The following is a 576716-nucleotide window of genomic DNA, read 5'->3' on the forward strand; positions in this document are numbered from 1 at the left end:
GCTTTACAGCAATCAATTAGCTTTCTCTGGCAGATCATTTCATCAAGTTTCTTTAATGTGTATTGTTTTATGCTTATCAGGCACAACAACTCAATTGGGTCAGCTCACTTTGTTGTTCCTTCCATGTAATCACTCAGTTTATGTTAACTAATATTTCACTTGTACTGGGAACATCAGCTATAATTTCTTCTTCAGCTTCATCATCCTCATCCTCGACTGTGTCACTTTTCTTTTCTCAAACAGCATCAATAGTCTCCTTGTCACATATGATCTCTGAAATCAGTTCTTCATTGTCAACAATCTTCAAAATCAATATATCACAGTAGAACATCACATGCAGACATCATGTCAGTGCTCTTGTGATCTATGTATCTGTTGCACTTTCTTCATTGGAACACTTCTTCCAGCAACTCCTAATAGTGGTCACACCAATGCTTTGCCACATCAGGCCTACCGAATATGTAACACTGTTAAGATTTACAGATTTCAAGAACATTTCCATTTCCTCGTCTGAATTTACTATTGTATAGAGCAGTTCACAGCAATAAGTGTGACGAAGCAAGCTGGGATATTTTTACTTGCCCTCTTGCTTTGCCATCTGCTTCCTCAAAATTCATTTTTTCACTTTTAATTAATTACCATTAACATACATGAGTATAATCTGCATTTTCATAAAAGAGAAATATTGGCCATCAGTTTTAAAGAATATAACACCAGGTCTAATTTTGTGCTTAGTTTTATGTATGCAATTGATTTTCTAATTTATTTTGACTATGCCTAGTTAGTATCTTTTGTTATAGGGTGGAATCAGTAATTGTTTCATAAATTAAATTCGATAATTACTTATAAACAAATATAAATTATATAATAATTATAAACATTTGGAGGAATAATTAATAGTACTCTTAAAGGATCTATTTGGTTCTATTCGAAAACATGCTAGCAAAGCCAGATCTTAATTAATGACAAAGTAATTACTAGTTTTGTCAAAAGTATTGTTTGCATAACTACATCTGTTAATTTCATCATTTAAACAAAAAATTTGGCCTAAATCTCGTAGTAGAAGAAACTGTAAAAGAAAGGCAATTTTTTGATGTATTCAGTTAATTTAATGAGTTAAGTTTTAACTGTAATTTCTGTAAATGAAACATGGAATAATGTGTATTTTCGGTGCCTATTATTGTGATGATATATAAGGGCCCAATTTTTGGTCCTGAGACAGTCAGTCCAAGGCTGAGTTTCAGACAAGAAACCTGTGTTGGTTAGAATGAAACAATGCGTCAACTTAACCATGAAATAAGTGTTACACCAATAGGCTATGTGTTAAAGCAATGGCAGGGTCTGTTCAATTTATTAGAAAGAGTGTGAAATGTGTGGTTAGGGTGTTACTGCTCATAGATGTTCAGCAGTAAACTATTGTAGCAGTATGTTGCAACAATAATGCACTGGCCATATAACTGTGTATTATTGGGGAGAGATTGTGAACAGCGAAAGTAAAGAACTGTGAAATGCAAATGTGCACCTGTCAGCTGCATCATTTTAAGTAGTCAGTGTTGAGCTTCCACCCCCGTTTTTCAGCCAGTATTGCAATGCAGTACATTGACACTGAGGACAATCAACAAAGAAATAAAGCATCACATATGGTGCCCTGGGTGAGAAATATTGTAATTGGGCACAGTAAACTCGTGAACTTTGAACAGTGAACTCAAGAGTGGTTTACAGTGCAATGATTTAACAAAGGAGATGCAACGACCAATTAGTGCTTGAGCTTCAACGCCACAGTAGGACAGCAACCAATCAGTGAGCAGGTTCTGTGGAAGCAGCCATTGAGTGCAGGAATAGCTAATCAGCACAGCTGACTGGGATAAACAAGATGCCTCACCAAGAAAATTACAACTTGCAGCAGCCATGCAGATGATGAGTCAAGATAACAACCACAACAGCAGCAGGAGATGAGTGATTAAAAATAAGGTAACGAGTGGCCTTAACGAACAATGCAGAGTGGTGGAGGACAATGGACAACAGGGGAGTGATATACTTGAAAACAAAGCTGTGGAGATTAAGTTTTTTAATGAACAGAAAGACTTAATGGAGACTGGTTCTGTAGGCGATAGTGGTTATAAATCAGACATGAATGTAACTTTGAATGATGGGAATAAAAGTCCTACTGTAAAGGGCAAAATGGACAAAAGCAGTACTGAAGTGGATGAGATTGTTTTAAGGGGGAGGAATCTAGCAGCAAAAGTCAGCAAGGGCAGCAGGTTATGACAGATGGAAAATTGGAAGTGATGTAAAGGCAAATTATGAGTAGTATGTGTAGACAAGAAGACATTAGATGGTAGAAAAGGAAACTGATAGCATTAGAACTGACATGGTTAGCTTAAAGGATGAACTGAAGAAAGAAATTAAAAAGGAGATTCAGGTAGTCAACTTTAATCTTTCAGAATTAAATAAGAGGGTTGAGGCAGCAGCTAAAGATTGCAATGAAAAGATAAAGAAAGTAGTACATAACATTAATGTGAAATTAACATTAATGACTAGTAATTGTGTAGAAGAGAGAAAGAAACTTTGTGATGACTATAGTAGGAGGGCGGAGGATCCTGAAAAACAGTGTAAAGATGAAGTCAAAGCTGCCAGGAAATTTTGTGCTGAAAACAGGGTTAAACTTTAGAACCATATCGATCAGGTTAAAAATGATTTAGAAACGGAGGTAGAAACCAACTGTGAAGTACTGGTAGAGGAGAAACTGGTAAAAGTAAATAAAAATGTAGATTCAAAATTGGCTGACATGGAGAAAAAGATGGAAGAGGTACAAAATCTAAAGCATAGAGTACGTAGTGTCCCAAACAGTCCTTCATTTGTTAGTTGTAAGAAATTTAATAATCTTGAACCATGTGGGGAAGTACATCCACTGGTTTTCATTAGGGAATTTAATGATTTGCATGAAACATGGAATGACAAAGAGAAAATGTCATTTCTGAGAGGTTTGTGTGAAAGGGGATGCTTACGGATGGGCAGCTCAGGTAACTGATAGTTGTACTTTGTGGAAAAGCTTTGAGAAAACATTTTTAGGTGAATATTGGTCCAAAGAGAAGCAGCAGAGAATTTTGAGTGAATTTTGGGGAGGAGAGAGATTTGACTCTAGGAAGGGTACTGTGAAAGGTTTCTGTCAGCTCTGGATAAACAAACTGAAATATTTGGACAAAGAGCTAAGTAATGAATCAATAACACAGGCCAACAATGGAAGAACTTTTTTGCTGAAAATACCTTATTCTTATGTTTTTTAGGGTGGGAAATCCAAATATGATACTTAAAAAACTGTATCACCCACCATTTCTTCACATTATACAGTTAAATTTATTGAATTAAGAGATTTTTAAAGAATTGAACAGCTTTTATATACTTAAAATCATTTAAAAAGGAGGTGTAATGAATGTAGATGACGTTGGTAGTATTGCCGAAAAAATTTGCTGGCAAAAGAAGGTTGATTCTATTTTTGTGTTGATAGATGGTGTTTTTGTTTACTGTCAACCTAACCGCATTTTTCTGTTTCCTGTACATGTGCTCCGCATAAGGTATGTTATGTGTGTGTTTAAGATCAGAGAAAATGGTCCAAAAATGAGAAAAAAGCCTTTACATTTGCTGTTCCTATGATATGGAGGGAGCTGAGAAATAATTCTGATGATTGCTACTTTTGCAGTGTTGATATTACTAGTCATAATTTGCAAAACAAGAAGGTAATAAGCTACCCTAGCTTTCCATCTGCCATCCGACCAGTAGGGCATTGTGTAGATTTGCCAGTTCCTAACCACCAGATGCTTTAAAGTCTATTCGAACAGAAGTATTTTCTGATGTACAGTGTGATTTAGATGAACCAGATGATGATGAATTCCATTGTAATACAAGAAGTCTAGAGCCAAAATTGTTTACTTAGATCAAGCTTAACGATTTGGTTAGGAATCTGGGCTTAACGAAAGAAAAAGCTGAATCGCTTGGCTCTAGATTAAGAGAAAAGAACTTATTGGCAGTTGGAACCAGCATATACATGTATAGAAAGAGAGAGCAGCAGTTTTCCAAGTTTTTTCAACAAGAAGGTGATTTAGTGTACTGCCCAGACATTCCTGGTCTGATGAATGCATTTGGTATTGAATACAAATAGGAAGGTTGGAGGCTGTTCATTGATTCATCCAAAACTAGTTTAAAGGCTGTTTTATTACACAGTGGTAACATGTATGCATCTATACCTGTTGGACATTCTGTACATATGAAAACCTAGAAATAGCGCTAAATAAAATAGACTATTCTGCTCATGGCTGGATGATATGTGGCAATCTAAAAGTAACATGAATGCTCCTTGGTCAGCAAGGTGGCTTTACCAAATTTCCATGTTTCTTGTGTGAATGGGACAGTAGGACTAGGGATTAACACTGGTGCAGAAAGAACGGGCCTGTGAGGGAGTCTTTAAAACCTGGTGAGAAGAACTTTCTATGCAAAAACCTTGTAGATCCAAAAAACGTAACCTTGTAGATCCAAAAAACGTACTACTACCACCTCTACATATAAAGTTAGGCCTAATGAAACAGTTTGTAAAGGCTTTGCCTAAAGATGGATCATGTTTTAAGTATCTCTGCCAAAAGTTTCCACACCTTCCAGAAACTAAATTAAAAGAAGGCATCTTTGTTTGACCTAACATTAGAAAATTGATGTTTGATGTTAACTTTGAATCCAAAATGACCTTAAATGAGAAAGAAGTATGGGTATCATCAAGCAAGTCATTACAAAGTTCTTAGGATGTGAAAAAGACCCAGGATATGTTTCTATTATAGCTACAATGTTAAAGAAGTTTAAAACTTTAGGATGTTTAATGAGCTTGAATGTTCAATTTTTGAACAGTCACCCTGATTACTTCTCAGACAATATGGGAGATGTTAATGAGGAGCAGAGAGTGTTTCCACCAGGATATTAAAATGATGGAAAAACACTACCAAGGCCACTGGAACACCAACATGACGGGGGACTACTGTTGGTCACTTCACTGAGAAGTTCAGCTAGTGACTCATCATAGATAAAGCTACACAAGAAGCTTCAAAGAAAAAAGAAGAAAATACTAACCAACTACAGATGACAAGTGAAACCTCTATTAAGTAGCTTACTGTAAATACAAACCATGCCTATGTTGTAACAAAGTGTTTCATTAATTTCCCCATTTACCGTATAGCATAGGATTTTTATTCTATATAACAAAAAGCACATATTGATTGAAAACTATGGGTGATACAGAAAAACTAAAGCTAGATCTATATACAGCTTATAAAAATCTATAAAGATCAGCTATCAAAGTAAAAAACGTTAAAAAAAAAAAAAATCGTTCACCTGTGTAATTATGGATTTAGAAACTAAGTTTCCTCAGAAGGTTAGAGAATTGCTTGTACCTGACCCTAGGGGTAATATTTGTGATATATTGAATTATGTTGATAAAGTGGAGAGAGGAAACCATCAGGGGAAGATTGTAGGAGGAATTTTGATGACAATAATCAATCAGGGAGAGAATTTCAGGTAAATAAGATTAACAGGTCTAATTACAGTAGAACCTCAAGAAATGGTTGGGTGGAGGATAGCCAGAATGGGCATGGAAACGGTAGGAAAATTCAAGTAAAATAAATAGAGGAGATGATTTTTATTCTGGATCAAACCATTTAAACTAGATAATGCTTCAGTTTTGGCTCACACTCAAGTAGGTAGTGATGAAGAGCCACTTGTATATAAATGTGCTGTAATCACAGGTAAGGGTAATGTAAATGATAGTAGTAAGACAAGTGTAATTTCTAACACTAGTGAGATGTTGAATGATGGTGTGGGTAGCAATGTTTATCCCATAAAAGGAGAAGAGGAACTTACTATAATGTAATTGAACCAGAAGTAAGATCTACAAGCAAGTAGGGGATTCAACATTCTGAATTGGATTCACTACATGGTGATAATGACTACCCCAGCTGTCTGTCTCATTTTTCATATTTCCTGAGACAGTCAGACTCTTCTCCTATAATCGTAGGAGGGTGGAAGAAAGTAAATTGGCACTATGGTTAAAGAATTTCTGTCAAGGAGGTAAGGTAAACAAAAAAAGAAAGGTGTCAGCATATGTGAAGGAGAAGGTGCAGATTATCTGAAAACTAAAATTTACATCTGAAGTAATCAGCTTGTGGGTGTAGCAGTAAAAACCATCTTAAATACTAGATCTTGATATTAATTGTGGTATAGTACAAGTGTCTGTGACCAGTGCAATCTGTAGATTGAGATAACTATCTACCCGTAGGAGCATTATGGTACAGCCTTTTCTAAAATTAAGGAATTACAACTTTAAACATAGTTGCCTGGAGTAATATGTGAGGAAAGAACAAGCAAGATTGGTATGTATATCACCCTTCAGGCTAGAATCTTAAGCAATTTGACAGAATACAGTGACATAATAGTATGTCCAAGTGATGATTTTGTCTGATCAGTAACGAGAGTTAAGATTGCCTTATCATATTGATCTGTTACTGTGGAGTGTTTTTCAGCAGAATCAATTTTGCATTGGATAAGCAGAGCAGGTGGTTATTTATTAGTTAATGAAGCAATTTGGAAATAATAAAATAATGAATAATGTTAGGGTCTTAATGGTTAGGGAGCCTGTCCCTGCAGTAGGGATATTTTTTGATTATGCACTACACTAGCTAATGTCGTAAGAAATGTAAGTAAAATAATGGATGACAAGCAGACACATTTAAATATGTCTGCTTATGTCTGTATATGTGTGGATGGATATGTGTGTGTGTGTGTGTGTGTGTGAGTATACCCGTCCTTTTTTCCCCCTAAGGTCTGTCTTTCCGCTCCCGGGATAGGAATGACTCCTTACCCTCTCCCTTAAAACCCACATCCTTTCGTCTTTCCCTCTCCTTCCTTCTTTCCTGATGAGGCAACAGTTTGTTGCGAAAGCTTGAATTTTGTGCGTATGTTTGTGTGTCTGTCGACCTGCCAGCACTTTCATTTGGTAAGTCACATCATTTCTGTTTTATATATATATATATATATATATATATATATATATATATATATATATATATATATAAAAAGAAAGATGATGAAACTTACCAAACAAAAGCGCTGGCAGGTCGATAGACACACAAACAAACACAAACATACACACAAAATTCTAGCTTTCGCAACCAATGGTTGCCTCGTCAGGAAAGAGGGAAGGAGAAGGAAAGACAAAAGGACAAAAGGATATGGGTTTTAAGGGAGAGGGTAAGGAGTCATTCCAATCCCGGGAGCGGAAAGACTTACCTTAGGGGGAAAAAAGGACAGGTATACACTCGCACACACACACATATCCATCCACACATACACAGACACAAGCCTTTACAAATGTCTGCTTGTGTCTGTGTATGTGTGGATGGATATGTGTGTGTGTGCAAGTGTATACCTGTCCTTTTTTCCCCCTAAGGTAAGTCTTTCCGCTCCCGGGATTGGAATGACTCCTTACCCTCTCCCTTAAAACCCATATCCTTTTGTCTTTCCTTCTCCTTCCCTCTTTCCTGACGAGGCAACCATTGGTTGCGAAAGCTAGAATTTTGTGTGTATGTTTGTGTTTGTTTGTGTGTCTATCGACCTGCCAGCGCTTTTGTTTGGTAAGTTTCATCATCTTTCTTTTTAGATATATTTTTCCCACGTGGAATATTTCCCTCTATTATATTCATATATATGTATATATATATATATATATATATATATAATCTGCCACCAGAAAACCACTTCTTTTAACACATTTACACGCAGTTTTTTCGAAATTTTCCCGAATTTCTCCATCCTTTAACATGTTTTGGCGGCAACACAACCACCTAACCTTTGTGCACATCGTTGTCTACCAACACAAGTTCACCACAGGATCAACATAGTCCAGCTTTAACCAACACTTTTTCGCCTTTGTTCACAACAGATCTCCAGTTACTTTCTCCAGTTATTTTCATTTTCATTTCAACCTCATGTTACACTTTCCACCTTCTAATACCATGTCACACTCACAACATCCCATTAAGTTTAATTTACATTCCCTCCGCAAACATGCCTTCACCCTAGCCAGATTACACTCCCATATTTTATTTTCTCAGGCTTGTCTGACATTTGGCATTACCCCCAAAGGCCTCACACTTAAAGTTCCCATCTCTGGCTGCAACCCTTCTTTCCATCAGTCCCTATATCAGTTCCAAACTGAACAATCCATTGCCCTCACCCACCTAATCCTCCACCTACACATCAACTCAGCCAATGAACACACCCGTCAACTCCTATCCTTAATAAAAGTCCTCAATCTTTCCTCTTCCACATTCACACCGGCTATTCAGAGCATCCTCCTACAGGCCAACCGCAAATTAGAACAGCATGCCACCCTTCACCTCAAAAAACTATCCAATATCCTGGTTTCACACCTCCGGAAGGGCAACTGACTCACCCTTCACAACCTTTCCAGCAATCCTCAACCCCCTCTCATTGCACACAAACCCAGTCTCTCCCATCTACTCAATCTCCCACTTCCCGCTCCACTCCCTCCAAAACCTCAAAATTCCAATCAACACAATCTGGAACAACAACACCCTAATTCAGTAGTTAACCTTTCCTCCAAATCTCTCGCCCAATCCGAAACCTCAGTCCTATCCAAAGGCCTCACCTTCAGCCCCACTCCCAGATTCAACCAAACAGCCCTTGTCAAAGATTTGCTGTCCTACACTCGTACTCTCTGCTGGAAATATCACTTTGCCATGAAGAAAAAAGATCCTAATCCTACTCCTAATGATACAACTTCCCAAGACACTATCCAAATTGAACCCTGCCTGGAACAGTTCCATCCTCCGTCACAGCGGGACCCACCTCCTCTTCCTCAAAATCACCCTCTCCAAACGTTCCAGGAATTTCTGACTTCCAGCCTTGCCTCTTAATCCTTCTTAAACAAAACCTTTAACCTACTCCCAACATCACCAGTCTGGAATCCCTGAACCATTACACCAACAACCTGACAACAGCTTTCGCATCCCTCAACTACCCTCCCGACCTGGTACAGAAACAAATAACCAGATCCACTTCCTCATCCTCTCAAACCCAGAACCTCCCACAGAAGAACCACAAAAGTGCCTCACTTGTGACAGGATACTTTCTGGGACTGGATCCGACTCTGAATGTGGCTCTCCAGCAGGGATACGACTTCCTCAAATTCTGCCCTGAAATGAGATCCATCCTTCATGAAATCCTCCCCGCTCCACCAAGAGTGTCTTTCCACTGTCCACCTAACTTTCGAAACCTCTTAGTTCATCCCTATGAAATCCCCAAACCACCTTCCCTACCCTCTGGCTCCTACCCTTGTAACCGCCCCCGGTGTAAAACCTGTCCAATGCACCTTCCCATCACCACCTACTCCAGTCCTGTAACCCGGAAGGTGTACATGATCAAAGGCAGGGCCACGTGTGAAAGCACTCACGTGATCTACCAACTGACCTGCCTACACTGTGACGCGTTCTATGTGGGAATGACCAGCACAAACTGTCCATTCGCATGGATGGACACAGGCAGACAGTGTTTGTTGGTAATGAGGATCACCCTGTGGCTAAACATGCCTTGGTGCACGGCTAGCACATCTTGGCACAGTGTTACACCGTCCGGGTTATCTGGATACTTCCCACTAACACCAACCTATCCGAACTCCGGAGATGGGAACTTGCTCTTCAATATATCCTCTCTTCCCGTTATCCACCAGGCCTCAATCTCCGCTAACTTCAAGTTGCCGCCACTCTTACCTCACCTGTCATTCAGCAACATCTTTGCCTCTGCACTTCTGCCTCGACTGACATCTCTGCCCAAACCCTTTGCCTTTACAAATGTCTGCTTGTGTCTCTATATGTGTGGATGGATATGTGTGTGTGTGTGTGTGAGTGTATACCCGTCCTTTTTTAACCCTAAGGTAAAGTGGAAGTACAGAGGCAAAGATGTTGTTGAAAAACAGGTGAGGTACGAGCGGCGGCAACTTGAAATTAGCAGAGGTTGAGGCCTGGTGGGTAACGGGAAGAGAGGATATATTGAAGGGCAAGTTCCCATCTCCAGAGTTCTGAAAGGTTGGTGTTAGTGGGAAGCATCCAGATAACCTGGACGGTGTAACACTGTGCCAAGATGTGCTGGCTGTGCACCAAGGCATGTTTAGCCACAGGGTGATCCTCATTACCAACAAACACTGTCTGCCTGTGTCCATTCATGCGAATGGACAGTTTGTTGCTGGTTATTCCCACATAGAAAGCTGCACATTGTAGGCAGGCTAGTTGGTAAATCACGTGGGTGCTTTCACACGTGGCTCTGCCTTTGATCATGTACACCTTCCGGGTTACAGGACTGGAGTAGGTTGTGGTGGGAGGGTGCATTGGACAGGTTTTACACCGGGGGCGGTTACAAGGGTAGGAGCCAGAGGGTAAGGAAGGTGGTTTGGGGATTTCATAGGGATGAACTAAGACGTGCGGGATATTTGTGTATAAGGAAGTGGCATCAATGGTTACAAGGATGGTTTCCGGGGTAACGGATTGGGTAAGGATTCCAGGTGTTTGAGAAAGTGGTTGGTGTCTTTGATGAAGGATGGGAGACTGCATGTAATGGGTTGAAGGTGTTGATCTACATAGGCAGAGATACGTTCTGTGGGGGCTTGGTAACCAGCTACAATGTGGCGGCCGGGATGATTGGGTTTGTGAATTTTAGGAAGAAGGTACAAGGGAGGGGTGCGGGGTGTTGGTGGGGTTAGGAGGTTGATGGAGTCAGGTGAAAGGATTTGTAGGGGGCCCCCACAGAACGTGTCTGCCTACATAGATCAACACCTTCAACCCATTACATGCAGTCTCCCATCCTTCATCAAAGACACCAACCACTTTCTCGAACGCCTGGAATCCTTACCCAGCCTGTTACCCCCGGAAACCAGCCTTGTAACTATTGATGCCACTTCCTTATACACAAATATCCTGCACATCCAGGGCCTCGCTGCGATGGAGCGCTTCCTTTCACGCCGATCACCTGCCACCCTACCTAAAACCTCTTTCCTCATTGTCTTAGCCAGCTTCATCCTGACCCACAACTTCTTCACTTTTGAAGGCCAGACCTACCAACAATTAAAGGGAACAGCCATGGGTACCAGGATGGCCCCCTCGTACGCCAACCTATTCATGGGTCACTTAGAGGAAGCCTTCTTGGTTACCCAGGCTTGCCAACCCAAAGTTTGGTACAGATTTATGATGACATCTTCAGGATCTGGACTCACTGTGAAGAAGAACTCCAGAATATCCTCTCCAACCTCAACTCTTTTGGTTCCACCAGATTCACCTGGTCCTACTCCAAATCCCATGCCACTTTCCTTGACATTGATTTCCATCTGTCCAATGGCCAGCTTCACGCACCTGTCCACATCAAACCCACCAACAAGCAAAAGTACCTCCATTATGACAGCTGCCACCGATTGCATATCACACGGTCCCTTCCCTACAGCCTAGGTCTTCGTGGCAAATGAATCTGCTCCAGTCCTGAATCCCTGAACCATTACACCAACAACCTGAAAACAGCTTGCGCATCCCACAACTACCTTCCCAACCTGGTATAGAAGCAAATAACCAGAGCCACTTCCTCATCCCCTCAAACCCAGAATTTTGTGTGTATGTATGTGTTTCTTTGTGTTTCTATCAACCTGCCAGCACTTTCGTATGGTAAGTCACATCATCTTCGTATATATATATATATATATATATATATATATATATATATATATATATATATGTATAGTAGAGGGAAACATTCCATGTGGGAAAAATATATCTAAAAACAAAGATTTTGAGACTTACCCAACAAAAGTGCTGGCAGGTCGATAGATACACAAACAAACACAAACATACACGCAAAATTCAAGCTCTCACAACTATCAGTTGCTTCATCAGGAAAGAGGTAAGGAGAGGGAAAGACGAAAGGATGTTGGTTTTAAGGGAGAGGGTAAGGGGTCATTCCAATCTCGGGAGCGGAAAGACTTACCTCAGGGGGAAAGAAGGACAGGTATACACTCGCAGACACACACATATCCATCCGCACATACGCAGACACAAGCAGACATTTGTAAAGGCAAAGAGTTTGGGCAGGGATGTCAGTCGAGGCGGAAGTGCAGAGGCAAAGATGTTGTTGAAAGACAGGTGAGGTATGAGTGGTGGCAACTGAAATTAGCGGAGGTTGAGGCCTGATGGATAATGAGAAGAGAGGATATACTGAAGGGCAAGTACCCATCTCCGGAGTTCTGACAGATTGGTGTTAGTGGGAAGTATCCAGATAACCCGGACGGTGCAACACTGTGCCAAGATGTGCTGGCCATGCACCAAGGCATGTTTAGCCTCAGGGTGATCCTCATTACCAACAGACACTGTCTGCCTGTGTCCATTCACGCGAATGGACAGTTTGTAGCTGGTCATTCCCACATAGAAAGCTTCACAGTGTAGGCAGGTCAGTTTTTAAATCATGTGGGTGCTTTCACACGTGGCTCTGCCTTTGACCGTGTACACCTTCCGGGTTACAGGACTGGAGTAGGTGGTGGTGGGAGGGTGCATGGGACTGGCTGTACACCGGGGGTGGTTGCAAGGGTAGGAGCCAGAGGGTAGGGAAGGTGGTTTGGGGATTTAATAGGGATGAACTAAGAGGTTACGAAGGTTAGGTGGACGGTGGAAATACACTCTTGGTGGAGTGGGGAGGATTTCATGAAGGATGGATCTCATGTCAGGGCAGGATTTGAGGAAGTCGTATCAATGCTGGAGAGCCACATTCAGAGTCTGATCCAGTCCCGGAAAGTATCCTGTCACGAGTGGGGCACTTTTGTGGTTCTTCTGTGGGAGGTTCTGGGTTTGAGAGGATGAGGAAGTTGCTCTGGTTATTGGCTTCTGTACCAGGTCGGGAGGGTAGTTGCGTGATGCGAAAGCTGTTATCAGGTTGTTGGTGTAATGGTTCAGGGATTCAGGACTGGAGCAGATTCGTTTGCCACGAAGACCTAGGCTGTACGGAAGGGACCATTTGATGTGGAATGTGTGGCAGCTGTCATAATGGACGTACTGTTGCTTGTTGGTGCATTTGATGTGGACGGACATGTGAAGCTGGCCATTGGACAGATGGAGGTCAACGTCAAGGAAATTGGCATGGGATTTGGAGTAGGACCAGGTGAATCTGATGGAACCAAAGTAGTTGAAGTTGGAGAGGAAATTCTGGAGTTTTTCTTCACTGTGAGTCCAGATCCTGAAGATGTCATCAATAAATCTGTACCAAACTTTGGGTTTGCAGGCCTGGGTATCCAAGAAGGCTTCCTCTAAGCGACCCATGAATAGGTTGGCGTACGAGGGGGCCATCCTGGTACCCATTGCTGTTCCCTTTAATTGTTGGTATGTCTGGCCTTCAAAAGTGAAGAAGTTGTGGGTCAGGATGAAGCTGGCAACGGTAATGAGGAAAGAGGTTTTAGGTAGGGTGGCAGGTGATTGTCGTGAAAGGAAGTGCTCCATCGCAGCGAGGCCCTGGGCGTGCGGAATATTTGTGTATAAGGAAGTGGCATCAATGGTTACAAGATGGTTTCCGGGAGTAACAGACTGGGTAAGGATTCCAGGTGTTCGACAAAGTGGTTGGTGTACTTGATGATGGATGGGAGAGTGCATGTAATGGGTTGAAGGTGTTGATCTACGTAGGCAGTGATACGTTCTGTGGGGGCTTGGTAACCAGCTACAATGGGGCAGCCGGGATGATTGGGTTTGTGGATTTTAGGAAGAAGGTAGAAAGTAGGGGTGCAGGGTGTTGGTGGGGTCAGGTGGTTGATGGGGTCAGGTGAAAGGTTTTGTAGGGGGCCTAAGGTTCTGAGGATTCCTTGAAACTCCGCCTGGACTTCTGGAATGAGATTACCTTGGCAAACTTTGTATGTGGTGTTGTCTGAAAGCTGACGTAGTCCCTCAGCCACATACACCTAACGATCAAGTACCACTGTCGTGGAACCCTTGTCCGCCGGAAGAATGACGATGGAACAGTCAGCCTTCAGATCACGGATAGCTTGGGCTTCAGCAGTGATGATGTTGGGAGTAGGATTAAGGTTTTTTATGAAGGATTGAGAGGCAAGGCTGGAAGTCAGAAATTCCTGGAACGTTTGGAGAGGGTGATTTTGAGGAAGAGGAGGTGGGTCCCGCTGTGACGGAGGATGGAACTGTTCCAGGCAGTGTTCAATTTGAATAGTGTCTTGGGAAGTTGTATCATTAGGAGAAGGATTAGGTCTTTTTACTTCATGGCAAAGTGATATTTCCAGCAGAGAATATGAATGTAGGACAGTAAATCTTTGACAAGGGCTGTTTGGTTGAATCTGGGAGTGGGGCTGAAGGTGAGGCCTTTGGATAGGACTGAGGTTTCGGATTGGGAGAGAGGTTTGGAGGAAAGGTTAACTACTGAATTAGGGTGTTGTTGTTCCAGATTGTGTTGATTGGAATTTTGAGGTTTTGGAGTTAGTGGAGCTGGAAGTGGGAGATTGAGTAGATGGGAGAGACTGGGTTTGTGTGCAATGAGAGGAGGTTGAGGATTGCTGGAAAGGTTGTGAAGGGTGAGTGAGTTGCCCTTCCAGAGGAGGGAAACCAAGATATTGGACAGTTTTTTGAGGTGAAGGGTGGCATGCTGTTCTAATTTGCGGTTGGCCTGTAGGAGGATGCTCTGAATAGCCGGTGTGAATGTGGAAGAGGAAAGATTGAGGACTTTTATTAAGGATAGGAGTTGACGGGTGTGTTCATTGGCTGAGTTGATGTGTAGGTGGAGGATTAGGTGGGTGAGGGCAATGGATTGTTCAGTTTGGAACTGATATAGGTACTGATGGAAAGAAGGGCTGCAGCCAGAGATGGGAACTTTAAGTGTGAGGCCTTTAGGGGTAATGCCAAATGTCAGACAAGCCTGAGAAAATAAAATATGGGAGTGTAATCTGGCTAGGGCGAAGGCATGTTTGCGGAGGGAATGTAAATAAAACTTAATGGGCACTGTTCTCGTCTTGCTACAATTATGAAATCCATTTTCAACCTGCATCTAAACATGCCAATGCAGACACCTCACCCCAATTTCCTGTGGGTCCTGATCCCAACTATGGTCATGAAGAACTTCTTTGCTCCCATCTTGATATTGCAATGCAGGCAATTATGAGTTCGTGCATAGCAGCTGCCCTTGCCACCAACCCGGTCCCCACCAGGTGGTTTAATTTGTTCAACACGGCTTACCAGTCAAACTGCCATGTAAGGCAGCAGAACCCCAGTGCACATTTTTTTCCTTATGGTATCACCTTGTAATATACCTAATATACAAAGACTTAATGAAAACTTCAATTCCATGATATCGTGTAGTACAATACCTCACTTTAAAATGATTGGTACTGTGGTGATTCGTGAATTTCATAAAAATGGCACTAAATTGGAGACTAATTAGCAGACACTATTACAAAGGAAAACAAATGGTGATGTACTTTAACAAACTGTGGCATTCATTGCAGTAATGGGAAAGACTTGAATTAGTGAAAATGGCAGGAATAAAATATATGGTATCAATCACCAACTGTAATTATTCAAATAATTGGACTTTTACGAATGTAGTTTACTCAGTCAAGAAGTTATTCTGTTGGGGTGTTGTGAGGGTGACATGGTGTTAGAAGGTGGAAAGTGTAACATGAGGCTGAAATGAAAATGAAAATAAAATATATGGGGAGAGATAAAGGTGAACAAGAAAACAACTGGAGATCTGGTGTGAAAAAAGGCGAGAAAGTGTTGGGTAGAGCTGGGCTATGTTGTTCCTGTGGTGAATTTGTGTAGGTAGACAACGATGTGCATAAAGGTTAGGTGGTTGTGTTGCCGCCAAAACACGTTAAAAGGTGGAGAAATTCGGGAAAATTTCGAAAAAACTACGTGTAAATTTATTAAAAGGAGTGGTTTTGTGGTGGCAGATTATGAAAATGAGGCTAATAATTGTCTGACGAAGAAATAATGACGTTAAAATCTGTGGGAAGCGGCTAAAAATGATCAGTGATGTGAGAAAACCGGAAATGGAAATAAAGCAAAAGATATTAGAACTAGCCAAAATAGTTGTTGAATCGGTGAAAGGAACTGTTTGTGAACTAGAAACGGTGGATTTTATAGTAGCAGTAGTGTTGAAAGCGGAAAAAATTTTTTTTTTGGATATGGTTTGGAAGTGGGTTACATATTATTACGTATTACGTATTATTGAATGTTGTATTGTCTTTCAACAACATCTTTCCCTCTTTACTTCCCCCTCGACTGACATCTCTGCCCAAACTCTTTGCCTTTACAGATGTCTGCTTGTGTCTGTGTATGTGCGGATGGATATGTGTGTGTGTGCGAGTGTATACCTGTCCTTTTTTCCCCCTGAGGTAAGTCTTTCCGCTCCCGGTATTGGAATGACTCCTTACCCTCTCCCTTAAAACCGACATCCTTTCGTCTTTCCCTCTCCTTCCCTCTTTCCTGATGAAGAAACTGTTTGTTGCGAAAGCTTGAATTTTGTGTGTGTGTTTGTGTTTGTTTGTGGGCCTATCGACCTGCCAGCGCTTTTGTTTGGTAAGTCTTGAAATTGAACACACCCATCAACTCCTATCCTTAATAAAAGTCCTCAATCTTCCCTCTCCCACATCCACACCGGCTGTTCAGAGCATCCTCCTACAGACCAACCACAAATTAGAACAGCATGCCACCCTCCACCTCAAAAAACTATCCAACCTCCTGGTTTCCCACCTCCAGAAAGACTACTCACTCACCCTTCACAACCTTTCCAGCAAACCTCAACCTCCTCTCATTGCACACAAACCCAGTCTCTCCCATTTACTCAATCTTCCACACCCTCCAAAACCTCAAAATTCCAATCAACACAATCTGGAACAACAACACCATAATTCAGTAGTTAACCTTTCCTCCAAACCTCTCTCCCAATCCGAAACCTCTGTCCTATCCAAAGGCCTCACCTTCACCCCCACTCCCAGATTCAACCAAACAGCCCTCATCAAAGATGTACTGGCCTACACTCGTACTCTCTGCTGGAAATATCACTTTGCCACGAAGAAAAAAAATCCTAATCCTACTCTTAATGATACAACTTCCCAAGACACTATCCAAATTGAACCCTGCCTGGAACAGTTCCGTCCTCCGTCACAGTGGGACCCACCTCCTCTTCCTCAAAATCACCCTCTCCAAACCTTCCAGGAATTTCTGACTTCCAGCCTTGCCTCTCAATCCTTCTTAAAAAACCTTAATCCTGCTCCCAACATAACCACTGCTGAAGCCCAGGCTATCCGTGATCTGAAGACTGACCATTCCATCCTCATTCTTCCGGCGGACGAGGGTTCCACAACCGTGGTACTTGATTGTTGGGAGTATGTGGCTGAGGGACTGCGTCAGCTTTCAGACAACACCACATACAAAGTTTGCCAAGGTAATCTCATTCCTGAAGTCCAGGTGGAGCTTCAAGGAATCCTCAGAACCTTAGGCCCCCTACAAAACCTTTCACCTGACTCCATCAACCTCCTGACCCTACCAACACCCCGCACCCCTACCTTCTACCTCCTTCCTAAAATTCACAAACCCAATTATCCCAGCTGCCCCATTGTAGCTGGTTACCAAGCCCCCACAGAACGTATCTCTGCCTATGTAGGTCAACACCTTCAACCCATTACATGCAGTCTCCCATCCTTCGTCAAAGACACCAACCACTTTCTCGAACGCCTGGAATCCTTACCCAATCCGTTACCCTCGGAAACCATCCTCGTAACCATTGATGCCACTTCCTTATACACAAATATTCCGCATGTCAAGGGCCTCGCTGCGATGGAGCACTTCCTTTCACGACGATAACCTGCCATGCTACCTAAAACCTCTTTCCACATTACCTTAGCCAGCTTCATCCTGACCCACAACTTCTTCACTTTTGAAGGCCAGACATACCAACAATTAAAGGGAACAACCATGGGTACCAGGATGGCTCCCTCGTACACCAACCTATTTATGGGCCACTTAGGGGAAGTCTTCTTGGTTACCCAGGCCTGCCAACCCAAAGTTTGGTACAGATTTATTGATGACAACTTCATGATCTGGACTCACAGTGAAAAAGAACTCCAGAATTTCCTCTCCAACTTCAACTCCTTTGGTTCCATCAGATTCACCTGGTCCTACTCCAAATCCCATGCCACTTTCCTTGACGTTGACCTCCATCTGTCCAAGGGCCAGCTTCACACGTCCGTCTACATCAAACCCACCAACAAGCAACAGTACCTCCATTATGACAGCTGCCACCCATTCCACACCAAACGGTCCCTTCCGTACAGCCTAGGTCTTCGTGGCAAACGAATCTGCTCCAGTCCTGAATCCCTGAACCATTACACCAACAACCTGATAACAGCTTTTGCATCCCGCAACTACCCTCCCGACCTGGTACAGAAGCCAATAACCAGAGCCAGTTCCTCACCCCCTCAAACCCAGAACCTCCCACAGAAGAACCACAAAAGTGCCCCACTTGTGACAGGATACTTTCCGGCACTGGGTCCGACTCTGAATGTGGCTCTCCAGCAGGAATACGACTTCCTCAAATCCTGCCCTGAAATGAGATCCATCCTTCATGAAATCCTCTCCACTCCACCAAGAGTGTCATTCCACTGTCCACCTAACCTTCGTAACCTCTTAGTTCATCCCTATGAAATCCCCAAACCACCTTCCCTACCCTCTGGCTGCTACCCTTGTAACCGCGCCCGGTGTAAAACCTGTCCCATGCACCCTCCCACCACCACTTACTCCAGTCCTGTAACCCGGAAGGTGTACACGATCAAAGGCAGAGCCACGTGTGAAAGCACTCACGTGATTAACCAACTGACCTGCCTACACTGTGACGCATTCTGTGTAGAAATGACCAGCAACAAACTGTCCATTCGCATGAATGGACACAGGCAGACAGTGTTTGTTGGTAATGAGGATCACCCTGTGGCTAAACGTGCCTTGGTGCATGGCCAGCACATCTTGGCACAGTGTTATGCCGTCTGGGTTATCTGGATACTTCCCACTAACACCAACCTATCCGAACTCCGGAGATGGGAACTTGCACTTCAATATTTCCTCTCTTCCCGTTATCCACCAGGCCTCAATCTCCGCTAATTTCAAGTTGCCAGCACTCATACCTCACCTGTCATTCAACAACATCTTTGCCTCTTCATTTCTGCCTCAGCTGACATCTCTGCCGAAACTCTTTGCCTATGTCTGCTTGTGTCTGCATATGTGTGGGTGGATATTGTTGTGTGTGCGAGTGTATACCCGTCCTTTTTTCCCCCTAAGGTAAGTCTTTCTGCTCCCGGGATTGAAATGACTATTTACCCTCTCCATTAAAACACACATCCTTTCGTCTTTCCCTCTCCATCCCTCTCTCCTGACGAAGCAGCCGTTGGTTGCGAAAGCTAGAATTCTGTGTGTATGTTTGTGTTTGTTTGTGTGTCTATCGACCTGCCAGCGCTTTCTTTTGGTAAGTCACATCTTCTTTGTTTTTAGATATATTTTTCCCACGTGGAATGTTTCCCTCTATTATTTTTATATATATATATATATATATATATATATACACTGTGGCATAGAGTATATGCACACAGCCGTGGAAATAACCCACCCACCTCCCCAGGGTTCGTAACCCCTGCAACCCACAGAAGAGAAAGATGCTTCAGTAGCTGTATTATTTTAAAAATGATAGGATCTTTATTAACAATGATAATACAGAGTAACATCTCCTTGAACGACAACTGATTTAGCAAAAGGACCATAAATCTTAACCCAAACATGTACTCTCTCATTAGCATTATCCTTTCTCCTGTTCTTTGTATACAGAGAAAAAGGCTTGTCATTAGTAATTACACATGTCCCATAATCACGGTTAGGAACAACACCAATTGCTATGGTGCGATAGGCAATTATATCTCGATCATAATAGGATTCAAGTCCTTGCAAAGCAGTGTCACCACCTCTCACAACAGAAATAAGTAAATAAATAAATAAATATATATATATATTGGAATGACTCCTTACCCTCTCCCTTAAACTTAAACCCCCCTTCCTTTCTTCTTTCCCTCTCCATCCCTCTTTCCTGATGAGGCAACAGTTTGTTGCGAAAGCTTGAATTTTGTGTGAATGTATGTGTCTGTTTGTGCTTCTATCGACCTGCCAGCGCTTTCGTATGGTAAGCCACATCATCTTTGTTTCTAAATATATTTTTCCCGCGTGGAATGTTTCCCTCTATTTTTTTATATATATATGGTTATAATAGAGGGAAACTTTCCACGTAGGAAAAATATATCTAAAAACAAAGATGATGTGACTTACCAAATGAAAGTGCTGGCAGGTCGACAGACACACAAACAAACACAAACATACACACAAAATTCAAGCTTTCGCAGCAAACTGTTGCCTCATCAGGAAAGAAGGAAGGAGAGGGAAAGACGAAAGGATGTGGGTTTTAAGGGAGAGAGTAAGGAGTCATTCCAATCCCGGGAGCGGAAAGACTTACCTTAGGGGGTAAAAAGGACGGGTATACACCTGCACACACACACTCATATCCATCCACACATATACAGACACAAGCAGACATATTTAAAGACCAAATTTGTCTGCTTGTGTCTGTATATGTGTGGATGGATATGTGTGTGTGTGTGCGAGTGTATACCCGTCCTTTTTTCCCCCTAAGGTAAGTCTTTCCGCTCCCGGGATTGGAATGACTCCTTACTCTCTCCCTTAAAACCCACATCCTTTCGTCTTTCCCTCTCCTTCCTTCTCTCCTGATGAGGCAACAGTTTGTTGCGAAAGCTTGAATTTTGTGTGTATGTTTGTGTTTGTTTGTGTGTCTGTCGACCTGCCAGCACTTTCGTTTGGTAAGTCACATAATCTTTGTATATATATATATATATATATATATATATATATATATATATATATATATATATATATATATATATATAAGAGTTCTGGAGGGAAACAATCAATAACAAAGTGCTTCAGAATTATATACTTGATGATAATTTAAATTTTCGTCCACCATTACTTTGTGTACAACTTCAGGAACCTGCTAAGCAGATTCACTGTTGCAAGACTGTGCTACTCCTCCAATGGTCATTTGGTGAATTCCATAGCAACATTCAATTTTGAAGACCTTACACCAGAATATATAAAATTTTTGTTTGTTTAACAATTGGCCCTGAAAGTGACACACCTACATTTCTCTTTATTAAAATCCACCTACAAAGGCATTTGTGAAGTTCCCTGTCTTTTCCTAGTTTAGCCCTTTTTCTGTCCATCTCCACATTATTTTCAATTGTGTTTACTAAACTTATAAGCTAATTCTCTACTTTCATGCATCCTCTGATTGTTCTGCAGGGTATGCCGCATTCACATAATAAACTTACTTTAGCATCACTATTGTTCACATGGTCTATAATTGTTAGCTCATCACTTACAAAATGTGCTTTCTGTTTCTGTGATATCACCACAGGCACACAGAAATCTAGACAGTGAATGAATAATTTATGACCCATATGACTGTAGTGCTCAGGTCAATTACTCCAAAGCACACTTGCTTTGTCACTTTGTTGGCTGCAGCACTATGTTAACTGTGAAATGTGTATTCAAAGCTTCTGCCCAGCAACAATTTTTTTTTTTGTTGATGAGATAAATCAAAGGTTGAGTTTAATTATGTTAAACTATTTTGGTTATTGTTTAAAGCACTTGGAGGTTGCAACACTAAATTATGCTACATGAAACAGAAATAAACTTTTTTTAAGTTTGTAAAATGTACTGATAGTTCAAAAATCACCCGTAAATAATATTTTATTTTGAGTGACATACTTTACACACCTGACACCTCACAATATGATGGTCTTGGCACAGTCATAGCAAACTGATGCCAGCAGTTCTGAATGACCTCTTCATTTCACCTCTAGATGTCTCACTCTGGCATGGCAATTTTACTCTCAGGTGGAAAGAGAAGCTGTTGCCATAGTCGGTGCTCTCAAGAAATTTCATGCTTTTTGTACGGCTCCAAGTGTCTCCTTATTACTAGTCACAAACCCTTGGTTTCCTTGTTTAACCCTCACACTGCCTTGCCTGACAAGGCAGTTCACTGCCACAATGCAGGGCACTGTTCTCGTCTTGCTACAATTATGAAATCCATTTTCAACCTGCATCTAAACATGCCAATGCAGACACCTCACCCCAATTTCCTGTGGGTCCTGATCCCAACTATGGTCATGAAGAACTTCTTTGCTCCCATCTTGATATTACAATGCAGGCAATTATGAGTTCGTGCATAGCAGCTGCCCTTGCCACCAACCCGGTCCCCACCAGGTGGTTTAATCTGTTCAACACGGCTCACCAGTCAAACTGCCATGTAAGGCAGCAGAACCCCAGTGCACATTTTTTTCCTTATGGTATCACCTTGTAATATACCTAATATACAAAGACTTAATGAAAACTTCAATTCCATGATACCGTGTAGTACAATACCTCACTTTAAAATGATTGGTACTGTGGTGATTCGTGAATTTCATAAAAATGGCACTAAATTGGAGACTAATTAGCAGACACTATTACAAAGGAAAACAAATGGTGATGTACTTTAACAAACTGTGGCATTCATTGCAGTAATGGGAAAGACTTGAATTAGTGAAAATGGTAGGAATAAAATATATGGTATCAATCACCAACTGTAATTATTCAAATAATTGGACTTTTACGAATGTAGTTTACTCAGTCAAGAAGTTATTCTGTTGCTTGCAAATGAAGTCACGTATTGTAAAATGTAAATTTAAGATGAAAACTGTAAAGAACATTCCGTCTTAATGACTTGATTAATTAAACTCGTATTGTTGTAACCAGATATATGCGTAATTATAAAATTCTAGGCATCTGTTACAAATTCTGTCAATCAAAACCTGTTTCGTTTTACCCTCTTAGTTTCAATTATTGTTAGTAATGTGAGTTGTTGTGTAATTAGCGTGTATTAATTAATTTTGTGAAGTTCATCATTGTACTCATATTTAGATGGAGTTTTCACATTTAAAAACAATTTTACATTATAAATTTCACATATTATTCAATTCTGTAATTTTAGACATATTATTCTGTGTAATCAGAACATCTTAGCTTTGGAACTTTTAATTGCAAATATGATTAAAAATATGTTGTCATTATTAAGTAATAATGGTCCAAGTGACCATCCATTATTTAGAATATATAAATAAGGCAGCAGCGAGGATGCTGGGTCGGGCAGTTCGTGCTGATATCTCGAAGTGTAACCTGTGTTAGTTACTTGAATATTATTTCACTAAGATTTAAAGTTGTTAAAAAAGTGTGTTTCTTGATTTGTGAACAAGTGAGTTGTTTTACAAAGACATACTGTACAACTCGGCCTCTTTGCAATGTGTCATGGATTTGATCAGCTGTTACTAATGGAAGAATAAATGTTTAAAAACTGGAACCGATCACTTTCACTGTAAACCATACACTTCATGAAGATCCAGGCAATATACGAATATTTCAGTTATGTGGAGAAAACTTTCGTTTTAACCTTCTACTTATGATTCTAGATAACATCAGATGACAAGCACTTTTGATAAGTCAGTTCATCTGTCTTCGAAGTTTTGAGGATTACCTTACCGACGAGTAGATAATAATTAAGTAGAAGTGTTAAAACCTCTCTGTTTTTGATGGTGTTTTGCTGTTGTCCATGGAAGACCTTTCTCCCAGTATAGTCACTCCCACCACATTATGGTGTGAGATTCTACATCTTCTCCACAAGGGTTATTTGAGAATTTAATTCACTAAACTGTCAGGTGGGAGGCAGGTTTTTAGCCACAGATTGATGGAGAAACTGTCAATTTTGTCACAGTTTGTGAGTACTGTGCCTACAACAGGCAGCTTCAGGGTATCTCTGTTCCCCTGGCTCTCTCCATGCCAGAAATGGGAACACTTTCATGTAGCCTTTCCAGGTCCCTCCTTGAATTACTATTGGCTCTTGGTTGTGGATGTATTTTACCAGTTTCCTTACATTCAAGGGTGTTCATCAATGTTACCTGAGATCACAGTTCATATGCTGATAATGGGTCCTAGTTCCCTTCTCACACCTATTATTTGCTTTGTTCCCAACACAGCATTTGTCATGTTATGGCTCCACCATTCCACCCTCAATCAGATGCTGAGGCAGAATGATTAGTGCATAATTTCAAGCCCCAAATGAGAAAGGTGTTGTGAATTCTTCTCCAGACGACACTCTTCTCCATCTTCTGAGCACCATTCACTATACACCTATGGTGGAGCAGAGCCCAGCTGTGTTGCTTCACGGCCAGCAGCCACGCACATTCCTCCACTTTCTGTGGCCTGTGACACACCTGCTGCAGTTGGGTTTGCCCTGCCGCTTCATGCAGGGATCATTGATGTAGGTACAAGGGTTTGGCCACTAGTCCAAGTTTATACTGGCCACTGTTGCCCACTGCTGGGGATGCCATCTTGTGATGTCCATACAGCCAATGGACTTGTGGTGTGCCACTTCAGTCAGTTTGACTCCTGCTTACTGCCAGAAGCTACTGGTTCATGGGTGCAGCCCACTTTGCCCAGCCTGCCACACCACCCTTCCACCTTGAGGCTGTAATCACCTGTTGTGGAGACACTCCCACCCCATTGGCAGCCTCCTCCATGTGCGATGCATTTGAGTTCCACCTTCCTGCTACTGGATGCCTGCCTGTCTCCAGCCTTGGATCTGTTGCCTCAGCCTTCTGTTGTGATTGCACTGCCTTCACTGTGGCCCTCTCCATCATTGCTTCAGCCATCATCACAGGTGGATCCAGCCTCTTCTCTCCCCACTGGGACCTACTTACTGATGATGACTCAGAGACGGCAATGCCACCATGCTCATGAGTCTGCACTTTCCAGCTCTATGCTCCATTTCTCACCTGGCACATTGTCCTGCCCTCACTGTCGGCACCAGCTGCCGCCACTCTGGATCCAATGAATGTGTCTCTTGTTGGGCTGCCAGCATCTCCTCCATCACCTGGGTGTCCTCCTTGCACAAGAGGGAGTTGTGCTGTATCCTGCTGCTAGTGCATGTGAGTGTTGCCGAGCATGTGTATTTAAGTCAACGGCCACCTGTATCAGCATAGGTCGACCCTAGAAGCTACCCGTAGGAAGTGTGCACATGACATAGTGTCTGCCATGCCGTCTACTGGTGACACACACCTATATGCATGGAGCATTGCTGACTCACGGTCACTATTTTCTTTTAGTTTATACCACTCACATCAGTTGTTTTGCATATCACTTGCATTGGACCCTTTTTCATCTTGTTATGTGTGGAGTTATGAGATACGTATTTCCATTATTATTGAAAGGTTTATGAATAAAGCCAAATTTGTGTTGCTTGAATTGGTTTTGTGTATTACTTGCTTATTACATGTCTGAAACATAATGGCTAATGTGATAACATGGGAAAGTTGGTAAAATGCTGACTCCTCGCATTTCATCAATATGATGCCTTCCATATTGACAAATGGATATCTCATTTGAATTTTTGTTACACCACAAAATGAATGTTGCATGTGTTGGTGACATAAATAATGATATTTTACTCTTTTATTCATTGCTTGTGACTGTTTGTCACAGTAAATCATCAGTATATAATCTCTTGTGGTGATATATCTATAACTTCACTTTAATCACTTAATTTTATGTTTCCCATCATCTGTGCAATATGTTACATTAATTTTATGTTGAACGAATGATTGACATTGGGGTTAGTTTCCTTCATTTCTTCTGCTGTCGATGATACACAGTATTAACTAGTCTCTTTGCTTTAATGCTATTATGTTTGTTTGTTACCTTGATATTCTTCTTTTTGCAGTACCAAGTAAAAATCTGAAAGATGATTTGCAAGCATTGTAATGCAGAAAATGCATTTTTAGTGTATAATGATAATTATCTTCAGCTGAAAAAATATTTTATTTTCACATTTGATCTTTTCAGAACAGTAATTCACCAGCAAAAAAGCAAAAACAGGTTTTCTTTAATATAAAACAAGAAATTTGACAAATATTTACAAAAACTATAACAATTCTGCAAATAATTAAAATTGTGCTCTGAGCAAATATCTTTTAAATAAACATTTATCTTTTTCTAACTTTGCACACAGAGACATGAGTCCACAAACATCTGACAGATCTAACAGTTATTAATTGTTTTCTGAAAGTTCTTGTAAGAAATGATTCTTTGTCTCTTTCATAAATTGTATTAAATATGTGAGAAGCATGAAGATGGGATTAGACATGAGAAGTAAAGCATGATCATTCACAAGACATCCTTAAAAATGTAGTGTATACAAATTGTGTGAAACTGATGTTACTGGTGATATATGTAGAACAATATTAGGCATAATTTATTTTGAGCATTGAACAAATGTGATAAACAGTCATGTGAATATTTAAATGGTGTTGTAAGAGTAACAAACATTTACAATGTGCTGGAAATAATGTGCCACAAAATTTTTTTTCGAGAAAACATTCAAGGTGTTTGTAAACACAATACATAAAACTGACGTGTGCCATATACATAAAAAATTAGCACCCATTTATTCTATGGCACTATGAATAATAACAACATATTCTTTCATACTTTAGGTGAAATTATGTACTCTACAAAACATAACTGCTTTTCTCAAGTTGCATGAAATGGTAGTTAAGAATTTCAGTTCTACTGTGTATACGATGACTACAGCACACCTTTCTTCCAAAATAACATGTAGCAGTATCAGACACAGAATGGCATAATCAACAAAGAGTAACAGTCTACATTCTACAGAGTATGATAACGTTCTCAGAGTAACAGGTCAAGAGCAATATAACAGTCAAGGTCAGAGAATACTCAACTTTTTTATTTCAAATCTTTTATCTCTTTTGACCCACTATAATATGAATTTTCTTTCTCTGTGTACTTTTACCTATCTTCTTGCTGTGCCATCTTCTCTTTGGGAAACAAATCAAGTTTCCAGAAGCTTGTATAAATACCATCTGATATTTATTGTCTGCTCTGCCACTGCATGTTATTTTAGTAATTAGAATAATGCCATTGATCTTCATTATAATTCAATCATCTGAAATTACAGAACTGAAAACACTGTATAATTGGATCACAAATACATTTAAAAATTTCGCTTTCATGGTATGTAATACTGGATTAGGGTGAAAACAATCAGAAAATCAAATGTTTTATAGGCTGACTAAATGCAAAATTTTCTCTTTGAGCTAAGGAAAGGGCACCAGATTATTAATATCTACAGTAAATTCTACAGTTTCAAAATGGATATTGAAGGCTGTATTATTTATTGCTAAGAAATACGTAAAAAATAGTATAACAAAAATTGGATCAATGTTGCTATTTTCATCCTGGAATTGCCATAACCATAGCAATAAATTGCTGTTATAATAACTGTAAACACGGATCATGATGGCACAATAAAAAATTATTGTTTGACAATGTCACTTCACACTTTTAATTATTTTTTTCATTTTCTTTCAGTGTATTGCTTATCTTCATGCCCTCAAGACAGTGATTTCATTTCTTCTCATGACTTTAATGGCTTAGTTTCTGTGTGTGATTGTAACAAAACGTTAGCAGAAAGTGGATTTTTGCAGCTAAGGACATAGATTTCTTAGAAGTAAGCTTGTATTATAATTGCAGTCATTTTCTCAATATCATTATATTAGAAATTATAAAGTTATAAAGTCTGTGAACATTAGCTTTTTACATGGTTTTTGGATAAAGTACATAGAAACATTAATCACTACAGTGAAGACCACAAAATGATAATAAATATTAAAACATTGTTTTTTATGTGTTTGGTTCTGTAGTTTTTACTCTATTTCAGAGATTTTGGACACAATACCATTTGTGAAATAGTTTGAATTGCCATTACACATTGTTAAATATTTAATTCTTTAGCTTTAGAACAATATTTGGTCCCATAACTTTTTCATGCCTATCCAGTGCTTTTTCAGTAAATGAAATACAGTATTTGTGTGTATTTCAGTTAATAATGGTTGAATAATTTATGACAATCATACCATATGACTGAAACGACAACAGAAGAAAAACTATGGTAAAATGGGATAAAATGGACACTGTAAAAGATTGTCTTTAATGCTCAACTGAAAAAAAAAAACTGTTTTTCTATTTTTGATGAGTTATGTTACTTTTGAGGTGACAATAATATTATATGTTAAAGAAAAAAATCAGTAACTTCTTTGTTTAAACATCACAATAAGATTGAATCAAAGAAACTTTGGATATGCAAGAAACAAAGTGACTAAAATATTTCAACTGACCATATTTATTATAGTTGGTAGCCAAAATAAGACTACCACCAAACTAAAAGTCCATTTCTGATACGTTCATGTTAACAAAGAAAAATATTTGTAAATATATGACAATGAGAAAGAAAAATGTGTTCAAAGGACACAAACAATATTACCTTTTAACCTAATGTCACTGAAGCAGGTAAACAGAAGGTGAAAGTAAAATTGTGCTTCAGAAATAAACTGAAATATCAGGTAAATCTGACAGAAATGAGAATATGAATATAAATGAAACATAGATGCAAAGAAAGGAAATTGAGGTTTTTGTAGCACATTCATAATGAGATCATTTGAGACTGAACAGAAAGTCTGGCAGGAAAAGGATGGGGAAGGAAATTGGCCATGTCACTTCCAGAGGAACCATATAGGCAATTACTTCAAATCAGTTTATGGAAACTAAAGAAAGCCTAACTCAGGATAATGGGTGTGTACTTTGAACCTCATTTGTCCTGAATGCAAGTCCATTGCATTACCATACCCATTTTGGTACTTCGCTCTCTGTCAGGAGAAAGATGAGATATTCAGAATAGTGCCTAGAAATCAGCAAAAGTAGACAAAAAGAAAAAAATGAAAAAGCAGAAAAATAAATACACTTCTTTCCTCAAAACTAGAAACTAAAGATTAGTGTAAATGTAAAATTTCATTGTTTGATGTGATGCTCTTAGGATGCAAATCAGCTGAAATAATTTGAAAGTTTAAATGAACACTGGAGTTTCCAGATAACCATGCAGACTGGTGTAGACTACCATCTTCACATTATGGAGCAGGTGGCAACAGAAAAAGTTTATAGATAGTTATGTTTTTCACGTGCTGCATAGAGCAGAGAGGGCAGGAATATGACTTCTTATTTTTGTGAGTGCACATGAAATTATTGCAAATAGAAATAAAACATTTCTCCAAAGGGAATGAAGGAAGACCTATGATTGAGTTATGAGCTAACTTATAATAAATCTCTATAATTTTACTCATGGGAGTGCATAAATGGATTGTACATGTGTACTTGATCACATGCAGAAGAGTAAAAATGTGTAAGAAATCAATACTTTTTAATTGTAGATACTGGTAAGTGTACCTAACTAGATAAAAAAAGTATCATTGTAAAAAATGTCATGGGTGTGATTTCAGAGTCTCAACAGATCATTGTTCATTTCTTGCCTGGTGTATAGAGCATGGCAATGCGAGTTCCACAACAGTAGTATTGGTTTGCAAAAAATATTATAGCACCGAATCCACTCTTATTTTTAATTTGAACACAGTGACCAGTTTTGTTGCCCAAGATCATTATCCAGTGGTGACATGTCAGACATCCTGAGAGTACACTGAACAACTTGGGGTCCAAAACCAGTTGTGGTACCTAAATTAAAAACAAAAGTGCAACTGGTGCTGTCACTTTTTCTGAACAGATAATGAGTTTGGTTATACTAAAAGTGAAGAAATTAATGGAGAACATTTTTTTGGATATGAAGTCATATGGAATTTTAGTAGCACATCACGTTTGTGATCAATAGATGCATGTTGTGTATTGCCCTTGTAAATTAGACTGGAATGTGAATCTTCATCATTAGAAATTATTCACCAGTTTAAACGGTTGTAAATTACATGCTGCAAACAAAAAATATGTTAAAAGTAGATAATTCACTTTTTTCCTCTAAAGCTTTATAAATACATACAGTAAAACATGTTAATTATAATGTACAAAGAAATATGAACTGTGTGGTGAAGGATAAATAAAAAATGCTAGTTCATGAAGCTAGTCCTTTGTGTCAGTTTAAATCAAAATACATAATTTCCACTATTTCAATAAATCTCTCAAATGAATTCATATTCAGCCACAGCACTGTATTTATATTTGACAGTTCTACACCAGACTTGCATAATACATACTATATCATAGGGATGATTTTATTTACTTTTAATATTTGCAAAAAATCTGTGGAAGTCGTAATGGGTGATATAGTAAAAATTTAATTTTTTTTGTATGAAGCATAACAAAAACAAAGCAATATATTCTAAATACTCGTGGGTAGTAGCTAGATGAACAGTGATTAAGAAGTACTTTAAATAAACTTGTCAAAAAATATACCCTGTGCATTATGGATATTGTCCATTGGACCAGCAAAATATGGAGAATGTCAGCTAACATACTGTTGATGTGTTTTGTGCTGTGTATTTTTGTTGTTGTTCAGCTCAAAATCATCTCATTTTATGGAAATACAAACATCAAAAACTGTTACTGTTTCCCTACTTGCCTTAAACCATGAGCAGGCACACCTGTGTGTAAAGTGTGCCAGCCACAAATTACATTGTTGTTCCATTCTATTGTTGCTTTACAACTGTGAGTCCTTACTATTCCTTCATTACTGCTTCAGCTAACACATGCTAAGTTGTGCTGTCATACATCCAAGTGAGCAGTAATAATATAAAATAAACAGCCCACAATGAAGCAGTTGTGTATGACATAATTAGTGGTCAGATAACTGCTTGGCTTTGATCTGATGCAAATGCACTGTTTAATGCTTTCTTACTGTGGGGTAAAACTTGTACAGCATCAGAGGGATGTAATGAAAGTTCATTTTAACATTAATTAACCAGTGATTTAGCTCATGTAATGTAAGTTTATTTTGTTATTGGTTAATTAAATGAAGTTAAAAACTATGATTTTGCTCATACATATTTACCTGGGTGACACAGACACAGCTATTCTTTACACATTCACAAAGTGCACCACACACCTGCTCGTGTTACAAAAAATGGTGTGCCCACTTCAGAGTTAAGAAAATGTTAATAGAAACTGGAATAGGTATATGTGGCAGATCAGTTAAGATATCAAAAAGTGAGAAAATTTAAGATGTAGAATAATGTAGTGCATGAAGGAAGATATGCAGCAACCTTGGAAGTGAGATAAGTTGGATGAAGTGAGGAGGATGTAAGAAGCAGACTGCCAAAGATAGAGAGAGCATCCTCACTGAAAGAAGTCTATTGATGTCAGCCCATAATGTTAGAAAGAAATTTCTAAGAATGAAGCTCTGGAGTACACTATTTTATGGACATGAATCATGAATTGTGAGAGAAATGGAAAGAAAATAACAGAAATATTTGTGATGCGCTGTTAAAGGAGGAAGCTGAAAATTAAGTGGACTGATAAGAGCTGAGGAAGAGTCCTGGAGAATTGACAAGGAGAATAATACATGAAAAAAAACAGGAAGTACAAATAGGATGACTGTGAATGCTTTAAGACATTAGAGAACAACTTACATGCAACTAAAAGGAGCTACATAAGACAAAAATGGCAGGGTAAGACAGAGGTTAAAATATATAGAACAAAGAGGTGTGGAGAGTTTGTATATATGCAACTCTGAGATAAAAAGACTGACTCAGAAGACAAAATCATGGTGGGCCACCTCAAACAAGTTAGAAAAAACATAAAAATATGTCATGAGAGTACTGAGTCTCTATCTTGCATGCTAATTCTGATTTTTACGAGGTCATTTAATTCCAGATTTCCTACCCATTGCTTAAATTTTAGTGCACGGTGATTATTTTGATTCTGTAATGGCACATCACTGGTTGTATTCTCATTTTTATGTTCTGTTTTATTTTGACTCATTTGCTACCATGCATTAGCTTTTTTAATAATAAATTAACTGAGATATCTCCAGTTTCATCCTAATTTCTGTGTGAAACAATGTCATCATGTGTGATTTATTGTTATTTGTGAATTCTGAACCTATGATATGGTAGAGTCATTATCAAATGCAGTTCAGTGGAACATAAACATCATACTGAAGATAATACAATCAGTCATCTTCATGTGTTATTTTCATATTTATGTAGTGTTTTGCATAATATTCTAAAAATCATTACTCTGTAATATACTTGTGTGCATGTGTGCACATGTGTGTGTGTGTGTGTGTGTGTGTGTGTGTGTGTGCGTGTGTGTGAAGAGGAATTAATCAAAACTTCTACGAATTAGTCACTAATGATACAAGAGATTTATTTGCATTTTCTTACTGACAAACATCCTGGAATGATTTGTGAACTGAATACCAACATCTATGAGGACGACAATCTTTGAAGAGGTGTAAAATTTACTTAAACTATATATCAACTAAAAGTGAATCTAAATTAAAATAACTTCAACAATAAATTTTATCTCTAAAAAGACAAGTACTGGATGTTATTATCAGCTTTCACTCAAAAACTTTTCCAGTCCAGGTCAATAGGCTCTTTTTACCAACAGTACAGCTGAATGTAAGCATGGATTTGCTTAAAAATTGTTTTAGATACATGAATAAGAAGAACCCATTTACAAAAGTAATCCTTGTGATTTTGTGTCTGGCAGAAATGATGAGCATGCAGATTTTGTGGAAAACACACAGAGGATGGATAAATCTTCACAAGTAGTTTCCATGGAGTCATGGTAAATTGAGGGCTACTCCTGTCGATCTATAAATATTTCTGATTATTTTCTGACACATTGTGTTCATTTTAGACATGTATGAATTGGCAGAAACATGTTTAACTCTTCTTTTTTTTGTTCTTTTTACACAAAAGCATTAATATCTAGTCAATTTACATTTCTGCTGTTTGGTACACATTCCAACAATTTTTCAGAAATATTAACTGTCTTATGAAAATGCTAACATATATTTGGACACTGGAACTTTGTTGATTTTTATAGTGTATGTACATATGTTTATTATGTACTCTTTTAACACAGCAAATGCTAATATAAAGAAGCTTTTACATTTTATATCAAATCCACAGTTCCTGACAAGCATTATGGTACAAATATACAGGAGCACACTCTGGTTTTACAAAAAAAGAACATTAAAAATATTCAGTTGTGACTATAACTTCTCATATTCTCTTGCTTACTTTCCTTGTATTAATTATCAACTTATTTCACTTCTAATGCATTGTGTTAATTTGACTTTTAAAGGAAGCTGTCAGATCACTTTTATTGATACTGTCCTGGCTTAACGATCTGTGAACTGGCAGTAGGAGTGGATTCAGAATTCGTTGAAAGTATCTTGTTGACAGTGACTCTGCCTACCCCATTCGGATTGAAACTCATGGTGAGTGCAACACCTGCAGCAGCCGTTGCTGAAATTCAATAATAAACATATATTATTTTTTAAACCTGAAAAATTGTTTAGTTTTTACAGATCAAAATAAAAGAAAGATAGAAATTTCTGTAATGTCGAGGAAAAAAACCATCAAAGTAGTGGTAGCTGATTGAAGGTAACCTGAATATAACTTGTATGTTGAAATGCAGTTGTATTCAGAAGATTCATTAAAGCATTATTCATAATTGTAAACTATTCTTAATCATAAGCTATTGACAATAAATTTAAATGGTACACACACACACACAAATTATTCCACTTCATGGCACTGCTATGCTGTTCTTACAAATTACATTTGAATTATTAGTTATGTGACACACGTTCATACACATTATCAGGCACTTTTTAGTATCATAAGGGGACAGAACCTTTTGCCAGTACTACATTATGCAAAAACCATCTTTTTCATGTACAGAATTTTTCTTAATCAAAGCACAAGTACTGTTTGTACAGATCATTGTAATGTATGTTGTAGTTCTGTTAATGACAGTAGAACTTTATGAATGATTGTACTTTACATACCATGCTGAATATTTTTGTGTGGGTACTTATGTTTACAAGACATTGAATTAGAAAGCAATATTATTGATCTGCTTGCATTGTTGAGAAATCTGTAGAATACTCACACGAGGTATTTGCTGCACAGAAATATTCAAAAAGAATTATTTGTTGTCCACAGCATTTTGAAAATTGCTGTTTATACAGCTAGGGATATAGCAAAAAGTTTGGCAACAAATGGTCATTGATATGATGTGGGCCATAGTGCAGAATTTTAAAACAACACTAGTGTTCAGAAATACAACAGTAGAAATAAAATACTCTCCAAAATCCATGATTTGGCTGACTGTGCCACGCAAAGAGGCACAATATGCACCCAAACATCTTCCTAGAGAATTAAAGTTGTTGATAAACAATGAGAACCACTTTAAAAACAAAATAAAAATAAAAAAAACATTTTGTACAACAGTTACTCCACAGAAATTATTTGAATAGGTAATATCAAGATCTACTCCTTAGATTTTTTAAAATAATATGTGTGTGTGTGTGTGTGTGTGTGTGTGTGTGTGTGTGTGTGTGTGCGCGCGCGCGCGCGTGCGCACATGTGTTGTATTCAATAAGTAATGCAACATTCTTTTTCTCGGTCAGTTTCAGTTGAAAAAATGCATAATTTGCTATGGGACATCGTGGAATGTTCCTGCCTTAGCCCGATAGTTTCATGAAGTTCTGCTAGGTGGCAGCACTACATGTAGCCTTCCAAATGGCATCTGTCCATTTGTACGGAATTCAAATTGGAAACAAAATGGCAATCTATGGAGTGGTGCCACACAACCTCTCCTTCAGAAAAAAAGTTCAAAGCCACACCCTCAGTTGGTAAAATTGTGGCAATGGTCTTTTGGGACTCTGAAGGGGTTATTCTGTTTGATGCACTCTCTTGTAGTGCAATAATGAACTCTGAAGTGTATTTTATTACCTTCAGGATATTGAAGAAATGGCTTCACTGTGTTTATCACCACAAAATTGCAAATCCAAGACAACATAAGGCCTCATACTATTCTGTGCCTTGAGAAGAGTTCACAAAACTTAATTGGACTGTTTTTTCTCATCTATCTTACAGCCCAGATCAACCACTTACCAACTTCCATCCGTTTGCCTCAATGAAGGATGTACTCTACAGGAAGCAGTACATGAATGATGAGGGCAGGTTATTGTTGCAGCATGTCGCTGGCTCTGTCAACCAGTAAAGTGGTACTATGCAGGCATAAAGACCCTCACAGTAATGTGACATAAGGCCATTGCATTGAATGGAGATTATGATGAAGAATAGGTTTTTGTAGCCAAAAGAGTGGGGAATAATATGGTGCATTAGAATATTTAATAAAGCACACTTGCTTTCAGAAAAAAATGTGTTGCATTCATGTTGCAGTAGAAGGGAGTTTGTTAATAATTATTTGCAAAATAATTGAAAATAATGAAGCTATGAGTTATTTGATGGAGGAGAAACTCTTTGTAGATGTTGATAATCTACATCTGCATGACTTCTCTGCAATTCACACTTAACCATCTGGAAGAGGATTTATTGAACCACCTCCCGACTAATGTCTAGCTTCCACTCCTGAACAAAGCATACGAAATATGAACATTTAAATCTTTGTGCACTAGCTCTGATTTCTTTTATTTTATTATGATGATCATTTCTCACTATGTAGATGGATGTGAACAAAGGATTTTCACATTCAGAGGACAAAATTGGTGATTGAAAAAATTTCATGAAAACATCTTGCCACAACAAACAACATCTTTGTTTTACTGATTTCCATGCCAACTCGCACATCATATCCTTGAAAATCTATCCCATATTTCATGTAACACAAAATGAATTGTCCTACTGTAAATGTTTTTGATGTCCTCTGTCAGTTCTCTCTAGTGAGGATCCCATACTTAACAGAAGTACTCCAGAAGATGTCCGACAAGTGTAGCGAAGGCAGTCTCTTCAGTATATCTGTTGCATCTTCTATGTTTCTGTCAATAAAACACAGTCTTTGACTTGCCTTCCCTACAAAAATTTCTTTGTGATTGTTCCAATTTAACTTGTTCATGACTGTAATTCCTGAGTATTTAGTTCAGTTGACAGGCTTTAGGTTTGTAGATTTATCATGTAACAGAAATTTAAGGGATTCCTTTTAGTACTTGTGTGGATGACCTTACATTTCATATTATTTAGTGTTAATTGCCACATTTAACAACTTATAGACTTCTTGTCCATTGGTTTTAATCTTTGATGTCTTCGCCGGATGGTAAGTGACAGTACAGTCAGCAAACAGTCTACGCGGGCTGCTCAGATTGTCACCTAAAACCTCTATATACAGGGCATTCATTTTAACTTGAGACAATTAAATCTCTTGAAAATGATGCATCACATGAAAAAAAATGTTCTAGGTGAAAAGTTAATATTAGTAAAGGGGCTTGCTGTCTGTGCTACAACTGGCCACCTGCTAGTCACCCTTCCTTTGTGGGTGGGGTCAACTTTGAATTTTAAAATGGGAACCCACCCCCAATGTTTACTGCACATTCAGATTCTACACAAAAAATATATGTGCTTTACTCAAACCATTGTTTCCTATTTGTGGGAGATGGTGCTGTAATTGACAGATATCAAGTGTACCTGTTTTTGTACTCAAGGACCAAAGCATTTGATTCTTGTTTTGTAAACATTGATGTTCTAATGGTTGATATGGATGTTCAAACATACCTGATTGTTGCAATTGTGACTGTAGAGTACAAACAACATGCCTAGACCTTCGTACTTTGTCAAATAAGCTATTTGTCTGATAACATAGTTTTCTGTTGCCTAAGAAGTGGATTGTGGTGAGTCCGCAAAGCATCGGAATGCTTGATTTGGTGGCCAACCCTGAACCCCATCATCAGGGAGACTGATATCAGTGTGTTTCCATCCAACCATTGTAACTATCATGCTGGCTGCTACATGTCTACTGGCAGAATACAAACCACAACCATTGTAATAAAGTACAATGTCCGTGAAGTGACAGTCACAGGCACACCTGCCATGGATACTCACTAAAATCAAGCACCCCGACACACCAATGGTGAGAGGCAAAGGGGATCTCCCATCAAGTATCCTGATGGGAATAGATAACTGTTACATCCACGTCATTGTTCCTGGATCATGTTAAATGTAATTTCTAGCCAGACATTGATACTTTACCCAGCTAGCACTCAAGCTAATTTCAAGGTGGATATTGAGTTTAGGTTCAGTTGAAAATTCAAGATTGAAAAATCAACCTGTTACACAGCTTATTTCAAGGTGGATATCGAGTTTAGGTCCAGTTGAAAATGCAAGATTGAAAAATCAACCTGTTACACAGTTTACATCAAGCTGTAAAAATTTAGCTTGAATTAAAATAATTTTCCCAAGCTTGAAATAAACTGTAATTTCTCTGGGAGGCTGTACAGCAGATGCGCGCAGCATAGCTTCCATAGACGTCCACGGGAAGCGCCACAAGCGTTTATAAGCCTTGCAGTTGCACTGACTGCTAGGTTTATGGCCATTTTATTTTTGTGACGTGCATTAATGATTGTTGACTGTTGTGAAGTTTGTTTTATACTCGAAAATAGTTCGGAAAGTGTGTGGCGTCCCCTGCCTTACTGCTACACCAGGTCTGAAGAAGATTATTAGAAGAAGTGTATTACAGGTACGATGGTGCATTTTTTCTCATATTACAAATATTAAATATTATTACGTAACGTAAAGAAATATCATATTCTTTTATGTAGAAAAATTGAACCTGGATGAAAGTGAAATGGATTACCAGCTAAGAAAACATATTACAATTTGAATGTAGTTTGGAAGGTAGGAGACGAGGTACTGGCAGAAGTAAAGCTGTGAGTACCGGACGTGAGTCGTGCTTCGGTAGCTCAGTTGGTAGAGCACTTGCCCGCAAAAGGCAAAGGTCCCGAGTTCGAGTCTCGGTCGGGCACACAGTTTTAATCTGCCAGGAAGTTTCATATCAGCGCACACTCCGCTGCAGAGTGAAAATCTCATTCTGGAAACATCCCCCAGGCTGTGGCTAAGCCATGTCTCCGCAATATCCTTTCTTTCAGGAGTGCTAGTTCTGCATGTTTCGCAGGAGAGCTTCTGTAAAGTTTGGAAGGTAGGAGACGAGGTACTGGCAGAAGTAAAGCTGTGAGTACCGGACGTGAGTCGTGCTTCGGTAGCTCAGTTGGTAGAGCACTTGCCCGCGAAAGGCAAAGGTCCCGAGTTCGAGTCTCGGTCGGGCACACAGTTTTAATCTGCCAGGAAGTTTCATATTACAATTTGTTCAGCAAAAAGAGGTCATTTTAAACTAGCTCTCTAGTACGTGGCACTAATAAATTAAGACTTAATGCTATTTTACCTTTTTAAAATCTCGCCTTTTTATATATATCACCCTATTACATTTGTTTACTTGTAAATACTCATCTGTGTCACACCATGAATGAATAATCATGAAGCGTGAAAAGTTTCTTTGCTAATACAAATAGTAATGACATGGTGAATGGGAAAAGTGCATCAAGAACCAGTCACTACATAAGTGTCAGTATTTTTTATTTACATAGCTTTGACTGGTCTTCAATTGCTCTTAATTTTGTTGTTCCCTAGGTGAAATAATACTGCAAGGCCTACTGGTACTTCTTACTTTTATTGTTATTTGTAATGTGGCTGAAATCTAATAAAAGGCAATATTAAAATATGACAAGGAGAACATTTTTTGTTCTTTTACATTTCAGTTCCACTGAACTGGTAATTTCTTAAATTCATTTCGATTTCATCTTTTATTTCATTTTGATTCAGTTTTACTCACCAAAATATAATTGTGGATAGAATAAACCATCTACATTTTTCTAAATGGTAGTTTCCTTATAAGCTTACAGTATGAGGTGTACATGATTTCAAGTAATTGTTTCTTTATAATTCAGATTAAATGGCGCTGAAACTGTTAGAAATAGTGATGTGTGGCTTCTTCATGAAGTCATCGCAAAATTACCCAAATGTCATCTTTACTTTCAAAATTTCAAACAAAAAGTTATTTCAAATTACTTTAAAAACCCTTTGGAATGAAGTCACCAGAAGCAGCTGCTTACTCAGTGACGTTTATACTAGTTAATGATTCTTACTACATCAGTGAGTTTGAAGTTATTTTGCTAATCTTGGGCATAAATTATATTTAGGTTGATCAGTTTCAACTTTTTACATTTTTTATGTTTAGGTATGGCTAACATTTTCTTTTACCTGTTACAGGATCATTATACCAGCAGAAGTCAGCGATATTTGATCCTGCTCTGGTCTGTGTGCTGGGGCCGGAGGGGCTTCAGAATAATTAAATTTTAAAATAAAACAATTTTAAACACTTTGAAAATAAAATTTTTTAAACATACATGTATTGATAATTTTTTTCTCACCATTTCCATTCTGATATTTATTATTTAATTAGGTTCAATAAATCCAGATTAATAATTATGTAGCTTAAAACAATCTGTAAATACCAGGCCGTATTCCATGTGTGTAAATACAGCTGGAGCCAAACTTGATAAGTCAAGCTTGAAATATAGCTTGAACTCTGCCAACTTTGATATTTGTTTCAAGCTTGAATCCAAGTAACAGGCTTGAGTATTCCACCTTTGATCAAGCTTATTTACTTGAACTTTACATCTGGAAACAAGTTTGAAACCGTCTTACTGTGCTATCTGGGCAAGCAATAACGTTACTGGGAATGATGTTAGGCTTCATCACTAAAAGATGTTGGATGTACAATAATTAGTTACAGATAAAGTGTCTTCAATGAGACTTTAAAGAAAGTAACTTTAGTGAGTCAGTTAAGCCTGACTGGACATGCATCTAAGGATTATAAACATTTAATCTAACTTTAATTCTCATAAGTGTTGACTAACATAATTTGAAATCAGCTCTACATCATAATTATTTAGGAATATTTACAAGTGTTTCTGATGAACAGTTTACAAGAACTGGATATACAGTGCACAAAAACCTCTTTGGCATAGCTGAGCTGTAAACATAAGATAGTTGTACAAGGCATTCTGTGATGGTGTGAGGTCACCAACATTAGTAAAACAAACTTTATTTTACTTCAAAACTCCTGGGCAGAAGAAGAAGTGTCACAGCCTTAACTAGGTTGACAAAGACATCTACAGATGTTGATGATTTTCCATTCATCATGTTGGTTAGTACTCACACTTGCTCCAGCCAAGTTAGATGTTAACTCCATTTCTTTTGTCTGCTCTGCAACCATCAGTAAATATAATTCAATTTATGCAGTGCTGCCTGGGCAACTTGTTTCTCATTATAAGATCAATTCCTTTCCAACTTGGGAAGAGAGCATTCCATGGGAAAACATCAACAAATGAACTGCCATTTTGATTAGAATGCACTAGAGGTGTTTACTGATGTCTTGCTTTGAATTAATGTAATTTGTTTCTTAGTGTTCTCTGCTGTATTTTTGGATACTAAATTAATTCATTCACACATTTTGTTTTGTAAATTACATCACGAGGAAGAGCCTTTACAAATGTAGAATGATTCAGTTCATACAAAAGCAGACAGAAAGGATGATTGCAGGAAACTTTTGTAAATAATACTAACAAAAAATTACAACTAGTGCTCAACTTAATAAATATATAAAATTTTCTGTATGTAAGGATAAAATTAGATGCCAAAAAAAAAAAAAAAAAGATAATTTCCTAGTTGCTAAGGATTTGTGTGTAATATCATCTGTCTTGTTGTTACTATTCTCATGGAGTTAAGTATCAGTTGTCTCACCCAGTTTATTCATTTCATACTAAAAAGTGTTCCAAATCATTATGAGTTTATTCATGGAATTTTGAACTGTTTGTGCATTGTGCATGGGTTCAGCTTTTTTTATGATCTGGTAAAGATATCTGCAATATTTCTTGCAATGGACATTAAAGTCTTGATTGAAGCTATTCCTATGGTTTAAATAGAGCTTTCTTTTCCTCCAAGCACTTGGCTCCATGTTTTGTCAGTGAACGTAACACCCAGTTAATATATCACTTAATGACAAGTAATTTCTGTTACTAATGGTTTCTGAAAGTGGTGATCTAGAATTTGTGTGTTTTTGTCTCTCATCTACATCAATTTTTGTCTTAACATCAATGTGTGGTTTCATCACTGCTGTTACAATCCATTTTCCACCTTCAAGCACAAGAAACCAATTCCTCACTGTTGTCCAAGTACAGTTGCTCCCTCCAGAAAAAGTGTCAAAGTATTGCAATTTTCTTTGAACTGAAGCATTTTAGTAGCCTTTTAATCCAGTTGTCAAACATCAAGCCTTATTATGCAGAATGCATGTTTCCAGTTTTATCAGAAAAAAATATAAAAGCTAGAAAAAGAGAAGAAAGAGCTTAGGAAAAATCTTTGTACCAATAAGAAAAGAGAAGGGAAATTTACACCAAGATTTCTACACGAACAAAAAATTGGAAACATGCCAAGTACTAGAGGAAGACAATAAAATAAGTTATTTGACAGATGTAATGAAAATGTACAAGAATATATATCACATCTCACTCAACCAGCAGAATGGATCTCTGAAATGTGTAAAGAGCAAAAGGCCGACAGTGTACTTTTCATTTAAATGAAATACAATGAACTGACTAAATAATATGAAATATTATTGTTTCAATGCTAATATTAATTATATCAAAAGGAAAATGAGAAAACTATAAAACTTGAGACTAAAATGCTGTCAATTACTTACCTTTAAGGGAAATTGCAGGACTGACAATGGATACATAAAAATATATACACATCTAACTTTTGGAACAAGTACTGCTAGTTTCTTACTTGGGAAACAGCTGGAAATAGGTTGGGGGAGATTAAAAAGGATGGGCAGGTCACTTGGACCCCAGGATTAGAGGTTCACTTATAGTGAAGAAAAGGTTAGAAAAAAATCAAGGAGCAGATATTAATTATTATATAAAGTAGCCTAAGAGATGCATATCAAAGATATGATACTCCTCAATGGAGAAGTAGGAGTTGTCAAACAGAATATTCTTTAATTCACTCTTAAAGTCCCAGTCATTAGAAATATGGCATTTAAATTCTGCTTTTCACTACCTTTTTGGAGAAAATAGAAATATTGGTAATTAAAAAGGACAGTAATGAGTGAGAAACAGTTGTCAAAACATCAAGTATTTTAAAGATGTTTCAGTAAGATGTTCTAGAACTATAAACAGATGTAACTTTTATGACATGCCTCTCAGTTCTGAAAACTTCCTTCCTTTAAGTTGAGTTTCCCCAATGTCATAATCAAAAAGTTATGTTGTTGAGAGCATAGTGTACACCTAACTTTTTTACCAAATTATTAACATTTGCTAATATTATAACTATATAAGTTATAAAGAGTGAGGCTCTGGGGAAGACATATTGTGGATGCAGGCTGCACGTACCCCAGGGATCTGTGTAGCTGCTTACCACAGATATTTTGCTCTGTGTACAGTATTACATTAGAAGTGCTACTAGTAATAATTTGATCTTAAGGACTTATGAATGCCAGTATGCCAACCTGTAACCACAGTGCTTTTCAAAGTAATGTTCATGCATTCCATCACCTTTTAATAACCAAGTGATTTTCATGTTAATGAACATAGTGCACTAACTACTCAACATTCATAAGAAAGGAAGTATTGGGTTTAATGTCCCATCAATGGTGACGTCATCAGAGATGGAGAACCCACCCTTGTGGGATGAGAGAAGCTATGACCTTTTCAAATAAACCACCTTGATGTTCCTGCGAAAGATGCATGGAGAATCTTTATCTGAAGATCTAGACAGATTTGAACCCTGTTCCTCCTGCATCACAGTCAAATGTCTGAATCATGAGATCGCTGTGAAGGGAAGGGGAAAAGACTGTTCAATGGTATCATAAAGATCCTCACAACTCAATAACTGTGTTTGGGACAGGAAATTACTTACTGTAGCTGAGCAAACACAGTATTTTCCAATTCTCTGTAAAATAAACCTGGAACACATAGGGGAAATTCAGGTAAGAGTACGCAACTACGGAAAAAATCTGGCTACTGACTTAATCTGTTATTGTAAATTATTTATAAACAAATCTATGATTTAAATACCTATATAACAATCATAGTAAAAGTAAATGAATTTTGATAGTAGGACATATTCAGTAAGAATGAGAATACAAAAGTGTAAACTGCTCACTTCAGCTGCACACGTGGGTAAGAGTATGCCCTAGTTAGGAAAGAGTTTGCACATGAGATTCTTCAATAATGGTCTCAGGGATAATGTACTACATCTTCATAATCTGTAATCCTCATGCCACCACTCTCTGCATTGTATCCATTCATCATCAAAATAGCACCCACACCCTGGGTAAATGTAATATTTTTATTTTCTTTGCGGGATGTTATTCAGGGAGCTAAGAGCATATATAGGCTGATTCTGTGATGATGTCACAAACCTTCAGGGATAATGGAGAAGGTCAAATGTATCCCTTGATGTAAGGGACACTGGTCTGGAAACAATTGCGTTGAAAGTTGTAGCCCTAACAGTGGAATACATGCTGTTGCTAAGATTGTAGGTTAGGTAGCTTTCAGAGTTGGTAGTATGGACCAGCACATGAAAAATATCTGGTAAACATGAGTTCTAAAATGCATTCCTCAAGGGCTATGGATACTTTTTTAGTAGAAGAGATGTTTTTCACAGTAGCAAAGATGAACAAGTGTTCATAGCTCTTAAGGTACACACTTTAGAGCCCATGTTTAAAAGTCATTTCTTTCTTGATTTGGTCCACACTACCTTCTCCAAAAATATGGAAACTAAAGAGCTTGCAGTGGACGAGATGTGTTTCACGGAAGACGAGCAAGTGCTCGTAGTTCTTAAGGAAATCGTTTTAGAGTCCATGTTTACTAGACTCTTTTTTCTTGTTTGGTTCGTACTACCATCTCTGAACGTTCCCAACCCTATGGTCTTAGCAGCGAAAGTACCAGTACAATTGTGTTCCACTGTCAGAGGTATCATAAAGATTTTCACTTATAACTTTCGACTCGGTCGTTTCCAGACAAGGGTCCCTCGAATTGATATATGACTCTTCACTATCATCCTGTCCGCCCCGATAGTTGAATTGTCAGTGTGACGGACTGCTGTCTTAAGGCGTCTGGGTTCGATTTCCGGTTGGGTTGGGGATTTTCTCCGCTCAGGGCCTGGGTGTTGTGTTGTCTTCATCATCACTTCATCCGCATCTGGCGCGCAGGTCGCCCAATGTGGCGTCGAATGTAATAAGACCTGCACTAAGGCACCCGGACCTGCCCTGTAAGGGGCCTCCCGGCCGATGACGCCAAACGCTCATTTCCATTCACTATCATCTTTAACAGTTTGTAACATCAAATCGGAACCGTGCAACACGAGAATGTATTTTCATTTTCTGTTGTCCCTTCGATTTTCCTTCTCATCCTCACCATTCTGTTTCTGTTGGAGAACATTCTTCACTGGTGAGAAGTAGAGGAGTTTCGAGTTTTGGATCCTCCTCCTCATGTTGTCAACTAACAATAATTTTTTGTGTGTGCACTTGCACACTTGCGTCACTGAAGTTTAGCACTCTTCTACTCCTTTTAGGGTTTTTGGTTAGGTTCCTTTCGTTGGATCAACGTCTCTAGTCGAGTTATAGGCCTAGTATTCAATTATCTGAAATGCAGTTTCGTCTCTTGCCGTTAAGCAAAAAGGTGCAAAATCTTCTGACGAGTAAACATTAGGGCTATATTGGCATAATCCTATTATTTTGTTTTATTTTTCATAAACGTTAGTAAATTTCTAATGCTTTTGCTGCCTTCTCTGTTGGTGCTGTACGACGGTAGGCAGTAAAGCACTGCAGAGGAGAGTACTCTTACCCAAATGCACACTAATAAACAAATGTACTGGATAGAAAGCTGCTAGGCGTGGACAAGGAAATTTCAGTGAATGTGTGATTAAAATCGCTTAAATTACGAGGGACATATGTTGCTTTCTATCGCAACTAAAACGCTTTCTTTCCTGATTATCAAAAGAGAGTAAAGGAGCAACAGAAACCGTGAGGGTATCCGAGAGCGCCAACGCGCTGCTTCCTGGACTCGGGTAGGCGCGCCGGCCCCGGATCGAATCCTCCCGGCGGATTAACAGCACACCCAGCCTGGATGTGGTTTTTAGGCGGTTTTCCACATCCCAATAGGTGAATACCGGGCTGGTCCCAACGTTCCGCCTCAGTTACACGACTCACATACTTTTGAAACACATTCACACTCTGCCATGATTTACACTAGACGCAGACAGATGGGATACACTGATTCTGTCCCAGGGGGCTACGAGGTGGCGGCGGGAAGGACATCCGGCCATCCCTTCAAATTAACATGCCAAATCGGATTTAACCACGCCGACCCTGCACAAACTGCGGGACAAAGGCGCAAGCGAAAGAAAGAAAGAAAAGGAGCAACAGAAATTTTACAGAATCGGTCGAGCCCGCGCATTATCAGCGAATGCGCGAGCCGTCAAATAGGCAACATGTTTACTTTCTTGCCGTCAGTACGTCAGAGCACGCGGCCGCGTCTCCGTATGCACGGAGAAGCGAAGTTCGCCTGAAGGTGTTGCTTTTAGTGCCACAAAACAGGTAGTAATCCAATAATAAAGGACGAACTACAGCTGAAGCAGTCATTAATACCTAAGATGTCCGCATTTTATGACACTACACTCCGCTGCAATGGGTAGCTAATGCCAGTCTTCTGCAAATTGGAGCCAACACAGCAAAGCTTTGTATTATTAAGCGACGCGTACTCTTGGCCGAACTTCCCTTATATGTTTAGCTATGACTACGGAGGAGAGAAGCGGAGGGAGGGGTTTGTGAATAAAAAGTAGTGTACTACCGGCGCTTCGCTATGTGCTCAGTTGGGGGCGGAGCCATTGAGGTCCGCGCCAACGGGTGCTACGGCGGCTCCGCTGCTGCTCTTGCTGGTGCCGTTGGTGCGAAGCGTCGAGTTTCGACGCTCGTTTTCAGCTGTTTCACATGGACGAGGCACACACATACGCAACAAAGCAACAGTTAGACAAACACACAAACACTGACGGCACAAAAGCGAAAGCTTCTACAGCTAACGCAGGAGAACATTTAGAGATTTGCTTTGGTAAAATATGCACAATATGACTAACATTAAGTGATTGAATTATATTGCTGATTTAGATTATCTACAACAAATATTTACAAAGCTTTTCTCTAGCGGAACTGTTATTAACAAAGTGGAGAGCATAACTGTTATTCACTTAGTGAAGTGCGTAACTGAAGCTGTTTTGGCATTAGTGCTCTACTTTACAAACGCTTTAGAATGAGTGACCAAAAGATCATTTAGTATAATGTTGTCACTATTTCTGACTGTGTTTATGCTTGAGCTAATTTATTTTCGTACTTTCTTTGCTGAACGAAGTGGCAATGATTAAAGCAAGCTTACCGGACAAAATATTAATCACCCCGTTATAAGTGCATACTGGTCGCTTCGTAGCGCTGTACATGGTACACACGCGGTAGCAGACGCTTAGATGACTTTCCACATCCAACGTAAGTTATTGCATTGAAGCGGTATATATGTGTGTGTGTGTGTGTGTGTGTGTGTGTGTGTGTGTGTGTGTGTGTGTATGTGCGCCACTTCGTAGTATGCACTGGGTGTTTATTTTATAAATTAGTTACACAAACGTAACCTTCAGTTGTGAACAAGGTAAATAATTGAAAGAAACGTTTGATAAAGCACTGAATGCACTATAAGTATATCGTCAAGGTTTATTTACAAATGTTCCATTAGGCTACCTTTTGTAACAGGACAAATGCTCCATATACAATCAGTTTCCTTCCAAATCCTATGAAACAAGTCCTGCTGTGTGGCTGCAACTGCTTGTGTTATCCGTTGTCGCCGCTCAGCGACGTTTCCCCGAAGCGGAGAAACAAACACTGTCTCTTTAATGTAACTCCGTACACAGAACTCCACTGACGTTAAGTTAGGTAATCATGGTGGCCAAGATGTTGATCCACCATGTTCAATACAAGTCACCACATTACCACAAAGATACGGGACAACTTCACAATGGTGGCGCGTCGTCTTGCTGGAAAATAAATTCTATGCCCATATCCAGTCGCAGTGGAAGTACTAGATAATGCTCAAGCACGTCCACGTACGATATGCGACTTGGCAATAAAGAGAAGACCGTAAATATTGCTACAACTTACAGATTGGAAAAAAATTTACTGTAGGCGAGTCCCATATATGTTCGATTACGTCATGTGATTTCTGCTCATTGTATTTCCGAACATTACTCCGATTCACTTTACCGCAAGTACGGAAGGTGGCTTGGTCACTGGATACAATTTTTTTTAAAGAAAATCGTCTGCATTTTGTTAAGCAGTTCTACACAAAACTCAACTCGTTTTTCTTTGTCTTTTTCCCTCCAAGCTTGCAGCAATTCCAGTTTGCAGGGTTTGAATGACGAGCATTTCTGTAATACCTTAGACACTGTAACACTAGGCATATTCAATCCTAAGCTGACACGTGTCGTTGATTTACCCGGTCTATGATTGTAAGGCTACCAGACTTGTTCAACTGCAGCGTCAGAGACTGCTGGCTGACCCTGAAGACAGTTTCGGTGGAACGATAGTACCAGTTAATAACCGTGTGTCTTTGGAGTGGTTGGCTTCCGATGTTTAGTGCCGAATGTCGCTTCACTGTAGTAGCAGATTTGGATTTATGAAACCATAAACAACAATGTGCACGCTCTGTACTACTACAAGACTCCGACTCTTGGAATAACTCATCTGAGCACGTCACCTACCAGGAACGTCGGGAACTAGCAGCGTCGGCGGGAGTTGAACTTCAAGATACGCTATTCAGTACTGTATCAAACATTTCTGTAACTGATTTCTGTTTCTCCCAGTTAAAGGTTACTTTTGTGTAACTAATTTATAAACATCCTGTAATTAGCACACTAAGATGTTATGGCGTGGAGATGTGACAGTACTGCAGAAAGGAGCTATAGTTTCCAGAGTAAATTGTCACTGTGCAATGGAATGCGCGGTAATCTGAAATTTCCTGGAAGGTGAAAACTGTGTGCCGGACTGGGACTCGAACCTGAAAACTTGGTCTCTCGCAGGCAACAGCTCTACTGACTAAATTATCCAAGCACGACTTATGACCCGCCCTCACAGCTTCGCTACCAGTATCCCATCTCCTGCCTTCCAAACTTCACAGAAATTCTCGAGCGTATCTTGCGAGACTAGCAATCCCGGAAGAAAGGATACTATGGAGACATGGCTTGCTACAGTCAGGGGGAATTGTTTCCAGAATGAATTTTCGCCTAGCAGTGGAACGTGCGCGTGTAAGTAGAGATGTAGGGCGGGTGTCGTGAGAATCACTTTTGGGTAGCTCAGTAGGTTCAAATGGCTCTGAGCACTATGGGACTTAACATCTGAGGTCATCAGTCCCCTAGAACTTAGAACTACTTAAACCTAACTAACCTAAGGACATCACACATACCAATGTCCGAGGCAGGATTCTAACCTGCGACCGTAGCGGTCGCGCGGTTCCAGACTGAAGCGCCTAGAACCGCTCGGCCAAACTGCCTGGCAGCTCAGTAGGCAGAGCTTTTCCCCACAGGTCTCAGGTTTGAATCCCAGTGCTTCACACAGGTTTATCCTGCCAGGAAGTTTCAGGAGCTATCTTGTTTGGAAGCGTCCACCGTGAATATACGAACTTGCCAGATTTGTTGGTGTGCCACTGTGAACTGTCCAGCGTGTCTACAAGGAACAGTTTAATACTCGGAGCCATGTAACATGGCGTAAGATCAGTGGTCATAAAAAGTATTCTAACTGACGGAACTAATGACGAGTTTATCGCCTTATCAGTGACAATCGTCTTCAAACTCAGGAAGAACTGCTGCTGTCGTAAATGCAGGTCCATTTGACTATTGGGAAGGAACGTGTATACAATGGACATGTGAGGTCGGGTCGGCTACCTCGGAAAAGGTCATTTCTCACAGCGGCACGTGAGGCTGCACATCTTCAATGGGGGAAACAACATACATAGAAACTGGTCAGCAGCTAACTAAATGTAGTGTTGTCCGCAGTGTAAGGGATTTGTCTCTTTCGAAATGATGGAAGGCGTCTAGTGCACCGAAAGAAGTACCGGTGGGGTGCGTAAACCAAGGTTTATTCCGAGTCGGAAATGGGTCTGCGAACTTCCGAGACTGTTCTTTGTACCAAGACTTAGGGCCACTCTTTAAGGTTACGGTCAACATGTATCAGAACGTTTTTAGTTCAACAGTCTGGGCGACCAAATGTTGCCGTTTTCTCTACATCTTCATGATGACTGTGCTGTGGACAAGCCCTTCTTCCAAGATGCAAACAGCCATGTTCAATGGCCTGTATGCAGAAGATCTTGACTGGACGACCCACAGACACACTATCGCACCTTTACTGCCGATAAATCACTCTATCTCGTTCTCATAACAAAAATGTCTAGAATTATTTGGAACAGCAGGAGAAATGTAGCTATCAACGTTCCCACTCTGTGTGACCAAAACAGAAACGAGTGGCTTCACCTGCATCTGGCATACTCGAAGGAGCTTTTGGACTTCCTTCCTCGCCAAATTGAGGCCATTACCTAGTCTAAAGGTAGTGTTAGACGGTGTTAGCATGATATGTACTGAGAGTGACTAATTCTTTGTCCTGTAAGCTTGTACTAGTACTAGTGGTAATGAATGCGTTATCCTTAGGTTCACAGTAAAGTAGTCCAAGTGACGGACATAGATATTCAAAATCAGAATGTCAAGTCTTGATATATGCTATCTGTGGGTCGGGAATGATGAAATTTAACAAAAGAATGACATTGATGTTCAGATGTTGAGCTTGTGAGTGTTTCAAGTGAGACAGATTTGGAAGGTGTATCTATCATTCAGATGAATAATAGAACGAAATAAGGAACAAAATTTTTAAATTCTAGGGAGTTTGCGTTTCCTATTCTTTGTTATCACAAAATTAATGAGATGAATGAACTGGCAGTTTACACAAGAAACACAGAAAAGTGCTGCTAAGACTGTTCTATACAGCTGTACGACAAACACACTCCTTTAACTACTCTAGTAGCAACAATACAGATAGATTACATATAGATACAGTGAAAGTATCAGTAAAAGATTATCTACAAAATACATAGTGACATTAAAGACACAGTTGCAATTTAACATTTAGTGGTCTTTAAAAAATTGCATCACTAAGAATATAAGTTTCCATGCATATTATGTTCGACGATTTTTAAGCAACCAGTCTTACTTTTTATTTATTTTTGAAAGAATATACAACATAAAGTGCAGTGTAGTTTATAGCTGACACGAAAGATCTTTCAGAACAACGTGTCTTTTTATGCGTGATGTTCTAAGCAGTTTGAAGCTGTTTTGGAAACAAAAGAAGTAGGGATCGACGTTCGTCACACAAACGAGCAGTATCTTCAATGGCTATACATCTGCCAGGTGTCCATTACTAAATTTCTTACCTTTATTGTACTTTTAAAAGTGCTTTAATGTGAGTCACGGTGGTTTCTTTTTACTCTCTAGAAAATGTCTGGTATCTCGAAACCATTAGAAATTTTATGCTTCTGAATTTAACGAAACGATGATTTGAGATATCCTGTGAAAAATGTATCTGGTTTTTGAAATGTGAAATGTAAAACTATTTGCAGAGATACTAACGTAGAAGATCTTACGGAGAATGGACCCGTGCATAAGCAGGCCTACTTCCGTGGCGCATGAGGCTCGAATCTGTGAAACTGAGGACATTGTCGGTAATTTGCCTCAGTTTCTCCGGCTCCCTGTACACTTCATCTCACTAAATTCCAATAACGTAAATCCGGTCGGGCTCCCAATTTAGATCAGCTAGGAAAGTTGATATCAACGCTAAGTCCTCTTCAGATTGAAAAATTCAAGATGGAGCAGTAGAACTGCTTAGACAATGGGTGTTTGGTTAATGTTTTCTATTGTCCTCCTTCCCGTATTTCAGAGGATGACTGACCGCATTAGTGCAAGTTAAAGCATTTATGTCAGCACTTCTGCATCAAGGAAACCTAAATCAATGTACAAAATAATTTTGAATATTACTTGCTATATCCCAGACATCAAGAAGTGATACTTCTGCTGTTATGGTTAGGAAGCATGGCTCAGGGCGAAGCCAGAAATTTTCAGTTAGGGGAAGGGGAAGCTCGATTAGAAAAAACCGTGTAATAAGGTTGGATGCGATAATCTACTGTCGACTAGGGAATAAGTTGAACTTTATTCCGCATGTCATCAAGAACCTGCAGCAAATGAAAAATAAACATTTTGAGCCACCAGATATCAGATTACGATGTTCTTCATAAATAGCAGTCTACTTCTATACATAAACAAATTCGAGAGATGTGCCGACCTGTTTTAAGGTGTTAGAGAGACTGGTTGATTCCAGCTGGATTACATCTTAGTCAGACAGATTCGGAAATCAGACACTGGATTGTAAGGCCTATCCAGGAATGAAGAGACTCCGTTCACATTTTAGTAATGACGAAGAATAGCTGATGTTTAAGAGAATCGTCCAAAAGAATCAATGTAGGAAGAAGTGGGATGCTGAAGTACGATGTGATGCCTTTGAAATTCTTGGAGGCTGTAGATACTGCGTCAGTGAATACAGAAGCAGGCAGTTCAACTGAAGAGGAATAGACACATAAAAAATAAAATCAAATAAACTCACAGAAGGGTGAATAGACAAATTTTATGACAATGAAGGTAATGACGTACAAACCTCAGGTAATAGAAGAGATACTTCAAATGATGGCTGGAAGAAAAATGTACAAAAAAGTCAAGGAAAAGACGGGAAAGCATCAGTATAAATCACTTAGAAATGAAATAAATGGGATGTGCAAGGAAGCCATTGCGAAATGTTTGCATGAAAAAAGTGAAAAAATCGAAAGATAAATGGTTACCGTAGGACTTCCCCCTGTATATAGAGAAGTCAAAGCACCCTTCGAGCCGGCCGAAGTGGCCTTGCGGTCCTAGGTGCTGCAGTCTGGAACCGCGAGACCGCTACGGTCGCAGGTTCGAATCCTGCCTCGGGCATGGATGTATGTGATGTCCTTAAGTTAGTTAGGTTTAACTAGTTCTAAGTTCTAGGGGACTAATGACCTCAGAAGTTGAGTCCCATAGTGCTCAGAGCCATTTGAACCATTTGAACACCCTTCGATGAATTTAAGAGCAAAGGCGTCAGTATTAAGAGTGTAAGGGGAATTCCACTGTTAAAAACAGATGAAAGAACGAATAGACGGAAAGAGTAAATTGAAGATCCGCATTTGGAGAATGGAAAGTAAAAAAATGGTTCAAATGGCTCTGAGCACTATGGGACTTAACATCTGAGGTCATCAGTCCCCTATAACTTAGAACTACTTAAACCTGACTAACCTAAGGACATCACATACATCCATGCCCGAGGCAGGATTCGAACCTGCGACGGTAGCGGTCGCGCGGTTCCAGACTGAAGCGCCTAGAACCGCTCGCCCACAACAGCCGGCTGGAAAATAAAATTGAAGATATGTTAAATAACGATCAGTTTGGCTTTAGGAATTGTAAAGGCGCCAGAGAGGCAGTCCTGACGTTGCGCTCTGAAATGGAAGCAAACCTGAAGAAAAATCAAGATACGTTCATAGGACTTGTCGACCTGGAAAAGGTGTTCGACAGTGTAAAGTGGTGCAAGATGTTCGAAATTCTTAGCAAGAAAGAGGTTCAATAGTTTAATCTATATGGCGAAGAAGCAGTGACAGAAATAAAGGAAAGGTGCAGGGGTAGGATTAAAATTCAACCCCCTCAGGGGCTCGGCATTCATAAACTGGGTACGGGCTTTGCGACCCTGGGGTTCCTGGTAAGCACCGCTAGTCTCCCTTCACAGTAAGCTCTGGGTATACTTCAGCGACTACTGTGCAGCGCGGCGGTGGAACGTTGTATGTCTCAGGGAATGGGGATCTTGGCTTGACCGCGCGGATCGCGAGGGTGGCCTAAATCTCTATAACAAATCCTCAATCTCAGGGTGTGCTGCGTGCTGATGAGCTGCATGGCTGTTGAGGTTGAACAGTCGTTAGTGGGCGACCTCTGTGGTACCTGCCGCACCTCAGTTGTGTAAGGCTTACTCAGACACGCGGGGTTCTGTCTGAGTGGACTCTTACTTCCCTAGCGCTCGTGGGACCGAAATGGATCCTCAGAAATCTCCTTTTCCTCCTCCCAGTGGAAAGGGTGGGCCGCTGGAAGGTACTAAGACCCAATCTAACAAGAGGGCTCTTGTAGTCAGTCCCCCTGATTCCGGCGCGTATTCGAATAGTACAGTCTCTAGTAACAGAATGCATGCTGGTCCTCAGAGTGTGTTTCTCATGGTGGAACGGAAGGAGTGTAGTTTTGAGAAGGTTTTGCCCATCTATATATAAAAGGGTTCGGAGGGAATCTGTGGCTCCTTAGAATCGGTGAAGCGCTTGCGCAATGGGACCCTGCTTGTGGAAACTTCCAATTCCCAGCAAGCAGCTAAATGCCATGGACACTGAACTGCACAGCACCTTGAATTACAGCAAAGGTGTTGTAACATGCAGGGATCTAGTCGACATTCCCAAGGAGGAATTGCAGCGTGAATGGGCTCCGAAAGGTATAGGTGACGTGCAACGTATCATGAAGAGGATTGATGGCAATCTTATCAAATTCGACTCCTTTATCCTGACCTTCAGTAGCATGAAACTTCCTTAGCAGTTAAGGCTGGCTTCCTTCGCCTTAGTGTGAGGCCTTATTTCCCAACCCCAATGCGCTGTTTTGGGCATACTACCTTAGGATGTAAAGGCGAGACGACTTGTGGCAACTGCGGTAAGGCCGCTCATGGAACTGGTTGCTCGTCTCGAGCCAAATGTATCAATTGCTCTGAGAACCACCCTGTTTGGAGTAGGGACTGCTGGATCTTTTCAGAGGAAAGCAAAATACAGGAAATAAAAACAACCAAGCGTATCCCCTATGGTGAGGCCAAAAAGATATGCAAGTCCATGCAGCTTCCAACATTTGCTACGTCTTTTGCGTCAATGGTTCAGAAGCCTACTCCAAAAGCGAATGCCTCTATGCAGACGGAGGTGGCGCGTGTAGTCACTAACACCTGCATGTGTCAGTGCACTTGCAAGGGAGCAAGTGTTTCAGAGTCTGTAGCCTCTGCTCGAACAACAGACAAAGGTACAGTGTCCCCTGGCACCTCCAACAGCTGAGGCTGTTCCGAAGTCCGGCACGGCCCTTACCACTCCCACGTCGGCTCCACCAAAGCCCACAAAACCATGAAAGATTCCTACAAAGCAGCAACAGCAGGTAAAATCAAGTGGTAAACCGTCTGACCATGTCGATGTGATTTTACCTGATGCTTCATTTGACTCGTCCCCAGAGCTGATAGAGTATGAGGTGTGCGTGGGGCAATCATCTCGTCCCACGACTGCACCTCCACCTGCTGCGGTCTCCCCATCCCGTCGGAAAGACAGGATGAAGGTACTACCCCTATCATAGATGGCTCCCATACTTGCAGGGGTTCAGGACGCATGTGGAGGAACCTCGTCTCCTAGCTCAGGATTGACCACTGTGTCTCTGTCTCCAGGAGACTCATTTCCGTCGATCAAACACCCATGGACTAAGAAGCTACGCACTCCACGAAAAGGACAACATGCGTGGAGAGAGCTAAAGGAGGCGTAGGTATTTTCGTCAGGATCGACTACCACTCCTCGCCTCTGTCACTTACAACGACTTTACAAGCCGTTGTTATATCCGTGCACGTGCGTCATCCATTGACAATATGTTCCCTTTACTTCCCCCACATGATTCACTTGATGAAGAGGCCCTCACCGACCTCACTCATCCTCTCCACAATGTGCTTTGGGGCTCCGCAACTATCTGCCTAAGGGGTAGAGCAGTTGAGAGGCTTCTCCTGTCATCCTGTACATACTAGCTAAATGCAGGACAGAGCATTCACTTCAGCACAGTGACTGGGTCTTTCTATGCCACTAATCTCTCGCTTTGCTCTCCAGCTCTTGCCCACAGTGCTCAATGGGAAGTGGTCGATGACTTGGGCGCAAGTGATCACTCCCCGATCTGGATTCACCTGCCGGATGACATGGACCTCGAAAGGAAACCGCCGCAATGGGTGCGGACACGGTGTTAATTTTTTGACCGCTCCTTATTTGTCCGCAGCTCGTGGTATTGCGGTAGCGTTTTCACTTCCCGCGGAAGGGGTTCCGGGTTCGATTCCCGGCGGGGTCAGGGATTTTTCCTGCCTCGAGATGACTGGGTGTTGTGTCGTCTTCATCATCATCATTCATCCCCATTACGGTCGTAGGAAGGCAATGGCAGACCACCTCCACTAGGACCTTGCCTAGTACGTCGGTCCGGGTCTCCTGCATCGTCTCCTACGCTCCTCGGAGTACGGGACCTCAACATCATCAGCCTTATATTTGTGGAGTAACTTGACCAAAAGATGGGACTGGTTGATAAGACACATTCTGAGACATGAAGGACTCATCAGATTAGTATTGGAGGGAAGTGTGTGGGGGAAGGGGAGGGGCTGGCAGTTGTAGAGGAAGACCAACATAGTAAGCAGGTTCAGAACAAAGTAGGTTGCAGTATTTATTCTGAGACAGGATAGAGTAAAGTGGAGTGCTGCATCCAACCAGTCTTCGGACTGAAGACCACAACAACAGCCATCACCTGTACAGAGATATCTGCAATATCTCGATGGTTCTTCAGAATCAGATGAGTATCAGTAGTGGGTTCGTATACACTTTACTGTCATACTCAGCGTTAGTAAAAAAAAAAAAAAAAAAAAAAAGAAAAAAAAAAAAAAAAAAAAAATTCAGCATCACTCGGAATGCAGTATGGACTGAGTGAACATAGTGAAAGGTGTCTAGGAACGAATCCAAAGTAAAACGATATCTGCCCAGAGTGAATACCGAAAGAGGGAGAACTATACAAAAAGCAATGGTCGACCACTATCCAATGGCGCAATCCGAAGCTCTCGAGAGCTACAGTCAAGTGGCAGTATGTGACCGCGATCTCAGACTCTATGTCCACTCTAAGGTTTGGTGTGGAATCCGAATCACTGTCGGATACAAGAATGAATATCACATTCAAACGTTACGGTATCGAACACTGCCTCTTTACTTCAAAAGTGAGAACTTTCATGTACATCGGGTGTCCCTCTTAAGAGTCGTCTGATGCATTTTCTCTAATGTTTCGTCAGATATCAACGTGTAGCTGGAGTCAGTCCAAATGAGTACTGTTCGTCATGTCTTTCATGCGAAGCCCACTGTCCACGAAAAGCCTCAATTTGTTTCCCATAACAAACAAAGTTAATTTTTAAAGAGGAATTTTAAGTTCCTATCTTCTAGAGCGGTCCAAATTAATCTATTGCGATACACATTTTAGTGATATCTGTTAACAGGGACACTAAAGCACGAAGAATAACCAGTACCCCAGCAGCAACTGAGCAGCGCAGCTACATGGCGCGTCCGCAGCTCGTGGTCGTGCGGTAGCGTTCTCGCTTCCCGCGCCCGGGTTCCCGGGTTCGATTCCCGGCGGGGTCAGGGATTTTCTCTGTCTCGTGATGACTGGGTGTTGTGTGTTGTCCTTAGGTTAGTTAGGTTTAAGTAGTTCTAAGTTCTAGGGGACTGATGACCATAGATGTTAAGTCCCATAGTGCTCAGAGCCATTTGAACCATTTAGCTACATGGCGGTAGCAGTTAGCGCGGGCGAGGGCTGGGATGTCGTTGCTGGTTTACTGGATCTTCTTCGTGTGTTAGTGTCCCTGTTGACACATATAAGTAAAACAAGTACCGTTCTAGACTACTTTGGGACCACGGTATCGAATGAGTGCGTAAAACTTCGCTTTAAAATCATTTTTGTTCTTGTGGCAAACAAACTAAAGTTGAAACTTCCTGGCAGATTAAAACTGTGTGCCGGACCGAGACTCGAACTCGGGACCTTTGCCTTTCGTGGGCAAGTGCTCTACCAACTGAACTACCCAAGCACGACTCACGCCCCGTCCTCGCAGCTTTATTTGTGCCAGTACCTCGTCTCCTACCTTCCAAACTTTGCAGAAGCTCTCCTGCGAACCTTGCAGAACTGGCACTCCTGAAAGAAAGGATATTGCGGAGACATGGCTTAGCCACAGCCTGGGGGATGTTTCCAGAACGATATTTTCACTTTGAAGCGGAGTGTGCGCTGATAAGAAACTTCCTGGCAGATTAAAACTGAGTGTCGGACCGAGACTCGAACTCGGGACCTTTGCCTTTCGTGGGCAAGTGCTCTACCAACTGAGCTACCCAAGCACGACTCACGCCCGGTACTCACAGCTTTACTTCTGCCAGTACCTCGTCTCCTACCTTCCAAACTTTACAGAAGCTCTCCTGCAAGGTGGGTAGCTCAGTGGGTCACCGGCACGGTAGCTCAGCGTGTTCGGTCAGAGAGCCGGTTGGCCTCTGTAATGAAAAACTGAGTGGAAGGATCAACCACCGAACTTGAACAGGATGTCTAACGACGTCCGCAACGACCAAACAACGATCAATAATGAACAAAATGAAAAAAAAAGTTGGTAGAGCACTTGCCCGCGAAAGGCAAAGGTCCCCAGTTCGAGCCTCGGTCCGGCACACAGTTTTAATCTGCCAGAAAGTTTCATATCAGCGCACACTCCGCTGCAGAGTGAAAATCTCATTCTGGAAACTTAAGTTTCCCGTCGACACTGGGGCGTCGCTTGAAAGACTGTTTTAGATTGACTCCAGCTACACGTTGCAAAATCGACATTGCAAGTGTCTAGCGGAACACCAGAGAAAATGCGTGTGACGTTTCCTAGGAACAACACCTTGTTTGTGTCTAAATGCTAAATTTTCTCTTTGGACTCGTATGTATGAACACACAAACAGACCATAAGAAGCACTGCAAGAAAGAAAAAAGTCTTTTCGCACAGTGAATAGAAGAAACGGGTAACGAGGCGGACAGCAGGCGCACTTACCGATTTTGGACGGCACCAGCGCGTCCTTGGGGTGGTTGGCCTTGATGGCATTCATGCGCCTGTTCTGCGGACAGGCCATCCCGACCCCTGGACCGACGCCGGTCGCGTAACGCGGGCCTCTGGGCTGCTCGACGGGCAGCACGCGCCGCCGCTTCTTGGGCAGCTTGGCCCTCGCCTGCGTGTGCGAGTAGTACATGGTGAAGTTGCTGACGATGACGGGCACCGGCAGGGCGATGGTGAGCACGCCGGCCAGGGCGCACAGCGCTCCCACGAACATGCCCACGTACGTCTTGGGCACCATGTCGCCGTAGCCGACGGTCGTCATCGTCTCGAGCGCCCACCACAAGCCCAGCGGGATGCTCCTGAAGTCGTTCTCCGGGTTGGTCTGTATCCTCTCCGCGTAGTAGACGAGGCTCGCGAAGATGACGATGCCCAGCACCAGGAAGAAGACGAGCAGCGTCAGCTCCTTGGCCGACGCCCGGAACGTCTGGATGAGGATCTTGAGGCCGGACGAGTGTCGCGTCAGCTTGAACAGCCGCATGATGCGGATGATGCTAAAGAACTCGAGGATGTCCGCGTTGCGCAGGTCCGAGGCGACGTGGTTCAGCGTTAGGTCGATGTAGAAGCTGAGCGTCGCTACGTAGTCGATGATGTTGACGGACGCCTTTATGAAGTCCAGACGGTTGGGCGACGCGATAAAACGGATAAAAAATTCTAAAGTAAACCACGCGTTGCACACGCACTCTATGTAGTCGAAGGCGTCGTGCGCCTTCGTCTTAGTTTTGTACAGCACCCACGTGGTGGCATTGTCTGGGGTAGACACTGTGCGGTTTACCAGGAACGGCACTCGCATGTCCGGGTGAGTCTTGAGGCAGAACGACACGATCGAAACACAAATGAAGAACACCGATATCACACCGATCAACTGGAAAAGAAAAACAGAATCAGTACATCAGGTTACAAACATCTTATCTACACTCATGCTCATAAATTAAGGATAATGCTGATACATGGTGAAACAACACTCTGGTGGGCGGTTTGCGGGTTTAAATCACCTCGGGGTGTGACCATACGGTGCATCTGACCTGCGGTCGTCGCACGGTGGCGCTGGGAGCAGTCCACATATGCAGAGATGTGTTGGTGCATGTCAGAGTACGGTGCAGCGAGTAAGTGAGCAGACGTTTGCAGACGTGCTAATGGTGACTGTGTGTTGAAATGGCTCAAAGAACACATATTGATGACTAGGGCGACGGGAGGCTGGTCAGACACAGAATATCGTAGTACGGGCCCTCCGTGTGCTACAAAGTGTGATCTCAAGATTATGACAACGATTGCAGCAGATAGAAAACGTGTCCAGGCGCTACAGTACGCGACGTCCACAGTGTACAACACCACAAGAAGACCGATATCTCATCATCAGTACCTTCAGACGCCCACAGAGTACTGCAGGTAGCCTTGCTCGGGACCTTACCGCAGCTACTGGAACAGTAGTCTCCAGACAAACAGTCAACAGACGACTGAACGGACACGGTTTATTCGCCCGGAGACCTGCAAGGTGCATTACAATGACTCCTGGTCACAGGAGAGCTCGTAAAGCCTGGTGTCAAGAACACAGTACATGGTCATAGGAACAGTGGTTCAAAATGGTTCAAATGGCTCTAAGCACTGTGGGACTTAACATCTGAGGTCATCAGGACCCTAGACTTAGTACTAAGTAAACATAACTAACCTAAGGACATCACACACATCCAAGCCCGAGGCAGGATTCGGACCTGCGACCGTAGCAATCGCGTGGTTTCGGACTGAAGCGCCTAGAACCGCTCGGCCACTCCGGCCGGCGGTGGAGGAGTACCTTGAAACAGAAGATGGAGTGGCCTGCCTGCTCTCCAGACCTAAACCCCACCGAGCACGTCTGGGATGCTCTCGGTCGACGTATCGCTGCACGTCTTCAAACCCCTACGACACTTCAGGAGCTCCGACAGGCACTGGTGCAAGAATGGGAGGCTGTACCTCAGCAGCTGTACGACCACCTGATCCAGAGTATGCCAACCCGTTGTGTGCCCTGTGTACATGTGCACGGTGATCATATCCCATATTGACGTCGGGGTAAATGCGCAGGAAACAGTGGCGTTTTGTAGCACATGTGTTTTGGGACGGTTTTTTCAACTTATCGCCAATACCGTGGACTTACAGATCTTTGTCTTGTGTGTTCCCTATGTGCCTATACTATTAGCGCCAGTTTTGTGTGGTGCCACGTTGTGTGGCGCCACATTCTGCAATTATCCTTAATTTAGGAGCATGAGTGTATATATTTACGTGAACATACAGGGTGTTTTAGCACAGAAGTTACAAACTTTCAGGAGAGATGGAGTACACCTAGACGATGGAAAGTCACGTAGCAATGCATGATCGAAAACGCTTTCCTGGCGTGATAGTGACGACAGAGAAGACAAGACAGGAAGGACACGTACACCGTGAGGAAAAATGTTTATTATGCTTCGTGCAGCAGAAACCAAGAAATAAGAATGAAAACAGACGACGACGATCGTCATCAAAGAAGGTGTTCGAAATTACAATCCCGGATGTATGCCTCACGTCTTCGGCGCACAGTCTTCCAATTTCTAACACCTTCTTTGATGACGACCGTTGTCTGTTTTTGTCCTTATTTCTTGGTTTCTGCTGTAACAAGCATAATAAACAAGTTTTCTCACCCTGTTCGTGTCTTCCTTTCTAGTGTTCTGTGTCGTGACTACCGCGCCAGGAAAACGTTTCCGACCATGCATCGCTATGTGATTTTCCATCACCTAGATGTACTCTGTTTCTCCCGAACCGCTGTGCTGAAACACCTTAGGCATATTCCATAAGTCAGCTTATGGTGTGTGACGGAGGGTACTTCTGGTACCACTACGGTTAGGTAACACTGGATTACATAAACAGGGTGAGCACAAAGGAACTTTACACTTCCAAAAACTCATACAAACAAAAAGGTACAGCTTTCTCGCTCTGAACCTTAACCTGCTAACAGCATATCTCTGGAAGTTTGTTTTGCGAATGGGTGCATTATTTTGTTGGTGGCTGCCGCCGCCAGAGAATGCTGGTGTCAAAAACGCCAACTACGTCACAACAGAAGACCTCATGTGTCCTTCACTTAGCGAAGAGGGTAAAGTATTCAACGAGCGTTTCGCACGCACTTTCATCAAGAGAAATCCTTCAGAGTATCCATTTATGTTTATTGCAGACAGTTGCAACAGAAGCAAAAGTCCTGGTCGGCCTCCTGTTTCGGAACAAAATTTTTATCGCGTTTAAGCAGTATTCTAGCGAAGCCCACAGAAATCAACATGTCGAGCAAGTGGTGAACTTCAGTTCTCACAAATAACCGTTTACAAACTTCTGAGTAAGCGCTTCGACTAGGGAAGATACAGAGTGGATTTCGTTGAAGCAACCATTCCAGGAGATTATGCAGGTTGATCAGATTTCTGCCCTTGGATGTTGGCAAGGATGGACAATGGCAGTAACACGTCAACGAAGTTAGCTTTTAATGACGAAACGACGTTTCACGCCAATGGAAACATTAATCGGTACACTATTCATTTCTGGGGAAGAGAAAACCTCCATTTCTCCATCGAATATGAACGAGATTTGCCTAAGGTTAATGTGCTATGCGCAGTGTCGAGGGATAAGATAAACGGCTCTTTCTTTTTCATGGAAAAAAACTGTCACAGATATGTTTCTTTGTGGCTTCTGTCCCAGTTGCAGGAAGACTCCGAAAACCTCATCTTGCAATAAGATGGTTCTCCTTTTCACTCCCACCGGAACAGCTAAACGCACATCTGACAGAACGATGGTTCTACTGTGCAGCAGCTGATGATGACGTGTGGTGTAAATGGCCGCCACGAACTTAAACCATTTGTGATTTTTTATAGGGTTGTGTGAAAAACATAGTGTTTATCTCACATCTTCCACAACCATTAACACAGTTTCGGTAGCGAAAGCAGCTGCGTAACAGTCCATCACTACATCGACATGTTGCACAAGGTTTGGGAGGAGTATGAATACTGATTCGACGTTTGTCATCTGACTCGAGGAACACATAGCCAACCCCTTAACTTGTAAAAAAAAAAAAAAAAAAAAAAAAAAAAAAAAAAGATATCAGCGATTATTACCGACACAAGGTGTGAAGCGAATAAAATGTACAATTTCTTTTGTGTGAATTTCTGAAAATGTAAAGGTGTTATCTTCTGAACGTGTACGTTTTTATCCATAGTGAAAAAACCCTTAAAAGCTATCTATGGCTTAGTACCCGTGGTCTAGGGGTAACGTCTTTGATTTATAACGAAAACGTCTTCGGTCCCGGGTTCGATCCCCGCCACTGCCTAAATTTTGATAAATAATCAGCATTGGCGGCCGAAGACTTCCGGCATAAGAAGTCAGCCTCATTCTGCCAACGGCCTTGTCAAAGAGGGCGGAGGAGCGGATAGAGGTTCAGGGCACTCTCTTGTCCTAGGGGTGGGAAATTGCCCCTAAAGGCGGAAGAATCAGCAATGATCAACGACATGAGGATGCAGAAGGCAATGGAAACCACTGCATTAAAGACACGTAACGTGTATCCACAGGACATGTGGCCTGTATTTGAAGAAGTGTCATGATGATCTCTCCATTGGCAAAAGATTTCGGAATAGTCCCCCATTCGGATCTCCGGGAGGGGACTGCCAAGGGGGAGGTTACCATGAGAAAAATGGTCATGGGCGACTGGAATGCAGTTGTAGGAGAAGGAGTAGAAGAAAAGGTTACAGAAGAATATGGGCTTGGGACTAGGAATGAAAGAGGAGAAAGACTAATTGAGTTCTGTAACAAGTTTCAGCTAGTAATAGCGAATACCCTGTTCAAGAATCACAAGAGGAGGAGGTATACTTGGAAAACGCCGGGAGATACGGGAAGATTTCAATTAGATTACATCACGGTCAGACAGAGATTCCGAAATCAGATACTGGATTGTAAGGCGTACCCAGGAGCAGATATAGACTCAGATCACAATATAGCAGTGGTGAAGAGTAGGCTGAAGTTCAAGACATTAGTCAGGAAGAATCAATAAGCAAAGAAGTGAAATACGGAAGTACTAAGGAATGACGAGATACGTTTGAAGTTCTCTAACGCTATAGATACAGCAATAAGGAATAGCGCAGTAGGCAGTACAGTTGAAGCGGAATGGACATCTCTAAAAAGGGCCATCACAGAAGTTGGGAAGGAAAACATAGGTACAAAGAAGGTAGCTGCGAAGAATCCATGGGTAACAGAAGAAATACTTCAGTTGATTGATGAAAGGAGGAAGTACAAACATGTTCCGGGAAAATCAGGAATACAGAAATACAAGTCGCTGAGGAATGAAATAAATAGGAAGTGCAGGGAAGCTAAGACGAAATGGCTGCAGGAAAAATGTGAAGACATCGAAAAAGATATGACTGTCGGAAGGACAGACTCAGCATACAGGAAAGTCAAAACAACCTTTGGTGACATTAAAAGCAACGGTTGTAACATTTAGAGTGCAACGGGAATTCCACTGTTAAATGCAGAGGAGAGAGCAGATAGGTGGAAAGAATACATTGAAAGCCTCTATAAGTGTGAAGATTTGTCTGGTGTGATAGAAGAAGAAACAGGAGTCGATTTAGAAGAGATAGGGGATCCAGTATTAGAATCGGAATTTAAAAGAGCTTTGGAGGACTTACGGTCAAATAAGGCAGAAGGGATAGATAACATTCCATCAGAATTTCTAAAATCATTGGGGGAAGTGGCAACAAAACGACTATTCACGTTGGTGTGTAGAATATATGAGTCTGGCGATATACCATTTGACTTTCGGAAAGGCATCATCCACACAATTTCGAAGACGGCAAGAGCTGACAAGTGCGAGAATTATCGCACAATCAGCTTAACAGCTCATGCATCGAAGCTGCTTACAAGAATAATATGCAGAAGAATGGAAAAGAAAATTGAGAATACGCTAGGTGACGATCAGTTTGGCTTTAGGAAAAGTAAAGGGACGAGAGAGGCAATTCTGACGTTACGGCTAATAATGGAAGCAAGGCTACAGAAAAATCGAGACAGTTTCATAGGATATGTCGTCCTGGAAAAAGCGTTCGACAATATAAAATGGTGCAAGCTGTTCGAGATTCTGAAAAAAGTAGGGGTAAGCTATAGGGAGAGACGGGTCATATACAATATGTACAACAACGAAGAGGGAATAATAAGAGTGGACGATCAAGAACGAAGTGCTCGTATTAAGAAGGGTGTAAGACAAGGCTGTAGCCTTTCCCCCCTACTCTTCAATCTGTACATCGAGGAAGCAATGATGGAAATAAAAGAAAGGTTCAGGAGTGGAATTAAAATACAAGGTGAAAGGATATCAATGATACGATTCACTGATGACATCGCTATCCTGAGTGAAAGTGTAGAAGAATTAAATGATCTGCTGAACGGAATGAACAGTCTAATGAGTACACAGTATGGTTTGAGAGTAAATCGGAGAAAGACGAAGGTAATGAGAAGTAGTAGAAATGAGAACAGCGAGAAACTTAACATCAGGATTGATGGTCACGAAGTGAATGAAGTTAAGGAATTCTGCTACCTAGGCAGTAAAATAACCAATGATGGACGAAGCAAGGAGGACATCAAAAGTAGACTCGCTATGGCAAAAAAGGCATTTCTGGCCAAGAGAAGTCTACTAATATCAAATACCGGCCTTAATTTGAGGAAGAAATTTCTGAGGATGTACGTCTGGAGTACAGCATTGTATGGTAGTGAAATGTGGGCTGTGGGAAAACCGGAACAGAAGAGAATCGAAGCATTTGAGATGTGGTGCTATAGACGAATGTTGAAAATTAGGTGGACTGATAAGGTAAGGAATGAGGAGGTTCTAGGCAGAATCGGAGAGGAAAGGAATATGTGGAAAACACTGATAAGGAGAAGGGACAGGATGATAGGACATCTGCTAAGACATGAGGGAATGACTTCCATGGTACTAGAGGGAGCTGTAGAGGGCAAAAACTGTAGAGGAAGTCAGAGATTGGAATACGTCAAGCAAATAATTGAGGACGTAGGTTGCAAGTGCTACTCTGAGATGAAGAGGTTAGCACAGGAAAGGAATTCATGGCGGGCCGCATCAAACCAGTCAGTAGACTGATGACCAAAAAAAAAATAGTGAGGAAACCCTTCAAGAATATGGACGCCTTATTAGTAAAAGTCGCAAACATTATTTCATAGTTTCATCTAAAATATGAATTATTCCGTACGATATTTTTTGTTACTCTGTTTATTGATGTGTTTAGCTTTTGATATTAAGTTTTTAAACTTAATTTAAGATTTAATTCACAGGACCAAATAAGGTAGTAAAAGCTGGCCCGGATAGTGAAGCTGGAAGTTCTCGTAGCAGAGGGGGTGGAATAGTGTTGACTGTGTAGCATGTTCCTCCCAGCATCCAACATTACTATTAAACCCGTAGCGTCGTGACTGAAACCTGGTTGACAGATTAATGAAATAAGTAGTCAATGTAATTTGATTTCAGCCTCACCAGAGATCTTTTTATTTACCTCTTTGCTCTTGGCTATTCCTTTTCCATCCAATTAACATGTGTATGATATTCTGTTTTTGTACTACTGGCTGGATAGTGAATTGGAGTTTTTGAATTGGGAATGTTTCCTGATCTGTAACTGTGAAGTCATAAACTGAATTTAACGAAATGCTTTTATGGCCTGTTGCCGAACAGACGCTAGCAAACATATATGAAATAAACTTTCTAGGAAACTTAAAAGTAAATGTTTTCAGTTGTATTTTCTTTTCAGTGGGAAAGTTCACCTCTTCTTTCTGTTGCGATGGTCGTCTTGAATACAGCCGCCATAGAAGTTACTAATTGTTGTCTGCGTCGCCTAATGAAAGGAACTCATACTTCTATGCGGAGAGATGAACTGCTTGTCAAATAAATAGACAGGCACTGCAATTTTCTTCACATTACGTATAATAACCCAAAATCCAACATTATTAACAAAACAGTCGCAACAGGAAGGGCAATAAAAATGTTCGTGTTCTCTCTTCATCAAGACACTTTTAAAAAAAGTGACAATCACATATTTCTCATGTAACAGCATCTCTGCTGCAATGCATCGCTTCCTTTTGTATCTTACGTATATCTTAGGAAACATCTAGCAAGTGCCATTTCACATGTATTCATCTGACATTTTATATCCCGTTGACACAGATGCAAAGCCAAAAACTCTTGATTACGTACATGGATATCGCACAGTACTCTCTATCAAAAAATAATCAGTGCACACAGGGCATGTTACATTTACGATATCATGCACGTGTAATCGTTGGTCAACCAGTGGCGTACTGCGTATTTAACTAACACTGTTACGCGTTTGACACAGACACTGAACTGTCAGACTAGACAAGAAAAGTGCAGTTTGATGAGCCTTTATGTAAGTACCACCAAAATATATGAGATGATCATAAACATTGTACAGTAGCATTGTACTGGCTAGTATTCACATATGAAGTGTGCTTATCATAAACTAGCGTGCAAATTTACCTCTGTCACGCAACGCTAGTGAACAACAGAAAGAACACTCAATGATGTTACATGTTTGAGCTAACAGGAAAACAACGGCCCACCAGGTGGCATTACAGTTACAATACATAAATTGAAGCAGAAGAATAATTATACGAAATATTATCTCATGGATAGAGAATTTAGTAGTAATAATTGTAATTAGACAGATATCCCAGATAACATTTACCTAGTGAAAGGGGCATATACTTTGTACTTTCACTTATGATAAGTGACAGGGGTAAATTTATCCCCTACTTTGTGATTAGCGTGACAGTTGTAAATTTGTCCTACAGTTTGTGAGAAATATTCTTCATATGTGGAACTAGGCAATACAACGCTATTGTGGAATGTTTACGACGATCTCATGTAGTTGGGTAGTACTTATGTAAATGTTCATCGAACTGTTCATGTACGAAAAGGTTGGGCTAGTAATGCTATTTTGCTCGAATATGTATTATGTTGATAACAATGTGTCTCCCACCGATCTGGTTATTAGACACAGAAATGTTTGTGTTATTGATCTGAAGATGACTAACTATTTTAGTGAGGATTGGTGATCAATAAATATTTTTTGCACTTGTGACTAATAAAGAATTTTTTATAAGAATCGACAATTTTTAAGGTATACTGATATTCCTTTCCCAAATTCTAAGTGAAATCGTTTTCATGGATGTTGGAATATGTCGAAAATTCTTGAACGTAATTGCATTTAAGAAGCAACAACAAACTTGTCAAAAAAAGTAAGTATACCACACACTAACCTGCATATGATAATTCTAAGACTATTGTAGTCATTCATTATCAGACTGAAAATCCGTTTATAGCACTTACTGATACTGATCGTATTACTGCACCGAAGATGTGCAGAGGTCAGACAGAGCCCCCCCCCCCACCCATGCCCACCTTTAACTGTTTCACTCGCGAGTCTTGAGTGGCAAGAGCGACTGTCGATATGTCACAGTATGACCTCTGATTTCTCGTCGCGGTCATTTAGCGTTATATGTGTGGGAGGAAGTAATATGTTGGCCAACTCATAACATACGCTCTCGGAAGTTGAGCAGTAATCCTGTCCCTGAAACACGACGCCCCTCTCGCCACCCATGCCACTATAGTTTGTTGAGCATTTAAACTTTTGCCATAGCGTTACCGAAAGATTGTCCATAAATGATTTTGATGAAGTGCAGTCTCTACATCATGTGAGTAATACCGTTAGAATAATGCAGCATATCGTTCTTCACAACAACTGTTTTAATATTTACGGTGTGAGGTTATTTATTTATATGTATGGCTGCTGACAGCCTGTTAAAAGCCTTCTTAGGTGGTACGACGAGCAGAACAGAACTCTATCTCGTCTGGGTGAGTGAGATGAATGCGTGTATAGTGTTGTATAGCACTGTTATAAATACTGTATTATTGTAACTGATGACGGTGTTAAGGACGAGAGAAGAGGGACCTTGAATTCCCGTACACAGCCTACACAACAGTAACAGTGACATTAACAGTGTCACATGCCCTCACTCTATGAGACATGGAAGAGAGGTTTGCAATTAACCCAGAACATTGTGCTAATGTATGACGTCAGTAATTCTGCTCTCGTCACTGACCAATCATTGGCGATGAATACTTTTCCCACCACCAGATTTCGAACCGACTGCCTCCGAATTGTGCAACATACCTTAATATGTGCGTTAGCGACCTTGGCTACGGAATGGGGTTGACAGGGAAATTTTGACTCTGAGAGGTGTGTATGTAAACTTTCGTGGGAATTTTCTTGTTCTGGGTATCTGGAACTTTTCATGTTTTGGATAGCTGGAATCGTGCTCGTAAGGTTTGGAATGTTCCGACATGCGCGCGCAGCCTCGGCCGAGAAGTTGCGCTACACAGGGATGATTTATAGGTGGTTTCTGCTCAGCGAAAAGATTCGCCAGATTTATCTGTTGATACCGAAGAGAGGAGAGGGGACAGACAGTTGAGCTTTGGTGTTAGATCTGAACAGTCGAGTTTTGGTTGTGTCGTATTAAGCAGCAAACATGGAGATTTTTGAGAATTATGGATTAATGGAAGATTTAATGTGGAGGGAAATTGGTACGAATATACTATTTGTGAAGAATGGATTATAGTTAAGTTTGCTTTATTTGCTACAGCAGTTGGTAATGCAGCATTCTTGGTTCGTCAGACAGCTAGATCGGAAATATTTTTGTTTTTCACTTTTTTAAGGATTTATCGATAATTGTGAGAGAAATGGATTTAAGAATTAGATTTCGGAGTTTTGTTTAAGAAAAGATTATATATGTAAAGTTTAACTTTTATAAGTACTGGATTATAGTCACGCGATCTCAGAAAAAGCTAAAATACTCTTGAAGTTTCGGTAATAGTTATTAAGTGAAATGATGTGATATTGCTATTGAGTTCATTTAACCCCAGAGTCATCTTCCGCATCCCAAGAGTCAATTAATTTTCAAATTTATGTAAAACCGTTATCAGAAATTATGAGTCAAGAATGGTAGCAATGTTTTTAGAGAACGCATTCCACCTTTGTGTATCTCAGTACCTAGATATAGCTACGACAGCAGTTTGCACAGAGCTATCCAGTGCGATCCAGTTAAGCAAAATAGTGTAGAAAAGACTTTCTTTCTTTAATGGATTTTCACAGGGACCAATTTTAGTTTCAAAATCATTAGTTCTTCATCAAAGTTCATACTCAGACGTTGTGATAACAATAAGTTTCAGACAGGGATCGATATTCTAAGAATTCTCTCAGTTATTTTTCTATGCATACTCACAACTGAATTTTGTCACAAATAATCATGCCCACTATCAGCTGTAAGGTCTGGTATGTGCACCATTCAAAACAGGAAGCCTATAGTTCAGCATCTACAGACAATTGGACATTACAAACACAATCAGCATTACAGATCCACTTTCACTAAAATAAGGTTAAGCAGACAACTTTTAACTCTAGACACGCATCCTCGAGGAGTGGCGTATAAATCCCTTACCATTTATTCTACTTCAGATTTTCCATATTTTCTATCTTTCACTTCAGGCAAATGCAGGGATGATTCCTTTAACAGGCCGTTACTTTCTCCAACTGGACTTGTGCCCCATCCCTAATACTCTTGACCCTGACGAGAAGTTAAACTGTAATAATCCTTTCTCCTTTTTCGATAACATTATTATCGTCAAAAGCGGCCCACATTTCAGGAGTGGATGCTAAATGCATCCCAAAATCGTATTTATCATAAGAAAATATTGATTCTCCCTCTCTCTTTCTGTCCAGTGGAGCTACCTTTTTTTAGATTCATGATACGAACCATAATCGTTGAATTTATATTATTTATTTTTACTCATCTGGCCTCTATAAAATTATTTATGTTGTATATCCTCTTCATGTGATTATTCACGCCCTGACGAACGGATGTAATTTCAGCTGGAAGGTGAGAGGTAGCAAAGAGAACTATTTAAAGCATTAGAATCATCGCTGTCGTAAAATTAACACAAAATATTGGAACCGAAAAAAAAGAACAAAGACTATAGGTATGATTAACAATCCACCCTTTTCTCACTGTACCCTACTGTTTAGCCGAACTATGAGAGGATTTATTTGAGTCATCAGTCTTCTGACTGGTTTAATGCCGCCCGCCACGAATTCCTCTCCTGCTCCAACCTCTTCATCTCAGAGTAGCACAGGAACCTACGTTCTCAATTGTTTGCTGGATGTATTCCAGCCTATGTCTTCCTACACAGTTAGAACCGTCTACAGCTCCCTCCAGAATCATGAAAGTTATTCCCTGATGTCTTAACAGATGTACTATCATCCTGTCCCTTATTTTTGTCAGTGTTTTCCATATATTCGATTATGCCCAGAACCTCTTCATTCCTTACCTAGTCAGTTCACTTAATTTTCAACATCTTAAGTGCTTCTGTTCTTTTCTCATCCAGTTTTCCCACAGGCCATGTTTCACTACCATACAATCGTGTGATCAAAACGCATATTTTCAGAAATTTCTTCTTCAAATTAAGGACTACCATGTTTGAAACTGGTAGACTTCTTTTGACCAGGAATGCTAGACTGCTTTTTGTGCTCTCCTTGCACCGTCCATAGCAGAATTGCTTAAGTTTGTCTACTCCATGATCCCCAATTGGCCGGCCGGAGTGGCCGAGCGGTTCTAGGTGCTACAGTCCGGAACCGCGCGACCGCTACGGTCGCAGGTTCGAATCCTGCCTCGTGCATGGATGTGTGTGATGTCCTTAGCTTAGTTAGGTTTAAGTAGTTCTAAGTTCTAGGGGACTGATGACCACAGCAGTTAAGTCCCATAGTGCCCAGAGCCATTTTTTTGATCCCCAATTCTGATGTTAAGTTTCTCGTTATTGTCATTTCTGCTAATTCTCATTACTTTCCCCTTTTTTCGGTTTACTCTCAACCCATGGCAGTGAATCTTATCGTTAGTGTCCTTTCACCCTGAATGTTAACTACAATCTTGATCCTTTCTTTTATATCCGTCATTGCTTCTTCGGTGTATAATTTGAACTGTAGCAGCGAAAGACTAAAGCCCTTGTCTTACACCCTTTTCAATGCGAGAGCTTCGTTCTTGGTCGTCCGGTGTTATTATTCCTCCTTGGTTCTTATACATGTTGTACATTACCCGTCTTTCCCTCAAGCTTATCCCTGTTTTTCACAGAATTTCGCACTTCTTGCACCATTCGACATTGCGGAACGCTTTTTCCAGGTCGTCAAATCCAATGAAGGTTTCTCGATTTTTCTTTAGTCTCGCTTTCATTACCAACCGCAGCGTCAGAATTGCCTCTCTCATGCCTTTACCTTTCACGAGGCCAAGCCGATCGTCATCTAACAGATCCTCAATTTTCTTTTCCGTTCTTTTTCCACTTCCCCCAATGATTTTAGAAATTCTGATGGAATGTTAGCCATCCCTTCCGCCTTACATGATCTGAAATCTTCCAATGCGCTTTTAAAATCTGATTCTAATACTGGATGCCCTATCTCTTCCTAATCGATTCTTGTTTCTTCTTGTATCACATCAGACAAGCATTCCCCTCATAGATGCCTTCACTGTACTAGTTCCACCTAACCTCTCTCTCCTCTGCATTTAAAGGTGGAATTTGCCATTGCACTCTTAATGTTACCACCCTTGATACTAATTTCTCAGGAGTTTGTTTTGACTTTTGCGTACACTGAGTCAGTCCTTCTGACAGACATTTCCTTTTCCATTTCTTCACACTTTTCATGTACCCAGGTCGCCTTAGCTTTCCTGCGTGTCCTATTTATTTACTAATTCCTAAGCGACTTGTATTTCTGCATTCCTGAATTCTCGTCTTTCATTGATCAACTGAAGTATTTCTGTTACCCATGGTTTCTTCGCAGCTACCTTCCTTGTACCTACAGTTTCCTCTCCTACTTCTTGATTGACCTTTTTAGAGATGTCCATCCCTTTTGAGCTGAACTGCCTATTGAGATATTCCTTATCGCAGTATGTATAGCCTTAGAGAACTTCAAGTGTAACTCTTCATTCCTTAGTACTTTCCGTATCCCACTTTTTTGCTTATTGATTCTTCCTCATTAGTCTCTTAAACTTGAGCCTACTCTTCATAACTACTAAATTGTGATCTAAGTATATATCTGCTGCTGGGTACGCCTTACAATCCAGTATCTGATTTCGCAATATCTGCCTCATCATGGTGTAATCAAACTGAATTCTTGGTGTATCTCTAGGCCTTTTCCAAGTATACCTCCTCCCTGTGTGATAGTTGAACAAAGTGTATGCCACAGGCGCTAAAACGCATTTCTGATAGCAACATAACTGTTTTCGGGACGAGGAATAAAGCAAATAAAAATATCATTAGAAAAATTTTTATTATTTTGGTCATGGAATCTGAATGATTCACGCCGTACGTTTAAACTGCTTTGTAATATGTGAAACAGATATTGACATACAGTGTGGAATTTCTTGTACAGTGATAACAAACAAAAAACTGATATTTGGCAGATGTGCTTGACGATTCACGTGAGTCACATTTCATTTGTATAGGGAAGAACTTCTTTGGATAGTAGCTTCCAGGCATCTAATATTTTATTTCAGAAAAAATATCGCTACTGCTCTTTCTACGATGGCAAAGAAAGCTCTCGAACGAAAGCTGAAAAATGTCTTATTTTGTGATTACGTTTCGTAGCACATAAAATACATGTTACTTTAAGGAACTATGTTGAACAACGAATGACTTACCAGAAAATGACATTTGGGAAGAATGTGGTAGTTTTCACTTGGTGTGATGTATGGTAATGGTTTATGAACACTGAATATTTTCAATTGCTAAGTTCGCTAAAATCGTTTATTTAAGTAGATTACCGATTTCGGCAATTATAGTTGCCATCTTCGGATCCATGTCAACATCATTCCATTGTCTTCTCCTTCGTTGCAGTAAGTGGTGCTATACAATGTATATCTATGTTGGTATCGTCAGCCAAGGCTTTTGTTTTGCCTAACTCGATTACCTTTTCCGTACCTTAACACATGTAAATGATGATATGGTTTCGAGGCACAATAAATTACATTTGGCAACTTATTGTCGTGGATGAAATCTCGTTCTCTCATAGACGTACGGTCTCAGTCGTGAGAGTCTTCGTATGCAACGGTCTAGTTGAATATGGACCTATCTGGATTCTACGTACGGTGCTTCTCTGCACAGTTTGTAATGAATCGTCCGCAGCTCGTGGTCGTGCGGTAGCGTTCTCGCTTCCCGCGCCCGGGTTCCCGAGTTCGATTCCCGGCGGGGTCAGGGATTTTCTCTGCCTCGTGATGACTGGGTGTTGTGTGTTGTCCTTAGGTTAGTTAGGTTTAAGTAGTTCTAAGTTCTAGGGGACTGATGCTCATAGATGTTAAGTCCCATAGTGCTCAGAGCCATTTTCACCATTTCTTGTAATGAATCATCCTCAGAGAAGCAACTTCGTTATGGTAGATGATCTGGATTCCTTACACGATTGTTACCAAGTTCAATTATGTCTGTAGCGATCGAACAGAAGGAATGGTGTCCTTGGGGGATTTGGTGAAAGACCACAAAAAGCAGCTATTCGGATGACCCATTCTCCTCCTTTTCATGGAATCAAGGCTTGGGGAGCTATTGGTTATGACAACAAAGCTGATTTGTTAATTTTTGAATGTAGACTAATGCTCGCTAGCCTGTGGCGAAAATGCTAAACCCTATTGTCACACCCTTCATGACAAGGATATCAAACGGCAAACTCCAGATAGATAATGCAAGACGCTTTACTGCGATTCACACTAGAACCGCCTTGACTGCCGTGCCCAGTCTTTTATTTTTCACTCATGAAACATGTCTGGGATGCGATAACAAGAGATACATGATGACTTTTAAGGTCCATTCGGTGGCGAAATGGGAACATTCCTTTCCGATTGTTCTGAACTGTCCTTTGTGGAAGATTTTCTGGAATCGCCTGATCCATTCGCTTGCCACTCACTTCCTTCCCTGACCGCCTGCATCATGAACCTATGTAAGTCCTGCTCCAAAGCTTCTGCATCAATAGCGCACTTTGATATCACACATTACAGATTGATTATATAGGCTGAATGAAATCAGATGGCACACCTCAACATGAAGAAATCGAATAACAGCATGCATTTCACATTTGGCGGGAGACTGTACTATTCTGGAATATGTACGTCCTCACCATACACTCAGAACTGAAAAGTGCGACATGACGCAATGGACTGGCGTACTAGACCCCTGCACGGAGTTTCATCAGATATTCATTGCGGGTTTAGTTTTGCAGCCGATCGGTCCCGTACTTTCAAACGGGCCTCCATCCAACAATATTCATGAAATGGCATATGACATGTTCCGCGTATGGCAAAAAGTTCCTCAAGGTGACAGTCGGAAGCTGTTTGCTTCTGCACCACAGCGGATGCGGGAGTACATTCGTACCTCAAACTGACGTTGATGATGGGCTCGCAGCATTGAGAAGGAAAACTGAGAGGTGGCCCAGTGTTTAGCATTCTGGACTCCCATTTGGGAGGTTCAAACCAGCGTTCGGCCATCCAGGTTTAGGTTTTCAGTGATTTTCCGAAATCGATCCAGGCAAATGCCCAAATGGTTCCATTGAAAGGGCACAACAGATTTCCTTCCCCGTTCTTGACACAATCCATCTCTAATGACCTCAATGTCGATGGGACGCTAGACACAATATTCCTTCCTTTCCTTTTTTGAGAATTAAAGATTAATCAGTCAGTGCCCGTTACGTGATGAACATCACCACAAAGTACAGGGCTATTCAGAAAGAAGGAGCAGATTTAAAACATTTATTGCTTCCAAAATACAAAAGATAGAAACACAATTCCAACGTTCCTTGAAAGAGAAAAGTTCAAATTTCCATGCGTTCATTGTGAGCACCATGTGTTACACGACTAACATCAAAACGAAGTAGCTGGTGTCTCGTTATCAAATTTACAGCTTCAACAATGTGATGTCGCAGGCTTTCAAGAGTGTCAGGTATAGGAGGGTGTAACACCCCAAGAAACCCGAAAACCCAAATAAGAATGCCATGATAATTTTAAGTAAGGAACCGTGTTAACCTGAGAGGTACGACAACTTTTGACAGTAATATAACACCTTAAAGTTTTGATGAACACCAATTTCAATAATTACTGAGTATGTCATGATATAAAGATAGAAAGAAAGAAAGGTTATTTTTAATTAGCTATCAAAAATCTCAGTAATAACTGCAAATTAGTACAACGAAAGTTAAGTCCAAAGTAATATGTCGGTCAGAGATAACATTTATTGTGAAAGAGAGTTGTAAACGCGGTGAAAAGGAAATTCAATGCGTCTACAGTGCTCGATCATGGAAAAGTTAGTCGCCTTCTAGCTTGCTTGCTATCAAGTCGTGAGAGAGCACCGTTTGTTATAGTACTACAAACGGAACGCTACGACATTGTTTTTATTCATAAAAAGTACTATTGTGTGCTAGAGATGCGCGGACTTCGTTCTCAATTATTCGGTCTTGAGAACTTGGACTGGAGTGATATTTTGATAGTGTACGACGAGTTAATGAACTTTAATTACTGGAGATATTATTATTGGACTCAACCTTCATCAAAGTGAACAGTTGCAACGATTAATGGATATAGTATCGAAGACTGCAATACCTGATTAGCCTGGAGTAGAAAACATTAATACGACTACACGAAGATAATACAAGTACTGTAAAAGTTGTCGTGATTTTCACGATCACCGAACTGAAAAGAATCGTAATTGATCTGATCTATCGGTGTGCGTGTGGACTGATGATTATAAACTAACTGCTGAGAAGGAACAATAAAATTGTTCGTCAGTAATGGAAATCTCACGTGTTGGCTCCATCATTAATTGACTGTGTGGTAGTTGATGATCAAAATTAATTAACTGTGAACATTTTAATTGAAAAAATGACTTGATGAACATCGAGCATCGAAAGGAGTGTTTTACCGAAATAATATCACGACGCACGAAAGCGAGATAGCATTATAGATTATCTCTGGATTTGCGTCGTGCCGTAGTGAACAATTCTGCCTAGCAACGTAACAAAAACTACTGATACTGAACCGAAAATGAATTTATCCTCGCTTCGTTGGTATGAAACGACGCCGGTGATGAATGATTCACTCAATACTGCAATAACTAACTAACCGGGCATAGCAAATCATCATAACAGACAATTAAAATCAGCAGTTCCCATCGCTGAGAAGACTGTGCGGACTCGCAAACGGACATCCATACATTACACGAGGGACAATTTTCTTTAGAGATTTTCAGGTGCTGTTACACGTTATCCGAGGGGACAACCATCACTGCGCGTCGTGTCTCCATTCTACCGACCGAGCTGTAGCAGTAGATGCTCAACATGAGCAGCGATAACAAAAGGGGAGAGGGGACGTCACATGAAAACGCAGTCTTTTACGAAACCCAACAGATAAAAGTTACAAGGTGCGAGGTCTGGAGACCTGGAAGGCCATAGGCGGTGAAGATCATCTTCTGCTCCTCCTCTCCCAATCCAACGTCCTGGAGTGGTCTTATTGAGGTAACGTGGGACGTGCTTAGAGAATGTCATCTTTTCAGGACGTCGTATTGGACGAGGAGGAGCATAAGATGAACTTCATCGTCAGTGGCCTCCCAGGGCTCCAGACCTTGTACCTTGAGTGATTTTCATCTTAGGAGTTAGGTAAAAGGCCACAAACGTGTTGGGAGATAACCCACAGTTATTACGAGACTGGGTCAGGATTGGAAGAATTACAAGTCATCAAATAAGTACGAAAAGTAATGGCTCTAGAAACAAATGTATTTGCGTTTTAGTGCGACAGCCAGGCAATTTGAAGCGCGTTAGCCGCCCTTCTGCGCCGACGGCACATTTCAGGAGCGCCCGCCATCGGTCTCGGCTGGGCTGTTACGCGGTCGCTGTTAGCGACGTGGATGCGTAAAACATTTTTACGCGAGCGGAATAACAGCGCCGACACGCGCTGGCAGCTTTACGCCCCGTAAATCATCGCCGGCGCCGCCGGGGGGGTTCTCGCGGCGGGCCCCGCCACGCTGCCACGTCTCAACCTGCGTCTTCGGATCAACACCCCGTCACCCGTCACTGACGACAATAGGACGTGCTGTCGGCAACCAGGCAGCAGTGAGTGCGAATTTTCTGACGCTTCTGGTCACACCACACATTAAATATAGGCGGAGAACCTTTTTTTGTATCGTCTACGTACAGTAATGAATAAAAGTTACAATGAAATGACAACCCTTAGCTGGTTACAGGCGTTGACATACGTTAACGAGGACAGATGTGTGCCCCCACCGCGACTTCAACCCGGGATATCCTGCTTACATGGCAGACGCTCTATCCACCTTTTTTTTTCATTTTGTTCCTTGTTGATCGTTGTGTTTGGTCGTTGCGGACGTCACATGACATCTGTTTAAGTTCGTATGTTGATCTTTCCACTCAGTTTTCTTTTTTTATTACAGAGGCCAACCAGCTCTCTGACCGACCACGCTGAGCTACCGTGCCGGCATCCATCTGAGCCACCGAGGACACAGAGGATAGTGCGACTCCAGGGACTTATCTCTGGCACGCGTCCCGCGACACCCTCATTCTCAACGTATTGTCCCGCACTACATTCGTAGTGCTCCCGCCCATTATACTCATTATTCGCGGGGCGTTGCCGATTCCCGTAAGAGTTAGGGCACTTTTTTGTGTATCTGCACAGAAGAAGAAGATGGTGAAGTGGCCGGTGAGGCTTAACTATATATATACTAAGATGGTGTCTGTTCTTTCGGACATGTCCGAAAGAACAGACACCATCTTATAGTTAAGGCTCACCGGCCACTTGACCATCTTCTTCTTCTGTGCGGTCGCACAAAAAAGTGTCCGAACTCTTACAGGAATCGGCAACGCGACGCGAGTAATGAATACAATGGGCGGGGGCACTACGAATGTAGTGCGGGACAAAACGTTGAGAATGTGGATGTCGCGGGACGCGTGCCAGAGATAAGTCCCCGCAGTCGCACTATCCTCTGTTTCGTCAGTGGCTCAGATGGATAGAGCATCTGCCATGTAAGCAGGAGATCCCGGGTTCAAGTCGCGGTCGGGGCACACATTTTCATCTGTCCCCGTTGACGTAGGTCAACGCCTGTAAGCAGCTAAGGATTGTCATTTCATTGTAATTTCGTTCTAACGAGCTGCTTGGTCCGAAAGAACAGACACCATCTTAGTATATATATCAATAAAAGTATTCATACACTCTTGTTCACTTACAGAATAACTTTCCACAATAAGATTTTCACTCTGCAGCGGAGTGTGCGCTGATATGAAACTTTCTCACTCTGGAAACATTCCCCAGGCTGTGGCTAAGCCATGTCTCCGCAATTCCTTTCTTCCAGGAGTGCTAGTTCAAATGGTTCAAATGGCTCTGAGCACTATGGGACTTAACATCTATGGTCATCAGTCCCCTAGAACTTAGAACTACTTAAACCTAAATAACCTAAGGAATCACACAACACCCAGCCATCACGAGGCAGAGAGAAAATCCCTGACCCCGCCGGGAATCGAACCCGGGCGTGGGAAGCGAGAACGCTACCGCACGACCACGAGCTGCGGACGGAGTGCTAGTTCTGCAAGGTTCGCAGAAGAGCTTCTGCGAAGCTTCGAAGGTACGAGACGAGGTACTGGCAGAATTGAAGCTGTGAGGACGGTCCGTGATTCATGTTTGGGGAGATCAGTTGGTACAGCAGTCGCCCACAAAAGGCAAAGGTCCCGAGTTCGAGTCTGGATCCGGCACACATTTTTAATCTCCCGGGACGTTTCACAGAATACCTTTTTTTAATTAGAGCTAAAAATCACAACCAGAGAAGTTATTTAGTAAACTATCAGTACGTGGTTTCCTTCATAATCTGTACATATAAAAGGATTAACTAAGTTAGCCTTCTGGAAAAAAATAGATGAAAATTCTGTACCAGCTGGATTCAGAGTATTTATATACACAAAGAAAATACGAGAGTAATCCCAAAAGTAAGGTCCCCTACTTTTTTGTAAGTGCGTAGATCTGTTTCTTTCTACAATGGTTTACATCAGTTTACAGCTTGAAAATTTAGCTATTTTTCGACATAATCACCATTACTGTCGATGCATTTTTGTAGACGCTGTGCCAGTTTCTGTATGCCCATGTCATACCAGCTCGCCGCCATGCTGTTAAGAAAGTTATGAACCTCTTCTTTCACCTCGTCGTCGGAGCTGAATCGCTTTCCGGCCAAATGTTCTTTTAACGTAGGGAACAGGTGATAGTCACTGGGCGCCAAGTCAGGTGGGTGATTATGTTCCACTGAAACTGTTGCAGGAGAGCAACGGTTTGCCGAGCGATGTGTGGGCGAGCGTTGTCATGGAAAATGTGTACGCCATTGCTCAACATTCCACTTCTCCGGTTCTGAATTGCCCGTTTGAGATTTTTCAGAGTATCACAGTACCTGTCAGCGTTAACTGTGGTCCCAGCGATTCAGCTCCTACGATGAGGTGAAAGAAGAGGTTCATAACTTTCTGAACACCATGGCGGTGAGCTGGCATGACATGGACATACAAAAACTGCCACAGCGTCTACAAAAATGCATCGACAGAAATGGTGATAATGTCGAAAAATAGTTAAATGTTCAAGCTGTAAACTGATGTAAAACATTGTAGAAATAAACAGTTCTATGTACTTACAAAAAAGTAGGAGACCTTACTATTGGGATTACACTCGTAACAATGCACGAAATACAATGAAGAGCCAAAGAAACTCGTACACCTACCAAATATAGTGTAGAGCCCCTGCGGGGACTCGGACGAGCCGCAACACGACGTGACGTGGACTCGAATAATGTCTGAAGTAGTGCTGGAGAGGACTAACACAGTGAATACTGCAGTGCTGTCCATAAATCAATAAGAATATGAGGGGGTGCGGAGATCTCTTCTGAACAACACGTTGCAAGGCATCCCAGATATGCTCAATAATCTCCATGTCTGGAGAGTTTGGTGACCAGAGGAAGTGTTTAAACTCAGAAGAGTGTTCCTGAAGCCACTCTGTAGCAAATCTCGACGTGTGCGGTGTCGCATTGTCCTGCTGGAATTGTCCAAGTCCGCCGGTATGCACAATGGACGTGAATAGATGGAGTTGATCAGACAGTATTCTTACGTACCTTTTACCTGTCAGAGTCGTATGTGGACTTACGCGATTTGTCACTCCAACTACACAGGCCCCACAGCATTACAGAGCCTCCACCAGTTTGAACAGTTCCCTGCTGACGTGTAGGCTCCATGGATTCATGAGGTTGTCTCTATACTCGTACACGTCCGTCCGCTCGATACAATTTGAAACGAGACTCGTCCGACCAGGCAACATGTTTCCAGTCATCAACAGTCCAATATCGGTGTTGACGGGTCGAGGCGAAGCGAAAGCTTTGTATTGTGCAATCATCAAGGGTACACGAGTGGGCCTTCAGCTCCGAAAGCCTATATCGATGATGTTTCGTTGACTGGTTCGTACGTTGGCACTTGGTGAGGGCCCAGCATTGAAATCTACAGCAAACTGCAGAAGGGTTGCACTTCCGTCACATTGAACGATTCTCTTCAGTCGTCGTTGGTCCCGTTCTTGCAGGATATTTTTCCAGCAGCAGCGATGTCGGAAATTTGATGTTTTACCGGATTCCTGATATTCGCGGTACACTCGTGAAATGGTCGTACGGGTAAGTCCCCACTTCATCGCTACCTCGCAGGTGCTGTTTCCCGTCGCTCTTGCGCCGACTATACCACCACGTTCAAACTCACTTAAATCTTGATAATCTGCCACTGTAGCAGCAGTAACCGATCTAACAACTGCGCCAGACACTTGTTGTCTTATACAGGCGTTGACCGACCTCAGCACCGTATTCTGCCTGTTTACATATCTCCGCATTCGAATATGCATGCCTGTACTAGTTTCTTTGGCACTTCAGTGTATATTGACTGTTTTAATAATTTGTAGACATACTTCTTCTAAGTATCACTTCTGTTAACCTCGTTGGCATGGAATGAATCAAATATTTGGTATTCTCTGAATTATTATTTTGCCATTCTTGTTGTAGACGTTGCACCAGAACGGTCTTACTTCGTATTCCATGTTTTCAGACCATTATTAGGCGCGTCGTCTAAAGATGTTCCAATTGGATTAAGGGCTCCACTCTGTGCTGGAGAGTAGAGGACGGAGAGTATGGTACAACTATCACAGTAGAACAGTTTCCGCAGTATGCTTAGGGTCGTTGTCTTGTTGAAAGTAGCAATCTGTGCCTAAAAACCAAGCTATCAACACTTTTTTGCAGTTTTTCCTTTTGGTTATTTAAATACTGTAATCTATCCATGGTATCTTCAAGAAAAACAAGTTGCCCAACACCAGATGCTTTACTTTGGGTTGAATGCGTTTGCGATCCAGTCAGTATTGTTTGACTCCACACCAAACTTCTGCCATCAGTAATAAATACGTTAAATTTACGTTCATCTCTGAACAATGCCTTGTCCCAGAAACTTTTGTTCTTGCTTATATGCTTTCGAGCAGAGTCAAGCTTCTCGTTCTTGTTGCTGATATATGGTTTTCTTCTGGGTACCCTTGCTCCGTAATCTGCACTACTTAAAATATAGCGAACAGCCCTTGGTGTGATATCCTTTCCCAACTGATCATTAGCATGCGCAAACAATGCAGAAGCTGTCAATTTAGGATCTTTTTTGACTATCGTTATTAACATATTTCGTTCTCTTTGCGTTGGCTTCTGCGGTCGACCTCTTCTTTCGCTAATAATGAGAGTGCATATTTATTTCTCTACATCATTATGTACTGCACTTTTCCCCGGCTTCTTCCAATAGAATCAGCTATTCCTGAAAAAGAATTTCCCTTTTCGTACTGGACGATAACTTTTTGCCTTTCCTCTACAGCTGTTTCCTTCGCTTTGCGGTCCATTTTACTGTTGCTCGGCATTCGCATATCAGAACCAACATGCACGAGGTGCTGCTTGCCACTGAAGGCGAACCTTGCTGCAAGCGATTCGTTAGTCTTCCTATGTTTACATCTATAGTACTTTATGAGTCAGTATGAAGTCAGCTGGTACAGTATTAAACAGATTAGGAAGGAAACCCTATCCTGTCAGTTTACCAACTAACATCCCTGGTTGCGATCTTCAGCTCTAATAAATAAAGTTATTCTATATGAAGAACAGTGAATGAATACTTTTTCCATGACTGTAGCTAGTCAGCTATTGGTGTAGTAGCAGGGAGCAGGAATCAAATAACCGAAAGGAATGACGCAGTTGGAAGGCGAAAAGTGTGTACGGAAAACCTACAAGAACAATGCGGATGTGAAAGACAATCAAGATAAATTATTCCGCATTATTCGCTGTATGCGAATTTCATCACATCAATTGCAATAGGTATGGATGTATTGCCCAAATGTGACATATGAAAATTTGTGCCGGACGTGGACTCGAAACCGGATTTCCCACTTGTCCCGAGCGGTTGCCTTAACCATCTGGCTATCTGTGCACGCTTCTTGGCCCGATCCAGATCGTCGTATGTCACTGTCCACTACCTTATATCGCAGCGAGCCTAAAGGGAGATGTACGTTAGACTGCGATATAAGGAAGTGGACCTCGACTCGAACCCAGATTTCCCACTTGTCGCGAGCTGTCGCCGTAACCATTCGGCTATCCGTGCACACCTCCTGACAGAATCAAACCGCCAAATGTCACAGTCCACTTCCTTATATCGCAGCGAGCCTAAAGGGAGATGTACGTTAGACTGCGATATAAGGAAGTGGACTTTGACATTTGGCGGTATGATTCTGTCAGGAGGTGTGCACGGACAGCCGAATGGTTACGGCGACAGCTCGCGACAAGTGGGAAATCTGGGTTCGAATCGAGGTCCGGTACAGAATTTCACATGTCTCAGTTGGGGAATACACCTATACCCATTGCAGCTGATGTAATGAAATTCGCATTCAGTGAATAATTAGGAATAGTATTTCATACAGCTGCTGATTGTCAAATCATATGTAAGAATAAATAGAAAATACGTTACGATGTAGAGCTCCCAACTGCAGAAAAGGATATTAGATGGGCGCTAAAACAAGTTGCTGGAAAAAGAGAACAAGCGTTTGATGGCCTTCAAATAAAGATTTAAAAAAAACAGGGAAAGAAAAGATTGAATTAATAACAGTATTGTGACATAGATTTGGTCTACGTGTACCTGACTTACAGAGTGAAAGAAAACCATTTACATATCAATCCTGGAGAAAGGGAAACGAAAAAAGCGTGCAAAATTACAAAACAGTGCCTTTCTTACCTTTGTAGTGCTCCATCTCTTAAATGTACTAGATAAATCAGCTTACTTACTATTGGTAGCCTTTAATACTCACCCTGCCAACACCGATAACTTTACGTATTTTGGGTCGACAGCCTCACAGGTTTCAGAAAGTGGCATGGGGAATTATTCTAAAACGGAAGACATTGACTCATCTGACAGTCGATAAGACCCAATGTCCGGTCATAAGGATCGTCAGAACATAGGGAAACCAATTCAGCAGTACAGACACTATATATAAACATAGTCTAATATCATACAAAGATTACGGCGGTGACTGGAAAAGAGATAACGACAATTAGGACATGTAGCAGATGGACTTGCCAATATCAATGGAAACCTTAATAGCCCTTTCTATCCTTTTACATTCGACAAGTAAGCTTTCGAGCTTTCGTCTAGTCCCTCTAGTTATATAGTCTAATAAAGAATGACAGTGAGGCTTAATATGGCGTCTGTTATACTTCTAGTCCTTCCACACAACCAGTAAAATCCACAAAGTCCTTCAGAATCCACCGATCAGAATTACTTGCTCCCGTCCGTAAATGAAGCTAAGGTAAGTTTATAATGGCAGTTTACCTTTAACAGTGAGCGCCGCACCTCTCCGTTCTCCATCAGCCCTCGCCGAACAGCCACCCTAGTCCTCCAAGCTTCCTCCAATGCCTCACTGCACTGTCACTTAACAATTACACTAGAGACCCCGACTCCGGACCAACATCACTGCGTTCCCTATTCTTTTTACTCCACGTTTTTTACTGGTTGTCTCATAAACTACCACAGCGTCGAGACATCATTGGTCACTCACTTCCGTGCTATCAAAAATGGTTCAAATGGCTCTCAGCACCATGGAGCTTAACATCTGAGATCATCGGTCCCCTAGACTTAGAACTACTTAAACCTAACTAACCTAAGGACATCACACACATCCAAGTCCAAGGCAGGATTCGAACCTACGACCATATTAGCTGCGTGGTTCCGGACTGAAGCGCCTAGAACCGCTCGGTCACAGTGGCCGGCTCCATGCTATCCCACCGCCTCTCTTGCTCCTCGATGAATCGACCGTTATAACGGTGGTCTAGGAACCACAGTTATTACTGTCTACGGGAAATTAACACTTGACAGCTTCCTACACATCTCAATTATGGATTTGCAAAATAGTGTCAGTTCCCAGAGCTGCTATGGTTCCACAGAGACTCCAGAGGTCGGAAGGAGTCGTGATAAACGCTTCCGGAAACGGTTTAACTTGGCTGTGTCTTTCGTATGTCAGCTCCCGGGAGACCTCCGTTCTATGTCTGCAAAATAGCCTCGGAGTTCGCACAGCCGCTGTAATTCCGCAGCGACTGGGGACCGCAAGGCGTCATGACGATCGTTTCCGTGAAAGGGATGAATCTGTGTCTAGCGTTCCCAGGGCTCTCGTGACTGAGTGAGGGACCAGTCACGATGTCCATCGCCGGAAACAGTTATCCAGCCAGCTGTTCTCCGCGCGGTCGGAGAAGCAGGTTTCCCACCTGCTCCCTATAACTAAATCATGAGCAGTATCGAGCTTGTAGTCCCACTAATTGAGCCGTCACACCATATGTTTGGAAAATTCTCTAAAAGTAATCGAGGACCGACTAAAACCACACATGGGCAGAGAGTTGTCAAGGGAACAAGCAGAGTTGAGAAAGGCTAAAGACACCAGGGACCAAGTAGTAAACGTAAGGTAAATGAAAAGACCAAATAATATTAACATGACTTGTTTATGTGCTTCATAGAGTACAGCAAAGTATTTGACTGCGTCAGTCGGTCAACTTGTGGGAAGTACAAGGATTTGTGAGAATACCAGAGCGCATACAACAAGAATGTACGGGAACTTTCGGAGTTAGTATCTCTGTTTCTGTGTGATGAACGCATAATGGCGACTGTAGGTGTAGTAAATATGGAAAGTCTGAATAAAATTGGGGGAGGTGGCATTTGATAAACAACTTGAGATATGCGTATGATAAATCATAGCTGGGAATGAAGACATTAAAAGTATGTTATTCATCATATTCGATGTTTCAGGGAAGTCTGTAACTGTGTCATTCACGATTTAAATAACGCAAACTGCGCCAGTTACTTATTTCTTCGTGCTCAGCACAACGTGTTTCGAGAATTTAGTCTAATTTTGAAGTATATTTATGCTTTTATTTACACGAATATATGTTTGCATTTCTGATTTTCCGATTGCAGTAAGGCCTCACGATTTCCTGCCTCTCTTGCGTCTTTTTGAGGTCTCACCCGCAATAGGAAAAATCAGACAGAATTAGTCTTTGAGTGTTTTTAAATGTTAATATTAGAAACGGTATTCTTGTTTGTTTACTTACAGATATCGTGGCTCCTCCATATACAGAATATCACACACATGCAAATCATCGCTTATATTGTTTGTTTTCAGAACGTGCTGCTTATTTTATTTTATTTTTGTCTAATGAGACAATGTACATATTTATGAAAATTGCTACAGTTATCACATGCAGAAGAAACATTTCAAAAAATTAACTGGTTCGCTATCAGTGACAAACTAGATACTAAATCAGTTAATTTTTTTTCAAATGATTCTCCTGCATATGACAATTGCAGCAATTTTCATAAATTGGTACATTTCCTCATTAAAATAAAAATAAAACGAAACAAAATAAATGCAATCGATAATTCAGTAGTCAATAGTGGTAACAATACATTTTATAATTGACAACCTTTTATACATATACCAGAAACACGGTAACAGCTCTAACAGTGTACGAACTGTCCGTGAAACCATCGTGTCACAATATCTAAATAGCATGTTTTGAAAACAAACAGTGTAAGTGATGATTTCATTTTTCCCGATTGCTGTATAATCTCACAAAGACGCAAGAGAGGCAGAAAATCGCACACACAAACATAAAAAAAGTTCTTGTAAATAAATGCACACAATCACTTGAAAATGAGAATAAATTCTCGAAACCCGTTGCACTAAACATTTAAAAAATAAGTAACTGATGCAGTTTTCAGTAGTTAAATCATTAAAAGTATGCTGGAAGAATACGAGAAGAAAGTGAATAGCTTAACTAAGGCTACAATGTAAGAAAACAAACTTTGGCAAAAGCCCGAAGAATTACACCTGAAGAATTACAACGGGAGTGAAGACTGATGTGGTGATAGACAGAGAAATCCTTGATGAAGTCGATAAACAAATATTTTTGGTTGCTACGATACCAAAAATCAGTCCTTACAATCAGGAGATAAGAAGGGCATAAGTCGGCAAAGTCGCTACAATTAAATTAAGTTGCGAGAGGAAATCGTCACGACTGACCTGAATAAAAATGACGAACTTCGATCTTCCAATTGAAAATATTATTTTGAAATGTGAGTTTGAAGAAGAGTCCTGAGAATTTCATGGATTAATAAAGTAAAACAAAAAAAAAAAAAAAGATTCTACGAAACAATAAAACCAGAAATATCTTTGGAATCTGAAGTCTTGCAGACGACTTGAGATACTTTGGGACTATCACTAGAGCAGAAGACTCACTAGAAAGAGCAGAAGGTCTACGACGTAAAGAAAAAGATGGAGAAAGTGGGCAGAAGACATCAAAGAAAGCACCGAAATGACCTTGTAAGATATGAGGACCAAAACGACGTCCAGGAACACAAGGAGGAACATCGTCCACCATGGGGGAAGTGGCAACAAAACGTCTATTTACGTAGGAGTGTAGGATGTATAAGACTGGCGATTTACCATCAGACTTTAGGAAAAAAAGCATAATATCACAATCCTAGAGATAGCAAGAGTCGACAAGTGCGAGGATTGTCGCTCAATCAGCTTAATAACTCATGCCTCGAAATTGCAGCCAAGAGTAATACACAGAAGAATGGGAAGGAAAATTGAAGAACTGTTAGATGTCGGTTTGGCTTTAGGAAAAGTAAAGGCACCAGAAGTAATTCTGGCACATTGCGGTTGATTATGGAAGCGAGACTGAAGGAAAATCAAGACATGTTCATGGGATTTGTCGATCTGGAAGAAGCCTTCGACAGTGCGAAATGCTGCAAGATATTCGAAATTCTGACAAAAATGGGGGTGAACTATACGAAAAGACGGCTAATATAAAATACATACAAGAACCAAGAGGGAACATTTAGAGTGAAAGACCAAGAACGATGTGCCGAATTAAAAAGTGTGTAAGAGAGGGATATAGTCTGTCGACCCTACAGTTCAGAAGGATGCAATGACAGAAATAAAAGAAAGGTTCAAGATGGGATTAAAATTCAAGGTGAAAGGAGATGAGTAACAAGATTCAGTGATGACATTGCTATTCTCATTGAAACTGGAGAATTACAGGATGTGTTGAATAGGATCAACAGTCTAATGACTACGGAATATGGATTGAGAGTAAATCTAAAAAAGACGAAATTAATGAGAGAAGTAGCTGAAATGAGAATACCGAGAAAGTTAACATCAGAGTTAGTGATCAGGAAGTAGATGAAGTTAAGGAATTCTGCTATCTAGGCAGCAGCTTCTCACAGAATTGGCGAGGAAAGCAATATATGAAAAACACTGACAAGCGACAGGATGGTAGGACGTCTGTTAAGAGTTATGTGATACTGTAGGGGAAGACAGACATTGGAATATACCAGCGAATAATTGAGTAATTAAGGAAGTAGGTTGCAAGAGCTACTCTGAGATGAGAAGGTTGGGACAAGAACCAAACCAGACGAAAGACTGAGAAGTATATATGGACTCGATGTGCGCTCACACAAAACACTTGTCCCATATGAGCCGCTCTCATCTGATGTAGTATCTGCAACTGTAAGTTGAAAATAGTAATTGCTGCAAAATCTTAAATTCACGATATTCATTTTTAAACGGTTGATATAAATAACAGGAACCTTGAAACTGCTGCTGGTCTGAGCAACAGGAGGAGCAGTGCTACACTATTCACGAAAATCATGCCTCACAGTTGGAATCGAGTTGCGCTGGGAACGCAAAACGCTTTTTTTTCTGTGTTATCTCCAGCTCGACTCTACGCTCAGTGGGTAATGAATGAGCGAGCGTGGAACCTACATGCACGTGGGTGACCCCTAATGGCAGTCACATTAATCACTATCTTTCAACTTGTAACGCCGAGACTATTTGAAAGCACAGAACGCCCAGGATGCGGCCACAACGGCTGTATGACCAGTTCCCATCACAAAGAAAGAGAGGCAAATAATATTATTTTGATAATTTCAACCACAGATTTGAGTTGCCTGCAAAATTTCGAACTCATGTGTCAAAATATGAGACCGGATTAATCTTTAATCAATAAGTCATAAAACTAAATCGATCATTTTATGCAATTATAGTAATCTTCAACAGCCAACGAATATCACCGAAAGATTGCTTACAAGGAGGACCATCAAGTGCTTCGTTGTTTAATGAAGCAAACTCTAAAAGTTTCGAATTTCCTTCACAGTTTCTGCTAGTTACATTAAAACGTAAGATGAAGCTAATCGCTGGCATGGGTATACCAGTTTCCTCGTCGGAGAATTCGTGCCCAGTTAAGTGTCCCAACTTGAGAGGCAAAGAGACCAAGCCACCCTCCGAGGCGGAACGGCACCACGGTTCGTTCCCTCCCGCTGTCATGTTGGCTTCGGGGCCTATTTGTGAACTGTGGACGCACACTGGGGTATGATGTCAGAATTTACAAACACCAATGAGAGCCACTCTCCACCGTCATTCGATTGCTTCACGGACAATAATATTGCGGAAGTTACTGTTGCCTCTCATCACCGCGAGAGTGGTAATGTGTTAGGGTCGTCCGTGTAGAGCAGCATGATTCGCGTTCGGAAGGTTGTAGCAGTCACTTTGGCTATTATCGAACAATTAGACCGCTTGCACAACGAGTACTCGGGATCACGACCTCACGAATCGTAAAGAGGACAGCGTTTTCCGTTCGGCTCCCCCCTCTAGTTTCGATATATGGATCTCATGGCTAGCATTTTATCATCCTCTCGTTCAACCATTGCTCTCTGTCTAGGGACTGGATGTAATCTCGTTTAGCATCAGTGTGTTTCGATCCATTTCCTTGTGTTACTTCCTTGTCCTACAGCAAGGTGGCTTCGCGCCAAGTCACTCAGATCTGTGAGCTCATGCTAGAAAACTTTTGACATGAATACTCCACATTCATGTGTTTTGCTGCAATATATTTGCCAGTTTTTATCATAATTACTGCCTATCGTGTTCTGTAACTTCCACACTGTCCCTTTGTAGGTAAATTAAGCTACAAATTAGGAGACGAAACACCTGCCGAGAGCAGAAGTCCGACACCTTTACGGTCCAGGGACCGTAGATCGGCAGGTGTGTGTAACTTCCCGTTTGAGAGGGAAAGACGATAGGCAATATACTGTGTTAGTCACCCACTTCAGGTAACAGACAAGCATCTACAAACTGGCGCCAACGTATACTTCTTTTTGATGCATAAGTTCAGTGTACTCCAAGTTTCTATCCTGCTTCATGTGGAAGATACAGGGGAAGGTCCGGCAGTATTGGACAGCGGATAGTATCGAACAAGAGCTCTGGCGCTAGGGACAGCAACTGTCCCGCCACTGCAGTGCGAACTACGGGGGAACAAAACCATTCACGCGATTTTGAATCAAAACAACAGTGCTTGGGGCACTAGCTACAAATTATCTGTTCCTAAGTTTTCGGTGGACCAGCTTCACTTCGGAGCTTTACAGTCAATAAAATTCTTGTGGGTATATGATCGCATTCCCAGTTAGTAATATTCCCCGACTTTTGGGTCACTGTTGCAAACGGTCTTCTTCAGAGTATTTTTGCTAACTATCTTGTAGGCTGTGAAAATCTCTAACCCAAGTAATAAAAGTGGAAATTACTCCACCAGTATGTGCAGGTTGTATCTGACAAAGTATTTTTAGTCTGTACCTTACAAAGCTCATAGCATAAACACTTAAATCTTTACGGTTTGTTCTTTAGCAGCGAAAGAAAAAGTGTTCTTGAAAGGTCAAGCAAGGAAGTGAGTGAGAAATAATTTCTTCTAAGAAGTACATTACATGACCAAGCTTTACGGGAAAATAATGAGTGGTATTGTAACCTGTTTTAGGAAATAATAAGTTTGTCCAAGGAGGTTTAGTGACGAATAGTAAACAATATTGTACGATTATGTTGAAAATTTTAGATAGCTAGAGTATGCCTTTAATTATGGATACGTTCTTAAATCTAGTGTAAACATGCAGAGCAACTGATAATAAATCGTCAGTTCAGACAGAAATGAAAGAGGGTGAATACTTTTACAATGGTTCTGTGAAAAGACAGGAAGGCATAAGACTGAGGATTGCTGAATCTAAGGCTTTGCAGCGAGCAGCAGGTTGCAGGGAGTTGCCAGAATCTTTGTCAAACTAGGTGAGTTGACCGACAAATTCAATTTATTAATTGTTTATTATCCAATCAAAATATTTGGCAACAGGATTGACTTTTTTTACTCATTGAAATTTCATACATATCTATTTGAAAAAAGCAGATAAAAATTCAGTTTACAACTTCCTAAGAAATAATCTGCATCTCTTCCGAGCTAACTACGTAAGCGTAGATCAATTGTGGCTTATATTCAAAGAAATAGTATTCACATCGATGGTACACACACAACGGATTTAAAAGAACACAAAATATTCAAAATCAGCCTTGTTTTAGAGACTCTCGAAATTTAGCGCTGCTTTCAATGCGAGATGTTTTAATAGTTTCTGCAACGAAACTATGTCTCGACATCTGACAGAAAATCCAAAGATATTCTGGTCGTATGTGGAGTACGCCAGCGACACGACATAATATCTTTACTGTGCGATAACAATATAATGTTAGTGTCACTAAGCAGAGGTACTAAACACAGCTTTCTGAAATGCTTTCGCCAAAGAAGAAAAAAATAAATATTCCAGAATTCAAATTAAGAACAGCCGCAAAGATGAGAAACTTTGACGTCGATATTCTCGCTTTAGAGAAGCAACTTAAATTACTTAATAAAGGAAATCTTCCGGTTCAGGCTGTATACCAGTTAGGTTGGTTTCAGAGGGTGCTGATATAATAGTTTCGTACTTATGAACCATATACAATCTCACCCTCGACGAAAGATCCGTACCTAAAGACTGTAAAGTAACACAGATCGCACTAATACTCGAGAATAAATTAATCGTCTGAATTACAAATCCGTGTCGCTAACGTAGAGTTGTGGTAGAGTTTTGAAACATGTACTGTGTTCGAACATAATGAATTACCTCCAAGAAAACGATGCAGTGACACACTGTCAGCACAGATTCAGAAAATAACTTTCTTTAAAAACACGACTAGCTCTTAAGTCACACGAAGTAATGAGTATTAGCAACAGCGTATCTCAGCTGATTCCATATTTCTTGTTTTTTAGAAAACTTTTGAGACCGCTCCTCACAAGCTGCTTCTAATCAATCTGTGTTCATGCGGAGTGTCGTGCCAGCTGTGCTACGACATTCCCGATTTCTAGTGTTAAAGGTCACAGTTCGGGTAACGGAAAGTTATCGAGTAGAGAAGAAGTGATACCTGGTTTTCCCCAAGGAAGTGTTATAGGCCCTCTGCTGTTCTTAATCTATATAAACGATCCAGGAGATAAACTGACCAGCCTCCTTATATTGTTTGCATTTGTTAGGAGTGAAAAGTGGCAACTGACTCTAAATAATGGAAAGTGTGAGGTCATCCACACGAGAACGAAGACGAATCTTTTAAATTTCGGTAACGTGATAAATCACACAAATCTGAAGGCTGTCAACTCAATATAATACTTAGGAGTTACAATTATGAACTATTTAAATTGGAAAGATCACATAGTGCTGAAGGCGAACCAAAGACTACGTGTTATCGACAAAACAGAAGTTGTAACAAGTCTATTAAAAAAGACTGCCTACATAACGCTTGCGCTTTGTCTTCAGGACTATTACTGCATGGCACGTGATCCATGCCAGATATGACTTCATAAAAGGGCAGTTCGTTTTGTATTATCCCGAAATAGGTCAGAGAGTTCCATGGATGTGATACTCGAGTTGGCTTGGCAATCGTTAAAACAAATGCTTTTCTGTTGCAGCCTTTCACGAAATATAAATCACCAGCTTTGTCTTCCGAATGGGAAAATATTTTGTTGATGCCCGCCTACATAGGAAGGAAAAACAATCTGTAAAACAGATAGAAATCAGAGCTCTTACGGAAAGATTTAAGTGTTCGTTATTCCAGCGTGCTGTTCGAGAGCGGAGCAGGAGAGAAATAGTCTGAAGATGGTTTGATGAACCCTCTGCCACGCACCTAAGTGGGAACTACAGAGTAGCCATGTAGGTATAAATGTCTGATACAACCTACCAAAAATATGGACGACAAAGTGCAAAGGATGGAAAAAATAATAAAAAAGTCGATGAACGTATATTCTTACCACATCTAGTTTTACGATTACTTTAAATAACTTATCATACTATTGTTAAGTGTAAGTAATATTGCAAATACAACCTACAAAAGTACTATAATTTCGAGAAAGCTTACATGTCCCATAGTATCAGATCTCTCCCTAGCCTTGTGAAATCTGAAGAATCTTTTAGAATTTACCGGTTTTTTGTAGTCAATTAGGATAATTTTGAAAGAAAACAATGGTGTGCACTTTGTCTATTTTTTCCTCTGTCTTGCGATATCGTCCACCGAATTCAAATGATATTAAGTGCAAAGATCATAATTTTACAGGAAGCTAAAAAAGCGTTTCGCTTCCTAGTCAAATGAAATATGTCAAAATTCTCGACTGCAAGTTATATTCCAGAATTAGTCATGATTGAAATTATTACGCAATGCTCAAAAACGCCATTTTAATTTGTAAATTTGTAATTTGTAATATGATTTGAAAACGTTCACTTCAATTTTTTATTTTTATATTTTATTCGGTATGCTGTAAACTTTATTTTTTGATATCGCCAGGTAGAGTAATGCTATGTTTCCACGCTTAAATCTGACTTCTTTGTAATTATAAAGCGGCTCAGAATTTCTTAAGTGTGGGTTTTGGTTGAAGTACCTAAAACTAAATGTGTCTCTCACGTCATAAAAACAGATAGCAAAGCCCAATCAAAGGGTAAAAAAATGCTTATTTGAAATCTTCCCTACACAAATAAGTCATCAAGGCACCGATATTACTAATTTTACTGAAAATTTTCATTCATAAAATACGCCAGTTGTTTATTTGCTTACTGAGCTACCATTTCACGCTGTCTTTCGGTTTTCGAAGCTCTAACTCTCTTTCCACTTCCTTTCTATCGCTGTCATACGGTTAAATAGCCTCCGTGGTAATCGAAAGTGCACTGATATGCTAACAACACTACACTGTTGGCTCTAAGATGAAAACAGAAGAAACAATAAAGGCGCGGGCTAAGAAACACATCTTGAACGTTTTGATCTATCGGTTGTCCTGTATATAACACGATTTGATCCGATTTATGTTTTTCAGCACTAAACTACTATGGGAAAAAATACGAAATATCCCGGTCTGACTCAACACTGTTAAACAGCATACCACAGTTAGGGTGACAACGCATCGAACCGTATTTTGAACTCGGCTGCATGGAATACCCTTTCGAAACGATGGTCCTCGTTCCTCTTTTTTCACCTGGTTGAACAGTTCCGTGATAATTATCAACACAAAACAAGAAGTGGAATGCTGCGCAACAGATATTTGTGTTTTCCGTTCATTAGTGTTTCGTCTCCTTTCAAGCGTTTTCAGCAACAGCTGTTGAGGCCAGTGCGGTTTTAGAACGAAAGGTAGTGCAGCCGCTGCCCACGGGCTAGGTGGCGGCTTCGCCTGACGGCCGAGTTTCAGTGCCGGCGCCTCTGCAGCCACCGCCGCCTTTCTGCTGTGGGCGGGCATACAGATGTGGACGGCGGCGAGGCAACTCGGCGCGAGTTGGTCCTCAGTTCTGCAGGCCCTAAAGTTCGGTGATTCCCATCTGTACCCGCCAGCGGCGCGGCCGCGTCTCAGACTGACCACTGCCCCTGCCAAGAAGGATCCCCGCTACCCGCCTTACAAACCTTCTTTGCGTCAGCGCCGCACCTCGACCGCCGTCTGTGGCAAAGTTAGAACTTGGAAGTTTTGCTGCGTCACTAGATTAGATAGCAGTTTCTGTACGCCTCGTTTATTACGCAGGTTTAATATTTCACGTCTTAATTACGGTTTGTATACAGGCCGATGCATCTTTTCAAATTACTATTCGACTTGTTAAAAACAACGATAGATTGTTTTAACCTTTACTAATGACCGTAAGGGGCTCATACAGTGATGACCGGCGTCTTTCAGCTAACTTATTAACTTCCGAGATGAAAAGATCAACTTTTTTTGAATAACAGAACTAACCATTTCAAATTTGTCATGATCTAAATCGTGACGTGTTTGCTGAAAAGTTACGGTGTTTTTGCCATAATATCGGAAAATAATTTTTGCGGTAACAATGGCGATTGTAGTCACAACCTTCAATGAGAGATTGCTTAGAGAATAATGTAATTAGAGACTGTTTAAAAACCTCTACAAGTAGTGCAGCGTAAAACAGAAAGAGAGTTACCGCAAAAGAAAGGCTTCCTTATTTTAGTCCTCAGTCCTGGGACTGGTTTTTGTGGGCCTCCACGACTTACATTCTTGCTCCAACACCTTCTTCTCTGAGTAGCGCTTGCACATCACGTCATTAGTTATTTTTTTTTGGATATATTCCAATCTCTATCTTACCCTACAGCGTTTATCATCTGCAGTTCTTCTAGTACCATCAGCTCCCTCTAGTGCCGCTAAAGAACTTTTCCGTTGTCTTAACAAATGCCCTATCATCCTGTACCTTCTTTTCGTGTTTTTTTTTTTGCATGTTCCTTCTTCACCGATTCTGTGGAAAACCTCAATCCTTATTTTATCCATCCACCTAATTTTCAACATCCCAATTGTTTCATTTTTTGGTCTTACCACAGTCCATGATTCACTATCACACGATGGTGTGCTCAAAACGTCCGTTCTCAGAAATTGCTTCCTCAGATTAAGCAATATGATAGTAGCAGGTATCTTGAGGTCATGAATGCCCCTTATGCTTGTGCTACTCTGCTTTTTCTGACCTCATTGCTCCGTCCGTCACGTGTGGCAGAATCCCTTAATATTCATCATTTGGATTTTCTGCACTTACATTGGCGTTGTTTGTACATCCAACAGGAATTCCTTAATTTCGTCTACTTTGTGCTCCTCAATTTTGATGTTATTTTTATCACTGACTTCATTTCTATTAATCTTCATTACTTTCGTCCTTCTTCGGTTTACTCTCAGCTCATATTCTACACTCATTAGGCTGGTCATTGCTGCCGTCCTTCTTCACTTTCACTGAGGATAGCAAAGACGTCTGTGAATTTTATCATTGATATCTTGTCACCGGGCGTACCCATGGTCTAGGGGTAGCGTCTTTGATTCATAATCAAAACGTCTTCGGTCCCGAGTTCGATCCCCGCCACTGCCTAAATTTTCATAAATACACTCCTGGACATGGAAAAAAGAACACATTGACACCGGTGTGTCAGACCCACCATACTTGCTCCGGACACTGCGAGAGGGCTGTACAAGCAATGATCACACGCACGGCACAGCGGACACACCAGGAACCGCGGTGTTGGCCGTCGAATGGCGCTAGCTGCGCAGCATTTGTGCACCGCCGCCGTCAGTGTCAGCCAGTTTGCCGTGGCATACGGAGCTCCATCGCAGTCTTTAACACTGGTAGCATGCCGCGACAGCGTGGACGTGAACCGTATGTGCAGTTGACGGACTTTGAGCGGGGGCGTATAGTGGGCATGCGGGAGGCCGGGTGGACGTACCGCCGAATTGCTCAACACGTGGGGCGTGAGGTCTCCACAGTACATCGATGTTGTCGCCAGTGGTCGGCGGAAGGTGCACGTGCCCGTCGACCTGGGACCGGACCGCAGCGACGCACGGATGCACGCCAAGACTGTAGGATCCTACGCAGTGCCGTAGGGGACCGCACCGCCACTTCCCAGCAAATTAGGGACACTGTTGCTCCTGGGGTATCGGCGAGGACCATTCGCAACCGTCTCCATGAAGCTGGGCTACGGTCCCGCACACCGTTAGGCCGTCTTCCGCTCACGCCCCAACATCGTGCAGCCCGCCTCCAGTGGTGTCGCGACAGGCGTGAATGGAGGGACGAATGGAGACGTGTCGTCTTCAGCGATGAGAGTCGCTTCTGCCTTGGTGCCGATGATGGTCGTATGCGTGTTTGGCGCCGTGCAGGTGAGCGCCACAATCAGGACTGCATACGACCGAGGCACACAGGGCCAACACCCGGCATCATGGTGTGGGGAGCGATCTCCTACACTGGCCGTACACCACTGGTGATCGTCGAGGGGACACTGAATAGTGCACGGTACATCCAAACCGTCATCGAACCCATCGTTCTACCATTCCTAGACCGGCAAGGGAACTTGTTGTTCCAACAGGACAATGCACGTCCGCATGTATCCCGTGCCACCCAACGTGCTCTAGAAGGTGTAAGTCAACTACCTTGGCCAGCAAGATCTCCGGATCTGTCCCCCATTGAGCATGTTTGGGACTGGATGAAGCGTCGTGTCACGCGGTCTGCACGTCCAGCACGAACGCTGGTCCAACTGAGGCGCCAGGTGGAAATGGCATGGCAAGCCGTTCCACAGGACTACATCCAGCATCTCTACGACCGTCTCCATGGGAGAATAGCAGCCTGCATTGCTGCGAAAGGTGGATATACACTGTACTAGTGCCGACATTGTGCATGCTCTGTTGCCTGTGTCTATGTGCCTGGGGTTCTGTCAGTGTGATCATGTGATGTATCTGACCCCAGGAATGTGTCAATAAATTTTCCCCTTCCTGGGACAATGAATTCACGGTGTTCTTATTTCAATTTCCAGGAGTGTAGTAGTGATGAAGAGTAGGCTGAAGTTCAAGACATTAGTCTGGAAGAATCCATACTGAAAGAAGTGGGATACGGATGTACTAAGGAATGACGAGATATGTTTGAAGTTCTCCAACGCTATAGATACAGCAATAAGGAATAGCGCAGTAGGCAGTACAGTTGGAGAGGAATGGATATCTCTAAAAAGGACCATCACAGACGTTGGGAAGGAAAACATAGGTACAAAGAAGGTAGCTGCGAAGAAACCATGGGTAACAGAAGAAATACTTCAGTTGACAGATGAAAGGAGGAAGTACAAACATGTTCCGGGAAAATCAGGAATACAGAAATACAAGTCGCTGAGGAATGAAATCAATAGGAAGTGCAGGGAAGCTAAGACGAAATGGCTGCAGGAAATATGTGAAGACATCGAAAAAGATATGGATGTCGGAAGGACAGACTGAGCATACAGGAAAGTCCAAACAACCTTTGGTGACATTAAAAGCAACGGTGGTAACATTAAGAGTGCAACGGGAATTCCACTGTTAAATGCAGAGGAGAGAGCAGATATGTGGAAAGAATACATTGAAAGCCTCTATGAGGGTAAAGATTTGTCTGATGTGATAGAAGAAGAAACAGGAGTCGATTTAGGAGAGATAGGGGATCTAGTATTAGAATCGAAATTTAAAAGAGCTTTGGAGGACTTACGGTCAAATAAGGCAGAAGGGGTAGATAACATTCCATCAGAATTTCTAAAATCATTGGGGGAAGTGGCAACAAAACGACTATTCACGTTAGTGTGTAGAATATATGAGTCTGGCGATATGCCATATGAGTTTCGGAAAGGCATCATCCACACAATTCCGAAGACGGCAAGAGCTGACAAGTGCGAGAATTATCGCACAATCAGCTTAACAGCTCATGCATCGAAGCTGCTTACAAGAATAATATGCAGAAGAATGGATAAGAAAATTGAGAATACGCTAGGTGACGATCAGTTTGGCTTTAGGAAAAGTAAAGGGACGAGAGAGGCAATTCTGACGTTACGGCTAATAATGGAAGCAAGGCTACAGAAAAATCCAGACAGTTTCATAGGATATGTCGTCCTGGAAAAAGCGTTCGACAATATAAAATGGTGCAAGCTGTTCGAGATTCTGAAAAAAAGTAGGGGTAAGCTATAGGGAGAGACGGGTCATATACAATATGTACAACAACGAAGAGGGAATAATAAGAGTGGACGATCAAGAACGAAGTGCTCGTATTAAGAAGGGTGTAAGACAAGGCTGTAGCCTTTCGCCCCTACTCTTCAATCTGTACATCGAGGAAGCAATGATGGAAATGAAAGAAAGGTTCAGGAGTGGAATTAAAATACAAGGTGAAAGGATATCAATGATACGATTCGCTAATGACATCGCTATCCTGAGTGAAAGTGAAGAAGAATTAAATGATCTGCTGAACGGAATGAACAGTCTAATGAATACACAGTATGGTTTGAGAGTAAATCGGAGAAAGACGAAGGTAATGAGAAGTAGTAGAAATGAGAATAGCGAGAAACTTAACATCAGGATTGATGGTCACGAAGTCAATGAAGTTAAGGAATTCTGCTACCTAGCCAGTAAAATAACCAATGACGGACGGAGAAAGGAGGACATCAAAAGCAGACTCGCTATGGCAAAAAAGGCGTTTCTGGCCAAGAGAAGTCTACTAATATCAAATACCGGCCTTAATTTGAGGAAGAAATTTCTGAGCATGTACGTCTGGAGTACAGCATTGTATGGTAGTGAAACATAGACTGTGGGGAAACCGGAACAGAAGAGAATCGAAGCATTTGAGATGTGGTGCTATAGACGAATGTTGAAAATTAGGTGGACTGATAAGGTAAGGAATGAGGAGGTTCTACGCAGAATCGGAGAGGAAAGGAACATGTGGAAAACACTGATAAGGAGAAGGGAGAGGATGATAGGACATCTGCTAAGACATGAGTGAATGACTTCCATGGTACTAGAGGGAGCTGTAGAGGGCAAAAACTGTAGAGGAAGACAGAGATTGGAATACGTCAAGCAAATAATTGAGGACGTAGGTTGCAAGTGCTACTCTGAGATGAAGAGGTTAGCACAGGAAAGGAATTCGTGGCGCGCCGCATCAAACCAGTCAGTAGACTGATGACCAAAAAAGAAAAAAAAAAAAATCTTGTCACCCTAAATTATAATTTCACTCCTGAAAATTTGTTTTAGTTTCTACATTGCTTCTTCGATGCATAGATTGAACAGCAAGGCGAAATGATTTGCTTCCATTATCAACAGCAAAATTAGAACTGCCTCTCTGGTGCATTGTCTTTCCGAAATCAAACTGATCCTTATGTAACGCACCCTTAATTTTCTTTTCCATTCATCTGTGTATTATTCTTGTCAGGAACTTGGATGATGAGCTTATCTGCCCTTGCTAGTTTCAAGATTGTGTGTGTGATATTTCTCCAAAAGTCTGATGGTGTGTCTACAGACTCAGATTCTACACAACAAATTGAATAATCGCTTGGCTACCACTTCCCCCCCAACGATTTTAGAAATTGTTAAGGAATGTTAGTAGTCCTTTCTTCCTTATTTGATCGCTAGTCGTCGGAAGCTGTGTTAAATTCTGTAATACTGGATCCCTTATATCTTTCATACCGATTTATGGTATCATGTCGTGGAGCAGGTCCTTCCGCCTTGTAGAGGCATCCATTGTTCTGTTTCCACCCGTCCGCTGCCCTCTGTAACAGTGGAATTCCCACTATACTTTAACTGTTGCCCCCCTTGCTTTTGATATCACCGAAAACTGTGTCGACTTTTCTGTATGCCCAATCAGTCCTTATGACCTAATTTTTTTGAGTCTTCAGTCTTCTGACTGGTTTGATGTGGCCCGCCACGAATTCCTCTCCTGTGACAATCTTCTCATTTCGGAGTAGTAGTTGCAACGTACGTCCTCAGTTATCTATGTCTTTCTTTACAGTTTTTAGCCTCTATACCTCCCTCTAGTATCGTGAAAGTTATTCCCTGATGTCTTAGGACATGTCCTGTCATCCTGCCCTTTTTTTCTTGTCAGCGTTTTCCAAATGGCTCAAATGGCTCAAATGGCTCTGAGCACTATGGGACTTAACAGCTGTGGTCATCAGTCCCCTAGAACTTAGAACTACTTAAACCTAACTAACCTAAGGACATCACACACATCCATGCCCGAGGCAGGATTCGAACCTGCGACCGTAGCAGTCGCGCGGTTCCGGACTGCGCGCCTAGAACCGCGAGACCACCGCGGCCGGCGGCGTTTTCCACAATTTCTTTTTTTTTTTTCTCCGATTCTGCGCAGAATCTCCTCATTCCTTACCTTACCAGTCAACCTAATTTTCAATATTTGTCTGTAGTACCACATCTCAAAAGCTTCGATTACCTTCTGATCCGATTTTCCCACAGTCCATGTCTCACCACCATAGGTGCTATGCTCCGAAGTTCATTCTCAGAGATTTCTTCCTCAAATTAAGACCTATGCTTGATGCATTCCTTAGTGTCTTAAACTGCTGTTTTTTTGTCTTGCCCTGAATGTTTTTTCAAAACGCTCAAATAGTTTAAATAGCTCTAAGCACTGTGGGACTTAACATCTGAGGTCATCAGTCCCCTAGACTTAGAACTACTTAAACCTAACTAACCGAAGGACATCACACACTTCCATACCCGAGGCAGGATTCGAACCTGCGACCGTAGCAGCAGCAGCGCGGTTCCGGACTGAAGCGCATAGAACCGCTCGGCCACAGTGGCCGGCTGTGATGGGACCGATCTGTCGATTTAATGGAGAGGAATTTCTTCTGAAGTCTATCTAAATCCGGATCCCGCTCCAGCTACCGCCGGGTCTGGGTGCTGACGAGTCCTCTCCATTTGGCTCGGGCCTCCCACCACTTTTCTTCCTCCACTTGCTGCCGGGTCACACCTCTCCTTTCCACAGATATTCTCACTCCCATTTCCCACCATGTCCTTGGGCGCCCTCTAGGTCTTTTCCCATCCATCTTTAGTTCTTCCATAATTTTGGGGAGTCTCTGCCCATGCTTCCTCTTAACAAGCCCATACCATCTTCGTCTGTTTTTTTTTTCAATTTCTTCTCTCATACTAATCTCTACATTCCTTACTCTGTCCATTCTTGTTTTTCCATAACTGCTCTGAGAAATTTCATTTCCCCTGTTTGCACTCTGCTCCAGTCCCTTTCTGTTATTGTCCATGTTTCTCCACCACAGGTGACAATAGGGAAGTAATAATTCTTATACATAAGGAGTTTTGCTTTTTCTGACACTTCCTTATTCCAAATCAGGTGTTTTATTGTTTGGTAGAAATTGCCTCCCTTCTATAACCTCCTATTAATTTCGTTAGTTATTCTTCCATTCCTAGATATTCCACTCCCTAAATAAGTGAAACTTTCAATCACTTTGAGGGGTTCTCCAATCAAGGTAATATTTCCGTTGATCCCTTTCTCTCTTCCAAATACCATTACGTCACTCTTACCTTTATTTATTTTTAATCCATACCTTTTCATTATTTCCATCCACGCATCAAGTTATAACTGTATATCTACCTCTTTGTCACCCTATATTACCATATCATCTGCAAAAATCATCTTTTTGTCTTTTTCTTCTGAAGTCAACGTTGATGAATGTTATTTATATCATTTTGACCGGTTTCTACAGAAGCTTGGTGTCATCTGATCTTCGGAATGTTAAAGTGCGTGCGTGTCACCACAATGGAACGTGTTCCTAGTTTGTGACTGATGCGTACGCAGTTTAAAATTTCGAAGATCAGACGTTGACAGCAGACTTCTGTCGGAGACTGTCATCGTGAAACAAATAATATTTCCGATCTTGTCTTCAGAAGAAATTTCTTTCAGTTACGGTAATATGTAATTTTATCGGCGGCACTACAAAGGTGACCTTTTTCGTATTTTGAAAATTGTGAGAAAGTAATTTTCTACTGATTACGGCACACTTATACTGAAATTTGATTGTGGTAGAAACCAAAAAATATTTACTGTTTGCAAAAACATCGAAAACCGGGATCTGTAATACGCGTATAGTCATGGTGTCAGATAAGAAGCAACACTACTTTTTATTTTGGTAAAGGGTCAAGATATCGAAATGAGGTTTCCAACAAATGACAGAACTCAGAGGAACGCTTAGTTTTGTTGTATGGTTTACCTCTAGCACCTACCAAGATAGTAAATTTAGTGTCTTTTATTTTTTATGGAACGACTTGATAACCCTCCTGGACATCGATTTCAGCTAAGCTTGGATGATAGATACGGGTACGTCATTTCTTGTTGCTCCACTCGGTGCCAGATTTCATCAACCGGCTTTATGGCGTGCCAGTGCTTCTAAAACCCGTGGGCAGACGATCTCAGTGGCTGAGAGATGAGCAGAACGTGCTGGCCACGGGAACAGTCGAACCCTCTGCGTAGAGGTAGGTGAGAAAAGCAAGGGAAATATACGGTACTGCGTTATCTTGATGAAAGAGAACATCATGTTGATGCTCCATACATGGTTAAGACCGTTGTGATGCCGTACCTGAATAGCGACTCGTTTGAAAAGGTGACGTGGTGCCTCTCCTGCGTATGTTATTGTCTTTGGCCACACAACTGTCTCTATAAAAATGCTAGTTGGTTGGAGGACCCTGCCCATAACGCACCAAACGTTCTCCAATGGGGAGAGATCCAGTGACCTTGCTGGCCAATGTAGGGTTTTACAAGCACGACACCAAGCGCTAGAAACTCTTGCACTGCGCGGGCGGGCATTAACTTGCGGAAATGTAGACCCAGGATGACTTGTGATGAAGGGCAACAAAACGAAGTATAGACTATTGTCCATGCTGTAAGACTGACGCGGATGACGACCAAGCGGTTCCTGCTGTGAAAAGAAATGCAGTCCCAGACCATCACTCATGGCCGTCTAACCACGTGGAGGGCGACAGGCCGGTTAGTGTCCCATTGTTGTGCGGGCTTCTCCAGACACATTTTTGGCCTGGAATCTCATTGACTGGCATAGGATTGTCTCAAGTGACCAGTCCCGCTTCGATCTGAACCCCGATGGCCAGTGAAGACGGCCCGGACAGCGGTGGGATGCTGATATAACTTTCGTCCACCTTACGGCCCGACAACCAGGAGACCCATTAGGTTGTCATCCGTGGCACTCTTACAGCACAGCGGTACGTCGGCGATACTCTACACCCCGTTTTGTTACCCTTCATGCCAAGCTGTCGTTCAGTACGATAATGCTCGCCTGCACACTTGGAGGGTTTCTGCAGCTTATATTCATGCTTTCCAAACCCTACCTTGGTCGGCAAGGTCATAGAACCTCTCCGTGGTTGAAAACGTGTGGCATTATGGACGGGGCCCTCCAACCAGTTCAGAAGTTTTACTATCCAAGGTGCCAATTGGACAGAATTTGCCACGATGCTCCTTAGGAGGCCATCCAACAACTCAATCAAGCAGTACTAAACCGAATAACTACTTGCAGAAAGGACAGAGGTGGACCAACGCGTTATACACTTGTTCAATTCGTGAGGCCATTTCTCTCGAATAAACCATCCAGTTTTTCTGAAACTATTATCGTTTATTTGTCTACACATATACACCACATCGACCGAATTCTGTCACATTCGAATAATTATTTCTTGGTGTGTCTTTTTTTTTTTGTCTTAGAGTGTGTTATTGTAAGTTTGGTCTTCTGCCTGAGTCATGATAAAGGTCTTTTAACTGTCGTCGTCTCGTCGGAATTAGTTGACAGGCTTGACGAAATCACTTAGTTAGATCTTGAAACACTTCTTCAGATTCGACAACGGGTGGATCATCATCTACCGTGTGCTACCCAGACGTTCCCGAAATCTAACACTAAACAAAACCACATCATACAAGGTTTGCATTCGCCACCGTCACCTTTAGAGTAGTCCCCTTAGGAGATCGACACCCATCCCAACTCTTCTGCCAGGAATGGAATTCACCCTGAAAGTCTTTTTAATCAGTGTGTTCAGCATTCCGCTTGATTATCCTCTACCATGTCAAATATTCGTTCCTTCAACAATAACTTGGAAAGAAACTGCACGGAGGCAAGTCGGGTGAACACGGTGGATGAGGACGAACCGATGTGTTGGTTATCGCCGAAGACTGCTGCGCGATGAGAGCTGTATACGGCCTCGCAATGTCGTGGTGGAGGATCCGTCATTCGTGCGCCAATTCTCTGGACGTTTCCTTCTCACACTCTCTCTTAGCCGCTTTAGGACATCACGGCAGAATTCTTTATGAATCGTCTGACCACGGGTTACGAACTCCTTGTGGATAATGCCATCAGCATAGAAGAAAAAGGTTAGTATGGATTTGATGTTGGTCTGAACTTGACGCGCTTACTTTGGCCCGAGATGAGGATGGCCTTTTCCGCTGGGATGACTGCTGCTTAGTTTCAGGGTCATATCCATAAACCTAGGTTTCGTCACCTGCAATGACCTTAGAAACAAAATCTTGATCAGGTCGTAGCAGTTCTTCTAATTCCTTGCATACATTCATACGATGCTCTTTCTGATCTTCACTCAGCAGTCGTAGTACGAACTTTGCAGCAACCCTTGTCATGTTCAATTTTTTTCTGATAAAATCCGCTGAAATGTGTCGTATGACAATCCCACGGTGTTGAAGATGTCGTGGATGGTCTGCCTACAATATTTCACAATCGCATTCAGAACAGCATCGATTTCTGCTGATATAAGGCCGGTGGATGGTCATCCCGTTAGTTCATCATAATCAACAGAAGTCTGGCCATTTTCAAAACGTTTATTCCAGTCATATATCTGTTTCTGCCCAGAACGTCATTACCGAATGCTTGAACTATCATTTTGTGCGTTTCTACGGCTGCTTTACCAAACTGAAAACAGAACTTGATACAGCAACACTGTTCTCTCATGTCGGTCATTGCAAAATCACAAACACGAAGAAACGTCACAATTGAAAACTGCCAGCTAACAGTAACCTTCCCTACTTAGACCGAAGCCGCTAGGCATACTGATGCACGAAATATGTATTATGCTGCTTCTAGCAGCGTTTAGTTGTACTAACATTTGTGAGCGCGGGTGATACGAACTTCGGGAATTCGTACACATAGTAGAACTCATAAAAGTAAATCTGTACTTATCACCATCGACTTGAAAACTTCCGTATTGAAGTCTTCCGTTTCTCGTTGTATACATATGTATTTAGATGTCAGGCTCTTTATAAATTTCCAAAAGTGATCTAGAGGAAAATGTCCCAGGGAAAATCGGCACTAGCACCTAATCCTTTCTGACTCCATGATTTATACTTCCTCAGAAGCGTCTCCATCAAGTGTAACAGAGACTTGCATGTTGTCAAGAAAGAGCTTTGTAAGAGACAGTATGTGGTCACGTAATTTTATGGCGAACCCTAAAAAGGTTTTGTGTGAATGCAGTTGTAGAGGCTTTGTTCAAGTCGACAAAGGCCATAAAAAAGCGCACGGTCTTCGTCGCTTATTTCGCGGAGCTGCCTAAGAGTGAATATCATATCCTTCGTGAAACGACCTTGTATCTCAGAGCAGATTTATACAGACAGAATGCTGCTTTCTCAGGATTATCTTGGAAAAAGCTTTCTCGGCGGTTCTTTGTCTACAGCCGTTGCAGTTGAGTCTTCTCCTTTCCCCGTGTGCGATGTTTCTATGCAAGTGGTGGGCGTCTTCAGTGAGTGTTTTGCAGATGTTTACAAAACACGTCTTTCAATCAGAGTTACGATCTGAATTTGTAACCATGGCTAGAGACTATTATTAGGAAATAAACAGTATTTTGTTTGTTTTCAATGAATTCACTTTTCTCAACGCTTGTCAAGCGGTATTTGTATATCTAGTGTCAGACTGTTAAGTGTAAAGGATTTACCAGAGAGTAACATATTACTTTTAACGTTTCAAATGGCCCAAAGAGTTTTTTTTTTCTAGAAAAAGTTGAATAGCAAATACGTTGAGAAAGTGTGTTCTGCAAGGAAAACCAACAAGACTATTTATTTGCGTAACATACTCAAATTATCATAAAACGCAATGAAGTGCCCTCTTTAAAATATACTTGACTGCTCTGGATGTAAATGCGCATCTCGTATGGAAGCAAACAAGAAACAGATAATACGCAACAGACGGTAAGCAGAAGAAATGTAGTTTATAGCTCTGTTACTGGTCGACGAGTGCGCTGCTACTTATGTACGACTTTTTTTTTTCTTCCCAGCTGTGCCGCTTGTTGCTCATGCATCTGCCTTTTCATTTATTTCTCTCAGATTGTGGTGTAAGGAGTGTGCAAACTCGAAAGATCTCTTTATAGAATACGAGATGCCCCATCCGCTTTTGTAGCCTGTCAGGTAAATGAATGTTCTTCTTATGTTATCGTTACTGCTGTAATTTTATGCTCACTTACAGGTAAATGGTATATATATCCTTTGCTGACTGGTGCTTTTTTTCCCGAGAATACAGTACAACGACACGATTTCTAATAAGGTGCCACTGTGGTTGTGTTTCTTGTCGATATCTGCATACAAACGTCCCACTGTTCGTCGGATTGGTATTGGACAAGGATGGGAAAATAATTCAGCAGTGCCCTTGACGAAGAAACCATCTCGGCATTCGCTGACAGTGATTTAGGACAAAAATTCTGACAACCTAAAAGTCTGCATGAGGGTTTTGAGTACGCTCACACCGAATCACAAGTCATCCCATTCAGTACGCTTCGGAGGGGGTATCTGAAAGAGTAACATGTCACAAGTGCTTGTCTGCTCTGATTTTAGAAATTATATTTGAAATCGCCAGGAATGGGGACGGCAGCAGTTCATAGCTAAATACTAGAGTGTTATCTGCTTTGCATTTCTCTTTCAACAATGCCATTACGAAAGTCAATGAGTTTTTCAGGTCAGGTAAACATATTGATAATCGGCGAGGTCGCGCTTTCTTCTACAACGTGAGACGTCACGTTCTGCCTTCGCGTGTTTGTCACCACATCCTACTGCCAACATGATATGGGATATAAGCACAGTGATAAACGAAAGAGTAGTATGGCATGATTTCTATAGGAATTATTACATGAAGTGCTACTCATTTTGTGTAGATGACGAGAAAGCTCGGTGCTGATAAAGAAAGTGAAGAACACAGAAGACATCGTCGGATGTCGATGTAACTTCGTACACGTATGCAGCAACAGCGGGCATGTAAATGATTAGAGTTTAGATTTTCTGTAACAGGTCGGACGACCACCAGGGTGCATTTGTGTCGTTCGTGTTTAGTGTTGTCACCAGGCCTAATAGGGTGTATAAGGGGCATGAACAGCGTCAGAAGCTGAGTGATCACTGTGTAGGACACGGATGTGCCGCGTACCTTATTTGAGACAGCGTTATCAGCACCTGTCGGGGTTTGAAAGAAGCTCCGTTGTGGGTTTCCATTTGGCCGATTGGTCGAACCGGTCAATATCCAGATTTATGGGGCATCCGGAAGTCACAATGACCGATGCTGGACAGCAAGGGAACGTGAGGGCAGACGTATTCGTCATCAATGTCCCGGTCGATCACCTCTGACCACCACAAAGGAGGATCTGTATTCTGCACGTATCGTATCATAAACCTTTCACATCTGTGCCTCCCTCTGAGAAAAAGTAATGGACTCCCTGCAACATTCTGGGTCATCTTGGTAAGAAACTAGGAATAGACGCACTAGGGAATTACCGTCCCATGCGGAGTCTGTAATTAACGGCTGTGTGACTGGGACGTAGGGATTGGTGATGAATGGCGTCTCATTGTGTTCAGTGATGAATTTTGATTCTGCACTACCCTCGGTAACCATCGTGGGCATGGCGGCGACTGGGAGTGGGGTCGCATTCTTTCAATGTCTTGGAGAGACATAGCGGTGTTATTCCTGGCGTTATCGTGTGGGAACCCATCGGGTGTGGCTTCAGTTCACGGCTGGTAATAACTGAGAAAACTCTGACAGCACAACGGTTCTTCACGGGCATCCAGCGTCCTCGTGAATTACCTCTCGTCCGAAAGTGAAGTAGTAGCAGTGTTCAACTGGACAATTTTCTACACATGGTCCGCGCCTGTATGAACTGCCTACGTAATGGTGTAATGGTGAGATACACCCATGACTAGCAAGATCCTCGACACCTATCCCCGATAGAACATGTGTTCGACCAGCTTGTACGACAACTCCGTCGTATTGACAGTATCTAGGATATCAGGTACCAGCCGCGCGGGGTTAGTCGCGTGGTCTTGGGTGCATTGTCACGGTTCTTGCGGCTCTCCCCTTAGGAGGTTCGAGTCCTCCCTCAGGTACGGGTGTGTATGTGTTATCTTTAGCGTTAGTTTAAGTTAGATTAAGTAGTGATTAAGCCTAGGGACCGATGACCTAAAAAAAAAAAGATATCAAGTACCAGTCACAAACAACAGCACTGGCCAGCTTGCGTCAGAAGACGATACAACATCTTTATGACACACTTTTCTACTGAATCAGGTCCTCTCAGGCCAGAGCGGTGCAACTTAATGCTGGTCAGTGGGCTCATACTGCCAAGTATACTGTAATTACTCGTATATACCCTATCATCGAGTGAAGTTTCATTTCGTTTCCTCCTCCTCTGCTGGGTGCTTCACTTTTTGTCAGGTACTGTACATATGAATGTACATATGAACGGTGTACCTATGAAATATGTACGACGGGCATTTTAAAAGTCCGTGCAAAAATAAAAACTACTTACATATTTGGGGTAAACCTTTTTTTATTTTCCGACATAGTCTCCTTGTAGACTTATACACTTCGTCCAACGCTGTTCTAATTTGTTGATCCCTTCCGAATAATACGAATTGCCCAAGCCGGCACAATAGCTATTAGTTGCTGCAATCACCTCCTCGTTTGAATAAAATCTTTGTCCCACCAGCCATTTCTTCAAATTAGACATTTCTTCAAATTAGAGAACAAATAGTAGTTCGAGGGAACCAAGTCTGAAGAATAGGGGGGATGTGAAACGAGTTGGAGCCCTATTTCCATTAACTTTGCGACCAAAACTGCTGAGGTGTGTACTGGTGCACTGTAGTGATGGAAAAGGACGTTTTTGTGGTCCAATCGCCGGCGTCTTTCTTGCAGCTCGGTTTTCAAACGGTCCAAAAACGATGAATAATATGAACCTGTAATAGTTTTACCCTTTTCCAGATAGTCGATGAGGATTATCCTTTGCGAATCCCAAAAAACAGTCGCCATAACCTTTCCGGCCGAAGGACTGGTCTTCTCCTTTTTTGGTGCAGATTCTCCCTTGGTAACCCATTGATTAGATTGTTGTTTGGACTCAGGAGTATAGTAAAGCATCCATGTTTCATCCACAGTGACGAAACGATGCTTAAAGTCCTGCGGATTCTTCCTCAACAGCTGCAAACCATCCTTGCAACACTTCACACGATTCCGTTTTTGGTCAAGTGTTAGCAATCGCGAACCCATCTTGTGGATAGCTTCCTTGTGTCCAAATGTTTACACAAAATATTATGTACCCGTTCATTCGAGTTGCCCCCAAGCACTAGCAATTTCACATACCTTAACTCTTCTGTCTTCCTTCACCATATCATGGATTTTATCAATTAATTATGGAGTTGTAACCCGCGCAGGACGTCCAGAATAAGATACCGTGCCCATATATTCACTCCGAAAATTTTGAAATCACTTATAAACTGTTCTAATCGAAGGTGCAGAGTCACCGTAATCTTTATCAAGCTTCTCCTTAGTCTCCTGAGGAGTTTTGCCTTTCATAAAGTAATGTTTAATCACCACACCAAATACTTCTTCGTCTATTTTTTGACAATTATTCGACTTCCTTGATTCACACGAATGCCAAACACAAAGAAATAGACCAATTTTGATGACACTTCGTGTGCGTTCTTTCCAGAGATGCTACTAACTGAACATAACCTCGATACACACCGGTGGTGCCATCTCTCGGACTTCCTCGGACTTTTCAAACGCCACTCGTAAAAATAGTTAACACAAGGAACAATGTGAATTGTTGCACTTCGTAGTGAGTATTTTCTTGAATACGGCAGAATATCGAAATAAGCGAGCGTAATTAAATAAATAAATAGTTTCTAGAGGGACGTAACATTTAGGTGGTTCTTGTGTCAGTCAGGTAAGACACTGTTTCTGATGACGGATCTATCGACCTTGGAATTTAGGTCACAGCCGGAGGCATACCTAAAATTCGGACCGAGCACTGCGACGCAGTGGTTGAGGCAATTCAAGTCCCCACGGGCCACCCAAATTTAAGTTTTCCGCGTTTTCCATAAGTCGAATTATGGAAATGCCGAAATACTGCTGATTTCGTTACCCTTTCCGAGTTCGTTCGCCTTCTCTAATAATCTCACTCTTGACGACCTATTAAACCGCCAACTTCCTTCCTTCTTCAAACACGAGAAGGATTTTGAAAACATGTCATCTCAAGAGAGTGTATTTCATTCTCCTGTCGGTATAAGCCCTCACTGGCGCTGCAAATATGATCTATGGTTAAGGTAGTCTGGAGTACTTACAATTACGGGTCGATGATAAAAGTGATTTTACCTTCTTCCAAAACTAGCATTTGAAACGTTTTATTGTCGGGTTAGCCGCTGGATAAACAAACAGCACGTCAAAATATTTCAGCAGTCTGGTGGACAATGGACGTGTTGCCTCTCTATTTTACGCTGAGAGAGCATCCTCAAAAAGCGGGAGTATCTAAAAAATATTTCATATCAAGAGTCTGTTTCGTCCACCTGCTTTCCTGAAGATGATCTGGAACAATAGTCACCAAACTGCGGCCAGCTGGAGACATGCTGCCCAAATCGGCTATCCGTGCGACCAGCGGTTCTCAGTAGTATTTCATAGTAATAAGTATCTAGTAACTAACAGCGGAATCCAAAAACTTCAGCCATCTTAAGAGTGTAGTTTTCCTGCTCGGTAACAAACAAAAATACACAAACCTTAATATTTTAACGTGTGCTGAATTTTATTTGACGTTGGTTAATTCAGCCATGACCTAAATAAACTTGGCCGCTTGCCGCAGGATCGGATGGCTAAATTGCACAGCCCCTGCTAGGTTACCGGATGTCAGAGAGGGGAACGTTTCCTTGTTTGTCTTCCAGTACTAACAATTCACGTATCGATAACCTGCTATGCTATAAATTCCAAACGGCACAAGATGTATTTATGGATGCCCATTAGAAAGACGGTCATATTCAAATTCGGTACATATTTGTAGTAAGGGAATATTACTGTAAATCAAGTGTGTTGTAATACAACACATTGAGTAGAAGAAGAAAAACCGGACAAATGCGAGTAAGATTCACGCTCTATGGTCTCCTACAAACTTAATTATATACACTCCTGGAAATTGAAATAAGAACACTGTGAATTCATTGTCCCAGGAAGGGGAAACTTTATTGACACATTCCTGGGGTCAGATACATCACATGATCTCACTGACAGAACCACAGTCACATAGACACAGGCAACAGAGCATGCACAATGTCGGCACTAGTACAGTGTATATCCACCTTTCGCAGCAATGCAGGCTGCTATTCTCCCATGGAGACGATCGTAGAGATGCTGGATGTAGTCCTGTGGAACGGCTTGCAATGCCATTTCCACCTGGCGCCTCAGTTGGACCAGCGTTCGTGCTGGACGTGCAGACCGCGTGAGACGACGCTTCATCCAGTCCCAAACATGCTCAATGGGGGACAGATCCGGAGATCTTGCTAGCCAGGGTAGTTGACTTACACCTTCTAGAACACGTTGGGTGGCACGGGATACATGCGGACGTGCATTGTCCTGTTGGAACAGCAAGTTCCCTTGCCGGTCTAGGAATGGTAGAACGATGGGTTCGATGACGGTTTGGATGTACCGTGCACTATTCAGTGTCCCCTCGACGATCACCAGTGGTGTACGGCCAGTGTAGGAGATCGCTCCCCACACCATGATGCCGGGTGTTGGCCCTGTGTGCCTCGGTCGTATGCAGTCCTGATTGTGGCGCTCACCTGCACGGCGCCAAACACGCATACGACCATCATTGGCACCAAGGCAGAAGCGACTCTCATCGCTGAAGACGACACGTCTCCATTCGTCCCTCCATTCACGCCTGTCGCGACACCACTGGAGGCGGGCTGCACGATGTTGGGGCGTGAGCGGAAGACGGCCTAACGGTGTGCGGGACCGTAGCCCAGCTTCATGGAGACGGTTGCGAATGGTCCTCGCCGATACCCCAGGAGCAACAGTGTCCCTAATTTGCTGGGAAGTGGCGGTGCGGTCCCCTACGGCACTGCGTAGGATCCTACGGTCTTGGGGTGCATCCGTGCGTCGCTGCGGTCCGGTCCCAGGTCGACGGGGACGTGCACCTTCCGCCGACCACTGGCGACAACATCGATGTACTGTGGAGACCTCACGCCCCACGTGTCGAGCAATTCGGTGGTACGTCCACCCGGCCTCCCGCATGCCCACTATACGCCCTCGCCCAAAGTCCGTCAACTGCACATACGGTTCACGTCCACGCTGTCGCGGCATGCTACCAGTGTTAAAGACTGCGATGGAGCTCCGTATGCCACGGCAAACTGGCTGACACTGACGGCGGCGGTGCACAAATGCTGCGCAGCTAGCGCCATTCGACGGCCAACACCGCGGTTCCTGGTGTGTCCGCTGCGCCGTGGGTGTGATCATTGCTTGTACAGCCCTCTCGCAGTGTCCGAAGCAAGTATGGTGGGTCTGACACACCGGTGTCAATGTGTTCTTTTTTCCATTTCCAGGAGTGTATATAGATAGTTCATCTATTGTTTTTGATGCGTGATTTTGCGAGTATCAAAATGTGTAACATGAAGAGCCCGTCAAGTGACCGTAGACGTTAGTATCTGACAAAAAGTTATACTTCATATCTCTACCCATTCTAAGAAAAAGTGGTCTACAGAGCCGGATGAACAACCATACGGACAATAAAGCGTTGGTATAGCGCGTCCGTTTCTGCCGATTGAGTCCGCCTCTGTAGTTGAGTGGTCAGCGGAGCAGGCTGATATGAGAAGGACCTCGCTTCGATTCCCGGCACTGTCAGGAATTTATCCTTAGTATGAGGACTGGTATGGGGTCCACTTAGACTCGTTATGCCAGATGAGGAGCTACACTGGTTAGTAGCGGTTCTAAGGTCAAGAAAACCGACAGTGATTGGGAGAGGGATGTGCTGACCCCTTGCCCGTCCATACTGCATCCAATGGCGCCATAGGCAGAGGATGACATGGCAGTCGATCGGGTCCGTCTAGGGTCACAAAGCGGAACCTTTTACAGACTGAGGTACAGAACCCTGATAATTACATTCTAAACATAAAGCGAACGTGTGTTATCGGATTTCATATTGCATAAAATATTTAAATATCAGTTCGGTTGTTGTTATTCATGAATTAATCAACCGCTCATACAAACAGCTCGACAAAAATTTGTCAAGCAATTACAATGTTACAGCTTTGGGGTCGCTAAGGATGGCACCAATTTGAAACAGAGAATAATCGACCTGCAACGGACATTTAAGGGAAGCAGTGTTGAAAAGAGAGTGAGACAAAGCTGTAGCCTATTCCTAATGTTATTCAACACGTACACTGAACAAGCAGTAAAGGAAACCAAAGAAAAGTTTGGAATAGGAATTAAATTTCAGGGAGAAGAAATAAAAACTCTGAGGTTTGCCCATGACATTGTACTTCTGTCAGAGATAGCATGTGAACGGAATGGACAGTGTCTTGAAAGAATGATATAAGGTGAATATCAACAAAAGGAAAACAAGGATAATGAAATGCAGTCAAATAAAATCAGGTGACACTGAGAGAATTAGATTAGGAAACGAGACGCTTAAAGTAGTAGGTGAGTTTTGCTGCTTGGGCATCAAAATAACTGATGATGAACGAAGTAGAGAGCATGTGAAGTGTCGACTGGAAATGGCAAGAAAAAATACTTCTGAAGAAGAGAAATTTGTTAACATCGAATATAGATTTAAGTGTTAGGAAGTCTTTTCCTGCGGTATTTATCTGGAGTGTAGCCATGTATGGAAGTGAAACATGGAGAATAAACAGTTTAGATAAAAAGAGGATAGAAGCTTTCGAAATGTGGCGCTACAGAAGAATGCTGAAGATTAGGTGGGACGATCACATAACTAATGAGGAGGTTCTGAATAAAATACCGAGCGAGGTGGCGCAGTGGTTAGCATACTGGACTCGTATTCGGGAGGACGACCTTTCAAACCCGCGTCCTGCCATCCTGATTTAGGTTTTCCGTAATTTCCCTAACTCGCCTCAAGTAAATTCCGGGATGGTTCCTGTGAAAGGGCGTGGTCGAATTCTTCCCCCATCCTTCCCTAACCCGATGGGGCCGATGACTTCGCTGTTTGGCCTCCTTCCCCTAATCGACCAACCAACCAACCTGACTACAATTGGAGGAACAATGAGTCTGAGGCAAAACTTCACCAAAATAAGGGGTCGATTGATAGGACATATTCTGAGACACCAAGGAATCACCAATTTAGTACTGAAGGGCAATGTGTGTGGTAAAAATCGTAGAGAGATGAATACAGTAAGCAGATTCAGAAAGATTTGGGTTGCATTAGTTATTCGGAGATGAAGAAGATAGAGTAGCAAGGAGGGCTACATCAAACTAGTCTTCGGACTGAAGACCTCAACAACAACAACAACAGACTTCTTGGGTGGTGGCCAACTTATCGCGCCTTTACTGTAATTAGTGCATTTGGGGCTCAAACATACTAATTTGTGTTAATTAATAATAAGATCGGTATACACAATGTCAGTGTTGGTTTTTGTACAAGAAAGTTTGACGAGCACCGATCTAGAACTAGGAAGATCGGGTATGTAAAATAAACTCGAGTCACTGTGAGAAGGACGAGAGTCTGTATCTGCAAGACGTCTCGCGCTGCCCAAGGCAGCTCAGGTCTGTATGCTTCACCCGTAAAAGACCAAATTCTGTTCCGTCGATGTACATTACAGTTTTCATGGTTTCCCAGATATGTTTTACGGAGACAGACGTGTGACGTTCTCCGTGCAGTCTACTGCACGTTCATTTCCTGCACGATTTCCCTGTCTTCACCGACCTCGATGGTGATACAAGGTGTATATCGAGTGTCATAGAATCCATCAGACAAGTTATAATCGTACTTAACGGAAAACCCTAAGAAGCCTGGTTCATCTGTTAATTGGAATCGCACCGTTCCGTCGACAATTACGTTCGTTACAGACAGAGGGCTTTTTATAATATCATCCTCGGCGGCCGACGTTGTTAAACCGCACATAATCTAAGGAGCTGCTCCTCTAATGAATGATATGGTTCCAGTCCTAATGGGTAAAATAATTACAGCTATAATTTGTAATGGGATAGCGCACTAGCGCACCAACAGTAGTGTGCGTAAATACCAACCTCCCCAATAGCACAGCCAGCATACGCAGTATCAGCAAGTGTGTGTGTGTGGTTTGAGGTTTTCGGGCGCTAAAAGTATCAGCAAACTTAAATACGTATCATGATATTTTAACAGAGGTAACTGCGTGTTTATACCCACAGAGAGGAATTGCCCAATTCCGTAGACTGTCAAGCGATGATGCCGTATGTAGATAAATATCTTTATCTTATGGAAGCCATCGTACAAGCGGAAACTTAAGTTACGATTTAATAGCGGGATAAATTAGTTTATTTGTACTATTCTTGGTCCTTGTCCCAATAATCTGCTAATGATATTTTATCTGAATCCATGTGCTCTGTATGTGCAAACACAAATTTTTAGTCATCACATGACCTACCTGTGTAATAAGCTGCTCGCTGCATGGTAATAACACAAAACACTATAAATAAGAATTAAAGAAAAGCACCACCCTTTTTCCAGGAGTCTACCAGTCTTTTGTACAAGCATGACACAGAGTTACTGTGAATCAAGTGTCGTAAGTCTTACGGAGAAGCCAATCTCGGTGGCTGCGACCGAGCACCGTTTCCACTTTTTAAACTTTCATTTCGGATCATAGGAGTGCGTACTTGTAAGTGAGATATATCAAGGTTCGTTGAAAAGTGTGGTATATTTCTATCTAAAAGAGAGAAAATCTGTCGAACGGTGAAAGTATAGGTAAGCGTGATTCGTTTGACGAATTTGTTCAAATTTCCAACAAACCACAACGCCCAGGTGTTTGTTGGGAACTGTCTTAAGCCATCATGTCACAGCTTTCGCAGAAATGGATAAAGGCAAGTGTCGCGCAGTGATGAGATGTTTATCTTAAAAAGTGCCTTTTATCTAAAAAACAAACGAAATGAGTTCGTCTTTGGCATCATCACCATCAACAACAACAACAACGAGACAATCATTATTATTATCCTCACCTGTTTGTTAGGTGAAGGACTCCTCTACACATTTATATGAAACATGGTCATCAGCTGTAAGCATTCAGGTCGCTTCTGCTTGTTCTATATTATCTATCCACTCTCCATGACTTAGTTTCTTACGCCTTCAGCAAACGAACGTTCTTGACCTATCTACATTAAGACTTTAGAAAGTAACGTATGTCGTTGCGTTTCCTGCACGAAAGGGTCTGCTGCGGCACAGACAACAGATTGATCACAGTGTGCGAGTGAAATAGCGCAGCTACTGGAAACTTACTCCAGTGTTGATGTGGGTGGAACAGCATGATTCTTGTTGGCAAAACGTCCAAATGTCACACAGATTCACCGTAGAATTCTGGCGGTATGTGGACCAAACACAATGTCGTATCTATCCGTAGAGAAATAGTGCCAACAATTTGACCGGGACCGCTCAGAAAAGTGTGATTCTGTTTGGGAAGGAAGTCCATCGACATCGACCGCGTCCAGTAATCAAGGAACTGATTCGCAACAATCGCAGAATGAATATCTCTGCATAATGCTCAACAGATAAGCATTTCTGTACACAGTGATCACTCCACTGTCTGAGATCGTCTGCGGTATCTGAATTTGTGCTCACGCTCGGTTCCGCTATTGGTGTTATTTGCATACATAAACGGAAGATTTATTGCGTCTCTGAACTTCCTTGAGCGTCACTGCGTGGGAAACGATGATTTCGTAAGCCGTATCATTACAGGCTAGGAGACAAGGATCCATCATTTCACACTTACAACAAAGAGGGTGTCTATGGAATGGAGACTCACTTCCTAGCCTCTGCGGAAGAAATCCAAAGGGAAGGTCGTGGCCAACGTTTTCTCCGACTACAGAGGTTACAGAGTACTAGTGTGGAGCAGGTATCTCATTCCATAGAATCAGTAACAGTCACTGCTTCTGACGTTATCTAGAATAAAGTAAAGTGACAAATGTGTTCACAGTGTCCACATATATAAAATGTTTGATTCTGTTAGTGTGCATTGCATATGACGACCTAGTAGCCTGTGATAGTTTACAAATTGTCCATTGGATTGTACACACATCAAAAACAGTTTTGCATCACCTCGGTTCCGAGGGTTCCGGAAGCTGTACAGAAAATTGGAATAGAGATCAACATAAACATCATTTCCGCCCTTTTTGTTGCTCATGAAAACTGCACATTGCATGTTGTACCACCATACATCGAGACATTCAGAGGTGGTGGTCCAGATTGCTGTACACACCGGCACCTCTAATATCCAGCAGCACGTTCTCTTGCATTGATGTATGCCGGTATACTTCGTGGTCCATATTGTCCCACTCCTCAACGGCGATTCGGCGTAGATCCCTAAGAGTGGTTGGTGCGTCATGTCGTCTATAAACAGCCCTTTTCAATCTATCCCAATCATGTCGATTGGGTTCATGTCCGGAGAACATGCTGGCCACTCTAGTCGAGCGATGCCGCTATCCTGAAGGAAGTCATCCACAAGATGTGCACGATGGGGGCGCGAATTGTCGTCCATGAAGCCGAATGCCTCGCCAATATGCTGCCGATATGTTTGCACTATCGGTCGGAGGATGGCATCCACGTATCGTACGGCCGTTACTGCGCCTTCCATGACCACCAGCTGCGTACGTCGGCCCCACAATGCCACTCCAGAACAGCAGGGAACCTCCACCTTACTGCACTCGCTGGACAGCGTGACAAAGGCGTTCAGCCTGGCCAGGTTGCCTCAAACAGACGATTGTCTGGTTGGAGGCATATGCGACACTCATCGGTGAAGAGCACGTGATGCCAATCCCGAGCGGTCTATTTGGCATGTTGTTGGGCCCATCTGTACCGCGCTGCATGATGTTATGGTTGCAAAGATGGGCCGTCGGGAATGAAGTTTCGCATCATGCAGCCTATTGCGCACAGTTTAGGTCGTAACATGCCGTCCTGTGGCTGCACAAAAAGCATTATTCAACATGGTGGCGTTGCTGTCAGGGTTCCTCCGAGCCATAACCCGTAGGTAGCGATCATCCACTGAAGTAGTAGCCCTTGAGCGGCCTGAGCGAGTCTTGTCATCGACAGTTCCTGTCTCTCTGTATCTCCTCCATGTCCGAACAACATCACTTTGGTTCACTCCGAGACGCCTGGACACTTCCCTTGTTGGGAGCCTTTCCTCACAAAGTACCAATGCGGACGTGATCGAACCGCGGTGTTGACCGCCTAGACATTGTTGAACTACAGACACCAACAGCCGTGTATCTCCTTCCTGGTGGAATGCCTGAAAGCGATCAGCTGTCGGACCTCCCCCGTCTAACAGGCGCTGCTCATGCATGGTTGTTTACCTCTTTGGGCCGGTTTAGTGACATCTCTGAACGGTCGAAGGGACTGTGTCTGTGATACAATATCCACAGTCAACGTCTATCTTCAGGAGTTCAGGGAACCGAGGTGATGCAAAACTTTTTTGGTGTGTGTATTTTGTGTGACCTTAAGATGAATTGTAGATGAGCCGAAATTAGTAATCAAATAATAATATAATTGCGACCTTGACTATTAAGAGGTTTTCTGCATCCAAAGCTTAGTCTGTGAAGGAGTTGGTATGCACAGAGTTCATGGCAAAGCGTTCAAACATTAACGCCGATTCATATTTTTCAACATGACATTGCTAAGCCACGCGATAAAGAACAAGAGCCGTGGAAAATTAGCCAAAGGTATTGTTCTTTTGCACGACAATGCAACACTCCACGCGCCAGCTACAACACACGTTGTGCTTCAACGTTTTCGATAGAGGGATGCGAGGCATCTGCCATACAGTCCAGATTTGCATCACGTCATTTCCTTCTTTTCGCTAAGATGAAAGAACATCTGGGGGGAAAAGAAATTTTTCCGACGGTAAGGGTGCTCACACAGCAGCTCTCGAATGGCTACGTGATGAGGGAGTGGACTTCAATCTGGTAGAACGTTCGGACGTAGTTCACAAAGATTTGGTGACTACGTTGAAAATAGTATTGATTTCGTTCATCGTAATCGATGATTTTGGAATGCGTACATCTACGTCATTCATGATTTAAGTAGTGGAACACCGCACCGGTTACGTATTTTTTTCCTGCGTAGCACAACGCATTTCTAGAACATTTACGTGGCTGTTACGGGAGAGGTTTGCATGTATGTTTTTCCGCCTCTCTTTTGCTGTAGTCGTCTTGGGGCGTTTTCCTGACATTAGCATGCAGAAAACACTCTAAGACGATTACAGTCCAAGAGAGGCAGGAAAATAGACATGGGAACATCACACACATTATAATCACGTTTATATCTGCACTTGACAACGAAAACAAATTCTCGAAACACGTTGTACTAAGCATGAAAAAGTACGTAACTTTTACAGTATTTCATGGTATTTTATTTTTCGAAATTCTGTCGAACAATCCAATCATGTGTCTACGTATCTCGAACGCCTCCAATTTATTTCCTGAACATCACGAGTTCTCCCCCTGCTTTACCCTGATCCTCTTCTTTAAATTATTGTGTCACCTAGTAAATCCCAACATGCATCTCTCCGATCATAACCCTCAGTTTTTGAATGTTTTCGCTTTGGCAGTCCACATTTCACTGCCACAAGCCTAGTAACACAATCAGAGTGTCAACTTAAATTTTCAAACACACCGGAAGCATAATTTTGAGAACATATCACTTTAACGAAAACAATTTTTACTGTTCTGTTCGTTTTCTCTCACGCTTATTCAGTCAATGTCTTCAACTGCTCTAATTACACAGACTTATCAATTAGTTAGTTGGATAAGTCGCACGCGTTTATCCGAGTATTGTACATAAGGCACATCCTGGACGCTCGTCTTTCTTTTCTTACCAAGAAATGCTAAAATTCAAAGTATTTTGATGGTAGAACATTGAAATTAATTTCATGGGACTACTGAGGTGTTAAATATCTCACACGATCTGGTGAACAACATTCCAAACGGAGCTGTGTGAAGGAATAAAGTGCTCGGTGCCTGCCGCGTTTGTAGGCTCCAAAGGAAGAACGCTTGGGTAAATACATTTCGGAATCATATTTAGAGAAGCTGAATATTCCGAACGATTTCTCCCTCTTTTACGCCTGTGGGATGCACACGAAACACTAATTAGATAGCAGTGGCAAGACACTGGTTCAACTAAGGTGCAAATTCGAAAATTGGGCGACGATGGTTTCATGACTGACATTTAGTTTTTTACTTCAGTATCTGGGAAAAAATGAAAAAAGATTGACAGTCCATTACCATGTAACGGTACTGAAATGAAATGATCGTATGGCATTTATTGGCCGGGATATCCCCGTCGGAGTTCGACTGGTTCAAATGACTCTGAGCACTATGGGACTTAACTTCTGAAGTCATCAGTCCCCTAGAACTTAGAACTACTTAAACCTAACTAACCTAAGGAACATCCATGCCCGAGGCAGGATTCGAACCTGCGACCGTAGCGGTCGCGCGGTTCCAAACTGAAGCGCCTAGAAACCGCTCCTCCACACCTGCCGGCCGTCGGGGTTCGGCTGCCGTATTGCAAGTCTTTTTAGTTGACACCACTTCGGCGACTTGGGTGTTATAATGATGATGAGAATGATGATGAAGGACACAAAACACACAGTCCCCTGCCGGGAATCGAACCCGGGCCCACTTGCTTGGTGGGCTGAAACCCTGAACGGTACTGAATAGTATGAATAATTAACCTAAGTAGAAAAAAGAGAAAAACTGATAAAAATACACTGAGGTGACATAAGTCATGAGATAGCTATACGAACATACACAGATGGGGGTAGTATAGCGTACACAAGGTATAAAATGTTAGTGGATTTGCAGAACTATCATTTGCACTCATGTGATTCATGTGGAAAGGTTTCCGACGTGATTATGCTCGTATGACGGGGATTAACAGAGTTTGAACGCGGAATGTTAGTTGGAGCTAGACACCTGGGACATTTAATTCGGAAATCGTTGGTGAATTCTATATTCCGAGACCCACAGTGTCAAGAGTGTGCCGAGAATACAAAATTTCAGGCATTATCTCTCGCCCCGCTCAATGCAACGGCCGTCATCTTCACTTAACGACCGAGAACAGCGGCGTTTGTGTTAACTCGTCACTGCTAACAGAATAGCTAGACTGTGTAATAACCGCAGAAATTAATGTGAGACGTACGACGAAAACGGTGACATTTAACATCCTGGGCTCGTGGTCATATCCCCTAAACTACTGGAAAAACGTGGCCTAATCATATGAGCCCCTATTTCAGTTGGTAAGAGCTAGTGGTAGGTTTCGAGTATGGCACAGACCCCATGAAGTCATGGACTCAAGTTATTCAACAATTACTGTTCGAGCTGGTGATGGCTTGATAATTGTGTGGGCTGCGTTTACATGGAATAGACTGGGTTCTCTGGTTCAACTGAACCAATCGTTGACAAGAAATGTTTATTTTCTGCCACTTGGAGACAATTTGCAGCAAACATCGATGGAAGTTTTTGGGGAATGACACCGGGTGCATGTTACCGGACTGTTCGCGATTGTTGTGGATGACTTGGCCATCCAGATTGCAGGACGTGTATCCCGTCGAACCTTTATGGGATATAGTCCTGCACACGGACGGCTACAGAGGCAGCATGGATCACTATTTCTGCTGGAGACTTCCAACGTCTTGTTTAGTCCATGCCACATCGAGCTCCTACACTACGCCGGGCAAAATGAGGTCCGACGCGAGGTATCGCATGCCTTTTGTCACCTCAGTGTATGTTACCGCAGGATTCTAATATGCTTAGTTGAGAATCAGCTGGTGCAATTAAAGAATTGCGCCCACTGGAAGCTGAAATATTTCTGTTGTCATCCCGTACTCCACATTTTCCTCTTAGTGATTTTTGAACGTGCTTTTTAACATATACTGATGGGAGAAATTTTCTTTGAGAGAAGACACTAGCTATGCTGTTTACGGTATGCAATGTTGTTACAAATTGATTGTTTGAGAAAATTAAAATATGTATGTTGTATGTTAACCGGGGACCTAGAGATGACGGAGAGGCTCCATCCCTGCCGCAGCCGCAGTAGTCCACAACCCCACGACGACTGCTGCAGTCCACTTCACTTCTCCGCCGCCCCACACCGAACCCAGTGTTATTGTGCGGTTCGGCCCCCGGTAGACCCCCTCCTCCCTCCCCCCCCCCCCTCCCCAGGGAACGTCAGACACCAGACGAATGTAACCCCTATGTTTGGGTGGTAGAGTAATGGTGGTGTGCGCGTACTTGGAGAACTTCTTTGCGCAGCAATTGCCGACATAGTGTAGCTGAGGCGGAATAAGGGGAACCAGCCCACATTCGTCGAGGCAGATGGTAAACCGCCTAAGCACCATCCACAGACTGACCGGCTCACCGGACCTTGACACAAGTCCGCCGGGCGGATTCGTGCCGGGGACCAGGCGCTCCTTCCTGCGCGGGGAAGCCGTGCGTTACACCGCTCGGCTAACCGGGAGGCCAAATTAAAATATTATAATCTTATTAACCAAACGACACACCTGCCATCATGGGCCAGAATAGTAGCCCACGGCCACTAGCCATTTAGAAGGATTATGATAAGACTGAGTCGTCATGTCCAGGTGGAACAAAACCTCGTTTCTCTGGATGCCAGAAACCAGCACTGACATTCACGATAGTCAAGAGCTGCCAGAAGTGGTGCTTTACAACTTTATCACGGAAGACGTCCAGGTACGATAAATAATTTGTGTAGCTCTGTGGTCTGGTTTAGATGTCATTGAAGAAATACTTTTAGTTGAAAGGCACGGTGACGTTTGATTAAAATGATTCTGATTTCTTATTTGTTTCTGGGTGCTTCGACTGGACATCATTTACAGAAAACACTTGCATGACATGCTAGTAAGCAGGCACCTTGGCGGCGTTGGAGGAGTAGGGTTCGTCGAAGAGGGACCATATCTTGGGCTTGATGTGTTGCCACCTGGAGAGCGTTCCGTTGAAGTAGTCCTCCTCGAAGCCGAACTTGCGGGCGATCTCCTCGTCGCTGGGCTTCTCCGTGTCCAGGTCCAGCCTGTCCAGCACGGCCAGTGTCTCCTGCGTGTCCCGGTGCTGCCAACACAACAACACAAAAGTCACTCGCCATAGCTACCAATATCCTACAACAATACGCACTATCACAAATGCTACAAGGTTGTTCAAAATGAATAGGACAAAAAGTATTCCTGTGACTACAGCAACGAATTTATTTCAGAAATACACAAATAGACTTTAATGTTAATTCTCATATTTTGGGTTGGTAACAATGAAACGATGAAAAATCGCTGTTATTTTTCATCGCTATCGTTAGCGGTTAAACTAGTGGCATCAGCGATGGGAAAGGCGTATTGTCTTGTAGAATATCACTAATAATCGTTGTTCAAAGACATTTTCCAACGAAGTTTGGAAAAGTGCATATTCGTACAATCCACGAAGGAAGCACCAGAGAAAGAAATGTGACGCAGTCAACCATTTGGCTTGTACTGCGCAAGTGTCTGCTTACAGAAATCAGATGCTGTGGGCGTTGAAACCAGCCGATAAACGAAAGGGGAGAAAATTAAGCATTGATGTTCAAGCACGTATGAAAGCAGATGGTTTCGCAGAGACTAGTGTTCTATGACGAAGCCACACCCACTTAAGGACATAATTTGAGAATATGGGGTACATAGAACCCATACTCTTTCTGTAACATGACCGCGATTTTCTGAAACTTGAAAATTTTTGCATGATCACAAATAGCATAGTCTTGGTCCTTTCTTTTTTGCAGAATCAACTGTTACAGGCATAACCTATTTCGATATGCTTTCTCTCTGGTTATTGCCTTAGTTGACAGAAGAGGTACCCCATTTCATTTTGCAGCAGGACGGAGCCTTGCTACATTGATGTAACCTCGTACGTAGTCACTTCAAGGAACATCTTCCTCAGTGGTGGATTGGTCGTGGTGGGTCGAATGATGTGCCGTTCATGTTGTTGTGCGCAACCTCTGCCCCCCCCTCCCCCCTCCCCACAAGTCGTCTGACCTTACAACCTTACAACAATGGACTGTAAAGGACACAGATTACGTGCTCCCATTTCCGCAGGACTTACAGCAGCTAAGGCACCAGATAGTCAGGTAAGTTCGATCGGGTCTGGCAAGAAATGCAGTACCGGATAGACAACTGCAGTGTCACACATGGAGCCATATCAAAATTGTGTGAACATCCATAGGAACTGTCAGGATAAACGTTCCAGACTATAAATGCACTTCTGAAATAAAGTCATTACTGTAGTCACAAGTATACTTTCTTTTAGTTCCATTCATTTTGAATCACCCTGCTGCCATAAGGGTGCAGTCATATGGCTGCTTGTTGCTCTTGTAGAGCAGTGCTCACTCAGAAAATGCGAATGCAATTGTTGCAAGTAGAAGTTAGTATAAAAGAGTGGTGAGTTTTGTGACGAAATAGTAGTCGAACGTCTTAATGGCTTGCACTTCGCGGACTCACGTTTCAAGATATTCTGTTATGCTCCGTCTGGAATAAGTGGATGAAAAGTTACACAAGTAGTATTTTCATTATACTACGAGTGTGGCGTCGTGGAGCTTAACAGTCATCCGAGACTGGACTGCTATCGGCAGAGGTGGAGACCTGCAGACTTGACGCTTTCGTTTGAAATATCAACAGAAGAGAAAGTGTACGGCGAATGATAAATATTTTATGAGTGGCTGAAAATTTTATTCACTGGAGAATCGTCGGGACTACATACGTGGGTGCCCTCGTGAGTAGAAACTGTGTGTCAAGCAAGAATTTTCATCTGTGTCTATAAGGACGAAATATTTGTATATAATGAAAAATATATCAGTCAGCAAGATGCCAGTGGATATCAGGTGCGGTTAGGATATGGTTAATAATTACAGTTCACAGAAGAAATGTATTACTACAGAAGGTTGTTGAGGATTAGGTGGGTAGATCGAATAGCTAATGAGGAGATACTGAATCGATTTGGGGGAAATAAAGGAATTTATGTGACATAGATCCTGAAAGGTATAAAGCAATCGTCAGTTTGGTAAAGGAAGTGTGAGTGATAAAATAATTATAGAGGGAGATCAAGACTCGAATAGTGCAAGTGGATGCAGATTGCGTTAATTAACCAGAATAAGGGCACTTGCACAGAATAAACTAGCGCGAAAAGTTTCGTGAAACGAGTCTTCAAACTGAGGGCTACAACAGCGATAGCAAAAAAGAAACAATTATATACCAATGATTATAAAATGTGAACAGTGCAGCTCACATTTACGTTTTTTTCCCCCTTGGTTCGTTGGTTGTTTGGGGAAGGAGACCAGACAGCGTGGTCATCGGTCTCATCGGATTAGGGAAGGAAGTCGGCCGTGCCCTTTCAGAGGAACCATCCCGGCATTTGCCTGGAGTGATTTAGGGAAATCACGGAAAACCTAAATCAGGATGGCCGGACGCGGGATTGAACCGTCGTCCTCCCGAATGCGAGTCCAGTGTCTAACCACTGCGCCACCTCGCTCGGTTTTTTTTCCCCTTGTCTCAATAATGATCAATTTACTACTGGCTTATGTCAGTTATTCAAAGCGAGCAAACTCTGGAAATTGGTTAGTTACAGACATGGGTGTCGTTAGCGGAACACCAGTTCGGGGTTGAACGTGACGCGCATAACAAGTAGTTGGACAATGCAAGTGCCGTTCAACAGAGTTCATTATAGTATGTAAGTGTGTGTGAGTACGAGTATACACACATTTTCTGCTGGTCTGGTCACATACTCTATATCGTAATTAAATTGTACACTGTATCACAAACGGAATCCAGCTCTAGTTAAATCCTGGTGAAGCTCACTTCATTATTCAGATCCTGTTGCGTCGTTTAGGAACCACACTTCGTTGTCATTTCAACAGTATAGCTCCATGTTTGTTTATGAGTATTGCATTCTGCATTTTGGAAGGAAATAAAGACACAGAAGGGCCTTGAAACTGTGATACACAGTGAGCCGTTATGGGATGTGTCAGTGAACTATGCGCTGGTGACTGAACCTAGAAGGCCAGTTGATTGTGTCGACAATATTTCTAATTTCGTTGCAGAGTTCATTTCGCCATACGTTGGTTCACTAAGGCTTCGCGGACCATAGAGAGAGAGAGGTAGCATACGTTTAAAAATACAATGTTTCTGTACTAAAAGCCACCAACCGCATTTACTTTTCTTTTTTTGTGACTTATGGCGCAGTCACTTCAAAAAAGGCTGTTCCTGAGGAACGTTCTATGGTTCCCAGTGTAAACGGAAAACGTCGTTCCGTTTCTTATTACAAACGTAATGTTGTAAGAAGTTTAATTCTACGAGACCAATCGGTAGAGAAGATTCCGAAGAGACAGGTGCAATGTTCAGTACATCGATATTTATTGTCTGGTACGATAGAACAGTGAGGCGAGGCAAATGATGCAGAAGGTAGTGAATATTCTTCGTATTTTGCTTCATAGAGGACATCCCAATTGACCACAAAAAATAACTTTCTGTTCATGAAGAAATAGCAACTTTCTTTCAAATGTGTGGTGCACCACAGTAGTGGGATATCGCTTAGCCAATTCTCCATAGTAAAAGAGTTAGCGAATTTGAAATGCATCGCTGTGAATAATACCTACAGTCCAGCAATCTGTGATAAGCTGTATAAAGAATAAACATCAGTAGCTGAGTGCAGATGTCCCCTCGTCTTGCTGTTTTCGAGATCCTAATTCGTGAAGATTCCATTTATGGAGAATCTCTGTTATGATTTGTCTAAGCTTTTTAAATACCAGGATTTGCTTGTCGTTGTCACTACTGGTCATAAGTTTCACCATAATTACATTAGCAATGAACGCCCCCATAGGGAAAAGTATGTGGGTCGGGCGTATACACTGATGATACCAAACATTATCACCACCTGTTTAATGGCGTGTTTCGTAGTCTCTGAACGAAATATATCACTGATTCTGTGTATCAGGCATCCGACAGTTTGTTGGCAGGTTTATGGAAGTATTGAGTATTAGATATCGACACACAGAACACTTAATTCCCGTAAATAACGGGTTACTAATCTTCGCAGATGACGAAGAAGTTGATGAAATGTATGATGAGATAAAAGAAATTATTCCGGTAGTGAAGGGAGACGAAAATTTAATAGTCATGGGTGACTGCAATTCAAGAGTAGGAAAAGGGTGAGAAGGAAACATAGTAGATGAATATGGATTGGGGCTAAGAAATGAAAGAGGAAGCCGCCTGGTAGAATTTTGCGCAGAGCGTAACTTAATCATAGCTACTGACGGCCTTGGGAGAGCCAGTCCTGACAAAACTCTACCATCTGGTGAGCAAGATGTACGAGACAGGCGAAATACCCTCAGACTTCAAGAAGAATATAATAATTCCAATCCCAAAGAAAGCAGGTGTTGGCAGATGTGAAAATTACCGAACTATCAGTTTAATAAGTCACAGCTGCAAAATACTAACGCGAATTCTTTACTGACGAATGGAAAAACTGATAGAAGCCGACCTCGGGGAAGATCAGTTTGGATTCCGTAGAAATGTTGGAACACGTGAGGCAATACTGACCCTACGACTTATCTTAGAAGAAAGATTAAGGAAAGGCAAACCTACGTTTCTAGCATTTGTAGACTTAGAGAAAGCTTTTTACAATGTTGATTGGAATACTTTCTTTCAAATACTGAAGGTGGCAGGGGTAAAATACAGGGAACGAAAGGCTATTTACAATTTGTACAGAAACCAGATGGCAGTTATAAGAGTCGATGGGCATGAAAGGGAAGCAGTGGTTGGGAAGGGAGTGAGACAGGTTTGTAGCCTCTCCCCGATGTTATTCAATCTGTATATTGAGCAAGCAGTGACGGAAACAAAAGAAAAATTCAGAGTAAGTATTAAAATACATGGAGAAGAAATAAATACTTTGAGGTTCGCCGATGACATTGTAATTCTGTCAGAGACAGCATAGGACTTGGAAGAGCAGTTGAACGGAATGGACAGTGTCTTGAAAGGAGGGTATAAGATGAACATCAACAAAACCAAAACGAGGATAATGGTAGTTGAATGAAGTCGGGGAATTAGATTAGGAAATGAGATACTTAAAGTAGTAAAGGAGTTTTGCTATTTGGGGAGCAAAATAACTGATGATGGTCGAAGTAGAGAGGATATAAAATGTAGACTGGCAATGGCAAGGAAAGCGTTTCTGAAGAAGAAAAATTTGTTAACATCGAGTATAGATTTAAATGTCAGGAAGTCGTTTCTGAAAGTATTTGTATGGAGTGTAGCCATGTATGGAAGTGAAACGTGGACGATAAATAGTTTGGACAAGAAGAGAATAGAAGCTTTCGAAATGTGGTGCTACAGAAGAATGCTGAAGATTAGATGGGTAGATCACGTAACTAATGAGGAGGTATTGAATGGAATTGGGAAGAAGAGAAGCTTGTGGCACAACTTGACTAGAAGAAGGGATCGGTTGGTAGGACATGGTCTGAGACATCGAGGGATCACCAATTTAGTATTGGAGGGCAGCGTGGATGGTAAAATTGTAGAGGGAGACCAAGAGATGAATACACTAAGCAGATTCAGAAGGATGTAGGCGGCAGTAAGTACTGGGAGATGAAGAAGCTTGCACAGGATAGAGTAGCATGGAGAGCTGCATCAAACCAGTCTCAGGACTGAAGATCACAACAACAACAATTTTCGCACGCAGTGATGGCGGCCGACGGCGACCCAGATGGGTTCCCTAGATTTTAAATCAGGCGAATTTCGTCGCTGAAACATCAACGTGCTATGCTCCTCACTGTAGCAAGCTGATAGATGACATAGCCGTCGCGGAAGGCATCAAGCATGAAGGGATGCAAGTGGTTCGCAACTGTCACCGTGTCTTCGATTACTACCACAGGTCCCATGCTAGCGCAGGAGGATGTCACCCATAGCATAATACAGCTCCCACCAACTTGCCTCCGTGGTGCGCTGCACGTTTCGAGCCGTCGTTCACCTCGATGACGGCGTTTGTATAATAAAAAAGTAATTCACCCGAAGAGGCTACACGTTTCCATTGATCGACGGTCGAATCCCTACGGTCCCGTGCCCACTGCAATCGTATTTGACGATGTCATTGGGTCAACATGTGAACACGTAAGGATGGTCTGCTGCGGAGCTCCACGTTCAACAATGTACGATGAACGGTGTGCTCCGAAACACTTACGCGTGCACCAGCATTGTGCTCTTTCGGCAGAGATGTCGCAGATCACCATCTATCCTATTTTACAGAGCTGACAAGCCCCCGAACCCCACATTCTGCAAAGAGCCGTGGATGTTCAACCATTTAGCTCCTAGTGGTGGTTTGACTGTCCATCTACCTCTTTCCGTAGATGCTCGCGACAGTCGCACGTTAATATTCGACCAGCTTCGCCGTTTTAGAGACACTCGTTCACAGCTCTTCGTAATAATAATCTAGCCTTTGTCAAAGTTGCTTATCTGAATGTATTTCCCCGTCTGCAGTCCATATCTTCGATAGGGTGATCCCCCGTCCGTGTCTGATCTACTTGCATGCTTTTGTTACTCGCGCTCGCATATGTACTTCGCTAGCCACAAAGCGGTGTGTGGCGGAGGGCACAATTCACGCCAAAGTCATATTCCCCCCCCCCCCCCCCCCCCCCCCCCCCCCCCCCCCCCCTCGTGCCACTCGCGAATCGCGCGAGGGAAAAACGACTGTCTGAAAGGCTCTAATTTCCCTTATCTTTGAATGGTGATCACTGCACGATTTGAAAGTTGGTGGTCATAATATATCCTCTACATCCTCGGTGAAGATAGGATTTCGGGATTTAGTGAGAAGCCCCTTCCGTTTAGCGCGCCATCTATCTGCAAGTGTGTCCCACTTCAACTTTCCACGAGATTTGTAACGCCCTCGCGATGGTCAAATGTGCCAGTCACGAATCTTGCCGCTGTTTTTTGGACCTACTCAAACTTTTGAATCAGACCCAACTGGTAAGGGTCCCATACAGGCGAACAATACTCGAAGACTGGACGAACTCACGTATTGTAAGCTATTTCCTTTGTTGAAGGACTGCATCGCTTCAGGATTCTACCGACAAACCGCAATCTAGAGTTAGCCTTACCCGTTACTTGTGTAATCTGATCATTCCATTTAAGATCATTTCGAATAGTCACCCCCAAATACTTGACGGATGTTACCGCTTCCAAAGACTGGGCATTTATTTTGTACTCTTACATTAATGGGGATTTTCGCCTTGTTATGCGCATTAGGTTGCACGTACTAATATTGAGACAGAACTACCAATCACTACACCACGCATTTATTTTCTGCAAATCCTTATCAATTTGTTCACAACTTCCGTGTGATACTACCTTCCTGTAGACTACAGCGTCATCGGCAAACAGGCGGTGGACAGTGATCACAATGTTTTGTTTTGTCGGTGTACAAATCAGAGAGTAATGACGTGAAATGTCATATACAGGGTGAAGAAAAATTCGCACATTCGGTCTTCGCAACGCAATTCCTCACATACTAGCAACACAAAAATATCGATCCTGGCCATATATCGGTCAGTAAATAGAAGTTAAAGATTGGCAATCTGGCAACACTGTAATAACATGTACTTTAACTACCTGTGTTAGCATTCGACAGTAGTTCTGTGGAGTCGGTGCAGTGGATAGTATTTCGTGTTAGCATGCAGAAGGTTGAGTGTTCGTTCCTGGGTTGGGGCTAAATGTACTCTGCATGGTATCTGGCGTCTTAATCATGATACAGCGATTACAGTCGATCTTCTACAAAAAATTTGCACTTACGTACCACGAACACAGAAATTGAAGAACAATCGTTTTCGCTGGTCAGCTTTTAAAGAAGCCTTTTGCACGTCGTTGACACGAACTGTTTCGCACCAAACCTGTTTTCTGTTTATCGTCACCCAATGGCCCCTCGTTTAGTGCCAACTATTCCTACCACATCCTGGTCCGCTACATTTCGTTAGAGCCTTACGTCACCAGTAGGGCTAGTAAAATTCTTTGCAAATAACTTCCAAACTCGATTACCATTTGTATGTATTATCACCGTGGAATTACTAATTATGCCTTTCAACACTGATCTGATCGGTTTATGCTGTTTAGTTAGTATCTCTATGCGTTATTACTACACTCCTGGAAATTGAAATAAGAACACCGTGAATTCATTGTCCCAGGAAGGGGAAACTTTATTGACACATTCCTGGGGTCAGACACATCACATGATCACACTGACAGAACCACAGGCACATAGACACAGGCAACAGAGCATGCACAATGTCGGCACTAGTACAGTGTATATCCACCTTTCGCAGCAATGCAGGCTGCTATTCTCCCATGGAGACGATCGTAGAGATGCTGGATGTAGTCCTGTGGAACGGCTTGCCATGCCATTTCCACCTGGCGCCTCAGTTGGACCAGCGTTCGTGCTGGACGTGCAGACCGCGTGAGACGACGCTTCATCCAGTCCCAAACATGCTCAATGGGGGACAGATCCGGAGATCTTGCTGGCCAGGGTAGTTGACTTACACCTTCTAGAGCACGTTGGGTGGTACGGGATACATGCGGACGTGCATTGTCCTGTTGGAACAGCAAGTTCCCTTGCCGGTCTAGGAATGGTAGAACGATGGGTTCGATGACGGTTTGGATGTACCGTGCACTATTCAGTGTCCCCTCGACGATCACCAGTGGTGTACGGCCAGTGTAGGAGATCGCTCCCCACACCATGATGCCGGGTGTTGGCCCTGTGTGCCTCGGTCGTATGCAGTCCTGATTGTGGCGCTCACCTGCACTGCGCCAAACACGCATACGACCATCATTGGCACCAAGGCAGAAGCGACTCTCATCGCTGAAGACGACACGTCTCCATTCGTCCCTCCATTCACGCCTGTCGCGACACCACTGGAGGCGGGCTGCACGATGTTGGGGCGTGAGCGGAAGACGGCCTAACGGTGTGCGGGACCGTAGCCCAGCTTCATGGAGACGGTTGCGAATGGTCCTCGGCGATACCCCAGGAGCAACAGTGTCCCTAATTTGCAGGGAAGTGGCGGTGCGGTCCCCTACGGCACTGCGTAGGATCCTACGGTCTTGGCGTGCATCCGTGCGTCGCTGCGGTCCGGTCCCAGGTCGACGGGCACGTGCACCTTCCGCCGACCACTGGCGACAACATCGATGTACTGTGGAGACCTCACGCCCCACGTGTTGAGCAATTCGGCGGTACGTCCACCCGGCCTCCCGCATGCCCACTATACGCCCTCGCTCAAAGTCCGTCAACTGCACATACGGTTCATGTCCACGCTGTCGCGGCATGCTACCAGTGTTAAAGACTGCGATGGAGCTCCGTATGCCACGGCAAACTGGCTGACACTGACGGCGGCGGTGCACAAATGCTGCGCAGCTAGCCCCATTCGACGGCCAACACCGCGGTTCCTGGTGTGTCCGCTGTGCCGTGCGTGTGATCATTGCTTGTACAGCCCTCTCGCAGTGTCCGGAGCAAGTATGGTGGGTCTGACACACCGGTGTCAATGTGTTCTTTTTCCATTTCCAGGAGTGTATTATTATTATCGACTGAAATTTGGAAACATAATTTCCATTACCGTTAGAGAAACAGTGTAAATGTCGGAAACGTGTGGCTCGTGAAACGGTATATATTACAGTATTCTATGGCAGAATATAGTTGGTAAATAAAATCAAATACGCGTCGACACAGAATCGAACCACCGACATCCTGCATGCTAACCCAAAACGCTATCCACTGCACCAAAAACACAGAGCTAATGATCTAACAGAGATAATTATTATACTTGTGATTACAGTGTTGCCAGATTGCTAAACTTTAACGCCAATTTACTGCCCGAAATATGTGCAGGACGAAATATTTTTTGAGAGTGATTTCTGTGCTGTTCGTGTGTGAGGAATCGCGTTGCGAAGTCCGAGTACGCGAATTTTTCTTAAGCCTGTACATACCAGACTTACAGAATGTTTAAGATAAGGTTCAGTGAGCACATGCTAACTAAGAAAGTCCAGGTTAAACAAGACAGCGCGTTTGCTGAGCGTATTAAATTAAGTGTCACCAATCTCAATCATAAGAACACTTGAGATTACTGTATCTTTTTCAAAAAGGGGAAAAGCTGTATCTACTCGAGGAGCTATATCTATATGTTGATAAGGACAAGTTGCTAAACAATCAACTGATTAGCAGAAATCAGGTATATTATGATACAATGCTACCAGTGTTTAGACAGTTGTTACAACGATATCTTTTATTTTACGCCAAAATAATTATTTTTAACTTGTTCGTTTAGCTGTGAGTGATGTTGAGAGAGTTATATTTCAAGAAAGGGGCTTATTAATGGCCTTATTTTATCGAAGGTGGCTTTACCTTCTATATCCTGTAAATTATGTTTTTGTGATTACTAAAAATAGATCTTTGTTAGCAGTTCGCGGTGCTTATGACTGTCCCTGATCCTGATGCCTTGATGTTTGGATTGTTGATCCTTTACGCACACAATACGCATGCACTTGAAAATTTAGCTATTTTACTCTGTATGACAGTTTTAATGACATAGTTTGACGTGCCTTTTTTTCATGTCGTCAGTTTATCTTTTTTCTGCTTTATGTGGGGTTCCTTAATGGGATTGCAATGGCCTGCATGTATGCACCTTAATTTTTTTAAGTTTTACGAAGCTTTTGTCTTTCGTAGACGTAACTTACGACGCACCACCTGTACACCTCTTGCCACACTATCCGCAGTATTTGCGTCTTGATCCGTCACGGTATATTTGTGTGCGTGCCAAACGGACACTGTGCTTTGTGTAGCTCAGACCGCACGTGTTTTGTAAATATGGTCTTATTTTGTACTGCTGTGGTTGTGTCCGCTGGTGTGCTCAAGGTAATATGAGATAGCTGAAGTACTTATTGTATTATATTTTTTCTTTGACATTTGCATTACATAAATTCTTTTCTCCTCAATCACGCAAAAAAATTTATATAGAAGCACTTTCACAATTGGAAGCATTCAATAACCTGAGAGAAATTTTTATATACTATGTTCTTTATATTATTTAAAAAAGCATTAACAACCGAACACCAATAAGTTTATAACAACCGGTCGGGACACAAATTTTCACCTGTCTCCGTTGATATATATCAACGCCCTTCAGCAGCTGAATGTATTAAAATATAATTCTAATTTCGTTCTAGACGGCTGCAGGTCGACATGTCCGAAAGAACAGACTCCATACCCATATAAGTATATCTAGGCTGTGGTTTGTCTATCCGCAATATTGCTGCTCGCATCGGTTGGTGGTCTCACGACAGTCATGCTGATATGGAACTCACGGATTCAGAGCTCCATACTCAAAACAGTGCAAAATGTCACTTGCCCCATGCGATTAGTGCCCGATAGGATAGAAATTTTTCACTCGGCCTTGCAGCATCGTACAGCCACGTCACAAGTCTTGAGTGAGGAAATGGGCTTCTTTGCAGCACGACAAGAATCCACACGGAAAGTACGACAAATTGTTGACAGATTGCCAGCATGGCAATCATTGCTGCTGTTTCCCTTGGGGCAGAAGGAGAGAGGCACGCTGTTCCAGCGTAATGCCAAGTGCTGGCACGATGATGGAGAACGGGAAAGCAAAGCGGGCTGTGAGACGACGTCAGCCAGTAGTACGCTGACCAGGACGACACCAAGACAGGAGCGGCATCTACACGAAGAGGGTATAAGCGCCGCGCCGCATAGCTGCGTACCGTTCACGTGTGCCGTCGCCATCATCCATGTTATGTGCGCCGTGTCAACTAGTGTTAGTGATGTTTCTCGTCCAGCGTGAACGGCTCCATGTTTTTTTGTTTTTTAGTGTCTACATTTTTTTGCCCGCCGTTTTGACTGTATTCTCTGTGCCACCTCTATGTAATACTTATTGTCAAACTCAAGGCTGAAGAGCGGCGTACTCTGCTGCTGACAGCCCGCCTTTGTATAAAGTGTTTAAAATCACAATAAAGAAAAAAAAATAGCTGCAGCCGGAGTGGACGATGGGCCGTCACACAAACGCTACAGCAGTGACTTATGAACTGCATTGTTTTGCTTGCACTGAAATTGTATATACCGAAGGACATTGATTATTTGCATGTCGCCATTTGCTTGCGACACACCTTTGCGAATATGCAAAGTTAACTATTATCAATTTAACGTAGGGTGATAAACTCCATTATTAGGATTTGCTTGAATTGTTGTCTCTGAGAATTAGACAATTAGTCGAGTGGCCAGAACACAGTATTGACGACGAGGATACAAAAAAAAAAAAAAAAAAAAAAAACTGCATCTCGTGGCCACGGAATTTTCGCAGGGGTGTTTACTTGCTATAACAGTCTCTTATCATGTTTTTGCTAATCAGTATTTTCAGGTGGGCATTGCAGAAATTTGCTTTTTCTTGCCTGCCTTGTCTGTTTGTTGCATTTGTCTCTTCCGATATGCCCACCTCACCTATTCCATTCCCTGCTCCAGCGCCACAGCTGCCAGCGTTAAATGCAATGCAGCTAATGCAGATGTTTAAATTTCAGAGCCAGCAAATATCCTCGCTGCTAACCACGGTACAGCAGCTCCTGGTGAACGAAACTGCTAATGCAGCGCAAGCAACACCTCCCGCAGCTCCAAGTGCAATACTGTTTTTTCGCCAGTTTCATGTACAAGAAGAGGAATGGCTCGAGTGGTTGCAGCAGTCTGAAGCCCATGTAATTGCTCCAAACGTACCAGGTACTGTGAACCTTCCCTATGTATTGTCCACAGTAGGCAGTGCCGTGTTTAGACTCATCCAAAAACTGTTCCCTGAAGCCGCTACGAATGACCTTTCCTATGATCAGGTTGTAGATTCGCTAATTGCTATGATCAACAACTGAATGTGGTAGCAGCTAAGTAGCAATTCTTTAATTGTAAAAAAACGGCCAGAACAAACTTTTCGTTAGCGGGTCACAGATTTGCAGGGTATGACGAGGAAATGCAAATTCAAACGTGCTTGTGGTGTTTTATAGTCAGATGTTACATTGAGTGATGCGATCATGTACAATGTAACTGATGACTAACTCAGAGAACAGATTTTGAAACAGTCCGATCCATCATTTCAGCAAGTAGTGCAAATATTAGATCAGTAAGACTCAGGTGCCCTTTTGGCCAATAAGTTTGAGCAGCCAACTATTTGCCAGGTTCAGTCCCTTGTTTGCGACGGACCCACTCAGCTGTGGCAGCTTGCGCTCTCCACGCCTCGTAAGCAACTCTTCACGCCGCTCAGCTCGCTAAGCAGGCGGCTACACAGGTGAACGGAATAAAATAATGGCCTCGGCACTCTTCATGGCACACACGCCAAGACTGCCCCTCCCTACAACCACCGTGTTACGCTTGTGGCAAGAAAGGGACATATACAATCCGTATGTTTGCAACGGAACCAAAATAACAATTTGGTCCACTCGCAAAAATTTAGTCACAAGGCCGTGTCATTACTGCAGTATATTCAAAGTCTGCAAACAGGCATTGTCAAAACTAGCAAGTGACCAGTTTCTTCAATGCTACGCCAGTCCAACAAACTTTTTGTTCATTTGCTTCTTTGTGGGAAACATGTGAAATTTCAGTTGGACACAGGTACCTCTGTTGCATTGCTGAATCATCACACACATGAAGTGTTAAGCTCCCCATGCCTGTCTAAAGCTAGCACCCACCTGACGGCTTATAATGGACAAGACTTTCTCTTTCTCAGAAAAGGTACTTTGCTTGCCATGTATCGTTCACATACGCGAACAGTGACTCTTACGGTGTTACAATCATGCGATTGTGATAACATATTTGGTCTTGATTCATTTGATTTGTTTGGCTTTAACATTCAGGACGTTGTGTTGTCAGTTCCTGCATCCAATGCAAAAGAATTCTTGGAATTCTTTTCTGAAGTTTAAGCAAGGCTACCAATTTTTTTGCACGTATTACTCTCAAACACAGCACTCTGCCGAAATTTTGCTGGGCCAGAAATGTTCCCATTGTATTATGCGTCAAAGCCGCTGCTGAACTTAAAGAATTTCAAAATGATGGAGCTATTGCGCACGTACAAGCTAGTCAATGGGCAAGTCCACTGGTTTTACTCCCCAAGCCTTCTGATCACATTCGTCTCTGTGTTGGCTTTAAGTCTAAAGTCAACCCACAAACTGTGATTGATACTTACCCATTGCCACGCCCAGAGGATCTCATGGTCAGATTAGATGCTGGTTGCTACTTTTCAAAAATTGATTTGCGCGATGCGTATCTTCAAATTCTGGTCGATGAAGAATGTCGGAAAGTGTGTATAGTGAATACGCATTAGATTAGATGCTGGTTGCTACTTTTCAAAAATTGATTTGCGCGATGCGTATCTTCAAATTCAGGTAGATGAAGATTCTTAGAAAGTGTGTGTTGTGAATACTCATTTGGGATCGTTTAAATATTTGCATTTGCCTTTTGGGAGTGCTTCTGCACCCGCCATTTTCCAACGGTACTTGAAACAGCTTACTGCACAAGTGCCAAAGTGTTCAAATCATTTGGATGACATTGTCGTAGCAGGTTGTATTCCTAAAGAACATATTGCTAATTTGCGTGCTTTGTTTCATGTTTTATCTGATGCGAGACTAAAGTGTAGATTGTGCAATTGAGATTTTTTTAAAACCTGAGTTGCATTATGTTGGTCACGTCTTCAGTTGCATTTGTTAACCATAAGAGATTTGCCAGTTCCTCGCAGTGTCACAGAACTGCAGTCTTAGGGAAAATGAACTTCTACGTTCGGTTGATAGCAAAGTTACCTTAAGGAAAGGCAAACCCACGTTTCTAGCATTTGTAGACTTAGGGAAAGCTTTTGACAGTGTTGACTGGAAAACACTCTCTCAAATTCTGAAGGTGACAGGGTTCAAATACAGGGACCGAAAGGCTATTTACAATTTGTACAGAAACCAGATGGCAGTTATAAGAGTCGAGGGGCATTAAAGAGAAGCAGTGGTTGGGAAGGGAGTGAGACAGGGTTGTAGCCTATCTCCAATGTTATTCAATCTATGTATCGAGCAAGCAGTAAAGGAAACAACAGAAAAATGTGGAGTACGAATTAAAATCCATGGAGAAGAAATAAAAGCTTTGAGTTTTGCCGATGGCATTGTAATTCTATCAGAGACCAAAAAGGACCTGGAAGAGCAGTTGAACGGAATGGACAGTGTCTTGAAAGGAGGATATAAGATGAACATCAACAAAAGCAAGACGATATAATGGAATGTAGTCGAATTAAATCAGCTGATGCTGAGCGAATTAGGTTAGGAAATGAGACACTTAAAGCAGTAGATAAGTTTTGCTGTTTGGGGAGCAAAAGAACTGGTGATGGTAGAAGTAGAGAGGATATAAACTGTAGACTGGAAATGGCAAGAAAAGCGCGTCTGAAAATATCGAGTATAGATTTAAGTGTCAGGAAGTCTTTTTCTAAAAGTATTTGTATGGATGTGAAAATGGACGATAAATAGTTTAGACAAATAGAGAATAGAAGCGTTCGAAATGTGGTGCTACAGAAGAATGCTGAAGATTAGATAGGTAGGACACATAACTAATGAGATAACGAATATAATTGTGGAGAAGAGGAATTTGTGGCACAACTTGACTAGGAGAAGGGATCGGTTGGTACGACATGTTCTAAGGCATCAAGAGATCACCAATTTAGTATTTGATGGTGGCGTGGAGGGTAAAAATTGTTGAGGGAGACCTAGAGATGAGTACACTAAGCAGATTCAGACGAATGTAGGTTGCAGTAGGTACTTGGAGATGAAGAAACTTGCACAGGATAGAGTAGCATGGAGAGCTGCATTAAACCAGTCTGCGGACTGAAGATCACACAACAACAACGAATGCTGCGCAAATCGCAGCTCCATTGCATCGCTTGAGACGCAAGAATGTCACCTTTGTTTGGACAGATGAGTGCCAAGTAGCTTCTCAAAAACTTAAAGACGCGTTGCTCAGTGATCGAGGCTTGGTTCACTTTGATCCTGACAAACCAGTTTTATTGCAAGTTGACGCTTCCTCTTACGGAGTCAGTGCTGTGCTTTCGCACTGAATTGGTCACAAAGACAGGCCTATCGCTTTTGCATAAAAAAGTGTTATCCAAAGCTAACTGTAATTATTCACAAATTGAGAAAGAGGCACTGGGTATTTTGTATGGTGTCACCAAATTCCACCACTATTTGCATGACAGGAAATTCCCCTTAGTAATGGATCACAAGCATTTTCAGTCCTTGTTTCATCCGAAGAAACCGGATCCCGTACGGACTGCCCAAAAATTACAAAGATGGGCTTTCTTGTTGTCTCAATACCAGTACGAGATTGTGTATCGTCCGATAGCTCAACATGGTAATGCAACGCTCTTACACGTCTTACAGTTGGCCCTGATGTAGACTTTGTCGCTTCTGCTTCATCTTGTTGTCACGTCGGTGCTCAGGATTCTGAATTGCTTCAATCTTTTCTGTTGAACTATAGGAAAATTGCACAGGCCACGGAATCTACTAAGATTCATTCTCACATCTTGGCCTCGTACCTTGCATGGCACGAAGAACTCTGTAGTGCGCCGATACTTTTCACGTTGGCATAACCTCGCTATACAGAAAGATGGGATTCTTGTTCAAAATGACAGTGGACAGTCACGTTTATTGATCCCTAAAGCCTTGCAAAAAGAAGTGTTGCAGTTACTTCGCCGGCCCAAGTGGCCGTGCGGTTAAAGGCGCTGCAGTCTGGAACCGCAAGACCGCTACGGTCGCAGGTTTGAATCCTGCCTCGGGCATGGATGTTTGTGATGTCCTTAGGTTAGTTAGGTTTAACTAGTTCTAAGTTCTAGGGGACTAATGACCTCAGCAGTTGAGTCCCATAGTGCTCAGAGCCATTTGAACCATTTTTGCAGTTACTTCACCAAGGACACTGGGGGAGTGTTCGTACGAAACAGTTAGTGCGTCGACATTGTACTTGGCAGGGTATGGACAACCAATTAGAACAGATGACGCCACAGTGTCACGTATGTGTGGAAAATAAGTCCGCTCCACCACAAAAATTCTCTGCTTGGCCTAAGTCGCAATCACCATGACAACGTGTACACATAGACTTTGTGGGATCTTTTTGGAGCACTCGTTGGTTGATTGCGGAATGAGGTTTATTCGTATAGAAAGTTTCCTTTTTCTGTGCCAATGAACTCGACTACGTCACGTAGCACAATTCAGGTGCTGTCATCAATTTTTGGCCTTAAAGATTTATCTGAAGTCATAGCGTCGGACAACGGCGCTCCTTTCACTTCAAATGAATTTGAAACATTCTGTGAACGCAGTGGCATACAACATATAACTAGTGCACCGTTCCACCCACAGCCAAGTGGTGAAGTGGAACGTTTGTCAGAACCTTCAAGCAGCAGATGGCCAGACTTGGCTCCGTACGCACCAGGAATCAAGCATTGCAACTGTTTCTCGTCTCCTATCGTTCGCACCCGTGAGATGGACCATCGCCGGCGAAATTGCTTCACGGGCACCGCCATCGGACACTCCTCCACCCTCCTCAGTATCCGGAGCCATATCATGTCTGTGGCACTATCTGCCGTATTTCGCGATAGTATAAAATGAGCCGCCCTTCTTTGTACTTTTTCGATGTCATCCGTGAGTCCTACCTGATGCGGATCCCACACCGCACAGCAATACTCCAGAATAGGGTGGAGAAGCATGGTGTAAGCAGTCTCTTTAGTAAAAATGGTTCAAAAGGCTCTGAGCACTATGGGACTTAACATCTATGGTCATCAGTCCCCTAGAACTTAGAACTACTTAAACCTAACTAACCGAAGGACATCACACAACACCCAGTCATCACGAGGCAGAGAAAATTCCGGACCCCGCCGGGAATCGAACCCGGGAACCCGGGCGTGGGAAGCGAGAACGCTACCGCACGACCACGAGCTGCGGACAGTCTCTTTAGTAGACTTGTTGCACCCCCTATGTGTTCTGCCAATGAATCGTAGTCTTTGGTTTGCTCTACACACAACATTATCTATGTGATCATTTCAATATAGGTTATTTGTAATTGTAATCCCTAAGTATTTAGTTGAATTTACAGCCTTCCGAGTTGTGTGACTTATCGCGTAATTGAAATTTAGTGGATTTCTTATAGTATTCATGTGAATAACTTCACAGTTTTCTTTATTCAGGGTCAATTGCCACTTTTCGCACCAAACGGATATCTTATCTAAACCATTTTGAATTCGATTTGGTCATCTGATGACTTTACAAGACAGTAAAAGACAGCACCTTCTGCAAACAATCTAAGACGGCTAATAAGATTGTCTCCTTTATCGTTAATATAGATCAGGAACAATAGAGGGCCTATAACACTTCCTTGGGGAACGCCAGATATTACTCCTGTTTTACTCAATGAGTTTCCGTCTATTACTACGTTCAAAATGTTCAAATGTGTGTGAAATCTTATGGGACTTAACTGCTAAAGTCATCAGTTCCTAAGCTTACACACTACTTAATCTAAATCATCCTAAGGAAAACATACACATCCATGCCCGAGGGAGGACTCGAACCTCCGCCGGGACCAGCCGTACAGTCCATGACTGCAGCGCCCTAGACCGCTCGGCTAATCCCGCGCGGCTATTACTACGAACTGTGACCTTTCTGACAGGAAATCACGACGTTAGTGATATGGGTCTGTAATTCAACGGATTATCCTACTTCCCTTTTTTGGTATTGGTTGGTTGGTTGGTTGGGTGGGGGCAGGAGACCAGACAGCGAGGTCATCGGTCTATTCGAATTAGGGAAGGACGGGGAAGGAAGTCGGCCGTGCCCTTTGAAAGGAACCATCCCGACATTTGCCTGGAGCGATTTAGGGAAATCACGGAAAACCTAAATCAGGACGGCCGGACGCGGGATTGAACCGTCGTCCTCCCGAATGCGAGTCCAGTGTCTTACCACTGCGCCACCTCGCTCGGTTTTTGGTATTGGTGTGACCTGAGCAATTTTCGAATCTTTAGGTACGGATCTTTCTGTGAGTGAGCGATTGTATGTAATCGCTAAATATGGAGCTATTGTATCAGCATACTCTGAGAGGAACCTGACTGGTGTACAATCGGGACCAGAGGCCTTGCCTTTATTAAGTGATTTAAGCTGCTTTGCGAACCGAGGATATATAGCAAAACTCCTATGCGGGTATATAACCACTGACATGTAGGGAAGGGAATGTATGTAGGTATAAATGCATTAAACCGGGAACCTAGAAACGACGGAGAGGTTTCGAGACGCCGTAGCCCTCAGTGGTTCACAACCCCACAACAGGCCATAGCAGTCCACCCACCTCACCGCCGCCCACTATGAACCCAGGGTTGTTGTGCGGTTCGGCCCGCAGTCGGCCCTCCGGGGACATCTCACACCAGACGAGTGCACCCCCAAATGTTTGCGTGGTAGAGTAATTATGATGTATGCATACAGTGTAACTGAGGTGGAATATGGGGAACCAGCCCGTATTCTCCGAGGTAGATGGAAAACCGCCTTAAAAACCATCCACAGGCTGGCTGGCACACCGGACCTCGACAGTAATCCGCCGGGCGGATCCTTGCCTGGGACCGGCACGCCTTCTCGCTCGGGAAGCAGCGCATCAGACCGCGCGGCTAGCCGGGCGGGCACAGGCAAGGGGATAGAGTGGGATCTGTTTCATTTCGACTTGAATACGATGAATGCGGAGACGTGAACTACGGCAATGCTATGACCAAATACGTTCAAATGGGAGCAACGTGTTATTGTTCTCTTGGCTGCCGAAGAACAAACACGCACAAATCTCTCAGAGAATGGAGAATGTATGTGGGGCAGCAAGCCCCTCGGAAAAGTACCATGCGTGACAAGGGATGCTGCTGCTTCATGATAATGCACGTCCCCATATCGAAAATTTCATAACACAGAAGTTAGGCCAACTCACGCGGAAGACACTCGAGTACCCGCCCTAGCGTCTGATCTCTCCCAGTGTAATTATCACGCTTTCGGTCCCTTAAGAAAGCGGTTGAAGGGTGGAACATTCCTGTTGGATAAGGATGTGCAGCAGGCAGTTACGGACTTCTTCACGCAGCAGGACACTGCTGTTTTACGAAACAGGTATCTTGAACCTAGGGCGTCGGTAGGATGATTTCCTCAATGTTCACAGCAATTTTGCCTCATTATCATACTTTTTGATCGCTCCTTATACAACCTAATTGTTCACTGGCGACAAACTGGCCCCAATCCTTGCAGACCATTTTACTGCTTGACTACATACCAGGCCTATCTACAGTGTATCAAACCACTTCAGTTGCTCCTATGGGCTCGTGATTTCTTGTTTTCAACGAAAGGTTATTGTATTTTCTTCATTATATCTGAGAATCAGTAGGTTCAGAGGCAATTGTTCCACAGAGGTTTTAGAATTAAATTTTCTGCGATTTTTAAGTGTAATCTGAGTTTCCTAGATTCGTGAATTAGATTTCATAATTTGCATCTGTATACATAAATTAGCTTTAATATACATTGGTTTCCATAACATCTGCATAGATTTGCATTAATTTACATAAATGAATATAAATCTGTTTGTACATGAGTAACAGAATCTTTCCCTGCCTTGTTTTTTTTGTGACGGAACGGGTATGCGAGCCTTGGAAAGTAGCTAAACCTCGTTTGGCTTAGTACCTTATTTATATTTCATGATGACCCGTAGAAATTTATTTTCTGAATGAAATTCGGTATGTAAGATATATTCAATGTCAAAGTGTAATATTTATTACTTTCTCGTAATTTATGTACGCATTTATGTGAGGTATAAAGAAAGAAAATGTCGTCACATAATAATAGAAGTCCTATCTAGCGTATATATAGTCATATACTTTGCAGTATTTGTCGATATAATTGCCTCCTGTGTTAAAGCAGTTTTTTGCATATATCGCAGACATTTGTCACCTGTGCGATAACTAGTCACCTGTATTTTCCTTTCCTTCGTCTGGTCGTGTACGATATTTGTTTATTTGCAATTACTACTGACTTATACTTACAGCGAACTGTAACAATAGGTTCTCATACAACCAGTTACCCGTTAATTTCGTTAATTTGCAGTATTGGACTGGAAGTGTGCCGTCACACAGTAGCATATAAACGTCGTAACAGCAAGACAATGCCGCTGCCGGACGAAAGGCGCTCTCTTCCGAAAGTTTAGAGAAGCAGCGATGTGTAAGCATTGCAATTTATTACGTCACACTACTATTGACAGTAGCCCTCATAAGCTCCACGCCCACAAACCACCGGTCCGTAATGTACCTGAATTGCCTGACCTGTGCGTAGACGTCTGGTGCGACATACCTGCGGAAGCCTACCAAGGACTTGACGAATCCATGCCACGCAGAATCACTACCACTTTTTTTTTCTTCGTCTTCTGTGCCACTCTTTTCAGCTCAGGGTAGCATTTGCAACCTACGTCCTCAATTATTTGCTGGATGTATTCCAGTCTCTTTTTTCCTCTACAGTTTTTACCCTCTACAGCTCTGTCTAGAAGCACATAAGTGATTCTCTGGTGTCTTTACACTTCTACCATCCGGTCCCTTCTTCTTGTCAGTGTTTGCCACATATTCCTATCCTCTTCGATTCTGCGCAGAACCTCTACAGTCCTTACCTTACCAGGCCCCTAATTTTCAACATTCTTCTGTAACACCACATCTCAGAAGCTTCGATTTTTTTCTGTTCCGATTTTCCCACAGTCCATGTCTCACTACCATACAATACTGTGCTCTAAACGTACATTCTCAGTAATTTTTCTTCAACTTAAAATGTATGCTTGATACTGGCCAACTTCTCTTGGCCCGGAATGCTCTTTTTGTCAGTGCTAGCCTCCTTTTTATGTCCTCCTTGCTCCGTACATCATGGGTTATTTTGCTGCTTATGTAGGAGCATTCCTTAACTTCGTCCACGTCGTTATCCCCAATGCTGACGTTAATTTTCTCGCTGTTCTCATTTCTGCTACTTCTCATTACAATCGTTTTTCTGCGATTTACTCTCAGTCCATATTCTGTACTCTTTACACTGATCATTTCATTCAGCATACCCGTTAATTCTTCTTCGCTTTCACTGAAGACAACAAGTCATCATCGAATCTACTCATTGACATCCTTTCACCCTTGATTTCAGTCACATTCTTGAAACTTTCTTTTACTTTCCTCATTGGTTCTTCGATGTATAGATTGAACAGCAGGGGTGAAAGACTTCACCCTTGTCTTCCACGCTTTTTAATGCGAGCACTTCGTTCTTGATCTTCCAGGCTTATTATTTCCTTTTGGTTCGTGTTGTATACTACCCGTCTTCCTGCATAGCTTATCGCTATTCTTGTCAAATTTCGAACATCTTGCACCATGTTACATGGTCGAGCGCTTTCTCCAGGTCGGCAAATCCAGTGAATATATCTTGATTTTTGTTCAGTCTTTTTTCCATTATCACCACAACGTTGGTACTGCCTCTCTGGTGCCGCTCCCTTTCCTAAAGCCCAACTGATTGTCATCTAATACTTCGTCAATTTTCCATCCTACTGTCTGCTGTTCTTGTCCGCAACTACGTAAGCTGTTAAGCTGATTGTGCGATAATCCTATTATTCGTCGGCACTTGATATCTTCGGAACTTTGTTGATGATGTTTCTCCGAAAGTCTGATGGTATGTCAGCAGAATCATATATTCTACATACCGTCGTGAATAGCCATTTTGCTTCCACTTGCCCCAGTGATTTTAGAAATTCGAATGGGATGTTATCTATCCTTCTACCTTACTTGATCTTAAATAGTTTAAGGATCTGCCAATTTCTGTTTCTACTAGTGGATCCTCCATCTCTTTCCTATCGTCTCTTGTTTCTTCTTGTATCACGTCATCAGACAAGGCCTCGTAGAGGCCTTCAATGGTTCAAATGGTTCAAATGGCTCTGAGCACAATGGGACTTAGCAGCTATGTTCATCAGTCCCCTAGAACTTAGAACTACTTAAACCTAATTAACCTAAGGACAGCACACAACACCCAGTCATCACGAGGCAGAGAAAATCCCTGACCCCGCCGGGAATCGAACCCGGGAACCCGGGCGTGGGAAGCGAGAACGCTGCCGCACGACCACGAGCTGCGGACGCCTTCAATGTGCTCTTTCCATCTCTCCGCTCCCTGGTCTACATTTAACAGTGGAATTTCCATTGCACTCTTAATGTTACCGATCTTGCTTTTAGTTTCACCGAAGCTTGTTTTGATGTTTGTATATGCTTCGTACCGGACAGTAATTTCTTTTTCGATTTCTTCACATTTTTCCTGCAGCCATTTCTCCTTTCGTTCCCTGCACTTCCTGTTTACTTTATTCATAAGTGGCTCGTATTACTGTATTTCAGAATTTCCCTGAATATTTTTGTACTTTCTTCTTTCTCTATTGTCTAGGATTTCTCCGCTGTTACCTCCCTTGTAGCTAAGGTTTTCTTTCCAGCCTCTGTGATTGATCTTTTTAGAGATGCGCATGCCTCGTCAATTGAACTTCCTACAGCGCTATTCCATATCGTAGTATCTACAGCCTCAGCGAACTTCAAGCGTGTTTCTTTATTTCTTGCGCCTCCTTATCCCACTTCTTTGCTTACTGATTCTTCCTGACTAATCTCTTAAACTTTAGCCTACTCTTCATCACTGTTAAATTGTGATCTGAGTCTATACTTGCTCTTGGGTAAGCCTTATAATTCAATACCTGGTTTCGGAATCTCTACCTGACCGTGATGTAATCTAACTGAAATTTTGACGTATCTTCCGGCCTTTTCTAAGTATACCTCCTCCTCTTGCTGCTGTATTGCGTTGGAAAGGAGAACGAACACGCTATTAAATATCATAAAGTTTTAGTCGATCAGTGTCTGTTTATTCAATCGACAAAATCACAATTAGTGCGCTGTATCAGAGATTTTGGTTGCCACAGCAACAGTCTTCAGATAATTTTACTGTCGTAGCAGCATGTTAATAAATTATTATACATCGAGAGAAAGAGCAACCGTTAGAAGTTTAATAACTGGTTATTTATTCTTGAAAAACCGATCACAAACGGCTGTTGTATGACACTTTAATAGTACTACTGGCTTCACAGCGTAAGACGTGCATCTTCAGGTACAGGTTTGCTGATTACTTATTACCGTCAGAGTTGAGATTGTCGGTGAGCCACCATATTCAGATCTTTTCTCATCGCTGTGTTGCACTAAAACCAAGATGGAAATATGGAAAGAGGGCACTAATGGGCGTCACAACCGTGACTACAATAAACAAACAATTATAAATTACTACATTTTTCAAATACTTTAAGTGTCAGAAATGAACTCACAAACCACTACCCTTTGTTAGAGCATGTACTGCATCTATCTTCGCCGACAGCGTCCCGCACTCATTATGTTCTTTCAACAATACATCTCTCCACCAGTCCTGAACTGTATCAGAATGGTTTGAGGTACACTCACAGATCAAAAGAGTTTGTGTACTGCCTTCCCGGTTACCTTAAACTGACTGCGCGTCCTCTGCAGGCCAAGGAGCGTAATGTAAATGCTATGAACCCAGCAGCGACCAGTTGCCTGAATTGTAGACGACTGTCTGTGGCAAACGAACATATGTAATTAGTATCTAGTTCAACAGTTACTATTTTAATCAAAATTTAATATACCCAAATTCCAAACAGGTTAATTAGAGCATGAGGTCTTTTATGATTTTAAATTGGCTTCCTCTTGAAAAGAACCATTTACGTGTGCGAAGTCTAGCGTTTCAGGTATTTATTTAGTGACCATTTCTATTTTCTCTACCAGGACATCCCCTGCGAAGGAGAACGCCAAACTGTCTCCACAAATAGTGCCAGCTATTTCTCGCAATTACGGTGCGATCATCAGGCAAACAGAAATATTGCTTGGGTTGCAAGAGTTTGCCTCCAAGAGTAGAAGACTTTGAACACATGGTAAAGTGAAAATTACAAGACCGGAAAGAATGCGTACACGAGAAAGGGGCAGGGAGGCTATAGAAGCTCACAACCTAACGGACAGAGGAGTGAACGAACCTTAAGGCTGTGAAATTTGCACCCAGAAAAAGTTGAGCAAAGGTCCGCAAATCCTCCGGTCTCATCTCCGAGGTTTGCCCTACGGGTAAAAGAGCCGAAGGCGCTTATGTGGTGTACGGATGAAGAAGACTGGAGGTGCTCGAAGAAGAACTTTAATCATACCAACTGATTCTTCCGGCGCTTTCTCGCATAGCAACATAATAATAAATGAAACGCACAACACTGCGTATGTTCTACAGGATTATTTTGTTTAGCTAAACGGTTTTCGGCTTCAAGGCCATCATATGACTCCTGTCGTCAAAGGAGCTAAAATATTTATAAACAAGATGTTACTCTTCTAGACCGAGGCACAGACAACGGTAAATTTCATCTTTGACAGTGCGGTGATAATGCAGTTAAATAAAAAATTGAACAGTAAAGGGAGGAAACCACGAAAAAGCTCAAAAAACAGTGTATACATACGGTTATTCCGTGTTGATGTTAAAAACTTCCAGGAATGATAAAGGACGGTTAAAGTATCAATTTGAGTTAAGGTAGCCTGGTTAAGAAACTACCAAGGTGAAAGTTATAAGCGAATATCATTCTGTGCCTTTGACAGTGGACTGTAGTACCGGTACCGCTGATGGTACGACTATAGGGTAAGCAACTTTCAGAGGTGGTAATATGGACCAAAACAAGGAAAAATATCGAATGAACAGAGCCTTAAACGAGGCCTCTAAATGCATATCTTACGAGGTATGTGCACTTCTTCATTTTATATGCTGTGTTTAAACACATCTCTTCTGCTGCAAGCTCTTTGGTTTCCATAGTTATGGAGGAGGTAGTATGAGCCAAAACTAGAAAAATGTTCAGCAAATATGGACTCTGCAATGCGTATCTTAAGATCTATGAGCACTTGTTCAGTTTCATTATCATGAAACACGTCTCTTATAGGTCTTAAGATATGAATTTTGGAGGCCATGTCTAATAGTCACTTTTTAATTGTTTTCGTCCACACTGACAACTCCGAAAATTGCCTAGCCTACAGTCTTAGGAACAACAGTACATGTACGAGGAACGATCACCAAAAAGAGTTTCTTTAGTGCATTTCACACGGAAACTCTGTTGCCAAAGACAAATACACCATGATATCATGAACCATACATCTTGCACTATTTTTAGACATTATCGCCAATGAGGCTGAGACATTTGTCGTAGCGTGCAATCAATTTGAAGAAACTACTCTGGTAAAGCTCCGTATCCTGCTATGCAAAGAACTGTCCCACAGTCTGCTCCTGTTGTTTTCTTTCATGGATGTGGAGGGAACCCGGTTTCACTTTCAGTCTCTACACTCTGCCTTTCTTCTCTAACATGCAACACCAGCGACCATCCATTCGGCAAGGAATGACCTCGTCACTATATACAGTGTGTAGGCGTTTAGGGATGACGTACACCATAGTGTTACGTTCGCATTCATACCGAATAACGGCTCGCTCTTCCACTGGCGAGCACGTTGTCAATACATGTCCGTCTGCCATCGTGATGTGTAGTATAATAACCTCCAAAGCGCCAGTTTGCTGCTTCTCTCTCAGTTTCGGCGCTTTGAGCATGCATCATTCCTCCTCCTCCTACGCCCCATCTGTCGTCGAACCAGCAATGGGTTGATTCCTGTGGCGTTTGTTTCAAACACTTGGTTTACCATCCTCTGTTTCAATAACAATGATGAAACATACATTCGGAACGTCCCTCGTTTTCCACTGTCAGAGGTATCAGAACGCTTTTTGCTTATAACTCTAAACTCAGTCATTTGCGCACGCGGGCTCCTTACCTCAAATTGATGCATTTACCCTTCTCCATCACATCCGAAAGTTTGTAACATCACCAAGAGATCACCCCGTATATCAATTTATGTCAAGTTAAAAACGCAATAAAGGAAAATAAATGCTTAACAAGACTACTAAAAAATATCTTGACGAACTACGACGTAATGAAAGCTACACTACTGGCCATTAAAATTGCTACACCAAGAAGAAATGCAGATGATAAACGGCTATTCATTGGAGAAGTATATTATACTATAACTGACATGTGACATTTTCACGCAATTTGAGTGCATAGATCCTGAGAAATCAGTACCCAGAACAAACACCTCTGACCGTAATAACGACCTTGATACGCCTGGGCATTGAGTCAAACAGAGCTTGGATGGTGTGTACAGATACAGCTACACGTGCAGTTTCAACACGATACCACAGTTCATAACGAGTAGTGACTGGCGTATTGTGACGAGCCAGTTGCTCGGCCACCATTGACCAGACGTTTTCAGTTGATGAGAGGTCTGTAGAATGTGCTAGCCAGGGTAGCAGTCGAACATTTTCTGTGTCCAGGAAGGCCCGTACAGGACCTGCAACTTGCGGTCGTGCATTATCCTGCTGAAATGTAGGGTTTCGCAGGGATCGAATGAAAAGTAGAGCCACGGGTCGTAACACATCTGAAATGTAACGTCCACACAAAGTTCCGTCAATGCGAACAAGAGGTGACCGAGACGTGTAACCAATGGCACCCCATACCATCACGCTGGGTGATACGCCAGTATGGCGATGACGAATACACGCTTCCAATGTGCGTTCACCACGATGTTCCCAAACACGGATATCGACCATCATGATGCTGTAAACAGAACCTGGATTCATCCGAAAAAATGACGTTTTGCTATTCGTGCACCCACGTTCGTCGTTGAGTACACCATCGCAGGCGCTCCTGTCTGTGATGCAGCGTCAAGGGTAATCGCAGCCATTGTCTCCGAGCTGATAGTCCATGCTGCTGCAAACGTCGTCGAACTGTTCTTGCAGATGGTTGTTGTCTTACAAACGTCCCCGTCTGTTGACTCAGGGATCGAGACGTGACTGCACGATCCGTTACAGCCATGCGGATTAGGATGCCTGTCAGCTCGACTGTTAGTGATATGAGGCCGTTGGGATCCAGCACGGCATTCCATATTACCCTCCTGAACCCACCGATTCCATATTCTGCTAACAGTCATTGGATCTCGACCAACACGAGCAGCAATGCCGCGATACGATAAACTGCAATCGTGATTGGCTACAATCCGACCTTTATCAAAGTCGGAAACGTTATGGTACGCATTTCTCCTCCTTACACGAGGCATCACAACAAAGTTTCACCAGGCAAAGTCGGTCAGCTGCTATTTGTGTATGAGAAATCGGTTGGATACTTTCCTCATGTCAGCACGTTGTTGGTGTCGCCACCGGCGCCAACTTTGTGAGAACGCTCTGAAAAGCTAATCATTTGCATATCACAGCATCTTCTTCCTGTCGGTTAAATTTCGCGACTGTAGCACGCCATCTTCGTGGTGTAGCAATTTTAATGCCCGGTAGTGTATATAGAGCTAGAATCGACAGCTGAACAGCAGAATCTACATTGGACAAAGGCAAACACAGTAAATTAAAATAAATAAATACATAGAGGAATAGGATGGAACAGACAACGTGGAAAGTAATGGAAAACTGCGAGTATTCAGCGAAGTTTAGAAGAGGGGAATTAGTGAGCTCTGTTTGGCTATTTAATATTGAATCAGAACTGTGTGGCCCATGTTTGTTGATTCCCATGGGTTCCAGCAGGTTGCGTTTTTGGCCTCTGTTTACTACGCGAAGGACATGGGACAATGGCTGGTAGCTGCGGTCCTCAAGCAGTACATTATCTGCAAATATGAAGTCATAATTCCACAACCTTCATCTGCTTTCATGTTCAACCATTCTAGATGCCATGTCTCTGGCACGCAGTCTGGACCAGCTAGGCCGTCAGCAAGGCGGGCTGGCAGTGGATAAACCCTGGCACATTTTCTGGCCTTGCGTCTTGCTAGAAGCGTCTAGCGTCAGCGAACATTTTATCAGCAGCTGCAGGAACCTCAGTTCGGTGCTGTGCGTAGATCATCAAGCAGTTGGTCCCGTAACATGGTAACATGGCGGAAGGTGGTAGCCGCTGTAGCACATGGCAGGCGTGTAACAATGTCCACAGGGTGGTAAAACACTCCACACCATTTGTCATACAGTCACACTTGCCAACTGGACGGTCAGTATTTATACAAGCCAGGAAGGTCTTGTCGGTGGGTAGATGCTCCATGAGCTACATATTTCACTTGAAATCATGCCGCCAAAGCATACTCGGTCCCTGTAAAACTGTTGGACACACACCAAGCAGTTGTATCAGTGTACCGAGATGGAATACGCTAGGTGATTGCAGCAGGCAGTGGGATTATGGTTTCGAGGGCTTGCACAGACCCGTGTCACAACGTGATAATGAAGCAAGGGAGGAAAATTTAATACACTTTCATAGAGCTTTAGACCTAGACAATGTGTTAAACAACGAAAACTAACGTAAGATGTCCTAAATTATGTGAAAAGTAAATACAAGCTACAGAAAAAAGGCGGGCACAAGAACCAAAATGGAACAATAAGAATGGAACAGCAAGAGAAATAAGTTCTGACTAAAAAGAGCGAACTGTATATCTACAGTACATCGAAAAAGCAATAAAATGGAAATGCCGTATGGCTAGGGCCTCCCGTCGGGTAGACCGGTCGCTTGGCGCAAGTCTGTCAACTTGACGCCACTTCGGCGACTTGCGTGTCGTTGGGGATGAAATGATAATGATAAGGATAACACAACACCCAGCCCCTGAGCAGAGAAAATCTCCGACCCAGCAGGGAATCGAACCCGGGCCCTGAGGCATGACTTTCCGCTGCGCTCACCACTCAGCTACCAGGGGCGGACGAAAAAGCAATAAGTGATATAAATAAAGAGATCGTAAGCTGAATTAAAATTCAGAACATGGACTGAGAGCAAGCCAAAGGCAGACGAATGAGGAACAGCAGAAATTAGAGTAGTAATGAATTTAGCATCACACTTGTGGACTATGCAGTGGACGAAACGTAGGTAATTCTTCTACCTTGGAACCAAAATAATTAGTACATAAGAAGCACTCTATCACGGGGAAAGAGGTAATTCCGAAAACACTGAATAGAAGACGGTGCAGATAGAACATGTGTTAACACTTCAAGGAATTAGTTCCATGGTACTAGTGGGAACTGTGGACGGCAATTTTTGTAGGATAAGGAGGAGACTGCAATATACCAAACAAGTAATCGAATAAGTTGGGTATACGGGGATTGTTTCAACTTTTATTTTCCAGCTGACCAATCAGAGAGTTTCCTGTTACTCTAGTGTAGATGTAGGGCATCTATAATAAGCATATTTTAATCAGAAACATCCTTGAAGCATACATTTTTTGGTGAAGGTGTGTGTGTGTGTGTGTGTGTGTGTGTGTGTGTGTGTGTGTGTGGGCCGGGTGGCTAAGGATTACTTTTTATACTGTATCATCCGTTGCATACTTTTCACAAAACAAAACCACATCGCCTCCCATCAGCTGAGTAGGGACGCCTATGACCTCATAGTTGGGCGCCCTGTTCATACCGTACCACAATCACCACCAAGTTGTGTGTGAGTGCTACTCTCAGATGAAGAGGTTACCTGAGAGCAGGAAGTCGTTGCGACTTAAAAAAACCGGTTAAAAGACTGCTGATCCAAAACAAAGTGTGATGTTATATCGTAGTTCGCAGTCAAAGATGGGGGAATGGTTTTGTCTAGATGGCTGAGCAGTGTACCAAACCGGCGATCGTTAATCGAGAAAGTATGGACGATCCACCGAGAGCTAAACAGTGCGAGCAATACACCATGTTAGATGTGTGCTCGTATTACTCTATTAAATACTTGTAGTGACTCTTTTCCGCCTGAAGATATACGATGTGTTCTAGTGTCTGCTGACTTTCTCCACAATGTTTCAACGACCTATCTCGTTGTCTTCTACAGGTGCTGCGAGTTTTGCTGTTACCCGTACCCTCTCCCTGGACTTCAACCAGACCGTGAACTGTAATTGGTTTCGCGAAACTGTTTGTAGCCGATTTCCATTTCCGATGCCACTACGCCCTTTGATGCTCCTTTGATTCTCAGAGCATGCGCAGACAGTCCGTGAAATGCAAAATCTGTGATGGCTGGCATGATTTTAATAAACTGAGTGCCGGACCCCAAGCACTCCTGATTATGAGGTTTTCTTACGTCTTTATTTGGATAGACTCCTCAGTTATGATGACCCAGAAACGTGGAGTTTGCATCACAATACTGGTCTCATGGTATTTGATTTCATGACTACATCTGAGGCAGTTCTCTACAAATGGTGTGCTTGGTTGTTTTTGTCGGGTGTGTCTCTGACGTTCCTTGCTTCTCTGTTCGACTATTATGACAGATTCTCCACCTAAGACATGCCAGATTCGCATGCGATGCGATGTATACCAGATTTTAGGAGACCAAGATCGTCTTTAACATATCAGATAATAGTTTTTATCTTAGCTGAAAGGTGCGAAATGCATTGGATGGCATATTCCTGTAGAAGTCTACTGTTAGTTTAGGATATTGGGCCAACATATTGCAGATTACAGATTTTTGGAGTCTCTTCCTCGGTACCAATATGAGCCTCGTTCTCAGGTGTTCTTGCTTTTGACTGCATCCCGCATTCGGTCTGATGACCTGAATGCCCATTTTTTTCGGAAAATAGTACGAGATGAAATAGGACGAGGTAGCGTAGTGCAGGTGCCAAGTTCGGGGGAGAGTATAATTACGAAGGTTACCGAATCAAGGTAACAGAAAACCTAACAAAGAGGGACGGCGGTTTCATTTTGAATAACGATTGGGGCGCTCAGTTTATTACAAATTCGCGAGCCATTACATCCATCGGAGTTAGAGAACACCGACGTTTCACGGAGTTATCAGTGCAAACTCGGAAGAAACAAAGAGCGTCAAAGGAGGTATCAGTCATCGGGACTCGATCTCGGCTGTAAATAGGGGCGCGAGCGAGACCAACAGTAGTACAGAGTATGGTTAGACTCCTGGCAGCGAATACACCTAAAGACAAACCTAGCAGCACCTGAAGAAGACGGGTGAGTCAGTCGTCGAAGTATTGCGCATAAGCTTCAGTCGATTGGAAATAACAGCCAACCAGTTGCAAAATGCAGGTTCATTAAACCTTGACCGTGGTTTAGACGGTTTGTCTTTTTCAGAAGGTATTGTATGTAGAATCAAATGTTATCTATACCCGATGTGGGAGACATTGACTCTGTCTAGAGCGTGTGCTTATCATCCACTTAATCACCATTTAATATACGTGATTTTAAAGTAGTAACTTCCTACTGTAGGGCTTTATCTTAAAACATTTTAAAATGTTACACATTTGACAACGGATCCAACAATGTGTACCGTGCCACTTAACAGATTTGTATATATATATATATATGTATGTGTGACATCCATCCGTAAAATAGAAACAACAATTAGGCAGAAAACTCGGTAGGTCATTATCAGTCAACTTCGCCTGTAAAACTGGACAGATTGAAAGGTTTAGGCATTAGATGAAATAGTAATAAGTCACAGTTAGTTTGGTATGTGACCACTTGTGCATATCTGAATGCAATTGTAGAGACAGCTATTTGTTTATTCGGAATATTGCCCTTAAAATATCTCTGTATGCCGAACGCATGACCGATACACCGTCTGAAGTTACCAGAAGTTGCATTGTTGAGAAAAGATAGTAGGTTATGGTCGGGTCGAGACGCAGGCTTGCGTGTCGCAGTTAGGAAGAGAGGGTGTTGGATCAAACCGGAATGTGCAACTTATATAGCGTAGGTGCTGCATGGATATTTCTGTTTGAGATGTTTCGTGATGTGGAACCTGAGAATGAAGGATGATTTTATTTTGAGTTTGTCACCTGCGACCACGAGTTCAGTAATTAATGAAACGATTTCATCTTGTCCAATAATATCTATGTGCCAGCAATCAGGGAGAACTATCAATCATGTGTTCGTTATTCTAATTAACCCTCTCCCATTTAGATTAATTAATTAGTATTGTATTAAAAATTCAAGAAAACAATTTTTTGTAATAGAAATATAGAGACAGACCTTATCGAGTACGGCAATGCGGAGAGAGAGAGAGAGAATACTGATTATTTATATTCGCTGGAATTTACTTTTGTATCATTGTAAGGATTGAATTTCAAAGCACTTCCTTTTGTCATTCATAAATATTTCACGTAGCGCATCTCAAATGTTCAAAGAAACATGTTCAGTAAAATTTGCATTCTCACGCCTTGCTCTTTTCTGTGAACAATAAGTAATAATTTTGAAAAGATAATCAGAAAATTAATTTGTTAAAAGATCAGCTTAAAAGAGAGAAGAATGAGAAGGCAAACTGCCGAGCAGCGATTTATTTCAGACATTCTGTCCGTGCAGCCAGAGCAGAGTCAACCTACCCATTACTAGGTAAGAAGTTATTGTAGCGTCTGAATGAACATTTTTTGACGAAATATTAGGAATCGATTTCAATTAGTGAAATTTCAAATAAATTCAACAGATGAACTTTTGTAATAGGGGTTATTTCAGTTACATAAGAGTTAGTCATTTTGAGTGTCCTTGTGAATCATTCATTTCTGCAGTCTAATTTACAGACCGTCAGATGCATTTCAGATTAGTTAAAGTCACATTCGTTAAAAGTAATATGCATAACAAAGTTCATGTTCAAAAGTAGTGTAGGTACGTGAATTCCAGATATGAGTCTGCAATCGGAATTTAGAGATCCGACAGTTTTCAAATTGTTTGCGAGAAAATTCAATTACACATAGTTTCAGCTTAGAAAACACAGCTGTACAGTTAATTTTGAAGGTCTCATTAGCTCGGACATCTTTGCATTTAGTTTAGTTTCGCTCCTCCACAGGAGACAGACTGTCATTCATCAGGAAGATGGCAGTATTTTTATCGTTAGGTTGCTATTTAAGGGGGGTAGGACGTCAAACGGGACGACTTGGAGCAGGAGACACACCACAGGACATTTTAATTTCCACTGTCTATACTTTTAAAAATAAATTCATAAAACTATGTTAGAATGACCAGAAAGGATTCAGGATTTACACTTATAGTGGTGGAAGTTCAAAAATATAAGAAAATTATTTTTTTACATTTGTATTTCACCTTTTTTTCACTTACCATTGGCTGCATTTGTTGCCATAGGTACACTTTTCTTCATAGGGAAGGGAGATACTTCAATGAATTTTGCACAGCATACAAACCACACTTACAGGTGTATGAAACCCTAGAATTTTCCAAATCTATTAGAAACTGTGGTAAAAATTGAGATAATAACTATAAAATTTGAGTTTTTTCTAAACATGAAGTTTAAAATAAAACAGCACAGTCATTTTTTCATAAATTAAATAATTTCTAGAGTTTCATACACCTGTAAGTATGGTTTGTATGTTGTGCAAAATTCATCCAAGAATCTCTCTTACTTATGAAGAAATGTGTACCTATAGCAACAAACGCAGCCAATAGAAGTGAAAAAAATGATGAACTTTCACACGTAAAAAAAAAAAAATATTTTGTTATGTTTTTGAACTTCCACTGCTATGATTGTGAAACCTGAATCCTTCATAGTCATGCTGACAAAGTTTTATGAATTTATTCATAAAAGTATAGACAGTGGAAATTAAAATGTCCTGTGGTGTCTCTCCTGCTCCTAGACGGCCCGTTTGACGTCCTACCCCCCTTAAATAAAGCTGGAGGTCTTCGGCGTAGAAATGATATTTACAGAGGGATAGAATCCACGAAATGTCATTTACTTACAAGAGGTACAGAATTGAGCCGAGGATTGAGTCCTACGGCAATTGTTAGAGAACACGCTTGCAGGCTGACTTTTGATTACCGCAGACAATACACTCCTGTCTGTTTCTGAAGTATTTTTCAAAGCAGTTAATGATACAGGTCTAAACGCGCGCCACTCTAGCGTTCTTTCGGTACTGTCTAGCGTGGAAAAGCGCGTAACGTCTGAGAATGTTGCGAATGGTGATTCGGTCGTAAAAGTACAAGGGAGACTCTTTGTTTTATGTTGAACACTCGCCACAGCGGAAGCCGCATTGTTGAGGGCGAGTGTGAGGCAGAAAATCGTTGGCCCTTTGTAGCCGCACGTTACGGCCCATTCGCGTTTGATGGCTGGCGAGGTGGTGGCTGAGGTAGCGGGCAGGCGTTTGCATGGTGCCGGCTGCCTGTTGTAACGCCGAGGCGCTCAGTAGCGGAACGCCGCCGTTTATTCTCGCACAGCACTGCCAACAAAAGATCCTCAAACTTTAAACGACTGCTACAAAAAAAGTAACTTGTATGTTTGTCAGACGTCTGGTGGATACTTGTACAGACACAGAGGAGTAACCTGTGCTCCCCCCCCCCCCCCCCCCCCCCCAGCAACATTATCACAGTCACAGACAGTGGAATTACTCCTCCTCATTAGGGTACCATACCTCGGTTAGTAGAAACGGAGCCTTAGTAGGATCACTTTGTTACCCGTCTATCTGGTTGTCCGTCTGCTGAGATGCCTTTTTCGCAATCAGGACGAGAGGTATCAGGTTGAAATTTATGCCAAACACACTGGCGGAGAAAAAACAACAGCAAAAATTAATTGCTGTACAGTAATGAAATTTCGAGAACACCTTTGTCTAGGCAACATATTTAAGTGATAAATATTGTGAAACACCCTGATAATCCCGCAGGACAGGACAAATAGTATAATTGTGGAAAGGGGCCAAAATAAGGGCTTTCAGTTACACTCGAACATACAATTTTATTATTTGATCAAACATTATAAGATCGCAAATTTTTTTTGAAAAAAAGGAAAAACACACAACTTTAATCCTTGGGACTTAATTACCGACTGAAAACCACTTTAATTTAGAAGCAGTTTAAGGCCAATAACTTAAAACGCAAGCATTATCAGAAATCTAACAGGCAAGCCTTATCTTAAAACAGTTCTTTATTTAGGCTGAAGTCAACAAGTTAAATTCAAATCGGCTGAAGGCCTAACACTTAAAACTCCATAACATTAATTTTTTTTATACCAAAGGCCTTACGTGGAACAGTTCTTTAATTTAGGCTGAAGGCCTTAAGAGCAAAAGAACTCAAAATCGGCTGAAGGCCCAAGACTTAAAAAGATTTAATAACATTAAAATTTTTAAAATGCCGAAGGGCTTACATGAAACAGTACTTTAAACTAGACTGAAGGCCTTAAGAGCAAAGCAACTCCAATTTTAAAAAAATCGGCTAGAAGCCATACAAGTACAAACAACAAGAAAATTTTTTTAAAAAATAGGGCAATACACTCAGATGTTCGAGAGTCGGCCTGTAATTCAAATACTAACGCTCGCTTAGGTGAGAGAGGCAGTCGGGCCAACCATTCACGATCCGACAACAACCCAACCGACTGACAGTCAACGGACCCACCGACAAGATGACTTACACTTCACACAACCAGGGCACAACAGGGAGTTCAACGGAACAACAAAGAAGATATTGGCGCCCACAACCAGTAATACATAGAGCTGTCAAACTACACACGGCGCTGAACAGCAACAACACAATGAGGCAACTATACTGCCTGAAATTTGCTTCAACGGCCAGGGCAGGTAGCCGGCACGTTAACGGCCACAAGGCAGAAGATTGTGCTGGTGCACTTCAATTCAAATAACCAAATATAGTGAAACTCCACCGGAGGGTGGCTAGAATTTTCCAACTTGAAAACCACGTTGTTACTTGCGGGAATATCCCAACAGCCGACAACGAACTCCAAACGGCACAATGTGAATAGTATTGACTTGCTGGTAGGTTAAATCAAAACTCAACTTTCGTGTCCAGGGTCGGTGAGCCACGGACCTCGTAGCAATGGGAACGGCGCTACACACTCCGACACCGTGTAGAGACCGCCAGCGGGCACAGCCAAACTATGCCCCGCCGAGAATTCCTCGCTGCTCCACGCCAACCGACCGACTCGTCGCACACCGCCCAGCAGGAAACTATAAGCGCCAGGTCAAAGATAGTCCAAGATGCGAATATCGAAACACACCACTGCTGCCACCCATGAAAGGAGAGGATAACAGCATAATCGCGATAACCGGGGGAGACTAAACACAGAATCGGAAAGAAGGTTTAATCCAGCGGATAGCGTGACCCAGCCACGGCTCACATTGCAAGGTCACAGGTTAATGTAAGTGCGGGATAAGCCATTGGAAATGTGAAATTATGGTACACTGAAATGAAATGTCATGTGGAGAGGGCCTCCCGTCCGATACACTGATCGCCTCGTGCAAGTCTTTTTAGTTGATCTTTTTAGTTGACGCCACTTCTGCGACTTGAGTGTCGATGGGAATGATATGACGATGATGAAGACAACACAACACCCAATCCCTGAGCGGAGAAAATCTCCGCCCCAGCCGGGAATCGAAGCCGGGCCCCGGGCATTCCGCCTCACTGACCACTGAGCTATCGAGGTGCATTATTAATCGGTGTAACAGCCAGATTGTTGAATGCAAGCTGGCAAATGTGCATGAAATGTCTTGTACAGGTAACAGATGTCAGTTTGTGGGATGGAGTTCCAACCCGGTTGCACTTGTCCTGTCAGTGCAGCGACGGTTAATACCGGTTGTGGATGAGCCTGGAGGTGTCCGATGATGTCCCATTGGGATGGACTGGAGACAGATCTGGTGAACATGTCAGTGCTCTGTGCAGCGTCGTGGGTTACAACAGCAGCATTCCCTTGACCAGAGCTTCCAGCATTCATGTACTGCGCATACACTTCTGTCAGATTTTTCAGCAATAACGCAGAAGAAACTTCCACCGTCTCGTAGGTCTATCACACGACCTCGTTCAAACTCATTGCGTTGTTGATACTGCCGTCTTTGTTGCATAAAAGGCATGCTTGACGAAAATCAAATCACCATGTCCAATTGTAAAGGTAACTAACACTCAACGACCGTTACAGCGTGTATTTAAAGAAAACTTGATTTACATCCTCATAGTGGCGCTACTAACACCCTCTTATACAACTGCCGCGGAATTTGAAAAGGCGTCATCTTTTAGATGTAGAAACATCCCTACCAACTTTCGTTTAGGTCGGACAACTCTTTCTTGGTATCACGACTATTTTCTCGTCAGTGCATCGAGGTCTACGGTTCGTTGGCAGTGTAAAAATGGAACCTTCTAAGTCATTGCAGCCAAGAGATACGACCATTTATGTCACATATTTTCATACTCGCAAAATCACTCATCAAAATCTGTCGGATACTTCCCGTTGACTAGAATCACGAAATTTGGCAAGAAGCTAGATTTAACAGTACGAGTAAAGGAAAACTTTCGAGAGTTCTTGTTGTTGTTGTGGTCTTCAGTCCAGAGACTGGTTTGATGCAGCTCTCCATGCTACTCTATCCTGTGCAAGGTTCTTCATCTCCCAGTACCTACTGCAACCTACATCCTTCTGAATCTGTTTAGTGTATTCATCTCTTGGTCTCCCCCTACGATTTTTACCAATACCAAATTGGTGATACCTTGATGCCTCAGAATGTGCCCTAGCAAACGATCCCTTCTTCTAGTCAAGTTGTGCCACAAACTCCTCTTCTCCTCATTAGTTATGTGATCTACCCATCCAATCTTCAGCATTCTTCTGTAGCACCACATTTCAAAAGCTTCTATTCTCTTCTTGTCCAAACTATTTATCGTCCATGTTTCACTTCCATACATGGCTACACTCCATACAAATACTTTCAGAAACGGCTTCCTAACACTTAAATCTATACTCGATGTTAACAAATTTCTCTTCTTCAGAAACGCTTTCCTTGCCATTGCCAGTCTACATTTTATATCCTCTCTACTACGACCATCATCAGTTATTTTGCTCCCCAAATAGCAAAACTCCTTTACTGCTTGAAGTGTCTCATTTCCTAATCTGATTCCCTCAGCATCACCCGACTTAATTCGACTACATTCCATTATCCTCGTTTTGCTTTTGCTGATGTTCATTTTATACCCTCCTTTCAAGACATTGTCCGTTCCGTTCAACTGCTCTTCCAGGTCCTTTGCTGTCTCTGACAGAATTACAATGTCATCGGCGAACCTCAGAGTTTTATTTCTTCTCCATGGATTTTAATTCCTACTCCGAATTTTTCTTTTGTTTCCTTTACTGCTTCCTCAATATACAGATTGAATAACATCGGGGATAGGCTACAACCTTGTCTCACTCCCTTCCCAACCTCTGCTTCCCTTTCATGCCCCTCGACTCTTTATAACTGCCATCTGGTTTCTGTACAAATTGTAAATAGTCTTTCGCTCCCTGTATTTTGCCCCTGCCACCTTCAGAATCTGAAAGAGAGTTCTTAATTTTGTAATAATGTCAATAAAAAGTATGATTTTGCCATTTGTGGATCCGTCTGTCTGTCTGTCTGTCCATCTGTTAAGTACCCATTTTCACAGGAACGAGTAGCGGTATCATGGTGAAATTATGCGAAATACGAAGTAGTTACAGAACTTATACACAGCGACTTCGGTTGCACAAAATTTTGTCAATTCACCACGGTTTCGATTGCACTAGGGCAATCTTCATCAAAATGAAAAGTTACATGGAATGCATGTAATCATACCGTTGTTTAAAACGTCTGAACAAGAGTGCTCTCGTCCTCTGGCATTTCTGTTTGACGAGAGCAATTTTGCTCAGATGTTTTAAAGTATGGTATGATTACATGCATTCCATGTGACTTTTTTTCTGGTGAAGATTGCCCTAGAGCAATCGAAACCGTGGTCAGTTGACAAAATTTTGTGCAACCGAAGTGGCTATATGTACACTATGTGATCAAAAGTATCCGGACACCCCTAAAAACATGTTTTTCATATTAGGTGCATTGTGCTGCCACCTACTGCCAAGTACTCTATATCAGCGACCTCAGTAGTCATTAGACATCGGGAGAGAGCAGAATGGTTCTTTCCGCGGAACTCAAGGACTTCGAATTTGGTCACGTGACTGGGTGTCACTTCTGTCATACGTCTGCACGCGAGATTTCCACACTCTTAAATATCCCTAGGTCCACTGTTTCCGACGAGGTAGTGTTGTGGAAACATCAAGAGACACGTACAGCACAAAAGCGTACAGGCCGACGTCGTCTATTGACTGACAGAGACCTCCGACAGTTGAAGAGGGTCGTAATGTGTAATAGGCAGACATCTATCCAGACCATCTCACAGGAATTCCAAACTGCGTCAGGATCTACTCAAGTAATATGACAGTTAGGCGGGAGGTGAGAAAACTTGGATTTCATGGTCGAGCGGCTGCTCATAAACCACACATCACGCCTGTAAATATCTAACGACGCCTCGCCTGGTGTAAGGAGCATAAACATTGGACGATTGAACAGTGGAAAAACGTTGTGTGAAGTGACGAATCACGGTACAAATGTGGCGATCCGATGGCAGGGTGTGGGTATGGCTAACGCCCGGTGAACGTCGTCTGCCAGCGTGTGTAGTCCCAACAGCAAAATTCGGAACGGTGGTGTTATGATGTTTTCGTGTTTTTCATGGAAGGACTTGCACCCCTTATTTTGCGGCGCGCTATCAAATCACAGGCCTAAATTGATGTTTGAAGCAACTTCTTGCTTCCCAATGCTGAAGAGCAATTCGGGGATGGCGACAGCATCTTTCAATACGATCGAACACCTGTTCATAATGCATGGCTTGTGGCGGAGTGGTAACACGACAATAACATCCCTGTAATGGACTGGCCTACACAGAGTCCTGACCTGAATCCTACAGAATACCTTCGGGATTTTTTGGAACGCCGACTTCATGCCAGGCCTCACCGACCGACATCGATACTTCTCCTCAGTGCAGCAATCCGTGAAGAATGGACTGCCATTCCCAAAGAAACCTTCCAACACCTGACTGAACATACGCCTGAGAAGGTGGAAACTGTCATCAAGCCTAACAATATACTGAACTTCAGCATTACCGACGGAGGGCGCCACGAACTTGTAAGCCATTTTCAGGCAGGTGTCTGGATACTTTTGATTATATAGTATACGTTCTGTAATTAAATAGGGTACAGTTCCTGGATCACAGCCAATAAAAAGTTTAAAATTTCAAACACAAAGGTCTGCAGCCTCTTCACAGTACGCAAAATTCAAGTTTCAAAGTCGCTGCAATCAAAAGATACGGCCGTCTGTTAAGACCTGCGTCTCTCAGTAGCGGGGAGAGGTGCCAAGTTAAATTTTATGTGAAATAATAGGGTCTCCGGTCCCTTAGTGGTGTAAAAATTTTAAACTTCAATGTTGATGCAGTCGAAAGATCAGGTCATTATTATAGCATATTTTGATACTCCCAAACTTACTCATCAAAACTTACATATGAACTATTCGCGTACAAACACATGACGAAAAGTAATGGCTCCTGTTACGCCGTCGCCAAGGTAGCCCCTGCGGGCCGGCAACCCATCTGACACCACACGGCACCGAGGTTGTCGATGACCAAGGCGTAAGCAATGGTAAATATCGGCTGTTTTGGAAACAGACATTTCGCGCACTACGCCCTGCAGAGGGAGTTCGAGAGTGCCTGCAGGAAGTATTTATTACTACACCACCATCCGATTGGCTGGTCAATACTATTTAAAGGCTACAACCGGCACTGGACGTCAGTTGACGCCGAATACCGACCTCAAGGACGTCTCCATGGAAGACTACGTCTTCATCATCGGAATAGGACTTGGAATTAAGTGTATATGTGTAACCTCGGACTCTTGCGGGAAACTCAGAAGTTATCTTTTGTTGCCTCTAGTGGGAAATTCTTACTGGCTTTGTGATTGTGACTTTTCGTTGTTATTCAGTCATTTCCGTACAGACTCACGTAAATAAAAGTTGTGGTGTGAAAACTTTCAAATTGTCGATTTCAACATCTCCAAATTTTCGCATGTGAAAACTCGTGTAGCATTAAAAACATTATTAACATTTAACATCATTTTTCTTCATTCTGTGTATTTTCAGTCCTCTACCGCAAGAGGGGTCCGAACTGTATGGTGTAACACGGCAACGTGTAACTGAACTATGTCGGGGCGTGAGAAACAGCGAGAGCTCTATTCAAAATTCGATTTGGAAGACTTCGTCTACACATGGAGCAATCTCTCCTTCAGCATGTTATTGCCAGGCCAGACACGAAGGGTGAGACATGTACAGCAATCCGACGCCTTGGTTTCACTGGCATCAATCATCCTCCACAGAGTCCCGATTTGGTCCCGTCCTATTTTCATCTTCGAGGCCTTCCCACTAATAATGATGGAGCGGTGCAAGCAGAGGTAGGGTTGTGGATCCGTCAACAGAGTCAAACACTCTACAGTGATTTTATCAACAAACTGGTGTCTCGTTGGGAGGAATATCTTTGTCGCCGGAGTGACCGTGTTGAGAAACAAATGTACCGACATGAAGAATACAGATGTAGAATATTAATAATTTTTTTTATATACGCTTAGCTTAGAGACCAAAGTAAGGTACATTGTTGAATATACACTACTGGCCATTAAAATTGCTGCACCACGAAGATGACGTGCTACATAAGCGAAATTTAACCGAGAGGAAGAAGATGCTGTGGTATGCAAACGATTAGCTTTTTAGAGCATACACACAAGGTTGGCGCCGGTGGCGACACATACAACTTACTGACGTGAGGAAAGTTTACAACCGATTTCTCATATGCAGCAGTTGACCGGCGTTTCCTGGTGAAACGTTGTTCTGATGCCTCGTGTAAGGAGTAGAAATGCGTACCATCACGTTTCCGACTTTGATAAAGGTCGGATTGTAGACTATCGCGATTGCGGTTTATCGTATCGCGACATTGCTGCTCACGTTGGTCGAGATCCAATGACTGTTAGCGGAACATGGAATCGGTGGGTTCAGGAGGGTAATACGGAACGCCGTGCTGGATCTCAACGGCCTCGTATCACTAGCAGTCGAGATGACAGGCATCTTATCCGCATGGCTGTAACGGATCGTGCAGCCACGTCTCGATCCCTGAGTCAACAGATGGGGACGTTTGCAAGACAACAACCATCTGCACGAACAATTCGACGACGTTTGCATCAGAATGGACTATCAGCTCGGAGACTATCAGCACGAATGGCAAAACGTCATTTTTTCGGATGAATCCGTGTTCTGTTTAGAGCATCATGATGGCCGCATCCGTGTTTGGCGACAGCGCGGTGAACGCACATTGGAAGCGTGTATTCGTAATCGCCATACTGGCGTATCACCCGGCGTGATGGTATGGGGTGCCATTGGTTACACGTCTCGGTCACCTCTTGTTCGCACTGACGGCGCTTTGAACAGTGGACGTTACATTTCAGATGTGTTACATCCCGTGGCTCTACCCTTCATTCGATCTCTGCGAAACCCTACATTTCAGCAGGATAATGCACGACCGGATGTTGCAGGTCCTGTACGAGCCTTTCTGGACACTGAAAATGTTTAATTGCTGCCCTGGCCAGCACATTCTCCAGATCTCTCACCAACTGAAAACGTCTGGTAAATGGTGGCCGAGTAACTGGCTCGTCACAATACGCCAGTCACTACTCTTGATGAACTGTGGTATCGTGTTGAAGCTGCACGGGCAGCTGTACCTGTACACGCCATCCAAGTTCTGTTTTACTCAATGCCCAGGAGTATCAAGGCCTTTATTACGGCCAGAGATGATTGTTCTGATTTGTCAGGATCTATGCACAGAATTGCATGAAAATGTAATCACATGTGAGTTCTAGTATAATATATTTGTCCAATGAATACCCGTTTATCATCTGCATTTCTTCTTGGTGTAGCAATTTTAATGGCCAGTAGTGTAGTACTGGATGAAAGCGAATGGTATAATCTGCATTAGTTTTTAACATAGTTCTGACGAAAGTGCTGTAAATTAGAGCAATGACAAAAAGAAGACACCTCATTCGCCATTTTTTAGTTTCCTGAGGAATCCGAGAGACACGAAACCCTTAAAAGTTTACTTACGATTGTCTTGTAACCCACAGACCTTCAGTCAAGTTCGAAGATGCCCTCTGTATACCATAATACAAGTCACGACGTGTTGCAGAAAGACAGCTTCGTTCGGTACACTTGCTCGCCTCCCATCGCTCAATGGAATGTTTGCGTCACTGGTGAAGAGACCTTGCGAATATCTTTACTTCCACTGCCATGCGCAACTGCAAGCGAATAGCTTACTGACCTCCAGCTTGTAATCTTGAGATGACACAACTCCTAAGCTATTACATCATCGCAGTTTCACACTGCAGCTGGCAGCACCTAATAGTACGTGGAAGAATATTCATCCAGCCCCTCATCTCTGGCAGTGCGAGACAAAGGCAAGCGCCGTAAAAATATGTAGTTCTCGCAGTGCAGCGCAGGGCAGCTCGAGAAGGATTGCCTAAATCCGCGTGACAAAGTGTGGCCCCGGCCGCCGCCAGCTGCACACACTCCTGGGAATGGCTTGCTTACGGCCGCATCCTTCCTTTTGCATCACAACATGCGGGTCTCCCAACATCGCTTCTGCAAAAACGCGGCACCCTCCATTTCACAAACTCTTTATTTATCGTCATGCGAGGAAGAAGGCAAACAGAGCGGCGAGGGGCGCAGGTAAAAAATGCGGCTCCCAAGCGGAAACTTGTTCTTCTGCAACACAGTTACAAAGTGTGTAGCGCTAATAAACGAAATTATATTTGGTACAATGTTAATTGTCTAGTTTTTTTTTTTTTTTTTTTTTTTGCTTCTTTGGGGATCCATGGTCTCTAAATGCTTAATAAAAGAAAACATGGTCCGCCGGCCGGTGTGGCCGTGCGGTTCTAGGTGCTTTAGTCTGGAACCGCGTGACCGCTACGGTCGCAGGTTCGACTCCTGCCTCGGGCATGGATGTGTGTGATGTCCTTAGGTTAGTTAGGTTTAAGTAGTTCTAAGTTCTAGGGGACTGATGACCACAGATGTTAAGTCCCATAGTGCTCAGAGAAAAAACATGGTCCGTAGCGGGCTGCAATGTAGACGATCTTTATTTAAATCGCGCGATTTGCTTATTTCGATTATTTCTATTTCCTAGCAGTCCGCCCCCCGGTAGCTGAGTGTTGGCCGGCACGGTAGCTCAGCGTGTTCGGTCAGAGGGCTGTTTGCCCTCTGTAATAAAAAAAAACTGGGTAAAAGAATCAACGATTAACTTGAACAGATGTATTGTGACGTCCGCCTAGACCAAACGCAACAAACTATATCGAAAAAAATGGAAAAAAAGTGGTCAACGTGACAGAATGACAATCCTAAGGGCCCGGGTTCGGCTCCCGGCTTTGTCGGAGAGTTTCTCCGCTCAGGGACTGGGTGTTGTGTAGTCGTAATCATCATCATTTCATCCCCATCGACGCGCAAGTCGTCGAAGTGGCGTCAAATTGAAAGACTTGCACCCGGAGAACGGTCTACCCGACGGGAGGCCCTAGTCACACGACATATATTTTTATTTTCAAGCACCAAACGCAACAAACTATATCGAACAAAATGGAAAAAAAGTGGTCAGCGCGACAGAATGACAATTACATATAGTAACTGTCAAATTATTTTTCACTACACGTAACAAGTAAGCGCTGTATTCCTTCCCCACACTGTTGATGTTAGAAGGTAGTGCATTGGTACTATGCGTCTTTTTGGTCCACGCAGGTAAGGACATAATAGCTGTATTTATTGGGGATACGAACACAGGTAAAAGTTCACATATTAAAAAAATTCTTACCGGAAGGCTAGATACATTTACACCTTGTTGTTCTGATTTTGGGTTTGGTGGGTTTACTGCTAAACTGCACATGTTACGTTGCTTGAAGAGTTTGAATGAACAGACGGAGACAGTAATCGTTAACGCCTAAACGAATGGTTGAAGGTAGGCCTGTGTGTGTTAATGTTAAGAAGATGCATCGTGTCTCAGTGATATTTGTTTCAAAATAGTTGTCTACAGCTGATAAGGCTTTATTATCTATACATGCCGATTTTCACAATGGCCATTGTTCTTATAATAAGTAGGAGATGGATACGTCAGAGGATAGGTGTGAAGATGATGTACGGATGACGAAGAGGCGAATGTATGTGCGTCGTCGGAAGAGGCTAAGGAGACGGGACAGTGTAGCGCATCCCACTTATCCAGTTCTTGGTCAGATGTGCAAATGGAAGACGCAATTTGTTATTACATTAAACATAGAATTTTTCTGTGGGAAAGATGATCCTGACGGACCTTTTGACACGTATTCTAAGAATTTTCCTCTCACATTATGGTACAAGTGATCAAATTAAGTTATTTGCTAATAAATACAGCAATGTAATAATAACAAAGTAGCTACATCTATCAAGGGTTCATGTTCATATTGAGAGAATTACTAATGATGGCGGTGCGTCGAAAATGCTTTTTGAGGAACAGGATTGTATGGGGAAATTTCGTATAGTGTGCAGCAATAAATTGGGTCATTTTAGTACGCAAGGTTTTGATTCAGTGGGTGTAGCGTGGCGTACATATAATGGTAATAACATATGGAAATACCTATAATAAACCTAAACAATCAGCTGAACTGGATAAGATGAAAGACTATCCCACATTAGAACCTGAATACAATATTTCTTACTACAACAAATACTTAATTTTACTGTGTCCTTTAGATTCTGTCTTAGCAAAAAATGGCTCTGAGCACTATGAGACTTAACTTCTGAGGTCATCAGTCCCCTAGAACTTAGAACTACTTAAACCTAACTAACCCAAGGACATCGCACACATCCATCCCCGACGCAGGATTCGAACCTGCGACCGTAGCGGTCGGGCGGCTCCAGACTGTAGCGCCTAGAACCGCTCAGTCACTCCAGCCGGCTGTCTTAGCATCTAGGCCTGACACCATTAATCCAATATAACTTATTTTCTGTCTTGGATACAGTTTCCAATGTGGATCAGTCTTTCACCTTTCCAACTCAGCTGATTGTTTGGGTTTACTGCACGTAACAAATGTCCAACTGTCCTTACCATTATATGAACGCCATAGTACACATAGTGAATCAAAACATATTTACCAAACTGACCCAGTCAGGTAGCAGGTCTCAGTTGATTCAGATCTACAGAGCGGTAAGGTAAGTGTTTATCTTTGTCCGTGTTTTCCTCATAGTACATTTACTAAATTTCATGCATATTTTTACTGTTTAAGAGATTCAACCTCGCCTTTTTGTCACGATAAATTCACTTAGACTGTAGCGCAACAGTTACTTACTAAACAGCCAGACACATAGCTGATTAACGCGTCAGCGTCCATTGGTGACACATCAGGAAGGTTGCAAGTTGCATATATAGGATTCTGTTTACATTCTCAGTTAATCTTGCTATCATGGTTAGTATGTGTGCATTCTGTGTGCGAACGCAGAAGGAGCTGGCCGCAGTTCAAGAACAGCGCAACGAGCTTCTGGCTACCGTCAGTCACCATCAGGCTGCTGCTTCGGGGTGTGGCGGCGGCGGAGACTCTGGCTCATCGCATGGGACACCTGAAGTGTCAATTGTTTTTCCCAAGGGTTCTACTTCGAGGCGTCTCCTAGTGTATCCAATGCGGTAGATTCACCCTCACAGTAGGGTGAGTGGCGGGTGGTAACGCGTTTTTGTTGCTCGAGGCGCGTGGCCTCGCCCGTTCACCTTGTGAATGGACAGCAGAGTCAGAGCAGGCCCACGGTGGGAGGGGTTACTAGTTATCGGGAGCTCCAACGTTATGCGCGTTATGGAGCCTCTTAGGCAGATAGCGTTCAGGGCTGGAAAGATGCCAATGCGCGCTCGGTATGTCTCCCGGTGGGCTTCATCCGATATGTGGAAGTGGCCATGCCTGTGACTATCGAGCGTGCAGGATGCAGTCGTCTGCATGCTGTTGCTCACGTCTTCACCAACGACGCCTGTCGCGTGGGTTATGAGGCGATCCTCAGTTTGTATAGACGGATGGCGGATGTGGTGAAGATTGCTAGCCTCTCGCGTAAGATGCAACCACAGCTTCCAATTTGTAGCATTGTTCTCAGAGTTGATGAAGGTCCTTTGGCTTGGTCCCGAGAGATCTCAAACAAAAACTTCGTCGACTCTGTGACGATCTTGGCTGCAGATTTCTAGACCTACGTTGTCATGATAGGATTTGTAGGACTCTGCTTGATAGGTCGTGGGTGCACTACACACAGGAAGCAGCTATTCGTGTAGCAGAAAATGGTTCAAATGGCCCTGAGCACTATGGGACAACTTCTGAGGTCATCAGTCCCCTAGAACTTAGAACTACTAAAACCTACCTAAGCTAAGGACGTCACACACATCCATGCTCGAGGCAGGAAGCGAACCTGCGACCGTAGCGGTCGCGCGGTTCCAGACTGTAGCGCCTAGAACCTCTCGGCCAACGTGTAGCAGAGTATTTGTGGAACAACATGAGTTTTTTTTGGGCGAGACGGTAGTTTGAGGTGCTCTGGTGAACGTTCGCCAGTGGATACGCAGCAAAGGAAGCCAGACCGTGTTCAGAGTAAAGACACTCTGACTGTATAAATTTTATCACTAAACTGTCGAAGTACTCGTAATAAAGTTCCCGAATTTACTGCCCTCCAGAAAAGTTCTCGCACTCAAATTATAATTGGGACCAAGAGTGGAAAGCTCTGAGATATTTAACGAGACGTGGAAAGTATATCGGAAAGACAGATTAAAGGCCATAGGAGGAAGGGGTGGGGGTGGGGGAGGGTTTGATTGGAGTTGACAAATTTTCTTTATTGAGGTCTAAGTTGAGTGTGAGTCAATTGGTCTCGTATAACAGGAGTAGGTGAAACCAAGTTATGTGTTGGATGTTTTTACCGGCCGCCCGGTCCCGCTGTGACAGTTCTGGAGTCACTCAAAGAAAGTCTACGCTCGGTAGCGTGTAAATACCAAGACCATGCAATACTAGATGGAGGCGACTTAAACGTACCGAGTATGTACTGGGACGTCTATGGATTTATTTTTCGGGGGAGGAGGCGCAGACAGACAGTCGTGCGAATTACTGTTGAACAGGTTTTCTGAAAATTACACTACTGGCCATTAAAATTGATACACCAAGAAGAAATGCAGATGACAAACCGGTATTCATTGGACAAATATATTATACTAGAACTGACATGTGATTACATTTTCACGCACTTTGGGTGCATAGATCCTGAGCAATCATTACCGAGAACAACCACCTCTGGCGGTAATAACGGCCTTGATACGCCTGGGCATTGAGTCAAACAGAGCTTGGATGGCGTGTACAGGTACAGCTGCCCATGCAGCTTCAACACGATACCACATTTCATCAAGAGTAGTTGGGTCGGGTTGGGTTGTTTGGGGCAGGAGACCAGACAGCGAGGTCATCGGTTTCATCAGATTAGGGAAGGACGGGGAAGGAAGTCGGCCGTGCCCTTTCAAAGGAACCACCCCGGCATTTGCCTGGAGTGATTTAGGGAAATCTCGGACAACCTAAATCAGGATGGCCGGACGGGGGATTGAACCGTCGTCCTCCCGAATGCGAGTCCAGTGTCTAACCACTGCGCCACCTCGTTCGGTTCAAGAGTAGTGACTGGCGTATTGTGACGAGCCAGTTGCTCGGCCACCATTGACCAGACGTCTTCAGTTGGTGAGAGATCTGGAGAACGTGCTGGCCAGGGCAGCAGTCGAACATTTTCTGTATCCAGAAAGGCCCGTACAGGACCTGCAACATGCAGTCGTGCATTATCCTGCTGAAACGAAGGATTTCGCAGGGATCGAATGAAGGGTAGAGCCACGGGTCGTAACAAATCTGAAATGTTACGTTCACTGTTCAAAGTGCCGTCAATGCGAACAAGGTGACCAAGATGTGTAACCAATGGCACCCCATACCATCACGCCGGATGATATACGAATATGGCGATGACGAATACACGCTTCCAATGAGAGTTCACTGCGATGTCGCCAAACACGGATGCGACCAATATGATGCTGTAAACAGAACCTGGATTCATCCGAAAAAAATGACATTTTGCCATTCGTGCACCCACGTTCGTCGTTGAGTACAGCATCGTAGGCGCACGTGTCTGTGATGCAGCGTCAGGGGTAACCGCAGCCATGGTCTCCGAGCTGATAGTCCATGATACTGCAAACGTCGTCGAGTTGTTCGTGCAGATGGTTGTTGTCTTGAAAACGTCCCCATCTGTTGACTCAGGGATCGAGACGTGGCTACACGATCCGTTACAGCCATGCGGATAAGATGCCTGTCGTCTCGACTGCTAGTGATACGAGGCCGTTGAGATCCAGCACGACGCGCCGTATTACCTTCCTGAACACACGGATTCCATATTCTGCTAACAGTAATTGGATCTTGAACAACGCGAGCAGCAATGTCGCGATACGATAAACCGCAATCGTGATAGGCTGCAATCCGACCTTTATCAAAGTCGGAAACGTGATGTTACGCATTTCTCCCCCTTACACGAGGCATCACAGCAAAGTTTCACCAGGAAACGCCGGTCAACTGCTGTTTGTGTATGAGAAATCGGTTGGAAACTTTCCTCATGTCAGCACGTTGTATGTGTTGCCACCGGCGCCAACCTTGTGTAAATGCTCTGAAAAGCTAATCATTTGCATGTCACAGCATCTTCTTCCTGTCGGTGTATCTTGAGCAGCTAGCTCGGCGGCACAACGCAGTGGAAATCAAATGGTTCAAATGGCTCTGAGCACTATGGGACTTAACATCTATGGTCATCAATCCCCTAGAACTTAGAGCTACTTAAACCTAACTAGCCTAAGGACAGCACACAACACCCAGCCATCACGAGGCAGAGAAAATCCAGTGGAAATCTCTTACACCTTGTAGCTACAAATATGCCGGACCCTATTGGCAGTGTCAATATAGAAACGGGGATTAGGGATCATGGTTTACTCTAGCAACAACGTTTACGAAAGTTAATAAATCAGCCAAGGTGGCAAGGAGAGTGTTTCTGCTAGACAGAGCAGGTAAGCAGTTGTTAGGTCTCACTGAGACAGTTAGCTGACATCACTTGGTTCTAGTAAGATGGGCTGTTGCACTCACGGTTATAAAGAGAACGCACAAATAACGACAAGCAAAGGGCTTCGCGCATCTTGAAAAGATCTGTGCGCGAAACTTACATCTACCACCGTTATACCTTAGCAAAATATCTGACAGAGAACCCCTGAAAATTCTGGTCGTATATAAAATAGCTGAATGAGTCTAAGGCTTCCATTCAGTCCTTTGTTGACCAGTCTGACGTGGCAGTTGAAACAGCAAAACGAAAGCCGAAGTTCACGTTCAAGAAATCGTTCATGCAGGAGACTCATACAAACATACCGTCATTTGACCATCAGACTGACTCCCGTATGGACGACGTAGTAATAAGCATCCGTGGCGTTGAGAAACAACTAAAATATTTGAAAGCAAATAATTAACCTCTTTTTCAAAGAGTACTCTACGGCATTGACCCTATGCCTTTCAAATCGTTCAAATGGCTCTGAGCACTATGGGACTTAACATCTACGGTCATCAGTCCCCTAGAACTTAGAACTAATTAAACCTAACTAACCTAAGGACATCACACACATCCATGCCCGAGGCAGGATTCGAACCTGCGACCGTAGCAGTCGCGCAGCTCCGGACTGAGCGCCTAGAACCGCTAGACCACCGCGGCCGGCCCCTATGCCTTTCTTGCGTTTATCGCGAACCTTTCGGCCAGCACAAAGTTCCAAGAGAATGGAAAAAAGCGCAGGTGACTCCTGTAGATAAGAAGGATAAAAGAACGGAAGAGCAAAATTATAGACCAATATACCTATAGTCAGTTTGCTGCAGAATCCTTCAATATAATCTCAGTTCGAATATAATAAACTTTCTTGAGGCTGAGAACCTTATGTACATGAATTAGCACGGGGTCCTCCTTACTCGTCTTCGCATCGGCCACAGCCCTATGACGCATGGATTTTTACCCCGGCGCGAGGGCCCTCCGATGTGGTGTGCTTGTGGCGTTCAGATCACGGTGCACCACATTTTATTGCACTCCATTTTATTTTCTGACCGGCTGACTGCAGCGGATATGCCGGTGACTCTGCAGTCTATTTTATGCCATTACCAAACGAATGTGGTTCGCGTTTTAAAGTTTTGTGAGTTGTCCCACGTTTTTAACAACATTTTGGGGAGATGTTTTAAAGTGTCAGTAGGGTGGCTGGCTCACCCAAGTTTTTTGTAAGTGGTCGGCCAGTCACATTTCCCTGTTGTGTTCTTTTAGCTCTTCTGTGTTTAGTTTTCCCGCTGTTTTAATTTCTTGATTACCTCTCTTGCCTCCTCATTGGTTTTAGAGCATGTACGAGTGCCTGTTCAATAGAGTGATTGTGTGGTCATTTCATGTGCATTCCTGTGCGATATTTTTCGTTCTTATCCACATTCGTTTATTTTAGTCATTGGTAGGGTGCTGATAACCTCGCCGTTGGTGCCCATAAGATCCCAAACCACACACACACAGCACGATTTTAGAAAGCATCGCTCGTGCGAAACTCATCTAGCCCTTTTGTCACATTATATACTACGAACTATGGTAAAAGGCAACAGGGTGATTCCATATTTCTAGATTTCCAGAAAGCATTTGAAACGGTGACCCACTGCTAGCTGTTAACGGAAGTACGAGCATATGGAGTAAGTTCACAGGTATGTGAGTGGCTGGAAGACTTCTTAAGCAACGTAACCTAGTACGCTGTCCTCGACGGCGAGTGTTCATCAGAGACAAGGGTGTTGTGAGGAGTGTGATAGGACCGCTGTTGTTCTCTGTATACATAAATGATGTGGTGGACTCGTTGGACAGCAATATGCGGTGTATGTTGATGATGTTGTGGTGTATGGTAAGGTCTCGAAGTTGAGTGAGTGTAGAATATAAGATTACTTAGACAAAACTTGTAGTTGGCGTGATGAATCGTAGCTGGCTCAGAATGTGTAAAAATGTAAGTTAACGTGGATGAATAGGAAGAATAAACCAGTAATGTTCCGATATTGTATTAGCAGTGTCCTGCTTAACACAATCAAGTCGTTCGAACATCTGGGAGTAACGTTGCAAAGCGATATGAAACAGAACGAACGCGTGAGAACTGTGGTGGGGAGGACGACTGGTAGACTTCGGTTTATTTGCAGAATATTAGGAAAGGAGTGGTTCACCTGTAAAGAAGACCGCATATATGGACGCTGTTGCAACCTATTTTTGAGTGCTGCTCGAGTGTTTGGGAACCGTGCATGTCGAATTGAAGGAAGACATCGAAGCAGTTCAGAGATGGGCTGCGAGATTTGTTACCAGTAGTTTCGAACAACGCGTAAGTGTTACGGTGGTGATTCGGTAACTAAAATCCCTGAAGGCGACGTTCTTTTCGAAAAACACTGCTGAGAAAATTTACAGAACTGGCATTTGAAGCTGACTTCCGAACGATCCTACTGCCGCGAACATACATTGCGCGTAAGGACCGAGAAGATAAGATATGAGAAATTAGGGCTCATACGTAGGCATATAGATAGTCGTTTTTCCCTCGCTCTATTTGCAAGTGGGACAGGGGAGGGAATGCCTAATAGTGGTACCTGGTACCCTCCACCACGCACCGTACGGTGGCTTGCAGAGCATCGATGTAGATGTAGTTTGTTGCTGCTCGCCTTGCGAACCTTCTCTTTACTACACTGTTCATCAGAAAACGTTTAGACTTTCAGCTCGGATGTTAGATACAGACACTTCAGTCCATGCTGCTACAACTATATGCCAAAGTGGTTGGAAAGTCGTAGCGTGTTGTCACGTGAGAACCTCTATTTCTTATGTGCAGTGAAAAATAATTTGACAGGTAGGATATGTAACATGTAATATTACACATGCGCCCGAAAATGAAAAGTCGTAAAAATTAGGTAATCGCACGATTTAAATAAATGTCGTCTATTTTACAGCCTAGTACGGACCATGTTTTCTTTCTTTCTTCTACTTTTTCTTCCTTTCTGCCTGGGCTAAAGCCTATTTTCTTCCGAACCCCTCAGCCTACCCTGAAGTTGCTGCCCCACCTTTTCCTTGGACGGCCGGTATTTCTTTTACCGCTACCACTTCTTACGATTTTTCACAACCTTCCGTTCATCCATCCCGGATATGTGTTCATTCCATTCATGCTGCCTCTTATCTGCCTACTCATTAATGGAATCCACTTTACAATCTTTACTAATGCTTTTACTTCTCTCTCGATCTTGCAGTCTCTTCACCGTAATCCTTCGCAGGATTTTGATTTCCGTGGTTTTCAAAAGTGTTTTTGCCCTTGATGTTTCCGGTCTTGTCTCAGCTGTGTTTTTCGTAATTGGTCTCACTATTGTTTTGAATGTTATTGCCTTTGCATCTTCTCCTTTTGCTTATTTTTTTCAGATAGTATATTTAAACACTCTGCTACTTTATTTGGTTATGACACTGTTTCTCTGACTTGCTTTTCAACATTTCCACTGCTGGATACTTCAGTGCCAAGATATTTAAATTTCATGACTAGGTGAATAATTTTTCCATCCACTTCCAGGTTGCATGTAATTGGTTCCACAGATAAGGTTATACATTTAGCTTCTTGAGTGGATATGACGATATTCAAGTTTTTGGCTGCCACGTTAAACATATGTAAAGGTTTCTGCAGGTTATCATCACTGTTTGTCAACAGAACTGCATAGTCAGCATAACAAATATTTTTTATTTCTTCTTCTCCAGTTTTATAACCAGTACCAGCCAATACCTTCTTTGTTACCTCATCCCTACCATATGAAGTAGCGCGCTCATAGTCACCTTGTCTAATACTTGTACTGACTGCTATGCAGCTAGTTAAGCGGGAAGACGTTTTCACCTGGATATAGTTGGAATAAATGTCTTCAGTTATTTTATTAAGCTGGAAGGTAACCCCCCCCCCCTTCCCCCAAACTTTAGAGCAGAATTACCACATCTGTTAACTGAATCCTATGAAAGGCATCCGTTAACTGAATTCTATCGAAAGGATTGAGAGATAAGCTGGTCTGTCGTATTCAATGGACTTCTCTACAACATGTCTAAGGAAGAATACTGTATCTGTGCATGATCTACCGGATCTAAAACCTTACTGGTCCTCTCAAAAAGATTGTAATGCGTTTTATTATATTTCGTACTATTTTTGTTATTAAGAACTGAACTATGTAGATTTATCCCTCTGTACTAGTTCGTTTGGAGTGTTATTACCATTTATAACATTGTTAACAAACTTCGTTAATTGTTCATTTAGTGGATATCCTTCATACTTCAGTAATTCGTTTGGAATCCTATCTTTCAGTGGAGACTTCCTATTTTTAACACTCTTACAGCTTCTTCTACCTCTGAAAGTGAAACAATTACATCATCTTTTACTTATGTACTGATCTCTGATCTCTAATCGTTTTCTGGTTGTTTTTATCTTTATAGCTACAGCCCTGTTAAATATTTAACCCCTGGTTCCTTGTTTATGTCGTTCACTTTTAAAATTTCATTTAATCCTTTCCTCTTCTGTCGTATTATTCTCCAAATTTGTTTCTGCAGCCCATAGAAGTCATATTCTAAATTTTTAGTAATGGTTTCCCAGTGTTCCTATTTAAAACAATTCACTAGTGATTTCTTTTTATTAAAGATGTTGTCATTACACTACTGAAGAATGAACTAGCGGACAAATGTGAATCGCATCGGACAATCACAGACCTGTAAGCTGTTAATCGCCCTTCGGATGGTATACCAGAAAATATGAACTGATCTGAAACAAGTACTGGCTGAAGATCAGTCAGGCTTTTCCTCTCACTCACATGGAATTGAACAGTTGGCCGTTAAAACTCCAGTAGCAGAAAGATAGAAAATAACCAATTTTTTCTTATGTTCCATATATAATATTGTAGTTGAAATCATTGTAACTGTTTTCTGGGTATACAGGGACAGAAAAGTAATACAGAGAGCTGTCTCCTTTGGCAGCAACAACGTCTCAAGCCCGACTCAATCGTGACAGATATTGGTCCTTTTTTTCATGTTGTTCAACTGTTTGACAAACTGGCCGGCAAGCTGTAGCTCGTCAGTCTCTTGGCAACCCGTGATCAGATGTTTTCAGGGGGGCGAGAGATCTGGAGAACGTGCTGGCAATGGTAGTACTGCAATCGAAAATCCTCTGTGTCGAGGTCGGACAGAAGAGCATCGACAACATGCGGCCCTGCTTTATGTTGTTGAAAGGTAATGTTGCAGAGACTTCGGAGATCGAGGACAGCCGTCAAGGTTAACATGGCTCCTGCTTCCCAAACTATCGGTAAGGTAAGGCAATAAAATTATTTTTCGCGGCTCGTTTGAAAAATTTGTTGAACACTATTTTCTCAAGGTCTCTGTAGTTAGATGAAATAGGTCCCTTTTTTGTTGAAATGGAGTACACACTGTCACCATTGCATTGTCTTCCAGAACATAATCTGCTCCTGTCGAAAAAACTGATTATGTACGCCACGTACGCCAAGCGTTCGTAATCTACACGTTACCGCATCTAAAATTTTCTGATTGAAACTACAGATAATTAATATAGTCTAGTTGCTTTAATCTGAAGTTTCCAAGCTTCTCTGTTCTGAGCAAAACTTCATTGGACATCCACCTCCAAAGACAAACCTTTGTGACAAACGCTACTGAAAGTGCAAAATCCGGATTCGTTGCAGGATAAGCCTCAAATGATAAGGAAGCTACTTTGCGACTTCGGATCCGACAGCCCACCCGATGCTATATTTTCGTCGTGTTTCCAACACCTAGCGCTGTTTTATCCCGGTGGCGGTGCTAAAAGCCGTTGATTCGTTAACAGCTCTGCTCCATGTCGTTTTTCCTGTCGGTGCTTGTCCACTACGTCTTTCACCACCTCATAAATAGGCACGTCCTGAAGTGTTCCACTAACAGTCAACATTATCTACTGATGCTGACAACTAGGTGCTCCGACAGTGTATTAAGATGTTTCAATCATAACATTCGACACAACTCCCTTTATCCACCTCAGGGCTTAATCGTGCGAGACTCCATACTCTGTGTTACCTATTTAGGACAAGATTCTAAATTTTCAGTTTGTCAATATAAGTCAATTAATCATTATAAAGAAAATACTGTACAAGTGTCAAGTTCTGACATGTTTTCTACTTTTGTAAATAACTCACCTTTACTGTACTGGGACAAAGATGAAAGAGCGTACTGCATGAGTAGTGAATAAGATCTTTGAGACCATGATTATTTTATCTGTAGTTGATTTGCTAATCTGTCTGTTGAGCAGCTCTGGGGCATTCTTATCTGAGTAGCGAGCAGTTGAGATTTTCAGTGAATGAGACCTATTTTCTGTGAATGGCTATCCCGACTACTTTATTATCGAGATGAAAACTCATTTATAATACTTTCTCGTTCTTGATATTGGTGGAAAATGTTTTGGAGGACTCTTAAAGGCAACGAAGGCATGCGCAAGAAACAAATGTCTGTCAAAGCTATTACCTGAAGGAAATATTTGTCCCTCAGATAACTAGTTAGTGTTAATTTGATATCTTTTCTAATCACTTCACAATGATTTCTCAAGAACGATTTTGTTGAAAGTAAAACCCACTTCCATATTTATGTTAAACTTCAGATTATTTCTGTCGTGTGTGCGTGGCACCTTACGTCACATGATGTCACAAATTGTTTCTGACAAGTAAAATGAAATAAATTAACAATGAGTAGTTTATTTTCCTTTAGCTGCTGCATCTGCTGATTTGTATTTGCTTTCGAGAGCGTCAGTACATGAGACACAAAGCAGCGTGCTGAGCAAGACATAAGATACTTTTATTTAAGGGCAGATCTCATCTTGCATTCTTGGGCAACAGTGTGCATTCGGGATTGTCAGGTATTATGCTAGCAAAGAGATTAATTTTCAGTGAACAGTAGTGGTAATTTTAAACAGTTATTTTCTACTCAGTACAACAGTAATTTATCTTTATGGATGTTGCAGGTCAAACATTGCACTTCATATCGCGCAACGTTCATAATGTACATCGGTTATGAGTTTTGCATTTATATTAAAGTTCTGTTTCATGACACTGTTCACATCCGCTACACAGGGCCAACCAACAATCAGTTTTGCTCAGCAACTGAACACGAACGACGTATTCACTTTTCTCATATACGGACAATTTTTTAGTACAAACCTTACAGAAGCAATGACGTATTTTGGCTAGACTATCACATTTGTAACATGTTAGATTGTTTTGTTTCGTTATATAGGGTGTATAAAAACATGTGTCAGAAACTTCAGAGATGTATTCTTAACATCGAACGTAAGAAAAAGTTCATCTGCACATGGCTCCAAAACTCCTTCGTTGTGGAGTTGTGAAAGCAACTCCATGTTGTGTAATTTACCTCAGGTGTGCATTTTTACTAACTTTTTTTTTTTTACGGTTGATTATGATTGATGCATGTTCTGTTTTAGAATACTTCCAATACAACACATCTTAACGATGTATTCATTGTCTGAAATGGCGGATATACACTACATGTATAGCAGATGGGAATACGGACGATGCGCGTAAACTGAACGGACGCTGAACGTTCCACTGGAAGCAGTTACTTTGTGCAAGAACATTTATACGACCCCACCAACGCTTGCGAAAGACACGCTAGTTTGAGAAGAGCATCACAGGCGGTAGGAGACCACGCGATGTACGAACGCCTAAGCTTCAACAACGGGTTTTTCGTTCTGTGAATAAAACTCTATTACCTACAACAAGGGGAAAGCGTAAATCACATGACGATCAGGGACATTCTGTATGAAAATCTGCTCTACGGGTATCACCTTCTAAGGGTGCAAAGGTTAAATGAGGCAGACTTTCAGCCAATAACAACTTACTTACAATGCAGTATGATGTGTTTCTACTGTCCTTAATAGACACATTATTCAACGATGAGGCTGGCTTTTTACGTTACGAGATCTTCAGTTATCGTAACAATCACGTCTGTGCTTCTGGAAACTCTCATCAGTCCGACTAGACAGATATTAACAGAGGATCAGCCTCAACGTGTGGGTGAAATCATTCCTGATCATCTCATTGGCCCCTATGTCTTTCCGCATTGTCTTACTGGACCAACGTATCTTCAGTTTTTCCGACAGGAGTTGCTTCATCTACTTGATGATGTCATCCAACGAATGTGGTTCATGCAGGATGGTTCTCCGCCTCGCTATACGTCGGGGTTTCGCCGGTATCTCGACAGTCAGTTCCCGAACAGATGGTTTGTTCGAGGAGGAACAACTGCAAGGCCTGTCCGATGGCTAGACTTGAACACAGTAGTTTTTTTTTCTTTGGGGACATTTAAAATCATTGGTGTATTCAACTACCGTATCTAATGCCTATGTTCTGAGGGAGCGTGTCTGGCAAATACGGAACACACCAGTAGTACCAGAAAGTTACAGACAACCGGCAGTTTTCCGGCAATTGTATAGAAAAACACCAGTAATGTTCCACAAGTATGGAACGCAGGCTCAGGGGGGCATGGAAGCAGGAAATATACTTCGAGAAATTTTTATAAAAGTAGGACATGAATAATAAACCCTTTCGTACACGTATATGTGTTTAGTAGAGGTATCATTTTTGCGACATGAATAAAATAAATCCTTCATACCTCCTGAACGAAGGACTTTCGGACCCATGTTCGCACGAACTTTTTATAATGTTCTGATGCTAATAAATCCTTAATATTTCTGAAAATGTTTTTATCCACCATATACGATAACATATGCCTATCACTGACCATCCAAACATGCCATAGTACAACTAAAAGCCGAAATTTACAATTTTTATGCCATTCTGATCAACGAGAGCTATTCAGAAAGCAAGAAACAATCAGTTGCCAAATGAAACTCACAGTGAAATTCCGATGAAGATTTGCACAGAGCCGGCCGCTTTTCGGTCATGGATGTGTGTGATGTCCTTAGGTTAGTTAAGTTTAAGTAGTTCTAAGTATAGGGGACTGATGACCTCAGATGTTAAGTCCTATATTGCTTAGCGACATTTGAACCATTTTCTTTGCCCAGATGTGTTGGGCAGAGTCTCGAGTACGCCATTAGATAGCGTGACCTCGCCCTTATCAGTACCGAGCGCACGGTGTGCGTGTAAAGATGCCTAGAAAATAGTGTCCTCACCCAAGTATGGCTGCCTGCCGTGAGGTTTAAAAAAAAATGGTTCAAATGGCTCTGAGCACTATGGGACTTAACATCTGTGGTCATCAGTCCCCTAGAACTTAGAACTACTTAAACCTAACTAACCTAAGGACATCACACACATCCATGCCCGAGGCAGGATTCGAACCTGCGACCGTAGCAGTCCCGCGGGTCCGGACTGAGCGCCTAGAACCGCTGGACCACCGCGGCCGGCCCGTGAGGTTTCGCCTGATTTCATGCAACCCCACATAATGTAACTTTCATGCATTTCCTTCTTTATGACCGTTATCGGCCGGACAGTTCAGGGAGAATGAGGGCGCTCATGCACGGTTTTCTATGGGAAATGTTTGCTTACCCATCATACAACCCTGACTTGACTCCCTCTGATCAATTGAACCGCTGGCTATGAAGACAACATTTTGGCACAAACAACGAAGCTGCAACCCACGGTAGAAAATTGTTGGAAGAAAGAGGAGGCTGTCTTCTGTGAAGAGAGTGTTGGAAGATTGGTACTACACTACGACAGATGTCTAAGTGGGAGCGGTGACTGTGTAAAGAAGTAGGTGAAGTTGTAGCTAACTATTGAAATAAAACGCTTTTGATTTTCACTGCGGTTTCCATTTCGCGACCGATCGTTTCTGAATAGCCTTCGTAGTATTTCTGAAATATAACACAGCTTAAAGTACGCAAAACGTTTGAAAAAGGTAATATTTAAATACCGCTAAGAGTTATTCTTGAAATAAACCTTTATTCACTACCAGCTTCCATCAACCGATCATATTCAGGTAACATTACTTGCATCAGCCTTTATGTTATCATTAATACTGGGCGTCAAAGAAAATAATAGGCCGCTCTCCGTCACTGAAACTGCCATCGAAAGAAAAGTGCATTTTACTTTTTGGCGCCACAGTAAGAACGATACCATACAGGCTGCTGTAAATAACTTTGTGTTACCTCATGAAGATATATGGATACTGTTAGCTAATACAGGGTTATTTCATCAATAGCTCTCGGTAATTCTTAAACGTAACTTTTTTTCAAATATTCACCTTCTGGAGAAAATCCGCTAACTTTTGTGCGAGTAACATTCCACGGGGAAGTGCTGTTACCTGCTATAGAGGCGTTGAAAAACTAAAGATCTTTTTTATTTTTTCTAGTAGAGTCACAGGCATAGCAAATTACAAGAAAAAAGCTGAAAAAAAGTGCCTACATCTGAAATTGTGAAACGGTCTTTTGGAAAAAATTCAGTGTGTATGCATGAAGTCAAAAACCCATTCTAACCGAGTGCACCATAAAACTGCACGAAGATTCATAGCAGCAGAGGTGGGTCAGATTATGCTGGAACATCGCTTTTGGGGATTATTAAAAATATAGCACAATGTTTAAGCTTATTTCATTTAGTCACAAAGACGAATCTCTAATAAAATGGAAGAATAATTTTTTTTTTCCTTAAAGTATCATGAATTTGTATTTATACATCGCGGTTGAGGTCGTTCCAGCAGACGCTTCGATTGTATAAGAAATTCATAGAAATGTAATGTATTCAGGTGTAGCTGAGAAAAGAAAGAGATGGACATATTGCGGCGAGTATACCTCCTTAGGAAGAAACTATTCATGGTCGCTGTAATGCAGCACTGAAATTAACGTCGCGACTGTGCAAGAAGAGTTTGACTTCCAAGTTGAGGAGAAATAAAACGAAGGACTAACCGGGATAACAAATTCGCCTTTAAGGGCTGAAAAGTATCGTATTTGAAGACCTTAAAGTTAGTAGGTGACAGTTATGTGAAAAAAATTTAATGAAGCCACCATACACCTAGTCAGAATTCCCTACCGGGAGCTTGTTAGCGAAAGACTTCACATAACGTGCCAAACTGGTTCTGTAATCCAGTTCCACTTTACGTCCGTGACGGACCAAGATAAAATCAATACGCTGGAAGACTTCTCGTTCTAAATGTTCAAATCAGAATACAAATGAGTCTGCAGGAACATTTCAGCTCGTTTAACTTCGACGCCTAGGCAGCTGCAGAAGAAGAGAGGGTCCATTGTTCCCAAGTACTAATTGTTTAAACTTCATAAAAAACTTCAAACTTCTCAAAAGGAAGCAAAGAAAAAGTCTTTATGAGACAGTGCAATGACGTGAAGCTTTTAAAGAAAAACTTTAGTCGTTCTTTTGTTTATAAGATAGCATTGAATGGAGCACAAGAATGTATAGCACGTAGAAAATGTTTCCATGCGAATTATCCGAAAATTCCGAAGAATCAAATTGAATGGTCTATGGGAGTTAGCGACTGCAGCAACGTGCCGTCTACTGCAAATTTTCTATGATTCAGTTTTTATGTTATGAGACAGTAGTAGGAAGCCTGTCGAGTAGGTCTCATCCTCTGTACGGACACGTGATCAGTTTACAGTTTTGCCTTCACTGTGACGAATTGCTGTCAGTCATATTTATGGAAGTTTAGTTGGAGAGAAAATGCTATGTTGTAGAATTCTGAGCGTTAGGGTTTCTGGGCAACAATTGTTCTTCGAAAATCCGGCGAACACATTGGTACACGCTAAATCGCTTAAAAATTTGTCTTGTTCGAATGCCTCTTTAAAGCGCAACAGTGCCCTGAACGATGGTATGTAAGAAACTGTGATGCAATGTCTTAGAGGAATTCCATAGAAGGTTTGAGGGAAGGAAGTTGTTCGAGTACTATAGACAAGTGCTAATATAATTTTAGACTGGGTTCTCAAAGTATGATCTACATAAATTTCGTGTTGGCCTGTCACCAGTAAATTACATTCAAACAATGGAAAATCCAGGATCGAATGTAACAATACCAGAGAAGCAAAGTTGCTACTCACCATACAGTGGAGATGCTGAGTCGCGACAGGCACAGCAAAAAGATTCACACAATTATAGCTCTCGGCCAATAAGGCCTTTGTAAGCAGTGGACACACACACGCACACTCACGCAAGCTCAACTTGCACACACGTCTGCAGTCTCAGAGACTATGGTTTCAACTCTCTGAGACTGCAGACGCGTGTGTAAGTTGCGCTTGCGTGAGTGTGTATGTATGTCTTCTTCTGACAAAGGCCTCAATGGCCGGAAGCTATAACTGTGTGAATCTTTTTGTTGTGCCTATCGCGACTCAAAATCTCCGCTATATGGTGAACAGCTACTTTCTTTCTCTGGTATTGTTAGTAAATTACTTTCTGTTTAAAGACATGGGAAGCTATCTGCAGGCTCAAGTTATTACTTTTTCATGCAACGAAACTAACATGATACCGTAAACTACGACTCTCCATTCAGGTACACTATCTGATAAAAAGAAACCACGAAATTGACTACTAGATGTCACTAGAGGCCGACTCGACCGTCTAAATCGAGGCGGGCAATATTGTGTAGTCAGTAGAGAAGTAGTAACAGCAAAAGGTCAGGAAAACTCAGTTGCTTCGAACGTGGACGAGTCACAGGATATCTCCAGAGTAAAAAATCCTTCTAAAGCTGCCCAAGTCGGCTGCTAGTGATGCGATCGGTAAGTGGAAACGTGAAGGAACATCCGCAGCTGCAACAAGAGCCGGCAGATCTCATTTACTAACTGACAGGGTCCGTCATATGTAGGTGAGGTCGGTTGTAAAAAAATCCATGAAATCAGTCACAGGACTTATTCTTAACTTCCAGAGTGCTACATGCAGTCTAGCTAGAATAATGATTGTGTACAGAAATAATGAGAATGGGATTCAATGATCGAACGTAAGCCATTCACATCTAGCGGATGCAGGCATTACCATTTCTGCAGTCAAAGCTGAAAGATGCTTGAGGTGGTATAAAGAGCGAGGCCACTGAACGGCAGTGTATGACTGGAAACGAATGCTTTGGGGTGATGAATCACGCTGTATCCTGTGCCAATCCGATGGAACTGTTTGAATTTGGCCATGCCTGGAGAATGTTACCTGCTATCAAGTGTAACAACAACGTAGTACGGAGCAGCTTGTGAAAACTGTTGTTTAAACACACTTGACCTCTTAGCAGAAGATAATGCAGGGGTAAAGAACACGCGGTTGTCTTAGGGAGTCTGAATACTCCAAAAATGAATAATATACACTACTGGCCATTAAAATTGCTACACCGTTAAGATGACGTGCTACAGACGCAAAATTTAGCCCTACAGGAAGAAGATGCTGTGGTATGCAAACATTAGCTTTTCAGAGCATTCACACAAGGTTGGCGCGGGTGGCGACACCTACAACGTGCTGACATGAGGAAAGTTTCCAACCGATTTCCCTTACACAAACAGCAGTTGACCAGCGTTGCCTGGTGAAACGTTGTTGTGGTGCCTCTTGTAAGGAGTAGAAATGGGTACCATCACGTTTCCGACTTTGATAAAGGTCGGATGGTAGTCTATCGCGATTGCGGTTTATCGTATCGCGTCAGTGCTGCTCGCGTTGGTCGAGATCCAATGACTGTTAACAGAATATGGAATCGGTGGGTTCAGGAAGGTAATACGGAACGCCGTGCTGGATCCCAACGGCCTCGTATCACTAGCAGTCGAGATGACAGGCATCTTATGCGCGTGGCTGTAACGGATCGTGCAGCCACGTCTCAATCCCTGAGTCAACAGATGGGGACGTTTGCAAGGCACAACCATCTGCACGAACAGTTCGACGACGTTTTCAGGAGCATGGACTATCAGCTTAGATACCATGGCTGTGGTTACCCTTGACGCTGCATCACAGACAGGAGCGCCCGCGATGGTGTACTCAACGACGAACCTGGGTGCACGAATGGCAAAACGTCATTTTTTCGGATGAATCCAGGTTCTGTTTACAGCATCATGATGGTCGCATCCGTGTTTGGCGACATCGCGGTGAACGCTCATTGGAAGCGTGTATTCGTCATCGCCATACTGGCGTATCAGCCGGCGTGATGGTATGGGGTGCCATTGGTTACACGTCTCGGTCACCTCTTGTTCGCATTGACGGAACTTTGAACAGTGGAAGTTACATTTCAGATGTGTTACGACCCATGGCTCTACCCTTCATTCGATCGCTGCGAAACCGTACATTTCAGCAGGATAACGCACGACCGCATGTTGCAGGTCCTGTAAGAGCCGTTCTGGATACAGAATATGTCCGACTGCTGCCCTGGCCAGCACATTCTCCAGATCTCTCACCAATTGAAAACGTCTGGTCAATGGTGGCCGAGCAACTGGCTCGTCACAATACGCCAGTGACTACTCTTGATAAACTGTGCTATCGTGTTGAAGCTGCACGGGCAGCTGTACCTGTACACGCCATCCAAGCTCTATTTGACTCAATGCCCAGGCGTATCAAGGCCGTCACTACGGCCAGAGGTGGTTGTTCTGGGTACTGATTTCTGAGGATCTACGCACCCAAATAGCGTGAAAATGTAATCACCTGTCAGTTCTAGTATAACATATTTGTCCAATGAATACCCGTTTATCACTTGCATATCTTCTTGGTGTAGCAATTTTAATGGCCAGTAGTGTACCTATCCAAAAAAAAGAACAGATAAAAATGCGCTTTACGCCTTCCTGAGAGACAATCTTGATTCCTCCCAAATTGACAACGTAACTGTAGTTCATCTGTTGGTCTAATTCAAAGAAATGGTATGGACAGTGTGCCAGTGGTATCATCGCCACATGTCCGACGCCTTTGAATGCCGCCCGCAACCTTCTCGCGCCGGTACTACAGTGCGGCGCGACCAGCGCCACTCAGGTGTGGCCCTCTGCCGACTGCCATGAGGGACGGCGGGAGCCAGACAGCTACGGGGAGTACGGTTGCAACCAGGGAGCGAGACGGAAGAGCGGACACGGCGTTTTCTGGACAGAAGATGCTTTTGGTCGGTATCGGTGATACCGTGGAGAGTACCGATCATTAACCTTTTTGAGTTATAGTGAGCTGTTGTGATTGGAACGGTCGTCGCCCAGGGGTCTGAATACCGGGCGTGTTCTGTGTGGTTCAGCTGTGGCGTAAATTTATCTAAGAGAACCCTGAAGGAGGGGTAGTTCGAAAAATTCTCATGCTACCCGTATGTATCGTATTCAGATGCTTAATTTCGTGTCCCTTCAAAAAAAAAAAAAAAAAAAAAAAAGGCTCTGAGCACTATGGGACTTAACATCTATGGTCATCAGTCTCCGAGAACTTAGAACTACTTAAACCTAACTAACCTAAGGACATCACACAACACCCAGTCATCACGAGGCAGAGAAAATCCCTGACCCCGTGTCCCTTCCAGAGACAAATTCTGATAGTAGTTTCTTTTGTAACTGTTGGCGTTGAGCAAAGATAGACGAATAAGGAACTGCAGTAATTTTGATAGGATGAGCGCATGTGTTATAATCACTTCTGTTTGTGAAGTTTTTCTTGGCCAAAGTACGCCGGCCGTTGTGGCCGAGTGGTTCGAGGCGATTCAGTCCGGAACCGCGCTACTGCTACGGTCGCAGGTTCGAATCCTGCTTCGGGCATGGATGTGTGTGATTTCCTTAGGTTAGTTAGGTTTAAGTAGTTCTAAGTCTAGGGGACTGATGACCTCAGATGTTAAGTCCCATAGTGCTCGGAGCCATTTGAACCTTTTTTTTTTTTTAGCCAAAGTACCAAATTAAATTAAATTAAACGTTTCATTTTGAAGTTTTTTTGACATATTGTTTTAAATCAATTATTTCGTGTTTTTAAAAGTTTGGTTTTAAGAGTATCAGTGGGTATTACTGGATGGTTAGTTACAGTAAAAATATGCTTAGAACTGGTGTATTACGCCTACCTCCTCACCCCCAGCCCTTCCACTTAATACTCTGTTATAACAGGAATTCAGAGATTTAATCAAATAAAAAACAGGTCACAATAATGTTGCAAAAATAACGAAAAAAGCATGCCAAATTTAAATGAACGCACAGTTCCCAAGATTGGTGATCTTTTACAGAAACTCTAAATTTAGCGCGGACTTCAATGAGAGATGCTTATAATAATTTCCACATAAAAACTTTGTCTCAGAACCCGGCAGAAAATTCAAAGTGATTCTGGTCGCCTGTAAAGTATGCTAGCCGAAGGACGCAATCAATCCCCTCTATGCGTGATAGAAATGGAATTTCTATTGATGACAGTGATGCTAAAGCAGTTACTAAAAACTGCCTTCGAAATTCCTTCACCAAAGAAGACGAAGTACATATTACAGTATTCGAATCAGAGACAGCAGCCAACTTGAGTAACTTGGGAAAATATATTCTCGGTGAAGTGAAGCAACTTAAATCGCCGGCCGGAGTGGCCGTGTGGTTCTAGGTGCTACAGTCTGGATCCGAGCGACCGCTACGTTCGCAGGTTCGAATCCTGCCCCGGGCATGGATGTGTGTGATGTCCTTAGGTTAGTTAGGTTTAATTAGTTCTAAGTTCTAGGCGACTGTTGACCTCAGAAGTTAAGTCGCATAGCGCTCAGAGCCATTTGAACCAACTTAAATCACTTAGTGAAAACAAGACTTCCGGTCCAGAACGTATACCAATTACGTTCCTTTCAGAATATGTTGATACAATAGCTTCTTACTTAACAGTCATATACAACAACTCGCTCGACGAAAGATCCGCACCCAGAGACTATGAAGTTGCACAGATCACACCAGTATTGAAGAAAGGTAATGGAAATAATCCAGTAATTTACAGGCCCCTGTCATTAACGTCGATATGCCGCAGAATTTTGGAAAACACAGTGTTCGAACATTATGAATTACCTCGAAGAGAACGGTCTACTGAGACACAGTCAACACGGATGTAGAAAACATCGTTCTCGTGAAACACAAGACATGAAGTGTTGACTGCTATTGACAAGGGATTTCAAATTGAATCCCTAGTTCTAGATTTTCAGAAGGCTTCTGACACTGTATGTCACAAGCGGCTTGTAATCAAATTGCGTGCTGTTGGAACATCGTCTCAGTTACGAGACTGGATTCGTGATTTCCTGTGGGAAAGGTCACAATTCGTAGTATCCGACGGAAACTCATCGAGTAAAACAGAAGTGATTTCTGATGTTCCCCAAGATAGTGTTATAGGCCCTGTGCTGTTCAGTATCCACATTAACGATTTAGAAGACTATCTGAGCAACCGGTTCTAGGCGCTCAGTCCGGAACCGCACGACTGCTACGGCCGCAGGTTCGAATCCTGCCTGGGGCATGGATGTGTGTGATGTCCTTAGGTTAGTTAGGTTTAAGTAGTTCTAAGTTCTAGGGGACTGATGACCACAGATGTTAAGTCCCATAGTGCTCAGAGCCATTTGAACCATTTTTGAGCAGCCGGTTGGGGTTGTTTGCTGACGACGCTGTCGCTTGTAGTCTAGTAAAGTCATCAGAGGATCAGAACAAATTGCAAAACGATTTAGAAAAAATATCTGTATGGTGCGAGAATTGACAATTGACCCTAAATAATGAAAAGTGTAAGGTCATACACATGAGTACTAAAAGGAATACGTTAAACTTCAGTTACACGATAAATCAATCAAAGCTAAAGGTCGTAGATTCAACTAAATACCTGGCAACTACAATTACGAACAGCTTGATATGGAAAGAACTCATAAAAATGTTGCGGGAAAGGTGAACCAAAGATTGCGTACTATTGGCAAAACACTTAAAAGATGCAACAGATTTACTAAAGAGAGAGCCTACGCTACGTTTGTCCGCCCTCTTTTGGAGTACTGCTGCGTGGTGTGGGATCCTTACCAGATAGGATTAACGGAGCACATTGAGAAAGTTCAGAGAAGAATTGGGGGATAGAGTGTCAATGACATGAAACAGAATTTGGGATGGACATCATTAAAACAAAGGTGTTTCTCGTTGCGGCTTTATCTTCTCAAGCAGTTCAAATTACCAGCTTTCTCATTGGAATGCGATTTTTTTTTATGCCGATCTGCATAGGGAGACCATCATAATAAAATAAGGGAAATCAGAGCTCATGCGGAAAGATATAGGTGTTAGTTTTTCCACACGCTGTTCGAACGGAGAATTATAGAGAATTAATGTGAAGGTGGTTCGATGAACACTCTGCCAGACCTTTAAGTGAGATTTGCAGAGATTCCATGCAGACGTAGATGTAGGTACTACCACTACGATATGGAGGTGTTTCTCGTGGTTAGCATGTGATCCACGTATTGCGTTTCAGAAAACACTAAATAAAGAAGAATAAGAACTGATTTTACAGCATTATGTACTGCGTACAGTAGAGGAACAGTTGGGAGACGATGGAATATATAAGGATGACAATCGACACTGTCATAAAGCAACATCTGTGAAACAATGGTCTGGCTGGCTATAGAGTCCCATCCCGAACCGAATGGAATGCCTTTGGGATGGTTTCAGCTCATGAGGAAGAATGGCCTGCCATTGGTCCAAAGACTGAAAGTGTATCCAGCAGTGTGCAAAACATCATGAAGGTGAAAGGTCGACGCACCCCATATTAATGTCCACTAATAAGTTTCCGGATATTTGTGATCAGGTACAGTGTATACAATTGGCAATAGAACTTTTAATTTGTTTCTGGTTTGTTATTGTGTATCACAGATTTCTGATAATGACTTAGGTCGAAGAGATTTAATTTAAATAAAATGCCATTATATAGAATCTTATTGAAGATGTTTAACTACTGTCCCACGTCGTCAAGGCTGACAAACTGGTCCTGACAAATAAAACGATCGTGCTGGGTCAAGTTTTTTCTGCGCGCGGTCATAGATGTTAGTGTGGTATTTACATCGTAGAAGAGACCTAACAAATGTCTTTTTAACGAAAACGCTGTTATAGCCAAGTCAGATTCTCTGCTATACACTTTTCCCAGGAGTGTTAGACCCACAACGTGTGAAACAATGTGCGTAGAGTATGGAAGGTATGGAGAGGAGTCACCCAAGGGATGCGATGCGTTGTTTGGCTTGGCTCCGCCCCCGATTCGAAGATGTCTGCTTTTTAGACTATATGTGGTTACATATAAAGAGATGGAAAGGTCGAACTGTTGTTAAGGCACAGTGTGGAAAATGTATCACTGTTCAACATTCAATTTGTCAATTTATGTTTTAACGCTAAGGTGCCCTAGAGTGAGCTTGAGCTACATAAATAATATTAATTTTTCCACGTGAAACCGACTCTGAAGTAAACAGCAGAAGTTGTTCCTTATGGCTTATTACATCTGGCGTGATATGTATTTTTTCCTGGTTCATCAATCTTTGATTGTTTTGATGCGGCCCTTTCTTGTAGGTTGTGAATTGAGGTTCTCCTCTTAGCTCGCATCGTTCACGATACTCGGTTTGAACAAAAGCCCAGCTACCAACCTGTTATTTCTGGCAGCAGCAGGTACGTGCAATGAACGCATTTGTGGATTCACACACGGAGGATGTATATTCCGCTGAGCTATTGCTAATAACCAGGCTAGAGGTTACAGAATACATATACAGGGCGCAAAAATGAAAATGGCTCGGAAATTATCAACCAGACACTGATCTCAGTGTAATACAATGGATGTTCAACCTACATATGAGCATTTTGATGCATAATTGTGATTGAGACTACAAAATCAATTGTGTGCGTCTCAAATGAATATCAACAAGTGGTCCAAACAGTTTCATTCAGAAAGCACAGGCAGAACTAAACATGCACAAGTTGGTATGAAAGCTTTGATTCATGCTTGAACCGTTGCAGCGATCGATAGCTGGCACCACGTTCGTGGAACACGATCTTTGGCGTGAAGGGGGCGTAACACGTCTGCCGCGAGTGCTGTCGAGACAGTCTTTCGGATAGAGGCGCTGTGCGAAGCAGCGCGGACAGCAAATGTCTGCGAGGTGACGGGCCAGCTTTTTCCACAACCCGCATGACTTGCAACTTGGTCTGGCTGAGCACGTTCCTGACGTGAGGACCTTCACCGTAAACGGGAATGGACACGTTATTTCTTTGGCGACCAGATTTGGAAGCGAGCGGTGGTCGTTGTCATCCGCATCTTCTGCCGGCTCCAAGTTTCAACGTCAGCGACACTGTGTGCTCGGTGAGCTACTTTTTAGTTCGCTGCTTCGGTGCCGAGACCACTCGGAGTTCTCCGCTGTGAGCGTGATAATTGTGATTGGTTCGCTTCCTGCTCGTATTTGTGCCCTGCTGCTTCAATATCGGATTCGGTTCAGCCTTCTGTTGTTCTCTTTTCCTGTGGCTGCACAGGCAATCTGAGGAGCTTGTGGCTCGTATAAAAAGATAATAGCTTCCATTTGGTTGTGGACACTCGAACAATCCTTTCATCCTTACTCTGGGAAACTACTATCACAACCATAGGTGGAAGCATAGGCGGCCAGAGACACTACTAGCTAGGCCATAACCACCTATGGCAAGCTAAAAAACATCAACAAGCGACAAACGTCGGCAAGCCCATGCATATCAGCTGCTATTAAAGCCGACCAACAGGCTACAGCAGGGAAACGGACGAGCTCGCCCAGTGACGCACAAGCAAATCGCCCACATCACCCTACACTGTGTATCTGATATATGACCTATAGGACACAAGACGATGATAAACTTAACTGTTGCAGGTTGCTGACGGTGACCAACACCGGCACCCAGCGGCAGCCGCCGAGCAACAACACCGCACAACGTCACAGGTATCGACATGCATAATGCTCACTACTAACAAAGCCTACCCTTGCACGACTTATCGCAGGCAGCAAGACATCAGCTACTGCTCTTACTATCCGACCTATCTATTGCAGAGGTTTTTTTCCCTTGGCTCTTGCCTTGGCACTTTTTTCTCCCTTGCCCTTCAAACCGCTACCCTTCGTTCGGCTATCGACCCAATCTATCTCCAGATGAGCGCTTATTAATGGTTAACCTTAACCAGACGTACGCAAACATCGCAATACCCACATCCTGCGACACCTCACTTTAGTGAACACTAACCCTTATGCAGAGATGGCAGTAGATCTTTTGAGTTGGCCATCATGCCAGTGTGGGCGTGGAGGGGCTCCACCTCTTGGTGTGTGTGTGTGGGGCATTTGGTCATTGTCAGTGAGTTATTATTTGATGGTGTGTTTTAAATTATTGGGGTTTTGTAAATTGCTTTAATGTTTAGTGTGTCGTTATTTAGAACGTTCAAAGTACATTTATGTCTGGAACATTGAGCACTAAATCGCCAAGTCGCTTTCTTTAGTTAATGTAAGCCGCCAAACTTATGCACCTTACCGGGGCAAATCTTGTTGTGGGTTAAACTTCCAATCGAAGCCTGCGTTTACTTGGGTGAAGTTAATCAACTAACCATTCGCGTCTCTCTTCCATCCATTTTTTTCGTTCAATGCGGCTCTCAAGATTTTACCGTTTCCGCCTCGTGGCGTGAGTTGAAACTGAATGTCGGTTGGCTGCTGAACTTCATCTCTGTCAGGTGTAAGTGGGAGGTAGTTTCCTTTGCCAGTTACCTTATCTTTTAGCAGGTTTTCACAATCGTTTTGTCCGCAATGCCAGCGTGTAATCTGATGACTTATGTTGTTACTCGTTTTACTTAAAAATTACTTCTCTGTTCATTAGACTATGACTGTATGGATGTAATATGGCGTGTCTCCACTGCTTTCTTCCAAAAGCAGTGTGGTGAACAACGCAGCGGGCCTGCCCAAAGTAATTTCTGGTCCGTTCCTAAGGACCAAACTGCCGACGTGTAGTGATTTCATATCAAAGAGCTTTAATTGATTTTGTTTCCTTTTAATGAACCCCTATTTAGGTAAACTTCAATCATTTGTTGTATTTTAGTCGAACACATTCAAGGAATGTCAACTAAACACCGTCCGCAGCTCGTGGGCTTGCGGTAGCGTTCTCGCTTCCCGCGTACGGGGTCCCGGGTTTGATTCCCGGCGGAGTCAGGGATTTTTCCCTGGCTCGATGTGAGTGGGTGTTGTTGTGTCGTGTTCATCATCATTTTCATTATGATCGGAGGCAGGAAGGCAATTGCAAACCACCTCCGTTAGGATCTTGCCTAGTACGGCGGTGCGGGTCTCCCGCATTTTCCCCTATGCTCCTCGGAGTACGGGATCTCATCATTCAAATGGAACACCTGTTTTCTCAGAACCTTTGAAGAGACTGTTACGTAACTTCAATTGCTGAAATATTGCGTTGCTTCTCTTATTCGCTGTAAATATTTCAACAGTAGTAACTAATAGCCCGTAAGATTAGTATATTTTTGCCAGAATACCATTTATTGTAAATTTAAATTTTCATGCTTCCTGTTCGCATGAATGACTTTTGGAGAGTCGAGAGCAAGTATTTAAATTAACATTATAATCTTTTGTTATCTGATCTCACTGAAATGTCTGATAAATTGTTGATCGATCGTCAGTAATTGTTTTTAAGTAATTTTATTTAAATTAATAGTTTGATCTGAATATGTCAAATTACTGTTGGCCTAGTTAATAAAATCATTTTGCTGTCAAGTGTTAATGTAAGTCTTCATACGAATGATGTTCAACCCTTATTTGGCCCGGCCCTTCCACTCTCAGGCAACCTTACGCCAGTACTGCGTACCAATACCCAAGCGAATATTTCTAGCGATTCATGTCCGTTCTGATAACGTTCTGATCCATGATCTTATGATTTCCATTTGCAAAACTAACCGACAATGCGATATTGTCTGACTTCAGCAAGCTTTCAAGCGAGAAACGCTTCCTGCTTAGAACAGTTTTATAATGACCACTTTGCTGTTTGCATAATACCACCACGAAAGGCCAAAAACGTGTTTGAACCAGTTTTGTTTTGGGGACCCTGTAAGTGTACCGCAGAATGCTCACCCTTGCTTTCCTCGTAAAGCCTGTGTCGTCCGTACAGCTCACAGCAACGCGGAAAGGATAATGAAATGTAATGCGTCAGCTCTCGCTTCCGCAGTACATGGCTCGTGTTGCAAAGACGTCAGACGGCAACACAGTAGCAGTTCTACAGTGTTTTCGTTCTTCCCTCGCCCCCTTTCGCTACTGCGGTATACCTCCTTTCCGTGAGTATATTAGCATCGTTGTTGCCCGATCATCTGAAACAATGCTCCATATCTTAATTTATACTCGATAAGCTGACATTTCATGTCTGAGGGTGCTGTTTCAAATACCCGACCGGACATCCTAATTTATTTTTTCCGTGATTTCCCTGAATCACTTCAATGGAATGCTGTGATGGTATATTTGAGAAGGCCTTAATCGATTTACTTACGAGGTGCTACAATAAAGTAATGAGACTGATGTGAAAAAAATTTTGCTTACCGTTGTAGTCAAGTTTAGTGTTGTCTCCTTCAAAGTAGTTCCCTTCTGATTGCACACGCTTTTTCCAGCGCTTCTGTCATTGATGGTAACATTTATGGAACTCATCTTCTGTAATATCCTCAAAGACCTTCGTCACAGCTTTTTGGAGATCTTGTTTTGTTTGCAAATGGTGTCCCTTGATCGCCGTTTTGACACTTGGAGAGATATCTGGTGAATAAGGTGGCTGTGGTAGTACTGAAATTTGTTTTGAGGTAAAAAATTGCTATACTGACAGAGCGGTATGGGATGGCGCATTATCGTGATGCAGAATCCAATTATCAGCAATGTTGGCAAGGACACGAAGAACTCTTTTACGAAGTCTCTCTAAAATTTCTTTGTATTAATGTTGGTTAATTGTTTGTCCAGGAGGCACCGACTCTTTGCGAACAATTCCGTTGGAATCAAAGAAGCACACAAGCAAACCTTTCACTTTTGACTCTGACATGCGAGATTTGTTTTGGTCTGGGTGATCCCTTTGAACACCAATGCGAACTTTCGCGTTTTGTCTCCGGATAGTACTGAAAAAACCAACTCATCACCAACGATAACACGGCTCAACAATTCTGGATTGATTTCCGTTTGCTCTAACAGATCAGCTGCCACATTTTCCGTGTTTCTCGCTGTTGCGGTGTGAAATTTTTGGGTACCATTTTTGCACATATCTTTCTCATACCAAGATCTTCAGTTATTATCAGACAAACCGTTTCTCGATTGATGTTGAGTTCTTCTGCAATCATTTTCACGGATAATCTTCGATCAGATAGTACGAGTTCACGCACCGTGGCCAAGTTGACATCCTTCCGTGAGGTTGATGGTCGTTCACTGCGGTCTTCATCTTCAACATTGGTTCTGCCTTCACTAAAAATTTTACGCCAATGAAAAACTTGAGCTCTTGACGTAACCTCCTCTCCAAAAGCCTTCTGAAGCTTACCGTAAGTTGTCGTCGCGTTTGCACCCAATTTAACGCAAAAAGAAATGGCATACCATTGCGCAGTATTATGCTGTTCCATTTCTGTGACTAGAGACACAAACACGTGTTAATTTATTACAGCACAACTCACGACTGAGCAGTTGAATCGATGTGCCGCTTGAACTAGAAGCAGCTTACAGACCAAGGTCAAAGATATTGTGCATACCGAAGTCTACAGGGTTGCCACATCTTGCAAAGAAAATCAGTCTCATTACCTTATTGTCGCACCTCGTACTCATTCCTTTCCTGAGCTTCAATTCTGTCGTTAATGATCTCGACGTCGACGGGGAGTTAAAGCCTAATCTTACTTCCTTTTGTGTACAGATTTCTTCGAACCCATCAAGGCAGAAAGAACACAGTCTGTGAGGACAGGTTTTCTCAACTCTCACTATGATGGCCTTAGGATGTGGCACAGTACATTGCTCTGCTGCACCGGACTGTGCTACCTTTAATATTGATCATCTTAATTCAGGGACGTAATTTAAGGACGACATCACTTTCCTCGGGCTGTCCTTTTAAAAGAGTGCTTTATTAAGCGTACTAGCTAGTTTAGCGCTTCATTCGTTTAGAGCATCTACAGATACGAGGGGCGTTTTCGGCCAGTTTCAGTTGAAAATATGCAGAATCTGTTGTAGGTCAGCGTGGAATCTTCCGGTTTCAGCTCCTACCGCTTGAGCCTTCAAAATGGCGTCTATAATGGAGGTGCGTACCAAGCAGAGAGCTGTCATTGAGTTTCAGTTGGCGGAAAACCAGAGCATGCCAGACATTCATAGGCACTTGAAGAATGGCCATGGAGACATGGCAGTGAACAGAAGCTCGGTGATTCGTTGAGCGAGGCGTCTGTCATCATCGCAAGGTCTCGCAAATCTGTCCGATCTCCTGCGTAGTGAGCGAACGCACACAGATGTGACTCCTGCAGTGGACTTCAGCGTGTTGGTCGCTACAAAAATGCAAATGAGCTTCTCCCTCCGCGTGAGAACGCATGGCCTCACACAACTCTGCGCACCCAAGGGGAGCGCAGGAAACTTAATTGGACCCTACAGCCCGGATCTCGCAGTTCCCGACATCCGTCTGTTTGGCTCAGTGAGGGATGCACTCCGCGGGAAGCAGCAAGTGGGTGAAGGGGAGGTTATTGCTGTAGCAAGACGTTGGCTCCGATGTCGACGAGTGAAAAAAATGTGCGTTGCAGTACTTACCGAAAGCCCTTCGTATAACAACATACCATCATTCCGATGTGTTATATTTGCAGATTCACTTGAGAATGAGTAAAGCTCCAAACTAGCTAGTAGTGATGAATAATTCTGATGTGTTTTTACGCGCAATACTTTGGACTAGTCAGCAGTGATAATAAAGTACCATTTTAAAAGGGCTAATGGAAATGAAGTCGTAAGTTTGTTGAGGCTGTGGTGCCCAACCGGATATCGTAATGTGTCTGGCTGGTTGACGTCTTAATAAGCACTGTCTCTGTGTTGCCACTACTAACGTTAACTCCGGGGGTCAGTATGCACACACCATCAGTGCATAGATAGTTTAGCATGGGAGATGTAATGCTGTACGTAACCATATTTGGGTTGATTTGGGGGGAGAGACCAAACTGCGAGGTCATCGGTCTCGTCACATTAGGGGAGGATGGGGAAGGAAGACGACCGTGCCCACTCAAAGGAACCATACCGGCATTTGCCTGAAGCGATTTAGGGAAATCACGGAAATCCTAAATCAGGATGGCCGGACTCGGGATTGAACCGTCACCCTCCCGAATGCGAGTCCAGTGTGATAACCATTGCGCCACCTACCTCGGTCGTAGCCATGTTTTGTACCGCTTATGATCGTGTACTGGCAGGTAATCTGTTGAACTGACTCACGCTATAAACTGTCACAAACAAACTTGTTACTCATGACGTGTTTCGAAGGCTTACTTCCATCTTCAGGTGGAAATATTGGTTTCAGATCGAGAGAAAATTAGATACCTACCAGAAGGCGCAAATATGCATTGTGATGCGTGAATTTTTAAGATATAATCATGCTTAGTAAAGAGAAAATTAATTTCGATATTGAGCCATGGTCAATATCTGGCAAATACAATAATTTTTTTCTAGAAGTTGATTGGAAATGTACCAACAATTTCGCCACTCGACTCGAGGTACAAGTTAAAAAAATTAACGAGCTTCTGCTATGGTATGAAATGTACCGAGGGCTCCCATCACTTTTACAGTTAACATCCACTCTAGCGCTTAGTCTTTAGCTGATAGTTTAGTAGTGGGTGGAACGATTTGAACTAGCATCGAATCATTTCAACAACTGCTCACAATTCAAATGTTTTTTATTCCAGTCTTTGATCACAATATCAAATCTTTAGAAGATGACCGGTTTCAGTCCGTAATGAACATCCTCAGATCTTTTTTACACTATGTCCTAAAGTGATAAGGCCATAATGGCACACAATTGGTTTGTAGTAGCTACTCGCTTTAGATCACAAAAATTTATGAAATTCCGAGAAATATTCGATTGAAAAGAAGTAAATATAATATCTGTAAATTTCTATAATGTCCATCAAACCAGGGCTGTACATTCCTAGATAGGAGCGGATCCATATTTCAGTTCTGGGAGGGGGAGGCCCCCAACACTCGTCACTCACCCCCACCGCTACCAACTGTAACTTGATGTTCACCAGCACTTGTAATACTATACTTATGTCTACGATTATAGTAATAATTAAACGACAGTAACTCTTTTATGTGTTAGGTTATTAGGAAGAAATTTCATTTCAGAGAACAATACCTGCAAAGCATTCGTCCAAAATTTCTAGGAGTACATCTGGCCCGCATTTGTTTTAAGCAGTACAACAGCAATAAACACTCATAGTTTTGACAACATCAGAATTTACACAGTATAAAATCAAACTGTGCATTCATCTTTATCGTTAAATCTCTTAGCATTACGACTGATTAAACAAGTCTGCAGAATATGTCTTTCTTTTTGAGACCTCAGGTCTCTGACTAATTTGATGCGGCCCTCAACGAATTCCTCTCCTGAACCAGTATCTTCGTTTCAGAGTAGCAAGTGCACCCTGTGCCCCCAGTTATTTGCTGGATGTACTCATTCCAATCATTGTCATCCTCTATAGTTTTAAACCTCCAAAGTTCCCTCTAGTACCAAAGAATTTATTTCCTGATGGCTTACCACACATCTTATTATAATAATGCAGAGTATCTCAATCCTTATCTTATCAATCCACCTGATTTTCAACGTTCTTCTTCTACACCACGTCTCAATATCTTCGATTTTGTGCTCCAAACACACACTGTCAGAAATATTTTCCTCAAATTAAGGCCTATATTCGATACCAGAAGACTTTCCTTACCCAGGAAGACTTTCTTTGCTTGTGCTAGTCTGCTTCTTATCTACTCCTCGCTTCGTCCGTCGTGGGTGATTTTGCTACCGAGATAGCAGAATTCTTTAATTTTGTAACTGATCACTAATGATAAGTTTCTCGTTAGTCTCATTTCTGCTACTTCTCGTTAGTTTTGTCTTTTCTGGTTGACTCACAATCAGTATTCTGTACACATTAGACTGATCATCCAAGTCAACAGATGGTGTAATTCTTCTTGACTTTCACTGGGGATGACAATGTCATCAGTGAATCTTATCACTGATGTCTTTTCACCCTGAAAGCAGTAGGGTAGTGAGATTGTCACTACCCTTTTCACATGAAATTGATATGAAAATTAATTAAATTGATCAATTAATCACTCCTGATCCCACCCACCCCGCCTACACCGCCCCCAACCACGCTGACCACCACCCCCGGATGACGTCACATGTTTTTCCTCAGCTTGCACATGTGCCCTAGCCTAGTGTTTACGTTCGGCTGCAGAAAAATTCTATATATACCAATTTTTTTCTGCTTGTTGAATAACTTACATGGCCTGAGAGCGTCTCTCGCATTCAGTGTCTGTAAATAAACTGTCATGCGCGTGTGTCTTACAAACATTTCAGACAATCTTTCACGCCATTGGCGCACATGCCGGAAAAAGAATACATTCATTTTACGTTTGACATCAAGATGCTATAATTCGAGAATATAGCTGTTTTGTAAACTGACAGGTCCCCTTTTACCAATGCGATGTTATATCATACTAGCGTTTAAGAAACAAATCATGAGAGCCCGTGTCACCTTGTATGGGCGGGAGATTGAAATTTCGTTAAAAGATATCACCACAACAAAAAAAAAGTGTGCTTGTCAAGAATCAATCCGTGGCGTCCTAGCCACCTCTTCCGCCCACCAGGCGGTACGTCATTGATTTCAATTTGATAGGCTAATTAATTAAATTGATCAGGAGAGTGACTTTGTATGGGGAGTAATTTTTTTTTCAGCAATCGGGTTACACTCCCAAGTAGGACAACTGGGAATCCATGGAGGGAACACTATGTTCTTTTCGAGGAACACTATTGAGAAATGACATCTGAAGCTGATCAGAGGGATTATACAACCCACAACATACATTTCAAGTAAGGACCGTGCTGTTCGAAACACGATCATAATGCCTACGTTACCATCACCCTGCATACAAAGTGGTCTCGCCAGGCACACACGGTCGCTGATAGTGTTACACTTTCAGGCACAAATGCTGTCCGAAATACTGTCTGCAATTTGGAATCAAGTCTATCCATTCAACCCCATAATTGCATTGGATCCTGTAGAGACTTCTTTTAATGATGACAGCCTCTGGTGAGTCATGTCCGTGCCACTGTCGTATCTCGAAATGAGTTACCTTCTTTTCGAACCTATCTGCTAAAGACCCCATACACCAAGAAATCCAGCACTGTGTTTAGACAGTCTCTCCGTATTTTTAACTGCTCTTAAGTCCTCCCTGTAGCTTAGTGCATGTGGTCTTTCCAGTTTCAGTCTGACCTGTACGGAAATCGGAGAGCGCTATATCTAAAACCTTCTGCATCCTGTGGGGAAATGGGACGAGCAGAGTAAATGCGACAGGAGCGCATTTTGACCAATCGGTGGAAATCGGAACGTGGTGTCATAGCTCCGCCAAAAGTGTACAATGTGTAAGGCCAGCATTCCCCTGACACACGAGGTGGTGGAAGAGATAGTATGAGCAGTTACAGTGGTGTTTCTTGTTGGAAAAATTAGAAGACTACATATCACTCATGGCACGGAGAAATCACAAAGATTTTGCTACTGCATTGCAAAACAACTCCAAACTACATACAAGTACTGCAGTCCGAAGGAGACCTGTGTCTCTTAGGTTGCATTCATGTCTGTCACTCAAACGTATGTGGCGATCCTACTAAATATACAAGTATTGGTTCATTGGAGCAGGTGATTTGTGATCGAAGTCGCTTCCACAGACAAGTGTAAAGTTTCATTACCTGTACTGTAGGATGACCATATCCAACAGACTATCAATCACAAGAGAGGGTCCCTGTGTTGTTCCTTCATTAGCAGTTTAATACATTTTTTTTCGGTTGTAACGCGCCCAATCAGTGTACACTACCATACACTTTGTTTTTTCTACCATGACTTAGAGATTTGTGTCAGCTGCTGCATAGCCGACATTAACACCTTTCGATCCTCTGGCTCTCAAGATTGCTTCCCCAGTTCCTGGTGCTTCCATCTCGACGTTTTCCATTTCCCTCTTGCTGTCGTATACTCGTTTCCGTGTACAAGAATTGTTCTGCACCAATCAGAGGACGTACAAGTACTCCCTCAATTTCCCTCCTTTTCGGCGTATTTTCTCGTCAATTTTATACGTATTTTGCGTCATTTTATCGATTTTATGCACTTCTATCTGCGATCACGACATCATTTATCGATCTGTGTACCAAATGTGCTTGTAAATGTAGTACAGCTGCCATCACCTAGCGCAAACACACTATTTTTCTGGTCGGGCAGCATAGCATAGCACAGTACTCGAATGCAATACAGAAAACAGAACAAACGTGAGGCAACTGTAGAATACGCGGTGGGAGAATATGCGTCTGTTATATCATCACAACAGTTTCATATCTGCTGTACACCGATAAGGAGTGCTAACGTCGACATTTGTGCATCTGGAGAAATACGCGGTGGGAGAATATGCGTCTCTTATATCATCACAACAGTTTCATATCTACTGTACACCGATAAGGAGTGCTAACCTCGACATTTGTGCATCTGGAGAAATCTTGTGCTCTTGGATGGGTGCGGGACAGCAGTTACAGCCGCGGTTCTCACTGTTCCTACACGAAACGTGGACTGTAGCGGTCTACTTCTGGTCAGCTGCAGGGAGCATTCGTCAAAGACAAACGGTGGAGATCTTTCAGTCTCTCACTTTATCCTAAGAATGCGAGAATGCCCTGTGACTTCCATCCACATAGAGAAAGCTCGTAAGTTACACACTATGATTGTAGTGTTAGAGATACATAGGTCGCTGTCTGGTATACTTTGGTGTATATGTTAGAGAATTAACAATGAATGAACCTACTGCACAGTCATCTACTTACATTCGCGATGGTACTCGAAAATTAGTGGAGGGGCTGTTTAGCGATGATCCAGAAATTGGTAAGTATGCTGCCGTGTCGTTGGTCGGTGTTGAAATTACGATAAAATTGCTAAAATTGATCGCACTATCAACTATGATGCTTTCTATTACAGTACATCTACGGTATCTTTTCCATCCCAACAGTCCACTGGTACGCTGTTGATTACCAAATAATGTGATTTACACTGTGCGATGTCTAGTTTCCTGGGAAAGTCAATGGACCAAACTTGTTAATGTCAGTTTAGAATCTAACACAGGTGTCGATGTCATGGCGAAAAAAAATACAATATGTATGGCAGTGTACAAAGCGCTTTATAGCAGAAAAAGCAGTGTAGCAAACAACGAACAGGGACCCTCTCTTGTGACTGATAACATGTGGCAGAATGTTCTCGTACAGTACAGATGATGAAACTTAGGCGATGAAACTTAGGCGATGAAACTGTACACTGGTCTGTGCAAGAGATGTCGATCATTGGTCACTTGTTCCAATGGACAAATACCTGTATATTTAATAGGATCGCCGCATATGCTCGATGCTGGCACACAGACGGTATTCGGTTTCATTATATTGGAAGAGAGAGATGCGGTAAAAATCTAGCAGATAAATTTAACGGAGCTTTTACAATTCGTAATTTTTCTCTGCTGGATGATACAGAATAACAATGATGGCATGCTTCGGTGGTAGACGTGAATGGATCCTGAGGGACGTGGATCTACTTTGATGTTGAGTCTTCCTAATTGCGGGAACAGGCTTCATTTGGCACTGACCTTACACATTGTACACGAGTGTCGGAGCTACAACATGTTCCCACTTCCACAGAGTGGTCAAAACACGCTCCTGTAGCATTAACTCAGATCACTCCATTTCTAAACAAGTTACAGAATGTGGTGGATGTTGCTTTCTCCAACTTATGGGTAAAATTGCTAAAGCTGATCTCGCTATCAACCGCAGTATTACAGTACATCGCTCCACGTCAATGGCGTCTTTCCCATCCGGACTGTCCACTGAGTACACTGTTTATTAGTGCATAATGATTGATTGACACCAATCTGTTGAGATGGAGGGCACCTTGGCGGAACACTGGACATTTGCTACTTGTCACTGTGGAACATGGGATTAAAAGTAGAGTTCATCACCTTAATGCAGTTGTTTGGAAGCGTTCCTTAATGCTACAGACTAATCCTATTTCCATATGCTGTGATGCCCTCCACATGATTTACTCTATTTTTTCACCAATAAGATAACAGTACCTCTTTTTACTTGAGCTACCTCATACATGTTGCGAACAGCACCTTCTGGCGATGGTCAACATCGGAACAGTAATAATGTATATGACTGCAAAATGATGGAACAATGCTTTCCGAAACGGAACGTCGAGTCATCTGCTACCCTGTCGATGTAAAGATGAGATAGGTAAACGGTACAGGTCATCACCTTCGAATAGCTGCTGGAAGCACTCTAAAATACCGCAAACTCTTCCAGTTCCCATATGTTGCGATGTCTTCCACATTTTTGTCATTCAGAAACATCGCCTCTGTGTTTTATTACTACCAACCTGTGTTGTGGTAGCTGTATAGTTTATGCCACGCGATGTTTAGTTTTCTGTGAGAGCCAGAGGATCGAAAAGTGTTAATGTCAGTTTAGCAGCAGTTGACACGGATCTCTAAGCCATGGTAGAAAAAACAAAGTATATGGCGGTGTACAATGATTGGGTGTGTTACAACCGAGAAAAAAAATTATTAAACTGCTACTGAAGGAACAACACATGAAACCTGTATATTTAATAGGACTGCCACCTATGTTTGGGTGATAGACATGAATGCACCCTGACAGACACAGATCTCCTTTGGACTGACCTTACATACTGTACACGTTTGGCGGAGCTATGACAGCATGTGAGAAGGGCTCTCATGATTTGTTCCAAAACACTAGTATGGAATAGCATCGCACTGGTATAAGGGGACCTGTCATAGTGTACAAAACAGCTATGTTCTCTTGAATTATAGCTTCTTGCTTTCAAATGTAAAATGAATGTGTTCTTTTTCCTTCATGTGCACCAATGGCGTGAAAGATTGTCTGAATGTTTGTAATAGACACGTGCATGACAGTTTATTTACAGATACTGAATGCGAGAGACACTCTCAGGTCATGTAATTTGTTCAACAAGCTGAAAGAAATTACTAAATATAGATTTTTTTCTGCAGTCGAACATAAAAATTGTACCGTGTTTGCTGATAAAAGATTGACTTTGCCTATTTTCCTGGAAGGAGGACATCTATTATGGTCCCAAATGTGTTTTGCTTTTTTTAATACTGCTTGATTATAGATTTGTTGACATCAAATGATAGTGTTTTCCATTGCAGAGCGTGAGGCCTGTTGGAGGCGTTGTGGACTGCCTAGTCCGTGTCAGGTCGCAACCGTAGGTGCACTCCCTAAACATTGGAGGCAGCTGTGTCACTATAATTTAGATGAACAAGTTGTACTTGAGGTGGCCGTCCTTTTGTCTCCTATTGTTTAGTTGAATATACACGCTACTGCGTTGGCGTAGGAGCGTCGCCTTAAGGCGGCAGCCAGATGGTGGAATGCCGAGTTCTGCACGCTTTCTGGGCCATTCTCCGGATGGGTGGGGTTATGCTACTTAATTTCCCTTTTGTGTTGTCTAGGACCGCCACCTGAAGGCATGCCGTGTGTTGCGAGTGGTGCAAAGCAGGTTCCAGTGGGGGTGCGTTTGCTGTGAGAAGTTGCCGGACAGAGGCGCTCTCTGCTTAGGAGGCAGTGCAAGGGGGCTCCGTCGCTATATTTTAGATGAACAGATGAACAAGTTGCACTTTATTGTGTTGGCGTAGGAGCATCACCCCGAGGTGGTGGCCACATGGTGGAAACCCAAGTGTGCCCAGCAACGGCAGAGGATGACAGCAAAGGGCAGGCAGCGAGGACACAGAGAAATTACGAGATGCTTGGCAGAGCAGCTGGCCATTTCAAGAAGTCTGTGCCACCCTGTCCTCCCCCCGGCCCCCCCCCCCCCCGGACGTGGGGAGGGAGGGAGGGAGTGGAGGAGGGAGGGAGGAAGAGGGCCTCGAATTTTGGCAGTTTGTGGAAACCTATCGAGGAGAACGCATGTTCAACTACTGACCCCTCTGCAGTCTTTTAGGATGACGATTTTCCCTAGTGCATGTGCTGCATTATGACCAGTTCATTACCAGTGCTGGGTTTTTCACAATAATTTCGAAGTGTAATTAAAACTGACTCATTTTTTTTCATCATTTGTGGTACGGTGTATTGGATTCGATTACCAGAGCTGCAGGATGTTTCTTAAGCAGGCATCTGTAGCGAATTCCGACGACAAACAGCGATAGACACTGCATGCTTACAGGTAATACACTTTTTAAACTCCTCTCTGTTCAACACCAGCATCTCGTCAGTTGAACGTATTTCCCACCAAAAAGAATAAAGATAGTACCCTACACCCCTGTCTTTTTCCCACCAGCTTGTAGGTGTAGGGTAAAATTTGACTGTGTCCGTCAGTTTGTTGAATTTTATTGCGATTTTATGCCTTTCTTGTGTAGCACTATGCATATGGTCATATCATTAGGCCCAATCATTGTGATTAATTGTGTAATTAGGATCGATCTTTGCATCAAATTCACGAGTAAAATAAATAAAGTACACTAACCTAACCTTCCTCTCCCACGCCTGGACAGTCTTGGCAAATGGCTCTGAGCACTATGAGACTTAGAAGTTATCAGTCGCCTAGAACTTAGAACTACGTAAACCTAACTAACTTAAGGACATCACACACATCCATGTCCGAGGCAGGATTCGAACCTGCGACCGTAGCGGTCGCTCGGTTCCAGACTGTAGCGCCTAGAACCGCACGGCCACTCCGACCGGCCTGGACAGTCTCCATGTGTTAGTAAGTGCACGTGGGCTTTCCATCCAGTAGAATCATAGTTCAGGTACCAGAAAGGGCACCACCATTTTGAATTTCCCATCAATTCCAAGCGCCTCTGGTGTTATAATTGTGTTAGGGGGTGGGGGTGCAATTGGGCTTTCCATCCAGGAGAACCAGGGCTTGAGTCCTGGAAAAGCAACCGCCAAATTTAATTTACCGCCAATTCCTGGGAGAGGGTGGAGTGAGACGTCAGCACAACCTTAAGACAAAGAAATTCTCACAAAAATTCGAAATTCCCACCAAAATTTGAAACTCCCGCCAAAATTAAAAATTTACGCCCATAAGGTAGGTTGAGAGGGGGAGGATGGGTTGGGGGAGGGGGAGGAGGGGGCTGGGGCACATGTGCAGGGCTGAGAAAAATATGTGATATCATACAAGGATGGGGGTGAGCGTGGTCGGGGATGGTGGCCAGGGGTGGGGGTGATTAATTGATCAATTTAATTAATTTGCTTATCAACTTGATATCAAAAGTGGAGTGACAACCCCAGTACCCTACTACTCCAAAATTTTAATTCCGCTCTTGAACCTTTGTTTTATTTCCGTCACTGTTTCTTCGATGTAAAAATTGAACAGTAGGGGCGACGGACTGCATCCATGTTTTACGCGCTTTATAATTTGAGCACTTCGTTCTTGGTCTTCCAGTCTTATTGTTCCCTCTTGTTTTTTGTATGTATTGTGTACCACCCATCTTTCCCTGTACCTTAGTGCCACTTTTCTCAGAATTTCGAACATTTTGTACCATTTGACATTGCTGGTCATGATCTAATATAACCTCAGTTTTCTTTTCCATTCTTCTGTATATGGTTTATGTCAGCAGCACGAGTGCATGAGATGTTAAACTGATGGTGCGATACTTCTCGCTCCTACCTGCCTTTCAAATTTTAAAATTGTGGGGATAATATTTTTTCCCAAAAGTCTTGTGATACGTTGCCAATCACATACACTCCACACTCCAACTTGAACCGTTGTTTAGCTACTATTCCAAAAAACGATTTAAAGAATTCCGATGGAATTTGAACTTCTGTCTTTCAGAGCCTTCTTAATCGACACCCGTTTTCTATCTACTCTTCAGAAGAATCCTCCTCGTTATAGAGAACTTCCACCCATCCACTATTTCTTTTTCATTTGTCACTGGAGTTACCATTGCACTGTTAATGTTACCACTCTTGCTTTTAATTTCACCGAACGCTTTTTGACGTTCCTATGTTGGGTCAGTCCTCCAAACGATTGTTTCTTTTCGGATTTATCATCATTCTTCTTGTAGCTATTTCGCTTTGGCTGCCGCGCACTTCCTACGCATTTGATTCCTAAGCGATGTATATAATTGTATTCCTGGCATTCCACGAAAATTTTTTAGATTTCTCCTTTCGTCGATCAGTTGAAGTATTTCTTCTGGTACCAAAAGTTTATTGACATTCACCTTGCTCGTACCTATGTTTCACTGTACAGTCCACTTCTCTTTAGCTTAACTGCCTACTGTGATATTCCTTATCGCCGTATCCACGTCCCCAGAGAACTTCAAATCCGTCTCATGATTCCCCAGTATTTACTTATCCCATGTCCTTAGACACTGATTGTTCCGTTGGATTTTCCTAAACTTTAGTCTGCTCTTCATAATTACTGAATTGCGATCCGAGTTTGCCTTCTCCTGGGTACACGTCAAAATCCAATATCTTATTTAGAAATCTCTGTCTGAGTCTGACCATGAGTCATCCAGCTGGAATCTTCCTGTGTCCGCGGTTTTCTTCCATGTGTACCTCCTCCTCTTGTGGTTCTCGAAAAGAATATTCGCTTTTACCATCTGAAATTTACTGCAGAACTCAATTAGTCTCTCTCCTCTCTTTCCTACATCTTAGGTCGTATTCTCCCGTAACCCTTTCTTTTACCCGTTCCCCACAACTGCATTCCAACACTGCATGACTGTTAGATTTTCCTGTCCCTATACGTCCTGCATTATCCGTTCAATGCCCAAATATACTTTCTGCTGTCAGTTCTGATGAGAACAACCCTAGCACAGTACCTTCCTATTCATAACGAATGCTACACCCCTCGTACCGTTTTTCTGCTACTTTTTATGTCATCCTATACTCATCTGACCAGAAATTCTTAGGCTCTTTCCACTTCATTTCACTGACAACCACTACATATAGATTGATAATCTGTCTTTCTCTTTTCAGATTTTCTAGCCGTTCTACTACATTAAAACTTTGACATTCCATGCTCCTACTCGTAGAATGTTGTCCCTTCGTCGATTATTCCATTTTATCTCATGGTCATTCCCTCTCGGCAATCCACTCCCGGAGATCCGGAGGAGGATATTATCCGGCATCGTTTTCCAATAGAGAGATCATAATGACAATTTTTCAGTTACAGGCTACGTATCTTGTGCGTACACATTACGTGTCTTTAATGCAGTGTTTCCATTGTCTTCTGCAGCCTAATGCCGTCGATAACTGCTGATTATTCCGCCATTTCGGGACGGGACAGTTTCTCACCCTTGGGGCAAGAGACTGCCCTGAACCTTTGGCCGCTCCTTCACCGTCTTTAACGAGGCCGTTTGCAGAACGAGGGCGACTGCTCATGCCGGAAGTATTCGATCGCCATTGCTTCTGGAGACAGAGAAGGTTCCCTGGTGATGGTGTTAGTACTATAAGGGGCAGTCAAATGAAAATGAGACAGATGGAAATATCGCTGTAACTGTTAATAAATTTTTTTCCAATGCGAGATATGGTGGCCAATGCCTTCATGGAAAAATATTTGTGATTGCCTACGGAACCTTAATTGTACACAGGCACTCAGCTCTTTGTCCGAAGCAAATAGACGGCGTCGAGTGCCGTTCGTCAGGACTCCAAAACTATGGAAATAGCATGGGGAGAGATTGCGGCTGTTTAGAGGATGTATGAGGGCCTCCCAGTGAAACTTCTGCAGCGCAGTCGAAACAAGCAGTCAACAAAATGCCCGTCCACGCGTTGCCAAGGTTGTGTAGAGCACACTGCAGAAGCTTCGCTGGATAGCCCTTCCACGTCCTCCATACAGTCCCGACCTCTCCCCATGTGATTTCCACATTTTTGAGCTCTGAACAACATTAGTATCCGTGCACGCCTAAGTACAATCATGACACCGCAAGAATTTCGGGGCAAAAGCATTGATCGTCTTGTCTCTTACTGGCATAAATCTATTAAGTTACGGTGATTACTTTTGAAATAATCAGTTTATTTACGTTTTTTCAGCTGTCTCGTTTTCATTTGACTGCCCCTCATAAAATCCTTCGGACTTCAGTACCCATGTATTTTAATTCGAATTTGTCCGCCTAGTTATCCGTGCGGTCTAATGCACGGCTTTCCGGGCGGGAAGGCATGCCGTTCCTCGGCACGAATCCGACCGGCGGATTAGTGTCGCAGTCCGGTGTGCCGGCCAGCCTGTGGATGGTTTTTAAGACTGTACTGCAACTGCTCCGGCGAATGCGGGCTGCTTCTCCTTATAACACTTTCTCCACGTAAGCGTACACCATAATTACTCTACGACGCAAACATTGGGGTTACACTCGTCTGGTGTGAGACGTTAAGGGGGGGGGGGGGGGGGGTCTACTGGGAGCCGAAATGCACAATAACACTGGGTTCGGTGTGGCGGGGACGAAGCCTCTCCGTCGTTTCTAGGTCCCCAGTTCCATACAGTACAATACAATAATGCGAATTTAAACATGGAGAGTGGACTTCTCATCAGAGGCGCGTGAAGAGCTTATCTTGCCCCAGGGAACGGTATATGACCGATATTATTCTCTACAAACATAAATGATCTGACGGTCAGGGTGAGCAGCAATTTGTAGCTGTCTGTTGTTGATGCTGTGGTGTACGGTAAGGTGTTGTCGTTGAGTGACAGTAGGTGAGTACAAGATGATTCAGACAAAACTGCGAGTTGCTGTGATGAATGACAGCTAGCTCCAAATGCAGAAAAAATGTAAGTTAAGGCGGATGAATAGAAAAAGCATTCGTGTAATGTTCGAATACAGCGTTAGTAATATAGTGTTTGAAACAATCACGTTAGTTAAATATCCAGGCGTAAACTTGCAAAGCAGTTTGAAACGGAACGAACATATAAGGACTGTAGCAGGGAAGCCGAATGATCTACTTCGGTTTATTGGGATAATTTTGGGGAAGTGTAGGTTGTATGTAAAGGAGAGAACGCATAGAAGAGCAGTTTGGCCCTTTCTTGAGTACTCAGATTTTCGATTTCCATCAGGTCGAATGGAAGGAAAATATCGAGGTAGTACAGGGGCGGATTGCTAGATTTATTAACAGCATGTTCGATCAAAACAAAAGTAGTACCGACATGCTTTTGTGAGTTCTTTTCGAGGAACAGTATTGTCGGAGAACCGGTATTTGAAGCCGAATGCCAGCGTACACTTCGTGTAAGGACCACAAACATAAGATGCGAGAAATTAGGGCTCTACGGAGGCATATAAACAGTCGTTTTCCCCTCGCTCTATTTGCGAGTGTAACGGGAAAGAAAATGCCGAGTGATGGCACAAGGAACCCTCCACTACGCTGCATATCATGTAGATGTAGATAAACCGTGATCCATCCTTGAGGGGAACGATCTTCCGTTGATCTATATATACACAAGTGCAGGTTGCATCAGAACTGGAGATAATTATACAGAAAGTGTAATAGTGCATTTTGGTATAAGGAAGTAGAGGTCGGAAAAATGTTATTTCTTACTGACATAAACTACTTGCATTTTATGGCAAAAATTTAAGGAAGTTCGGATGAGACGAAATTGGTGGCCAAGACATCAAAGTGAGTTCAGTGTCATTTTCCTCAACTCACTGTAGCACGATCCTGGCCTTGTCACATGGATATTTATTCTGCTGGAAGCTGGCATCGCCGCCAGGGAAGACATCAAGCAAAAAAGGGATGAATGCCGCCTGCATTCATGTTCACCTAGTCCGGCGCCTAAGATTACTGTTACATGTCCCATGGAAACTCCGGCGAATTTCAATACTGACACCGGCCTGCGCCTATGGTGCGAAGCCGTTTCAAGATGCTGTTCAGATCAATGACCACGTAACCCGACATAAACATCGATTTGACGTAACAAGAAACATGATCCATCGGACTAGGCGAAACGTTTCCACTGATCCACGGTCCAATCTCGATAATAACGCACTCACTGCAATCTCAAATGACGATGTCGTTGGCTCAACATAGGGACACGAACAGATCGTGTAATTCAGGCTCCACGTTCCACAACGTAGGCTGAAGGATGTGCTGCACTTGCACTTGCATATTCGCGACCTGCTGTCCGACACAATCACAAAAAGTCATTTGCTTCAGTCTATAGTAGCAGTAATCAAGTTCGTTTAACGAAGTAGGCGACTGCAACGGGAAACGGGTGATAGCTCGCCATAGGATGGTCTGATGATGGTACTTACTACTCAAATTGATAGTCAGTAGACAAAATAAAAGTATGACTATAAACAAAAGGAAGTAATCATTTCTAAGTGTGCTTGCACCAGCATTGTGCTGTATCATCAGATCTGTCATGTCACCGATTGCCGTCAGTCGTACATTACAGAGTGGGCAAGCCTCCAACCTCCACCTATTATGAGGAAAGGTGGACGTCCAACATCTTGTCGACTAGTCGTGGTGTCACCGTCCGTAACCACTTTCCATATATGTAAGCGTAGGCTTCCGCGGCCGTTGTCACAGTCAATAAAGTTCTTCTGGGTTCGTGACCGCATTGTCAACTACAAAATTCCGACGTTTCGGCGAAAATTGCAAGACGCCTTCCTCAGGGTGTATTGTAAACCCAGAAGAATTTTATTGACAGTTTTCATATATTTCACAAAATCCGTAACACCAAGCTGTATCAGGTTCTTTTAGTGTACTAACGGTTTCGATTAAAAACCGTCATCTGCTGCGAAACTCGGACAGAAGCACCGTAAATATTACATAAATGGAAACGTGGAAATGATGCTGTTGACAAAAATAATTCAAACAGTTTCAGATTTAAAAATAACGTTACAGGAATCAGAAACCGACAAGTAGAGCTGCAGTCGTATTGGTGATGTATAAAGAGCACAAAACAACTTTCCACATATGCTGACAGTAGCTCGCGAACAGTCACCAGCTTCACCATTCCAGAGATGCCCGTTTCTAGGTGCCGGGGTATAACGAAATGCCTATTATCTGAGTTGTTTATGTTGGTCGAGTTCCCCATTTGCAGCTCGTATCGTCGCTAGAATAATTCCCCATTTACCTATGGTCTGCTGATATACTTCCCTTACCGCGTCACGTGCACGTCAACAGGCGGCGATGAGTTTCGCCGTGGGCAGTGGTCATAATGATTTAGCTCAACAGTGTACACTCTAAGACAGAAAAAAAAAACACTACAAAGGAATTATTCGAATGGGACTGAAATCGGTAGAGGTGATGTACATATACAAACAAATGATCACAATTTCAGAAAAAATGGATGATTTATTCAAGAGAATGAGCTCCACAAAATGAGAAAGTCAATAACCCGTCGGCCACCTCTGGCCGTTATGCAAGCAGTTATTAGGCTTGGAACTGATTGACAGGGTTATTGGATGTCCTCGTGAGGGATATCGTGGCAAATTATTTACCATTGGCGCGTTAAATCGTCAAAATCACGAGTTTATTGGAGGGACCTGTCAATAACGTTCGGAACGTTCTCAATTGGGCAGAGATCCGGCGGCGTTGCGCGAAAGGTAGGGTTTGGCAAGCACGAAGACAAGCAGTAGAAACACTCGCCCTGTGCGGTCACGCATTATCTTGTTGAAATGTAAGTCCAGGATGACTTACAAGGAAGGGCATCAAAACGGGACCTACAATATCGTCGACGTACCGCTGAGCTCTTAAGTGTGCCGTGGATGATAACCAATGGTGTCCTGCTGTGAAAACAAATGACTCCACAGACTTACGGATGTCGGACCGTATGGCGGTCCGCCTCTGTCCAGGGTCTCTCCTGACACACAATCATGGTCAGCAAAGTCGCCAGATCTTTCCCCGGTTGAGAACGTTTGGAAGATTATGGAAAGCACTGTCCAACCCCCCTCGGGGTTTTAACGATCTAACGTGGCAATTGGACAGTATCTGGCACGATGTAGCTCAGGAGGACATACAATAATTCTACCAATGGCAAGCCGAATAACTGCTTGCATAAGGGTCACAGGTGGACCAACGCTTTACTAACATGCTCACTCTTAGAAGCTCTTTCTCTTGATAAAAAGAATGCCGTTTTCCTGAAATTATAATCATTTGTTTTTCTGGACATGTTCATCACATTTACTGATTTCTGGCGCTTACAGATAATTCCTTCGTGGTGTGTCTTCTTTTTTTTTTGTCTTATAGTGTAGACAGCCTCAAGAATTCGTAAACTGAGTAAAATATTATATGTAAGAACGTAGCCTTTCCTGGCGCGTACTGCTGATGAAAAGCATATCGTGTTTTCAGCCATTTGTTGGCAGCGTGAAAAACAGCAGTCTTTCGACGAGCTGAGTAGATGTTACGTCACTGTTCAAAATGTCGTTGTTTCTCATTCGACCGGCTGGAAATTCGAGATTTTATCATCAGCTGAATAAAATATTATTGTCCATTTCGAATCTTTGTTTGTTTCACGAGGTAACACAAACAAAAGTTTGGCAACGTCTTTCTAGGGATTAAGCACTGTTGACATACGCGAGGATTACTCTTACTCGCTGCTAAATTGACGCTAAGTGCCACAGAATTAGATTAGATTAGTACTTGTTCCATAGATCATGAATACGGCACTTCGCAATGATGTGGAACGTGTCAGGTTAATAAAAGGTGTCTATCCAAGATATTACATTACACAAAATATTATATGACACTTAAAATTTTCAATTTTTTTTTGTGCGTGTTCGGGAAATTATCCACTTACTGTATTCAAAAATTCATCTAATGAGTAGAAGGAGTTGCCATTAAGAAATTCTTTTAATTTCCTTTTAAATGCTATATGGCTATCTATCAGACTTTTGATGCTATTAGGTAAGTGACGAAACACTTTTTTGGCAGCATAATTTACCCCCTTCTGAGCCAAAGTTAGATTTAACCTTGAGCAGTGAAGATCATCCTTTCTCCTAGTGTTGTAGCCATATACATTGCTATTACTTTTGAATTCGTTCAGATTGTTAATAACAAATTTCATAAGTGAAGATATATATTGTGAGGCTACAGTGAAGATCTCTAGCTCTTTAAATAAGTGTCTGCAATATGATCTTGGATAAGCTCCAGCAATTATTCTGATTACACGTTTTTGTTCAATGAACACTCTTTTACTCAATGATGCGTTACCCCAGAATATGATGCCATACTAAAGCAGAGAATGAAAACAGGGGTGGCAAACTAATTTACTGAGATGTAAATCGCCAAAATTTGCAGTGACCCTAATAGCATAAGTAGCTGAACTCAAACGTTTCAGCAGATCTTCAGTGTGTTTTTTCCAGTTCAACCCCTCATCGAGGCATACACCTAGAAATTTTGAATATTCTACCTTAGCTACCGATTTCTGATCGAAGTCTGTATTTATTAATGGTGTCATTCTATTTACTGTGTGGAACTGTATGTACTGTGTTTTGTCAAAGTTTAATGAGAGCCCATTTGCAGAGAACCACTTAATGATTTTCTGAAAAACATCGTTTACAATTTCACCAGTTAATCCTTGTCTGTTGGGTGTGACAGCTATACTTGTATCATTGGCAAAAAGTACCAGCTTCGCATCTTCGTGAATATAGAATGGCAAGTCATTAATATATATTAAGAACAGCAGAGGACCCAAGACCGAACCTTGCGGCACCCCATTCTTGATTGTTCCCCAGTTTGAGAAATAACCATTTTTTTGCATATTATGTGAGCTGCTTATTTGAACTTTCTGCACTCTTCCAGTTAGGTACGATTTAAACCATTTTAGCGCTGTCCTATTCATACCACAGTATTTGAGCTTATCTAGAAGTATTCCATGCAGTAGTAAACTGTTTGCGGCTAGTGATTTTAGATTAACACTGAAGTAAAGTATGCTTTGCTGCGCTCAAGCTGTAAAAACACTGCCGCCACATCGTCGCTCAAATGCCCCTGTATTTACTCCCACATTTCCGTTAATGCACCTGTTATCATTATGCAAGAGTTGAAAGCCTCGTAGTTCGGAGACTTACTGAACATTGGGGGCAGCGTCACACAAAATTCGCTTCTGACGTAAGTACCCACGCATATGAGCTTAAAGTTTACCTCGCTTTGACTGTTGGGCTGAAACCATTATCTTCAGCTGATTTAATTAGTAACTGCCCTCTGTTGGATAACACGCATTAGCTGGAGCAAGCTGGTTTAAATGCGCATACTTCTGCACTCTCGTCGCAGATTAAATGTAGCTCCACAGCGGCGCATTTCAGACTTGTGGTTATCCGCAAAATGTCGCTCTATTCAACGTCTCCCAACCTGCCTTGACCTTACTATCGGATTGTTTTTCTCCACCTATACTTCTAGTTAAGCGACTTCTAGTGAAGCTTTTGTCCTTTAAACTATATTCTTCCAATACATAACTCACAATATCATCGTCGGAAACACTGTGCGTCAACCAATAATGTAGGGTTCCTCCGTGTCTTATAAATGTGTCTGCATGATGTCTAGTGATGTGTTACAGAGATTGTCAAAAATAAACCGAGCACACCGGCGCAATGAGAAATATTCGAAGTGATTCCCGGTAAACACGAGCAGGGCTCGCGCTGTGAGGGGTCCGTACGAACTTAACTATGTATGTAGACAGTTCATCCATAGGTGCTTGCCGTTGTGGCAGAGCGGTTCTAGGCTCTTCAGTCCGGAACCGCGCTGCTGCTATGGTCGCAGGTTCGAATCCTGCCTCGGGCATGGATGTGTGTGATGTTCTTAGGTTATTTAGGTTTAAGTAGTTCTAAGTTCTAGGGGACTGATGACGTCAGAAGTTAAGTCCCATAGTGCCCAGAGCCATTTGAACCAAGCTTAACTTATTTACACCTCCAAGGGACTGTAGATCTTAGTACTTGATAAAAATTTCACCTTGACAGCTCCACCCGTTCACTACAAAAGGGGTCTTCAACGTCAGCCGGACAACAAATGGCAAAAAATAATCTCGAATTAACAAAAAAATGTTTCAAATTGTTCTGAGCACTGTGGGACTTAACATCTATGGTCATCAGTCCCCTAGAACTTAGAACTACTTAAACCTAACTAACCTAAGGACATCACACAACACCCAGTCATCACGAGGCAGAGAAAATCTCGAATTAACAGTTATCGAATTTTTTCCTTTCTTGTTGCCTACTTACATGACTCTAGGTCCACTGTATAGGTTTCGATGAGTGAGTTTACATCAAAATACACTGACAGAAGAAAGAATCGCAGCACCAAGAAGGAGTTGTACGACGTAAACGAAAGTTGGGAGGTTTACTTCTACATCTGAAAGGTCATGTCTATTAAAATTTCGTTCCAGTCGCGTAAGAGTAGCACTAGTTTGCTTCAAAAACATTAGTTACCTTTGAGATTGGACGTGATGAGTTGACGTTAGTTAACAATTCATTTAAGGTGATCAAGACACCATTATAAAAGCCTCATTGAGTCTGAACGAGGTCGTGTAATAGGGATACGAGAAGCTGGATGTTCCTTCTGCGGTACTGCGGCCACGCGGGATTAGCCGAGCGGTCTATTGCGCTGCGGTCATTGAGTGTGCGGCTGGTCCCGGCGGAGGTTCGAGTCCTCCCTCTGGCATGGGTGTGTGTGTGTATATCCTTAGGATAATTTGGGTTAAGTAGTGTGTAAGTTTAGGGACTGATGACCTTAGCAGTTAAGTCCCATAAGATTTCCCACACATTTGAACATTTTTTTGCGATACTGCAGGAAGACTTGGTAGGAATGTAGCCACTGTACACGATTGCTGGCAGCGGTGGTCACGAGAATGTACGATCGCAAGACGATCGGGCTCGGTACGTCCCCGTGATACTACCTTGAGGGAAGACCATCGTGTTCAAAAGGTTCAAATGGCTCTGAGCACCATGGGACTTAACGTCTGAAGTCATCAGTACCCTAGAACTTAGAACTACTTAAAGCTAACTAACCTAAGGACATCACACACATCCATGCCTGAGGCAGGATTCGAACCTGCGACCGTAGCGGTGGCGCGGTTCCAGACTGTAGCGCCTAGAACCGCTCGGCCACACCGGCCGGCCCGACCATCGTGTTCGGCGTATTGCTCTGGCGTATCGTACTGCATCTGCAGCAGTAATTTTAGCAACAGATGGCACCTCTGTGACACAACTACCTCTTACAAATCGGTTACTTCAAAGACAGCTCCGAGCCAGACGGCTTGTAGCGTACATTCCACTGACCCCAAAACGATCGGAATTTGCGACTTCAGTGGCGCCAAGCGAGAGCTTATTGGAAGGCAGGCTGTAGATCTGTTATGTTTTCTGATGAGAGCTCGGTCTGCCTTGGTGTCAGTGATGGTCGTGTCTCGGTTAGAAGGAAGCCAGATGACGGCCTGCAACCAACCCGTCCGTATGCTATACACACTGCACCTACACCTAGAGCTACGGTCTCAGTTGCGCTTTCATATGTTAGCCGGAACTGTCTCGTGGTTGTCCCATGCACTCTGACTGCGCTTTTATACGTCGATCTGGCGATTCGAGCTGTTCCACTGCCTTTCATAAACAGTACTCCACGGGGTGTTTCGCAAGAGCATAACGCTCGTCCACATGCAGCTGTTGCACACCAACATGATCTATACAGGGTCGACATGTGCTGTGGTCTACTCGATCACAAGATCTGTCTCCAGTAGAGCACTTATGGGACATCGTTGGACGACAACTCCAGAGTCTTCCATAACCACCATTAACAGTCCCTGTAATGATCGACCAAGTGTAACAGGTATGGAACTTCACCCCACAAAGTGACATGCCTGGCGCAACACATCGCAATCACATTTCCATGCTTGCATTCAACATTCTTGCAGTTACATCGGTTATTAATGTATCAAAATTTCACATTTTCAATGCCCTGCAAAAGGACAGCATCAACAAAATAAATGTGTCAGTACTGGTAAAACTTTCAAAATGACAATGTAAATATATCTATATGTCCTGCCAAAGCTATAAAATGCTGAGGTGCAAACTGAAGAGGCGCTTGCTTATGTCATGTGCATAAAATGAGTGTCCAAAACCTTTCAAAACACCAAATGTAGAAAATCACAAATGTCACAACATACACACACTATATGAAAAGACCAAATGTAGAAAAACACCAATATGGCAACACATATCAAATATATGAGAAAACAAGATACTTTTCCAGCCGGCCGGTGTGGCCGAGCGGTTCTACGCGCTACAGTCTGGAACAGCGTGACCGCTACGGTCGCAGGTTCGAATCCTGCCTCGGGCATGGATGTGTGTGATCTCCTTAGGTTAGTTAGGTTTAAGTAGTTCTAAGTTCTACGGTACTGATGACCTCAGATGTTCAGTCCCATAGTTCTCAGAGCCATTTGAGTCACAAATATTGAAACACTAATTATAACTGGCCTAGTGTGTTTGAGAGAAGATGAATTCCTTAGACAAAATCACTTGTAAGCAATCTTTACTGTCTGAGCCGTCTCGCCAATCAACCTATCGCGCCAGGCTTTCATGTGCTCTGATCTTTGCGGAGATTTCGTCCGCGGGCGGCTTTAAGCTGGCAAGCTTTCTCTCTCTCTCTCTCTGAAAGTCCGCCAACGGGGTGGGGGGGTTCGTAAGCCCCAACGGTACCGACGGCTGCCGTGTCATCCTCAGCCCACAGGCGTCAGAGGGTGCAGATATGGAGGGGCTTGTGGTCAGCACACTGCTCTCCAGACCGTATGTCAGTTAAAGAGACCGGAGACGCTACTTCTCAATTAAGTAGCTCCTCAGTCTGCCTCACAAGGGCTGAGTGCAATCCGCTTGCCAACAGCGCTCTGCAGACCGGATGGTCACCCATTCAAGTGCTAGCCCAGCCCGACAGCGATCAACTTCGGTGATCTGACGGGAACCGGTGTTACCACTAAGGCAAGGCCATTGGCCTGAAATTTCATAACTCAGCATTAATTACTTTATGGTGCTGTGATTTTTTTCCGGCAGTGTATGTGACATAAATGGCCGAATCTTTTGATTCCATTGACTTAGAAGCTTAAACTTTTTATTCCGGCAAGGGACCGTAGACCGTAGTATTTGATATGAATTTCAACTTGATACTTCAGCTCGTTCCTGATAAAAAGCGGACTCAAAAGTTGCAGACAGACAGACAGATAGACGAACAACAAATGAATCCTATAAGGGTTACGTTTTTACCGATTGAGGTAGCGATCCGTGAAAAGTGTTCACTTGTTACAATTTTCCGTGTTCTTTTGACAATTACGACCAGTGACTTCCAAGACAGTTCTACGAACTGCAGCTGAGGGACTCACAGGAAAGACTTCCACGACTACTCAACGGTACAACGAGGCCACGCGGCAAGCCGAGAAGGAGGACGGAAACTAATGGGGAGTCCTTCAGTTTAGAGTCTCGCATCTCTTCGTTACTCTGCTGGACAATATGTGAGAGGGGAACGTACTGTACAGAAGCGCTTCCCAGATCTGCACTGAGGAGACGGCGTTCGGCAGTTTCGCTACAGAGGCTGTGGCGCGCAAGGGCGGAGAATTGTCGGTAGAAGATATGGGAGAGAGATACGAGATCCGGATAGGGCTGCGGCGCGATTTCCCAAGGGCTCGCTGTTTCGCCAGCGCGACCGACCAGCGCAGCGGTGGCGGCCGCGGGAAACAGCTCGTGTGAGTCCCAGCCCCCGCCCCCCCTACGCGGTCCTCATCCCCGGGCACTCTTCCGGCGGCCACCCTAACCACCGCCGCAGCCACAGAGCGGCAAAGCGCGATGGCTTTTGTCCGGCGCCGTGACACGCTGATTTGTAGCCACGCCGAGTGTGCCGGCTGACACGAGAAGCGTCGATCGCGCGGAACACGGCGTAATTAGAACTCACAGAGGCCCTTTACGTGCGGCCCATGGCGTCAAAGTTGGCCCATTACACTCGCTGATGCGTCCGGCTCTTCCGTGTATCTCCGCTACGGGCGAATGTGGCCCACTGGTGCGCATACGTTCACTGGCGCAGCAGGGGGAATACGATGAGTGCGTGGTATGGCGGTCGTGTAAGTGTTTAATTCTTTGGCAATACTGCGTCACTGACATCGGTAGTAGAATCCGTTATACCAACAACAGCAAATAATAATGACACATTTGTTAGCACCTCCTGGCGTATCTGAAATGCGACCATTTTCACTTACAGGATGTAGGGTATCACCTGCTCAAAATACAGGGCGAACCGAAACTCCAATGGCAAACTTTTGGAGGCTATTCAGCGATATTTTCTGCGTATTTTAGTATCAGGAACCCGTGGTATGCGGTGGCTCATTACAAGCTTTAAAACATACAGAATGCGGCTCATGTGCCAACTTTGGAAAATTTGAAAATTTGACGTATTTATGTCCCATCTAGCATCGTATCTACGGAGTGGTGTGCAGTTATCTACACTGTACCGTTCCTCGTGTATCGGACTGAAAGATTCGTTTACATTTCCCGTTAATGGTTCAGTGTTTTGCCTTTCTATTATATTCATATTGTCTTGGGGTCAGTAGCCTGTTGTACTGTAACTTGGAAATTGCGCAATTGGTACATGTGTCGCCGCAACTTGCTCTGTTCTCGCGACACTCGCGTACCTACGGAGGGTCGGCTGCCACTCTGTTGGAATGCTCGCGTTTACCGTTTCTCGCTCCCTTGTCTGCCGTGACCGCACATCACCTGCTTCGCTCACCCGTCTTAACAGTTCTTTTCTTCTTTGCTTTTGTTTCGCTTCCGTAATTATGGACGCAACCTCTTGTGGATATACGACTGGAATTTCGTGACGTTTCTGTGTTTCTGCTACTGCTACGGAAGATTGCACAACTGACTTGTTTATTTCCTGATTCCTGTCCACATGATACTACCAATTCCGTCGCTTCGCTGCTGTTTTCCGTATGATTCTCGATACACTGTTTCAATTCTGTACGAAGGTCTTGATACTGTTTCTGATTTTTCGAGACTATGTTTTCAATGCGTGTGTCGAATCGCTTTAATGCGGCTCGCGTGACACGTTTTCTGACATTGAGCTCTTCCACGATTTGTTGCGCCTTAATAGACGTCTTACGTGCTAACTTACACACTCTTTGATTAACATTAGACACTGCGTCCTGCACCTGGTCAGCGTCGGAACGAATCTTTTTCTGGTCAGCCATTAACGATTGTATCAGCTTGCATGAGTCTCTCGCCTCTCTCCGGATTTCAGTTAACTGTTCGTTAACCTCCGTTCGCAATTTTTGCTGATCTTCGCGGACTTTTTCGAACCCAGCATAGGTTTCAAATTGGAAATTACTTAAGGTAGCATGCGTTGCCGCTAGCCCTGCATCTGTTGCTGTTTTCAGATTTGCTGGTTCGGTTTTTAAGTTTTCTAACCTTGCATTTGTTGTTTCACTTTAATAAGTACAAGAGATACACACAACAGGCGGCTTTGGTCATCAATAATATATTCTCCTTCACTATCTACATAGGTGTACCAAAGCTTGGGTAACTTTTCGAACAGCTACTGTAGGAATTAAGTGGCTCTGAGGCGAAGGACTCGTTGTACCATACACCAAGCGCATCTTCATCCGCAAAGGAAATTCGCTGAAGGTTGTCCGATATACAACGGAAAAAGTGAAAATCAGAAGGCGCAAGAACAAGTCAATAAGGTTTGCGCAGACTTCTGTACAGTTTTCATTGTGTTTTTTTGTCATTACTGTGTTGTGTTGCTCGTCAGTCTAACAGAATACGTACGGTCTTGTGTTATCGTGTGGTAGCATCAATTCAAGCAGTCTCCCTGAACATTCGTGGACTGCGTCTGTAGGGCGGCACAGCTGTTGACAGTAAGTGTCAGCAGTGATGTTACACATCGGGGAAGCAATACGTAACACTCCTCACCATCGCTGTTCCACCAGATGCATAACATTGTCTTTTGTGGATGCGCGCAGGTTGCTGCTTTGTTTCGGCTCAGCCATTCCTTTCTTCTCCTTACGTTAGCCTGAACACCATTTCTCGTTACTAAGGTTACAGGATAGGAATGGTCGGTGTTGTTCACGACCAAATTGACGACGAGCAAGTTCAGATGCAAATATATCCACCCACCGATTTTTGTGATTTCAGCTTAGAGCAAGCGGCACCCATACACTCGATTTTTGAACCTTCCCCCTTGCATGCAAATGTCGCATGATGTTGAAATGAACACAGTTCGCCGGCCGCGGTGGCCGTGCGGTTCTAGGCGCTGCAGTCCGGAACCGCGGGACTGCTACGGTCGCAGGTTCGAATCCTGCCTCGGGCATGGATGTGTGTGATGTCCTTAGGTTAGTTAGGTTTAAGTAGTTCTATGTTCTAGGGGACTGATGACCTAAGATGTTAAGTCCCATAGTGCTCAGAGCCATTTGAACCATTTGAACTCAGTTCATCACATTTGCCATTTCTCGCGTACACTGGCGTGTCCATCAATGCGTTTAAAAATCTTCATGAAACCACGAAGGTCTTCCCAAACGTGGACAGTCACTAATATCAATATGATCCTCCTCAAAAAAAGGAAACGATTTTGTTGCCGTGTTCTGTCCGACCGCGTTATCCCCATACACTGCGTAAATGTTTCTGGGTGCCTCCGATGCTGTCGCCCCTCTACTGAATTCAAACAGAAATTCAAAATGGTTGAAATGGCTCTAAGCACTATGGGACTTATCGTCTGAGGTCATCAGTCCCCTAGACTTAGAACTACTTAAACCTAACTAACCTAAGGACATCACACACATCCATGCCCGAGGCAGGATTCGAACCTGCGACCGTAATAGCAGTGCGGTTCCTGACTGAAGCGCCTAGAACCGCTCGCTCACGAAATCAAACAGAAGAATAAGCCGTAAATGCTTCGATTTCTATACCTAGCACCAATTTCTGGCGTCCATAGTTCCACTCTGTTTCTCCAAATAACAAAATGACAAAAGCAACAGTGAACTACAAATAAAAAGAGAGAATCGATAAATAAACCTAAAGCAACCGAAATACCAAGATGGAAAACAAAACTCTACAAACTAACTCACCAACCTAATAATTATGCTTTTTTCAACTTGCCTCCAAGTCAACTTTATTTACGGGAAAATACCTTCACAACAGTGAAAAAGTCAGTAACACGATGCGTAATGTAATAACCCTTCAAACAGATGCAAAACTAGTGCAATGGGAGCTAACGTTGATGGGAGAATATCTCAGCACAGCGTCGCCCTGCCGCTTTTCCACTGCATTCAGTGGACCTACCAGTAAACCTATTCGTGCTGTGGTGTATTGCTGTTAACGAACAACTGAATCAGCCTGGGTAAAGAAAAACACTAAAAAGAACCAAGCAGCACTGAACGCAATTTTGGAGTGTTAGAGTAAAGAGGACTTTACTGTTGCCAACAACAAATACCTTGAGTGATTGAACAAGCACCAACTCAACTGGGACGTCTTGTATGCTCAATATCCTATGTGCCTAGCTCCATAAAATATCGGCCAATCTGAAGAGTCCCGAATCAAGCAAAGCGCATCCATGGAAATAAATAATAATTATAACCCTGCAACCAAGACTGTTTGTTTCTTCAATGCTTCATGAACGTATGTACATTCTGCTTCAAATTTCCTGCACCACAGCCACACTTTGCTGTCGCTCATGACAGTTACGTTATGGGGCTGCAAGAAAATCAGGCAGAACACCTCAGCAAGAAGAAAGCGATTGTCAGCATACGTATCACATTTGCCAAGAGACTCTGTTTTTCTAGGCATCTTTACTTGCTCACTGTCTGTAACTGAAAACAGCGATGTGATGCGATCGAAGGCCATATTAAAGAAACTGCACAACACATCTGGACAAAGCTTCATCGGATATTCACTGTGGTTTCAATTTCACGAACGATCGGAACATGAAAAGAAACCAGCCCTCTTAAAAATTGGCGCTGAAAATATTTCATGCGCCTTAAAACAGGAAACCTAATTTATATCAGCTGCCACGGGTGCAGATCACGGAAGTTAAGTTACCACTCTTAAGGTGCATGAACTATTTTACCGGCCAATTTTATTTTTCCCACTGTCGATATACATATTAACGCTACTACCTTGAAGCTGTTATAAAGTGCTGCCATCTCTGAATGTATGATCGTTCCTAGTCTGTATTGATCCTAAAGTGATTATTTCAACGTCCACCGATAGCCAGATACCACTCCTTTATAAATCAATGCTACTTGTCGAGCACAGGGAAGTATTTCAGTTTAATCTTGCAGTCATTTAGACCGAAATTATTAACAGTTGTTTACACAGCCCCTTATAATTTACAGATGAAATGAGTTTTTAAGTGATTAATCCACAGCAAACAATTTAAAATCGCTTTAGACGGTGGCTATGCACGGGTTTTTCAGTCAGATTGCTGTCGTTATTTGCAATTGGAATAGTTGCTGATATACTCCTATGACTTTAATTTTGCTGTTTTTTCACCAAGTGTGAAATAAAATGTATCATTCGAGTAAGGATATCAAAAACGGTGTGCTCCTCATTAGCGTTTTCTGTAAGATTACTGATTACAAGATAGAGAACGGGACATATAATTTTCTGTGTATAGCTTCCTATCTGTGGCGCTTTACTTAAGTGCTCAAGACACACATTTTCTGTCTTTGTGTACATAGATCCCCAACATTTGGTTCTATAACCACGTACATATCTATTTGATTAAAATTCTCCGGACATAGTGGACATTATTAATGTGTCCGTTCTTTGCCTTTATGAGGTATTTGACCGTGAGGGAATGGCAGCTCATACCTTCTCAAGACCTGAAACCAAGGAAGGTAGTGACGTTGGATGCTGGGGCCTGGGGTGAAATGGACGGACTCATTGCAGAGATGTTCCACTCGGGACTACGTGCAGGCCAGTCCTTTTTAACGTTGTTGTTGTCCACAAAGTATTGCCTCACCCAAGCTTCTTTATGATAGCGTTCTTCGTCACGCTGATACAGTCATCGTCTCCCAACCGCGTTACTCTACTGTACTCTGTACACTACACTGTCAAATGTGTTCACATCCTTCGCATTTAGTGTTTCTTAACCGCAGTAAGAGGATCTCACCGTAACCGCAAAAAGCACTCCCGTACCGTATTGTGGGCATCCACAGCAGTAGAATTGAACCACGGTGAATAAGACCGCCTCAGCTTTATGATAAACCTTTTTTTCTGGTAAAACTATTTTTGCATCGTTAGAGCCACATCTTCGGGGATACAGATTTATAATTTATTGCAGACGATAAGCTGTAGATGATCCAACATTCTTCGTCCCATTTGACAAAACTGCTTAACCGTCAAGAGGTCGGTAGCGCCTCCATTCTGCTTTAGTTTACATTGGATTGTGGAGTTCTTAACGGTTAAGCAATTTTATCACTGTGGGACAAAGAATGCTGGGTCATCTACTGCTTACCTTTTGAAATAAATAATAAATCTGTATGGCAGAAGATGTGGCTCTAATGCTGTGAGCCTTGTTGGATCAGAAATAAAGATTTATCATACCAGCTGAAGCAGTCTTATTAATCAAAATTAACTGCGATTGTTTTCACATCACATTCACATCATCAACAGTCGACTTGGGCAGCTTTATAAGGGTTGGAATGTCCCTGATGATTTTCTTGCCCACGTGACATCCAGTGACCACTTTAGAAGTCATTCACCTCTGCTGATGGCCCATTCTCCTCATACTGCCTGTCTTCTGACAACATAATACCTCCCACCTCCTTTTACAATGGCAGGTCCCCCTCTCGTGGCACCTTGTGATTAATTCTGCATTACTTAGGGGAGTCCGCTACTTTTCGTCATATACTGCAAGTAAGCATTTTTTTTTTTTTTTAAGTTTCTAAGCAGACTCCAGCGCAAAAGTGCTGATGAGCTCTTCATTTAACACTCGTTTCACACTTTGAGAAACTTTATTTGAGGATATTCTTTCGAGAAAATGGTTCCATCTGAATGTAATGTAGAAATTACTTTACTTTGCCACTTGACAACCCGGCATTGCCTGGGTACTCATTTTGCCAATTTTCTATTAGAAACAAAAAGAAGAAAATGAACTGTGTTTGTAACGAAGTACCGAAAAAATTTCATTTCCATGTATTCGTGAAAGCACCTTTGATATTATGAAACATTCGTACGAAGAAATACGCGCAGTGTACAAATGCATCAGTACAATACCCAAATTAAGAAAACTGATACCAGACAGTTCGGGTGTTTGGTTGTTTCGGGGGAAGGGACCAAACAGCGAGGTTATTGGTCCCATCGAATTAGGGAAGGATGGGGTAGGAAGTTGGGCATGCCCTTTGAAAGAAACCATCCCGGCATTTGCCTGAAGTGATTTAGGGAAATCATCGAAAACCTAAATCAGGATGGCCACACACAACTTTGAACTGTCGTCCTCCCGAATGCGAGTCCAGTGTGCTAACCACTGCGTCACCTCGCTTGGTAAAGATTGGTTGGTTGCTTTGTGGGGGTTGAAGGGACAAAACTACAAAGGCCATGGGTCCCTTTTTCTACCACCATGAAACACTCACAAAGAAGAAAAAAAAAAAAAACAATCAAAACGGACAAGGGACGACACAGACCAAGAAATAGACAAAGACTAGAAAAGAGGAATTAAGAACACACAAAGTGTTACAGTGGTTGGCCGCCCATGTAAAAAAATAAAAATAAAAAAAAAATAAAAAATAAAAGAAAAAGCCAACCACCAAGAGACACACTAAAAACCCCAAGCTAGACCAAAGGCAAGACTCAACACAAAAAAATACACAAACCGTCAGATCGAGCGATAAAAGCCCCCTGTGGGGATAAAACTCAAAAGCCTGCCATTGCAGCGTCATCTGTTAAAAGTGCAGGGAGCGTATCAGGCAGCGCAAACGTCTGCCGGAGCACAGTTAAAAGCAGACAGTCCATCACCACTGACAACGCTGAACCACAGTGACAGAGAGGTGGGTCCTCTCGGGGCAATAACTAACCGTGCATCAGCCAGGTGTGGCTAATGCATAGCCGCAGAGAGCAATGGAGTCCTTAAGAGAGGCCGACAAGGAGGAGCACCACACAGCAGTAGTCTCCTTGATGACCTGAAGTTTGTTGGGGGAACACAAAGAGCGCCATAGCGCCATACATCACCCCAAGTATTAAGGACTTTTTGCCGCAATACTGACTGCAGATCACAGTCCAGAAGACCAATCTGCAGGGCCGGTTCACTGATAGCCTGTTTAGCCAGCCTGTCAACACGTTCATTACCCGGTGGGTCGTCATGAACTGGGGTCCACACAAAAACCATGGAGTGGCTGCAACGACCAAGAGTATTGATGGACTCCTGGATAGCCATCACCAGACGAGAGCGAGGAAAACACCGGTCGACAGCTCATAAACCGCTTAGGGAGTCACTACAGATGACGAAGGACTCACCTGAGCAGGAGCGGATATACTCTAGGGTGCGAGAGATGGCTACAAGCTCTGCAGTGAAACACTGCCAGCCGGCAATGAGTGTAGTTCAGAATGACCCCCAAGAGTAATAGCATAACCAACCTGACCAGCAAACATCGAACCGTCGGTATAGACCACATAAGAGCGGTGAAACGCGGCAAGGATGGAAAGAAAGTGGCTGGGGAGGTCCTCAGGAGAGACTGAGTCCTTTGGGCCCTATGCCAAATCCAGCTGAAGGCATGGGCAGGCCACACACCACGGCGATATACATAAATGGGCCCAGAAAAGAGGTGGGAGAGGGAAAAACTCAAGCCCAGAGAGAAGAGCCTGGACGCAAACTGCGATCGTACACCCTGACTGGGGCTGCGATTTGGGAAGATGGACGACCGAGTTGGCGAACAAGAGATGGTAATTTGGATGCTCGGGCAAGCTTATGTGCAGCATACGTGGCCAGCAGTCGTTGGCGCCGGATCTGCAATGGAGGGACACCAGCCTCCACAAGTATGCTGATTACAGGGCTTGTGCAAAAAGCTCCATTTGAGACTCGGATCCCGCAGTGAAGTATGGGGTCAAGGAACCACAATGAAAAAGGCATTGCCGAAACATAATCCAGCCTCCCATAATCGAGACGGGACTTAATCAATGCCTGATACAGTCGTAGAAGAGTAGACTGATGGGCACCCTAGCTGGTGTGACTCAAAAAACACAGAGCGTTAAGGTGCCGCCAGCATGTTTGTTTAAGCTGCCAAATATGAAGAACCAAGTGAACTGGGTATCAAAAAGCAAGTCCAAAAACCAATGTGTCTCGTCCACGGCAAGAGGTTCACTGTCCAGATAAAGCCACAGCTCAGGGTGAACAGTGCGACGCTGGCAGAAATGCATGACGCAAATCTTGGCAGCTGAGAACTGGAAGCCGTGCGTGACGGCCCAAGACTGCTCCCTGCGGATAGCGCTCTGTAGTTGCCGTTCAGCAACCGCAATGCCAGTGGAGCTATAGTACAGGCAAAAGTCATCACATACAAAGAAATCGATATGGACGTTCCCACAGCTGCAGCTAACCTATTGGTAGCAACTAAAATCAGGCAGAAACTGAAGACAGAGCCTTGCAGGACCCCATTCTCCTGGACACTGGAGGAATTATGGGAGGAACCAACTTGCACACGGAAGGAACGAAGCGACAGAAAATTTTGAATGAAAATCGGGAGCGGGCCCCTAAGACCCCACCCATGAAGTGTGGTGAGGATGTGATGTCGCCAAGTTGTATTGTATGCCTTCCGTATGTCAAAAAATATGGCAACCCTATGTTGATGGCGGGAAAAGGCTGTACGGATGGCAGACTCCAGGCAGACCAGATTATTGATGGCAGAGTGTCCCTTACGGAACCCACCCTGAGATGGAGCCAGAAGGCCCCGAAATTCAAGTAGCCAACTCAATGTCCGGCTCACCATACATTCGAGCAACATGCACATGACGTTGGTGAGGCTAATGGGGTGGTAGCTGTCAACCTCCATTGGGTTCTTGCCAGGCTTCAACACTGGGATAATAATGCTTTCCTGCCATTGAGACAGGAACTCACCCTCAACCCAGATACAGATGAGAAGGTCTAGGAGGCGTCGCTGGCAGTCCGAGAGGTGTGTGAGCATCTGATAGTGGATGCGATCTGGCCCGTGAGCCATATCAGGGCAAGCGGCGAGGGCACTTTGGAATTCCCACTCACTGAATGGAGTACTGTACGATTCGGGGTGTCATGTATGGAATGAAAGGCTCTGACGTTCCAACCGCTCTTTCAGGGAGCGGAAGGCGAGCAGGTAATATGTACAAGCAGAACTCTGAGCATAATGCTCTGGTAAGAGTTCTGCAATTGTGTCAGATTCAGTACAGACTGCTCCATTCAGGGAAAGCCCAGGTACGCTGATGGGGGTAGGATACCTATAGTGTCGCCGAATCTTGGCCCAAACTTGCAATGGAGAGGTACGGATGCCAACATACCTTTCCCAGCACTCCTGCTTCTGATGGCGAATAAGGCAACGGGCTCAGGCATGTAGTTGTTTAAAGGCTAACGAGGTGTTCCAGTGATGGGTGCCGCTTATGACGCTGGAGGGCCCACCTGCGATCGCTAATCACCTCAGCGATCTCGAGTTACCACCAAGGCACAGTCCTCCGCCATGGGGACACGGAAGAACAGGGAATTGCGGATTCCACTACAGCAATGATGCCAGCAGTCTTCGTGTGAGCCACCACATCACTGACGTCATGAGAAAGAGGCTCAATAGTGGCAATGGAGGCGAACAAGGCCCAGTCAGCCTTATTCAAAGCCCATCTGGGGAGGCGCCCAGAAGAGTGACACTGCAGCAGTGACAGAAAGATTGGAAAGTGGTCACTACCTCGCAAGTCGTCATGCACACTCCATTGGACAGAGGGTAGAAGGCCATTATTTAAGAGATGAAGGTCGAGCTTGCCAACACTTGCTCAACGTCAGTGCTTTGGCCTGTTGCCACCAATCCACCCCACAAAGGGTTATTGGCTTTAAAGTCGCCCAGAAATAGAAAAAGTGGCGGCAGTTGGGCTATCAGCGCACCCAATACAGGCTGTAGGACATCACCATCCGGTGGAAGATAGATACTGCAGATGGTAACAGCCTGTGACGTCCTCATCCTAACAGCGACAGCCTCTAAAGGCGTTTGAAGAGGCACATGCTCGCTGTAAAGAGAGTTAAGGACTAGATGCAGACTCCACCAGATACCATCTCATAAGCTGCCCAATTCTTATAATAACCCTGATAGCCACAGAGGGCGGGAGTTCAACCCTGGAAACCAAGTTTCCTGGAGAGCAATGCAAAAGAATGGGTGAAGGCTGAGAAGTTGTCAGAGATCAGCAAGGTGGTGGAAAAAACAGCTGCAATTCCATTGGAGAATGACACTGTCCATGGCCGAAAAAGGCGTGAAGCGACCAATGGGGTAGATTACAGTGCTGGGTCATCTAACGCCACCGAAGGAGGGCCTGAATTGAGGACCATTGTGTCTGAGGAAGAGGCGAGATTGAGGTTGTCGGGGGACGCCAAAATCTGCAAACCGTTCTCAGATGCTGAACTGGTAGTAACAGGTGGCACAGAGGCAACCTGAACCTCTTCCGTCGTGCCCAGCTTTTTCTTCTTCTTCTTCTTCTTCTTCTTCTTCTTCTTCCTTTCCTCCTTCTGCTGATGTCAGCTGTCGCACTGGAGGATGGCTTCAGAAGGTAAGGCTCCAAGGGACCCTTTCTGCACAAGAGAAGCTGGAGGAGGCTGGTGTACCTCTGGCAGGGGGCCGGGGTCCAACATCCATGTCAATTTGGGGGGTTGGTCTCCCAAAGGAGGTACCTTGGGAGCACCAGAAGAAGCAGTGTCCCCAAACACAGACACGGGGGAAGAGCCAGGGCGGCCCAGAGGGCCCATAGGAGGCTTAACTACCGCAGGGACAGCTGTCTCCACTGGGGGCAATGAAGTCAAAGTTTCGGCAAACGATGTAGTCATCTGCACAGGATGAACCCAGTCATATTTCCTCTTCAGAACCTGATAGGTGAGCCTGTCCAGGGTTTTTATTTCCATGATTGGTCGCTCCTTACGGAGAACAAGGCAGTCAGGTGAGCAGGGGAAGTGGTGCTTCCCACAGTTGATACAAGCAGGAGGAGGCACACACAGAGCTCCCAGGTACAGAGGACGACCACAATCCCTGGATGTGGCGCTGGAAGTACAACGAGATGACATGTGACCATACTTCCAACACTTGAAGCACCACATAGGGGGAGGGACGTATGGTTTCACGTCACAATGGTAAACCATCACCTAGACCTTTTCAGGCAACGAATCACCCTCAAAGGCCAAGATGAAGGCACCAGTAGCAACCCTGTTACCTTTGGGTCCCTGATACACGCTCCGTACAGAGTGGACACCCCGTCGCTCTAAGTCGGCGTGTAGCTCCTCATATGACTGCAAAAAGGAGGTCGCGATGGAAAATAAGACCCTGGACCAAGTTAAGGCTTTTATGGGGAGGAAACAAGATTGGGATATCACCCAGATTGTCACGGGCTAGCAACGTCCGCGACTGGGCTGGGGAGGCCACCTGGATCAATATCGCCCCACTGCGCATTTTAGACAACACCGCCATTTCCCAAACCTATCGTCGTGGTGGTCTACGTAAAACTGTGGCTTTTTTGCCTGAATGGTCTCTCCATCAGTCCTGCAGCAAACTAGGCACTGAGGGGAATATGGCTCATGAGACCGAGTCGCCCTACAGTCCTCCGAAGGCGAGGCCAGGGAGGGGAACGATCGAGAATCATAGGTCGCAGCATCAAATTCATTTCGTACACGCTTAGAGACTGCTGGAGCCGAGCGACCACAAGCTTCATTTGATTTAACCCGTTTCATTGCGGGTCATCCACCTGATGGCACCCAGTCTGACCAGGGTCTCTCCCCATGGGCGCCATCCAGCCTCAGCAACGGCCACCTGGCAGGATGGCCATTGCTGGGAGTCCTGGTGCCCCAGAAGGATGGGCGCCTACTCCTTGGCACACACGCAGATGTCTCAGCTCTGGCATCAGCAGTGCGATCCCTGTGTTGTTATGGGGTTACCACCAAGAGGGTACACCACAACCCCATCACAACGGACTGACTACCGCGCTGGATTTCGGGTGCCAGAATGGACCAGAATTGTCGTGGGCGCGAAGGGTGGTATGGCGCAGGAGACGAGAAGTAGGCAACACATGAGACATTGGGTGCAAAGTACACTACACTATAATAAGTAGCATGCAAGATCTTGGTGCTTGATCTCTTACGACAGGCAGGAATACCGCGGGCCTATTCTTACCCCCCGAGACCGCAGGGGGGCCCTCGGTAAAGTCGAACAGTTTATGTACACTGGGTGCAGCTGCTTCACTTGTCTACAACGTCTCTATGGCGACGCCTGTTCATAGCGCTTTAGACGGCTATCGTTTCCGCCTACAGCAGTTTGTGTTTCGCAGTTGAAAGCTGTTAAAAGCGCTGACAGTTGCCAGGAATTTCCCTAAGTTGACTCGACTGTAAGAGCGTAAGTAAAGAATAAACGTACTAATAGTTCATGGATGATGCGGCAGTTTTTCAAGCATCTTAGTGTTTATGACGTCATATCACCCTGATCCGTGTCGTACAATGACATGATTTTGTAGCAGTGACGTTTGTGGACACTTTTGCAGAATGTGTTGCGAATACCGTTAGAGAAAAAGAAGTAATAAATTCAAACTTCACGCACAGTGCGGCAGTTTTCCACGCAGTGTTTATGACGTCATATGTCCTAAACTGTATGTGGCACCATGATATACTTTTTAGGTGCATTTAGTGACATATGTGCGTATTGCCTGCGAAATTTATTACGAATACAGTTATTTGCACAGAAGTAATACATTTAATCGTCAAGATGATGAGGCAGTTTTTTTTCAAACTTTTCCATTTAATCTAAGTCTTCATTAACCTTTTCTAATACTGATTATTGTGGTTAGTAATGCCATAAAGTTCATATAACTGCAGCAACTACTTGCTGTCTCTTCCGGTAGACATTGCCCGTGAAAAAGAACGACGCGCCACGAATCGGACGGAAATCTTTTAATGTGATGTATATGTACAGGCAAACAAACAAGGAATAGAATTTCAGAAAAACTGGATAATTTATTCAAGAAAAAGAATTTCACAAACTGAACAAGTCAACGACAAGTTGGTCCACTTCTGACCGTTATTCGGTTTGGCATTGTTGGCCAAGATAGGACAAACGAGACAAACAGTAGGAAATATCCCTGGATACGGGCAGACCATGAAGGACACCAGAACGGGCCGTGGAATATCGTCAACGTACCGCAGATGACAAGCGAAGTTATCCTGCTATGAAATAAAGTGGAACCATAGAGAATCATTCCTGATTGATGGGCCGTACGGAGGGCGAAGTTCAAGTTGGTAACCCGCCAACGTTCAGGGCGTTCAAATGGCTGGTTCAAATGGCTCTGAGCACTATGCGACTTAACTTCTGAGGTCATCAGTCGCCTAGAACTTAGAACTAATTGAACCTAAGGACATCACACACATCCATGCCCGAGGCAGGATTCGAACCTGCGACCGTAGCGGTCGCTCGGTTCCAGACTGTAGCGCCTAGAACCGCACGGCCACTCCGGCCGGCTTCAGGGCGTCTCCAGACGGTATTCGCTGGTCACCGGGGCTCATTCGAAGCGGCACTCATCACTGAAGACAACTCTATTCCAGCCAATGAGATTCCAGGCCAAAGACATTTCTGGAGACTCCGTGGACAGTGGTGGGATACCAACCTGAATGTTGCCCGCCATAAGGCCCAACAGCCAGGAGAGATGGTCTAGGGTGCCATTTCATTTCATAGCAGAACTCCTTTGGTTTGTCATCTACGGCACACTTACAGCAAAACGGCACGTCGACGATACTCTCCACCCCATTTGCTGCCCTTCAAGGAGTGCCATTCTGGGCTTCCATGTCCGCAAGAAATGCCCGTCCGCACAAGGCGAGGGTTTTTACTGTTTGTCTTCGTGCTTCCAAACCATACCCTGGTCAATAAGATTGCCGGATCTCTCCCCTATTGAGAACGTTTCGAGCATTACGTGGAGGTTGCCCCAGCCACGTCGGGATTTTGACTATCTAACAAACCAGTAGGAAGTGCAGGGAAGCAAAGGCGAAATTGCTGCAGAAAAAATGTGAAGACCAAATAAGAAATGATTGTCGGAAGGACTGACTCAGCATACAGGAAAGACAAAACAACCTTCGGTGACATAAAAAACAAGGGTGATAACATTAATAATGCAACGGGAAATCCACTGTTCAATGCAGAAGAGATAGCGGATATGTGGAAAGAGTACATTGAAGGCCTGTATGAGGGGGAAGATTTGGCTGATGCGGTAGAAGAGGAAACAGAAGTCGATTTAGAAGAGATAAGGGATCCAGTATTAGAATCAAAATTTAAGAGAGCTTTGGAGGACTTAAGATCGAACAAAACAGAAGGCATAGATATCATTCCATCAGAATTTCTAAAATCATTGGGAGAAGTGGAACAAAACGAATATTGACGCTGGTGTGTGGAATGCGTGAGTCTGGCGAGATACTATCTGACTTTCGGAAAAATATCATTCACAAAATTCCGAAGACGGCAAGAGCTGCAAGTGCGAGAATTATCGCACAATCAGCTTAACAGATCAAGCATCCAAATTGCTGACAAGAATAATTTACGGAAGAACGGAAAAGGAAACTGAAGATGCGCTAGATGATGATCTGTTTGGCTTTAGAAAAGGTAAAGGCACCAGAGAAACAATTCTAACGTTGCAGTTGATAACGGAAGCAAGATTAAAGAAAAGCCTCGAACAAAGGATTTGTCGACCTTGAAAAAGTGCTCGACAGTGTACGATGGTGTAAGATGTTCGACATTCTGAGAAAAACAAGGATAAGCTATGGGGAGAGACGGGTAATATACAATATTACAAGAGCCAAGCGGGAATAATAAGAGTGGACGACCAAGAACTAAATGCTCAGCCTTTCGCCCCTACTGTCCAATCTATAGATCGAAAAATCAATTATGGAAATAAAAGAAAGGTTCAGGAGTGCTATCCTGAGTGAAAGTGAAGAAGAAATACACGAAACGCTGGAAGGCATGAACAACCTATTGAGCACATAATTTGGATTGAGAGTAAATCCAAGAAAGACGAAGGTAATGAGAAGTAGCAGAAGTGAGAACAGCGAGAACCTTAACATTAGGACTGATGGTCACGAAGTAGATAAAGTTAAGGAATTCTGCTACCTATGTAGCAAAATAACCAAGCAAGAAGGACATCAAAAGCAGTGTGGCACTGGCAAAGACACTTCTGGCCAAGAGAGGTCTGCTAGTATCAAACATAGGTCGTAATTTTATAAACTTATTTATGAGAATGTAGGTCTGGAGCACAGCATCGTATGGTAGTGAAACACAGACTGTGAGAAAACCGGAACAGAAGAGAATCGAAGCATTGGAGATGTGGTGCTACATTTGAGACGTGGTGCTGCAGGTGAATATCGAAAATTACGTGGACTATTAAGGTAAGGAATGAGGAGGTTGTGCACAGAATCGGAGAGGAAAGGAATATGTGGAAGACACTGACAAGGAGAAGGGTCAGGATGACAGGACATTTGTTAAGACATGAGGGAATGACCTCCATGGTACTAGAGGAAGCTGTAGAGGGCAAAGACAGAGATTGGAATACTTCTAGCAAATAATAGGGGACGTAGGTTGTAAGTTCTATTCTGAGATAAAGAGGTTGCTAGAGGAGAGGAATTCGTGGCGGGCACCATCAAACCATTCAGAAGACTGATGATCCAAGACTGCGCGATAGCCCTCAGGAGGCCACACGAAAACTCTGTCAATCAGAGCTAAGCCAAATAACTACTTGCATAATGGCTAGGGGTGGAAAACCAATTATTGACTCGCTGAAGTTGTGAAGCTCTTTCTCGTGAATAAATCATCCAATTTTTCTGAAACTGTAGTCATTTGTTTGTCTATAGACTTACATCACATCTACTGATTTCCGTGCCATTAGGATAATTCCTTCGTGGTGCGTCCTTTTTATTTTGTCGTAGAGTGTGTATTCAGTTTGTGGCGGTCGGCTTCAAAACCCTTTTGCGTCCATACGTGTCTTTCAATAGTATTCACAACATGTCTCGATCGTGTTTTCCTTGAAGCTGTGCAGGATCTCCGCCGTTTTGCTTTCCGGTGAAGCTCAAGTAAATGTCTGCGGTAAACGGATCATCTATCACCACTGAGATGGTCGATTGCGATGACTTTTGTCACAGTATAAAGACACAGTTCTACATCGATAAACAGCCGCGCTCTAATACGTCACAGCTAATACGAGGGCAATTCTTTTTTCAGCCTCCGATCGGTCGTGAAATGGAGATCACTATGAAAATTAAAAAAAAACGTTTTATTTGTGACATTTGGCTACAGCTTACAGCTACTTCTCTACATAGTCGCCGGCCGGGGTGGCCCAGCGGTTCTAGGCGCTACAGTCTGGAACCGCGCGACCGCTACGGTCGCGGATTCGAATCCTGCCTCGGGCATGGATGTGTGTGATGTCCTTAGGTTACTTAGGTTTAAGTAGTTCTAGGTTCTAGGGGACTGATGACCTCAGAAGTTAAGTCCCATAGTGCTCAGAGCCATTTGAACCATTTTTTTCTACATAGTCGACGCTTCGACTTGGACATTTGTCGCAGCGTGGTACCAACTTTTATACACACTCTTCACAGAAGGCAATCGCCCGTGATTTTAACCAGTTCCCTACGCGGGTTGCAGCTCGTTGTTTGTGCCAAAATTCTGTCCTCATTTTCAGAGAAATGCTGTCGTCAGAGGGAGTCAAGTCCAGGTTATAGGGTGAGTGATCAAACGCTGCACATTGAAAACGCTGCAGGAGCGACTTCGTTGCCCCTGTAGTGTGTGGCCGAGAACTGGCATGAAGCAGTAAACGGATGACAGTTACATTACCTGAGCTGCATAAAATTAAGCGACACCTCTCAACAGGCTGTCACACTTGATGGGAGACGCAACTTTTTTTTAGGCGTCTTTTACGCGCTCACGGTGCGCTTATAACCGAAAAGTGCGACGTGACGCTGTAGACGGGGATACTGAGAGAGACTGCATATCACATACTGGCAAAGCTTCACCGGAACGCTCTGGCTTTAATTTCGGGCCCCATCTGACGTTGAAATCAAATAATAGGCCTTTTAGTTCCTCAGATACGTCAGCAGGCTCTTACCCCTGTTGTCAACAGACTGTTTCGCTCGTGACAGGATCATCTATCTATCGAATGCTTTGGTAAAGTGTAGTGTGTAGCAGTAAGTTGTGAGACACATGTGAAGTTATCAGATTTTTCTGTTGCTAAGGTTCCGACATCGATCTTTTCATCTTTTGTGTTAATCCCTAATTTCGAAATTTATCACCCTAACAGTGAGTATAGCGTATTCTAGCCTTTCTCTGCCCTCTCTGCTCCTACGCCAACAATTCCTGTGACTGATCTCCTACTAATCTCGTCATAACAGGACTTAAATTGCGGCAAAATCCATTTCGAAGATTCCTTCATCTCTTTTTCCATCCCTCTTCCCCTCACCATCAGTGAAAAGTGGATGCTGTTGATAGTTTAGTCTTACAGGAGACGGCAAGGTTTTATCACATCACCACGAAACCGTAGAACAAAGAACCTGTAATAGAGTGAATGTTATTAAATGTGATAGAGCCTACAAGCATGGGAAGGAAAGAGGACACATGCATGACATGTCTTGCCCTTTATATTCCACGTTCATTAACACTTCAAAAACGAAAAATAAGACGTTGACCTTTTCTGTACCGCAAGCGAGGGCGCTGGATATGTTTTAATTTGATTTGATCCATTATAAATGGTTTCTGAAAGCCTGCGACTGTAGATACAATAGGTTTGTTTATAAATAAATAAATCTTCTGCTACCAGTCACGATTTTTCTTTATTTTACTATTTGCACGACGCGTTTCGAGAAATAATTCCCATTTTCAAGTGCGTTTTTTTGATGTGTGTTAACCCATTTCTTTTGATGTTGTCAGTGTGTGTGAGTCTGCTTCATTTTGTTGACTTTTACTGTAATACATAAGAAACGCGATTTTTAGTTGGGTATCAATTCTTTCTGTGAGGTTAGTGGCTAAAGTTTGAGAACAATTTGTACTTACAGTTTTCTAATGGTCCATTTGTGTAGAGTCTCACACACACTTAACATCACACACAACTTGTACACTTTACACATCGAAAATATCTTGTATAAACAAACTTGAAAGTGAATCAGTGAATTTCTTCAGATGTTTCGATAATATACTTAAATAAAAATAGTAAAACATATAAACAAGCACAATTGTAAAATCAAACTGTTAAGATAAATAACCTCTGTACAAAAGCATATCATAATCTGTGGAAGACCTATAATGCTATCTCTGTGATCTACCTGTAAGAAGATCTTTGTAACTGTTTTGTTTATATAAGATATTTTCGATGTGTAAAGTGTACAAGTTGTGTGTGATGTTAAGTGTGTGTGAGACTCTACACAAATGGACCATTAGAAAACTGTAAGTACAAATTGTTCTCAAACTTTAGCCACTAACCTCACAGAAAGAATTGATACCCAACTAAAAATCGCGTTTCTTATGTATTACAGTAAAAGTCAACAAAATGAAGCAGACTCACACACACTGACAACATCAAAAGAAATGGCTTAGCACACATCAAAAAAACGCACTTGAAAATGGGAATTATTTCTCGAAACGCGTCGTGCAAATAGTAAAATAAAGAAAAATCGTGACTGGTAGCAGAAGATTTATTTATTTATAAACAAACCTATTGGAAATGTTTTATTTGGATTGCACATAGAAACATGGTGGATGCTAAAGCGAGCTGTTTGTTACTGGTCCAGTAAAAAATCTGAGCGTCATGACTGCGGACGTGGCGGCGGTTCCGTTGCTGGGTGCATTCCCAGGACTCAGTTCGCCATTTATTTCTGTTTTTGAGTACTGTGTAAATGCAGCCACTTTTCCATATTCATATCATACTTTCGCAACGGAATTTCATGTTTGCATTCATCGAATAGCTATTGGTGAGGACAACCCTCTGGGTTCCTCTCGGTTTCAAATTTGTGGAATCATTACAACCGTCTCGTAATTTTCGCCATGAATTGCGAGACCTTCATAATTATTTGGTAACTGTGAAACAACCTTCGTTCTACCAATCATCCATCAGTACAGCAAACTCAGTTTTCTAATAAATACAGCACTCTTGTAGAGGCACGACATGTCGAAGTTAAGAGGACACAGGCAGACACCACCTTTCTTCGTGTTTTTCCAACCTTGGCGATACTAATCTATACACAGTCTGGAGAGCGATATTCATAACTTCCTGCTTGTGCTATAATTTTATGATAATTTAGCCTAAATCATTTTTCTATGGCTTTGGTTTTCAGGCGTACGTAACTACATCAGCAGAGTTTTAAAAAATTGTTCAAGAAATTACAGCGAAAAGTCGGTAACAGCGCAAACACACACACACACACACACACACATACACACCGGTTTTACTGACGAAGGATCTGTTTGAAAACGGACAAAAAGGCCGAAACCACACTAGTATAATAATACACTCACACTCACACACACACACACACACACACACACACACACACACACACACATACCGAGTTTACTGATGAAGGATATGATTAAAAACGGATAAAAAAGGCCGAAACCACAGTATTGTAATAACAGAGCTGTTTTTTTTTCTTTGGTTTGGGGGAGTGATGTCTCGAGAATATACTGACGCGGCCTGCCACACTCTTATGTGCCAGTCTCCTTATACCAGAGTAGCAATTGTACGCAACGTGTGGTATCGGCCGTGTTTTCGTCGTCCACGCACTGCGCTTCGTGCGCCGCTCACATCTTCGCAGAAGAGACATTTAAACTGGCCACCGTGACCCACTGCTATTCAGGGCCTTTGGCACACGCCGCCAGGTGGCGCTGCAGTCACCACCAGAGGCTACAGAATTGGCATCACCTCACTCCTGCAACAGTGATTGGACAGCGCATCTTTTTAAGCCACCGCTCCCCGCCACAGATTACAGTCGAGAACGCGATGCCGCAACTGGAAGACTACGCAGGGTCTGCTGATTGCTGTGCGGTGGGGCATGTCTCGACCGTGGCCACTTCGGCCGCTGCGTTTACGACGACCCTGGCCATGGAAGACAGACACCTGGGTGGCTATTCTGCATCTTTCCGCCATTGTGCCGGTCGTTTCGGTACTCAAGACCACCGAACGGTCTAGTACTCGAATAAGAGCCCCTGCATTATTCAGTATGCATTTCAGAAGCGATACCGTTCGGGTCTAGAGAACCGAAGCGCTGTTGTCGGTTCGCGTCGCGCAAGCCAATCAAAAGCAAGCAGCCGCAGGTCCGTGCATGTGTACTGCAGCACGCACACCGCCACGAACACAAAGCTTATAGCAGACGACACAGGCGCGCTATTCTTCCAAGTACCTGAAATTGCGTTTACGTTGCCACAAGGCATGACGCCGCATTCCATCGAGCTGACGTGCCCGCCTTCAGTCCGCTTGCCTCCTCCTTAACAGTATCAGTTGCAGTATATCCATTTCCATGATGCTCAGCTGAAATGCATAGAAATTTTTATAGTTTCCCTAACCGCATGTTTCCATGCATGCATAATAACGATAGCGTATTTGATTGTATTCTGCAGATTGTCGTAAATGCCGCATTATGTCATCTTATTCTCATTCACACTGACATCGTGTTTTGGATTTTACGTTTCGGAAAATGAGTTAGACTAGTGCGTTGTGCCACATTGTACTAATACATCTACAAAAACACCCGAAAATTTGATTCTGAGAGTTTCAAAGAATAAGAGGATTAACAGAATGTGGTTATAGCTCGCTCCTAGAGATCCAAATGATTAAGTAGCCCACTTCCCTATATGATACGTCAACGATTTGGGCCTTAAAAACAAAATTGAAAAAAAAAATGCATTTTCGAGAGCTCCTGCAGTTCGTCGAAGTTTATAACACGCATCTCATAAATGAAAATGTTTCGTATATGGTTCTACAGTCTAAAAATATTACGCACGAGATCTTTCATCTCTGTCTACTGTTGTTGAGGATTCGATCGCAGATAAATACTTGTGACAAGCAAGATTATGAAGACGACTGCTGCTAGTTCATTCCCAGGAATTTAAGTTGTGCTCTTAGGTTCCTGTCTAACTGCATACTCGGAAATCATTACACATTTGGAAAAAATGGTGAATTATTTCCGACAAGAAAAAATATAAAGGTCACTGTCGGTTGTTTCACTCACAGCAATTTCATCTCCAGCAATTTCATATTTCGTTGTTTAAACAAACAGAAATCACGAAATCATTACTGAGGAAGTGCGCTCTTACATGTAAGTAATAACGAATACTGCAGAAAAATCTTAGCTTACACGAATAACAATGTCTCAGAACGTGTTGCATATATGAAGAGGAAACAAAAAAATTCTTTGCGCCCATCCTTGCGCGAACACGTGTCCTCTTGTGTCGTATTCCCGCGCGCAAACCACGTGGCCACACCCAACAACAGAAACATAGCGCTGAATTCTTGTACTATTGCGTAGAGGAACGTAGGCTGACTTCGTTGCTGAACGGTGCTGCGTGATTCATAAATGCGTGATAGTTTGGAAGGTTTCCAATAGCAGGCTTCACATAATTGATTTCCATTGTTACTTGAAAGTTGTAAACACATTTCGATAATTATTAAGTAAACCATTTGTGGGAAAAAGTACACAAAGTCACTAGTAACGTCAGTTCACACTCATGTAATATACGTAAGCCGAGCCGATGTCTTGATATTTAATGATATTTAAACTATTTTTTGCATAAAAATAACACGTATTTTGAGAGAATGTTGACCGAAAACATTTTCTTTTTATTTTATCATTCACAGTAACAATCAAACCTAACCATACTTCTAACAAAGGAAAATAGTCTATTATGAACTCACTTTCCAACTGGATGTGTCCTCTGGTAATTCTTTAGTAACATAATCACTAAATCCAAAGCTAAAACCGGTAAATATGTTTAAAATAACAAATGATGGGTGTACATAAACCACAGCTCATTGATCGACAGGGCCACGCCGAAATCCAAAACCTCTCGGTACAACTGTCGTAAAATCGGTGGGAGGACCGTTCGGTAACAGGTCTCATAACCTTACTGAATAGGATATTTGGATAAAGAACCGAAAATGACGTCACTACTGAGACTAACCTACTACACAGATCGGTATGAACGATACAGAATAGGGCCCCTGGCGGCGACGACGACTCGGACCACGTATACGGCATTTTCTGGTGTGACGCAAATGGAAAATATTGGAGGCCGGTCAGCGTGCGTCCTCCAAGACTGAGATCCAGATCGGGAACCTGGCAACATACTGCGGGCAGGACTGTCATTTAGAACCTTATACTCCACCAGGCGTCATTGTTTACCTTCTGCCGGTGGCGGACGAACCGCAAATCATCGAAGAAGACCGCAGGTAGCGCGACCAACAAGCGAGGGACCTTGCCGCTAGGCGTGGAATGAAAACACCAGAAGTGGATAACAATGGCTCATCAGATGTCAGTAGATACTTCCCGCCCCCCAGCGGCCGGAGCCAACTCCGCACAGTCATCAGACGACAAAGGTGATGGACAGCCGTTCCACACAGACGAGAGAAAAGAGGAAAAATTCAAAAGAACTTGAATATATGTAAGAAAATGAAACACCTACAGCCGTCCTGATGACGTCATTTATTGTATGGCTACTAGGTGCTTCAGTGCACCATCTCAGGCCTTAGCTGAGGCTGGGTGGGTTAACGCCATGCGTATACACGATGCATCCGTGGCAGACATTTATAACTGGTTTCCACAGACTTCCTGTAACCATAATGTTGTCTCTCCAACAATCAACTATTGGGGTACATCGATAATCATTTATATTTTTTGTGTATTGGGGTTGTTGAGCGATTTATCTGGATAGGAATAGTGGATTACATACACTTTCTTAGGTAGAATGCTATTTTTCGTTGGTATCTAATTCTTCAGCACGATGTTGGATACACATGAAGGTATTTGACTTCGATATTACTGATAACTTGTCATGTGATATACACATACTATATGTTATGTGTTTGTATATTATTAGTTTCTGACATTTACATATGTTTGTATTTACTGTTTGATATTTGTTTTATGGCAGTGCATGATATATGGCTGCATTCACACATGAATTTCGTTCACCTGGAAAACTATCTTGTGGGGTTTTGTCATATATTTGATGTGTGTTGCCATATTGGTGGTTTTCTACGTTTGGTCTTTTCATATAGTGTGTGTATGTTGTGACATATGTGATGTTCTACATTTGGTCTTTTGAAAGGTTTTGGACTCTCATTTTTTGCACATGACATAAGCAAGCCCTTCTACAGTTTGCACCTCAGCATTTTATAGTTTTGAGAGAACATATAGATACGTTTACAATGTCATTTTGAAAATTTTACCTGTACTTGTACAACGTATGGCGTGGAAATTTATTATGTTATACTAAGTATAATTCAATGTTAGTCATGTGACAATGGATGTATCTGCTGGTTTTTATCGGATGATTACTGTTACTCACTTACATAATATGGTTTTTGATTGTTATTTCGTTTGTAATACGTCTTTGCATGGTTGTTAAGCTCGTGCTATCATTACCGTTTACGCATACGGGTCTGAAGACAGTGTATTTACTGACCGAAGCTGGTTGCAGTATAATGAAATAACATCTAAACGGCGGCTACAGGTTTTTCATTTTATTACGGCTGGGTTACTAGAGTTTTTTGTCACCAAATAAATACCTTTGGGTGAACCTTAGCAAGTGTTTTCCTTTTTAATGCTATCATGTTCTACCAAGCACCTACGGAAAATTCAGTTAATGTTATTTTTTTATTTACTTCTACGACGATATGTTCTGAACATCCGTCTTTGTGTGTTACAGAGAAAAGTTGAGCTCATGTTCGGCATTTATAGTATACCTGCTCATTCGCCTATAGATTTACTCAACTTATGCGTCTTACGAAAATGCGAGTGTCGATGAATTTTTACTGCGAGTAATAATAAGATATATAGCCGATGATAGGTACGAGGGTTGCCCAGAAAGTAAAGCACCGCACCTTTTTTCTCAGCCGAAAAAAATGTTACGAATGCGAAAAGTTACATGTGAATTATTTAGTGAGAGCGCTAAATTTCCGTCACTTGTGAGAAGTACAAAGGCTGCAGGCAGCTTCAAAATGACGTCTGTGGGTGATGTATGTTAAAAGCAACGTGCCGTCACTGAATTTCTCACTGCAGAAATTGTGGGGAATATTCACAAGCGCTTGTGCTAAGTTTATGGAGCATCTGCTGTCGACAGAAGTAGAGGCTATCGACAGAAGTACAGTTAGTCGCTGGGCACGGCGGGTGAACTCATCAGGAGGCGGTTCGGCGGAGCTCCACGATTTGCAGCGGTCGGGAAAACCATCCACGGCTGTCGCATCCAACATGCCGCAGCGAGCTGATGTCATTCGCCGTTAAAGGATGCCATTCGTGGAAGACATTTTGAGGACGATGAGGAGGTGATTCACACAGTTAAGCACTGGCTCTGCCGCCAGGACAAGGACTGCTACCGACAGGACATACATGGCCATTATTCGCACTGGAGGAAGGCCACAGAACGGGTTGGGGATAACGTGGGAAAATACGGTGTGTAGATAAAACACCATTCTTTCGTGTGTGTAATTCTCATTATGTTCAATAAAGAATTGTTGGAGGAAAAATGCGGTGCATTACTGTCTGGGGAAACCTAGTAATAAAAAGCAACAATATTTCAGATGTTGACTTTTACAGCTACAGGGTTTTAAAAAATATTACTGCTTCGTTCCCAGTTACATTAGTATGGATGTATTTTGGGTAAGCCAAAGACAATAATTTCACTTTGAGGTATTCAGCATGCTGCGAAAGCACGCTAGTTCTGATGGGTGGTCTACGGACCCCGCGGAAGTGAAGAGTGGGACTTGGCTGATGGAACATGAGGAGTTTTCCGCAGTCAGTGGAGAGAGTTGAGTGTAAAGGGCAGCACGTTTTCATCTTGAGACGACTACGTCCAGCGTGGGAATAGCTGTCTTTTACTGCGTCGCGTCTCCGTTGTTGCTTTGGAACATGGTGAAGCAAGGTTATTTTGCCACGAAGGTGCTTCTGGCAGACCGTGTGGCCATTATTACCATCACAGAGTTGTGGCAAAGCCGAATGAATTTAGTAGACCTTGTTGGGGTTCAAGTGCCCCATAATTGATGCGTAATTTTTTTTAAAATTCTAAAGGAGTGTCGTAAGTAACTTGTGTGTGCTTTTAAAAGTGTCTAACTATTGCACCATCCGAGTTGTATTTTGCCGCAAACGGCGTCTGCCTTAAAACGCCTGAGATGACACTCGCTTAAACGTGTGCTCTCTGGCTACAGGCGGCATGTAAAAATTGGTTATTTACTGAAAAATTTATTCACGCGATTAAACGACGCAAAGAATACAAGGTTGTTTCCTTTCCTTAAGTGACTTTTAATTGTTTTTAACGTACTTGCATGAGTTGTAATATTATTCTTTTTCTATTTTAGAGCTGTAAGACTCAAATGTTTTTATTCTGTGTAAAAATCAGCGGAATGACATCTGGGAACGACGTCGCGGGGGCCGATTTGGCGTTCGTCAGTTATTGCCTGAGGATTTTGGTATAAACCAAGCACTTTAACTCGCGTAAATTGTAGAGAATCGCTGCTGCCAGCTATAGCGGATCATTAAGCGGAATCAGCGCCGACGAGTGAAAATGTGTACCAGACGGGATTCGAAACCAGGACCTCCTGTTTAAAATGGTTCAAATGGCTCTGAGCACTATGGGACTTAACATCAGTCCCCTAGAACTTAGAAATACTTAAACCTAAGTAACCTAAGGACATCACACACATCCATGCCCGAGGCAGGATTCGAACCAGCGACCGTAGCGCCACCTATCTGCAGTACTCGTCCAGCGACTCCATGTTTCCTGTTCTGAGATCGAAAGTATTTGTGCATCCGCGCTGAAGAAGGTGGATCCCTTGCCCAGCTAGGAACATCAGTTGTATGAATGCGTGGTGTCAGTTCTTTTGGACAGCAGTGATCCCCTTCAGTTTACATACAATGTTTCACAGCTGTGGATTCTGCTTGGTGTCTGTTCTTTCGGACACGTCTGAAAGAACAGACACTAGGCATTCGTATTACGCTGTAGTTCAACTTGTCAGTGGAAGCTGTTGGAATTAAGTTGATCGTTAGTGCTTGTAAATGAATTTTTAATGTTTAACTATTTTGAACTGTTATCGGTACCCTCTAAACAAATTTTTCTAGTTGATGCTCAACGGCGCCTACGAATTGTATTGATATTTATATGCAATTGCAGGCTTTCTCGGCGTATTTCAGCTACGAAATCTTCACGGGTTATCAGTCGAGTGGCGTCGTCTTCCAGTCGCAACGTTTCAATGGATTGCGTATCCATCACCTTCCGGCGCCTGAAGATGATGGATACGCAGTCCACTGAAACGTTGCGATTAGAAGACGACACCACTCGGCTGATAACCCGTGAAGATTTCATGGTGTTGATACTTAATTTAATGATTGGAGCCATTAAAGTTTAGAAGTTTCGTGCCTTTTAAACGAATCCATAGCGCCTTTGAATTTATGTTTGATAGTGCGTGGTCTTTCACTTATCGTGATAGCGCCTTTAATTAAAATTTTGTACTCTGATGTAACTGTAGTACGACTGCTTGACTTTAAGTGTGTTCAAGTCACCAGCATGTGCACTGTGAAAATTGTTTTGTGAAGCAATAAATCTGTCAGTTTTCCTGCTGAGTCTGTTGTCACTCGTTTACCACACCCGGATCCCTGCTTCCTATACCGTTTCAGTTCCTGCAAATTTTCGAAGGCAGTGATTATTGTAGCCAGTGGTAATGGAAAGGTCGGTGAATAGAATCCGACGTTTTTCCGTTATTAGCGGCACTACGAGTAGACATTTCATACTACTAGAAATACATTGACTCCTATTACAGTTCCCAATTTCAACAGTCGTTTTTCTGTCGATAATGGTAAGAAACTGCCAGCAGACTGTGACTATGTGCATAAGTGCCGTTTACTACTCCAGTACTTCTATCCTCGAGTGGTTCTGGGATACTTTCTGTGTGCATCACCTCTTGGAACTGCACGTTTGAAAAACTGAAAGTTGCACTGTGATTTTGAATCATTTTTAAAATGTACTTTTCCCTCGACAGTACACGGCTGCACCATTTTGCAAATCACGGAATCTCCTCCAAAGGGCAACACAACACCCAATCCCCGAGAGCAGGGGAATCGGATCCGGGCCTCTTCGGTTAGCAATCTGACCCTGCAGCTACTTAAGAGACGACAAACACAAGAGTGTCATACAACGGGCGAAGTAACAATTCATCAGACCTGTGTGAGTGTTGCTGGCCTCTGCTGAAACAGTTGCTCCCACCCCATTTCTCCCCCATCCTCACCCGCCCCTCTTCTGCTCTAGAGGCTGTTTGACAGAGCTTCGCTGATACGCAGCTTATATTGCGTCTTGCTCGAGTGATTTCTTTAACTCCGGCAGCCGCGCTCATATTTATTACCGCGGAGCGGACTGATACACAGAAGCAGGCGTTTTCGCTGCTCAGGGCTTCAAAAGGGGAGAAATATGAGGCACGGCGCGCAAACTCTGCCGCGGGGAGCCGTCGGCCCGCTGCGCGCAGCTCGTGTTTCATATTCGTCGTCGCTGTTCACTTCCCACCGCCTCCCAGAAGAACTCCGTCGGTCGCGTCGCGTCGCGTCGGATTCCCATTATAAATAGCGGCTCTGTCAGCTGCCGCGGTTATTTATTACCATCCGCGTTACGCGTTTACTCCACTCTGGAAGTCTCACTTTTTGTACGCCCCTATTCAAGGTTTCCATCTACAAATGGCGCGAATGAGAAGGACACTAAGCTAAATAAGTAAAGAAGATTATTTCGCGGAACCTGCATAAATATTGGTCTGGAGGAAATGTGAGGGCTTGGTACGCCTTCCCATCATGAAGGCGCCAAGCGATAACAGTGAAATAGGAATGAATTTTTTTACGTGGCTGGTCCATGCAAAACATTTACCTTCAGCGCTACCGCACGAGATACGCAGGAGAGAGGGCTTTGTAACTTCCGTATACAAAGGAAGATCTCAACGCGGATTTCTCACTAAAGAATCACGCTTGAATGTTTCTTGTTGATGAGAAGATCGTGTTACGTCTCGCGTAAGAAGGAGAAGCTATTACTACCACGTGTCAAGAATCGATATCGCAAGGATCGCGCCATATCTAGATATTGGATTGCACTTCCGCAATATTGATGTTCGCGCTGGTCGGGATCCGGCAACTGTCTTGCCAAAATAGAACTGGCGGGCTGTAATCAACGCCAGGCACTACTGAACGGCCATGGAAGACTAGCGCGGAGCCTTTCTAAATGTTCTTGTTTTTTAATTTATCATCTTTTGCGACGTGCCTATATAGACATCTCAATAGTGTGAAATCAGTTCTGATGATTTGGACATAAGAACAACACCCAGTCCCCAACCTGAGAAAATCGCTGCCCTAGCCGGAAATCGAACCCAGGCCACTCCAGTCGGCAATCCACCGCTCTAACCGCGCAACTACCGAGTGAACCTCGTGCAGGTGTGGGAAAAAATATGGAGATACCACGAGAAATGTATGTTTCAACATAACTCCAGATGCTAACCAAGCCTGCAGGTTGTGCTTGTATTTGACACGAATGGCATCTGTGGAGTATCCCCAATATGTTGCCAAGGATTGTGGTACCATTTTGGCTCATCAGTTCTCTCACGTGGTACAATGCCTTGTTCCAAGACGACAAGCCCCAGTTCACACGTCTTGCGTCGTGCAGGACTGCTTCTGTGAACACGGGAGTGAATTTTAGCCTCTCCCTGGCCGCCACAAAGACTAGAGCTCAGTGTTACTGAGTCTTTGTGGTCTGCTTTGGAGAGAATTGTGAGTGTTCGATATCCAACTCCATCATCTTTGCCTGAGCTTGACATTGTTTTGAGGAAGAAAGGTGTAATTTTCCCTTGTAAAACATACAGGACCTGTGTTTATCCATCCCGAGGCAACTTGTAGCAGTGTGCCCTACAACGTATTTGATATGGTAATGTCTTTTTGATGTTTCCACATTTTGGTTCAACAGCTTCGTTTTCAGTTCACTTGCCGGCTGGAGTGGCCATGCGGTTCTAGGCGCTACAGTCTGGAACCGCGAGACCGCTACGGTCGCAGGTTCGAATCCTGCCTCGGGCATGGATGTGTGTGATGTCCTTAGGTTAATTAGGTTTAAGTAGTTCTAAGTTCTAGGGGACTGATGACCTCAGAAGTTGAGTCCCATAGTGCTCAGAGCCATTTGAACCATTTTTCAATTCACTTCCGGCGTCAGTGTAAAAGCGAGAATCACTTTGACGGTGTGTGTGAGTTGATATCCTACCTCCTCGTATAATGGTTCAGAGTTATTTGATTTTCCTGCGAGAAATAATGGAGAATGTCTTCGAATATGTGCAACTGTCTATTTGTGAAGAAATGTGTTAGAATACGAAGGCGAACCGGCACATTCGGTAGTTCTCATCAGGAGCCACCTATTCTATATATTCGAGGAGGTTGTGAGTACTTTCTCAACCACCTAGGTCCTTAGATTTCATTTCTTTAGCCTTCAAGAAGGAAAATAAACAGTTTTCAATCGCCATGCTTTTTTTATCTTTATCCGCCTAGGTACACTAATTGATTGAACATTTAAGTTGGCGTTTTGAGAGGTAAATAGGTCGACTTTCGAGCACTTTAAAAGCGTGTGGTTGTAAGCTTTACAAATAAAGGTTTGATCTTTTATTACGAACAGTTAATGGCAACATGACCATTTATCACTTCAAGATAGGGCTATGCCATTAATAGAGCCATTAGTTTCTTCCATGATCACAATATAGTTTTATCATTATTAATTACAATAATTGTAGGTTGTGCTCTGAGTTATATACTGGTGATGAAAGTACAGCCATTATCTGCCGTATTGTGAGAGGGAACTAGTAATACGAATGATTTTAATATGAATTCAAGAACGTCTTTAGAGAAAGCGTTTCTAAAACTGAGCATACTATGTGATGCTCATGATATTTATTCTTTACAATTTTACTTATTTAAAAAATGATACATTTTTCTTCAGGCAGGGCAAAGCAACAGAGCTGATGAAAAATTCTGTACTAGGAATAGGAACAATCGCATTTACATTAAAAGTTGTACTTTATTTAGCAACAATGTTTTCAGTAATTTGCTACTGATGGCGTTCAGAGGACCCTCAAAGATTGTGTATAAAAACACCAAAGAAAAAATTTGTCATCTCCAGGAAACATCTCTTCACTTGAAACTTCCTGGCAGATTCTCTTCACTTGAACGAGGAAAAGAGTCCACAATTTTACTCAAGCATGACAGATCTATCCGTAGCACTGTAATGATGAGATCAGAGAGGTATATTGGTTACTGAGCTTCATCTACTGTTCTAAATACTCATTGACATTTTCTGTAGTATTAAGAACGGACGATGCATCGGGCTGGCGGAGGCGCGGCAGGATGCCCGAGTGTTCGTGAAACTAGGAACATTCGCGTGCAGGCCAACGAACGCAGCTCTTGTTATTTTGGATGAAGTAAGTGCCCACTGTATACTCATCACGAAAATGTACACTGCGGAACAGAATTAAAGGACTACCATTTCGAAACGCCCTAACTATATCCACTTCCGACATATAACTTTGAAATTTGGCTGAAAGATGCCTGCAACCGTCTTCCGTAACTGTGCAAAAGCGTGGCGCCCTGTGACCTGATCCTCGGCCTCGACGACGCTTGATACAGCACGGTGTCGACATGTCAGGGAAAACGGCCAGAGCTCAGAAGTTCTTGTGACGTGTAAAGTGGGTTAGTGACGTCACATTGGCACCAAATTTCACGCAATTGTTCCCAACGCCACCGTAGACATTTTATACGACTGGAAGGCCATCACAGCTCCTCTTGCCCATATTTCAGATCTTATTTTGACTTCTTTGCGATGGAGGCCAGAACCACGACGCACAGTGTCGAAATAACTTGGTTTCCGTATGAGTGAAATCATTTCAGACACACCGCCGCTCCGAATGGAAACGAAAAGGCCTCAGGGGGTGGCATAAATGGCGTCATATTACTGCCTCATTTCTTGGGGCGTTGACTCTCCCACATCTTGTGGTCGGAAACGACGGTTCACAGTGCGATGTGCAAAATGTTGCCGTCCTTGACATCCTGTGGCACTGTTGACACCTCCTGGGTGACTCAACCCTTCTCGACAGACATCACGGAACCGAAACCCCACTGAACGTGATCTCATCCCGTTGGAGAGGAGTGCGACGCAATTTTTTGCTGTGGTGTACGGGATCGAACCACTTGGGTCCCCAAAACCATTGTAAGAACTTTGAGCGTGATCCGAAGCAGCAAAGGTTGAAGTGGTTCAAATGGCTCTAAGCACTATGGGACTTAACATCTGAGGTCATCAGTCCTCTAGACTTAGAACTACTTAAACCTAACTAACCTAAGGACACCACACACATCCATGCCAGAGACAGGATTCGAAGCTGTGATCGTAGCAGGTGCGCTGGTCCAGACTGAAGCGCCTAGAACTGCTTGGCCACAGCGGTCGGCAGTAGCAAAGGTTCCTTACGCTTTTTCAGTGTTCCTGTTTCACATCCACCTGTGGCATGATCACGGAGGGGTGTGACATTCACGCATGCGTGAATAAAACGGCAAAAGGTCCTTCTAAGAACCTCCACTTCAACAAAATTATTGGTGGCACACAGGCACATTTATGTAGAATTTTAAATACGTGTCTTCAGAGGAAACACATAATTTTAAGACTGGGGCAAGCACAGCTAAAACAGTTATACATGACTGCTTGAAAATTCATACAGTGCACAGTTTTTCTAAAATGAAGGTGTTAAAACAATTAAAATTAAACTGAATGAAATTTCCAACGGTCCGCTATAGCTGTGTTTATCTGAACAAATACAGCTATAGCGGACCATTGGACATTTCATTCGGTTTAATTTTAATTGTTTTAATACGTGCATTTTTTAAAATTGTTTACTGTATGAACTGTCAAGCAATCATGTATTCAGAGAGAAAACATTCGTAATAGCCCAAGGCCCCTGCAGGTAGGCAGCTACGTGGCACACCTCTGAAGCCAGTTGCCGGCGTTGGGCAGAATTGTAGTGAAATTTGGTGCCCATGTGACCCATTAACCCACATTACGTATCACATGAGCTATTGAACTCTGACCTTTTTTCTACATGGCACGTTGCTGACTGAAACATCGTCGATTCCGAGGGAGACGTCGCAGGTTGCCACATGCTTGCACTGTTACAAATCACTGCAGGAACCTTTGAGTCAAATTTCAAACTTATTCTTCGGAATGGGAGACAATTATGTGGCTCTGAAAAAGTGATCCTTTAAAAACCATTCGAGAGACAACATCGATAAACAGCAGCGCTCTCATACGTCACGGCTAATACGACGGCAATTCTTTTTTCAGCCTCCGATCGGTCGTGAAATGGAGATCACTATGAAAATAAAAAAAACGTTTTATCTCTAACATTTAGCTGCAGCTTACAGCTACTTCTCTACATAGTCGCTTGTCTACATAGGCTCTTCAGTCTGGAACCGCGCGACCGCTACGGTCGCAGGTTCGAATCCTGCCTCGGGCATGGGTATGTGTGATGTCCTTAGGTTAGTTATATTTAAGTAGCCCTAAGTTCTAGGGGACTGATGACCTCAGAAGTTAAGTCCCATAGTGCCCAGAGCCATTTGAACCATTTTTGAACTACTGGTTTCAACAGACTGCACTGTCATCCTCAGGTCTATAAGAAAGTGTATATACATGGAATATGTCTCATAAGTTAAGATATAACGTTTGATAGAAAAGTTTTGGATTGGTTTTTAAAAACCGGAAGTGTACCTGTAAATACACATACCTCAAAATCTTTTGTTGTAAAACATGTTCATTTTACGGTGAGCTCACGCACAAGTATTTTATGCGATCTTGGCTGTTGAATGGTTTTTAACAATTGAACAGATCGCCCTTCAGCTATCTCAAAATGAAAAAAAAAATCGATCAAAGACATCCTTTAATTACATTGCACAGTGTAGAAGAAACGGCCACAGCTGGTCCCTGATAATGTTGAAATAAGCATCCTGGGCCATGTTCATGCTAAGTATAAAATCATCTCCAAACCTCACAGAACCACTTAAAGCCTGTGCCGGTGTTTATTCAACCAGCAATTTGAGTCTGTGCTTTTGCGGAGTGCGACGCCGTTTCGCTGATGTCGCTCTCGCGCGGCAAGCTTCTTTGTTGTCACGTGACAGTTCCTGGCTGCAGATGGGCGTTCGGCGGGCGAGGGAGTCTGTCTTCAGTGTGTGATTGGTTAAGATGTGCAACACCGTCAGGGCACGGCAGCGACAGTTGGTGGTCGTGAGTGCCAGAGGCGGCTTCGTTGGACTGGTAAGTCTTTTCAGTCTGTATGTTGCATGGGCTATTGGATTCCAGCGGTTGTGGAACAAGGTGGACAACGGATACTTGCATTGATTTCATTGAAGAACAGAGCAAGCGGCAAATTGGAATCATTGGCGTTGCTACACATTGCTTGTCTTCCACCTTGGCTGTTGCCTGTGTACGTTGCTACTGTCCTCATCACATCATTGTATCGGTATCTGATTCAACACTTTGGTTGTATCCTTTATACTCCTTCAGGTTTAGGCGTCATGTGTTTTCCTCTAAAATTGTGGACGGCGTGCTGAGGAAGCTTCTGCATTGTGGTTCATTAAACTGTTAATTAAGTTGCTTGCTATTTGAGGGTGTGGTGGTACCTTCCTGCTACAAGGCTGCATAGTCTTGGGGCGGTCGATGACTCTGTTAACCGGATGTTTTTGAAGACTGAAGTTAGGATTACTCGTGTGTGTCTCAGATTTGTTAAGATGTTTAGAGTCAAACGTCAAGATAGCTGTATTTGTGGAGAGGATACTCTTTGGCTGTGCCTGAACGTTGGTGTATGTTTTCAGTGCTGGGTATTGAGAACGGCTGTTTAGTCGGTTGCACGTGATACAGATTACCTGGTGTAAGATCCAAGTTGTACGGCCACATTCAAACGTGTTGAGTGAGATCTGAAATTTTCTAGTGCAAGGTCTGAATGATGAATAGAGCCAGCCGATGATTCATAATTAAGAGATTGTATACTGCGGTGTTTCCACTTAAGGATAGCCAGTTGTTATAACAAAGGCTAGTGCCTAAAACCTATGACTGCCTAGTACTAAGTTATTCGTAAGCCAGTATAAGTAGTGCTTTAAGTTGTGGCTAAATACACTAGCGGTCCGGATTGGTAAATGTAATAGCTAGACACTGGATGTCGTTTGAGTGACTTGTATAACTGGTTGTCTGTGTGTCTTTGTAGTCACGTGTGTGTTACGTCTTTGTAGTGTCGAGTATGTGTGTTTGTGACTGAGAGTGATCAGAGAAACTTATAGATATATCTTAAGGGTGGTCTGTAATTACTTACGTTTGATGTTCAAATTTCAAGGCTTAAGCTATTTAAGGTAATTAAAATTGTTGGAGATTTTATTATGGTATGTTTTTAGCCATAGGTTTTTTTTTACTATCGAAACATTTTAACTTAAGTAATAACTTTTTGAGAGACAAAGTATCGTAGCCATTAGAATTTCGAAGTTGCATAATTGTAATAGTGTGTTATTTTAAGATGCAAAGTTGGTAAATCAGGGAGGTCTGATAAATGACTTTAACCTGCCTCCTTCCTTCTAAGGTAGACGCCAGAAAATAAACTTATTGGCGCTGCCACTTAAGGACCTGTGACTTATCGGATCTATGTTTCACAATGCATTGCCGGTCCTTGTTGCAGGTGTCCAATACAGTTTACTTCGTATGTTACAGTTACACCGTCGCGTCAGAAGCTCCTCGTACATTATGTTGTTTATACTGGGTAGTGCAGCTACTCACGAAGGTACAGTGTTACGGAGATGCTCTTCGTGTGATCGCCTCTATCTCTTCTGCCTGTTCTACCCGGTAAGGATCCTTGATGGATGAACTATAGTCAAGTACCTTGTATGCCTCTGTCTTCATGAATGAGTTACATTTTCTTAAGATTCTTTCTGTGAATCTGTGTGGTATCTGCTTTTCTTACTGTTTACTTTACGTCACCATTCCACTTAAAGTCGTTCTGGCTAGCTATTCCTAGAAATTTTACTGTAGATACTGTTCCAACAATTTGTCATCAACAGCGTAGTTGTTTTGTTTTCCTATGTATGCGCAAAATACTATATTTATTTACGTTCAGAGTCTGCTGCTAGAGACTGCAGCATTCATTAATCGTCTACAGGTCATTCTGCAAATCTATTTTGTCCTCTGGCGTTGCTACTTTGTCACAGACAACCGCATCATTTACGAACAGTTCTAAAGAGTCTCCGACACTTTCTACTAGGTCATTTATGTACGTTATAAAGAATAACGGTCCTGTAACACTTCATTGTGGTATTCCCGGAATTACATTTACGTCTGTCGATTTTGTTTCGTTAAGAGCTGTTGAGTTCTATCTGCTAGGAGGCATTGAATCCAGTCGCAAATCCTGTCAGATAATCGTAAGTTGGTAATACTGTATTTTCCTTTAACGGTAGTGCAGGACAGTGTCAGATGCCTTCCTGAAGACAAGAAACACGTTATCAACCAGAACGCCATTGTCTACGACGCTGTGGATCTCATGGATGAACACAGCAAAGCTGAAATTTGCAAGATCTCTGTACGCGGAATCCGTATTGATTTTTATAGAAATATCGTAATTATTGAGCATAAAACATGTTCTATAACACTAGAACAGATTGACGTCAACAATTTCGGTCTATAATTATGTGCATCTGTCCTACGACCCTTCTTGACCTGCGCTTTTCTCCAGTCGCTAGGAACTTTTCCTTGTTCCACCGATCTACGATAAACTGCTGCTACAAGGGGAGCAAATTATTTCGCGTAATATTTGTAGAATCTTATAGGTTCCTCATCTTGCCCTGATACCGTTCCACTACTAAATGATTGCAGTTTCTTTTCTATTCCGTGATCGGTTAGCTCATCATCTGCCATTTGGGCGTTCATAGAATGGTTGAAAGGAGAAACCGTGTTAAGATCGTCACCGGCGAAACAGTTTCTCTGTCATATTGTCTTTCTGCTCTGATTTCACGCAAGAGACACACCACTTCACTACCATGTCTGAAGTCAGTGCTGGAGTCATATGAGGGTCTGGTACCACTCAACACCAGCTACAGGGCTCAAAAACGATTTTTTTTTACTGGTGAATAATATTTTGTACGATGATACATGAGTGATTAACGTGACTGGGTATGGAGGATTGTTCTTTTTCCGTGCGCTGCCACTAACTTTTTCCTTGTGGGATGCTGGGGCAGGATGCCATCAGTCTCGTGTGAGGAGGCAGTTGAAGAAATACTGGGATTAGCAGTAACGCCTCTAGTTTCGGAAGTTCACAACGGCTGGGAGAACGGTGTACCAAGCACATGTTTCTCCACAATACAGTCAATGGCGGCCAGTCGACAGGGTGTGGTCTTCAGAATCTGACAGTTAACTGCAGTTGGTATAGTTTATGCGCTATTATTTCATCACTGCAATTAAAAATTGCGGTACTATTAGAAAACAATCAGTTTGTCATTAGGAAGGCACTAGAGAGGCAGTTATGACGTATCTCATTGTAATGAAAAGCAGGATTAAGAAGCATTAAGACCCATGTTCCTAGGATTTGTCTGTTCGTAAAAAAGGGTTCGACAATGTAAAATGTTGTAAGATCTCCGAAATTCTCAAGAATTCATTGAAGAATCGATGACGAAAATAAAGGAAAGGTTGAATAGTGAAATTAAAATTCGTGGTGAAAGAGTATAATGATGAGATTCGCTGACATTGCCATATTCAATAAAAACTAATGAGAATTACAATATCTCTTCGAATGCAACGAACAGTATAGTCTGCACGCACTTCAGGTCGAGAGTAAAGCGAAAAATGACGAAAATGTTGATTGTGCATTGTAAAGGAAGTGTGATTAGCGGTAAAATTGGCGATCACGATGTAGACGATGTGAACCATTCTAGGTCCTTGCAAGGAAAATAATACATACGAAACTTCCTGGCAGAATAAACTTACCTGCGAAAGGCAAAGGTCCAGAGTTCGAGTCTAGGTCCTGCAAGGACGAAGGGTGAGAACATAAAAAGCGGACTAGCATGGGCAAAGAGCCCATTCATGGCCAAAACAACTTTACTAGTATATAACAAAGGCACTAATTTGCAGAAGAATATAATGTATGTAATATAAGTCAGGCGAGAATTCTCGTTCAAAACACTGAGCCGTTTAATATATCTGAGAAAGACTGAACAAAATTAAATGTAATACGTCATAAACAATGGTCAAAACATTAAGAGAATTTGTCATATAACCCAAAGTCATGTAGTCATTATGAAAATATAACTATGTTAACACAAATTTAATTATCTTAAAAGAAATGGAAGGTGTAATTACGAAACAAAAGTGCAGTAAATATCAGGGATCTGACAATTAATACAGAGCTGATTAAACATGATGGATTATTGCTACAGTTTAGAATTTTATATCTGCCTGTTGGCTAAACACCAGTATTCTAGAAGACTGGTATACAGTAAAGTGTTATCAATGCTAAAGGTAGACATTGTAGCAAAAATTTACATTATAAAGGTATTACTATGTTAAATACTGACCACAAAGTGTACTCCGTATTAAATGATTAAATATTATTATAGAAGTGCTATATCTAGAAGCACAAAGCGCCTTCATGAGAGGAAGATTTTGTACCGATAACACGCTGTCCAGTCACATTAATGTTACCGTATGCCGGCCGTGCGGCCGAGCGGTTCTAGGTGCTTCAGTCGGGAACCACGCTGCTGCTACCGTCACAGGTTCGAATCCTGCCTCGGGTATGGCTGCGTGTGATAGCCTTAGGTTAGTTAGGTTTAAGCAGTTCTAAGTCTAGGGGACTGATGACCTCAGATGCTGAGTCCAATAGTGCTTAGAGCCATTTGAACCATTTTTTTTGTTACCGCATGTCAGAAGTCTGACTAACCACATTTACAGCGCAGACCGTTGCGAAATGTACAGGAAGTGAGGCAGTGTGGTTCTGGAAGTTACGGACTTCAGGTACCGTGGCCAGCTGTACTATGTTTCTCAGTTGGGGATGCATGGCACGAACAGTCCGATCGAGACGGCCCCACAGATTGTCCATTGGGTTTAAGTATTGGGGGGGGGGGTCTTGTGTGACGTTGCATCGTCCTGCTGGGAGAAGCCATCGATCCGGCCAGGGTGGCCGAGCGGTTCTAGGCGCTACAGTCTAGAACCCTGCAACAGCTACGGTCGCAGATTCGAATCCTGCCTCGGGCATGGATGTGTGTCCTTAGGTTAGTTAGGTTTAAGTAGTTCTAAGTTCTAGGGAACTGATGACCTCAGAAGTTAAGTCGCATAGTGCTCAGAGCCATTTTTGAAGCCATCGTGCTGAGGAGAAACATATTATATGTAGGGGTGAACATGGTCCCAAGGATAGACGCATACTTCTGCTGACCCACTGTGCCTTCCACAATGACAAGATCACCCAGGGAATGCCATATAAACATTCCCCAGGCATAACGCTCCCTCCTCCGGCCGAACATTGTTGCAGGTTGTTTTCAGGCGTTTCACGCCATAGACGCCAACAGCCGTCGTTCGGTGAACGGTCGATAACGAGACACTGTTTGTAGCTCCTCGGGTCATATTGGATGTCATCTGCGCAACAGTTGCACGTCTATTCGCCCACACGCATCTCCGCAACCGTCGCCCACCCCTTTCTTCTATTGCCCGTGGTGCACCATAGCTGCCTTGGGCCCGCTTTCAGGTGGCGCCAGTTTGCCATGCACGGTATAGGTTAAGCACGACGGTATGCGAACTGTTTACAGGCTTAGCCGTTGGGAATGTTTCCAACCTTGACCCGAGGGCCAATGATCACGCCTTTGTACGTATTCCGCTCCCCTCCACCGATACGCTTTGTGTATCCTCCACTGCTAGTGCTGCCATCTGCTGTCTGTGAGTGGTTATTGCACATTGAGATCGAACATGGGCGGTGGTCGCACTGATGTGACTGGACCGTGTATGTTTACAGCGCGACGAAAAATACCGATATTTGCCAACGTACCTGGTATTTGAGACCGTATAAACGTGAATGTATATTTAACCCACTATTACATGCAGACGACATTTTATTAACAGAAAATTCTGAAGACGGACAACAAAGTCAATGTCTCACGAACTTGATTGGAAAGTATAATTTTAAGACAGCAGTAAACAAAACAAAGACAACGGCATTCCCAGGGAAGTGCCTTGTACGAAACAAAATTGTAATTGTAGATCAGATTTTGGAACAAGCTCAGCACTTTCAATGACCTAGGGATTTATTATTTTAAACGAGCTTAAGGATTTACACATGAAATTAGAGATACCAGTGTGCGTACTACACTATAGCTAAACACTGAAAAATTCTATGATGGCTGTATCTGTTCCACTACATGGCAGTGCAACCGGGGTTGTGAAGAGAAATGATTCAAGCCATCTGCCGGCGGCTGAAATGAAATTTTTACGAGCACTCAAATGTTGCACTCTGTCGGACAGGATTCCTTATGAGAACATTAAACAAGAACTGAATATTATTGCAGGAAATGACAAAACAGAAGGATATCAAAAACTGCAAGGAAAATCTAGAACGACTGGAGGAAACAAGGAATCCAAAGATGGCCTTAGAATACAAGTCATAAAGAAAGAGGGGCATAAGGCGGCCAGCTAAAATATAAAAGTAAAAATAAGGCCACAACGGGTCGACAGAGACATTCTGTGAAGGATAGAAGAAGGAAAAGATGTCGTTTGGAACACAGCTTCGTGTCTAAGTGAACCATGGACTGTGGGAAAACCATAAAATAAGTGCCAGAAGAGAAGTCTGTTGAGGCGTTTGAGATGTGGTGCTATGGAGGGATGCTGAAATTAGGTCGATTGATAAAATAAGAAATTAGTAGGCTCTTCACAGTATCGGCAACCGATAGGGGGAAACTAGTTACAGAGTGATCAAATAAAAACTTTTAACAGCTTGGAGTGATTATTTTACTACAAACGTCTAATTTTTGTGTATCCTCATAGGCTTAAAGATTTGTTACCAGTTCTTAGGTAGCGTAGTTTTTTGTTGTTACGAAAGAGTGTGGAGTGTAACTAAGAGAGACTACGAAACGCAGTACCACCACGAAGGTTACTCCTCTCAAATATAAGAAATGGGGCAGTCGAGCGTAACGTGCGTTGCTGATACGACGTTCACTACCAACGTTGGAAGATACTCATCCTCCAAGAACATTGTAGTCGGATTGGGAAATAAAAAACGGTTCAAATGGCTCTGAACACTATGGGACTTAGCATCTGTGGTCATCAGTTCCCTAGAACTTAGAACTACATAAACCTCACTAACCTAAGGACATCACACACAATCATGCCCGATTCGAACCTGTAACCGTAGTGGTCGCGCGGTTCCAGACTGAAGCACCTAGAACCGCTCGGCCAAATCGGCCGGCCAGGAATTAAACCAAGACTTTGATGTTCACTCTGATGATCAGTAAGATTATTACGTTCTACGTCCTCTACTTGACAGGCAAATACTACTGGCGAAAATCAATGACCAATTGTAACTGGCTACACTTTAGTCGTGAACGGACCACGGTCGCCGAAGGGATAGTGTGACAGAATTCAGTTCTTTTAATTTGCTAAAGAAACTCACAATTCGATTGTATGTGACAAATTACAACAATGTATGACGTTAAAAAGAAGTCCGCGAACCCGGTTGCATATACATAAACCGGTTTCGCGGCCTAAAGCCGCCGCATCATCAGATGCAATAATTTTAACAGATATGAGGTGCACCTATCACTCCCAGTTAAAGATACATTATATTGTCTACATTACTTACTGATTGGGGGCGATGGGTGCAACTATGATCTTTTAACATTGTTGAACCTGATGAAGCGGATTTAGGCCGCGAAATCGGTTGTGTGTTAGTAAAACAACAATTTCACCAGCCGTCAGCGGAATTCTTCTTAACATCATGCCCCTCAACAGCTGCGGATGTCCAGAATATAAAATACTTTGTGCAACCATGTAGTAGGTCGGGATTCGATTCCGGATGCCTGACTATCGCCAGATTTGCAGGATCAATAACATCATTCGAGCACACACTCTGGATTGACCCAATTTCGGTTCCTCACGGGCTGCTCACTGCGACTTCATCTCAAACTCAAAGCTTGGTAAAATAATTAGCATTGTTGGAACGTTTTCCGGTCCAAAACACATTTCTTGTAGATGACGATGGCTGTAGAGAGCCAGAGTTTCATACGACTCTTGCGACCCGCCAACTATTTAATAGAGAAAAGTGCCCAAAACCGCAACCTATTTTGTTCTTTATTTTTAAAACACAGAAAATAGAAAATAGAATGTTTTACAAGCACTTGATATTTACTTTATAACGTTATTCACCATTGACAGTTTGCTTTTAGAAAATGTAACGTAAATATATTACGAAAAACATTTTTTTCAGTAAGCTTACGCTTAGGGATTTTGAAAAATAGGTGCCAAAATCGGAGCTCTCGTAAAAAAATAATCAAAATAACACTAAAGAATTAGAAATGTGCTAAATCAGAAAAAACTTAATCTACTTTCAAAGTAGGTATAATATAACATTTTCCAGACCGTTACAGAATTTCTCTGTGTTATCTTTGCTAAGCCAAAAGCCCTGATATGTTCCTGTAGGCTTTATTTATGAATTTGGTTTTATGGCGTTTAAGAAGCATACTAACAGACTTTCGCTCTACAGTTTCGTCTTTGAAAGGCCGTTGAGTGCCATTTCTGCGTGGCAGTTGTACAAATATTCTTCACCAGGCATTAGGAGTAACCTCAAAGAAAGAAACTTACATAGCACGACATTACTTAACCTTCCTCATTAACCTCTTGGAATCTGCAAGGGAATTGCAGGAGAATAAGGATAGGACCTTTGTATCCCTGCAGGCAGACTTTAAACATGAAAAAGAAAAGATTCCATCTTAAGAAACTGAACAAGGCCCGATTTACGTGACTAGAGCCTTCATTCTGTTAACAAAAAAAAATTTAATCAACCTTCTAAATAAAACGGCTTATTCATAAACCTTAATCAAATGGTTCAAATGGCTCTGAGCACTATGGGACTTAACTACTGTGGTCATCAGTCCCCTAGAACTTAGAACTACTTAAACCTAACTAACCTAAGGACATCACACACATCCATGCCCGAGGCAGGATTCGAACCTGCGACCGTAGCAGTCGCGCGGTTCCGGACTGCGCGCCTAGAACCGCTAGACCACCGCGGCCGGCAAACCTTAATCTTAAAACTTACTATTCAAGTATTTAAGTTGAAAGGCTTACCAGTCAATATTTAAGAGAAATAATGACATCGGTAGTACACTGTGAAAAGTTTTTCCATTATCAAAAAATGTAATGGCGAGCAACTGAAGCGGACGACGTGAGCACCCCGCTGCATAGTGTGAAAGCTTGGTGAGGAGGATTTAAGCCACGAAATCGGTTGTATGTCAATAAAACAACAATTTTACTAGCCGTCAGCCGAATTCTTCTTAACATCATGCCCCTCAACAGCTGCGGATGTCCAGAATATAAAATACTTTGTGCAACAATGTACTAGGTCGGGATTCGACTCCGGATCCCTTAGTATTGCAGGATTTGCGTGACCAATAAATCATGCGAGCACACACCCTGCATTGACCCGCTAGAGTTCAGGACAATACAGAGGGCAGAAACAAGGGAGTCCAATATGGGGAGAGTGCAGTTTAGGACACTTTAATATCTAATGAGAACTTGACAAAATACTTATCATTCTTACCTGGAAAATGGAAACAGAAAACAAAAAATGGAACGTTTATAAACTGCAGATGCTTTTAAGGAACAAAGTTTCCGTAATTGCTGTGAACAGCTAGGTGCGCCGCAGACATGCGGACAATGCTTTGTGACGGCTGGTCTCTCATTAGCCGCTGGATGTGACTTCTGAAACTGTAGACTTCTGCCTGCTACGAAACGAACTCAACGCCTCCATTATCACGTCAGCGTTGTTATTCATTAGGATGATAGCACTAGGTGTAAAAGGCAAAGAGATAACTCGTGCTTGGCTTACTGACTACCAACTGGGTTCTTTTTCCGTCGTTTAATGTGAAATGTTCTTTTAACTTGCCGTTTACTTTTAATGTTTCAGTTACGAAGTTGAACGACAATTACGCATTCTTTAGATTTTTAATCTATCTGTTACAGTTTTACTCATTCGTTACGATTACAATAATAATTGTAATAATAACACAGTCAGATAAATGAAACCTTGTTAGACTGAGTAGTCTCTAAGTCAATACCGTTTTTAGAAGTGCTAACTCCGAATCTGAAGTGAAAAGAATTAAAATAATTTGAAAAACGTACTGATTTTGTCACTGTGCCATTTTTACCTACTTCCGTTGCGGATGAACTCTGGCGCTTCGAAGAGTGGCAGCTTGACACTTTCTCATATGAAAGATTATATTAGATGACAATGCACAAACAATTGTAGAGATTTTCACCTTACAATGAACATGGAGTGAGGTCTCGCATAGATTTTGTACAATGTAGTCAACAGGAATATACTTACAACAGTTATGTAGGTAACATTTTTATGTGTGCAATTTCACAGTTGAAGTACACTGAACCATCCGCAAAACACAAACGGCATGATTTTCCAATCTGTTAGCGGCAACATGTTCGCATATGAACATGACGTTTTTGAAAATGTATACGTTTGAATGACACAGCTTGAAGTTCAGCCTGTTCAATGAAGTTTTGACACAGAGAAACGCAGGACAGCTGACAGGAATGTGGCTTGTAAGGAACCCATTCCCCCCAGGCTTCAGCAATCGAAGACCGTCGTCACACCCACACAGTGTATGTTCACAGCTGACTCGCTGCATTATAATCAGAAAATTTTGTTTAACGTAGAGTCCACCTCCTGTCCCGTGACAGTACTGCGCAGATGCTTGGCTTTCTCAGATATTTAGTTTCTTTTACGAAACAATTTCTACTGATTCAGTCAATATGTAAGCACAATGCCTTTCGGCAGTACGCTGTCACCATCAGATGCATACATTTACAAGCAAATTACATTAATATAGAGTGTGCAATGAAGTTATATATCGAAAAAAATTGGTATCTCCCAGTAACGTATCTGATCTCCTTTTGCCTGGTGTACTGCAGTAACTCTACGTGACATGGACTGAACAAGTCGTTGGAAGTCCCCTGCAGAAATATGAGCCACAGTACCTCTGCAGCTGTCCATAATTTCGGAACTGTTGCCGGTGTAGGATTTTGTGCACGAACTGACCTTATATACCATAAATGTTCGATGGGATTCAAGTTGGACGGTCTGGGTGGCCATCATTCGCTCGAATTGTCCACAATGTTCTTCAAACCAATCGCTAACTATCGTGGCCCGGTGACATGGCACACTTTCATCCACAAAAATTTCATCATTGAATAGGTTCAGATCGTTTCCAAGCCGAACATTTCCAGTCAAGGAACGGTTCAGTTGGACCCGAAGACCCAGTCAGTTCCATGTAAACACAGCCCACACCATTGTGGGGCCATCAGCCTGTACAGTGTCTTGTTGACAATCTGGATCCTGGCTTCGTGGGGTCTGCTCCACACTCGAGCCCCATCATCAGCTCTTACCAACTGAAATCGAAACTCATCTGTCCAGCCCGCCCACAGTCTTCAAGTTATCTGGATCTAACCGATATGGTCACGAGCCCAGAAGAGGCGCTGCAGGTGACGTCATGTTGTTAGCATAGGCACTCGCGTCGGCCGTCTATCACCATAGCCCATTAACGCCAAATTTCGCCGCACTGTCCTAACGGGCACGTTCGTCTAACGTCCCACATTGATTTCTGTGGATATTTCAAGCAGGGTTCCTTGTCTGTTAGCACTGACAACTCTACACAAACGGCGCTGCTCTCGGTCGTTAAGTAAAGTCCATCGACAACTACGTTGTCTGTGGTGAGTGGCAACGCCTGAAATCTAGTATTCTCGGCACACTCTCGTAACATTTGATTGCCTAACGACTTCCGAAATGGAATGTCTGGTGCGCCTAGGTTCAACTACCATTCCGCGTTCAAAGTGTCTTAATTCCTCATTATGCGACCATAGACATATCTGAAACTTTTACATGAAGCACTTGAGTACAAATGACAGTTCCGCCAATGCACTTCCACCTTATATGTTGTACGCGATACTACCACCATTTGTGTTTCTGTATATCGCTGTCCCATGTATTTTGTCACCTCACTGTGTATTCACGACTGAATAACTGGATAGCTGCACTGCAATCAGCCAGTACTATTTTACGAAGGAACCACTCCTGTCCCAGCGCAGTAAAGCGCAGAAACTTGTCGTTCACAGTTCCTTTAGTTTATTTTATGAGACAGTTTCTACTGCTTCTGTCACTTTTTATTAATATTTAATTAGGGAGCATGCTGCCATCATCAGATTCATTCATTACATTAATCAGGATGCGATGAGGTTTACTCGCTGGGTACGCCAGTGAAGTTATGTATCGGAATGTAACCATGTATGTTAGAAATTTAATTGCCCTGCAGACAGAACACAGTAACAAACGCATCAAAACTCTACACTTTCACTGTCAGGTGTGCGCCAGACATTTAAATTTCCAGCAAAAATGGTTATATTTCGATACATAACCTCACTGGAACCCTCAACAATTGAACCTCATCAAAAGTCACATTTATGTAACATATATGTAGTTGTTTGCGTATGATGATGGCAGGATGCTGCCGAAACACGTCGTGCAAATTAAATATTTGTAAAAGATGACTGAGTAACTAGAAATTATTTGAGAAATTTACAATACAGACCTCTAACATTTCTCCATAAAACGGATAAATCTGTCATTTAGTTTACGGTTGTGACATAAAGCAGTCGAACTACTGACAACTAGTGTCTCAGATACGCGCAGCGATTTGCAGCACCAAGTTCTTGTGCGTTTCACATTTTTCTTGCGGTCAGGTGACATTGTAGTTTCAATTTACCTGCAGCTTTTGATCATCAGCCTGCATCTGTTGAAGCTGAGCTCACTTGAGAGCTATCCAGTCTCCATTTTTCTGTTTAGATGGCATAAGTGATCGACACACGCTAATAAACCGCGACACACCACTATCGTGCAGGTCAAGTGGAAAATTGGCTATTAACTGGGACACTTCATAATTATATTAGTAACGCATAACTGAAGATTTTGTTGACAGAATTTGTTTCAGGAACACCCGGTCCGAAAATTGAGTTCACTAGGCGACGGCACGAACTGCGATTAGCTGTTTTAATTATACAACGTTGTTCTCCTAAAAGTACAACTTTTAACACGGGCAACGTAATCAGTAAACTTATAGAAATCTGCGTATGTTAAAAGGTCGCCGTGACTTCTTGTGATACTACAGAACTGACATGTAGTGTATGGTGAGTCGCAGAAGAATCAACATCTGGAGAAGTAACACTTTTACGTTACTTGTCAACTCATTTTCAGTTTACAGTAATATAGCAATCACTTTGAATTTAAATAAGTTTACTCAAAAAGTATTCGCTTCCCTTATCATCCTAACCGAGAAGAAACTGCAAAGACTGGAGGCTAAATTTAACTCTCGGTGCGCTCGTTTACTTGTATTCCAGTATCACAGATAATACACTTTCTTAATTAAATGAAGATAATTATAATGGGAATCTATTTTGAACTATTAGCCACGTAAATGAGACATCTATTTCACAAGAACTAATATTTAAAAATTATTTTAGACAGAATATTTTGGAGCCATTGCATCTCTTTGCAGTAGAGACAATCCAAATTTAGCTTTCTTCATACACGTTAAGGGTCTATTTAGCAGTTTCAAATAACGTTCATATAATCGAAGGTGGTGCACGTCTGTCAATCTATACTGGCGCTACAGCTCATCTGTGTTGTTTCATGTTAGAAATATCAGTATCGTCTGAGATTTTTGATAGAATGAAGACACGGTAAGAGTTGACTGCTGGAAGGTTTGGGGTGAGGTTCACTAATCTTCTTCTTTTTCCGATTACCTACGGCTGGCGCCGCTGCTCCGTCCCCACTCACCACCTTCTGCCCGATATTCCCTGCTTCCATTGTCTCCTCCATATCATCTCGCGTCGTGGGCGATTCCTTTTCTTCCGCTGGGATAGTATCCATCGTAGTATCCTATTTGATATCCTAGCTTCATTCATCCTATTCACATGGCCAAACTGCATCAGCTGTTTTTGTTGGAAGTTGTCACAGACATCCCTACCCAGCTACGTCCTTTTTCGGATTGTCAATTTTTTATCCTGCTTGCCCTAGTACAACTTGAGCTTCGTTTTAAGTGATCCATCTCAGTGGCACGAAGTTTATTTATATATTTTTGCTAACTTCCCAGGTTTCTGCTCCGCACAAAAATTCACTTGGAACTATAGTCTCATACATCCCCTCTTCGTTGTTATTCTTATCTTTTTGTTCTGCAGAAGAGAGTCCATAAGCCTTGTTACAGCTCGTTGTTTACTAATCGTACTAGTGATTTCATCATTACTTACACCCCGTTAATTAAATAAGACCTCAAGGTTGTAATGGTACTTGAATTAGTAACCATTACGCACCTCAACTCAACCTTTCGATACCAGCAATATTCTACTGTGTTTCTGTAAAGTAGTTAACATGTTTCTGAGACAGTATTCAGATTTGATTTCATGAATGTAGAGATACTTTGATACATCGATATGTTTATGTTGCAATGATATTATTCTTATGTGTATTCTTTCTCTTGTCACTATGATCTTTGACGTACTTGTAACTCTGATTTTTGGGCGCGTAAGCGATTATTAGTTAGTTTAGTTACAGAGTCGGACCTTGAGAAAGTCAAGTCTTGAACGTCATGTTGGAAAGACGCATATTGTAGTCAGCTTATAAAATGTGAACTTTGACAGTGAGGAAGATGTTTCCAAGTGTGTTTTGTATTGTGAAGTGATGTTTTGTGGGTTACGTGATACTGCAACAAAAGTAATAAAAAAGAAGTGTAACTTAAATTCGAAGTGCTGATTACTTTTTTTTTACATCACCATTTTGCTAACTTTCAAAGGTTTAATCTTCAAGAATGGTTTGTGAACCACATCTATAAAACTTTTGAATATAGCAGAATAAAACCCAGGCCTCTTTGCATCCGAGCTTGGAATCACCACCACCTAGATTTTCGACGATTGAGCCATGGTTTTACAACGAGACCAGCGTGGAAAACACGAAAAGATGAGTGCCTAGTTTATTCATTATTACATGAAATGACTTTATTAACTTCGCCCTAATGACACCTGCCACATAATAACTTTGTTGTTGCCCGAAAATGCAGTATTTAGCAGCGTGAGCAACACCACAATCATTATTAAATTTTGACCTTTGTTGTGGTAGAGTTGTTAGAAGGTGTTTTGCCTTTTCCATAGATACAATTAATTCTCTATCTACTTCCAAATGACTTACTTTTTTCATTCCAACCGTAAAGTTTTCACACTTCTTCAGGTTCATCCTCAGCCAACCTCATTGTATTCCCTTTTAAGCTTTCTTATCATGTAGCTCCGAGCATCATCTGCTGCTGACAATGTGGCCAAAACACAGACTAAATATCTTTCTATCCTCTACTACCACTACCAAAACTCTGCATTTTCTATGCCAAGTGTGCAAGATTGCTTCTAGATACAGCTTAGAGAGCGTCGGTGACACCCGTACGCCGGCCGGGGTGGCCGACGGTTCTAGGCGCTACAGTCTGGAACCGCGAGACCGCTACGGTCGCAGGTTCAAATCCTGCCTCGGGCATGGATGTGTGTGATGTCCTTAGGTTAGTTAGGTTTAAGTAGGTCTAAGTTCTAGGGGACTGATGACCTCAGAAGTTAAGTCCCATAGTGCTCAGAGCCATTTTTTTTGTGCGATGTCCTTAGGTTAGTTAGGTTTAAGTAGTTCTAAGTCTAGGGGACTTATGACCTCAGATATTGTCTCATAGTGCTTAGAGCCATTCTTAAACCTCCAAGATTAAAAGCTTACGGTTATTGAACGACGTTCAGTAAAAACTGCCCGTCGACATTATGGACTTCCATATTGTCACTATTCGCAACTCAAGCACGATAAAAGCAGTAATGTGATGTTACTGTTTTCCCTGTGTAACAACATAAAATATGTCCGCCCCCGGTAGATGAATGATCAGCGTGACGGATTGTCAATCCTCTGGGCCCGGGTTCGATTCCCGGCAGTGTCGGGGAATTTTCTCCGCCCAGGGACAGGGTGTTGTAGTGTCCTATCATCATCCTTTCATCCTCATCGACTACAGGACGCCGAAGTGGCGTCAAAGTGAAAGACCGGCACTCGGCGAATGGTCTGCCCGACGGGAGGCTCTAGCTATACGATTAAATAAAGAGCATAAAATATAACACAAAAGTGGGAATCAAGCTCCCTTCTGCATTACTCATTCATTTCAGTTCAAAATTACTTCCCCGTTCCACGTACAATATTACTAGTGACTGGCATTATAAAGCGACGTTTATTCTTCGAACTACAGTTGTGTGTTAGCCGGAGAGAAAACAGAACAGAGCGGTCATTGTAGTTGTTTGGACGACAAATAAAATAGAATAGTGTTTTAAATAATTAAACATGTAGTCAACGGTTGATATGTGCTAAAGGTGAAGCTAGATGTTTTGGTTAGATTAACATAATCATTAGCGTATCCAAATAGTTCTTTATTTCCCTATTTTCTGTTCGGAGAATACAAGCAGCGGAAATGGCTCAAACACAAATGGCCTTTTACAGATATACGGCACTGAACATGGGTTTCGTAACATGACGAATCGACATTCATTTTGCGGATGCACGTTAAAAGATATTCACCATTCCAAATGAGAAAAGATTTCATTCCCTACTCTCCAAGGAAAATAGAAAAATGTTTCTTTTCATTTACCTTGAAACACCTTTAATGTCTTTATTGTATGACAGTTTCAGGATCGCAATTTAGTAATGACGAGCAGTAGGCCGACGTTTAAGAGACTTATCCAGAAAAATCGAACTGCAAAGAGGTGAGATACAGTAGTAGTAAGGAATGACGAGATGCGTTTGAAGTTCTCTGAGCCTGTAGACCATCCATTAATGAATACGACAGACATTTCAGATAAAAAGAATGATCATCTCTAAACAGGGCAATCACGGTAGTTGGAAAGACTAACATAAGTATAAGGAATGTAACTAAAAAATGGTTAAAATGGCTCTGAGCACTATGGGACTATCTGAGGTCATCAGTCTCCTAGATTTAGAACTACTTAAACCTAACTAACCTAAGGACAGCACACACATCCATGCCCGAGGCAGGATTAGAAACCTCCGACCGTAGCAGCAGCGCGGTTCCGAACTGAAGCACTTAGAACCGCTCGACCACAGCGGCCGGCTGTGAGGAGAGGGCTTGCCCGATGGCGTGATTGGAACAGAAATGGGAATCGATATGAAAAACGGTATTAGAGACGGAGTTTAATAGAACTTTGCAAGACTTGTGATCAAGTAATGCTGAACGGCTAAATAACATCCCTTCGGGATTCCTGAAATCACTGGGGGGAGAGGCAGCCAAGTAACTCTTGCGTCTCCTTTGTTGAGCTTATTAGACTGACAACGTACAGTTCGATTTTCTGTAAACTATCATTCTTACGTTCCAGAAGATAACAAGGCCACATAAGTGCGAAAACTTTGGCACAATCAACATTATATCTTATGCATACAAGTTGCTGAGGAGAATGATACACAGAAGAATAGAAAAGAAAATTGGGGTTCCGTTAAGTGATAATAAGAGAGAGTTTAGGAAAGATAAAGACACGAGAGAGGCAGTCTTGAGGTCGCTGTTGGTAGTGAAGCAAGATTTACGAAAAATCAAAACTAGAAGCTCGAAATTCTGAGTAAAGTGAGAAAATGGAAAATATGCAGAACATACAAAAACCAAGAGGGAACAATAAGAACGGAAGAGAAAGAACGAGGTGCTAAGATTAAAAGTGGAGTAAGACATGGATGTAGTCTTCCGCTCATACTATTCAATCTATACATGGAAGAGGCAATGGTTTAACAGTGGGATTAAAATTGAGGATGAAAGGGGATCAGTGGTAACATTTTCTGATGACACTGGTATCTTCAGTGAAAATGAGGAAGAAGTAAAGGACGTGAACAAAATATTCGCTTGGAAGCAAAATAAAAGATGGTGGGCGAAGCAAGGAGGCCACAAAAATCCGGTTAGCATGGGCAAAGAAAGCATTCCTCGCCAAGAGAAATCTGCTAGTATCAGATATCGGCCTTAATCTAAGGTAGAAATGTCTGAGAATGTACGTTTGCAGCACAGCGTTGTATGGTACTGAAACATGGACTGTGAAAAAATCGGAACAAAAGAGAATCGAGGTGTCTGAGACGTGGTGCTATGGACGGATGTTGAAAAGCAGGTAGACTGATAAGAAATGAGGTGGTCCTCCGCAGAATCAGCGAAGAAAGCAACATATGTAAAACACCGAAAGGAAGAGATAGAATGATGGGACACTTTTTAAGGCATCAGGCAATAACTTCCATGGTACTAGAGTGAGCTATAGAAGGAAAAACTGTAGGGGAACATAGAGGTCGGAATATATCCATCAAATAATTGAGGATGAGGGTGCAAGTGCCACGGTGCATGTGCAACTCTGAGATAAAGCTATTACCTCAAGAAAAGAATTCGTGATGGGCCGCATCAAACCAATCAGAAATCTGATCAGAAAAAAGAAAAAAAGAAAATATTAAATGATAATTAATCGAAATCCTCAACTGCCAACAGGTGTTATTGATATACCTCAGTGGGGACAGCTGAAAATGTATGCCACGATCGGGTCTCGAACCCGGGATCTCCTGCTTACATGGCAGACACTCTATCTATCTGAGCCACCGAGGACACAGATGGTAGCGCGACTGCAGGAACTTATCCGTTGTATGCTTCCTGTGAGACCCACATTCCCAACTGTCCACAACCTACATTCGTAATGTTCCTAAAGGATATTTGCCCATTCACTCATTACTCGCACCAACTAAGGTGACGATTCCCGTAAGAGTTCGGGCAACCTGTGCGCATTCGCACAGAAGAAGGTCAGTGGCCGGGTAGCCTTTAACTATATGAAGATAGTAACTGTTCCGAAAGAACAGATACGATTGATGACCATGCAGCTTCTCTAGAAAGAAATGATAATTAATCGAAACCCTCAGCTGCCATCACGAGAAGCGTGCAAGGGATAAGTCCCTGCAGTTTCGCTATTCTCTGCGCCCTTGGTGGCTCAGATGGATAGAGCGTCTGCCATGTAAGCAGGAGATCCAGGGTTCGAGTCCCAGTCGTGGCACACATTTTCAGCTGTCCCCATTCAGGTATTTCAATAACACCTGTTGGCAGCTGAGGGTTTCGATTAATTACCATTTCTTTCTAGAGAAGCTGCATGGTCATCATTGGTATCTGTTCTTTCGGAACAGTTACTATCTTCATAAAGAAAGTATTTGTGAAGTACGTTTCCACCAGTATACGTTGACCAACAAATTTGTCAATCCAGAGACTGGTTTGACGCGGCCCGGCCACGGTAGCCTCATCTGCGACTATGTCTATATCTCAGAGAAGCACTTGTATCCAACATCCTCGGTTATTTGTTGGCTGCATTCCAATCTCTGTGCTCCCATATGCGTTTCGCCGTTTACAGCACCCGCTGGTGGCATGGAAGTAGCTGGCTTACGTTTAGAGCACAGTACTATCTAAGGTGTGATCGAAGAGTTTATCTGAGAGCATTGCTGAACCGTATATCCTCCGCGACTCAAATGCGGCTACATGAACAGCGACATGTTGGTAAGGGATTAATGTGACACCCATGTCTTTCCGATGAGCGGGCGGTAAATGCGGAAACGTTAAACTATGGCGACGTCATTACCAAATTCATCCAAACAGGAACAACTTAGTCTTATTCTTTTCTTGGCTGACGAAGGTCAAATGAGAATGAGAATGTATATGCGGCAGCATGTCTGCGAAAAACCTCCGTTGTGGAATGATGCGCCAAGAGGTGCTGCTGCTTCGTCAAAACGCTCGTCCTTATATCCCAAATGTCGCAACGCAGAAGTTAAGCCAAATCAAGCGGGAGACTCTCGAGCACAAGCCCTAGAGTCCCGATCTTTGTCCATGCGATCATCACGCCTTCGGTCCCTTAAAAAATTCCTTGAAGGGTCGACGGTTCCTGTCGGGCGAGGATGTGCAGCAGGTTGTTATAGACTTCTTCACGGTATTTTACAAAGCTCGTATCTTCAACTTGGTGCTTCGGTGGGATGATTGCCTCTATGCTCACAGGATCTTTTTCTGATTCATATAACTATTCTGGACCGTAGACCCTTCTAAAGGAAACTTTTTCATCGCCTCTTATAAATAATTGGATCATTACTGTGCGAAACTGGAAATTGCGAGAAACAAAGCTACTGAGATGAGTGTTGAAAATTAGGTGAACTGAGAAGATGGAGATTCTAGCAGAATCAGCAAGGAGAGGAACATATGGAGAGCTCTGATAAGCAGAGGAGCCAGGATGATGGGACACCTGTGAAGACATCAAGGAATAATTACTTCAGAGAAGGTGATCTTCTTAGCCAAGATTGTTTACAAACGACCTTTACTGTAGATTACCGGTTTCGGTAAGCGCGGTTACCGGTTTTAGATCTCGATAAAAGGTTAATGGAGACCAAAAAATGGTTCAAATGGCTCGAAGCACTATGGGACTTAATATCTGAGGTCATCAGTCCCCTAGACTTAGAACTACTTAAACCTAACCAACCTAAGGACATCACACACATCCGTACCCTAGGCAGGATTCGAACCTGCGACCGTAGTAGCAGCGCGGTTCCGGATTGAAGTGCCTAGAACCGCTCGGCCACAGAGGTCGGCTAATGGAGAGATGTAATACGTTTTATCGAGATATGAGGATGATAGTCATGCTTACCGAAATCTGTAATCGACAACAAAGGTTGTTTACAAGCGATCTTGGCTAAGAAGTTCACCTTCTGTCACGTAATTACGACAGATCGCCTCTTATCTCTCAAGATTAGTAAAATAATTCCGGAATAACTTCCTTGGTACTTGAGGGAGTTGTAGAGGGTAAAAACTGTGGGGGAACGCAGAGATTGGAACACATCCCATACATACAGTAATTATGGACATTAGATACAGGTGGCACTTTCAAATGAAGGGGTTGGCTCAGGAGAGGTGTTTACGGTCGGGTGCATGAAACCAGCCAGAAGACTGATGACCCCTTCCGCAAAAAATAAATAAATAAATAAATAAAATGACTTCCGATAGCTTCTGACATTTCTCACTTTTCTTTTCCGGTGCCGGGTAATAGTTTTTCCTAGACAGCTTGTAGAGAAGAGGACCAGCGGTACGAAGCTCGGAGTGAAACGTAGGTTGGGGACAGGGGAAGGAGGCAGGCGGCGCTACTGTGCGTCCCCGTTGGCCCGTCGCGAGAGGGCGCTACGCAAAGCCACGCCCTGGCCGACGTCACTCACATCGACCGAGAGCCGGTGGCAGCACGTGGGCCCGCCTGGAAAGCTTTTGTCTGGCTCTCACTGTTCGCTGCTTAGTGCTCACTGTCCTCCCACGCACCGGCGGCCCTGCCTGCGCCTGCTGCTGGCGGGGCAGAGCGGCTACACTGCACTGCACGACCCGTCGCGTCGCGGCAGTGCCGGAAGGCACTGTGTAATCACTCTTAACGATGTTCGTCGGGCACGGGTGGCTGTGGGCACAGAAACACTAGATGTGTCTGTTGCTGCTTCAAACCCTTTGTTTGTGCAGGTTTGAGCCACAGGCGAGGAGCATAGTTGGGAAAGCGGGGGTGCTTCGTTAGTCTTTCAATTCGTTGCTAATGGAAATGCTGTTTGTATTTGGGTGACACTTTCTTAATCATTGCACAGAAAGATGTGCTCTGTTCAGCAGCTTTCACTTTCAGTAGGACTCAAGCTGAAAAAGAAGTTGATAAACCTCCATAAGTTGAAAGAATTTCTTTGTAGCACATTCCTTCAGTTCTGCGCAGGAGTTCCTCGCAGTACTTGAAAACTTTTCTCTGTACAGTTTTATTTGTTCGTATAGTCTCTCAGAATTTTTTAAAATAATTTCCTTGAGCAAGTAACTTTGGCTCGCTTTGTTCCCCGCGACCTGATAAATAAATAATATTAATCTTCCTGGCAGTTTAAAACTGTGTGCCGAACCGAGACTCGGACTCGGGACCAGTTCGAGTCTCGTCTGGCACACCGTTTTAATCTGTCAGGAAGTTTCATATCTTCGCACACTTCGGTACGGAGTGAAAATTTCATTCGGGGAAACATCCTCCATGCTATGGCTAACCTATGTCTTCGTTATATCCTTTTCTCCAGTAGCGCTAGTCCTACAAGTGTCGCAGGAGAATTTCTGTCAAATTTGGAAGGTAGGAGATGAGGTACTGGTGGAAGTAAAAGTGTGAGGACGGGTCGTGGGGCGTGCATGAGTGGTTCAGTAGGTAACCGGCACGGTAGCTCAGCAGATTTTTGAACAGCAACTCCATGTCATGAGGACAACAGCAGCAATTCATTTTAATAGAATGTTTCAGGTTGCAAGTGTAATAGTTAAATATGCTCAGATTAAAGTACGACGACATGATAATGTTGCTCTACAAGTTAAACGAAACTGTGAGAAAATTTGGATAAGACTAGAGATAAGGAATTTGTATAGGAAATATGACCATCTCTCTAAACATTTGTATTTAGAACACCTTCAACTGTGTAAATTATTAAATGCTCAACAGATAGATAACCTAAGGGGTTATGATGAGAGTGTGTTTGAGAGTAAAATTATGTTATCGACAAAACGCATAGTAAGAAGTTAAATACACTGACACGGTGACAAAACAAACAGCTCAAAGTAAGTAAATTTAGTGACCACAAATTTTTCGATAAAGTGATAAATTACACAAATATTGATTTTAATAAAAAAGAACTGAACTTATTGTAGAATCGAAACAAGTATGCCATTAGTAAGAAATTACGTTGTAAAGACTTTAAGTCCATAATTGTTGATATAAAAAGAACTATTAATTACAATAAAATTGATGAATCACAACAGGTTATCCTTAACAGTAAAGTAGCAGATGCGATCACTAAACAATGTCGGGGGAGAGGTAAGAATAAAATCACGGCTGAAGAATCCATAGTACCTGATACTAGCGATAAATTAAAAGTACATAAAGCTCTAGTTCTCAAGACTGATAAGGGAAATACGTGGTTTAATATGTATGTAGATTACTATAAAAGTAAAGTTCAGGAATTCTTTGTACAAAATGGTATTTGTAGATTAGAAAATGATCCAACTGGACACTTTGCTAAAAACGTAAAATGTGCTTTAAAAAAGACTTGTCTGCTCTTGGATGAGAAGACATCTAAAGCTTTAGCGGTAATGAACCCTCATGTTCCATACCTTAGGGCACAATCTGAAATTCATAAATTATATATCCCTCTTTGTCCAATAGTTAATAACATTGGTAGACCTGCTTATAAGCTAGCTCGTAGATTTAATGCAATCTTAATAAAAAAATTGTGTTTGCTCAACAGTTTTCAGTAAAGAACACCTTCGAACTTGTTGAATACCTTAAAGACGTAGGTGAAGTATATATATATATATATATATATATATATATATATATATATATATATATATATATATATATGCAACATGACGGTTTAGCCATGGGGTGTAGTTTGTCGGGGACCGTGGCCAATAGCCAATATCTTTCTGAACCACCTTGAGAATATTACGTTTGAACAGAACCCAGAAATAAAAGAAATTATTTGCTATTACTACAGATATGTGGATGATACAATATTACTGTATAATAAAGAAAATGGAGGGTTTGGTAGGATATTGACAATCTTTAACCGCTTACATCAGAAAATAACTTTTACTTATGAACAACAGGTAGACAATAAAATTAATTTTTAGACAGCTATTTCATTAACAACAATGGTGCACATACGTTTGCAATTTACAGAAAACCTTCCACATAGGATGCTGTTATTCCTTTTGATTCAGCACACTTCAGCCAGTACAAAATGTCCTTCTTCTACAGCCAGGTTAGTAGGCTTACTAGAGTTCCACTTGATAATGAGGAGATCAGATAAGAAAAGAATATACTCAGGGACATAGCGATAATAATGGTTTCTCACCTGACATCCTTGATAACTTTCATACTATAATATTGAGGAAAGATTCGAACCTATTAAATGAGATAACGTTTGACCATGAAAACTCAATGAATAAAATCTATACAAGTATGGAGTACAAAGGCCTGATATCTAATAAGATAGCTAGTGCGTTTTAGAACATTAATGTTAATGTTGGTTTCAGTAATAAAAATTTCTTTGGTAAAATATTAACGCATTCGATTGAGCATACTGACCATCTGATTAAGTCTGGCCTTTATAAAATTAAATATAATGATTGTAATGCTTTTTATATTGGCCAAACAGGTAGATCATTTAAGGAACGGTTCCGAGAACACACATACCTACATACAATTAAACATTCCTCCTTCAGAGAACACCTTAAAACCAATAAACATCACGTAGGAAGCATTGCTAACAGTTTAGACATTTTACGCCTTGTTGATAGAGGAGGAACGATGGACCTACTGGTAGAATTGTAGATATTTATCAATTTACATAGCGAACTTGATGGCCTGTTAAATAAGCAAATAATTTTTAAAAATAAACAATTCTTTGAAACCTTCAGTGACTTCCTGTAATTATACCAACTACGCATATGTTTTATGTAATGTACATTTGTTCTGACTAACATCGTTGTACAGAAGTGTTAATTGTAATGGAGGATCGTCCTGTAAGCTTTTCGTGAGGTTTATACCATACTAATTCCCTGACGTCTTTACGACGTATTTTAGAGGTTGACGATGGTATAACAGAGATGTAGGTTACGTAAGCACTTGTTATTACTTGTCGTTGCCCATCAGGTCCTTGTCATGTTTGTGTCCTTCGTCTTATAACATCCTAGTCATTCCTGTATGAGTAACTGAACTGCAATAATCGACTCGTCGTAGTAGTATATGGAACATGTTGTGAGGTCATCTTTGGCCCTCGTGTTTGAATGTATGATGTGACAATTGCTGACTGCTGTCCAGCGAGCACGTATGCCGGTGTGAGTACGTTTTGGAGGTCATAGACCAGATCTGTGGTATATTTCGTCACTTCATTACTCATATTGACCTCTCGCTTCAGAACAGCTATTACGAGACCAGTTAAAGGCAATGCTATATTTATAAAATGAAGGTTACTGGATTGGAGGAGGTGGGTAGCCTCCTCTAGGATTGGTTTGTGTCTTTGTGTTCAAGTATGGGTTAATGTGGGCCCGACGTAACAAGTAGTAGTGGGTTTACACGACATGTTTTGTATAATTAGAGCACCAGGATAAGAGTGCTTTGCGTTTAATTACGTAGTTGTTCGGTCTGTTTGGTTTTACTGTATCACAATGATGTTTGTAACTGTCGTATATATACAATTTTCATTTTAATGTGTAAAGACGTTCTGGGTAATGGTGATCATTTTTTCTACGATTACATAATTAAGTATGAGATATTCAGATATATGTTGGAGTATATTTTATCCTGTGCTTTGTTAATCTGGACCTAATGTGGATTCGCATTTGACTTACATTTTGTGGCTGTGCTTGAGATAACCTATTGTTTTGCGTTCCCCCAAATGGTCTATATGGTAAAGTCAGCACAATCAGATACTTAATACCCATAGTGATGAATAAGGGTATATGCGCGTCTTTCTGTAATGAGACTTATGTTGATTTCGTCATTCCATAGATACTCCCCAGTAATATGGTGGTACGAATGTGTTGGTAAACGTGTTTTAAAAATGTTATACAAATATGTTAAATAAAGTTAACGTATGTAATATCTTATTTTGGTTGTGGTATCCAAGGTCTATCTCTGGCATAGAGGCAAAGATACTTCTTACTTTGCCTCTGTCGATTCCATGTAGAATATTATCTACATCCACTAAGTACAACTGTAGTGGTTCAATAGTTGCAATGCCTTTTATTGGCTCGTTCCTTTGTATATACTTATTTCAAAAAGTCCCAGTCCTTATAATGAACACCCCACCCCCTTTTTACTTCACCTGATATGTGATCATGGTACTGTTTTACATATAATTTGTCGGTTCCTGTTACCCGTCTTTTACCTTTTGACTAAACAAGGCGTCTGCCACGTATAGTCATGCGTTTTGAAGACAATAAATATGATGGACTGATGGTTACATTACTGTAACACTTCTGTTTTATTGAAACGTCGATGATGATACTGAAGATTTTACAATATGTATGAAAACTAATTAATTCTGATAGTGTATATTACGGCGTATTATGGAGTTTTATTAAGACTGAGTTCTTGTAATTATGGAAATTTACATGTAACACTTGCAGCTGTTAAGCAATACGCTCTGTATTTCAATATGATTTATTGCTCTGACATAACATTCACTGTATAGTTCTGATTACGTAAAGTAATATGGAACACTTGATTCTTTTAGTCAATATGCTCTGTATTTCAATATGTAATTATTGTTCTGTTATTTCCTCCACAGTTTGGGCCTGAAGATGACGTAGTGTAACGTCGAAACTGGTTGCCTAGAAATAAACCTATACAACGGCGATTGTTACTGTTTTTATTGAACATAGAAAATCCGTAGTCTCATATTCCACCTGAAGATGGAATTACATACAATGCAATAATCGTCGTGTGCGTGTCTCGCATCAAGCATGTTTAAACAGGATACCCCACACAAAAAAGTGAAAAATAAAAAAAATAAAAACCGCGGATGACTGTTAGTATGTTATGCAGGAAGGCAGCAAATCGATCTGTTTTCAAGAAGAAACCTATGTCTGGCAACGCGCAGCTTGGGCGCTAGAGAGCGGCAAAGTGAGAGAATGAACGGTTTTGACAGTTTCTTCTGATGCGTTTTATCATTTGCATACCTTTAGCCTTCTGTTTATTGCGGATGGAGAACCTAAGCCTAATAACATTCCTCCTCATGCGCTGCACTCTTTCACACGGCCCTTGTGCGCATCCTACTGGGGACCTTGTGCAGTTTGCCACTGCAGTAGCGTTGTTGACAGCAATGGGACATGTAACTGTAACAGTACACAGCTGCGGAAATCACCGGCATGGTGCTTGCTTAGGGCGAAGCGGATGGCAGTGGGAGAGCTGCTACAAAACCGGATTCGGAATATTTTTCCAAACAGAAGTACCACACAGAATTCTATGTTCGCCACCATAGACAGACTCCTCAGAGGAGCCGGAAAGTTATACGTAAGCATTTTCTGCCTGAGGAGCGTCCATTTTACGATGCAGTAGTAGCATTTTGTGCTTGGTACTTGCAAATACTATCCCAAGTATATAATAATATACAGCCTAACAGTTGCAGGCTAACTTTATCGTTTACCTAGGTTTCAACGATAGTAATAACATCTTCTTCAGAACCTGCAAAAAGTTAATATTATAATGTGCTAGTGAATTATATTAGATATGGTCATCCTACAGGATGAAACGTGCAGTACTTACATAAAATATTGTTTAAATGTTTGCCTAAAACAAGCCATGTCCTAAGTCAACTATATAAAACTTGATACATAACCATAAGGTTTTGTCACTTCTATTAAACAAGCTGTAGCAAATTCACTTTAAGCCCGTTGTATGGGCCTCGTCGTCTGCCTCACAGAGGGCGGCGCGCATGCGCGAGACGTGTAGAATCAAACTCTTTATTACGCACTCGTCAGATAACACTTTTGCTATGAATTAATTTTATACTTTACTATTGTAAGTTAGTTACAGTATCTAGTATGACTACGTTTTACATTCTACTACAGAGCCTTATAAACTGACCAACAAATCTCGTATGAACATCTGTAGGAAAGGTTCTATTATTACAGAAACTGTAATGGTCACATGATCCACCATGTTTTTTCTCTAAATGTCTCTAAATGTCTTCATTTGTATATTTGTGTTTCTCTGCGGCGTCGTATGCTGCTGCAGGCCTGCCTGTAATACAGGTTTCAAAATAACAATAAAGAAAAAAAAGGTCACATGCATTATTAATTATTGTAAACCTAATATAGGCTGGAAGCCTTCGAAGTATGCCCTATTTTTTAGATACAGTTGATCGTTCACGACGAGGCCCATACAACGGACTTATTAAAGTGAATTTGCTACAGCTTGTTTAATAGAAGTGACAAAACCTTATGGTTATGCATCAAGTTTTATAAAGTTGACTTAGGACAGGGCTTGTTTTAGGCAAACATTTAAATAATATTTTATGTAACAACTACACGTTGCATCCTGTAGGATGACCATATCTAATATAATTTAATAGCACATTATAATATTAACTTTTTGCGGGTTCTGAAGAAGACGTTATTACTAACGTTGAAACCTAGGTAAAGGATAAAGTTAACCTGCAACTGTAGGCTGTATATTCTTATATAAACTATATCAGTTGCTGTCGCTTCATAAAAATGTTAAAAATTATATACTATCCCAAGTCTACAGTTTATCCTCTGGCAGGTACTGAAAACTGATGCGGGTCAGCCACGCTCGGAACGTATAGTACAGTTGGAGGAGGACGTGCGGACAGCGTTCAAAGAGGACCCAGCCACCAGCACTCGGCAGGTGGCTGCACACGTGTGTTGTCCATCCATACCGCAAGTACAGGCATTACAGGGGGTGGACTACCCATGACGGGTACAGTTTGCATACTCCACCTACAATTCTAGAGCTTTGTGCTATTCACGGATGAATTCACGTTTACAAGATACGCCATATAAAACTTACACAACGTCCAAATTTGCGCATGATTCAAAATCACCGACACAGAGTTGGTTTTAACATCTACACCGGAATAATTGGTGACTATATCACTGAGCTATATTTACTACCAAACAGAGCAACACGAGAGATCTACTTGTTGTAGTTGGAATTCACAGTCATAAAAATTTTTTTGAAGGACATCATCTTTACGCCAGTGACTGTTTTATTATTACACTACTGCAATTTCGGCCTTGGCCATTATCAAGTGCCTAAGGCCGAAATCGCAATAGTGTAATAAAAACTTATAACAGTCACTGATGTCCTTCAAAAAACGAGAGATCTACCTCGAGAGGTGTTTTGTCTACCATACCGGACGTAGTGGCACTAAATGTTTGGACTGACATGTGACTGAAACATGACAAAGATGCAGCAAGCTTTGATGACAATGTGCGGAATCACCTCAGTGTCGCATATCCCAGTCGATGGATTAGTAGAGGTGGACCAGTTCCATGGTCAGCACGGTAGTCAGAACTGCCACCTACGACCACATTCTGTGGAGTAGTATGAGGAGTATGGCGTATGTAACACCTGTATCGCTAGTGGAGGACCTTATTGCTCGAGTCCACAGAGCGATTGGAATACTTCAAAGAGAGCAGTAGGCATTGGCTCACGTACATGAGGCTCAGCACCGTCGATGTAGGCTCTATTTGATGTCGCAGGTATACAGTTCGAAGGCTGTTTATAATGTAGACAGGACGATATGCTACTCATGCTGATGCTTACTGACATAATGTGGAACGCACGTTGCATGTGCATCATTGTGACTGGAGGTCTGGGGAACCACGGTCGTTCACTTACGTAAGAAAATGAAACACCTAAAGCCGTGCATGATATCATTTATAGTATGGCTGTCAGTTTCGGTGCTTCAGTGCGTCATCTTCAGTCCTTAGCTTTGCTCCGTATGTATAAGTGGCCAACATCTATAACTGGTTTTTTGGTCACTTATGCATCGTTTATACGAATGGTGTTAACCTTGTCGGCAGCAGTTAAGGCCAGCAGATGGGGTGTTTAAGCATAGAAAATGGTAGTGATTCAATAAATGATATAAGGAAGACCATAGATGTACATCTCAGACTTCGACGCGCTGCAGCACCTAAGCCGTCCTTTTCCAGATATACGTTCCTTTCTGAATACCGATCGCCTCCCTGTACAATTTACTAAGTGTTGTCAGTGTTTTTTGGGACACTCTGTATATTTCGTTCTGTAACTGTAACCAGACAGTAGTCTTCATCATTTATATACAATTATGTTTAAACATGATTGACACGAGAACAGTGTCCTCTTAAGAAGATAATCTATCGACGGACTTCGCAGTGAGCAGTCACTTGAGAATGATGTAATAGACCGAAATAGTGGTAGTGAGTACATTCACTTAAAAATGGAAATATTATCATTTAAAAAAAAATCACAGGTCTGTAAACGCATGTAAACAGATTATAATTGTTGTTAAGGTATGCATGAACCTGCCTCACCCATAATATTTCGTTAAAATGTTTGCTGAGAACTGTTAGGTTGGTTTGTCTTTGTCTTTCGAAGGAAGGAGGGTTAGACTTTAGTGTCATGTCGAGGAAGAGGTCATTAAAGAAGGAACACAAGCTAAGAATGGACACAGGTGATGAAAATCGGTCATTCCCTTTGCAAAGGAACCACCTCGGCATCCACCTTAGTTCTACATAATTATGTTCATTCACTGATAACTTACGGGTAACTCTTTATTTAGGCAAAAGGTAACCATTTCAAAAGAAAGTAATTAAACTTATGTGTGGGGTTCGCACTCGAACATCTTGCTGGGAAGTTTTCAAGCGCTTGGAATTCTAGCCACAGCCTCGTAGTATATGTACAGGGATGTACACAAGTGTGACACTATATGGAAAAATGGTCTGCATAGCCCTTTAAGAAATTAAATTTGAAACAGAAAGGTGTGAAATATGCAGCTATAAAACTCTTTGACAAACGTACACATCGAAACAAAATAATGTACTGACGCTGTGCTTTAGCAAGTAGCTATGGCTCCCACGATATCACACAACTTGGTGAAAAAATTTTTGCCATGTTTCTTCCATTTTTTTCTCTTTCTCTTCCAACGACTGTAATTCTTCGTCACTTCATTTTAGATCTTTCTCTCGCTGCAGATAGAGGAAGAGATTTCTGTTTCAGCTTAAAGATCGTTCTTCTTACAACTCCTTCTATAGAGAAGTTCTTTGATAGAGATAATTAGTCATTTATATAGAACATACATGTAAATGGCCTGCATGTAGCTACATAAATGTTTGACGTTTTCAGTTTTTAAAAAGAAAAACATGTGTTTGTGTTTGTTCTCATTACACGTTTCACACCATAACGTTTATCGTGGAACTCGTCGCTAATTAACTTTCACCCAAATCTCGGAAAACCCAAATTAGTGATCTGAAATAGGCATTTGAACCCTGTTCCTCCGGAAAGCTAGTGCTTCGTCCTAAAGACTGGACTCCCATCGGTCTCTGTATTGAATAGTACCTGTGAGATATTTCTCATTTTTCTTCAAAAATATTTTCACTGTTTTTCCTATTTGTACTAATGGTCTTTATTGCGCGCTCTCTCTAGTAAACGAGGCCTCCGACTATTCTCGACAGTGCCCACCTTTCATACGTAAGCAATGATTTGTAATAATTCTTGACAGTGGTGCAGCGTAGTCTACACTAATAAAGAAAGTAAACATCTCCCAACTCCATATTGACGGGCTCGATATTCTTGTGATTCATGGAAACATTTTGATAGCTGTGCGCACGTATCGTTAGACGCACCGCAGATACGTTTGGTAAAAGCTGGCAGTTACCAGCAATAAGAAAGACGATGGAGTTTGCAAATAATTTTCTTGAAAAGTAACGTGTTGGCAACTGAAGTATGCGACTTTTTTAAATGTTTGAATAATAATTTATTCCGTCACGGCCTCGTAAGTATATACGAAATATTCACAATACCGGTGTCACAAATAGCTAAAATCTTCCAATCTGATAAACTACACACTGCATTTATGGGTATTCATAAAGACAAAAAAAGATGTAGCCGCAGGTATTAAGACAGTCTCGGGTCAAGAATGGTGTTCTAATTCATAAATTTATACCACCAGGGGAAATCGTTCAAAAATGGTTCAAATGGCTCTGAGCACTATGGGACTCAACATCTGAGGTCACGAGTCCCCTAGAACTTAGAACTACTTAAACCTAACTAACCTAAGGACATTACACACACCCATGCCCGAGGCAGGATTCGAACCTGCGACCGTAGCAGTCCCGCGGTTCCGGACTGCAGCGCCAGAACCGCACGGCCACCGCGGCCGGCGGAAAATCGTCAGTCTGTCTTTGTTAGCAGTTGTGAAGCCTATGCAGATCCATAACCGAGCTGTCGTCAGGTCTCATTCAGCAGAATGACAAGGCCCAATGCACGCTTCTGCCTATACCTGACCACGTCTACAATTCAGGTGGGAGATAATAGAGCACTCGAAATACCAAAGAGACATTTTTCCAGAGGAAATGTAAAAGATGGTATGTCATTATGAGGAACGTGACAACAACGTTGGTAAATCTGTTAAAAAACGCTTAGTCCAGAAATGCACTGTCAGCCATATCAATTACAGGCTTTATTGGGATTTAGAACTGAAACAAAGATATAGCAGTGACCAATTCGAACAGGCAACGCGGTCTGCCTCTACACTATTCCCTATCGTAGGAGCGTGTCAATAATGGCACGAGGAGAGGATGTAATCTTCCAGCCCTGTGGAGCTTGATGGAGGTTCTCTGTTGGTATGTACCGACGTAGTAATGGATTCTTGGGTACCTACGGGCGCAAAGAAAATAAAGGGATTTGGTGAAGCGTAGTAAACCATTTTAATTGAACTGTCGTTCAAAAATGGTTCAAATGGCTCTGAGCACTATACGACTTAACGTCTGAGGTCATCAGTCACCTAGAACTTAGAAATAATTAAACCTAATTAACCCAAGGACATCACACACATCCATGCCCGAGGCGAACTGTCGTTATTGCTCCCAGTAGGGAACTATATTTTCCAAGATGACAAACCCGGCAACGAATCAGATGTCGAAGATAGCTTTGAGAAACAAGATGCTGAAACAAAACCTGTTTGCTGCCGAATTTTCCATCGAGTCACTGTGGTCTGCATGAAGAAAAGAACTTACCTCTTTTTAAGCATTTATTTTGCCCTATTACGACATATTTCCGTTTCTTATGTTACCAATAGAGCTCCCAATCCGCTAAAGAATCGAATTGCCATGTATAAAAGAACTTCAAACGTTAGAGTGCTTTTAAAATGAATTAAAGATTGTCGGAAGTCGCTAAGCGGTCTCACTATGACGCACTGGATGAACAGATTCGTAGTAAATTCAGTTTCCTTTTAAGCATACGCTGAACTGCAGGGACTGGACAAAAATAAACACAGTGAGAACTAAAAGCTTGGGCAAAATCATTCGCTGTAATTTTACAAAATGTTCTTCATACCACTTGCGATTGTGGCCCGGCGACGTAAATCATTTTCATCCATAAAAAAGTCCATCGTTGTTTCGGGACATGAAGTCCATGAACGGTTACAAACGGTCTCCAGATAGCGGAACATAACCGTTTCCAGTCAATGATCAGTTCGGTTTGACCAGAGGACCCAGTCCACTCCATAAATGGCTCTGAGCACTATGGGACTTAACATCTATGGTCATCAGTCCCCTAGAACTTAGAACTACTTAAACCTAACTAACCTAAGGACATCACACAACACCCAGTCAATATTGAATACCCTAATGATTTCCGAAATGGAATGCCCCAAGCGGCCAGCTCCAAAAACCATTCCAATTCAGAGTGTGTTAATTCCCGTCGCGATAATTATGTCGAGAACGGTTTCACGTGAATCAGCTGAGTACTAATGACAGTTCTGGCAATGCACCGCTCTTTTATACCTTGCGTAAGCGACACTGCCGCAATCAATGCACGTACATATCGCTGTCCCACGACTTTCGTCGCCTCAGTGCTGTTTGGCCCACGAATTAGGACAGAGGAAAATGGAACTGTCATTCCAGGAAACCTGTTCTTACTCTTTGATACTTAAGTATTCATATCATAATCTGAAGATTTATTTCTTGGTAAAGCACCATACCTGCTAACAGCGTACTTAATAATTATTTGAATTTGTTTAAAATGTCGTTATCACTGGCTTCCTACTTGTGGGTACTAATTTAATATTTGCCTTTCTGAACATTCAAAAAGGCAGTGTGTTTCTACCCTGGAATTGGTATGTATACTTAAACTTATTTGTATGCGAACGAGATGATGCATGGTAGTACATTACTGGCATCACTTTAGAAACAAAGTTCGCTGCTATGAGAGAGCCTCCTAATCTGCTAAAGAACTCCCAGCTGCTCCAATTCCAGTGTTTCCTCAGCCATATGCATGCAGCGGAGCGACGTGGCCTTATCCGTTTCCTTTAGTCTTCTTTTCCTCCCTCTGGTTTTCGTTAAGATGTTCCGTTAACAAGAAAGGAGTGCAAACGCACAGCAACTTTGGGTTCAGGGCCTTAACTTCATTATTTCCGTACCCCTTGGCGTAATGGATTTTGCCTCGACTTTCTTTCCGCAGCTGCCCAAGAAAATGGGAAGCGAGACTTCGTTTTCCAGCACCTCCTGACGTTTCACAACAAATTATCGTCACATGCGATTTGTATGTAATTCGATTGCAGTTGATTAACAGTCATAACATTATGCCACTTATAAATGATTATAGCTTTACCCTTCTCTTTGTGTATGAGATTAAATGGGAGATGATTGTGGTTACATTTACTGTTTATTACTTCCGGCATTTCAAGATCAGCTGTGAGGAACAGTGGTTTTCCTTACGCTTTTAATGACTGGTAACTGATTCATAACGTTTTTTTTCGGGAAAGATTCAGCAAACATTTTTCTAGTATTGGTTTGGAACTATCATTATACATTGCATATCAATAAAAATTTTATAGAATAAATTTCAGCATCTGCGTGTGTAAAAGAGGTAAAATTAAAGCAAATAGGCATGAAATGTATGAGTAATGTAATGACTCGCTGCCAAGCGAAATTGTACAGGATGATTGCTACCAACGTTCAAAAACTCCGGAAGCGACCTAGAAGACGCTGAGACAAGAAATGTAATATAAGACACATGGGTTTGCAAATGTAGGGAAATACCCCAAAAATGGATGAGAAATTTGGGACAAGTGACGTCACCAGATGATGTACCTCGCCGGATGTGGAGCGGTTGAGCGTGGGTGGGAAGGGATGATTGAGCGATGCAACACTTGCATTCGAGAAAACGGTGCAAATTTCGAACACAGTTTGTAAACGTTATCCGTTGTGAACATAGAAGTTACAAGACTATTACATAAGAAACTATCAGCCTCGATTGCGGTAATGAAACCAACCTTTACCTAGGTTTCAGCCCAAGTAATTGAGTCTTCTTCAGGAGATAAACCTGAGTCTATCATATGTTTACGAGGGCAAGGTCTAGAAATAAAACTAAAACAGCCTGAATAGGTGTAGTCACGTTTTAAAAATGCGGTACGTAGGTACTAAGTTACCACCAAGACTTGACTTGAGCTCCGACGAGCGCCTCGTCGCCATGGACGCCGTGCGGTGGGCTTCGGGAGCTCACGTGAAACAAGGTTATTATCCTCGCTGTAGTCAAGTATAAGCTGCTATTATGTTGTGTTTAATTCTTTTGCCCCATTTTTTATTGTTTACAGCATTAGCAGAGAAAACTGTCATTTACTGGCAACAACGTAATTCGGAAGCTTATACTCATTTACGTATGACGCAATATGGTAGGTTTTTGTCGTACTGTACTTTGAAGTAAACCGATGCTGACCGTCAGAACGGTAAATCAAATAATGAACATTTTACATTAACGTAAACACACAACTGTTCCACACAATCCAAAAAACACTGCCTGCGAGACGCAAGACTCAAGCCTGTTAGCCTATAGCCATAGCGAAGTGAGTACTTTACTCGGGTTGGAACGATCAGGTGCGACAGATCGTTTCACTGAACCGATGCACGTGCGGAGAGGTACGTCATCTGGTGACGTCACATGTTAAACTCTTGTAGTCCACATCTAGGATATTTGCGGCCACATGTGTCTTAAAATAAATTACTCGTCTATGTCGCTTTGGAGGTTTTTAAACGTTAATAAGAATCACTCTGTATATTTTTTTGATATCGTTAAGTTACTGTATTTGAGTGGTTGGTTGCGTAGGTATTTTCATTATTTGCCAAGTGATGTTAAGACGTCACGTGTGTGTTCACCCAAAAATTGATTACTAGGTTCTGCTTATTGAGAGAGGAAGTCAGGAGGGAGAAAAACTCATAAAGGACAACTCAGTCAATAAAACAGATATAACTAAAACATGAGTTATCTCTGGTCCAATGAAAGTCAAATATGTAATGGTGAAGAATGCTTGCAGAAAGGTGCAGCACACGAAGTCTTCGAATAAAAACAAAAAAATTGTAACCATTTTAGGCATGGATAAAATCCGAATAGTCTTGAAAGTAAGAGTTTTTTCATCAGAAGCCCAAATTTTATTTACGTGACCATTACGGCATTCCAACCGCAATTCTCGATACCAGTAATATCTTACTACTTTTCTGCGAAGTGACAGACATATTTTTGTGACATTATTCACATTTGGTTTTATTAATGTATAGGTACTTCGATGTATCGATGTATTACAGTAATATGGTTGTTGTGTGTATTCATTTCTGTGAACTGTCATAATATTTGATTTACTTGTAACCGTTTTGACGCGAATGCGCACAGAGCAGTCTTTGTTTCACTTTGCAGAATTTAAGTTGTTATTTCGCTTTGTAAAAGAACAGTCAAGTCTTGTGTTTGGTTAAAGTGGAAATTAAATATATGAAGATTGATACAAAACTGTTTTCTTGATGATGTGACAATGAAGAAGAAGTATATGTGAATTTACAAGAAGTTTAATAAAAATGTGGACCGTGAACACCAAGTCAAAAATTATTTTACCATACCATTGTTCTGATCTGGGATTGTTTGATCGTTAAGAATTTCCTGAAAAACGCATTTGTTAGGTCTTCAAATATTGCTAAAATACAGATCTGGACTTTCTAGCAGTCAGAAGGACTAGTAAATCTCTCACTCAAAATTTTTATGTGTCTTTCAGAAAAGTCACATACTTCTAATAATAATGGCTTTTTATTCTGCTTAGAATCTCTGGCTGAACGAGACTGGCGTCGTCCATGCATAAGCCTAGTGTTAAAATTTGGATGGTTGTGGAGCTTCATTCTGATTGGTTCAGAGAGAGAGAAATGGTGAGGGAATAGCGCTTATCTTCAGTGTAGTCCACATATTTCTGGTGACATGTTGGGACCGTTTTGCCGAGAGTGGTTTGGTTCTGCCTGGTTTTGTACCAGTGTTTTTTCCGCAGCAAACACATCGGATACAATCACGCGTAACTGCTAGCGCGGTGCTCGCGGTCGAGGACACACACCACATGTCAGCGTTAGAGGGGGTGATCTGCCCTACAGACAAGACACTTTCGCTGGAAATAGTAGTCACTTCTCTAAGCGCTTATTTTGCAGTACTGTTCTGTGTCTTATACACACAGTATACTTTGTTGGAACCATCAGATTTTTGCAATAGCGTCATTATTATTTTCAACAGCACCCTCGTTTTAAAGTATAAACTGTGATATCACACAATCTAGTAATTTAGTGGTGACTTAGCAGGGATTTCTCTATAGCGATGTTGCATATTTGGTCACAACAAGGTGAAACTGCAGTGCTATGATTGTGATGGCAACTGTATGTGGTGATATCATTTCTACTAATAGAGGAACTTGTTCACTTCTGACACACACACACACACACACACACACACACACAAATACACACATACACACACACACACACACACACACACACACACACAAACATACAACACTTATATAGTGGTGGCTCAGTAATGATACATAATTTGGATACTTCTCGACACACGTTATTTCCTGACAGCATCATAAGGTCGCCGTGATGTTGACGAGATGTTGCGAAGCGATTTGTGTAATTGGATAAAATGCATAAAATTTTGGGAAAATACGACAAAAATGTGGAAAAATACGTAAAACAGTGGGAATACGAAAAGTTATAAAGAAAGGAAAAACACGTAAAATTGTGGAAAATAAGAGTAATTGCATATCTGCTTGGGTGCGCACTCTGCTGGTGCCTCGAAAGGCGAAAATCGCGTAAATTTAATGTGTTGTTAACAAACGGACTTGAACTGACGTAACTTAACATAATTACACTAACATTAATTAATTCGTTGTTAGCAAACAGATACATCGTTAACTTTCCCTATGATGCACAGTTCCAGAGTGAATCCCAACCAGGCAAGTGCTCCACTTCTGAAAGATGAAGATGAGGTACTTGAATATGATTGCTCCGTGAGAGAGACGAGTGGGAGAGGGGGAGGGAAGGATGTGGTGTTACCCATGGGTGACCTTAATCAATTGACGATGGTTCCCCACAGAATGGGTTGTTGGGGCAAACTTGAATATAAGGGCTGCAAGTGTGTAACCTAGCACCAGAAGTCCTTGTCAGTGACCAACATCTTACGACCATTCTATTTGATATAGATATCGTGAGACAAAGTTATCGTGAAGAGTGCCCCACGGAAGTGTGGTAAGACCGTTGTTACTCTCTATACACTTAAAGGATCTGACGCAAAGGGTGAGCAGCAATCAGTGTCTGTTTGCTGATGAAGCTGTTGAAACAGGCCTATTGAGAGTTTGTTATTTTCATTTCTGGAATCTGTACATACTACGGATGTCTCAAAAGCTAAGTGACAATTTTAAATTGCTTATTGTAAGCACACAGTCTTTGGTCACAGTAACTGAGCCACTTGCGTTTGTTTTTATCATGGCAGCTTGGCAGCGAGGAGCGCAGGAGTTCTATCGCTAGGCGAGTAGAGAGATAGACGCCGACCAGAGAACTCGTGGCAACGTAAACGTACAGTTATGTGCATCTATGTTTAATTAAAATGATTTGTGTTTTAATATTGTGGAACAGAGGAGAAAGATTAGTGATTTAGAATGTAATGAGATTAGAAAAGAGTATGAAGGTAATATTTTTAATTTAGTGGCACTGCAGTTGCGCGTAGTTTGTAATTTTCACTATAAGGTATTTTTAAAGTTTATCAATTATTTGTCTGACGATTATGAGCGTAAGAATTTGATATCAATGTTGCCCTTTTTCAGTGTTAATGAATGTTGTAAAATGAATTTCATATAGTTAATAATATATCAGATAGTTTAAAAACAGCCTGTTAAAGGAATATTTCACCTGAGAGCATTGTTTACATCTTCGATTCAAGTCATTTTTATTGAGAGAACTGTCTCACTCAATGATGTGCATAAAATAGTTTGCTTGTTGTCTGGGGCATTGCACTAAGCTCTCAGCAACTAAAGTTAGACTTTGCAGCTGGATCACAGACAGCAGAAAGCACCGTGTTTCCAAGCAGTTACATTGCGAGGTAAGATATATTCATGTTAGGATCAACGCACAGCGACCATTCCGTGAACAACCTTATTAGGCACGTCATTAACGTACAGGAACTACCTTGTTTAATTAAAGATATCCCTTTGTTCTTTACACTGTTGTTAAGGATTCTTTGTAAAAGAACTTTCATTTAAAAGTTTTCTACAGTCCGTATGGATTATTTCTCTCGAAACGTAGAAGTTTGGCTGCGATTGTCCTCAATTTAAAATAACATGCTCTTTGTAGAGAGAATTTTGAGTAAGTGTGCGTAGGACACTAGTGCGACCCATTATTGAGTGCTGATAGAAGTTTTGGGATCCCATCGAAGTTTTGAGATTCTAACCAGATCGTTTAAAAGGTAGACAGTTCATAGATGGGCTGCTAGTTTTGTTACCGGTCAATTCGATCAACACTCAAACGGGAATGCCTCGAGGGAAGGTGACGTTCCTTACAAGGAACACTGTTGAGAAAATTTAGAGAACCGGCCTTTGAAGCTGACTGGAGAACGATTCTACTCCCACCTGCATACACTTCTCGTAAATACCATGAAGATAAGAGAAATTAGGACTTTTCAAACGAATATGAGAAGAAAATGAATCCTGCCACGCTCGACAGAGTTACTCACTGGATGATGCGTGTAATGTGACTCGCTGCTGACTGTTTTGATACCTGCTGATAATTCTGTCGGTTACACCTCTCAATACCACGCCTTCGTCTTATTCGCACATTCGTATATTAAAAAGAATACATTACATTTTAATTAGTGAAGTAAATAACTAGTTGCTACCTGATGATGGCCTAATAATCCGAAAACCGATTGGTAATATACTAGAGGAACAAAGTACAGCTTGTTTGATTTTCAACCTTAAATATGAAACTGTCCTATCGAGATAGCACTGAAAAATATGTTGATAATTATGTAGTTTACACTTTAGTACACGTGTTCAAGCAATAATCTGAGGTTATTTTTAATTAATGAAACGAAAGAAGTGAAATGAAACAGACTGTTTCGTGTAAGAGACAGTGAACGTGGTGTGAGTGGTGTGGTGTAGGAGTAGTAGTGGTTTGTGAGTGAGTTTGTTAAGTGAGTGAGGGAGAACTGTAGATGGATTAGAACTGATGGAGAGGAAGGAGTGTTTTAGTGTTTCAGTAATAGAACACGTAATTTTCTTTCAACCTTGAGAGGTGGTTGTATTGAGAGTCAGCTACTGAATACAGAGAGTAGTCTCTTACATTCACTCTCTGTTTCGCTGTTCATCATGTCAGCGGAATGGAACATGTTTTTGTATGACGGAACAGTCCCCACTTATCGAATACGCTTCTTATATCACGGTGACCGACGCTAATGTACGTTCCCCCTACCACGATTTACCACGTGAAGCTATAGGAACAATGTGTGGGTGAAATATTCCAGGGTGTTATCCTGTGGTCGAATGCATTTGTTGGAGCTATGCTATGCTTCGTCACCACCTGTGAAGGACATCTTCTGTGAAACTCCAATTGACCGCTTGACTCATAACTCAACAGCGAGCCAAGGTGTAAATTGGACCTTCAGAGAAATTGGAACACTCCTTCAAGAGGGCACGATAAGTTGGATTTCTCTGAGAAATTCATAATACAGGGTGCATCAAAAAGAACACCACTTGTAGAGGGCACGAAAAGTTGGATTTCTCTGAGAAATTCATGATACAGGGTGCATCAAAAAGAACCATCCGATTTTAAAGAAAATCAGAAATGTTCTGTTATTCGAGACACGTGCGTGAACAACGCGCTGTTGGAAAGAGTAAAGTCTCGAGTTTTACATGATTCCCGCTAGGTAGGAACAGTGTGCGCCCACTCCAGCTCTATTAAAAATGGTGTCGGGACAATAAAGAGTGTTTTGTTTTCTACGTTTTGTGCAGTGTGGGTCAGTAACACCTGTTCAGTCTGACGTTCTCACTAGGTATGGTGCTGATCGTCGTACAGTAGAGAGCGTTAGGCGATGGCAAGAACAATTTTAAGAAACAGGTTATTTGTGTAAAGGCAAATCACCGTACCATTCGCAAGTGTCTGACACAGACGGCTAAAGCATCCGCCATAGTTTCAAAAGGAGTTCGTAGAAATCAGTTCGCCGTGCATGCAGCTCGGCAGCTCAACATGCGCCCGATGTCCGTCTGGCGTTTGTAGCGTCGACGTTTACAAATGAATCCGTTCAAAATTCAGCTACTGCAAGCTCTTCGTGAAGGTGACAAACAACAGCGTGCGGGGTTCTGTAATTTCGTTCTGGCAAGACGGAAGATGACAGTTTTCTTCCACGCTTAGTATTTAGTGACGAAGCAACATTCCATTTGAATGGAAAGGTGAACTGTTATAATGTGAGACGGAACAACCACATCAAGCTGTACAACACGAGAAGGACTCTCCAAAATTTAAGGTGTTTTGTGCAGTTTCACGGAGAAAGGTGTCCGTCCATTCTTCTGTGCCGAGAACACTGTTACAGGAAGCGCATATCTCGATATGTTTGAGTACTTTCCTTTCCCACAGTTGGAAACTGATTCGAACTACTTCATTTACCAATGGTACGGGGCACCGCCACTCTGGCATCCGGAAGTGCGGGAATTTTAAATCAAAGGAATTCTGAACAATGGAGCGGTCGCACTGGACCAAATGATTCAGCCCTACATTACTGGCCTCCAAGGTCACAGGACCTGACTATGTTGTTGTTGTTGTTGTTGTTGTAGTTGTTGTTGGGGTCTTCAGTCCAGAGACTGATTTGATGCAGCTCTCCATGCTACTCTATCCTGTGCAAAGTTCTTCATCTCCCAGTACCTACTGCAACCTACATCCTTCTGAATCTGTTTAGTGTATTCATCTCTTGGTCTCCCTCTGCGATTTTTACCCTCCACACTGCCCTCCAATACTAAATTGGTGATCTGTTGATGCCTCAGAATATGACCTCTACCAACCGATACCTTCTCTCCAATTCTATGCAATACCTCCTCATTGGTTATGTGATCGACCCATCTAATCTTCAGTATTCCTCTGTAGCACCACATTTCGAAAGCTTCTGTTCTCTTCTTGTCTAAACTATTTATCGTCCACGTTTCACTTCCATACATGGCTACACTCCATACAAATACTTTCAGAAACGACTTCCTGACACTTAAATCTATACTCGATGTTAACAAATTTCTCTTCTTCAGAAATGCTTTCCTTGCCATCGCCAGTCTACATTTTATGTCCTCTCTGCTTCGACCATCATCAGTTATTTTGCTCCCCAAATAGCAAAATTCATTTACTACTTTAGGCGTCTCATTTCCTAATCTAATTCCCGCAGCATCACCCGATTTAATTAGACTACATTCCATTATTCTCGTTTTGCTTTTGTTGATGTTCATCTTATGACTATATGTAATTCATTCTGGCAGAGGGCTTATAAAAGACTCTGTGCCTCCGTTACCAACAACAATAAATGAACTGAGATATCTCATAACATCAGCTGCGGAAGCTGTAACTCAAGACTGCTCTCTGCATTGTGGGAACAATTTGAATGTCACACTGACAAATGCCGTGCATGTCAAGGGGAGCATATTGAACACCTATGAAAAGGTATGAAAGAAAAGTTTTTGAGTTTCCGGTTTATCGAGAAAGAAAATTCGTTGTATATGGTTTCAGAAATATAGACGTGCCAAATCGGATGATTCTTTTTGATACTCCATGCATATCGGAATGTTAGTAACGACATTTCCAGCAGCGAAAGTTTACATTTTGCAAGAGGGTGTCACATCTGTTTGTGGCAGCTGGTTGGGCACCGACCTGGGTGTAGGTCATCCAGCAGCAGGGCTCGACCTGGTTGGAGTCGAGCCCCCAGAACTCGAGCTCCTCCTCGAAGAGCGGTCCGCACACGTCGGTGGGGTAGTGCAGCTTGCCGGTGCGGTAGTAGTTGAGCACCTGCGCGAACACGCCCGGGTGCCGGTCGAAGAAGTACTCGTTGAGGACGGGGTCGTAGTTGGCGAGCGCCTCCGTCAGCCGCGACAGGCGCGTCGCCGGGATCTTCTTCAGCGTCGCCTTGTACACTTCGTGCCGGATGCCGCCCACATTCAGCACCACGCGGTTCTCCGCGTCGGTGTTGATCAGGTTCATGGCGGCTCTCTAGGACCTCACACCTGCCGGCACAAGGAAAGAAAGTCTTATAAACTACTGGAAACCAACTAACGTCACTATGTATTAACAGATTCTAATGTTTCCAGTAATCCCAGTATCGATGAGCATGAAACTGAAGTCCAGCTTCCTTTTTCTTTTGTTAGACGAACCTCGTTCTTCTGCTTTTTACTATAGGCTTTTGGAACAACGCTGTATCTCTTATGACTGGAAAAGCACTAATAGTTTCCGTTTTGGAGGACCAAGCAATTATGATTTGGAAAAAAATTGAGCAGTTGAATATTTTTCGTTGCTTGGGTTTACTCAGATATAACTTTTTGAACGACATCGTCATTGGTTTAGGCTGTTAAAACTGATTATTTATATTATATAACATTGATTTTTCGTACGCTTTGCCACTTTGAAGCAGAGTACAAGGAAAATTTTAAGCTGAAGTAAAACATTTTCTCTTTATTCCACAAGGAAGTGAATAAACAGCCGATACTGCAACAGCAGAATTGAATCTTCCTGTACGCCACTTCGGAACTCGAACCATAGAGTCAGGGTTTCCACGAGCAAGTACTCTGCCGATTGAGGTATCACAACATTACTCACGATCGACACTCGCAGCCGATGAAGTATTACTATGAGCGCAAGTCATGAGTAGTGCTTAGATAGTTGAGTCTCTGGAACACTTGGTCGTAAAGGTAAAGATCTCAGATTCGAGCTCCAGTCCAGCTCACGGTTTTGATCTCCCAGGAAGTTTTAATTCAGTGCCCACACCGTTACAGGGTAAAACTTCATTTTCGAATAGCATAATTTACGAATAATTTGTTTTAATATTCAAAGGCATATTAAATTCAACCACATGCTTCTTGTATGTTGCTATCACCGTCCAGGTTTCAAATTAAGTAATTGCTGTACTTCAGATGCACTGTTTCAGAAACGTTGTCTATAATTTCATATCAATATTTAAGAATAAAAAAGATTTTCTGCTAAAATAGGCCTGCATCATTCTTCTGATGCTCATTCTTCTGATATTTCCCATGCTTTGCTGATCTATGTACACCACCAAGGCACTATCCGAAAGGAGAAGCTATGTGCCAGCACCAGGTGTCACCTCCCTCCCTTTTCTCACTCTCATTAAGAAAAGCATGATACTATCATACACAAATTATTGTAACTTACGAAACACAGATATTCATTAGTGACACATGACATGAAAGTCTCCAAACTGGTATCATTCAGAAACGCTAGAACTAGGCACCTAGTCACAGAGCTAAACAAAATTTTGTTTTTACGGACGTGGAACTCTAGGGCAAGCGCACGATCCAGACAGCCTTGGTCGTGCTATGAAGGATGCTGGAAGTTTTTTAATGTTTTGTGTGTTTATATAGTAGTTTCCAGTGGGAATGTGGGGCGGCGGGTGGAATAATAGAATAAATGTTTTGTATTTATGCTGTTCCCTGTTCTCAACACTGGCTCTCTAACTACAATATTGGCAACCAGAAAGTGATTAACAAAACGTGAAGCCTGTAATTAGAATTCCTAGTGCCCACTCCATCTGAGAAATACATTTATAGCTACAGCTTATAGCTCTGAGGAATTAGGAGATTGTCTGGGATTCATAATCAAAAACCATTCTCTCTAAAATGTTCACTATATTCTGAAAGTCACAGACCAAATAGAACCCACACAATCCAACTACCAGAGCAGTTCAGAGTCTAATGCGCTCATGCAACTATAACTGTTCAAATGAAATGTTTAAGTGAATGCTCGCCATAATTTGATGATAATGTTCATCAAACGCCACGCTAATAATGGTAGAATGTCTGTCCTGCGGTGGCACGTGAAAATACGACATATGCGAACTAAAGATAGATCATTAACGTCATCCCAAAATTAACACTTCACTCGAAAAGATTTCATAGTTACGCGTATCCGGAGTAACTTATTACTGCATCCGAGGCTGTTTATATCAACGATACCGACGCGACGCGACTCCCGGCACAGGTGGTGCGCTAATCAGCGTCTGGAGAGAACTGGGGCCTTCCTTTTTCTCGCGCAGCGTTCTTACATATAAAGCCGCGGTGCGGACGGCTAAGGGAACGCCTGATCAAATCTGCTCTCCCGACTAGCCGCTGGGCTAGTAACGCACCACTTTAAGTTATCGAATAAATCATTGCTTTCTTTGCTGATGGCCGATGAAGCTTTCAATTTAATTGTGCAATCAGCACCCAAGTAAGTAATCATAATAAAAGTCTGACGTGGCTAAGTCAAATATTTTGGGCGAGAGAATTAATTTAATTACACTACACGCAGTAGACGAGCTCTGAACTTGCTCTTTGGAGATACGCTATAGCTATAGTTTTATAGTTATTCTGTTGAAACTTCTCACATTTTTATGATTATAGCGGATCTCAATTCTACTTAAATTTAAACATCCTAGCTTTATTTATTCGCCTACTTAATCTATCTTGCTTCCTTAATTTCTAAGGCAAAAACCAGAAAATCATGAATTTCAACTAAAATTTTAATTTGTGAGATCCAGAATACTGTTTCTATTAAATTATTATGCAAAAGGAATCTAAATATAAATTTTTAAGTTTCTAGCTCTTTTGTGTTGCGCCAATGATTTTTACAGAAAAACATCCAAATTTCGCAAATGGTTTAAGTTATTGAACTGATATCCAACACATATTGATTTTGTATTACTCCTGACATGCTAGAAACGTTTCAGGTTATTTACTTCATTTTAAAGTATTGCGCAATATTTATGACGTCAGAGCTAGTTACAGCGGACTAGGCTGGCACACAATGGAAAGACTGATGTGAATTTTATAAGGCGTGAGTTGGCTGCTTCCCTACAGGACCATGGTTCAGTGGGCAAGAGACATAAGTAGTAAGGTCTATCTCAACAAAGCACGTTCGTTTAGTGTCACAGATAATGCTCAAATTTACAGTCTACATGTTTGCAAAGTAGAATTCACGCTATCATTCTGTTATAAATATGCAAGATCTGCTTGTTGTGCACCGTTAGTCTACGAGAGTTCAGTGTTATTAAAAAACTGTGGTCTTATTTGAACAAGTAACCTGTCAGTATTTCTTGGAGAGTTACAGGAGTTTCTTTGTGAGGAATAATGTAAATTGCAGGTACCAGCCACTCAAGAATTATACCCACCAATGTCCATGGCGAGACAAATTGTATTAGATGCCCAAAGAAATATGCCTCGATCAAATGAGTTGCGTGTTAATTGTAACTATCTTCCATATGTGTCACTTTTTTCGTATGTGGTATGTGTTTCCCTCTCTTCTGAAGATTCGTTCGGTGTGCTGCACTTTTCTTTTGCCGTAGTGCAGTTCTGCCTGTTAGGAGATTCGATTTATCATGTCCCAGCATAACAAAAAACCAGCCCTCGTTTATCGTCGTTAATACGTTGCTACGAGCCTAGAGGACCATCGACACCAGTGAAGTCGTACAGTGTGAACTCTGTTTACGTCCACTAGCAAGAAAAACGAGACGTCCGCAGAACGGGGGATGCTGCGGAATGGGGCCTATTCACGTGAAGTTCTCTTGGTGATTCAAAGATCCGCTGTAGGGAAAGGAGATATTTCGCCTTCATTCAGTGCCGCAGTAGCTGCTCAGAAAAGGACTCCAGCTGCCCGCAAATATTAAATGGGCCTGCCCAGAGCAAGCGGACGTCGGATATTTCGACGACTGCCGTCCTGTCCTGGCAGGGGATCAGATCATGAGGATGGTACTCGTGTAGGGTTCGAAACGTCTACATTTATTGAAATTGTCGATATGTTTTATCCATGGCGTGAGAATTCTGTACCTTCATACAGTTTTTCTATTCCCAGTTGGCCACAATAATTTTGTCTACGAGCCAGCCTATTTTAACACTTTAACTTCAAAAACATTCTAATTAGGCCACAGAATCATAGCTGATTGTTAATTAGGATAAAATTTAGTGAAGAAGTAATAAAATTTTTCTCGTACCGGTACGTATATTTACACCAGACAACGGCCACTTTTAGATACTAATGGTTGCGTTCGACATTTCATATGGCTTCAATTACATCTTTAATTTTGTAATTTTTATGACTTTACAGCCATCGTATTCAGCTACAGGAAGCTCTTATTAGAGCAGTTGAGAAGGTGGCAGCGGGAAGATGACGTAATGTGGTGGGAGGTACCAATGACAGATGGTTTATTCGGTTATTTGTATATTGAGAAAGACCGCGTAAATTGTGGCTCTCTTCCGCTATTGCCTACTGCGTTTGGAAGTAGCGTGCCAAAATGATAAACTTTCGTTATTAATATTAGAAAACCTAAACAATGAATTCACTTGTATTTCATGTAAAATCGTCTCTTAACAGCAGGCTATTATTCCATTATTCAAAAGTATTTATTACCAGCAGAATAATAAAACAACTGCTAAACGAGATGGCAGATAAAGCACTTCGGAGATATCCGGATCGCTCCTAACTTGCTTGGCCGGTTCGGCTCTAAGATCAGAGCTGGTTCGGCAATCTCGGTGGACAGACATGTTGTCCGCCTTGGCCGGTATCGGTTAAGAACTTAGTTAGGAATCTCTGGTTTGTATTGTATTGAACTGGGGACCTAGAAACGACGGAGAGACTTCGTCCCCGCCGTAACCCTCACTGGTTCACAACCCTACAACAGGGTACAGCACCCCACTGCCGTCACCACACCGAACCACGAGTTATTGTGCGGTTCGGCCCCCAGTGATGATACAGCATCAGCTAACGCTTTGCCGGCTCAGGATAATCAAGATATAAGACCTACGCTAAAATTAATTTTGCAGGAACAAAAAGTAGTAAGAAAAGAAAATAAGTAGGAGTTAAAAGAAGTTGAGGTAGGAATAGCTCAATGATAACTTCAATGCTTTGAAACAAGAGGTTACAAATCTTGAAGCTGAAACTGAGGGATGTTGCAAGAAAATTGATTATGGAACAAAAGATCGTGGTAAAGAATTAGAAGTTTGTAAGTAAAAAATATGTCAAAAGGTTGACTATGAATTCAAAAAGTTAAATAAGGATTTTCAGGATCAAAATGGTTTAGAACAAACAACCATTAATGAAATTACTAATGTAAGACAAGAGTGACGCAAAGCTATCAAAGCATGTAATGATAAATATAATGGAGTATCAAAAACGACCATGAAATATTTAATTGTAATGTTTCATATGTAGAATCCTCTTGTAAAGACACGTACGGTTCAGGGTAAACTGATAGAAACAGAGCAAAAAGTACGTCCTGAGATGGAAGACAAAATAGAGAATGAAGTTAAACAAAAAGTCGAAATTTGGTGAGGTCGTCATTCCTGAAAAAAAGGTAGAAGGAACAGGGGCCAGTAACCCATGAAAAACGTACAAAGAATTTGTTTAAACATTGTTACATCAGTACTAGTCTTGCAGCACACAAACCAGAGAGAGAGGTGAAGCATTTGTGAACAGAAGATTTGATGGTGAGAAAGTCGTTATGACAAAGGATGGGACTAAAGTACTGACGTCAAGATATCAATAATCATAGATTTGACAGCCAACTTCTTTCAGAGGTCGCTTGCAAAAAATGGTCAAAAGTATTCTGCATCCGTCCACGGTAGACAAAGCTAGCAGTGAAGTTCTAAAAGGCACCGTAAAGTGGCGGGGAGGGGGAGCGTAGTTCACGTGGTTGAATCTGAGAAAGTTGTGAATGAAGTGCCTCATTCTACCACGAAAATTTCGCACAACAGTTATTAGATGAAAAGTCAAGCAAGGACGTGAAAATGTACTATGAATACTAACCTCAGGGGCCAATAATGTTCTTTGTATTGTTACGTAATTGAGGATTACCAGATGCCCGTGGTAACTGGTAGCATATTTCATTTTATTTTCCTGTTGTTAGTTCTTCCCTTTTTTCATTCAGAACTATAATTGTTTTCTTTAACATTCTTCAGTATCAAGGTTAAGATGATAAAAATTTCTTACACTGAACGCGACAGCAAAGAAACAAGTTATGTCAAAAACAAAGTAACCCAGCAGGATAGACATCTGTACAGCACGGGTGAAAACAGTCCTTTGACGGAATATATGTGGACAGGCCAGAATATACAAAGTATAGGATTACAGTTACATCAGCAGGAGAGCCGTATATAGTTACAACAAGACACCAGTGCCATGTTAATACACATAACAAAAAATATATTGTTAAGTATGTAGTGGAACAATTTATAAATATTTGCACCGATGAACAAACCTTTATGTTTAAATATATTTTAAAAATAGGAAAGCAAGACGAGGGCTGTTATATACAATACAGATGAAATAGCGTGTAAGCGTAAGTTGAAAGCTACAGAAGAAGACGTTGTTAAGCCAGGTAAGTGGATATGACAATGTACAGCAGAAAAATCCTGATGTCAAAAATAGGAGAAATAACTAAATGTTGTTTTGATATGATGTACAGATTATGTCAAAACAGACATATCGTTACTCTTTAGTACGAACTGAAACGGTGAAATAGTTTCCGCTGCAATGAATTATGATACACTGATAGGCTAGGAGTAGTCCTGCCAAAGAGGTTGATGTAAATGGCGAGTTATGATGTTAGGCGACAGAAAAGTCGATCAGTTATCTACATAGAGAGAAGAAATATGGTTATTAGGCGACAAGACAGTCGGGCAATCGTTTATGAAGAGTGAAGGAAGAAAGGTAAAAGCGAAGTGTAAGTCGGCCATTAAGTGGTATTTATGGACGAAATGGTTTCCATCAACCGTTTTATTAAGTACAAGGGGCTACACATACTGAGATGGAAGTCTGATAAAAGACAAACGTAGTAAATGAAGTTTAAACAGGAGGCCACGTAACATGAAGTGTAGAGAGTGACACACACTGTCTTCAAATATGAAAGGAATGTGGAATAAAGGTTTAGCTAGGGATAAGATAATGAGCCCCTACATATCAAAAAGTTGCATAATGCTCGTATATGAAAGTCACTAGAAAAGGCACAGTCATTACATGAATACAGTCCCGCTAAGACGGCTTCTCGTAAGAATAACACTCAAATATTGAAGGAATGATGCCTCATACTGTGTAATGAAGCAACTATTTGGTAAGGGAGTGTTCCTGCATTATGCTTGTAGCAAGATTCTAAAAGTTCTCTCAGTATCTATGAATCGAAATTGTAAGCCTCCGTAGGTATGATTTATAGAGCGTAGCAGGAGACGCCAGGTAGTGGCGTGAGTCCTTACCGAAGCGGGTTAGCAGTAACAGATGCTGCGACCAAGCACCGAGCTCTTAAGGACGCGAAGGGCAATGCCCCAGCTGTATGTAAACAGTGGATACAGCTGTGACCGAAAAAACAATGAAAAACCACTCTCGTGATAGGATGTAAACAGTGGCATTGTTCACAGAAAACGAAAATCAAAACAAAACATTACGTATTGTGTATTTATATTGTAATAGTGTATGAAAATATTTTTATTTATAATTTGTTTAAAGTTATTAGGAAACTAAGTTAATGTATGATATATTGTTGTATGGAACGACACTGGCGCTGTTCCCTGTGGTTGGAGCTGAGAGAATCGACTGACTGTAGTTGAATGCAACATCAGTTGGGAAAGTCTGGAGTTTCACCATGAAAGACCAAAATCATGGGCAACAGAGAAATCAGTATGGGTTACTATTCTGGGATGGTTGCATGTGTTCTGGTAAAAACTGTGAGAGTCATAATCTTCCATCTCCACGTATTTGAATTTGCTTTGTTTGTAACCATGTAAAGTGGACGTCTTTATGACTCATTCAGATATATGATGATGATGATGTTTGGATTGTAGGGTGCTCAACTGAGCGATTATCAGCGCCTCCTTACAAAGTCCCAATCTTTACTCAGCCCAATTTCGCCAATGGCATGAATGATGATGAAATGATGAGGACAACACAAACACCCAGTCATCTCGAGGCAGGTGAAAATCCCTGACCCCGCCGGGAATCGAAACCGGGACCCCGTGCTCAGGAAACGAGACCACGACCGCTCATTCAAATAAAAAGAGAGTGGAGAACGGCATGGTGCCGACATAACAGTGAGGACAAACATAAAGTGTAAAAAGTTTTCCATCAAATCAAAGAGACGACAAAGCGCTGGTAGTAGTTGTACAGCAGTGTAACTTTTTATGACAAATAGTTGGTCAATTTAAAGAACGCCACTGTGCCAAAAGCGATAACAACGTAAATTCTTCGCGAGAAATATTATGTTGAATTGAATTAACGGCAATGCCCCGATAACAACTTAACAGTAGTATAAAATTTTGTGATTGAAACATGGCTAAGAAATACTGGACTGCTGTTATTAAGACTATGATTATATAAATTAATTAATGATTTGAGAGTGAAAAAATATGAAGGAGATTCTAGTTTTGAAATATAACAAAGAATCACAAGGGTAGTCGAATGGAATGGTCCTTGAGAGATGATGTCTGAAAAATTTATAAAAAATTGAATAAAAATTTGCGTATTTGCTAAATTAATTGTTGCCGGCGAGAATATCTCAATTTTTGGAAATCTCAGAAGGAATGGGATGTGTAATATTTCGGGCTTTAGATGAATTGGGAAGATGACGTCATGTGGTATGAAGTACCGACGATAGATGGCCTGTTCGGTACGCGTATTGTGAGAAAGACCACTTACTCTGGCTGCTGTGTTCGGAAGTAGCGCGCCGAAATGATTAACTTCAGTTATTAATATCACAAAAAAAGGCAATGAAGTTACTTGAATTTCATATAAAAGCATCTCTCAATAGCAGGCTATCATTCCATTATTTCAAAAGTGTTAACTACCAGTAGAACAATAAACAGTTTCTAAACGTAAAAGCAGACGAAGGATTTCGGAGGTCTTTGGATCGTGCCTAACTTTGAAGGAGGGCGAAGTGGTTCGGCTGCAAGATCAGAGCTGGTTCGGCAGTCTCGGAGGACATACATGTTGTCTGCCTTGGTCAGTATCGGTTAAGAACTTAATTAGCAATATCTAGTTATTTGGACATGTAATTGAGAACATTTTGATAGTAATTACGCAAATAGGCAGTTCATTACATTTGTTTTTTTCTATGAAAGCGTGAAGAATGGGAATTTTATGTGATTCATAAAGTTGATTATAATCGTGTAGTTTCTGTATTCTGCTAATAAAAAGAGAATGGCATCCCGTGTAAACAAACCAACAGAAAATTTAACTACTTATACATCACTAGTTCCTCACGTGCTGTTCTCTGCGCATGGGACAACAACTATTCAAGACTGCATGTTGGTGAATATTGCTCAGAAGTTATGCATTCCACTCAATGCGGTGGAAACAACTAGGGACGTCGCATGTACTGCAATCTGTGATAACACAGAGGAGGCATGAAGGGCGGAAATGTTCGAGGGAAGGGATTGATCACACAAACATACATCCCTCTCGCCCGTTCTCTCTCTCTCTCTCTCTCTTACTTGCTTGTCTATATAGCGAGCAATACTAGCAATTTTTAAAGGCAAATAATGAAGTTTCACAGACAGTCAGAAGTTGCATTAATCATATTCACATCTTAAAAGATACTTCATTTTCTTTAATCAGGGCTTATAAAGACGATTTCTCTGGCTTTCCGCTGGTTAGCGTGTCTATGGTAGCTTAGTTTGTGTCAATTTTGTTATACCGAAACTCGTTTGAAGTACAATGACGTCAAACAAATATTACAGTGTCTTAAATAACAGGCCCTTGAAGAAAGACGTGTCACATTTCTCAAAAGATAGTCTGAGATTTGCAATATTGTCGTCGCGTTCCTTGATTAAAGCTGATGGAGATAAGAGTAAGACAAAACAGACAACTAAGTTAGTAGACGGTGCTTTGATTGGCCCGTCCGTTTTCATGGTGTGTAACAATCACAACGAAGGCATATGAAGCAGTTTTGTATTACAAGGAATATACCGAAGTTGAAGAAAAGATAAAGAAACAATTTACCGATAGATTTATCTTATCCGGAGTTTCACAGAACATGATTGAAGGTCGTTAATTTTGGAGTTTGTGTCTTTATTTATTTTGGGACCACTGATTACTTTTAGCAGTTCCATTGCTACGAAGGTTCTCTGGAACTTAGCAGCTGTAGTATTAGGAGTACATACTTTCAATCCCTGCTGGTGAGGGAACGCGCGGCTACTATAGAACTCTGATCTTCTCAGCCAGATATCTCGGTAAGCTGGGTGTTGGGCAGTCGAGCTCCCAAACTGGAATAATTTGGAGGGGATTTTCAGTTCCAGCATTTGTCGAAAACTTTGAAAAAGAGACCTGAGACCAGTGGCGGATCGTGAGTATACGTTCTGGATATCCACTAATTTTTAGATTCAGATAAATTAGAGAGTGTGAATATAATAGCGTCTGCTGTATAACAGTTACGCTTACCAAAAAGTTTATACAACTACAGCCACAGCCAACAGTAACAACAGTAATGATAATGATACTAATAATAATAATAATAATAATAAAAGAATAGGCCTCCGGCATGTTCTGCCAGTCGCAAAAGGCGACGAAAAGAACAAACCACTAACAGGGCTAACCCCCTTTTAGTGTGATTAGTTGGTTCAGGACAGAACTAATGAAGCCTCGGACAAGCGCTGTCATGGTCAGGGACGACGCTTGAACCCTATGCCCGTCCACAATGGTAACGACATTGCTAGCCACACGGCAAATGATTTAAATCCAAATAGAGGTGTTTTGCAGGATATGCTTCCTGAAACCACTCTAGAAGGAAAACAAAGACAGAGGATGAGATGGTCAGATGAAGTTGACCGACACCTCATGTTCTGTTATTACCAAGCAACAAACTTAGGAACCAACACAACTGGATACAGATAACAAGTATACACAACATTTACTACCAGGTATCCAGAATTAAATTTTTTAACAGAACAACGAGTAGCTGATCAGATTCGTGTAGTAATTAAAAATATCAGGATACCTCAGTCATAATTAGAAAACATCAAACAACAAGTACAACAAATACTGAAACAAAATAATGTGCAATCAGAAGAAGAAGAAACTACAGTAATGGACTCAAACAACCCAGAGCAAACAAACAAAGAACAACACGCATCAATTAAACAATCAAAAGAAAACGAAATCTAAGACAGCAACCAGAACAAGCACAAATAGAATATGAAATGACACACATGTTAGATATAGAAGAAAAATTTCAGTTGACATATATAGAATACAAAGGCACAAATATAGGCATTAGACCATAGACCACGAAATAACCCACAAGTTGAAACAACAATAACAACTATCAACACAATCATACACAACAAAATAAATGAAAATACAACTATGGAAGAGTCACAACTACTGGTTTATGTAGGAGCACTCACTACACTGAATATACACCAACCAACACACAGAATAAACCCACAAAACCAGCATAGCAACACAGGCTACAGATCAGAATCGAAAAACTGAGAAAAGACATCGGACAGCTAACCCAATTTATAAGAAATGAAATATCAGACAAAAAACGAAAAAGGTTAGGTAAAATCTCACAACAAGAAGCGATAGAGCAATTAGATCAAAAGAAGCAGAAATTACAAGCATTGGCCAAATGACTTAGAAGATACAAAGAAAGTGAAAATAGAAGGAAACAAAACCAAACATTCAACACAAACCAAAAGAAATTTTACCAGACAATAGATAACACACACATTAAAATAGACAATCCACCAAACATAACAGACATGGAACACTTTTGGAGCAACATATGGTCAAATCCAGTGCAACATAACAGACCTGCATTGTGGATACATGCAGAAATAGACACATACAAGATGATACCACAAATGCCTGAAGTGATAATTTTGCAGCATGAAGTCACCCAAGCAATTGATTCTACCCACAATTGGAAAGCCCCTGGAAATGATAAAATAGCAAATTTCTGGCTAAAGTAGTTCACCTCAACACATTCACATCTAACTAAATTGTTTAACAATTACATTGCAGACCCATACACAATCCCTGATACACTTACACAAGGAATAACTTATCTGAAACCTAAAGATCAAGCAGACACAGCAAACCCAGAAAAATATCGCCCCATAACATGCCTACCAACAATATACAAAAAATTAACTTCAGTCATTACACAGAAATTAATGACACATACAACACAGAACAAAATTATAAATGAAGAACAAAAAGGCTGCTGCAAAGGAGCATGAGGAAGTAAAGAGCAACTGATAATAGGTACAGAGGTGACATATCAAGCTAAAACGAAACAAAGGTCGCTACACTATGCATACATTGATTACCAAAAAGCTTTTGATAGTGTACCCCACTCATGGTTGCTACAGATATTGGAAACATACAAAGTAGATCCTAAATTGATACAGTTCCTAAACATAGTAATGAAAAATTGGAAAACCACACTTAATATCCAAACAAATTCAAATAATATCACATCACAGCCAATACAGATTAAGCGTGGAATATACCAAGGAGACTCATTAAGTCCTTTCTGGTTCTGCCTTGCTCTGAACCCACTATCGAACATGCTAAATAATAAAAATTATGGATATAATATTACTGGAACATACCCACACAAAATCACACATTTGCTATACATGGATGATCTAAAACTACTGGCAGCAACAAATCAACAACTCAACCAATTACTAAAGATAACAGAAGTATTCAGCAATGATATAAATATGGCTTTTGGAACAGACAAATCTAAGAAAAATATCATAGTCAAGGGAAAACACACTAAACAAGAAGATTACATATTGGATAACCACAGTGACTGCATAGAAGCGGTGGAAAAAATAGATGCCTATAAATAACTAGGATACAGACAAAAAATAGGAATAGATAATACAAATATTAAAGAAGAACTAAAAGAAAAATATAGAAAAAGACTAACAAAAATACTGAAAACAGAATTGACAGCAAGAAACAAGACAAAAGCAATAAATACTTATGCTATACCAATACTGACCTACTCATTTGGAGTAGTGAAATGGAGTAACACAGACCTAGAAGCACTCAATACCCTAGACGATCACAATGCCACAAATATAGAATACATCACATACATTCAGCAACAGAAAGATTCACATTAAGCAGAAAGGAAGGAGGAAGGGGATTTATCGACATAAAAAACCTACATTATGGGCAGGTAGACAATTTAAGAAAATTCTTTATAGAACGAGCAGAAACTAGCAAAATACACAAAGCAATCACTCATATAAATACATTTCATAACCACTTCTACAACCCTTTAGATCACATAACAACAACAGATACGAAGAAAGTAAATTGGAAAAAGAAAACACTACATGGCAAGCACCTGTATCATCTAACACAGCCACATATCGATCATGACGCATCCAACACATGGCTAAGAAAAGGCAATATACTGTATACAGTGAGACGGAAGGATTCATGATTGCAATACAGGATCAAACAATAAACACCAGATATTAGAGCAAGCATATTATTAAAGATACCAGTACCACAACAGACAAATGCAGACTTTGCAAACAACAAATAGAAACAGTAGATCACATCAAAAGTGGATGTACAGTACTAGCAAATACAGAATACATCAGAAGACATGACAATGTAGCAAAAATAATACATCAGCAACTTGCCATACAACATAAACTAATAAAGCAACACGTTCCCACTTACAAGTATGCACCGCAATTTGTACTGGAGAATGATGAATACAAATTGTACTGGAACAGAACCATTATAACAGATAAAACGGCACTACATAACAAACCTAACATCATACTCACCAATAAAAAGAAGAAATTAACACAACTAATCGAAATATCCATACCCAATACAACAAAGATACAGAGGAAAACAGGAGAAAAAATTGAAAAATACATCGAACTGGCTGAGGAAGTCAAGGACATGTGGCATCAGGATAAAGTTGACATTATACCAATTATACTATCAACCACAGGAGTCATATCACACAATATCCACCAGTACATCAGCGTAATACAGCTATATCCAAACGTATATATACAACTATAGAAATCTGTAATTATTGATACATGTTCAATTACCCGAAAGTTCCTAAATGCAATGTAACATATACCGTACAGTTAAAAGGAAGTCACGCTTGATCAAGGTCCGCGTCACATTCCATTTTTAGCCAGACATAACGTCTGAAAAATGAAAGAAATAATAATAAGATGCGCAATTTATCTGACAAAAGAAAGAACTGTTTTTGTTGAATTGTTTTGTACGTAATTAAGTACAGTTTGGGGCACTAAAGAAATAATGTATAAGCTTTCACAACTCTCCATTTCACATTATTGTGTAACTGGGAGTTTTCGTGCTTTTCCATTTTTTTTCGGAGAAATTTACAAGATCCCTAACAGATGTATTAGCTCACGAAGTAATTTCTTGGCTTCAAATCAGATATTCTTACGCAGCACCCACACAGCTTGTGATACCTATACATTTCCTTGTTAATGTTCGCTTCTGGTCACGCTTATTTTATTTCATCACTCTCTCAATCAAAGAATCTGTTCTCGAAGGCCCTAGTTCATCCGCGGCTAACTTTTCCAGGTAATTTACTTTCCTGTTCCCAGAATGAGATTTTCACTCTACAGCGAAGTGTGCGCTGACGTGAAAATTCCTGGAAGATTAAAGCTGTTTGCCGGCCTGAGACTCGAACTCAGGGCCATTGCCTTTCGCGGGGAAATGCTCTGCGAGTGAGCTACCCATGCACAACCCACGAACCATCCTCACAGCTTTACTTTCCTGTTAGCATTTAAAATAGTTCTAACATAGTTTATGATTACACTGCATACGAAAGCCGATTCCTGCACAATAAACAACCAACTCCAAATACAAAATGCTGCATGTGGAAATGATTTAACCCAAGTAGTAATGTTTACCAACGATGTCACTTGAGTAGAATACAAGTGACGTGGTAAAATCCGTAAGGGCCTTAAGCACACCGCCATCGATCCCACATTTAAATGAATATCAAAAAACAGTGATACAGCTTTTCGTTCAATGGTTCAAATGGCTCTGAGCACTATGGGACTTAACATCTGTGGTCATCAGTCCCCTAGAACTTAGAACTTCTTAAACGTAACTAACTTAAGGACATCACACACATCCATGCCCGAGGCAGGATTCGAACCTGTGACCGTAGCGGTCACGCGGTTCCAGACTGAAGCGCCTAGAACCGCACGGCCACACCGGCCCGCCTGTTCTTAACGCACGGACATCCCTGTAATGGACTAGCCTGTACAGATTCATGACCTGAATCCTATACAACACCTTTGGGATGTTTTGGAACGCCGACTTCGTGCCAGGCCTCACCGACCGACATCTATACCGCACCTCGGTGCAGCACTCCGTGAAGAATGGGTTGCCATTCCCCAAGAAATCTTCCAGCACCTGATTGAACGTATACTGCGAGAGTGGAAGGTGTCATCAAGGCTAAGGGTGGGCCGACACCATATTGAATTCCAGCATTACCGATGGAGGACACCACGAATTTGTAAGTCATTTTCAACCAGGTGTCCGGATACTTTTGATCTCTTAGTGTATATCACCTGTGGAATAACGGCTTCCTCCAGTGCAAGAGGCATTTCCGAGCGCACGTGATACCCATAGTCCCAGAATAAAATTAGAGTCCCAATCCCTCAATATGACCAAGGTTTTCGGGAGCTCACTTTGGCCGTAAGGCGAAAGCCAAAACTAGAAATCTGCTCCGAAACATTCCCCTTTGGATTTCCTTTGCCACACTCCAAGTCTGCAAGAAATTTGGCTTTGGCTCATAAAACGAACACCTCTGATCTCACGAGCTGGGAACGAACGTTACGGTTTTAGAGCCAAATGCCTCAGCAGTTTTGATGTGTGACACAGGAAATCCCAAGTGGAACTGTTTTGAGGTAGATTTTCAGTTCTGGCATTCGCCTGACGCCCAAGGGAAACCTCCCAAAAACCTTGGTCACATTAAACGATTTACTTATTGAAAATTGGTATCGTGTGCGCGCGCGCGGACGCGCGCGCGCGTGTGTGTGTGTGTGTGTGTTTGTGTGTGTTTGTGTCTGTGTGTGGTGTGTGTGTAACGTGATGAATACAGCACAGATTCTACAACAGCCCAACTTCGTCTGAAGGGTAGGTAAAGAAAATTACTACCCTATAAAAAAATCTATTTAAGCAACATGCACAACACATTCCCTTTGTCTGAAATAAAGTGCAACGTTGGCCCAGAAATAAATGAAAAATAATTTCAGTCCCCAAATTGGGAATTTCTTCTCCCAACTAGTCTGATAATTGACTCGAAACGGCTGCAACCCTATAATTAATAATGGCGGTATTTGAAGCAGCCCATGTTCGTAATCGGGTGGGAAAAGAAAAAAAAAATAGCGTCTTCGTCACAGTCACAGCCAAATAGGGCTGTAGTGAGAATGCCTGATTCCTCAAATAGTTGTCCACAATACGAACGTTCACATGTACTGTTCTTAAGGTACCGATTTCTGCAGTGAAAAATACCTCAAAGATAATTGTCACAAAACTATAATTGTATAATACATTTTCAAATGAAAATAATTATCTTAACTTACTGATTTGTTTCCCTCCAAGTTTTGTACAGGCATACCAAATTCGTATGAAGATTATGCCTCGCGTTTTAAGTGTTGTCCGTACTTTTAATTTATAACTGGTGATTTTTCTTTTAATGTGTAGAACTGAATACAGGCATGCTGCTTTTTATTAAGTTCACTCGTCTTTGAAGTTTGCCAATTACTAAGACAGCAAGCTGATAACAGTTACTTCCTACCAGTATTGGAACAGCTGGCGTACTGGGAGTGATTTCAGATGCTAAAAACGGTCAGTATCAGTGACAGGCAGGCCAGGGCTGCAAGTGGGATTAGAATAACACTCTGGGCGAAAGACTGATTGTCTGTTTGCGGATGGGAGTCAACATAACATTCTTGGTAAACATGACACATCGTTTATTGTGGATTTCCCATCAGCCTCCCAGATTTGACAAAGAGTATCTTCCGTCGTGTTTTGAGCATTGAGAAAGCGAAACGACGCCTGACTCACGTGTGATGTCAACTTTGATTATCTTGGTTTTTATGTACTTACTTCAAAAAGTAGAGAAAGAACTTAAAACAAATGGCACCACATTTATTCTTTGTGGATTTAAAGCACCAACAGCCACAAAATAAACTGAGGACCCGTGCTAAGAACATTGGTGGGTCGGATAATATCTTGACAGGTATTAAATGATTCTTTAAGAGCTAATCTAACGTAGTGAAAGTATGGAACAATGTTCTTCCCTAGATTTTGCAGTAGTAAAATAACTGCAATAAGGCTGTCCTATGATAAGAATTTTCTTCGTGATTGATGAAACTACTGAGGAATGGGACACAAAAAGTAACATGGAAACACAAATAACGGTTTCTGTACACTATTCACCATTAACTGCTTCCGGATTTATGGAAAGTGCAAGCTATACGCTAGAGTTCCATCGAATATTATGGAAAAGGAAACTGATAACAAAAATGAAGGATATTTATTTGCAAGTATAAAAGAATCAGTTACTAGACTTGGACGCAAAGACATAAATTTTTGAAGATTGCAGAACTATTTAGGAACAATTACGTTTTCAAACGGTAAAGACAAATATGACATAAACAGTAATATCCGGAAGTCTATGTGAGCTGTAGACAAACTAGTCCATAAGCTGTGGATTACAAATTAACGAAGAACCTCAATCGTATTATACACAAAACAGTTACTGAGAGCACTTAGACGGCAGAAACTTGAGTGCTGTACACGAGTCAAAGAGAAATGGACTTACTTCAGTTTAGCAAATAACACAGAAATGGATTCTTCCGAGAGAAATCATTATCTCCTCATAGGAGCTTGTGTAGGAACGATCGTGATGTGACGACCGAGAGAAGACTCTATTGAGAGCATTAGTAAGATGAGCTATAAATGTGGAAAATCGTAACCTTATACACTGTGATTAAGAGTATCATTCGTGTGCATCTACATACGGTCGTACCTGTGTGTGTGTGTGTGTGTGTGTGTGTGTGTGTGTGTGTGTTACGAATTTAGGGCAGTCACAGGCGAGATAAGCACTCTTGCTAAAATGACACTCGACGAATGTGTTTAACCCTAGAACACTAAAAAATGAAATATTTTACATTTCTACTAGACTGTCAACCAGTTTACAACTCCAAATTGTTTAAAGGAAGTCATAATTTTAGCTTAAACATTAGTTAAAACTATTAGATCTCCAGTAGTGTGTTACATACCAAAATAAGTACAAAATCTCCTGTTTTACGTGGTACTGCAATCTTAAATTTTACGAGAGTTTATCAATCTAGGGTTAAAACAATTACAGCCGAAAGAGTGTGAAATAGAATTTCACTTAAAATACAATCACTTTCTCCCATTTTCAGCCACATTCACGTACCCAGTCATATCTAATCAGTAAGAATGCAAATTTTGTAACACTGTCAATGCCAAAGTGTTAGTAAAATTCTAATCGAACTGTGCCATAAAAATTAAAGAAAACCCAAGGAATATGTGGCTGCCTCACCATTAAAGAAACCACAACTATGGTTACACTTTATAACATTTATCCTAAGAGGTTAGAGAGCAAGACTTCCATATACAAGAGTCTCACTATCAGCTGAAACAGACGACGCATACTGCACAGCACAAGCACCACACATTAGCGCGTTCGTGCTTCGGAGCGCGCAGCCGTGTGTCACCAGATTGTGTTTGGAGGGGAGGAGTACTTGAACGAACATACGGAAATATAGTCAGAAATGTATGTGTCAACATAAATGCTGATGCTAGCCAAGCGTGCAGGTTGCACTGTTGTATTTAACCACTAACAGCGCCTGTGAAGAGTCCTTAATACGTAGCGTTGCTCACGTCCGTAGGTTTAACCTTAAAATACCCTACACGTGCCTCCTGGGTGGTGCTAATTGAGCAACAGTGATTACAGGCAGCCAGACTATCCATAGGATCTCCTGGCAATGACATATCAACTAAATAGCAGAAACAGTTCTTTTCAGAGCTCATTAACAAGAAACATTGGACCAACTATCAGACTCCTTCAACTGAATGTCGAAAGCATTAGCAGGGCAAAGTGTGACTACCTGTCAAAATTTTTGCTGGACAACAATATCGATGTCGTCGCCATTCAAGAAACTCGTGTTTCCAGCGAAGAAATATTCCGAAGCCGAGGTCGAATTCCTGGATATTCTGCACTTGGTGTAACTTACCACGAGGTGTATGGAATTGCTACGTATGTCCGTAACAACATAAACGAAGCTTCGCTGATTTCTGTAAGTGTGGAGGCAGATATACATACAGTTGTCATACAATTGCACGGCATTATTATTACAAATGTTTACAAACCACCCAAAACAACATGGCCTGATTTTGTCCTACACACAGCAGAACATCCTGCAATTTACATAGGAGACTTCAATAGTCACCATGAACTTTGGAAGTACTCTCAAAATGATGAAAATGGGAGCATGCTTGCAGAATGGATCGAAGAGAATAATCTTCATCTAGTGTTTGATGCCAAAGATCAAGGCACTTTCAGGTCAGCTGCTTGGGACAAGGATTCAAATCCTGACTTATGCTTTGTTAGCTGCAACGAAACTGGCTTTCCCATCAATACCACAAGGAAAGTGATAGATGCCTTTCCTCACAGCCAACACAGACCTGTAATAATACAAATTGGCTGCACTGTTCCTGTCATACGATCAACTCCGCATGCTCGATGGAATTTCCAGAAAGCCGACTGGATGAAGTTTTCAACGGAACTGGATAAGACCATTCGATGGATACCTTCATCACATAATAACTATCAACGCTCCATTGGTGCAGTAACAGCAACAGCTAAAAAGTGTATGCCAAGAGGATACCGAAAAGAATATATTCCAGGATGGAATGAGGAAAGTGAAACACTGTACCAATACTTCCAGCAAAGTGGTGACCCAGAGATAGCTACGGAACTATTGTCCAGCTTGGACATGTCTCGGAGGCAGAAATGGGCAGAAACAGTCAAAACTATGGACTTCACCCACTCGAGCAGGAAAGCATGGAGTCTTTGAGAAAACTGGGAGGAAGTGCACCAGCATGCAGAAAAAATCCGAAGTAACACCAGACCAAATTGCTTCCCACATCATTACCACCTCAAGAGTACCTCCTGACAAGAAACATACAAGACATATCAGACGACAGCTTCGTGACCTTAAAAAGAAGGCATCTCCCTCATCTGAGTATACCCATTCCTTCACAGTTTCAGACATTGACTCTGGACTGAAGGACCTCAAACCTCTTAAGGCACCTGGATTCGATGGTATCCACCCAGAATTCCTGATCCATATGGGAGGAAAAGCTAAGAAATGGCTGGCAGAATTCTTCACTGACATCCTGCTGACTGGTCAACTTCCATCTGAGTTTAAAAAGGTGAAGATAATATCTGTTCTGAAACCTGGCAAACCCAGCAACAGGGTAGAAAACTATCGCCCCATTTCCCTACTCAGCTGCTGCTACAAGCTTTTTGAAAGGCTAATATATAACAGAATAAGTAGCGCTATCTTAGAGAACGTTCCAGGTGATCAGGCAGGCTTCAGACCAGGGCGTAGCTGCTGCGACCAAGTATTGTATCTCACATCCTTCATAGAGTCAGGATACCAAATGAAGCAGAAAACATCTGTGGCATTTGTTGATCTAACTGCCGCCTTCGACACTGTGTGGAGGGAAGGCCTTATCTACAAATTTCTCCGCATCATACCCTGCAGAACAATGGCTCGACTGATTAACAGCATGCTAAGTGATCGGAAGTTCCAGGTAATCACTGGAAGCAACATAAGTAAGGAGAGGAAGCTGAACAACGGATTGCCTCAAGGATCAGTTCTCTCACCCTTACTGTTCAACCTATATCTATCTGATCTACCTGACACTTCGTCCAGAAAATACTGCTATGCCGATGACCTGGCTCTAGCCGTCAAACACCAGGAAATGAAGACAACAGAAGAGATTTTAGCCAATGACCTGTCTGCATTAGACAATTACTTCAAAATCTGGAGACTCCAACCCAGTGTGAGTAAAACAGAAGTGTGTTGCTTCCATCTAAATAACCAGTTGGCGAACGTAAAACAGGAGGTAAGTTTCAGAGGCAGAATTCTTCATCACAACTGGAACCCAAAATATCTTGGTGTCATCCTGGATCGTACACTATGCTTCAAACAACACCTTCTTAACTTAAAAGCCGAGGACTCGAAACAACATCCTCCATAAGCTATGCGGAACTACCTGGGGATCTTCAGCAACCACCCTGCGAACTTCAGCTCTGGGCTTGGTATACTCAAGTGCTGAGTATTGTGCACCTGTTTGGATGAATAGTCATCATACAAGGCTTGTTGATACCCAGCTGAATACGACAATGCGCATAATATCTGGCACAATCAGATCTACTCCAGTTTATTGGCTTCCACTGTTAACCGGTATAATGCCTCCTGATCTACGCAGATGTACTGCCCTTATGAGAGAATTCCACAAGATCTCCAGGAATTCTAACCTACCCGTGCATAGCGACCTGCCACTTTTAAATCGCAAGAGACTGAAATCACGTCATCCAACTCTGTGCGATGCTGCTGACATGGTTGCTAAGAATTTCAAACCTCTTGAAGAATGGAAAGGTCGGTGGGAAGCAGTGACAGATGAGCACCTGCATAACATCTTCTCAGGTGCTAAACTTCCAAGTGGATTCGACTTACCACGCAAGACGTGGTCTACTCTCAACAGAATCCGTACCAGCCATGGGCGATGCAGGGATGCTCTCTTTAAGTGGAACAAGCTGCCTGATCCAGCTTGTGACTGCGGGGCTCCATACCAGACTGTTCACCACATTGTCAGTGAATGCAGGATTCGAGCCTATCACGGCGCCAAAGAGGACTTCCTGCTAGCAACTCCAGATGCAGTGCGCTGGATTGAAGGACTGGATATTCAGTTGTAAAGACAAACTTAAGTTTCTTGTGTGTCAATATGTACATATGTATATGTAATTTCATGATATGTCTGTATTAGCCATACGCTAAATAAATAAATAATACGTAGCATGTGTCATTCGTGGTTAGAACAGTGTTCTGAGTAGTTGTGATTCGTTTTTTGGAGTTCCGCAAATTCGACCGTGGGCCTATTGTTTGTGCTTCTACGGTTGGTATGTTTGTATGTAATAAACCGGGGACCCAGAAACGATGGAGAGGCTTCATCCCGCCGTAGCCCTCAGTGGTTCACAACCTCACAACAGGCCAAGTAGTCCAGCCACCCCCCTGCCGCCCTGTGCGGAGTGTAGCCCCAAATGTTAGGGTGGTAGATTAATTGTGGTGTACGCGTACGTAGAAACGGTGTTAGCGCAGCAATCGCCGACACAGTGTAACTGAGTCGGAATAGCTTTCACCCAGGTGGATGGAGAGTCGCCTTAAAAAACCATCCACAGGCTAGCCGGCACACCGCACCTCGACACTAATCCGCCGGGCGGACTCATGGGGGACCGACACGTCTTCCTGCTGGCGAAGCAGCGCGTTAGGACGCACGGCTAGCCGGGCGGCTTGCGCGGTGGACACTTCCGTAGCCGATGGAGCCGGAGTACTTGGTGCTTCAAGAGGTGTCATATCGAAGATTTATACGACGTACAACGAAAGCGGAAAAACAGTATCCGATAAGTCAAACCGGACGGTATTCTGTGCCGAGTGATGGTAGAGCATTGTGACGAAAAATAAGAGGACGACAGCTGCAAAAGTAACTGCTGAACAGAGTGTGGTACTTGAGAACCCTGTAACCATTAAGAAACACAAAGGCAGCTCCTTAAACAAGGAATTGCAGGGCCAACTGGAATTCTAAAACCCCTTACCAAAGTAGCAAATGCCCATAACAGCGATACGTGGCACCGGAGCCATAACTAATGAACCATTGGAGGAAAGTCGTTTGGTCAGATGAGTTTCTCAGCAGGGATACGTGCAAACTGCTAGAGAGCACTCAATATTGCAATCAGCTCTGCATTGTAAAGTCGTCTGGTGAACGAATGTTGAGGACATGCCCAGGAAAGCCACTGAGTAGCTAAGAGTGTCCCAGTGGATAATCCCAACCAAGTTGTGGTGCTCATTTAAAATTGCTGAAAAACTCAAAACAAAAACATACCCAGGAGTGCTGTATCTTGTGTACTGTAACGACTCTACAATTATTGGTTCAAATGGCTCTGAGCACTATGGGACTCAACTGCTGTGGTCATAAGTCCCCTAGAACTTAGAACTACTTAAACCTAACTAACCTAAGGACAGCACACAACACCCAGCCATCACGAGGCAGAGAAAATCCCTGACCCCGCCGGGAATCGAACCCGGGAACCCGGGCGTGGGAAGCGAGAACGCTACCGCACGACCACGAGATGCGGCCTCTCTACAATTACTCTGGCCCTACACAGCAGTCAGAGCAACAGCCAGCTCCATCCCTGGGTGCCTTTGTACTTTGACCACACCCAACTGTCACAAGGTCTCTCTCAACACGGATCCCAAGATCTCTCGTTGCTCGTGGAGAGTGAATAGTGTAGAATGGCTTGTTATGCTTGTGAATGTGGAACAGCAGAGAACCTGTAAGCCTTACACAACACACATTTCGGCCCATGAGCATCAAGGGATATAAGAGTACACCCATATAGAGCCCCACTTGCCTAGGTAAGCCTTATGCAACATAGACATGGGAGGAGGAGGTACCCTGAATGTTGCCTATTAGCAAATGTAGCGCCTCGAAAGCTATTCATCTCATTGGCTTTTTTGTGAAGATTTTTTTAGTACAAGTTTTACCATCCTCGGGATCCGCGCGATCAAGCCAAGATCCTCGCTCACTGTGACGCACGACGTGCCACCGACGCATCTCACGGTTGTCACAGAGCTCAGGGCTGCAGACGGCTGGCGGCGCTCATCAGTCCCTAGCTCAGGAAACCATGTTTCAGTCAATTGGTGGTGGAACTCCCTGACGTGCTCACCAATTGGCACGACACAAGAGGAACGTGTGGGTTATCGAATGTCAGGCATGCGGCCAGTATTACTCCCCCCCCCCTCCCCCCCCCCCCGCTTCTCCACCATTCGTAGTCGAAATAACACACTTCACACTTTGTTTTGTTAATGCATAAAATGGTAACCACATCATGGTGTCACCAGGAATAAACAACGGAAATCACTTTTAGAATGATCTGTGGTACTCTTATTCCCTTGTAATGTTAATATTCTATTTTTAACACCATATGTGAAGTACCGGTACATCTTAAGTGTCCCTGAAGTTTCTCATGACATACATTTCTTTTCCAGGAAATATATACATCACACTGATATGTAGAAGAAACACGTCCTATAACTCAATGATGCTCCGGCATTTCCCCTTTATTACTCGGCCGCCCCCTTCCCGAAGACTGTTCTGCTCGTCGTTCACTTGTGACGTAAAGCCTGCGGACAAAGCGCGGAAAGAGCACTTCGTGTCACTAACTTGTTAGCAAATCGTTTCTCCGTGAGAAGTAGCTTGTGCGAAACTCGAACTAAGAAGAAAGTTGGAGCGGTGATGTCAGTACATTCATTTACGCTCCACTAAGATTAAGCTGCATAAAGTTTCACAGGTAATTTCCAAACACTGAAAGGGTTATTTTCTGCGGTAACTTCTGAAGAGTAGCTAATTTTAGAACCAGTCTCACGGTACGTCAATATCGAGAGACATCTGTAATCAAGTAACCTATAGTTCTGGCGCTGCTCGTTCTTTGTCGGTATCTTTTGAGCATCATGCTCGATTTAATTTTTTTGTTTCAATGAATATTCCTTCGATACGTTATGGCCACACGATATTCATTCTGTTCTTATCAATGCGGTTAATAACTCAGTAAAATCACAAAAGCTCATCATCTAGAAGCAAAACAAAGTTGTGGTCCTATTACACGCGGATCATCAGTAATTTGTAGATGAACGAACTGAAAGAATTTGGAATGTAGTACTGCAAGAACACTGTTGAAAATGAAGTGATATGAAAAGAAAATGGTATAGAAAAAGTCTGTGGAAAAATGTTACCAGACCAATATAAAATTTAATGGGGTATGAGTTAAAAAGTTATGAATAGGTAACTTGATGATGAATCGATGTGTAGAGAAGGAAAATTAAAGGAACGGAAAGACAAGAATGTGTACAACAGAGTATTTGAATGCAGGGTGCTACGAGCAGAGAATATTGTCAGAAGGTAGGAAGACATCATGAAACGATTCGAAAGTCAGTTTCCTGGAAAAGAAGCTTTTGCGCAAGATTTATTTCTGGGTTACTCAGTTTGTCATTTGCAGTAGTTCAGAAATTCAAAATCCTTTAGATATAAATCGGTTTGGCGTCTATCAGCGTTTATCTTGTTTCGGTGTCGTACGTCATAAAACTGGATGATGTCACCAACAAATACAAAGAGTGTTTTGGCCTATGCCTATTCGTAAGTAGCCAAATTCTGGAATCGTGTATCAAGCTCTTATTTGTTCATGGAAAATGCAAATATTTTATCTGTGATGAACTAGCTATCGATAGTTACATGCAAAAGAGGAACATAGCACGTTAATGACCGCATCGTAATATTCTTATTACAATTCTGTTCTGGGCTTATGGGTCCATTTTGAAACACATGAGGGTTAAAGTAACAATATAAGGTTTGTAAACGTGTACTGTTTTAGCAGACTGCTTAGTCACCCTGGAAAAGCCATACCCTTTAAACTCTCATAAATCAGAAGATAGAAATACTCAAAAATGGTAGTCGAGGAGTGACAGTTTTAAAATCTTTATTTGCACTCATACAAGTACTTCCCGTATGTATAAGACGATGTGTATTCCATATAAAAATACTTGATATCTTATGAAAACATGTTAGGTCAAAGGCACGGACGGAGCATTGGAGGGAAAGGGAGCGCAGCTGGCCCCCTCCAACCGACATTGTGTTTTTTTTCCTACTCCTTTCCGTTTTATTCCTTAAATATGTGGTGTCCGAACAACTACACTGTGAAATTTTCACAGACGTTTATTAAAAGGGCATTTGTAAATTTATCTTTGCGCAGCAACACTACTGTAAGTTGTTAATATTGTTATATTGTTCCTCAATCTGCTCTTTTGCATAAATCAACGCTACCCAATTTACATAGATGTCAGTCAACAGTAAGCCTAAAAAGCCGCTTGTAGAACTTGTATCTCTTTATGTTTGCACTATGTGTCATCATTTACAGTTTAGCTAGCTGAAGTGCCGTTAGACATAGATAGCCAAATCAGGAGAAAGCTATCCTTCCCCTTGTCCCTCCCTATTCTCCCGTCCCCTTGCCACAGGAAGGATAGTCTTCACCAAGCTATATCGCATCTTGCCCTGGCAAACAGACAAAGTCTGCAACAAACAAGATTATTTGTTTCGTCTTAAATAATACAATATTATAACCTTAAAGGGCAGTGTTACGGCTCCTCAAGAAACATAGCCATGTGAAAGAACTTGTGGCTGTTGGAGGAATGTTAGAAGAAATTTGTTGCCTGTCAAAACAATTAAGCACTCAGAAAGGGAGGAAGAAACTAAATCAAACTACATTTTTCAGGCGACTTCCAACAGCCGCTATACACCAGAGAAAATGCGTGACGCAAAGCTGTATTAACCTTTCTTAATTACTACTACCAGTTTATATAAAATACGATCCTCTTGTTGTGAGTGGCGTTAGCCTTCTTTTCAAACTGTGAGAATGGTACTTTGCAGAAACAGGTAGCAATGATAATAAAAAAGATTACTACAGCGTTGTGTCATGCGTTTTCTCAAATAAATGAAACTACACAGGTTGAGGGGGCTGGGACTGGGGGTATGTGGTATTATTTCAGTGATTACAAAATCGAGTGATACTTAGAAAGAATTTGGCAGTATGAACCTATTTATCAGTATGATGTTGCACTCCCACTGGCTTGGGTGCATGCACTGATTCGGTTGAGAGAGGTATCTGAGCCGTGGCTAGCTCGAGTCATGCTTGTCTTGGGTTGAACCTTGGTTGTAGACCTGTGGTTTTATTTCTCCTGCGATTATCGCGATAATGTTGCTGTTCTCTCCGTGAGTAGCAGCAGCAGCTTGTATCGATACTAGTACTGCTGTACTATCTTTGGTGTGGCGGATATAGTTCCCGGCTGGCCGGTGTGTGGCCAGTCGGTCGGGTGGCGTGAAGCAGCAAGGTGGTCACTGTCGTGCGCCCTCTGGCTGGGGCCGCTGGCGGTGTGCGTGCGTGGTTGGAGTGTGAGGTGCAGCTTGCGAGTGCAGCGAAGTTCGTCGCCCACCGAGCTTGGACAAGAAAGTTGAGTCCTCACTTAAGTTACTATCGAGCATGAACTGTTTACTTTTCTTCGTTTGATTCTGGTTGTCGCTTTTGGGACATTCCCGCGAGCAAAAACGTGTGTGTATTTAAGTCGGCTAATATTCCAGCCATCTTCCTGTGGACTTTAAATTAATTTAATTTATTCACTGTTATTGAAGTTGACCAGCGGTATCTTCTGCCTTCCGGCCGTTGACGCTCTGCTTACCTGCCTTGGTCGTTGACCTAATTTTCAGCAGTGTATTTTCCTCGTCGGGTTGTTGCTGCCAAGCACGGCGTGTAGTTAGACAGCTGAGGTGTTGTTGATCGTTGTGGGCGCCAATATTCTGTGTGTCGTTGTATTGAAATCTTGTAGTCGTTTTGCTGGTTGCGTGAAGCAGAACTGATTTTGTTGATTGGTCGGTAGGCTGCCTGTCTCACCTACACGGGCGTTAGTGTTAGTCTCAGGTCGACCCTTGGAAACGTCTCAACGCCGTTCCTTGTGTGTTACATAGTAATTTCCCTGTTTGGATTTTAGTTATTTGGTTGATGTGTGGCCTTCAGCCGAGTATTAATATCTCTTAAATTAATTTATTATCTTGCCCTTAAGGCATGAGATTTGTAAGGGGTCCGTAGGCCCTTACTATAAATTTGCACTCGGCACAGGTCGATAGGGCGAACAATCGATTGTGTCGTGTTGCGAGAGTGAGTGTGGAGTTGAGCGAGTGCCATGTTGCGGGTAGAGGTCGTTGTTGAAATACGAGGCTTTAACGGAGAAGGGAGTCGCCATCGCCGTGGTTAGACCACTTTGTACTAGAATAATACCGGGAAGGTGAAGAAGTATTATTGCGAAAGTGATCAGTGACATTTCTAGGGCCGATACTTGGTTTCGCGTCTACCGCGCCGGCATCACCTTGGATTGCAGTGTTGGATTGCAGTGTTGGATGCAGTGATGGATTAGCGTGTGACGATAATGGAAAATGAAGAAGCTTGTGCTGAGATTAGCCGTAATTAGATATGTACGACGAAGGCAGTGGCTGTCTCCTTTTTTTTGTGTTTTTGAGAAGAATATAGGCTCGAAATTAGTGAAACTGTGTTGGTGTTTTTCTTGTTACCAGACATTTCATTATTACAGTATTGAACAGGACGAACTGGAAAGTAACAACTTCCGTAGCAGTCAATTCCGATTACCAGCCCTATTAGGTACACGGTCATATTAATAATAAATATTGGGCTGCTATTCGATCAGATCAGGTCGGGATAAATAATCAGAGGTGTTACACCTTGGCTTACCGTGAAAGGACAAGTGCAATCTTCGGCCGAATCGTAAAGAACAATAGGTAATTTTATCTTGCTTAACGCGAGAAAATATGTTTCAATTTCGGATGAAGACAGAGTATAAACTTTAAAATCGCAACAAGAAACAGTACATCTTGAACAATACGAAGTAATAGCATCTTACGATTGTGAATAAACTGTTTTTCTCGCCATATCAGATAAGAGTAATAGTGTCGATAAACTGTGTTATAATGTGCAAACGCGTAGATCCGCACGAAAAACTGTGAAAAGTGAACACTAAAGAAAGACACGTGTGAACATTACCACAACAAAACGAGCTAAGTATTCGTCACGGAAGCTTTTAAAGAAGTGTTTAGTAGTAATGTTATGACCGAAATTGCTTTTTGAATAATGAAAATCGAGCAACTTCATGTGGACCCATAAACTGTTATGCAGGCGACAATTTATGTGGGGACGCAATTGTTGAATGACATCACGCAGACCCGTGCAGCAGCTGCGCCAAAGAGCTTCGATCCGCGAGGTGATTTCACACGTCATCCCAACTGCTTGTGCAAGGAGTAGGTCAGACGCAGACGCACTACACTGGACAGCGATCAGCGCGACTTCGAGACACCGAGCGCCAACCCGGCATCTAGCGGCCGAACTACAAACTACGCCCGCCTGCAGCGCCACGAAGCGGCCGACTGAGAACTACGACGACTCGCCACAGATTTTCAACGCGACTTCACGTGGCTTCGGCGGCAGTACAGCACCAAGCCCACTTCAAACGTCAAAATATCGCGACTCGTGGTAACGTCAGTTGGTGAGTGAAGACAACTGGTTAGCATGACATTAAATTGCAGTATACTGTCTTCACGATAAATAAACAGTTTTGAACTGTGTTTTACCTTAGGACAAGTGCCCAATTACAGTAATTTCCGAAAAGTTTGCGAAACATACTCTGAAATATAGCAAACTTATTTATGCATGCTGTGCTGTCTAAATGGTGATTATACAGATATGCTCATTGTTTTTGGAGATTTTACATTTATAGATTTAATGAATGGTGTGATTTGTCTTATTTAATACATTTTACATAAACTGTGTATGTGAAAATTGATATTTGAATTTATTAGGTCTTGAGAGTCGTTATGTTCAGTACTCATACGTATTGTATCAATTTTGGGGTTAACTGAAGCTACTGCAGTTACTGTTTGATTAGTTTAGCGGTAATCAGGAGTGTTTTGGGTTACAAGAGGTTATTTTATATTACTTGCTTGTGCATTAAAAACAAACCAAACATGTCTGCCGAAGATAAGCAGGTTTGTGAGGCAGTAGCTGAAAAGAAAGGGATAGGACAGAAAGACAGAGATGATTCAGGAATCAGTGATTATGGATTGTCATTAGAAAGCCCATTAGCACATTCAGCTAGTTATCCTGAGACACCGGGACCTACGACGAGAGATAAGCCAGTTTCAGAAGGTGAGGATATACGGTCGATGTTAGCAGACTTGCTAAAGGAAACCAAGGTAACAAAAGGGAAATTAGAAGAAACTAGAGAAAGGGAAGAAATATTCTGAAAATCATTAAAGGAAGGTTTACAAGAAACTAGAGAAAGGGAAGAAATATTCCGCAAATTATTAGAGGAAGGTTTACAAGAAACTAGAGAAAGGGAAGAAATATTCCTCAAATCATTAAAGGAAGATTTACAAGAAACCAAAGAAAGCTTAGAAAAATCATTTAAGGAAACTCTAGCACAAGAAATCAAAACATCACAAATGAAGATAGAATACAATCTGAAGAAGGAAATGCAGGAGTTACAAGAACGACTGAAGATGGACATCAACGAGAGAGAGAGTAGGCTACAGAAGAGCATAGACCAAGTCCAGGGAGACGTGGAGAAGATGGAAGGAAAGTTAACAAAAAAGATAGAAGACAATATTGAAGAAACTAAAGCCGAATTGGGAGAAAGGATCACCGAAGTGGAAACAAATTGCAATCATCGAATCGCCGAGGTGACGCAGATGCAGAAACAATGCAATGATGCGGTTAAGGGGATAGGAGATAGGCAAAACCAACTGGCTGTTAATCTGAGAAAAGCTATAGCCATGCAACGAGAAGAGGATAACAAAAGGGTTGCAATGGAGGTCAGGCAATTACAACAGGGAGTGCAACAATTGGAGAGCAAGACAGAAGAAATTGATAAACGAATTAGCAATGCCACTTTAACCGTTGGGGAAGGTAGAGTCGTTACCTTGATGAGCGGTGATAATCGGTACGTCCAAAATAATACAGGGCAGAAGTTTAAACCGAAAGGAGGCTTGCACCCAATGATATTTATGAAATGGCTAAAAGTTAAAAGGAGTTTTCCCAGCACATTTCAAAGACGCAGACAAGATTCAATTTGCAATAGATAGGATGGAAGGTGAGGCCTTCACTTGGGGAGTCAGGAAGAAGGAAGGGACTACTAGTTATGATCAGTTTGAAGGGGAATTCTTGAAGAAATACTGGTCCAAACGTCATCAGTGTGCAGCACTTGAGGACCTACTACACCACAAGTCACTTAATACATGGAGAGGAACGTTGAGAGAGTTTGCCGAACATTTGTGGGAATTGAACGAGGCCTTGGAACAACGCCAGAGTGATGACATAATTATATCAGAGATAAAAAGGAGATTGAGCCGGAGAATGCAAGAAACTGTATCCGGGAGCCTAATTAAAGATAGGGAGGCCTTGATGGAGATACTGGAACAGTTGGAATCTGTTCGACCACAGGAATACAATCAAGCTAATGATCAAAACCGAGAGGGAAGTAGTGACCAAAGGAATCATTTTAATAACTCGTAGAATTATAGAGGAAGAGGTGGTGGCCATAGGTATAGGAACCATGGTGGTGAACGGCAATGGAGAAATGATTGGAGAAGGAGTGAAGAACCAAGAGATCATGAGAGAGGAAGGGATAGGCGAATGAATGACACAGTGCATATAGAAGAGGTGGAGAGACCAGAAAACTGAATGACACTCCAGATGAGGTCCGGTCAGGAGTGAGAGCTACAAGGACCAGAATAAACCTACTAGGACACGACAATGGTGGAGATCTAAGAGGAGATCTACTCGAGGAAAGAAGTAGGATTCCCAAAGAACCCATACTACCCATGATAGGGATCAAGCTATGTGGACTGAATATTGAGGCATTAGTTGATACAGGAAGTGAAGCATGTGCCATATCCAAGAGGTTATATGGACAAGTACTGAAAGCAAACATTAGCTTGCCTAGTTTCCCAGTGAGTGGAGTGAGAATTGTGAATGCGTTGGGTGCAAGGAGTAAACCTATTAAAGAACAAGGGTTGATTACCTTCGAGATAGAGGGAGAAGAATACGAAGCAACATTTTTGGTGGTGGCTGGACTGAACACATCAATTATTTTAGGAATAGATTGGTTAAATGAAGTTGATGCAGTAGTGAGTTTTGATGAAGGTACTATCAAGGTCAAAGGAAGGAAGGGAGAAGAGAAGAGGCTAAAGTTTGCTGAGGGTAGTGCAATCAAAGAAGAGGAAGAATTTAAAAGGATAAGTTTGTGTTATGAAGAGGAACCCAGAGTAGGATACGGGGAAGAGGAACTAGAAGAAGAGGTGTTGATGTACTTTGAGGGATTAGCACGAGAGCATCGACGTAAAGAGGATAAGATCAGTAAAAAGTTGGAGGAAATGACACACCTAGATGGGGAGATTAAGAGGAAATTAGCCACAGTGTTATACAGGCGTCATAAGGTATTTTCTCAACGGCCAGGTATCATGAAAGAGGTGGAGTGTAAGCTAAAGATAAAGAACCATAAACTGTTCAATATAAAACAGTATTCCATTCCCCAGGCGAAAAGAAGAGCAGTAGATGAAGAGATACAGAGGATGATGGACCTTTGTGTTATAGAAAGGGCCAACAGTCAATATAACAACCCCCTATTTGTTGTTGATAAGAAGGATGGAAAGGTGAGGATAGTTTTGGATGCATGAACAGTGAACAAGATCATCGAGCCAGAGCGGGACAAGCCTGAGACTATAGAAGAACTGATTCAAAAATTCCGAAGAGCAAATTTACTTAGTAGTATCGACTTAACTGCTGGTTACTGGCAAATACCATTGGCCACAGAGTGCCGCCAGTATACAGCATTTACTTATGGAGGGAGGTGCTATCAATTTAGAGTGTTGCCGTTTGGGCTTAATGTGTCAGTGTCTGAGTTCATAAGAGCAATGGATAAGATACTGGGCAAGGAGTTACTTAAAAAGGTCACCGTGTATGTGGATGACCTCTTGATAGCAAGTGAATCATGGGAAGAACATTTGAATAGATTGGATGCAGTCTTGGAAGCTTTTGAAACCGCAGGGGTAACTGTAAACCTGGGCAAGTCGGAATTTGGCAAATCAAAGATAAAATTCCTGGGCCATATAATATCAGAGGAGGGTATCTATCCTGATCCTAGTAAAATGGAGGCTATTAAAAATTTTCCGACCCCCCATAGTAAGAAGCTGTTGCGAGCATTCTTTGGGGTTTGTGAGTTTTATAGAAAATTTGTCAAAGGATCCGTACTTAATGTCCCGAGTATGAGGGAATCGACCAAGGCGAGGATGACGTGGCATTGGAGTGCAGAGTGCCAAGCCGAGTTTGAGAATATCAAGGAAGCACTATATAGTGCAGACATATTGTACCACCCGGATTTTTCCAAGGATTTTTATTTGGGAGCAGACAGCTCTGACTATGGACTGGGAATACATTTGTACCAAATGGAGAGGAGCGGAAATGGTGAGAGTGTAAGAACAATAGCGTTCAGTAGCAGGAGTTTAAATGCTTGGGAGAGGAAATATTCGATTACTGAAAGGGAGGCATTGGAAATTGTATGGGGATTTAAGCGGTTCCGTTATTATTTGGCGGGGAGGCATGTGAAAGTAGTGACTGACCATAAGGCCCTTACATTTCTGACCACAAGCAAGTTGAGGCATAGCAGACTAACGCGATGGGCCCTGGCATTACAGGACTATGACTTTGAGATAATTTATGAGCCAGGAGCAACCCATATAATACCTGATGCCTTGTCAAGATTACCAACTGACTCAAGAGGAATGTTGGTGGACAGGCCAGAAGGAGAAGGAGTTATAATTAACCTGATGAACGGAGTACAGTATGAAGAATTCATAAGGAAGTTCCTAAAGAATGTGCGCAGGGAACAGAACGAGGACGAGAAATTAAAGACAATTAAAAACAAATACAGGTGTGCAGGAGAGGAAAGAATCTGCACATTTTATTATATTCATAATGGGATACTTCATAAAAGAAACAAGGAGAGTGAGGAGAACTGGAAACTCTGTGTGCCTGAGCATGTGGTAGAGGAATTAATTTGGTATACGCACTATAGTAATGCGCATTATGGACCGAAGAAGTGTCTGGAAAAGTTGAAGTTAGATTGTGCATTCAACATCATGGGAAGGCGTATACGTAAGATACTGGGTACATGCGACACTTGTCAAAAATCTAAAACGACTACAGTACAGCACAAAGGATATATGCATCCAATTGTACCAACAGCAATTAAGGACATAGTTGCAGTGGATCTCTTTGGGCCACTTCCTGCCTCACGAGGGAATCACACACAAATCTTAGTAGTGGAAGAACTGGTTTCCAAGTACATAAAATTTTACCAGTTAAAGAAAGCCACTAGTAGAGCCATCATTAACCAGTTTAAGAAAGACTATTTTCAAAAGGTGTGTATTCCTAAGCGAATTTTGAGTGATAATGGGTCACAATTTAGGTCAAAGGAGTGGACAGAGATGCTAAATGAACACAAAATAGAGCAAATTGCCATTTCTAGATATAGGCCAGCTTCTAACCCTGCAGAACGAACAATGAAGGAATTGAACTGTTTATGCCGAACATACTGTCATAGGAAGCATGGTTCATGGAAAGAATATCTGGAAGAATTTGAGCGGGTCAAGAATCACCTCCTGCATGATGCTACAGGGTTTGCACCATGTGAAGTATTGCTCAATCAAGAACCCGACAGTATTTTTCGCGAGTTGCTAGTCTACCCACCATGAAGTTCATTGACCTGGGAACGGAAATTGGAGCTAGTGGAATTAAGTATGAAGGAGAAGGCTAGGAAAAGACAGGAAAGACATGACAAGCTAGTGAAACCGATAACTTACCGAGTGGGAGACTTGGTACAAAATCAAGGGAAATAAACTATGAAATACACAAATTCAACCACGTTTATAAGGGACCATACAGGATTATAAAAATTGGTCATCCTAACACGATGGAGTTGGAATATGCACGGACAAAGAGAGTGCATGGTAAGGAACATGTGGAAAACATAAAAAGGTACTACTCACACGAGAACTGGGATAACCCAGATGAGGGAGTGGAACTCGATTAGGGCGAATGTCTGAAATGGGGGTTGTTCAAGCTCCTTGATGTAGTTGGGTAAGACATGTTTAGAACATTTAGTTGTTAAACGGACATTTGAAAAAGGGGAATGTTTATTTGCATTGTATTTTCTGGTGTATTATAACTAGAACTTCATATTTCATATCGATGATTACCTGAGAATGGGTGTAAAACCTGTAACAACTAATCTGTAATATAATAACTCATATGTCATGTGTTCACGTAATAATTTTTGATTGTATGTTGTGTGTTACATCCAATATGGACTATAGAGAATTATTGCTGCTTGATAAAAAATTGTGATTTGGACAATCCCATGTTTGTGAGATGTAATAACCTTTTGTAGAATATTATTGTGGAGGCAGCCCACTACCGGAGTCGAGGGATTATCTGGTGAATTGTAATTTCATTAATTATTTACACTATGTGTTTTGTTCAGATGTAATGATATCTAATTTCCTTGCCGATTCTTTTACGCCAGAGGCTCCAAAGAAGTTTTCGAGGGTGGGGATGTAAGGGGTCCGTAGGCCCTTACTATAAATTTGCACTCGGCACAGGTCGATAGGGCGAACAATCGATTGTGTCGTGTTGCGAGAGCGAGTGTGTAATACCGGGAAGGTGAAGAAGTATTATTACGAAAGCGATCAGTGACATTTCTAGGGCCGATATTTGGTTTCGCGTCTACCGCGCCGGCATCACCTTGGATTTCAGTGTTGGATTGCAGTGTTGGATGCAGTGATGGATTAGCGTGTGACGATAATGGAAAATGAAGAAGCTTGTGCTGAGATTAGCCGTAATTAGATATGTATGACGAAGGCAGTGGCTGTCTCCTTTTTTTTGTGTTTTTGAGAAGAATATAGGTACGTAATTAGTGAAACTGTGTTGGCGTTTTTCTTGTTACCACACATTTCATTATTACAGTACTGAACAGGACGAACTGGAAAGTAACAACTTCCGTAGGAGTCAATTCCGATTACCAGCCCCATTAGGTACATGGTCATATTAATAATAAATATTGGGCTGCTATTCGATCAGATCAGGTCGGGATAAATAATCGGAGGTGTTACAGATTGTTATGCTTTTGTATAGGGCCTTCAACCGAATTTTTCATGAAGTGTTTGAAGATCAGGCCGTCTGCCTTTTGATTGAAACTCTTCTTAATGCTTAATATGCGGCCTACAGCCAAGTTCCATTAAAATTAAGTTGCTAAGGCCTTCAGGCTGTTTAGATTGAAGATTTGGAAAATATTTTTGGGTGGAACCTCCGGAAGAACCTGGTATTTCAATTTCTTGCTTAGGCCTTTTGTCTTGGATTTTGAGTGTGGCCTTCAGCAGATCTAAAGTTAATCAAAAGAAGTCGATTAAAGCTTTGAGTGTCTTGCATCCTTGTTTTAATATTATGTGTTGAGAAATAAAGTCTGTATGTTGAGCGCAACTGACAGCAACTTATTTTTGCCCCTTTCCATAACCTAATCCGCTCTGTCTTGCTAGCCCAGGCATTTCAGTATCGTAAAGCCGTCTACCGAGGCAAGCTGTCCCACAACTGTTATAACTGGTCCCTTGATATCCAAGATTATGGCACTGGGACAGAGGACTCTGGCACTGGGACAGAGTTGACATTCGAGGCCGTTACTCGAGAAAATGCGTGACACAAAGGCTGTTCTCTGAGGGACAGGTCTGAGGACCTCGCTGGCCACTTCAGCATCTTGCACACACCTCGTAGAGACATGTGCCATGTGTATATGAGTATTACCCTGTTGAAAAAAGGGCCATGATGCTGTTGCATTAGAAGTAACACATGACGATGAACGACGTCCGTGACATACCATTCTGCCATATGTTCCTTCAATCACTATCAGCCTTGGATAGCAGCTATGAGTATTGGGACAGGACCGGCACCATTCCAAAATACCGAATGTATCCGGCACGTGTTGCCCATCTAGTCGTTATTACCGTAGCGGGTTGCGACATAGAGAGTCCATTCCAAAGCATCGTTAGTAGACAACAACAAGGTCGCACGCAGTGTATCCGGCAAGTGTTGACTCTCTAGTCGTTATTACCGGCGCGGGGTTGTGACATAGAGAGAGAAACCCTTTCTGGAACTCGAACCCTGCTCCTCCTGGGTGGAAAGGCCAAGTGCTCCCACCTAACACAATTAAACCACCAGACACACTTGGAATTGATGGGAAATTAAAAATGCCGGAGCCCTTTCTGGGACTCGAACCCTGGTGCTCCTGGACGGAATGCTCAAGTGCACCCCCAACACATGAAACCTGTCTAGATGCGGGAGAGGAAGGTTAGGTTAGTGTACTTTATTTATTTTGGTCGAGAAACTGACGCAAAGATCGATCCTAATTGCGTAATTAATCACAAAGATAGGTCCTAATTACACAACTATATGCAAAGCACTACAGAAGGACGGCATAAAATCGCAATACGCCGCGAAAACTGACGATACCATACAACTGGTGTTATCCTGCCAAGAAAAAAATTCGCAGAACCACTCGAAACCAGCGACAGAAACATCGAAACTCAACCCTACACCTACAAGCTGGCAGAGTCGATAATAGCTAACTTTGAGACGAGTGTATTTCCTGCTTTTCATGTATGCGTGTTTCTACTGCATTACAGAGAAGTTATTATCAGAGTTTTTTTTTTTTCTTTGTATACGTCTACGGCATTGCATGTTTCGAATTCTTTAAGTTCAATGGGCTCCATGTACAATTAATCTTAAATAGAGTGATGGTAGTACAGCTGTCTGGACGCTTCCATATGAGGTCTACTTTTTTCGTATTTGATCTTCGTGGTCCTTATGCGCAATTAATGTTAGTTGCAGTAGAGTCGTTTGGTAGTTACCTTGAAATGAGCGTCTCTAAATTTTGTGTTTACAGTTCCTAGGAAAGAACACCGTCCTCCAAGGACTTCTGTTTGAGTTCTGAAAGCAGCTCCATGGCACTTACAGGTAACAAATCTAGAAGCCATTCGCCGAAATTCTTCAACATGACCTAGAACGGATCAATCCTACCAGTGAAGTAAGCAGGACGATAGTAATACTTCACCTGAAAGTTACTGGTTTATTATTCCTACTCATCAGCATTAACTTGCATTTTTTCCGCATTTAAGGCTAGCGACCATTCATCACACCAAATGGAAATTTTGTCTAAATCGTCTTGTGTCCTCCTACAGTCACTCAGCTTTGATGACTTATCGTAGACCGCTGCGTCGTCGGCAGACTACTGACCCGCCAAATCATTTAAGTATAAAGAGAACAGCAGCTATCCAATTGCACTGGGCTGCATATTGGATAGAGCCACTCTCTTATCTCTGAGCCTGTTACATATGCTCATGCCTTCGTTAACGGGCTGCGATGGGAGATCGTGTCATATACCTTCCTGAAATCTAGAATATGTAATCCACCTGTTACCTTCCTTTATAGTTCTAGATATATCACGTGAAATAAAGGCATGCCGAGTTTTGAACGAATGATGCTTTCTAAAATCAAGCTGATTCATCAACATAAACAGCTTAGCCTCAAGAATGTTTATTATATTCGAACTGAGAATACGTACAAAGATTCGGGAGCAGTCCGAAGTTAGGGATATTGGTCTGTAATTTTGCGGTCTGTTCCTTCATCTTTCTTGTATACTGGAGTGACCCGCGCTTTCTTTCTTTCCTTTATACCATTCGTTTCGATCTTCGTGTTGGACGAGAAAGAAAGAGAGAGGGAGAGAGAGAGAGAGAGAGGCGGGGTGATGGACCAATTCCCTGGAGTACTCCTTCTAAAATCTAACAGGAATGCCATCCGGACCAGATGATTTGTCTGTTTTTCAAATCTTGACGGTGCTTCCTTATGTCAGTTACACATCTTCCATACGGGAGTCCGTCCGAAGGTCAAGAGACTGCATGTTTGTACGGTTTTCATGCTTGAACGATGTCTTAAACGTGAAATTTTAAACTTAGGTTTGGCTTTTGCTATCTTCAACTGCCGCACCAGACGTGTCAACAAGGAACTGAATGGAATCCTTAGACTCGCTTACCGATTTTACACACGGCCTGAAAGTTCTCGGCTCCCTGCCAAATCTTTTGCTAAGTTGTGACGGTGGCAGTTACGTGCTTCACGCATTAATATTTCGGCAGCAGGCTAATGACTTACGAGGCCTCGATTCAATCTATTAAACGTGCTTGATTCGATTATTCTATTCCCTACAGCTTACAGCCATGAAATATCGGTCAAATTATACATCATCTTCGTTTTCCATTAATGTCGATGGTACTTCATTCCTAAATATACGGCTTACAAGTAGTATTGTTTAGTGCTCGTCGCAGTTATGAGTACCGGTAACTACAAGCGAGGTTCATTACAAAAGCGATTCATTACAAAAGCGATACTGTCTGACTCGAAATAGCCAGGTATCTATGACAGGGTATGCTAATACACAGAAAATTCGGTGCATAACTGATTCTTTGTCTATGTGATGCACAAAACTAATTTCATTTTGTTTTGATGTTATTTATTTATTTATTGATTTTAGTTTCAGAGGCTATCCCCGATAGCTCCGCATCGCCGTCACCACTACCATCACTGCCAAGATGGTACTTACTTCCGGAGGAGGGGTATGGAAAAGATGATAATGATGACGATGATGATCATGTAATATTTCTCTGTGAAATAATAAATATCGACTAAAAGCACTACATATTTTGGAACACAACCTACGAGCAGCTTAGAGACAGAAGTGATGACACTTTCTGCGGGACCTGACCATCATTTTGCAGAACAATGCTCAAGCACGTAGAGTGCAAACTGTTACTGATTTGTTTGACTGATGGGAGTGCTGAGTGCTGTACCACCTACTGAGGTCCCCTGACGTAAGTCCTCGTGAGTTCAACTTGATTTCTGACTGAAGGAAACACTTCACGGCATTTGCTTGACGACTGCTGCAACTCATCAATTAACAGACCGCGCCACTCGAACTGTCGACACATGTGACACTGCTAAGAGCATCACTGGCAAGGGTTATACACTATGCTGGAGACTACTTTGAAGGTCAATAAAACTTTGAAAGACATATTTATTTTGTACGAGCTGTAAGTAAATAGTTTCCACTGTTAAATTTACAATCGTCGTATATAAACTCTCTCCTAGTATCCACCATCTTCTACAAGACGAGTCCCTTACAACAGAGTATACCACAGAGGTGCATGTGTGTTTGATGCTTTAGAAATACGCAGTGTGTTGCCTCTACAGTTGCTAAATTCATCGTAGCATCCACAGTGAGTAAATGATACACTGTCACTGTTGCGACCAAAGATGCCAATACAGAGATAGAATGTATTGTACTTAAACTGCCAACAGCCTTGTTCAGTCTATTTCAGTAATGTCCAGCCTCGTACCTATCCATATATCCTCAATTTACACTATAACTTTTATGCCACTGGCTGATCTCCATGACAGCAGCAATATCTCCCTCCCTGTAATACTATTACTTGGAGTGCAATAAGACTCTCTTCACCAACTGTTCGGTGTTGTAATCAAGGAAGAAATTAACCGCATATTTACCTTCTCAGAGGAACCGAAAGTATAGGACCACTCGGATTACGTTTCGCAGACTCATCCATCATTCAATTTGATTTCGTTTGGCTCCCATACAGCTCAGCTGATGACGCCATTCTTACGTGCTCTCCGTCCCACTCAGCAACTTGTGTGATGAAGACGCTCGATCTGCTCACCACACAACGAATTCAACCACTGATGGTGTTAAAGATTAATATGTTTTAGAACAGTTAGTCTAATTCTGAAGACGATGCTAGTTTGACTGATTATGGCATTGGTCTTCCGCTCCTAGTCTGCTTCTGTCTGTAACGGCAGGCTCAATTCAACGTCATGCTTATCTGTTGAACAAAACAAGAGTTAGTTTTACACGTTACAACAAGTAAAAATCAGTGATAGTGGTCAAGGTTCATGGATGGACTTGAGAGCATCTATCTTTTGTGATGACCTTCATTATCATCCTTTAAACTGACTGGCGTGTTGTTTTAGCGTCTCTGCTTAACTCAAATAGTTAAGCCTAGACTCGGCTAGCGTCGCTAATACGTCTCTACAACACTCCTACTGCCCAAATCATCAATAAGCTCTGTCGATCACGCTATTGCGTGCGACCAGCCACCTGATTTACGTCTTTCTATGACGGCTCAAAACTCGTCTTTTCACACAACATCCTCATCGCACCGATTACGAATTATCCATGTTTGATGCGTCCCTATCGCCTAATTTCGATTGACTGGCCACCGGATAGTCGTTTTGATCACCGTACTCACACTATCAACACAATTGAGATAACAGGTGCGTCTCGAACACTACTGCGTCGGACAGACCACCTCATAATTATCACCCGAAACACCCACAATCGCCATACGCCGATAACGCAACGGGTGGGTCCTGAACACTACCGCATCGGACGTCATACCCTGCACTCGTCTCAAGAAACGCAACACATTCGGTGGGACGCAATATCCACCTACCACATCACAACACGCTCAACACACCCCAAATCCATCCACCACAGAGCCAGATTTTATCCTGAAAGCTCTCCTGTCCAATAGCCTTGCCATAAAATTTTGTATAGGAAGTTATCTACATAAGATAACCCCTTCTATAATTAATCTAATACTTCTAAATATTGTTTGTGTCATAGCTGAAGCAAATTTTCTATACTAAGCGATCCAGTGCTCCCCATACAACAAAATTTAACATCAAACACATAATATACACACAATCCATACCAAAATAAGACAAGCACATGAAAATAGGAAAATAAATACACACAACATAAAACAAATAATCACAAAACACAAATAGAACACTGCCTATACTAATACAAATAAACATCGCCAACAAATCACAAAATCTAATCTAATTATACACTACTTTGTTCCCGGCCGCGTTCTTCCGCTGCCGAGTGTGCCGCCCTAGTCATTCTTGTCTGTTTTGCGCAGTTTGCGTACGGTCAGGGTTCGCCGGACGTATTTTGATTATTTGTGTAGGTTCTGGATTGCGGTCTTCACTCGCTCTCCATTTCTACACTGGTTGATCCCTTCCATTTTTATTGGTTGGTTTCCAGTTATTATTACTCTGGTTCCACCTACGTACCTGTGACGGATAATGTTTGTCCTCTATTATCGCGTCACTGTGGATTGTTTCTTCAAGTTGCATGCTTTGTGGGATGCACTGCGGAACTTACCCGTAAGATGACAATGGTTTCTACGAGGAGTCTCAACTTGTCTATCTAAGGCCAGCCCGCAAATATGACAATTAACAGCCTTTTCATACAAGTCATCATTTTCCTTTGATTTGGTCATGGGAATATTGATGCTGTAGAGCTTGTGAACTTGCCATGAAAGTTTTCCAAGCTCAGTGAGAAGCCAAACCGCCGGATCGCCCCCTACATAAGACTGATAGCTATTAAGTTTTACAATCATATGCGCATACAACTTGGAACACAGCCGCATAAGGTACGTGTTTTTGTGTGAAGGTTGTGTGTGAGGCTAAGGGGTTCCCTTCACAACGAGTAATAGGAGCCAGCAAGCATCAAAATCGGCGTACACAACAAAAGGACAACGCTGCTGGTGGTGAGCATTTTTAAATTTAATGAAGTTATTTTCCTCAGTGGGCATAACAACATGTACCGGGTCCATGCATGCACAATCTAATAGATGTGTCGCTAATAACTCTTGAGATGAAAAATAATTCAAACACCTTATACAAATATGTTGTTTATGTTCATTTTTACTTAACTGGGAGGAAACGAGTCAGGACATGTCTTTGATCCAAACGTAGTGATAATTATCACGTTTGGAGAAGAGCAGGATGTTGACATGCAACTCTCGCTCACATGCAAATTTTGAGAAATGGAGGGGGCCTACTACTGTATGCTTGTTCTGCTCATCTGACTTGCTTTACCTCTCCAAGCCACAAACGTGGACCGATATTGCGGTATTCTGAGCTTAAAACTTAGGTATATCCTGGATTCTTAAAGGGAACTCTATTCCATCAAAGTTGTACTGTCTCTTAATATCTTTGACTTTGTAACTGCTGGGACGCTCGGGATGATGTTTGTAATTGTAATTGTAATTTCTCTCGCAAGCCAGGACTGACCATGCAAAACACGCATTATCATACTTATTTTGAACATTAATGCACGCCTGCTTTTTCTCAATATCTATAGGGAGTTTAATATAACTGAAACCTCCATTCATTGGATCATAGACATGTATATGGATGTCGAGGTGTGGTATACTGCTGAGCGCTTTAGCGGATCCACGTACTTCCATCTCGGAAAATCGGGCCATAATAGCGCTCAAGGTGGATTCTCGGTACAACTCAGCAATCGATGTGCTCCGAGAAATAACACCATTTTCACCCCATGTATAATGCAGAGTAGCCGTCTCCGCGTCACCTTGATGTTTAGGGGGGTGACTCAGTTCACTGCATAATACCCAACAGGGCCGGCACCATTCCAAAATACCGAATGTATCCGGCACGTGTTGCCTCTCTAGTCGTTATTACCGTAGCGGGTTGCGACATAGAGAGAGTCCATTCCAAAGCATCGTTAGTAGACAACAACAAGGTCGCACGCAGTGTATCCAGCAAGTGTTGACTCTCTAGTCGTTATTACCGGCGCGGGGTTGTAACATAGAGAGAGAGTTAGCGCCATCTCCTCCCCCAGCGCTGTCGCAACCGTTTGGCTGCGCAGCCCGTCCGCCGTCGCCACAGCCTGGCACTTCAAACCGGCTGTCACCCCCCCCCCCCCCCCTCCTCTAGAAGCAGCAGCTCGCCGCCCACGCAGGGTATGTGTTCCGAGACGTATACCTCTCCCCGCAAATGATGATGATTACGATCACTCATCACCAGTCCATTCATCTATCGGATGGACTCCTAGTTGTAGCAACAGTAATAATAGTAATTTCCTTATGGCTAGCGGTAGTCCTCTCCCCCGTCCTATCGATAACGAATTCGATCAGAATAACGGCGTAATGACTCCCTTAGAATACTCAGCAGTTGCTAGAGCGTTTGATGGGCGAATCTCTTTCACCAGAATTGAGAATCCATGCGGGAGGTATCGCGATCTTGTAAGGTTTTTGGAGGTGTGCCTCCCCGTCTTGGAGATCCGGAATTTAACGCCTTTAAATGCAGTGCGGTATTATGCAGTGAACTGAGTCACCCCCCCTAAACATCAAGGTGACGCGGAGACGGCTACTCTGCATTATACATGGGGTGAAAATGGTGTTATTTCTCGGAGCACATCGATTGCTGAGTTGTACCGAGAATCCACCTTGAGCGCTATTATGGCCCGATTTTCCGAGATGGAAGTACGTGGATCCGCTAAAGCGCTCAGCAGTATACCACACCTCGACATCCATATACATGTCTATGATCCAATGAATGGAGGTTTCAGTTATATTAAACTCCCTATAGATATTGAGAAAAAGCAGGCGTGCATTAATGTTCAAAATAAGTATGATAATGCGTGTTTTGCATGGTCAGTCCTGGCTTGCGAGAGAAATTACAATTACAATTACAAACATCATCCCGAGCGTCCCAGCAGTTACAAAGTCAAAGATATTAAGAGACAGTACAACTTTGATGGAATAGAGTTCCCTTTAAGAATCCAGGATATACCTAAGTTTTAAGCTCAGAATACCGCAATATCGGTCCACGTTTGTGGCTTGGAGAGGTAAAGCAAGTCAGATGAGCAGAACAAGCATACAGTAGTAGGCCCCCTCCATTTCTCAAAATTTGCATGTGAGCGAGAGTTGCATGTCAACATGCTGCTCTTCTCCAAACGTGATAATTATCACTACGTCTGGATCAAAGACATGTCCTGACTCGTTTCCTCCCAGTTAAGTAAAAATGAACATAAACAACATATTTGTATAAGGTGTTTGAATTATTTTTCATCTCAAGAGTTATTAGCGACACATCTATTAGATTGTGCATGCATGGACCCGGTACATGTTGTTATGCCCACTGAGGAAAATAACTTCATTAAATTTAAAAATGCTCACCACCAGCAGCGTTGTCCTTTTGTTGTGTACGCCGATTTTGATGCTTGCTGGCTCCTATTACTCGTTGTGAAGGGAACCCCTTAGCCTCACACACAACCTTCACACAAAAACACGTACCTTATGCGGCTGTGTTCCAAGTTGTATGCGCATATGATTGTAAAACTTAATAGCTATCAGTCTTATGTAGGGGGCGATCCGGCGGTTTGGCTTCTCACTGAGCTTGGAAAACTTTCATGGCAAGTTCACAAGCTCTACAGCATCAATATTCCCATGACCAAATCAAAGGAAAATGATGACTTGTATGAAAAGGCTGTTAATTGTCATATTTGCGGGCTGGCCTTAGATAGAAAAGCTGAGACTCCTCGTAGAGACCATTGTCATCTTACGGGTAAGTTCCGCAGTGCATCCCACAAAGCATGCAACTTGAAGAAACAATCCACAGTGACGCGATAATAGAGGACAAACATTATCCGTCACAGGAACGTAGGTGGAACCAGGGTAATAATAACTGGAAACCAACCAATAAAAATGGAAGGGATCAACCAGTGTAGAACTGGAGAGCGAGTGAAGACCGCAATCCAGAACCTACACAAATAATCAAAATACGTCCGGCGAACCCTGACCGTACGCAAACTGCGCAAAACAGACAAGAATGACTAGGGCGGCACACTCGGCAGCGGAAGAACGCGGCCGGGAACAAAGTAGTGTATAATTAGATTAGATTTTGTGATTTGTTGGCGATGTTTATTTGTATTAGTATAGGCAGTGTTCTATTTGTGTTTTGTGATTATTTGTTTTATGTTGTGTGTATTTATTTTCCTATTTTCATGTGCTTGTCTTATTTTGGTATGGATTGTGTGTATATTATGTGTTTGATGTTAAATTTTGTTGTATGGGGAGCACTGGATCGCTTAGTATAGAAAATTTGCTTCAGCTATGACACAAACAATATTTAGAAGTATTAGATTAATTATAGAAGGGGTTATCTTATGTAGATAACTTCCTATACAAAATTTTATGGCAAGGCTATTGGACAGGAGAGCTTTCAGGATAAAATCTGGCTCTGTGGTGGATGGATTTGGGGTGTGTTGAGCGTGTTGTGATGTGGTAGGTGGATATTGCGTCCCACCGAATGTGTTGCGTTTCTTGAGACGAGTGCAGGGTATGACGTCCGAAGCGGTAGTGTTCAGGACCCACCCGTTGCGTTATCGGCGTATGGCGATTGTGGGTGTTTCGGGTGATAATTATGAGGTGGTCTGTCCGACGCAGTAGTGTTCGAGACGCACCTGTTATCTCAATTGTGTTGATAGTGTGAGTACGGTGATCAAAACGACTATCCGGTGGCCAGTCAATCGAAATTAGGCGATAGGGACGCATCAAACATGGATAATTCGTAATCGGTGCGATGAGGATGTTGTGTGAAAAGACGAGTTTTGAGCCGTCATAGAAAGACGTAAATCAGGTGGCTGGTCGCACGCAATAGCGTGATCGACAGAGCTTATTGATGATTTGGGCAGTAGGAGTGTTGTAGAGACGTATTAGCGACGCTAGCCGAGTCTAGGCTTAACTATTTGAGTTAAGCAGAGACGCTAAAACAACACGCCAGTCAGTTTAAAGGATGATAATGAAGGTCATCACAAAAGATAGATGCTCTCAAGTCCATCCATGAACCTTGACCACTATCACTGATTTTTACTTGTTGTAACGTGTAAAACTAACTCTTGTTTTGTTCAACAGATAAGCATGACGTTGAATTGAGCCTGCCGTTACAGACAGAAGCAGACTAGGAGCGGAAGACCAATGCCATAATCAGTCAAACTAGCATCGTCTTCAGAATTAGACTAACTGTTCTAAAACATATTAATCTTTAACACCATCAGTGGTTGAATTCGTTGTGTGGTGAGCAGATCGAGCGTCTTCATCACACAAGTTGCTGAGTGGGACGGAGAGCACGTAAGAATGGCGTCATCAGCTGAGCTGTATGGGAGCCAAACGAAATCAAATTGAATGATGGATGAGTCTGCGAAACGTAATCCGAGTGGTCCTATACTTTCGGTTCCTCTGAGAAGGTAAATATGCGGTTAATTTCTTCCTTGATTACAACACCGAACAGTTGGTGAAGAGAGTCTTATTGCACTCCAAGTAATAGTATTACAGGGAGGGAGATATTGCTGCTGTCATGGAGATCAGCCAGTGGCATAAAAGTTATAGTGTAAATTGAGGATATATGGATAGGTACGAGGCTGGACATTACTGAAATAGACTGAACAAGGCTGTTGGCAGTTTAAGTACAATACATTCTATCTCTGTATTGGCATCTTTGGTCGCAACAGTGACAGTGTATCATTTACTCACTGTGGATGCTACGATGAATTTAGCAACTGTAGAGGCAACACACTGCGTATTTCTAAAGCATCAAACACACATGCACCTCTGTGGTATACTCTGTTGTAAGGGACTCGTCTTGTAGAAGATGGTGGATACTAGGAGAGAGTTTATATACGACGATTGTAAATTTAACAGTGGAAACTATTTACTTACAGCTCGTACAAAATAAATATGTCTTTCAAAGTTTTATTGACCTTCAAAGTAGTCTCCAGCATAGTGTATAACCCTTGCCAGTGATGCTCTTAGCAGTGTCACATGTGTCGACAGTTCGAGTGGCGCGGTCTGTTAATTGATGAGTTGCAGCAGTCGTCAAGCAAATGCCGTGAAGTGTTTCCTTCAGTCAGAAATCAAGTTGAACTCACGAGGACTTACGTCAGGGGACCTCAGTAGGTGGTACAGCACTCAGCACTCCCATCAGTCAAACAAATCAGTAACAGTTTGCACTCTACGTGCTTGAGCATTGTTCTGAAAAATGATGGTCAGGTCCCGCAGAAAGTGTCATCACTTCTGTCTCTAAGCTGCTCGTAGGTTGTGTTCCAAAATATGTAGTGCTTTTAGTCGATATTTATTATTTCACAGAGAAATATTACATGATCATCATCGTCATCATTATCATCTTTTCCATACCCCTCCTCCGGAAGTAAGTACCATCTTGGCAGTGATGGTAGTGGTGACGGCGATGCGGAGCTATCGGGGATAGCCTCTGAAACTAAAATCAATAAATAAATAAATAACATCAAAACAAAATGAAATTAGTTTTGTGCATCACATAGACAAAGAATCAGTTATGCACCGAATTTTCTGTGTATTAGCATACCCTGTCATAGATACCTGGCTATTTCGAGTCAGACAGTATCGCTTTTGTAATGAATCGCTTTTGTAATGAACCTCGCTTGTAGTTACCGGTACTCATAACTGCGACGAGCACTAAACAATACTACTTGTAAGCCGTATATTTAGGATTGAAGTACCATCGACATTAATGGAAAACGAAGATGATGTATAATTTGACCGATATTTCATGGCTGTAAGCTGTAGGGAATAGAATAATCGAATCAAGCACGTTTAATAGATTGAATCGAGGCCTCGTAAGTCATTAGCCTGCTGCCGAAATATTAATGCGTGAAGCACGTAACTGCCACCGTCACAACTTAGCAAAAGATTTGGCAGGGAGCCGAGAACTTTCAGGCCGTGTGTAAAATCGGTAAGCGAGTCTAAGGATTCCATTCAGTTCCTTGTTGACACGTCTGGTGCGGCAGTTGAAGATAGCAAAAGCCAAACCTAAGTTTAAAATTTCACGTTTAAGACATCGTTCAAGCATGAAAACCGTACAAACATGCAGTCTCTTGACCTTCGGACGGACCCCCGTATGGAAGATGTGTAACTGACATAAGGAAGCACCGTCAAGATTTGAAAAACAGACAAATCATCTGGTCCGGATGGCATTCCTGTTAGATTTTAGAAGGAGTACTCCAGGGAATTGGTCCATCACCCCGCCTCTCTCTCTCTCTCTCCCTCTCTCTTTCTTTCTCGTCCAACACGAAGATCGAAACGAATGGTATAAAGGAAAGAAAGAAAGCGCGGGTCACTCCAGTATACAAGAAAGATGAAGGAACAGACCGCAAAATTACAGACCAATATCCCTAACTTCGGACTGCTCCCGAATCTTTGTACGTATTCTCAGTTCGAATATAATAAACATTCTTGAGGCTAAGCTGTTTATGTTGATGAATCAGCTTGATTTTAGAAAGCATCATTCGTTCAAAACTCGGCATGCCTTTATTTCACGTGATATATCTAGAACTATAAAGGAAGGTAACAGGTGGATTACATATTCTAGATTTCAGGAAGGTATATGACACGATCTCCCATCGCAGCCCGTTAACGAAGGCATGAGCATATGTAACAGGCTCAGAGATAAGAGAGTGGCTCTATCCAATATGCAGCCCAGTGCAATTGGATAGCTGCTGTTCTCTTTATACTTAAATGATTTGGCGGGTCAGTAGTCTGCCGACGATGCAGCGGTCTACGATAAGTCATCAAAGCTGAGTGACTGTAGGAGGACACAAGACGATTTAGACAAAATTTCCATTTGGTGTGATGAATGGTCGCTAGCCTTAAATGCGGAAAAAATGCAAGTTAATGCTGATGAGTAGGAATAATAAACCAGTAACTTTCAGGTGAAGTATTACTATCGTCCTGCTTACTTCACTGGTAGGATTGATCCGTTCTAGGTCATGTTGAAGAATTTCGGCGAATGGCTTCTAGATTTGTTACCTGTAAGTGCCATGGAGCTGCTTTCAGAACTCAAACAGAAGTCCTTGGAGGACGGTGTTCTTTCCTAGGAACTGTAAACACAAAATTTAGAGACGCTCATTTCAAGGTAACTACCAAACGACTCTACTGCAACTAACATTAATTGCGCATAAGGACCACGAAGATCAAATACGAAAAAAGTAGACCTCATATGGAAGCGTCCAGACAGCTGTACTACCATCACTCTATTTAAGATTAATTGTACATGGAGCCCATTGAACTTAAAGAATTCGAAACATGCAATGCCGTAGACGTATACAAAGAAAAAAAAAAAACTCTGATAATAACTTCTCTGTAATGCAGTAGAAACACGCATACATGAAAAGCAGGAAATACACTCGTCTCAAAGTTAGCTATTATCGACTCTGCCAGCTTGTAGGTGTAGGGTTGAGTTTCGATGTTTCTGTCGCTGGTTTCGAGTGGTTCTGCGAATTTTTTTCTTGGCAGGATAACACCAGTTGTATGGTATCGTCAGTTTTCGCGGCGTATTGCGATTTTATGCCGTCCTTCTGTAGTGCTTTGCATATAGTTGTGTAATTAGGACCTATCTTTGTGATTAATTACGCAATTAGGATCGATCTTTGCGTCAGTTTCTCGACCAAAATAAATAAAGTACACTAACCTAACCTTCCTCTCCCGCATCTAGACAGGTTTCATGTGTTGGGGGTGCACTTGAGCATTCCGTCCAGGAGCACCAGGGTTCGAGTCCCAGAAAGGGCTCCGGCATTTTTAATTTCCCATCAATTCCAAGTGTGTCTGGTGGTTTAATTGTGTTAGGTGGGAGCACTTGGCCTTTCCACCCAGGAGGAGCAGGGTTCGAGTTCCAGAAAGGGTTTCTCTCTCTATGTCACAACCCCGCGCCGGTAATAACGACTAGAGAGTCAACACTTGCCGGATACACTGCGTGCGACCTTGTTGTTGTCTACTAACGATGCTTTGGAATGGACTCTCTATGTCGCAACCCGCTACGGTAATAACGACTAGATGGGCAACACGTGCCGGATACATTCGGTATTTTGGAATGGTGCCGGCCCTGTCCCAATACTGCTATGCACGCCATGACGCCGGGAGTAACAACGCTATTCCTCTCCAAAAGATGAGAATCATAGGAATACTCCACAGGTCACCATCTCAACCGGTGATGATGATCATCCGGGGTAGTGCAGATCCCGAACTGTCACTGAACGGAATGCGACTCCAATCATTAGCAGCCTACGTTAGCCGGTGACGACACCGCTCCAAACGCATTCGTATGTGTTTTAAACGGCAGCGTATTCACGGGACGGTAATTCGATAGCCCAGCTGGTGCTTGTTTCCGACCAGTTGTGTGAGATGATACGGTATATCGCAGGCAATCGGTTACTTGTTCTTGAATGAGAGTCGCAGATGTGAAGGTATTACAATGTGATTGTTGCACAATACTGCTATCGTCCCTTCTGCTGATCATACGTGATCGATCGGATCCTTGAAAACGAATACGAGTGTCCCCACGTTCCCATGCAATCCGAAATCAGGCCACGTTACTTTTTTTCTCCTTTATTGAATTTCGATTCCCCCCGAAGGGGGCGGGCTGGCAGCAGCTTAGTACGCCACTCTTCAGCCTACAGAATTTTTAAAACATAAGAAGATAAGAAACAATAAAAGGCGATAAAACGGTGACGTAAATTGTAAAACGGCGGAAAGTTGTGGAAAATTAAAACATACAACAAAGCGTGGGTGATGCTAATAAAATACACGGGAAGCAGACAGGTAAAATAGTAGACAGACAATTAAAAAAACACGGTGACAATCTGGTTTCTGTTCGCAAGAGATATAAAAATCACGCCCAGCGACAGTATGATGTCCTTTTGCAACACTTCAGAAAAAACGCACAACACTTAACAATCACTGGAAACACTGCACTAAAAAGTCGGCACGAAGATGACACACTACAGCAAAGGGCAGATGGGGTGGTGGGGGGGGGGGGGGGGGGTGACCTGGACAGTTGAGGGGGGGGGGGGAAAGGGGGTAGGAGAGGAAAAACTAAAGGTGGATTGGGAAGGCCACGTTACGTACGAATGTCCCATAAATCTGAATACTGCACAGTTCGAACAGTCGAGACCCACTGTAGGTCCCTACTCAAATGCTGTCAGATGCTGATAACGTTGTTTGACACGAGTGCGCGGCATGTACGTGTCCATCAGAACGACACTCACATCTGACGCTGTTCACGACTGTTACGTAACATACGAGGCCTGATAACAACACTAAACGTGAACAACACTAATGAACTCTGGTGGATGTTCCGTCACACAGAATTGCGACTAATATCATTTACATACTCGCCGATGGCGAGTAGCTGTGCATGGTCATTCAACCATCTCTTCTGTCTGTTTCACTTTTTTGTTAGGACGTTGTACAAGCGATTCAGTCAGTTAAATAAAAGATCATCGAACGACTTCACATATATGATTATAAAATCATTGTAGGAGGGCGTGCTCAAAAGTAAGGCCTTCCAATTTTTATGTGAAAACTCTTAAAGATTCTTCAATAAAATAAAGGATATTAACAATATACGTCAGTATTCTTCATGTCTACAGACTTATTTCTGAAACAGTTACGCTGCGGACGAAAACATTTCTCCTACTGATACTGTCACTGTAGTATGTTCCACTTTTTTGGCGGAGCCACAAGTTGACTTCTGCTTACACTGCGTGGTCTGGCACTGTAATGCTAAGGAAAGGGAGCTCCGGGCGTGAACTACAAATTGGAAATGGGGACGAACTGCTGAGGTCATCGGTTCCTAAGCTTACACTCTACTTAATCTAACTTAAACTAACTTACACTAAGGACAACACACACACGCCCACGCCCAAGGGAGGAGTCGAACCTCCGACGGGAGGAGCCGCGCGAACCGTGACAGAACGCCTAAGACCGCGCGGCTACCCCGCGTGGCTGTGCGCTACATCTTAGAGTTCGAAACCCGATTACAGCACGCTGTTTCTCACTCACCGACATACTTACGTTACATACCTCAATGGCATATGCTACAATTCTGAACCCTCTAGAGGCAGAGGGCTGCAAATACAGGGTGTTTCAAAAATGACCGGTATATTTGAAACGGCAATAAAAACTAAACGAGCAGCTATAGAAATACACCGTTTGTTGCAATATGCTTGGGACAACAGTACATTTTCAGGCAGTCAAACTTTCGAAATTACAGTAGTTACAATTTTCAACAACAGATGGCGCTGCAAGTGATGTGAAAGATATAGAAGACAACGCAGTCTGTGGGTGCGCCATTCTGTACGTCGTCTTTCTGCTGTAAGCGTGTGCTGTTCACAACGTGCAAGTGTGCTGTAGACAACATGGTTTATTCCTTAGAACAGAGGATTTTTCTGGTGTTGGAATTCCACCGCCTAGAACACAGTGTTGTTGCAACAAGACGAAGTTTTCAACGGAGGTGTAATGTAACCAAAGGACCGAAAAGCGATACAATAAAGGATCTGTTTGAAAAATTTCAACGGACTGGGAACGTGACGGATGAACGTGCTGGAAAGGTAGGGCGACCGCGTACGGCAACCACAGAGGGCAACGCGCAGCTAGTGCAGCAGGTGATCCAACAGCGGCCTCGGGTTTCCGTTCGCCGTGTTGCAGCTGGGGTCCAAATGACGCCAACGTCCACGTATCGTCTCATGCGCCAGAGTTTACACCTCTATCCATACAAAATTCAAACGCGGCAACCCCTCAGCGCTGCTACCATTGCTGCACGAGAGACATTCGCTAACGATATAGTGCACAGGATTGATGACGGCGATATGCATGTGGGCAGCATTTGGCTTACTGACGAAGCTTATTCTTACCTGGACGGCTTCGTCAATAAACAGAACTGGCGCATATGGGGAACCGCAAAACCCCATGTTGCAGTCCCATCGTCCCTGCATCCTCAAAAAGTACTGGTCTGGGCCGCCATTTCTTCCAAACGAATCATTGGCCCATTTTTCAGATCCGAAACGATTACTGCATCACGCTATCTGGACATTCTTCGTGAATTTGTGGCGGTACAAACTGCCTTAGACGACACTGCGAACACCTCGTGGTTTATGCAAGATGGTGCCCGGCCACATCGCACGGCCGACGTCTTTAATTTCCTGAATGAATATTTCGATGATCGTGTGATTGCTTTGGGCTATCCGAAACATACAGGAGGCGGCGTGGATTGGCCTCTCTATTCGCCAAACATGAACCCCTGTGACTTCTTTCTGTGGGGACACTTGAAAGACCAGGTGTACCGCCAGAATCCAGAAACAATTGAACAGCTGAAGCAGTACATCTCATCTGCATGTGAAGCCATTCCGCCAGACACGTTGTCAAAGGTTTCGGGTAATTTCATTCAGAGACTACGCCATATTATTGCTACGCATGGTGGATATGTGGAAAATATCGTACTATAGAGTTTCCCAGACCGCAGCGCCATCTGTTGTTGAAAATTGTAACTACTGTAATTTCGAAAGTTTGTCTGCCTGAAAATGTACTGTTGTCCCAAGCATATTGCAACAAACGGTGTATTTCTATCGCTGATCGTTTAGTTTTTATTGCCGTTTCAAATATACCGGTCATTTTTGAAACACCCTGTATGTACATATCAAGAGAAAAGATGACGTTTTTTGAGACGAACGCGCGGCATGTACGTGTCCATCAGAACGACACTCACGTTCGTTTTATTTAAATACCTGTAAGAGTTTTCACATTAAAAATTCGGAGACATTACTTTCCAGCACCCTTTCGCACTTAAACAATATAGGTACGAACGTATCTACGTATTTAATTACTTACGACAAGTAAACGTTACCCGACGAAGAATCACAGAAACACGGAGACGTTGTTTCAAAACTAGTTTCAGAAAAATTTGAGTTTATTGTTCCAAATGAAGTATTATAAATACGTGATCTTGTCTGATACAACAATCATCTGCTCTTCTGCTGACTCCCATGATTGTTTAGGGAATGTGACGGCACGTTGCGATAATTCACTTTACAATGTTCCCTGACATGTCTCGTATTTTACGATTTTACAGTTTGGTTTTTGAATGAGGAAGGGTCGTATGAAAGAAATAGCTCATGAACGTATTGAACCTCTCCTGGTTTTGCAGTCTAACATTTATCGCTACCTCTTGTATTCGGCAAGCAGTGAGTTCTTATAGGCCTCATCATACGCATGTAATTTCAAGCGGACTGCATCTGATACGCATATTGTTCGTTCATCCGAAGCGTTTTTGGCACAGGTGCAAAGACGGCGCTTGTGGCAGTTGTGACACACACACACACACACACACACACACACACAGGTAAAGCGTGCTGCGCCTCGTACGCGCTAATAACACGCCAGCGACCTTGATTAGAGTTCCACAGATCTCTCCGGTTTCGCTCGGCTGTGTACGCAGGAGTCTGGCGGGCACGACCTCCGTTCGGCGGAGCGCGAACGCCCGTTTCCGATGCTGCTGTATTCGGATGCGACGGGCTAGAACGTCCATCTGGCCGTGACTGCCACGCTCGCCGCATCATTAGCTGCATGCAGCACTGTTCTCTGGATTTGCTGGTGATTCCGGTGTATTAACATTCGAAATGTTCACAGGGATTAATTTTTTTCCCAACTGTTCTGAGTGCGTTTGTGTGTGGCTAAATTGTAGGGCTGTTTCCAGTACGGCTGTAAATTTGTAAATTAATTATTCCACACATCATGATTAATTAATGAACGTCGCAAAAAGTTAAAATTTTCGTTTGCTCTATACAAAATAGTTTTGGCTCTGTAACATCGTTAAATGTGAACAGAAACTCAGTGTCATGCACATCTAAAACTACCTCTACATATACAGGATTTCCATAACTAAAGTTCCAGTTTCAAAATGCTGTATAAGGAGAACCACTGCTCAGAATAACGACAAATTCTAACAGCATCTTATTTATGTAGAAGGGAAACAAAAAAATACTCTGAAGAGCCAAAGAAACTGGTGCACCTGCCTAATATCGTGTAGGGCTCCCGCGAGCACGCAGGAGTGTCGCAACACGACTTGGCATGAACTCGGCTAACATATGAAGTAGTGCTGCAGGGAAATGACACCATGCATCCTGCAGGGTTGTCCATAGATCCAGAAGGGTACGAGGGGGTGGGGATCTCTTCTGAACAGCACGTTGCAAGACATCCCAGATATGCTCAATAATGTTCATGTCTGAGGAGTTTGGTGGCCAGCGGAAGTATTTAAGCTGAGAATAATGTACCTGGAGCCACTCTGTAGAAATTCGGGATGTGTGCGGCGTCGCACTGTCCTGCTGGAATTGCCCAAAACAAACCATTTCAAGAATCAAGTCCTTTGAATAAAAAACTGCCAAAGTTCTGGGGGACTGATGACCTCAGAAGTTAAGTCCCATAGTGCTCAGGGCCATTTGAGCCATTTTTGGTTACGTACGTCTCACCTATCACAGACGTATCTAGACGTACAGTTGTCCTAAATCACTGCAACTCCACAAGCCCCTGATCGTTACAGAACCTCCAAATAGCTTGAACAGTCCCCTGTTGACATGCAGGTCCATGGATTCATCAGGTTTTCTCCATACCCGCGGTCGTCAACAGTCCAGTGTCGGTGTTGACGCGTCCAGGAGAGGCATAGAGCTTTACGTCTTGCGGTGATCATGGGTACACGAGAGGGTCTTCAGCTACCAAAGCCCATATCGGTGATGTTTCGTTGAATGGTTCGCACGTTGACACTTGTTGATGGCCCACCACTGAAATCTGCAGCAATTTTCGGAAGCTTTGCACTTCTGTCACGCTGAACGATTCTCTTCAGTCGTCGTCGGTCCTGTTCTTGCATGATCTTTTTCTGTTCGCAGCGATATCGGAGATTTGATGTTTTACCAGACTGCTAATATTCACAGTACACTCGTGAAATGGTCGTACGAGAAAATTCCCACTTCATCGCTACCTCGCAGATGCTTTGTCCCATCGCTCGTGCGCCGAGTACAACACCACGTTCAGACTCACTTAAATCTTGATAACCTGCCATTGTAGCAGCAGTAACTGATCCAACAACTTTGCCAGACACTTGTTGTCTTATATGGGCGCTGGCGACCACAACGCCGTATTCTGCTTGTTCACAACTCTATATTTGAATACGTTTGCCTATAACAGTCGCCGGCCGGAATGGCCGTGCGGTTCTAGGAACTACAGTCTGGAACCGAGCGACCGCTACGGTCGCAAGTTCGAATCCTGCCTCGGGCATGGATGTGTGTGATGTTCTTAGGTTAGTTAGGTTTAATTAGTTCTAAGTTCTAGGCGACTGATGACCTGAGAAGTTAAGTCGCATAGTGCTCAGAGCCATTTGAACCTATAACAGTCTCTTTGGCGCTCCAATGTATAATGAATATTTGACCAATAGACGACGCTGTAAGTGTTACAAATGCACGCCTGCAGATGGGCGGCAAACGGTTGTGTTCTCAGTCCCAGCATGACCTTCTCATTGAAGATTCGCGCGCTTTTACAAGAAATGTGACTGTGGTCTAGTAGCCCTGCAGAAGTTCCGGACACTTAGGGATGTGATAAAAGGCATTGTTCCGAACTTACAATGTTCGAAAAGGCAGGTTCTTTTGAAGTGCAGTGTGGCAGAGCAAGAAAATCAGCTGATCTGACGTCAGTCGAAGATGTGGTGGTCGCATCGTTGCAGGAGGGGTCGAACGGTGCTGCGCACAAACATGAAACTGACGGAGAATTGTTCGAATATTGTACATGCCTGCGAGCACTGTGCAAAAAATACTACGACACGTCCAGCATTGCTATAGACACAAAATCGACCGTATTCCTGCTGACTTGCCAGCAGAACAAACGTTCACTATGGAGTTTCTTGCTAATATTGAAGTGGACAATGAGCATGGAACATTCTGTGTACAGACGAAGCCGATTTTCATCTCCAAGGACATGTCAACACGCAGAACTGCAGTATATGGGTAACGAAAAAGGGGCTCGCTCATCAACCGGTACCACTTCATTCTGCAAAGGTGACTGCGAGTTGACGCCATCGTGTATCGTAGACCTGTATTTTTTCGAGGAGATGAGTCCTGTGGGTCCTGTTACCTGTACTGTCAGTGGTAAACGCTATGAGAATCTTTTGCGCACCAACGTCATATCTGCCCCTCAACAGCCTGGATATACGTGAACGATCATTTTTATGCAATATGGCGCTCCTCCGCACATTTCATGGCCACTGAAACGGCTGCTGCAGAGGAATTTAGGAAATGCTAGAATTGTCAGCCGTCATTTCCCTACATCCTGGCCGCCCTCATCTCTTGAATTTATTCCGTGTAACTTATGACTGTGCTCCAATTATGAACGAAACTGAATTGAAAGCATGCATTTCGCAACGCATTCTGAAGGTGATCCCCGAGATACTCCCATCTATTATGGAACTTCCTGTTTCTCGATTTCAACTTTCGGCAGGAAACGATGAACAACGTATTGAACATGTCTTGCGTGAGTCTCACTATAATTAGAAGCAGGTCTCATTTTGCTTTTTATGCGGTTTTTGGCCACAGGACAATTAAAAACCTATGTCATTATGCTTTTTGTGTAGTTTGTGGCCTCAGGACACACAAAAACTGATTTTTTCCATCCGATATGGTACGACTTTGCCTTGGTGGATTGGTTTACCTAACTAACAGTGCCACAACTATTGAAATTTGACGTTATTCTGAGCAGTAGTTCTCTTTCTACAGCTTTTTGAAGCTTGAGCTTCAATTACGGACAAACTAGATACAACCCGTATATTCTGCGAATATCAGCTACGAACTGTATGGCAGAGGGTACTTATGGTGTCCCACGGTTATGGTTTCTTCACGTTCCATTCTCGATGGAGCGTGGGAAGAATTACTGCCAAAGGAAGAGAATGATTATGTGTAAATTCATGCAGGGTCCCAGAAAATTCAGCTTGCTATATTTACACCAAGTGTTTGGTGGAGGTGGACACAAAGCATGACAAGGCTTTTTCACTGCTAGCACACGTGTTTTCAAGTACTTCATAAAAAAACATGCAGGTCTCACATATCTGTTAGCCTCGAAGTTGCGTATCTTGAAGTTACTTGTACGATTAGTCATTTTACTTACGTATAAAAAGCAGTAGAAGTTAGCTTACTACAAAAATAGCCGATAATTACACTACTTTCAACGAAAACTAGTATCAGAAACAAAGGACTGATTTGTTTATTCGTAATACCAACTTCTGAGACGTAGCACTAAGCGCAAAACAAAGCAATTCACAGCCTTCCAGACTGTGTAATTCCCAAGATATGACTGCAAAACTGTGGCAGTATATGCGTAGCCGCGAAATTTGACAGTCGCACATCACCCTTCAAAATATTATCTAAAGGTCTCGCAATTGTCTGATTTTAATGTATTGTATAACGAAATGTTCAGGAAAGTCCAAAGTACATTATGGAGTAAAAAAAAATATCAAATTTTAACGAATTTCATGTACAATGTCCCCTTAAGTGCAATGAATACAACTGTTTTGTACACAGTCTCTGTTACTAGACGAATTGCAGTTTCTCAGTATCATCTCAATGGGTCAAATGCTTTATTAACACCGGTGCCTCTATAGTACGAAGGCAACTCTAAAAGAAATGCACAACATTTATTTTCAAAACCCCAGAGGTCATAGAAACGTTCCTCCCGTTTGTATTCAACTTTAATTCAACCTGTTTCCGCAAGTCGTAGTACTCCATCAAGGTGTGTTCAGCACTTGACGTTCGTCCGTAGCAACGTACTGTTTTTAAGTTCCTGCGTTGTGAGAACGAGACAGTGACCAACATTAACAAGAGACTGGAGATGGTGTTTAGGGATGACGCTGTTGATCGCAACAAAGGTAGTCGTTGGGCAAGCCAACAGTCGGAAAATACAGCGCAGTGGCAGATCGAGCCCTGCATGGACTCCTGACAATGTGCAGCGTGTTCACCATTTGATTTATATTGAAAAACACATAACAGCGAACTGTCAATCGGAGTAGAAGATGCGAAAGTATGTGGAATACTGAGACAGTTAAAGTAGCAAACGGTTTGCGCCAGGTGGGTTCAGACAATGTTGACGGATGCCTATAAAGAAACACGGAAGACGGTGTGCAGCGAACTTTTCGGACGGTACAAGAACTCTAGAGAGGTTTCCCTTGCAAGATCTATTACTGGAGATAAACCTGGTTGAATAACTTTGACCAGGAGGCGAAAAGGCAATTAATGAAAAGACATTATGCAATGTCGCCGAAGAAGATGAAATACAAAACTGCACGTTCAGCAGGAAGAGTGATGACAACTTTCCTTTTACATTCAGAAGGGCTGCTGTTTCTAGACGTCACGCGACATGGCTCCACTGTCCGTTCTGACGTATATGTGGCAATCCTTAAGAAAACTGTATGCTCGAATGTGTTGTGTTCGACAGCATTGGCAAAAACACGATGTTCTGATGTTGCATGCTATCAGCCACATATCAGTAAGGAAGCCACGTCCGAGATCACGAAGTTGGACCGGTAAACTAAAGGAATCCCTTCGCGGAAAGAAATCAGAAGACAATGACACCCTTTTGACAGATCCTGTAAAATGGCTCAAATGTAATTGTCCGGACTTCTACCATGCAGGTAAACTGGTCTTCGTTCCACGGCGGCTTAAGACAGTTCAAAGGGAAACAGATTAAGTAAAAGGATGATGTTTTGTCTCTCAGAAATGTGTCAACATACTGTAAAAATATCAGAGGTATAGAAGGTAAACTGAATGTTTAAAGAAGATTGTACTTTTGGAGTGAGCCTTGTAGTTTCAGTTCACATCTCTACATATCGTTTTTCCCAAGTGTTTGTATAAATGCCCGTAATCGTACCTCATTAATCCTGTAGTTAAAAAACTGCACGTTTTTATATTTTGTGGTGCACAGATTTGGCGGATTTCTGTGCATGAAGAGCGTCTTTTGAGTCTGTGAACCAAGTTCATATTCTGTTGAGGACAGCAATGTAATAGTGAACATGAACTTCATAATCATAGAATATTTTGAGACTGCAAATATACTATAAGTTAAGCTATTAACGGATAATATGAACTGCAACTATGCTATTACACCTCTCCGAGGAACATCAGATATTGATTCAATGCCTTTAGAGAACCAATACATATAATGTGCTGCTTGTGAGGAAATTTTTGATCCAGTCGTAAAAAATATGGGTAAACAATGTTGACTACTGTTCACTGGCGAAGAAGGAATTGGCAAACGAATACTGCAATTGGACATCCACTAACGAGCGGCAAGTGACTTACGTTTTATGCTCCGTCGGGCAGAGAGCCGCTGACGCTTGTGGCTCGAAAAGTGTGAATGCAAACCCTTCGTCGGAAGGGTCCAGGCCTGAGGAAGGAGATTTATGATCTGGGCGTTCCCTGTGTGATCCTGTCATTCTGGAAGGCAGACTGGATAAAAAATACTGTTCATATATGTCTGGGGACCACTTCCATCTCTAGGCACGTTAGCATCTACCAGCAGGACAATGCAACATGTCACAAGGCTCGCAGTGCACATGCGAGACCCAGGATGAGTTTACTGTAGTTCTCTCGCCATCAGATACCCCAAATTTAAACCCAATCGAGAATCTATGGGACCACATCTATGGAATCACCTCGATCGGGCAATTACACCAATGATCCTCAAACGAGAAGCCTAGCGCAGCTGGTCATGGCACGGAAGTCAGCATGGCTCTGTATCCCTGTCGTTTACTTCCAGAACCTCATGGACTCTCATCCTGCCCGAGTCAAAAAGTTGGTTATTGAGGTGGTCACATTAATGCGACTGCACAATGTAATCCCCATTTTATAACCTTGATTGTAAAATTTTAACAAATTAATTTTCTGTCCTTGACTCTTGTTTTGTAGTCGTACCACTAAATTCAAGGAAGATTATTCTGACGTCCCATCAACAATGACATCATTGGAAACGAAGTCAAAAATCATATTGTTTGGTCAAGGATGGGGAAAGAAACTGGCCGTGACATTTCAAAGGAATCGCCCCCGCATTTGCCTGGAGAGATTTAGGGAAATCACATAAAAAATTAAATCTGAAAAGCTGGAGGCGCATTTGAACAGTCGTCCTCCGGAATGGGAAACTATGTGCTTACCACTACGCCACCTTGTACAGTTACTAAATTCAGCAAGTGTATGAACAGACTGGTGCCATCTAGAAATGGCGTGCAGTGTCCTAGGAGTTAAGAAGAAAACAAAAGGTTTTCATATTTGTAAAACTAAACAAGAAACATACAGAAAAGCTGGCCGGAGTGACCGAGTGATTCTAGACGCTACAGTCCGGAACCGCGCGACCGCTACGGTCGCAGGTTCGAATCCTGCCTCGGGCATGGATGTGTGTGATGTCCTTAGGTTAGTTAGATTTAAGTAGTTCTAAGTAGTCCTAAGTTCTAGGGGACTGATGACCTCAGATGTGAAGTACCATAGTGCTCAGAGACATTTGAACCATTTGAACATACAGAAAAACTTAATGTAAATGAATGAAAAGCATTCTGAACAGTACTGTACAACATAGGATTTGAGTCTCTTAAAGTACAAGGTGCGGTCAACATGTAAGAAAATGGCTCTGAGCACTATGCGACTTAACTTCTGAGGTCATCAGTCGCCTAGAACTTAGAACTAATTAAACCTAACTAACCTAAGGACATCACACACATCCATGCCCGAGGCAGGATTCGAACCTGCGACCGTAGCGGTCGCTCGGTTCCAGACTGTAGCGCCCAGAATCGCACGGCCACTCCGGCCGGCTCAACATGCAAGACAACGCAATTGTTTTGACCAGTTTCATTTGAAAAAATGCGGAATTTGTTGTGGGACAGCATGGGATATTCCCATTTCCGTTTCTATAGTTTCATGGAGTTCCGATAGGTGACGGCGCTATACGCAGCCTTCAAAATGGCGTCTGGAACAGAGGTGAGAGAGGTCACTGACTTTCTTTTGGGGGAAAACAAGAGTACCGTAGGTATTCACAAGCGCTTGTAGAAGGCCTAGGGAGCTCTGTCAGTGAGCAAAAGCATGATGAGTCGTTGAGCGAGGCGTCTGTCATCGTGCTAGTAAAGTCGCGCAAACCCATCCGATCGCCCGAGCGCCGGCCGGCCGCACACAGCTGTGACTCCCGCAATGTTGGAACGTGCGGACACTCTCATTCGATGTGATCGATGGATCACAATAAAACACGTCACTTCTCAACTAGACGCCTCTATTGGTAGTGCTGACGCACTCATTTGTGGTAGTCAAAGCTTGTGTGCCCGCTGCATTCCTCACCGCGTAAGGGAAGACCGTACAGAGTAACGAAGGGCCATTTGTGTGGAATTGCTTGTGCTTTATGAGACTGATAATGACAATTTTTTTTCGTGCATCGTCACTGGTGATGAAACTTCACTTCGAACCGAAAACAAAATGTCAACTCATGGAGGGGCGTCACACCATCTCTCCTCCGAAGAAGAAGTTCAAAGCCGCACTCGCAGTCGGTAAAATAATAGTGATGGTCTTCTAGTACTCTGAATGGGTTAGTCTGTGTGATGTCCTACCTCATGGTGTAACGATCAAGTCTGAAGAGTACTATATCACCGTCAGGAAACCGAAGAAAAGACTTCGGCGTGTTCGTCGCCACAAACTGTAAACGAACTTCTCCGTCTTCATGACAACGCAAGACCTCAGACAAGTCTACCCTCCCGAGATAAGCTCACAATACTTCACTGGACTGTTCTTCCTCATCCCCCCCCCCCCCCCCCCCACTGTATCTTTCACCTTTCGACTTCCATCTGTATGGCCCAGTGGGAGGCTTCACTTCGTGGGAAGCAATACGTGGATGATGCGGAAGTTACTGATGGTGCAAGACGTTGACTCCAACGTCGGCCAGTAGAGTTGTACCATGCAAGCGTACGGGCCCTCTCAGTAGGGTAGAGTAAGGTCGTCGCGTTGAACGGAGATTATGTGGCAAAACAGGGTTTTGCAGCTAAATACGGTGTATTGGACGCCAGAATGAAACCAACCCGCTTTCAGAAAAAGATGTGTTGGATTATTTACTGAACGTTCCTTGTACGAGGGGCGTTCAGAAAGTAAGCTCCGATCGGTCGCGAAATGGAAACGACTATGAAAATCCGATAAAGCTTTGCACAGATGTGTTGGGTAGTGTCTCTAGTATAACCCCAGTTAGCATCACGTCGCTCTTCTCATTTCTGAGCTCGCAGTGAGTGCGTAAAGATGTCTAGAAAATAGTGTCTGCCGCCAAGTACGAGGGCCTGGTGAGAAATTTCGCCTGAAGCTATGCAGCTAACATTACATAACTGTCGTGCTGTTTCGTCTTCACGACAATTCTCAGCCGCATTCTGCAGGGGCAAAAAGAAGATGCTCCTGCATCGTTTTCAAATGGAAATGTTAGATTACCCACAATACAGTCCGCAATTGTCTCCCCCTGAGTTTCATCTCTGGTCACATGAACCGCTGGCTTTGAAGACAACATTTTGACACAGACAACGAGGTGTAGGCCAGCGTGGAGAATTGGCGGAAAGCACTGGCGGCTGCCTTCTATGATGAGGCTATTGAAAAGTTGGTACAACGCTATGACAAAAGTCTAAGTCAGAACGGCGACTACGTAGAGAAGTAGCTGAAAGGTGTAGCTAATTGTTACAAGTAAAACATTTCTGATGTTCACTATTGTTTCAATTTGGCAATCAATCGGAGCTTACTTTCTGAACAGGCCTCGTATAAACAATCCGAACGAAATATCGTTCATCCCCCTTTGGTCACTTTGGAGGGTGGTGTATGGTGTAGAATTGGTACCAGACTGTCACGTGACCCTCCCTCGCAGACTTCTGTCACGGCAGTGAAGTGCCCACATACATAAAATTTTGAATTTAAACTTTTGAGTCAAAAGGCTTAAATTCTTCTTTAGGACGGGAAGACACTATCCAGCCGGTTGTACGGTATCGGTACGTGACAGACTTTAACTAAGGTCGTGCCCTTGGCAATATTCATCACAAAGTGGCTTGATTTGTTGGTATGTCAACAAGGCTTGTCTCACTTGACTCAAAGGAAAGGTGAAACGCTAGCAGCAACGTAACTCGGCGAAGAACAGTGGTTGTAAAAAGTTCCTAACCGACAGGGGCTGGAGTCGAATGTGACACCTTGTGAGTCATAATCGGTTTCAAAGCCGATATGGATTGATGCTGCCAGTCTATACAGATTCATTTCAACGAATTTACGAGCAAACATCGCTAGGGAAACTGAATGCAGTCTGGTACATCGCAAAAGGCCATTGCTCACAGCGGCACATAAAGCTGCACGTCTTCTAAGGGCTGAGGTACAACGGTGGCGTACAGTGTGGTCTCACGGGTAGCGATTTTGCCTCTTTTCAGATGGTACAAGGCGTCGAGTGCAGCGAAGGCCCGGTGAGGCGTTTAGACAATAAGGACCAGATAGTTTTGTTCCAACTTACCGCATTGGGTAGGCACTGTGTGTGGCCTGACTTGCATGCAGCCTACACAATGCAGCTGTCTTACGTATCCTCTGATCTCCTTTTCGTACCGTCAGGTTAACAATATTTTTTCGGGTAGCCGTTGTATTTTCGCATGTACCCATGAAACAACTTACATTTCATTAAATTTCCGTATTTTTGTTTTACACTTATAGTGTCTGAACAGAAAAAGTTTCTCCGCATTATGAAATAATAATTGTTAAAGCACGCAGAAAATTATCACATTTTATAAGTTATAATTTTAACTTTAAACTTCGTGTACAGGTAATAATCATAATCCACTAGGCAGATGTCTTAGTCACCCCTTATGGACTGGATGGTATTGCAGTGTAATTACCATTCTGTTCTACTGGTCAGCTGATACCGAATCTGCATATAAATCAAGAAATACGAGGGCTATTCGGAAAGTGAGGAATCATACATCACGAAATGGAAACCACAGTGAAAATCAAAACTGATTTATTTGCAACGTTTAGCTACACCTTCCAGCTACTTCTCTACACAGTCGCCGCTCAAATTTAGACATCTGTCGTACCGTTGTACAAACTTTGCAATTCCCTCGTTATAGAAGACAGCCGCCAATGCTTTTCGACAGGTTTCTACTCTGGACTGCAGCTCGTTGTCTGTGTCAAAATATTGTCTGAACAGCCAGCGGTTCATCTGAGCGGAGATGAACCTCAGGGCTAACTAATTACGGGCTGTATTGTGCGTGATCAAACACTTCCCATCGGAGCATCTTCTTTTTCCCTGCAGAGTGAGGCAAAGAACTGTCGTGTAGAACGAGCCGCATGACAGTTATGTTATGCGGATTGCTTAGCTTCAGGCGATATCTTTTGCTAATTTCTAGCCACTTTTAAGCTCTCACTGTGAGTTCAGAATTGAAAAGGGCGACAAGATGCGATCGACGGGCGAACTAGACACAGTGTCCAACGCATCTGTGCAAAGTTTCATCAGATTTTCACTGTATTTTCCACTTCGCTACCGATCGTTCCTTACTTTCCGAATAACCCTCGTATATCATCGTCGCACAAAGCACGTTGCCAATGGCGCACCGTCTTGTGCGTTGACTCCAGGCGCGGAAGATCACTTTTGTATGCATGCAGATTTCGCAGCTATCATATAGTACAAGTGGTTCAAATATACTGGCAAAAACATATACTCTCTTCCTACTCCATGCCTTGCCAGAAAATAGTTCAAACGTTTTCCAAAAGAGAGTAAAACCTGCAGTAAAAGACCCTCGTGCAGGAAAACGGAGATTTCTGTGTCCCGTTAACCGCCACTGGCTGCTGTAATACCATGATTGCCGTCATCGATAGGTTAACTGCAGCTTGTGAAGGGTGTAATTCATTTGGACTTGTCTCCACTCAATAAGGTTACGAAGAATATGGACGAGGATTATAAAATAATTATAAAACAGTTCTAGATTGCAAGGAACGTTTATTATTTCGATAACTACACGACCATCTTCAGACCTTCACTGTCCATAGTTCAAGAACCGCCGAATGACTGTGAGAAGTTGACTATCGTCGTTCAGCGGTTCCTGCTCCATGCACAGCCTCCCTGCTTCATGCACAGCCATTGTCCATCTATATGGTTGAAGAAACTTCCTGGCAGATTAAAACTGTGTGCCGGACCGAGACTCGAACTCGGGACCTTTGCCTTTCGCGGGCAAGTGCTCAACCAACTGAGCTACCCAAGCACGACTCATGCCCCGTCCTCACAGCTTTACTTCTGCCAGTACCTCGTCTCCTACCTTCCAAACTTAACAGAAGCTCTTCTGCGAACCTTGCGAAGGTAGGAGACGAGGTACTGGCAGAAGTAAAGCTGTGAGGACGGGGCATGAGTCGTTCTTGGGTAGCTCAGTTGGTTGAGCACTTGCCCGCGAAAGGCAAAGGTCCCGAGTTCGAGTCTCGGTCCGGCACACACTTTTAATCTGCCAGGAAGTTTCATATCAGCGCACACTCCGCTGCAGAGTGGAAATCTCATTCTATATGGTTGAAGGTCTGAAGATGATCACGTGATGATCGAAGCCGGTCACCTTTTAATAAACCTTGTGTTCTAGACTGCCTTATAATTAACTTTAATTTATTACACTGTGATCGCTGAGTTTCTCCTACAATGTTTTCGAAAATAATGTACGAGGATGCATAAAAAGTTCTCGCTTTACTTGCCGCGTCAAATTTGGATAAAATCCCAAGCTTTCGATGACTACCTCCGTCATCTTCGTCAGGGGTAAAACTGACTGTCGTGGACCGGTTAGGCTTCCGCTTTTGTAAGCAGTGGACGGCTTCTCATTGGCTGGATGACGTCACGGTGAAACCGGCGCGTACTGAGGTGGCGGGCTCTATATCCATAGATTTTGTTGCGCGCTTTATCCAGAGTTGCTTGCAGCGCCATCCATCGCAACAGGCGGAAAACTGCGAGAAATGTGAGAAGTCTCCCTCTGCGCTCTTTCTTTATCAATTGCGCGCTTCCATGCGTTGCTGAGTGAATAACCGGAGTCTCTGTTGAAATTATTTTCACAGAGTCTAATTTCAACTGCTTCCCTGATGACAGAGTCCCAATAGGGTGAAGCGTGAGCAAGTAGTCTTGTTTCATCGAATAAAATCTTATGTTTATTTAACAAACTGTGCTCAGCCACCGCTGATTTTTCTAGGTACCTGTATTTCAGGTGACGCTGATGTTCCACACAGTGATCGGCAACAGTTCTTATAGACTGGCCCACATAATTTTTCCCACACTTGCAAGGAATGCTGTAAATTCCCGGTACTCTCAGGCCAAGAATATCTTTCACGGGTCGCAGCATTTCCTTAATCTTCCTGGGTGGCCGGAAGACTGGTCTGATTCCCTGCCGGCTCAGGACTCTGCCGATCTTGCTGGTCGTTGCACCGCAGTCACTTTTACCCCTGACGAAGATGACGGAGGTAGTCATCGAAAGCTTTGGATTTTATTCAAATTTGACGCGGCAAGTAAACCGAGAATTTTTATGCAAAGACTCCGTCGCGAAAGACTTCGTAGTCAATGTACGAGGATGTTTATTTCAACATTCTCTGAGACCAAGTGTTGTCATTTCGTCGTTATGCATGTGCCGTGGGCACAAGTGTCTTCCAAGGTGACAAAATCGGTACTCATAGGGCTGCATGATCCATGCCCGGTTTGACAAACGCTCAGGCACTCTACAGCACGTCATTTGATCCTCTAAATCAGGATTCCGTAAACACTGCAGCACAGCATCTGCCTTAAAAAAGGTAATAGATGACCTGAAGCTTGTCATGGATGCACAAGAGATAACTATCATGTGCTTCGTAGATTTCAGCAAAGCCATTGACACCGTCGACTATGCCAAACTTAGCAGCTTAGATTTCTCGCCAAGTGCTGTGCAATGGTTTCACTCATGTGTGACGTCTCACCAGCAATGTGTCATGTCCAGCATCGTGCATTGGAAATTGAGACAGGTAGATTAGACGCTCCCGAGGTTCGGTAATAGGTCCTAAATCTTTTCACTCTACATAAACGATACGTCATCAGTTTTGTTCATAGCAAATAGCACATGTACTCTGATAACCTCCAGTTGTATCTAAGTGCAAAACCAATAAACCTTAAGATAGCTATCGAGAATCTCAATAGAGACCTGTTCGCACTATCAAAACGGCCGCAGGATATAGAGTTAAAGCTCAACCCATCCAAAACCCAAGCGGTACTGGTTGGTCATTCTATGCTCATGAGACCGAAATATCGGGAATCCCTATCTTCTTTAGCCCTAAATGGGACAAATACAACTTCTCTCCTACGGAAAAAGACCTAACATTAATAATAGATGAAAATCTAAACTGCACTGAGCACATAACAGCAGGGAGCATGAAGGCATCAGCATCTATCCATGCCCTACAACAATACAAAAAGCTCTTGCCTCTTGACCTGAAACAGAAACTTGTACAAAAACGTAGTGCCTACACATTCAGTTATTGATTACAGCTATATCATCCTGCAAGGTCTCCCCATGCTCGAGGCGCCTAGAACTGGTAATGAATGCCTGTGTTCGTTATGTGATGTTCGGTTCTTTGATCACATTTAACCAACATGCGCTCAGCAATCCTGGTTATGCGCTGACAAGTGCAGAGATTTCCATACCCTCTGCCTCCTCTATAGTCTAATCAATGAACACTGTGCGTCGTATCTCTCGTCGACCTTAACGCTCTTGTCTGAACAACGTGGCAGAATCAGAGCAACCTCCTTTCTGTCCCACTCCATCGTTCAGCCAGCTTCTCCAAGATTTTCTCGGTAGCAGGAACCCGATTCTGGAACAACCTCCCGCATTATAATAAACTCCATCCGAAGAGGCGTCAAAAGGCCTGACAGTATCGACCGACCGCCATGTCATCCTCAGACAATAGGCATCACTGGATGTGTGTGGGGAGGGACATACGGTCAACGCACAACATCGCCAGCCATTGTCAGCTTTCGCCACCAAGGCCGCTACTTCTCAGTCAAGTAGCTCCTTATTTGGACTCGCAAGGGCCGAATGCACCCCACATGCGAACTACGCTCGCCAGAACCCAGACGGTCACCCATCCAACTGATGTCCAAGCCCGACAAGGCTTAACTTCGGTGATGTAGCGGGAACCGGTGTTATCACCACTCCATGGCTGTAGAGCAATATCCTCACCATTCTACAACCTCTAACCATTACTTTATCCTAAAAAGTTGTTTCATCTTAGGGAATGCAGTCTACACATTTATTTTCATGGCCTCATCATTCGTTGCCATTTACAGTCGCTGCTAATCCCGATCGGGGGAAACACTTTATGTTATTAACGTCTTGTCCAATGAGTTTGTACAAAACAACTATAAGATCGACTGAACATTCACTGTTTGGAGTATGATCATTTCGAATGACACATCCTTTCCTCTGTTCAGTGCAAAGCAGCAAAGTTTCGCTAGTCACGCCCATCTCGAAAATAAATGAGAAGCGTGCTTACAGTTTACGCTGCTAGCACAACGACTCGGGAAATTAAGCGGCCTAGCATTTCAATTATAGAGACGAGTTTTCATTACCTGTGTTTGATTGTACAGTGGAAATTGGATATTTCGTCCGGCAGACTGTATTCAGCATTAGCGGAGAGGAAATCTTTATCTAAAGTCAGCACTGGGACATAATTAGTATCCGATTGATAATTATGATGTCCAAATCAAAAAGAAGTACACATGCCACACGTCTGCTACAGGGCAGCGTTTCGACTACCGGAAATATGACTGCAGAGATGGAAATTTCTCGGTACATTAAACTGAATTGGTCATATCCGTTACTCATTTACCTTGTCTATATATAATATCGACAATGAGCTACGGTATGGTGACTACCTTAATAATTGATTTCCTCGCGGTATGAGTCCCTTTGCCTCAGATGTTGCAAACAGAAAATGAATTATATAATTAGGACAACGAAGTAGGTAATTGGAAATATCTCAGGGATGCTAAAAATTAAAAAGTAAAACGGCTCCGAATTTCCACAGTGTACCTTCGGAGCATAAGGCATCTTACTGCAAAATTGTGTAGTCAAGATCTTTCAGATCTCATCATCTTCTTTATGGATGGACGGTGTCTCACATTTTAAGACAGAATGAAACTTAAATTAAAAAAGCTTCTAAAAATTAAAAAAAGTGTTGCCCCTTTACCTTTAATATAAGTAGTAATATCGTGATCAAGGTGTCGTCGCGTCGTGGTACTGCTAAGCAAATAAAAAATAAGTTAAGAGGAGCTATGCTTTCTACAACAGCGTACTTTCATTTTTGGTGCCCACCGTCGGGGGATCGAGTCCTCGCTCGAGCATGGGTGTGTGTTGTCGTTAGCGCAAGTTAGGTTACGTTAGATTAATTAGTGTGTAAACCTAGGCTCCGATGACCTCAGCAATTTGATCCCATAGTCCCTACCATTCATTTCCAATTTCCATTACTGTTGGATCTAAGCCTGTTGTGTTTGGCGCCATCTGTTCCAGTCCTGTGTGTCCCGCATCCACAGCTCAAAATAGCTAGTGAATTTATAATTACTTATTACATAAAACATTGTTAAAGAATAGAGTTACCTATTTATTTTATAACATAATAGCTGAGAAGCCCGGTGTTGCCGGCATCAGAATATATGGCGTGGCAAAATACGTGAGTGTCATAGATATGAGGTGCATAGAGACTCATATCTCACTACGGATATTATAAATGCGATTATCTTGTCGGTGAAATAGTCTGGTTGCGGTGCGTGGCAGTGGGTGAGTGTGGCGGTAAAAAAAATCAGCGAAATATCGAGCAATAAATGGTTCAAATGGCTCTGAGCACTATGGGACATCTGAGATCATCAGTCCCCTAGAACTTAGAACTACTTAAACCTAACTAACCTAAAGACATCACACACATCCATGCCCGAGGCAGGATTCGAACCTGCGACCGTAGCGGTCGCGCGGTTCCAGACTGAAACTCCTACAACGCTGGGCCACACCGGCCGGCAGCAATATATACTTTTCGGTAAAGCTAAATAAGACAAAAAATAGTTTTAGGATTTTTATTTGTTATCAACCGTTTTTGGCCTTTTCCTAAGACCATTTTCAGGCTTTTCCCCGCCATTCTGCTGGTGGTGGCAGACGAAGCGAGATCCGTACATCCCAGGGATGTCGCATACTATGACTTACGAACTTTAGCATACATGATAAAATGTTTTTATTGTTTCATTCACGATGCAATGTAAAGATAATAGAGTCCTCAACATGTTTCATCCATACTGTAGTGAGTCGAAGCGACTGCTTTCGGTTGGCACGTGTCTAACTATAATGCACGATGAGGTACACTTAGTTGTCTTAGCAAAAAGCTACATTGTCTATAACTTTTGAACTTCATCCTATTAGTGACTATACTCGTTTATAGAATCTTCATCCTGTTCCAACCATGTTATGTAGCCATATTTAACCGCGGGTAACATGAAGGGGCCAATGCTAGTCTCGTAATATTGTCTTAACATAGAAGGAATGGAAGTTACTTTATTTCATTAGGCGAAGTGAGTGACGAATAACCGCTAAATTGTGAAAAGGATAATACTCGCGAAGAATAAGGGAAATATTTATCCGAAATGACTGCAGAGTAACGTTCGATTATTCATTTGTTAGTTACGAGAACTTTTATCTTCGAGTCTATTTGGATTTTGTTCTTTGTGTTCTGTTGATCGTCTGTAAAGCGTGACTGACGAAAGCACGCTGCGAGATTAAAAACTGATCTATTTGATATTACAAGTCGTTACTGAAGTCTGAATGACGAAACCGCGCAAGCATCGTATTATGTCGCATGAATTTTCACATCTATGTAAAGTTCTTGAGTCACAGACTATACAGCTTTCCCTAAGAGTATTTATTGCTCCAATTTTCGCGGACTTTTGCACGCCCCACTCAAGCACTGCAAGGTACCGCCATCAAACACCATTACTAACAGTTTGAGACGAAATCCACAATTGCGCGGCAGTGTGTGGCCATGTAGAAACGTCGGTCAGTACGTACACACTCAAGCGTTTTATATGCAGTTTTTGATGTAGACGTACAAACTTACTTTCATGTGTTTATCTATCTCACGAGGTCTACGTTCTGTAGTGGTTTGATTGCAGCGGACTAAGTCACGCTAAATTAAACAGAGAGCGCGAGTCGCGCCTGCGCAGTGTGCAGTTCGCGGGGCGTGATCAAGTGCGGCGACCCGAACAGGCAGTCGCATGAGTGCAGGCGGCGTTGACGGTTGTATCAATATTGCGAATTTTCCGGAGTAATTGAAATGTTCAAATGTGTGTGAATTCCTAAGGGACCAAGATGCTGAGGTCATCGGTCTCTAGACTTACGCACTACTTAAACTAACTTATGCTAAAAACAACAAACACACCCATGCCCGAGGCAGGACTCGAACCTCCGACGGGAGGGGCCGCGCAGTCCGTGACATTGCGCATCAAACCGCGTGGCTACTCCACGCGGCCGTAGTAAATTAGGACTTAGACTCAACGATTTGATATTTTTGTTTTGATATTTGCCTACGTTGCCTAGATAGCTTACATGTATTTAAATTTCATACTCTATCAATTTTTAGACGCATTTTGTTTTCATTTCATTTACTTAGTGGTCCCCCGAAGAGACGGTGCTTGGGTCAAAATAATACCATTCATAACAAATTTAAAGGTGCAACACATATTTTCTTTTTACGTTTTGCAATTTTTTTAGTACTAGCCTTTTTTAAATATTTTAATTTAACTTTTATTTCATGCTTTTTAAAATTTATATATTACTAGTAGACACGATACGATCGACGCTCTGTGCCCACATTCACACAAATACTTTCCGGGACGCAACAGGAAATAGTAACGCGAGATCTTTTCCACTTATGCAGTTTACGTGTTTCTTTTTTTAGTTCATACGTACGTTCATTGACTAGGTTTTAGTATATGTTTAGCTAATTTAGGCAACACAAGCAATAACCAGCGATGATAATTCTAATTCAAGTCGGAAGAAAGTATGCTGCCATTGCGATGTCTTGCAACAGGCTGCCTAAACTATTAGGACAAAATCTAGAACTACAGCTACATACTGGGTGAAAACTATTGAACTATATGAAAAAAAAAAAACATGTAAATTAGTTAAAAACCACGACGTGCACACACGGTCCCCAAAATGCTCCTCCAGGACATCAAAAACTCTCCTGCTTCGATGGGGTCGAGCTCCGTCTTGCATGAACAACATCTTGTCGAAATCAGGGTCACTTTGGGTAATGGAAATGAAATCATCTTCCAAAATCTTCCCGTACATTTCGGCAGTCAGCGTACCATCAAGGAATGGCGCATTGATTATTCCGTGACTGGAAATTGCACACCATGCAGCCACCCGGTGAGGGTGAAGAGACTTCTCCATCACGAAATGCGAAAGTCCCCCAAATGCGCCAATTTTACTCATTGACGAACCCATCAAAATGAAAGTCGACTTCGCCGATGAACCAAACGATACAGCTCATAATAATTCCCATCACGACTCGCGGCCGTTCAGAAGTTATGAAGATTTCGCATACGTGCTCTATGGGACTGAGGTCAGCATCTTCCGGAGGCCAGTTCAACAGTTCAGCTGTCCGTTCATTTGAAATCTTTGTTTTACTCATTTCGCTGTGTGGACAGGAGAAGGTCATGTTGGAATATTATCCCGTCTTCCGAAAACCTCTGACGACGGGAAGGAAGAATACATTCACCAGTGTTTCTCAGTATTATCGGCTAGGAAGCGGGTTCAGTTGCCATAGAACGTCGCAAACACTTGCTGGTACACATCTACAAACTGTGACAGCTGCCGGCCACTGTAGCCAAGCGGTTCTAGGCGCTTCAGTCTGTAACAGCTCAACCACTACGGTCGCGGGTTCGAATCCTGCCTCGGGCATGGATGTGTGTGTTGTCCTTAGGTTGGTTAGTTTTAAGTGGTTCTAAGTTCTAGGGAACTGATGACCTCAGATGTTAATTCCCATAGTTCTCAGAGCCATTTGAACCATTTGTCTCTTCTTTCATAATATCTGATGTACCACAGATGGATATAGTTCGAACATTTTGTTGTTTTCCTCAAGATTGAAAACTCCTCTGGGTCTCCATGAAAGGTACTTATGTGGTCTAATCCTGGTCCAGTACAAAAATTATTCATAGCTTCATTTCGAGCCCTATCATATGCCCAACTTTTAGTGATAAATAATTTTTGTTTTTAAAGTCCTTTCATGTGCCGTCAGCAATCCCCACTATATCTAGATTGAGCCTTAGCATTTCTCTCTTCAGATTTTCTAGCTTCCCTACCACGGTCAAGCTTCGACCATTCCACTCCCGGATTTGTAGAACGTTATTCTTTCGTTAATGGGGGACTACCCCGGGATCTTCTGTCAATGGGGACATCATCATGACACTTCTTCAGTTTCAGACCACATGTTCTGTGAATACAAATTACGTGTTTTTAATGCAGTGGTTACCATTACCTTCTGTATTGTCATGCCGTTGATCAATGCTTATTCCTCCGCCTTTACTCATTTTCCACCCAAAGGGCAACAGAGTGTCCTGAATCTCTGCCCGCTCCTACGCCCTCTTTTACAAGGACGCTGACAGAACGAGGGTGACTTATTATGCCGAAAATCTTCGGTCGCCAATGCTAGTGACTTTAATTCAAAAAGTAAGTATCGGCGTGCTTCGAACCCATGACTAAGAACATTTGGATTACTAATCAAAGACCATGAGTTCTAACGATAGAACGCGTCCGACGGACAGAGTCCGGTACGATATCGCTCAGGAGGATATCCAACAACTGTATCAGTCAGTGCTAAGCCGAATAACTGCTTGCAGAAGGACCAGAGGTGGACCAACGCGTCATGACTCGCTCAATTTGCGAAGCTCTTTTTCTTGCAGAAATCATCCAATTTTTCTGAAATTGTAATCATGTGGTTATCAGTACATATACATTACATCTATTGATTTCTGTCCCATTCAGGTAATCCTTTCATCATCCGTCATTTCCTTTTTTTGTCCTACGGTGTAAATACCGGACGATTGTACGCTTTCGGAGAGTATAGACGTGAAAGAGCAGTGCTCCGCAGGTGGTAACCGGCTTTACGCCGAGGTTTGTTAAGATACTTACTGAATATGTACTTACGGAATATTTACCGACATCAAGTATAATATGAAAACAATTTACTGGTCGGTAAGTAATGCCTGAAGTTAGATTAGATACAAGAAAATAGTTCACAGATGAACTGTGTTTTACTTGGCAAAATATCACGTAGTATTCTACTGTAAATCTTCTATAATACGCCAAGGATAACATGGTAGAACCGTTAATTATCTGTCTCAGAACATTTTTAGATCTTTGAAGCTGTTCGAATGTAGGGAATACTGGTATGTCATTTTCTTCGAAAATCCTTATGAAATTCCGAGTTGCCTGGAGCGCTTGCTGCAAAAATTGGAATTTGGAAATTTGTGATAAGTTTCTATTTTTTTAAACATTTATTTAAGGAACAATGCTGCACATTCCAAATACATACTAAGTACGTGTACTAACCATGCACACTTGTTATACATGAAATGATTTACCAAAAACAATTTGATCATTGCAATTATGCTGATGTTAAAGAAATACGACAGTAGATTGTTAGTGACTAAATTACCAGAAAGAATTAATTTGAACATATAGGAAAGTTTTTAAGGACTTTCAAACTTCTTGAAACATGAATAAATAAAAAACTTCACTTTGGATTACATGTGCTCCAGTCTTTACAGAAGCACAGATAGCAGTTTATGAAGGACATCAGCAAGTGAGATAATTTTAATATATTAATGTACACAAGGAAATCGTCTCCGTGAGAGACAGGTTAAGGGAAGAAACTGATCTTTAACCTCCTCAGCTCAGTCACACTAGCTATGAGCATTTCATACAATTATATGGAAGTCACCAAAATTTAAAGTTGACTAGCTTTCCAACTACACTTTCTGGACAATAATGGAATGCTACTTATCTGAAGTGGTCAGGTATATATTAGATCTTTCACTAGAAAACTGACTTACTCATCACAGTGAATAAATGAACAGGGCAATTTGCTAGCCAGTGAATATTACGTTATATCAGATACAATATCACGGTCTTAACCAATCGATAAGGACATTTCCATAAAACCGTCAATTTTCATATTTATACTATAAAACAATAATGTAGCTTTAATGTTTTGTGTTTTGACACTATCAGACACACAATCTATCACTTAGGTTCTGTATATTAGCTTATAAAATTTCAAAAACTACTTTCTGAAGTAGAAAAAGCACACACCAAAAATTTTCAGTAAAAATTTAAATAATATCCTTAAGGTTACTACAATATATCAGTGTCAACATAGTCTTCTTCTTTAATTAACCAGTGCCCATTGTTTCAAATATAATTTTTAACATATTACCGAACTTTTTCTTGTGACTCCAACACCTTCTAATTTTGTGATATTCACACAGCGTGTATACTTTGAACACTATGGTGCTGTCGGATTCTAGATTGTTGATGACGTAATTAATAACATTTCCCAGTAACCAGTACACAGCGTTATTTTTTGCCTCTGGGAAATAGCGTGCTTCAGCCCTGTGTATCAATAACAGCGATATACTCTCAGGAGATGTCCTTGTAATCAGAGCTATTTGCTCTCGGATCCACTTCCAACTGTTCATGTGACCGCTGCAAGTGTATCTCTGAATTATTGAGTCAACTAGATGGCATTGTTGACATAAATTTGTTTCACTGAGTCCGACTGCGTACAGTTCTTCATTGGTGCTAACTATATTGTTAACTGTCTTGTACCATTACATTTTATTAGACGTGAGCACATTAGAACTAATGTTTCCAAATCTCAGTCCAATAAATGTTTGGAAATATCTATTTTGTTCCTTCCTTCGCTTTTCTGGCGTTCCCGCTTTGTGGCTCTTGATGTTAAGTGTCTGATTTCGGCACTTAAATAACTGAACTCAACGTAGAAAACCCTCACTTGCCGTAAGCGACTGTTGATGTTCTGCACGTCAATCGAGGGAAGCAGGCTTCGAGGTTTAATGATCTCTAAAAGTTGGCTGGTTATTCTTTCTCGCGAGTCTCTTATTAAATTAACTTGTCTCTTGATAAAAAGTGCAGAGGCTTTATCCGTTGTATCAGTTAATCCTAGTCCACCATTTTTAGGATCTAAAGTGGCTACTTTAGAAGGTACTCTGAACCCTTCACCTTTCCACAAAAAGTTTGTGATTTTGGACGTTGTTCTCCACGCTATCATTCTCGGTATTGGAAACAGCTGGGCAGTATAACAAGCTTTAGCAAGGGTGTATGAGTTGATATACTTTGTTCTTTGAACTTGGCTCATATATCGAGTTAAAATCTCTGTAATGGCTCCTTGCACTTTATCTGCTGCAGCTTTCCAATTTAAAGCCGTCATTTTTATGGGGCATGCTGTGAGGGTGACACCTAGTGTTTTATGTTGTCGGACTAATTTTGCCCACTCGACGTTGATATTATCAAAACCTCTGAGTTTTAACTTCGTACTTTTTTTTCGTTTGTATTGGCTCCAGATGCTTTACTGTATGTATCAATCACTGATGCTAGCGTTATTACTTATAATGACCCCTGCGTCGTCAGCACAGGTTCTTGTAACTGTTTTATTTCCTGATAATGCTGCCTTCTAATCTAGCATTGACATGTCAGCGGTAAGCTTCGAGTGAAATGGCGAAGAGCGACATGGACAGAAGACTTCCTTGTGAAACACCTCGTTTTATTTGTATCGGCCTGGATTGTTAACAATACACAGCTATTTTTTGCATTTATTCCAGTTGCTATGTTCTTTATCAACTGTATGACCCTATCGTTGAAACCACTTTTCTTCGACGTCTGTAGAAGATATTCACGATTTACTACATCGAAGCCTTTATAACAATCTAAGAAAAATAAGGCACTCTTCATGTTTGTTACAGATTATTGCAGTGATATCCCTCAATTCTGCTAGATTTTGAAAAAGTGGTCCTGCCTTGCGTGCAGTTCTGATGTTTACTAATAATTTTATCTGTAAGGCATGAAATTTTCGTGTTTACTATTCTAGCTATTAATTTATAATCAGAATTCAGCAGTGAAATTGGTCGAAAATTATTTAAATCTTTGTTTCCATTATTTTTTGGCACCAGAACAATTTTTCTCTCCTTAAAGTCCGCCGGTATCATTTTACCCCGAATAACCTCATTTACAATGTCCGCGATTTTCGCACTCACTATTGGCCGGTAACGGATGTAAAACTTTGCTGGTGGGCCATCCGGTCCTGCGGATTTTTTTGGCGGTGAGGCGCACAGAGTCTCATACACGTCCTCTTCACTGACTACCTTGAGAAAATTTTCGTTGTCATCTTCTGTCAGCTGTGGGGCTAGGACGTCAAGGAATTCTTCCAAGGATGCGTCACTACTTTGATTTACAGAACATAGCTCGCAATAATAGCGATAAATCTCGTCCACGATATCCTGCTGGGTTCTGAGAATCGTATGGTTTTTGGTCGAATTTCATCAATAAAAGTCCGTCTTCCGTTTTTCGTGTGCTTCACTAAATGGTACAGGGAAGTAGTTTCGTCTTCTGACACCGAATTTGCCTTCGATTTTATTTTCAACCCTTCCATTTGATTTCTCTTGAAGTTAAGTAATTTGGCTTTGACTTTTTTGATGTCTGCTATCCGAAGTGAGGAACCTGCTGAGACCTGATCATATGGATCTCTCAAAACGGAATAGCAATATTCTATAGTGCATTTCATTTCTCTTGCGCTCTGGGCACTGTATTGAATAAGAACCTTCCTCAAGTTTGGCTTCGCCATTTTAAACCACCAGTCGATAGCAGTGGGATATCTACTAGGAGCACGCAGGCATATTGCAAATGCTTCTTTAATCAGGTCTTCTAAATCATGATTTACTAACAAGGAAATGTTCAAATTTCACTGAATCTTGAGTCGGCGAACTGGCTGTATTGTTAGATTTATGCAAGCTAGGACACTTGAATGGTCTTAAAAGTACGTAGGAATAGTTTCTACTTTTGTCACGGAAGTTTCAAGATTTTTAGGAATACTCGTATATAATCTATCAATAGGGCTACGAGATGTTGCCGTGACATAAGTGAACTCAACAATGGAGGGGTATTTGATTTCCCATATATCCCTTAATTATAAACTAGTATCTAGTTGTTTTAGTTCACTTGAGGAATTAAAATTAGGTAACTGATCTTTTCGATTTAAAACACAATTAAAATCACCTCCAAGTAATAACGGTCTTGGAATTTTCCTTAAAAGTATATCATTTCATCTTTTTTGAAGCGCAAGTCGCCCAAGTTGCGTCAAATCGAAAGACTTGCACCCGGCGAACGGTCTATCCGACGGGAGGCCCTAGTCACACGACATTTTCATTTATTGAAGAAACGTGCCCTGTCAGCTCGGTAAGAACTTCCTGAAGGGCCATACACGTTGGCGATAGTCACATCATAGATATTTAGTCCTATTCCCCTTCCGGATTCCAGTCGTTCCACCTCACTTACTGGAATCCCTTCCTTCACCAAATCAGCTGTTCCAACACTTGTTACGTGACACACATTTATCTAACTAATATAGCCGGGAATTACTAAATCCGACATTAGAACTTCTTGTAACAGGGCAATATCAGTCGGGGAGTCGTACAAACATTCCTTAAGTGCCGATAATTTCAAACCGGACGTAATTTTAGATTACGTAGTAGCTGCTTTGATGAACTAATTTAGTTTCCTGTGGTTCAAGTGTGGTGTCACCGCCAGACACCACACTTGCTAGGTGGTAGCCTTTTAAATCGGCCGCGGTCCGTTAGTATACGTCGGACCCGCGTGTCGCCACTGTCAGGATTGCAGACCGAGCGCCACCACACGGCAGGTCTAGAGAGACGTACTGGCACTCGCCCAGTTGTACGGACGACTTAGCTAGCGATGCAACACTGACGAAGCCTCGTTTATTTGCAGAGAAGATAGTTAGAATAGCCTTCAGCTAAGTCAATGGCTACGACCTAGCAAGGCGCCATAGCAATTGATAGTTATCGTATGAAGCATGTCTCATCAAGAACGATGTATACAAATGATGGATTAAAGTTAAGTATTCCAGCAGCTACGTACTTTTCTTTATAGCATTCATTACGTATCCTGTTTCAGACCTCACGGCATCCTACGTGAGCTTATAGCGTGCATTTCGGCCTTCTCTAGCAATATAGCATCAAGGTTCAGTTAAACTATTAACAGGTTTGTTGGAAGGCTGAACATGGAATAACACTTCAGTCAGTTTTTAGTTACTGTCCCATTTTTTTTCTACTTCTGAGGTTTTCTGATGTACCTCTAGCAGGCTTATTTCCTTGTAAACTGCCTGGGTTTTCCTCCAGTGATTCGTGTAGTACCGTTTCGTACCGAACATTCTTTGGGCTTGGGTCGTCCTTTCCGGATATTCCCTTCCCTTGGTTACGAGCTACGTTCACATTTGATTGCGTTTTTACTTTAGTTTGCGGCTCATCTGGAGCAGCAGCAGACGCTTTCGCAGTTTCTGTTGCTGGCGCCTGCCCTGCGGTGTTGACCGTGATTTCATTTTTGGCCACCACTTCCTTGTCTTTATTAATATCAGTTACTTCCTGTTCGAGGGAAACAAATGGAGACGGCAGTTTTGCAACCTCTCCACGAATTTGTTTACTAACAGATAGCTGCTGATCTTTGAAATCAGCTACTTCACCTGTTGTTTCTTGCAAATTAATACTGACTACACTCCCTTCATTTTCTGGTGCCATATGTTTATTATCTTTCTGTTCATCGGCTTCCATTCGCATTCTGCCTTCCGGTTCCTCTGCCCCCTCATCGCACTGTTTTTGCTTGCGAACTGAGGGAGTTGTGCAGGACAGCTCGTCCTCTGAACAACTATTAGTTGTCTCCAGAGGTCATTTTTTCGGTTGCAATTCAGATTCACAAGTAGTGGTAACAGGGTTTCCCTTTGTTGTTAACGGGGGAATTGGCTGTTATCATGAATGGGGACATCAGCTTGGCCCGCTGCGTTAACACCCTCAACCAGCTGATCCCTGCTGTTCTTTGGTAACAGATCATTTAAGATAAGTTTCTGACGCTGTATAAAATTACTTTTAAGAACAACAGTTCGCCGCGGACATTCCTGTCTGAAGCGGCCGGTTTCGTTACATATATGACATGAAGCTTCCTGACCTGTATAAACAATTTGTGCCTAATAAAATGGTTCAAATGGCTCTGAGCACCATGGGACTTAACTTCTCAGGTCATCAGTTCACTAGGACTTAGAACTACTTAAACCTAACTAACCTAAGGACATCACACACATCCATGCCCGAGGCAGGATTCGAACCTGCGACCGTAGCGGTCGCGCGGTTCCAGTCTGTAGCGCCTAGAACCGCTCGACCACGCCGGCCGGCTGTGCCTAATACCCACAAACAGTTATGTGAGACGGGATAACGCCCATCTCTACACAGCGGACCCCGTTGAAATATTGCAGTTTAAAGCGAGGCGACCATCTTCCATTTGCAATTGATTTAACGTCGTAGTTTGAAAATGGCTGGCTCTGAGCACTATGGGACTTAACATCTGTCATCGGTCCCCTAGACTTAGAACTACTTAAACCTAACTAACCTAAGGACTTCACACACATCCATAACCGAGGCAGGATTCGAACCTGCGACCGTAGCAGCAGCGCTGTTCCGGACTGAAGCGCCTAGAACCGCTCGGCCACAGCGGCCGGCCCGTAGTAGGAAAGAGCTTCCTTAACCTTATCATTTTCAATTTAAATGGGAATATTCAAGACACCAACGGTTTGTAATCAACATCAGCTCAATAGATGGAAACCTTATTTTCATAACCATTTCTATGCACAAAATCTACTTCATAGCCCCACTTTCGTAACACTTTATCAACACTCGCAGCACTGAATAACTTGGCAAAAACCCAGTGTTTTTCCTTATCCAGTTGCCAGGTATGGACAGTTTCAGAATTGAGACCAGTTACCTGTGTAAACCAGTCATCTATTTCCACGGATGTAGTCTGAACAGAACGGGATTCCTTATCAAAAGCAAATACCAGAATATTCTTCCTGAGGTTTGTAGCCATGGTTAATCCAGAGACGAAATTTCTGTTAAACAACCGAAACTCCAATTAGAAACAGCACGACCAGAAGAAGCGATCAGATCACAAGGAATATGAACTAACAACTGAGATTAACGGCCGGACAGCACTCGGCGAAGCCCAAGTACATATACACGGACAGAAGATCATATGTCATGCCTACGCGGACGATGTAGGGGTACTTGTGACTGACGAAAGCGAGGTGGAAACAGTACTTGAAGTTGTGGGGACCTACGAACTGGCGTCAGGAGCTAAACTCAACCGCAATAAATCTGGTATTATGAATCTTGGTCGGGGTATAGAGATCAGAGCCGCTGGACGTATCAACACTGTGGAAAAAATAAAATGCCTTGGAATAGAATATACGAGTAACATCCGCCGCACGGCCGCTCTAAATTATAGAAAATTACTTGCCACATTACGGGCAAGCATAAAACAACACAGCTTGCGTAATTTAAACGTAATACAAAAAGTGCAACTGGCCAATACATACATCACTTCCAAAGTCAACTATGTTGCTCAAGTGCTGCCTCTGCCACGAACCATAGCACACCAAATGCAAGCAGCGCTTGGTTATTTTGTTCGCAGAGGTCAGATATTTAAGGTTTCATATGATACCTTGACGCTATCGACACGCAATGGAGGGCTACATCTGACAGACATCTACCTTAAAGCGCAAGCGCTATACGTTAGCAGAACTTATCAACAGTGGCAACGATCACTGCGGACCTTAGTGGCTCATCTCTTACGTGAAATCACCCCAGTCAGCAGAGATCCACCAATCGATGTGCATCACATCTCCCACGAGCTGTACCACTATAAACATTTTCTTGTGGAATACAGCTATGTACGCCATAGAATACCGGAGAAGGACATATATCGGGTTAAGGAAGTTTACAACACCTTGCTGGAAGGAAAATTGGGCAATCGAATAGAAAACAAGTTTCGACATTATAACTGGAAAAACATATGGGACAACATATCTGACCTCCATCTACCATCCAATGTGCGATCGACGTGGTACCTCGCAGTCAATAGAAAAATCCCCACCAACTCCAAATTGCACGCGATACGTCTGGCACACACACCAAACTGTTCCAGCTGCAATGTCGTCGACACTGAAGAACATCGCTTCGTCTGTGACGATGTGAAAGACGTGTGGAATCTCTTCCGGCAAAATCTAGCACATGTGCTCCGCACGGCACCTAACACGATTACACCGACACACGTCCTTCTGCCTGATGACGTGCCATATCGTAACACTAAAAGAAGGTCAGCCAACTGGCTCAAAGGACTGACAGTTCATTACATCTCAACGGCTATGACGAAGAGTGAAGCAGATTATTGGATGTACCTGATGACAGAACATCAAAAGCTCGAACGACAAAAGAAATACAAAGAAAATTTCGCAAATTTCTTGAACCGAACATTGTCTTACCGACAGAGCTGAAGAACGATCAAACGACATTTTGTTCAATCTCAGGAGTCCTTTTTTTATCTTTTATTTTTTTAATGAAATTCGCTATTCAGTTTCTCATTCATTTTACGCCAACAAGGTGGCTATTTCATTTACCCTTTGCCCTCGTGTAGCAGCACTAATAGACGCCAGCAGGCTGAAGTACGCCTGGCTCTCCTATAAAAATCGCTCCCGCACAATGATGGAAGAATGTAGCGGACCTATTTTCTTTCCACAACCCCAAAAGAAGGGATTTTGTTTACTTGTATACATTTACTTCGTCAGTCAACTATCTCCAATGGACCAAACATAGCAACATAGCACAGAAGCTAGCCGAAGAAGGCACAAATGGCGAGCGGAAGGACGGGCTGTAGGGGAGGAAGGAGGCCCGAAAAAAAAAGTACTGCGATGTAAACACGGAAGAGCGGCGCAGGAATAAATAACGTCCACTAGCTAGCGCGGCTGAAACGGAACGTACGGGACCAAACTGCTAACGTCATCGGTCCCTAGGCTTACACACTACTTAATGTAACTTAAACGCGAATCGGGAGAAGACGGCCGAGACCGCGCGGTTTTTTTTTTTCTTTTTTTTTTTTTTTAAAGGAGAACAGTAAGCACAGTGCCAAATAAACTCAGTTTAAGCCTGAGTGATTTACAGTAATGTCTTAGCGAAATAATAAACATTTGGCAATATTTTTATCGCAGCTGCATTTGCTATGTGAGAGTATTTAACAACTACTGAGATCAGTGACAATTACATTTTTATTTCCTTGAGGTTGATAAGTACTAGCATACTTTGTAACTGCACGTAGTTGAGAGATTTTTTTTTTTTTAATGCTACATGTGTGAGCTTCCGTAGAGGAGTGCTAAGCTCGGCTTCCTTTGTCGGATGACCCGGGTTAAGCTACGTCTAATGCCAAGGAGCTTTTCTTGGTGAGGGGAATGGAACGTGATGCGCCAAGTCTCATGACGTCAGTTCGAGGCATTCTTTGAATTGGTAGTAGTCTCTATAAAGCCTTAAAGACCGTCTACGGCCAGGAAAGCGATGTGCTGACCCCATACTGCATCCACATGACGACGCTTGGCAGAGGACAGAGCCGCCACAAACGTCTCGCAGAGTTTAGAGTATAAATGTACGGTCATGCTCAAAAGTGTCCAAACGACTTGAAGTGAGTTCTGCTGATTTGCATGCAACTCACATAACGTAGCTGTCTTGCAGGGCCTATAATCTCTCTGTACCACAGTCGTTTGACTCTACAAAATGGATACCACAGGAGACCAATAGAGAACACTGTTCTTTATGACAATCAATATGGACGTAAAATATCATGGTATTTCAAATACTATAGAGTGATTAAAAATCTTGATAGCTCACTTCTGTCACTTGTCGCTACAGTGTTGTCACATTGGCTGACGGCTACCGCTCGGTTATAATTGACACACAAATGTTGTTAACGTGCAGCGTGGAGCAATGTTCGTAATGGAGGCCGCGAGCTATGTAGGAAATACGAGATGCTCTGTCGACAGCTGATTTTAAGTGGCCATTGGCTCAACCACGTGATGTGCAATGTATTCGAGGAAACTGCGGCCAACAATCAGAACTAAAACCACGATCACGATTGAAGCTAACCTCTACAAGCAAACAAAAAAGAAAAAAATTCAGTTTCAGCGCTAGAAGCAAACTGTAATTTCTCACTATAACTGGTTACCTGCAACTATTGTCACACTGACTACACGAGATGCTGCGTTACCAGTTGATGAGACGTCCTTGTTGGCACTAGGCTTCAGACTGTAGGAGACACAGGTAGTTCCCAAACGAAAAAAGAATCGTAGGAAGAAAAAAAAGTCAAATAAAGAAGTCAATACGATGATCAATATCTAAAAATAAACATATTACATTTACATCAATTAACTGAATAAAAATAATAAACTCTTTCGATTAGATTTAGAAATAAAAAAGTTTCACTACATTTAACGAGATTCTTTTTATTGCGATTTTCGTTGACATATCTTAAAATAATACAGTTTCCGGTTTCTTTCTTTTAATCCAACTATTTGAATCGAACAGAGCAAGCTTAAAATGGAAGGTTTCTGAAAAAGAAAGTGTGGAATTTATTTAAGTGGTGAACAATAATAAATAAAACCCGGGGTGAACTTAAGACATTGTTAACAAAAACTTCTCGAAAAATAACTCTGTTCAAATGAAACTAAATGTAGAAGTGTCACTGAGAAAGATTCGAACCTACGGCCTTCTACACGTCAGGTTTACTCACTAACCATTGCACTGCGCCACAACACCGGGTTGTACAGTTATATTTATGACTGTGCTGATCCGGTTGCAACAATGAATAGCAACCTTCAAAGATTCGGCTTCACGCAATGTCGTGCGAAGATCTTATCTCATCTAAGTCGATTCCTGCGATAATGGTAACTGTATATGTCTCGCTGACTGGCACGATCAGTGACAGTTGAGCGGCTGGAGCGTTCTCCCAAACAGGAGGGGCCGGGGCTCCCCTGCACGATACACCTTTGTGTGTGTGTGTGTGTGTGTGTGTGTGCGCGTGTGTGTGTATCTGTGTCTGTGTCTGCTGGTTTCAATGTGGTTATCATATGTGGTGAAATACTAAATAAAAGTGCCAGTCCCATGATTCGGAATTCAAAACATCAAGAAAGAAAGCCGGACAAGGAACTACAAGTGAACTGACGAATTGTCGTGAATTGTTGTGGCAGTTTGGCAACAGCAAACGACTTGGGCGTGACGTTGAGATCGCTGGTTGGAGCAAAGCAGCCTCAACACGTATCAACCAGCAAGTAGATTTTATCGTCAGTTGGATCCGGATTACCCAACGCCTAAAGCCACTGCTAACGAAGCAAAGCTTGAGTGACTAACCGAGACTCGAGGATGGCAACGATCCTCATTGCTCACTAGACACATAGCGACGTTAATTGTCGGAATTTTGACCGGTATCAGTACCAGTATCTGAACTTCGTAATAAATGACGAAAATGTTTGTGCTGAACCTGGATTATTAACAAGATCCTCATCACCCTGTTAAGTAACCAAGCAAGACGTTCAATATATTCTTTTGATTCACAAGTAACAAAGTGTGCGTGTGTTTAAAACTGAAATGCCATGCTGTAATGTTTTGTGTAGGGGTTTCGTACCCAGCACGTAGTCAGAATGGTAACTAAGTAAAATCTAGTGTTAGATATGGAATTTTTTTCGCCAGCAGCGATATGAAATTTAGTTTCTTGTTGTTTTATATTTCCATTGTGAAGTGGATTTGTGGGTGTACTGTGTTCGTGTTACTGTGTAGTTCTTCGGTCCTGTTATGTGTTTCATCTACAAGACAGATTATGTCATCCACATATCGGTACCAGTAGATTATTTTGAACCCTCCTTGTTTTACAATGTTATTGAATATTGTGTTCTCTATATGGTCCAAGAAAATGTTGGCTAAGGTTCCACTGATGGGGGACCCCACGGGAAGACCCTATTGTTGCAAGTAGAAGTTGTTGTTGAAAGTGAAGTAGTTTTGTTCTGTGATTAGCCAAAGAATGGATGAGATTTCATTTATTTGTACATCTGGGAATTTCTTGCATTTCAGCTGTTGTTCTATAGTGTTTATAGTTTCTTCTGTGGGTATGTTTGTGTACATGGATGTTATCTCAAAATATACATCACAAAAAAATGGTTCAAATGGTTCTGAGCACTATGGGACTTAACATCTGTGGTCATCAGTCCCCTAGAACTTATAACTAGCTAAACTTAATTATCCAAAGGACATCACACACATCCATGCCCGAGGCAGGATTCGAACCTGCGACCGTAGCAGCAGCGCTGTTCCGGACTAAAGCGCCTAGAGACTCTCCGCCACAGCGGCCCGCGCGGAGGTCATCAGTCCCTAGACGTACACACTACTTAAACTCACTCAAACTAACGTATGCTAAGAACAACACACACACCCATACCCGAGGGAGGACTCGAACCTCTGACTGAGGGGCCGTGCTATCCGCGACATGGCGCCTCAAACCACGCGACCACTACTCGCGGCGTAACTGAAGAAATTATACGTTTACTTTTTATATCCATAATGAGCATCCTTATTAGCTATTCACATTTCATTTCTTCTGTTGCTTATTTAATAAAGATTTTGGTCGAAGGACATTCGCAGCTGAGGGGCATGATAATTAATTTATGGAAATACTCTTAGGTTGTATTAATGAATTAGTGAAACTGAAGTGGGTCTCCCTAAAAATTAATTATCACTGCTTAATAAATCTATTTAATGGTTCCGTCACAGTTACAAATGCAGCGGTATGCTAGTGAATTGTATTTTTATAAACTGAGCACTGGAAAATCAAGGAAATTTCAGCATGGCAACAAGAGAAGTGTAAGTGTTATTCAGAACTCGCCACTGACGCTGTACTCCTGCACGCTTTAGCAAGGGAATGAGTCTATGAATAGGAAGCGACTGCAGCGCCACCATTCTCAGACACGTCATACTACAGCAGAGAGGAGAAAAACCTACGTAGCACTGATAGTACAGTGGCGCCTTGGTCTGTAATATACGTAGCCCTCAACACTGCAGTTTTACTCACTCTGACCTATAGTGAGCAAAGGGATACTGTGCAGGGGTCCGGGCTGAAGAATATGTCTATCTGCTTATTGCATCGTGTACGGTCACTAGATGTGAGGCAGCAGTTCATCATCCTTGACTATGTGACAGAATTGAGTTGGTGCTAAACATTCATGAGGCTGTATGAATTTTATTTGCTTATCAGGTTGCATGGGATCAAGCAAAAGTGAGCCAAAGCTACGTGGTCATGGGACGACTCAGTACGTAGTTTGTCGTTTTTGTTGTGATCTTCAGTCCACAGACTGGTTTGATGCAGCTCTCCATGGTACTCTATCCTGCGCAAGCTTCTTCATCTCCCAATACCTACTGCGGCCTACATCCTTCTGAATCTGCTTAGTGTATTCATCTGTTGGTCTCCCTCTACGATTTTTACCCTCCACGCTGCCCTCCAATGCTAAATTTGTGATCCCTTGATGCCTCAGAAATGTCCAACCAACCGGTCCCTTCTTCTTGTCAAGTATCACCACAAACTCCTCTTCTCTCCAATTCTATTCAATACCTCCTCATTAGTTATGTGATCTACCCATCTAATCTTCATCATTCTTCTGTAGCACCACATTTCGAAAGCTTCTATTCTCTTCTTGTCTAAACTATTTATCGTATATGTTTCACTTCCATACATGGCTACACTCCATATAAATACTTTCAGAAACGACTTCCTGACCACTCGATGTTAACAAATTTCTCTTCTTCAGAAACGCTTTCCTTTGTATTGTCAATCTACATTTTATATCCTCTCTACTTCGAGCATCATCAGTTATTTAGTAGTTTACAGAACGCTAATTAGAATATTTATAAGCAAAGAACTGAAGAATTAATAAAATGTGGAATTATGTTCACAACACCACTTACGACATTTGTAAAGGGAATAAATTTCGTGTCATCCGTCATGTTTAGTGGCAGAGCACTGGTCAAGGAAAGCAACGGGCCCAGGACGGATCCGTGGGATACCATCCATTTCACATAGCCCTGGCATGTTCAAACCCCTTCCTTGTTCGTTGACACTGGAGGACAACCCTCTGCCTCATACTTTCCAGATATAAAGTGAACTGTTGTTGAGCCTTTTTCCTATTCCCACAATAATTTTCAAGAAGTGCTTTCAGTTTACAAATCTGTCAGCTACGGAAACCATATTAATTTCTGCCTAGAAAACGGTCTACAGCTTTTACAGAATTTGTAAGCCTTAAAACGGTGGCTCTTATTCTCGGTTTCTGAAGACGAACAATACGAAGCTCCAGCAGAACGTTTAAAAAGTACACAGTTGGATTAATCTGTCGAAAACTCAAAAATAGACTTTTAATGTCCACTTATAGAACTGCTTATTTTTGGCATATGCAGCCAGCATATGTTACTACAAAGCTAGAAAGCGACATAAAAACGGAAATGTCCACAAGCAAACACACTAGACGTTCTGTTGTGCAGACACAGCCAGTGATATATGGCGAGTGCCTCCGATGTGCAAATACCGCCGGTGCTAGGGCCAACTGCTGTAACCAAGCACATATTGACACAATGGCTCTCCGCTGGCTAACTCGAATCGTGACAACGCGTAGACGAACTACAGTGCAACAAATCATTTGGGGAATGTAACGAGGCGTGAAACTGGCATCCTTGTTCTTGAAACGTAGCAGAAAATGATGGGGAGGGGTTTGTTTTACCTTCACCAGCTAACCGACATAAAGATGACAGCTCTTTAAAACAATATATAAGTGTAGAAAGAAATTTGTTAACGTCAAACATATATTTAAGTCTTACAAAGCCCTCACGGAAGATATTTGGACTGAATAGCTAATGAAAGAGCACTGAAGCAAACCGGATACAAAAGAGATTTATGGCACAATTTGACTAAAAGAAGGGACGGTTGTAAGGAAATATGCTCAGTCATCGAGGAATAGCGAATCAGATCGACTGTTCCTCATCCATTCAACCCCTTACACCCCCCCTCCCCTCCCCTTGGGTTATACCATGACATTCTACACCATAACAACTCCGAAAGGGAATGGTATATCCTATAACTCAAGTTCTTGTTACACAGCTGCTTCTTAGTGTAATTAAATTACTCTTCTATTTTCAGTTCTGGTTCATTTTGTCCAGTTATCGGGCTAAAAATGTACCGGATGATATTTTAATAAAAGACAAGCATGTAGCAGTATATTTACTTATTTACTCTTACTGCTCACGGTAAGCCTTCTTAGTGACATCATTAGGACTGATGACCTCAGATGTTAAGTCCTGTACTGGTCAGAGCCATTTTGACATCACTGGGTGGCCCAGGTGTCACAGTTAAGTAGTTGACTTGATGAGTGCAAATGTAACTTAGTTCTTGTGATGGCGTTGTTAGTTTTGATTGTGAGAGAAGGTGGCACATAGCCATTTTCTTTATTTTCTTCGTTTGTTTTTTTCCGTGTCATCAGTGTTCTGATTAGTTTGAAGCGGCCTACCACGACATCTTCTCCTACGCCAAACAATTCATCTCACAGGCGTAGCAAATATTGCAATCTCTGTCTTCCCCAACATTTTTTAACTCCATATCTCCCTCTAGAACTATGGAAGTAAATTCCTTCATATAGTCAGTATAGTCAGCCTTTTTCAGATATGCCTTTCGTCACTGATCCTGCGGAGGATCTCCTCATTTCTCGGTGCACTCATTTTTCAGGATTTTTCTATAACATCACGTCTCAAACTCTTCCATACATCTTTTCCGGTTTTCTCGCAGTCTGTGATTCACTACCATCCACTGTGGTACTCCAAACATTCAGCATCATTTTCTTCAAATTAAGGCCAATTTGATATCATTATCTAGGCCAGGAATACTCCGTTTACCGGTGATAGTCAGCTTTCCATGTCCTCTACTCTTCGTCATAATAATTTTGGATGCAAGGAAACAGAACTCATTTACTTTCTTGGTTCCTAATTTCAAGTTTACGGGCCATCTCATTTCTACCATGTTCACCAGGAAGAGGTCTAATGCTAAAATTGTGAATGTTTACGTTTCAAAAAAATGGTTCAAATGGCTCTGAGCACTATGGGACTTAACATCTGAGGTCATCAGTCCCCTAGAACTTAGAACTACTTAAACCTACCTAACCTAAGGACATCACACACATCCATGTCAGTGGCAGGATTCGAACCTGCGACCGTAGCGGTCGCGCGGTTCCAGACTGAAGCGACTAGAACCGCTCGGTCACCCTGGCCTGCTGTACGTTTCAAGACCAATGAAACAATATATTATTTGTTGCCACACATATGGTACGAAATGGCCATGACGGTAAAATAAGATAAATTACAGAAATACGGTGGTTTACTTAGAGTCATTCTTCCTATTCTCCAGACTTGAATGGAACATGAAAGGGGGGGGGGGGAGAGGATGGTACTGTTACTCGAAGCACCTTCTGCTGGGCTGTGCCGTGTACGCTGTTTGCGGAATAGAGCGTCGATGAAATACTTGAAGGTGAGCGAGTTGATACATGCACACAAAATGATTGTTTAATAGAAACTTGAAGTAGAGTAAATTTGCATATATACTTTTGAACCACAGGACCCACTTGTAGACTTAATAGCAAGCCTGGTAAAGGATAGATAGGAAGAGGAATGTTCATCCACATCTACAGCTACTCGATTACTCTGCTATTCACAATAAAGTGCCTGGCAGAGGGTTCACCTTCAAGCTGCCTCTCTACCGTTCCACTCTCGAACGGAGCGCGGGAAAAACGAGCACTTGAATTTTTCTCTGCGAGCTGATTTCTCTTATTTTATCGTGATGATCATTTCTCCCTGTGTAGGTGCGTGCTACCAGAATGTTTCCACAATCGGAAGAGAAAACCGGTGATTGAAATTTCATGAGAAGATCCCATCGCAACGAAAAACGCCTTTGTTTTAATAATTGCCACTCCAATTCACGTATCATGTCTGTGGCACTATCTCTTCTATATCGCGATAGTACAGAACGAGCCGCCCTCTGATGAATTTTTTTGATGTCATCCGTCAGTCCCACCTGATGCGGATCCCACACTGCACAGCAATACTACAGAATATGGCGGACAAGGGTGGTGTACCCCAGAACAGGGCGGACAAGCCCTGATGTAAACAGTCTCTTTAGTAGACTTGTTGCACCTTCTGCCAAATAATCGCAGTCTTTGGTTTGCTCTAATCATAACGTTATCTATGTGATCGTTCCAATTTAGGAATGAGGATGACTATCTGCCAAATGGAAAATGTTTGACAACCTCTACTCTAAACTGTTGTTCGAAAAGAGCAGTTGGTATCGTAACCCCTTGCCGGTGGACGCTGCGGAAGAAGGAAACATTTAAGCTGCAACTGGTGCGTGACACTATCCGAAAATCCAGACAGAAATGTCTTAACCGAAGGGTCTGTCTCTGTCTCGAAGGGACGTCCTGTGTAAACTTTGAAGGACAGCACGTGGACTGTTGCCAAGCCACAACTCCTGGAGCCACTTGAACGAAGCATAGGCATTCCCAGTACAAATAAGCAGGTTTGCTGTTGTGTGGCTGCTTTCTTGACAACTCAGGAATACAGGTAAACATTTGAAACAACTGACTAGGGAAATTGCAACCACCTCTAGGAAATGCCACAATTACAAATAGTGTGAGAACGAAAAGTACCCTGGTCACATGTCCGCTTCCAAAATATTGGACATTTTTCACCATGCACAAAGACTAGAAGGCCTTATATAGCATCAGTAGGTCATTGGGTGGGAACACAAATTGAGCTTACCAATGACAAAACCGCTACAATGGGAAGTTCACCGCTACAGTACAGAGATAGTGAGACGACCAACAGAACCGTGAAGTGAGAGCAGCTGATCCAGTCAGACATGGGTTAGCGGGTCGGACAATTACCGGGCAGTCAGTGAGCAACGTGAACAGAGAGCAGGCGGGCAGTGATGAGGCGGTAACCAGGCAGTCAGAGGAACCAGAAGAAAGAGTTTGTTTGCCTTTTGGGGATGTAGCATACCATCGTTAGCCATCATCTTTTGACGTATTCATTTTTACTCCCTGTTGAATGGACAAATATTGTGGCCCGTTAGTTGGATTTTTTTTTTCTTCGGATGCTGCTCCTTGTCTGATCTCAGCTTACCAACATTACGTTAACACTGCTTCTGTAAGATAATTATCACGTACAATAGTCAGTGGGAGCACATACTTTGGAACATCATCCGTCGCCAGACACTACCTTAATGATTAAGGCGAACAGTCACTCATAACATAAGGAAAAACTAGTCAAGCCGCCCAGGTTGTCACTGCAAAGACACATAACATGGTGTACGAAACCCAAAGACTGTCACTCGGCCACCACATAAAGAATGAGGTGTTCGACTTGCCTATGGGCCGCTCGAATCGGCCCTGATATTTATATTTCTATCGACGATATCACAATAACGTACATGTTTTCCTGTTTTGATCCTTTAATCATTTGTTTTCATTCTAACAATGTCAGATTTCCATTCAATACAATCTCTTCAGGGGAACGCAGTATTCTGAAATTCAGGTAATCGTTGTTTAACGCTTGTTGGTTTGGTCTAGTCTGGAGTCTTCAGTATCACACCATAAAGCTTCGCAGTCCTCATATTGAAGCTCAAGCTACTCCTTATTAGTTTTGTTGTACTATTGATCACTTAGTATAAGAGATGTCGTAGTGACAGAAGAAATCAGTGATTTTGTAACACAATACTGTCATTCTCTCATTCGAGGTAGTCGACGGATCACAATCAAACAACTGACAACATAAGTCTGCGCACCCGAGAGAAGCTCACAAAACTTCATGGACTGTTCTTCGTAACACACCCTACAGCCCAGATTCGCAATTCGGACTTCCGTCTGTTTGGCCCAACGAAGGACATAATAAAATGGAACACCTCAGCTGTCCTTTTGATGTTACTTATTAAATTATTACCAGTTTCCATGCTTCAGTACACCATCTTTAGGCCTTAACTGACGCTGAAGGACTAACTCCAATCGTATACACGATTCATCAGTGGCCAGCATGTATAAAGTGTCTTCCGTAGACTGTAGAAACGATGTTGTACCTTTAACCATCTATCACCAACTAACTGTAGAAACATTGTTGTGATATTTGCACATAATTTACGTGGGTTGTACGATTACACCCAAGTATTTCATAGCTAAATATCGAAGACATGTACATCAAGAGAAACAGGAAATCATTCCAGAAGACCTCGCTGATCGAATATCTGCTTGTTCAACCTCTTAATGGTGCTGGACGAACGTTACACCATATGTAGGCCACATCTGAAATCTGTCGTGTAATAACGCTTCGTACAGCAAAACACAATTATTTTGATGTTTATTATGATAAATTGCACAGTTCTTTTGTATATGTCAACGTACGATAATACTAAGTTGCCGTCAAAAGCTAATTGAGTTTTTCCTTCTGCAGCGACATGAATTTCAAGTACAGTAGGAGAGGTAAAGCCCTGCAGTTCTCAGTTTTCTAATATTATGGTCAATTTTCCCTTAATATCAAACTGAAGTCATAGGTTGGGTTATTACCTATAACCCATCCAAATTCTAGCGCTGTCGGATTGTTAATTACAGAGAAATTTACAATTTACCTCAAACAAAAATTTGCGGAGTTTTATCCCACAAAATAGGTCAAGTCCCGTAATTCAACCGAAATGTATCGCAAATTTGAAAGTAATGCTTAAAGATCCAGAATGAGATTTTCAATCTGCAGCGCAGTGTGCGCTGATATGAAACTTAGTGGCAGATTAAAACTGTGTGCCGGACCGAGACTCGAACTCCGGACCTTTGCCTTACGCGGGCAAGTACTCTACCATCTAAGCTACCCAACCACGACTCACGCCCCGTACTCACAGCTTTACTTCTGCCAGTACATCGTCTCCTACCTTCCAAAATATACAGTAGCTCTCCTGTGAACCTTGCAGAATAACACTCCTCAAAGAAAAGAAATTGCGGAGACATGGCTTAGCCACAGCCTGTGGAGCTTCTGTAAAGTTTGAAGGCAGAAGTAAAGCTGTGAGGACGGGGCGTGAGTCGTGCTTGGGTAGCTCAGTTGGTAGAGCACTTGCCCACGAAAGCCAAAGGTCCCGAGTTCGAGTCTCGGTCCGACACTCAGTTTTAATCTGCCAGGAAGTTTCATATCAGCGCACACTCCGCTGCAGAGTGAAAATATCGTTCTGGAAACATCCCCCAGGCGGTGGCTAAGCCATGTCTCCGCAATATCCTTTCTTTCAGGAGTGCCAGTTCTGCAAGGTTCGCAGGAGAGCTTCTGCAAAGTTTGGAAGGTAGGAGACGAGGTACTGGCACAAATAAAGCTGTGAGGACGGGGCGTGAGTCGTGCTTGGGTAGCTCAGTTGGTAGAGCACTTGCCCACGAAAGGCAAAGGACGCGAGTTTGAGTCTCGGTCCGGCACACATTATCTGAGAGGAAGTTTCAATGCTTAGAGGTATTTGTACAAAAATTATGCTTTCTTCTCCACGAAAGGAGGGTTAGTAAGACAACCTGAAAGAGTTAAGTTACTGACGCTAAGCTATCTAGGTAAATAGTGTATTTTGTTAGGTCTTCTGATTCTTCCTTGAAGTCGCAAGTCTCTTGTTTTCTTCTTCTTCTTCTTCTTCTTCTGATATTTCTTCGCCAGATAGTAAGTCGACATCTTTATCAGAGTTACAGTCATGATATGAGCCGTCTGAATCTGACTCCGAAGAATAATCAACTGGCTGTTCGAACTGTTCTCTGCCTTTTTCTGGAACTGATGTAATGAAATCTAGCTTACCTCCTTTTGTTACCATAGCACGCTCTTTATTTCTTTGACATGTCTTCGCAGTAGCAAGCTTTTCTCCCCATGCATTCTTCTTCCATTCGCTGTTTATTCGGTGACGACGTTAAAAGCACAGATGTCAATGCTTTGCCAGAAAGTTTCCCTGTAATATTTTAGACAGCGGAACTACACCTTCAGCTGAGATAACCTCACGCAGTGGGTGTTGACTATCATCTTTTGAGGGGCTATGACTGAAAAATTGTCGTCATATTGTTTGAGCTGCAGGGATGTACATTAAAACATCTTCGGGGATTTTCCCCGTTTTACCATTTTCTGATAAATATGCCAACGTTGATTTTGGGGAACAATCGGAACAATTATTTTTAAGCGAGTAATTCGTTTATTCTTCTTTTCAGGCCCTACATTATACAATGTTCAAGTAAAACATCAGAATAGTTACATATAAATAGTAAAAAGCAGTCCTATCTCACTTTCTCACGTCTGGAGCAACCTGCCGGGATGGACTTTCATGAAACAATAAGTTATAATAAGACAAACCTGCCACCTGGTGGTCACTCCTGAATCGACGGCAGCCAATGCAAGAAATGGTGCGGGTCTTTACCTCACGCGAGGCTTTACCTCCACCAACCCTAAGCGCCTATTTACCAGGGTGGTCAACGGTTCAGTACACAACTAACCAAATAAGGTAAGAAATCGGGAATGAGAAATTTGATGTGACTGCAAAGTGGCTGGGATATCATACGTCATGAGGCGTAGAACTAGTCCAACATGGCAATGGAACACGAATTTCTACGATGGGCGTCCCAAAATGATTGTTAGCTACGACAGGATGCTTGCATTTGCCTAAACCTTGTAAAAACTGTGTTCACCATTTCCCCTGTGAAATAGTATGCGTAGGCTACGTATTAAAGGTAAAAAGTCGCGAATACCGATGAAGGTTGCCTTACTGAGAAACACACCTGTACTCTGAGAAACAGAAATTATTTTGCGCATTGAGACCCTAACAGTCAAACACTACTATCAAGCTATCAAGAGGAGGTATTGCTGTTTCATAATTTGTGCTATCAGTAGAACTATTTCTCATGATATTCAATCTTTTATCACCGAGACACTAAAACTGTGCTCATATATAAAAAAAAATTGTATGTCGGTGACAAACTAATGGAAGTACCTTAACAGGAGCGACAACAGCTCTACACTCTAGGCACTCAGATATTCTTGGCAAGAAAATGAATTAAAATAGGCTTAACAGTTTCCATTTTCTCGTCTATGGATCTTGTTGAACAATTTTTCCTTTTCACAGGTTATAGCATGCTGCATTTTATGGATACTTCCTTATTAAATTTCGCAAAGTTGGTAGTAGGTAGTATATATCCCCAGCAATGTGCATTACCTACGTCACTTCTTTGAGAAGCTGGTCTGTGATATTTGAACATCTCTCCGGGACTTTCAGGCCTAATTCCTCATAGCTGATGAACTTCTCCTCCATTAGCGCAGCGGCACATTGAATATTCGCAGGAAATTAATCTCTGAATTGTCAGAAACGCGAACTTTGCCGACGGCAGATTACTTCTCTTTCTCTCTTACTCTACCACTTTTTTCCTTGAGATATGGAGTGAATCAGATGCTGTGGCGTATATTTGATGTTTGCCATTACTTAACCATTATAACAAAAATAAGTATTGGAAACTAAAATTAAGAAGAAAATGCTAGGTCTACTAATGCAAGTACGCATCTGGAAATTCGAAAGTGACGACGAACAACCTGAAAGATTGATGAATGATACGTGTTTGCAAATTTATACATACTGGACGACTGTAATTCAGCAAAATCTATAGCAAAAAGTCTTTAGGTGAAGAACAATTGGAGGTATTGTATTCCGTATGTAGTAATGTACAAATATAAAAAGGAACAAAAGAACGGAAAAAGCTGAAGGCACCAACAGAATTTATGTGAATTGTGGCTGATGGTTAGTATCTTTGACTACGTATTTAGAAACTCTGAGTTGTGGGGCAGTAGGACAATAGCTGGCGAGTCACTGAGAATAAATCAGACAAGTAACAGCTAAAGACAAACGATACCAATTATTAACATCCAAATTTAAAAAAAAAAACTGAAAAAAATACTGACAGCGACTGTGGCAGTCTATCGCTGTTTGGGTGAAGGACTACCAAGACAGTCGAAAAATTAGCAACGACCAAGAGCATGAAGATACGGTAGGTAACTAAACACAGTTACATCAAGGTCAAAGGATGTGCTGTAAATTAAAGAGACCATTATAATCACGTATTTCGAAAAGAGAAAGAACTTGGAAGATGAGCTGATAAGAGGAATACTCAGAATATGCATGAATTAAAAAATCGTCCTTGCACGTGTAATATTTGAATGCTATGGGGAAAGTGAAAAATGTGAAAATAGTGGAAATCGGAACAGTTTAGTGTAAAATAAAGTGACTGTAAGATACTAATTACAGCGTCAGCAAATGATGCGACTGGTATTTGCTCTGTCATGAACAGGGTGGTGGATAACTACGAGAAATGTACAGACGGCATAAGGATGGTGGGCAAGGAAAACCCCGTAACTCCATCAGTCGCTGAAAGCTTCATAGTTCCAGTAACCAGTGATTTCGTTATCGAAGAGAGATTTGAAAGTGCTTAGATTTCCCCAATCTGTCAATCAGTAAGCTTCTACTGTACAGTTATAAATGTAACAATTCTTCTGGTTCACTTTATACACTGAAGCGCCAAAGAAACTGGTACAGACAAGCTTATTCAAATACAGAGGTATGTAAACAGGCAGAATGCGGTGCTGCGGTCGGCAACGCCTACATAAGGGCGGGCCGTTGTGGCCGAGCGGTACTAGGAACTTCCGTCTGGAACCACGCGATCGCTACGGTCGCAGGTTCGAATCCTGCCTCGGGCATGGATATGTGCGATGTCCTTAGGTTAGTTAGGTTTAAGTAGTTCTAAGTTCTAGCGGACTGATGAACTCAGATGTCAAGTCCCATAGTGCTCAGAGCCATATTAACCATATGAACCTACATAAGGCAACGAGTGCTTGGAGCAGTTGTTAGATTTAAGTGAGTTTAAACGTGATGATATAGTCCGAGCACCAGCGGTGGGTCACAGCATCTCCGAGGTAACGATGACGTGGGGATTTTTCGGCACGACCGCTTCACGAGTGTGCCATGAATATTAGGAATCCGGAAAAACACCAAATCTCCGACATCGGTGTGGCCGGAAAAACATCCTACAAGTACAGGACAAAAGACGACTGAAGTGCAACCCTTCCGCAAATTGCTGCAGATTTCAACGCTGGGCCGTCAACAAGTGTCAGCGTGCGAACCATTCAACGAAACACCATAGATATGGGCCGTTGATGACTGCACTACATAAAGCCTTACGCCTCGCCTGGGCCAGTCAACACCGACATTCAACTGTTGATGGCTGGAAACATGTTGCCTGGCCGGAAGAGTCTCGTTTCAAATTGTATCGAACGGATGGACGTGTACGGGTATGGAAACAGCCTCATGAAATCATGTACCCTGCAATGCAGCAGGGGACTGTTCAGGCTGGTGGAGGCTCTGTAATGGTGAGGGGTGTGTGCAGTTGGAGTGATATGGGCCGCGAGATGCGCCTAGATACGACTCTGACAGGTGACACGTACGTAAGCACGCTGTCTGATCACCTTCATCAATTCATGTCCATTGTGCATTCCGACGGATTAGGCAATTCCAGCAGGACAATGCGACACCCCTCACGTCCAAATTGATACAGGGTGGATCCAGAAACACTCTTCTATGTTTAAACACTTCCGCTCACCATCAAACTCCCCAGGCATGAACATTATTGAGCATATCTGGAATGCCTTGCAACGTGCTGTTGAGAAGAGATCTCCGCACCCTCGTACTCTTACGAACTTAAGGATAGCCCTGCAGTGTTCAAGGTGTCAAATCCCTCCAGCACTTCTTCAGACATTAGTCGAGTCCATGCCACGTCATGTTGGGGCAATTTTGCGTGCTCGCGTGGGCCCTACACGATCTTGGACACGTGCGCCCGTTTATTTGGCTCGTCTGTGTATCATGTTTTAAGACACCGTTTTCGCTTCTCCTGTGAAATTTAACGAAATGGAGTTATTAGGTCTTCATTGCCTGCCATCGATAAATCTTCTTAGAACTGAAAAGAAGGCAAAACCATCTTCATGTTCAACCTGATACAGAGAGCAGGCAATTAATATTGCAACACAATGAAAACAGTACACGACGAGCGCTAAACTTGCATCGCTTTGAAGCGCAAACGATTAGCATTCCAGCGCAACCACTCAAAAGCACATAGTAGTACATTCACACGCATATTCTGTATATATAAGGGACGCCTTCCCATCCGGAAAACATATCTGAATGTTTGAGAAGATGCATCTTGTAGGAAAGGTAAACTTCTACAAGCATTTTTAGGAGTCCGGCGATGAGAGAATAGTGGCTTATGGAGACCGTGGTTTATCGTTACGCGATAGAGCTCTTGGTGGTCGGGATCCTACGAATGTGAGTACTGAATCGTTGGGTTCAGGAGGGTTTCACTCAACGCCATGCAAAAGCTCAGCAGCACCACCTACTTATCGTGAGTGAGGACAGAATACTGCTCCCTCAGCCGCTCAGGATCGAGAGCCAAGTCACGTATTTAGCGTCAGAAACTGACTTAGTTTGGAGGAACACAAGCATACACCCAAAACTTGACAGTTGTGGGCACAGTGATAACAGTGGACACCGCGTAATCTTTGTAGAATCCTGGCTCTGCTTACAGCACGACGATGACCGCATCCGTAAGTGAAGCCTCCGAGGTGATCGAATGTTGCATTCGACATCGCCGTCATATGGGTGGGACGTTCGGCACGAGAGGTGACATTGAGATCACTACGTGGTCACCTTGGGTTCGCACAACCGGTAATTTGGTCAGTAACCGTTACATTTTCGATGTGATGAGGCCCATTGCTGTGCCTTACCTTCGTGGAATTCGTAAGGGGTTAAGTGTCTCAATGTGAGCTGTTCCACTCATCTTGGAAAGCGACCTTCGGTTTTGCTACAATTATTAATGACTCAAGAGTTCGGTATGACTATGTCTGGAGAGAAAGATGGACGAGAATGTGTGATATTACAGCGGCACTTCAGTGCCAAAGGAGAATTTGTTTTTCAATTTCAAATTCATAACTACGTTCTGTACGTTTCAGTGTAATCCATATCAAGTATTTATGTCATATCTTTACTGTCCCCACTGTCGCCTGTCGTGTGTGGTTTGTGTGTAGCTGGCCCTTCACGTTTTCTTAGTTGCCACGAGGTTTCCTTGATGTTAAGGGCAGTTTAGCCAACCTTTGTGTAGAGCTATGGATATGGATCAAGAACGAAGTGCTCGTATTAAGAAGGGTGTAAGACAAGACTGTAGCCTTTCGCCCCTACTCTTCAATCTGTACATCGAGGAAGCAATGATGGAAATAAAAGAAAGGTTCAGCAGTGGAATTAAAATACAAGGTGAAAGGATATCAACGATACGATTCGCTGATGACATTGCTATCCTGAGTGAAAGTGAAGAAGAATTAAATGATCTGCTGAACGGAATGAACAGTATGGTTTGAGAGTAAATTGGAGAAAGACGAAGGTAATGAGAAGCAGTAGAAATGAGAACAGCGAGAAACTTAGCATCAGGATTGATGGTCACCAAGTCAATGAAGTTAAGGAATTCTGCTACCTAGGCAGTAAAATAACCAATGACGGACGGAGCAAGGAGGACATCAAAAGCAGACTCGCTATGGCAAAAAAAGGTATTTCTGGCCAAGAGAAGTCTACTAATATCAAATACCGGCCTTAATTTGAGGAAGAAATTTCTGAGGATGTACGTCTGGAGTACAGCATTGTATGGTAGTGAAACATGGACTGTGGGAAAACCGGAACAGAAGAGAATCGAAGCATTTGAGATGTGGTGCTATAGACGAATGTTGAAAATTAGGTGGACTGATAAGGTAAGGAATGAGGAGGTTCTACGCCGAATCGGAGAGGAAAGGAATATGTGGAAAACACTGACAAGGAGAAGGGACAGGATGATAGGACATCTGCTAAGACATGAGGGAATGACTTCCATGGTACTAGAGGGAGCTGTAGAGAAGACAGAGATTGGAATACGTCAAGCAAATAATTGAGGACGTAGGTTGCAAGGGCTACTCTGAGATGAAGAGGTTAGCACAGGAAATGAATTCGTGGCGGGCCGCATCAAACCAGTCAGTAGACTGATGACAAAAAAAAAAAAAAAAAATGGATATGGATGGCTATGTTGGTTCGGGGAGGCATTAGTGGCCACGGTCTCTGAGCCCTTCCGGGTTGCTGCGTAGACGTTGGTGACTGAATAGGTTAGTTTTACTCTTCCCAGGACGCCGGTGAGTAACGACGCTCTGAGAAATATCTGTAGTCGCTAAGTTGAAATGTGTAAGAGTTAGCTTTATCTGAGTTTCCGGTAGTCACTCTGGTGTGTGGTGTTGATAATGAGGCCACACCAATTATTTCAGTCAGGGAACGGTATTAATTTGATTAGTGTTCAGTTTATTCAATGAGATATTATGTGCAACAGCAGCTTGACGTGGACGAGCGGTGCCGCTACGTGATGTACAGTCTTAATTACCTTCGTATATTATGTATGAATGTGTCGTGTGCTTTGCGGCATGCTTGTGGTAAATTTTATTTAATTTTCCGTCCAATTTGTGTTTCATTCACACGGACTTACTAGCCAGTACCGATCTGCATCACGTGATGTTCTCTGCAAACTACGACGCTCCAATTCGACCTAAAAACCCCTCCGTTCGAACTGAAGCCTCAGTTTCATTGCGGAGTAGATGTGCTTATGTCTGGCACATTGGTTTTCAAAATTACTGAGTTGTAAGGAATTTCAGAAGTGGGGTTTGTTTTCTGAAACTGAACGTTAAAGCCAGTCGCTCTCCGACCCCATGATGTAACATGTGGAGCGAGGAAGCTTTCCTCTAACTTCTGTCTTCCGTTGCGTGCGTGACCAGTGTGAACCCGTGTGCGCGATTTTGATAAATCGTGACCAGTAATGTGGTAGACTTGCCCCATACGTCCCGCCCCAGCTGTTGCGTTCTATAATGTGCCATGTGTGTGAATCATGCGTCAGCATTCCAAGTAATTGTGTTTTGACTTAACGTCTATGTATGTGTTATTTTTAATTAGGAAATAAATGTTAATTATTGCTAAATTAGTTGCTATTACATATAACAGCGTCATTCCGTTACCTGGTCGGGATCCTTAAAATCAATCAGTTTGCGCCACCCCTTAATAATGTTTCAATAAAATTTATCAATATTGTTATATAACCAATGTATGGAATGATATTTTATTAAATCATCAAATTATCTGTGAGGTGGCGTCTTTTTATAAGTTTAATTAATTAGTATATAAATAAATTTGTCCCACTAATCAGAGTTTTTGTGTTTGGTGCTTCTTCGAGGCAAGCGAACGTAGTCTGTAACAGCTTAGTCATTCTTGGGATTTTGGAAGTCAGAAAAGAGATACCCAATACCTTGCACTACTAAAAGGCGTCAGGTATCTTTCACGGCATCTTTCAACAAAATAACGCAGGCTTGCATGTTGCCCCTGTTGACCTGACATACCTCGATACAAAGACTGTAAGGTTGTTGCCGTGACCAACACGTTGAACTGTTTCAAGTTTTTTTTTGTGGTGAGAGTGTCATGGTATCACTTTGTTGACGCTAGCCATACAGTTGAAGCAGCATGGTATGACTCATCGATGTCTGACATCAAAGATCACTTATATTAGAACCATTGTTGCTGCCACTGCATTTGGGTCCCATACAAACACCAATTTATTTATAAGTTAATCCATGTATTTATTCTCTACTATCCTGTATATCCACAATAAGCAAAAGCTCATGTTTTGCTCCTCTTTCTACTGTTTCAAGTTTAGTTGCGAGCAGTCTGTTTCAATGGGCTCGCGTATCTTGCTTCTTAAGGCAAGGAACTTACTGCATTCGTTTCACGGTCACCGGTGGTTTATTATGCTGTTAATGCAGTGGTTCACGATCTGTCTTATGCCATTACCCTAGAACGCACTCAGATATTAGCTAGAAACCCATCCCCCTGTCGCTAAACCCCCCTCCCCCCCCCCCCCCCCCCAAACCATCATCAACCTTAGTACCTAACTAAACTTCAAATTTTAGAAAAAAAAAGAATTTCTTTGAACACTTTTTAAACTTTCAAAGATGAGTGGTTATTTCATTAAACGACGAAGTAATGAGTCAATGAGACTATTGATACTGCTTGTGCCTTTTCTGTGTTTGACAATGTACATCATAAACTACGCTCCAAATCCAATCAGTTTCTATTTTCATTGTAATTATATTCACAAATCTACTTCCACATTTATAAATCTTAGATTTCGCATTTCTTTCCCATGCGTAGGATTCAGTTAGTCCGTGTGCGTGCGTATGTGTGTGTGTGTGTGTGTGTGTGTGTGTGCGTGTGTGTGTGTTGGAATGAAAGACAAAGCAATTTACGGCGCATCGCGAGTGCTACCAGCAATTCCTTGTCAGATAAGGAAGTTCACTGCCCATATCGTGGGAAGATCTTGGTTACAAAACATGGTTCTTCTGATCCACTCCTCTCCCTAGCGGAAAATTAATCAAGTTAAATGTGTGCACTACGCTTACTATTTCTAGACCACTTGATTAATGGACTCCTTAATTCTGAACTGGTAGGAGCGAGAAGTCTTTAAGATGCCAATGGTTTACGTCTGGCCATTGTCACTAATAATAATAATAATAATAATAATGTATACAGCACTATAGCAGCCCTAATGTAGTTACTATTGTGTCGTAATGCCAGTTTGTTCATTTACCTTTTGTAAAAAAGAGGGGTGAAACAATGTCTGATCTGACGCATAATTTTTCTACAATTTCAAGGAGATATTTTGATATTTTGCGTTTGTTATGTTTATATACCACTTTTACCGTCATCGGTGTAAAGTGTGTGTGTAGTCGGTGGACTATGCGAGGCACCCATAACCTCTACTGCACTTTCTCAGACATTAATGCTTATAATTGCAATTACTGATAACTTATATAATCAATATTAGTCTTACAAAATTATGATAATAGTTGCAAGCATTATTGCTGTTATCTTTCGGAAAATTTCATTTTAAACCTCAGAGTGTAAGCCTTACTCCCGTGTTGGGAACCACTGTGTTACATCCTTATGTGACGTTTGTGCTCTCTCACTCGTGTGCTTATAGTTCGTTCCTTTCTCCGGTGTTACAGAAATTTCAGTTTCAGGTACTCTAAATTCCTTACATGCTGTTTATTGACGAGATCTTTTAAAGAGCCCAACAGATCTGTAAGATTACTACCATGTACAACACATCGACGTAAAACGTAGTCCGTGAAGAAATTTCTCCATTATGTTGTTGAATCCCTGAAATTATCTTAGAAGAACGGGGCATGATTGATTCTCGTCTCTGTCGCTCCTGGTTTTTATAATCGTAATAATGTATTTAATGATTTCCTCGTCGGTATCATTATTCTGAAGTTTGTACGCATTGTACTTTATCAACACAGCTCTTCTCCATCGTATGTAAGGCAGGTTCCCTCCGTTATTGATGTACTATGAGTTATTTTTCTCCGTGCAATTATCTCTCCGTAAAACTTCCTCTTTGACTTCAAAATAAAATGTGCGGGCAGCAAACATCGTTAAAAAAGCTACATAGAAAACGTTCGTGGCCGGAGAGTCGCTCTTGGAAAGTGTTTCTGTTCCACTGAGCCATTTGCAAACAGCGACGTAAAATCAAAAATGTCCGTGAAGGCTACTGGCGCGATTGAATGTTGCAGTACAGTGGGCAGAATCCTTGCGTATTGAAGAATTTTAACAACGACAATCAGTACACACTTCACTGCGTTAAAAGATTTGAAAGAGTGCCTTCTATTTTCCAAACTCGGGAGAATATTGTATGTGTATTTCAAACATATCGTAATTGGTCGTCTTTTTTTAATACTGAATTCTTGATTTCCTGCCAGAGAGGTCACAGTTCGTAGTAACTGACGTGAAGGGGTCATGTGAAACCAAGGTTATACGTGAGGTACCCCCCAAGGAAGCGTTATAAGCCCTCAGCTGTTCTTAATTTACATAAACCATTTAGGAGCCTTCTCGATTGTTTGCAGATGATACTGTCGTTTTCCATCGACTTAAGCCGTCTGAAGAGCAAACGAATTACAAAATGATTTAGATAAGGCATCTGCTTGGTGGGAAAACCAGCAATTTGCGCAGAATACAATGTGAGGATTCGCACGTTAATACTAAAAGAACTTCCGTTAAATTATGGTTGCGCATTAAATTACTAAAATGCAAAGATAGTCTCTTGGACTAAACGCCTAGTGATCAAATCTACGAACAACTTATATTGGAACCACCATACAGAAAATATTTAGGTAGAGGCTAACCAAAGACTGCGTTTTATTGGCGGAACCCTTGGAAGATGCAAGAAATCAACTAAAGACATTGCCAGCACTACGCTTGCCCGCCCACTTCTGGAATACTGCCTTCACAGTGTCAACACTTTAAGTGATAGAATTGATGGGGGACACTGAAAACGCGCGTTTTATACTATCAAGAGACAGGGGGAAGAGTATCACGGATGTGATTAGCGAGATGGGGAGTAAAAGTCATGGAAACAAAGGCTGTCGTTGCGGCAACATGTTTTCGCGAAATTAAAATCACCCACTTGCTCCTCCGAATGGAAAAATTCTTTGTCAACTACCACGCACATAGGGGAATATGACCATCGTGTCAAAATAAAAGAAATCAGGGCTTTTATTCAAACATATAGGTGCTCATTTTTCCAAGATGCTAGTAATGTGTGCAACAGGAGAGAAATAGTCTGAAAGTCGTTCTACGAAACCTCTGCCAAACACTTACAAGTCAACAATCTTTACATACATACATACGATGTAAATGTAGAAAGAAGCAATGCAGCAGTAACAGAGATTTCGTAAATCCAGTCGGACAATATCTATTAATATAGGTATTAGCTAATACTCGTAGGACAGGGATGGCTAAGCATTCGTTTCGCGAGCCGTATCGTGCTAAGTGTGTCATAGCACTCAGCCTCAGTGCACATTTATCCAACCGCCACGCCACACTGTCTGAGCGACAAGACGAGGAAGAATATTTAAATGCTAAGGAAGTAGCACTGCATGAGACCTGATTCTTCAACAACGTACATCACAAACAAAATAACTTTTCGGTATTATTTACTATTTTTAGCACGCTGAATGCATATTTTTTATGAGGTACAAACTGACGACATACGGACAGGCGTAGACAATTTCAAAGATTATCGGGCTCAAGTTGCAACATGTTCGTGAATTATTTAGTTTAATAATCTAAAAGACGTCTTTCAAACACCTATGTTGATCTAAATATTGTAGCACCTTTATGGACACGTGAAAACTCTACTTGAGAAAAGCAAGTAGACGCCCTGGGCAGTTTCAGCGTTAAAGGGCTTTGTCTTTGAAACGGGAATTACCTTACAGATCAATCAGTTACATCTGCAAGTGCACAGGAGCGCTTGCAATAGATACGGCAAACGGTATTCAATATGTAATAGTGACTGGCAGGCCTTCTAAACATTTAGGAAACAATAGTTGTAATTGTTTCAAGGCCGCAATAAATTCTTCAAACTTCACTTTTTAACACCAGTGAGCTTAGGGACGGTGTTCGTCAGTATGTACCCCTTCCACGACGCGATTTTCATTTTAAACGCATCCTCGTCGAATCGCAAAGAATTTATTTCTCACCTTGCAGTGTCTTATTGTGCATTCAAGTTCCACTTAAAATGCGAAGTCTACAATCCATTTCGAGTGTTCTAATTGTGTATCCTGCACTGCTTTTCCTTCATAACCCAAGAATAGCTAGTTTTCCATCGAAAATTCGTGCCCGTTAACTTAACCGGCACACTTGGTTACAATATATAAAGTCTCCATATTCTGAGTTAATTTCCATAGAAAACTGCTGCAACTGCCGGTGAAATAATGCGTGCGACTTCAGAAATTCTAGCATTCGTATCACCAGTTCCTTGATGTGCTTCATCCCTGTAAATTTAGCACAAAGGGCTTGCTGATGTGCATAACAATGAATCAAATCTGCCAATCATTGTAATTTTTTGTTCTTTCGTCGAAACTGAATCTTTTAATTCTGTCTGCAATGTATTGTAATATCAATTCATAGCAAATTTGGAGTACCCGTGGATCATGTGACTTCATATTAAATTATACCCCTCCTCTGTCATTCCGTTCCTTTTAAAGCCTTGAGAGGATAGATCGCCAGCTACGTTGTTTTTTTTTTTTTTTTGTGCACACAGCCGCTAGGCCTGTGAACGTCCTTCGTAACACAACCAAATAGTGAATTTTGTCGGACTGAAGAGAGTTGTGCCGACTAATAAATGACACACCGCAGTACTCAATGAAATGTTGCGCCATACCGACTACTTCCGAGATGCACCGAGCAGAGCCGAGAAAGATCGGGCCTTCGTCTGCATGCGGCTCGCACACCGTGAACAAATGAAGTTTGGTACACTGTGGCCGGCACTGTCATAGCTATTAACTCGTCAGCGATGGTGTGGACCGTCGTGACTTCGACGGACACAGCTTCTTTCCCGCTGTGCCTTACTCTTGTCGGTTGTGGATTCTTGCGTGGTTTGATTTCTTCTGCCAAAACTTTAGTGAAGAGTGCAATTTAGGTCAGTTCCATTCAAACTTCTGAGACAGAAAATCAACCAATGTTCCACCTTCACAAACTTGTGCGGTGGCGTTCACAGAGCAGCATCAAGCCGTACCACACTCAAAACGAGATAAGGAATCTGACATCTGCCATACATGTCTGCAGTTAATGCATCCACACGAACATATACTCTCTTCACGCCACCATCCACCCCCTCCCCCATCGTGTTATCTCAAAATTTAAATATGTGTTTTCATAATTGTTTAAAATTCGTATCACATAATTCTAATGAATGACTTCTGCTAGAGTAGATATTCCTTTCCGAATATGTAGGATGTAACAGGAATAAGGACAGATATTTTTATGGCTGACTGAACGCAGTGTGAGGAATAAGATTACTTCAGTATTTACTTTATTTGCAAACTAATAATTTTAGCTGTTAGGAACAGCATGATTTTAAGTTGTTTAGTAACTCCAAGTATATGTGGAAAGATCAAGCTGTTAATGCTTATTTCTGCTGGGAAGCACATCAGGTGATGAAGTGCGGATGCAAAAGAGTTAGTTATAATGCCGGCACAATTTACTTAGTGGTGCACGCCCGACTGTGCAGAGAACATCAGGTAGTAAATTATGTGATGTGTTTGTGGGTTGACTGTTTGACCCAAAAAAAAACAGCACACTAATGTGGGTACATAATATAGTATCATAGAACAAATATTGGCGCGCGGGTTAGCCGTGCGATCTAGGTGCGCGTTGCCGCGGTTCGCACGGCTCCTCCCGTTGGAGGTTCGAGTCCTCCATCGGGCATGTGTGTGTATGTGTGTGTGTGCGCGTGTGTGTAGTCTTTAGCGAAAGTTAGTTCAAGTTAGATTAAGTAGTGTGTAAGCCTAGAGACCGATGACCTTAGCAGTTTGGTCCCATAGAAATGTACCACAAATGACCAAAATAAAAATATCTGCACTTATACACATTACACCGTTTACAAGTATCAAAAGACAAGAAGAGGGTCTCACCTCTTCCTATCGTTTTTGTCAGTATTGTTGAGGACCGCTTGTAGCATGTGCATTTAGGTATGATTTTGTTTCTTTCTCATTATGTAGACAGTCACATAGATTTTACAATGATATCTGTTCTCACTTTTTTTATGTACTGACAATCTGAAAATGACTGCAGGCTATTCGCAAAAGGTTTTTCTGTGGCACTGGGAATTTTCATCTGATAGTGTTAGGAAAAATATAAAAAAAACCGAAGAACATATCACTGAATCTCCAAGATCATATACCACTCATTCCGTTTTGGGATTTTGTTATTTTATGGAGATGAATGATTTTTAGAGCAGCGGTAAAATTAACTATGTTGATACGTTAGCCCTGGTAAGAACTAAAGAAAATATAAATTGCAACATATCATTTAGTATCTCTCTCAGCGGTTGCAGTTACAGTGAGAATCCTTGACAATATGAAAATGAAATGAAATGTCGTGTGACGAGGGCCTCCCGTCGGGTAGACCGTTCGCCTGGTGCAAGTCTTTCGATTTGACGCCACTTCGGCGACTTGCGCGTCGATGGGGATGAAATGATGATGATTAGGACAACACAACACCCAGTACCTGAGCGGAGAAAATCTCTGACCCAGCCGGGAATCGAACCCGGGCCCTTTGGATTGATAGTTTGTCGCGCTGACCACTCAGCTCCCGGGGGCGAACATTGACAATATGAATAAATTTTATGACTAGTACATATTAAAGACACAGAATATTTTATTTTAACGGAGACATATTCTTAACATTACAGAAATGATTTATTATAATACTGACATAACGACAAGCAGAAGAGATACTACACATAACGACTGCTGTGGGAGGGTATTGTACCAAGAGGTAGTGTAGCTAGGGACGCATGATGATTCCTTATTGGTGTTTCAATTTAGTAGCCGATTTTAGAATCACATGAAGGAATACACAGTAGACGCCACCGTAAGCCGTTTCTGGCATTTTCTATCGTGTTTGTTGTTATGGGGTATGAGTTTGTGTTCTATACAGCATTCATGTATATTTGGAATTCTACACATATAAGTGTTCTGTAATACAACAAAGCTAATAGGAAAATACAGTTAGTTCTTCAGTTACAGTTTTATTGGCAAGTAAAATCTGTATATTTTTAAAACTCCATGTATAACATGTGAACAATTAAACCATATTAATTAGTCGTCCACTGTCTTGTATCTTGAGATGGAAGAAAATCTTTTACTGTGAAATGTGTGATATTTGCAAATGATTTAAGTTTCTTTAATCCCTTAACAATTTTAACTACCTTAAAAATGAAAAATTTTTCTAATTGTGTTTCACTTGTAATTAGTTTTTGGTAATACTTCTACTTAATTTGTTGTCCGTTACTGTTTGTACTATGTAGTAGACTAATACTGTAACAGACAGACTATTAAATACAGTGTTCACAAGACTGTCTCTATTGTGTACATCTGCATCATACTCCGCAAGCCACCTAATGGTGTGTGGCGGAGGGTACTTTCGGTACCACTATCTGGTCCTTCCAACCATGTTCCACTCCCGAACAGTGCCTGGGAAGGATGATTGTCGGTAAGCCTCTGTTTTTGGTCATCAGTCTACTGACTGGTTTGATGCGGCCCGCCACGAATTCATTTCCTGTGCTAACCTCTTCATCTCAGAGTAACACTTGCAACCTACGTCCTCAATTATTTGCTGACGTATTCCAATCTGTGTCTTCCTCTACAGTTTTTGCCCTCTACAGCTCCCTCTAGTACCATGGAAGTCATTCCCTCATGTCTTAGCAGATGTCCTATCATCCTGTCCCTTCTCCTTATCAGTGTTTTCCACATATTTCTTTCCTCTCCGATTCTGCGTAGAACCTCCTCATTCCTTACCTTATCAGTCCACCTAATTTTCAACGTTCGTCTATAGCACCACATCTCAAATGCTTCGATTCTCTTCTGTTCCGGTTTTCCCACAGTCCATGTTCCACTACCATACAATGCTGTACTCCAGACGTACATCCTCAGAAATTTCTTCCCCAAATTAAGGCCGGTATTTGATATTAGTAGACTTCTCTTGGCCAGAAAAGCCTTTTTTGCCATAGCGAGTCTGCCTCTGTACTGGCTCTAATTTCTAGGATTTTCTCTTCGTGATCAATACGCGAGATGTGTGTAGGGGGAAATAATGCGTTGTCCGACTCCTCCTGAAAAGTGCTGTTCCGAAATTTCAATAGTAAATCTCTCCGGGATGCACAACACCTCTCTTGCACCGTCTGCTAGTGGAGTTTGTTTAGCATCTCCGTAACGCTCTCTCGACAGCTTAACGATCCCGTCACGAAACGCACTGCGCTTCGTTGGATCTTCTCTAACTCCTCTATCAGTCCTGATAGGGATCCTAGATAGATGAACAAACTCAAGAATCTGGCGAACAAGCGCCTTATAAGCCACTTTTATCGCGGTTGAGTTACATTTCCTTAAGATTCTTCCGATGAATCTGAGCCTGGTGTCTGCTTTTTCCCACTATCTGTCTTATATGGTCATTCCACTTAAGGTCGTTCTGGATAGTTACGCCTAGATATTTTATGGCGGACGTTGTCTCCAGCTGTTTGTCATCAATAATGTATTTGTACAGTAGTGGATTTATTTTCCTATGTATGCGCTGTGTGTTACATTTATTTACATTCTGGGTCAACTGCCAAAGCCTGTACCATTCATCAGTTCTCTGCAGATCGTTCTGCAAATTCTTGTTACCTTCTGGCATTGCTATTTCGGTGTAGAGAACTGCATCATCTGCGAATAGCCTTTAAGAGCATCCGACGCTTTCTACTTGATCATTTATATATATTGTAAACAACGACGGTCCTATCACACTTCCCTGTGGTACTCCGGATATTACCTTTACATATGTCGATTTATTTCCGTTAAGAGCGACGTGTTGAGTTCTATCTGCAAGAAAGTCTTGAATCCAATCGTAAGTCTGCTTCGATAAACCTTTAGTTCGTATTTTGTCATTAAACGGCAATTCGGGACGGTGCCAAATGCATTACTGAAATCAAGGAACACGGCATCAATCTGTTCACCCTTGTCCACTGCGCTGTGGGTCTCATGGAGGAACAGAGCGAGCTGAGTTTCGCAGGACCTCAGTTTGCGAAATCTATGTTGATTTTCATAGGGGAGATGTTCATTTTCCAAAAACGTCATAATTCTTGAGCATAAGACATGTTCCATAAATCTACAACAGATTGACGTCAACGACATAGGTGTGTGGATCTGTCTTACGGCCTTTTTTACAAACGTGAATGACCTGCGCTTTTTTCCAGTCGTTAGGCCTCTTTCGCTGCTCAGACGATCTACGATAAATCACTACTAGAAGGGGAGGAAGTTCTTTCGCATATTTTTATAGAATCTTATAGGTATCTCATCTGATCCTGACATTTTTCCACTACTAAGCGGTCTGTTATTTCAATATCTGCCATTTCGACTTTCGTACGACGATCTTCCGCGGTGCAACAATCCTTTCAAATTTCAAGATACGACGCCTAACTGTATCTCGGAACATTACTTCACAATTTGAAAAACTTTACTTTTTTGGAGTAATTTTTATAGTTTCACAAGAAAGCTGCAGCACATAAAAGTGAATTCCATCACTTAAAAATAAATAAAATGTCGTGTGACTAGGGCCTCCCGTTGGGTAGACCGTTCGTGGGGTGCACGTCTTTCGATTTGACGCCATTGCAGTGACTTGCGCATCGATGGGGATGAAATGATGATGATTAGGACAACACAACACCCGGTCCCTGAGCGGAGAAAATCTTCGACCCAGCTGGGAATCGAATTAGGATTGACATTCTGTCGCGCTGACCACTCAGCTGCCGGAGGCGGGCATCACTTAAAAATGTAATGAAATTATAAAGCAAAAGGTTTAAATGTGGCCACCCTCTTCTCCTTTGGCCTCAAAGGTGTTTACTTTTGGAAAAAATTTAGATCTTCGACCTTGATTAACAACAACAACAACTTTGGTAGATGATAAAAGATCCAAACAATACTCAGTATCAATTCTTGTCTAAAGCGGAGGTTCATGGGAAGCTCATAAAAAGGAATCACCACAGAAAGGTACAAGACAATTTTTAAAATATTTTAGTGAAACTGGAGAAAGCAGCACAAACCAGCAGGTGAGCTTATAAAGAGCGACTTGTATATTGTACCTTGAAACGTCCACTTAGAAAAATTATATATGACTGTGCTTAAACTGACACACAATATTTTTAGCGCAACGCAATCTGACTTTTAATAATCCCTACAAAAGAATGGCCCTGACTAACAATAACCTATACCTTGCACAAATCACTTCCTCACAAAAATCTTCGTTACTCGAACTACTACAATACAGCGAGCGCCACTACTGCCAGCTAAATAAAAAATTGAAACTACTGAAGGCACTAACTACTGATAAACATAGTTAGCAAATGAAAGATTTTGATACAGAACAAACAATGTATTTATCTTAATAGTGTTCAAAACTCATAATATATATAGCAGTTCATGACATCCATTCTTACAAATGTACTGTTTCTGATGGACACACGTCCAGATCATCCGCTCTAAAAAAATCCGACATCTGACTTCCCCACATCCACCACTGCTGGCGGCTCACCTCCAACTGCGCAACGCTACGCGCTGTTAACAGCCAACAGCCCAACACTACAATAGCGAATATTACAACAATGCCACCCAGCCAGAGATTGCACACAGCACAGCCAGTGATTTTCATTCAGAGCGCTACGTGGCGTTACCAATATAAAAACCTAAACAGCCTACTTACAACCTTATTTCGAAACACGCAGTAGTGATTGCATTTAAGTTGTCAATTTTTGTTATTAGACAATAACAGAAATAAACAACTTAAATGCGATCATGGCTATATGTATTGAAACAAGTTATATTATTTTACGGATCGCTGCTGTTTTTCCTGGAACAATGTTCCAAAAAATTTCAACTTGCACATATTTAAGTGCTGAAAATGAACACAATAATTAAAATTATTTACAGAAATCACAAGTGCACGTAAATAACTTCTTCAACCCATACACAATCTAATTGTGCCCGCATTTGCCACACAACACACTTAACCGACGTCTCTCCTCAAGTGTCTTGAGAGAACTTTTTATCACAAAACCTGGAAGTGGCATAGTTTGGGTTTGGTGTGTCCTCAGCGTTAATAGCCAGGTCAATATCGCTGTTCACAAGCGAGGGTAGCAGGAGTCTGACGAAGCCGACAATGACTCAGAGGGTTTCGTGGAATAAATAATCTTATTCTGTATACCTCTGGACTTTCCACTCTTTCAAGAAGGGTGCCCTCTAGCCCCAGAAAAACTCAGCGACCACTGCTTGTCGGAACTTTTGTCATGAGGCTTGGTAAAATATTTATTCTACGCCTTTTTACTGATGAGGCAGCTCGTTTGCATCCCAGAGTGGCTATTCTCTTCTTAATGTTGAGAACAGGAGGAATGTCGAACTGTAAAACTGTTGATGTTATTACACAAAAGAGATGGTGTAATTAAGGGCCCAGCTTTGAATAGGGACCCATGTCTGCACCAGGACTCCTGTACTTTGCATACCCTCTTGAGGAGGGGGCGGCCATATTTATCCTGTGCCCGATTTTATACGTTCTTCTCTGTATAAAACAGGCTGTATAAAGGTAAAAGTCTGAGAAGTTTTCCAAGTTACCATACTCTACGCTACTATGTCGCATTGTTAATATTAGTAATAGTGTTTTGATTAATGAAGAAATTATAGTTTTTTGTAATAAAACGATATGATTTTCCAAACAGCTCGTCAAGCCATTTCTATTTTACTGCAAATCCGTACATAAAAGTACCCGGGGAATGTGCCATAATCAAGAATTGTTGGCAACGTAGTTACCTCATTATGCGGTGTTTAAGTGGCAGACAAGATCAAATTCCACTGTTTTTGTATTATTGTGCACTTCACTTATTTCCTGGTGTAGCTCTTTTTTACGATAATAAATCATATCAACATTTTAACACCTAGCAGCTGCCTTGCTTGGACAATGTTTCATAAAAGTCGGGAAATTACGCTTCTATGTTTACCATCAGCTACACGTTAACTATTTTAAGATGTAGTGGTATGTGCGCTAATATTGTTGTTTTCTCTTTTAGAGCTTGTAACACATATATAAATCTTGTGGAATGGCTTGTTAGGACCTATGTCGAAAGCAAATATGTTGGTACCAGCTTCTAAACGAAGTTTGTCAAGATCAGGTCTTGACATTCTTAGTCCTTTACTGTCCTGCCTTTTTGATATTGTAGATAAAGCCTGGGTTGTAATGTACGAGTAGCTTTTGTTATTCAAACTCTGCCAGATGTTAAGTTCGCTGAGTTGTTCATCGGCGTCCTTAAAGTATTTTCTTATTTATTTATTGGTGCCTTTAGATATTTTTTTTGATGTTATCTTATTGGCGCCTTTTAACTGCCTTGATGACTGCTATGTCTCAATTACTGACCTTTTTCAAAAAATTTTGTGATGTATGGTCTGGTTTTGTTTTGCTTATTGGCACCTTCAAATTAATTTCATGTTACTGTATTTGATTATTTGTCATTTGATTATTTGTTGGCGCTTTCAGAGAAGGCAATAAATTTACACTTAAGTTACAAGCAACTGCCTTATCCACAGTATGTGGATTAAACAAAATTTGTGAAGGTTTTCTACTGAATGTGGACGGAGTCATTTATCACTCATGAATATTTGCCATTTCAGTTGTATCAGAGTGTGATTTCTACTCAAAAAGCCCACCGAACTGAAGCTGTAGTGGAAATATAGGCGTTTTGTCAGGTCAGTGCACTTGACTATTTTTGACATCTAATCGTTATGGACAAGTGCTGAGTCTGCCACTATGAACCAAAGACAAAGAGGTAAAGCAAGCAGTGGGAACATGGATTGACTGTCACCTGATGTTAGTTGGTTTTTAGGCCTGTCAGGGCGTGGCACTAGCAGAATATGCTTGGAAGGGGCAAACTCTAACAGCAACATACGATTGGAATCTCCTGATGAGTTTCAGACACTGTCCATACAAAGTACCGAGGGTAATTGCTGCTAAAGAACGATGCCCCAGCAGAATCTGCGCAGGATACTCTCACACTGCCTGTTTCTTAGGGATGTCAAATTTTGCCTCATCCCGCATAATATCCTGATTTTGCAGGCATTCCCAGAACGACGACTAGCCAATTTTTGAGATAGAACAATTCCTAAATAACCAAAATGTAAACTTCTCCTGCAAAAATCTGGTCCAAATCACTCATTGTTCGGTAAAATGTAGACTAACAGTAAGTTTCATAGTTACAGAATTTTTCTTCCAAGGTGATAACTAGAGCCTTACAAATACTTCTCGTACAGCACCTTTCTTGCACAAAACTTTCTCACTATCAGTTCTCCATCTAAAACACATCATAATCATGCAAAATGTCAATGAGTTAGGTGTAAATGAGTAAAAAAAAAATGTTGAAAAAATCCATTTTGTATTGACTTTCGTCAGTATTCAAGAAAAGCTATGCGTTTCCACGCTGAACTTTCTCGCAGTTAATTACTCATTAAAATCCAGTCTAACCTTTCCTCGGACATGCCTTTGATGTAAATCAGTTTGACCTCGTTTAGTCACTTTCATTCTAGATCGTATTGTATCAACGTTTTCGTTTCAGTTTGTAGTTTAATGAGGTGCTTGACGCAGAACACCTTAGAGAGATGTATTTTACCTTCAAATGTAAATACATGGCTCTTAAATGTTGAAAATGAAGCAGCGGATCTCTTCTATACATTCAGTAACATTGAGAGAGCTTTCATTTTCAGTAAAACGTCCAAATCATGAAATTCTATTTCGGCTCCGTACCCATCAGACAAACACGCACACACACACACACACACACACACACACACACACACACACACACACAGACTCACACTCACAACTACTAAAATGCTATACAAACAAAACGAATTAACAGGTATACTTAACACTAGATATTTGAGTCATTTAGGAACAAGCACTGACATATCAGACACGAAATTATATGAGTGTTATGTCTTTTTCAGACCGGTAAACTTTCAGCTTCCACACCAACGACATAATCTTTTTGTGTGTACTTTCTTTTTCATTTCAGCTTCTTCCAGCTTCTTTTTCACGGTGCCAGGCAGATGTTTACTTTCATAGCATCAGTCTGACATCAGATACTAACGAGATCATATTATGTTTTCTGAACTACTATAATCAGAAGGCAAATCTATGCAATAACACAATGAATAGTGACCTTCGATATACAATAAAGGTGAATCAAGGATGACACTAAGCTTATTTTCTTATTTCTATTTGCTGAGGATAAGAAGAAACTGTTCTATTTTATTTGGATCTCGGTTACGCATCCCAAAGCTTAAACGGCGTCTGTTGTCGTTCCTGTTCGTTGCTCACGGGAATTAAAAGAGGGCAGCAGTCGGAAGTCATCAAGTTTACCACAAGCTTAAAATACTGAATGCGTACGGTTACCCTCTGTGCGTTATTACCAAGCGCCAACTTAAAAGGTACTTTTAGCTCCGTAAGTAAAATTACGGTACATCAGTAGGACAAGAAATGTCTATAAGGATAACTGACTTGTTAGCATTACAGTAATGTTTCCTGAATGGTGCAGCATCTCGTTAACACAAAGCAACAAATTATAACTGCTAAAACAAGATTAAAAAACAAATAAATGAAAAATGAAACCTCGCCTGACAGTAGGACTAATTTTGCAAAATGTGTCGCGTGCAGGGTGTCACTGACAATAGCAAATGTTTTGATGTCACAAAAGGCGACGCAGGTGTCGACCTTCATGAAAACAAATATCGTTATTTCATTTGTTTGGAATTTGGTTTTTGTCGGTTCCAAACTATTCCCTCCTGGTATCGCATTCAAGGCTAAAACTAGTAGCGCGTTTGTGCATCACAGTTTCTCTATTGTTCCGCTGTTACAGGCCTTTCCAGAATTATTATGCGGTGAATGTACCGTAGTCTGTTCGACTTCCGGAGGTAATTACAAATTCACACTCGTGCTGATGTTTGACGTCGCTGCGTAGAGGGGGCCATCTCTGAGAACCTCATGTTCAGCCGAGCGGCGTAATTAAACATGAGGAACGGGTGGAAGTTCGCTTCTCCTCTTATCCAAAGATCGCCATTAGTGGAGTTCTAGCCTCTATTTTCTCCGAAGCACTAATTTCGTTGTCGAAGTTTTCTTGCTTGTTGTACTTCTCCTTGCATTAAATACTGACTCACCAAACCATGGACGCCATAGACGGAACATTGCATTCTGCACTCAGAGAATACAATTAATAGTACTGTTTCCTGTTGTTACGATTTCACCAATACTGATTACGACCTTATCGGAATTTTAAAGAGAGGTGTCGAGAGTTATCACACCAAACATACGTTAGTTTCTTGAGTGAATGAAGTACTTGTTAGTGAAAAATTTTTATTAAAAGAGAGGAAGAGACAGTCTGAACCACTGCCAACCGCCTGATTTGCTACCAGTATTTTAGAATCTCTTTTCAGAGAACTTAAGTTTTTTACCAGACTCTCGGTTCTGTTTCAGAAAGGGAATAACCACATAAAATGCTGTTCATTCTTTTGTGTGTGAGGCCCTAGAGTGGCTGAGGAGAACAGGTAATTTACCTGATTTAACAAAAGCATTCGTGTGCAGCATGTAACACTTTTGTCTAAGTTATAACATTATGTGATTAAGCAGAAGAGCTCAACAATAATTGAGGTTGTCGTCTAGAGTCAAGTACTGGAAAAGAAATTGAATCTAATTGGGACCGTTTGGAGTGGGGTGTGCCAAAGGGATCCGTTCTGCCAGCCGCTGTGACCGAGCGGTTCTAGGCGCTTCAGTTCGGAACCGCGCTGCCGCTATAGTCGCAGGTTGGAATCCTGCCTCGGGCATGGATGTGTGTGATGTCCTTAGGTTAGTTCGATTTAAGTATTTCTATGTCTAGGGGACTGATGACCTCCGATGTTAAGTCCCATAGTGCTTGGAGCCATTTGAACTGTTTTGATCCGTTCTGTGTTTGTTGCCTCCCATGGCATACAGTATGTCCCAGGAGGAACGGTCAGTATTCAGGGATGTGACAGGAACGATCATTCGAGCAAAGAAGTGTAGTAAACAGGGGCCCTAAAATGAATAACTTAACGCACACACTACTGACGTAGTGACCCTGCCCATTAACCTCACTACGTCCAGCATATCGCTGATTGCCGTGAGAGGTCGAGAGTGTTGCGTATCCGCGCTTAAGGAATCAGTGAGCCGCCTCGCACGAGTTTACAAGTCATTCAGGGACGGTGTCCGGATAGCCGAGACGCAGTTAGCCTTCGGCTGTGTAGCGGAGCGCACGTGCTCGGCACTCCGAGCCGCACTCAGCTAGCCGCGCGGGATTAGCCGAGCGGTCTAGGGCGCTGCAGTCATGGACTGTGCGGCTGGGCCCGGTGGAGGTTCGAGTCCTCCCTCGGGCATGGGTGTGTGTGTTTGTCCTTAGGATAATTTAGGTTACGTAGTGTGTAAGGTTAGGGACTGATGACCTTAGCAGTTAATTCCGTAGGATTTCACACACATTTGAACATTTTTTTTGCACTCCGCTAGCGAGCGTTTCCCTACTTGCGAGTGGCCTTTTTTAGTAGTGCTATTTAGATCGACTCGAAGCACAATGGTCTTTCGTATCGAAAGGCGACGATCGAGCTTATGTTCAACGCACAATAAACCCGACCCAAAGCTCATGAAATCGAACGTCCTTTGCGTGACGTGGTGCATTTAGAACTATAAGATCTGCTAGGAATTCATCTGCACATTGTATCCAGCACGGTTTACATCAAGCTCATAGATAAATCGTCGCAGATCCGCCGAAGGTTTCTGCTTTTGCCATTCTGACGTGGATGTGGGTGTGGTGGCAGTTAATAACGCTGGTCTAGCAGTTCGAACGTTGCGTGTTTTCGAACTCTCCTCTGAAGTCCCCGACGCTCTGGCTATAGTGTCTACGACCGTTAGGTACAGTTCGTAGTCATGTGGAGAAAAGGTGGAAAACTTTTGACACGTATCCCGTTCTAAGTGGTGCGCGTCAAGTTCGTATTGAGCTCCGAAGAAAACATACCTTCATACGTGTCCATCGATGGGTGTCGTTCAATCGTCGTTTATGATGGACATCCGAGGAACTGCTCCGGTTGCGGACAAGGACATATTCACTCGGACTGCGTTCAGAGACGCCTTGTGCAGGTACCTCCAGCATAACAGACACTGACGCCTCAGATGACGTCGCTCCCTCTCGCATACACCCTCGGCTAAAGGTATTGAGCAACCTAGGTAACTCGAGTGTTGTGAAAAATAAGAAAATTAAATGAATAGAAACAATTTAAGTTCATAATCTGTATTAGTAACGCAAAATTAGTGTTTAGTGGGCCCACCTTTCGCTCTTTCTTTTTGGTAGAGAGTACACTAGCTTTCCATAATCTTCGTCAATTATGGGGTTCCACTCAAGGAGGCCACTTAATTCTTCTTTTGGCTTAATTGTGTGCCGCCTGACTTTGCGCTTCAGTAAAACACATAAATGATCTATGGAGCTCGACGTTATTTTCACGAAGTCAAGTCATTGTGCCGATTGATTTATAGCGGATTGCGTTATCACGCCGGAATTTAACACAGTCCATGTTTGTATCGCCAAAAAGGGTTGTAAAAGAGGGAAGGAAAGCAGATTCTAGGACGTCTTGTACGTTGTGGAATCCTACGACCGTTTCACCCACACCTGCGAAATGCGACGATCAAGCTTATGCGAACTATCAGACGCTCCTTCCGCCGTGTTTTGTATTACTCGTAACTGACATAGGTCACACCCGGTGTACCAAAAATCTGAAATGTGAATATAAATATTACAGAGAATTATTTCATGAGATTTTAAATTAATTCATTTCGTTTTCTATCCGCACTGGTGTGTGTTGTTAAAACATCAAGTTTATAAAACTACCTGAATGTTTGTCTCGTCAGACCACATGATATTTGACCAATGTTGTTCGGTGAACGTTTGATGTTTTAGAGCCCACTGATACTCTTGGAGTCGTCTACGAGTGGTGCGAGCAGATATTGTTTTCTTAAAACTTTCAGACAACTCAGCAGCAAGGTCTAAAGACGTTAAGAGGTTTTCTTCCTATTTTTTAACTACTCTCACTATCCTTCGGTCCTCACGGTCTGTTCCGATTCTCTTCTGCCCCGTTCTGGGCCAATTAACATACGACCCAGTCATGGAGAATCGCTCAATAGTATATTGTACTGATCGACATGAACATTTTACGGTTTTAAATATCTCGACCTGCGGTTTCCCTTGTTCATGCAAAAACTTTATCTGCACTCGTTTTTCTAAACTCAGTTCGTTTCTTTTAGGCATGATTAGCAGTACACCGATGACACAGATCTGAACGGAAATAGAACACTAGATTGGTAATATGTGTGCATTACGAGTGAATGTAGCGAACTGAGTGTACACAGGAAAACATTCAAATGACAACTTTTATTACACCAGTTTTATTCGTGGCTTTGAGGTGGATCATTGCTATTGGCCATGTTCGATGTCGGCAAACTACTTATTAAGCCTGTATTGTTACGTACGAGGGTTGCCTACAAAGTAACGTACCGCATTTTTTTTCTCACTTCGAAACAGTGCTACGAATTCGAAACGTTACGTATTTATTATCTGAAGTCTCCTGAGTGAGCACGTCAAGTTTCCTTCACTTCCGACAGATACCGTAGCTGCAGAACAGCTTCAAAATGGTGTCTGTTGGTGGTGTACAATACAAACAACGTGTCGTCATTAAATTTATCACTGCAGAGAAAGGAACAGTATGGAATATTCACAAACGCTTGTGAAAAGTGTATGGAGCATCTGCACAGTCAATCGCTGGGTGAAGTCATCAAAAGGCAGCTCAGCGCAACTCTACGATTTGCGGCGGTCGGGGAGACCATCAACGGCTGTCACACCTGACACACCTGACGTAGCCACCTTCCATTTGTTTGAGCCATTAAGGGATGCCATTCGTGGAAGACATTTTGAGGACAATGTGGAGATGATTCACACAGTGACGCACTGATTCTGCCATCAGGAGAAGGATTGATACCGACAGGGCATACACGCCCTGGTTTCGTGCTGGAGGAAGAAGGCCTTAGATCGGGATGGAGATACTTGCAAAAATAGGGTGTATAGATGAAACACCATCCTTTCGTGTGTGTAATTCTCATTACGTTCAATAGAGAACTGTTTAAGAAAAAAAGTGCGGCGCATTACTTTCTGAGCAACCCTTATATTTCGCACACGTGCAAAATTTCTAGGGTGCCCAATACTGGAGGCCTTGAGGAATGATGTGGGTGTCGACCACTACCGGCCCTCATCTCAAGTGATCCTAAGTTCTGCCTCAGATCCTATACTGCGGCAGTTACATTTGATGCAGCAGTATCTCCGTCCCGTTACCCCTCAAGTACATCGCGGCCAGGAACAAATGGCGGCACAATTCGACCCTTTGTATCTATGTGGAAACGTGGGTTCAAGAGATGCGCCAGCGCCAACAGAAGCCCCCGAAAGGGCAAAAGAAGAGGCGGCTGTCGATAGAACAAGGGCTGCACGAGGGACGTGCGCAGCCGGAAAACGAGGACGACCCCAGCACGTCGCTGTCAGCTGGATATGATGCAGCCTCTCCCATCTTGCAGCTACCACTCGCCAGGAGCACCAAACGCAAGGCGGTGAAATGGAGACTACTATGCAGAAGGATGACCCCACAACTGCGGGGACTAGCGAACGCCAACCGACAGAACCCATCCCACAATGCTCATTGGGAGACGGGGCTAATGACGTGGAACTGAACGATATGATGCAGCCAGATGATTAACCGACGCCCCTCGCCGACGCTGCATCGGACGGGCCCCGCACGCAAGGTGACCTTTAACTTGAGTGTCAGTGATGCCATGACCTTTCCCAGTCAATCTAATTAACTGCGATGTCACGAGCATACCACGTAAGTACCGTTAACATCAACGGCATTAGCACCCCAGTGAAGGTACAAATGTTAAGGGATACACCACGTGCGGTGGACATGGATATTGCTTTCCTCCAAGAGGTCCGACCTGGAATAAGATTAGACTTGCACTTCTTCTTCCTAGCGCCTTCCCTTTGGAACATGATCGGCATTTTCTGTCTATAGAAGCCATTTACTACGATGTAGCTTATTCCATGTAAATTTATGTGGATTTATGCTTCTTGATGTAAGGTCTCATGTGTCCTACCGCCGTAATTTAGGTTTTTCTCGCTGTCTCTCTGGCCTTTGACAGTAAGATGATGGGCTGAGCTGGTAACCAAGATGGGCCGTGTCCGTATGATGTGTCCATACCAACGAAGACTCCACTTTCAGGGTTCCGTACCACAATCGGTAAAAACGGAAACTTACAAGATCAATGCGTTGTCTGTTCAACTGTTCAGACCCCATTTTCTCAGGAACACGTAGAAGTGTAAAGTTGAAATTGATATCACATACTAAGATATACAGTTCCATGCAGGTGTAAGTCATTCAGGCTTGTACGTCAATGCAGTCAAAGGATACAGAAAACTGTCACGCAAAGTCAATTATCAAAATCTATAGGGTTGTTTACTTCGCTCTAGAATTATAAGAGTTGGCAAGAAGAAGGTGCAAGTAAAGGAAAAAATCCAAAAATCGTTAATTTGTAATTATACCACAAGAAAATAATTTTTTGTCGTTTGCTACCTGACAGTTTGTCTGTTAACACCTCATTTTCTTAGGAAAGGGTAGAGTATCAAGTTGAAATTTATGTCAAATATTAAGGACTATGGTCAGATGATGGTGTAAAAAAGCTAAGCTTATGAATTAGTGTAACAAAAGGATACGACCAGTTATGTCACATAATTTTGAAGCTCGCAAACTCACTCATTAAAACCTGTTAACCTAGAATAATGAAATTTGGCAAAAACCAAGAATCCATATTAAAAATAAAGGAAACAATCAGAAAATCGTTAATTTATAATTATATCATACAAAAATATTTTTCTCGTTTGTTATCCGACTTCAGACTTTAAATTAAAACTTTCTCGAAAGTCTTGGAATTCCCAGAACTGATATCTTGCCAGTATCAGTGTCGATAACAGACAAACATCGTTGAGATTCTCCTTTCCCGGGATGTATGAACAGTCTATATACGTAATCAAGTGTGTACGGAACCCTCAGTGCGCGCTTCCTACTCGCACCTGGACCACTTTTGCTTCTTCACATTGAGCGGGGTCACTCCAAAAAAATGTGTGTGAAATCTTATGAGACTTAACTGCTAAGGTCATCAATCCCTAAGCTTACACACTACTTAACCTAAACGAGAAACACACACACACCCATGCCCCAACGAGGACTCGAACCTCCGGCGGGACCAGCCGCACACTCCACGACTGCAGCGGCCCAGACCGCTCGGCTAATCCCGCGGGCGGAGTGACTCGAACTGGTTGTCGAGACGTTCTATTGTTAATATGCAGAGCAATGGCTAATGATCTTCTTATTATTCGTTTTTCAGTGACCTATAGTGAGCGCTCAGCACAGTTAAGAAAAGAACAGAATACCTTGAACGACTAGAGATAGGAAGTTCATATTCACAGGACATGTACATTAGTATGTTCGGCAGAAATGATTGGCATTTGAACCATATCGGCCCGCAGGTTCAGGGGCAACATCGATAAATTTTCCTGCGGCTCTCGTAGTCGCAGTACACCGAACGTAATGAATCAGTGCGACTTGAGCACATGTGCAGCGTGCCTCGTAAACGTATGTCGCATCATACCGACAAAACAGTGAGTTTGAAAGAGGGGGCATTATTGGAGGATATGATGCATCCATCTGGGAAATTGCTACTAAATCGAATGAAGTGCTTCAGCGGTGCAATGGGTGTGTGAGGAAAGGTTCACGTAAGGCCGTAAAAGACGATGAAATGGGTCAGGAAGCACCACCCTGAACCCCCCCCCCCCCCCACCCTCCTTTCCCCACAAGAAGATCGGCAGCTCATCTGATTGGCACTGCGGAGCAGACAGAATTGCGCTCTGGGACAATAGTGAAACAGAGAAACACATCGTACATTACCAAGGGTGACAGACCGTCGCCGTTTATTACGGTGTGGGTTACGTGCGCGTAGTCCACTTCTCTGCCTACCTGTGGGGAATGTGCAGAAACATGCTACACTGAAGCACCAAATAAAGTGGTATAGGCAGGCTTATTCAAATACAGAGATATTTAAACACGCACAGCACGGACTGCGGTCGGCAACATCTATATAAGGCAACAAATGGCTGGCGCAGTTGTTAGATCTGTTACTGCTGCTACAGTGACAGGTTACCGAGAGTTAACCCTTTCAGACCCTGTGGTTACAAATGTGCACACTCTCTGTTCTTAGATGCAACAGAAGTATTTTTTCCGAATGGAAACCTGAGGTACACATTTGTGAGTGTTCAACCTTTCTATCAAGCGCAAGTGCTGCCAATTGTTGGTCATCACAGCGAAAATATCAACAAATCAATGCAGCAGTCAGTGCACAGCAGCTCTTGACCACCAGAATACATGGTTTCCACTGTATAATTGAATATTGTTATTGTTGTTTTGCATGGTAATTACTGAATAATGATTTTACTATTTATTACAATAGAGAATGTTTCGTAATTAGTTACTTTAGTCCATAAAATGCAGCCAAGTGTACAATGTATGTTTCGAAAATAGGTACGCATTTTTGTATGAATCTTGAATTTAAACTCATTAAAAATCATCTAGATCTTTGCCACATAAAGAAACATTTTCCTTCCTCCAGAAAAAATTCAGGTCTGAAAGAGTTAAGTGAGTTTGAACGTCGGCGCACGTTCGATGGGAGACATCATCTGCGAGGTAGACACGAAGTGGGGATTTCCCCGGACTACCATTTCACGAGTGAACCATGTGTAGCAGGAATCCGGTAAAACATCGAATCCCCGACATCGCTGTGGCCGAAAAAAGATCCTGCAACAACAGGAGCAGCAATAACTGAAGAGAATCGTTCAATGTGACAGGAGCGCAACCCTTCTGCAAATTGCTGCGGATTTCAATGCTAGGCCATCAACAAGTGTCAGTGTGTGAACCATTCAACGAAATATCTTCGATGTGGGCTTTCGGAGCTCACACGTGTACCCTTGATGACTGCACGACACAAAGCTTTACGCCTCGCCTTAGCCCGTAAACACCGATATTGGACAGTTGATGACTGGAAACGTGTTTCCTGGTCCGGCGAGTCTCGTTTCGATTTGTATCGAGCGGAAGGACGTGTACGAGTATCGAGACAACCTCATGAATTCATCGGCCCTGCATCTCGGCTGGAGACTGTTCAAGCTGGTGGAGGCTCTGTAGCAGTGTGGGGCATTTGTGGTGATACGGGACCTCTGATACATCTAGATACGATTCTGACAGGTGTCATTTTCGTAAGCATCCTATCTGGGCACCTGCGTATATTCATGTCCAGGGTGCATTCCCACGGACTTGGGCAATTCCAGCAGGACATGCGACACCCCACGGGTCCAAAATTGCTACAGAGTGGCTACCGGAACACCCACAAGAGACCTCCGCTCCCTCGTTCTCTTACGGATTCATGGCCAGCACTGCAGGATTCGTGGTGTCAACTCCCTCCAGCAGTACTTCAGTCGAGTTCATGGCACGTCGTGCTGCGACACTTTTGCGTGCTCGCGGGGGCCCTTCATGATATTAGGCAGGTATAACAGATTCTTCGGCTCTTCAGTGTAGATGGCGATGGTGAACGGAAATACGTCAGTCGGGACAGGAATAGCATCAGATAGTGTTTTCGCACGAATCCAGGTACTATTTGTTTGAAAATGGTGGTCTCATTTTGGTTCGCCGTGGACAGGGGGAGCGCCATCACAGTGTATACATTCGCACAAGACATACAGTGCCAACTCAAAACCTTGTGGTGTGTAATGCTGTTGAGTACAACCACAAATCGGAATTGGTGCGTGTCCAGGGCACCGTGACTAATGTGACTCACGCGGATGACATCTTGCGACCCGTAGCCATACCCTTTCTGCGCAACTCCCCAGACGCCATTATTCGACAAGACAAAGCACGGCCACATGCTGCTGCACTAAGACGTGCCTTCTTGATGTCACAGAATACCAGGCTTTTGTGTTGGCCCACCATATCACCAGACTTGTCGCCAGTCTAAAATGTGTGGAACATGGTGAAACGATGAGTGCAGTGAACCAATGCCAACCATCACCGTTGAACTTTGAAGCCAAGTGAGTGCAGCATTGATGGCTGTACCACTGGACGCCACTTGCGGCTTGCACGCGTCGATGCCATCATGCATGAAACAAGTTATCAGGGCCCATGGTGGGGCTCTGCCTACAAGGCAATAGGACACATACTGAACCGAGGTGAGTGAAATGCTAATCACTTCTGCTGAACGTACTACTGTACTGTCTCTTGTCTTCAGGGTGTTCTGTTTTTTTTCTGAAGATAAGTGTAGGTGTGGACTAACACTTGATGCAAATAGTGCAACTGGCCTCAAAACTTTGTGGCACAAGCAAGTCTCTTTCCTTCTTGCTGGCATATCCTCATTTACATAGCTGTCACTCTGATTTTTCAGTCTAACAAAGAGTCCATGGAAAGTGGTATGGCCAACGTGTAGTAACGTTAGTCGCTCCTGTCTGCTGAAGACTACAAAAGTAAAATTAATACTTTGCTGCATCACTATTGTGAATCGGTGCTTAGAACTTACTCCAACCTCTACTTTGCTGAAGTCTTGCTGACGTAATCCCTAGTAGCATATCACGCGGAGTATTAGAATAGATTGGAGCTACTAACAGTCTAGCTAGTTGGCGCACAGCTAATCTACTTCAAATAATATTCCGGGATGCCATTGCTGTGCATTTATTCACAAATGCTGTAAAATAATGCACAGTTATTCATTTAGATACAATTAATCTCAATGATTGGGGAAAAGTGAGTGTAAGTCGCACACAGAGATCGGATCTCGCGTGTATCCTAGCGCGGCTGAAATGCTTGGCACACAACTGAAATCTCTAGCATACTTCGTACGACACCGTGATGATTCGTACTTTGTCGGCAGAATATTAATCGTCATCGTTTGATACAAATACGCTACGGTTAGAAAATCACTGTGCACTGGATTGCAGGCTACGGATGTTGAGCTAGAAGTTCGAAACAAATGGGCAGAACGCAAGTCGGCAGAACTGTATTCTTAGATATGTGACTGATTTTTAATTCTTTCTGCTGCGGCGTAATATTTAACAGGTTTGATTCAGCTGATAAAGCTACTGAATGCGATGTTTAAAAATGTTCAAATGTGTGTGAATTCCTAAGAGACCAAACTGCTGAGGTCATCGGTCCCTAGACAAACACACACACCCATGCCCGAGGGAGGACCCGAACCTCCGGCGAGAGAAGCCGCGCAGTACGTGACATGGCGCCTCAAACCGAGCGGCCAACTGGTTTTTAAATTACGATTCGTTAAGATGAGAAAAGGTACTTTTCTTGTTGAATATGCGTTTTAACAACGCGATAAATATACAGATTTAGTACAGGAGGCCTTTCCTGAAAGATTCCCGGAAACATCGGTAGCACATCATAACACCGTTCGTCGATTTACTAAGAAATTTAGGGAGACACGTTTAGTGCTGAATGATGAATGAACTGTAAGACCATATAAGCCAAACGAACGCAAGTTGTTGCATGTTTTCGACACTACGCGACAGAGTCCAGTAAAATCATTGTGCAAACTGGCACAAGAAAAAAATATATGGGACTTACGCATTAAGCGGTTAGGTAAACAGTGAAATTGTTCGCTCACAGAATGACAGCAGCGTTTGAACTGAAAGAATCATGAAAAGCAAATCTTGCGTCCTTTATTAAGATGAATACCATCGATATTCTTGATGTCAGCTTTTATAGAGACGAGGCCTGGATACACCTTGTGGTCATATTAACACACAAAACACGCGACTCAAGATTATGGTAAACGGAGAATCGTTGTGCTGAACCTGAAATGCCACAAAATTGGAGTGCGGGTAGCAATATCCAGACTTCCATTTTTTTTTAATAAACCGTGATAAGGATTTTACCAGGGGAACCACTTTCTCGGACACTGGAACAAGAACAGTTGTTCTCTTTACTCACTTTCAATGTGTTATCTCTTACACTACCATATTTTTGGGCAACTCACTACGGATCCTTACAGCCAAGAAAAGAGCTGTCAGAGACATCTGCGATGTCACTTCACTTACTTCATGTACCACTGTTCAAGTGTCTCGAAATTATAAATCACAAATCTCTGTGCATTTACGTCATCATTGGATTCGTTGTCGACTGTATTGAATCATTAAGAAGAAACTGAAACAGTCCATCATTCAACACAAGTTAAAAAACTATTTGTACTTGGATAAAGCTTCCTTAAGCACTGCACGGAAGGTACGTAAGGTAAAGTTCCGTGTTCTGGACCCACACGGACAAAATCGGGACCCTGCTAATGGCGTCATCGGATGTGGTATGAGTGGGGGGGGGGGGGGGGGGGGAGGGGGCGGGGGGGGGGGGGAAGCAGGTGGTCAGCACATCGCTAATTGCTCTCCCCGTCATCTTGAGCTTGGAACCACTACTAACCGGTTGAGTAGCTCCTCAGTTGGCCTCACGAGGCTGAGTACATCCCATAATAGTTTTCTCACCGAAAGAAAGCCTCTGGCAGTACTGAAAAGTAGGTATTACCAGCAGGTTTCATATTCAGTGGGCTTCCTGGAGAATTGAAAAAAAGGAAAGAACGCTAAGCCCACATCTCGAGGTATAAGTTGAAAGCCTTCCTTATGACTCATCTATTCCGTAAGGAGTTCCTCGCATTATGTGAGAATTTTTCTCTGCAATATGTTGTTTTCCTCGTATTAGGTGAGAACTTTTCTCTGCAGTATGTTAATTGTTCGTTTGGCGCTTCGTAAATTCTTTAGTTTCCTGTTTTTAAGAATTTTGTAATAAGTATTGTGTACACTACGTACCGACTGATATCAGGCTTGCTGGCAGATCAAAACTGTGTGCCGGACCGAGTCTCGAACTCCGGACCTTTGCCTTTTGTAGACAATTGCTATATATTTATTTTTATATTTTTATATAATTTTACTACCGAAAGCTAAAGAGAAGCGATAGAGAAACATATTTACAGTATAATGCACTCCACAAAGGAAGAAAAGGGAGAGGAGAAAGTCTGGGCTACGCATCGGCGGATCTCGAGGGCAGGGAGGGTGGGTGTCGCAATTGAGGCCTGGCCATGGTGCCCGCGGACCTCCTCACAGTCGGATGCATAGGAGGGGAGTGCATGTGGTAGTTAGGTGGCGTAGTGGAGACTACCTTTTTTTAATTAATTCCAGTCCAGGTGACGTGGAAGGAGAGAGTAAATTGTCGTGGTGCTGCCTTATGTGGACTGCCTTGTGCGGCGAAAGATGCAATCGCATTTCTGACGTCATCGGAAGGCGGGGACGAAATAGGCAGATCTAGCGAGATGAGCAGGAGTAGAAGTCATAAGGAGAGGGGGGAGGAGTGGGGATAAGGCCCGTTACGACACTACTTGGACGGAGCACATGAATACACCACGCTAGCAGTTGTCAAATAAGGTCCTGCAATTGGTCGTCGCTCCAAATCGATGTGGGGAATTTGTAACCTGCTTCAAACGCCAAGGCCTGATTAGTCGTTGTCGCCGTAGAGGCAGTTGAGAGTCCAACCTTTTAAGGAGAGTATGGCGTTGGTTTTGGCAGCTGAGGAATATACATCCTCAGGAAAGATCTTCTGCTGCTGGAGGACGCTTGGTCGAGAGTTCAGGATGCACATAACTATAGGTCACAATAAAGATCGCAATATGTGACAAAGAGGTATGAATGTGACTGGTGTAAGGACTGACGTCGGCATGGGGACGTTTACCAAACTGCGTGTAATGGACGCACCCGGTCCAATGCATTGCTTCCGTATCGTTGGCATATACAGAGCATCAGCCCTGAGCTATACGTTGAGTAGACCAAGTCCTCCCTCACAGCGTTTCATACGGGACCTTAAGAATTGTTTCCGCTGTCAGGCGGTAGCCGAAGGCCGCTTGCAAACTAAGTTTAATCTCGTGCAGTAAGGGTAGGACTTGTGTAACATGCACCAAATTCGAAGCAACATGGCGAATGAGGTAGTCCACCCGCTGACAGGGGTCGAGACGGCGGAGTAGGTTGTTGTAGATCTCGGCGCGAACACTATGCAACACGCGCCGAAAATCATTGGCCATGGTAGGGGTGTTTTGAGAGTGAAGACAATGAATGGCCAGATACTTGATAGGCAGTTGTGGGAAGGGAGCTAGTTCGGCTTTGAGGAGACACGTCCTATTGACAGCGCTGCAGATTTATTCATATTCATTGAGGCGCTTGCCGATATGCCATATGTCATACTATGTCGTGATTACGCCCCTGAGCGAACCACGGGAAAAGTTCCCGTGAGCGTAGGTTTGAGATTCCTCATGAGGGGATCAAGCGCGAAGGCATGTAACAGGATTGACAGCGAACAGCCTTGTCGGATAGACTCTTTAAGCGACCATTGACTTTTGTGTGGGAGCTAGCGCTGTCATGTGTGACGTTGAGGAAGGGGTGGGAAGGTAATCCCAGCCATTATGGAGAATAGGAAACCGTGATGTACTTTGTCATACGCCCTACCGAAGTCGATTGCGGCCATAGTTGCCCGGAGCCGGCACGTCGGGGCCAGTGATCGTGACAACCGCCGGTAGCTGTCTACATAGTCAGCTGACCACCTTGAGTCGTCTGTTCCGGTGGAAGAAGGGACAGAAAGCGCGCTGCCAAAATGTAAACAAAGATTTTGTAGTCCGCATTAAGGCGGGTAAGTGAACGGAAGTAGGTGATCGCTGCACCAGGGCATAACTTATATATAGGAATGATGATGCTTGTCACAAAGCTGTAAGGGATAACATGGTCCGGTGTGAAATGTTCTTGAACATACTGGTCCATCTCGGGGCCATTAACATCCTGGACACACGAAAGAACTCTTTAGGCAGACAATCTATGCTAGGGGGATTTTTATTGGCACCTTTGTCGATAACAGCCTCCACTTCGTCCCAGGTGATCAATTCCATCAGTTTGGTATTCTCTCCATCTGGGACGGTGCATGTGATATAAGACAAAACCTGACCAGTTGCTGTTGCGTTAGCAATCCCGGCGCCGCAGATGTTCAGATAGTGGTCAGCGAAGGTGGTTACTGTTCCAGATTGTTGACTGACAGTCTGTGCCTGGGGCGTGACGAGTTTGGTTGTAAGATGTTGTCGTCGTAGGTTGCGATGTGATGCACGGCAGGTGTCTCGTAGTCAGTTGAGTCCTGCATACGCGTTCTAACGAGGACTTCCTGAAGATGACGTCGAGCCATCGTTACTATATGCGCCTTAATCTGCTGCCGCTCCCTCTGGATGGTTGAGTTGGGTCCTTGGGTGATTGAGCCTCGGAGGATGGCATAATAGTAGTTACTTATGTGTCGGTACCATTTCACTACGTATCTTATCAGGGTTTGCCGTAAGAAGGGTTAGGCACACCCTAACCACCGCTCTAACGTCGTTCTGTAAGTGAGTAGTCGTCGTTCGCAAGTTATCGGACCTCTGCTATAAGTTGTTGCCATTCCGTCTCCTGGAGATGTGTTATGTTGATTTTCCACGGCGTACGATTATGCCAGACTGGTTGCCTGTGACAAAACTGTGACAACATTATCTGTATTCCCACAGCAGAGAGAACGAGACAACGAGGAATCGAGGTCAATGTTGTTATCGTCATGTATACAGCAGAGTAGGAAGAATTCATGATTAAATATGTGGAGTTATCTGGGGACATACCGAGGGAAAAACTGAGGAGACAGAGGCGCGACTTCTGCTGACAACAGTGGCTCTAATTCAACTGGCGCAGAGTCGACCTATCTTGGATGACAGACTTGGGTATTCGTTCTGACATGCTGCTTAATATTTACACCAGAGTTAAACATTTTTACGCCAGAGTTCATTAACCAAGATGAGTGGCGAGTGGTGAGGTTCTGGACTCTCGGGCCATGGTCAGATGTTTACAATGGATGAGAGCTTTAGAGAAAGAGCTGTCCAGAGTAACAGTCGGACAACTTTTGTATCGAGGTAGGTCAACATAAGATTTTATTCTATTTTCTTTTAAGATAATGTCACGGAGGCCACGAAGTAGGGGCACAGCTACTGGCTTTAATACATCAGAATGTAATTGTTGCTGTCGAAATTACTGGCGAACCAGACATGATCATGGTATGTGTCCATTGGCACCCCATACCATTACAGCAGGTGCTGGGCACCTATTACGAACACAAATGAAATCGCTCTCCTCATAACGTTCACATACAGGTATCTGTACCGTGATGCTGTACCCACAACCAAAGACTACCTGGAAGCACTTATGCGTCCAGTACTGTCGTTATGCACACTACTCACTTCCCTGACGCGTTAACACAAGCTTCAATTATTTTCGCCATGCTGAACGACGATGATGATCCAGACATTGTCGTACTGCCTGTAGGGATATGCGTCTTCTCTCAAACAACCCCATTTGCTGTCTCGAGGTACGTGCTGGCTGAACGATCTGTGCGGCAACGCGTACTTGTGGGGCCACTGAGGTCATGTAAGACGTTGAGAAAGGCCGTTCTGAGGCCATTGGTTCTATACTCGTGTGACTGTTGCGGCATTTCAACGTAAGCGAGGTGCGATATCGTGGAAAGATGAAGTTCTTTCTTGACTGACCAGGATTCTGACGCTGTTCTGTTCCGACAAGTGCAGCAGGTGGACGCTTCACATTCACGCAATCAACCAACACTGAAATGTGATTTATAAAAGAGATACCGGCTGCCTAAACTTTCCTTACGTGCAGAATGTAGATGGCGTTCGTCATACCTACTGCTAGATGTTGTGCTAAAATTCCAATCATCTGCACATCCAAGCAAGTAATACACATAATGACAATGTGACGTTTGTCGCATGCCCTCTAAATGTTGTTGCAATTTTAATGGCCAGAAGTGTACAGGTTGTATTTACTAGAGATTAGGCACACTGATTTGGGAGAGCAAACGTACTTGGTAGATACTGGATGGCAGCGATCGTTGTATTGCAGCCACTGGGGTAAACATTAAAAAATATCAAGTTATCATTCCAGGGAGAGGAGAAAGTGAGGGGGAAGGGACTGGGGCTGCAGATACGGGGAAAATAAAATAGGAGCACTCGTAAAGAGGTTCCACATCCATGAGTATAAGCAGGGTTTCATAATGCTGACCGTGGTGGCAGCAAGGCCCTCATTAACAATCGGCGTCTATTATGGCGTGAGTGTTCACAAACTAGGCGAGTAAATGGCTTCTCAGTTATAAGAGCATCAGGGCAATGACGATATTTATAGTGATTAATGAAGTAAAAACCACAAAAGTAATAGCATACAGCAATGGTTATAGTCCTACCCTAACTGATAACATGTGCAACAGAAAGAGGGGCGGCGCGGAGTAGCCGCGTGGTTTGAGACGCCATGACACGGATTGCGCGGTCCCTCCCGCGCGCGCGCGCGCGCGTGTGTGTGTGTGTGTGTGTGTGTGTGTGTGTGTGTGTGTGTGTTCGTTTTGTTCTTAGCGTAAGTTAGTCTAATTTAGTTTAAGCAGTGTGTAAGTCTATAGACCGATGACCTCAGCAGTTTGGTCCCTTAGGAATACACACGCATTTGAACATTTTTGAAGAAAGATGGGACAGCGGATAACAGCACTTCTTCCTCAGATAGCGCCAAACCACGCTGATAACGAAAGGGGCACCACATGCTATATTTATGTAGGGCTTCATAGGTATTTACCAGGAAACTAAAATCCAGGAAATAGGCCACAGCTTTTTAGACTAGGAGTACTGTTGCCCACATTCTGTTCAACAGTAAACGTAAGATTCCACATTTGGAACAGAGTGAAATTTATAGAACTTCCTGCAACCTTGGTGACAAATGTAGGTCAATCAGGTAGAGCTGTAGCTACGACACTGTTTGAGGATGGAAGGAGACGGAGACTGTAAAAGGAAGATTTCAACTTTGCTGAAAATGTTGTGAATGAATGTCATCTTATGATATGAAATGTGATATTAGTCATAGAGGAAACGAACATAATAGAAAACTAACACAACAGAAATTTATGATATGATGAAGATAGTGAAGAAAGTTGTTTATAAAAATTATAATAACTCTATAGATCGAATAGATATAAAAGGATTAAAAGCAGCCTTATATAGAAAAATAGAAAGGCTACTGGCCAAGATGGCATTAATGCTGAATTAATTAAACACGGAGAAACAAATTTACAATTCTGATTCGTCTACTTTTTAACTACATGTTGGAAGAACGGTTCTGTTCGTGAAGAATCGACCACAGTCAAAGCTGTTTCTATAATATTTTTAAAAAAGGGCAATGGGAAAGAAACAGGAAATTATAGAAGAATTTTAACAGTTGCTGCTGCAGCCATGTTCAAAATCTTGAATTATAGAGGAATAAGTTCACTAAATGAGGGATATAAAATTTACAGGAAAATTCTTAATGAGAGGCTACAAACTATCGCTGACGCCTTAATCTCAGAAGAGTAGTCAGGCTTCAGATAGGGACGTTCTGTAATGGTAATATATTTATAGGAAGACAAATTATTGAAAAACGTAAGAAATTTGGATTTAAAACACATTTAGCATTGATTGGTTTTCAGAAAGCCTTTGATAAAGTAGAAAGACACCTTTTGTGGAAAATACTGTAAATAAATGGTTTTCCAAAACATATTACTAGTAACATAAAGAGTCTTTATGTAAATACAAAACTATTTATAAATTCAGGTTCGAAAATTTCAGATGAATGTTTAATAAACAAAGGTGTTTTACAGGGGTGCAGTCTATCACCCACTCTATTTAATTTGCATATTGACGACCTAGTTATGAAGTTGAAAATAACACACCGTTAGGAATTAAAATTGGATCTAATGTACAATTAAATACTATGTTATATGGTGATAACTAGATAATTACACAGGAGGCAGAAGATAATTTACAAAGAGCAGTATATACACTCCTGGAAATTGAAATAAGAACACCGTGAATTCATTGTCCCAGGAAGGGGAAACTTTATTGACACATTCCTGGGGTCAGATGCATCACATGATCACACTGACAGAACCACAGGCACATAGACACAGGCAACAGAGCATGCACAATGTCGGCACTAGTACAGTGTATATCCACCTTTCGCAGCAATGCAGGCTGCTATTCTTCCATGGAGACGATCGTAGAGATGCTGGATGTAGTCCTGTGGAACGGCTTGCCGTGCCATTTCCACCTGGCGCCTCAGTTGGACCAGCGTTCGTGCTGGACGTGCAGACCGCGTGAGACGACGCTTCATCCAGTCCCAAACATGCTCAATGGGGGACAGATCCGGAGATCTTGCTGGCCAGGGTAGTTGACTTACACCTTCTAGAGCACGTTGGGTGGCACGGGATACATGCGGACGTGCATTGTCCTGTTGGAACAGCAAGTTCCCTTGCCGGTCTAGGAATGGTAGAACGATGGGTTCGATGACGGTTTGGATGTACCGTGCACTATTCAGTGTCCCCTCGACGATCACCAGTAGTGTACGGCCAGTGTAGGAGATCGCTCCCCACACCCTGATACCGGGTGTTGGCCCTGTGTGCCTCGGTCTTATGCACTCCTGATTGTGGCGCTCACCTGCACGGCGCCAAACACGCATACGACCATCATTGGCACCAAGGCAGAAGCGACTCTCACCGCTGAAGACGACACGTCTCCATTCGTCCCCCCATTCACGCCTGTCGCGACACCACTGGAGGCGGGCTGCACGATGTTGGGATGTGAGCGGAAGACGGCCTAACGGTGTGCGGGACCCTAGCCCAGCTTCATGGAGACGGTTGCGAATGGTCCTCGCCGATACCCCAGGAGCAACAGTGACCCTAATTTGCTGGGAAGTGGCGGTGCGGTCCCCTACGGCACTGCGTAGGATCCTACGGTCTTGGCGTGCATCCGTGCGTCGCTGCGGTCCGGTCCCAGGTCGACGGGCACGTGCACCTTCCGCCGACCACTGGCGACAACATCGATGTACTGTGGAGATCTCACGCCCCACGTGTTGAGCAATTCGGCGGTACGTCCACCCGGCCTCCCGCATGCCCACTATATGCCCTCGCTCAAAGTCCGTCAACTGCACATACGGTTCACGTCCACGCTGTCGCGGCATGCTACCAGTGTTAAAGACTGCGATGGAGCTCCGTATGCCACGGCAAACTGGCTGACACTGACGGCGGCGGTGCACAAATGCTGCGCAGCTAGCGCCATTCGACGGCCAACACCGCGGTTCCTGGTGTGTCCGCTGTGCCGTGCGTGTGATCATTGCTTGTACAGCCCTCTCGCAGTGTCCGGAGCAAGTATGGTGGGTCTGACACACCGGTGTCAATGTGTTCTTTTTTCCATTTCCAGGAGTGTAGATTGAGCCAAAACGCAATATATTAAAACTTAATTACAGCTGCAAATAATATAAAGATAGTGGTTTTCAAAGGAAAGAATCCAGACAGATCGGAAATAATAATAAATAAGAAAAATTTAGAACAATTATCTCACTTCAGTTATGTAAGATGTGACACTAGCTTTGGCTATGGCAGAAACATTGATAAGAATTTTATTAAATGTCAAGCTACCTGCGGAATTATTGTAAGAACTTTGGAAAAAAACGAGGAATCACAAACGAAATTGTATAAAATTATGGCTGAAGCTACCCTTGTATATGGTTCCGAAAGATGCACGGTACAAAAGAAATACATGTAATCAGCAGAGCAGAATTCCATGAGATATGTTAGAGGCTGTAGTAAAATGGATAAAATAAGAAATGAAACAATAAGATCGGATTTAAAAGTCTTTCCGGTTAATAACAGGATAGAAGAGAATAGAAGGAAATGGGAGGATCATGTTGACGGAACGAAAGAAAATAGATTGCCAAAAAAAAAGAAAATGAGTGATTGGCCAACTGGAAAAGGGAAACAGGTAGACCTCGTAAGAGATGGATGGACGACAGAGACCGGGAAAGACGATTACAGCACCTAATCCTTGGATGGATATAATAATGATGATGATGACGATGATGAACTAACACTACCCGAATTTCTGGCCGTTAATGAACACCAATTACAGAATTCCGACCTGGTTGGTTAGTGACCAAACACTGTGTCATTACTCATCCTTACTAACGTAGCAGCAGTCGGTTAATAGTTGTCTCATAGTTAGATAATATTCTTGTTACAACTGTTCCACATCCACATTGCATGGACTAATTTCTCCCCTCTGCCGCCCTCCTCCCGTTTTTGGACCCGTTAATCACAATCACCAGCTTGGGCATGTAACATAGTAATCTGTGCCATTACTCACTTGTAGCCTACAACATGTTTGGCTTATACATTCCTATACTTTTAATCTTTGGATGTATTGTAACACAGTGCTTATTTGTTCATAGCTTCTTTGAGTATTATATTATGATTGTGTTTTTGTATTGATATAGCCATAAAATGTCACATATCTTTGAAAAAACAATCTTTGTACGCCTGTGGTCTTTCGCTGATGTTGTGTGGACTATCCGCACATTATTAAGGTACCTGATGGTGGCCTAGGAAAACGAAAGCTGGTTGATAACGAACTAATAAATGAATATTATTGTGGTACATTAATCCTGTGTATTCAAGTGTTCAATATAGTTGTGTTTTTCTAAAAACCACAGTAATATTCCATAAAGGTGTTTTTCGTCTTGATGTTACGGGTTGATGGTAATGTAATCATTTGAATTGATTGTTGTGACATACTCACCCGCGAGGTCAGTGGTCCGCCAGCCGGGGTGGCTGCGAGAAACCGTCTCTCCTTGTGTCTGCTCTGCGCACCACCTGCAAACGCAAAAGTCGTCACCGAGGCGTGCAGAATGCAAGACAATAGAGTGCTGCTCAGTATGTCAGACAGTGTTCCAAAAGCGTTCCTCTTGTATAACATAGCACGATATGGACGCATGTCTGTTGGGAAAATGAGGAGGCAAACAGGTTTTGGGGGTTAGGCCTAAATTGATTAGGTACATAGTATTATTTGAGCCTCTCTACAGTTTTATCGAGAGTCGCTTCCAGCTCCTCACACACATTGCCCTGGATGGTTACTTCTCTGTCATCAATATGTGTGAAGTTCATAGTGTCATTCGACAGCCGTTTGCCGTTGGTATAAATATTAAAAAGGTCTCGGGTCAGTACACCGCCCTGAGTAGACCCCGTTTCTGTTTTCTTCACCTGCTTCATCCACCGTGTAATTCCACAAATTACATACGGTTTTCAATGAGTCGATAATCATGACAGTTTGTGGTCTTTTGTTATAGTGCAGATCTTCAGCATCAGGACTCAGAGAGGGACCGTATCGTAGACGCGGGAAGATCGATGAACGTCGAGTCGTGAATTATAAAGCTAGTCTCGACTGATTGTATAAGGCTTAATAATTGAAAAGTAATAACAGCCCTATTAAAGACAGAGGGCACATTGCGTCTGAAAGGCGACATTGAAACATTCATTCATAGAGCTTCAGTGGATTTGAAATAACTGCCAACAAGTTCACAATACTGGTTTACCAAACACTGACCATGGCATCGAAAGTTTTAAAACTGTCTTCTTGAGAAGGTATTGCACATATAATTACATATTTCTATATCTACATATTATCTATAACTATGTCGTTGACTGTCTAGTAAATGTGAGAGTCACCCACTTAATCATCATTTAAAATACAGGATATAAAATCGGCAGCTTTCTGCTGTAGAGCTTTGTCTTAAAACTTTTTAGCTCTTGGATGCACATTACTGAAGCGCAGTCACGTTCACAATCTTAAAAGTTCTCTAACAGATTTTGCAGGTAGGAAGTTTCCAGGATTGTTAAGTGGTTTTCTTGGTTTTATGATAGCGATAATTTTGACTCTTCTCAGGATGTTACGGAGATGAACTGGGGACACCCAGTATCTTATAAACTATGTATATGTGGTAAACTCTAGACAGTCCATTTGTTGCTGGAAATAGCAGTTTAATCATGATGAAGATATTTGAGATTGACAAAATTCTGTTCGAAATTCTATGTGTCCTTCGCGGACAATAATATATTGCTGCTAAGACTGCCACATCATATACAGCCTCGAGATCGTTGACCTCTGGTGCTTCAAGGCTAAATTGACTAACTAACACTTACTGTTCTGTAGTATAAAGTAATGTTTAATTTGTTGTATAAAGGCCATAAGACAATTGTACGTCCGTAATTTGATTTCCTTCTCCTTCTTTTAATTTTCAATCTTGGTATTTTTTGATAGCTGAAATGAGATGAACCACTTGAACTGCAAATACATGCGAAAAGGTTGGTGGATGTACATAGCCTGACATAAGAAGTGAAGTATCCAGAAGGACAGGAGGAAACAAAATGAAACATCTCGTGTTGAAACGTATCTCATTTCAGTGATTACAAAATCGAGTGTAATTTACAAATAACATGGCAGTATGAGCCCGCTTATCAGTATGGCGCTGCATCTTTGGGCCTGGATGCATACACTGATTCAGTTAGGAAGGGCGTCACAAAGTCGTTGTATCCTCTTGTGAGGCAAGGTGATCCACAATTGCCATAACCCTGGATACTGTTTCTGCGACGAACGTCGTATCTGGTCCTACAAATATTCTGTCGGAGACAGATCTGGGGATCTTTCTAATGATAGAGGTACCTTAAAATAACTCAGTAAGGTCAGGGAGACACGTTCCATATGTGAACGAGCATTGTCCTGTTGAGAAACGGCACCACGACACCGTCGCATGTCAGGTAGCACATGAGGACGTACTGTTATGCCGTCAGAGATACCTATATCACTACTACCCGTAACCTGGAGTCGTAATCGATGATTTCCCACACCATGATGCCAAGAGTAACACCGTTGTGCCTCTCCAAGGCATTCAAAGAATGAGATTCATCTAGTCGCCGCCATACTCGCCGAGGATGATCAGCCGAGATAGTGAAGAGCTGCGATCCATCGCTGAACATAATACGACGCCATTCACTATCAGTCCACGTTTCCAAGTCACTGTGTCACTCCAAACGCTTGTGTTGGAGTGATGATGACAGCTTTTTAAGGGGGCAGTAATTCCCAAGTCTGTCTTTTGCTAGTGTCTAACCAATGGTGCGTAATGCCACTTTGTTGCGGGAAGTCCATTACTTGTTCTCGAATGGACTCGCATTTGGGAGGACGACGGTTCAAAACCGCATCTGGCCATCCAGATTTGGTTTTCCCTGCGTTCCCTAAATCGCTCCAGGCAGATGTTGCGGTGGTTCCTTTGAATGGGCACGGCCAATTTCCTTTCCCATCCTTGGCAACATTCGAGCTTGCGCTCCATCTCTAGTGACCTCGACGTCGACGGTGTAATGTTCCCCAAGTGTTATCGGATTTCGTGACTGTGTATTTTCACGCAGTAGGGCTGAGACGATTTTATCGCTGCTTAATAGACACTGTGTTTACAATGAATCCTCTCTGTAATTTCATTATCTATGTTAAATGAGCCAGACCGGCAACCTTTTTTATTCGCTCTCTGTTTTATCAGCCATTGTCCGGTACAGTCACAGTTAAGTAAAGATTCTGTCATTTGTGCTCACGTAATAATAATAATTATTATTATTTAATTTCATTGAATCTGTAATTAAGAATAATCATACCCTTTTTTCCTCAGCTTTTTTTATGAATTTGAAAAGTAAATGTGGCATACTTTGTGTGGGGATGTCTGTTGGTAATGATCGCATATTATAAAAAAGAAAAAATAAAAGAAACCTACACCATAAGAATGGCGACCGTGACAGGACTTATTTATATATGTATGTATATGTATTGTTGTAAATTTGGCATCTAAAAAAATTTGTATGTTTCTGTTACATGAAAAACCACTGTAACGAGATATGAAACAATTTCAATGAGCTGGGTAATACGAGACGTGGAGCACGATCCTTAAAAGAAAAAACCACGACTCGAGACATTGCTGAAGTGCAATAATAAAGGAGGTAAGGACATTACTGTTTTCCTTTGCTCTGGTGTACAAAAGTCAGTCAGAGAGTGTTAAATTCTAAAAAACGTTGCTCACAATAGCTTGCAAATTTTTGGTGAAATTTCCAAAACGTAATGTCGGCAAGGTGGCCGCTTTCTAGAACGACTGAGAATCGTCGCTAGATTGTTTTATTGTAAATCGCTGTACATTAACAGTAACTCCTACTAAATAACACTTGCTGTGTGCAAATTGAGGAGAAATAACGGTCAATTTTATTATATTCAGTGAGGTGTACTTTTTTTTTTTAGTTCATGGGCAAAGTCGGTAGAAATATTAAAATGTCTACACCGCCCAGAGTAAAATCGGAAGTAAACAGTGACGAGCGAAATATGTCGAGTCACGAAACTCAAAATAATGAATTATGGGCGAGTGAAAATGCACCTACGGCCTAACATACTGAAGAACCCACCCAGAGTGAATCAGTACCTACTAATTTCGCAGAACTGTTCACATTTTTCAGAGAACAGATGCAAGGTTTACATCGCGCTGTTCATGAAGAAAATGCACACTTTATAGAAGTTCAAAAAAAGTAACCGAGAGTTTAGATGCAATACTGCAAACTGCAGCCACTGAAATCAAAACTTGTATGATTGGTAGTTTAGACGCAAAACTTCAAAATATGACAGACTGTTTAAATAGGAAACTTCAAACTGCAGTCACTGAAATTCAAAATAATATAACAACATTTGTAAACGAAAATTTGCACATCAGACACAAGAAAATTCGTGACAACCTTGACAGAAAATTCAATAAAATTGCAACTAGTTTCAAAAATTTTAGTGATGAATTTGAAGAAACGCGAAAAACATACAAGCACTTGCCCGAAGCTGTCAATGATGTAACCAAGAAGGTTGCGCAAGTTAATGCAGCACGAAGTACATTAGAAAGTTCTGTGCAGCAAATAGCTGCACAGGTACAAGCAGTCGCTATCGAACAGGAGAAATCGGTAGACGCGAAGTTTGTAGAGAAAGGCAATCAGTTTATTCTTTACTTTGTAAACTGAAATGACGACCACTTTCAAGAATGTTTGCGGAATGAACTGCCTGTAACCGTAAAGAAAACGACAAACAAAGCTTTGTGTGCTGCAAACATGTTAGATGGAAACACCGAACAGGTTTCTGAATGGAAACAGATGCTTACACAAGAAGTTCAAATGGTTCAGATGGCTGTGAACACTATTGGACTTAACATCTGAGGTCATCAGTCCCCTAGAACTTAGAACCACTTAAATCCAAGTAACCTAAGGATATCACACACGTCCATGTCCGAGGCAGGAGTCGAACCTGCGACAGTAACGGTCGCGCGGTTCCAGCCTGAAGCGCCTAGAACCGCTCGGCCACACCGGCCGGTACACAAGAAATAGATACATTAATAAGGGAGCTGGCAGCGATAAAAGACGCAGCTGGCGAGGCTGCCAGGGACGCAGACTGCGACATCTCGAGCAGCAACACCAAACAGCTATTCGGCAACAATGGCCAGTCCGCAACCCGTTCACGTCGCTTGTGAACTGGGGCGGGGGGGGGGGGGGGCGGGGGGGCGGCCACTTCTGTTTCTAACATACTTGTGGAATAAAAACGGTAATGGTAACTAAAATTTGAATAGTTTGTCTCAATCTTACAATGGTAACAATAACCTAGGACCAAGGGATGGAAGTTGTCCTCCTTCTAGTAAGAGGCGTAGGCAAGACAACACGTATCATCCATGGTACGGTAGTTACAAAAGTAATAACAGCAAACAACCAAACGTCTGGCAGTCGATGCCACAGCAGCCAATCAGTAATTGGCATCCTAATACAGGAATCAATACACAACCAGCTGGCGCTCCTGGAACACCTAACAGTGCTGGTGAACACAATAGTTCTGGACAAACCTGGAGACAACAGCTACCAGTAAGTATTTCAGAAGTGGTGGGCAACACTACGCCCTGCACTTCATAGGCGCTAAACTAAATGCGACCTCATGCAGCCCTCATACGGTGATCGCGGAAGAAGCAGGGACCAAATGTGTTGAGAGCGTGTATTTAATAAGATATAATCAGGGCAAAAATCTGAGTGATGAACTTTGCGAAGGAAACCATTTGTGTAAAGTGACATAAAAGGAAACAATCCAAGCTTCATTTCACGCAGCAGTAGGTAGAATACCAAACACAGTTACAGCTACAAATTGTATGGCTTTAGAATTCTATAATAAGATTTGTGAACTTCAGACACAACATACGCTACCTGTACACAATTGTAGGATCATTTGTGCGTTTGGAAATAAGTCAAAGGGAGTACTTATGCAGACTCATGAATTAGTTGAGGCAGGTAATGGAGCTATAGAGAGCACATTCCTGGTTTGTGAAGGTTTATCAGTGAGCTGCATATGGGTAGTAGATTTCTTACAAGAATGTGATGCAGTAATTGACCTTTCTTGTGGCAAATGTATATTAAAAGTGAATGGGAAGGGGATAGCCCTACCACTCATTAAAAGCAAGCCGGTTCACAGTAAGTTATGTCAAAGAGACCGAATCAAATACGTAGATAAAACCAGAGGCAATTTTATGTGACAATCAATTTCCTATGTTGCCAGATCAAACACAGCCCAGTCAACAGGAGTTGGATGTACAGTCTTGCAGACAGGAAATACGAAGCAAAGTTTATGAATCAGTTTATTTAAACACTGTACAACAAAACGAAAAGATTGACCTGATGAAAAGCCCGGTATAAATAAAGGATATGTGTATACAATGCAAGTAAAGCCTCATGAAACAATTTGCCACTCTACCTATTCCGTCCCGTGGGCCAACAGAACAGCTGTGTCGAACGAAGTACGTCGAATGCTATACCAGGATATAAACAAATATTTTACTGAGTAAACATTTCTTAGAGTGGATGTACCTATGTAAATATGTCGAGAATTTGTAAATATGTTAGTATGTAAGACATTTCACAGTGTTCATAATAGTCTTAAGACAAATTTATTTTCTTCATGTGCATAAGTAGATCTTAAGTAAACTTTTTGCTGAACAACAAACGTTCACATTAGTTGTAGAAGTTCAGAAATGCTCGTTCAATTAAAATCATTTCATTAATATTAAGAACAAGAAAGTAACAAGAATTTTATTTTGATGCAATCTTAGTAACATTCCATTTCTTTTGCTATGCAATTCTAAGTAAAGATAGTAAGGCAGAGACCATATAGATGATAAAGTTTTTCTATTAGTAGATTTTAAGTTTTGCACAGATGTATTGACTAGTGATATAAAATAATTTTCTGTTTATGACTAGCATATAGTTTGAAAACATAAACACAAAGTTACTGTGGATCGTGGTTTTAAAATGATATGGTAGAATTATTGAGATTTCAGTCCAGTAGTAGTGGAATGGCAACATTGTGCCACAAGCAGATTCGTATTCTGCACTAACTCTCGCGACTAATTTCAACGGTACACACAAGTTTGTGTGAGGAAAAAAGCCAGTGATGTCCTTAGCTCCAGTAGTAATGAATAAACTCGCATTACATACTGACAAAACCCTGTAAAGCTAGGCTTCACTACCGCAAAAAGCCTCACAACGAATTTAATGTCGCGAATAATTGTAAGAGGAAAAAGTTAGAAAGCTGGTTGGTTGTTTTGGGGAAGGAGACCAGATAGCGAGGTCATCGGTCTCATCGGATTAGGGAAGGATGGTGAAGGAAGTCGGCCGTGACCTTTAAAAGGAACCATCCCGGCATTTGCCTGGAGCGATTTAGGGAAATCACGGAAAACCTAAATCAGGATGGCCGGACGCGGGATTGAACCGTCGTCCTCCCGAATGCGAGTCCAGTGTCTAACCACTGCGCCACCTCGCTCGGTGTTAGAAACCTATAGAACCTAAAGACTATGTAAATGATGCAGTTGGTACCTACAACAGAGTACATAAGCTGTGGGATTTTTCTTTGAGCACATTTGTAAGTAACGTGACACGTACCGACATGGCCTGTGTAATAAATTGTCAATGGCAAACAGAACTGTGAGTGGTGTAGTTTTTTTTTTTTTTTTTTTTTTTTTTTTTGGTCATCAGTCGACTGACTGGTTTGATGCCGCCCGCCACGAATTCCTTTCCTGTGCTAACCTCTTCATTTCAGAGTAGCACTTGCAACCTACGTCCTCAATTATTTGCTTGACGTATTCCAATCTCTGTCTTCCTCTACAGTTTTTGCCCTCTAAAAAAGAAAAAAAAAATTGGCTCTGAGCACTATGGGACTTAACATCTGTGGTCATCAGTCCCCTAGAACTTAGAACTACTTAAACCTAACTAACCTAAGGACATCACACACATCCATGCCCGAGGCTGGATTCCAACCTGGATTCTTTTTTTCAGAAAGACTTGAAAAACTCTTAAAAATTTAGGGCGCTGTTTAATGTTCCCCAAGCGTCAGCGGATTTCGTGACTGTGTTTTCGGGCAGTAGCGCTGAGACGATTTTTATCGCTGCTTAATAGACACTGTGATTACAATAAAATCTCTCTGTAATTTCATTATCTATGTTAAATGAACCGGACCGGCAACCTTTTTTGTTCGCTCTCTTCTTTATCAGCCATTGTCCGGTACGGTCGCAGTTAAGAAAAATTTTGTTATTAGTGCTCGTTTTGCGTAATAGTAATAGTAATAATTATTATTTAATTTCATTGTGTTTGTAATTGAGAATAATGATTCCGTTTTACCTAAGCTGGTTTTTCACTAATTTGAAAAGTAAATGTGGAGTACTTTGTGTGGGGATGTCTGTTTGTGATTGATCGCGTATTAACGGCACCAATCAGTGTAATACGTTTGGCTGTCAAAAATAGGACTTGCATCTAAAATTTCACTTTTAGCAAAACGAAGTCCGATAGTTTTCAGGCATAAATCATGTCCCAAAATTATACTCGCCAACAGACAATCCTGGTAGAGAAGTCAAGCTAAATAAAAAATATGGTGGTAATTAAATTCCAAAATTTCAATATTTAATTTAAAAAAAGACAAAAAGAAAAAAGAAGAAAAACACCACCATAACGGGACGTTGTACCTAGTCTTTCTCCCTGCCTTCGAATGGTAGGCATAGATGTCAGGGGGTTGCTATGTGCTTGGTACTCAATACGACGATCCTCAAACAGTGTTGGTCGGACGTGGCCTACCGGAACCTCTACGACATTTTGCCTGCCATCACGTTCCCATGCAGTCCGACATAGGATCACTATCACATCCGAATGCCCCACAGATCTGGATACTGCACGAATCAACCAGCCGGCCACCTGGCGGCCCACAACGAACCTTTTCAAACTCTTACAAGTGCTAATAACGCTGTCTCACATTAGTGCGCGAAATATCCGTGTCCTTTATACTGGTCACTCATCACCTGACGCTATTAACGCTCCTTATATGTCGCACCCGACTTGGTAACAACAATAAACACGAATAACACTAATGCACTCTGATAGCCGTTCTCTTCAGAGTTATCTACTCGCCAATTGTGTGCCCGTGTATGGAATTACATTGGCATCAGGCTACGTCTTCTGGATATTTCATTTTCTTCGACAGGCACTATAGTAACTATAGCTCAATACTGGTAACGGACTTCACTACTAAAGCTGATGACTGAAAGAGGTTTCTTAAATATTTTAATGAATTTGGAGAAAATCTCATTATTAAAACTAGACAAAATATTTCTGTGGACCCATTCTCACAAATTGTTATTGCAGCTATAGCTTCACACGACGTAGATGTCCACTTCTCATGAGATGAGCAGCAATAGATGCATGGGAACGTAAAGCCAATCAGTAATACCTGAGGCATGGCAGACAGCCACACACATGTTAACGAGAAGTTCTTCCACGTCGTTTCTATCATCATTCGGTGTGTACAACACGCTTCTCATCTATTTGATGCCAGAGAGGCCAATGCGCTGGGTACCAACATACGAATCACTGTCTTGGGATGATGATGCCCAACGTTCGCGGTGAATCGAAACAAAAGTGCGCTGAGACACTGTATTACACGTAATACATAATGTGGTGAAAGTATAAGGACCGAAGGACACATTTTATATCAGAAAAAAATGTATTCCGCAGGAAGATCATGTACTCTTGTTCATTCGGTCGTCTGGGTAGTTCAAAAAATGGTTCAAATGGCTCTGAGCACTATAGGACTTAACATCTGTGGTCATCAGTCCCCTAGAACTTAGAACTACTTAAACCTAACTAACATAAGGACATCACACACATCCACGCCCGAGGCAGGATTCGAACCTGCGACCGTAGCGGTCACGCGGTTCCAGACTGAAGCGCCTAGAACCGCACGGCCACACCGACCGGCGTCTGGGTAGTACACAAGGGCCGATTAGTCGGTCGTGCCTGACGCCACACCACAGGTCGATTCCAGCTGTTGATGATCATGGACCACTCTGCTATGGACCACCCTGCTCTGGCGAGCAGCACGTCCGAGTGTTTGAATTTTATTTATCTTTATACTCTGATCTCGCATCGTCGTAATCTGCCCACTGTCTCCAAGATGCTCGAGACGTCGACGGGATAATAAGCACTACACAAATATTCCTTCTGTTTTCATTGGAGAACAAAACGGACGGCATAAATGTGAGGAAACTCTTCGCGAAAGAGTTGGTACAATTTTCTTTAAAAAAATATCAAGGAGCTCTTGGAAGGGCTTTTTGTTTTTGTTTATTCCTTGCTGTTAAAACTGGCTCTAACGTCTTCAAATTCCAAGCCGCGTCGTTATATTATTTATTTATTTATTTAACCTGATCAGATTAGGGCCATCAGGCCCTCTCTTACATCTGATCAGTGTTCCACACATGCAGCATTTTACACATCAAAGTTACATCATGACAATAGTTTAAATAAGAAAATCAAATTACTTTAGTGACAATATGAATAAAGAGTAATGACTAAGACCTAATAAAGTAAATGCTGGCAGTATTTTTACAACAGGTGCTATACATACAAATTATGGTAAAAGCAATAATAATGACAGTAAAAAAATCAAATAATAATGATAAGCATGAGAAAAATTGGCAATAGTAATGAAGATTTGTGCAGATGTACATTAATATCTTGGTGTGTAAAGTAGATGTTTACTAGTAGAACGAGTTTTGGGGAAGGGACGTTTAAGGAGGGGGAAAGAGGGAAGTAATGAGGTGAAGTGCATTCATGTACAGAGGAAATCATTACTGTTACTTAAGTAGATACGTCATTAACTTTTTGAAGCCGGACATGTTTTTAAGTTCTCTAATATAACGAGGGAGGTTATTACAGAGTCGGGCTCCCGTTACTCTAAAGAACTTGGAGAAGGTGACTGAGCGATGCAGTGGAACAGAGAGGATTTTATTATGATGGGATCGTGTGTTTCTGTCATGTTGTTCCGACATAAGCTTTAAGGATGAGGAGAGATATGAGGGACAGTGTACATTTATAATCAGTAGATGAGACAGAGTGTATGAAAATCACTGCGTTTGTCTGCACGTCGCCAGGACAATTTTGCATATGCTGGTGAAATGTGATCAAAAATTCGAACGTCACAGATACATCGACGCAGGCATTCATGACCACTTCCAGACGTCGCGACATTCTACATTTCGTTCACTATGACAGTGAAATATAATATTAAATGTCTACAACTAAATTCTAAGGCTTCATTGAGAGAAGATGTAGAAATAAAAGAAAGCAAGAATATTTTGGTAGTATCCTCTGTTCTGACCCTGTAGCTTTCTACACCGTCTTGGGACAGACTGCTGTTTTGCTAATACGCTGTGAAAAAAAATGCCCGCATTGTCAATGCACGACTCACAAATCAGTATAAGAGGAACAGCGTTCTGGCTGTGGTACAAAATTGATTTAAAAGCATCACACATTGTATATTCGAGTTTCTGACTGAGTGGTGTGACGCAGAGATGAAGAAATGGATACGTTTTCGGGAGCAGTGAGGTGCAGATCTCCGTTCGACTATCCTGATTTCGGTTCTCCGTTGTTTCCCTAACATTCCCCTTACATCGTGTTACTGCTTTGGCAAATATAACCATGGCAGTTTGCCGCAACATAACTCAGTGAGGTTCATTGTGAGATCGCAGACACACTAAGCAAACTTAACTTCGACGACTACTGGATCGCCAAAGACGGAGCAGTTGCAAATGGCACCAGGTCAAAAGGTGAAGCGACGTCATAGCGCTGTCATAAACGCTCCACATTGAACTGTGCTTGTTTGCACGAAAAGCTAGCACCCGCCTGCAAGTACCTTACATACAAATAGTGCTGCTCTCCTCTCAAAGTTCGCTAGCCCCATAGCTACCAACTCCGCTGCACCATCTGCTTTAGATGTTCCACTGCTGGAGCGCAGAACTCTGGGTGCAATGGACAGACTACTTGCAGTCAGCGCATCGGATATTCCCTCCCCCCGCCTCCCTCCCCCCCCCACCCCCCACACACACGTACACACTGCGTACTACATTGCAAATAGCCACAGACTGCGCACCAAATACAGGCTAATGCTGTTCACTCCGTTAGGCAACGGTTATACAGAACTTCCTTCCCCCTTTCCACACCATCTCCCTCTAAAATAATGAAAACCACTGAGAAGCGTTAGGAACAGGTTCATTACACCAAAACAAGAAAAATATGTATTGCAAACATGAGCTATGAGATGCATAGCTTAAGAGCTATGAGCACTTGTTCATCTCAGCTAGTGTAAAACTCATCTCTTCTACTGAGCAAATGTTCATAGCTCTTAAGGTCCGCATTTTACAATCCATGTTTATTAGACTTTTTTCTTGTTTTGGTGTAAGGAACCTTCCCTAAGGCTTGTCGGTGCTCTTTTTTCAGGACACACTGTATTTGATGATAAGAGTAGAAGTAGACAGGAAGATAGATGATCGTAAGGAATTCATCTTTTCTGTGTCAAACAGATTCTGCAACGGATCCTTCGTCAGTTACACAGAGGTTTTAATTGTTACTGTTTTGAAGTCTTGTACATCTGGATTTTCTCGTCAGTTGGAGTGCTTTCTGTTGCATTTTTCCCCCTCCATGCACTTACAGGCCTCTTTCAAACGGGTCTTCATCAGTTTTTCAACGCACCTGCTGGGTGAACTTGCAGAACTGCCGCACAACCGAATTTTAGTTACGTAAATTAACACATAATTTCCTAAGAAATATACGTAGTAGTAAAGTTATGAAATAATACGCAGGTGTCTTAGATACACTTCGTAATTATATGCCCATTACACAACCTGTTGGTCAGCTATCGCTGTACAAGTCACACATTCTCACCACAACGTCAAATCAGGGCCATTACGAACCACAGTTTCACTGATCTAAATCACTGAAAAAGGGGAGTATCAAACCCATATATGGCAATAATATGTAATACAGGATGTTTCAAAGAGATACTTCTGATTTCACAGGACTGTATCTTCTATATGGATGAAGATAGAAACTTGTAGTGCATTTATCGAAACTGAAAGTTTAACTTGTCGCCAGTTATAAGATAACGACATAAGCAAGAACCGAATCAAATCAGAGGTATAAGTTGATGATAGTAAATACAACTTACGATTTGGTTTTAACGAGCATGGGCATTTGATAGTGAGGCTCTAGCCTCGAAGCATTACGACATAATGACTACAAAAAGACGTAAACTCCTGTTGTGGAAGATTTGGTTTGGAAGAAAAATATTTAATTCATTCAGCTGGTTTCTGTGAAGATTAGGAGTAAATTTCATGTCCCCGGTACTGGATGCGACCCCTTAACCAGGCCAGTCATGCGGTGCGGCCGTTACCTCTTGGCTACATGACTTGCCAGTAACTTTGGTCAAGGGTTACTTCCTCTAGACTTGGATACCAAATCTGTAGTAAGACCAAGAACAAGATGGCTGGCTACTTATTTTTTTCTTTTTTTCTTTGAGTCATCAGTCTTCTGACAGGTATGATGCGGACCGCCACGAATTCCTCCCTGTGCCAACATCTGCATCTCAGAGTAGCGTTTGAAACATACGTTCTCAATTATTTGCATACTGTATTAAAATCTCTACCATGGACGTTATTTCCTGATGTCTTAACAGATGTCCTACCACCCTGCCTCTATTTTTTGTCAGTGTTACCCATATGTTTCCCATATGCTCCGATTCTACGGAGAACCTCGCCATTCATTACCTCATCAGTCCCCCTAATTTTCAACATTCTTCTGTAGCACCACATCTCAGTGCTTCGATTCTCTTCTGTCCCGGTTTCCCCATAGTCTATATTTCACTACCGTACAATGCGTGATCCAAACGTACATTCTCAGAAATTTCTTCCTCAAATTAAAGCCAATATTTGATACTACCAGACATCCCTTGGCCAGGAATGCCATTTTGCCAATGGTAATCCGCTTCTTATGTCCTCCCTGCTCCGTCCGTCGTGGGTTATTTTGCTACTTAAGTAGCAGAATTCCTCAACTTCATCTACTTTATGATCACCGATCCTGATGTTAAGCTTCTCGCTGTTATCATTCCTGCTCCTTCTCACTACGTTCGCCTTTCTCTGACTTAATCTCAACCCTTATTCTGTAATCATTTCAGTTAAGCAGATCCTGTAATTCATCTTCACTTTTACTGAAGATAGCAATGTCGTCAGTGAATCATATCACTGATATCCTTTCACCTTGAATTTTAAATCCAATGTTGAACCTTTCTTCTGTTTCCGTCATTACTTCTTCCATGTAAAGACTGAGCAGTGGGGGAGAAAGAATACATCCATATCTCACTCTTTTAATTCGAGCGCTTCGTTCTTAGTCTGTTATTGTTCTCTTTCGGCTTTAGTGCATTATTATACCTAACCCGTCTTTCCTTACAACTTGCGCCTCTTTTTCTCAGAATTTTAAATATCTTGCACCCTTTTATATTGCCGAATGCTTTTTCCAGGTCGACAAATCCTATGAACGTGTCTTGCTTTTTCTTCAGTCTTCCATTATCAAACCTAACGTAGCAACTGCCTCTTTGGTTCCATTTCGTATCGTCATCTAACACATCCTCTATTTTCTTTTCCATTCTTCCGTATATTATTCTTGTCAGCAACTTGGATGCATGATTCTTACGCCGATTGTTGATAACTCTTCCTCTTGTCGTCTCTTGCAATCTTCTGAATTGTGTGGATGATGCCTTCCTGAAAGTCAGATAGTATACCGCCAGACTCATACATTCTTCACATCGAACTGAACTGTTGCCTTTTTGGCACTTCCCCCAACGCTTTTAGAAATTCTGATGAAATTTTATCTGTCCCTACTGCCTTACTCGATCTTGAATTTTCCGGAGCTCTTCCAAATTCTGACTCTAATATTGGATCCCCTATCTCTTCTATATCCATTTGTGTTTCTATTTCTGTCACGTTGTCAGACAAGTTTTAGTCCTTGTATAAGCCTTCAGTGTTCACTGTACACCTATCTTCTCTCTCCGTTCTGCATAACAGTGGAATTCCTATTTCACTGTTAATTTCACTGAAGGCTGTTTTGACTTTTCTATCTGCTGAGTCAATGCTTCCGACGATCATTCCTTTTTCGATTTATTACGTTTTTCGTGCTGCCATTTCATCTAAGCTTCCCTGCACTGCCTATTTATTTCATTCCCAAGTGACTTGTATTTATATATTCCTGAATTTACTGAAACATTTAAGTACTTCGTTCTTTCGTAGATCAACTGAAGTATTTCTTGTGTTACCCATAGTCTCCTTGCAGTTACTTTCTAAGCACCTATGTTATTCTTTCCAACATCTGTGACTGTCCATTCCTCGTTAACTGAACTACCTACTGAGCTATACATTATCGCAGTATATATAGCCTTAGAGAACCTCAAACGTATCTCTTCATTCGTTAATATTTCCGTATCCCACTTCACTGCGCATTGGTTCTACCTGACCAGTCTCTTAAACTTCAGCTTACTCTTCATCACCACTAATTTGTGATCTGAGTCCATATCTGCTCCAGAGCACGCCTTAAAATCCAGTGTCTGATATTGAAATCTCTGTCTGACCATGATGCAATTGAAGTGAAATCTTCCCATCTTCCGGTCTTTTCTAAGTATACCTCCTCCTGTTGTGGTTCTTGAACAGAGTATTCGCTATTACTAGCTGAAATGTACTGCAGAACTCAGACTTTCTCCTCTCTCATTTCTAGTACCAAGCCAATATTCTCTCACAACCCTTCCTTCTACTGCTTCCCGTACAACCGCATTACAATCCACTGTGCCCATTAGATTTTCATCTCCCCTTACGTACTGTATTACCCATTAAGTATCGTCATATACGTTTTTTATCTTTTTATATTCAGCTTTCGACGTCGGCATGTATACCTGAACTATTGTTGTCGGTTTTGGTTTGCTGTCGATTCGGATGAGGACAATCATGTCACTGAACTGTTCACAGTAGCTCACTCTGTGGCCTACCTTCGTGTTCATAACGAATCGAATCCTACTCCCGTTTCACCATTTTCTGCTAGATACTTAGAAGACGGAACAGACTTATGGAGTTACGTGCCTGCCGCTTGTTGGGTTATTTTATAATACCTCCCGAGGACTTGCAGACGTGTTACGAATATTCGCCTTTCAAAGAGGTGGAAAATGAAAATTCTGCCGAGAAAAGAGGACAGACATGCATGTCTGATGTTTTATCACAAGTTGCATGTAAGAGATCTGTGTACTTGTCTGGAACTCCATTACTCGTACAACTTTTAAAAAAATCGTCGGTAAGCGAGCCCAATTTTAATCTCAGTATTGGAAAGAAAATGAAGTATACATTAAACAAAAACTGTGTTGCACGAAAGAGAAAATTGGACTTTCATAATTAAAAACTGATTATTAAATTAAAATTTAGTATATAATATCCTGGTATCCACATTTTGTCTCTACAGTAGAAGTGTTATGAAATGTTCTAGTGAAGTACAGTATATACAGCTCACTGCTAGGTGTAATTGTCGCAATCCAACCTAATGACTTTTCGCGTGTAGTAAAACCAATTAAAATTCAATTACTAAACAACGCAATGCAATTATCTACTGCAGATGTTTGTAACAGTGTAAATACTTTTATTTAGATCAACTAGAGGAATGCTTGGGTTTGAACTTAGAAACCCGTAGCTTCCGGGTAGCACCTCTTGTTTCCTCTTCGTAGCATGCATTGGAATTTCTCTCAGCTATCACAAAGCATTTGAAACGAGTGGCGTGATCGGCGATTTGGTATCCTAGAGTTTACAGGAAATGCGATACTGGTGTTTTCATATTGACCTAAGGCTACTACATTGCAGTGTGCACAGTGGCTCTGGTGAACGTACGTCAAGCATGCTGCTGCGTTTTTTATGTAGTGTCAAAGGATGATCATGAAAATGAAGAACGTACAATGTTACTCAAATGCACAAAACTGATACTCTTTATGTCGTTAATGTCTCTGTAGGTTTCGGAAATGGTTTCTACTTCAGTGTTTAAGTAACAATATCCTGGCAACTTAGGTATGCGTCGCCTTATCCGTACGTCCGGCTATGAGTCTCGCAGTTTAATTATATACTCGTTCGCTTTTGTGTTCAGTCCATAGATCGAAGAAGCAATGAGGGAAATAATGAAACGGAGCAAGAATGGGGTTAAAATTCTGGGTGGAAGGATATCAATGATAAGATTCAATGATGACATTGCTATCTTCAGTGAAAGTGAACAAGAATTGTGGAATCTGTTGAATGGGATAAAGAGTTTGCTGAGTACAGAATAAGAGTAAATAGAAGAAAGATAAAACGAGCGAAAAGTAGCAGAAATGGCGTCAACGAAAAACATAATGTCAGCATTGGGGATTACGAAGCAGATGAAGCTGAGGAATTCTGTTAGCTAGGCAGCAAAATAACCCATGATGGTGCAAGAAGGACGCAAAAAGCGGACTACCACTGGCAAAAAAGGGCACTCCTGCCCAAGAGACATCTACCAGTATCAAACACAGCGTTTAATAGGAAGAAAAAATTTCTGTACGTTTGGAGCACAGCACTGTTTGGCAGTAAAACATGGACTGTGGTAAAACCGGAACAGAAGAGAATCGAGGAATTGGAGGTGAGATGCCACAGAAGAATCTTGAAAATTAAGTAGACTGATAAGGTAAGGAATGACGAGGTTCACCGCAGAATCGGTGAGAAAAGGAATATATGGAAAACGCTGACAAGGAGAAGAGGCAGGATGATAGGACATCTGTTAAGACACCAGGGGATACCTCCCATGGTACTAGAGGGAGCTTTAGGGGGTAAAAACTGCAGAAGAAGACAGCGGTTGGAATAAATCCAACAGATAATAGAGGACGTAGTTGCAAGAGATGAAAGTGTTGACACAGGAGAGAAATTTGTGGAGGGCTGCTCAAACTCGTCAGAAGAGTCATGACTCAAAAGAGAAAAAAAGTAAACGGCTTTGGTGACCCACTAACGTCAGTGTTTCTCCTCGTATGAATGAAATAGGTTGGAAGATTGTTAAGGCACTATTAACAGCTGCAGCGATGGAAATTTGAATTAGAGGTAGCTGGTGTGTTCGAGACGGTCTCCCACAGTCAAGACTGCTGGAATATTTATGTGTGTTACGAGGGTGGGATGTCATCAAACTTTGTACTGGCCGCCGGAGTGAGAATCGAGAGCAGGGTGGGCGAGAAGGATTTGATACAGGCGGAACAGCAAGTGATCCTCAACACAAAGTACCATCCATACGTGCGGACGTGTAAGTACCTTGCTATCTGTAACCATACGGCTATACACTTTTAATTACCACCTCAGAAAACAATGTAACTGCTTTCGTTTGTTTGCAGAGACATACCAGGAGTCCTGTGGCACACTGACATCTCGTGCCACAGTACTGGAGCATGTCGCTAGAGGAGCCCTCTGGCGCAGTGGAGTATCTTGCAGGAATTTGTTTTCTTCATTTGAATGGAACGAAGCTGCAACAACCGTTGCTGACATGACAGTAGTGCACTGCACACACGTGACGAACACTCGTGAGTGGCGTTCACCGGCCGCTGTGACCGAGCGGTTCTAGGCGTGTCAGTCGGGAATCGCACTGCTTCTACGATCGCAGGTTAGAATCCTACCTCGGGCATGGATGTGTGTGATGTCCTTAGGTTAGTTAGGTTTAAGTAGCTCTAAGTCTAGCGGACTGATGACCTCAGATGTTAAGTCCCATAGTGCTTAGAGGCATTTGAACTTTTTTTTTTGAGTGGCGTTCGTTGCATTCGGTGGAGAAGCACGTGGTCGACAGTTTCGTCACTGAAATGCCGGGCAACAGTCGTGTCCCTATTGCGCATCTAAGGGTACCTGGGCTCTATCAAAACGTAACAGCCGGGCCTGGCAAACTTTGGAAAGCATGTAGCATTATAATATCTATTTAGCTTTCGATTTTCCATGTTTTCTTTGAAACAACCATACGCTGTATATCTCAGATTCATCAAGTATGACACAGCGGCTGAATATGACTACGTAAAAGTAAACTAATAACTGAATACTCAAAATTATTTAGAGCCATTTATTTATGTGTGGAAGTGCAAATTTACGTAAATGAGTAACTGACGAAATAATGCTCTCATGCAGTCTAAATTTGCACTATCAGTGGCTCGTATTTGGGACAGAATAAATGAAAAGTACGTCTGTTCAATAAAGAATAATCATAATTTTTTTTGACAACGCGCCGTTTACTCATCCTCATAATTTTGATGGTTTTTGTCAAGGTAATTTCCCAGGAATGCAATGCACTTGTCCCAGCGCTTCTGCCAGTCTTCAAATACATGCTGGAAATTATTTTTTGAGACGTCCTTCAAAATCGCCCCCGCAGCCTTCACCACTGCTTCTGATGATTGATAATGCCTCCCACGAAGGCGTTTCTTCGTGTTAGGGAATATAAAAAAAGTCACATGCGGGTGAATCCTGACTGTAGGGAGGGTGAGGGATGATGCGCTTGACGTTGATTTTTGCAAGATATTCCTTAACATCTTTGGCAATATGCGGACGCGCAGTATCGAGGCGCAGCATCCAGCCTGCTTCAAGGAAATGTGGTCCTTTGCGTCTGATATGAACTTGCAATGTTTTCGGGAAAATCAATGGGACTTAACATTTGAGGTCATCAGTCCCCTAACTAACCTAAGGACACCATACACACCCATGCCCGAAGTAGGATTCTAACGCGCGACCGTAGCGGTCGCGCATTTCCAGACTGAAGCGCCTAGAACAACTCGGCCACACCGGCCGGCCTGTTTTCTGGACATCCCTGTAGTATTGTGCAGTTACTGATATGTGTGCAGGTGCAGCATGCTGATAAACCATTCCATGAATATCAAAGAATGAGGTGACCATAACTTTGCCAGCAGAAGCAACCACTTTTGCTTTTTTGGGGGTTGGTGATGAAAGAGATTTCCACACTGAGATTTGCTGTTTGCTCTCAGTATCAAAATGATGTAGCCAAGTTTCATCAGCAGTGATTACAATTGAAAGAAACTCCGGATCTTATTGTAACATCAACTTCAACTGCATGCAAACCTGGACGTCAATGTCCTTTTGTTCGTGAATCAAGTCTTGGAGCCCATTGCCCACAGAAACGTTCACGTGTAATTTTTCTGCCACCAACGTGTGAGTGGCACCCAATGAAATGTTCAGTGTTTCAGAAAGTGATCGTAAGGTAATTCGTCGATCCTCTCTCACAATGACAGCAGCAGTGTTGATGTTTTCTTCCGTAAGAGCAGTAACTGGAGCGGTGGGTCCACCTTCCATTGAAATTGATTGTCTCCCCTCTTTAAACATTTTAAACCACCTTCGAGCTGTGCTGTAGGGAAGAACAGACTCTCCAAAGGCCTTCAGTAACATTATACAGGGCTATTACAAATGATTGAAGCGATTTCATAAATTCACTGTAGCTCCTTTCATTGAAATATGGTCACGACACACTACAGATACGTAGAAAAACGCATAAAGTTTTGTTCGGCTGAAGCCGCACTTCAGGTTTCTGCCGCCAGAGCGCTCGAGAGCGCAGTGAGACAAAATGGCGACAGGAGCCGAGAAAGCGTATGTCGTGCTTGAAATGCACTCACACCAGTCAGTCATAACAGTGCAACGACACTTCAGGACGAAGTTCAACGAAGATCCACCAACTGCTAACTCCATTCGGCGATGGTATGCGCAGTTTAAAGCTTCTGGATGCCTCTCTGTAAGTGGAAATCAACGGGTCGGCCTGCAGTGAGCGAAGAAACGGTTGAACGCGTGCGGGCAAGTTTCACGCGTAGCCCGCGGAAGTCGACGAATAAAGCAAGCAGGGAGCTAAACGTACCACAGCCGACGGTTTTGAAAATCATACGGAAAAGGCTAAAGCAGAAGCCTCACCGTTTACAATTACTACAAGCCCTGACACCCGATGACAAAGTCAAACGCTTAGAATTTTCGGCGCGGTTGCAACAGCTCATGGAAGAGGATGCGTTCAGTGCGAAACTTGTTTTCAGTGATGAAGCAACATTTTTTCTTAATGGTGAAGTAAACAGACACAATGTGCGAATCTGGTCGGTAGAGAATCCTCACGCATTCGTGCAGCAAATTCGCAATTCACCAAAGGTTAACGTGTTTTGTGCAATCTCACGGTTTAAAGTTTACGGCCCCTTTTTCTTCTGCGAAAAAAACGTTACAGGACACGTGTATCTGGACATGCTGGAAAACTGGCTCATGCCGCAACTGCGAGACCGACAGCGCCGACTTCATCTTTCAACAGGATGGTGCTCCACCGCACTTCCATCATGGTGTTCGGCATTTCTTAAACAGGAGATTGGAAAACCGATGGATCGGTCGTGGTGGAGATCATGATCAGCAATTCATGTCATGGCCTCCACGCTCTCCCGACTTAACCCCATGCGATTTCTTTCTGTGGAGTTATGTGAAAGATTCAGTGTTTAAACCTCCTCTACCAAGAAACGTGCCAGAACTGCGAGCTGCCATCAACGATGCTTTCGATCTCATTGATGGGGACATACTGCGCCGAGTGTGGGAGGAACTTGATTATCGGCTTGATGTCTGCCAAATCACTAAAGGGGCACATATCGAACATTTTTGAATGCCTAAAAAAAACATTTTGAGTTTTTGTATGTGTGTGCAAAGCATTGTGAAAATATCTCAAATAATAAAGTTATTGTAGAGTTGTGAAATCGCTTCAATCATTTGTAATAACCCTGTATAGGCCTCAGCTGTAATTCTGTTGAGACGAAAGCAGAATTTCAAAGACGCATATTGTTCCTCGCGTGTTACCTCCATTGCAGCGGTACGCGATACTGAACTTGTCTGACCTTGCCTGTCTCTCACAGGTGGGAACCAGGAGTCCCAACAATGAAACTACTACGGCGTGTTTGTTGCACATTAAGCTAACAGAATATCTAAATTTTAGCACGAGAAATTACGACCATAAAAATATTTGATCATTCTTCATTGAAGAGCCCTCGTATTTACGTTGAGGAACGTGACAACTGATTTGGCAACTTTGTTTACAATTAACGAAAATATTCGATTCTGCTACTCAATACCCACTCGTGAGTAAATCGAGAGAATGAAAAAGTAGCACTCGTCACAGTTTACAATGTTATCTGCAGTGATTGGGTAGAGGATGGAGACGCAAGGAATAGTGGTAAGGGAAGACCATCGCCCATGCGTGGATTGAGAATTTGTAGCCTACGTCTAAGCGAGAATAAGTGCGTAACATTTGCGTGACTAAGGACAAAGCTCAGTCGGTTGTATTATTAGGAGAGGCACCACCGAGCAACTTGGTCAACTTCTTCCAACTCTCTCTCTCGCAAGCTGCGGCCACGTGCAGACCACTAGGATGGCCCTTGCAGCTACTGGGTTCTAGTTGGTGGAAAGATACTCCAACAATGCGCTCTCGTTTGACGCAGTGGTTAGGTGGCGCAGACGTTTTCAGCGTGTCCAAACAAATCTGAAGATTAAGAAAAAGGCAGAGCATCTCTCTGTGAATAAGCGGGAATCGTGAGGGAAGTGTTGTCCGTGAAGGTAGAAACCGATAATGGGAAAATGGAAACTCAGTCATGGATCAGTGTCAAACATGTTGCACAACATTTTGACAGGACAAAGGTCGGCGCCTTCTGAGCACCACGACTGTTCAACCCACCGAGTAGAGACAACAGCGGGAATGTTGCAGCCATAACAGGTCAGGTGACTCCTTCGGCCACCTGATAGCATGTATGAGTGTTGGGTCTGTCACTACGACTCTGATGAAATGTGTAAAACGATCGAGTCGCATAATTTCACCAGTGACAAAAGGAGGCGAAGACTCAGCTATCATCTGTGACCGCTGTGGTGTGAGACCAGCATTGAGACAAACCGTCACTGGAAAATACTAGCGGAATCTCCTGACAAGGTTAATCTCATCTTACATGGAGTAAGATTTGCTGTAAGATACATTGTTGGGTCGTGGGACGGATCCCAAACAGGACCAGAAAACTGCCAGCCAGCTTCCATGCAAGGAACTTCACATGTTTTTCGTGATAGATTCGATGGTATCTCTCTTATGCGGTTCTTTGAATGCAGCATATATTGAGCAGTTAGGAGTCTTGTTTGTGGTCTAACACCAGAGCCTGCAAGGCTGTGTCTCTCAGAGAATGCTGGTTAACCCACGACACGGAATATCATGCACCTGCCAGCTACTCTGCAGTCTCCATCTAACTATTCGGTAAAAAATTGATTCTCTTGCACCTCACAATATCATTTGTCAGCTTCATGATGAGATCCCTGCCATTTCGTTAGTGGTCGTAGTTATTGCCATAGTATAATTATTAATGGTTATAGTTATAGTTATTCATTAGCCAACTGCAGAAAATTCAAGTAGTGTTCCAAGAAAAATAGGAGTCGCAATGAATTTGCCCTTCGTTCATGTTAGGTCATACAGTACTGCATGCGAAACGCAGCTAACATTTTTAATAATTTTTTAACTTGGGAGGAGATTCGTATCTATCTCCAGTGGTGAGAAAATTGGTTGTACATAGCGCCCACAATTCTGCTCGCATGTATGTATGATAAGACCGGTATGAAATATTCATAACACCCCTCGTATCTCAAGCACGGTCTGAGATAATGAACTCAGATGATAACACTCAAACTGGAAAGTGATTTGTCATGTGGTTAATATACAGAACTTCGTTTTATGCCGTGATTAGACAGGGTGGTTACGTACGTGTCACCTGTCAGAGTCGTATCTAGACGTATCAGTGGTCCCATACTATTTCAGCTGCACACGCCCCACACCATTACAGAGCCTCCACCAGCTTGAACAGTCCCCTGATGACATACAGGGTACATTGATTCATGAGGTTGTCTCCATAGTCGTGCACGTCTACCTGCCCATTCAATTTGAAACGAGACTCGTCCGACCAGGCAACTTGTTTCCTGTCATTAACAGTCCAATGTCGGTATGGGCGTGCTCAGGAGAGGCGTAAAGCTTTGCGTCGTGCAGTCATCAAGGGTACACGAGCGAGCTTCGGCTCCGAAAACCCATATCTATGAGGTTTCGTTAAATGGTTCGCACGCTGACACTTGTTGATGACCCAGCATTGAAATCTGCAGCATTTTGCGGAAGGGTTGCACTTCTGTCCCGTCGAGCAATTCTCTTCAGTCATCGTTGGTCCCGTTATTGAAGGATCTTTTTCCTGCCGCAGTGATGTCGGAGATTTGATGTTTTACCGCATTCCTGTTATTCATAGCACACCCGGAAAATCCACACTTTATCGCTCTTTCGTAGACACTGTGTCCCGCCGCTCGTGCGCCGACTATAATACCACGCTCAAACTCACTTAATTCTTGATAACCTGCCATTGTAGCATCAGTAACGTATGTAAGAACTGCGCCAGACACTTGTTTTATATAGGCGTTGCCAATCGCAGTGACGAATTCTGCCTATTCTATATTTGAATGCGCACGCCTATACCAGTTTCTTTGGCGCTTGAGTGTAGTTTCACCCATGTTAGTCTCATTGATAAGTAGTACCTGTACAACGAAGAAGAGAGTGATCCTCACAGTGCCTTGGTGATATTAAAGACACTGACTTTCTTTCTTACGAAAATTTCATGAGAATCTATCGACTAGGAAAATATGCAGATCAGCGTAGTGCTACATACACCGAGACAATAATAAGACAGTTTGAATAAAATTGTTGCAGTTTTCTAGCTACGCGACTCGCATCGTCGTAAAGAGTAGAAACCACTGACTGCAGGAGTAGGTGCAGCATTCGGCTGATGTAGACGCGATTGCTGCGCCGGCCGGGGTGACCGAGCTGTTCTAGGCGCTACAGTCTGGAACCGCGCGACCGCTATGGTCGCAGGTTCGAATCCTGCCTGGGGCATGGGTGTGTGTGATGTCCTTAGGTTAGTTAGGTTTAAATAGTTCTAAGTTCTAGGAGACTGATGACCTCAGAAGTTAAGTCCCATAGTGCTCAGAGCCATTTGAACCATTTTTGCGATTGCTGCTTCTGGGACCTTCCAGCACGGGGCACAGTGACGCACGCACGGGAAGGCGAGTTGGGCAGATCATAGCAGCACCGCCCCACTGCCGGACGGAGTGACGCCAGGTCGCGCGAAGGGCTGGCGTCACGTTTGAAACGGTTTCTCCCGCAATGTATTGGAGGTTTCGCCGCCTCAATTGAAGGTTTGGAGTCTCGCTTCATTGCTGTAATTCTACCTGCAAGAGGAGTGCTGTTAAAGCCACAGTCTTCAGTGGGCCTAATCTCGCTGTTATCATCGGTTTCTGACTCCGCTTCGGATATCACAGTTCTATTATTTCTTGTATTACAACTTATAGGTGTAATACCATGATCACTGTCTGACTCCGAACAAGAAACAAGATGTACATTTTGCAATATTTTCCCGAAGACAATATTTCGTCATCTGATATATCAGAATCATCACTAACCTCTCCGTCCTCCAACATTGTTATTGCAGCCTAAGTGGCGTAAAACTTTGTTACACTCATTACAATACCACATCTGAAAATAAATAAAAAAAAGAAATGCTTTATCCTAGTAGTAAAGGTTAGGTTATGTTAAATGTTAACTGTAGGGTACCAAGACTGCATATTTTTCCGCATTTGTAACACACCGGTTTTTCATTGCTACGTGTATATTAATGGACAAATATATACTTACGTTATTGTCCACGATGTCCTTTTCTCCCTAGAAAAAATATAAACCATGAAAAAAAAGTCTGCTGTAGCTGTTTGTATGACTAAATTTGGTGCAGACGGCTCACAGCATAAAGCAAGGATTCATACCACATAATTCCGTACTCTCTCAAAAGATGGCATATGCTATTTGCGCAACTCCTCTTCACTGTCTACCATTTCTGTCCGAATATGCACTTTCGAAATATATGCACAAATGTGAGTTTCACAAATAGAAAAGCGGTGTGTACTATGTATGTCCCAGTAAGCGCTAAGGGGTTAACACGGACGGAAAGTTACATTGAACAAATTGACGCAGAATGACTATATGTTATTTTACGCCACAGAATTAATAATGCCATTTAAGCTGCTGAAAAGAACTTTAAGATGCCTGTTGATGGTGATGATGATCTGGAGATCGAAACTGGTTGTAAGTAAACAATAATTTATCAGTAGCTCTTTCCGGTTTAAATATCAAGTTTCCCAAATACTTCTAGCTGTGGTTTCAGCACCTGTCAGAAAAATATTGGAATAAAATATTACTGAACATTAGTTGTTGATAATACAAAAACCTGGCCCAATAGCAGTGCGTCTTAGCACGCCATTTCCAGGATACAGACAGGTGCGATGACCCCAGATCGAATTCACCTGGCACGTAAGAGACAACGAAGACTGGTGTGGCGGCCTGCCTAGACGTGACTTTTAGGTGGTTTTCCACATGCAACTAAAAGGATATTGGGCTGTTCCCCAAGTCCCGCCTCACTTATTCGATTAGCAACGCAACACAGACAGTTTTGTTAATCGCCTTCCTTCCCTGGGTGTAACAGGGTGGTGACAGTAAGAGCATCTGTGAGCACCTTAAATTAACCATGTCAAATCCAGTAGTAATCATGCTGAGCCCGTTTAGACGATGGTCAGAGGCAAAAGAAAAAGAAACAGAAGCTGTTGATAGTACAAAAGAAATTCGGTCACACAATGTATCGAACCTGTGTAGAAGATTTTACGAATAACATTAAGTTTACATCTTATCGTCACATAGCAATTTACCCAGCTGGAACTCATCCTTTGTACTTAACAGGGACGGCTGCTAAGAAATTGTGTAAGTATTTGTACACGGATAAATTTAAAGGGAAGGACAATGGTTCGTAAGCTATTAAAATTTAAATGCCAACCACCGCCGCCCCCATTACCACTATATAGGGCAAGGAGACGAGAATGCTATTAGAATATTTTATTGCGTGAACGCAGCAGCCACCGCGCGTTGTCAGAAGGAGAGCAAGCGTCCTCAGGTGCCCATTTAAATGTTAACTGCCTAATCAGACGATTCTGTTTGGTTCAGGGCGAGCGCTGTAAATAAACGGAACTACCCCGCTTAGTGTGGCTTCTCTTTTAAAACTCCATTGTGGATGAAATATTTCCGTAGCGCGCCATAAAGGCTCTGATTTAAGGCCTTAACCGGTCGATTCAGGTAGAAGAGATCCTTTACAGAGGGGCCGCTTTATTACTCAGTTACGTGCCTCGCATTGTAGGCAGCTGGAGCCGCGGTCTTCATTCTCGACGTCTTTTCGTTACTCCGAGCTCATTTATTGCATTTACCTTCGCAGTGTCGTCCGCTTTCTTCTCGTACAGAGTAACGCTACGCTTCTGCCGCATAGAGCGTCGGTCCTTTCTGCTCCCTTTTTGACTGCCTGTTGTTGCCTTTGTATGGAGGGAAATTATTTTCCTGTAGAACGTCAGGTTTAACGTGATGCGTATTTTTTCCCTTAATGGAATGTAAACAGCGTCCGGAGGCGCCCACGCCGGCACCGCTCGTATAATTACTTTTAAACGCGCCGCACCGCATGATTTATCTGCTCAGGTAGCCGCTAGGTCCTTCTAGCGCCGAAGCTGCACTCGTCTTAAAGCGGCGAGCTACAGTCATTTGTTCCCGTCGGCGACAGCCGCTCTGACCCGCGCCGGCCCCGGCGCATAAATATGGTTCGCGGCAGGTAATCCCGGCTGCTAAATCTTGTTACTGGAGACTTTTTTTTCCCGCCCCTCTCCGGTGCGGTGATGCAGCGCAAGCAGTTCGCTAAAGTCCAGCGGCTTCGCGGGAAGGATTACACTAGTTGGTTCCGCCTATTCTCGGGTGGTTAAAAACAGTTTTCTCCAATTAGCAGATGTGTGCCAGCGAAACCACCTGGTTGTCTGGGAGGCTTACGGAATGGAGAAGTGACTGCACATCCAATCGAATCCTAGAGGTCAGTCATCGTTTATTCTTATATTCTTTCTTTTTATCTTTTTATTGACTTATTAGGATAACTCAAAAACCTCAACAGCTCTCCTTGATTTTCCGGTACTCCTTTTCATGTTGTCCTTTTCTTACCGCTGTACATATTTTTACCGATTCCATCCTTGTTTTGCCTTGAAAGGCTGCTACATTAAGTATTTTATCCTTAAAAATGTTTCTTTCTATTGTTTATTTTGTTATTATTACGGTAAATATCTCAGTCGTCCATTATATCTACCTCTCTTGCACTGTTCTTTTCGTTTCTGCAGATGTAAGCCTCCTGACCTTTTATTAAATTCAGTTTGGGTACGAATGTATAACATGAAATGTGACCTGAACTGAAATTCCCTCCCATGTAAGGGGTGAAGCAGCCAAGACAGATCACCCGAAGTAAACTGCTGGCTATTAAAAATGCTACATCAAGAAAAAATGCAGATGATAAACGGGTATTCATTGGACAAATGTATTATACTAGAACTGACATGTGATTACATGTCATTTGCATATCACAGCATCTTCTTCCTGTCGGTTAAATTTCACTTCTGTAGCATTTCATCTTCGTGGTGTAGCAATTTTAATGGCCAGTAGTGTATTAAGGTCTGTGGCCCCTTGGCGGTGTGAAACTTGTTAGCTTATAAGGCAATTAAATGAAAAGATACTACCATTTATGTTACATATTTTGGTACTCACAAACTCTCTCATGAAAACCTAGAGGGTACTCCCCCCTCGACGTAAAACCATGAAATTTCACAAGAAGAAAGGTTTCACAGTATAGGTAAAGGAAAAAATCGGAAAATTCTTAGTATTTAATTATATCACACTAAAAATATTTCTTTTGTCATTTGTTATCCAACTGCAGTCTTCGAAATTAAGACATTCTCCATAGTCTTGGACTCCTTGTGACCCATATCTTGACAGTATCATTGTGTGTAACAGGCACAAATAGTCAGCATCCAGTTTCCCGGAATGGGTTAACTGTCTAAATGCATAATGAGGTTTGTGCGGAACCTTCAGTACGCGAGCCCTTCTCGCACCTAGACAATTTTTTGATGTTCAGAAAGTTAAAACTGGTGAATTTTATTCGTACTTTCTCATGTTTCTGAAGCAGAAATTCGTTAGAGGAAACCTGGTTTGCAAAAGAAAGAAAGTTATCCTCCACCAAGACGACGCACCTGCTCAAAAATGTGTCTTGACTGTGGAAAAATTGACAGATTTGCTCTATTAAGTGTCGGGACATCTACCACATTCCCCAGATCTTAACGTCTTCCTTACTCTACAGGAGTAAGGTTATTGGCCACTTTTGCGGTGTGCGAGTTTGTTCCCTGGTCTCGCCTGCGCGGGCCGGGTGTCAAACGGCCACAGAGGACACGTGTGTAGACTAGTTTGTGGATCGTGCCATGCCGAACTTTGCTGTGCCAGTGTGACGCTGTGGTTAGGAATCTGACTTGCATTCTGTACGTACAGTGTGCTGGGTCCTTTTTTGGTTTGGTGGAATATAAAGAGTAATATTTAATTGTGGAAACAAACAAATGTGCTTAAGTGTTAGATGGTTGTTTCGTTAGGTTTCCTTTCGAATTGTTACCTAATAATACTACAGCGTCAGTCTTAATTCAATTCCTCAAGTAGAAGTGGATGGGTTAAACATCTGAACTGAAACTGCCGTATAAAGGAAATGGTACGTTTCCGGACATAGGTTCCTATTCAAAATATTATGTACTCACTTTCCTCTGCAAGTCCTAGAAGTCTGTAACGGGAACAATCGAACGCCCTGTATATTGTGGTATCAAATTTGGGAGATTGGATGCAAGTGTTTACCTTGGGTGTTTATGAATACCTTCTTGATTTGTAAGTTCGTTAATAAATCAAAGTATTTGGGTAAGGACCCGCGCTTATACAACGCAAGCCAGACTCCACTTCCTCCGAAACACTGCACCATTACGTTGTACGATGGAATTTTTTATTCGAGCTTTATTGATAACGTTTACGTTACGACAGTGAACAGTCATGGTATTCGTAAAGAAGATACTGTAGGAGGCTTGCCGACACCAGATCAGGGTCTTAGATAATTAAACATAATTTAATTTATTCGAGACTCCTAAACATATGTATAGGTCAGTGTTGACACGCTTCCTGCTTCGAACTAATATTGAACGTGGACCATTTCTTTTTCTTTACGCCGACAACGGCTTCACACTCGGTAAGGATTCCGGAAGATGCAAACGAACAGGAAGCGGAAACTGCTTACTGCACCTTCAACAAGAAGACGCCATAGTGCGATTGATATTGCAGGTTGCAAGTAAGGAAGAATAGCATCTCATTATCACGGTGGAGGCTTATGAAAACATGAATGTCCGCATGCAGCTAAAAGTGGGATCGCCGGCCGGAGTGGCCGTGCGGTTCTAGGCGCTACAGTCTGGAACCGAAAGAAAGTTTAAGTCGAGTTACAGGCAACGGCCTTACCGCAGTGGATACGCCGGTTCCCGTGAGATCACCGAAGTTAAGGGCTGTTGGGCGTGGCCGGCACTTGGATGGGTAACCACCCGCCCGCCATGAGCTGTTGCCATTTTTCGGGGTACACTCAGCCTCGTGTTGCCCATTGAGGAGCTACTTGACCGAATAGAAGCGGCTTCGGTCAAGAATACCATCATAACGACCGGGAGAGCGGTGTGCTGGTCACCACGCCCTTCCTATCCGCATCCTCCTCTGAGGATGACACGGCGGTCGGATGGTCCCGGTAGGCCACTCGTGGCCTGAAGACCGAGTGCTTTTTTTACATATAAACATAACTGGTCCACTCATTCATTAATGGTAGGATCATTTTTTGTTGTAGTGAGTGTGTGACTTGTTAATGTGTGCATTCTTCGAGAGTAGTATTTCTGATTTCTGTCTTTGAGGTTGTTCAGGCTGGTAATTGTAATTAGAAATTGTATAGCGAGAGATGCAGTAATGAATAGATTACTTTCAGGTAAGATCTATGTATGTACATGACACCGCACTCAACAATTATTAGCGTACTGCATCTTGTCTCGAGAGGGAGGTATTTTAATAGGATTCCCCATTCTACTGCAGGTAGCGATTCATTTTAACTCATTAGCAAGTCGCTACATGACGACAATCTGGTCCTGCACTGAGTTCTCTGTTAGGGCTCCCAGAGGGAAAAGCAGCTAGCTCAATTTACATTTTCTCTTTGACAGCTCATAATGGAGTTTGCAGGAGTGAGTGACACTATTTGGTATTGCACGAATGCAGTGAAGTTGATTCAAACACGGTCTTAAAAGCAAACGTAACATCTCAAACTTCTGGTCTCCACAGAGACCTACGTCGTACCTGCTTCATATGCTGATGTCTTTAGAAATATTCTCAGTTTACGACAGAAGATCCAAGCAACGTTTTGTAGCAAGCGAGATGCAGAAAGACAATCGTGTCAATAAAACCCCTGGACAGATTAGTCTGATGAATTGCACCAGCGGATTGATAGTAACGGCAGCTGTTGATCTCAAAGCTGCCTTACCGCTTAGCCTTCTCAGATGAATTACGTTTTGTGCTCCATCGAAAGATAGCAAACACCAATGCAACAATATATGGAAGGTTCCACACCGGAGGAGAGAGTGTTATTGTCTAGGGAATGTTTTTATGGGTGGCCTCGTCATTCTGAAAGGCACAATGGATCAACACAAGTATACATCTATCCTTCAGGGCCAAGTCCACCATAGCATGCTATTTGTTTTAGCTCGTCTCGATGGCATCTACCAGCAGGACAATGCGAAATGTCACACAGCTCGGAGTGTAGGTGCGTGGTTCGAAGAGCACCTCCATGAGTCTACCGTACTGGCCACCAAACTCCCAGGATTTAAACCCATGGAGAATCTGTGAGATTACCTCGACTGGGCTGGTTGGGTCATGGATCCTCAACCGAGACACCTTGCGCAGCTGCCGAGGGCACTGGAATCGGCTTTGTCCAACACCCTGTCCAGAACCTCATAGACTCTGCTCCTGCATGTTTCGCAGCGGTCCACGCTCCAAATGTAGTTCAAATGGTTCATATGGATCTGAGCACTGTGGGACTTAACAGCTGAGGTCATCAGTCCCCTAGACTTAGAACTACTTAAACCTAACTAACCTAAAGACATCACACACATCCATGTGGATTTGAACCTGCAACCGTAGCAGCAGCGTGGTTCCGGACTGTATCGCCTACAGCCGCTCGGCCACAGCGGCCGGTCAAAATGTAGTTATTCAGGTTTTTGACAGGTGGTGATATTAATATGACTGGAGAGTGTAGTTGCTAGTAAAGCGGCATTGCAATAATTTATATAAACATAGAAATTTGTCATTCAGTGTGCCTCCAAATTTACTTAAAGTCTGCGACACAGTGGGAAAGAAAGTAACTTCCACTATGCACGAGGACCTGGATAGAAGTTTTCATTTTCTAAACTCAAGGGCGAAAACGTTCTCTTCCCTGCTTAAATAGCGAAGTTTTCCGCATTTGGAAGCATTACAGCAGCGATTCTGCTTGATGTGGATTCTATAAGTCCTCGTGAAGTTTCCGGAGGAATGTGGCACCAGACATCGAAGGACAGGTCACGCAAATCCCGTCAGTTATGGGCCGGTGACAGCGTCTCAGATGTGTTCCACTGATTTCAGATCACACGAATTTTGTGACCAAGACATCAGTGTGAATTGACTACCGTGATCCTCAAATGACGATAGCATGATTATGACGTAGTTATAGTGCTAGAAGTTGACATGACCGTCGGGGAAGACATCAACCGTGAAGAGCTGTAGGTAGTCCAAATAATCTTCATACAGTGCGCAACCATCATGGTGTCTTCCATTACTCCTCAGGTCCATGGAATTCTGCCACCACCAGCTTGCGTTCTAGATCATATGGGTCCATCAAACAGCCGTTCGTTTAGATGACGGCGTATTCTGACACAACCATCGACCTGCTGAAAGTAAAGGAACGCTAGTTAGACCTATTCTTGAGTAGTACTTGGGATCCGCACCAGGTCGGATCAGCGAAAGACAACGAAGCAATTCAGAGGCGGGCTGCTGGATTTGTTACCGGTAGGTTCTAACAACACATAAGTGTTACAGAGATACTTAGGGAACTCAAATGGTAATCCTTGAAGGGAAGGCGACGTTCTTTTTTTCCCGGAGAAACACTATTGAGAAAATTTAGAGAACCGGAATTTGAAGCTGACCACAGAACTACCGAACGATTCCGTTGCCTCCAGCATACATTGCTCGTAAGGACCGCGAAGATACGAAAAATTGAGGCTCATACGGAAGCATAAAGAGTCGTTTTCCCCCTTTTCTGTTTGTTAGTTGAACAAGAGAGAAAATTACTACTAGTGGCACGCAGATGCCCTCCATCTTCCACCGTGAGGTGGATTGCAGGGTATCGATGTGGATGTGGATACACGCTAAAGAATGTGCGCTGAACGATGTGCTCCGCAATACCTCTGCATGCAACAGCGATGTACAATGTCCTCAGAACTGCCACAGAACGCCGCCTATCCCGCTGTACAGAGTTGGAAAGCCTCCGATCTCCACTTCCTGTGATGAGACGTGGACGTCCGACATCTTGTAGCTTACTCGTGGTTTCAGCGTGACTTTCCCAGCCGCCAATTTCTCTTCTCGGCCTTTTGTTTATTTCTTTCAGTCATCAATCCTCTGACCGCTTTGACGCGGCCAGCTACGAATTCCTCTCCTGTGTCAACCTTACCTTTTCATCTAAGAGTAGCAATTGCAAACTACGTTCTCAATTTTTTGCAGAATAAGTCTCAATCTCTGTTTTACTCTAGAGTTTTTAACCTTCTACAGCTCCCTTCAGAATCATGGGAGTTATCTCTGATGCTTAACAGGTCCTATCATCCTATTCCTTCTTACTGCTACTGTTTGCCTTATATTCCTTTCCGCCGGCCGGTGTGGTCAAGCGGTTCTAGGCGTTTCAGTCCGGAACCGCAAGACTGCTATGGTCGCAGGTTCGAATCCTGTATCGGGCATGGAAGTGTGTGATGTCCTTAGGTTGGTCAGGTTTAAATAGTTCTAAGTTCTAGGGGACTGATGACCTCAGGTGTTAAGTCCCATAGTGCTCAGAGCCATATGAATTTTTTATTCCTTTCCTCGCCGATTCTGTGGAAGAACCCCTCATTCCCTACCTTATCAGTTCATCTAGTTTTCGAAACTCCTCTGTAGCACCAGGTCTCAAATGCTGGTGTTCTCCACTGTCATAAAATGCTGTGCTCAAATGTACATTCTCAGAAATTTCATCCTCAAACTAACACTTACATTTTATGCAAGTAAGCTTCTCTTGGGCAAGAAAGCCCTTTTTTGCCGATGCTACTCTGCTTTTTACTTCCTCCTTGCTCCAAAAGTCATGGGATATTTCGTTGCCTAGGTAGCAGAATTCCTTATCTCCCACTTTATCAAGTTGTTTAAATTAATGAATTTCCCCATTTTTGTTCCCTATATCCAGTTGTTCAGTTTAATGAATTTCCCCATTTGTGGCCCCTTTATCAAGTCGTTAAGTGTAATGGATTTCCCCATTTGTGGCACGTTTCATCGCTTAATGACTCCCCACTCGTCTCCGCTCCGCTAGTGCAGGATGTCCCTGAAATGCTGCAACGAACTTCGATGGGTTATAAAGGGTGTCTTGGAGATAGGAACACATGTCTGGAATCATCACCCAATGACGCTAGAGAGCGTCTGAGCTACTGGCGCTAGCCCCTGCTACTAGGCCAGCTCTTCGTCGGTAAATGGGACTGTCTACTCTGACAGACCGTAAGCGGCACGTTTCGCAATATTGTTTGTTATTCGGCGATAGAGACTTGTTGCCACGAATGTCAGTGGAGAAGATGGAACTAGTTGCTGCATAGACAGTTCTTGTCTCCTATAAATACGACGCGCAGTTGGTTCGGCGGATGTCGGGACAGGACGCGGGTTTCCATCTGCAGTTTATTTTTCTCCTGAAACCCTCCAAAAACTCCAATGCTTTCCTATTTTTTTTTGGTCGTCAGTCTTCCTAGTGGTTTGATGCGACCCGCCAAGAATTCGTCTCCTGTGCCAATCTCTTCGCCTCAGAGTAGCATTTGCAACATATAGCCTAAATAATTTTCCAATCTCTGTCTTCCTCTACAGTTGTTGTCTTCTATACTTCCCTCTAGTACCATGTAAGTCATTCCCTCATGTCTATCATCCTGACGCTTCTCCTTATAGGTATTTTCCACATCACCCTTTCCTCTCCGATTCTGCGCAGAACCTTCTCATTCCTTACCTTATCAGCCAACCTAATTTTCGACTTTTGCCTGTAGCACCACATTTCAGGTGCTTCGATTCTCTTCGGTTTCGGTTTGCCCACAGTCCATGTTTCACTACCTTATGATGCTGCACTCCATACGTACATTCTCAGAAATTTCTTCTTCAAATTAAGGCCTGTGTTTGATACTAGCAAACTTCTTCTGGCCAGGATTTTTTTTTTTTTTTTTTTTTTTTTTGCCGTTGCTAGTCTGCTTTCGATGTTCTCCTTACTCCGTCCGTCATTGGTTATTTTACTGCCTAGGTAGCAGAATTCTTTAACTTCATCTACTTCATGACCATCGATCCTGATATTAAGTTTTTAGTCTGTTCTCATTTGTGCTACTTCACATTACTTTCGTCTTTTCTTGATTTACTCTCAATCCTTATTCTATACTCATTAGATTGTTCATTCCATTTAGCAGGTTCAAATGTTCAAATTTGTGTGAAATATTATGGGACTTAAATGCTAAGGTCATCAATCCTTAAGCTTACACACACCCATGCCCGAGGGAGGACTCGAACCTCCGCCGGATTTAGCAGGTCACGTAATTCTTCTTCACTTTCCCTCAGGATAGCAATGTCATCGGCGGATCGTATCATTGATATCCTTTTACCTTAATTTTTATCCCACTCCTAAATCTTTCTTTTATTTCGATCATTGCTTCTTCATGTACAGATTGAACAGTAGGGGCGAAAGACTGCATATGTGTCTTACGACCTTTTTAATCAGAGCACTTCTTTCTTGTTCGTCCACTCTTATTATTGCCTCCTGGTTCTTGTACATATTGTATATTATCCGTCTCTCCCTACAGCTTACCCCTATTTTTCTCAGAATTTCAAACATCTTGCACCATTTTACGTTGTTGAACGCCTTTTTCAGGTCGACAAATAGTATGAACGTGTCATGATCTTTCTTTAGTGTTGGTTCCATTATAAACCTCAACGTTAGAGTTGCCTCTCTGGTGCCTTTACCTTTTCTAAAGCCAAACGTATTGTCATCTACAATATCATCAATTTTTTTCCATTCTTCTGTATATTATTCTTGTCATCAACTTAGATGTATGAGCTGTTAAGCTGATTGTGCGATAATTCTCGCACTTGTCAGCACTCGCAGTCTTCGGAATAGTTTGGATGATATTTTGCCGAAAGTCAAATGGCATGTTGCCAGACTGATGCATTCTACACACCAACGTGAATAGTCGTTCTGTTGCCACTTTCCCCAATCCTTTTAGAAATTCCGATGGAATGTTATCTATCCCGTCGGCCTTATTTGATCTTAAGTCTTCCAAAGCTCTCTTTAGTTCTGATTCTATTACTGCTTCCCCTATCTCTTCTAAATCGACTCCTGTTTCTTCTTCTACCACATCAGACAAATCGTTCCCCGCATAGAGGCTTTCAGTGTATTCTTTCCACCTATCCGCTCTCTCCTCTGCGTTTAACAGTGGAATTCCCGTTGCACTCTTAATGTTGCCGCCCTTGCTTTTAACGTCACCGAATGTTGTATTGACTTTCCTGTATACTGAGCCTGGCCTTCCGACAATCATTTCTTTTTCGACTTCTTCACATTTTCCATGCAACCATTTCGTCTTGGCTACCCTACACTTCTTATTTATTTTATTCGTTGGCAGCTTGTACTTTGTACTCGGTATAGAAGAGATAATTAAACTGTTGATGGGTACCTGTGTCGGAACCTATCATCGGCCAAGGCAACGGAGCATCGCATTCATAGGAGACGAGGCATTTCTATGCAGCTGCTAGCTCCATCTTCTATCCTGGCGATCGTGGCAATCAATCGCTATCACTGAATAACAAACAGTATTGCAAGACATTACTCGTGTGGTCCATCAGCAGGGGAAGTCACGTTCGCAGCCAAAGGGACGGCCTAGTGACAAGTATTTCTGGAACATCCTGTACACTTTTCTTATCGTGTTAGTGCTACAAAGCTACCAGATGGAATTTAATCTCCCATGATCGGTAGTTATACTGCATTGAAGCGATAAAGAAACTGGTATAGGCATGCATATTCAAATACAGAGATATGTAAACAGGCAGACTACGGCGCTGCGGTCGGCATCACCTATATAAGGCAACAAATGTCTGGTGCAGTTGTTAGATCGGGTACTCCTACTACGATGGCAGGTTATCGAGATTAAAGGGAGTGTGAACGTAGTGTTATAGTCGGCGAACGAGTGATGCGACACAGCATCTGCGACGTAGCCATGAAGAGGGGATTTTCCTGTACGAGCATTTCAGGAGTGTACGGCGAATATCGGGAATCCGGCAAAACACCAACTCTCCGGCATCGCTGCGGCCGGAAAAAGATCCTGCAAGAACGGGACCAACCACGACGGAAGAGGATCGTTCAACGTGACATGTGTGCAACCCTTCCCCAAACTGCGGTAGATTTCAAAAAAATGTTCTTATGGTTAGAACAATACACACACCCACGCCCGAAGGAACACTCGAACTTCCGGCGGGAGGGGCCGCGCAATCCGTGACAAGGCGCTTGAAACGACGCGGCCACTGCGCGCGGCGGCACATTTCAGTGCCGGGCCGTCAACCAGTGTCAGCGTGCGAAGCATTGAACGAAACATCATCGATATGGGCTTTCAGAGCCGAAACCGGCCGCTGTCGCCGAGCGGTTCTAGGCCCTTCAGTCCGGAACCGTGTGTCTGCTACGGTCGCAGTTTCGAATCCTGCCTCGGGCATGGATGTGTATGATATTCTTAGGTTAGTTAGGTTTAAGTAGTTCTGAGTCTAGGTACAAAGAAGGTAGCTGCGAAGAAACCATGGGTAACAGAAGAAATACTTCAGTTGATTGATGAAAGGAGGAAGTACAAACATGTTCCGGGAAAATCAGGAATACAGAAATACATGTCGCTGAGGAATGAAATAAATAGGAAGTGCAGGGAAGCTAAGACGAAATGGCTGCAGGAAAAATGTGAAGACATCGAAAAAGATATTATTGTCGGAAGGACAGACTCAGCATACAGGAAAGTCAAAACAACCTTTGGTGACATTAAAAGCAACGGTGGTAACATTAAGAGTGCAACGGGAATTCCACTGTTAAATGCAAAGGAGAGAGCAGATAGGTGGAAAGAATACATTGAAAGCCTCTGTGATGGTGAAGATTTGTCTGATGTGATAGAAGAAGAAACAGGAGTCGATTTAGAAGAGATACGGGATCCAGTATTAGAATCGGAATTTAAAAGAGCTTTGGTCAAATAAGGCAGAAGGGATAGATAACATTCCATCAGAATTTCTAAAATCATTGGGGGAAGTGGCAACAAAACGACTATTCACGTTGGTGTGTAGAATATATGAGTCTGGCGATATATCATCTGACTTTCGGAAAAGCATCATCCACACTATTCCGAAGACGGTAAGAGCTGACAAGTGCGAGTATTATCGCACAATCAGCTTAACAGTTCATGCATCGAAGCTGCTAACAAGAATAATATACAGAAGAATGGAAAAGAAAATTGAGAATGCGCTAGGTGACGATCAGTTTGGCTTTAGGAAAAGTAAAGGGATGAGAGAGGCAATTCTGACGTTACGGCTAATAATGGAAGAAAGGCTAAAGAAAAATCAAGACACATTCATAGGAATTGTCGACCTGGAAAAAGCGTTCGACAATATAAAATGGTGCAAGCTGTTCGAGATTCTGAAAAAAGTAGGGGTAAGCTATAGGGTGAGACGGGTCATATACAATATGTACAACAACCAAGAGGGGATAATAAGAGTGGACGATCAAGAACGAATTGCTCGTATTGAGAAGGGTGTAAGACAAGGCTGTAGCCTTTCGCCCCTACTCTTCAAACTGTGCATCGAGGAAGCAATGATGGAAATAAAAGAAAGGTTCAGGAGTGGAATTAAAATACAAGGTGAAAGGATACCAATGATACGATTCGCTGATGACATTGCTATCCTGAGTGAAAGTGAAGAAGAATTAAATGATCTGCTGAACGGAGTGAACAGTCTAATGAGTACACAGTATGGTTTGAGAGTAAATCGGAGAAAGACGAAGGTAATGAGAAGTCGTAGAAATGAGAACAGCGAGAAACTTAACATCAGGATTGACGGTCACGAAGTCAATGAAGTTAAGGAATTCTGCTACCTAGGCAGTAAAATAACCAATGACGGACGGGGCAAGGAGGACATAAAGCAGACTCGCTATGGCAAAAAAGGCATTTCTGGCCAAGAGAACATCAAATATCTGCCTTAATTTGAGGAAGAAATTTCTGAGGATGTACGTTTGGAGTACAGCATTGTATGGTAGTGAAACATGGGCTGTGGGAAAGCCGGAACAGAAGAGAATCGAAGCATTTGAGATGTGGTGCTATAGACGAATGTTGAAAATTAGGTGGACTGATAAGGTATGGAATGAGGAGGTTCTACGCAGAATCGGAGAGGAAAGGAATATGTGGAAAACACTGATACGGAAAAGGGACAGGATGATAGGACATCTGCTAAGACATGGGGGAATGACATCTATGGTACAAGAGGGAGCTGTAGAGGGCAAAAACTGTAGAGGAAGACAGAGATTGGAATACGTCAAGCAAATAATTGAGGACGTAGGTTGCAAGTGCTACTCTGAGATGAAGAGATTAGCACAGGAAAGGAATTCGTGGCGGGCCGCATCAAACCAGTCAGTAGACCGATGAACAACAAAAAAAAAAAAAGTCTAGGGGACTGTTGACCTCATATGGTAAGTCGCTTAGTGCTTAGAGCCATTTGAACCATTTTCGGAGCCGAAGGCTCACTCGTGTACCATTGATGACTGCACGGCACAAAGCATTACACCTCGCGTAGGCCCTACAACGCGGACTTTGGACTGTTAGTGACTGGATGACTGGAAACGTGTTGCCTTTTCGGACGAGTCTTGTTTGAAATTGAATCGAGCTGATGGTCATGTACGGATAAGGACCGTGCATGTCAGCAGGAGATTGTTCAAGCTGGTGGAGGTTCTGTAATGGTGTAGGGCGTGTGCAATTGGAGTGACATGGGACTCCTGATACGTCTCGATACGACTCTGACACGTGACACGTACGTAAGCATCCTTTCTGATCACCTACTTCCATTCATGTCCATTGTTTATTTTGACGGACTTGGGCAATTCCAGCTGGACAATGCGACACCCACACGTCCCGAATTGCTACAGAGTGGCTACAGGGACACTCTTCTGAGTTTAAACACTTCCGCTGCCACCGAACTCCCCAGACGTGAACATTTTTGAGCATCTCTGGGATGCCTTGGAACGTGCTGTTCAGAAGAGATCTCCATCCATTCGTACTCTTGCGGATTTATGATCAGCCCTGCACGATGCATGGTGTCAGTTCCCTGCAGCAGTGCTTCAGACATTAGTCGAGTGCACGACACGTCGTGTCGCGGCGCTTCTGTGTGGTCGTGCCGGCCATACACGATATTAGGCGGGTAAATTAGGTTCTTTGTCTCTTCAGTGTATTTTAGTTTAGGGTTACTTTCGAGGGTCTACACTTTTCAGGAAAGTTGCTTGGTCTGACGGGGAACAATTAAAACACTTTCATGTTGTAACAACGGCAGCTGTATGAAGTGAACTCTCTAAAATAATGTACATGACCTACAGGTAAAGTAGGTAGCACTCCAGAAGAAACTGATTAGCACCTAGGAGAGGTGAAGAACTCTTTGTAACGAATCTCTTCAAATCCTTCGTTACTTCATCAGTTTTAAATTTAGTGTCTCCCAAGCGCAACGTCAGTATGTGTGAGCGTTTTGGATCACTCCATAATTCAATTCGTCTTGGGGGATATTTTCACAAAAAGACCAGTAAATAAGTAGTGCAGTTAGTTTCTCTAATTTTTCTCAACAGTGCAGTGCGACTGCGACGTGTACATGCCTAAATATTCAAAAAATGGTTCAAATGGCTCTGAGCACTATGGGACTCAACTGCTGAGATCATTAGTCCCCTAGAACTTAGAACTAATTAAACCTAACTAACCTAAGGACAACACAAACATCCATGCCCGAGGCAGGATTCGAACCTGCGACCGTAGCGGTCTTGCGGTTGCCTAAATATTGACAAAGCTAGGCGAAAAGAGACTGGAGTGCGTTAAAACGTGTATTAATCAACGATGCGAATATTTCGAGAGCGTTAATATATTCGAGGCGTTAGAACCCCAAACCACAACGACCATAGGGCAGACATCTACTCTGCCTTTACCACGGCTGTGGTAACATGTAGTCGGTTGTCTGTGGGCGAGGCGATACCTGGAGCAATTAATGCATGGCAATGTTATGCACAGTAAACACCTACAGCGAGGCTATTTGATAACCATCTGTTGGAGTGGACACGACCACAACATGATATCGCGCATAAACACTAATCACATTGAACGTCGAGCCTTTACTAAACTTAAAAGTCACTTCAAAGTGTAAATTAATTGTTGCATGTTGCGGTCGCTGCATCAGTGTAAGTTTTACTACTCAACTTGGATACGCAAGCTAACGACTGGCTATGACGGAAATAAAGTGTTTTGGTAAGCTTTTACGTTGATACTATTGTAAAGTGTATCTTTTTGATCTGTTTTACGCTGGGTCATTGGTAGCGACACATGTCAAACAGAAAACTATTGTTAATATTTCAAACGATTCGGTAATTTGGAGTCTCCGATTACACTTTCATTATTATGTACGTTAATGTGTTTCAGTTATTTGTTGGATGTATTCCAATGTCTGGCTAACCTAACATTGTGCCCCCCCCCCCCCCCCCCCCCCCCGGATACTTCCTCTAAAACTGTGGCAATTATTCCGTCTTGTCTTCACACGTGTCCTATGCTGCTGTGTTACAGTATTTAGGATTGCGTCTCGCTTTTCTAGTGCCGAATTGACGGAGTTACCACATTCATCATGAATATTCTAAAATTTAAAAAGATAGACAATAATGAACTTAGCTTGGACCAGCATATGGAAGCATGTACGAAAGAAGCGGACTTTTAGACAGAATCGTTTATAATACTAAGTTTATGCCGAGCACCTGAAGTAATCTGCAGGAAATTTTGATCAGTTCATGGATCACCTTCAAGCTCTAGTAGCCTATTGAACACTAAAAAACAAAGAAATAATGGTTGTTGGTGATTTTAATATAAATTTTCTTAAAAACTCTCGCAATAAAATTTAGTGCAGTTGGTAACACTTTAAACTTTCCCATACAGGATAGCTGTTTCCATGGAAATGGCAATTGGTAATGTATTTAAATAAAGGTCTAGTTGACAAATCTGTGCTAGACAACCAATAGTCAGTAGGCTGTCAGAACATGTCATGCAGTTTCTTCTGTTAAATGTTGGTGCTGGTTAGGATACAAACTCTACTAAACTTATGCTCGGGAAGGCAGTCGGTAGGGCGACCAACTCTCCCATATTATACGGGTTCTCCCGTATTTTAGCACTTTTTTTTTTAATTCTTCCGTCTCCCTTATTGTCTGCATGTTTCTCTCGTATATTTCGTTTAGTGATCGCTTTTATAGCCCGTGAGATACTATCGATAGTTCATACTCTTTCATCGAGATACCTCGAAAACTATTCTTTCAATAATCGATACTATTCTCGATTACTGTTCGCGTCAGAAATCAAAGCAGATGAACGTCAGCGCCAAATGTTTCTATTTGTTCCGACTTCTTGGTTTTTCCGTAATACCTACTGTGAACTATTCGTGTATACAGTGTTTTCATTTGGTTTTTAAGCGAATGGGCTTTCATTATGTGCTCTCACCGTCAAAATGAAGATGTGAAGACTCCACGAAGCAACAAGATGAAGTACTTGTGTGTTTACTTGAAGATATGGGAGGAACAATATTCGTAGTTAAAGGCCATGCCAACAACGTAAATCGAGCTTACTGTGTGCTATGTAAGCATGACTTTAGCATCGCTCATGGTGGTAAAGCTGACTGCAGCCAACATACTTCTACAGAACTACACAATCGGAAAGAAAAAGACGTAAAGGCAAATGCAAATTTATTCAAATATTTTGGCAACACCAGCAAGGACATGAAAAACGTTGCAGGTCAGTTAGCAACAATTTTTCATACAGTAAAGCATAATATCAGCTACAGGAGTATGGATTGTGCGAATAAGTTATCGAAGGACATTTTTCATTACTCTTATGTGGCCAATATGACGACATGTTTGCCCGCATCTCGTGGTCGTGCGGTAGCGTTCTCGCTTCCCACGCCCGGGTTCCCGAGTCCGATTCCCGGCGGGGTCAGGGATTTTCTCTGCCTCGTGATGGCTGGGTGTTGTGTGCTGTCCTTAGGTTAGTTAGGTTTAAGTAGTTCTAAGTTCTAGGGGACTGATGACCATAGATGTTAAGTCCCATAGTGCTCAGAGCCATTTGAACCATTTTGAACGACATGTGGTCGAGCTAAGGCAGAAGCAATTGTGAAAAAATGTTTTGGCACCTAGAAGTATTCAAAACTTCAGTGGTGGCTTAAAAGATCCAGCTAATCAAGTAACTTTTTTCTATTGCAATTGATGCTTCGAACCACAAAAACAGAAAGAGGTTTCCTATTGTTGTAAGATATTTTGATCCTGAAAAGGGATTAAAAAATAGACTCCTGATTATCACTGAACACACTAATGAGACAGCTAATGCTGTTCACAGTCTGATCAATTCTTCATTGAGTTACATAATTTAGATGTAAAGAACATGACTGCATACTGTGCTGATAATGAAAATGTTAATTATGGGAAACACAATTGTGTATTTCAACTGCTTAGAGAAACAACAAGCATTTGGTGAAAGCAAATTGCTCAAATCACTTGCTACATAATAACACAAAACATGCTTGTAATGCTTTAGATGTAGATATTGAAATACTTTTTATGAAAATATGTGGCCATTGCTATGTATCTGCAAAGAGAAGACAAGAGTTGCAAACATTCTTACATTTTGTTGATGCTGAGTGGCTAGAAATTGTTCGTTATGTTCCTAGCCGTTGGCTTTCGTTAAAATCTGCTGTGGAAAGACTAATCCAGAACTGGTTACCAATTAACCGTTATTGCAAGAGTGTGGATGATTGCCCAAAAATATTATCAAAGTTCTTTTTGTGAAGAAGATCCAGAAAAGAAATGTGTTACTGAGGCATATCTAAATTTCTTTTCCAACATAGGTGCTTTGCTTGTTCAGCCTGGAAAAAATCCTTAAAACTTCAAATTTCTGCATCATGGGGTGCTATGAAGTGATGAAAGAAATATGTAATGAGATTCATCAAAGGACAGTTTTTTTGGTACTACCAATGAACAATTATTGAACAGTTTAAGTTCATCAATGGAAAAATGTGTCAGACATGATTTTGTTAACTTCTACCATTGTTTAAATAATTACATAACAAAAAATTTTGGTGTATCAAATGCAAATCCTGTTCACTGCATTTTACGGTTAAAGTTGGAAACTGAACTTTCTTTCAGAGAGTTACAAGCCATAGTTAAAGAATTTCCTCTTGATTTTGTAAATGAGTATGCTCTGTATGAGGAGTTTTCTACTGTAAAAAGTGCTGTCAGTATACTGAAAACAGGAACAATAGCAGGGAGTTGGGTTAAAATTTTTAAAAATTTAAAATTCAAACAAATTAATGTCCTAAACCTTAGTAAAATCATAGGCTTTGTATTAAACATTGAAGGATCAAATGCTCGCACGAAAAGAGTTTTTTCTCTAATGAACAATAAGTGGCAGATCAAAGAAAGCTGCAGCGTAGAACTTATTATGATTGAAATTAATTTTGATTATAATTGTAAAGAGGTTTTCAAATTTGCTCAGAAGATAAAAAAAACTGCAGAGTACTGCTGCCTCTGTAAGTAAGTATTTGTAAATTTATTACATTTTATTGTGATTATTTCTGAGCATTTTGTGCCATGGAAAAAATAAATTGTTTTGTTTAAATTCCACTTTGATTCCATAGACCAAAAAATGAGTGGATCCTTGTAAGTGTGAAACATAACAGAAAACATAACAAACATGGTTAGAACACATCTGTGTAACACATATTTCAGTGCACTTTTAATATATTGAATTTACTCCCCAAATGAGTCTTATTAATTTCATTGCACTCTTAAAAACCTGCTCTTAGCTTGAAAAGCTACCTCAAAATATGAATTAAAGAGTAAAAGTAAGCAAAGTATGTCTTACTTTTTATGTTTACATCCCCATTGTCATCCAGTTCAAGGAAATGCGTATAACCGAGTTGCTGAAATTCTTTATGACTAAATCTCCCATATTCTCCCTTATAATCATGGTCAGATTGTGGTCATCTCCCTTAAATCCATGACCCAAAGTTGGTTGCCCTAACAATCGGTAAGCCAAATTTGGTTACTTCAGGAATGTCCAAGACGTGAAATGGATTCATGTAACTTATGCAGTACTCATGACATGAATGAAAAGTACAAAAAATTCGTTAAGTACAGAAAATACGTCAGTAAAGTATTTCCCTTATTTGAAAACTGTTTCAGTCAAGTTGCCCTGAACTGATTACATTCTAAAAATATGTCATGGATTACCCAAGCAGTAAATTTATAATTTTAGACATAATGGAACTACAGCCATTGTTAGGTCTCGATTGTAACCATAAACTCGTTATTTAATGTTAATTTTGTTAGGGTTTCTTGCCAATAGATCACCATCATATAACGTTTAAGGCAGCGGCGATGTGGTCAAAGAGGTAATAACGTGTGATATCTGTGAAATGCTGACCATAAATCTACTCTGCCACAAGTACATGGGCTGTTGCGCCAGAAAGATTAGCATCATAGTGCGACAGCCCATATAATTGCAGGCTAGCAGCTTATTCTCTGACACGCCGTTATAAATGTCTACGATAAAATTCAGGAAGATAGCATATGATCGATTCCTCAAACCCAGTATACTAAATAAATTACGATGTCTAGGAGACGAATTTTTTTCTGTAATTAGTAATTGTCGCGAACCAGTCACAAATGAAGTTGCTTATTGTAAAAAAACAAACGAACAAGCTTATAGTAAATTTGAATTGACGTACTACGAAGACATTTAGAAACGCCACGGCAGCATAATTTAATATAACAGACGGTGGAAAATGCGAAAATTTTTTAGTATAAAACCTAAAAAAGAAAAACGGATATTCTTCTTTGTAGAATAAAAAAAACGCCTGAGACACGACACCTGTTGCAAACAAGCAGAATGCTCTTCCGTTTATCTCTTCAGAATTTTAATCCAAGTTCATTGGAGATAACCAATGTCTATGAAATGCATGGACAACATCAACGGTACTTTTAATTGAATTTGTCTGTACTAGAGATTTAATGACATTCAAAATCTGCTGATAGCTGGCGGGTAAACCTTAATACGTATCTTAGTCACGTGACTTTGGAATCAATGGATGGTGGTGACTAAATATTTGCTCTGCGCCTCTAAATGTTCCCTCTATAAATATTCCGATCTATGTCTGCCCCTGTACCTACTATTTACATTCAGAATCTCACCGGAAATTCGGATTGAACCAAGGGCAATTGCTTTATTAATAAAATGTAACTAACAGAGTAAGGCGACACTACATGAATATGGAATGGATGTCGAAGTAGCAAATTCGTTTTTCGGTCAAGACCAAGATATGAAACGAATGTCACTGACGTGCGTGTCAGTACGCCATACCGTCATTTGTTGCATCACAGGTTCGGTCTTTAAGTAACTGCAGCATATCTAATATATTTTGCAGCCAATGTTCCACGTAGTTTAAATGACACCGAAAAAGTATGTTGAAAGCTCCATAATCTACTACGTCAATAACAGTCATTATTAAAGATTTTTGAGAACGCCCCTTAAAGAAAGCAGGAAAGAGACAGCACTTAAATTCTGTACTAGTAGACTGTACCTTTGCCGTTCTATGGGTACCAAGTATGGACTTTAACAATTAAAAAATTATAGAGAATTGATACGGTCGAAATGAAAGTTCTAAGACCTTTGGTTGTATGCAGATTAGAAGATCATAACATTGACAATGACAAGCGAGAGGAGGTTCATGTTCTAAGAATAGTAGAAAAGAACCAACGGTGCAGAAAGGAATGACATGACTACACTCCTGGAAATGGAAAAAAGAACACATTGACACCGGTGTGTCAGACCCACCATACTTGCTCCGGACACTGCGAGAGGGCTGTACAAGCAATGATCACACGCACGGCACAGCGGACACACCAGGAACCGCGGTGTTGGCCGTCGAATGGCGCTAGCTGCGCAGCATTTGTGCACCGCCACCGTCAGTGTCAGCCAGTTTGCCGTGGCATACGGAGCTCCATCGCAGTCTTTAACACTGGTAGCATGCCGCGACAGCGTGGACGTGAACCGTATGTGCAGTTGACGGACTTTCAGCGAGGGCGTATAGTGGGCATGCGGGAGGCCGGGTGGACGTACCGCCGAATTGCTTAACACGTGGCGCGTGAGGTCTCCACAGTACATCGATGTTGTCGCCAGTGGTCGGCGGAAGGTGCACGTGCCCGTCGACCTGGGACCGGACCGCAGCGACGCACGGATGCACGCCAAGACCGTAGGATCCTACGCAGTGCCGTAGGGGACCGCACCGCCACTTCCCAGCAAATTAGGGACACTGTTGCTCCTGGGGTATCGGCGAGGACCATTCGCAACCGTCTCCATGAAGCTGGGCTACGGTCCCGCACACCGTTAGGCCGTCTTCCGCTCACGCCCCAACATCGTGCAGCCCGCCTCCAGTGGTGTCGCGACAGGCGTGAATGGAGGGACGAATGGAGACGTGTCGTCTTCAGCGATGAGAGTCGCTTCTGCCTTGGTGCCAATGATGGTCGTATGCGTGTTTGGCGCCGTGCAGGTGAGCGCCACAATCAGGACTGCATACGACCGAGGCACACAGGGCCAACACCCGGCATCATGGTGTGGGGAGCGATCTCCGACACTGGCCGTACACCACTGGTGATCGTCGAGGGGACACTGAATAGTGCACGGTACATCCAACCCGTCATCGAACGCATCGTTCTACCATTGCTAGACCGGCAAGGGAACTTGCTGTTCCAACAGGACAATGCACGTCCGCATGTATCCCGTGCCACCCAACGTGCTCTAGAAGGTGTAAGTCAACTACCCTGGCCAGCAAGATCTCCGGCTCTGTCCCCCATTGAGCATGTTTGGGACTGGATGAAGCGTCGTCTCACGCGGTCTGCACGTCCAGCACGAACGCTGGTCCAACTGAGGCGCCAGGTGGAAATGGCATGGCAAGCCGTTCCACAGGACTACATCCAGCATCTCTACGATCGTCTCCATGGGAGAATAGCAGCCTGCATTGCTGTGAAAGGTGGATATACACTGTACTAGTGCCGACATTGTGCATGCTCTGTTGCCTCTGTCTATGTACCTGTGGTTCTGTCAGTGTGATCATGTGATGTATCTGACCCCAGGAATGTGTCAATAAAGTTTCCCCTTCCTGGGACAATGCATTCACGGTGTTCTTATTTCAATTTCCAGGAGTGTATCTGCTACCTACGGATCAAAGCCATATAGATGGGGACACCTATGACTACAAACCGAAGGGTAGAAGAAATGTAGGATGGCTAAGAAGAATAAGAGACAAGCAGCCTTAATTTGCTTTGTCTCGGAATAGGGAAAGAGCTTTAACCCGAAAATGTATATGTTATATTGATTATATTTATTTTCGATAATCTTAAATCATCATGCTGTCGACATCTGGGATTCGTTGACAGAAAAAGTAAAGGTCAAACACAGTACTCATGTATGAAGATTTTACGATAAATTGAGTTTGTTGACTTCAAAAGAACAACTGATGAGTGACGGTTGTATAGTACAAAAACGGCACCAGATAAATGCTTTAACGGTTTACTGTTTTCTTACATGTATTCAGAGCCACGTTCACGCTCTACAATGGGCACTCGTAAGTTGTTTGTCTAGTGTCAACAAGCCGAACTACACTATAAAACCAGTGCACTCTTGTGTTCTGCTTATATTGATGTAAACGAGCAGTCTTTCCACGTCAAGTTTATAATATTTGACAGCCTGATGATGAATTAAGATTTAAACTAGTCAGAAATTTTATTATTACTAGCTATATAACAGCTTGTGCCAATTTTAAGATGATTTTTCTAAAAATCTGATATCCTGGAAATTGACTTATATTCTGAAGCATCAGCAGCCCGGACTAATTGACAAATGCGGGAGAAACTCTCTCCTGCTCACAATTAAACGAGGAAAGTGGTTTCACATTGTGCGGCTCAAAATTTTTTTCCAGAAGTAATCGTGCCGTGAACTTGTTAAACGTTATTGCAGAGGTAATCTTTCTCTTGGTGTAATTTGGGAGAATTTATGTCACATTAAGGACGCAGATAGCGCTCTGAGAGTCGGGGCAGGGATAACGTTGGACGCTGTCCTGGGGGCAGAGCGCTGCAACCATTCACAGCTGGCAACGTTCCCACGACCACAGGCAGGCAATCTCGTTACCTGTCCGGAAAGAGCAGATTCTACCAGTCAGCGGTTAGCGCGTGTGGCACCGCTAAAGTATGAGAGATAATTGCTACTGTCGTAAGACAGGAGACGACGAATATCGACACAGTGGACTGATTATTTAAAATGCTTTCCGATGGGAGCTTTAAGGCTAACAGCTGCACTCACCCACATATACATAATGAATCCGAAGTCCATATACAAAACTTCGGAGACTAATCAGGGATATTTTCTGTACTGCACTTAAAATACCTACATACTATTTAAAACATGGATGCTTGCGCTCGTCCTGGCTTGATTGCATACAAACTAGTTCCGTTCACTCGCGACACTTGCTGCTGTCAACAGTAAGGTTCGCTTTACTATCCGCCCTTAAGTTTGCATTCACTAATGCTGGAACTTTCACCAGCGGTCTAGATGTAGCATCTTTCACTAGTAATCAAAACGCCCTCCGTCCCAGTTTCGAACCTCGCCACAGCTTAAACTTTGAATAAATTTATTAGAAATGACGGACCAAGATTTCCAGTATAACAAGTCATCCTCGCTTTGTGAAGGGCCTTGTTAAAAAGGATGGGGAAGTGGACTGAGGTTCAGAGCACTCTCTTGCCCTTCGGGTGGAAATCTGTCCCTAAAAGGTGGAGGAATCAGCAATGATGAACGGTATGAAAACGTCAAAGATAATGGAAACCACGGCGCTGAAGACATATAACGTGTATTCACAGGGAATGTGGCCAGTAGTTGTAAAAGTGCCATGATAATCTCTCCATTGGCAACAGAATTCGGACTAGCCCCCCATTAAGATCTCCGGAAGGGGAATGGAAAGGGGTAGGTGACAAGATAAAAACACTGAATAACCAACGAAAGGATAACGTTCTATGAGACCGGGCGTGGAATGTCGGAAGTTTTAGAAATACTTCAACTGATGGACGAAAGAAGAAACTACAAAAATGTGCTGGAAAATTCGTAAATACAGAAAAACAGCCGAGCACTTGGGAACGAAATTAATGGGAAGTGTAGGGAAGCTGAGGCGAAATGCCTGCATGAAAAATGGGAAGAAATCGATGAAGGAATGATTGTCGAAGGATTGACTCAACATACAGAAAAGTCAAAACATCCGTCGGTGAAATTGGAAGCAAAGGCGATAACATTAAGAGAGGAACGGGAATTCCACTGTTAAATGCAGGGGAGAGAGCGGATAGTTGGAAAGAGTACATTGAAGGAAGAGTACTCGTTTTATGACGTGACAGAAGAAGAAACAGAGGACGACTGACGAGAGATATGGGATCCAGTATTAGATTCAAAATTTAAAAGAACTTTGGACCACTTAAATGAGGCAGCAGGGTTAGATAACGCTCCGTCGGAATTTCTACAATCATTGGGTGAAGTGGCAATAAAACAACTATTCAGTTGTTGAGTGCAGTGTATAAGACTAGCGATATTCCATCAGACTTTCGGAAAAACATCATCCATAAAATTCAAAGATTTCAAGAGCTGATAAGGGCAAGAATTATCGCACAATCAGTTCAACAGATCATGCATCAAAGTTGCTGACAAGAATAATATATAGAAGAATGGAAAAGAACATTGAGAATGTGTTAGGTGACGATTAGTTTGGCTGTGGGAAAGGTACAGTCACTAGAGAGGAAGTTGCGAAGTTGCGGTTGAAAATGGAAGCAGGTTTGAGGAAAACCCAAGACACGTTCATAGAATTTGTCGACCTGGAAAAGCGTTGGGCATTGTAGAATGGTGCAAGGTGTTCTAAACTCTGAGTAAGACAGGGGTAAGCTATAGGAAAGGGGGTGACACACCGTACGTACGAGAACCAAAGGGGAACAGTAAGAGTGGATGAGTGCACTGATTAAAAAGAATGCAAAACGTGGATTTAGTTTTTCGCCATTACTCCTCAGCTTATATATCGAAGAAGAAATGATGGAAATAGAAGAAAGGTTCAAGAATGGGATAAAAATTTATAACGATAGCATATCAATGATAAGATTCGCTGAAGACATTGCTATCCTGTGTGAAAGTGAAAAGGAACTACAGGGTCTGTTGACAGGAATGAACAGTCTAATGGGTACAGAGGGTGGTTTGAGAGTAAATCGAAGAAAGACGAAAATAATGGGAAGTAGCAGAACTGGGAACAGCGAGAAACTAAACATGAGAATTGGAAATCTCGATTTATATGAATTTATGGAATTTTGATACCTAGGCAGCAAAATAGCCTACGACAGACGGAGCAAGGAGAATATAAAAAGTAGACCAGCACTGGCAAAGATGGCATTCCTAACCAAGAGAAGACTATTGGTATCAGGCATAGGACTTATTTTGAAGAAGGAAAAAATACCTGAGAACATACATTTGGAGTACAGTGAAACGTGGACTGTGGAAAAACCACAACAGAAGAAAATCAAGGCATCTGGGGTGTGGGGATTCAAAATAAAGTTGAAAATTAGGTAGACTGATGTGGTGAAGGATTGGGAGGTTCTCCTCAGAATCGGCGAATGGAAAGCACTAAAAAGAAAAAAAATTTACGACATCAGCGAATAACTTCCATGGCAGTAGAGGGAGCGGCAGAAGGTAAAAATTGTAGATGAAGACAGAGATTGAAAAACATCCAGAACATCGTTAAACTGACACAAAGTAGTAGTATGTGAAATGCGATTTACTAGACACATTAAATACACGGTACAAATCATCAGATCTGTCGTACAGGAGAACCATCAAGTCTGAAAAGAATATAATGATGTGCAAATGATCTTCTGACATTGTTTTTAGGAAGTTATGCGTTATAGATTTCCGAATATGCAAGTGCGTCTAATAAAAATACATATACGTCTACAATACTTGTTATATATTAATAATTTGCAGATTAAAGGTCCACATATTTCCATTGTTACAAGTGTCAAGTTGCCTTCCATGAATTCTTCAATGGTGCAATACTATATTTCTACTAAAATGTGGTGGAATAATATTTTTAAAGAGCCTCCGTGCATGTTTAGTACCATTCTATCTCGAAGTCTAGTATATATTTTGAGACCCATTAAGAGTAGTGTCTGAGCATAAATCCTTAAATGATGTGAGGGCAGTTCGTAGGTATGGTCGAAGTAGTACTTTTCAATTCCATATTGGTTATTGTATATAAAAATAAAAATTTCAAAAATGTACAATAAATGAATGGTTGTTGTTGTCGTGGTCTTCAATCCAGAACTGGTTTGATGCAGCTCTCCATGCTACTCACGTATTACCTCACGTGTTCCAACATTTCTACGGAATCCAAACTGATCTTCCCTGAGGTCGGCTTCTACCAGTTTTTCCATTCGTCAGTAAAGAATTCGTGTTAGTATTTTGCAGGCGTGGCTTATTAAATTGATAGTTTGGTAATTTTCACATCTGTCAAAACCTGCTTTCTTTGGGATTGGAATTATTATATTTTTCCTTGAAGTCTGAGGGTATTACGCCTGTCTCATACATCTTGCTCACTAGATGGTAGAGTCTTGTTAGGCCTGGCTCTCCCATGGCTATCAGTAGTTCTAATGGAATGTTAACTAATCTTTCAGTGCTCTGTCAAACTCTTCACGCAGTATCATATCTCCAACATCTTCATCTACATTCTCTTCCATTTCTATAATATTGTCCTCAAGAACATCGCCCTTGTATAGACCCTCTATATACTCCTTCCACCTTTCTGCTTTCCCTTCTTTGCTTAGAACTGGGTTTCCATGTGAGCTCTTGATATTCGTGCAAGTGGTACTCTTGACTCCAAAGGTCTGTAGGCAGTATCTATCTTACCCCTAGTGATATGCGCCTCTACATCCTTACATCTGTCCTCTAGCCATCCCTGCTTAGCCATTTTGCTCTTCGTGTCGATCTCATTTTTGAGACGTTTGTATTCCTTTTTGCCTGTTTCATTTACTACATATTTATATTTTCTCCTGTCATCAATTAAATTAAATATCTCTTCTGTTAGCCAAGGATTTCTATTAGCCCTCATATTTATACCTACTTCACCTTCTGCTACCTTCACTATTTCATCTCTCAAAGCTACCCATTCGTCTTCTACTACATTTCTTTCCCCCATTTTTGTCAATCGTTCCCTAATGCTCTCCCTGGAGCTCTCTACAACTTCTGGTTCATTCAGTTTATCCAGGTCCCATCTCCTCAAATTCCCACCTTTTTGCTATTTCTTCGGTTTGAATCTACAATTCATAACTAATAGATTGTGGTCAGAGTCCACATCTGCCCCTGAAAATGTCTTACAATTTAAAACCTGGTTCCTGAATCTCTGTCTTACAAGTATATAATCCATCTGAGACCTTCCAGTACCTCCAGGCTTCTTCCACGTATACAACCTTCTTTTATGATTCTTGAACCAAGTGTTAGCTATGATTAAGTTATGCTCTGTGCAAAATTCTACCAGGCGGCTTCCTCTTTCATTTCTTACTCCCATTCTATATTCACCTACTACGTTTCCTTCTCTTCCTTTTCCTACTATCGAGTTCTGGTCACCCATGACTATTAAATTTTCGTCTCCCTTCACTATCTGAATAATTTCTTTTATCTCATCATACATTTTCTCAATCTCTTCGTCATCTGCGGAGCTAGTTGGCATATAAACTTGTACTACTGGTAGTCGTGGGCTTCGTATCTTGGCCACAATAACGCGTTCAGTATGCTGTTTGTAGTAGCTTATCCGCATTCCTGTTTTCCTATTCTTTATTAAACCTACTGCTGTTTTACCCGTATTTGATTTTGTATGAATAACCCTTTATTCACCTGACCAGAAGTCTCGTTCCTCCTGCCACCGAACTTCACTAATTCGCACTATATCTAACTTTAAGCTATCCATTTCCCTTTTTAAATTTTCTAACCTACCTGCCCGATTAAGGCATCTGACATTCCACGCTCCGATCCGGAGAACGCCAGTTTTCTTTCTCCTGATAACAACGTCCTCTTGAGTAGTCCCCGCCCGGAGATTCGAATGGGGGACTATTTTACCTCCGGAACGAATGGTTAGTATTTGTAATTGCTTAAATAATGAGCGACATGACTGAAGTTTATGGGCAGCATACATGGGTCTAATGATTTTTTTCTGAGGAATTAATAACCATTTGCTATTTGTAGGATTCCCACAGGAAATTATTCTATAGGAACAACCGATCGAAAATAACTATGATAGACGGTCTTCCTTGTGTCCGTACGAGTGGCTCCAGATAAAATAAACACTGCGAAAGCTAGTGTGTTTAATTCACTTTTCACGAAGCCAAATGGTTCAAATGGCTCTGAGCACTAAGGGACTTAACTTCGGAGGTCATTAGTCCCCTAGAACTTAGAACCACTTAAACCCAACTAACCTAAGGACATGACACACATCCATGCCCGAGGCAGGATTCGAACCTGCGACCGTAGCGGTCACGCGGTTCCAGACTGTAGCGCCTAGAACCGCTCGGCCACCCCAGCCGGCCTTCACGAAGTCAATACGGATAGGTTTGCTAATGAAAAATTGACAAATATAATCTGGGACATAATTTCACTGAATGTTATGAACGAACGGCATAATGACGCTATGGTCGATATTCTTGCAGAAACGACGTCTACATAAAGATACTTTAACACTCAGGGTTATTACATAACTCCGTGTTTTGTGATGCGCATTTTGGTGATTCCATATTACATGACTTTTCACGTTGTGAAGGTAATTTCTCAGAAACAAAGGCAATTTTGGTATCAAACCGAGCAAATCATAATTTACACTGTAAGGATCAGTCGAGTGCCATTGGACCTCGTAACCAAAATACTCAAAAAATATCCTTTCGCAGCCTCCAAAATTTTGTCGGTACAACTCGGTTTCATCTCGCATTAAAGTAAGTAGAACTTAAATGAGTGTGTGTGTGTGTGTGTGTGTGTGTGTGTGTGTGTGTGTGTGTGTGTGTGTATGTGTGTGTATGTGCGTGAATGTGAAGCCCCATGCTTTGAATCTCTTCTCTTCCCATTTTCCCACAGTCCATGGTTCACTTTACATGCTAAACTGTGCTCCACAAGTACATTGTGAGAAAATGGTTTCTCAATTGGAGGTCTGTGTTTGATACTAGCAGACTTCGGTAAGTATTTTTTCGATGTACAGTAGGGGTAATGGTTGTATTCCTGCATACGCCATTTTTAACCTGCACACTTCTCTCTTCATCTCCAATTCTTATGTTTCCCTCTTGATCATTGTAGATAATGTATACTTCCCTACAGCTAATGCCTGTTTTCTGAAAATTGCATATATCTTACGATTTGCTGTCGCAAGAATAGGACGAGAATGACTATAGTGTGGATGTTTCTCTGAAAGTGAATACGAAAATGTTGGTCCTAAACGTAATTGACTAAAGTACCCCAAAGTTGCATGTGCATACATGCAAAATATATAACCCTGTAAAATCAGATGTTTCTTTCGAAAATAAAAATTTTTGAAGTCCTATAGTTCAAACGGCTCTGAGCACTATGGGACTTAACATCTAAGGTCATCAGTCCCCTAGAACTTAGAACTACTTAAATCTAACTAACCTAAGAACATCACTAACATTCATGCCCGAAGCAGGATTCAAATCTGCGACCATAGCGGTCGCGCGGTTCCAGGCTGAAGCACCTAGAACCGCTCGGCCACACGGGCCGTCTTGAAGTCCTATACATAAGCTAAAATTCACTCCAGATTTCCATCTTCATTCATGAAGAAGATGTAGTCTTATGGAGTCCGATGATTCTTATTCTCACTGTATGTTGAAGTGGCAGGAGACGTCCTGTTAACACACTTCTAACAGCTAACATGATGTACACACGGCTCGACAAAGCAGTAAGTCAGTGGCAAAGCTGTAGTTAAGGGAAGGTTGCTTAATAGGTAGGCAGTCTCCGAACGTGCAAGAGAAAGGCAGGAGATGCAACTAAGCTAGCGATTCAGCCTGCCAACATGAACAGTGACAACGGATAAAGGTTCCCACCGTCTTGCCTGCGGGCAACAGCCGGTTTACGGGCCGACACCGTTCCTTAAACTGTGACGTCTGCCGTCGCAGTACTCTTAGATGCCTCAAGCACCTTACACGCCGTCTTGTCTCGGTCGCCACTGGGCAAAGCAGGAGCAAGACACTACGCCACTGTAGTGTCTTGTCCCTCATTTGCCGATAACAGCCTACTAAGTTAGCATGCACTCCTAATATGTACAAGAACGCCGCGTATAAAAAGGGAATTCTTCTGGAGCTCTTACCTCCGGTCCTATTGGTGATGGAAAAGTAAGATCAAGTGTTTTATACAGCTCTTGGGCTAGAGACTACTTTTAGACCCAGCAGAGGATCGTCTTAGTAAGGCTACCCCGGGTCATCTTAATGTCACTGTCCTATATACAAGGTCAAAGCATGAATATTTACATACTTCTTCTTCTTTGGCAAACGGAATAAATCGGTTAGATCTTTTTACATTTGAAGTGGTCTACGGTGTACCTTTAGGGGCTTATGCAGGCACCATTACTTCATGGCCGGTTTCTTAAAGAACGACAAAGAACAATTTTTTACAATTTTTACAAAATTGAATGCGGATCCCAAGGCTAAAATTTTTTGCGATGTGTTCCTAAGACACCGATCTCGAACAACCTTGAAAATACATACGGGAGAGGGGGGGGGGTTCAAAATTACCTGGCATATACAGGTAAAATATGCAAGCAAAATCCGGTGTGAGATGAAATGTAATTAATACTTAGCCGCATCAAATTGCTCAAATTTTAAAGCTATATTCTCTAGGCACACATATAGTGCCGTCTTTCCATTAAAAAGAAGTCTTTATCCGTTATCGAGAAACACCCCAAGAACATGGTTTTTTGGTAACAAACCGAGTCGTAAATTTCTAGACGACCATGCACAGAAAATGGGTGTAATTGGCACCATGTATTCCTAATATCTCGGTCTCGAAGAAACTTGAAAAGTTTGTTGACATCTCCCGAGATACATAGGTTCAAGCTTACACTAACTGCAAACGTAAAATCCGATGTGAGGTAAAAAAGTAGTTTGTAAAGTGACTTAACACCGAGAAATATTCTGTGAATTGCCACCGTCATAATAAGAAGGGTTATGGGAATCCAAAGTTGTAGTACTGAAGCACGTGGAAAACTTTTGTGCACATAAAATTAGTTTTGCGTTATTTCTATATCATATAAGTAAACTATCAAAATTTTATGAACCCTTAAAATTCTTTTCTTATTAGTGACCGTGCCTTACTGTAGTAGGGAAAAAAGGGAATCAGCGGAAAAATGCTCTTATCGTAGCACAAAAATGGCGAATATGCTCCCTTACGGTGTTTACCTTGGCTAACGCCATACTATCCCTCATAGGCTTAAGATGGTGGAGACTGTCTGCAGCTGCCAAGTCTAAAGTGTGAGCAGTGTAGTGCACATAACGTGCTTTTGGTTGTATATCCAAAACTAACTTTTTTTATTCCTTTGAACTTACCTCTCATATTCGAGGCTCCATCATAGCACTGTCCTTTTAAGTTATCCATTGACAAATCAAAATGAGCAAATACATCTTTTAAAATACTAAACAGAGTTTGTCATTCCGTGTTGGGGGTCTCGTATAAGCCAATAAAGTCGTCGTTGATGATTAAGGAATCATTGACAGAACGAATACAGTATTATACTCGTTCGTGAATCGAAGACTCACTTGTTTCGTCAACCATAATAGAAAAGTGTTGTCTTCTTGATTGAACCCAATACCTTTCTCAACACAGACTCTCCTAGTAGATCAATGATCTCGTTTTCGGTATCGTGGGACGTCCACTTATACTCCGAACGCTATAGCCAATCTTTAGAAACGTGTATGTCATTCTTTCAACAATTGAAAAAAATTTGAGTTTACATCTTTGTGGCCTCTAGTTGCTAGTCAGCATAGAATATGCACACTAGGAAAAATTGTCTCAAGAACGAAACGACTTTTCTACATATCACTATCTAACTGTTCATTCAATTGGGAGGCCACACTTTGGTTAGTGATAGAATTTGGTTTCAGAACACCTTCTTTATGTGTAAACGTATTTTCACGAATACGGAATTTTTCCAAAGCCTTTTTCCAGTCAGAAAACCCGCCAGAAGTAAAAGCATTTTTTAAAAAAAATTGTAATAGATTTTTTAGCATCTGCCTATTTGCAGGTTTTGCAAAAAACTTTTTCGGTAGATGCTTTATATTCTTTGATCAACCAAGACTTCTGAAATGACGTTCCCTTACCGGATTGTCCAGGTTTCGACTGTGTACGATATGGGCGAGCGGTTTTAGGCACTTCAGTCTAGAACCGCGCGCACGCTCCGGTCGCAGGTTCGAATCCTGCCTCGGGCATGGATGTGTGTGATGTCCTTAGGTTAGTTAGGTTTAAGTAGTTCTAAGTTCTAGGGTACTGAAGACCTCAGATGTTAAGTCCCATAGTGCTCAGAGCCATTTGAACCATTTTTCGGCTGTGAACGGTTCTCGCCTGAAGACGATGAAACAACTGACGACACAATAATTTTTGGAGGTTGACTTGCAGTATCATCATCTTCCAAGCGCGCCTTTTTCGTAACAAATTTATCCATTTTAAACTTAATTCACAATACACTAAGAGACTAAAGTACACGAATAAAATATAGTCATATAAAATAGTCCACTAGACACTAAAGTCGGAACACTAAATACATCTGCAGCATGCACTGAACGAAACTATCCGCACTGAATGACTGCAACAGCAGGGTGGGCTTTGTATAGCCGCGGCGTCGTAATGTCTCGAAGCGTCATGGCGACACGAGCCGGAGGGTTCCCGGCGCTTCTGCTCCAGTCCTTTTGATGTCGCCGGAGCCACAGCGCTGGCCCGCCTGCGCCAGACTTTACCCGAAGGTTCGCGCACCGGAATAAATTCTAAGTGTATCCGCAGCACCGTAACACTATCATTATTCACATCACTCGTTTTCAGTTAACCTGCTTAGTACCATAACAATTATTTGTTTTAACTCATTACTGAGATGGGGCCCCTCCACACCCGCACCAAAGTGGTGACCAGACCAAAAGTTCTACTATCAACTCCGTCAACATGTTAGTTATCTAATAGGTGGATCACAGGATGCTAGGCTATGATATTATCCGTGCGTCTGGGTAAGACTACGCATTGACACAATCCATCACTCATTACTGAATGTATTTTAAAAGGTAACTATCGTCAAACAAGGAAAATAAAATATTCCAACATATTTTTGTGGTTTTACAAAGCATAATATAACTAATAATTTTCTTAAATTATTGTGGGGTCTCCGCCTCCCCAAATGAATTTTTGAGGCTCTCAGACCGCCTCAGGCCCCATGGAGTCAGCGCTTGTAGGTAAAACGATGTTGTGCATAATTAGATTTTTCTTAAATGGAGTCTCTGTCAAGAGCTATTGAACTTGGCGTACCACCATTTAGACAAGTACATAATCACCGAAATGTATGGCAGAAGGATAGCAAACATGTTTTCCAACTATAAAAAAATTGAGCCACAGAATGATCGTCAACACAGTAGTTATATGCACAGTGAACATGTTCTGAAAATATAATACACTTCTGTAGTACACTTTTAGATCATGTTCACTACACATTCAAGGACTATATTGATGTTTATTGTGTGGCACAATTTTTTATGGCTTGAAAAAAAGTTTGCTACCTGTATGCCATATATTCCAGTGTACGTATCTAGGTGCTGGGACATCCAGTTCATTAGATATTGACGATAATTTCACTTAACAAAGTCTGATTAGACGCTACATTATTGTACTTGATAAAGGCTTCAGGTCGAAATCATGGTAGTAATATAAAATGTAGAAGTCTCTACAGTCAAATAGCGGAAATATCATTCAGACAGATGAGCATTATTGGGTGGATGTTGATTTCCGCATTGTCACCACCTTGAGGGCACGTCAAAGAACTGTACCTTCTGATTCAGCCCAGCGCGGTTTGCATGATTTCAGACGGGTTATATTCTTTTTCCCATGTTGTCATTGTACGTTACTTGAGAATAACTATAATCAGATTCACTTCTACATTCAGACAACGTTGATTACTTCTCTGTCGAAGTTTATATGCACTACGAACATTATATCAGTGAAATAAATACATAAACAAATCGATTCGCCGTCATATTCTTTTAGAGATAATACTTCTGAACGCATGGCCACGTCAAGACATAAACGCAAATACAAAAATCATACGAAACTAATACCGAGCGAGATAGCGCAGTGATTAGCACACTGGACTCGCATTCGGGAGGACGACGGCTCAAACCCGCTTCCGGCCATCCTGATTTAGGTTTTCCGTGTTTTCCCTAAATCGCTTCGATGGAAATGAACGAAGAGTATGGAAACATTATATATTACTTCAGAGTAAGTTGGTTATGTGAAGGAGCCAGTCTGGAACAATTTTCCGATTTAAAACTCTCTATTATTGACTTTGTGAAGGGAAAATGGAGTGCAGGAACGAGAATTAGAACATTCAAAATGAACTGCAGGCATCGCATTTTAAGTGGTCCTGAGTCGTAAATCTACTGCATGTAAAGTAAAGAACTAAATAAAAAAACAAAAGACTGTGTCGAGTTTAGATTTTCTGAATTGAGAAGCCTGACATTCGGTAGAAGAGGCAGGTGAGGAAGTATAAGAAATAAACAGATGTCTTTCAGAAAGAGATAAAACACAATTTAATCAATTTAAAGAATCCTTAGAAAACTGTAAAAACAGAAAAACTCAAGGTTTTAACAATCTAAACATACAAATTCTCAAATACCTATCGCAAGTACCCGTTTTTTTTTTTTAACTGACGCTGGCAGGAAAGGAAAATACGAATGGAATGAGAGAAAGGGGCAGGACTACAAAATTTTAGAAGAGGACCAAGAACGGACTGTTGAAGTTATAGAGGTATAAAATACTTCATACAAAATATATGCGAAGTAAACAGAAAAGTGATTGAGAAACATCGCAGACTGCATATTTAAGACAAACGGGTTTTCAAATGGGATAGTCCCTCTCAGATAATATTTTCTCATTAAAACAAATAACAGAAAAAAGAATAGAACAAAATATAAAAATCTAGATGGCAATTATAGACCACAGCAAAGCGTTTGATAGTGTGTGCTGAGAAAAACTCAGGAATTTTACAGAAGGAAGAGGAACACTGCTACATATGATCAAAGATATACGAAACAGATAAATGTAAAGCCTGACTCTGGAAGTATCGCCGCAGGAAATATTAATAGAAGAGTCACACAAGGTTATTGTATTACACCAGTATTTTTTAATTTACATTTAGACGTCGTTGTGAAGGAATGGTAACAAAGGATTATGAAATTTGCTATAAAGGACAACATCAAAGAAATAAATTTTATCACAACTCTTACGTTTTGCTGACGACCAAATCCTAGTTGCACATAAGGAAGGTAACTTATAGCGAGTATTGTATGAGGTATATAAAATAGCAAAGCAATGTAATATTAACATATCAAGAAATGACACCAGGACCACAGCTTTCCAAGGCCGACAACGTTAAGATGTAAATTAATGTTAGAAAATTAGTTTTGTGAATGCTGAGCAAGGCGGGTTTGCAGTTATCTGAGCGAACTCTTTGACATGGAAGACTAAACACAGGGAATGACCGCCGGCCGGGGTGGCCGAGCGGTTCTAGGCGCTACAGTCTGGAACCGCGAGACCGCTACGGTCGCAGATCGAATCCTGCCTCGGGCATGGATGTGTATGATGTCCTTAGATTCGTAGGTTTAAGTAGTTCTAAGTTCTAGGGGACTGATGACCTCAGAAGTTAAGTCCCATAGTGCTCAGAGTCATTTGAACCATTTTGAACAGCGAATGACCGTGTCATTATGGCTGCTGAATATTCGACTCATTAAGTGTGAAATTCCGTTAGTCATTAATATTAGATTGTATTTGTAGTCTATACTGCGTCTTACTGTTTTCTTTGACACAGAGAAAGAAGCATATATGCGCAGCTAGCGTAAGTCTGAACAGTTTATTGCAGCAGTGCTGACAGAAGGCGAGTGTGGAGTGTTGTCACTGTAATAATTCAATAAGGTTGATACCGTGCTACGAGGCAGCTTAGCTTGCTGATACAGCGAACTCAGCTGTACTGCACAGATGCGTGCAGCAAGCTGCAAGGGGGCGTCCGTTTATTATGTGAGGGTTTTCATTCAAAATTTTGAGCCCCCTCTCCCATGTGTGGGATTTTCTTATATGTGGTGGACTATCCCGGCCCCCTTAAATGGAATTTACCGAATTGTGAGGTAAAAATACTTAATAATGAACTGTTTTATTTACTTCAAACATTGATTAAAACTCTTTAATAAAGCCATGTTTTATACTTAAGTGTATGAAACAGTTTTTTAACATGTGATTAAAATCACTATTTTATACATTCCAACCCTAAGTAGTATTTGGAAGGACAGACAGACTGACACAGACGAACAGAAAGAATCCACGAAAATACTAAAACATGTAACTTTATTAGTACGTTATATACATTACAGGCCACTGGAAATTTTCAATTATGCGTTTGAAAGACGACATTGTTTGTACCTTACTTCGAACCGTATGATTACGTAGCGTCCCACACTCTTGATTTCTATGGTCTCTACGAGAATTCTCATCGGTGAACATCAGCTTAACTACCTTCCACAATCGGTGACCTCCATACTCACATGTGTTTTTCGACTTGTCGACATGCCACTTAAAATACACACTGTAAAAGTTTTTATAAAAAATCGTGTTGAACATAATCGGATTTAAAAGTGTTGCAGAATATCATGACTGACTGATTGCCACACAGAGATTTCGACTGGCGCAGAAGTGAACTCCCCGAATGAAATCTAACACTTGTGTGGCACTTGTTTCAAATCAGGGAATTTCGGGCATGCACAGGTGTAAAGCAGTTCAGAGAGGCCATTAATATTGATGGGCACTTTAATACAGTCTCTGCTCGGGACTAATTATATAAAACAAAATGTTATAATAACGCATATTCCCCGAACTGAAAAGTTGACGTAAGATTTTCATTTCCCTCACCTGTTTAAAAGCGATTTGGTGAAATTTTGCAGGACCTTCCTCATTTTGAACTCCCCCAATACACTTTTCCGCACTGACATTGGCAGTGGTGTTTTAGGGTTCATGAGTAGTGGGGCAATTTCACGACAATTACGTCACTGTCGACTATAAGTACTGGACATTTTGTAACGAAAATCTTCTCAGTCTTACAGCTCTTCCAGGAACACAGAACTGTGTCGCACGAGGTCACCACATTTACCTGCGAGTATAAGTGAACGCCTCCAGGCCATAGTATAGCAACAGCTCCATGCAGACTTACGTCATGGCGCAGCTGGCCATCCCAGTCAACTCCAGAAACATCACCTACTCCTGGCTAAAAGGCACTCGCCGCAGCAGCGGACATCCCCTTCCATGATTCAGCCGAGGCGCCACCCAGGACGGTAGCAGAAAGACAAATAACTGGAGTGAATGGAATGGAAAGGAAGCAGGATGGAAAAAAAGAGGTAATAACGAAATAATGACTTCCAGCCGCGCAGTGCATTGCGTCAATACAATGGCGAGAACTGAAAATTTATGTTGGACGGGGACTCGAACCCGGCAGCCTAAACCGCCTCAACCTTTCAGACACGCTTTTCGTCAGGGCGAAATTTCCAACTTCCCACTCGCTGCACAACAATGACGCCCGTCCATTCATCCCCTACCCTCAGACTTCTAATTCCTTTAGGAGTTCGGATGTTTGTTGTTCACCCGCACTGAAACTTTTCCACTGATAGAATTATTGGCATGAGTAATGCCTGTTTTTTCAGATATGCCCGACACACGGACACCACCCACATCTATAATTTTTAGCAGATATGGCATTGTTGAATACTCGCCGCTGACGCCGGAGCGTCGCTGCTGGCTTACGCAACGAGAGACTCACCGTTAGCATCGTCGAGCATGCAAGCAGCCACCCAAGCACAATTCAGGGGCCATCGGGCCACTGACCCGGTGCATTTGAAGCTCCTTTCTCCGGAACCTTCTGGGCTCCCACCTCGCCTCCACCACGCGCATATATCATCCTGGCTCATAGACGCCCCTCCCTGCACTGCTATATAAACTGAACCCCTTAAAAACTGTTGTAGGCATGTGAATTCAAATATAGAGATATGTAAAGTGGCAGAATACGGCGCTGAGGTCGGCAAAGCCTATGCAGGACATCAAGTGTCTGGTACAGGTGTTACAGTGGTTACTGCTGCTACAGTGGCAAGTGAGTTTGAATGTGGTGTTATAGTCGGCACATGAGCGATGGCCCACAGAATCTCCGGTATCGATGAAGTGGGGATTTTGTAAGGTGTCAGGCAAATTCAACACCTTCCATGAAAACACAGTGATAGCAAATCCGGCAGTATGTCACATAGCTCCAAATAAATCCTGACATTAAAGTAACCAAAGTAATACGATCAACGAGTGAGCAAATGGAATACCACAGACTAACACAAGAACGCCTAAATGCATGTCATAGCTTCCCACCGTGAAACACGCAGTTCCGAGGGGAGAAACGAGAACAGAAGCCGAGAGCAAAATCGTGTAGGCTAGGAGGCCCTACGATAAGGGACGGACACCCACGTCTCCAGCTGACCACCAGGACCACCCCCAGCCCATGTTAAAAAGATAGAGCCCTCCAGAAGAACAGTATAGATCTCATGATAACACTAAAAGGGCCACACCAGCTGCAAGTTTTAGCGTGAGACTTTTTCGCGTCTCTGTTACGTTGCAATCGTTAAAAACATTGCCCCACCACGAAAAGTATAACGTTGCTCATTGGATAGACAGAATTTTGTAGGCGGAGCTTAAGGTTAACATTGAGACCCTGATTGGTCAGTTGAAAACACAGCCAGATAGCTTTTTTTAAACCAACTTCGGTAAATGGTAGTAAGGAGAAGTTATAGAGAGTTGCTTCCGAGAAGGCGAGATGCATTTAGCTGGGCCACCCGCTGCCCCCTGACGCTGCCTAAACACCGACAAGGTAACGAACGAACGTGATGCCGCATTTTTGAGCGCATAGGGCTTTACTCAGAACTCCAGAAGTCTCATCTGTTACACCCCGTTTTGCGTAATACTAGTGTCGATAGTCAATTAAAGCTCATGGTATTCACATTTGCTATGTGAAGTTAAAATCTGAAACACGATGATTTTTCTGTTATATAATTATTGAGCAGCCACATCAGCCACTGTAATTTACAACAAGTTAGATAAGTAATTAAAGATAATTGAGGGTCACTGTAGATCATTTGGATAGTTTTCTCTTTTATGAAACTTAACTTAAACCTAGATTATAGATGTGATATGGCATAGGTCATACTTCGATCCATTGTAGAACTTGGAAACCCATTCAGGGAATATTCGTTCACATTTTTGTTGAACGCAGTTGGTTTTTATCATCCTGTATTAAAATATGTCCTTTTATCAATAGTGCAATTTATAAACAATGTTTTGTGAGTAGAATAAAAATTTCCAATGGTAAACTTAACTGCTTTTTCGACATTATTTTACCAGCTAACTAGAAATAGGAAAGCCTTGAACCCCTTCCACTAAGTTTAGTAAGTATTAAGATTCTTTTACAGGGAGTGCAGTGGAGCTGACGCTGAAATCATTAAGTATTTGATTATATCATCGCTAGTGTCACTGGACTCTTCTGAATTCTACATGTCATGTATGGTCTGGCGTCTCCTTACCAGCAACAGGTCTCAAGTTCAAACTAGTCAATTCCCTAAAAAACCCGCTCAGAGCGTCGTTGTGCGAAAGTGGTAGGGAGACACGACTTAGAACAAACAGATAACACACAGAATGTTAGAGAATGGCGACCCTGCCAGGATGGTAAAATACCATGATTGAAGGTCGACCACATGCCCAACTAGGTCAGAAAAATATCCTGTTAAAAATTTTCGTAATAAAATTTTTTTTTCTAAATGCTTAAATAGTTGAAAACAGTAGCTGCAGCGATAGATAGTAAGAAAGTATTCAATAGAAAGTGAGACATTCTAGCAGAGACAATAGCATAATAAAGTTATGAATTTTAATATTGTTAGAATTAAGTTTCCTCTCCAATGCAACTGCACAGGTGGCGGATACATCTTTGATAAGTTGGTTCTGACCCAACAAGTAAGTGAATGGATTGTCAGTCTTGGGTATAATAAGTTTCAAGCCGTGTGAGCAAAAAGTTTATGAAACGCGTGAGATCGTATGAGCGCATGTTGACGTGAAGTAGGGCGCGTGGATTGCTTTAAAACAGAAAATAAGGGAATCAGAAAGATTAGCAATGACAGATCGAGACATTGACCGAATTGAGGTAGAGACCCAGCCTGAAGATGGACAGAGAATAGAGGACAGTACAACAGAAGATGCAGCATCGAGAGAAATAGGACAGATAACGCACCATAACGAGGATAATGTACGCCAAGGCATAGAAAACGTAGGTCAGCATACGACAGAGGAGCAGGAAAGTAGAGAGACAGCCGATGAGGATTTTAACTTGCGTCTTGAATACGTAGAACCCATAGTACAAGTAATCAGAGCTCCTTCACCCCAGAGTACAAGGAATTCGAGCAGAAACGTCACCGCACAGTTCAATGCAATCGGTTGCGAACCAACACTTGTGGGAAAACACAGAGCGTAGGACCTCGGAAGAAAACGCAATAGGACCCACCAATCTGGCAGAATTATTACAACAAATTACGGAAACCATGACAAGGCAAAATAAAGAAATAGCGAACCAAATTCGAATTCAGAATGCAGAAACCACGAGACATGCGTGAGATTAAAGAACAAAACAAAAAAAAAAAAAATCAGGTACACCTAAGTCATATTGAAGATGAAGCAAAGGAATCTCGAGAAGTGATACGAAATTTAATAACAAGTCACAATCAAATTGAGAACAGACATTGACAAGGTACAAGTGGACGTACAAACATTGCGTAATGACACTCAGGACGAGATCAAAACATTACGTAACAACACCCAGGGAGAAGTCAAGAAACTAGACAAACAGATATACGTAATTACTAGACAAGCAGCAGGTACAGCGCGTGAAATTGTTGAAAACAGTCTGTCACACAAACGTATCACAAAAGCAGCACTGAAAAGATATGATAATCGCATAGTCAAAATAGAAGCGCAAACGAAGCAACAATTTCAGAAATTGCGAACAGAGTTGTTGCAAACTATTGAAGAGCGTAGTGAACAGGATCGAACAAGCACTGAGTCTGCAACCAATTCCGTATCTGTAACAGCACCGGAAAAACAAGCAATTAACGAAGATACTACGCATTTGCGATTCGAATCACAGGCGGAAAGTAACATACGTGAAAACAGACAGACTGCACAGCAACAAACACGTTTCGGAACTCTTGATGAACAAACGGCACCACAGACACATGCAGAACCACAAATGTATGTTTCAAGACAGTCTGGATCGTGCAATGAAGCGGCAAGGTTAGCCAGACAAGATACCGAACCAACATGTGACAATGGAAAGCCAGGTCGCGAAGAGTACAGTGCAATGCATTCAGCTACACGTTCACAACCGATGGAAGAAAATTATTGCGTACCACTCCAACGATACTACGCAAGGGTAGGCGAAAGCTACAGTGGACAATATCCAATGGATCTACCACAACCGGAAAGAACGACGGGAGAAATGATCAGAAACAAAAGTGGCGAAGAATCGCGAATTTCATATGGAACTATGACGAAGTACGACAACGATCATTTCCTCACAGTCGGAAAATTTCAACACTTTCAAGAAGGAAACTCATTACATCCACGAACTTTTATTGATCAATTCCGAGTAGGATTACCAGAACACTGGACGCTAGCACACAAATTAGACTTTATATGTGCACACATGTCAGGAACAGTCGCAGAAACCATGCAGAATGTTGCAGCGACATGCCGATCGTACGAAGATTTCAGAGAGAAGTTTCTCTCACGATATTGGTCCAGCGAAGCACAGAACAGAGTGAAGTACGAATTATTACAAAACCCATATTTTGCAATTTCAGGAGAGAAGAGTCCCGTGAAATTTTTCGAATGAATGGCAAAGAAAAATCAATGCTTAGATGTACCATACAGTGACGGAGAGTTGATTAAATTATGCGTGATGAAGTTACCATTGAAATACCAGCAACCATTAGTAGGTCGCGGAGGCAATGACGTCGAAGCATTTAAAGGAATTCTAAGGGAACTAGAGTTTATATTTTCGGAAGATGACGCAAGAAAAAGACGAAGCGTACGTGAAAACGAAAGCAAAAAGCGGTGGAATCCACAAGAGACAGTACGAAGAAACAATAATTACGAGCCACGTGATAACTTCACACCAAGAAACGACAGCAGATTTCAACAAAAAAACGGCTATGGATTTAGAAGAGAATATGGCAATAACTATAATTCACCCAGGAACGGCAACAACTATTACAGAGGGAATAACGACAACCGGAACAGGTATTTGAGAACCAATAGACCGACAAATTATCAACAAAGAAACCAATATCAACAAGCGGAGCAAGGAAAGAGAATACAGATAGAAGAGGTGGAGGTAAGACCACCAAACCCCGAAAAACATTCGAATTGACAGCTAAGAGCCCATGCCAAAGAGAATGACACACCGACCCAGGATAATCGCAGCACCTTGAACAGAGAAGTAAATACCTTATCACGAGAAGACAAGAAGGAAGAAACAAAACTGCAGGGATCAGATGAAAACGAAGACAGGAAAATAACAATATCGTGTTGGGAGGAAATTAATTGGGAGAATACCGACGAGGAAGATGAATTACCAGAGGCATGAACAACGAATGTAGGAGGAAAGGACGAAGTAATGAGTATTGCACAGCTGTTTGGGATGGAAACCAGGGAAAGCGAATTCAATGAGGATAATGTGCAGTCGACAGAAGTTGAAAATAAGTTACAAAACACTAGGTATATAATGAAGGAAGTTATGAAGCGATAATTAAAGCATTTAAATGCGATTATGTGGAAGTAGCGACGAAGAAGGAGAAGATAGACGAAGATGAGGAAAAAGTAGAGGATGTTGGAGAAAGCGTAAATGATGGAAGAAATAGAGAAGAGGAAATAAAAGAGAGAGAAGTAGCAGTCGAAGCTTATGCTACAGAAAGTTCGAATTCACAAGCGAAATTCCTGAAAAGACTCACGTATGATTCAGTGCAGGATTCGTTGATGCAAGAAGAAGAACAGAACCAACTCTTTTATATTCAACCAATTGTGCAGGCCATGGTAAAGCATATCCCAGTCAATATTGTAATTGATAGCGGAAGTGAACTGACTGCGATCTTAGAAAATTTATTCATGCAGTGTAATGGCAATGAGGAATTTCCAGTTCTGAAAACATGTAAGGTTAAAGTAAGATTTCGTATTAGAAACAATGCTGCGGAAGTTACGAGACAAACAAGGTTAACTCTTTCATGCCAAGGTGAAAATATCGAAGCAAACTTTGTGATTATACCTAAACTAACTGTAGATTTGATTATAGGTGCAGATTTTTTAAATGAGGGATGAGCGATAATAGATATGGGGAAAGGTAGCGTAACGTTCGGGAATGTCACACTTCTCTTTGAGCAAAACCTAAAATTAGTAGAAATAACAGTTATAAACAAACAGTTAAGAATGATGCGAGATAAAGAGGATGAAAAAGTAGGATGGTATGCACAAAGGGGGGAATCGCCTCAACTCATGTTAGAAGTCCATAAAGAAAGACGAAAAATTGCAAGCAGCTCAAGTAAATAATTAGCAAAATATTTCAAGTTTATGTTGCAGATAAGATCGTCAGGAGAAAGATGAATGAAGAGAGGGGAAGGTGGGGAAAAGAAAGTAGTTTCAATAAAAACAAAAACAAAAATAACACCAATATTACCATAGATTAAGGTGAAGGGATAAAGCAAAGATAGTCTAACAGCATGAAATACTAAAATGCTACACACCACAACACTACACAAAAATAAAAAAAAAACGAATTTGAGGATTCTTGTAGAAGTTAAGACCCAAAATATCTTAGAATTGTAACATGGAAAGGGCGCCGAAATTTGTAAAGCTTTTTAAAAAGGCATAAAACAATGTTAGATGAATATAAGTAAAACTTTTTGTAAGAACTATTGTAAAAACTCCAGCAAGGACCAGATGCAAAGACCACAAGTTGCAATGCGAGAAGTATCAAGAAAGAAAAGGATGTAATTAGCAAGACACGATTGCTACAAGGCAGAAGCATCGAGAGAAGGGAAAGCAAGACCAACAGAGGCCCCTTGTATCCAAAGTGGGCAGTAAATCTGCTGCTAAGTGGAACCCTGCAGAGACACATGGAAGGCCAGGAGGGTCCCGGGACGCCCCGACTCAGCAGAGCGAGAAAAAAACGGGCCGACGAGAAGACGGCTTGGGCAAGCCACCACTGGCAAAAAAAATATGTGTAAAAGTCACTCTACTGCTATTAAACAGCACGCTGCAGTACGAAACTGAAGAAAACTTCCACAAAGTAAAAATGACATGTCCAAACAATTTATCAAACTGTTACTACGAGGAGAACTTCAAAGCGACTAGTTATCAATAAATATTCCCATATCCTGCCCAGAGAAGAACCAAGAATCAAGTAAGAAGCAGAGAAAAGGCAGGAAGAACAGAAGCTGAAGATTTGCAAGATTGAGACCAAGAAAGAAGATGGGTGAACAATAGACGACATCCTTTCCCAAATCCCTATCCTATTGTAATCTAGTCATCTGCGAAGTATCACAACGAAAAACGACTGCTTTCAGCGACACATAACGATGACTTTCACACATACAAAGCGAGTAAACCAAGAGATTCTGCACTCACAGCGCCATTCCATTATGGGACCTCCACAACAGCAACACAAAGTTGCAAAACCAACAAGGAATGACGAACGAAGCTGTACATCAAATACTTGCCCACATCCATCTCACTCAAGTCCATCACCTTCGTGCAAAAACACTCGCCAATCTCATGCTTAAACATTCATAGGATTGTGTGAATGTATGAAATCAAATTATGTGATGTAGGAATTGTGTAAAAGAAACATCTGAAAAACTAAATAAGTTCAGCACACCAGACAACTAATAAACTACAAAATAACAGTCACTGACTATGGACTTTAGTAAAAAATAGACTATCGATAAAAATAAGTCATTAGTTCTGAAATGGACAGTATATAAAGAACAAAAGTAAGGCATAATAAACATTAAAACTATATACCATTTCTTTTCTCCTCATAAAAATAAAAGAATAACTATATTTTACTTATTTTCTCCTTATAAAAACAAAGAATAAAAAATTATCTTGTTGGATGTTTTCCCTTTTTTTAACATTTGTACCATTTGTTGGAATAATATCTCAATACTTGTGTATGTATATTTCTTTGTCAAAGCAATTCATGGAAATAATTATTATTTATTAGTGTAACAATGTTGAAATGAGTGTCTAGAAACAAAAACATTTTACTTGTACATGATATTTAGAAAATGTGTTAGGAATAGATTTTACTTAATTACTACATTTATAAAAAGAATATTTCTAAGAAAATCGATGTGAAAGACTCCTCACTTTCTTAAAAAACAAACTTCACACTTAAATAAAGAAAGAAAATAATTAAAAATTAATAATGATAATAGCATAAAAAATATTCTTCTCTTGTAAATATAAACATATGTTTGAAAATAATGTGGAAGAATATAAAAATATAAATTTGTAATACAAACTAGCATAGAACCAGAATAACGTGGCTGAACAGTAGGCAACAAAATTTAGATAAAGGAATAATTTTTGACTGACTTAGACATTGATTCAATCATGCTGAACTTCAGTGCAAAAATTAAGTTCGAAGGGTGGCTATGTGTAAGGTGTCAGGCAAATCCAACACCTTCCATGAAAACCCTAACATGATAGCAAATCCGGCAGTATGTCACATAGCTCCAAATAAATCCTGACATTAAAGTAACCAAAGTAATACGACCAACGAGTGAGCAAATGGAATACCACAGACTAACATAAGAACGCCTAAATGCATGTCATACCATCCCACCATGAAACAGACGGTGTTCCGAGGGGAGAAACGAGAACAGAGGCCGAGAGCAGAATCGTGTAGGCTAGGAGGCCCTACGATAAGGGACGGACACCCACGTCGCCAGCTGGTCGCCAGGACCACCCCCCCCAGCCCTTGTTAAAAGATAGAGCCCTCCAGAAGAACAGTACAGATCTTACGATAACACTAAAAGGGCCACACCAGCTGCAAGTTTTAGCGTGAGACTTTTTCGCGTCTCTGTTACGTTGCAAACGTTAAAAACATTGCCCCACCACGAAAAGTATAACGTTGCTCATTGGATAGACAGAATTTTGTAGGCGGAGCTTAAGGTTAACATTGAGACCCTGATTGGTCAGTTGAAAACACAGCCAGATAGCTTTTTTTAAACCAACTTCGGTAAATGGTAGTGAGGAGAAATTAGAGAGAGTTGCTTCCGAGAAGGCGAGATGCATTTAGCTGGGCCACCCGCTGCCCCCTGACGCTGCCTAAACACCGACAAGGTAACGAACGAACGTGATGCCGCATTTTTGAGCGCATAAGGCTTTACTCAGAGCTGCAGAAGTCTCATCTGTTACACCCCGTTTTGCGTAATACTAGTGTCGATAGTCAATTAAAGCTCATGGTATTCACATTTGCTATGTGAAGTTAAAATCTGAAACATGATGATTTTTCTGTTATATAATTACTGAGAAGCCACATCAGCCACTGTAATTTACAACAAGTTAGATAAGTAATTAAAGATAATTGAGGGTCACTGTAGATCATTTGGATAGTTTTCTCTTTTATGAAACTTAACTTAAACCTAGATTATAGATGTGATATGGCATAGGTCATACTTCGATCCATTGTAGAACTTGGAAACCCATTCAGGGAATATTCGTTCACATTTTTGTTGAACGCAGTTGGTTTTTATCATCCTGTATTAAAATATGTCCTTTTATCAATAGTGCAATTTATAAACAATGTTTTGTGAGTAGAATAAAATTTCCAATGGTAAACTTAACTGCTTTTTCGACATTATTTTACCAGCTAACTAGAAATAGGAAAGCCTTGAACCCCTTCCACTAAATTTAGTTAGTATTAAGATTCTTTTACAGGGAGTGCAGTGGAGCTGACGCTGAAATCATTAAGTATTTGATTATATCAACGCTAGTGTCACTGGACTCTTCTGAACTCTACATGTCATGTATGGTCTGGCGTCTCTTTACCAGCAACAGGTCCCAAGTTCAAACTAGTCAATTCCCTAAAACACACGCTCAGAGCGTAGTTGCGCGAAGGTGGTAGGGAGACACAACTTAGAACAAACGGTCACCACGCGGAATGTTAAAATTTTACTGTACGACCATTTCACGAGTGTAGTGTGGATATCAGGAATCTGCCAAAACATCAAATCTCTGACATCGCTGCGGCCGGAAAAAGATCCTCCAAGAGCGGGACCAACGATGACTGAAGAGAATCGTTCAAAGTGTCGGAAGTCCAACCCTTCCGCAAACTGCTGCAGATTTCAATGCTGGGCCATCAACAAGTATCCGCATGCGAATGATTCAGTTATTATTTAAATATTACCCATATGGGACCGTCAACACCGATGTTGGACTCTTGATCACTGGAAACATTTTGCCTGATCGGACGAGTCACGTTTCGAATTGTACCGAGCGGATGGACACGTACGGCTATGGAGGCAACCTCATGAATCCATGGACCCTGCATGTCAGAAGGGGACTGTTCAAGCAGGTGGAAGTTCTATAATGGTGTGGGGCGTGTGCAATTGGTGTGATATGGCACCCCTGATACGTTTAGGCACGACTCTGACAGGTGACACGTACGTAAGCCTGCATCCATTCATGTCCATTATGCATTCCGACAGACTTGGGCAATTACACAGGACTATGCGACACCCCACAAGTCTATAATTGCTACAGAGTGACTCTAGGAAGACGTTTCTGAGTTTAAACACTTCTGGTGCCCTCCAAAACTCGTCGCACTCTTACAGATTTATGAACAGCCCCGCAGGATTCATAGTGTTAGTTCCCTCCAGCACTGCTTCCGACATCAGTCGAGTCGTGCCACGTCGTGTTACAGCACTTCTGCGTGCTGGCGGGGGCCCTACACGATATATATATATATATATATATATATATATATATATATATATATATATATATATATAGCGAAGTGGATTTTGAATAATGAATGACAGAGATTCAGTATAAAGTGTGGCACCATCAGAAGAACGGTCAGGAGAAAGTTACAAAAGGACACACTATAATACTCCATGGGGGTTAACTACACACAGTAGCAATCAGATCCTAAAATACTACACATTTGACAAGGTTTTGAATCGTCCGTGACTGTATGTGCTAATGGAAAGTAATCTGGTGGTCATTCGTCACCTGAAAGATTACGTACTGAAAGACTGGAACAGTTATTCTAGTGGGAATGGAACGAACGGTATTACAATTGAAAATCGAAATCTTGGTCAAGCAAATAAATTTGGTTACCAGCCTGATTAGACAAGAGTAGTTTCAAGTAACTGTACTGTGAACAGGGTAAAATAATCATTGCATTCAACTCTACTGCACGAGAGATTTGATTGTGACACGAAGGAACAACAGCACATACTACTACTTATTAGCAAGGTAACTATTCATGACCAACACAGACAAATGTAAATGTGTTGGTAACCCACAACTGTACATAAATGCACACTGCCTACTCTTTTGCGTAAAGGATAACACTAATTGTAATGCTCCACTTAATAGGAACGAAATACAAATAATTTGGACGTGAGGTGACCCTAAAACTCCACTACTGATGAATAGTGATTTTGAAACAGTTACGGGCTATTATATTAACTAACTAACGTGGACGATATTAGTTTTCAAGAGTTGCATGTAAGTCTTTGCATTGTACAGAACATAAGTGAGCTGTAGGGAGCATGAATCTGAAGTAATGTTACTCATCTATCGTCGATTATATTTTTATGTGCATAAATGTTTCTGCAACAACTAAAGGACATTGCTCAAAATTTCCCTTGAAATTTATTAAACCAGTATTTCAGCATAGGAGGGGGACAGAAACTGGTCTGACTGTGGTTTGGACTAATAGTTCTATCATGACACAGTAACAATACAGACATAAACACAAATGTACATGCAAAAGGGGGTGTCGTAAACCTGAACTATTATGGCATATGTTTCGTTTTTGTAACCACTGTTTTACTATGCAAAATTTAAGTACAATGCCATGATTTCAATAACCAAAATTTATCACTTTAATTAATAATCTTTAAACTTTCTCTGTACTTAGTGACTTTGATAAGTACGTGGCGCACTTTACAGGAAAGACTGCTTAAACAATTAAGAGATTTTCTCCACGAACTTAGCAAAACCTTAAAGCAAAATTGATCATGAAGTTCATTACCACGACAAAACTCGGAATATCTGTGTAACAGGTAAAGGGCCCTGCCAAGGTAAATAATTAAGGATAAATTCGGATTCATTGTACAAAGCGAAAACTGGAATGCTTTGTATTTGAGACTCGTCAGACTTCTGGTTCAAGCAAGTCATTATAAATTTAATATCTACTTTGACTGAAGTGTCGCTCTTCTGTGGAATCGAAACACATCCTTGCGATGCAGTCACAGCTCTTTATGTAATATGCTTTGTAAAATATATTTTTGGCCTCGGAATTCCACGATCCAGAGCAAACCAATAAACGCTATAACACAATAGAAAATAATATTCCACATCCGAGTTATATTTATTCCACTTTTTCTGAAAACGTTGCATCGTTAATCAGTCGGGATGTTAGCTTATTGGATGCTGGCTACACATTACCTATGTCACAAAGACTTCTTGCGTCAAACCACCTTTTACGTTCCCACCTGAGCCTTTTTGTTGAAGGGGAACTTACTTCCAGCTTTCACAACGTAAACTACAGTCCCTAAGGATGAACTAGATACACATATAATATTTTACTGGGTATGTCCAACAAAACAACGTGGTTTTAAAAAGGACATGTAAACAAAGAAACTGTAAAGTTAAAGAATAAGTAAATGAATTTACATAAGACAGAATTTACAGTACCTCTAGAAAACTAAGAGGTTACATGGAAGCGTCATAATCGATACCAGATGTAAGTGCTACAACACTGCTAAAGTTTTATAAAGTTACGGCGGTTCCCTAGGGACTATACGGAAAAGAGTGCTGCGCTCTGAACTCTACAACACACAGTGGGCTCCAAACAACCAGCTAGAGATTTGTGAGAACAGCCGAGGAAGTAACAACAAGAGGGAGATTATAAAATGAGATCACCCAGAGGAATCTAAGAATGTACAGCTTAAAAGGAAAAGTTTTCGGATTATAGAAAATACCAAAATATAGGAGAAATGTGTGATGAACGTATACCAAAATACCTGCTGTAGCACATCCCTAAAGGAAGAAGGGACTCAGGCAGCCACAAGAGAAGATGGGTGGATTAAGGAGTCGTATTGTACCAACCGGTTTAATTCTTGTGGGAGAAGAAGAATCATAATGTTCTGCCACTTTTGGAGATTCGTTTCTTCAAGGCGATGTTGTCCATCACTCGGAAGTAGGGTGCCCAATGGGGCACTGTTAAGTGGGGCGTTCCCTAAGGGTCGGTGCTGGGGCCACTGCTGTTTCTTATTTATATAAATGATATGCCTTCTTGTATTACAGGTGACCCAAAAATACTTCTGTTTGCTGATGACACCAGCTTGGTAGTGAAGGATCTTGTGTGTAATATTGAAACAGTATCAAATAATATAGTTCATGAAATAAGTTCATGGCTTGTGGAAACTAATTTGATGCTAAATCACAGTAAGACTCAGTTTTTACAGTTTCTAACTCACAATTCAACAAGAACCGATATTTTCATCAGACAGAATGGGCATATTATAAGCGAGACGGAACAGTTCAAGTTCCTAGGCGTTCGGATAGATAGTAAGTTGTTGTGGAAAGCCCATGTCCAGGATCTTGTTCAGAAACTAAATGCTGCTTTATTTAGCATTAGAACAGTATCTGAAATAAGTGACAGTTCAACACGAAAAGTAGTCTATTTCGCATATTTTCATACACTTATGTCGTATGGTATTATTTTTTGGGGTGATTCTTCTGATTCAAAAAGGGAATTTTTGGCTGTTCGAGCTATATATGGTGTAAGTTCGAGAACCTCTTGTCGACTCCTATTCAACAGTCTGGGAATTCTGACATTGCCCTCACAGTATATATTTTCTTTAATGTCGTTTGTTGTTAGCAATATTAGCCTATTCCCATGGGTTAGCAGCTTTGACTCAGTTAATACTAGGCAGAAATCAAATCTGCATGTGGAATGCACTTCCTTGACTGTTGTGCAGAAAGGAGTGCAGTATTCTGCTGCATCCATTTTCAATAAGCTATCACAAGAACTCAAAAATCTTAGTAGTAGCCCAAACTCTTTTAAGTCTAAACCGAAGAGTTTCCTCATGGCTCACTCCTTCTATTCTGTGGAGGAGCTCCTGGAAGAGCTAAAAAATTAAGGAAATTCCAGTGTTACATTGTTGATTTTCTTTATTTAAACTTATGACTTGTCGCCTGAATATGTTTTTTATATTTCATTTTATCTGTTTCTGCTATCGTTTTATAATTTCATGTGTTGACTCGTTCCATGACCATGGACACTTCTCCTTAATTTGGTCCCACGGAACAATAAATCTATAAATAAAAAATAAAACCTGTATGTTACAAAATTGTGATGATTTTGAAAATTTGTGAATCAAAGATAAAGCAATTTAGGCCTGAGTTCGGTGAGCCGTTAGTGAATACTAGGGGCTTAATATCAAGATGACGCTTGCATTCTTGAGTACTTTCACAAACGGCATGTTCGGATGGGCTCCACTTTTTAATCCGGATGGGAAGGCCACCGCTCTTCTTCTTTTTTTTTTTTTAACGCGACACTAAAAACGCGCTCTTGGAGGAGCACCGCTGAAGCAATTGCGCTGGCGGGTGAAGCACTTGTTTCTTGTAGGCTGCGCGTCGCGCCTGATTAAAAAGGCCAGCAACCGGCGGGACGCTACGGGACGGGACAATCCCCCGAGCGTACTGGCAGGCCGCGGCAGGAAGCGGCGAGCGCCGACCCCGGCGCCCCCCTAATGGAAGTGCCGGCGCCCGCAGACACACGCGGTGCCGGTAATTGCAGTCCCGCTCGTATTAATATTCACGAGCGGCAGAATGTCGCCCGCGCACCTCTCCGCGGCTCGTACACGACTCACAAAAGGTAACAGCTTAAGCTGCCGCCGCTTTGAAGTCTGAACGAGCTGTCACAGTCAGACACCTCCGCTTCGGCTTTCCGTTCCACCCCTCACCAAACCACCTCTTCCCCCTCCCCCCTCCCTCCCTCCACTCCAACCCTCCAGTTTGTCAGACTTCGTACTAGTGACTACCGTAATGTGGATGGTTCCTCTCCTGATCCAATTATCTGACAATTGCTCTGATAGGACCGACTGGGTTGCCTTGATACTGCGCTCTTTGCTGGCCATCTTCAAAGAGAAATCAGGGACGTAATTAAGGAATACACGCGTTTAAAGCCCTTTCTGTTGTACAGTGGTGCTGATAGAATCTGATTGAAGGGCTGAGTGCGGGAATAGGGGCAGCAGCGCTTTGCAGGTGGCCGTAACAAGTACTGATGAGTTATCATCTCATCCGAGCTAATTCGAAACTCTTACTACAGACTCACCACTGTTGATATAGATAATGAGTTGATAACGTTTTGAATGGAACAAGGTATTCGTAGCGCTCTAAGCAACGCATCAAAGTCTTCTGCAGCTCCACCTCATCCAGTTACCCTATTGGTGTAATCAACTGTTACTCGTAACAACTCTCGAAAACCACAATCTATAATTGTAACTAAACATACGTTGCAATTCTGCTGTCCTAAATTCTACCTTATTATTCCACTCAACGAGAGACAGTTTTGGGTTGCTAGTAATTTAACATAGATCTTAAAACCGTTTAAGCATTTAACCAATAATGCACTACCAACGAGAAAGTTGTTCGAAGATGAAATAACAGTGTCTTTGTTATAAAGAAGTGTGGTTCAATGTTGCTTTGGATATGCATCCATGTCACAGGTACAGCACTCTGCATAGGCTTTTGTAGGGATACATCTAAGAACAAAGAAGAAACTATGGAACTAGCATCCGTTACCCTATATATTTTGTTTAACCACTTTAAATGTGCTCTACCTGTTAACAAGCACGTAAAAACACTTGATACCAATGAAAGACAGCAATCTTTCTCATACCCTGATTGCAAAATAATCTCATTTGAAAATGAGTACTTGAAAGGATATAAGATTGATACTTGAAAGATGTGAGGTAATACACGCGTGAGCTGAGACATGTGAGAGGTATAAGATGTGAGATGGCATATGTGATATGAAGAGATGAAATGAGGAACAGAATATCTGATTATGTCTAATGTGGTGAAGGTTAAACGGGAATTTTTAAGGTTGATGTAGTCTAAAATAAATGAATCGACCTTAAGCTCTTGGTTTTCCCAATTGCGAATGTGAATTGAAGCCAACGAAAAGCTGTGCCGGCCTGGGTCACAAACCCGGGTTTCCCAGTTTACGCTAGCAATGCATGTCTGAAAGAACATTGCATTCCACTTTTTAACAACACAGACACTGCTATTTATTATTTATTCGGCAATACCAGGCCCCCTGATGTCAATAAATACACTATGTGATCAAAAGTATCCGGGTACACCCAAAAACATACATTTTTCATATTAGGTGCATTGTGCTGCCACCTACTGCCAGGTACTCCATATCAGCGACCTTAGTAATCATTAGACATCGTTAGAGAGTAGAATGGGGCGCTCTGCGGAACACAAGGACTTCACACATGGTCAGGTGATTGGGTGTCACTTGCGTCATACGGCTGTACGCGAGATTTACACACTCTTAAACATAGCTAGGTCCACTGTAAACGATGTGATAGTGAAGTGGAAACGTGAAGACACACGTACAGCACAAAAGCGAACAGGCCGACCTAGTCTGTTGACTGCCAGAGACCGCAGACAGTTGAAGAGGGTCGTAATGAGTAATAGGCAGTCATTTATCCAGACAATCACACAGGAATTCCAAACTGCATCAGGGTCCACTGCAGGTAGAATGACAGTTAGGCGGGAGGTGAGAAAACTTGGATTTCATGGTCTAGCGGCTGCTCGTAGGCCACACATCACGCTGGTAAATGCCAAGCGACGCCACCCTTGGTGTAAGGAGCGTAGACATCGGACGATTGAACAGTGGAAAAACGTTGGTTGGAGTGACTAATCACTGTATACAGTTTGGCGACCCGATGGCAGGGTGTAGATGTGGCGAATGCCCGGACAACGTCATCTATAAGCATGTGTAGTGTCAATAGTAAAATTCGGAGGCAGGAGTGTTATGTTGTGGTCGTGTGTTTCATATAGTGGGCTTGCACCCCTGTTGTTTTGCGTGGCACTATCACAGCACAGGCGTACATTGATGTTTTAAGCACCTTCTTGCTTCCCACTGTTGAAGAGCAATTCGGGGATGGCGATTGGATCTTTCAACACGATCGAGCACTTGTTCGTAATGCACTGCCTGTGGCGGAGTCGTTACACGACAATAACATCCATGTGAGGGACTGGTCTGCATATAGTCCTGATCTGAATGCTATAGAACACATTTGGGATGCTTTGCAGCGCCGAATTCGTGCCAGTCCTCACCGAGCGACATCGATACCTCTCCTCAGTGCTGCACTCATGAAGAATGGGTTGCAATTCTCCAAGAAACCTTCCATCACCTGACTGAACGTATGCCTGCGAGAATGGCAGCTGTCATCAAGGCTAAGGGTGGACCAACATTTAATTCCAGCGTTACCGATGGAGGGCACAACGATCTTCCAAGTCATTTTCAGCCAGGTGTCCGGTTACTTTTGATCACATAATGTATATATTTCTAGTTATCTTGGCTCTACTCACGCAACTAATACCATTTTTCTTTAATTATTTTACTGGCTATCAGCTTTCAAGTATCGATTCGTCAAATGGAATAGAAGGAAATGATTTAAATCTTGCTTCGCTACCTTTCCGACATTTTGTGTTATGGGGCAGATGATCAATAAAATGTTATAGTGTATATTGAGCTTCTTTCTGAGTCACTGACAGCTTTAATAATGGTTAATAAATGCCAGTTTAAATCACTGTTTTTTTCAAATTGTGATAGATTATCTATGGCGAATTTAATTAGCGAATATATGCATTGCGACGCCAGAGTTAAAACGCCTACCTCATTGAAGAGGTACCTACATGACATCCGTGGGTGAACACCACATATTATTCTTAATTATCGATTTTGTGCAATGAACACTTTCTTATAAATGATGAGTTATTTCAGAAAATTATAGCTCACGACGTTTTTGAGTGGAGATATGCAAAATATACCAGGAGAATGATATGACTGCTTCGAGAATTAGCCATTATACGAAGAGAAAAAGTAGTTTCAATTAACTGTTTGGAATCTCAGCAATATGCTTCTTCCAGTTTAGATTTTCATCGCTACCTACACCTAAAAACTTGGAGCATTCTTCTCTATTTGCTGACTGCTTCTTGCTCATGTGGTACATCAGTTGCTGGTATGACTCGTGATTCCATTTCTTCTACAGAACAGAACGTGGTTGATTTTCTTAGAATTTAGTGACAGCTCATATTCAGTAAACCACTCAATAATTCTTTGGGAAATATCATTTACTGACTCTTCTGTTGCCTTTTGTCTAATGAGATTTGTTAGAACACTAGCATCGTCTGTAAAAAGTACCAGTTTTGATCGCTGAATGTTAAGTGAAGGTGATTCACATATGTAAGGAACAGAAGTTGACTTAAAATTGACCCCGTGGGACTCCATTTGTGATTTCTTTTTTTCTCAGTCACTTAAATTTTCCATCTTTCCGACATTATCTGAATTATTCAGCAAAATCTACTGCATTCTGTTTGTTAAATGTGATTCAATCTACTTGTGCATAAAGCGAAGAATTCCATAAGACTTGAGTTTTTCTAAGAGAAGCACCTTCTTAAGATAACAGGCGATATATTATTATCCTATTGCCCAAGCTCAGTTCGTCTCTGTGTCCAGCGGGATCGACTGTTGCTACAAGAGATGACAGGTCTGTGTACAAAATTTAGCATCCTGTATGCCCTCAATTCACGAACAGTTCATGATTTCTTGCTACTCTATAGTACACACGTTGTAGGTAAAATTTATTTAATTTCCTTGCTGGAGTTGCACTTTAATGGGCAGCCGGTGTAGAATGAAAGTAATACTGTCCTTATACGTAATTCATTACAGTAGGGTTGCGGGACAAAGGAGGTCCGCGTTGACAGATTCACGACAGCAGAGTACTGCCGGGCCGCGTTTGCTACCGTGAAAAATCCTCGCCCGTCTCACGTGAATTCGGAAGGCCCGCTGCGAGGAGTACAAACAGGGCCTTTCTGCGCGGCTACAATGGCGTGACGGGTGGCGCATTCTTTTGTGCGGCAGGTCGCCGACCATAGGCTTTGTTGCAGTTTAATCGCCGGTGCCCGGTGCTCCGCGGGTCTGCTACGAGCGGCGCGCGGCGTGACGTCACGGCTGACCCCTGACATTAGGCAGCCCGGCACGCGCGGGGCGTCGCCTTCTCACGCCGCACAGCCCGCGGCGGCGCAACGCCACTGCCTGCGACGCCGGCGACGGCGCCGACGCCGACGCAACAGACGGCCAGTTTACACAGCACCACAGTGCTGCCCTCTCTGCGGCGTGCAGCGGACTGGTAGTACGCGCATGCGCATATTTAATACAGGACCGTAATGGAAACTGTTAGCATGCAGTGTAAACAAATGACCCATTGCATAACAGTCACACCTCCGTAACAACGTTACTGCCTGTGGCAAACATTTACAATTTTTGTCAGTGCATACGAAGGTAGTCACAATGTTTTAATTGGGACTACGTAAATTAATGTTGGATAATTAAATGTTTGTTCCTTAACAAGATACATCACCGCAGTCCTGGCGCAGATTGAAATTTCTGCCCCACAGCATCAAAACACCCCGGTGAAAGAACGAAAAGACAACTGCGCACTCAGTGATAAAGTGGAGATGAGTTGAACAATTATAGAGATTTCAATATGCACTAGGACTGCAAATACGAAATCGGAAAAAGTAACTTTATTTTTTTTTATTTTTTTTTCTTCGAGGCAATCATTAAAAGTTTATCTCCCCCAGCATTCGTATAATGTGATGTTACAAAGTATTGTCACTTGAATTTTGATTGTAAGGCATGTATTGTTAACCATAGGGTCGGCATATATTTTTAGCCAAGAGGTCATGTCTTAACAATGGGCCATAGACCTATTTATCCAGGACTTGTATCGTTGCTCACTTATAAATGACATCGAATGGGGAAAGAGTATGTAAAGAATGAAACAAAGCAATAATGAAGAAGGCAGACAAATGGCATTCTGTTGAGTACAGACCAATAAATCCGTCAGAGCTCAACAAAATGTCTCGAGCATAAAGGATTAGACATTACTACCACTTTCGATGACTGCCACCAAAATATAGGATTAAGATATACCAGAATCAACGTAAAAATCTTGAACTAATAAAACAGGATCTAAGAACTGAACAGCTAAAGACGTTACCTGTGACATAATTGAAAAGGTTATGCGAGCATTGTACAGTCAGTACATGCGACGTGACGTATGTATACTCACATTTCTGCGAACTGCTACTAAATTATCCACCCTCATTTTTCAAGAGAAACTGAGAACCATAAAAATTTTATCGATGTCTATATTAATTATCGAATTTTTTTTCATCAATAAATTGCCTCATTCTGCTACCTGCTGGGATACAAAATGTAGCGAATCTGTGGTCAAAAAGATAAAACATTAGACACACATCAATGTGCAAGTAGCTGGAACGTTTTTAAATAATCTCAGATTTTGGATGGAAGCAAATTTAAATGACATTGGTAATCTTAGATTCAAGAGTAACTGAATTAAGGGTAACTACTCTGCTAGTGAGAGGGCGCACGTTTGGCTACTGCGAATGCAGTATATCACATTACCACATTAGAGGGATGATGTCAGACAGCCTGGTGTAGAATGGGAGTACATTTGACTGCACACACATGCTTACTGCCCAACATAAACGATTAGAGTTGCACCCTACCAAAACTACGGTTCAGTAATTTTGGTACAGTACAGAAATGATGTAGTAAATGATAGGCTTGCCGTTGGGATTGGTAGCATTGGTAGGGTAAGAAATGCGGATGAATATGTACACTATGTGATCAAAAGTATCCTGACACCTGGCTGAAAGTGGCTTACAAGTTCGTGGCGCCCTCCATCGGTAGTGCTGGAATTCAGTATGGTGTTGGCCCATCTTTAGCCTTTATGACAGCTTCCACTCTCGCAGGCATACTGAACGTATGCTGGGAGGTTTCTTGGGGAATGGCAGACCATTCTTCACGGAGGAGAGGTATCGATGTCGCTGTGTGAGGCCTGGCACGAAGTCGGCGTTCCAAAACATCCCAGATGTGTTCTATAAGATTCAGCTCAGGACTCTGCGCAGGCCAGTTCATTACAGGCTTGTTATTGCGCAACCACTCCCCCAAAGGCCGTGTATTATGAGCAGGTGCTCAATCGCGTTGACGGATACAGTCGCCATCACCGAATTGCTCTTCAACAGTGGGCAGCAAGCAGATGCTTAAAACATCAATGTACGCCTGTGCTGTGATAGTGCCACGCAAAACAACAAGGGGTGCAAGCCCACTCCATGAAAAACACGACCACACCATAACACCACCGCCTCCGAATTTTACTGTTGGGACCGCACATGCTGGCAGATGACGTTCACCGGGCATTCGCCATCGGATCGTCAAATTGTGTTCCGTGTTTAGTCACTCCACACAACGTTTTTCCACCGTTCAATCGTCCGATGTTTACGCTCCTTACACCAAGCGAGGCGTCGTTTGGCATTTACCAGCGTGATGTGTGGCTTACGAGCAGCCGCTCGACCATTAAATCCAAGTTTTCTCATCTTCAGCCTAACTGTCATAGTAGTTGCAGTGTATCCTGATGCAGTATGGAATTCCTGTGTGATTGTCTGGATAAATGACTGCCTATTACTCATTACGACCTTCTTCAACTGTCTGCGGTCTCTGGCAGTCAACAGACTAGGTCGGCCTGTTCCCTTTTGTGCTGTATGTGTGCCTTCACGTTTCCACTTCACTATCACATCGTTTACAGTGGACCTTGTTATGTTTAAGAGTGTGTAAATCTCGCGTACAGCCGTATGACGCAAGTGACACCCAATCACCTGACCATGTTTGAAGTCCTTGAGTTCCGCAGAGCGCCCCATTCTACTCTCTAACGATGTTTAATGATTACTAAGGTCGCTGATATGGAGTACCTGGCAGTAGGTGGCAGCACAATGCACCTAATATGAAAAATGTATGTTTTTGGGGATACCCGGATACTTTTGATCACATAGTGTATTTATTGACATCAGGGGGCCTGGTATTGCCGAATAAATAATAAATAGGAGTGTCTTTGTATTTTATTTCGTTTGTGGGTTTGCACATAATTAGAAACGTTCATCATTCAGTATTAGTCCATGCGTATATAAATTGCACTCTGTAAGTAATAAAAATATATGATTGTGTAACTTCTGCGTCTTTATGTAATCTAAATAATTACTTTTGATTCAAGTACATTTTACGTGCGCAAACACAAAAATATATATGATTACCACTGTTATTTTGTACTGAGTAGAACGTTCCTCATTATAATCAAGGGCTGTAATTTCCTGTTGTTATTGATAAATGCGAAAGTTACCAGAATGAGTTTTCAATCTGCATCGGAGTGTGCGCTGATATGAAACTTCCCGACAGATTAAAACTGTGTCGAGCTACTGGCAGAAATAAAGCTGTGAGGACGGGGCGTGAGTCGTGCTTGGGTAGTTCAGATGGTAGAGCACCTGCTCGCGAAAGGCAAGGGTCCCGAGTTCGAGTCTTGGTCCGGCACACAGTTTTAATCTGTCAGGAAGTTTCACTGCGAAAGTTGTTTGCCAATAATTGAAACATTAAGTGATGTTCGACATATTTTTTTTGTGGTTTTCTTATTTTATCTTTTGTTGAGGAACTAGCGTTTTCTACCACTGTACAATAAATCTATGTTCGCTTCTTCATTTATAGTAAAACGCCCCTTTGTTTCACATCACAAATAAACAATTTTCTAATAAAACCCGAATTAGACATTATCTATTTCAATTTTTCCAGAAATATCGTTTACTTTTAAGCAACAGACAGGAGAATAACTATGTATAACAACAATTTTCTGCAATTTATCCAGCCCTTTACATATCCTCTCTCAGTTTCTAGACGGTTCATAGCTTTTGGCTTTTAGCGAAATTTACTAAAACACTGATCGATCAACAAGAGGTAATGCCCAATAGATAAGCGACACACCTAATGTGCAGGTACAGCCATAACCAACCAAAGTTACAGGGAAAACAACCGTAGTCTTTACTTATGAGAGTCGGTGGCAGCCTACAGTAGTTTCACAATTCTACATGGGACACATTGATTAGTTTTTCCCCAAACAGTGTAATGGCCATCGAAGTTCAGTAAATTGGGAGAAACAGTTGCGTGAAAATTGTAGTGTTCACTACTAAGATTAAAGAAACCCACAGCATGGAACAGCGAATCCATAACGAGTGCACTCACCATTGATCAGTTTGGCTAGTCTATGTTGAGGAGCTAGTATGCTACTCATGGTTGATAGTAATAATGATATCAATTCGTATGAACATTTCGTCTACTTTAGAGCCTAGGAATTACCCTAGAAATGTTTAGAAATACGATAGTTTTCTTCAATCCTTCGTTTCACCTTTCTTAATCACAATTCAGTTTCACATTTGACTATTTTTTACCATATCTCTTTAAAATCTATTGTTTATATTTAATGCTGACTTCCTAGTCTCACTGCTGGAACGTTTCTGTGTGAGTCTGCTTCGAGTCGGCCACAAAATTGACGGAGCTGCGCTTGCTACATTTTGTGAATTCCAAATCCCGACCCATTACTTCAGTGCACAGGTGCTACCCCCTTAACGCCATGCGTTGCGTCTGATGTTTATCAGTTTAGATGTGTGGTGATTCTTTTGTTAAGTTAGCTCTGGGAGTTAATTAGGTGTGACTGATGCGTTACGTTATTCAGATTATAAGATAATTTGTATTAAGTACATTTTAACCATAAAAATTACACTTTAATGCGACATTTGTAACCAAGAACAGATTAAAAGAACATTCCACCTTAATGCTAAAAATCAAGATTAATATTACAAAATTAAGTATCTCAGTAAGTTTCCTAGGTATTAATCATCACTCTCTTAGCCATCTGTAAATTTACTCTGGGCGTTTCCTTATTGACTGGCAAGCTCGAATTATTTCTAGCAATTTCGATAGCTATCGCGTAATGCCTTACTTTCACACACTAAAGGAAACACAAAGTAGACAAGAATTTTCCTTTCTAAAAGTGCTTAATCTGTGAATAATGTTCGCTTTAGTGAGAGCTGTGGAGTCGTAAATTTGTCAGGTCTCTTATTCTATCTCCTTGATTGTAAAATTATCACTGATGTAGAAGACAAGAACAAGTCTTGGATCTAGATGAAATGTTTCCAGGGATTGTCTTCAATGATATATGTAGTCCTTTGGATCAACTGGTAAAAGATGAATATTGTTGAGTGGGACAGAATGACTATATGAATTTAATTTCTGTCATCACATCAGATGGCTCAGGAAAGCCTACAAATGTGTCATTCATGATAATGAAAATTGCACCATTTACTTCTGTTATTTGTGTGTATTACGTCTCGTTTCTAGAATTTATTTTTATTTTCAAATGCATTTGTGCATTTATTTACATGAATATGTTTGGTGATATTTTGATGTGTGATTTTCTGCCTCTATTGTGTGATTGTTAGTTAAACTGCAATCAGAAAATCGAAAAAAATGAATTTTCTCTTGTTTTTAAACGCTTTTGTTTGAGTGCTTTCAGTTGTTGTGCTTCCTCCATTACACAGAGTATCACACACATGCAAATCATCACTTACACTATTTGCTGCAAGTATGCTACAAAGATATTATGACAATACGATTACACACTACTGACTACTTAATTATGGAATACTTTTTTCCCTAATAACAAACTGTACGTATTTATGAAAGATGTTAAAGTTATCATACGCAGGAGAAACATTTGAAGAAATCAACTGACTCTCTATCTAGTTTGTCACTGAAAATTTTTTCTACTTACTTTTTATGCCTACAAAAATTTCATGATCCTCCATTAAATCCATTGTAAGAGATTTTTGGAAGTGGTGGAGTATCATAAAGTCTTCTGTGTTTTCGAAAGGGTGTCCAGTGTTTGTGTGTGTTGCTGTTGCTGGTTTTGTAAACTGTTTATGTATGTAACAGGTGGTATGTTCATTACATCTGAACTGAAAATTCCTGCCAGTTTGTCCTAGGTGAAAGCTTGAGCAAATTTTACGTGTTATTTTGTATGTTCCTGAATCTGAGAATTTATCTTTTTCATTTTTTAAGGTGTGGACATGAATATCTTATTTCGTCTTATGAACAGTAAGAGACCAATATTTTTATGGATGGTGGCCTTGATTAATTCAGTGAGCTGGAAATCTGGTTTTTGGGAACCTTTGACGTCACATGAGGAGCCATACCTGTCTCTTGGTAACGGAATTTCTCGTCAGACAAGTAGCACGTTAATGAAAGATCAAGAGACATAAGAATTTGTGAGAAGAGCTTTGTTTTGTGAATGACGAAGATACTACGTACTTCATAAATAGTACAGTGACGATCTCTTGAAATACATCTCTTGAATGATGTCGTGTATATAATGTAGATCTATTGTATGAATAAGCCATTAGTTTCTTTGTCAGAGTGAATGTCAAGCACCTGCGCTTTTAGTTCCTACAGTAGGTCATGTTTGTTTACAGTTCGTGCCTCAATCAACGGCTACAAAAGTTTTTCGAAGTTTACAGTGAATGTGCAATACTTTTTGCCTGTTGATTTCAATGCCTATAATTCCACTTATTAAGGTTGTTACTGATCTGATACATATTACAAAAGTGGGCTTACAGATTTCAATGTATAGCTAACAAAGGCTTCACATCGTATTTAAAAAACAATGCAGATAGATGTAATAATAAATCCACAGAAATGTATAATACGTCTACAGTTTAACTCCCACGTAGTACATATAAGACAGAAGAGAAGAGTGGTAAAAATGGATTCCTGCAGGTATACAGTCACAAAGGAAACTGTAAATAATTTTAAATCAATATAGGCTGGTTTTAACCGAAAGCAAAACTCAGCTTACTCTGCACATTACGTGCTCGTATAGCTATTTGCGCAGAGTGCTAAGTTGTCAGACAGATATACAAGGTACGGACCGAATCAGGGCAGTGGATTAAAGGTCATTGTTCAGTCACACTGTTCAACCTGAGTTTGATTTTAGACCGTATTCCATGTTTTTTTCGGCAAATGCTGGTTTTATCACTAATCCTAGTCTCAGAAAAAGGTGAACAAGTAGTTAAAAAACTATAACAGACAGAAAGATACCCACAGATGACCCCCACGACGCTCTCCCTTAGATTAACTTACTATTCTGAAGACAGGAAACATATCCAACCACAAAACTGAAATAAAAATAAATGTGACAATTTCTGGAAACACTGAATCCAGTACGTAAGCATAGAAACTAGGAAAAAACAGATAATCTGTTCTGTACATAGATATAACACCAGTGACAAATTTAAAGCATGAGGTGGAGTTAGGGACAATATACAAACAAATTGGTTGTACCTGCTGGCGAAAATTTAAAACTGAAAAAAAAAGAAACATTGCAGAACTTGTAGTATGATTTTGTTCATCCATTTTAGCACTTCCCGTCATTTTGCGTCAGGGAGAGAAACATATCAGTAAGATAAGAGCTACTATGGTGACGAAGTGGATGACACGCACGTGTACCAGACAGAGTCAATGACTCTCATATTGGATATAGGTAATGTGATTCTAAGCACAATGCCTTTTAAACAAGACAGTTTTAAAACTGTCGAAACCATAGTACAACATTAATAAACTTGTATTTTGCAACTGGTTGGCTGTTATTTCCAGTTCATTGAAACTATCTAATGAACTTAAATACCTGGTAGAATGTAAAACTAAATTTTAAACTAAGCTATACAAGTTTGTTGGTAGTGCCGTTTACTCCATGAAAAAATATGTATTTAGAAGCTTGAAGGTTTTTACTGCACAATTATTTCGTACCTTCCTCTGTTATGGAATGCAATATGTCTTTTCTGTTAAATGGAGCCATACAGCTGTATTTAAACATAAATTAAGTAAGGTTCCAGTAGACTGACTTGTTCCACGTGGTACAGTGTAACGTACATGTGAAAAATGGAACACGTAACCTTGTAACTAACTTAACTTCCAAAGCTTACTCCTAGTTTATCCGCTACGCCTGCACAGTATCTCCAAGGCAGGTACCAGGCGACCCGCTGTGTCGCGCGTTGTTGTTTACAGCCTGGGCGCCTCGTATAGTATTACTGCCTGCTTTTTCTGGTTCTGGTAGACACCTTACACGCTCACTGCGTGGTGTTTGTTCTCATTAATGCTGTAGCTCCACTTGCAAGAAGGTACTTGGTAGTCCACGTAAATGACTTTATTTTTATTTTTCTTAAATGGATGATCCGTTCTTCTCGTTGTGGCGCTTCTTCCCCTTTCCTACATACTTTTTTGCAATGGATGTCGGAACAAAGTGTGGTTTGCTACGAATAAATTATGTCTGTTCGCTGTCCTAGCGTAGAACACAAATGGTCGTAATACTTGCAATTTGTAATATCTGAAACAAATATCTTTAGTTCATGTGATATACATTGATAAGGAAGTATGTTGTAAATAGCAAATAGTTTCAACCGCTGTCATGAATCAATCTGCAATCAACGATGTGAGAACACCTCAGCTGATTGCTCGACTGCCTAATCTCTGATAGAAACGTCGATAAAGTGTACATACTCAAATCATTAATAAATTTTCACCACTGGGTATACAGGGTGCTCTAAAATTCCCCTTACATACCTCCAGGACTTGTAGAGAGGACTGAGTAGATAATATTTTGAATTGGAATCCATGTTCGGAAACGTACCTTTTTCTTGCTAGAACCACTTGCAAACATGTAGTTGCGGCGAGCGCTTTTACAAGTAATTTATTAGGCGTGACCCAGTCCTTTACTAATTTTACAATTCCATTCATTAATAACCAAAGGAACAAAAGGAACTCTTAATAAGTTTTCACAAACACTATTATTTACAGTAAAACCATTTTTGTCCTTTTGAAGAGAGGGATAGTTTTCGGGTCCACTGCAAGTAATCTTTGATGTGCCGAAGACCAAGATCGGTGCACACATTGTACCCACGAAAGATGTTGTAGTACACATTTTATCACACCTGGTGACTCTGCAATCTATCGTATCACTAGATCTTATTCTGTCTCTGCGGGAGTCTCATAAACTAGTCTCTTCATTCGACCCCAAAGGAAAAAGTACAATGGAATGAAATCTGGTGATCGTGGAGGCCATGCGATTGGACCATCTCGGCCTAACCATTCGTGTCCCAATCGTTAGTCCAGATGTTCCTGGACAAGACTTTTATGGTGCAAACGTGCATTCAACCATGTTGCTCTAACATTCAAACACACGTGGATGGGGCTTGAACAAGATCGGAGAGGAGGGACAGATGTCAAATAACATGAGGCGATCCGACAAACGCATTCTCCACCATGACTACCCTGTTTGAGACTACCTACCAAACTTTTCGAAAGGCTGTAGCAAGGAACGGTACATTTCTGAATATAATTTCCAATTCAAAATACCGTCTACTCGGTCCCATCTGCATGTCCTAGAAGTTTGTAAGTCTAATGTTACATCGCCCTGTATAAATTCAACGCAGCTTGTTATGGTAGAACATTCTAGGCTCGAAACTGTTCTCCTTATAACTATTCGTATCACTGTACGTCCGTCACTCCCCGGGAACTAAGTGCAACTTCCAATGAAACCCCCTCACTGTATTTCCCTGTGGAGCATTTGAAGCGTTCTCCCAGAGCTTAATGTGCTACACTGCCTTCGGTATATAAACTACACTCACTTTCAGAAAAAAAAACAGAACACCTTGAACGACTAGAGATAGGGCGTTCATATTCACAGGACACGTACATTAGTATGTTTTGAAGAAATGACTGGCATTTCAGTCGCCTCGTTTCAGCATGTGTCCTGTTGCTAGTAGGCACAGTGTCCGCCATGGGCCCTTATGACTTGTTCCATGCGTGTTGGCATCGAGGCGTGTAAGGCGAGAGTGACGTCCTGTGGTATAGCCATCCGCGCTGCATTCACCTGGTTCCGAAGTACATCTGTGGTGGTTGGCACTGGGACACGGCGCTGCACCCGTCGTTTCACCATATCCCACACATTTTCTATTAGCGACAACTCTGGTGATCCGGCACCACAGGACAAAAGGCCGACATCCTGTGACACCAGGAAGGCATGTGTTCCTCCAGCAACACGTCGTCATGCGTTGTCTTGCTGAAAAATATCTGTTGTGCGGAAAGAGTGTGGCTACGGGTTACATGTCATCTACGTAGGTCGCACTGGCCACAGCGCCGTGGACACATGATATCTGTAAGCTGCGGTTATACTCTATAGCACCCCACATCATAGGACCTTTAGTTGGTCCTACACTCCTGGAAATTGAAATAAGAACACCGTGAATTCATTGTCCCAGGAAGGGGAAACTTTATTGACACATTCCTGGGGTCAGATACATCACATGATCACACTGACAGAACCACAGGCACATGGACACAGGCAACAGAGCATGCACAATGGCGGCACTAGTACAGTGTATATCCACCTTTCGCAGCAATGCAGGCTGCTATTCTCCCATGGAGACGATCGTAGAGATGCTGGATGTAGTCCTGTGGAACGGCTTGCCATGCCATTTCCACCTCACGCCTCAGTTGGACCAGCGTTCGTGCTGCACGTGCAGACCGCGTGAGACGACGCTTCATCCAGTCCCAAACATGCTCAATGGGGGACAGATCCGGAGATCTTGCTGGCCAGGGTAGGTGACTTACACCTTCTAGAGCACGTTGGGTGGCACGGGATACATGCGGACGTGCATTGTCCTATTGGAACAGCAAGTTCCCTTGCCGGTCTAGGAATGGTAGAACGATGGGTTCGATGACGGTTTGGATGTACCGTGCACTATTCAGTGTCCCCTCGACGATCACCAGTGGTGTACGGCCAGTGTAGGAGATCGCTCCCCACATCATGATGCCGGGTGTTGGCCCTGTGTGCCTCGGTCGTATGCAGTCCTGATTGTGGCGCTCACCTGCACGGCGCCAAACACGCATACGACCATCATTGGCACCAAGGCAGAAGGGACTCTCATCGCTGAAGACGACACGTCTCCATTCGTCCCTCCATTCACGCCTGTCGCGACACCACTGGAGGCGGGCTGCACGATGTTGTGGCGTGAGCGGAAGACGGCCTAACGGTGTGCGGGACCGTAGCCCAGCTTCATGGAGGCGGTTGCGAATGGTCCTCGCCGATACCCCAGGAGCAACAGTGTCCCTAATTTGCTGGGAAGTGGCGATGCGGTCCCCTACGGCACTGCGTAGGATCCTACGGTCTTGGCGTGCATCCGTGCGTCGCTGCGGTCCGGTCCCAGGTCGACGGGCACGTGCACCTTCCGCCGACCACTGGCGACAACATCGATGTACTGTGGAGACCTCACGCCCCACGTGTTGAGCAATTCGGCGGTACGTCCACCCGGCCTCCCGCATGCCCACTATACGCCCTCGCTCAAAGTCCGTCAACTGCACATACGGTTCACGTCCACGCTGTCGCGGCATGCTACCAGTGTTAAAGACTGCGATGGAGCTCCGTATGCCACGGCAAACTGGCTGACACTGACGGCGGCGGTGCACAAATGCTGCGCAGCTAGCGCCATTCGACGGCCAACACCGCGGTTCCTGGTGTGTCCACTGTGCCGTGCGTGTGATCATTGCTTGTACAGCCCTCTCGCAGTGTCCAGAGCAAGTATGGTGGGTCTGACACACCGGTGTCAATGTGTTCTTTTTTCCATTTCCAGGAGTGTATATGACATGTGCGACTGCAGTCACTGTGATGGCGCTTACCCTGTCTGGAGCGAACCAAAATGTAGCTATAATTTTCAAACAAACAGAACCTGTATCCATCCGAAAACATTATCTGAGGTCATTCCTGTGCCCAGTAACGTTGTTCCACACACCATTGTCGTCCAGCATGTTTCTGCACATTCGTCAAAGGTAGGCGGAGAAATGGACGGCGCACACGTAACCCATGGTGTAATAAACGGCGACGGACTGTCACCCGTGATGGTGTACGATGCTTTAAAGTGTTCCACTGTGGCTTCAGAGGCGAGGAGGTCGCAGATCTATCCTGCAATGCCGTTCGGATGAGGTGTCGATCTTTTCGGGGTTTACTCTAGGTGATGCGACCTGATCCACTTTGTGTTCTGCAGCCTTCCGTGAATCATTCTGCACGCACCAGTTGCACTCCCGAAACACTTCGTCCCACATGAGCAGCAATTTCCCGCATGAATGCACCACATTCTCTCATGCCAATAATGCACCACCTTTCAAACTCACTGAGTTGACAGTACGATTCGCGCATACGTCTGCGAGGCATCCTGCTTGTTTGCTCAAGTCACACTAATCATGCATGACCTTCGGTTTATAGCGACAACGACAGCCGCAACGATATTTTACCAGTAGGTTGTGTTGCGCCGCGATATCGATGTGCACGCGGGCCGATGTGGTTCAAATGTTAATCATTTCTGCAGAGGATGCTAATGTACATGTCCCGTGAACAGAACGTCCTACCTCTAGTCGTTCAAGGTTCTCTGTTTTTTTTCTGAACATGAGTGTATAATTTACTAACATTGAACTAGAAACATGGCAATGGCATCGTTGGGTATGCGATCTAAAATTCTAAATTATAAATCTACAAAAATGTCCAGATGTCCATACCAGAGAGAAAGCTGTAATACTAACGTAAAGTGTAAGTGTGGGAAATTAACCTACACGAGATGTCTGCTGATTTTGCTGTTGTAGTTTGTTTTTATTGTGCCGTTTTAGGAATGTGGTATTGGTTTTTTCAGTAGCACTCATACAACTGAAAAATAATAACATCTCAATGAGTTAAACATGCTGTTAATTCTTTAATCGCAATAAGACTCTTTTTAATACTGTATTTCGCAGTAAGACGTAATATCACAATATTTTGGTAACCAGTTTCGGCCCTTTGGTAAATCACATTCAGGTTAAGCATAGTAAAGTCTCAGTGCCTTGCTGGCCATAACTGCATCGTCTTTAAGCGTATCTCAGAACATTCTTACGAAATAGGTACAGTGTCGGGCATTAATAACGACGTCATTAAGTGTAACTCACAATCACGCTTACTAAGGACATTGTACATACACTGATGAACCAAAAGTCCATCTGCTTAATAGCTTATTTGTCCGTCTTTGAAACGAAGTGCATCACTGATTCTTCTTATCAGGGATCCGACAGTTTGTTTGTAGGTTTGTGGAAGTATGTGGCATCATATATGTGCGCACAGGTCATGTAATTCGCGTAAATAACGGGCCCCTGACTTACGTACACGTTGCTGGCGCCCGATAGCGGTTCAGGTTGGTTCCATGGGATTTATTACAGACGAATTTGGTCTCCGAAACATCAACGTAAGTTCACTATAATGCTCCTCAAACCATTCAACACAGTTCTGGCTCCGAGACACGGAAAATTATATTGCTGAAAGATAATATCGCCGTCGGGGAAGACATCAAACATGAAGGGATGCAGGTGGTTTGCAGCTGTGAGCGTGTCTTCCAATACAACTACAGCTCCCATGCAAGTGCAGGAGAAGGTCTCCCATAGCATAGTACTGCTGAATCGGCTGCGACCAGTGAAAATCTGTGCCGGATCGTGCTTACTTCCTTCTCTTTTTCTACTCTAAAAAAGAAAGAAACTAAATTGAACTTAAGTCTGCATGGTTTCTGCCACCAAAATAAGAAAAAAAAGAATTGATTTCCTTTCGTGACCTGCAACAACTTTTATTTATTTCTTAATTAATAACCAAAGAAGAAAAACAAAACAAACAGGGCAACAAAAATGACCAAAACACGCTAACAATACACCTGAAAAGGAGCCATGACAAAAATACTAAGGGGATCAGTTAGTTCAACCATTTTTTTCCGAGATCACCAAAAGCAAGCTAACAAGAAAACATTGGAACAACTGGAACACAAAAGGGATTCGATACTTCACCAGATTCCTTGACGATTAAATGCCAGGTACAGGATATTTGCAAAAAGGTCACGATAGGATGGCATCCTTTATCATGTCCAATGGGCCGTAACCATGGATTGGTAAAAGGCACAAGGGCCCGTTTCATACCCCACCGACCGCCCCCACCCCCTCCTTTCCCAACACGTAAGGATCATAATTCCCGAAAAAACACATAACCGTATTGTTCTGGGAAAGAAGGTTGAATAGGGATGCAGGAGGATTTTACTGGAAATTGTCGCTTCCGTCGTCTTGGCAAATGTGGTCGGAGCCATCTCCAGTTTCTGTGTCTGCAGGCGACCAATCTGTGACACAAGGTGTGTCCGTTTCATGGCAACGACTGCGTCTGTCAGTCTCACTCAGGCCAGTGAGAAAAAGTCGAATGTTTATGCGGAGAATGTTATGAACGATGTAGTACCACGAGGACGCCACCTGCCTCGGGAAAATAGGGTGACAACGAAGCAAAGAGCATTCTAATGTGCATCTCGCGGTGGGGAATCCACAGAGGAAGAGCGATTTGGAAAGTTCCAGTGACATGACAGCGTTTTGACGGAGAGATACGACTGGAAATGAATATAAACCCCTAAATAACTGACGTAAAGAAAGAATTCGCGAATATGGCTTACTTTATTATTTATCCAACCTACATCAATTGGAGGGCTTAAGCTCGCAGGTCGGAGACAGACAGAATGAAGAGCTCTATGTGACTAGGGTACAGGAAGACACGTCAGAGCTTTGCGTCTAAAAAATAAAGCAGAAGCTTTGGCCCGAACATCAGGAAGGTCCAAACCTCCCATCTGCCGGGGTCTCGCAGTAACCTCATAGAGCACTCTAAAAGTAGAATTCCACCAGATAAACTTGATCGATAATCGTTCTAGCTTTCGGGAAATCATCACAGGAAGTGGAAAAATTTACGCAACAAAAAGGCTTTGCCAACACACAAGTTTCCAAGGTCCTAACCTTTCGAAGTAACGAGAGGGAGAGACGTTCGCGTTAAGTGTCGCTACTTAAGTCCTGTCAGTGAGGCACTTTCATTTTAACGCAATCTTCATCGGACGACGACCAATTATAACACCCAGTGATTGACAGCGGGCGACCGCCACGGCCCATGGTATCTCAATCACGTGAAATCCCCTCAGACTGAACAACCGACACTTCCGGTTGTTAAACTGTGCCCCCGTAAGACGACAATAAGGGTACAAGACGTCCTTGGGCATCAGTATGTCGTCATGAGTACGAAGAAGTATCATAACGTCATCGGCATATGCACGAACAATAAATCATTTTCCCAATGACGATCAGCCAACGAATAGAAAAGCTATGGTTCCGGAAATACCACGAACAACTACACAGAAAGTGGACTCCTCGAAACACTTCTATGGGGGGGGGGGGGGGGGGGGAGTAAGAGGACCACTCACGTGAATAGACGCCGTGCGGTATCATTAAAACCAACAGCCGTCAACACTTTCAACAGAAAACCATGACTAACACGGCCAAACGCCTGATGAATAAGAAGTAAAACTTCCGACACAGGAACAGCGGAAGCAATCGAGATGAGACCACGACATTCAGCAGTGGGAGTCAGGAGATTACAATCCGGGAGATAATTTTGATGGCTTGGCTCTGAGCACTATGGGACTTAACAGCTGTGGTCATCAATCCCCTAGAACTTAGAACTACTTAAACCTAACTAACCTAAGGACATCACAGACATCCATGCCCGAGGCAGGATTCGAACCCGTGACCGTAGCAGTCGCACGGTTCCGGACTGCGCGCCTAGAACCGCGAGACCATCGCGGCCGGCGATAATTTTGATAAAACGCTACAATGTCACCAAAGAAAACCGCAAGCAACTATTTATCGCCCGCGCTACGATTTTGTGACCAAAATTCAGTAATGTTATCTGTCGGACCTGATCCACAGCCAGACGTCCCTTCTTCTTGGGAGTTAAAACAATTTTTCCGACCTTAAATGAGGCCGGGATGTGTACTGCTTTCACCACTTCATTCACAATAGATGTTATCGTATCACCTATCAGAGGCGAATGGTGGGATGCGTACCCCTTGCACCACTTCAGTCACCATAAATGTTATCGTATCACCCATCAGAGATCAAAACCGAACATAAAATTCTTTGGGTAGCCCATTAAGACCCTGAAATTTGCGGTAATGAGAGCGAACTACAATTTCAGATACCCAGCATGGTGAAAAGCTGCCAAAAACAACACTGTAAAGGAGGGAATTAAAATCAGCAGGCGGTATATCGTCTGATGTCACTCCCAGTGAGGATCGTAAAAATAAAGGGAAAGTTCAAGCATTATATCAGGCGGAGATGATCACCCACGTCCAACTATAGAACGAATGATAGTAGGACACGTCCTTTGAGATCGCGTTCGAATTAGATGACAAAGACACAACAACTCATCCTGGAGAATCGAACGTGACTTGGAACGCAAACGAATACCGTGTAATTATGGTCTTTTGAGGAACAGGAATTCGACCTTTGCGCGGCAAACTTCCATAACGAAGAAACCTCTCGAGCACTATCATAAAGACCACGGAGGGCAGCATAATAAAATCCCGAGTCCTCCTCACTTCATCCGCTTTACTAGCGTCAAAACGCATGAGTGCAACGCGAAGCGAAAGGCTGGCAATGACAACCCATCATTCCATCGCTGAGGGGTAACGCACTTGGGAAAGGATTGCCCGTCCCCGCGCGTCAGCAATGATATCATCCAGAGATGGGTCCGCTAGACGTAAAATATTTAGCTTCCGAATAGGGCGAGAAAGATATACTCGCTGTGGGAAGTGGTTAAGAGTAACTGAAACAACACAGAGGTCAATGAAGACGGCAGGTATTACATCAGTTGACAAAAGTTGATTCCACAGGAAAGCAGAAAAATAAAAACGGTCCAGTCGACTACTAGAAGTAGCTGTAAAATACGTATAACTCAATAATGTGGAATATCTGCAGATCCAAGCATCCTGTAGACTCAACGACGCCAGCATATTATTAAGTGCACGACAAAGCAGGTATGATTGGGAGTCTGATCCACAGGATGTAAGATGCAATTCATATCTCACTCCACAAAATTTTTTCGCGGATTTTGATGAAGTAAATGGCATCTTACTTATAAAATGCGAGCGGTGATACGTACGACAAAAAAGATCAACATGGAACATAAAGGAAAATTAAAGCGAGACCATAAGAACAACCGTCGTCCAGCGTTTCGAAGTCTGTCGTAGGAATACCGTCACCATAAAGCACAGAAGTTTCCAGGGCAACATACAAAAACGGGAGACAAAACACATCAAATTACACTTCTTTCAAACGCACAACATCAGCTTGGGAATCATAAATAAACTGTCGTAATGCAGGGAGCCGTAATAGAGAGCTTATCATGTTAACATTTAGTGCAAGAAACGTATACACCAGCATTAGCTAACACTAGTAAGACATGCATGTAGGACTAGAAAAGAATCTACGCATCACGTTCCGCTCTCCACAGTACTGTAAGACGACGGAGACGAAGGTACAGGATTTGAATCCTCCCCGCCGGAAGGTGCAGATTCCTCGCTTTGATTTTTTTTTTTTTTTTTGTCGCGACGCTGCTCGCTCAAGTTGAAAACGTTGTTTCACATCACTCTGTGACAACATAACATCTTGACGCAGAAGGTTCAAATGGTTCAAATGGCTCTGAGCACTATGGCACTCAACATCTTAGGTCATAAGTCCCCTAGAACTTAGAACTACTTAAACCTAACTAACCTAAGGACATCACACAACCATGCCCGAGGCAGGATTCGAACCTGCGGCCGTAGCAGTCGCGCGGTTCCAGACTGAAGCGCCTAGAACCGCTCGGCCACCGCGGCCGGCGACGCAGAAGGGTAGGAGTCTCGTCAGGGTGCGCTGCTAGAGGGAGGCGTACCTACCCCATTCAGCGGAATCCGAGAAACACAACGGGGAGCGATGATCGTCATCAGATAAAAAAGAGACAGGCAGTGCAGCGTCTGAAGCTATTTGTATCATCTGACTACCCGGAAGAGAATCTGCAGTAACCTGTTGCTCCATCGTATCAGACAGAGGAACGAATGACATTTCACTAGAGCACGGGAAAGGCAGAGCAACATACGATGTCTACGTTAAATTATAGGAACTCACGGGAATGGACGTTCCTGCGGCTGAAGGAGGGGACACAGATGCAGAACCAGCTTCTTCATCCCTGGCGAAACAAGAATCGTAATTGTCTTCAGTATTCAAAGTAACACCACAGGAGGAAGTAATCTCCACCTCCACCTTCTCGGAGAGGCGAGAATGGGGAGGTATTCGTCTTCCTATGCCGGCTCCTTAACGGCGACAGGGGCCGCATCCGAACATGCCGTTAAAGGCGGAAAGTCCCGCGGAGAGGAGAAGGGGGGTAGAGCAACTGGGGGGGGGGGGGGGGTGCAATGTCTCCCCAACGTCCTCTAAAGATGGGGAAGTACTGACAGCAGATTGCGAAGACACTACTTCAGCTAATGTCAACGGACGACTTGTTTTCATAGGGCGACTTTGAAACGGTAACACTGCGTGGATAGATGGATAGTAGCCTCGCTTTAGTGACTAGTAGGTGATGTCAGCGGTCCGTCATCCATATTTAGCTTACTGCCACTGTAACTATACTTAATTGAATCAGAGAGTTGTCTTCAATACAATGGAAACAAGTTTTTTTTACCTACAGCCGGTAACTACAAACATTCATTTGAACAGTCATTTCTACGGTTCCGATACCCTGTACATTGCAAGCGATGTTGAGCAGACGGGTGTTCCCCCGGATGTGCCGAACGACTGCATAAGGAAGCTACGCCGCCTTGGGAAACGAGTCGTTTACTTCGGGTGGAATATTGTAAACTGAAACCGGAATACACGCAAACGCTGCATTTGCAAGAAGGACTGAGCTAACGGAGCCATCACGGTGTGTAATCATCATCTGAGAATATCAGAACCAACCCGAAAGAATCAAAATAAGGAGCACCTACCTGATCATATGCAACTCGAACCATATCAATCAACCAATCGTGAATATCTAGAGGGCCCGGTTGCACATGACGTATACGCTTCTCAAAACTGAAATGAACGATACCCCGACAAGGACTGCTCTTGGTAGACTCGACAGACATCATGGCACGGGCGGAGGACGCCGCCGCCAGAGAACAAACCAACAACGAACTCCGCTAGGCAAGAACGATGCGACACCGATCGATACGCACACAAGATTGAGCGTACAAAAGTTCGACACACTCCGCGCTGCTATTCAGAAGGTAATAGAAACAACCTGCTCGCCCGAAGGGCAACGTGTAACTACGCTTGCCGACCTGTGTAGCCGGGCAGTTCTAGGCGCTACAGTCTGGAACCGCGCGACCGCTACGGTCAACGTTAAGCCTGCCGAGTTCAACGTGCTACTGGAAGTCCAGATACAATGCGACTTGAACATACGGTTTGTGTGCCAAAACCTGTATACGTTCATTTACCAAATGTACTGGAGTAAAGTTCCTACCGTTAGCTCTATTAAAACATACACTACTGGCCATTAAAATTGCTACACCACGAAGATGACGTGCTACAGACGCAAAATTTAACCGACATGAAGAAGATGCTGTGATATGCAAATGATTAGCTTTTCAGATCATTCACACAAGGTTGGCGCCGGTGGCGACACCTACAACGTACTGACATGAGGAAAGTTTCCAACCGATTTCTCATACACAAACAGCAGTTGACCGGCGTTGCCTGGAGAAACGTTGTTGTGATGCCTCGTGTAAGGAGGAGAAATGCGTACCATCACGTTTCCGACTTTGATAAAGGTCGGATTGTAGCCTATCGCGACTGCGGTTTATCATATCGCGACATTGCTGCGCGCGTTGTTCGAGATCCAATTACTGTTAGCAGAATATGGAATCGGTGGGTTCAGGAGGGTAGTACGGAATACCGTGCTGGATCCCAACGGCTTCGTATCGCTAGCAGTCGAGATGACAGGCATCTTATCCGCATGGCGGTAACGGATCGTGCAGCCACGACTCGATCCCTGAGTCAACAGGTGGGGACGTTTGCAAGACAACAACCATATGCAGGGACAGTTCGACGACGTTTGCAGCAGCATGCACCATCAGCTAGGAGGCTATGGCTGCGGTTACCCCAGACGCTGCGTCACAGACAGGAGCGCCTGCGATGGTGTACTCAACGACGAACCTAGGTGCACGAATGGCAAAACGTCATTTTTTCGGATGAATCCAGGTTCTGTTACAGCATCATGATGGTGGCATCCGTGATTGGCGACATCGCGGTGATCGCACATTGGAAGCCTGTATTCATCATCGCCTTACTGGTGTATCACCCGGCGTGATGGTATGGGGTGCCATTGGTTACACGTCTCGATCACCTCTTGTTCGCATTGACGGCACTTCGAACAGTGGACGTTACATTTCAGATGTGTTACGACCCGTGGCTCTACCCTTCATTCGATCCCTGCGAAACCCTACATTTCAGCAGGATAATGCACGACCGCATGTTGCAGGTCCTGTACGGGCCTTTCTGGATACAGAAAATGTCCGACTGCTGCCCTGGCCAGCACGTTCTCCAGATCTCTCACCAATTGAAAACGTCTGGTCAATGGTGGCCGAGCTACTGCCTCGTCACAATACGTCAGTCACTACTCTTGATGAACTGTGGTATCATGTCGAAGCCGCATGGCCAGCTGTACATGTACACGCCATCCAAGCTCTGTCTGATTCAATGCCCAGAGGTTGTTGTTCTGGGTACTGATTTCTAAGGACCTATGCACCGAAATTGCGTGAAAATGTAATTACATATCCGTTTTAGTATTATATATTTGTCCAATGGATACCCGTTTATCACCTGCATTTCTTCTTGGTGTAGGAATTTTAATGGCCAGTAGCGTACATTTCCTCCACGATCCATATTCTAGTCAGTTGTTCTGTCTGCAGTAGGCCTGTACAGAACATACACGTACTTATACATTTACGTAAGGTGGAATATTATGGAATATGATAATCAAATCAAGACCCTAAGCTGTCGACAGGCGTTGATATACATCACCGGGGACAGTTGGAAATGTGTGCCCCGACTTGGATTCGAACCCGGGATCTCCTGCTTACATGGCAGACGCTCTATCCATCTGAGGCACCGAGGGCGCAGAGGATAGTGCGACTGCAGGGATTTAATACCCACACGCTACATTCGTAGCGCCTCTGCCCATTACACTCATTGCTCGCAGCAGACAATCTTACCGAGTCCCGCAAGAGTTTGGGCAATACGTGTGCATCCAGCACAGACGAAGAAGGTCAATGTCCAGGTTGCCTTAACTGTATTAAGATGATATCTGTTCTTCCGGACATGTTCAAAAGAACATATCCCATCTTCATATAGTTATGCTAACCAGCCATTGACCTTCTTCTTCTGTGCTGGATGCACACACATTGCCCGATCTCTTACCAGACTTGGTAAGATTGTCTGCTGCGAGTAATGAGTGTAATGGGCAGGGGCACTACGAATGTAGTGTGTGGACATTAAGTTGGGATTGTGGGTCTCACCTGGAGTGTTCAAGGGAGTGGGCGCGGTAGCTCAGCGTGTTCGGCCATAGGGTTAGCTGCTCTATGCAATAAAAAAATTGAGTCAGCGTCTCAACACTGAACTTGAACGGGTGTCATGGGACATCCACACCTTACAACTGCAACGAACAATATCGAACAAAATGAGGGGAAAAAAAGGAGTTGGATAGAGCGTCTGCCATGTAAGCAGGACATCCCGGGTTTGAGTCCCGGTCAGGGCACACATTTTCCAATTTCCCCGTTGATGTATATCAAAGCCTGTCGACAGCTTAGGGTCTTGATTTAATTATCATTTCATTCTAAGAGAGCTGCATGGTCACCGACGGTATGTGCTCTTTCGGACATGTCTGAAAGAACAGGTACCATCTTCATATTATAGAATAGGCTATTATTAAACTAACAAAGAGAGTATCAGAACCTACTAGAAAATGCGGAGGTTAGTAAATAACTGTTTGGATCAAGTGGGATGCGAACCAGCAATACATAACCCTATATCTTACAATTCTATGACGCAATTCTTTGCTTTCTGTTAACACCACCACACATAGCAGGAACCGATATCACGAGGTGGGACTATCAGAGCATATTTTCTCGGGGAAGAACATTCCAATGAACAGTGAATGAACAGTACGAAGAGTGGGAAATGCGTGGATCAGCTGCCCATTGCAGTAACACCTCAACTCTGGGGTGTGTTAAGAGAAACACTACAAAGAAAATTAGAAAACAGTTTTCTGTATTTGGATTTGCGGACTACTGCACAATGTCGTTCACTAAGGAAGAGCCAAAAATCATTAACATAGTTCCCGCAATCAGAAAACAGGTGGTGAACTGCAACTGCGAGTCCACAAATCCACTTCACGAAATTCGTCGTCGTTTGTGGGAAGAATCCCGAGTCCAGAAACAGGAGCAGGTGGGCACGCATTGCGCTACTTCAACTATCGATGTTTAGTGACCATACTTGAAATGTTACTAGCTCCGAAAAGTTTAACTGATATTTAATTATAACAAACTGTGCCACGGACAATGGGTTTTTTATGGGCCCTGAATGCGCCATTGTCTTGAAATATCCTACTCTGATAATACGCAAGTTCTAGTAATTCTTTAATCACGAACATGACATTGCCCGTCATTTTATTACAACTAGTCATGAACTGATGATGGATTTTCGAGAGATCCTCAATTTTCTGCCACTCAGAAATAGCTTATGTACATATGGGCTTCAACTGAAAGCCAACATAGTCCCTCGTGCTTCTGTACTGGCTAGAGACGGCATGAATGACACGTTGGTAGCGTTCTTCCGTCTCAATGGTCTACCTTCGAACGCACGTTCAGATTGTCTGCCCTAGCCGGCCGCGGTGGTCTCGCGGTTCTAGGCGCGCAGTTCGGAACCGCGCGACTGCTACGGTCGCAGGTTCGAATCCTGCCTCGGGCATGGATGTGTGTGATGTCCTTAGGTTAGTTAGGTTTAAGTAGTTGTAAGTTCTAGGGGACTGATGACCACAGCAGTTGAGTCCCATAGTGCTCAGAGCGCTCTGCGCGTTCGGACAGTCCACAACGTGCTATCCGACGCTATGGCGTCAGAAACTCTACACGCTCAACGTTCGCAAGCGCGGTGCATGTGCCGATGGCTTTGCGGAAGTCGACGGCCTCGCACGGGAAACGGAAACGTAATTCCGAAGACCGCGGATAATCCGTTACTGCGAAATGACAACCACGTTAAAACACAGTCTCCGCCCCATGGGGCTCACGAATTGCCAACGCAACCCCACGATTGCTGATGGCCCGTTACCTCGATTTCGCCAGTTCCCAATCGCTACACCAAACTGTCTAAAATCTACACCTTTCAGCCAAACAGAGAAAAGGAGGAAAAGTAGGCGTTGTCATAGGCCACTCCCCTGCTCCTGCTAAAATCCCATCTGATAAGAGCTGCCCTCTAACAGGACATTTGAATCCATTCTGCAACGAAAGTCATAGGGAAATTTCCTTGGCTATAAAACTGGCCGTTTAGAGGGATTGAGGAAAATCCAACCCACCCTCTACAAGCCATAGAACCTCCCCTCACCCTGCGGTTGCCTGTTATCGGTCGAGAGGAGTATCACACTGATGCAGAACTATAAGCCTGGTCGCCTTGGAAACGACACGTTGTAAGATGTCTGGTATTACGAAACAGCAATAAAATACAGGATCCAATGACATCAATGTCGCCAGCGCCTATGTTCGATGACAACGTGCAATAACAATAGATAAGTGGAAGCGCAAGCGGTGAAGGATATATAAAGGGTGGTTGGGAGGGGGCATCGAGGAAAACAGTGTTGACGTTGTCGTAATGAGGAAACAGAGCGATTTATGTGACCCGCAAAAGGGCGTGATCATTAGCTTTTCATCCAAGGATGGAAGCATTTTCAATAGGACTACGTTCGTAAACTGTTCACGAGCAACCGTGGTTAAAGTATATCTGCATGGCAAACTGGTACTATCGAGAACCGGTGCCGAGGCACCTGTGATGCAGCACCGGCCATTCATGACAAGGGTTAACAACTGTTAGGGAGACGTGTGCAGGGAAACGGACGTGGAGCTGTTGAGAAACTCATCGCACGAATCAGCCAAGGGGCTACCAAGAGTACCTCCTCAGCGATCTTTCAGTGAACCTTGCGATGTATGTGCCGCCGCAGTTGCAACCTGGTTTATGCAGCCAAGCGGAATGCTGTGATCGTCGACGAATTCTGGAATTGGGATATCCAGTGAGCGGCGACAGGTGGCCTTCTCAGATGAATCGCGTTTGAGGCTCCATCGCACTAATGGCTGTCGGCGTACACGTCTTGAAACGTCTGAAAATAAAAGATCCTACAACCAAGAGGGAGTGCTGTGGTCAGTGGAACGCTTTCGTGGCATTCCCTGGCTGATCTCATCATTCTGGAAGGCAAAATGGAACAACTCAAGTATGCATCTGTGCTTGGAGACCACGTCCACCCCTGCCTCTGTTTTCCTTGGCACGATGCCATCTACCAACAGGAAAATGCAACGTGTCACATAGCTCGCAGTGTAGGTCAGTGTCTTGAAGGGCGCCAAGATTAATTTTACCGTACTCCCCTGGCCACCAGATTACCCAGATTTAAATATAGCCGAGAATCTGTGGAGGGGAAGTCGATGGGGCTGTTCGTTTCATGGATCCTCAACTGAGAAGCGTGGCGCAGCTGCACACGGCACAGGAGTCAGTATGGCTTCATATTGCTTCGAGAATTTCACTTCTTTATGCACGTCTCACAGCGCCCCGTGCTGCAAAAAGGTGTTTAGATTTCTGACAGATGGTCATATTAATGTGACAGTCAGTGTATAATGTGCTCAAAATTATATTCACAAGAAATGCTAAAAGCCGCAGTAACGACGTAACGGTATGCACGAAGGCAAAATTTCAAGCAAATAATTCTTAGGAAAATATTACAAGTAACAATTTCAAGTAACATGTGCAGTACCATAAACTGTAGGTCAGCACTGCTGTACAAATACACTTCAGTAAATAAATTAAGGTACATAACATTTGTAAGAGGTATGCGCTGTCTGCGATATGAGAATCAAAAATGGCTCTGAGCACTACGGGACTTAACATCTATGGTCATCAGTTCCCTAGAACGGAGAACTACTTAAACCTAATTAACCTAAGGACATCACACAACACCCATTCATCACGAGGCAGAGAAAATCCCTGACCCCGCTGGGAATCGAACCCGGGAACCCGGGCATGGGAAGCAAGAACGCTACCGCACGACCACGAGCTGCGGACGATATGATAATCGCTGACCAGAGAGCAGTGTTGACTGCAGTACGAACTGTGTAACTGTAGCAGTTAGTTGTTGCTAGTCGCTTGTCTGAGGTGGTCTGCGCTTGTCTGCAGTGTGCTCTGGTCGGGAATTTGGAGATGGAGTATTATTGTATAAGGTAAAGAAGCAGCGTCGCGCATATCTAGTAATGTATCTGAACTGTCATCCAAATGTTTTAAAAATGTCCTAATAATAATTTTGGTAATATAAAGTAACTTTTTTTTTTAAAAAAAGCATTCATTTAAAAAAAAATCTACAGTGCGTGTGCACTTTATGTCATTTGTTAATATGATTTGTACTCATTGCGTATACATTTTGTCATTACCTGATATGTTCTGTACTACAGTGCGTGTGCACTTCATGTCATTAGTTAATATGTTTTGTACTCATTGCGTGTACATTTTGTGATTTCCTTATATGTTCTGTATTACAGTGCGTGTGCACTTTATGTCATTTGTTAATATGTTTTGTACTCATTGCGTATACATTTTGTGATTTCCTGATATGTTCTGTACTACAGTGCGTGTGCACTTTATGTCATTTGTTAATATGTTTTGTACTCATTGCGTATACATTTTGTCATTGCTTGATATGTTCTGTACTCAGTGCAAGTGCACAATATTTTATTTCATGTTCTGCACTTACATATATGTATACATTCTGTGACTGTAAACTTAGTTAATTAAGAAAAATTTGTCGCTCATGGCAAGTCCAATTGACTCACCATCGCTGCCAAATTTTTGCCCCCCCCCCCCCCCCCCCCCCCCCCCAGTGGAGGGTTATGTAAGAGGTATGCGCTGTCTGCGATATGAGAATCGCTGACCAGAGAGCAGTGTTGACTGCAGTACGAACTGTGTAACTGTAGCAGTTAGTTGTTGCTAGTCGCTTGTCTGAGGTGGTCTGCGCTTGTCTGCAGTGTGCTCTGGTCGGGAATTTGGAGATGGAGTATTATTGTATAAGGTAAAGAAGCAGCGTCGCGCATATATAGTAATGTATCTGAACTGTCATCCAAATGTTTTGAAAAAGGTCGTAATAATAATTTTGGTAATATAAAGTAATTTTTTGAAAAAAAAAGCATTCATTAAAAAAAAATCTGTTGCTTCCTTTCACAAATCACAAATGTATAAGACAGCATTGCACGGACAATTTTGGTAAGAGCAGATATATTCGCCGTTTTTATTGAGGTAAGAATTTTTGCTTTTATTCAGAATGATCTTACAGGGCCACGACGCAGCACTGCTGTCGTCCAAATTTTACCAGGTTACTGAATTTATTTTTATTATGAGGTTTAGGAATTTTTCTGTTTCTAGCTTACATTAAATGAGAAAAGAATTTTTGTGGGTACATTAAATGTGAATGCATTTGTGCACGGAGATTATAAATGGGAACCAATTTTGTCCTGAGGTCACACAAAAATGAGAATCGCTATCCATAATAATTATTTTAATTACATTTTTAAATTTTGCGGGGAGGTTACACATTTCACATGCACTTCCGGATGACACGTTCAGACGATTCAGTTGAATTTGAAGAAAGCAGATCGGTATTTCACTTCGAGAATCGAGTACATGGTGCAGGCTCTGCAGTGCACTCCAACAACAAGACTTTGCAGGCATAATGGACCAAACCAACCGGCATGTTTCCGTCGGCAGTGCTCTATGCAGTCTGCGCTACTAATCCTGTTCTGCATTGCGGCCGCAACTGCACGGTCACCGCACCCGCCCGTGCCTCGCTCGTCCTCCCGCTAACAGCCGCCAGTCGCCAAGCGTCTTCCTCGTGGCGCTGCTTGTGAGACACGCTCGTTCCGTCTGGTCACCAGCACGAGGGCTCCGCTGGCGCAAGCGGCCGCGTCCTATGATGACTACAGCGCTCTCCAGCCTGCACTGATAAAACTGCCACCGTCTTTCGCGCCACCTGACGCGCAGGGCGGGATCTCAACCGTATTTCGATAATCACAGCAAAACGTCACTCACAGAAACAAGTTGCCATTTCCTCCTGTTTTTCTGGTTTTTGCACATTTTCTGTATTTTCGTAAATTAGTTTTTTCGTATATTAGGTAACAACAACATATTCTCCTTCACTAATACAGCAGTCTGCCAGTGCTGGGGTAACGTTTCGATTACGAGACTGTAGAAATCATTTGGTTTTGAGGTGAAGAACTCGTCGTGTTTGGAGCTAATTTTCATTGGAAAGGAAGTCCCTTGAAGGTTGATCGATACAGAGCGGAAAAGGTGAAAATCAGAGTGTGAAAGATCAGGGAGATAAGGTAGGTGCTCAATTACTCTCCAACCCGACTCCTGTATCCTGTTTTACGTCAATCTTGGAGAACGCGGGGGACGGGGGGGGGGGGTTGTGGTATCGGGGGGGGGGGGGGGGGGGGCGCTATCACGGAGTAACATCACTTCACGCAGTTTTGATGGCCGTTGTTCTTGGACTGCGTCTGCAAGACTTCTCAGTTGCTGACAATAAATATCAGCAGTGATGGTTTCACCTTGGGAAGCAATTAATGGTACACCACACCGTCGCTGTTCCACATGATGCGCTCAGGTATTGGTAGGAGAGTTGCTGCTTTGTTTGGCGTCAGCCATTCCGCTAAGGTGTGGCCACAGGTACCTTAATTTTTGAGCACAGCCTCGGCTCCTCGTGAACGTCGTCGTCACCGCCGCACGCACGCAGAACAGGCGCATGCAGCAGGTGCTTCCTAATTTTATCATAAAGACATAATCTGTCACCGGTAACGATACAGGATAGGAATGTTCAGTATTGTTCACGAGCCAGTTGATGAAGAGCAAGCAAAAATACACTTATGACCAAACGCTGATCTTTGTGATTTTGACTTAGAGCATGCGGTACCTACATACCTATTTTTGAACCTTCTCCACAGCATCCAAATGCAGTATGGTAGTAATAATGGTCACAGTTCATCACATTTTTCAGTTTTAGAGTAACCTGAGATGGATCCTTATGGATTAATGCGTTCAAACGATTATCAAACCCAAAGTGTCTTCCTGATATTTGTGGAGGGTCAATAATGTCAAGACGATCCTATTTAAAATGAAAAAAAAAATCTTGCCGCTCTATATTCATCCCCACACGCAGCGTTATTGTTTCTGGCTGCCACTGCTGCTGTCATCCCTCAAACAGAAGAATACGTCGGAAATATTTCGATTCCTTGTCTTGGCATTCCAGTTTCTAGATCCAAAACTCTGCTGACTGTCTCAAGGGGGAAAAAGACAATATGAAAACTCAAATAACTGCAGTGAACTACATAATAAATGACAATCGATAAATAATCCCATCGCAATCAGAATACCAGCGGGAAAAACATAAACACTCCGAACTTACGCACAAACCAAATAGATGTGAGTGAATTGTGTAGGAGATAAGTGAATTCGAACGTAGGGTAAATATTTGTGCTCGTACGGTAGGTACTTCCGAATTGTTTTTCAACAGATGCAGTGTCGAAGATTTATACCGCATACAGGGAAAGCGGCGAATCATCATAAGCTGAGCCGCCTCGCGGACAACAGTGTTTGTTTGTTCAGTGATCTTGAGAGGAGAAGATTATGATGAAAAATAGTTGAGAGTGAAAAGGTCACTGCAGGGCTGAATGTGAACCCTGTCAGCACCAAAACGAAACGAAGGGGCCTCTACAAGCAGGGAACTGCAGGCTGAGCTGGTATTCCAAAACCACTCATCAGTGATGCAAATACCCGTAACAGGAAAACATAGTGCATAAATTATAAATCTTGGACTGTGGAGCAATGGAACAAAGTAATTTGGTCGGATGAGTCTTTTTCACACTGTTTCCAACTCCTGGCCGAATTTGATGTACGGCGTTCAAAGCCTACGATGCAGGCTACTTGCTGCCAAGAGTGAAACATGGAGGGGTCTCGGGGAAGATTTGGACAGACGTATGGTGGTATTCTAAGGTTCAAAAAAATGGTTCAAATGGCTCTGAGCACTACGGGACTTAACATGTGTGGTTATCAGTCCCCTAGAACTTAGAACTACTTAAACCTACCTAACCTAAGGACATCACACACATCCATGTCCGAGGCAGGATTCGAGCCTGCGACCTTACGGTCACGCGGTTCCAGACTGAAGCGGCTAGAAACGCACGGCCACACCGACCGGCGGTATTCTAAGGGATCTATGGTAACTCTCTGTACGGTTGCATCACTGCCAAGGGTTATCTGACCATTTAGGCTGCTGATGTCCATCCCGTGATACAATGTTTGTCCCCCAATGGTGACTATGTGTTCCAAGACGTCAGGATTCTCGTCACACCAGTTCGCATCGCCCAGAACTCAATATTGTGAACACAAAGATGAATTTTCAGATCTCCACTGGGCTCCACAGTTAGCAGATCACACTATTATTGAGCGTTTGTGGTCTAATTTGGAGAGAGAGGTGCGTGATCGCTGTCCACCTACATCATCGTGACCTGAATCTGCCACTAGGAAGAATGGTATATGATTTCCCTGCAAACCATACGGTACCGGTATTTACAGATTACAAGACGACAGAAATTGGTTTGAATACCAACGGTTTTATTGCAGTGTATTAGGCATGGCAATCTGTTGTGTTTTTGGTGTTTCCATGTTTTTGTCCAAGACCTGCAACAAATTCTATATACCACATAAGCCATGTCCAGGTTTGACCTGCGAAATATGAGCTCGACACTCCTCAGCTATTGCAATGTTGTTTGAAACGACTTCAGTGGAGCTGTACATTTAAAGATTAGTAAAGCCCGTGAAACTGTGGTAAAACCTGAAGCAGTTGAGCTGAAAGAGTTGCTAGAGCTTGTTATTTCACATTCAGTGGCAAAGAGTAGATCATGATGTGGGACTAGCAATGGGAACTCCTCTCACTGGGATCATTGCAAAAATTTTCATTAATCACCTTGAAAATAAACTCTTGAATAACAAGGACGCGATTATCCAGAAAATTGTGAACTACTGCAGATATATAGATGACACATTCTTTGTGTGTAATGGAACCAATGAAGGAATAGAAACTCTTAAACAGGTTCAATAACTTGTACAGTAACATCGATTTCACTGTATAACACTAAGAAGACAATAAAATAAATTTTCTAGACATGATTATAACCAACACAAACCAGATCCTGAACATCAGTATGCACAGAAAACCAACCAACACACACACTATCATTAACAATCTTCAACACACCCAAATTCACATAAACGAGCTGCATTCAAATCCTCTTAAACAGAGAACAGGGATATCCGCTTAATTCTGCTGACCATGAGACAGAAACAAACACTATCGGATGCGTTGCACATAGTAATGACTATCATGAACACGAAATAAATGCACTTTCACAATGTATAATTAAAAATAGAAGCAAACAGACTAATATGACTACCACCCCCCCCCCACCCCCACCCCACACACACTCACACAGCACACAAAAACCTAAGTATATAACGATACCATATTTAGGAGTCACTTCAGACAAAATAGCTAAGTGGTTTAAATACACAAAAGTCAGCACCAAGTTTGCCACCAACAACCTAAGAAAGAAACTTGTCCATGACATCGTACAACCTACAGACAAACTGAGAAAACTGGGATTTTATAACATTACATGAAGTGGTTGCAACAAATACCGTATCGGCTAAACAGAAAGAAACTTTCAAACCTTGGAAAAGAGCTGGAGAACCTACATCTTGGAGGAAATGGAAAAATTCATCCATGGCCTTAAGTCCACAAACGAGATCCTAAATGAAAGGACATAATACAAAATTTCACACTTCTTTACTAGTTTCAATTAATTGCTCTTTAAATTGTAAGTACATGACGGTAAGGTTCTAAGTTTAGATCCCAAAAATACACTCCTGGAAATTGAAATAAGAACACCGTGAATTCATTGTCCCAGGAAGGGGAAACTTTATTGACACATTCCTGGGGTCAGATACATCACATGATCACACTGACAGAACCACAGGCACATAGACACAGGCAACAGAGCATGCACAATGTCGGCACTAGTACAGTGTATATCCACCTTTCGCAGCAATGCAGGCTGCTATTCTCCCATGGAGACGATCGTAGAGATGCTGGATGTAGTCCTGTGGAACGGCTTGCCGTGCCATTTCCACCTGGCGCCTCAGTTGGACCAGCGTTCGTGCTGGACGTGCAGACCGCGTGAGACGACGCTTCATCCAGTCCCAAACATGCTCAATGGGGGACAGATCCGGAGATCTTGCTGGCCAGGGTAGTTGACTTACACCTTCTACAGCACGTTGGGTGGCACGGGATACATGCGGACGTGCATTGTCCTGTTGGAACAGCAAGTTCCCTTGCCGGTCTAGGAATGGTAGAACGATGGATTCGATGACGGTTTGGATGTACCGTGCACTATTCAGTGTCCCCTCGACGATCACCAGTGGTGTACGGCCAGTGTAGGAGATCGCTCCCCACACCATGATGCCGGGTGTTGGCCCTGTGTGCCTCGGTCGTATGCAGTCCTGATTGTGGCGCTCACCTGCACGGCGCCAAACACGCATACGACCATCATGGGCACCAAGGCAGAAGCGACTCTCATCGCTGAAAACGACACGTCTCCATTCGTCCCTCCATTCACGCCTGTCGCGACACCACTGGAGGCGGGCTGCACGATGTTGGGGCGTGAGCGGAAGACGGCCTAACGGTGTGCGGGACCGTAGCCCAGCTTCATGGAGACGGTTGCGAATGGTCCTCGCCGATACCCCAGGAGCAACAGTGTCCCTAATTTGCTGGGAAGTGGCGGTGCGGTCCCCTACGGCACTGCGTAGGATCCTACGGTCTTGGCGTGCATCCGTGCGTCGCTGCGGTCCGGTCCCAGGTCGACGGGCACGTGCACCTTCCGCCGACCACTGGCGACAACATCGATGTACTGTGGAGACCTCACGCCCCACGTGTTGAGCAATTCGGCGGTACGTCCACCCGGCCTCCCGCATGCCCGCTATACGCCCTCGCTCAAAGTCCGTCAACTGCACATACGGTTCACGTCCACGCTGTCGCGGCATGCTACCAGTGTTAAAGACTGCGATGGAGCTCCGTATGCCACGGCAAACTGGCTGACACTGACGGCGGCGGTGCACAAATGCTGCGCAGCTAGCGCCATTCGACGGCCAACACCGCGGTTCCTGGTGTGTCCCCTGTGCCGTGCGTGTGATCATTGGTTGTACAGCCCTCTCGCAGTGTCCGGAGCAAGTATGGTGGGTCTGACACTCCGGTGTCAATGTGTTCTTTTTTCCATTTCCAGAAGTGTATCTTTGTAACTCTGAAAATGAAAGTATTCATACTGTTATTTGTATTATAAAATTGGCACATCCGCTCATTTTCTAATATATGTGTAGAATCATCTGAGATTTCTTGTGTATGATTATTATGAAAGAACTCAAGTGTCTTATTAACATATTCAGATATATCCATGTTAACTGCTGTAGATCCTTTACCAGATTTCATAGCCAGTGCATTGCCCTCAATTTGTTTCTCGTTGATGCTTATAAGTAACCGGTTCTCTTCTTTAGCCTCTGTTATTAGGTTTTTGTTTAGGCGTTTCTCTCCGAAGTTGTGCTCTATTGCTGTTTGTTCATTTTTAGTTAGTTTTGCTACATTAGCTGTCATTTTAACCCAGCAGATGATATCTTTAATGTTATGCTGATTACGTTCTTGTTTATTCACTGCTGATTTGTTTTATGCTTTGTGCTTTAAATACGCAGTTGTAAAGTTTGTGAATAATTGTGAAGAAGTCAAAGAGACCATGGAAACAGCGATGCCTCAGCACGCCACAAGAAAAAACTTAGTGTTTTATAAAGAAATTTCATGTGGACAGAAGACCAATACAAAACTGACATCGCCTTTTACTAGTTTATCCTTCTTTCTCTACACAAGATGATCGCAGCAGCCATGTAAAGAAACTTTAATATCTGTGTACACTGGTGTTAAATGTTTTTGTAATGGCAATACAGCCTGATGGTGAATATCACCTCGAAACATGTCGCTAAATATATAATTTAGTGTCAGCAAAGTTTATGACTGGTAGCGATATTTGAAAATCTTTTCATACTTTTGAAACAATTACGTTCGATTAATAGTCAATATGGCATCAGGCTGAAATAAGTAAACACATGTCTAGGCTTATCGGTAGATATTCTATCGTTTTTGAGACAGCGGCGGTCTCAGTTTTTGACATACTTTAAATGCCTTTTAGTGCGCCACATTATCCGGCTAAATGATGATGCAACGGCTAGCGTTGCAGCTTATTAATTTTGCTCCCCGTTTTCGAACCCCAATCACTATTATTTCAAAAATGGTTCAAATGGCTCTGAGCACCATGGGACTTAACATCTATGGTCATCAGCCCCCTAGAACTTAGAACTACTTAAACCTAACTAACCTAAGGACAGCACACAACACCCAGTCATCACGAGGCAGAGAAAATCCCTGTCCCGCCGGGAATCGAACCCGGGAACCCGGGCGTGGGAAGCGAGAACGCTACCACACGGCCACGAGCTGCGGACAATCACTATTATTTACTTTATTTTTTCAGTTACTTACCCATATCCGTAGAAGATATTACACTACTGTTTCTTACCAAGTAAGGAGTACAAGGGCGTTACGTTAACTGTAAAATTAGAAATGGGTTTCACAATAAGCGTCATACATTTATTATATAATACACATGAGTATGGTACATTCAAGTGTTACTGTATTTTTAAATTTTCATATTCTTATGTTTAATTCTTTGATCGATTCGTTTATTCTTCAGGAAGAATCAGTGCATTCCCTTGGATTATACCGTTCGTAGAAACATTCGAAACAGAATTTCCGAATACCATGAGCATCGTGCGAAGGCAGGTTTCCCAAAGGACATTTCTTCGTATGAATCGCACTCGGGCAAGGAATGTCGATTACATCACTAAAAATTTCATGCGTTGTCAAAACATTTGCTGCAAGCCACTAATAACAGATTACTTTACCAAAAACTGGCTCTTGCAGTTCATTATAAGTCAAGATAAACCACAGGAGCTTCAAGGAAAAAAAAATTTAATTTTCTCATCCATTTAATGTGTTTTTCTTTCTTTTGTAAAATTTATTAACCAGACATACAAATAAGGACGATGAATAAGGATAAAGTTATTATGCACTGTTAAACATTCGTGTAGTAATCTTCTGCGGACATGGGTAGATCAACGAGAAACTAAACATAAAATAATAATCGGGTTTCGAACACAGGGCACAAAAGTGTCAAGGCGCGACGCTAACCCCACTACCACAGCTTCGGTTGAACTACGTACTAGCTAAAAGGCACAGAAAGTACCTTGAAAACTTTGAACGTCATTTTCTCAGAAACTGTAGAGTATCTACGGATAAGCCGAGACACTGTTTATTTTGTCTCCTCTTATGCTAAGTGAAGTTTCTGGGAAATCGCGTTGGGCACTTACCGTCTTCTGTACGTCAGCATGCGAAATCTCATCTGCGTCACGATAATGACGGCACAGCTTACACGGACATTAATGGAAATCATACATCAGGATGGTATGTGGTTGTTACGTGTAACAGGAAAACCTCCTGTCGTATGTTGTGGTTTTTCTATCCGTAAATATTCCATTTCAAAAGATTGATGTTAGATCTACAGTATTACTAATTTCCACCTCGAGGAACTATCTTCTAGTTGTTCTTCTTCTTATTAGAGATTATCACGACGTCAATTATGGCACTTTCTCTGTAGACGTTTGCTGTTTCAAGCTTTAGCGATTTTTTAAAATTTTGTGGCCATTACTGCTGCCACAGTAGTCAGTTACGCAAAACGGATTGAAATCGTGTATGGGGTCTGGAACTGAATCTGGAATGCTGCATTCTGTCTGTTACCACGCTGTAACTCTACGTGTATGAAAATGAGGCGAAAATCGGTCTGAGGTGTGGGGATGATCTATTATTCTGTTATTCTGCACAACGGATTAATCTGAGATGTACCCTTTACCCTGTGGCTCCTGCAAGATGCAATTTCCACCCCCACACTACTACAGAAGTCAGACAGACGCTCCTAAGGTTCTAAAGAGAAATGCCGAAAAACTTTCAGCAATAAATATCTTCTGGAGTCGTCCGCTGTAAGGAAATGACACAAAATTTCTTACGTAACTAGTGGGATACTTGGGTACTGGAGTAGTGCTAGTTAGTGTAAGAAAAACACGAAACTAACGAAAGTTATTATTTATTTTGCAAAACGTCTGAGAAATCACAATGACACTTTTAGTTGTGAATTGAATAAGTTATATCCTGGTTCTTTTCGGAATGTGAAGTTACCTTTCAAGGATAGGATTCGCTAATGAAATTTCTACACAAAGTTTAAGATGGTTGTTAACTTGGCAGAATGGCTGAGAGGCGCGCCTACTCAACTTGAATAATTATTCTTTAGAATGCTCTTAGGCACGGTCGAGGCTGTCACGTGTGAAATGCAGTGAAGTGTACTGTTGTGGAGGAAATATGGGGCTCGCAATAGCTGTAGCGTACAATACCGTAAGCTGCGATGACTGCTGTCTGCGCCGCTCGCTGCTGACAAATAAGATAACTCTCGTTCTATCTGGATTGACCTTCGCCAATCAATCTCTCCCTATGCCTTGATGAAGTCAAAGATTCCTATTCGCCCTTAGTCTAACTATTGGCGTGGTACACCGGCCAGATAACCAGTCCACCGCGATGCCACTCAAAAATTCGCTCGCAGGCATTTAACTATAACTCTGTCCGTTCACACCACACAATAAGTGTGTCGGCCTACACAATGAACAATGCTTAATCGCAAGGACTCAATATAGAGTCGCCATTTGATTCGCTCTCGACAGAGCTGCTCTCCCAGTGAAGTACTGAGGAGAGACTTGTTCCTCGCTCTTTCGAGTACACGTACGAGCGCGCACGCTCTCATTACGTGTTCTTGCTCCAAGAGCAACAACGGAGCCGCGCCTCTCCATGCCAGTCGCGAAGGGGGATATCTTTCGGTCTCTTCCATTATTCCTTCAGCTCAAGGCGTCAGAAATATCGTCTGCCAATCAGCACTGCTCTTCTAAAACGGGAGAATGACATTTCGTTTAAGGCGAACAACCCGTAAACTTGTAGCGTTGGCGTTTGGCGTTTGCTGTCTCCCTGTGAAAATCTCTGAAACAGCGTGCTATGTGTAAAGAATGCATAGGCTGGCCGCTCCCACACAATGTAGCGGAATTTGCTTTCAAGCCAAACACTGGGTCGTTCCCCTTTTTCACTCGGGCCCACGCTGTCTGCTACACGGGCGGTCACCAGCCGACATGGGCTGGGTCGTCCTCTGAAGGGCCTTGCGTCCCGCTGTGTGGACTCTCTCCCGAACTAAAAGCCTCTGTGACTGTCGTGTCTGGAATGTATGTGTGCATGCCAGCATCGAGTATTTCAACCTCGGTGCACTCACTTGTCAATTACACATCATTTACATAAATTCATACAACACTGACTCTATCTTATCGAGTTTGGGTTCGAATGAAGTGTCTCGATGTGCGGAACATGATTGTGAGGGCGGAACATGTAAGCAATGAAGGTCAGGAGACCGCGACGTTTTACATTGTAGATCGCCAAACATGGAATTGGGAAAATCTTAAGATGTCATGGTTGCAAAAGATAAGAAAGAATGCAACGAGAGTAATTTTGGGAAGTCATTGCTGTTTCTGGCAACAGTGAACTCTACAGCAACTAGACAGTACTATTTACGGTTTTGATTACGAAAGGTGTTCACGTATCCACTAACAGACGAAGATCGTTTGGAGTAGAAGTGATGCGTGTCTTCCAGAGGTCTGCTATTACCTCACTGACAACAACAGATACACATTTTAGTACTGTCATATGGAACAGCACTTACGGCATTTATCCATAAAATAGAAGTGGTTGACAAATCACTTCCAAGACCGACTCCTGAGTGTTGTTCGTTAGTCTGCTGCCCTTCTCAGGTTGGATTACTGCAAGAGACAAGTTCCAACGAACAGCGACGTTTCGTGACGGGATCGTCTTTTAAGCTCGAGAGTGTGAAAGGTGGCTACACTGAGCCACAGCGCCAGAGATTGCGCCAAAGAGTATCATTCGGCCGCCTCCACTGGCAGTGCTTGGGGAGAACTCGTAGTCAGTGCTGGGGGAGAACTCGTAGTAGGCAGTGCTTGCTGAGATGTGATACTGAAAAGTTCTTGTTGAGATGTGATAGTAACGAGTCGGTGTGGAAATATTGTAATGATTAGAGTGCTTTTCGTCAATATATGAAGGTAAAAGAAAAAAAATTTTTCCTTTTCTTTTTATTATCTCAATGTCTTATATAATGCACCATTAGAGGTTCAGTCAACAAAGCATCTGGCTTGTGTTCTTGTATTAGAGTGTAATTCTGCTTTCCTTACGCAATTATAGTATTTCTATTTTTTAGTTACTTCAGTATAAATGGTATTTAAAATTTCTTGTCTTGTTGAAGAAGAACCGTGCCAGATGTGTACGTTGAGTCACACTCCCACACACAGAACAATTACATTTGTGCTTTGATTTCGTAGGTTTTATAGTTGCTGGGGACTTAATTAATTGTATTAACTGAAATTTTCATTTCATTCTCTGTTGTTGTTCTGTGCAGTCAGATTGCGTAATAATACTAGTCAGGGCCAACCGTTTACGAGACACAGCGTAATCGGACATACAGCTACTAAAAATTTAAAAAGAATTTTCAAATATAATAATTAAGCCCCCATGCACGTGGCGACCCTGCCAGGATCATCCCTTGGAATCTTCTGATTGTAAAAATAGTAGACAGTAGTATTGTTGCAGTAATTTGTAGTTTAGTAATTGTAGTCTATTTTGCATATGTAGATTTGGTAATTGGCATTCTTCTAATGGTATTTTTCAAAATTTAATTTTTATTGTCTTGTCTATGGGTTTGACAATTTAGGGCAATTATTTCAATTGTTCGATTAATCATGTTTGAGGGAACCATTTCATGTAAATGGTATTGTTGGAGATAAAGAGTCATTGTGTGTAATTTTCGTACAGTAACGAGTTTCGTATGTTTTGTAAATGATTACGCGATCGATGAAAAAGGCAAAAATGATGGATAGTGATAATGACGAAATTGTTAACATGGCGAACTCGCCAACAGAGGAAAACAGTACCATGAATAATGAAGTGGAAAACAATTTAATAAGTTGTGAAGATAGTCCAGAACCATTTCAAAATTTTTCTCAATCAGAAAATTCACTGATTACATGGTTAACGACAGAAGAAATGGAGCAGTTGATGAGTGTAATATTAAATTTTCGATCTGAATTTACAACAGAGATAGGAACAATTAAAACAGAGATAGGAACAATTAAAACAGAGTTAGGAACAATTAGAACTGAGATGAAAGCAGTGATAAGAGGGTTAGGCTCACAAATAGGAACAAGTAAAACCGAGATGGAAACAATGGAAACACGGTTAGACTCACGAATAGCGACGTGTTTCAAAAACATGAAAGATGAATCAAAGAAAGAAAGTAGAGAAGAAGTACAACCGATTTTGAATGCTCACAATAATAGTTTAATTTCAACAGAAATCAGACAAGAGGAACAGGACAGAGAATGGGAAGAAAAAGATCGCGTGATAGTACAGAAATTTTCAGAGTTAAATTTACAACATGCTCACGATAAGGAAGAAATATTTGAAAGAATCGAGGAATCAATACCAAATGACAGGACAATTAACTTAACGCAACAATATGAACAGTTAACTACTAAATGTGTCAACACTGAAACCCGAGTCGCGACACTTACAGAAGACGTAAATAAACAGAAAGAACAATTAAGTGACTCATCGGAAAGAGTTGAGGAGATCTCAGATAAATTGACATGTGTTAGTTTAGCAGAAGGGTTTGAAGAAAGTAATTTATTTCATTTACGGGATGCAACAAGAGAGCGCCAGGCGCGCGAACTTGACAATAATCGACTTTGGGACTGGGACAGACGCGGTAGGTCTTTGTCGCCACGAGGCGAAAACATTGACTATAAACACTTCTTAACTGTTCGGAAGATTAAGATATTTCGCTATTCTAAGAATGACATACATCCATGATCATGGTTAGATTAATTTATGTACGCACTTCCGCCAGATGTGCCACAAAGTAACAAACTGGAAATTATGTGCGGCTATTAAAGTCCTCAGGGGATTCACTACTCTAAGTGAATATGTGCCGTAGCGTGCATAGGGCCCTGAGCTGTAGTGGTGCTATTTCCCTTTTAGTTTTCTGTACCGCTGCCTACTCTTTTACTATTCTTTGCATCTGTCAAAACAACTCTTCGACTATCAATCTATCTAGAGAGTAAGTAAACAATAACCGGATATGACTATTTTACCTAAAAGTGATTTCGGAAATTACCGTTTGGACTTACTGTATCTTCAGCAGCATTCATTCGTAGCTTAAACGAAATTTTACCTGTTTATCTTCGTGACCATATTACTTCATATGTTGACGATATTCTTATTGCTAAACGTTCTTGGAGTGAGCACAACAAAATTTTGGATTCATTATTACGTATCTTTGCAAGAGTTGGCATTACTGTGAACTTGGAAAAATCTAAATTTGGTCGTTCACAGGTGAAGTTTCTCGGTCACATTATTTCTACAGAAGGTATTCTTCCTGATCCAGAGAAACTAGATGCTATTCAGTTCGCAATGACAATCTTTTTAAATGAAAATCGGTCGACAATTCTGTTTGGTTAGTTTGTATTCCTGATGAGTGGGTTAATAAGCTGATTTGGTATACGCATTTCGGTTATGCACACTTTGGTCCCAGAAAATGCTTTCATAAATAACAAGAAAATTGCTACTTCAGTAATATGGAAAAACGTATTCGATCTGTTCTGGCCGAATGCAAATTATGTCAAAAGGCTAAGCCGCCAACAATTTCTCACAGAGCACCGTTGTTTCCTATCATTCCAGCGAAATTAAAGGACATGGCTGCAGTCGATTTGTTCGGTCCAGTGGTTCGTTCTACTAATGGTTTTGCGTACATTTTCGTAGCAGTGGAGTTGACATCAAAATATGTGTGTTTTACACCGTTACGCAAAACAACAGCTCGTTCAGTATCTAATGCTTTCATCAAACATTTTCTTAAAGAAGTTGGTCATGTTGATAAGGTTATATCAGATAATGGATCACAGTTTCGTTCTAAAATTTGGCTTCGTACTCTATGGCGTCGTAAAATTAAACCAATTTTCATTTCACTTTTTCACCCTCAATCTAACGCTTCAGAGAGATGGATGAAGGAAATCAATAAATTGTGTCGTCTTTATTGTCATCAGAATCACAGATCTTGGGATCAGTATCTTCATATTTTTCAAAACATTCTGAATGAACTTCCTAATGATTCAACTTCTTTACCGCCAATACTGACATTAAAAAACAAAGCACCGACAAATCGCATATCTGAAATCGTTCCTTTTCCGCCTTCACGGAAACTGCGGCATTCTGAAGTTGACAACATGGCTCTACAAAATATTGCATCTGCGGCTGCTAGAAGAGAGAAATCAGCTAAACATCCTGGTCGTTTAAAAATCTTGTCAGTTGGTCAGAAGGTGTTAATTAAGTCTCATCGTTTGTCTCACAAAGGAAAAGGCTTGTGTCGCAAATTTTTTCTGCTTTATAACGGTCCATATAGAATTCGCAAAATTATACATGATAACACTGTCGAAGTAGAAACTCTTAAATCTCGACGCTCTAAGGGAATACATCTATATCTAACGTTAAAATTTTTGTGGAATGACATACTTTAGAGAAACTAACAGCTACATGTAAACATGCAGAGAATACAAGGATACCGCGCTGTGTTTTGGCGGCGGCACATACTCAAAGCAACAGTCAAGTCTGCGCGCCGCACAAGGCAGTCGTTGACCGCAAACAATTGCTTCCTACGTCACGCGCCTACAGCTGATCGAGCGCTCAGTGCGAATGCACTGACAGCCGTAAACAAAAATACAGTCTAATTTCTCCGATTAAATTCAGTATAAAGCTATAGTGACTTGGTGAATTACGTTATAAACATTCAGTATTTTTCAGGATACGGTTCTATAAAAGATTTAAGAACTTCAGGTAAATTCTGTGCGTGTCCGACGTTAAGACGACTTGCTATCGAGAAAATTTCAGAAAGAATGTAATTTCCAAGAAGAAACTAATAAACTAAAAAGGTAACTATTAATTGAGTTTATTTTTTCAGGTAACATATTTCCACTTAGGTACGTACTTTAGACGTAATTTTCTGCTCGCGATTACGTGATTCATACTTTGTGCTAATTTCATGTTCTATGAAATTACTTGTGAAGCGACATGCTTGCGTACGTTAACTGATTTTGACAATGATTATTAATGAACTGGGTTGTAACTTGTATATATTATGCATCGCTTGGCTGCACTGCTTTTTCACTGATGTCATATTTTTTAATTATGTGCCTGCTGTGCTTATTTATTTAAATTATAATTGTCACCTGATTAATTGTGCTGATGCGGTTAGGTATGTAAGTTATACTTTGTGATTTATCTGCTTGCGCCTTCATGTTTACTTATTAAGATTACATATGAACATTTATTTGCTTATGCTGATATGATGCTAATGACCTGTTTATTATATTAGATAACATATTTGCTGCCTTGCTTATGGATTGCATATTTACACATTTCTGTTTTGTTGTCATAACTACTCTTTAATTTGGTGTATAGAAATGCTGATATACTGTGTACAAACATAGAGTTTAGGTCACACTATTGTATTAATTATAGATTATTCGCTTGGCAGAGCCTCGTTGTAAGAATTGTGCTGCATCCACTTGATGACATTCTGTTCTCCACTGGTATATTTACTCGCTATTGCATGTTTTGCTTACGCTCAGTGCCTTATATTTTTAAGATAAGAAAATGAAGTGCTATAATTCGACGAACGACATTAGTACAAGAAACTTCATAGAAGTCACATGAGCTGAGGTTTTATGGAAACTGTACAAATTTATGCTAATAGGAAGGAAGCTAACGACATGACATACCAAAACTAGGTTTAGACCATTGACAGTTATTACACTGCATTTTTCGTGAGCAATTGAAATAGGAAGTGACACTTGACACAAGAAATACTCCACATGTTTGCTTCTGTTTGCCATAATTCTTGAAGTGGTGTACACACTGTGAAATATTATGATCATTCACACTCCGTAATCGTACTTAATTACTGAGAGTTATTCGAATTAAAGACTGTTATAGGTCATGTATACATTTCTTTTGTTTATAATTCATAATGAGTAGAAGATTTGGGTCAGATGGATTACATAGAGGTTGTGTGTTGACAGTGTGTCTTCGGATTGTATAGGATGATGAGGTTTGCACTAGGATTTTATCTGTACTTGTTCGAGGAGACTGATTAGAGGAAAGAGTTGTTATGGAAGTGAAATGATATTGGTAATAAGGTTTATATGTATCGACGTATTGAAGAGGTATTATTGAGGTATTACTGAGATTATGTGAAGTTGATGATTATTGGAGTTTTGGTGGACAAGAGGTAAGGTAAATGCTATTAATGATAAGGTTTATATGTATCGACGTAAGAGGTATTATTGAAGTATTGAGATAATGTGATGATTATTGGAGTTTTGGTGTATAAGAGGTAAAGTAAGTGAGGTGTATATTTTTTTTGTTGGTCTATATGGAACAAGGAGGATGAAGATAGCAGACTAGAACACTAAAGTGGAAGGAAGATTGTCTACACACACTTTGTTAAATCACTAAGCAGTATATACTTTTTTTTTGAAGAAAGGAAGTATTTGAATATCTTGGCACACTGACAGTTGTTCAGCAACAGTACATTTGATTTGGCTTGGCAAACATTGGTCTTGACATAATGACTATGACGTTGACTAACTATTATTGACTGTTATACATTGCTGCCACTACTACTTGATACACAAGATGAACATCAAATTTTGACAGAATTGCATTTACGCAGTTAACACTATTCAATTACACAGTAGTACTTAATGTGGATGAAAGATGAGTGAGTGTGTTTTGTGTGTTTTCCTTTCCTAATCCCAAATAATTAGTCCCAACCTATCTCCTAAAGATTATTTTACTTGTTTGTAGTGGCTTGCACTGACACCCATAAATATTATAGGTTTACTGGTATTTGTGTATTTGTAATAGTTAATATGACAATTATCTGATATCATTTGTGTGTTTATTAGAATTTGTATGTTTAGTGTAAGAGCATTGTAAAAGCATTTGTTTGTGCATTAAAACTATTGTTCATGCCTGAACTGTCTGATTAGTGATGGTAAATATTATAGACTGTTACCTGCACTTTTTTAACATAATGGGTGCCACTTAGAAATGTTTAATTTCTGCTGATGAACTGTGTGATTAGGATAGTGAATATTATGGACTGTTACTTGTACTTTTTCTACATGATTGGTGCCACTAGGACATGTTTAATTTCTGCTAATAAACTCTGATGAACAGTGTGATCAGTGATAGTGAATATTATGGACTGCTCTCTGCACCTGTTCAACATTGGTGGGTGCCACTGATGGACTGCTTCTATTGAAATAATGTCACTTGTTGGCGTCGGCACCTGTTCAACATTACTGGGTGCCACTGATGAACTGCTTCTACTGAAATAATGCCATTTGTTGGTGTCTGCACCTGTCAACATTACTGGGTGCCACTGATGAACTGCTTCTACTGAAATAATGTCACTTGTTGGTGTCTGCACCTGCTTAACATTGCTGGGTGCCACTGATGGACTGCTTGTACTGAAATAATGTCACTTGTTGGGGTCTGCACCTGTTCAACATTGCTGGGTGCCACAGATGGAACTGCTTCTACTGAAATAATGTCACTTGTTGCTGTCTGCACCTGCTCAACATTGCTGGGTGCCACTGATGGACTGCTTCTACTAAAATGATGTCACTTGTTGGTATTTGCACCTGTTGACCATTGCTGGGTGCTACTGCTGGAACTATCAACTACTTGTTTTTTTTAATCATTGAAAGCATTTTATGTGAACATTTGTATAAACTGATTTTTTGTGTATTATGTAAACTATTATGTAAAGTCACATGTATGAAAGAATTAGTATTGCCTACTGTATTTTATATATTCGGTTATTGAAAGGTCAGTGCAAAGCCAAAATTTTATCTAATTATGTGATATTTAGGTATTAATATTATCTTTTATTTTTGTCTGTATTTTTGTGGACGAATTTGGTGGTATTTTCACCACCAATGCTGGCAAAAATACCATCAAATTCTGGCCCGTGGAGGAGGGGCATATGAAAGGTGGCTACACTGAGCCACAGCGCCAGAGATTGCGCCAAAGAGTATTATTCGGCCGCCTCCACTGGCAGTGCTTGGGGAGAACTCGTAGTTAGTGCTGGGGGAGAACTCGTAGTAGGCAGTGCTTGCTGAGATGTGATACTGAAAAGTTCTTGTTGAGATGTGATAGTAACGAGTCGGTGTGGAAATATTGTAATGATTAGAGTGCTTTTCGTCAATATATGAAGGTAAAAGAAAAAAAAATTTTTCCTTTTCTTTTTATTGTCTCAATGTGTTATATAATGCACCATTAGAGGTTCAGTCAACAAAGCATCTGGCTTGTGTTCTTGTATTAGAGTGTAATTCTGCTTTCCTTACGCAATTATAGTATTTCTATTTTTTAGTTACTTCAGTATAAATGGTATTTAAAATTTCTTGTCTTGTTGAAGAAGAACCGTGCCAGATGTGTACGTTGAGTCACACTCCCACACACAGAACAATTACATTTGTGCTTTGGTTTCGTAGGTTTTATAGTTGCTGGGGACTTAATTAATTAATTGTATTAACTGAAATTTTCATTTCATTCTCTGTTGTTGTTCTATGCAGTCAGATTGCGTAATAATACTAGTCAGGGCCAACCGTTTACGAGACACAGCGTAATCGGACATACAGCTACTAAAAATTTAAAAAGAATTTTCAAATATAATAATTAAGCCCCCATGCAAGTGTTGCGGAGAGGGACAACAAACTCCGGTGGCACAAGCTACAAGATAGAATGTTTGTATCACAAAGAGGTTTACTGTTGAAATCAGGAGATTATTCATTCTAAGAAGATTCGGACAGCATCCGCCCCTCGAAATGATCACAACAAAAATCAGAGGGATGAGAGTTCAAGCGAAGGTTTAGCGAAAACTCTTAACGAATGTAGCAGTGACGTTTCTTCCACACAAAACAAAAGATGGCTTGCAGAGCGTAGATGTAGGTCTGGAAATTAACATTAAGAAGGAAGGAAAATGCTTTTAGAGCCAACATTGTCGTATATCCTCCAGTATTTATTCAGTTGATCACTATTCACATCCACACAGTTTATCACACAAAGTACCGTCGTACTTATTCCAACCTTTATGAATATTTCCGCCGATTAACCACTTTATCGTATGATCATCCAGCCGTATCATTGGACAGATATGTAAATTTTTTATTTGTGTATGCTATCAACTTCTGAAAACAATGAAAGCATCTTGTGTGATGATGGAGCTGCTGCTGCTGCTGTTGATGATGATGCTTTAGGTGAGGGGAGCTGAACATCATGGTCACTAGCGACCTGACAAAAAGTCTCATGGGTGGGGACGAAGGCTGTCGCCAGATGCGGAGCAGTTTATAGTGCATTAAAGTCTTTGTGTGATACGGCTGTTCGTCGTGTGTCCCAATAATATCTCGCCGCTTTGACTTCATGAACTTTCAGTCAGATTCTTAAGTTTAATCACTGGTACTGTGGAACGCGCGCTACTTTGTACACTAACGGCGAGCAGTCAGACCAAACTTTACAGAATATTTTTTATTTATTGCAGCGCAGCGCCAGAAGTAGTTGCGTTTATGCATTCTGTTTGTACTACCGCACGTGGCGGTGTGCAACTGGTAACATCTGAACCGCAGGTAAAACAGAACCAGTAGGTAATTCCGATTTTCAGTTTAGTTGCGTGATTCTATTTCTTTTTTGGTAGAGGATGCAGCCGCTTAAAACATTTGATGTGGTATACTTGCTGAAACTGGAGCTTACGGTATACAGAGCGGCAGCATCCATTTGCATAGAGAATACGTATATTTTGAATTCACAGTCAAAAGTTATCACTAACGGTACCATAACGGACAACTAGCAATAAAGACGTAAGGTATACTGGCAGTAGTATAGTTTCCCTCGCGTATTTAGGGAAATTCAAGAACACAGAAAAACAAGTCAATGAGCAATGACATAAACAGGAAGCGCAGGGAAGCTGAGATGAAATGGTTGCATGAAAAATATCATAAAATCAAAAAAGAAATGATTGTCGGAAGGACTGACTCAGCACATAGGAAATTCAAAACAACCTTCGGTGAAATAAAAAGCAAGAGTGGTAATATTAAGTGTGCGACGGGAATCCCACTGGTAAATGCAGAGGAGAGAGCGGATAGGTGGAAACAGTACATTGAAGGTCTCTGTGACAGGAAAGACGAGTCTGATGTGATAGCAAAAGAAACTGGAGTCGATTTAGAAGAGATAGGGGAGCTAGTATCAGAATCACAATTTAAGAGAGCTTTGGAGGTCTTAATATCAAAGAAGGCAGAAGGAACTGATAACATTCGATCAGAGTTTCTAAAATCATTGCGGAATACGCCAACAAAACGGCTGTACACCTTGGTGTGTAGAATGTATGAGTCTGGCGACATACAGTCTGACTTTCGGATAAATGTCTTCCACACCATTCGAAAGACTGCAAGAGCTTAAAAGTTTGAGAATTATTGCACAATCAGCTTAAAGCTCATGCATCCAAGTTGCTAACAAGAATAAGATACAGAAGAATTGGAAAGAAAACTGAAAATTTAGTAGATGACGATAAGTTTGGCTTTAGGAAAGGTAAAGGCACCAAAGAGGCAATTCTGGCGTTGCGGTTGTAAATGGAGGCAATATTAAAAAAAAAAAAAAATCAAAACACGTTCATAGGATTTGTTGACCTGGAAAAAGCGTTCGGCAATGTAAAATGGTACAAGATGGTTGAAATTCTGAGAAAAATACGAGTGGGCTATAGGGAGAGAGGGGTAATATGCAGTATGTACAAGAGCCAAGAGCGAAGAATAAGAGTGTACGACCAAGAACGAAGTGCCCTGATTAAAAAGTGTGGAAGACAGGAATATAGTCTTCCGCCCCTACTGTTCAATCTGTATATCGAGGAAGCAGTGGGCAGCGCGGGGTGGCCGCGTTGTTTGAGGCGCAATGTCACGGATTGCGCGGTCCCTCCCGCCGGAGGTTCGAGTCTTCCCTCAGGCATGGGTGTGTGTGTGTGTGTTGATCTTAGAATAAGTTAGTTTAAATTAGTTTAAGTGGTGTGTAAGTCTAGGTACCAATGACCTCAGCAGTTTGGGCCCTTAGGAATTAACACACATTTGAACACGTTTGAGGAAGCAACGACGGAAATAAAAGAAAGGTTCAGGAGTGGAATTAAAATGCAAGGTGAAAGGGTATCAACAACACGATTCGCTGATGACATTGTTATCTTGAGTGAAAGTGAAGAATAATTACATGATCTGCTTAATGGGATGAACGCCGTAATGAGTGCGGAATATGGATTGAGAGAAAATCGAAGAAAGACGAAAGTAATGAGAAGTAGCACAAATGCGAACAGAGAGAAACTTAACATCAGGATTGATGGTCACGAGGTAGATGAAGTTAAGGAATTCTACTACCTAAAGTAACCAAAGACGGAAGGAGCAAGGAGGACATCAAAATTAGACTGGCAGAGGCAAAGAGGGCATTCCTGGCTGTGAAACGTTTACTGGTATCAAACGTAGACCATAATTTATGGAAGAAATTGCTGAGAATGTACGTTTGGTGCACAGCATTGTATGGTAGTGAAACATAGTCTGTGAGAAAACTAGAACTGAAGAGAATCGAAGCATCATGTAGTGCTACAGACGAATGTTGAAAATTAGGTGGACTGATACGGTGAGGAATCATGGGGGTCTGCGCAGAATCGGAGAGGAAAGGAATATGTGGGAAACGCTGACGAGAAGGGTTAGGATGACTCGACATCTGTTACGACATAAGTGAATGACTTCCATAGTACCCGTGGTCTAGGGGTGCCGGCACGGTAGCTCAGCGTGTTCGGTCAGGGGGTTAGCTGCCCTGTGTAATAAAAAAACTGAGTTAATGGATCAACAACGAACTTAAACGGATGTCTTACGACGTCCGCCCCGACCAGATGCAACGAACAAAAGCGAACAAAATGAGATTAAGAAAAAAAAAGGGGTAGCGTCTTTGATTCATAATCAAAACGTTTTCGGTCCCGGGTTCGATCCCCACCACTGCCTAAATTTTGATAAATAATCACCATTGGCGGCCGAAGACTTCCGGCATAAGAAGTCAGCCTCATTCTGCCAACGGCTTTGTCAAAGAGGGCGGAGGAGCGGGTAGAGGTTCAGGGCACTCTCTTGTCCTAGGGGTGGGAAATTGCCCCTAAAGGCGGAAGAATCAGCAATGATCAACGACATGATGCAGAAGGCAATGGAAACCACTGAATTAAAGACACGTAACGTGTATCCACAGGACATGTGGCCTGTAATTGAAGAAGTGTCATGATGATCTCTCCATTGGCAAAAGATTCCGGAATAGTCCCCCATTCGGATTTCCGGGAGGGGACTGCCAAGGGGGAGGTTACCATGAGAAAAAGATTGAATAATAAAGGAAAGGATAACGTTCTACGAGTCGGGGCGTGGAATGTCAGAAGCTTGAACGTGGTAGGGAAACTAGAAAATCTGAAAAGGGAAATGCAAAGGCTCAATCTAGATATAGTAGGGGTCAGTGAAGTGAAGTGGCAGGAAGACAAGGATTTCTGGTCAGATGAGTATCGGGTAATATCAACAGCAGCAGAAAATGGTATAACAGGTGTAGGATTCGTTATGAACAGGAAGGTAGGGCAGAGGGTGTGTTACTGTGAACAGTTCAGTGACCGGGTTGTTCTAATTAGAATCGACAGTGGACCAACACCGACAACGATAGTTCAGGTATACATGCCGACGTCGCAAGCTGAAGATGAACAGATAGAGAAAGTGTATGAGGATATTGAAAGGGTAATGCAGTATGTAAAGGGGGACGAAAATCTAATAGTCATGGGCGACTGGAATGCAATTGTAGGGAAAGGAGTACAAGAAAAGGTTACAGGAGAATATGGGCTTGGGACAAGGAATGAAAGAGGAGAAAGACTAATTGAGTTCTGTAACAAGTTTCAGCTAGTAATAGCGAATACCCTGTTCAAGAATCACAAGAGGAGGAGGTATACTTGGAAAAGGCCGGAAGATACGGGAAGATTTCAATTAGATTACATCATGGTCAGATAGAGATTCCGAAATCAGAGATTCTGAAATCAGATACTGGATTGTAAGGCGTACCCAGGAGCAGAGATAGACTCAGATCACAATATAGTAGTGATGAAGAGTAGGCTGAAGTTCAAGTCGTTAGTCAGGAAGAATCAATACACAAAGAAGTGGGATACGGAAGTACTTAGGAATGACGAGATACGTTTGAAGTTCTCTAACGCTATAGATACAGCAATAAGGAATAGCGCAGTAGGCAGTACAGTTGAAGAGGAATGGACATCTCTAAAAAGGGCCATCACAGAAGCTGGGAAGGAAAACATAGGTACAAAGAAGGTAGCTGCGAAGAAACCATGGGTAACAGAAGAAATACTTCAGTTGATTGATGAAAGGAGGAAGTACAAACATGTTCCAGGAAAATCAGGAATACAGAAATACAAGTCGCTGAGGAATGAAATAAATAGGAAGTGCAGGGAAGCTAAGACGAAATGGCTGCAGGAAAAATGTGAAGACATCGGGAAAGATATGATTGTCGGAAGGACAGACTCAGCATATAGGAAAGTCAAAACAACCTTTGGTGACATTAAAAGCATCGGTGGTAACATTAAGAGTGCAACGGGAATTCCACTGTTAAACGCAGAGGAGAGAGCAGATAGGTGGAAAGAATACATTGAAAGCCTCTATGAGGGTGAAGATTTGTCTGATGTGATAGAAGAAGAAACAGGAGTCGATTTAGAAGAGATAGAGGATCCAGTATTAGAATAGGAATTTAAAAGAGCTTTGGAGGACTTACGGTCAAATAAGGCAGAAGGGATAGATAACATTTCATCAGAATTCTAAAATCATTGGGGGAAGTGACAACAAAACGACTATTCACGTTGGTGTGTAGAATATATGAGGCTGGCGATATACCATCTGACTTTCTGAAAAGCATCATCCATACAATTCCGAAGACGGCAAGAGCTGACACGTGCGAGAATTATCGCACAATCAGCTTAACAGCTCATGCATCGGAGCTGCTTACGAGAATAATATACAGAAGAATGGAAAAGAAAGTTGAGAATGCGCTAGGTGACGATCAGTTTGGCTTTAGGAAAAATAAGAAACGAGAGAGGCAATTCTGACGTTACGGCTAATAATGGAAGCAAGGCTAAAGAAAAATCAAAACACTTTCATACGATTTGTCGACCTGGAAAAAGCGTTCGACAATATAAAATGGTGCAAGCTGTTCGAGATTCTGAAAAAAGTAGGGGTAAGCTACAGGGAGAGACGGGTCATATACAATATGTTCAACAACCAAGAGAGAATAATAAGAGTGGACGATCAAGAACGAAGTGCTCGTATTAAGAAGGGTGTAAGACAAGGCTGTAGCCTTTCGCCCCTACTCTTCAATCTGTACATCGAGGAAGCAATGATGGAAATAAAAGAAAGGTTCAGGAGTGGAATTAAAATACAAGGT

At 42.3% G+C, this 576716-nt stretch overlaps 1 protein-coding gene and 1 non-coding gene across 2 annotated transcripts; one reads left to right on the plus strand and one right to left on the minus strand.

Annotated features, from left to right (window-relative positions):
* Positions 1–33498: 33498 nt before the first annotated feature.
* LOC124595754 (potassium voltage-gated channel protein Shaw-like) lies at positions 33499–442332 on the minus strand. Its single transcript, XM_047134633.1, has 6 exons — positions 442269–442332; positions 301106–301455; positions 124059–124253; positions 58266–59190; positions 46075–46205; positions 33499–33610 (listed from the first exon to the last, which is right to left on the minus strand). Exons 2-5 carry the CDS (start codon positions 301430–301432, stop codon positions 46093–46095), a joined length of 1560 nt encoding a protein of 519 aa, XP_046990589.1. The 5' UTR covers positions 301433–301455; positions 442269–442332; the 3' UTR covers positions 33499–33610; positions 46075–46092.
* Positions 38056–38130, plus strand: Trnal-caa. Its single transcript has one exon. It is a non-coding gene; the product is annotated as a tRNA-Leu (tRNA).
* Positions 442333–576716: the final 134384 nt, after the last annotated feature.

The sequence above is a fragment of the Schistocerca americana genome, chromosome 2 (assembly GCF_021461395.2).
Source record: "Schistocerca americana isolate TAMUIC-IGC-003095 chromosome 2, iqSchAmer2.1, whole genome shotgun sequence".
In the NCBI taxonomy this organism is placed as follows: Eukaryota; Metazoa; Arthropoda; class Insecta; order Orthoptera; family Acrididae; genus Schistocerca; species Schistocerca americana.

Excerpts from the sequence above, each read along its gene's own strand:
- LOC124595754 (XM_047134633.1), bottom strand. The coding sequence starts at position 301,432 with ATGAACCTGATCAACACCGACGCGGAGAACCGCGTGGTGCTGAATGTG. Across the intron at positions 59,191-124,058 it reads ACTCCTCCAACGCCGCCAAG|TTGATCGGTGTGATATCGGT; the intron begins GTGCCTGCTTAC and ends TTTCTTTTCCAG. Across the intron at positions 46,206-58,265 it reads GCTGGTGCCGTCCAAAATCG|CTGAAAACGAGCGTCGAAAC; the intron begins GTAAGTGCGCCT and ends CATGTGAAACAG.